Source organism: Corvus cornix, chromosome 4 (genome assembly GCF_000738735.6).
Source record: "Corvus cornix cornix isolate S_Up_H32 chromosome 4, ASM73873v5, whole genome shotgun sequence".
Classification (NCBI taxonomy): domain Eukaryota; kingdom Metazoa; phylum Chordata; class Aves; order Passeriformes; family Corvidae; genus Corvus; species Corvus cornix.
Genome location: NC_046334.1, coordinates 56444631 through 57021346, shown reverse-complemented (window position 1 = coordinate 57021346; position 576716 = coordinate 56444631). Strand labels below are relative to the sequence as shown.

General features: G+C 36.2%; 1 protein-coding gene and 1 long non-coding RNA gene across 20 annotated transcripts; one reads left to right on the top strand and one right to left on the bottom strand.

Annotated features, from left to right (window-relative positions):
* The first annotated feature begins 312806 nt into the window (after positions 1-312806).
* Positions 312807-576115, top strand: SLIT2 (slit guidance ligand 2). 19 transcript variants are annotated; one of them, XM_039550992.1, is made up of 42 exons: positions 312810-313388; positions 315133-315204; positions 316433-316504; positions 333559-333630; positions 463958-464029; positions 473254-473325; positions 477242-477313; positions 480033-480196; positions 480707-480718; positions 482584-482722; positions 500024-500095; positions 500698-500769; positions 501295-501366; positions 503257-503400; positions 503530-503693; positions 504457-504480; positions 506900-506917; positions 508030-508180; positions 514232-514306; positions 519587-519730; positions 521300-521443; positions 522589-522755; positions 523525-523657; positions 528529-528597; positions 530564-530635; positions 530852-530923; positions 533534-533605; positions 536120-536283; positions 538534-538566; positions 541375-541499; positions 541631-541728; positions 543132-543271; positions 547120-547146; positions 554672-554765; positions 556650-556787; positions 556880-557120; positions 557458-557588; positions 562928-563082; positions 568771-569059; positions 573028-573178; positions 573531-573619; positions 574266-574463. In XM_039550992.1, the coding sequence occupies exons 1-42, from the start codon at positions 313213-313215 to the stop codon at positions 574363-574365; spliced, it is 4563 nt and encodes a 1520-aa protein (XP_039406926.1). In that variant the 5' UTR covers positions 312810-313212; the 3' UTR covers positions 574366-574463. The 19 variants fall into 19 exon arrangements, with proteins under 19 accessions (XP_039406928.1, XP_039406926.1, XP_039406919.1 ...); XM_039550985.1 differs by having other exon boundaries at positions 312811-313388; positions 572967-573178; positions 574266-574456; XM_039550993.1 differs by lacking the exon at positions 573531-573619 and having other exon boundaries at positions 312811-313388; positions 574266-576115.
* Positions 364686-370060, bottom strand: LOC104690708. Its single transcript, XR_752044.4, has 2 exons — positions 369922-370060; positions 364686-366901 (listed from the first exon to the last, which is right to left on the bottom strand). It is a non-coding gene; the product is annotated as an uncharacterized LOC104690708 (long non-coding RNA).
* Positions 576116-576716: the final 601 nt, after the last annotated feature.

Sequence of the window (576716 nt, the reverse complement as noted above, 5' to 3'; positions counted from 1 at the left end):
GATTTGGCAAAAGCTGTCCCTGTATTAGCACAGCCTTAAAATAGCTGTGGTAATTTTACTTTCTTTTCTGTCATATCTCTTTCAAGAGATATTTGTTCAACATTATATTAATTCTAAAATGGAGATTTTATTTTTGCCAGATAGTAAAACATCCCTGCTGAAACCCAGTAACTACAATATTTCTTGATGGAAAGTGCAAGTATAGTCACAGTAGAATGTGATTGGTCGTATTTGCTTCACACTGCCTTTATGGAAGTGCATTTGGCCTCCTGAGACATGCCAGAAATCTTAAAGAAATATTATATTAGGATGAAGATAGTGGTGAGATATATGGCTATTTTATAATATTCACTTCAAATGACTTTTCACTCCTGGAAATAAAAGTTTTCCTGTCTTTATTAAATTACATTTAATTAAATACAGTTTTAAGAATATTGTTCCACTGTGAATCTGGCGATTATATACTTTGCATAAGCAACACCTTAATCAAGTAAATTTTAATTTCAATGATTATATAAAAATTAATTTATAAGATAATAAACTATATTTCAGTGTAGTTTTTTTATCTTGAAAATTATACTGATTCTTCCCCTTCCCTGGGGAACTGATATACTTCAGAGACAGAGACAAAACAGAAATTAGTTTTCCTTCTAGATTAGGTTATTTTGAAACACACAGAGAAAAAGAGACAGGCAGGCTTTGTGTGCCCTCTATTACTTCATGTACAGCAGCCACTTTCTAACAATGGAAAACTAAAACATACAGAACTCTCATTTTAATTCAGCATAGAAAGAACCAGAAACAGGATAGCATAAATTCTATTATGTTAGACATTTCACTCATTTTATGGTCAATAGGTGATATGAAGATCAGCTCTTTTCTACTTGTTGTATTTCATCTTTATATATTGTCAGATTTTTTTCAGGAATGGATGCAAAGAGAAAATCTCAAAAGCCTTCAGTTTGTATTTGACTTCATCAATGACCTGCAATAGTAAAAAAACCTGAGGCACTAACGCTTGCTTGCTTTCTCAGTGCACAGATATATTGATAGCTGTTAACAAGCAGCTGATGCATTCAAGTTATCAAGAAATTAAAAGTAAAGTGTGAAAACAAATGTCACTTTTCTGCTTTACGTTACATTTCAATAATTTTGGGGATTATGCACATTGACCAGATTAAGATTGCAGATAGCCCTTGGTTACTTAATTTCATTTCTGGATACATACATGTGTGTTTCAGAATGATGAAGAAAACACAGAATGACAAAATGAGAGCTCTCCTTTTCTGAATCTGGTTTCCTCTCTGTGTAATGTATAGGAAAAGGACGTATTGGCACAGATTTAACACTAGATTTCATTCGTGGTTATTGCTCAGTCATCAGGCTGAAGAGATGAGAGAGAGAAACTGGTTAAGATAGCTCACTCTGATGGTAAAACTAATTATTAAATTGGGGTTGGATTCATGTCAAGGGTGGTGACTGTAGTAAATAAAGAGGGAGAATTAGACTGCAGTTAGAAACAATTTGGGTGATTAAAAAGGGACAGAAAGGCCTTCTAGAGTGACTGAAGAGCTCAAAGTGAATAAAAGGGCATATAGGCTAGCAGTCACCAAATGCACACAGAATCACAGAATCACAGAATCCAGTATATTGTGGTACATGTGTGTGTGTACAGGGTGTTTATTTCAATGAGTTTTCTAGGCTACTTTGGTTTAAGTTTTAGGCAAGCAGCTAAGTTCGAAACATCTGTCTTTACTAAAATTCCAAAATCTATTTCTGTTGAGACTGAAATTTTCAATAAAGGAAGTGCAGAAAAAAAAGAGAAAATCAGGAAAAAAGGGTTGTATTTTCAAAGGTAGCATTTAGCAATATTTTTCAACTAGAAAAAGAAACCAGTACTCCGTAATCTTACAAAGACTAAAAAGGATTTAAACACAGAAAAGAATGGAGTATTCAATCTATTGACTCTTCCTAATAAAGCAGGATTCTTCTCTTCAATCTATCTTTGAATCTAGCTTTGAAGGTTTCAACAGAATTTGTACTTGTTTTCCCACTCTTTCCAATTTATTTTTCTTTTTTCTTCCTTTTCCATTGGCTTTCTTTTGATGTTTCACAGTCTTTCTTTTCATTTCATGTTACTGTTGCTGTGGAACAATATTTACACACAAAATGCTGTTTATATGTAAAGTAAACCTGTATAAGGTATTGGCAGAGGTGTGGATTATTGGTCTGAAATGAGAAGACTTCTGCACCATTTCATTCCCACAGATGAGGTTCTTTCCTTTTAGCACCTTATGATACATCCATCTTTGTCAAAACCTATTTACGATAAATTAGCTCAGGCATATTTCCTTGGTGATTCAAGTCCTAGTTTATTACTCCTCATTACTTGATGTTCCACTCAATTTAATCACATCTGCATACTGAGAAATTGTCCTTAGACTCATTATTCTAGTTGTACTATGATATGCTTGATAAAACCAAATTCTTAGCTATTTCTACACAGTTTATCATTGTATATGTAAACTATGTTCTTTATGCCAGATCTAACACCATATCTTTGACATCATTATCTTTTTATTTGAAATTTATGAAAGCAATATGTTAAAAGTGGTGTCTGCAGTAGAATGCCAGTAAAAGTTGCCAGGAATGTGAAAGCTGTAGTTAATTCTTGGCCCATTTTCCCAGTTATTCTTTCAGCTATTTCGAGACAGGATGATTTGAAAACAAGTTTGTTAGTGCCAATCTCCAGACATCTTTCCTGAAATGAAATCTTTTGGCTAATGGGACTGAGGTCTGATGGCTATAATTAGTGACAACATATAGTTTATATTCTTGACACTCACATATTTTTGCAGTGTGGTCTGGGGTCATTATGTACGTAAGCTCACCTAGAGGTAAAATGTACACAGCAGCACAATACCTAGTGTATTTTAGGAAAACTCTCTACTTTCTCATGTTGAAATACTTTGGTTTCTGTAAGAGGAGCCAAAACTTAAAGACTTATCCCTGATTATTTCATATTCTTTAGAAAATTCATGTCTGAATCTAAACTGTCACTGAAAACAGTTACTGTAATTGGCAGCCCATGCTTTTCACCAGGATAGCTCTTCATCAGTGTGCAATAGCAAGAACTTCTTGGGATACTGTCATAGTTGTCATTCATTTGATATCTGTGGAATCACAAATCTTTGTTACCAAATTTTTTTCCTATACAGTGTAATGAAGGCTAAGCTAAAAACTAGAGCTATATAAATGAATCTCCATACTAAAAGTATATCATCTAAAAGTTGAAATTTAGGAATTCTTCTCTCAGTTTTCAGTTAAACAATTAACTTAGGTTGCACATGGCAAGATCTGGATATCCACTCGAGTTTGCATGAAAGAGTCTTAGGCTCACTTCAGTTTTATGGTTTTCATTGACTTCTAAATGCTTTGATGTTTAGAGTTTTACTCAATATGAGCAGTAATAAATAGATCTATTGTATTTTCACTGCAATGAAAAGCTACTTCCTCATTACAAAATTTGTGGTAATATAAACATTATCTAACAAAGACATTTTCTGAATCTGCAAAAAATTGAAATTGTTTTTTTCAGATTTTTAAAAAATATTTTAGTATTTCATGGTTCCAAAAGGGAAAGTAACATATAGGACACTTACTGCAGGATTTTTATTGTCCCAGAAATAAAGGAATAATCCAATTCTCAGATTTCTGTAACAAAAAAAGCTGTAGCTAATATATTGATTAATATTTTTCCTGGAACGAGAAATTCCAGAATTTGGTGATCATTCTGTCGTTGTTTCTTGATGGGAAATAAACTCAAGACATCTGAGAGCATCTGAGGGCAGATTAGGATTGGATTTTCAGTTTTCCTCCTCAACTTACTTTTCTAACTAGTAAATAATCAATTACATGCTGTCATCATGGGTCAAAATAAGCCAACACATTCTAGAAGGTTCATCAAACTTTTCTCATAAACCTTGAAGTTGTGTGTGATGAAATATATACTCAGATCCAATAGTAAGGTAACAACAAAAAATCAGTGATGGGACATTATCTTTGCCTGTAATGAGAAGATTTTCCAAAAAAAAAAAAAAAAAAAAAAAAAAAAAAAAAAGCATAGGCAGAAGAGAAGCCAACACATTAAAATCCATGAGTGTACATTCTGTGTACATTCACAGAGCTGCGCCAAGAACTCTACTGGTCTAATTTCTGTCTTTTAAATTTGACCTAATGGAAGAATACATGTTTTAAAAAACATTCAATAAAGAGATTCTTATAAGAGTTTATTGGATTTCAATATTTCAGAATGGTCCTGATAGGACACTGTATTGATAGAATTTGTCATTAAGTCATCAATAAAATATATTCTAATTCACAGCAATCACTGTTCAGGTTTATCCTTTACAATAATAGTTCCAAACCTCTTAAACTGGTACTCAGGAATATGTAAACTATTCTGTACCAAGTGTTCATTGCATATAGCTAAAATACTGGATATAGATGATACGCATTATAATAGGTATTGATTCTCTGATCAGCAGCACATGACTCTTATTCTTGTCTTAGGAAAATATAGGAAATAAATTAAAACATCACTATCCTCTGAGATTTTTATTCTCTTTTATTTGCTTTGTATGGTATATTTTCATTATTGATAATTTGGCAATAAGTCAAAAGAGTCAATCAATGTTTACCTTATTATCCATTCAAGTTTTGCTCTGTACAGAAAATGGCTGATGATGTATTAAGCACATGATTTTTTTTCAGTGGATTTCTAATCAATATGGCAGTAGCAGAAATTAGTGGGTTGAATTCAGTGACTATATCATCATGTTTGAGACACAGCAATTCACTTTCCTCACGAGCATGTTTATTTTATCTTCCCTTTCTTTTGGTTGAAATGAACAAAGGCAATATAAAGAACTACAAGATACACAGACAACTCTAACTAATATTATGAACACTTCAGACATGTTTCGAAAATGGTTTCTGTTCAGTACAGCCTTGTCTATGCTTATCTCTTTCATCAAAACCTGAAAGAAATTGAAAGACAGGCTAATTAAAGAGAAATTCAGAGACTTGAGAGTATGGATTGAAAGACTAATTACAAGTTTTTCAATACTCCCCTTTGTTTCTGTTTTTCATTTGTACTTTTCCTTCAGAAAAAAATGTCAATTTCTACTAGAATTAGCTAATAATGTTTAGTTTCTCATCCTACATTATAATTTTTTTTTCTTTATGTCTTTGGGGCTTTGACATCCTGTTAAGCAAAAAACAAAGTGAGGGAAATATGATTGTGTAAATTTGATGGAAAAGCTGTGTTCCACTGCTCAGTTTTATAAATTATGCACAAATATTGACTTACGTATGCTGTAAGACCTCCTAGAATAGGGCCCCAGCATGTGCATCTGTTGAAAGAGCCTGCCAAAAAAAGTGTGTTTCAGCCTCCAACATGTAAAATATGCATATTCAATTACAAAAAATCATGACATCATTTCAAAAAGGTTTCACTAACTTGCTGCAGTCCCCAGGAAGCAATAACTTGCGTGCCAACAACTCATGTAAGTTTTATGTATCTATTTAACTTAAACAACAACACCAAAAATAAATTAACATTGCTGCATGGCATTTCTCGCAACACACAATGCACTGGAATGCCCTCCAAGGAAGGTTCTTGCACATAACAATGTACATGCAAGCATCTGTCTCCTTCATGCACCATTTTGAGAGTAGGACAGACAACAAAAAGCACACAGGTTCAAAATGCACTTTTTTCCCAGATGTTTTTCTTTTGGATACCCTTTTGCTATAGTGTACTTGACAGTATTTTTCTCCAACTTCCTGAAAAGAACCAAAACTGTAACCCTGAATATTTATGAAAAGGAATGCATGCTTTGAAGCATTACCTTTGGCATTTTCTTTCCATGCCAACATTGAAGTTATATTTTGGGATTGAACAAATGTTTAATGTATACACAACCCTCTGAATAAGAATATGAACTTTCCTTTCACGGACAAAAAAAATGTCTTGTACTCACATTTGCTGTTCTTCTCAGTTCCTCTGTGCCATTCCTATGCATCCTACAGTCCCTACCAAATGAGTAGCAATAGAACAAAAACTCCACCTCATACCTAAAATAAATATAGATAGGCTGACCTAACTACAGGCATACTTTTAATGAACACAATTTTGAGTGTTTCGTACAGCTGTAATCTAAGATTAGAAACATATGGTTCTGGTGGTAAATTAGCACTATGAAGATATATGGCAGTGAAAATTTCATGACATTTTCAGAACACATAAAGTACCCTGGGCTTAGATAAATTCAGACCTAGCTCATTTTGAAACATGAAGGTTGTAGCCTTGTCAAAACAAGTTGGAATAATGATAACACTATAATGATTTATTGGAGTTCTTATGAGGAATAATAAGGAGAGTTTTAAATTATCATCTGTGTTAGTGTTTCATCTGCATGGGAATCATATAGAATTATGTTTGAGAATAATAAAGCCTCAGCAGAAAGGCCAAATTATTACCATGATAAAAAGACAAAATCCTGTGAAACCATTTAATTTCATTTCAATAGATTTTTTCCTCTCTGAGAATATTTATTAAGGGGACAAAAAACAATGGTTTTGGAAGGTAGCTTTATCTTCACGGCTCCACCTGCCTCAGTGCAGACCTGGATCTATGGATGCAGAGCACTGCACCAGTATAGGAAGGACATTGTTTGAGCAATTCCACTCTTATTGACTTAGTGTATATGTGCTTCAGAGATCCTTTTTCAATCTAATTAACATTTTTCAAAGAGCTGTATTTCTAGAAATACAGAGCATATAAATCAGTCCAAACCCAATTTTGAACTCACGTTTTTTAAAGTGAATACTTTCTGGGAATCAGAATTTACAATACCTGTAAATTGAAGACCATATGTGTTTGACTGATAATTTCCATTTTGCCTTGATTTTGTTGTGCCTACATGCCAAAGAATTTAGGGGCTAAGGGACTCTTTAAGTGTCTCTGTGGCTCAAATACTTTATTATTAAATTTAAATGGGAAAAACAAAGGGTAAAATGACAAGGACCAAACACCTATGGTAGGTCTCTCCCACCCAGGACTGAATGCCAGTATTTGTAGAAAAAGTGGGTCCATTGGCCAGACTAGGCTTTGATCAAGTAAAGAAGAGTTCTGCAGGAGCTATGAAAGCTATACCAAGAATTTAGATTTTGTCTACCTTTCAAGCATTAAAAGCTTCATTTGTTAATTGGTGATAATAGTTACCTTGGAAGAGTTGAACAAGGCTTTTGCTTTCCTTTTGACAGATTAAAAGCAAAGAATGGGATCTTACTAAAGGAGATGGAAAGACAGACTTCATATAATTAAATGCAGATATTTTGCCTATCTTCTGTTTAGCCTGGTTTAATTGGAGCTTTTTAAGGCTTCAGAAATGGATGAAGGAACTTTGATCAGCATGTTTAATTCTCAGCCTATCGTCAGTGGAAAAAAGAACAATGTTTAAACTCCCCTCTACCTGTCAGTAGAATGAAATCTAATGAGTAGGAAATGTATAGGAAAGCTGAGAGAGAAAAAAAATCCAAACATATGCATGGGAAATATTTCCTTCACAAAAAGATTTACTGAATATTTTTTTAATGATTCATATGATCTAAAACAAATGGAACCAAATTAAAAATGGGTTATTTGACCCATCTCTGAAGAAGATTCATAGAGTAGGCTCTACAGTAAATTACTAAATCCATTTTTATCTTAAATTTTCAGAACTAAAATATTTGAAAATAATAAATATGAGGCCAATTGTCACCAAACAGATGAGAATGTTATGGAAATATCACAGGTGACCAGAAGGAACCTAAATAACCTTGAAATTAGATAGCCATGAAATTTAGTAAGAAAATTATATGCATACAACCAATAAAACTAAGAATTTCAATATTCTGGAAATAAAGACACAAAAGATTGTGTTATCCCATTTATATCTCTCAGGACTTCTATCAGACTATGAATGATAGTGGTAGCTGAGGTACAGTATTAGAAAATGATATAGCAGAAATTGGGGAAAAGGAGAAAGTTCAAGAGGGAAAGGGACAAGCTCACTCTGTATAAACTAAACAGTTTATTTAAAAATTGGAAGATATACTACAAATGTTTTTCCCTCATTATGATCAAGCCTGAAGAATATTACTAACTACATAGCAAATGAGCAGCCCATCTGGATGTAGTAGCAAAAATACGATGCCTAGTGGAAGTGTGATGCAAGCTGTAGGTACTGTAGAAATCTTTTTAGTTTTTTTTCTATAGGCAGATGGCAAGAAAAAATTCTAGTGAAATGAGCTATAAATTCCTTTGGTACTAAGATAGGACTCCAACCAAGACATAACAAGTCTGGATTCTTAATTAGATTAACTTACAAAATCCTTGGACTAATAATTACAGTTTTATTTTCCATCTCTCAAAGGCAAATTACTTTCAGGAGCTTTGAAGAGTATGATCCTGTTAATCCATCTGTCAGTAGCTTTTTAATATAGAAGAAAATAAATTTCAGGTATTTCAATAACTAGTTAGGAAGTGGAAGGGTACAGAGGTAGAGAAAATATTTTATTCAAATTGAAAACATATACTGCCTTTTATAAAGAAGTATTAATAATGTGTCATTACCACATAAACTTTGAAAGGACTATATGCAAGGTGTAAATTCTTGAAGTTTGATACTTTGCATTCTTACTGGTGAACATTATTTTGAAAATTAAAAAAACCCGAATGCTATAAAGATAACTGTCAATTTCAAAAATATTCCAAACATTTTGAATAATAGCTTTCACAAGCCTCATGAAAATTAATCCAAATTTCATCAACCAAGGGGTTAAAATCTCGTAAACTTAAATAAAATAAGTGGGCCTTTTCATTTACAGTGAAGATAGGGTGAGTGAAGACCTGGGTATCATGAGAATCACTTAGCTCTATGTGATCATCTTGATTGTTGTTTCCTATTTTTTAAAAAAACTCTTAAGGGTAACTCTGAATGGTTCATGTTTACTTGTGCAGAGACATCTCTTTTGGAAAGATGTCTCAGGATTCCCACATTTATATAAAAAATTTCAAGGTCATAAGATGTCCTATCAATACTTTGTCCCTTACTCTGATTATTTGTCAGTAATTATATTCTGACAGAAATTTTTCCAAGCCTTAGCAAGGACAATAGTCTCTTGGAGAAGAGTATGACCCCAAGGCCTGAAGATCCTGGATTAATCTGCACCCAGATCACTTTAAAAGCTGATCACTGAGAAGCATCACTGAAGATATTAAGTAATCAGGAACTACATCCTTCCAAAGTTTTAAAAAAAAAAGTATAAAAGTAGATGTTATGTGATTAGAAAGCAAGGCAAATTTGTAGCGTCTCTTCTATTCTTCTTTTGCTATTATCAGGGTGACTTTCTACAAGGTAATTCAGATTAAAATCCCACATTAGTGTAACCTCCGCTAAACACATCTATCTTTATAACCAATGGCATTTAATTATCAACATCAAAGAAATAATTAAGAAATTCAGATCTATGTTTGCACAGAGGAATGGTGTACAGTGAAGAGTAATTGCAAGATTAACTGGTACATATATGCCTTGAATTCAAGAATGTTAAATCTGTTAAGTCATGCACGGATCTCCTTTAGATGTTTATTTGCATGCAGCAAGATGCATGCAACAACTATAACGGAGATAAACAGACCTCACAAATTTTTAGTTATGGTGGCTAAAATTCAGTAACAATAGTATGGATTGAGTAGAAATACTCCGTCTTTCCCTAAGCCAGGTATTTTGTAAGATATTTTACAGTGACTTGTTTTTGTATTTAAAAATCACGTTACCATGGAACCGATGTCTTTCTACTCAAGAGGCTGAGCAGACGTAGCATGAAGGCATAGTCCAAAGCACCTTACTATTGTAGAAAACTAAAACAATACCAAATTCTAAATTAAATCTACTTTTTTTTTTTTAACCAGAAGAGAAAGCTGAATTGCACTTCTTCCCCCCCACAGCATCTCCCCCACACCCCTCCCATCATTGACAGTAGAAACAGTTTATGAAGTGTACAGAACTCCAGGTCAGTTCCTGAACTTCTAAAGGGAAGTCAGTGTTGGGTGAACTTGTAACTCACCCTGTAAATTGAAAAAAATCTAGGTTTTTTTAAAATAAAATTTAAAAAATTAAAACGTAAGTAATTTCCTAGAAAAAAAAAAGTTCTTTTGAATACCAAGAATTTGGGTTTCTAAAACATTCAAATGTATTTGATGACCCCACACTAGAATTACTTCAGTCTAAAGAAAAATTAATCTACCAGCATGTAATTATTTTTTTGTTTCTCAGGCAGATTTGCCTTGCTGTCCAAGACTCTTCCACCTTCTATGTCTGATGTACCATAGCTCTGAATGTTGTACCTACTTAAAAGTATACATTTTTCACTAAATTGAATAATAATATTTTCCTTTAATTAAAGATACCTGTAAACATAAGTGAGAGCTTTGCCTGCAGTTTGGAATGAGGCATTAATAAGCACTACTCTAAAGAAACATAAAATGATACTGAGACCTCAAATAGAAGAAAAGTTTGGTATATTGAATATACGATCACCGGTACTTGATATTTTCTCCAATTTCTTTATTACTAAATGAAGAAATATCACAGGTGAGTGTAAAAATACGTAGTGGACAATGTTGTCAAAAAGTTTCAACAACTGTGCTTTCTTCACTGAACTATGCTATGGCAGAACAATATGCTGCTGCCCCACTGGGTGGCCCCTATGCTATACTTTTAATAGTTTTTATGTTTTCAAATATAATTTCTTTTAAGCAATATTTTGTCTAATTTATATGACCAGCCAAACCAGAAGCTGCAAAGATAATAATTTTTAACTTCCTTTCTGATGAATAATAAATGTCACATAGGAATTAGAAAGTAGGATGTAGTTGCATGTGCCATCTGCTGTGTATGGGAACAGAAGAAAGATATTAGACTTTATATTAGAGGTTTTTTTCCTAGAAACTCAAAGATGAAAAGAAGCCATACTGATCAGTTGGAAAGTAATACTACTCTCTATTAGTCATTAGAAATCTATCAGGGCTTAGAAAATCTCACAATATGACAAGATACTCTGGAGAGCTCTCTAAGGAATATCTACAAAGCGTATTTTAAATAAAAATTAATGTCATTAATGTCATACAGTCTTCTGATTATTTATTTTAATTTCTTTTCTGTTTCTTCTAGTTGCCTAAGGCCTATGATAGCAGGATATGTGGAGAGAGTTCTGAGGTAAAATACAAAAACTGGCATGCTGAATTCCCATAGTACCTGACTATTTGCAAAAGTAAGGAGAGCTACATAATTACATATTTACATATTTAAAAATTCACTTACCTACAAAAAAAAAACCCCAAAGAACTACCCACATTTTACCCCTGAAGTGGAAACTGTTAGTGTGTCCATTCTAGCTGCCCACTTGGCCTCAGCTATAGCTAAAGAGTCAAATGCTGACCTAACAATAGGCAACACGGATTAGGCTTGTCTACAAGGTGGTACACCCATGAGACATGGCAAGGAAGGAGGTGGCTGTCAGGGACAGTGTCCTCCAGGATGTGTGCAGGTGGGATGATTGAGGTGTTCCTGGCTTCAGTTTTTTATTTTACGATGATAAAATAAATACTGCATTATGTTTTCTTCTGCTTTACGTTGTTTGTATAAAATTAACGCATCACATTATTGGTCTAAAAGTCTGTCCACCAAATCAGGTTCAACCCACTGCATCATTTATTGGTTGACTTCTACACACAGATTTTCAGTTTAAGCAATTGTCAAATTTTTTTGTTTAATATCGGATGTTAGTTTTTGTTATATATATAAGAAAAATAAGAGTGGAATAAATGGAAAGATAAGCAGGAAAAGAGTGCAATTGTTTTGAAAAAGCGGTAGAAGTCAGCTTCAGAACAGTTGGTCATACAAAATAAATAAATTTGATGCATAAAACCCCTCATACAAGACGGTATTTTAATATTTACTATTACCTGTAATATTATAGGGCCTTGAGAGTGTCAACCTGGGATCAAGATATCTTTGTTGTAGAGCTTTAACTAAAGTTTCTTATAAAATACATTATAAGTCATTGTGAGAATGTCAAAATGACAATATTGAGGACAAATGGTGGTTCAAGTCAGAAAAAAATTAGCCAAAATTAAGAAATTATGAAATGAAATTAGCACTTGCCTATACACAGTATTTATTGTATGTTGGTACCATCATAAAACCTACACACAGACAATGCTATACATGAAGGCTTGTGAACAGAGGAGAAAATATAGAACTATGGCATTACCCCTGAAAATACTGCCAATGCTCTAAATTTGAACTTTTAAATTTCCTCTTTTTTTTTAAATCCAAATTTCTGTGATTTTTTGGCCCAACACTTGGGTTGACCTGGGACAACTTTAGCCTGTAAGATCACTGCAGATAACTCATGTTCTGACTTCCAATTCTGTCCACATTCCTCTCTGAGATGAAATCTATGTATGGTTCTGGGGATAAATTACTTCAGAGACCTCTCTCAGCAGGTGGCAAGGGTAAAAGAATGAAGCTACACCTGGCTGAGCTATTTCCAACCTTCCAGCATGAAGATGCTATTTCAGCAGCCCTTCTGCTGCAGATACCCAATACCCCCTTTAATGGCACTACTGGACATACCATGCAACATTTGGGTGACACTATATAGTTACAGTCTTCAAGCTATCTAAGGAATGCTTTCTCAAACAAAAAGACCCTAGGCTTTAAGGCTACAGGGGCATCATGAACAGCTCACAAGAGACTTGGACTGCTATGACACATGACAATAACCTGCTGGCTTTAGAGTGACTCACCCTGGAAAGCAGGCACATGAGCCACTCAGTTCCCCCATCTGTGGAGCAAGGGGCCACAGCTTGAGGAAGAAGTTTTTATCAGTGTAGCTGTAATAGAAGTCTAGTAGTACTTCCCCTTCTATTAATATCTGCTACCATAAAATGGACCAAAGCAGAATTTATTAGAGATTGAAAACCTGTGTCTGAAGTCAAATTTAATCTTGTGAAGTTTATCAGCTTCCCTATGCTAATTAGAATATTATGAAATATGACAAGAACATCAACCTCTGCTCCCTGCACAGTTTTCCAGTAAATATTGACTTACAGCCTGTTAATACTGAGTGCAAGCAAATAAAAAATTTGTCCAAAGCTTCAGGAGGAATATTCTGGTTGAGGAGTCACCTCCCAGTTTCTCCAACAGCAGGAAGCGTGGTTGTGACAGAAACAGGGCTGTGAGGATCACCGGATTTGTGTAGGAGCCTCTGAGCACCTACACAAAGTAAGAAATGCCTCAAAAATCACAACCCTCCCTTGTTCAGCTTGCTTTTTCCAGCAAAATCACAGAAAATAAAACTGGAAGGTTTAACTTGTCTCCTCCTGCAGGGAGGATGAGAGAGACCAACATGCATGGTCTGGGAGTATAGGGACCATGCACCCGTGACCTAGCGGGCAACAGCCCTCTGGGCAGCTGACAAGGCCACTGCTTCTCACCAGTGCCCAGAATAGGTAGGATGAGACAAATGCTGTCTGAAGGACATGCCTTTACAATGAATTTCTTAAGTTTACACATGACAAAATCTATTCCCAGAGCCTGAGAGAAGAAAAAGTGATTTGAGAGATGGAATTCTGACAGAATTATGTATTCTGTTCAGATCTATCAAAAAATGCTTGGAATTTCACACATAATAGAGCATTATTTTCAGAAAGCTATAGCAGTCTTAGAATCTTAGTCATATCATTTCATGTAATCAATTTTGTTAGCTGGCAAGCCAGCTTCCAGTCTTTTGTTTACTGTTAGTTATGCTCTAGCAAATAAGATCTTAAAGAAATAAGACAATATTTTGGCTCATTTTTAGGCTGATTTCACCCCCAGAAACAAGCTATAAGAAACATGAATAGGTCAAGAATTGAAACGCTCATCTCTATGGCATTGTGTGTGTACCTGGTGAAGGTAAGACAAGGCATATTCTACTAGAAAAACAATGGTTTGTATCTCAGCACGCTGTCCTCATGTTCTGTTGCTGTTCACTGCACACACATTCCTCAGAACATCCCGAGTTCATCAGACATGGGGTGGGCTACATGAGGAGAGAAAAAAGTTGTATTGAAATACATCATATGCAGCAGGCTTCACACACAGCTTTCACAAGTCTCCAGCTTCTGCTGACATGGCTCTAATTTTGACAAGATAGGTCAGTCTAGTTCAAAAGCTGGAACTCATTATGGCAATCCTTTACAGTAAATATGTGGGAAAAATTAACTATAATGGAATACAAATATTTTTGAGCAACTGTTAAATGCTGGGGTTGGGCCAAATGGACAGTTGGCCTGGGGCACCAGATTTTTCATATGCACACGTATTGTTAATGAGCACTTAGTCCATCTATCTGTTACCTTCAATCACTCATGGGTGCCTTCATTCTGCCTCCAGGATGTCTGAGCCAAGATGTCTCACCACAGCCTGGCTGCAGGAAGCCTTGATGTAGCCTCGAAGATGAGAGAAGGCAGCTGCAGATGAATGAATGCATGAAACTAGAGAGTGATGCAGACAGAAGTGGAGTCTGCGTGTTACCGTCTTGTGTGTTTCTGTTGTTTTGTCTTGGTCAAATAACAGTCTGCCTCTGTATGTCAGAGGATGTGGTCCCAAAAGGCAGCTTTGGATGTGAAAGGGCAAGGTGGCAGAAGGGTTTGTTCAAAATACATATTGAAAACTCTGATCTTGTTACTTTCTTCCTCCTTCCTTCTGTTCATCTGCTTCTGAAGGCTTTTGCTTCATGACTCCCCTCAAAACTACTTTCTTACAATTTCTGTCTACTTTTAAAAAACTTTGTTTAATTTTATTAGCACTCTCAGTTGAAGTGACATGTAACTTGTACAGATGTCATCAGTTCTCAATAAATAAAAAAATTGTATATGATGATCTACTCAGACTTCTGATAACAAGCAATGTTTTTCAGTGAAAATTGAAGACAGAATACAAACAACAGCTCTGGGCCTTGCCTAGGTAGGACAGTTTCTTACACATTTAGATATTGTGTCCCTTACAGCAACATTCTACAAGGAAAAGGCTGGCAAACATTAAACCAAGCTCTTAGTAAACCACCAAGAAAACAGCCAATTTAGAAACACTCAATATCGTACAAGTGACCCATTCTGACCTTCTGCAACTTTGTTTTCAATTGAAAACAATCACCAATCACCAGTTCAAGCATGCTATAGGAGTGCCTCCCCATCCAGTTAGGCATTCCCTCAGCGACAAAAACCCAAACCCACGACAAAAACCCCCGTTAAAAACTGCACATGAGTATATTTTAACTACCCAGTACTACCTAATAGCTACTTTATTATTATTCAGTCAAACTTTAAACACACAATCACGTGCAAAGAATCTGCAAGAGGCAAATTTAGAAGCCAGGTGTTTGCTTGGATTCTGAAGAATAACTGTATAGGTAAAAAACTGAGAGAACAGCTGAGTTCCAAATAAAACCTGTGTGCACTCTATGGCATTTGACTATTTTTTTTTAAGGATGAAAAGAGGATTATTTTGCAATGCACAGGAATGACCAAATAATCACCAGCATTTATGATACTGGTTTTGTTCTCATATATGAATAGTTTCTTCACTCTACTTGTTATTTGACACAAATAAAAAATTCAATAAATAAACTCTGATCTATTGCAGACTTCCACTTGGGGTCAAATAGGAAATATCAGGTTTTTCAATTATTTAGTAAGAGTGATATAAAAGTGCATTTTAGATAAAAATCCCACAAGGAATGAAGGGAACCTCAAATTTTAGAAAAAGAAGCAACTCACTAGGGTTCACTAGCACTGTCAGAGGCTAAATACATTATGAAGCAATGTTTTCAATCTGGGCCGCATGCTTGGCATGTGTGTCTCATTTGCAGCATATACTAGGATGCTGGAAATGACTTGTGGAAGTGAATTTCAATGACTATTGTAAAAGAATTAGTCATCCCATATATCTCAGGATTTAGTACCTTGTATACCTGTCTAGAGGAATAGATAGTCAGATATAGGAAAAAATTTTAGAAGAGCAATCGTGGTGATGCAACAAATGATATATGATTCTCCTCTCTCAATCACTCTAGTTTCCTCATTTTCTCTCTGGAAATCGTTTGGGGTTTTTTCAACACAAAAAAAATCTTGGTGTGCCTATCACTTTGTGTTAAAAAGATCTTCACAGAGTAAAATACATAAATTAAATTGATTATGATGTCTTTACCAAGGGAAATGACCCTATGGAAGACTGTTGGCATTTTATTACATGCTCTATTGAATATTTGTCCTGATTTCTCTCACATAAAGGCTAAGACTTCTGCCACATGTCTCTGCACACTGAAATTGTTAAATGTCGTTCTTGTATTGCCTTGCCACAATTCACTATTTACATTTCATTCTGCTTTCTCTGTAGGGTATGAGTTTTCTATCTACATCAGCCATATTTATTGGATTCTTTTTAACAAAACACCCATTTGTATCTCTCCCTCCTTTCTGCCTTTACTTATTAAATTAGGCCATGCATCACAGTAAAGGTGCGAACACAGAGTTGTTTTCATTTGCTGGCTCCCAATTAAGCATGCAGCTGCTGCACTTGAGAATAATAGCCATCCAGGAAGCCTCTGATAAAGGAAAAGCAAGGAAAGAGGTAGACAGAAGGATCCTTACTGCAGCAGTCCTCATGGATGACCTGTTTTAAGGAATCATTGGGAGCTGGCATTGATCTACTGTGGAATAGAACGCTGACCGGCTAATGAAAGCATTATAGGCTGTACATGCAAGACAAAGGTTTGGTCTTCAGTGTTTTGACATGAGGTGGAGGAGCAATGAACCTTATGTTATAAATACACCTCTTGAGAACTGTATTTTATTTTCTTAGATGTATTGAGTAAGGTGAGGAAATAGATGAAAGACAAGCCAAAAATAATACCACTTTGAAGGAATATCAGTGTGAATACAATGCAGTAGAAATCGAATTAGCTGTGAGTCCCTGCTGAGTTGTATGAAATAGCTGTTAAAGCTAATTCTCATTGTAACACATAATAGTATTATCGATTTACTTGATACATGGTTAATGAGTGTAATTTTTCAGACTCCTTGAATACAGTAAATCCTGTTTACTCTTTTAGTGCAAACCTGCCTGCTGCCTGTAATTCAGCTTTCCTTTTATTGTCTACTCATTGTTCATTCAAATAGGCCTACTCACATTCCTTCACTGCTAGGACTTGATAACATATTCTGTGGGAGCACCTGCGTGACCTTTTTATTACATCTCTGTTATCCTTTGTGACAGTCCAGTGGGAAATTTAAGAGAAACTAACAGCTGAATGGCAGGGGAGCATTAACCCCTTCAGGGACTGTACTTCATGGAAGTATTATGACACTACATCATGGTAACATGAAGAATGGGTCAGGGTCAACTAGAAAGGTCATTATGAGGCTTGAAAGCCCTGAAATTGTAAGGAAAGAGCTTTGACAGAATGGAAGAAATTCGAATGGAAGAAAGTAAAGCATTAAAAGGAATCAAGGAAGCTTTAAAAATTTTTGGCACAAAATAAGGCTCAAAGGCAACGGGGCTTTGGACTTTGAAAGGGCATTGCCTACCTTGTGGTCATTCTCATGGTGAGCAAGGAGTCAAGATATTTCCCAACTCAAAAAGGATTGAAGGTAAATTTAATTTTAATTTTGACCAGATTTTTGCTTTTACTGTCAGGGATTTTAGACTGTGTAATTAGGAGGGACATTATTAGTTAATTCCAAATTCCATTTTAGACTGTGTATATTTCCCTGTGATTCGACTACCATCCCGATTTCCCAGGTCAAATATGTTTCAAAACCAACAAAGTGGACATTCACTATGTATTTCTTCATATCTTTATGGTACCAGTATCTGGCTATCCTCTCCCATATACGAAAAAAAGAACAATAATCAAAAATCTTGTTAAAGGCTTAAATGGTTTTTTAAAATTGTAAGATGTCTTTCTTCCTTTCTGTTTTTTGTGTCCTTGCATGAGCTTGTTGGAAACTGCCACAAGCTCTGGGCATGGGAGATCATGGGATCTCCTTTTCACTTTTTTCCCAGGTTTATCTTGCAAGGGGATGAAGGATATTAAGAACTAGAGTTCTTAGAATTATCTATTTGTATCCACAGGCATGACAATGTTTTATGTTCAAGAAAACTTGTTTTATTCCAAATGTCTGCTTTGATCTGGCACAATGCCTCTTGCTGCCCTTTCTCAATGGTGCTGTCCTTCACAGTGCACACACATCATTTCTTGACAGTCTTTGATTCTACAAAATACTCCAAAATGAAGAAAATGAAAATACTCAGGACACTTTATGTAGTTTCTTCCAACCTCTCAAATATATTTGTGATGTTTAAAGGCTCAGATGCCCTCTGTCCCCTCATCAATCACAGCTCAGACTGAATGCGTTTTCCTTTATTCAAATATTCAGTAGTTCCTAAATACTAAATTAAAATAATAGCAATATAAAAAAAAGTCTTAAAATTCCACTCCTGCTACCCATGACCAACCCAGCTTTTAAAAAATTCATAAAATGAGTTTGGTACCAGTAGAGAATTTTATAGAACAGATTAAAAATGATTAGAAAATAGAATCTATTCCAGCACTTTAAAAAATCCCTACTTAAATATTCCATTAAGTTTTCATGAATGCACCCTGTCCTCCCTTTTCCAGTTGGGTCATATTATCAGTTTTAATTACCCTTCATGAGCATGTGAATACATTTTTAGCTGATGTCCTTTTCAATTCCATGCATATTTTCTATCAAATATACAGTTACAGAGGAAATATGATAAGTTCTCTATACCCCCTTATCTAAAATCCAAAGGTCGTACAGCTTATTGTTTGAAAAGCTTTTTCTTTCTGAACTTCTGTAATGATATCCAAACCCCATTTCTATATTAATGTGTGATAATCATCAGTCACAATTGTAATAATAATAGAAAAACATATGGGATCTTATATTTATCTACTATATGAAGTACCTTATTATTGGAATAGTACTATGAAGATGTAAGGTTCATGAAAATCACCAGAATTTTCACCCAGATATTGTGAGCACATGGTTTTAACCATTTCCTTTCTCTTGCCAAAGTTACATAGTAAGGAGACTATTTCTTTTTCCCTACTTTAAGAAGTTTGTATAACAAGATAACAGTAAAAACAGAATGTCCAAGTAAAAATCTCCTAACAGAAGATACTGAATGGTACATCAATCAGTAAGGGAGTTTAACTGCTGGAGAGGTCCCTCTGTGGACCTTTTGTTCTGCTTGGATTTTATTTCTGTCCGTATTCCTCTCATCTACCACATTCCTACAGGCAATGACTCTTACAAATTTATCATCAAATATAAAAACCATGAAGCTATCTTCCAAGGGTATTAGTCAACTGAAATAAAAAAAGGAACTTCTGATCTGTTTAAGGCAACACTCTTCTTCTGGGGTTGTGATTCTAAATTTTATGTACATACCAACAGTGCAATAAACTGTCAACTTTGACTCCAGTCACAAGTGCACAAATAGATCTAGACTTATAATGGGTTTTTCCCTTAAAAGTTCATCACACTCTGGGCTTGCTTTGATACTAATTAAAGACTACAAAAATGTGTTTGATATCTACTTCTATTTGTCCAGACTGTTGAAAAATATTAATGACAAAATAAATAAAAGACTAGAAAAATAATCTTGAAGTTCTTCATTATTTGTGACCTTCCATGAGAATATTTACAGTTATCTATGCAGATTAGAAGGTAATAATCACTTATAGGGTTTTTTGCTTACTTATGCCTTAATTTTCTGATTGGGTTAAGCTGAGGGGTTTTTTCATAAGCAATAATTTTCTTGTTAAAAAACTAAGCACAAAGGTATTAATTATTTTCAATACATCTGCTTTTAAATGAGGTTCTGTTTTTCTCCCTCTTTTTTTTTTCCCCTTAACTTTCCATGAGAAACCGGGATGGGGGGAAATAAAAGAAAAAAAAGAAAACCAACTATCTCATTAGAAAATCAAAGTCATTAAAGAGAAAAAAGTTCTACTTTTCAGCAATGTTTTCGATTTCATAGAATATAGATAGATTATGAATATGTTGTGTCTTTGAAGAAGAGTGAGAAGAAAGTACACCACCCCAAGCCTCGAATGACACAAACCTGTGCTCAGGTTACAGGCCCCGGAGGAACAGGCTGCTCATGCACTGCACGGTGGAGTGGGCAGGTGAGTGACACCACTGTGAGAGGCGATGGAGAACACTCCCTGAACAGCTGGTGCTCCTGTCTTGTGCGTGTTTGTGCTGCCCAGGGCAGGAGGGTCCACACTACCTCCTCCATTGTGCCATTGTGCTCTAGAACATATGCAGAAACCGTGGCTGAGCCTGGGCTGGCACCCAGATGTGTTGGATATAGGACAAGTCCAGCCTCAAGTACACAACTCAGGTTAAAATAAAATTATATATATATATATATATATATACCTGCACAACCCCACTTCCTAAGACACTTTTATCTCGACGATCATGAGGGTATGTAAACATTATAACCCAAGCATCCAAAATGGTTTCACACAGGTTCGAGCATTCCATATCAAAACACATTCAGATAAAAAGTCATACCTATCTCTGAAACTACCAAATAACTTGTCTAGTATTTTTAGAGAAAAAAAACCTGTTTTGAAACAAGATGGATTTAAATTCTTCCAAACCTGACAATGTCTGGCTTGCTCTGTGATCATAATTTAGCAGACATAAGGCCAGAAGGTAATTTTTCCCTGATGTTTCCCTGATAAAAATGAGCAGTGAAGTCAGAAAATACACCAATTTTCGCTTTATTAAAAAGCTGAAAAACATCGTTACCTGCTAGGTACCATCTCTTTGATGTAATTGAGTGTAAATAAAATATCTACAATCATATCTACAATCACTGCCTAAGAAACAAGAAAACTTAAGACAAAAAAAGTTTTGATTCATTTTTTTAAATCTCTAGAATACTTAAAAATAATTTTTAAAAACCCCAACCCAAAACCTTACCTAATTCAAAATCAGAGACTACTTTTGCTAAAACTTTGTTGAGTTGATAGGAAAATTGAAAGAGAAAAAAAAGAGCAATGGAAATAAGTTCATACAAATGAAAAAAAGATAATGGAATGTATGAGCTATTGATTTATAGTTAATCAAATAAAGCAGTTTAAACATAATAGAAGCAAGACAAATTCTAGATTGATAGAATTATTTGTGGATGTAGAAGGGGACATTTTATCAGATACAGAAAAGCAGAAGAATGGAAACATTTTTTATTACATACTTTAGAAGTAGCAAGTTCAAATATGCATATCAAATGAAGGGAGAGTATCTTTTCAGTCCACCAATCATTAGGAAGAAACAAACCCTGGTAACATGAATGGGAAGGAAATAAGGATGCTAAATAGTTTACACTGAAATCTCATTGAAGAGATAGCCAAGAATTTAGTTTCCTCCTCAAGGTTGTTCATAATTTGTTAAATAATGTATATGAGAAGCAAGTTGGTTACACCGGCTTTTGATACAGATTTCTTTCATATTTTTAACAACATAACAAATCTTTGAAATTGATCTTTTTGCTATCAGGATTTAGTACAAAAGATTTAGAATATAGCAAATTTTCTCCAAAGCAAATTACTATATATAATTAGTCGTGCTTCGTATCATTAGATCATGTAAGAGATGTGGAATGTAGGCATCCATCTCAGCTAACTGTCCAGATCAGGTCAGTACAGGTCAGTAAAGAGAAAAGGGTCCCTAGAGAAGTAGTTCATCATACCCTCAAACAGGTGTCTATCCTCCCATTGATAGCTATTTACGGTTTGACTATGTATCTTTGAAAGTTAGAACACGCTAATCTCTGTAGAATAAAATAAGTATTTCAGCATCTTCAAAAGTGAGGGATTTCTTTAAAGAGGGTTGTTTATTACTAGCAATTGTACCATTAGTGGCTGTCATAAAGAACAGAAAAATAAATGCAGAATTATTCACAATGAGTTATTAATATTTTTTTAAATAAAAATGCTTAAGTAATGACAACATTTAGTAACAACTCTTAAAAGTGAAAGGTTTAAAAGTAATTCTAAATTTTCTTGCACTAGATATTCTGAAAATAAATTAGAGCTATAAAGTGCAGAGCAATTGACCTTCTTAGATATGATATACATCACTTATAAAACTAATTGCATTTTAATTGGGTTTTAGTAAATGGACAGTTTTGCAATGAGATATTAGATTTTAAACACTTTTGGTTTTAATGAGTGCTAATTTTCCTGGTGATGTGCTTCAGCATAGAAGTATCATGACTGAATTAATTCTGCCTGAAGCTATTCTATATTTTAAGGTCATAAATGTTGACAAGTATTATAGATGATAAGGAAAAAATGATAAAAAAAATACAAAACCAGTGAAGTTCAGCTCAAAAAGAGAAAAAAAACTTGAATAAAACCTCTCAAGATATAATGGTTCTTCAAATGTTGGGAAAGGCTTTTTGAGCTGCAAATTTTCATATATTTTGAACAAACTTTAGTAAGGTTTGACCTTTTTCTCTAAGTATAGCCTCAACACAATTCTGGATTAAATCAGAATGTTTGAAATAGAAACATTTTTCTTTTTTTCTTCAGGTTCCCTTCCCATTGTATGACAGTCTCTTATTCATATGCAGGACATGCAAATAGTCCTATTGAGTTATCTTAAAAAATAATATATTTTTCTAGTCACATACTGATTTAACATCACTCTTGAAAACATTCTTATGTCTTCTATCCACTTTCTTGTGAGTTCTTCCTACCTGCAAAGTCGTCTCTTCATCAGCTGTTAGCTGGACTCCACGCGTGTGCTTTATAAAATCTCCTTGTTCCCCTTTTCCCATGAGCCCTGACCCTTCCTTCCAGGGAGGGACACCTGTTGCTTGGTCTCTGATCACGACAGCTGGAGTTAGATAAAATGGAGTATTAAGTACTCTGGAATAGAACCCTGAGAGGCTGGCTCGGGAGGCCTTTTCGTCTCGGGGTGAGCATTATTGATATTCTTTCCCAGATATTTTCTGTCAAAGTTTAGCTGCAGTATCTCTCAGGACAAAGCACAGGTCTCCCTTTCATTCATAATTTTTGTTGTTTGCCTAACTGTGTTTGGACTGGCTGCATGTGGCAGTCTGTTACACTACTAGCTGCTACCGAGTCATTTGGTTGAGGCATGTTCAGCTTTTTTAATATATTGTCTCATCTTCAGGTGTCACACTTAAGGGCTCCCAGTGCCAATAAAGGTAACTTAGCAGTTTCCATTGATCCTTATTTCAGCAATTTTACATGATCCTCTAACAGGGGAAAGGTTAACCTTAGAGAGTACTGGTTCAAAAATTTCTTATAATAATGCAGTAAGATAATAGTTAAGTAATACTATAATCAGATGTCATACTTTAATATATATATGTATACATATATATGTACATATACATATAAATAGTTAAGCTCTTTTGGGCACAAATGAGTAAAACAGAATGAATCATAAAAAATCATATACTACTGTGATAGTAATCTAAAATAATTTTCTCTCAAATTGGTATAATCTATGAAATTCATTAGCACACTTTATTCTTTATCTAAGGAAAATAAACTAATAGACTAATAAAGTAATATCTGATAGGATTGTACAAGTGAGAACAAATATATCAAAACCAGTGAGAGGTAAAATATATATTTAATGTAAAATAGACATTTGCCTTGTATGCTTGAGATGTTAAACTTCAGTCCATAATCTTTTGATATGATCAAAACACCTCCTTTATCAAAAATGCTACTGTACTCAACACTTCAAACCTTTCATTCTATATGTAACAGCAATTTTGAACTCTACTGCATTTTAGAGTATTCAAGGAATGTTCTACATAATAAAAGTGTAAACATATAGACATAGTTTATTTCCCCGTGTGTCTTGCCCTGAATAATAACTCTGAAGCTAATATTCAAAGAGGACAAAAGCACTTTAATTTTTTAGGGGCAGGAGGTTTCTACAGCTATTTCAATTTTAATATTTACAGGTGAACCCTTAATTTTTTCATCTACATATATTTCTCCTTAAGCATATATAGATACACTGATGTTGCTGTGGGGAAGTAGCATTCGGATTTCAGAAATATCTATAATTAGTGGACCTGAATGGTTCCAATTAGTGCTATTTGTACTGACAAAAGTTTTAAAACATCTGGAAAGTCAGAATAGCAATGATCATAGTTTGAATGACAAAGGGAAATTTTAACTAAAATGAAGAAGGGTTCAGTTATTGTGCAACTAAGGTGGGCAGCCTGCATACTGACCCAAAAGACCATTGAAAAGTTCATGCTCATTCAAGTAACTCGTTCAACTCATATGAAAATCAAAGATCAACAGCTCCAGATGTGCAGCTAATGTACAGGCATATTTGTATGAAAAAGTGAGCCCTGAAATGGGTCTGCAATGGAGAAATCCTATGTATGCTTCCTGTAAGCAAAAGCAAAGACTAAACAGCTGACATTCCAGCAATGCTAAAGCACTTTTCAACTTTCTGAAACTCCGTCCTAATATACTTACCTGTGTAAAAAAACACCAGACACTTCTAATAACACTTGGACAACTGGATGAAGAGGCAGTATGCGCTAAGTGCTTCCAAAATCAGAAGGCATAGTGAAAGTTCAGGGGATTTAAATTTTTTTTCTGCAATATCAATGAACTAAGCTGAGCTATTTTCCTGGAGGAGGGGGAATTCTTTTCATTATTCCAGGTGGATGACTTGACTCACTTTTTTTGTATTAAAAAAAAAACAACAAACGGTCCCAAACAGAGTACTGGCTTCCAGATAACTTCTGCTGGAACATCTGGACTATGGATCAGCACAAAGAACTATACAAAACATTAACACTACCGAATCATATGTTCCTTGAGGTATATTTGGACCAGGACACAAGACTCTACTTAGAAATCCTCAATAAAACACCTGTAATCTAGAGGTTTTTATTAAAATTTCTTCAGTTTACACACGAGGTCTCCAATACAGAATAAGCCATTGCCTTCAGGGAAGCTGCTGATAAATACAAGAACATGTCTGGGAAAGGCAGGACTTGAGACCTGAGCACCATCCAGAGAGACAACTCAAAGTGCAAGAAGATCAGATTTACGGAGAGCCTTCAGCTGAACATAAGTGGATTGAGATTTCCTTAGATTTTTTTTTGTGGAGAATTCTTTCACTCTACCCTGGCTGAAATCAGGACAACTGCTCAGATGTTATGTGTTAGCAAATCCTGCCTTTCTAGTTATCACCTTGTATTTGTAATTTGAGGGCAATTATTAATTAATTGTAAGCCCTTTTAGAAAAAGAAATAACTTTACTTTTATTCAGCTTAATTTTTTCAGCTCAGATTTACATGCAGATACAGGTACACGATGGCCTGCAGCAAATTTAAGAGCCAGGACTTGGTTAAAAATATAACATGGTGGAAACATACCAGTAACCACAAAAAGTCATGGAACTTTGACTAAGAAGATTAAGAAAAGTATTTTACTTTTAAATTTTCTGTAATACCTCAGTTGTATAAATATTTAAATTTTAAACTTATTTTTTATGGGCAAATCCTCATCTGGTATAAATCAGTGTGGCTTCTTTGAATTTGAAAAAGCTATGCTTATTTACTCCCAGTAACTCCATGTCTGTCCCTTCATGTTTTTTTATATAATTCTTTCAGAATGCCTTTCAAATTGATAGGTTATTTTCAGCTACAAGGGAAGCTGCATTCTGCCTGGTTTTAAGTTATTTTACCCATAGACAGATCTGTGCTGTCAAAACAGGCTTTTAGAAGTTGAACAAAATCCAAAAAATCCAAGCTATGTATGTAGTAAAAGTTGGCACCAGTTTATCTATACATTCTTAAGCATAAGAACAACAGCAAAATCTTCTAGAGATCTGAATTTTCAGGCTATCTTGTTTAGCTCAAGGGCAGATGCTAATGTAGGCGATCTCACACCTCAGATGTTAAGGATATAAAGATATCACATTTATGCTTTATATTTATTTGTTATGACATTGCCCTGAAGAAAACTAGCATTACTGTTAAAAGAGTAATACACATCATGCAGTGAATGATAGCTTGATCTGTCATGACAGAAGGTAGAAAACATGTGAAAAGTCTGTTATCTTCAAATTTGGCTCCTTGATCCATTAGTAAAAAATGTGTTACATTTGTAACAAGTGTAATTAAAACCATACTGATTAATTCAAGACATAACCAAACATCCTAAATCCTGTGAATAATTTACATAGCATTCTGTAGTCTGTTGCTTTATTCACTGTGTTTACTACATGGAATATTCAGCCTCGTCTTCAGATGCACAACTTCAATGCACCATGAAAGACTCTGGTAAGTAAATGCATTTTCAAAAGAGAGAGAGAGAAAAAATTAATGTAATCATAACCATTCTTCATAGAGTAAGCTCAAAAGAGGATGAACTTCAGGGCAGGACCCATAAGAATGCTGGTACAGAAGGATGAGCTAGATTGCAACCTGCAAGATGTGGTACATAAAGAGGTCTGATCGGCTCCAGATGAAAGTTAAGTATGTTGCAATAAGTACTACATGTAGCCTTCAGACCTTCATGCACTTTGTGGAGTCCAATATGCACAGATTTTTTGTCTAAATTCACTACCCCAAAACAAACAGCTGTGTTAAACAAACTGTCCGAACCACAGTGATTAAGGTTATGTCAACATCTCTCTGCAGTTTTTCTAGGGACTACAATTTAATTAGGAAAAATTTACCTCAGCCTGGAATCTAGTTCAAAGAAAAATCAAAGCTTACTTTGGAAGAAAAATTCTCTGACAATTTATCTTGCGCAGGAATGAAGGGAAAACATAAAATTAATGCTGTTTCAGGATCTATTTTGCATACACTGGATAATGAAGACATTTTTAGAAAAAATCCCATGCAATTTCAATGCAACTTTTCTTCTAGCTATTTGATGCAACGGTACTTACTACCTTGTAGATGGACATTGCCTAGGAAGTATCATTCCAAAAGCTTAAAAACCAAATTAATACACTCTGCTTTGACTGCAGAGGGAAAAATTATATCCCCTCCTGCAGTAATCCTTTTAAAAATGCCTTTCATGCAAACAAATATCAAGAAGATATCTGTCAGACCTTGGGCTACAAGCTCTACTTATATGATCATTTTGTGTAGAAGATGCAGATAGAGATGAGTGAAGAGTAGAACTCTGCATCCCTTGTGTTTTAGAATGTGATGAGGGACAGGTGTCTTATACTTTAGAAGAGATAAAAATTCTGGTTCTGTGAAAAAAAGAAGAGAGTCAGACAAAAATAAGGTGTTTAGATAAAGAAAAAGGAAATGAGAGGAAGCCAAATACAGCAATGTGCCTCTTTCTCCCGTTACCCCTGCAATGCACAGTATCTTCACTGTGCAGCCTCCTTCTGTTTTTAGAAGAGTGGGTCTGACTCCCTCTGCATTCTTGTCATGCTGTAAATGTAGGGGGGTTAAGGGGGTGGGGCTGGGGATATTTTTTTAAGTATGGAATTTGTGCAGGGCTGACAGCAAGATTAATAGAGGGGACCATAAGAATTCCTGCTGAGCACTCTATTAAGCCAATAAACACTGAACTAAGAAAAATTTGCACAATGGACCACAATGGCTTCTGAACAGCTGTTCTGGTCTACCATGTATAAACCCGACTTTTGAAATAATTTCTAAAGTTGGGTCCTCCTTACAAATAAGTTCTTCCAGTTTTCGCTATACACCAAGTAAATATAACAGAGTAATTCAACAGCTGGGGGTTTAATTTCCTTGTTTATAAGCAGAAGTGATTTTTTTCACCTTTATATCCTTGCCCATGTTCATATTAATTCCAGTCTTCATTTTCTACTGTACCTCATGCCTCTTCCCTTATGCATGCACAGTCTCGTTTTCCTTCCTACCTATGTTTTACATCTTCTCTAGAATACTTGTTTTTCTTCAGCCTTGTTGTTCTTTTTTTTTACTGTTCTTTCCTGATTTACAGCAGATCCCATTACTCCCTCCCAACTTTGCCCTTACTCTATTTCTGCCTTCAGCTTAACCTCCTGCTCATGACTCCATAAGCTCTAATTTATCTTCCAGTCCAGAGCTCACTTAAGTAAAATTTAAGAAATTTGTTTCTCCCCCACTGCAGCATTACAGAGCATGGGAGTTCCGGGGCCCTTAAAAAGGCAGCTGGTCCCATTTTGTAAGGAAATCATGTGCAGGTGCTGGGAATCATCCAGGGCTGATGGGTTTCCAGCCCCAAAAGTCATAGAAACTTATGTATATGTTTGTAACTGGGGTAGGTTTTAAGTTTTTTTCCTTTCCTCTGGGAGGGAGAGGATTGAAGCAGCTTAGTGCTGATAAAGACAAGGACTGAGGATGGTAGTAGATGAGACAGGGTCCCTTCTCATGACACAGTAGCACTGTCTGAACTTTGGGAAGTAGTTACCAGTTATCATGGATCTGCATCCATGTTACCAGTTATCATGGATCCTAGCTGTATCAGCAAATCATATCCATGACTGGCCTTGTTTAAAATAGGCAGAAAAAGAAGCAAGATCAAAATTCTTTGTAAGAATCAAAGGGAGAGTATCAGACTAGAAGGTTTACTTCTAAAAGGACATTAAAGGATAATCCTGACAGGTGATGACTATGTGTACATCTACCCATCTTTAAAATGGCTGTGATAAGCTAACCTTGAGGCATGAACAGATCACTGAAGTTGTATATATTAAATCGATGATGTAGGTCCCAGATGTGATGTCAGAAGCTAAGTCTTTCTTTTGGTAAGGGAAATCCTGCTCAGGATGATATACGACTTTTAAGAACAACTCTTGGCTTCCTGTATGTATTAGAATTTGATCTTGTATCTATTTATGGCATGAGATACTTAATTATGTGTGGAAATGCAAATCTGAGGACTGGATGCTCACCCGGTTTCTGACCTGAAATCTGTTGCCCAAAATGTCAAGTGATGAACTAAACCCACAGTTCTCTTCATTCTAGTATATAACTAATTTGAAAGGTACAGGGAGAGCTTGCAGTTCGTGTGTTAGTGGAGGAACTCTAAAGCTCATTAGTCCCACCTTGTTGGTAACAGAAACCCTGGCCCCAGTAATATGATTGTCTGATATGATGAAAAGTAACTGACTCCTTTTCTGATAAAATAACCTGTAAAACTCTCAGTAAATTTTCTTCTAAATTGATGAATTATCACTGATGAGGTATCCAGCTGTGATAGAATCCCTGAGCTATGAAAATACCTTTGTGTGTTGCCCCATTTTATATGTGCATTTGTTTTTTAACAAAAAAAAGGTTCTTAATTGTGAATTTTTGCTTGCATTACTTAATGTAAATTCAGATACATGATAATAAGATCTAAAGTAAAGTAAGATTGCTAGTATATTCATAAATTCTGCAGCATCTCAGAATTCTTGTTATATTTCCTCCATGTGATTCGTCCATGCTTTTCTATTTTCTATGGCCAAATGGTCAGTTGAAATTTCAAAAATAAGTGGAAACCCTCATAAGAAGTGGATCTGCACTTACACATCAAAATCAGACAACAGACAGTACAATAGCACTAATAAACATTTTTGATAGCACATACCAAAAATTTAGCTCTTCAGTGGGAAGAGGCATTTCTCAGACTTCCTGGGATTTCTGCAGTTGAGTATCAAAAAAGAAAGCAGTATTTCAAGGCAGTATTTCAAAGTATTTCCTTTTCACAGCCACACATATACACTCATCTTAGCTATTAGTTATTTCTCAGTTTTAAATGTGACGAATTATTTCACATGAGAAAATTAAACCAAAAACTGACAACAATGGCAATGCTCCCCTGTCTCTCTTCCCTCTGGAGAAACAGGATGAACCAGGCAATAAGCTGCAAATTTACAAGAGTTCATTTGGGTAACTGAATTGATTTTCTTTAATCCCACCATGCTCCATATTTTCAATCAAAAAGCCAAGTGTTTAACAAAGGCTTTTGCCCTGAATAGAGGTATCCTGGAAATTGCCTGTTTCCTGCGGCAGCAGCGAGATTCCCAGCCACTTGAATTGTATGAGTCAGAGCCCTCAAACAGGCCTGTGTGTGACTGCCAGTGGCAGAGTGACAGTGTTTTTCTTAGCAACTGGGGAAGTTTAGGAGTTATAATGGAAAGATTTTCAGTGACTTCCCAATTATATCTGAATATGCTTGGAGTTCTGCTTTGATGTTGCCAACATCGTATATGAAAGTATCTAAGTTTTCCAGATGTTTCCTCAATAAAGCAAAGCATTTTAACTCCCAGTGACCAAATCTTCCCTTATACATTTAAAGCTCCTTTTCAACCACAAAGAGAAATCCTAGATGAATTAAATCAATAAAATTACAGTTATGCAATTCTGTTATCTGTGTCCAAGCTGGGCTGAAGTTCACAGCACTGAATAATCTAAGTTTGTTAAGATCAAACCTTTTCCTGGAAGGGATATACACTGAAACCTGTCCTCTTTGTACCTCTTGGAAATTCAGATACATTCATCTGTTGGTGATTTCTAAAAGCAGTTTTCAGCTGAGGGAAAGATCAAGCATTTTTCCTCAAGTACAATTTTAGGCCCCAGCTAACATCACAGCAATGTTATTTCCTATTAAGTTAATTTTTAAGCCTGAACCAACGAGGTATTAAAGAAAATTTTAGAAATAATCAGGATGTTTATACACAAATTTCATGGATGCTGGATTGGCTCTTCAGAGACAAGGATATATGTGTTTTGCAAAGAATATATCAAAAAAGCAATTGAGAATAATTTATTTTTTTACTGGTTCTGTGTCTAAGGAATTCAGAATTTGAGAACTGATGTCATAAAATATCTGTTATTAAAAGGGCAGCAATGCTATTCACAGGTTTCATCACTCCCAAGAAAAAATTTCTAACCCTCTCTTGGAAAAGGGCCCTTTTAGTGCCTGGTGAATTGAAATTCCATCAACAAGAGAATGACTTTAACACAATACTGAATTAAACTTGCATTACTACCAACCACAGATGGAACTTCATCTGTTGTAACAGCTACAATATTTAAGAAGACTCAGTCATTGCACTGAAAATATTTAAGCAGCCTTTCATATATTTTATGTATGTCTTATGGTAACCACCAACCATAACAAAGACTTACTGTCTGTATTTTCATCTGAATAGCAGAAGAAGAGTAATTTTTCAAAATTATTTGAAACCAATCATTTACAAGTTTATTCATGTCACTGTTTTGCAGAAACTTTTAAACATTTCTGCTGAGAAAATCTCAGTAAATTATTACTATTAAAATAATAATTATTATTATTTTAACGTTTAAATGAAATAATTTTCCATCACATGTGGTATTATGCATTTATAAAAGTTTAAAATATGATCAAATTTTTTTAAGACTTAAGGATGAACTGTGGTGCTGCTGAGCCTGATTACAAAACACTCATTGATACCTCTGCTGGTCAAGATTTCATTTTAGTCTTCTGGGTTCTCATCCAACACCTTTTGGCCTATGATGCCCTTTGGGGATGGTTCTAGAGTTCCTTCCAGTCACGTTCAGCAGCAGTTACTGACACAGTCACCTCCTTTGGAAATACATCAGGGAATTTATATTTGTGCATGCAATTGCATCCATTCCATCTGCAAAAAAAAGTTGACAAATCACGACTCTTTTTTCTTTTTTTCTTGCAGATTTTCACTCTGAACTTTTGCAGTGTTAAAAGTGCCAATCATAGAACCAGACAGTCTAGTGTTGGGGTAAGTTTACCATAAGTTACCATAAATACCTATAAATCACCAAAAACTTCAGATTGATACAGAAGGCACATTTGGACTTTTTGTGATGAATAAAGTCCCAATGTTAGGGAAGTTTTGGGTACTTCCTTTCAGAGGGAAATAATTTCCCTTAGGCTAAAAAGAAGAGGTTGAGAAATCAGTGGAGAACCGTCGGCAGTTTTGTCCTTGACCAGAAGAGGTCACCCTTGTGTGAGGCGTAAAGTAAATCCAAACCCTTTACCCCTTTCTCTAGTTCATTAGAAATTAGGGGCTTTGGTCTAAATGAAAGATATCATATCCAACTTTTCCTGAATTTGGGGGAGTTTTGGAATCCAGGTTAGACCCAGGTTCCACACCTTGATCCTTGGTTTTCTGAACAAGTTGGTTTTGCTTGTGGTATAGATAATTTTCAATCTTCACCATTGCCTGAAGGTCTTCACTTGTTCCTTCCTGTGATGAGATTCTCATCATATCTTCAGCTCATGTAGGTTTCAATGAAGAAAAATGTGTCTGAGAACAATTTTGTTACATTAATTGATACTTGTTGAAAGGTGAAAAGTGAGTTTCAAGATATAGATTTCTTTATTATTTGATATTCTTTTTTTAAAAAGGATTATTTTCAATCTTACAAAACATTTCTTTAAAACAAAAATCATTCTTATAATCTTTGTTTACTTCCCCTGCTTTTGAGAATTTGAAATGTAAGAGATGTATTCTTATGGGTAATGTACATTCCTCTACTCCTTGATTGGGTACAAGGGTTTCTAATGCAAATTCAGTTCATCCTCTTCTCTCTGGGCACAAAACTATGACTGCTCATCTGAGATTTATTTTTCCCTTTTTTTCATTCTTTAAAAGAAAAGCAGTGTCCTTTCATACATGTAACCAAGATCTGGAAGTCTGCCAGCATCTGTCTGACTCATCATTTTCAAAAGATGCTGTGAATGCTGGGAACCAAATTCTAGCTGTGAGAGTGAAGGTAAGACACTTGAGAGCCAAATTCCATTGCCACTTTACCATTCGAGCTCAAGCAAGAATGCAAAGCAGAAAGCAAAGCAGCTCTTTCTGTTGTTATCCTGCTACCAATCCTCACAGAGCCAACATGGCTCTTTATACTAAGAATATGAATAATGTACAAAAGAATTTTAGAAAAATACCTTTCGGCTAGAAAACTGAGACTAATCATAATATTGTTTTTCATGAAAATAAGACTTGCTTTGAAGTATTTATGCTACTTCCTTACTATTCCCTTGGCTATATTTTGTTTTCATAATGTTTATTCAGTTAACTTAGTTATTTTTATACTTGTCTGGTCTTAATACTTTCTCTTTTTCCCCTTTCTTTTGATTCATGCTTTTTTCAGTTTTCTCAGGCTGATTTATCTCTGTCAAGTATTGATTCATAGTGCAAGGCGTCGGACATAAATCCATTACTTATGGTACGTCTATTGCTGCAGAAAAATGTTTCACATGGAGCTCAATTTTTTTCCCAATTTTAAACACTATTTTCCACTTATGGAACATTAAGACCAATATTTAAGCAAAGCAAAATATAACCTATGTGTTCAATTTTTAAACCTATACAGTCCTAATTAAATATATCTTCAGACATAATTCAGGAGACATTGCTGCTGGGGATGTTCAGATATTTTAAGCTGAAGTCATAACCTTCAATTCCTATGTAAATTAAACCTGCGCCTTCATGGACCTGTCTATTGCTTCTGATAATGCCTGTGATGAAAAGTTGAGACGTTGGTTAACATTACTGTAATATATTTGAATGGTGCAAAGAAAATATTAGCATTGTATCAATGCAGACAATTAAAATCTACCGGAATCATCGTTGTAAGAGGCTAATATTCTCACTGGGTATATTTAGAAATAAATTCTATCTCTGCTACTTGAATATGATGTAGGGATGGGAAATATCTAAGCAAAATTATTAGTCTTTAGATTTCTATGTCTTGTGGCTACATATCTTGTGATAAAGAACTTCTTGCATCTATTTACTCATTTCTTAAATTTGTACTATCAGAGATAGCTCCCAAGTGGGACTAAGATTTTATGCTTTTAGTGTTCTTTTCTGTTCTGTTCTGACACATAAACACATATAAGCTTAAGTCAGTGAAGTTAAGGACAAAATTCCTGTTCATCTTGGTAGGTTCAAGATTTCACCCCAGCAATCTTGAGAGCACATTTTTTTGATAGTAAGTAAAACAAACATTAAAACTCGCTAGTTTTAAGCCACATTACTCATTGCAAGTCTTTCTGTGTAGATTGAAAACTATCCCCTGGTTTTTTTGGCAATAAAGGAAAATTGGAGGCATTTGTATACTAAGTACAGTGTGTAAATGATATAACATTCATCAAATTCTTTAATTTAAGTCTATTGAAATAATTGTTGTTTGCAAAACCCCCTATTTTTTCCCTTCATTTGATAATAGGAGTAGATTAGAAACTGATTGAAATGTCAGACTGAACCTTACAGTCAGCTAGAGTGAACTGTCTAAATATCTTAAAATCACAGCATGTCCTTCCTGTCAAGTGTTGAAATTTGAATAATATTCAGCCAAGGATTCATATTTACTTCAATTAAATGCATTTAATAATGTAAAACATAACTTAGCTGTTGACTCAAAGGTGTGTATGGTAAGAACACTACTTCCACATTTACGCTCTCAGTTACTCAAATGAGGAACTAGAACTGTTTTTTGTTGCATATTACCTACGTAATTTCTCTAAAACTAGAAATTTGCATGCATTCCCAAGTTAGAAAGTCAGCAAGTTACTTATTCCCCTTCTTTTGCTTAGTGTATGCACACATCTTCTATCACACAGAAAACAATTAATTTGTCAACCCAAAAAAGCCATTAACCTGAAAGAAAACATTTCGCTATGATCCATGGATCTATGAATCGCATTCATCACATGGATCTAAGATGGTGTATTTCTGGTGAATGCTGGACAGTGTGAAAGAAACAAACAAGTACCCTTTGCAATATTCATCATGGCCTTTACAGATTGCAAACTGAGCTCAACTTCTACTTAATTTAAATGCACCAAATATTATTTTCCTTACCAGTAACATCAGGCATTTTTTGATTGATAGTGATTAAAATATTGATTTGGCATTGTCAGCACACATTCAAAAAACTAAACGTGACAATGTCTGGATATTATCAAAAGTGCAAAAGAGCACTTTCCCCTCTCATTTTTCTTGATGTGCTTTTAACAGGCAAATTCCATTTAACTTTATATCAGGTTTTGATGTGAATTTTGTTGATTTGGATCTGGAATAACCCTGTGGAAAATCGGGCACTCCTGTATTCATTTTTTTTTTTTCTTTTCCAATTAGGCTGTTGTATGTTTATTATAGCTTATAGCTGCTTTTCAAATATAAATTTGTTTTATGTGGGATATACCATATTTAATGCTCCACTATTATGTAATTGTTTTTCCCAAACCTCTGGTATACGAAAATTTGATGATCACCAACTACCCTTTCCCCACAGTTTTGTAAAAAAATATTATACATTGAATGCTGTCTGACAAAAAGAAAATATATACCTGGAGTAGAATTGATCTTATTGAACAAGTCAAGCATTAAGCATCTTTCTACCTGAGAATAGCATTGTGCACCCAAAATGTTTGAATGAGAATTCAAGGTCACAGCACTTCAGTCTAAACAGAATTGTTTGACAGAGAATCCTGGCCAAAATTTAAAATATATCTCCCTGCTTTATAAATGGGTTGTTAACTAAATTCTTCCAGAAGTTCTAAGGAATAATGATCTTTAGTATTAACTGTTGAGATTCTGCTAACATCAGATTTTCTGTAGACAATTCTGCTTGAGACAGAGGTCTAACAGACTTTGACTTCCATACTGCCTTCAGATGCCACTCACTTCTTTCTTCCTTTCTTGCATTATCAACCTTAATTCTAGAATATTCTTTCTTCAGAGGATCTTCAGACTTCTTCCTGAATTAAATAAGCATAAAATGCAACAGTTACAGTCACAGGAGTAAGTTTTACTTGTTCATATTCAGCACAAAAATCTCTATGCCTCCATGCCACTGAGGTAGCTTTTGGAAAATACCATCCATAAAGTAGTAAAAACAGACATGGGTGCTTTAAAGTCCAAATGTTGCTGACGGAATTTCTTTTTAAAGTAAAGACTTTTGTAAAGCATAATCAGAAGAACCATATCTTCATGAGGTAGAAGAATACCTGGTAAGAAGACGCGCTGCCAGCCTTCTCATCCACCCCACCCTTTTTATGACAACGTGTCTCCAGAGATAGCAATTGTATGTCAAGCATGTTAAATGCTGGGAAGGTATCTTCAGAGACCTTGTGCATGCAGCATTACAGGTTCAGCAGCCCTAACATATTAGGATTAGTTGCAAATACTAATTCAGTGGTGACTCTCCATTTGCTTCTGCCTCTTCAGTGGCAAGATTCAGCCAACCTCTGCTTCACCAGCAACAGTTCTCCAGCAGAGGCTGAACTCCTGCAGGGGTCCTACAGGAGCCTGTGGACTGTTTTTGGGCACTTGAGAAGTTGGTTCCCAGTATCAGCTTTCCTTCTGCTGTGAGTAGTTAACAACAGCCGTCCCACCCTATCCCCCTATAGAAAGTAGTGCACTAGAAAATCCATGCTCCTTTTCTAAAAAACAACCGAAACAAAACAGCAGGGAAAACAATCAACTGTTGTAATGAAAACCATCCCCACAATTGGATTTATTTATGTATTTTGAAAAAATCTTGAAATTTCTTTCCATGTGAGGATATATTTTAGATGTATTTTAGACTTTTATAGCACCAACACTTACCACTGTGTAACTACATCTGGGTAATTTGTGAAAAAACTCTTATTTTCAAGAGGGTCATGAATAACTGTCTTGCTCCTACTTACTGTCCCCTCCTGTTCCAGGTGATACTTCCTGGCATAGACATGCATACTTTGAAGGGTAGCAATTTTTCAATATAGGTAAATGGAAGACAGAGAAAGGATGGGTGGGTGTTAATATTTTCACTGTTTGTGTCTGAGACCTTAGTCCTGTGTAGAATAGTTACCTTGTATTACACCTGCAGAGCAAGCCTTTGCTCTTGTTTTAGGTACTCCGTTTTAAAACCAGTACATACAGCACAAAGATAGTTAAAGACTCTGGGATAAAGTGGGCATACTGAGGGAATCAAATTTTCAGTAAAATCAAAATCTTTGGCATATCAGAAATAGCAGTAAGTATATTATTTGTACAACCTCTACCCTCAATCTGTTCACAAAAATGACTGCCTCTACTTTTTGCTACACCTGCAAAAAATATATGAGTGGAAAAAAGAATACCTCATCTGGAGATACCATACCAAAGCTAAGCACTGAAAAGGTACATTACTAATGTATTTAAGTATATAGAGAGATTAAAATAAAAATTATAAAATTAATCAGAAAACAAGAAAAGGCAAAGAAAAGCAAGAAAAAGAAGACTCCATTCCAGTGAGACAGAAGATCTTTTTTGGGAATGGCTGAATCTTGGGTAACTTGTTAGTTAGTAGGTAGATGAATATGCAAAAACATTTAAGGATTCATTTTTGCTACAACTTTTGTAAGCCTGTTACATTAATATATAAATTCTAATCAGGTTCTTATGACATCTTTCATTAAGTCCTTCTCCTTGTTCTATGAACAGGATTTGAGGAACTAGAGAATTCAAACAGGAAATCTTAACATTAATTTACAGATCTTTGTTGACAATTCAATTATCCTCCTACCACCAGAGCAGACTTTTGGAGGTTGATAAGCAATTTGATGCCAAGTTTAGTGTAGTCAAAATGACAACAAACACAGTCACGAATACAGCTGTAGTTATTCTAAACTGCTGATCTTACCAATATTTAAACGAACAAGAAGAGGGTACAAGATGTTAAAGAGTGTCTTATTTTGAAATCAATCTTCTGTAGCTAAGATACCCTAAAATAATACTGGTATATGGAATACCTGAAGTTGTGCTTTTCAGAAGTACTGAGAACAACGAGGCATCGAGATACCAGTGAATGGGAATTGGGAAGATACACAGTTGTGGATTAGTTTCCTTTCATGATTTCCACTTAGCTCTCCCAAAATAAACACATATAACAAAACCAGAACAGACATTTGAATTATCTCCAGACCTTCCTAACAGGAAATATGATTGCCTCACACTTTATGAAGGCAATCTCTTTGTTAAGAAAATAAATAAGAATGTAAATACATAGGAAAGCATGAATAGTACTTCAGAGAGGAAAATCTGTGCCAGTTCTTTACCAGTTGTTTACAGGGAGAGGCTTCTTGTCTTCCTCCTGAAAACAGGAGGCAGGGAGGAATGTGGGTCAGGCTGGGAGCTACAGAGGGGTAGCCAACTGCTTCTGTGCCCTCTTCTGTGCCCTCCCCTTGCAACACTAAAAGTATAGTCAAGTATGGAAAAGCAAAAGGGAAAAGTGCTTGTCCATGCTAAAACTTGCTGCAGTACAAGAGTTCAGGAGTGAGTTCAGTTGGAGAATGTAGCTTGTCTTCTCTAAGCTGAAACAACCTTGGTTACAGAATTAGAGAACTGTTTTGGTTATAGTCACCCACATACCCCCTGCGATCTAGGTGAAGTAGAGTAGCTCATCCACTCAAAGGTTTAGAAAATTAAACTGAAGGATCAAGGCAGCTCTAACATTTTTTAGCTGGTGAGGGTTTCAGCATAAAGCTTTGTAACAGTCTGTAATGCTTTCAAGCATTACAAAGAAAAAAAGGAAAGTTTGTCCCTCATTGCCTTCATTGGTGATTGTTACCTCCATTTCGCGTTTCCACCACTGGGTTGTGTTGCCAATGCAAGCTTCAATGAAGATAGGATGACAAATATTTTCACAAATTTTCTGATTTTCCTGTGAGATGCACCCCATTCCACTGTCTGTTGAGTATAACTGTCATAAAAGAAAAGTTAGAAAAAAATATAAATCTATAGTTGTTTTATAAACCCCACAAGCTATTAGCCATAAAATTAAAATTATTTTAGACACCACAAACTTTCGGTGTAATTCTCTGATATAATAATCTTAGATATGTAGATGGGGGTTGGCAGGCTTTAACATGCTCTTACAGCTCTGTAACTGTTGAAACTCTTGCTTATTAAGAACAATAAAGATTTAAGGGGGAAGGTATTTGATTATGACCACAACTGGATTAAAGGGTGTTCTGTATGCAAATTTTGAAATTCAGTGTTGAGTTTCTTAGCCTTGCTCTCCTCTGTAGCAACAATTTTCCCCACATGTAGATGGAGAAACATAAGAGCTGATTTAACATATGCCAGGCTGTGAAGGTGGAGAGCTGTTTAAAAGCACAGTCCAAGATCAAAGCGCTGCTGTTTCAGCCATACACCCTGTTTTTATCTTCACTTTTTTTCCCCTGTCAGCAGCAGAGACACCAAATGTATTTCCACCAGGAGATCCCTCTTACTCTTAGGTCACTCTTAGATACTTCTTCTCCTGAATGATTTGTCCTTAAAACCAGATGGCACTGGTTCAGAGCCAAGGTATTGGAAAATTTGGTGTGTTCTATTTATCACTTTTATCTGTCTGCATAACTTTAATCTCTATCCCAGTTTCTAAAGGGATGTGTTTAAACATTCCAACTCTTCACATGTACTAGTCCTACAGCACAAAAAAAATGTGAATTGTGCATGACAAAAGATACTGCATTATATTGTGGTTGCCTCACTGTAAGACTTTTGTTCTGCTTGGTTTTGTATGATGCATTGAAATATGTATCATCACATACAATTAGCTGGTACTGAATCAAAAAGAAATCCTTTGTCAGTGTGGATGGTAGTCTCATGGTGACTTTTGTGGGAAAAAAGTTTTGGTTCCTTTCTTTGACCTAAAAGCTAAAGTTCATGACCTTATGTAGACAAGTTGATAACAGACTGATTTCTTCCAATATGTAGACTTTTTACATAAAAAAAAAATAGTTTGGAGAAACCTTGTGAGGAATGAGACGCAAGAAAATATCTGAAAACTTCTTTTTTCAGCATTTTAAGACTAAAATTTGGCCTCAGAATTCCCTCTTTCCTCTGAACCATGCTGAGAGTATGGCTTCTTGCTCTTTTTCTTAGCACTCTGACAGATGTTTGCCAATGGATTTAATGGCTACATAATAAAACATGATATGCACTTTTTATCTGTTTTATCAGAACTGACTGGCTTATAGCAGGAGGGGTAGAAGGAAGCATACTTTGTTACCTGAGTCACTCAAGTTCATGGATCAACGTATTAATTCAAGTAATGAAAGGCAGCAGAATAATGATAAAAAACAAACCTATGAAGGAATTTTGATGAGGGGAATGCATATGTTATAGTATATTCAGCATGAGCAGAGAGGCAAGGCACACAGCCAAAGGTACTAATATCATAAACCAGTGCAGATAAATCTAGAGGAACCTTTAGCTTCTCTGCAGTTTGCTCCTCAAAGAACAGATAACCTTTCACAGTGGATATGAAGAACAACATATACATTGAATTTGGATATTTTTGGTTTTTTGTTTGTTTGTTTTGAATGGAGACATTGAATAGAGAATAACTTTTCTGGGTTACAAGAAACTTGTTTGGTCTAGAAATTTTCAAACAGAAAGGAAAAAAGGAGCTGGATAGCTCTTCATTACCATGTCACCCCATCCTCAGGTAGATCCAAGGGGGATATTATCCAGCCAAGAACCATCACTCTGATATTTTACTCAGTCCACTTCTGCAGCACCATGATTTTCCTGCCTTCAACAGAGACACTTATGATTTTACAGACAAGAATTCAGTGATGATTTGCCTGGACAATGCTGAACTAAAAGCAGAATAAGCAGTAAAATAAAGTGTATTGGATTTTCACACCTATGTGGAGCATTCAGCTATGAGTATTATAAGTAAAACTAGGAGGACACCATAAAAATCAATAAATAATTCAGAATTAACTGGGATTTGAACCCAATGGGAACAATTTTATTTAACCCAGCAAACTGTGGACCAGATGCTAAAGGTGAGTTTCATGCTTTCTGCTGTCAGAACAGATTTCTGTCCTCCCCTATGCAACTCCTTCTCACCATACACGTCTGTTGGCTTTCTGTCAATGAGGGCATTTCTTTTTCTCCACAGTGAACTAATTAAGATATCAGTAAAGAAACACCATTCTCTCCCTCCACCACTCAAGTGGATAATTTCTGATCATCAGCTCACCCACCAGCTATCAGATGAACAACAGTGAGGAAGACGTGAGGACTCTGTGGTTGAGGATGGGAATCCCAGAAACTGTTGACTTTTTTGGTAGGGAAAAAGTATCAGGCTTACTAAACTCTGCTGTGAAATCACGAACTAAAGCTTTAGGATGGATTTTGAAAACAATGAACAAGACAGAACTTGGTACAACAGAATGGTATTAAGCACTCTGGCCATAAACCAGCCACAGACACAACCCTGAGTTTAGCTGTGATAAGCATTGGACTCAACCCTTGGGCCAAAAGAGAAATAAATCCTTGAGATTCCTAATCAAATCCCAAACTATACTTTTATTTAAAAATGTAGAAAGTATGGATTTTCTTTACAATTACAGCCAAAAGAGAGGGAAAAAAAGGGGTTTCAGACAATTGGGCTTTAAGTTTTGTACAAACTGCAAAAAGCTATTGATCGCAAGAGCTTAAAAGATAAACATTTTTAGGGAAAATATGAAACCTTAAATTAAACATAAATTTTAATATTTCCTAATTATTAATTTATTTTACAATCTTCAAAACAATGCTACCTTATCTGACTGGAAGATACTTCATGATCCTCAGTAGCCTGAATCATAATCATAAGAGAAAATAAGAGACTAATACTGTTTTTCAGTGTTTTAACACTGATTTGAAGACGCTAAAGTGGCAATTTGTGACTTGTTAGAGACCTAACAATTTTGAAAGTTTTTCTTTTTGTCTGTGAAGCAAAATAATTAATATAGCACTGTAACTGCAACATGATTAATCACAGTCAGCACTCTGCAGCTGTCACACAGGGAAGCCGGCCAAGCAAGCCCACCAGCACTAGTCTGGTGACCTGACCCAGTGTGATGAATGAGAGGGCTGCATTTGGTGAAAGACAGCAAACCTGGCCCTAAATGTATGAGTGTGCAATTCCAAGGTGCGTGTGTCTGACAGCCAAGAAAATTGTCTCACTGGATACCTGAGGAATTGCATAGGGGAAAGTGACATGTTAACTATTCTGTGTTAAAGCATAATGACTGATTTATGCTTGTAAAGCAGATAAATAACAGAATGAAAGCAATGACTATTTTTATTCTCATGCTGCCAGTGGTGTTTCTCTGACAGTCCTATATTTCTTCTGGGAAATTCAATTTTAATACTTTATCTCAGATAGGGATTCCAGACATACCACACATATTAGCTGAAATTCCATTCCACTGCTCTTCCTCCTCTGCCTGTCTGCAAAGCCTACATATTTCCAGTATTCCTCATTTTTCTTGAGTTGGATTGTACTTTACAAATGCTGATCAGATCCTGCTCTGTCAGTCCACAATAACATCAACAAATTGAACTGCCCTTTTTTAGAGGGCATACAATACTGATTTCACAGATGTGTATCATTAGGCAACTAGTCACAGAAAAATGTGCTCTTGAGGTCAAAGCCTACACAATCTTTATTTTCTTTCCTTCTCCCCCATATGTGATCATTTGTGTCTCAGGATGCTACAGCTCTTTTTTATCTCATCTGCCTCAAACACAAAGCAAGCTTGATAACTGCCAAAACTTGCATGTCTGCAGCTTCACAGCTGTGATACATATGCTTGAGTGGCAATGACAGGAGAACATCATATTAACTGAAGCTCAAAATGAGAAGCTCTAGGCCACCACCAACTAAGGGACTGCACAAATGATGAGATGATCAAGTAATCTGACCTTAAAGAGTCTTTAGAGACAGAGGGAATCATTCCAAATAGTCCTCAATGCAATTAGAGAAAGAAAAGAAAAGCAGAGGAAGTGCTACTGCAGTAAATATCACTCTAACAAAAGGAAGGCAGAAGAGCAAGAAGAATAGCTGTATTGGGAATAGAAAGGAAACATTTTCTGGTTTGATATGAACATTAAACAAATAAATAAGGATAAAAGGTAAGGAAAAAAATGCTATGGGTTGGAAATTACTGGAGGGAAGACATGTTAAGTATACAGTGACCTGTATTATGTTTGGACAATGAACTACATAAACTGAAGGTTTTAATTATAATTTTAACTTTCTAAATATAAAAGGAATAGGGATTAGCTGTCAAAATACTTGGAAATGTTTAGCAAAACCTCAGGCGCACATCTGAATGGCATTATGTCCTCATGAGCTCATGACTAACTTTAAATCTAGCCAAAGCAAGCAGCGCAATTTTTATTTCTCTGTGCATCTGAGATACTATTCCCCACAGAGAGGAAACAAAGAATCTAATGTAGGGATAAAAAAGAGGTATAAACAACTATAATGTTCTTATAATTATTGTTTTTACTGATTTTTTTTTTTTGACATCTCACTGTCTTCAGCTATAGAGGTCCAAAGAAGAAATTTAATGATAATATCCAACAATGTATAGTTTAAACCATAACAGCAGTGTTATTTACCTCTGTAAATAAACTTAATAATAAACTTAATAAAAGACTGATATAGCTTTGTAAATATTTCCTTCCAGGTCAAAGGGGTGTAATACTTGCTCTTTATTTAATACCAGCAATTCCTGAATTTCCTTATTTTAACAGAGTTTTTAACCTTTACCAATTCTTAAAAACTAATAAAAGTCAAAAGGCATAAACAGTCTTTACATTTTCAAATTCCAAACTTCATATTATCATATAAATTTTAATTGTGTTTAGATCCAGTCAACTTCCTGACAGACTGACTGAAAAATGAGAATATTTGGACAACCAAAGGTGTGAAAAATCCCCTGCAGGATTCACTGAGCATGTATAGTGAATCAGAGACTTCATCAGTTCACTGAAAATCCTAAAGCAGAAGCATCTTGCATTATGCCTCTAAATATGCATTTTGCTTGTCTATTTTGCCTATCATCAATGACCGGTTCTAATTCTAAGTTTTGTGTTTTCCTTTCCAAATACCTAAGAGAACAGATATTCTTCTGCTGATGTAATGTCTCATTCTTTACTGTAAGGTATGGAATTTATTTGCATTCTTATTTGTGCTTTTAATTATTTTCTGAGTTGTATTAATATTTGCTCTCCTGAGTTAAATTGGTTTTTTTCTGTCCACATTTTAAACCCCTGTTGGATGTCCTTTTATTATGTTGCAATCTTCCCTCGGGTACATAACTTCTCTCAATTTATTAGCATCTGCAAATTCCGTTAATGAGCTGTTTGCTTCCACCTCCAGATCACTAATGAAGATTAAATAAAGCTGGATTCTGCACTAACCCTTTGTGTCCTGATTCTTCAGCATACCACACCACTGATTCAAATGAAGTGACAGCAATATAAAAGTGGGGGGACTCTGGAGATTTGAACCCTGTGGTTTGAATGTGACTACTTCACTTGTTTTTGGCTCTGGATGTCGGTAAATTTTTTTGTAATCTTGTAATCTATAGGCTAAGAAGAATCCTGGAATGAATGTCCTAAGCAATGCTACATGAAAGAATATGGGACAGCTGAATAATAATAAATTATGATACACTGGCCTTCAACTGAGCCTATTTCAAATGTAGATTTGGGTATCTCTCCTGACTCTCTGTTACAACATGCTGTAACTTAAAGAGAATCAACAAGCACACAGAAATAATAAAAGTGGATGTTAAAAATTATTGTAATATATAATGCTAAACATATCTTGCAAAACTTTGGGTTAAGAATCCAAAGAATTGTAATCCAAAATGTGGGTAGTCACTTGAAGGACGCAATCAATTAAATTACTATGCTGAAGTAAGATGCAGTAGCAGAGGAAGAAGAAGTAACACTTCCGAATAGAAACCCTTGAAATAAAGAAGAAAACAAACAGATACCATTGCTGATAGAGAGAAATGGGAACATGCATAATTGACATCAAGAAGACTTAGAAATTAAAAATAAAAGGAAAGGAGTCTGCTACAAAGCATATTGACAACAAAACACCAAGAAAAGGCTACAATTTTCTCAGATCTCATCTATAAGACTGGAGTTGTATCCTCTTTCCAGTTAATGTCTGTTCTAATGGTTTTCTCTCCTCTGAAAAATACAAATTATATGCACTAGAGTATTTCTGAAAAAAGTACTTTTTGACCTCATGAGTTGCATATCAAAATTGTCATAAAATCAATAGTCCCCAAACTCTTGGAATCTTTGGCTATGGAACCTTTATAGCTGACAGATGGAAAAGGCTCCCAAGGGGTCCCACTGCTGCAGCTTGTAAAAGGTACATGTTGCATATTGGAGACTCTCCTGGCTTACTGGCGTCGCTTTCCCAGGGGATTAGATACATGCAAACAGAGACATTATTTTTATCCTGCCTCTAGTCTTCATGTCAAAGCCCACTTGGGCTTCTTAGAAGCTTCTTTAGTCATTTAAATGGGTTTCCTACTTTTCTAAACATCATCACAGGGCTGGATTGGGTTAGTTCCAAACTAGCAGTGGAAATCTACCCCAATGTCTCAAAAACATAGTGTATGATTTTAAACTCTGTCTCAAGGGGCACTGAAAATATTCAGCTATGAAATCTGGAATCTCACTTAAAACTTGTTAGTTAGGTATAAACATTATAGTCAACATTCTTAGTAACGCATGTCTGTGCCTGCACAGAGTATGGAGGCCCTATGTCAGGAGGATACAATCCCTGCTTATATCCTAGACTTCCTAGGAGCTCCTGCAGTCATTAATTTCCCCACTTCAGTTCTCATCTTGCTATTTAATGTCAAACTACAGAATGAAGAATTCCATAAAATGCTATTTTCTGTGCTATGTACAGCCACCACCTCCCTTAACAGCATTGTAGCTTCTTCAACAATGAATGGCACAGGAATATTTATTTATTAATTTATTTATTTACTTGCTTGCTGATAGTCAGGTATTTAGGATTTCTATTTTAATTATTTCTGTGCTGGAATGTATGATAGCATATGAGGCAGCTGTGTTGTCATCACAAATAAGACACTGAATAAGTCCCCACTGGCATAAATTACTGCATCTATGTTTGGGCCCCCCAGTACAAGGAGGATGTTAAGGAACTAAAGAGCATCCAGCAAAGTCTGACTAGCTGATCAGGACCCTGGAGCACAAGAGATCATGGGAGAGCTGGGGCTGTTTAGTTGGAATAAGAGGAGGCTAAGGGCAGCCTTATAGAGCCCAGATCTGTTTGAAAGGCAATTAACAAACTGACAGATTGTTCCTCATTATCATTACATCCCCTGAATATTTTCCTAGCAAAATCACTTAAGAGTTATAAATCGTAGTATGATGCACAGGAAAATCTTTTAGATTTTTCAGATAACACATGACTGTTTCCTGTTCCTTGATCTGGTAAATCATCTTCCAGAGAAACTGAAATTGAAATCGTGGTAACCTCTGCAGAAATTTTTAATCTTTTACTTGTTTCCAAGAGAAAGGTGCATTTACAGTGACCTGATGCCTAGTGTGAGATTAGAATATTTAGAGGAAAATGTCTTCTCTCCATTCTACTTGGTGAATAATTATGCCTCTATTTAATGAGGTGATGAGGAAATTTAAAGGCATAACCATGAACTGTGTATAACTGACATAACTTATGAAAAACTGCCTTGAATTAATAGCAAATTTAAACTCTATTCTAAATCCTTCACATCTCCCACAGTCTCCCACAAACTTTGAAAGGTTCCAAGGCAAATTGGAAACTTCATTTGTCCCTAGAAAGATGGAGGGCTTAAAATCACAGTGATTTAAATTATAGGGTGATTTTTAAGAATTAAAAGGCTGCTATTTTAATTGCATTGATATATGTATCTATATCTGTATCTGTATCTATATCTAATATATATCTATATCTAATCTATATCTATATCTGTATCTATATATATCATTGTTACTTTCTGATCTACTAACTCAATAAATGCCTTGCAAACTAAAATATGTAAGTACTTTGGTGACATCTTGTTTTAAAGTAAGATTTCAATAAATATATTATGAAATAAATATATGTTGAAAAGAAAGTAATGAAGCTTCCTCCTTTCTGCTCCTGGAAGTCAACAGGAGTTTACCATTATTTTGTATGGGAGATGAGCATCACATCAAGGTGTGATACTTTTCAAGAACCTACCCCAGAAGTACTGGAACATAACTTAGTCAAGGAAGGGAAATGATGAGATTAATTGGGAAAGACTGGACAGAAAACTGTAAAAAGTGGATATTAGAACAAATTCTCTGAAAAGAGATCTCCAGCAGACTCTTTTTCTATTAAACTCAAGACTAGCACTGTCATCAAACTGACAAATGACATTCAATGTTTTAGTCAGGATGAAGAGCACCATACTACCATTATAGGGATAATTTGTAGCGTAAGTACAAGCATCAGACATGCTTGTTTTAGAGTAGATGTAATTCTCTAAAGTGAACCAAATGAAAATGATTAAAAATTGGAAAGCATGGTTTATAATCAAAGACTCAAAATCTATCTCTTTAGAGTATCAAAGAAAAGGTTCTGGAGAGATTTGATCACATTAAATCTTAAGGGACTGAAAAATTTCCTAACAAGGAGCTCTTCAGTCTTTCACGCATAAATGTAACAAAAGACAAATGGTAGAAAAATTTAAACCAGGAATATGTGAAGATTCTTAAGTAATAAAACTTAGGAGCCATTGGAACAGACTGCTAGCAGTATTGTGAGTTTTCCATCTCTTTAAATGTTTCCCTTCTAGAAGTCATCCTCTTGTTAAAACACTACTTAATTCAGGGAGAGACAGGAAGGAAGGTGGACTACATGCTCTGTGTGTTTTCTGGCTGAATAATTCAACCTAGTGTATCATTTAAATCAGTCTATTACAAATAACTAGATATAACACAGATGCAAAGAAATGTCCCAATGGCATGTAAATTTGAATATGATAGAGAATTGTTTTCTCAACAGCAGAAATGTTATCTGTTGGCTGTGATGGCTTCTTTCTCTAGTTAGGGTAATATGTGAGGTATTGCTTGTTAACCTCAAGCAAATTTTATCAAACTGCCTTTGATATGTTGAACTGTTGAACATCTCAAAATTCTCCTTTTCCGTAAAACTGTGCATACAGCTCAATTAAAACTGTGGGAACATGAAATATTTTTTAAAGTCCTATAAGCTTTGAAAGCCTAGAGAGAGCTTAAAAAAAGTCGTTTCAGAACTCCTCTTCCAACAATGTATAATGCACTAAATTAAATATGCTATTTTTATTCTGAATTCATGTAGCAAAAGTGCTCTTACAAGTTTTCCAGATAAAACAGCTGATTCGTATATATAAAGTTCAAAAGAATTTTTTCCTGAAGGGTCCCTGTCTCTGCAGTTTAGATCTTTAAGAAAAAGCTTAGTGCAGCTCTCAATTCAAGATCACATCTTATGAAAGTTCAAAAGAGCACAAAGTAGACTTGGCAATATATATTTTTGTTGCCACGCATGTTACTTTTGCTCTTTTTTGTTTTCTCACATTGCTTTTTAGAAGAAACTTATTACTGAATCTGCCAAGAATGCTGCATTTAGCCTCTCAGAAGATGCTAAACTAGCTAAGTTTCAGGAAGAAGGGGAAAATCTTAGAAGATAGTAAATTCTAATAAACTTTCAGATTTAAAAAAAATAGGGTTAAAGATTGAAAGAAAATTAATATTTTAAAAAATGTGAAATACTATTTATAATAGAGTCCTTATATGCATTTTTTTTTTAATGAGAAAAAACAAAGGGAAAAATTGATTTTCTTGAAATTTTCTTGAAAATTCTATTAACTTACACTCTTAGCTATCCAATATCTAAGTGTCAGACATTACATACAAGGGATGCTCAAAACAAGGGATACTAATAATTCTCACACAGCAGGCTTTAGGATATACTCAATTTGAGTAAGAATGTATTCTTTCATTTGAGTTTCCCGTGATCTGATTCCTTGAGAAGGAGATTTCTAAATATCAGAGTAGTGACTGTTAAAAATAATTCTCTACCTGGACTAATGATTCAAGGTTAACACAGAATATATTTAGAAGGGATGATGTTGCCTGCAAGAACATGTCAAATTTTCTTTCAACGCTAATTCTGTGATACTGTGTCACTTCTACCACAATGGACATGAGGTTGATTTATCTTTTTCCTCTTTGCAGCTTGTCTGACAACTCAAAGATTCAAACAAGTCCATCACGGTGACCTTTGCATCCTTTCTTTGCTCTCCTTTAGAATTTCCCCTGCTAGTCAAAATCTTTTTTGAACCATTATGTCCAAGATAGGAAAAACAATGGCCAGCAATAGTTTTAAAAGGCCACTTAATTTATTTTGCAGTTATACTATTTATACCCACTGGCGTTTTTTAACAGTGCTGCATTCATGGTTCACACTCAGCCTTTGACCTGCTAAAAATTACATGTCAGACTCTGCATTTGTCCTTGTATTTTGTCTTTTCAAGGGTTATTTCTGCAATGTTAGGATCACACTGAATCCCAGCACTGTATACCTGCAGTCACTCCCACTGTGTAAACAGGGTCTGTGTTCCATGAAACTGCTAGTAGTAATGTTCTTGAATAGCTTCCATCCAGAGCTTTGTGGAATCCTGCTTAGACAATTCTTTTAAGTTGACAGTTAACTTCAGAACTTTCTTCTATCCATCTGTATGCTCATCTTGTGGTGTCACAATGACTGCCACTGACCACTGCCCAGGCTAGCTCCTGCGGTGTGCGACAGGAGTGGGGAGCAGCTGGAGGCTCTTGGCTTTAAAGCTGCTCCTCAGGAGCTCAGCTCTGCCTACGGGAGCTGAAGCTCCAGGCACAGTAGCTGTCAGCAGTCCCGATGAGGGAGAGGATAAAAAGTAGCAAGGATGCTTGCCACACAAGATAATCCAAGATCATTGGAGACAACTCCCAGGAGACAAGCCTCGAGCAACTCCAGGGTACCCCTTATAAAGGAGGAGTTACAATGGGGATGGATTAACTGGGGACCAATAGAAATCTCCAAGGGAGAGATATGGACGAGGATAGACATTTCCTTGGGCCAATAGCCTCAAGGGGAGGAGGGAAAGGGATCACATGCCCCAATGGGGCATGGAGGTTTAGGGGATTTCCAAAGGGGGCGGTATCTAGAGGGGTAGGGTCTCGGGGGATTGATGGGGACCATATAAGGGTAAATTGGGAGGTTTCAGATGATGGACACTGGACCTTCGGGAACAACAGGAGGGATTTGGGTGATTGATAGGGAAAGAGCCAGAACAAGGGGAGGAGAACAACCATGTAGGGAGCACCGGGGGTGCGGCTTGGGTCTGGGGCAAACCAACTGGGAGTAGGAGTGGGGAAGGTTAGGGATGAACCATTGGGGTACAGAAAACTTATATAAAAATACAGTAAAGGTATCGCATCACCACATTGTGGCAGTTTCAACTTGTCATGCAAGACATTAGAACTCTTAGTGGAGTCAATATATATGACACTATACTGAAGAGCATTAAATATCTCAAAAGAAGAATAGATGACATTTGATTATAAAAATTGCTTGATTCTTATTTCCATGTTATCTTCTAGGTAGTGAAAATAATGTGTTTGATTAAATATTTTTTTCAGGAATTAAACTTAGGCTAATCAAAAATTTATCAATTTTTCCCTTTAAAAATTCTGTCTCCACGACTACCTTCTTAAAGATAATTCTTAATGGACTGAAGACAGCCTAAATCCTCTAAGTATTCTAGAGTGATTATGTTTCTTTCAGTCACGGTAAACTGCAGTCTGTTGTCCTTTATCTGTGAGTTGTCTGTAGGAACAGTCAACATAGTAATATAGTTAGTGCGGGAATTGGACATAGAATGGTAGAGTTTCACAAAACCAAATTTGTTTTCCTCAAAAAAAACTCTGTGCTGCTGTGGCTGTAGTACCGACCCAATAGCAGTCTTATTCCTGGCTTATGGCTCTGGTGTTCTTAGCACTGATGCAAAATAATCCTGACACAGTAGAAGTATTCCCACAGCTGTCATGGGGAACTTTCATCTAACACTTGAAACCTATATAGAGGAAACAAAAGGCTGACAGCTTTCATCTAATCATCTTTACCTTCAAAGTTAACATTATGCCAGTAGGCCTTTCCTCTGTTGAACAGTCAGGAAACAATCATGTAAGTCTCATCTTTAACGGAAAACTTCCTTTATGTTAGACAATTCTTCCAACTGAAAATGGTTAAGAGTTAGCTAATGAAGTACCATCCTTGCTGCCTCAATGATGGTAATATTAGTTGATTCACTGCTTTAAAATTATCTGAGGTGCTCAGAGACTCTGTAAATAGGGCAAATTAACAAAAGCTAAGACAAAAGGGTTTTCTTAAATTTGACACTTCAACGATCATTGTTTTAACTGAATCTTTCAGAAAGGTTACATTTGTCAGATTTGTAGTGCTGCAAAATCACATGTTTGCTTGGATGGCTGGGTCTGACCGACCATGCCCATTCATTTCTCCCCAAGGATGTTTAAATCAGATAACAACTATTTTTGTTATAAAATGATTCCTTTACGTAGAAGCAATTGGGATGATCATTGTTAAGATGTTGCATCACAGCTGTTTACATTCACACTGGTCAAAATGCAGACATTCACCTGCTCCTCTGCCATGTCTCTCAGATCTCCTTGGAGCATGGCAAGCATTGGGGACACAGTCTTTTTGCTCAATAAACAATCCTTGAAAGGGTTGCACACAATCATTGTTAGGCTCTATCAGCTTAAAATCCAGCTTTTTTCCATACCTGGATTTCTTACTGAAATTGGACAAGATAAAGATATTTCTAGAATAATTCTCATAGGTAAACTGAAAAATAAAAAACAAAACACAAACCAACCAAAAAAACCCCCAATAAACAAGCCCTCAATTTTTTTATGGTACGTGCAGCACAAAGTCTGCTCCATAAAGCATGACTCAGTTTTTTGTAAAGTCATCTTCCAATCCTGTATGTCACAATCTTCACTCCTTTGAAAGAGTGTCCCTCTACCCTATTATTATTTGACAATATTTTAAAATCCGAAATTACTAATAGGAAAGATGACTAATTGAAGCAAGTTTTAATTCTTTTATGGCACCACCTTGAAAGCTACAACATGAAAATAATTGAACTGCCGGAGATTAATATTGTTGTCAATTTTACTTCAGATGAGGTTACATAAAGGATAGAACAACACTTCTAGACATTAAAGACAAAAAAGAAGTAATAAGTAAACCCCAGGAATGCAGTGGAAGGAAATTCAAACCCGTTATTTACTTTACATCTTTTCGTTTATTTGCTAGTACATTTTCCAGTCTTTCTGAATAGTCTACTATATCTTCTATTATAGTTTTGGAGTTATTTTCACAATGAACTAAAAGAATGTAAAAAATACGTATGGCTGAAAAGCATCCTGCAATAGTAGAGCAATTCAATGAGAAGTGGTATGTCAGAAATAACTACTCTCTTGACTATTTTTCAGTGACTAAATTTCAAGCTGACAACATTTATTTTAAACCAAATCTCTTGTAATTTTTGAAATCCGTAATAGTTACCTATGATATTTTTTAGTGAAATCTATAGCACTGATGCTGGTCCTGTTGGAAAAAGCTTAGAGGTATAAATATTTCTTACTTAAATACTTCAAAATTATGTTAAAATATTTGCACTTAAGAGATGCTTGCTAATTTACTGAGATGACGTGCACTGTGGGTTTGCAGTACCATTTAGTAAGACTTCATTTATACACTTATAAACTGAAGAAAATTTCATCTCATGCTTCATAGAATCATAGAGTCACAGAATTGTTTGGTTTAGATGGGACCTTTAAATGCCATCTAGTTCAACCCCCCTGCAGTGATCAGGGACATCTTCAGCTAGGTCAGGTTGCCCAAAGGCCCATCCAACCTGATCTTGAACGTTTCCATGGAGGTCCTGTAGCAAGGACAGGGGGACAAGGTACCATACTAGTCCTGCCTGGATGAGGCAGGAAAGCAGGGGTAGCTGACCATGGTAATCAATCTCCTGAGAGACACTTACAAATATCCCAGACTTATGTCCCACCAGAACTGAGTTTGTGGGGCATCACAGAGCTATTCAGACATCCTGGCTTCTGCCATCTGCAGCCATTTGCAGAAATCCTTAAAGAGCTTGAATGAAGAGGAAAACCCCATTTTACCTAAACAGAAAACCTCTTCTAGTGTCAGAGCTGGATAAATCATTTCACACTCTTTGTCCTGGACTTGCTGCCACTTTCAAGGCTGTAAAAAAATACATGAAATAGGTTTCACTCAACTCTTTAGCCCGTGTGATATTAAAGACTGATAGAAAGTAGTATTTCTAGTGTCCAACTCAAAAGCAGCATGGTGAATTTCTTAAATTAGAGAGCATAGTCACAATTTAGAGAATTATAATAGTACACTATATGCTTCAGCGGTATTTTAATGCAGTAAAATTGTACATTGCATCAAATAACACAAGAATTGTATGATTTTATTGAAATGACTTATCTAATCATGCCTGGTTCTCTGAGTATGATGTGAATAGTTTCAATTTACTATAAAGGAAGGAATCCTTCTCTAATATAAATCTGTGGTATAACTAAGGAGCAAATTAAAAATATATTTTTTATTCTTCCTTGAGAAGAATCCAAATAAGCACATTACGAAAAGCAACATGAAGAATAGAAGGTAGGAAAATGAATATGTTATATATAATTGGCATGTTTGAACATCATTTACCGTGCTTCCTATTGTAAAAAAAAAATCTGTTGTTTTCCTTAAGGGGGGCATCTTTGAAGAACACAGGGTCTCCACAGCTCAGTAGTTTGCAAGTCCATCTGACAGAATACACCTAGAGTTGCAGCTCCAGTTCCTGATTTGAATTGCCAAATACTTAATGTTTCCTATCATGATGCCCTCATCTTTGAATAAGCAGATACAAAACATCTCAGTTCCTTTGTGTCCATTGCTTTGTAACATCTTAAGTCAGGCAAAATGTGCAAAATGGAAGTATGTAAAGAAAAACTTTACTATTTATACTCAGGCACCTAAAGAGGTGGACTGATTTCTCAGCCTCATCCAGCATCTGTAGAAAGTGAATCAGTTTGCTTTAGTTTCCAGTAAATAAGTGACCATGAAACAGGAAAATTTTGATACAGATTGATTAGCAGCTTTATGCACTCTATACACAAAGTAGGCTTTCTTGCTGTTCTGCTGGTTTCATTTTAGTCCTATGTCTATTTTATGGTTTTTCTATTCTGAGTGAACATGTTATTCCTCTAAAGTTAAAGCTGACATTTTTGGCTAACCTTTTCACATGGTTTCCCTTCCTCTGCCAATGTTCCAAAGCTCAGCCACTAAACACTTACCCCATATGAGCTGTGGTGACATATGAAAAAAACCCTGAATATTCTTATTTATTTTCCAGTGCTATCTTGATGCATAAGCAATTAGATAATATCCATAAATATATTTGCAATATTCTCCTTTCCCACTGAAGTTTCTTGCCAAACATTAGGTGGGGGATTTAACTGTAAAGGTGACCCAAATCTTTCTGCTTATTAGCTGCTGTGAGGCAGCTTGTAACAGGTAAGAGCCCCAGCTGTAAATGCTAAAAAGAATTGTGTGTCTGAAATTTAGCTCTCCCTAACTTCAGGTGTACAATTCTTTCTCATACACCTACTTAGAGAGGTGCAAACACTTTATCGTCTTTTATGAACCCAATACACACCACTATCAAGAGGACTCACTTTATGATCTGGAATGAGATTTCAGGAATGTGGTGTTATCCATGCACTCCTTTGTCTCCCTCTGGAGATCCAGGCATGCTTATATCCCTGCTGTTGCCTGTTAAATTGTACATAAGCTGTGAGCAATTCAAGTAATGACTCTCATCTAGCTTTCTCACATTAAAGGGACCCCTTAGATTTCAAGATCCATCAGCAAAGGATATTTTTTTCTTTGTACAGTGACTGGAGATAAAAGAATCCGGGATATATCCATGGTAGAGGTAAATGGTAATAACCTGGTTATTGCCATTAAATGGTCTTTGCCTTATTTCACAGAGGGAAAAAGAACAGTGAATATATATATAGCAGACAGTTTAACTCTGGAAAACTCAGGTTTCTGTGTTTGGAATGCAAACACAAAAGAAACCTCGTGTTGATCACTGTAGGATGAATGTGCAAAGCTCCAGCAGTTTCAGTTCCATACATTAGTTTGGCTCTTTATATCTTCATTTTTGGCTGTGAATAGATCAGCCTTGGTGTCCTGGTGCTGCAGGAGTGAGGTTGCACCTGACTGGAGAAGAAGCAGTAAGAGAAGGCACCCAAGAAAGGGAGATTGTATTTTCATTCTTTTTTCAGTCCAGATTTATACACTGAAGGCATTGAAAAATTTTGACTATACACACTTCAGGTGATGTTTTAATTGAAACTGAGACAGTAGTTACCTATAGAGGATGGAGAACTGGAAGCATCTTCATGGGCATAGATACTGCTTGGAAAAAAAAAAGCAGGTCCTTTCTAGGCAGTTGGTGGTAGGTTAAGAGTTTTTGGTTCTCATCTCATAAGGTAAATGATTTATTCACCTGGTTATCTTAATGACACTTTTCTGAATACATTCAGGTTTGAATTTATATTTGTTAAGTAGCATCTGCTGCCACTGCCCACAGAATTCCAATTGAGGAATCACTACAATTGTATGGTATTTCAGAGGGCATCCTTGCAAAGATTAAGATACCTTTCTTTTTTTCTTTTTTTTTCAGAAACATCCAGTTACTGTCACAAGTAGTCTTACAATCAATTCATATTCCCAAATACTCCTTCCTGTTGTCATCTGATAAGATCTTTCACATTTTTGCAAATATTTGCTATGTCTAGAACATGAAGAAACCGTCTTACGTATTTCAGAGAGAAAAGTTTGATTTTTAGAATGGGAAGATAGTAAGTAATTTGTGTACATAATTTACCCTAAAGAGTACAATTGCTTTATTTGAAAAGAAACTAAATCAAGATCTAGTTCTGTGTATTCTATGGATTTGCTATGACTTTATAGAAATGTTACTGAAGCTAAAACTGTAATCAAAATTTTATTCACATGAAACATACCCGGAGATGAAAAACATGCATTATACCAGATTTCTAATAAGAATTTGCTTCTTTATTTTTGTACAATTCAAATAATTTATCAAATAATTTTTCAAATAAGTGATTCACTTAGTGTAATTAGTTCTTCACAAAAATCTGAGGGTTTTTTTCCAGCTGTTTACACAGTGGCCCTATCCTGTCATTTTGTGATTAATTTATTCACTTACTCCTCTTTGAAAAATTACGATGTCTAATCAAAATTTTCCTTATCTATTTTCTAATTTGTTAAAATTTCTCATCAGTCTTCACATCTTGCAAGGTAAGAAATACTGTCCATCATGAAAGCAAAACACAGAACATACTTTTGTAAGAAGAAAGGAGTAAACTGACAGTTAAAAAAATAGTACAACTAACCTACAATTTAAAGATCAAGAGACTGACATCTGGTTTTAATCTTTACACACCCATCACCTCCATTTGCAAGAAAATTAAGAACCTCACAAATAGCCAATCCATGAGGAAGAGCTTTTTAGTTTGACAGTTCATAAGTAATAATGTGTGAGTCCATCTTGTTTTAATTCTATAGGCTATACATATTCATAAACCCCCAAATTCACACAAGTGTGTAAAAACATGTAAAAAAGAAAAGTAATCTTTAATTGGGTAATGAGTAACAGAATTATTTACTAATTGGGTGTATTACAGAAATGTGTGTTCACACCACTGTACTGTACTTAAAGACCTTGCCAGTGATTCCAGCAGGAGCTCACTAGCTTAAGAGCTTACTAATTTGTGATTGTATAGCTACAGAAAAGACAGCAGCTCTGATTTAAAAATTACCATTTGTTGTAATTAGACAGTAATGCAGTCTAATTGCTTCAGATATTTTGTACATTTTGTTAAAAAAGAGAGATTATTATTACACTCAACTAAGCTTGAAAAAGAGGATATTTACCCAAAAAGAAAAGCATAGCTGGCTAATACTAAAAGGTTTTCTTTACTGTTCCAGCAGACAATTGATTTGCAATTAGAGTTCTTCTGCTATTCCAATTACATTTCTCCATTTGATTTTCCAGTAAAATGGAAGGTAACAGACCCGAGTATAATTTCACTAATATAGATATATATGGGGTTTGGACTTTATCTGTCATATGTTTGTTTTTTTTTCTTGGACCACCAGTACCTTGTCTGCACATTTTTGGGGGTGTTATTGATGCTAGATATTTCCAAAAGGAAAAGTTAGAAGAACCAGCTTGTTGGTGATAACAGCCTGATTCTGGGAAAAATCCACTCTTCCTCTTGTTCATGCGCACAATTTTTCCACCTGCCTATAATCCTCACAAAGGAACTGCAGCATCAAGGAAGACTGTTTGAATTTTTCTGGTTTTCCTTTTCCAGCAAGAGATACAGATGCCTTTAAGGCATAAACATTTCTTGGGCTTATACTGAAAAACTAGGAATGAAAAATGTCATAAATACAAATATTTTTCAGACTAGACAACATTTGATACCTAATGTTTCTGTTTTTAGACGTACACTGGGTTATATAAAGCTGTGAGGGAAAGTGAATAGATTATGATTCAGAAGAAGGCATATGAAAAAGTAGTTTCAGGGCATGACTAGGCTCTTGAGGACTGCTTAGTTTACTGGGAAACCTGCATGACAGGGTTAAAGAATTGAGGGCCATATATACTTGTATACCATTCTTCCAAACAGGCCTACAGACATCTTAAAAGCCAGTTTAGATAGTTCAGATAAGACCAGTCAGTCAACTCATAGAAAATGTGTAGATCATTTACCTTTGGCATTTACTCTTTAGAATAAAGAATTCTGGCCAGGGAACCTTCACCAAATTATGTCCTACTCTCAGATTTCAAACATCACTCTAACATCCAAACAAAATTATATGGCTTAACACGTTACCCTTCCTGCAGTGGGTGAGTTTTGCCGTCAGCTCTGTTTTGTACACAAGGATGTTACAGCTGGGATGTTATACCTTCACCTTGTCTCTAATGTAGAAATAAATCCTCTAGTTTCATCATTTATTTAAATAAAAAGTTATCACTGCCAGTTAGTGCCTGTGCCTCTTCCTGGAAATTTATGTCATCTGCCAGAAATTCTTAAGCCAAAACCCCCAGGTCTTGGTCACTTAAAAATTTAGAAAAACAACCCCAAAAACCATTGTGCATTTAATCCTTTTATTATTATTATTACTATTATTATTACTATTACTATTATTACTAGTAATGTCTCTGGGTGTATAAGAACTGTAAATCAACAATCTGACGTAGCATGGTTCAGTTTTTTCCTGCCTTTTCTGAAATAACAGTGATATAATTTAAAGTGTTAATCCACATTAAGATGCTCGACACCCTTTCTATTCTTAACTACAGGAGAACAGACCAAAAGTCCATCAGTCTGGCACCTTGCCACTATGAGCAGCCCCTAACAATGGCTTCAAAGGATGGTGTGAAATCCTCAGAGTGAACCTTGCTCCACAGAGTGTTTCATGAAGGAGATAAGACAGAAATTCTGTTTCAGCCCATGTAGCAACTGTTTTATCTCCTAAATCTCCCAGTCAAAGCTATTCAGATTTTAAAAGTCTACTGATTTTAATATACTTATTTTTAGCTATACCTGTAAAATAACCATCAAGGTAATATTTAAAAATGATCATTTTAGGAGAACACCTTCACACTCTAGGAAATGCAGCATCCATTCAGACAGAATTACTACTGGATCTTGTTTTACTTATTTCGTAGAGGGTAATTCAAAGATTTCAGATAGCTCCTGAAAACTATATTACTGACAAACAGCATGTAATAGTTCATTATAAAAAACACACCATCACAAAATCAGCAATCACTCAAAGACAGCCAGCATTTTTTCACCTTTACATTTTCCAAAGGGACAGTAGAGGGTTAAAAAGAAAATTTTTAAAAAATTAAATTGCTTTTGAGCTAAGCACTTGTATGCCAAGTCTCAGCATGGAAGGAATTTTAGCTGCTGAGCAACCTCATACAATAGTGCTTTAGAATAGAAATGCCAAAGAACAGACCCTTAACTACAGTATTGTAGCTCTGGTATGGGTGCCACTGTGATGAAAGTACTCTGATATAAAAGTGTCTGCCATGAAAATAAAGACAGAGAGACAGCTTTGTAGGTGGAACTTGGGTTCTTTTATGTAAAGACTGACCCAGGCAGTCAGAAGGGGAGAGTAAGAGGGCAAGGACCACATTATTTGGGCACGTAGCTGCCTGAGTGGAGAGTCAGGGAAAGTGTTGTGCAAAAAGGGAATTATTCTAGCATCATTTCCCACACCTGTGGTAACATTAATGATTTTTCACAGCTTTTCTGTTTGTTTGTTTTGTTGTTTTGTTTTGGGGCTGGGTTGTTGGGGGTTTTTCCCTAAGATCAGAATAAGGTTATCTACATTGTTTTAAATGCCTCATGCAAAATCTTCAGTGTGGTACTTTTAGAAATAATATAGGTCTTAGCTTAGTAAAAGACGACTGAAAAGCATGATGTTTTAATAAAGACAAGTCCTTTGTCCTTGAGCAGTGCAGATGATGTCACATCAGCCTCATAATGTATGCAGAATTACCTACTTAAAAAAACTTACGTGGAGATACTTGTGGCTCTCATGGAAAAAGGAGGTTTTAAGAAGATTACAGACCTAATGAAGAGAAACTTAGATGTTAGATAAAACAGTGACTTTAAAGAGAAAGACTTTAGGATTAGCTGAACCACTTACCACTTATTTTCAAATATTTTTTTAGATGAGATTTGTTTAGTTAAAAAGCAAAGTTTTAAAGGGAAAGAAATAGCAACTACTAAAGTTCTGCTCTGTTCTATTTAGCAGAGTAATCATGGTGGCATTCGAATTATTAATGAATATTTCAAATTTACATACTCTGGCTTACATAAAAAAAACCTTTTTTTAAATCTCATATAAGATAAACTAACTATATTAGCAAAGTATTAATGGTATTCCTTGCAAAACCTCTGTTGGGATACTGAAGATATTGTGTTAGTCAAATCTTCTGGGTTTGTATTTTTTTTTAAGGGGAAAGAGAATGAAAATTCTTGCTAAGAGCTGAAGAACTTTTAAAAAATAAATTCATACCAACTGCTGAATATTTCTTTTTGTTGTTGTTGCCAGGTTTGTCACTCAGTGAAACCCAACTTCCTATGAATTCAGAAAATTATTTGTGTCAATGTGTGCTGTATTGCCAAAGAGCAGTGAACCTATAAAACATCATCTGTGATTATTTATGAATACATGAATGTACTTCATTTTATGGGACTTGGTACAGTATGGTTTTGAAATAGAAGGCTCATGCCTGAATTAATGCAAATAAATTAGAATCCATGCAATTACACTGACTGTTGATAGCTCCTCTCTAGCAGCACCAGGAGCTATATGAAGATTTTGCTAGTCTTGTGAAATAACTAGAAGCTAATATTGTAGGTAAGAAATTATTCAATCCATGTAGGCTAGCCTTTGCTAGACAATATTATATCTTTGACAACTTCTTTTCTCTCCCAGATTTTATCTTGCAAAAATTATATTATCTGATTTTAATTCATTTCCTGATACTCTTTTAGAACCAGGTGGTATTTAGCTTAATCTAGACTGTCAATATCTGAACCAGCAGTGTGTCTTCTAGCAGGGAATGTCTATATATTAACCACTTTAATTTTTACTGGGTGGAGTCTAGATTTTGCCACTTGAGGGCATCCTGTCATAATGTTCCATTATAAAGACGCACATCTAAATTTTCTTGAAAATAATGTGTTTCTGTCAAAACAGTGGTATTTTTCAAAAGTGCTGATGAAGCATTTGAAATTTGCCACACTAAATAGGCATTTCCAAGACCATAGATCAAAGTGGGTTGTATTTCAGGAAAAGCTCTGTCAACAAAGAAGGATAAGTACCACAGGTACGAGTAGACAGAATCTGCCTGGCAAGCAGCAATGTAGACTTCACAGTTGTGTAGAAGTTTTGACAAAATTCGGTTACAAAATTTGGACCTGTGCTGGCAAGGGTTTCAAACTGGAAAAGACAGCAGGTTGAGATATAAAGGAAACAACTTCAGTTACATGAGTTTACTACACTTTTGTAAGTGTAGATGTATGACAATTACACATAAAATACCAACTCTCAGATGCTTGAAGATGTGACCATGTTTTGACCAAATTCTACAGTGGCTATCACACCCAGATCATATAATCAATTGTTCTATTAATCAGTGATATTATAATTGTATCATTGTGCAGATTTATACAAGAAGCATCATAGTAAATTTTTTACTGTTTTGTTTCTTCAATTTTTGGTCACTTACCTATGTAAAAGAATACATTTTAACATACAAGGTTACGTACAAAACTTTCAGTTCTTTATACCTTTATTATATCTGACTTTGATGCTCTCATACCACATTTACTTTGTGCTGGGCTAGAAATTTTGAAACTTAGGGTCACACAAGTTGCAGTCACTAGGGGTAACTAGTCATGAATTTACTAGCCTTGGTGGTAAAGCAATGGAACATGCCACATTTATTTTTCCTCTCTGCAACAGCTTCCTCCATACTGAATAAGGTGCACTGATTATGGGCTGTGTCAATGTAAGATTTCCTCTTTCCATACTTTGGCTCTCAATCAGCCTTTTTTCTCTTCCACCTTATAACTTTTCTCCACCTAGTTCAGAAACCACATGCTGTCCCTTTATTAACCTGCCATTTAATCAGCCCTTCTCACTAAGCCCATAAACACAACCTTCACAATAAAACTTTATGTGCAAGAAATGTGCTTCTATTTAACAGCCAGTTTAACCTCTCCGGTCTTTCGTTTTTCTTTTCCCCTTCAAACAATACTCACATGGGGAAAGAGACTCATTCACACTCTTTTCCACATGTTCCTTTCATTTCTAATCACAGAGCTCAACTGACTGAACTCCTTCCAAGGAGGATCTCAGACTGCTGTTTTATTCTGTATTCTTCAAACCACCCAACTTCTTCCCAGTCTCCCCATTAAAACCCTGACCCACAGCTGTAGATTGGCTGCTCTCTTTTGCTGTGGTCTGTTCCATATTTCTTATGTTCCTGTAGAAAAAGGATTTGGAAGAGCTGCCACCTTCAGATTTCCATGTAAATGAAGCCACCACAGTATTGCCACTGCAGGTGTGAGGATAAGCCATTGTCAAGCTCCCATTTTCCACTGTGAAATGCCTCTGACCTCCACACTCTGCTGGGCTGTGGAAATGGGCTTTCAGCTCTACCACCCTACTGCATCATGTCATAGGCCAACTTCGTCTTGTTGTGATCCTGTCACTTGTCCTCACTGTGGAGCAAAGGGTGCAAATGAAGTTCTGGAGTTTCAAGTTGACACCTATTATTTAGATTAGGCCTTGCAATCCATTTCTTTAGCTTGTTGTCCCATGAGGTCATCCACAAAGTCTAGTTCTTTCATAAGACAAACACATGCCCAAAGAGGTCTGGCATTTTCTGGTGAATTCTTGCACTTTCAAAAATGGTATTAAAATTTCCTTCTAGCACTCCTTCTAGCATGAGAGCAAGCTAATATGTTCATTCATCAGGGACAGCCTCTTGATGGTACAGCCACTGTAGCAACACACTCAGGGAAGAAGGCCGGAAGAATCATCTCAGCAAAGCCTTGCAGACTGCTCATCCTCTTCTCATTGCTCTTCCCCAGGCATTTATCACTGCTTACTATTGGAGAGATGAATATTTAGTACAGCCTCACACATTTGCTTTGTATAAAGTAGAGATTTGAAAAAAATCCCACAAACCATGCAGATAACTTCCCTGATGATCTAAGAGAAAAATAAATATCACTTTATCTGTTTCAAAACTTCTTAGCAACATCTATCTATAAATATGCTGGGTAAGGAAAAGCAATTTCTCTTTTTCTGATGCATTTTATCATGCACACAGGCAGAGGTTCACCACTGATTCATCTTGTTTCATAGATGTCATCTCTAAGTTATCAAACGCTAGTGCTCTCTCTGACTCTTGTAGTTGTAGGCTTATCAACATCTCACAGCAACCCTAAATCCATGCAAAAAAATACATATTTTATCTTGAGCACCCTGCTAATTACAGAAGGGGGAAAAAAACCGATACTATTCAATGATATTGTAATAACCTAGGTGATTGTATGGTTCCTGTTGCTTCCTTAGGTTCAGAACTGTGTGATTGCACTGCCTGTCAAGCTTAAGTGCATCTGAAGAGAGATCCAGAGAAGCTTTATTTATATAAATAAATACATAAATATATAATGTAAAGCAGTAAAATTTCAGATAGGTTTTGCATTATCTATTGCCATGATAGGCTCACTCAGCTGAAGAATAGCCACTGACCTGGGACTCTGCTCTGTCAATATTGTCAGGAAAATGTGCACCCATGATGTGCCTCAGATTTTTCTGGAGTGGTTGTAAATCCATTGGTTCTGAACATTAAATTCAAAATCCATATTATTTATATGCAAGGTCAAGCTCAATCTTGGCTGGAACATGTAGTGTTAGTAAAATAACAAATATCTCTTTTTCTTCACGTGTTAGTTCAAGCAGAGTCTGAAGATTTTAAGTGGCAACAATATGCAGCATTCCTATTAAAATTACAGAAGAAGATTGTTTTGTTTTGGTACTTATTTTGCAGATATTTCCTGAAGAAAGGCTACTGAGTACATAAGAAAGAGTGAAGTAGCAAGCTTATTATATGAGTTCAGAAGCATCATTATGTTTCATTCAATACTTTATTTTTGCTTTCCCTGTATCCAGTCATGAGGAAGTCAAAAAACTTTTTAAAATAGTGTCTTACTTCTAGAAACATATTAATTTCCTGTAAATATGACTGGTAACAAATAACAGCTGACTTTATTTACTAGGGTGCATTTCAGTACTGTATTCAGCCATTTTCCAAACCATGAACTTTTCAATATTAGATTTATTTCATTGCTCAAAACAATTTTTGTTAAGTCTTTTGGTTTTTACCCTTGAGATTATTAGAAGAGGCAAGAACACTAGCAGAAGTGAATGTATTTATCAAACAGTTTTTGTTTTCATTTAGTTTCGTCTCCCTGTTATCATGACTACTTTAACCTGTCATGACTGCAACTCCTTTCACAGATCTGAAAGCAGGTGTCTGCTCCAGGGTGTCTCAGACAAGTACCTTCAGCTACATAATGACTTGCCTAGATTTTTTATTTTGCAAATGGCAGGCTTAGAGAAACCTCTTAGATTTCTATTCAAAATATGGAAAATTATGCAAATTATTGAAAGTTAGAAACAGGAAGATGTTCTGTTGGAACAAATATTTAACCCTCATGTGCTCACTACATGTCAGTGACTGAAGGATATGCTGCCAGTGATAAAGAAAAGAGATCTAGATCCAGCCTTATATGCCTTTCCACAGCACTAGAGCCTGATCTATTCTAAGCTTTGAATAAATACATCCAAATACTTGCAAAAGATCAGGATTTTGGAGGAGAACATTTCTCAAGAAAAAAGATTAAATTTGGCTTTTATAACAGGAAAAAGAAATCTGGAAATAACAAGTTAATGGTTTATAATTCTTTTTTTACTTTAGAAAAAGTTTGTCCAGCCCATTTAAAACTCATCTAACATTTTGCATAGAAGATATTTTCTCAAGCATCTTAAAATACTCCAAAATTGACTCTGGGGAATAAACTCTGCTCCATCCAAGGAACAAGCTGCTCATTCTCCATGAAATGTAATGAATGCCATGGCCTTTTTAAGTGGCACAGGGGAGCTATTTATTATGAAAAGAGAAGTAGAAATAATCCTGGAATCCAAATAACACCTTTGACAATAAATACCTCACTGCACATGAGCTCTCAGAATTCATTGCCATCTGAAAAATTGTACTTCTCTTGTTTACATATACTCTATTTCTAACAAATTTTTCTTCTCTTTAAAAAGAATTTATGTTTTGCTGTGACACTGGCATTACATGTCTCTTGGAATTTGGGGTCACATTCATGAAGTCAGTATCAGCCTATCATCAGGAACAAGTGCAGAGACACCTGTTTCCAGCAGCGTAATCCTGAGGTTTTTAAGAACTGAGTAAATAATATCAAGTTAGTTCAAATACTGTGAAGAAAAGATCATGATCATACATATGTGCTTAATGTCAAGCGCATAAGTAGTCCTGCTATCTGTGGGATAGGATCCACTGATGGAAGTAAATATGACTGTATTGACAGATTTGGACTGCAAGTGATGAAAATTTGCTGAGAAGACAATAAGATTAAACCCCACATTAATTATCAATTTATACTGCTATGTGACTCTTCAAACTTTGAGTGACACTGTTCTCCACCCTACCCCCATTTCCTGAAATTGGTACCCAGAAATACTCTGTTCTGTGATGTACTGGCTCTTACCTTGGAAATGGCATTGAACTGTGAAAAGAGAGCTTGAGAGCTCTTCCTGCAGAAATGTAGATTCACTAGTGCACTCCAGAGAGGCCCTTAGAGTGGTATAAATTGGTTCAGGAGCAAAATGGGCAGCTGCCAAATATCATATAGTAATGGTCATTACATATCTTTTCACTCACTGCTGACACATGACCTCCTCTTATATTACCACAATGGCCCATAATTAAAGAAAAATAAAATGGCTAATCAAAAGCAACATGTTTAATTTGCACTGTTGGTCACGGTATGCAGAATTGTGGCTATGCTGTAAATCTCATTCAAAGATGGAAAAATTGTAGGCCATGCTTGTATATGAATGTCTGCTGTCTCTACAGATTTTCCTACTTTTATGTTTGTATAAAAACCAAAACAACAGATTTTAAAATGGAATTTTATTAGTCCATGGCTATTTACTGATGCTAGAGACTAGAGTCTATCTGTGAAAAAGCAATTCCAACACATTTAATGGAAATAGATATTTATACAAATTTTCTCCTTGTTTTATTAGCCTTATAAAAAGAAAACAATGCAGCAAGACAATCCCTCTTTTGTGTGTTAGTACCCATGTCGATAAAGATACACAATAAATTCTTAAGAGGGAGTGTTCTATATGTTAAATTTTGAACTTTGTAGAATGGTTTTGGATGCTGACACTTCCCAACTCATCATACTACTTGTTTTGATATCAAAATATATGATTTAAAGTATTTTTTCTTAAAGCAATGACTGTAAAAAAAAGGAAAATTTACAGCCAACTTCTTTGCCTATATTAACATTATCTGCTACATTTTGTATTGCTCATGCTAATTATGAACTGATAGAGTACAGTGTAAAACAGTGTAGAGTACAGAGAACAGTGTCATTCTGTTGACATCAGAAATTGGTTAGGAATATTTCTAAACTCATCATATCTTCAGGAAAAACACACAACTTTTAAAAAAGTGAATGTCTGCTCTCCGTTGAAAATTTCTCCTGGGCAGGGAACCATGACATGTGAAAACTGTCATATCAAGAGACAGAATCATCTCTTTCTATCCAGGCCTTATGGCCTCTGCAGATTTCATTAGAGAATGGCATTGAAATGATACATGGTTTTGAAAAGGCCACTTAACTGCAAGGTCATTGATCTGTTGGTCTTCTTTAACGTAATACTTTTACTGTTGTTAAATCATATACAAATATCATTTTTTATATTCCATATCAGAATTACAGAATCACAGAATATGCTGAGTTGGAAGGAACCCACAAGCATCATAGAAGTCCAACTCCTGGCCCAGCTCAGGACAGTCTCAGTCAAACCATGGGCTGGAGAGCATTTTCAATGCTTCTTGAACTCTGTCAGGCTGGTGCTGTGGCCACTTCCCTGGGGAGATGATGTTCCAGTGCCCAGCCACCCTCTGGGTGAAGAACGACTTTCTAATATCCAGTGCAAACCTCCCCTGACACAGCTTCAGGCCATTCCCTCGGGTCCTGTCCCTGCTACCCACAGAGAAGAGATCAGTGTCTGCTCCTCCTCTTCCCCTCACAAGGAAGTTGTATATTGTGATGAGGTCTCCCCTCAGTCTCCTCTTCTTCAGGCTGAACTCTGCCAGGCAACTATTCCCTATATTTGGTTCTTTGTAACAATTAGCTGAATCCCACCTTTTGATTTCCTAGATCTGTCACAGAGCTGGAAATATGAAGAGGACATGCTTCAGGAACCCATTCAAAGAGCTTGTGCTCTTGCATGGCCTTTCTCTAAGGACAAAAGATATCTTCCATGGCAGAGATTCAGCTCTGGTCTCTCACTGTGAGACCTGGAGGGACCTGATAAGATGCATCCCAGTGTCATCCCAGATCCAGTGACTAAGTCTGGAGAAAAAAAGTCTTTGGATGACCTAATTGTGGTCTTCCAATACGTGGAGGCTGCCTAAAGAAAGATAGAGACTTTTTACAAGGGTAGGTAGCGATAGGACAAGAGGCAATGGCTTTAAGCTGAAAAAGAGTAGGTTTAAATTAGATATGAGGAAGAAATTCTTTACTGTGGGGGTGGTGAGGCACTGAGCATCATTCATCAGTGTTTAATGCCAGGTTGAAAGGAGCTTGAGCAACCTGGTCTAGTGAAAGGTGTCCCTGGCCATGGCAAAGGGGTTGGAACTGGATGATATTTAAGGTCCCTTCCAAACCAAGCTGTTCTAGGATTCTATGATTGATAATTCTATGACCTTGCTTTTGTTTTCATCCAGGTTTGACATAATCCTTTCTTTAAACTTCACCATTTGCCCATTCATTTCTGCTGTGGTTAAAGCATTGTAATCAGATTACAGTCCCAGAAAATTCTTCTTCATGATTCCACATGAACTGGAAAAATAAAAGAGATAAATAAGATAAATAATAAATTCAAAACTGTTGTGTATGACAGCAAAAATGCTTTACTCCTTTTCCCTTTCTGTGGAAGGTATCTTTTCAGCTTTATACCGGCTAGCGCTTATATTTCAATGCCTTAGAAAGCCTCGAGCAGCCTTGAGAGGTAGCAAGGGCAATCTAGCACTTTAGTAGCTCTAGAATTGGTACCTGAATCAGCTGCAGAGCAAATACCATCAGCAGAAGCAAAGTGGGAGAAATATAGCTCCCTGCTCGCTCAATTCCCTGCAGTTAGAAGCTTTCAAATGAGACAGACGACCAGAGATGTTTACAGGAAAGTAGCTGAGCTGAGAGAGGGCGTTTGCCTCCCCTCGACCATCTTTATTAGGAGAAGGGGAAAGGGGAGGACTGGGGGCGGACCCGGGGTGAGCGGCCAATCAGACACTGCTGAAGAGTCTGAGTTACATTTGGCTTTGCCCGCGCTTGGAACAAAGGAGCTCAGAGCACATGTCTTTGGGAGGGGGGAGGGGAAGCTCAGAACAGGCAGCAACACCTTTCCATATTAAAAGAAAAAGATATGTATCACATTTAGAGACTGTTATATTAAAAATAATTTGAGTCATACTTGCTCTTCTCTGAAGGAAAATATTTTTTAATTGTATTTATTTACTCATTAAGATAGAGCAAAAAAATTTTCAACTGAATCCATGTAGGGAAAAAGAAGTTGCTACAAGGTCACACAATACAGAAAATCTACAAAATGTGGCCACATGAAATAGAGTTGTCTTCTGGATCTGGACACATGCTGTCAACACTAGATCCTGCTTTAATTCCAAAGGTTTCTGCTTAGAGTGCTTTCTGTCTTGAAGTATAATTAGAAATTAAATAGAGTGATAAACCACCTATGTTTTAGTATTTTTTAGAGTAAACATCTTATTTGCTATTAATGAAAACTTTACTTATTTTATTTATTGTGTCTCATAAGTGATTGTTTAGTGAACAAAACCCCACACTCTGCTAACCACTGATTCCATGCTATCTTCTGTTGGGTCCCTCCCCCTGCCGTGGAGCCCTGGGAGAGGGGCCCTGAGGGCACAGACACGGGGTTTCCCTGCCCCTGCTCAGCCTCGTTCCCATTGGTTGGTTTGTGTTCCCTGCGCGGGCAGAAGGACCCTTGGTCCCGTGATTGCCTCAGTTCCTCGGCAGAGCCCCGGCCATGCGGCTGGAGAAATAAACATCTCTGAAACATCTGTCAAGAATCGGTCCATAGATATTTCTTTTCCCCGGGCCTCGTTGTCTGATCCACGTGTTGCATTTTCCCCACTGTAACAATCTTCTATTAGGAAATTCACTTAAATATATGTATGTTTATATACATCAATATGTTTAACCTGGTTTTGACAAGGTATCTTCCTAGTACCTTTTTTGTTTCTAACATTTCTCTCATTTTGCCATATGGAATGGGTACATTGCATAGAACCGAAAGACAATGAACACAAAAACTAACTGCAGGAGAGCAAATATAAAACTGATTAAAGAGAATTTTACATAACATATAATTCACTTGTACTTGAGGATAGCAACGTAACAGATTTATTGAGGATATTGAGGATAGCAACGTAACAGATTACAGGAAAAGAAAAGGTATGTGGATGAATAAAAAGAAAGTTTTCAATTGTATCTGAAAAGACTAAGAAATTTTGTAAACCCTTACAGATATGCTGTGAAACCACTTTGTGAAATGACAGTTTCATTTTTTCATATAAAATCTGAAAGTCCTCAGTGATGGTTTGCTGTACTAGCCTTCTTTCACACTGTCAGGTGGCTCTATATCCACACTATACTGAATATGAGAACATCATAAGTTTTTCAGAAAAAGAATGCTTTAGTGTGACAGTTTTGCTGTGAAAACTGCCATTGTTTTTATTTAAAAAAGAAAAAAAGAAAACATCCCCAAATAATATCTTCAATAGTTACTGAGCAGGAAATTGATAAACATACATATGTATCCTTGTGCTGTGCTCGTAAAATGTAGTTGTAGTGCAAATACCACTAAAAAATAACCGTGCAAGTTAGTTTACTTTGCCAAATAATGCTTTCTGAGAACATCTTAAGTTAGATTTGTGTTGAGAGGAGACTGATCATTCACTTGGAATGAAAATTAATTTCATAATGAAAAGTAAATCAGTTGTTTTCTATTTTTATATCAATAAAGCAGGGCATGTTTCACACCACCAGCTTAACTGTAAGACAAAGCTCTTTGAAGGCTAAAAGAGAATAGAGAGAGTTTTCTAGTTTTTGTCTTGGAGATTTCAGTATTATTCCTTTCTTTACACTCAGTGCTCTTTGCTCTACCTGGAGTTCTGAGCTGAGACAGACCTTTGCAGAGATAGGGATTGTTTGAACTTCAGATATGTGTGAATTTGATATATGATGCACCTCAGCCCTGCTCTGCCATTGAACTCAGTGACACAGCTTTTACCATGCCCACACATTTAGGCTATTGTGTTTCAAACCACTGTCTCCAGTCTCACTTATTTTATTCCCATATGTTTAAGCTCCTCAGGGCAACTGCTATATCCATCTATTTTTTGCAAGCTACTCAAGAGCCCTTGCATCATTATAATGTGTATAAAAAATTAACAGAACTTCCTTCCCCATGTTTTCATTTCTCCTTGATACTTTCTCTCCTTCCCGATTTACCCTCACTTCTGTTTTCCTTCCAGAGTTTCTCCTCCTAAGCCGGTCTGTGCTACAGGAACATCAGACTGGTTCTCCTGCCTGCTTAGCCCCACACTCAGCACCCTGTGATAGCTCCCACAGGATGGAGAAGTCTCTTCTCTGACCATTTCTACAAAAAATTTCTAGCTCCTTCTGACTCCTTGCTTTTAGTAAAAATGGGCGGGGGGTGGGGGGGGTGGGCGGGTGGTGTTTGGTCTACTAACCACAGTTGTGGAAATGATTATTGTAGTGTTAACGTAATAAAAAGAGTACAGGCCAAAGACTTTTAAAGAATCTGAAGTGAATCCTAGAGCTGGATTCACAAATTCAGACTCACTTTGTGGTTCCTTTCTAACTCCATTCATAAAGTTTGGCTATCAAAAACCATACTGATTTGCCAGTAATGAATCTCCAGGGGGAGCAAGTATTTTACACTTCAGCTTTTAAGGTATAATCTAAGGTATATAATATTATAATCTGCTTTAAAATTATATATTTCTTATTTATTAAAATGAACAAATAAAGTGTATGCCAAGTGACTTTGATGTAATATTTTCAGATATGGATCCTTGATTTTCAGAGTTACACAAAATAGAGAGTAATATCAGAAGTTAAATTTTTTATTTTATCTGTCACGGGTAACTGATGATATTTTTCTGAATCATATACCATGAAAAGTAATGAAGTGTAACATTTACTTGAGACAAATTTCACATCAAGTACATAAAATAAAAAGCCTTATTAAAATGTGAGATTTATTTATTAGTTGAAAAGTAAACATATAAAAGATATTTTTAATGTTTTTTTCTGAAATCCAGTAATTGTTGGAACATTTGTTATTCTCTTCATTTAACCCCACATATCTAATACAGGAATTTTAAGCAAAAGTCTCGGTTTCTAATACAGTCATAGCAGAGAAAGCAAGAGTTTGCCATTGTTCTCTGAAGGAAACAAAACCATTAGATAAGTTAAAGATTTCAATTAAAAAGATGTGGGTAGTCCCTGACAATCTATCTCAGCAAAGTATAAACACCTGGATGGGACCTGGAGAATGTTGATGGGCAGAAGGACCATCACAGGGAGGAGACACATGCTCTGTCTAGGAATATGAACCAGGGAGATTGGATCACAGCAAGGAGAAGAAAAGGCTTGCATAGAGGCAGTGCTGTGTTATTAGGTCACTCCTCAAACTTTACCACATCCAGATCAGGAGAGAGACCAGCAGCGCCAACACTTAGCAAGAGCAATTTTTCCGTTCCTTGAGAAGAGTCCCTACTTTAAAACATCTCATTATAATGTTCAAAGATTCTTATCCTACACAACAATTACTTTCACAAGCTGCTTTTTACTGAGATTTTTTTTTTTTTCCCCCTTTGGGAATGTGGTATAGAGTTATCTAGATTGGGCAAAGAGCTACACTAACATTACTGATCTGCTTCCAAAATTGAGCTGGCTGTGGGAGAACATTTTCCATGACTTCTGGTTCTGAAGTGGAGACAATGAGCCTCTACCTGGTACAGGTAGAGGCTGTTCTGGTATTCTGAACAGTAAGCTTAATTTAGTTACTGAACAGACAAGCAGCTCATGAGTAAAGGAGACATAAGCAGGAGGGTAGGAACAAAACTACTTCTGCAAATTAGATTTTTTGTCCCAAGAAAGATAAATGTAGAGGGAAAAACATTTTATATGTAGTAGATGTAACCTTTAGAAGGGCCATGAAATATATAGGCAATAAAAAGAAAAATTAAAAAATAAAAGGAAGCCATGTGTTATTCTATCTTGTGTTATTCTATGAAGATACACTTCATTTGCAAACTAGACAAGGTTGGTCCTATCAATAGAATGTAAAATCATGCAAAAGACATGAAAATGTCCTCCATTTTATTGACAGAACTTCCTCGATGGATCAGAATCTCTGCACATATGGTAACCAGGTACTGGAAGTTCAGGGTTTGCTTAGCCATTGTCAAACTATATTTCAGACAGGACTGGTAACTGCAGCTGTGTTTAAAAAAGCAGACATCTGACTAATCAATTCTGTTAGGTAAGCTTCTCATATTTTTCAGATTTCTTTGTTGGGAAACATACAAAAATGAAGGTCATGTCCAAAAAAACCTCAGATATGAGAAAGTCTAATGCAGTAGATTTATTGAAGAGAAACTGTGATAAAAAAATGATGGTTCAAACAACGCATGAGAAGCAAGTCATGGAGAAACTCCAATACGATTATCTTTTTTTCCAGAGCTGAAAAAAAAAAATCTGAGAATGCAGATGTACTGGACACATAAAAAACATGAAATAGTCTAAAAATCAAGCAAAGATCACGTTTATTTCTAGCAGGATGTTAGAAAACAGAGGTGTCATCAAGTGCACTGTGATCAGAGGAAACAACAACAGGACTTGAAAGCAGGAGTAAAATAATCTTAATTTATTAAACATTACGTCTAATCAGATTCATGTGCATGTCAAGATGTCTTCAGTCTAATTTACTAAAATCTGGACGTGCAATTTCAGACACTGATAAACTGCAGGTATAAATACGAACCATGGTAAGGTGCTTGTGTTTGCTGTGCACTCCAATTAGATGATCAAATTATTTGCTGTTGATTATTGTGCAAACTATATCTGAATCACTGTGTGCAAAAGAGAAAAATAGGTTCAAAAGATTGCTGCTGCAAATGGCAGTCCTGCACTGTTATTTCAGTGAACAGGAGAGAGGAAATTATTTTCTGTATCATCTGGTACATGGAATTAAAAGCTGGACAGATAACACATAGGAAAGTATGTCTGCATTTGAAGTGTGGGAAGTAAAGAAAATAACAGATAGTAACATCAAGCTGCAAAATATTGTTTTTCTCAAATATCCATTAATGTAAGATTGATAGCTCAGTTCAGACCCTCTGGAAAATAGAAATAAAGAATGATGGATTTTCACCTTGTCATGAACCTCACCTTATGTAAGGTGGTCAAAAAATCTTGAAATGAGAATGGTGGAACCCCTAAAGCCAGCAAGCTTAATAAACTGACAAATTTATGAAAATACTTACTATGTAAATGGAAAATGTGCTCAGCTCTTACAGATACAACTAACAGTCTAATATGGGATCTAGCAAATCACTTCACAGCAAAATTTAACAGAAACTCTTTATGAATTCCGTGTCACCTTGGAAAAGATTCCTGATTAATACTTTCTATCAATCAAATTTCAGACTGTTTTTTGGAACTGCCTTCAAATTTCCAGTCCAAAAAATTTATATAACTACCTACTTTTATAACAGAAAGCAAACAGACTCAAAGCTTACATGAAACAGTCAAACTCTTCCCAAACAACTGGGTTTTTTGAATACAACCATTTTGATTGCAAAATATTGTATATAAACATTTTACCCTTATTTTGGACCCTTTTCTGTAAATAATTTTTTTTTAAGGGGACAGAAAATCGGTTTCCTAAACCTCTCCTTTCCTTTTCATCCCTTCAGCTTCAGTAAAGTGAAAAACCTATGAGCAGATTTTTCATTGAACTGAATAGCACAAGATTTTCACCCAAGAAGTTGGTTGCTCTTTTATGCCACTAGGACAAGTATTCTGCTCTATGCCAAAATTAGAGGCTCACAAATCTGATGTTCTGATCAATGTAGCACTGGGTTTTCTGGTTACCATAGGAAATTAGTTTTTTTAAAGTATGAAATTTACAGGTAATCTAAATGGCCTGCCCCTCAAATTTTGGATTCCTAGAATCATAAAATGGCTTGTGTTGGAAGGGAACTTAAATTTCACCTAGTTCCAGCTATGGGCAAGGACAATGTCTGTTAGACCAGGTTGCTCATAGCATCATACAACCTGGCTTTGAACACTTCCATGGATGGAGCTTCCACAACTTCTCTGGGCAACGTGTTCTGGTGCCTTACCACCCTCATAATGAATAATTTCTTCCTAATATGTGATCTAAACCTAATCTCCTTCTGTTTAAAGCCATTTGCCCTTGTCCTATCATTACATGCCCTTTTAAAAAGCTCCTCTCCAGTCTCTTTCAGGGCACCTTCAGGTACTGGAAGGTGCTTGTTATGAATTAGATGTGGGTTTAAATAAGTCCCTGCCTTTTGCCCATGCCTCTGGCAGCAGGCAGTAGCTTTATTGAGGTGGCCAGCACCCAAAGACCCACCCTCATTTGGAAGTTCTTTTTCAATGGCTGATTCTGTCTATTATAGAATGAATTATTTATTTAATAGACACAAAACTAACAGACATAAGACTTAAGACAGACTATTACTACACAGGGATAAGACAAAAGAGGACAACTAGTATTATACATGTGGGGTTAAAGGTACCATTAATTTTACAGCTATGGAAGAAATAATGTAAATTAGGATCCAATGTTTCTTACCATCCAATTGCCGATGGAGCACACATCGAAATTCTTTCCCTCAATTCCTAGGAAAGTAACCGTGGAATCTGAGTCCAGACTCCAGGAAGAAGTCTGGCACACTTTCAGGGCATGTGCAGGATGCCTGCACACATCTGCCTCTGTGATAATCTGTAGTACATTTATAGTGTAAAACTGACCTTTTGGTCACCTATGTTTTTTATCTCTTCTCACATCTGTTAAGCTGGCAGACCTTTTGGCACGAGGAGATGATACCTGCTGAGCCTTGCTCGCCCTGTGGTGGGGAGAGGGGTGATATGCCTTGCCACAGTGCTCTAAGGTTTTCCTGTGGCCTTCTGTTCTCCAGCCTGAAAAAACCCCAACTCTCTCAGCCTGTCTTCATAGGTGAGGTGCTCCAGCCTTGTTCTGGTAATTTTTGTGGCCTCCTCTGGACACGCTCCAGCAGGTGAATGTCCTTCCTGTGGAAGCACAGAGCTGAATGCCGTACTCCAGGTGGAGTTTCACCAGAGCAGAGTAGAGGAGAAGAATTCCCCTCCCTCAACCTGCTGGTCCCCCTTTGTTTAATGCCACCCAGGATGTCATTGACCAAGAAGAAAGAAGAATTTTATTTCAACAGCTGAGTACACAGAAGTAAAGATCCTGGTAAAATTTAAATAAACAATGTCAACACTGACAGATTTTGCAGATACCTTTTATTCTTCACAGTTCCAATTTTTCAAACAAATATCTGATACACAACAAAAGATGATTTTTCCTTAAGCAAAAGCAAGTAATGGTAAAAATTCTCTCACTCCAAATAATATTTGCAAGAAATTTGTTCCTGATGCTCAAAAGGAGAGAGGAATGAGAATTAATTTGTAATAAATCTATAAAGACTGAATGCTAGAGTACTATATCAATAAATGCATTGCAAGATGAGGGTCTCCATCTCCTAAGAGACACCTCAGCGTAGGACAACTGGATGGTGAGATTAGACCTGAATGATGTCTTACTATCCTGTTAGTGAAAAAATGTCAAAGGTACCTCCAGGCTTTGCTGGGAAGGAGAACTTTGGCAGATCTCCAGCCTACCATTTGGCCTCTTGTCAGCTCCATGGTAGCAGCCTTCTGTGTGCAAGGGCTAGGGATAATGGTCTGTTTAGACAACATGCTGACTGTGGTACAGAACAGAGAGCTGTTAGCAACGCAAGTTGATTTGGTGAAAACAATTCTCAAAAGCCAGAGTGGCTGAAAAATTACCAGGAATCAAACCTGGCTGCTTCCCAGAAAACAAAAGTTTGTTGGATTTGCTGTCCTGATGCCTCTGCTTCAGAGGCAAAATTTTAGACCTTTCCAGGGTATGTCCAAGAATGTATTTGGAAAGTATAATGGCCATCTACTCTAGGGGGACACTTTAAGTCAGTATAATTAAATTGAGAGATGCAAAATGCATGTTAGGTCATCCTATCCATCTTGTCACAGAGGGAAGGAAGGCACTGTGATCTGAAATTCATTTGTTTCCTTTCTCATCTTCTTGCAATATTTCAGAGTAATGGGTCCACTTGTTTGGAAGGCAATAATAGCCTTATTATGAAGTTTTTGAGTATGAAAATTATTTTTCAATCTCTTGTACTGCTGGTTATGTACAAATACAGAATATTCTGTGCCCCACAGTAGTTACTCCCAAATTTAGGCCACTGCAGAGAACCTCTCTTCCTACATTCATATTTTCTTATTTCACCAATAAATAATAAGTTAAAAATGCAATAAAATATTAAATTCTTACTTCATAAAATATTTTCTCCATCTTTTTAGCAAAAAGAGAAGTAAAACTCTTGAAGAAAAACAGAAAAGCTTTTTGCCATTTTCAAGGGTTTTTTTAATTTTTAGAACAAAATTAATTTCTTCATGAAAATAGTTACCTTTAAGAATTCCCCTTCTCAATAAAAAATTTGTTTGGAAAATCAACAGATGCCCTTAACAATTGAAAGGTGTTTACTTGCCATATAACTTGTATTAGAATATGTGAATTATTAGAATATCCTGTGTTTCCTAATTGTCTCTCCTTATTGCAATTTTGGTGCCTTCCATAACTAAAGAAATAGTGAAAATAAAAATTGTGTGACTTCCCATTCAATAGCTGCATTATGTCACACATTAAGAGAAAGGTTCTGAGGGAACTGTTCCTTTTAACACATTGCCCTCTGGATATACATTATTAGACCATTAAAACTCTGTAATGTTTTCTGTCCACAAAATTTGCATTCCCACAAATATATCTGCAGTACCAGAGTAAAGTGATTTTTAAATTTGGCTTTCATAACACTTAAAGAGTGACAGAGAAGAAAAATCCATGGCATGTTTTGTCCATATAAACATGACCTTGTTTTGTTCATTTTGATTCATGGAGTATTTTTAATGTTATATGGCTGCTTCTTTTAAATGACTTAGCTTTATTGAAAGCTTTGCGAAGCAGGAACCAGAATAAGACATGCCTCTGGACTCAGGATGTTGATTTCAACAGACAACCTAAAAAGATTTTGGAAGATTTAGAGAGCTGAGGCAATGAGAAAATGGTCAGATTCTCACATGATGGAGATTGACAAAATTGCTTCTTCAGAGAAATATTTAAAATTTAAAAAGTTGGGAAAAGGTGAAAAAAAGGTGAGGCAAATAGCAAAGCCCAGAAACACAAGTTGAAACTAACAGATTTAAGCATTTTTCAGTCCTATCTAATCTAGTGAAAATAAACCAAAAGTAAGAGTATATAAGCATTTGTGGAACAAAAATTAGGTATTAAAAATTAGACATCAATGGCATTGCTTAAATCCTTTTACATCCATGTAAATTCTTAAAACATTCTATTAGAACAGCAGATATGCAGTGACTTTTTTAGATTAAATGCACTACAGATGTGGCTACAGTAATTTCACAGTTTAAGCCTTGGGCACATGGAATTTAAAACAGAACTTCATCACTATAACATTACACATTCAGTTCTTTCTTCACTGAAAAAGCCATGAAGTGGGTACATTAACTCCAAACAATCATTACTTTAGCACAGTACTTCTCAGTGCTAGCATTTCTATTTCCTTACTGAAGCATTATGGACTTACGTGGCCCCTATTATTATAGCTCTCTCAACCATTTCCTATGTATTTAGCTGCCCAATTACTCTGTGAGACAGAATAAACCCACTTATTCCTATTTTATGAGATGAGGAAACAGGACTCGGAGGACTGGTGACTTATCTAAGGTCACACAGCAGCAACTTAAACTCAGTCTTCTCAGGCAAGAGGTTCTGTGCCTTTATTTCTGAATCGACCTGCTTGAAATAGTCTCTGCATTGTATCTCACTAAATACATTACAAATCAAAGAGCTTATTGCTAAAACTAGAGCCTTTTCTCACAAAATATTGATTTCAGAACACTGACTCTTTCAGAAAAGAAAAAAAAAGTGTTGTCTAACCAGTTATATCTGGTTTACTTGGAGAAGTACAGTTTTTATATAATTGCAAGTCTGCCATGCCACATAACACAATAATTATTATTTACAGTATTAATCCATATTTTCCGATTTTAGTGTCATTCATATCAATACTAACAATGGGTGCACCTACAACACATCTCAGCCCTGAATGCGCAGTACTTTGTGCCTGCATGGTAGCACACAAGGGATTTCACTGGATGTCCCCAAAATGGCACTGTTCTGTGGCACTACAAAAAGCAGTCCTCTACTATTGGCCAGTTTCCCCTCTTTACCAGTGTACAACAAAATGCTTTATGTGGTCAATTTTTTAAAAAAAAAATTTTTTCTTGCTAACTAATAACATACACTGTCCTTGATTTCTACAGTACTGTCTTGTTAGACCTCTGTTTTGTTATAAACACACACAAGCTGACACACAAATACAGACAGACACACACACCTCCCTCTGCTACAAAAATTTTCTCTTGAGCTCCACAGTAGCTGAAAAGCATTAGAGCTGACATCTGTATATGGGAAAAGCATGGTATCACATAAGTTAGTGAAGTTGCACCTGCATTATCTCTGAGAACAATTTGATGCAGGCAGTGTGCAATATGTACTCACACAGGTGTTCGTACAACACACATACTCACTGACATTTGGAAAAGCATCATAGATAAATTTTTTCATAGTCATGACAGAAAATAATATGTGATCATTTTTGATAGTTTAGGAAGAGGCAATCATTGCATACATTCTTAAGACTTCTCCAGTTTCCATACATCGACTACTTTCAGTTAAGAAAGTTTCATCCTATAAACCTTAATGTATCCAGACTAGACAGGCAACTACAAATGCCCTGTACACTGGGTAAGATCTGCAGTCCCAAATCTTGGGAGAAGTTGGAAATAAATTTTTGTCAAAAATCTGCAGAACTTTTAAATGGAAGCTGGAAAATTCACTCCAAGACTGAGACTAAACTTCCAGTTTACTCATCTCAAAAATAGGGAAATGAGTTTCAATGATTAAAGAGAACTGAAGTATAAATCTACGCGTATAAAAAAATATGCTCTCATTTTATGAAACTAATTCACATTATCCATTTAGTGACCTAAGGACAGAACCAGATGCAGTTTTTCTAATAAACAGATGCACAAATTGCCAAAACATATTACCAAAACTTTCTAGTTATATTACTATATTTTCCCTGCTTAAGAGGTTCAGGAAGTTCTCATCCTGGCAGAAGAGAGGTAATAGAATTAAACTGACTTAAAGTAGAACTTGGCTTCCCTGAGATGCAAAGAAGGTGGGAGACTTTCTATGTGAGCATTGCCACTGCTCACACAGAGGTGGTGTGAACTCCCTGAACATAACAGGGCTCAGGAGGTGTGATTATGGATTAAATTCTCATTCCAGGTTACCCTCTATAATTGATTCTCTGAAAGACAGCTGGTGCTCAAAGGCAGAAATTTAAGGTTTTCTGACTATGTCTTGCTGAAAACTAGCAGGAAGTTAAGTAATCCAAATCTAACTTTAATTTTAGTTTGCTAAAGGGAAATTCCAGGAAAGAGAGGGCAACTGTGAAACTGCCAGGCACTTCATTTTGTATTGGGTCCCCTTTTCACATCTGCAATTGACCTAATATGCATCCTCAGTCCAGCTGCTTCACTTAATGCCATTTTAACACCACATGTCTCAGTGGTCTATTAGTGTTTGACCAGCTTCATAGTGCAAATTTGTAGATGAAAGTAGCTTTCTAATATTTTTCTTTGTTTTTTCCTACCTTGAAATACAATGTTTAGTAAAAGACTACAAATAAGCATGAAAAGCAAGATATGACATAGCATATCTGTTCTGCTGTTTCCTTTTCTAATGAGTATTTTCTGAATGTGATATGATTCCACACCAGCAAGAGTTGTTTTCAATTTTGTGCTGTTATGAACACAATACCCTTAAAAGACATTGTGAATGAATACCAATTTGTTGAGAGATCTATTAAATTTGGAAAGTGTTCAGAATGTTAACAATTCCCATAAAATAATAGGCACATAATATTTTCTGTACGGTTTCTTACACCTGACAAAACAAATAAGAGAAAAAGTGAAAAGAAACATCCCATCTAGATCAGCTCACCCAGCTCCGATGTGAAGATCTTCGGGGGTTAGTAAAATTCATCAACTGGAGAATTATCATGAGAGCACATTCATCCCAAACAAAGACATTTAATTATACCCTGAGGTTTTGAACTGTTTGCTTCAAGCAAATTCCAAATCTGCTTGAGGCTTGGGTATAAAGTTCATCCTGTAAAATAGAGCGATTTGCTTAAAGGTTTATTTTCCTGGGAAAGGTGCTTTGCAGCTAGCCTTCCTCCAAAACAAGATTCCTGCAGGGCCAACCCTTCTCCCTGAGCCTAGGAAAGCCACCAGTAGCTTTTTGCAAAGTGATATGCAAAAGGCCACACATTGAGTTGGTGATGGAGCCAAGACTGCAAACATGGGATATCTTTGTGTGTTTGTTTTCATTCTCCCAGAATAAAACTTAAAAGAAAGCCTGAAAGCTGAAAACTCTGCTTTGGAAGGGATGAGTAACCATGAGACAGAACTTTCTCTTCCACAAAACACTGGATGCAATTCAACAAATGTTTTAGCCTATGTCTGTTTTGAAGCAGAGGAGGATGTCAAGAACATACAGAAGCCCATATTTTAGCTAAATCTAAAATAAGAGAGCAGAGGTTACATGGGAAAAAAATTGACAAAGAGTCACAAATTTTAATTGTTTGAAACCTATCTGCGTGCTCTAAGTGTTTGTGCTGGTGTTTCACTTTCCAGTATGTTACAAATCTATTGGGCTGGCATCATTGTAATGCTAGGAGAGTGTTTACAAATCCATTATAATGACATTATGTTATGAATACTTTTGTATTAGTTCCATTCTGGTCTCAAAATATGCATCTAAGTGGAAAGGTGCTGTTGCTTGCAATACAATTGTTGTAGCAAATACACTTTCTTAAATGTCAAATGAAGATATAAGGAGATGATGTGCCTACGAAATGAATAGAACACACTGAGTTACTGTGACAGAGCCTGTCATTAATCACTACTGAGAGATAGTTAATTAATGTTTTAGTGCTAGTGCTGCATTTGTAAGAAGGTACAGCATATGCAAGGCAATGTCTTGAGACCCCCCCCACCCACGATGTTCCAAGACAGGAACAAGAAGAACAGCTCTAGGCAGCCTGAAGTCAGAGGTTGCCCCTACCACATTCATTCGATCACCCAGTGGTTGCAAACCGTTTGGTAGGGAAGGGCACCTTGTCAGTGGCGTGTGTCCCACGGGCAATCCCCTGTCATGTTCATTACTGTTGACAGCACTAGCAAGTGCCCTTGTGCTAATGAGAGGGCAGGTAGCTGGCTCCCAGGCATGGGCATGTTGCACTGTAGGATGGATCCCTGCTGCCCAGTGCTGACAACTTCTGTGCAGGGCATTTTGTCAATGTTACTGACATCTTGCCTTTTAGGAGTACATCTGGTGTTTGGGAGAATGCTGAAGAGTCATCATAACCTGGGAAGCTGCCTGATGGGTAATGAATAATCACAGTGAATAACCCAATGCTTCCCAGGCATTTTTTAAAATGTAGGCTTCATACACAATAAATAATTAATTGATATCCTATAACTAAATCCTCAGATAAATGCAAGGATATGATAAGGTCTTCTTTATAATTATCAATCTCTACTGCTTTGACCTTGGAAGCCAGCCCAGCTCCAGCTGCCTTTTGCTTTCCTTGCTCTTCTCTTACAGCTTTGGCCGACTTCTATTAAGACCTTGAATTTTAACTTCCTAGAGCCCTCTGTGTTTTGTAATGGAAATGCTACGGCTCAGCAATACACTGCTGTACATCTCCATGGTCCTTCCATAAGTTTGCAAATTCTCCAAGCCAGAAAACACAGTGAAGTTCTGTTTGTTACTCTCAGGTGACCTTTCAAATGGCCTTTCAGAGACAAATCTTTCACTCTAGCTTGTGTTTTTTCTTCCCTGAAGGCAGAGTCAGGGGCTGTGTAATGATGACATTAGCATATCTTGCAAGTGCTATCAACTAAGGCAGAAAGGCAAAGGAAATGGAAAGAAGAGCTCTGTAGTCCTGAATGCATCTCTCACATGCCCCTGGATAGGTCGGTCTATGCTGAACTGTTTTGCTTAGGCCAAACTAAGTTAAAGGGATTTCATGTTTACTAAAATAATCTGAGCCTAGTTAATGCCCTGTAGGTCAATTCATGTAAGTTTACTTTCTGCACTCTTATCAAGCTGAGAGGTGCTGCTTAAAAACGGGCTATTTGTGAAAAAAACCCCAAACATACAAATGCAGCTTTCAAAAGGGTAGAAAATTAAATCCATGACTGGGCCTTTATATTATTTGGAGAATTAAACACCTTTGAAAAGTGCAGACAGTCAAATCAAAGTTGTCCTGAAGTTTGCAGTGGTGAGAATTATTCATAAAAATTATAAGCTCACATACTATTAGAATAAATACACCAATGTTTATCAAGCAAGTTCAAAAATCCTTTAGTGAAATCTCCAGACATGGGAACAGAAAAACAGTAAGCTTAAATCTTTATGTAGACAATAAAGCAAGACTGTGATTTGGTTTATCAATCTCTTGCCTTCAGTTGTCTTTTTCCCCAGCAGAAACAGCTGGGAGTGCGAATCCTGCTCCATACAGAGCATAGGACAAGAATTAGCCATGTAAGAAATATTAGCTGATGGAAAGATGCAAGGCCACTGGCATGAGGCCTTTTGGGCTTTTTAGCAGAGAAATTTAATCTCTTGAAATGTAGACACCAGTTTAAGAAGTGTTTTGAGGCTCTTGATGAGTCTGAACATGGTACTGAAACATCATTTTTTAAGTCCAACTACTAAATGTATGGCCCAATTCGCTTATGGCCCTTAGGGGCTGGACAACTTCAAATCCAAAAGACCACTTTGCTTCTCCAGAAAGTATCTATTTGGAGTTGAACTTCAATTGATTTGTTCAAAAAGCAAGAGTCTGGCTTGTCAGATATGACAGTTGGATTGACATGAAGACTCTTCCCCACCACAGTAACCTATATCATCGATATTTAATGTCTGGATTCCTACTCTGCTCTCTCAGACCAATCCATATTTCTTTATCAGTTCAGTAGACATTTCATTGTTACTTGGTCACAAATTGCTTTCCTAAACTGCGTGTTTGATCTTGTTTTATAATCTGCTGGTTTGTGCGTTGGGTTTTTTTTTTTTTTCATGTGTTATAACTTTTCCTTCTTATGTAGAATATCTCTAAATAGACAAATTTGGACATTACTAGCCTGAAACTTCCTGCAGATAAGTCATGAAGCTTTATGGGCACATTTTTTTCTGTGCAAATTAAAAAAAAAATCAAAAGTATAAGCATCTTTCAAAATAAAAGTTTTAAAATATCATGAAAGTGTTGTTATAAATCCGATTAGAAGAAACATCTGTGAAATATTTTCTTCAATGTTCACTGCCTAGTGTCAGCCTACCAGTGTCTGTTGTCTTCCAGCAAGCTGTACTGCACTGAGGTTGGTTGCTGAAATCCCAAATGACCTGTAAGCCTCAATTTTGCTCAGACACACAATCATCTTTTGTCTCATTCACATTTTTGTTGGTCTCTGAGTAATTGTACAGGCACAATCAGGGAATTATAGTGTGCTGCATTTAACTTCACAGGCATGGCAAGGATGGCTGCTCTTAACCATGCAGCTTTATTAGATTTATGGAATGTGTTCTCTTTTTGTGTATGTTCAAAAATTGTCAGAAAAAAGGAATTGCATGTTGAAATTATTGTGAAGGTCTCCACCAGGGTTACTGGAGCATAAACATGAGAGCAGTTTATTCAGCAGGACTTAACAGGAGAATCTGGAAAGTATTGTGTACAGATGAGGGAAAAATAAAATAGCAGAAGGTATTCTGAAAAAGCTTTTCCTGGGTAGGTGTAACTGGCTCTCACCAGGGTGTGATGAGCTCCTGTTCAAGGCAAAGGAGGGAGGGGTCTACAGCTGGAATCAAAACAGAGTCTGCTGATGGTTCATGGGACTGATCCTGAGAGGCTTAGGGTGCCATAATTGAATCAGCATTCCCTTTTTCTAGTATTATATTCTGTTCTGGATTTCACTCGTTTAGGATGTGTTGGATTCAAGAGCTAGTGACATGTTCAGGGAGTACTCTTGTCACTGGATGCCTCACTCGTGACTCCTCTCCACTGTTTATCCCACTTCCCTCCTACCTAACAATGTAGCAACCACAAATCAGCTTTTCTGTCTTGTACACAAATAGTCTGGATGGTTGTTCTTGGAGACAGGTACTTTAGGCTTGTATATTTCATCTAATCACTTGGTAGATTTAAAATATATGGAAATGTGTTAGAAGAATTCCTCTGTGTCTGATGCCTTAGGCAGCTAATGTTCCTTAATCAGCCCACAGGCTAACTAATACTATCCCGTCTGGTTTCTTTAATTCTCTACTTATAAATTGACTGTAAAAAATGAACAAATCATGTCAAGCAACACATATTCCATTTAAGCTCATGATCTCTGTTATATTATCAACTTACTAAATTGAGATAATGAAAAAAGATAACTGTGTATAAGGTCATTGAAAATTTGCTTTCCCTTATTATAAATAATTCCCATTTCAGTTTTCTTCACTTCATGCTTTTAACCACCTAGTTGATTTTCACAATTTGGTTGTTTCTTTAGTACTTGCATAATATAAAGTAGCACATATATTTGGTGGATATGTACATACATACCCACCCACCAAAGAACTCTATTGTAACAAACCTAGGCATTAGTTCAGCAAGTCCAGTAATGATGGCAGTGTGAAAACTTTCATTGTTGCACTAGACTGGAGAATCAAACTGATGTGTATACATATATATGAGTATACGAATAAATTAGAAACTTTATAAAATTTCCAATAGAATAATGGGATCTGTAAGAAACTACCCACAGATGCCAACTATACAAAGACTTGATAAAGTGTCTGCAATTTCAAATAATTTGTGCATATGGTTACATATTCAGTTATGATTTGTGATTAATAGCAATATTACCCAAATACCTCAATCAATACATTTATTTTTCTTATTTCTTGGGTTAAAGTTAAATTTTACCTTGATTTGGTTGTACTTGGAAGCTCAGTTTGAGATACAAAGTTTACGAAAACCTTTCAGAAGTGATAAAATAAAATAGTTGACTAATATCAACTATATTAAATCCTTCTAGCTACATGACTATGGGAAAAAAATAATATAGGATATTTTGACTGTTTCCTTTAGAATTCTAATTCCACTTTATGTTTAAGTAACTATACCATTAGTGAAAGAGAGGAAGAAAGAAAGAAAGAAAGAAAGAAAGAAAGAAAGAAAGAAAGAAAGAAAGAAAGAAAGAAAGAAAGAAAGAAAGAAAGGAGAGAAAAAGAGAGAAAGAGAAAGAAAGAAAGAGAAAGAGAGAAAGAAAGAAAAAACAAAGGAAGGAAGGATTAGGAACCTACTTTTGTTAAGGGTGAAGTCTGGTTTGTGTTAAAATGAATACACGTACAGTTCTTCAAAGAGGAGAAATCAACAAGGAGATGTATGTCCTCTTAAGATTCATATCTACCCATTTGGATTTAGCACAGACTGCATTTTATTGGGAAAACTATTTACCCTTTTACCATGTTTTCATAAACTGCTGCTGTATGACACTGCTGCTATATGTAAGAGTCTAAGAAAAAAATAATTTTATTAAATGCTTATAATTGCCCTTCCAATATTCCTGATTGGTAAGAATTAAGTCTATCATGCAGGAAAATAAATATCTGTAGTCCAGGTTATAATAAAAAACCACTACTTCTGTTAAATTACTTATGATCTGTAAAATATCACATTTTCAAATATTTTAAATAATTTTTTTGGGTTCTTCCATCAACTCTTTTCCAAACACAGAGAAGAGATAGTTGAATCTCAATGGATCTATGCAATATAAATAAATTTAATCAATAGACTCAGAGGATTAACTAGCTGAAGATAACTTGAGGATATTTTTGAAGTCTAGAACCATAAAATTGTTATGTGTTTGCTACAGCAATACCTCATGATTGTTATTGAAGGAAGTACAAACCGCTTTAAATAAACAATGTTTCTGGCATTTCTATATACTAGCATCTCATCCTACAATGCTATTTAACTAAATAAGAATTTCTATGTAAAGTAATGACATAGAGGTCCAGAGTCCCTTCACATCTTTATGCTCCTTTCAGGAAAATATTGTCAAAATATATTATCATCAATATATTCATAATATATTCTGAATTCTTATATCTGAGTGAGAACATAAATAATTTTTTAGTAGACTTGAAAGTATGGCATCACATTTTGCATATGTTTGTTAAGTTTTTGCCTAATTCAGCCTTTTTGTCTATTTAAATTCCAGTCAACAGTGATTGTGGTTTTACCTAAGATATATTCTGACCGTGAGAGTTCCTTCATTACTTGCCAGAGGCATTTTTTCTTCATCTTCATCATCTCAATGACTTATCTAAGCATATGAAACTATTCCAAGACAGAACATACACAGCTTCAGACTGTATAATACAGGAGCATCATGGGAAAGGAGGCTCTGATCCTAAAACAACAACTTTTAGATAAATGTAGTTTTCACATTGATAGGAATAAAATTAAGGCTGAAATTCCAAAATGCTGGGAGCATTTTTGTGTTTCAGTGTTTAGAGACTCATAGGTGTTATTCCCTGTGCATGCAGGGCATAGCCAGAGATATGATTCTGGCTGCAGCAGATCTGGGTTAAACCAGAAGTAACCTCCCTCTCACTGCTGCAGGTTTAACTACTCATCTACTCAATAAAACACACTCTCTATCAAGTGGGTTGAAAACTTGCCTTTCATAATCAGTTTTCAAAGATTTGTTGGTGCTGTTTTTCATGCTGTTCTCTCCTCTGGGTTGTCATCTCACCTGCCCATGCCAAGAGCAACACACCTTGGCCTGTATTGCACCAATGCACATGGTCATGAAACTGCTGTGACACTGATCAGCACAATGACAAGAACACACCTAGTTGGGTCTCTGGCCACTCAGATCACTGCTGAATGTTACATGGCTTGGGGTTGAAGATTTTGAGAAAAAAAAGAGCTTTTCATTCCTTTCCTTCTCCTGATATCTGAAGAATAACTTAAACGTTCTTCTAAAAAAACATTTTTGATAATGGATTTTATTAAACAGAGTCCTCTTACAACCTGTCTTGAAGGAAATGGTATCTTGTGAATAGCAAGGAACACTTTGGGACAAAGTAGGGCTGTATTTAGACATTAAAAAAACACTATCCAGAACACAGGAAGGGAATGGCAGGTGCTTTTAGTTATAGGGAAGGATTAAGCCAAATGCACACTGAGGCAAGAAGAGTTCTGATTTCAGGGGCAGGGCAGATTGCCAGATGGAGTGTGTAATTGAGATGAAGAAAGGCAAAATAAGGAATGAAAAACTTCAGTAGCTATTTTAAGGTTGGGATACAGAAAGCAAAGGAAGAATGCCAAAACCATGTAATGGTAAGGGCAGTCTTCAGTAATACATGAGAGCAATTAGATGCCGTGTCTCTCCCCTGTATTGAAGGGTCGCTACCGTGGCCTTAGATTAATTATTTTCTTTCTTTTTGCTGTATTTCTTTGGACAAGAAAATCTCTTTTCAGGACTGTGAGGATAAATGAGTTGACGATTATGAGGAAGACGGATACTCTAATAGATACTCTATATATCCTGTGGTATATATATATATTACTCATATTGGCCCTGCTATTAGAGTACATATAAATATATTAGAGTATATATAAATACATATAAATATATTTCCACCCACAGGAGAAAAAAAGGGATCCATCAACAGAGCTTGAAGTGAAATCCAACCTGTGGATATCTATTTCCAAGCCAAATTTAGCAGTGCAGCTCAGTCTTGTTGGGTAATACAGATCCGAAATATATAAGAAGGTAAATTTTGGTCAAAAGATCTGAGGTGATATATCAGTGTGACATTGACTTAAAATTTTATCTAGAATTATGTTTTCATTATTCAAGATTCCCTATTTGAGAGAGGAGTTGAAGGAAGAATATTTAGAAATAATGTCACACTGTATTTCAAAACAATGAGCACCCACGTTGTGTAATTCATTAATATATTATCTGCTACTAAGCCATACACATAGCAAGTTGAATTTTTCTGTATATAATAGAAAAACACTCTTTCATGAAGATAAAAAAGTCACTATGTTGTGTGAAAAATGTCCAGTAGACACAGATATTAAAGAGAGATTCTCCTCACTTTGTTGTGAGAAGACAGAGGGTTTCATCTCATTGTTATGGAAGCTCCCATGAGATGCTTTTTGTAATCAGCATATTCACAGTCCCTTTGGGATAACATTTATTATTAGAAAAATTATTGCAGCATTTGAAATCAGAAATAAAAAATTTATTACAGGGTTTATGAGTAGAACATGAATCTCTAGTGAATACAATACACAGAGAAGTGAATTTATAATAAACTGTATAAAGAAGTACCCCTTTGAATACTTAACACACTCTACTAAGTCTTGTAAGTAAACTTTTTGTATTAAATTCCAAAGTCAAGGGTTCAAGCTGACCTCAAAGACCTAACCTTCCACTATATCTGTGAAATATGTATTATTCATCTAGGCCTTAGCTTAGTGAAATATTTCATCATGAATATAATTATTTAAAATTCTTTGTTGAGCTACAGTGAGAACAGCATAATGCAGAATTCTGTCTTATTTAACAAGGTGATAAGTAATAATTTTATCTGTTTACTTTTGGCATTTTTGAAGAAAGAAATGCTGATAACGAGTTTTGATTTTAAGTTTTCTTTTCCGGCTGTTTGTAATAGGTCCTATGGCCCTACTTTCATAAATAATTACTCAAAAATATATCCTACATGAGCACCTTTTGCAAATCAATAAAACTGTGCATTTAAATGAGCATAAGAAACTACTTGTTCAAGCATATTTGAAGGATGAAGATGTAAATCCACATAGGGAGTTAAAATGGGACTGTACAAAAAGAGACTGCTACTCTCTTTACATATTACAACTAATTCTAAAAAGAATGACTATATCTTCCTGGAAATATTCAATGGAAGAAAATTGTTAATGGGGAAGGCAGAAAATAATCTGCAAGAAGATTATCCTGGCAGCTACAGATGACAATATTGTCAGAAAAGCGTGGATAAAAATTAATTAAGAATATATTATATAACCAATATAATTATAAGATATTAAATTATATGTAAATTTTATATTATATATAATATCATTATATTAATTACAAGATTCATAAAATAATATTACATATTTCTTCACAGAAGTAGTATGCTTACATTGGCCACCAGGTTAATTTTCTCAGTGTTTCTCAGCTCCCTAGATTGCATCTAAGAAAAAATTTCTGCCTTTATGGACATCATTAAGAAAATGCTAATTGCTAGCTGTGAAGACAGGATTTTGCCCTGGATGAAAAACTGCATACCAGGCAGGCATAAGTCCTGTCCCTGGGACAAGAAAATAGGGAAACTGTTTCTGAGACTCTCAGTAAGGCTCTGAAGGATATGGCTAATACCTCCTGAGCAGATGACCCCATGCTTAGTCTTTCACATACATCCAGCCAGCTACACTGTTAAAAGGAAAATTCAGGATATATGGAGCCAGATGTGCTGATGACATGAACTAGCAGCTGCTTTGGAGTCTGAACTGCCATACCAGATAAAATCTGTCCCATGGAGGTTAGCACAACTGACCTCTGCATGTGTGTGGCTCACAGTCCTCAGTGGTGAAGCCATCAAAGAAAGCTGGCGTAGCAGCAAGAGTCAAACCCAAAAGAGAACATGGTGCATATTCTCAGTCTTCTCTCACATTTTTGATTCCTTCTCTCTGGATGGCACAGTAAAAATTATTTAAATAAAACAGCATCCTGGTTAGGAAATGCAGAAGAAAAGAGCAACACAGAAAATTTTCATAATTTTAATATATTGAGTTCGAGTTAGGTGTGGCTGAAACAAGAAAAGTACTGAAAGTACAGGGCTAGAAACAGCAGTTAGGAACTGCACTTATGTTACTGAAGAAAATATTACCCCAGCCACTACATGCTCACCCACTGAAACTAAAGACTGTCTCACATCATGATATTACCATACAGCACTAGGCATTTATTTTTGCACTGGTGTTTTTGTTTTGAATTGAGGTAATTTCAGTTCTTTTGAGGGTGAAACTTAAAAAGGTTGGCAAATGAGCTGTTTCAGTGAAAGAACTCCTAAGTGCTCTTGCTATGCAAACCTCATGATTGTAAACACCTCTGGGAGATTTCTATAATTCTTTCTGGTCAGATGGTAAATACCATAAAATCAGCCTCTTACAGTGTTTTTCTGCCCTGACTTGCTTGTGGTCCCAGAGAAGTCCCAAAAGAGCAAAATGAATAAATAAGCTGAGTGAAAATTTTTAGACATCAGGGAAGATTTCCATGAAATTAATTTAGAAGACATATTTGGTGTGTGGAGGGTAGGTTGCTATTTTGTCTCTAATATTTACTAGTAATGGAAAGGAGAACTTAAGGACTTTTGGAGTCCTAAGGCTGGTTCTGAAGGTTTTTTGGATAGCCATTACAGGGTCTTGTACATCATTCGTATGAGTTTCTGATTTTTTTAACAGACATTATTACAATTAAAAATTCCCTTCTAGAAAAGAACCCATGACAGGAGGTTCACAACTTGATGGTTTTTAAGGTCCAACCCAAATCATTCTATTACTCTATAAGTAATATGGAGACAGTCCCTCAATTCAAATGGGTCGCTGCTTCTATGCTTCCAGGCTTCTCTGACCAGTGGCCAGAATCTATATTTGGATTCATTCTTCAATCATTTCCTCTCTCTTCTCTAATCCGCAGTTTAGCCTCTGCTGTGCTGGTTTATATTTATTCTGCAGAATGGCTAAACATTCCAATTCTAAAAGAAATCTCCCCATTCTCAATCAAACTGTGTACCAGAAAGGTAAGTCATGAAATAATATACCTTTGCACAGAAGCCAAACATGTGGCAACCACCTGAGAAAGGAGGCTATGAAAGCAAAAGCGTGTCCCGCTACTGCAACAAGAGCTTTAAAATATTACAGTTGCCTTCTGGCCTGTAAAAATAATGCAGGTTTGAGCAATACCCTAGAGTAAATATTCGTTTATTTTCCCATGGAAGTTTTATAACTTTTCTTTGTTTATGACTTCAAAGCCCCCATTTGCTTACCTTCCCAGCGTTTTCATATATTATAATTTCTAGAATAAAATGAGATTTTTGTACTTAATGCAGTTACTAATGCCCTGCTAAAAAAAGATAGTATCCATACTTTTAGTGCAATATTCATGTTTTCAAAGCAATATGGATGAATGTTCAATTTCAGTTGATTTCAGGGTTATCAAGGATTACATACTACATTAACATGTCTCTATATAAGTATCCTGTAATTCAAATAAATTTCTGGTACTGAGACTGTAACCTACTTCAAAAATAGGGGTTATTCCCTAAATCTTATGATACCTCATGAGTAAATTTCATGAAAATCTTTTGTAATTAGCATTAAGTATGTGAAGCAAAGTATAATCACATTGCTGTTTTGTTAAACCGTTATATGCATATTACTGTTGTGTTGCTATCTCTTTGCGTTGTGACAGAAACAGAGAAGGTGTACTAAGCTCACCAGGATGATATTTTGAGGATCACATTATGTAATATTTATTCTAATTACGATTCTCTGCTGGTTCATGAACTGTTGGGCCAGCAGGTTTTTGTCTACCTGTTGTTCTCCTGCTTGTATTTTAAATTAAAATTCTGAGATCAGCCAGAAAAAAGAGAATATTAGTATTGGTCACACAAAGGCAGCCTAAAAAATAGTAGTAGTGGTATCAGTCATAGCAGCAGTATTATAAGCAGTAATATTAATACTAATACTAATTCTACTAGCATGGAAACCTGCTTTAATGCATGAACTATTTCTTTGCAAGTTGTCACTTAAAAATAATCTATGAACACTTATTGGTGCTGATCAGTGAGAAATGTGATACAGAAAGATTCCTGATGGATCAAGATGGAAGTTTGAATATTTCAATAGAAAAAAATTTAGTAAATAGCATGCACTCTTTCTAATATGGTCTTTCTTTGACCTGAAAGCAGCAGCAAAGCATTAGGCAATCAAATAAACCGAACTGCCATTACAGTTAGGGCATTTCCTTCTACTCCTGGGCAACATTCTTCTTTCAACAATTCAACTCATTTCTCCCTGTCTTGCATTAATGGACATGGACAACAATCTTAATACAGATATTTGTAGAGGGTGTAGTGAACTCCTGCCTGCAGGATTTTATACCTACTTCTCTTCTCTTATCTTTGTAGTGCTTATGTAGCCTTTCAAGGGCCTTTCCTGCATCAGGTTAGCATAACAATTCATAGAGTGTATGGAAGAATTTCTTTATGGTGATGTATTTGCTTCCTGGTGTAGCCAGGACCTTTTGCCTCTTTAGGTCATTGCCATGAGCAAAGCAGAGAAATAAGGGGTTTATTTAAAGTTTACAGCCTTGCAATGATTTCTATAAATAGCTCACTTCAAACATATTGAGCCATTCTGCTCCTGTAGAGCATTTTTTTTGTTAGTTTCTGTGTTTTATTCTTTCATTGGTGAGAGTGTTCTTACACAGATAGCATGTCACTAGGATTAAAAGGATGTGGTATATGTGCACGCGCAGTGGAGAATGGACATTTTGTGTTCAATACAAAAGGATTCAATTGACATGTGAAGAGGAATGGTAGGCCTGACTTTAAATGCATTTCCAACTACGTGTATAAAGGTTTTTCTAAAGGCATGGTGAGAAAACAGCTATACCACATAAAGCAAGATGGAGAGGACATGACAAGTATGCAGAGAGAGTATGCCACTAATTAAGTCTTCATGGAAGGGTAAGCATTTTTTTTTAAATGTGTGCTTTAAATATAATGTTTATTGTTGAGGGCTGAAATATAGGGAGAAGGATTGTACACACCACAAAATTTAGTTGTAGTATAGAGTTATGTACTTTTTAACTTTTCAGATTTTTATCTTTCATCTTTCTGTCCCCCACCTCTTGCATCTTCAGTATAAAAAATCTGTGCATATTCTGTTCCATCTTCACAGTTAATTGCTACTATGGAAAACATAAATTCCCTCAAAAGACATGCAGCCAGCAACACAGGGCTGCTTTCCTGAAGAACTGTGCCAAATCAATCAGCTATACAAAAATGTGTTAGTAGTCAAAAGGCTGAAATCAACCCACTGTTAGTAGAAAGAATACATAAAAAACTTTTTGGAAACAGGTCAAACCCAAGACCAGCTCCAGCCTCTTTCTTAGTCTAGATACTGTGCAGAGTTCTTCTAAGCAGACTGGGACAATAATATTTCAAATTGAAACTCAGTTCAGAAAGTGTGTATGTATAGGAAGGGATGGGTTTTCATATTGTTCTATTTTGTTTATATTTTTTCTTTTTTTGCCTGATCGGCAATATGAACTTTGAGATTTTTAATGTCCATATGAATTTCATATTACTAGTCATAAGATAAACAGAAAACGTACACTTCTTTGAAAAGCTGGAGAATTTCATTGTACACAACAAAATGTGCTGTCAGTACTTACCATCCTTAGCATCTCTTTAATTATTACATGTCCTATGTAGACAGAAGAATTGTGGATTTTATTTGTAATGGAGAAATTGGGGGGGGCTATTCTCTCTTGTTCCATACTTAATTAGCTCTGTAAAAGTGAGAAACTTCACTTATTCAGCTGGTATGGAAAACCATTAGTTATGAACCAATCCCAGATCACAAGTTTCCACTTGGGATTGTAGCTGAATAGTAAATCAAACACACGTGACATAAACAAGTGTTCTTTATTACAAAGGCTTTCAAGTATAATTTGCATCATAAACCAAATCTAACAAGATGCATAATTTTGCAGGCTAAGAAAGTATGATGTTTATTCATTTAATATCATTTTGAACAATGTTATTTTAAAACGTGACATGAGAAAACCCAACTATTACCTAATGAGTTTTGTCCCCTAGACTGTGGGTGTTGAATTACTCTGAATTGTTTTGTCAGAATTCCAGATCTTAGATGATAAGATATCAGTATGCAACTAGGCACTAACTTGCATTCGTCCTGTTTTGACTATGTCCTCTGCATATTGTTAGGTGACACATCTCCTCTAAAGTGCAGAAAATCTTAGGTCTTTAGCTCTGCTCCTGGGAACTCGCCGTAAATATACTTGTGTTACGCTGTCTTGAATTTTTTCCTAATCTAGTCTGCAACCAAGATAAAAGGCAGTCAATATTCAGCATTTAAGCTGGAAAAAAATTCAAAATTCCTTTGTTAAGCAGTCCATAAGGTTAAAACATATGAGAGATTCAATGCTGAAAAGCTTCCTCAAACTCTCTGGCTATGGAAGGGGTATGACAGCAGATGTATGCTGTCTGCATGCCATTAATTTTATATTTCCTTGCTCTCAAACATTTGTTTACTTAAGTAGAAACTTCCTCTTGGATGGTCAGGCTTTCCAGCATTAAAATTTGTGAGGTCTGTGAGTTTGTATTTTATCTATGTTGCAATATCCTTTTAAGGCTTTTTCCAAAGAGTCTAGTTTCATGCCTGTTAATAATTTTTCTTTTCGTGACTGAAGCTAAGAATCACCATTCCAATGCAGTGTGAAAAATGTGGCTATGTTTATTATTAACAAGACCATCTTACAAGATAATCTTGTTAATAATGCAAGTCACACCAGTGCATAAGATTTTCTTCTTGAAAAACTTTATTTTCTCTGAAGTCTTTTCATCTCATGGGACTACCTTAAAACTGTCACTCTATAAATTACTGCTAAATTATGCAGAGGAGTTTGTAGAGAGGTTTACGGTAAAATAAATTTTGCTTAATAATCAGTTCTGTAACAGTTTTTATGAAAAACATATGGGAAAACATGTTTTGTGCATGTTAATTATGTCACACAGAAAAACCCCTAAAGTTGTGGGTATAAAGGGGATCACATAGCCTAGGAGAATTAGGGATCCTAATTCCTCCGCTGGTGCAGGATCCTGCATTTGCTTTTGTTGAATTTCAGATGGTTCCTTTCTGCCATCTCTCCAACCTGCCCAGGTCCTTCTGAAGGGCTGCACAGCACTCCGGGGGATCAGCCCAGAACTCCTCTCAGCTTTGTGTTGTCAGTGAACTTGCTGAGGAGGCATCTGGGCTTCATCCCAGTCACTGATGAAGTTAAACAATGCTAGGACCAGTACTGAACCTCGGGGGACACCACTCATGACAGGCCTTCAACTAGACCCTGTGCCACTAATTACAACCCTCTGGGATTTGATGTTCAGCCAGTTCTCAATTCACCTCACTGCCCACTAATCCTGCCTATGAGGATGTTGTCAGAGACAGTGTCAAAAGCCTTGCTGAAGTCAAGGTAGACAATATCCACAATTCTCCGCTCATCCATCCAGGTAAATTTTTCATTGTAAAAGGCAATCTTGTTGGCCAAGTATGACCTTCAATGAATCCATACTGACTACTGATCGCCTTCTTATCATCCATGTGGATAGAGATGGCCTCCAGAATGCAGCACTCCATCCTTTCCAGGGATTGAGGTGAGGCTGACCGGACAGTAGTTCCTGGGTTCTTCTTCTTGCCTTTTTGAAGACTGATACCTGCTTTTTTTTCTTTTTATTACCAGAGAGAAAAAGGAACCAGAGTTACAACAAAAGGAAAATTTAGTTGAAGCTTTTTAAAACATGAGGTGAAAAAAACCCTAATTTGAGGTATGTATAGTAAAAAAATAAGGAGGAATACTCCTGTGCGCTAGAAGGTATGCAGCATGCAAGATGTAAGAAATGCTCTGTTCTCCAGGCAATGGAGATTTAGGGCTGTGGATATTCTTTCATCAACAGTGTGCCAGCATTGTACAGAGCAGTTCCAAATCAGATTGCCAAGGGTAAAAGAGAACGATGCCTTGCTGTGCACCACTCTAGTTTTTCTGAGAAGTTTGATATAACATGTGAATTTAGGCTTTCTTTGCCTGAGTGATTCATTCCCAGTAGGAGAGATAGTAAAGTCACCTTTTGCTAATGGCATTTCTCTACAACTTTTAATTCTTTTTTTCATATCCATTTTGTTTCGACACATTGATTCCAGTTTAATGATTCATTTATGGTAGTTGCTTACCAGCAAAACCAATATTCTGGCAAGAGCCTTGGATGGGTTTTCCTAACATGTCAGGTGTTACAACACATGCATTGGTTTCATTCCAGCACTTGGCTTCCATGTGAACACATCAGGAAGTAACCCTTCCAAATTTTCTTACTAATGACGGAACTAAACTGTAATGATTCTGTATGTAGTCCAGAACCCTTCAGTTTGGTTTCTCAGAAGTTACAGAAAACAATCACAGCTTATATACAGATCAAGGTGAGTAATGGGTATAGCCAAAATCGAGTATGGCCTGAGCATGCTGCAATCAGTGTGAACACAACATAAAGATGATTTAACTGGTCTTGTAGTGGAAGCATCAAAATTGTTGCTATCATTTGGTGTGCTGATAGGCCTCTTGTCTATGTAGTGACTTTTCTTCAAAGATGACAAAATACTTCAGAAAAATGTTTGACCAAATTGCAGAACGGACAGGGGTTTAGAAAAAGATTCCTGCTCAGAAAATGGCAAGAAGAACCTATGTCTTTTATATTGGATCACACAAAAAAGGTGGGACTGAATTTAATGTAGGCCAATGCAAAATGGGTGGTTCCAAGGCATTTTTTTTCTCTTTTTCTTGCTTTGATTTGAATCCTTATTTATGTCAAAAGTGCATTGTTTTTTTTCCTAGATGGATCTAGGTTTCCACATGGTCCAAAATCTGTGGAGCAGTCACAATACTTTACTATGGTCTGATGCAGGATAATGGATACAGGATTCACTGTACAGATCCCTATTCAGCAGACTTGGGAACACACCCAAGTGCTTATAATTTCCATCCAAAATATGAAAAATACTAGTGTTTTAATGCTACTTTCAGAAAGTGCATTAATGCAGTTAAAATTTTTTGAATTCAAAAGCAAAAAAACGGAGTCTTACAAGTCTTTCTCCTCCCAGTCTTGTACTCTGTATGTCTATATAATCAATGAAAGTTATAGTGTATCCTTTTTCTTAAATATTCTTAGTTCTCTAACATGAAAATAGACTCACTTTTTCTTTTCCAGAAAACATGTTCAACTAGTCAAGATAACCAAGTTACAATGGCCACTTTAGTGAATCTAGGTGTTGCTCTGCTGTATATTCAAGGGCCACAGGATAGTTACTATTACAGAGATAAGAAAAAATGTGATTGTTGATTGAAAATATGAGAGCTACATTGTAGTTCATGTTTTATACTTCAGTTCTTCTATATATTTTCATATAATCTCACTTAGTAATATTTTCTCCTTATAGTGCTACTGTCATGCCATGTTCAGAATCCTTCCCTTCTCCCTTTACAAATGTAGAGAAAAAGAGATCATTATTACGAAGAGGTTGATGTGACATCTACTAGCTTAGTTGTGATTAAGGTTTAAGCGGACATTTCCAAAGTTTAAATTCACTTCTTTCCACAGAAATGTAACTGATTCACACCTTAAAAGGAAAAAAAGGAGGGTAAATTGACCACTGTGAGATTGCAATAATTTAAGTATAAAGGTTAAAGCCAATTTCAGTTAAATCAATACTAAAATCCATTTACTTCAGATTAAGTGGTGAACCACTGCAATTTTTCCATGCAATAACTCACTTTTAAAATAATTATTGGGAACAGGAAAGTAGAAAGATTCTGATCCCACAGAAAGTTTTGATTAAAATGAAAAAAACACTATCCAAAATTTTATTCCCCCTTTTTTTCAGGTAAAAAAATACTAAACACTCATTATCTTCTTCATTTAAGTACAGCTAAATTATAAAGACAATTATTCAACAAATACTGTACCCCAAGTCCATATAAGCCTCAAACCATAGGGAAACTGTCAGTGTGTAGGATTAAATGGAAGGGTGAAAGAGGTAGAAAAGGAAGTGTTACATTAAAAAGACTGCAAGGTACTTACAGATGTAATTTTAAAAAATAAAATTATAGTTAACCTACATCGTCCCATTTTGAAAATGCAGGAGAATAAACAGGAGAATAACTGGTAGAGGAGTAATACGGAAATAATGGAAAAGAAAGAGTTCACTGATCTCTATAATGACACTTTTCTCTCACAAAACCAAACCAAACTGAACCATTCCAAAATATAAAACAAAACCAAAAAACCCCAAACAAGTTTACTAAATGTATATAAAACATATTTTCTTTTCAAAACATACTGTCAAAGAACTGGTTTTCATATATTTTGTCAATCTTTTATTCTCCCCAGGTACTCTTCTCCTTATGCTTGAAGGTTTCCAGCATTAAGAATCCAATTGCTTTCTCAATTTCTCATACGACCATGAGGTTTAAGAGAATATTTTACAATTGGTGCTAAGAAGCTGGAGCTCCTGTATCATTTTGATTGTTTCATTAAGCTGTAGGAAATACAAGTGCTTTTCTTTCTTTCCCCCCTTCAGATTCTACTAATGTTTCATTCTGAAAAATCACCAAAAACCTTCTAGTGCTTGGAAGTTTCATTCTACTCAATATTGTTTGGAGAGAACCAAATCTCCACTTAGTAATGGAGAGGATGTTAACTAATACATACACAAGGCGTGCTTTCCCCTTAGGCAGAACATGCCCTTCATTCAAAGAAAGAATAGTTGTGAGATATAGAAAGTACAATTTGAGAGAAGGCTTTACAGCCCCCTATAAAAATCACTAGAACTGAAGTGTTCATGAAATGCTGTCTGTAAGTGGACAGTGCCTGAGATAGTTCTATCAATTTGTGCTTTTTCATTCCTTAGCAAATATTTCTTAGATTTCCTTAGATTCCTTAGATTTCTATCTGCAAAGGGGTCACACAGATCACCTAAACCAGGAAAATGTGGAAAAACAAGGCAGTGCCACTATGACTCCATTTCCCATCTTCACCATTAATTTCATTTACCAGGTGAAATTTTAAAGACTCTTGATTGTCTTTTATTATATGCTTATATTGAATTTCATATAACAGTGAGTTGACATGGTTATGGATTTTTAGGAATCAGCATGATTAATTAGTATTTATTAGCCTTTACAATTATATATTTAGAAGTACCTCCAATTAAACACAGTTCTTACGATTCTGCATCCCCATAAATGAAAAGCCTTATCTAGACTAGTCTCTGAATAGATGTGGCATGCTTAGGATGTATTGTGCCTTAAAGCATGTATCATGCTGTTGTCTCTGATGCTGTCAATTACTGACATGTCATTAAAGCACTGCTGTCACTTCCTAAAAACATGGTCTTTAGGGCCTGTCTGACTGTATGTGTGTGCAAGAACAGTGGCTGGCACGTTGGGGGTGTCACTGGAATACAAATGACTGTGATTCTATTGTATGTAGCACTTCTTTTGCTCAGTAACGCAAAATGTTGCATTTATCATTATGATTAAGGCTACAGATGTTCTCCATAGTGAGTACTGCATAGTGGGAAGCCTTACTGAAGGAGTCTAGCAGCTACCTAACATCTTGTTTTCAGCTGATCATAAAGGACTTTCCAGTGTTATAAATACCACAGGACTCATTGTGCAGATGGGGAAATTGAGGCAAAGAAAGATGAAGTCAGTGTCAGATGAAGTCAAAAGAAAGTCTCTCTTGTTAGTGGAGTGTTGTAAAGAGCAGGAGAAAAGGAAACTCTTTTAATAATAATTTGTTTTAATTTAGATATTTTAAAAGTTTCTATACTTCAGCATTAACTGTTATTAGGTCATCCCTACTAACAAGCTCTATTAAATTTTCTAAGGTTTTTTTCATATAAATTATAGTACATTATTTTTTAAATGTATTCTAAATATATTTTTTAAGTATCAGATACACAGGACTCAAACTGACCTCTCATTTTCCTTGTGAAAATCTCATTGTTCATTTTAGAAAACAAAATTAAGAACAGGTATCTCTTATTCCTACAATAATTTTAGTTTGAGGGATTCTCAGAATTTAGAAGTACAGAAAGAACAGACGTTCTCATGTGTTCTTCACTAGTTTTCCTCAATGCAGGTTTTCACTCTTTTATTTTTTTATTTAGAAATTTAACATAAACACCACTATTTCTGTTGGTTTCTTCTACTTGTGACATAAAGTTGCTATCCATTTGTCTGCCCCCAGTTCAGTAAATGAAAACCTATGCCTCAATTAGGATAGATGTTTTAAATACATTTTTAGCTTAAAGCATGTGTGTAGGTGGTTTATAGAATATAAAATAGTGTTTCAGGTTTGGGGTTTACATGCAGAGTTGCTTTCTGCCCTGGAAAAAAAAATCTTACCACTACTTTCTTCTTTCAAATTCCTTCTTTAAATATATTCCAGCACTGAAATTATCAATTTAGTATACTCACAGACTAAAGTTGTGTCTGTGAGTACATTTACAAGCTATTTCTCAAGAAATACCATATCTATAGCCTGTTGGGTCCAGAGATGAGGAACTTATATTTCATGGTATCATAAAAGCATGGTCATCTGATATAAATTAAAGTAGAAATATTGTGTTTCTACTTTTTTTGATTGTCTACATGCTGCTACTCATTGCAACATTTTCTATACACCTTCCTTATGTACATTATAACTTTATCTTTTCTTCTGAAATATTTTGTGCTCAAAATAATATTTTCTTACTAGTAGTATTGTCTTTAAGAATTATTTTTAAGCTAACATCTGAGAGTCTGCTGCTTTAATCCTTGGAATGAATTAATCTACCTGATCCGAAATGTTATCTTTAATACACCTGTCCATTCTTTGCATGGTGGCAGTATTATGCAAATGATGTTGGGTGACAGGCTGTGGAATGGTGAAGGAAAAGAAGTTGTTACTTATTTTGTCTATTGCTTTGAAAAAAAAATATCTGAATTTAATAATCATGTCTTAAAAATAAGCTACACTGAATGGGTTATCACTGCTGTCCTATTCCAAAGCCTATTAGAATTCTGTAAGAACCTGTCCAGTAACTTTAATAGCTATTGATTAAACCTTGAGTAGACAGTGTTTTGCAGTACTATTTCTGTCTGGTAGTCTGAAAATATCTTCCTTATTATACTCCCCCCAAACTGTTTTTTCTCTTAGAAATAGCATGTGATTGGCACATTAAAGATTGCTATTTGAATTGTTCTTTTGTACAGTTATAGGCTACAGACAAATCGGTCTATTATTGACATTTATGTTGCTCTGTGGCTGCATAATTTGGATATTCTTACGCTAACTGCCATAAGTCACCATATCTCCTTTCACCTGCAGTATTCAGTGAAGGAAAAAAATCACCTTGAAGTAAACAGTAACCTCCAGACTGCAAATGAGAATAATCAAATGGTGTCTACAGATACATGCACAGAAACAAACATGCAACTACAGCCCACAGGTTGGAGACCTTATTAGGGTTCAAGATTACATAGCTTTAGATAATTACAAGCATAAAAATGGAGCTCTGCCAATTTGTGATGAAGTGCTGGACAATTTGGTGAACTAAAAGCTCATGATAACATTTGGTCACTTCATCCATTCTCTGTGAGCTTTAACTTCTGAGACAAATTCTAATGTTGCAAATTTCTTACCACTGCTGATCAAATTACTGTTTTTGGTAATAAACACTACAAAATAACCTTTTCTTCCTTTATTTGGAATGCACATTGTTTTACCATAGTAGAACACTTGCTGTTGGCTGAAATATAGTCATACAGAAGTGTGTTTTTTTGGATACATGAAAATCTTACTTTAGAGTCCAACTCCTAAAATATGGATATGTTAGCAGAAAACAGATTATAATCTACGTATGTGAACCAGGGCTGTATTTAACTTTTGGAAGGGTCCAAGATATTTGGTATCTTAAATGCTAACATTAATAAGGATGAGAAATCTAGTTTGGGGTAATTTAGGAGATCTTTTATGTCACAAAGCTTGTTTAGTCTTTGTCTATTTGTCTCACTCTTAATGAAATGAAATGGCTTTGTAAGCACAAGGATACATTAAACAATTCCCACAGTTTCTAAAGACTCTCCCAAACAGTCCAACACAGCTTTTCTGTAGTATATGAAGCACATTCTATAGCTTTACTGATGAGCTGTGAAATGAAAATTGTGACCTACAGGTGGTCTTTCTGAAATGCATTTTGAAAAAGCAATAAGTGCATCATTGTGTTACACATCCTGTGCACCAAAACTCATGCTGGCATTGGGATTATTTTGGCATCACAAGTGCCAAAGACTTTTGCTATCTGTGCTTGCCCTTATGTCCTACTCTGAAGGTTCATGCCTTGCCATTTGCCTTGTGAATTGCAACTGCCCACAGTTCCTTGCTGAGGACCAAATCCACAGATGAGTTCAAACACCTTATTTAACATTTTTTGTGGTTTGCATTTTAAAGCATCATCTGTTTTCCCATTACTAAGAATAACGTTATTTTTTGCCAGCAGCATGACCACAATGACTTTTGCACTAATTCCTGTTTAAGTCTCATTGCTGTTTAAGCACTTTGCTGATGCTATTTAGTAGTTACAGATCCCTGTTTTCTGAAATGTTCCAGGAGTACAATGGGTCATATCTCTAAATGAAATACAAAAAAAGGATTCTGCATAAGTTATATATACTAAATTTCTCTGTTTACCTCCCTACTTTTTTTTTTCTATATTATAAAATAATTATATATGGAATTGTATATCTAAATCTCAAGTATTATAGCTTAAATCAAAAGAAAACATTTTCTGAGAGGACAAAACAGTCAGACAACCCATGTCTCAAAATAACTGAGCCAGGAACAACTCCAAAACCACCACTGCAGCAGCATCTGGAAACCTGTGAAGAACCAGATGCTGCTGCAAAAATATCTTCCACAGTTTGACATTTGGTGCTGTGACTGACATCCAAACTACTGTTTTACATATAAGCAAACTTACCACCAGTTTTCTGCTACTCCTCTTTTAGGAGAGAAAAACACTGTATAGCATGATTTAAGACTTCCTAGTAGTTCATGAGCAGAGGAATGACAGGCAAAATGAGCACTTGTAAACAAAAAACCCCAATAATTAAAGCATCTTGCTGTGTACTTCAGCATTTTCAGTCATTTTAACACAGATGAACTCCCATTGAAACTCCAGATCTGACACAAAGACCTGGCATTGGTGCTCAGGTTTTCTCTAAAATGCTATAGCAGCATTTAAACTATACCTGTCAAATTTCAGAAGACCTTGGAAAATGGACATTGTTTATTGTTATATGTTTACTGAACCTGGAAATTTACTTACAGTAAAAGTCAATGCTTAAAAAAGACTCTTATCTCAGCCGACAATATGTGTCACTGGTAATCATTTTTAAATTATCTTTCTAATGTCACTGTGTTCCCTTGGAAATTCTTGTTTTCTCTTACCCAGAAGCAGATCTCTTGGTGAGGCATACTCTCTGGTCTACTTCAGTTTTACCCATTCTCCTTTCTTTCTTCTCTTTATGAGGTTTTTCTTCTATTATAGTCACCAAAGCCATTCATCAAGCAGAGAAGAAAGAGACTGACCTTGTTCATACATTGCAAGCAGGATTTTAGGTAAAAGAGGCTCAGAGTAGGATGAGAAAAAGCAGACTAAGAGGAGTAGGATGAGATAAGCAAGTTAACAGCTGATGTTTTTCTGTTAAAAATAAAGCAATGAGCATGTATACAGGAGCATTGAGCCAAACTTTCCCAAACTAATTTGCATTAAGATTTAAAATTAATTAATAATTTTCTATTTGTTTACAAAATTGCTATGAGTTAAGTAGCCTTGGTAGCGTCTGTGTTTGCTCCATCACCCAACAACAACTAAAATAGCTTAGAGAAAAATTACAAGAAGTCATATAGTCCTGCCTTTTCTCCCCGTGAAAATGTTGCAAACTGGCAATTCCAGCGGCCCAGCCAAAATGCTGTAACTGGTTAAGCTACAATAAATTCCACAAATGTGTAAGCACCTTGGCTAGCTTGTGTGTGCTGTACAGATGCTCACAAGGAGAGGAAAGCGAGACCAATCCTTACCGTAGGCATATCAGGAAATCACACTGGCAGATTCTTCACTTTCTATTAATTCCCAGTTTCTTTAAACCATTTTGGCCTTGAGCACATGCTCAACCTATTCTGAGTGGTGTCCTGAATAGTTAAGAGGCCACTTGTTATTTTAGCAAGAGAAGGACTGGCAACTTGCTATAGTTCTAGGTAGCAAGGGCTGTACTGAGACTGAGGCTTACTTCATCAAGCTCAATCGCCTTGCTGTTACTTTGTATTTCCCCCATCTGTTAGTAGCCACCTGTTATATCTCATGCTGATTCCTGATTAGGGCCTCTTGACACCACTGCAATAAAAAATAAATGGCAGTCAAAATAAGAGCGATGAGTTTTCAGGATGCAATGAATAAGTGCATTATTCCTGCATTCATTTTCTGAGTTAAAAACTGAAAAGAACCAAACCAAACCATAGATTTGAGAGACTTTTTTTATTTTTCCCCCCAGAACAAGAGGTATTGACTACCTTACATATTTACTCCTCAGAGATGATTGCACTTGATGAAAATGATGCTAAGATCTTAAAAACTGACTAATGATCTTTGGTTTCCCAGTTGAGATCCTTTAGATAGACCTAAATGTGCTTTGGAAGAGAAGAAAAAAAGACCCTATAAAAAACCTGAAATCACTAGCCTTTTTTGGATAATCTTGGTCTAAGAAAACACCCAAAGTAGCAAATGTCTCAATTAAATGGTTTGGTTTTTAAGCAAAACCGAAATGTTTTCACTGATGAAATGAAAAACAAGATGTTTTCAGACATTCCTGGGACACTGATATATGAGGAAAAAATTGGAACTGACCTCATAAACCCAGTTTATGTGGTTGCTTTAATCCAGGGATTGAAACTGAAAAAATGACCCGCCTCTGCACTCTCAACAATGTGCTGTGACTTAAATGCATAGCTGAGATATGTTTCCCAAACAAATTCTCTGAAAAAAATACAACCGTGCCAAGAAAAACTCCCCATCTCCTGTCTGAACCACAGAAACACATTAGAAGTTTTACTTTGTTCGTTTGATTGCTTACATTTTTGGCATTTTCCTTTTTTGTTAAAAATTAAATTGGTTTATCATTTGACTGTAAACTCTTTTTTTTTTTTTCATTTATTCAATTTTCTTATGACTGAGGTAAACACACTGAAATAGAACCACAATGAGCATTTTTATAAGTACAGAAAATGCACCCTGTGATTCTTTCCTATCTGTAATTTGGAAAGCTCCAAGTGGTAGTAAAGAAAGAGTTCCCAGGCTGAAAATATGATGGAAATTGGGTCACTTCAAATTCATTTAGTACAATGGCCAGCTTGGCTAACCTGGAGGTGAAAACTGACCTGGAGGTGAAAACAGTCATAACTACGCTGCTATTAGGTGAACATGCAGAATGGTTCAAGGCCCAGGGGATATTTTGGCCAGTGTGGTGCAGATGTAATTTTAGAATTTTAAAATTCCATAATGGTCACTTGAAGGGCATGAATCATCTCTCTGAGTAGATGTTCAGCAGCCACCCATTAGGGAACAGGTCTCCTTCCCTGAGATTCAGCACTCCACATGTGCTCCAGTTGTTTGTCCCCACCTGGCAGCTTTCACAGCACTTTGGGTATTCCCGTTGCACACCTTCCTGCATACACTTCCCTGCAACCGGCATCTGGAAAGTCCAAATACACTGGCCCAGAGTGTGGCTTGGAAAAGTGATTGTTTTGTTGAATTGGAAGCTTTAACCATGGCAGCTGACTGCACATATCAGGCCAGGTTTTTTCTCCCTGTTGCACCGCAGCCTTTGCCCACGTAGGCAGAATGCAAAGTGCATGCAAGGACCCGCAGATTGCTTCCTAGTCACTGCATCTACAAACCAAAATTTGCTTTGGCAGCAAATCTATTGCAACTAGCGGTTAAAACCTTGTCATCCCAAGCACGTTTCATGAAAGCAGTATGATTAAAGTCTTCATTCCACCTTAATGTGGAGGAAAAAGCACATAGCTTTTGTTGTTGAGCATGGAGGCATAATACTAATATGTTCTAGAAAAGCCGAGACTGTAGTTTAGCATCCTATTACCAATTGCCTACAAATAGTGCACAAAACATCATCCTACTTATAATTTATTGATTCCCATGTGTCTTCAAGAGAGCTACAGCATAGAAAAGTTATTGCTCCCTACATATTCCTGCTGGACAGTGTAATCCAAGGCATTTATCTCAATATCATTTTGCAAAGTCAGGTTCAAATGGGTAAATAACACCCATCTCTCACATCAGCTCTACTAGTCTTATCTTTTCTACTATCTTACTTTATCAAGAAACCCACTGCTACATAGGATGGGTAAAACTGATACATAGGATGGGCAAAGAAATTTAAGCAGTGCTCCTTCATTCATCATATTCATCTGCAAATTAGAACAGTCAGACAAAACTTATTTGAACTTAGCCAAACCAATCTGGCTTGAAAACTAGCCTGGCAATACTGTGGGAACCAATGTATTTTGTGGTACTTCTGACACAGTTCCTGCCAAAATCATGTAGTTCATGAAAAATGAAAAAACACCTAACCAAAAACCTTGAATGTGAGGAAATGTTCAAGTAATTTTTTATTATATCCAGATGGGATTGCTATTCCCTGGTCACTGTCAGTGAAAAATAAAAATACAGGGTTGCTTGATGAGTGTAAATGAAAATTCTTGTATTTGGGGAGCCAGATTTTCAATTCCTCATTGAGGATCAGCTGAGTTTAATTGAAAAACATTGTAAAACCTGATCTTCCATTAGGGTCCTGAGTTCTGATTACTAAAGCTGGCATGTACTGAAAGTCAAACTCAGCTGTGAGATCCTGTTTGCCCATCCCCTTGCAGTAAACATAGACCATGCAGCCACTTTCTGGGAAGATGTCTCAACTACCTGCGATGCATCCCTCTAGCAGGATTTCGTATTTAGCTGTGACCAAATGTTTTCATTTTTCTTCTCCTTTTGCCTTTCTGAATTTGTTGGTTTATTTGTTCCCCAGGATGCTCACAGATTTTTCATTTTATGGGTGAGTGGCATGAAAAGAATCAACAAGATCAGTTATTTGAACAATATCTTGTCACACAGGCTCATGAACACCTTTCCCTATTCACCAGTTTTGCTAATCTACTTATTGAAAAATTCAGCATCCATTAAAGCAGTAGACAGTATAATTTAACTATGTAGAAAAGAGAACAGTCTGAGACCATCCACTAACCTGAGGCTAATACAGCAGAATGATTTTGCAATTGGTTGTCTAGCTAGTATCTTTGTAGAAAGAAAAACTCAATGACAAACAAATCACATTTCCTAAGAATGTTACTAACAATTAATACAGAATTCAAAACCCTCAAATGCACTTATACATTGAATGTTAGTACAGTACAGCAATTAATAAAATAATATTAAAGAATAAATTTTTTAAAATTACAGAAGGTTGACTGGTGAGGAACTGATAGGGGAAAAGTACAAGTGAGTAGTAATTTAAGTTACAGCAGGTAGAATACAAGACTGTGAAAAATGAATGAAATAAAAATCCTAAAAAACTCCTGAGAGATGATTTTAAAATATTTTAATATTCCATAGGAGGCCTCAGAGATAATGGGGTAATGGGCAGGACGGCACACTTAAGGGACATGAGGACCTTGTTAAACAACAAGGTAATTTTTTCGTGTCAGCCTTCAGCAAAAGGTGATGAGCTGTTAACAAATCCTTGAGCAATTTCTTGCAAATATTTAGGGTGAGGCTTTGTCAGATATGAGAAGATGGTGTGGGAACACTACAGTTAAAACTGTTTTGTTAAATAGGCTGATGCTTCAGAGATGATGAGAACAAAGCTGACTCTGAATCCTGCCTGCTTTATTTTACATTGTGAATGTCAGCAAGAGTCTATGTATTCCAAGCTGTCATGCTCTGTGGTATGGATGTCCTCTGACTAAGAATGTTTCCAGATAACAGTTTTCAGGACACCTTTTTTATCTGATCATATAAATTCCTGGGGGTTTCTACCTATTAAATATTCCTGATGTGTCACTTGTCTTCTTGGAATAAAAATAGAAACAGGGAATGTCTGAACTCTGGTAAATTAATTGCCCATTACTGCCATTCAACGCCTTTCATTTGTCAAAGATGTACTTGGTTTGGGTTGGGTTTTGGTTTCCAGACTTTGTATTTGCATGAACATAATAGTTTAGGTCCTAGAAGTTCAGTGATTTCAGGATTGAGTCCTCTATGAGCAGTTAAATTAGCCTTAATCTTACCATGTGAAGACACTACTTCACTCTCAACATCCTTACACCTTGTTGTTATTTTGGGGGTATTTACATTTTTTTTCCTTCTCACATACTCTTTGAGTAATGTGCTACGATGATTCTCAACAGTTCACACACACACATTTTCTTTCCCAGTTGCTAGTAATACCTTTTGGGGTTGGTTGTCATGTTGGAGCAATATTAGAAAGAATTGTTTTAGCAAAGTCATCTATACCAGCATTTAAACATGCAAAGACAGAAATCAAAAACAATATGTAACTCAAAGATGCATGTAGGTACATTTGTCAAATATGCCTACATTGCACCATTCACTCAAGAGTTACCTTAATTTAATTCTGCAACCTGCTGCACTGTATAGAAAGCCTTGACCTCACACACCTCTTGGTACTCCTTCACTACATTCTTGGATATTTTTATGCTGTGCACTCTCTTTAGGACAGGAAATTTATAGTGAGTGACTTTTCTGTGACTCAGAAACATGATATAACGAATGATATTGCTAAAACAACATGCAGTGAGTTATTGCAATAGGTCATCAGGACACCTTGATATCCATCTGAAAGTTCTGAGCTTTGCTATGCTCTTAAAATACTCTGATCAAGTGCTGTGTTAAAAGGCGAGAATCCCATTTCATTGCACAAACCTCTTAAAAACTGATGAATAGAATAGGATAGGATAGAATAGAATAGGATAGAATAGAGTAGAATAGAATAGAATAGAATACAAGACAATACAAGGCAAGACAATACGAGTTCACTGATTAGTTTTGCTTCATAATGAGGTAATAACCAAGGAAAAAATTATCTTCAAAAGAAATCTTGCAGAACACTAAGAGATGTATAAAAACTGCAAGGAAAAATTGTTTCTTTCCAATGAGCTCTTTTGAGGAAATAACAATTACAGCAGACATTTAGAGTAAGTAGTTATAGTGTGTTAAGGTACTTTAAATCCTTCTTTGTAAAAATCACTCACAGATCTGTTTCTATCTCATTTTCACAAAAAGGAGAGACAAATTGTAGCTGTGCACTAAAAGCATTGAGGTATGTGAAGAATGTGGCAATATACACCAATTATCAACATAAAAAGATATAAGGGAATCAATTGGGCAGCAATAGGACAAGGTTGTGTGTAATTAGGTATGTGTATGCAAGAATTTCAGATTATGAAGTAGCAAAAATCAGCAATATTTAGGAGAAGAAGGACTGAAAAATTCAGAGAATTTTGATAAATGGAGTAACTATGGAGGATTAAATTAACATCAACAATGCTCATTGGAAGGAAACAATGAGCTACACTGATGTGAATAATGCCTAAAATAAGTTAAATTTCATTAAACTTGAAATTAGCAAAGAAAAACTTTTTTATGGACAGCACAGTGAGATATTGCATTAATAAAGTGACTCAGGGAAAAAAAATAGAACAGAAAGAAGAAGGAAACACGGAAAAAACCCCCACAAATTAATGGGAAATTTGAAAATATCAATCTTAAGTTATCCCCAAAAATAACTTAGAAAGAACAAGGAATATAGTAATTAAACATAATAGATTTGTTTAAAGAGTGTCACCTGAAGAAACATTGATCAAGAATAATAAACAGTAATACAATGGAGTTATTAATCATAGAACCATAGAATGTTATGGGTTTGAAAGGGACCTTAGAGGTCACCTTGGGAAGGGACACCTTTTATTAGACCAGGTGGCTCAAAGCCCCATCCAGACTGGCCTTTAATACTTCCAGGGTTGGGGCATCCACAACTTCTCTGGGTAACCTGCTCCAGTGCCTCACCACCTTCACAGTGAAGAATTCCTTCCTAATATCTAATCTAAGCCTACTCTCTGTCAGTTTAAAGCCATTCTCCCTTGTGCTCTCATTACATCCTGGTAAAAAGTCCCTCTCCATCTTTCTTGTAGGTCTCCTTTAGGCAATGAAAGGCTGCAAATGGTCTCCCCAGACCCTTCTCTTCTTCAGGCTGAACAATGCAAGTCTCTCAGCCTGCCTTCATAGGAGAGGTGCTCCATCGCTCTCATCAGCTTCATGGTCTTCCCTGTATTTGTTCATAATAACTATGGATGAAAGAACTATTGTATGGTTCTATTTTACTTTCTGTCGTGCACTCCTTTGAAAGAAAATGTCTAATAGAATAAAAATGGTAGATATTTTGGTCTAAATGAACAAATTACCTGCATTTTCCTATTGCATTTTATATGTGGATGTAGATTGAACAGTATTTTATTGAGACAAATTGCTTAGAATTGCAAATACCCCTTTTTGGAGGGGTATTGTATGTATTTCTATATACAGTGAAAATAAATACATTAGTTCTGGTGTTTATGTCACACATAGAGTGGTAACTATCCTAGACTGGAAAAAGTGCAATCTAATAAAGTGCTGTATAAATCTATATTATGGTATGTGAAGTATGACTGTAGGAAGAGCATAAGAGACCAGGATGATAATTTGACTAGGATAGTATTTATGACAAAATGGGAGAATAAAGTCAATTAAAGGTGTGCCTTCGAGCAAGAGGTTAGGCAGATTTTTGTACTTGCTGCATTTAAGGCAATTAGAGGTATAGCTCTTTCTGTGCCAAATCCTTTTAAACATGGATTAGTTTCAGAATTACTGGAATTAGTTATTTTCAAAAGAATTCAGAGACAACTTATGTCCTTGATTTTAGTGGGTTTGTCAAATTCTGTAATACTTAGTAAGCTCCACTTAGTTTTGAGTCAAAACAACACAAAATTAAATGACCATAAAATTTTGATTTTAAAATATAAATACTTTCATGTCTTGCTTAGACCGTCACACGTGTTTGTATCACCCTAGCCTGAATGTCAGGTTGATAACAGCTCTGGGTTTATTGAAAACATTTAAGACTATTTGCACAATCGAAAGATTTTCAGGTTTTTCAATCACAGAATTTATTTTTGAACAGTTGTTGTTTAGCTTTAGCATTTTTCAATGTCTAAGTATTTTTAAGGTCTGAAGAAACATCCCAACAGTAACAGATCTGAGAAAGATCTGACTGTTCCTGCTCATTTGAAGCGCTGATAAAACACGTGAAAAGGCAGCACCCACGTTTCCCCAGCAGCACAGCATTGCTGTATCTGGCCAGTAACTAGGCAGCAATAGTGGAGTGCAATTGCAGCTACTGCCTGCCTGGCACCTTCTGTTATCCATATCCCTGGGAAATAGATATGATGGTTAGTTCTACCTAAGTAATCTGAGGAGGAAGTTTACTTAAATTCTTCTTAAATGACTGAGTAGAGGCCAAGATCCAGTACTTGATTAACAAATATATATTAATACAGGCATATACCTTACAATTAAAGTTAAAGCATTGGTTTAAAAACAAATAAAATAAACTCAGATATTGGGCAAATAATTTTAAAATTCATCTTACAATCATTGCTTTGTAGTTAAAACATTTTTTTTTCATTTTTTGTTTCCTTTTTGTGGTTTTTTTCTTAATTAGTTTTTTTTCTTCTTCTTTCAGCTTTATTTTTTCCTTACTTTTTCTGTAGTTATATTTTTAATCAGAAATTCATATTTTATCACTATGGTGAGATAATCCATCACAATTTTTCTGTATTCTATTTTAACTCTTTGCTAGAAGTAAAAAAATCATTAATATGACACTATGAATGAGTCCAAGTCCAGAAACACTGGAATGAAAACAGCAGAACTATTATACACGATCATACACTTTCAATAAAGCCAGCATGGGAATGGTTATAATATAACTGTACTATATGTATTGCAGACAATCAAATAAGAATAGGCATATGTTTGTTTTATATTTTAAGTTACGTAAACCACTTTTTTGACCTTCCTGAAAAAAACCTGGTTTACTTTTTTGTCATCTTCTAATTTTTTTTTTAAAGAGAAGTATTTAGTTTTACCAAAGCTTGTTTGAAATCAGTAATTAGCTATCTGTAAAATAAATTCATTTTGAATGAGTCCCAACAGATGTGGCTTGTTTTGTCATCTTTAGTTTCTGTTTTCTCTACTGCAAGTCATAAAAAAATGAAATGCCTACAGAATGACTTTGCCAGGTGTAGCTATGTAAACAAATGACACCACATATTAGCACTTTAAACTAAAAAAAAAAAAAAAGAAAAAAAAAGCAGCATAATCATTCTTATAGTGTCTTGTGTGGTTCTCGAGACAGGAGTTTTTGATTGAAATAATAACATAACTGTAACACTCACAGCAGAACTAAGTTGAACACAGTCTGAAAAGCCTCGCAGGATGAATACAGGGCTTGGTGGCCATACTTTCACCATTAGTGATCAAACCAGGTAAAAGTCTGTAAAGATATTAGTACCTGAGTTTAGCAACACCCATTCTGTAGACCACACAAATTTATCCTAAGAAAGAAAATCAAATATTAGTGCTGTCAGTGAGAAGGAGCGTCAGCTCTGCAGTTTTCCTAACCGCACTATCTCCAACAGCTACTGAGGATTTAATCCTTTTTATCAGTGTTCGCCAAATCCTCTGACTTTTGTTGCACATACAGGAAATTAAAAAGATAAAACTGAAACTAATAAGGAGAGCAAAGTATGACAACCTCCTATGAACAATATGCTCAGTCTTGTCATTCAACAGCCAACAACAGTGGGTAAGTACTGTTTTTATGAGAGCTGGACTTCTGGGATTTAAGGCACTCATTTCAAAATAAAGTAAAATATATGGGAAAATTCTTTAAGCATCTTGTTAGAGGATAAAAACTGTGAGAAATTCACTGAGCACAAAAAAAGTCATCTAAATAAGGATTAAATCACACCTTAACACCATTTTTTGGGATTTTTTTTTTTCCCACCAAGGGAATCTAGACTTAGCAAGTCAGAATAACCCAACAGTTTGAGTAGCCCATTCAAAACACTGTAGCTAGATGTTGTCTGATTTATATGCTTGAGCTACATTTGGCAAAGAGGATATTCAGCAGATTCACAAGCTTTGTGGCTAGCATGGGAAATGGGAGATTTTTTTTAAACTTTGTTGCTAAAAATTCAAGCTCACCAAAAACAAGTTGTCATTCCTAGAATTAAACTATTTCTTTCTATTTCTAGCAGTATTAGTGCCAAGTGGCACTGCCTCCAACTGGTGTCTGTAAAAGTGCCTACTAATATTTTCACAGAATTTGTCAGAATAAACTAGATAAGAAAGAAGTGCCTTTATTGCTGTCACCTTTAGGCAGTATTCAGCCTTGACTCAATTTGGTTGAGTTGATTACCGCTTAATTCACATTTAGACCCACAGGATTTAGGTGGCAACATTCCAAGAGCCCAGAAAATATCTTCCAGTGAAGGCAGTCCATGCACTTCAATTCCTGCTGGTGGGTCTGAGCAAAGGCTGTTTTGAATGAACCAGAGAATATTCACTGCAAGAATAAGGAAACATTCCTGTGTTTGTCATTCTGCCCTTGCTTTATAGTCTGAACATAACTAAGTGTAAAAGCAAACACATGTTTTGCAGACAAGCTATTTTTGACAAGTAGTATTTCCAAATTTAAATTTCAACCCATGGCTTGAGCCAGACACCAATTTATTCCTCCATAAGATGCTTTATTGTCCTAGATGCACAGGAAGAAAACCAAGGTTCAAAGCATGAGTTTAGGACATAACTTTAGTAATTTAACTGCTATGGGAACAAGCAGAGATAGCCTGTACAGTAAAGGTCATGAATTCTTCTATAAATATTTCCACAGCCTGCTTCACTTACATAAAACCCTGTCACCCCACAACTGAATCCCAGACCTGTTGCTTCCTGGTCCATTTCTTCCTCAGCATTCCTATATGGGCAGAGGAGAGAGGAAAAAGGGTTTTTCTTGTCATTCTACACATCAGGAGCCACAAGCACATCCTCTCTTTCCTTTGGGGTTCTTGCCACTTGAGCCTGTTCTAGCAATTTCACATTGCCAGGTAAAAAGACATGGAACAAGTGCAAATTGCACACCTGCTACTCATAAAGTGGCAACTTTTGAAGCTGCATCTCCTGACTGGAACATTGGCTTCAGGCAGCTGCAAAGAAGGCTGCCCACTGTGTGTGAAATCAGGTCCTTCCTTCTGCCAGGGAGAAGCAATTAGTGAAGTCCAGAAAAGATCCAAAGACCCTATGTTGTGGCAGGACAGAGAGTATAAATGTGCATGAAGCTGGGAGAAGGCAGCTTACACATTCACTTTCTCTCTCATGCAGGGAATGAGGGATCCCAACACAAAGGCATTCAAGGTAGGAATTATAATTGTATTATAAAAAAAAATGTTGCCATACTCTGTCCCATAATAAGACATGGAAACATTGTTGCACTATCATATGAAAGTAAAATTATAATACATATAAATTTCAGACCATTCATAGATGCTAAGCAATTAAAACTGAGGGACAAGTCCATTGATAACAAACTATGCAGTTTGTGTTCATGATCAAGTGTAACTATCCAACCAAGTTGAAATCCATTGTTTTATTTGACCTTCTCTTATTTATCCGTAAAAAAATAAAATTAATATTTCTCACCTTAGTAAAGTATTTTTATTTTGTTCCTTGTCCTGGGAAAAATAATATTGAATAGACTACCTGCCTTTTGGGCAGTGATAAGGAAAGGCTGACTTGTGCCCACCCATTCCTGTGACCCAGAACTTCAGAATGCTTGCCAATATGCTAGGTCTAATTTTTATCTCAATATTGTCAAATTAAAACTGGAGTAAGTACATTTTCATAATTTAAGACTTGCTCCAAAGCATAATATAAGGGAAATGAGTATCTCAGTTGATGTCATTAGGCTTGCTCCAAAGCATAACATAAGGGAAAAGAGGCTTTTAATTGATGTCATTCACCTTGGGATCAAATACAAAGAGCAAACTAAATTTTTCACCTCAAGCATATCATTATTCATATCTATAGCTTAGATAACATCAGAAAAAATATTATGGTTTCAGTTTATTCAGCTCGAGCTATTATTGATTGCAATACTGATTTACCAGAACTATCTCAGCTTTTCTTGACACAGTCCAAATATTAAAGTAGCCAGCCTATGTTACTTCAAAAGAGTATTAAATATTCCTTAAAATTAATATTGCAGAAAGTAGTCAAAAATCAAGTGACTAATTCAGATATGAGTTATAATATGAATAATATTCCTAGAATATTCCTTATTGTCACATTCAGAGGGAAGATGTTTACACAGAACTGAAACTATGGCATCAATAGGTCACAGTCTAAAATGAAAACTGAAAATGATCTTACAGGGAACTGAAGAGGTAGGTTGGAATATTTGTTCCAGAGAAGACAAGAAAAGAATTAAGGATAAAGGCATCCTTCCTCTCCAAGTGCACGGTTGAACTATAAATCTGAGAAAGTCTGTCATTATGTCTTATTAGTACTTCTTTGTTCTTAAAAATTAGATTAGATGATGCACTGAAGTTAGCACAGGTTTCTATAGAGCTGTCCCATTATCTCATGAATATATCACTGCAGTATAGAGAGGATTACGTCTAATTTGCCTGAGAAAGGAAAGGGTTGATCATTTACAAGTGAGCACAAGAGAGGATGATGGAGCTGATAATAACCAGCCAAGTATGTCCTAAGAAATGGTATAGCCTTAATTTGAGAATACATTAATTTTGCATACTTTCAATGTCTGATATTTGCCCATTAATTTTAAGACACTTGCCCATCCCAAATAGAAGAATAAATTTGCCTTATTTGAATATATTTTAATTTTATAGCAATTAGATTGCCATATCCAACTGTCTATTTATTAGCTATAATGATAGAGTGTTCTGAATTTATAGCTATTTTTATAAAGCTGTGTCCTGGTTTTGGCCAGGACAGAGTTAATTTTTGCAGAAACCAAGAGGGGGAATGGCTAGTACCTGGAGATTTTCTATGCAACCTCACCTCAGTGCCAGTAGCAGGGGGAAGGGAGTCTCTTTTGGGAAGAAGGGGTTCCTTCCAGTCGAGTAAAAGTGGCAGAGGGAGTGGTTGGGTTACCCATGCTCTGAGCTGGAGGGAATAGCTGGGGTAAAGTGGCTGTCGTTGGACTGGGTCAGGTTAAGCTCCACAGTGAGAACATGTGAATCACTCTGTCTTTTGTACACTTTTTAATGAATATTTTTTGCTGTTACTCTTTGTTTTCCTTCTTATTTCTGTTTGAAGTGAATTCTTCTTATCTCACTCCATGATCTTTACTTTTTGTGCCCCAAATTCTCCTCTTCAGACTGCCACAGGGGAGGGGGGAGTCAGAAAACAGCACATGGCTTGTAGAGTCTCAGTGGGAGCACTAAACCGGGGAGTACCTTTCCTAAACTCTGTCAAGCTGTGAGGTCATTATCACATCTCAACACATAATGACTTTGAAAGATGGTAAAGGCCTATGTTTTACTCCTCTACAGTGACTGTTCAGAGAAATAAGTTCTCGTGCATTTTGATAAGTGAGGCAGTGAAATTGTGTTTTCCATTTACACCTGACAGAAAGTCAGATTTGTACCAATAACATTAAGCGTCTACAAGAAAAACATTAGAAGAGATGCAAAGAGTTTAAGTATTATTAATGCATTCATTCAATTTCTTTATCAGTTTCCCACATTTCTAAATGTCAAAGCCAACTATTTCATATGCACTACCTTGGTGGCAGAACCTTTGAAGAGTAGCTGACTGCATCTCAGTCCATCTAAGAGATTGATGATTTATGGCTAGAGACTAGAAAGAGGGAAACCTGTAGAAACACTACCAAAACCAGTTCAAGTTGATGGCATCTCCCACAGAACAAAGAGTTTACAGTCAGTCTGTTGAAATAGTTATAAGACCTCAACAAAAATGAAAAAATTATTCATCAATGTTTTAATTTATTTTCCATTTTTAAGACCTTAATGAATGTTTTTCTCCCTGGAAGTCTGGTTTTCTCCTAAGTCTACAAGCTAAAAAGAAAATAGACCCAAACTCTTCCAAAGGAACTCCTGAAAGCTCCTTCTGGCCTTTGTGCACATCCTCGATGTACAGCTGTTTGGAAAGACATGGGAAGGTGTTGCATTACTATGCAGGGTATTGCAGAGGAAGGGTCAGCTCTCACACAGTAAATATCACACATGCCAAATGTTAAACTTAACTGACACCTAGAATAGATCCAGCATATCTTCGTACTCTAGACGTGTGAGTATCCTTGCCTTGTCTGTATCATGCATTCAAATGGATGGAGATTACAGACAAACAGATACTCTCTCTAATCTAAATCAAGACAAAATTTCTGGTTTGAAAGATGACATGTTCAGGGAACCCCTATAAAAGTGTATTAATGTAGCATAGGAAACTGGAAAGCATAGCTCTTTGGGAAGATCCTCACATTTCACTTCTGCTAGAAAGTTACTTAGAAACAGGGAAGAGAAAAAGAGTTCAAAATTTTCTAAGAGAAATACTATACCATAGATTGTGCAGCATGATCAAATGGATACTAAAAATAGATGTAGGTAGTATGAAAATACTGCAGAAATGAAAACAGCAATAAAAAAAATTTTTTAGTCAAATTTTAACTCATTCATCAGCAGATTTTTCTAGTTTTGAGGTAACTACAGTTAAAGATGAGGTTAGTCCAACATGGAAATTATACTTTAAAATCCTTGATTAGACTTTCAGTGAAGACAAAAAAGAACAGAAAAGAACGTTAAGAAATCATTCTCCATCCTAGGCAATTATCTTCACATCAATAAAACAAAACCTGAAATTAAAACATTATTCTATTTCATAGTTGTAAGTGGCACTACTTAGGAAAATTATCTGAAATTGTCCCTAAATACTAATGTGAAAATAAAATTCAGTATTCAAAGAAAAATATACAATGCAAAGGAGGAAAAAAGATGAAAAAGCTGTCTTTGGACACATTCACACTTCCAACATGTTTTGAATCCACCAGACATTAACTTGTCACTAATTTTACCTCTGGCTCATAGACCCAAAGTTGCTTAAGTTACAAGGAATAAAACCATATGGAGATACAGGTTAAAAAATATTCAGTTCAAGATATTTTAGGTATTTTTTCATTGCTGAAGTATTAACTAGTATACAGAGAAATACATGTGGCTGTCTGTGATCTCTCTTTATATAGCTGGATATTAAAAAAAATTACTGTTTCCAGATTTATACTTTTTGTGTGTCTGTGTGGAAAATTTGAGAGACACCAGTACTGATGTATCAGAAAGAATTTTCTAGTTGGAGGTCATACATGCTGTACCTACATTTTTGCGCGGGCAAGACGTGATGTCCTTTTAAAAAATGTGTATGAGGAACTGAGCTATTGGGAGGGTCTCCAGCACCCTCATGATTCAGCTGTCTGTGTCCACTTTCTCTGCTGCTTTCCATCCTGCCCTCATATTCTCCTCTCACTTCAGCCGTGTTGGCCATGCACTTTGTCCTTCACTGCATATCATACACCATTTATTGAAAAATACTGTCATTTAATATTCATTCTGTTTGAGTCAACTGAGCTAAACCAAATGAGGCTCTGACATATCACTAAATAAAACTAGAACTTCTGATGAGATTCTTTCTCATCTGTACTATTTTAAATTAATACAGCATTTTACATCCCATAAAACAAAAATGTATTTTGTCTCTGTTCGAGGAGTCCCATTTCGAAAAAAAACAAAGTAGAAAGACAATTACCACAAGACCTTTCGGAATCTGGTGGGAATAAGTAAAAGAAATGTTTACTACTTTGTACCAGCAAAAGTAAAATTCTCTTAGACCCTGCTTGTGTCAAGTTTAAAGAAAGTTCACAAGCTTTTTTTTACATATGTCACACTAATACATAGAACTTTGTATTAAAAACCTAATCTTTATTTTCCCTTTTTCAGACCATCAGTATTCACTGTTCTAGCTCTTAGTTTCCCTCTTCTTCATCTGAGACTGTTTGTTTGCATACATAATATTTATTGGTGTAATTAGGTCTAATCCTGATATCTTAAAAATCTGTAAAATGTACACCTACAATCCCATTGGAAAATAGTAAAAAATTTCCACAGCTTTCATTTATTCCACATTAATCCATCACTGCAGAACATCATGTATGGGACTTCACATGCAATTACGTTTAGAAATCTTCCATTTTTCTCATAATTGTCATCAACAATCTTTGGGTAGAGTAGATTACAGTGATTAAATTATAATTTATAGTCATTAATGCCTTTAAAACTCAGGAAAAATATTTTTTAAATAAAGAAACATTTTGAAGGAATGGTCTAAGCCTACATCAAAATCTTTATTCAAAACTCTTTAGTAATATGTCACTATTATATGAACAGTGTGCTCAGTTTTATGAAAATCTGATGGTTTTAGAAGAAAAAAAGTGTCAGATTAATACAATCCATCAAAATTTAAAAGCATTTTCCAAACAGACCTCTATACGTATGTTTCAAATGAAAAAAATCTCATGTTAATAATTAAACAGAAAAATATTTGAAATTTTGGATGCTTTTCTGAATACAAATAACTATTCCAAAAGCAAAGTAAATAGTTTTGTAGTCCCTTACATGTTCTCTAAAACACTGAAACTGATACAGTATACACAACGTTTGTTTTGAAAATATTTTCAGGCAGAAGTATTTTGGCAATTTGTTTCCAGGTTTTCTAATAAAATCTAGTTGAATCAGAATCAAACTGATCACTAGATCAAGACAAGGAGAGGTTCTCAACCTAATTTGGCAAGTATCTATAAAGTGTTTTATTGTACTTTCTAGTGTGAAAAGAACCATGATTCATTAATTAGGAACATCCCAGAATAAGATTAATCAATTGCCAGGGATGATGGTAGCAACAGTCTCTTTGAACACAACAAAAATTATTCTGCTGAAGATGTGCATTTTCTTCTTACTACTGTTGTTAGGATCACTATATTGGTAGCTGAGTGAATGGCCTGTGATTTAGACAACATTCAGATGATCTGGAAAGCCCTCTGATTTTATACATTATGAAACTATTAATCCAGCTGTTGTCTATACTTTTAGACACATATATTTTGGTTTTCGAGTGTAGAATATCTCTTGAATGTGTAAGAAGTATGAGATTTCAAAATTATCTGTTTTCAGAGGCATAAATCTTTCTTAGGAAATCTGCATTTACATTTTTGTTTAGCACCCCAGGCCACATTTTTTATTTAATCTGTCTAATGTCAGAAGGAACCATAGTTCCATAAAGCCATGTGGTGATGAATAACACCCCTAATGGAGTTATAAATTGAGACTAATTGGTTTATGTGATTGGTATTAAGTCCCATTTCAGCTAGTTAATGGAATGTTGTTTGGCAAGGGAACAGAGCTAATGTTATCAGATAATTTTCTTTTGAAAATGGCTTAAATTTCAGTCTTCCAGATCCACAGGTTCTAAATAAGTCAGAGCTATTCCTGCTAAAAAAATATCCCTGTAATGTGCCAACACAAGTAAATTCCAAAGTTATCAATAATGTGGCTTTAGTATTTCAGTACATTTTCACATCCTATCACCATATCCCACATTGCCTTCAAAAATGGCCAAAATATTCCAATCAGTGAAACATTTCAGCAGAGACTTTAATCCCATCTCACAATTACTTGAATGGTTTCAAATATCACATAACGAACAAATAAATTGACTTTCATGAAAACCAGATTTGGCAGGAATGCATGAGTGCCTAGTTAAATAAGCAGACTAGGGCTCTAGGGGTACTTCTACCCAATTTGTTGTTTTTCAAGTATAATAGTTCCTAACTTAGTATCAAAACATGGACTAGTTTGAAACTTGAAATCAATACCCACATGTGATTTGAAATTTGAAGGCTTGCCTGACCATATTAAGGTTCTGAGGACTTTTTTTTTTAATTATCAGTACAATGCAAGGATGCAAAAATATATTGCCAAATATAATATCCATAAAGCAATCTTTCCGCATCACTAACTGCTGCTTCCTTTCAGTCTTGTTGGTAAGTCTAAGAAGACCACGTTTAAGATAACATAGCAAAATTCATGAAAATTAGCAGTACTAACATGGGTTTTCCTGTTTATAAGCATTGACAAGCTTATACTTCATAACACTAGAATACAAACACCACTAGGGCATAGTTTAACAAACACAAGTATCTTAATAAAGAAAACCAAAACCAACAATGAGTTTGATTTATTCCTATGAGCACAAGCAAAAATCAAAACTCACATTAATATAATTCGCAATTAGCTTTTAGGGCACATATGTGGTTGTACCTCTGTAAAATGAAGGTGTTCAAAGTTATGCATGGTCACTGATAAAGGAGAGCTGCATGAAACTATGTCCTGATGGGCAGCTGTCCTTAGTTGTGACAGCAGCGCACAGGGAGAGTGGAGGCTCTTAGACACTACATACTCAAACGTACAAGCTATTTATAGACCACAGCAGCATCCCGAAAGCAAATCTAGAAACAGTGAAGTTTAATATTCTATAGCTATCATCACCAAGCAACCTGGCCCCTGCATAGCACAACAGCTGGAGCTTCTGAATGGCCTTCAAGTGTAATCCCACATTGAATGAATTACACTGACAGAATTTGGAGGCTACAGTAACAAGGATAATGGAATGGTGAACACCAGAGAGGTAGTTATAGCTGTCACAACACACGCACATGCAGGGTGAGGATTTTACCCATACGTGCAACTGGGGGACATGAGCATTAGGGAGGCACAGAGGAAGGAGTACATGAATGGAATTACTAAAATGGTGACAGGTACTGGTAAAACATTGTAAAATACTACTAAGCTAGAAAGATGTTACAATTTCTCCCACATGAATACATTATGAAAATTTCAGCATCAGCTCAAAATAACTCAAGGGTTCAGTGTCAACCAAGGTATTACCAGCCCAATCCAACACTTGTTTTATTGTATTTCCACCTCTTGCTTTTTAAAGCCTGCTTGTCATTCAGTAGGCCTTTATCCATATCCCAGTATATGTCACTTGAAATATTCTTATCACTCCTGACGTTTTTATGTCATTACCAAGGACAAAAATGTGAACTTAATATCTGAAAGTATTTGATTGAGAGCAAGCATGGTAAGTATCATTTGACTGTCTCATCGCCCTCTCACACTATACTTTGTATTATGACTTTTCAGATAACAACATGAATTTATACAAATACAGACATTTTATCAAGAAATGAGCATTAATCTCCTGATTTTATCTTAAAGACAGGTATCTTTTACAAAATACTGATTCCAAACAAACTCAAAGGAAAACAGTGCCAAATCTTAATTAAACACTCTGTTCTCAAATCTTAATTTAACGCTCTGTTCTGCTCTCTGCCTGATTGTCATCTTCACTTCTCCCAGCCACCAACCAGCATGAAGACAGGCATAGATTCTAACAGATGGAATTGAGGAAATTATAACTAAAACTGGATTTTTTTTTTCTCTCTCTCTGTTATTGATTTTCACAACTATTTGCAATGAGGAAGGAAGAAGAAGAGAGAGAGGTTCCCACTGGTTCGCATATGAAACTAGACAGAAAGGTTATAGATTTTGGCAAAAATATTTCTTGCAGTTATTCAATGCTTATCTTTAAGCTGTTTTTCCACCTCCTTTTCTTCTCAGGTCTATTTAACTTATTTTATTTTAAATTTTTCTGGATTTTGTTACCATGTCTGCTCTAGCTCAGATCATCCACATCCTTCTTAACTGCCTTGAAACTGAGTGCAACTTCCCAGTTCTCAGGGTAGGATCAAAACTCATATTGTGAAAAACAGCAGAGGATATGGATGAGGAAAAGAGAAAAAGAGATGAGTTATAAAAGAAACATAGCTCACACAGGAGGGAAGATTGTTCAAAAGGTTGGCAATTATTTAGAGGAGGGAGGAGATGGGAAAGGAAAGGGAAACAAGCAATTTCTACCAGGTCTTTGGGAAGTCTTTTCTGATTTTGCCCCTGGTGTTTCATTTAAAAAAAAAAAAAAAAAATCAACCAAATAAAAAATACAAACTCAAACACCGGAGATGGGTTAGAGAAAACTTGACTTTTGGCTTTCACAGATATAGCTTTGTAGTAACAATTCCTGGGTCATTTTAGGGATCCTAAATTCCTAATTCTTCCAGAAAACTGCAATAGATCTTTCATCATATGCTCATTCATTTTGTTGGGTGAGATGACAGCACTTCATTCTTTGAGATACATAGTACCAATGTCTTGGCCACCATGTAACCAGATTGTTGTAGTGCACTTAACATTAAACTGCCTCTCATCATTTGGAAGCAGCAGGACATATTCGCCATCATTTCTGTTTAACAAATTTACCTCTTCTGCAGTGGATGACACTAATTTTTCTAGTTGCAGTTTAGAGTGTTGATATCAAATTTCACAGACACAGTAACTCTGATACTTGCTTATGTGGGTGACTGTGTTTCTTTTTGAGTCATTCTGCACTTCAATTAGAGGAGGTCAGAAGAGGAAACTTCTTTTAGCGTCCTCAACTCCTGAGCTTCCTCCTGGTCCAAATTTTTTGACCTGCTGAACCTGAGAAATGTGCTTCATAGTTCATCTTTAACTTTTTTGTGGGGACTTTTGCAATGGATGCATCTGTAAAATGCAGGGATTTTAGCATCTCATAATGTTTGTCCTGAGCACAATAAAACTGCTTGTTTAATGAGTCAACAGGAATTTAAAATTTGTTTTTATTTTTAATATTTTGTACCTATGTTTTTAAGCATTCAAAGTAATTGCTGATTTTTAAAAAGATATTGAAATAAACAAAATAATATATTCTCAAATATTATGTTTGTTTCTTCCTCTCATAGCAAAAAAAAATTTCTTATTTAGTTTTTTTTGTCCACCCCTCCTTGAATCCTGTCCTGAAGGATATTTTGTATTTCACCTCTGTGTTTCTGGATTTTTACTTTTATTCAAGTAAGGACGTCATCACCTTTACATTAAAACTATTATACTCAGATGAGAAAAAGGCATGTTGCATTACTGCACTAAAAATTTGTTTATGCCTTGAATTTTTTTCTGTTTCTAAGTAGAGAGCAAGACAAAAGCAAAGCGTGAATTAGCAAAACAGAAATGCAGAGCTCCTGGGTTTTCTTTCCATTTCCATCCATTGTCTGTAATATTTTGCAAGGACAATCACATATTGCTAGGAAATCAGGAACAATACAGTGCTGCTTCTTCCTCTCTTGATCATCTCTCAGCCAACTCCAATTGCCTCCCGGTCTGCTCCCTGTGGCACTCCCAGAGTTGGGTGCTCAGGTTCCAGCTGTGATGCAAGGAGGTCGGCAATGGAAGAACCAGATATCTCCAAGTGCCTGAAAAACTCCAACTACAACCGTTTGCCCTGCCTCATTCTGTGCCTTGGTGCAATGCTTTAGGAGACATCAAATTTGTGTTTCCTACAAGGGGACAGCTGATGTTATTGGATTGTATCATACAGCTCATAAAGATTAGGTTCCAGAGAAGGGAACAACTGGTTATCCTAAGCCGGCATAAACTCACCCTGCTGAACCATCAGCAAAAAGCCAGTTAAGATGGTCCACCCATAGTTTTCAGCTGTGGGGCAGAAACTCAAACAAATGCAAACATGGATCTTTGAGGGGAATGAAAGTCACTTTACCTGGCAGTGAAAGTGTGCTTGACTGAAACTGTGCTATCAATGTGTTGTTTCCAATGAGTCCATTGCTAGAGGACGTGGGGCCTGTCTAAAATATTAGTTAGTCATAAACAAGTCATGAACATTCTAGCATTGATTGGATCACCCTATTTAATTTGTTCCTACTATTGTTCCTTTAGAGAATTTTTATATTTAAATAAAATTAGGGAAACTGAATGTTTTGCAACACTCATCTCTCTTCTTTTCCTCCACATTTTTCTGCCAAATTACTGGGAGTGTCTGAGTTCTGGCTAGGAAGAACTAGTAAGAATTCTGGTAAGATTTCATACAACTGGTAAGAAATAGTACAGCTACAGAAGATGTATATAAATAGTTCATATCTTTAATCTGCTTTTTATGGACAGCTTGCTGTTACCAACCTTACTGTTAGCCATGCATCCCCTAAAGTGGAACCAGCTAGTGATACGAAGTAGATTGATATTACTGTCACTTGCTAGCATGCCAAAATGATACTCAATGTAGCAGGGAGTCAGACAGATTACAACTGCATATTCAGAAAAAAACTGTGTCAGTCTGACTCAGTATTGAAAAGTGCAGGATCAGTTTGGGTATTTAAGAATGTGTGGGAAATAGGATGACATTTGGAACAAGGCGGGAAACTTTGTGGAGTGACTGACATGTCAGCAGCAGCAACATTGCCAGTGATCCACACCCACTTCTCTTTTAAGGTATTTAAAGTACACTGAAACTCTTTCTTTAACCCTCAACAAGAATAACCAAGGGAGGATTTCCTGCAGTCTTCATAACCCTGAAGGGCAAGAATGTCCTCCAGTAAATTCACCATACTGCAACAATGCCAAGAGCCTCCAGTAAGTGAAAAGCTTGGGGGTACTTAATGGATCAGACAGTCCATGATCCCAACTGACAAGTGCAACTTAAACTTTAAAATATGATGAACAAACAATCCCAGATTAAGCACAGTAGTGACTTGCCTGTTCCCATATTTCCCTGCTGTTGTGATTTTACATGTTACACCATGGCAGCCATGCAAATTGATTACAACTGGAAATGACAACTCTTCCAGTAATGCATATCACCATTGTTTAAAAGATGCAAAAAGCATTCCACAAGTAATACAAAATCTCTCGCTTCATCTCTTCAGTCTCCATAAAGAAAGTAAAAAACTCCCCATGCATACAATTAAACCCATGAGAACCAAACATGAGTACTCAGATACAGCATTTAAAAATGTTAACTGTACTGTGTGAGACCTATGGTCCCTTATGTGGTGCATACAGAAAACCCACTGAAGAATATGCCAGTGAGACACAAACGCTTGTACTAACATGAGAAAGGAAATTCTCATTTTAGTGGAATAGAATGATTTTCAGATAACTGGGGACAGAATAATAGCAGTTGCAAATATAAATCCCATTCTGATCATAAGGATGCACACAATCCTCAGATGTACAGCATTTTGAATGAGGACTGTTATAAAGAATCAATGGGTAATCCCTGACCTTGCTGGATTTTTGTGTATAAAATGAACCACCAGGGATAGTTTACTTCTTGTAGAGTGTACAAGACATGGTCTACTCCAGGTCTGTTTTTCAGATCTCTTTTATCTAATGTAATGAATAAAGCTGTATAGTATTTTCTTTATGAAGTTTGTCTTGCAAAATGGACTATGTGATGTTCTGTGATTTGCAAATTTTCTGAGTTTTATTACAATTTTATTACTACAGAATTAGGAAAATTGAAAATTTTTCAGTAATTTTGCCCCCTAAAAGAGCTATTTTTTTCTCAAAATTAGATGCATTTTTATTTGAAAGTGAATCTGTATTCTCAGAAAAGTAGTTTACTTTTGGTTCAAATTGTAACAACACCTAGGGAAACCATCAGCATAAAAAAGTACAGGCACTTCCAAATCACATAAAAGGACAAAAATTCCTCAGATTAAACAATTTTGTATTTTATTGCTATATTTTGTATATGCCCACTAGTCAGAACTTATTCAAGAGTGTCTGATAGGCAGCCTTCCTTTGGCATTACATAACATGACACACAGTTGTCTTCACACAAGGCCTTGTCTGCATTGTTTCCATATTCTTAAGCCAGAGATCTAATAGGGGGTTACAATTCTTCAGAGTGACAGGGTTGGAATACATAATGTACAATTTTCCTTTCCACTCCCACAGAAGAATCTCATGCCTGCAGTGAACCCCTGGCATATATAAATATTTAAAATAAATATACTTCTGTCCTTTTGGCATTTCTTCAAGCTATGGTTTCCAGGCCTGATATCCAATATAAGCTATGATTAAATAAATACATTGTGTCTCACCAGTGTTTTTCACCATGTGCTCTCAGAGGCACTCTCTGCTTATGATGACTGTTTAACAAGCTCTTAAATTCGGAATCCAAAAAGGTCAAGTAATAAAAAGTATTCTCCTCCATCTGCACAATAAACAAAAGGATTTAATCTGCTGACACTTCAGGTGCCCCATAGCTCTATTTCTTTTTTACCTATCCCAAAATAACAACCTTTGCTTTTTCTTGTGTAAAGTATCTGTGCCTGAGAATAAACAAACAAAAAAACTTTGCTCTGCTCAGTGTTTTCCCCAAAACACTGAGCGAAAGGGTTGAGGGCCAGAAAGTTTACTTCCTGTATTTCACAGTGTTACATTTCCCTTACTTACCTCTAATCAAAATCAGATTTTGGGTAGAAAAAAACTATTTTCAGTCCTTAGAAAATTAGAGAACTCTATTTCTCAGGCAAAACCAGGCTAGACCAACATGCCATTAATTGCCATGGCTGCTCTAGTGCTAGGGGATTGATTAGGTGAAATATGACTGCTAGAATCATCTGGGCAAGCTACTTTCAAGGCTGTAGAAGAAGGTAAAAAATTCCAGCCTTGGAAAAACTTCTTGTGACAGTCAGCTGCACAGAAACAATCTCATAATCCTCCATAAATGGGCAAATGTGAAATGCTCACTGCTGCTGAATCTGAGGAAAGATCTGCCTTTAGGGAAATGTTTCTCTTAGAGTGTCTTTGGTGTGGCTCCAGCTTCTCTTTTTTGTGTTGTCCTACATGTTCTTTTTAAATACCTCATAATTAATGCTTTCTGTGATTGCTCTGTTATAAAAAACCCTAGATTTGAAAAGTAAATGGTCTAAAAAGTTTTTCCAAGCAAATACCTGTACAGGAGGTAAGTAGAATAACAGCTCACTTTTTCTCCTAAACATAGGGTTGAAATTCCAAATTTCATTTGAAAATACATATGGAGAAACTGTAACCAGGGAGAAAGAACAGAAAGGCTGAGCCTGCTACAGTACATAGGAGAGATTATATAATTGTAGAGGAAATTTTAAATTACAAATTGTCATAAAGACTGAAACGATGCCCATAATCTTCACCATACTTCATCTTCTATCCCACTAACAACATATTGGCTATGCCATCCTTTCCAAGCTCTGCTGCAGAACAAACTAGGATCATGGCCCATTTGCCAAAGAGCTGGGCAGAAAAATAAATGCCCAAAGAACCCTCTTAGGGCTTACTTGATGGTATCATTTTGATACTTAGAAACCTTTAGATGCTTTACTTGTAGGTTATAATCCATAGCTAGTGATACATAATGGCAAAATATATCAAAATAATTTACAGATCCTCCTTGAGTTACTACTCTGCTATTCATTCAGATATCTGGGGAAATATGGTTGTCCCACCACCTCAAAATAAACAGAGTAAATTGTCTTGAATATATGAACACATTGTGGTACTGTTGATTTGAACGGTATCTGCAGATAGTCACAAACAAGAGGTCAAAACTGTTTTAACTAGGAAGGTCCCTGATATGAAAGCAAAGAGTAACAAAAAACATAAGAACTATCATATTCGGTCACATCAAAAATCCATATAGCCTAGTATCCTTTCTCTTACAGTGATCAGGAACAAATGAATAGGGAAAATTTATACGGAATGCGAAAAAAATACATTCCCCATGACTGATGTTAGACCTTCAGGTAATCAGGTAAGATCTGGAGTTTTATCCAGACCATGGAATTTAAAATTTTATTACTGTTTTCTCTACCACTTTTTTGAGTTCATTCATATTTTGCCCTTCATAGCATCTCATAGCAGCACATGCCTCAATTTCATTTGTTTCCTTCCCAGTTCTTCTTGATACTCTATATCAGTTTTGCCCAGGTTGGATACTGAAGAGTGTACTGAATTAAGGCACAATGCTATCTTTAAAATGTCTACCTTAGTTTCCAAAAGCAGTGTCTGTATAAGCAAAAAGCTATAAGCTAACTTTTTCACTCTGTCTTTTCATTCCTTCTAAATTTTCCCTGGTATTGATATTTTAACAAAATTATTGAAAAAAAGTCCTGATTTCATTATTACATTACTATTTTTTGTTATTTTTTTATTATTACTACATAAAACAGGATTTAAAGTTGGAAACATGTCCCATTCACCCTGATTTTACACAGTCAGAACAAAAAGCTCTTGTACTTCTATTCAAAGTCTGTTTCCTGGGTTTAATGAGTAAAATCCCTCTATTCAACCAGTATTCTGCAAACCTAAATCTCAAAGCATGAGATTAGCAAATATTTCTTGTAAATCCAATAATATCCAGACATCCCTTTTCTTTTCAAAATATTTGTGAGAACTGAGTAATTTCCACAGCAAATTATGCAAATGTGCTGTACAAGCTCTCCAGCACAGCCAGCCAGTACAAATCCTGACCTTCCAACACTCCTGTTGTTCTTGCTCTGTGCTTCTCTTCACCAGGCTGCCAATCTAATCTACAAAGCAAAGATTTTCAGTGCTGTTAACCGTCCACTAAAAGCCAAGATAATATCAATGACCTTATTTTACACAAGAGGAATAAACCCAGAACCAACGATTCATATCAAGATAAAGCTCCTGGACTGAATTTGTCCAAAAGAAGTAGCTAAGATTGATGCAAGGATAGCTAGATAACTCTGCAGCCATGTTATACAAATGTTCACCTAGATAGATTATTGGGTCAGAGATCAACAGATCGATGAAACATCCTAAATTCAACTCCTTACCACCTTCAATGCAGAAAAATCCCTAAACTATTAAATCTTAATCTACCAATAAGACATGTCTGGAAACATTTTATCACTCTCAATATTCATGCTGAGATCAAATTGGTCATCAGGTGCCAAACATGCACCTTCAGAAATGTTGTATTTAAAAAAAAAAAAGTACTTTTTGCATATATTAATTCATTTCTTCCCTCCTAGGTGGATAACCAGAGGTATTGTAATAGCACAGAGAAAACAGTAACAGCTGTCCAGAAAAAAAGTGCTACACTCTGGTAGCCAATATTAAGGTAATTTTCCCTGGAACTCTTTATCAGATTTCCTATTCTGAGTGGAAAAAAGAATGGGATTTTATATTGATTTCTTCTGGCTAGATGACAGGAAGATATAAACTTATTACAGTGCTACGTAGTTTTTAAATTTTCTAAAAAACAATGTGCAAAAGGACCTGTAGAGACCGTCAAAGTTTCTATATTATTGCTTTCTTTCCATAAAAGGCCAAGAAGACAATCAGGAAAAAGTCTAACAATGAGTTTTCTATTCTTTGTAAGGGTAGTCTATTTCTATTTCTATTTCTATTTCTATTTCTATTTCTATTTCTATTTCTATTTCTATTTCTATTTCTATTCTTTCCTTTTTTAGAAGACTGTGCACAGAAGTGCTTTGTCTCTTTATGTAGTTATTATCTACTTTACTTAGTACTAATAGATGTTAATCTGTTGATTTTTCTTTTCCTGGCTTCACAGATATTTTAGGAGTAGGGTTCTTGTGCAGTGGTGGAAATAAGTTGTTCTGTCAGTAAGTGTAGAGCACTGAGAGCATTGGAATACTTACTATTCAATATCTTAGTTACTTAATAGGAACCTGGACAAAGAAACTCCTGCACACCATAAAGCTATTTTTCTTTAGAATCCTACAGCATATAAAGTAAAAGACATACCGAAAGGCTATCTGGGCTTCAGGGAAATAACAGAACCTAGTGTAAGGTTCTTTTTGCTGTGCATGTGGAGAGCTAATCAGTTGAGAAAAAAGATCTGAAATATCAGGAAGGCAGAAGGGCAACCTGCCTTTAAGCATTAAAGAAGTTCTGAGGAGTTGGGTGTGTCTAAAGTCCCCTTCTCTGCGTGATTTACATTATGTTCTCAGGATTGTAGGGAAATAATTTTGTTCTTTAACCCTGTATCTACTTATGTTGTCTGTTCCACTACACAGGTATGACAGAACCAAGAAAGGGCCCAAATTGACTACAGAAGAGCTGTGTATATGAGCAACAGAGATTTACTGACCCCTAAAATGTCCCTGTTCTAGCTTTCCTATCTCTACTGGTTTGTCCCAACTTCACACAACTTCCATCACACCACAGCTTAAAAATTGTCTGTAAATGAATTTGTGTTCTGTTGCTGTTATAATAGTCGATGTTGCTGCAAAGCAACAACACTGAAATATATAAGTTATTATCCTTGGGACAGCACAATCATTTTTGCCTACTTTCCAGAGCAGATTGCTCTGACTGACTCTCATTGCAATTTATTTTCCTTTATTCTTGAAGGACTATGACTAATCTCTGTGATGTCCTTGAACATATTGCCTTATGCACTTCTATAGATAAATGTGAATGCAAAATACTTCCATGCTGGAAGCTTTCAAATTCTGATAAAACTTTTAAAAATTCACTGCATCAGAAACAAGAAGTAACAGGACTCCTTACAGGTAACCTAGTAGGTGGAGAAAGATCCTAAAAGTGAGGGAACTCCATAACTAGTCCATCAGTAAAATTCCTTACTTCCATTCTAGTCACATACTCTGAGGCAAAGGCTATGTAGAGTATTCTCACCCTTTCCTTTCAGCTCACAAATCTTGAATTCCTTTCTGCACTGAACACAAACTTTAAAGAAACCCACACAAGAACTTCATGTTTAGAATGGATCATTTCATGATGAGTCCTGTTTTCCTCAGGGAAGTGTTGAACAGATATTTAATCCTTTATGGTAACAAAAGGATACATGACCTGGAACTTCCATACCTATAAAAGTGCTGAATCTAACAGCATGTAAAAGCTGTTGGCTCAGACTAAAAGCAGAAAAGAGTAGTTTAAACATGTCACCTGTTGTAATGATCCTCTCAAAAGAAGCAGCTGGATGAGGGATCAGGATCAGAACCAGAGCAATTGGGGTATAAGAAAAATATTGAGCTTAACTCTGAAAAAAATGGATCGCTTTGGAACTTTAGAACAGTGGAAAGAAAGGCATGTAAAGATAGAATTTTTAGATGATGGTTCTTGACTAAGATACTGAACTTCAGTGCAAGTCCCAATTTAGCTACCTGTCTTTAAATGTTTAAAGCCCTAGAGCTCAACAGAAAATCTTTCTTGTGTTATAATGTGCCATTATGATTACGTGCTCCTCCGAAGCAAAATACTTATGCTAATAGTAAGAAAAATGTTCATTTCTTCACACCTTCTCTGCAACTTTCAGCTGACATGTTACAACAAGCCGAGGACACATTTCATTACTGAAAACCCCACAGAAAATAATCTCATTCTTCACTCACACACTTTTGTGAATCGGCTACAGGAAGCAGCAGTGTTCTGCAAAGCAAAGCATAGAATTGGCAAAAGCTCTTTTCAGCATAGTCTGTATATTTGAGTTTGACTTGGAATTATCCACCAGGTGTTGTGTTTGTTTGCTTTGTGTCAACGTGCTTGAAAATGTAGAGCAAGTTACCTTCACATCTCTTTCGTAAACCATAGTTTCATTTAAAGTGATTTAGTATTTTCTTTCAGTAGGTTCTGTTTTGAGTATTGTAATAGCTTGCAGAGGAGAAAACTAAAAAGTACAAGAAGGATCTGCTACTGCTATATAACATTGATGATTTTAATTGCAGTATGGAAAGGATTCTTTTTTCTGTGTTTAAGTAAAGGAAAAATACAGATGGTGATTACGGCTTGTATGTTCCCTTTAAGATTGTGCTTCCAAAATATGGCACTTAGCAACGAACTGGAAGAATACTTTTTATGATATGTTTCAGCAAGACAGATAAACATCTCCACAGTTCAAAACCATCAAGAATGTTCAAAAACCAGCACACTTTATGACTGAGCAGCTGTTCTGTACTTTATGCTGTTGAAATTTAAAAAGGCATGAGCTCTCCTTAAAAATGCCATGCAGTTTTCAAGAATGATAACTGTTCTGCTTGGGTTTTCTTTACTTATGCTTGACATTTTGAAACAGTTATAATTGACATTATAACTGACTACCTGTCAGAATCGAATTGCATTTGGCTGCTAAACAACATTATCCCTATTGATAGTATTGTCCATCACTGACTAGCGTTAGCTTAAGTGTTTGCACTGCATTACAAACTCATTTAATTAATAATGGCCATATCATCACAGTTTGAGATTTGTTCAGATGTGGAAAAGGACAACAAACCTTATCACTTAAACTTTCCTAAGATGGTTACACCTTTCAGTCATTCAAAAAGTGTCAGGTATTGCGGATAATACTATCTATTGTGCAATGAAGGATGCAGGAAGAAGTGTGGTTACATTTACACTGCTGTGTGGTTTTGCTTCTGACACAATTTCCAGCAGAGGAAACTTCTTCAACTGTTCAGCTTAATTTTCAAATTTATTTAGCATGTATGTCCAGCAGTCTAGCAAACACACCTCAAGGAATACTGGGCCTGGGCTTCTTCCCCCTTTCAATCTTCTTTTCCAGTCTCAAGTTCGTGAGTCATCCCGTCTCCATACCTGTTGACATTATTTCAATGCATCTCTGGAAATTTTCTTTGTGATCATTGTTAAATATTTTAATTTACAATGCCATGCCTATGAGTGGTCATGTTCACAGTAGAGATCAAGGATGTAACAGGAACATGAAGGAAGCAAGGCATTCTTTTAAGTAAGGAAACTGGGGGGGGGGGGGGGGTTCCGTAAGGTTGCTCATGTCTGTCTGTTGCAGTGCAGGGTGGCAGTGGCCACTGCAGCAGAACATACAGAGGACTGGTGCACAGGCCTGCAGAACACAGAGGTCGGATTCTCACCCTGCGGTTATAGCGAATTCCCCTGTTCCTAGTGGTTCTGAGTTTACGTGTTTTAAGTTTATTTGTTCAGGAGTTCTCCACCCAGTTGTATGTATAAGTTCATGTTTATGTATTTCCCCTAGTTGCTTATGTATTAGTTCTGGAAAGTTCTCCCTTCTTCGATGCCCCATTGGTTGGTTCATGTAACTCCCTCCCTTAAGTTATCCCTATTGGATAGTCCCCTGTTATCTCCTCCTCCTCAGTTGATCCCCATTGGTTGTTTCCCTTTGTTCCACCCCCGTATAAAATGCTGTGCTTTCTCCTTTTTCCGGGTCTTTGTCCTGGGACCCTCCACAGGCAATAAACCAGCTGGAACCTACACAGAGACCCCTCTCTCATCCCTTGCCTCTGCCGACGCTTTTGCACCATCTTTGTTTGGGGCTCTCTCCTTGCAAAGGAGCCAGCTTTCCCTGCCTGTTGCAGCTGACAGCTTTCCCTGCTTGCTGCAGCCGATCTCTGCCTGTGGCAGCAGAAGCCAAAGACGTCTGAAGCTGGATGTTGTGCTGCCTCGGACAGCCCCAAAAGTGTCATCTGTCCTAAAACTGCCTGGGACAACACAGGATATGCTGACTTGTGTTTCTTTTGTGGAGGAACAAAATATGAACAGTGGCTGATTCAGCTTGCAGGAATTATCTTGCTTCTCTCATAGCTTGCCGAAACTGCAGCCAAGATCAGGAGTGTATGCTCAATGTTAGGGGAAGAGAACAGTCTGAGGAATGGTTTCCATTCAGTAGAGACAAAATAGGAAGCTCATGTAAGCTCTACAGACTTTTGCTTCTGGATTGTGCTGGGGTTTGGGCTTTTTGGGGAGGGTGGTTCTTCTAGCACTAGTAGCTCGGAAATGCTCCTGCTGTCTTAAGCAGCCTGTTTTCACTGTGGTGAGAGAGGAAGGGCAGGTATTGGCTGGATGAGCAAGCACAGCCACACTAGGTAGTTTTCTAAGTGGTCTGATGATGACAAAAGCATTCATGTATGCGGAGAAGCCACCTGGAGCAGTATGCCTGGCAAGGCAATTCTAGGCTCTCCCTATGGCTTATAGATGGGAGATTCCAATCTCCTGGCAGTTCTTATCTTGAGGCCTTGCCAGTAGTGTCACAGAGACTTTGAGGGAAGGAAGGAGTTACGACTGAAAAGCCAAAGGGCTCTGTGAGAGCTGTAGCTGTGCTGCTCATCATTTGGGCAGTTCTCAAGTTAGCCTTGGGAAAATGAAGGAGGCCCTGACTCTGGTTATGGCTGAATATCTGAGAGTTGCATAGTCAGTTTTGAGTAGGGTTCCTCTGTGGCAGATGGAAGAATGTCCTGTTGATGTGTACTTTACTGAGACCAGTGCTCTCTGCCCCTGTCATTTCACAGGTGGCTTCACATAAGGTTTTAGGACCCATGTACCATATTCGAATTTATCAGGTAATAAAAGATATGAATTACAGTAGTGTCTGCATGAGAACAAGGTAGACTAAAATATATCATGTTCAGGTACATTCAAACCTTTTCTATAAACACTATCTGGGCTGCTATTTTTTTCCCTCTGGGGCATAGAAATAACTGGCCGGGTCATTAAGTTCAGCTTGACCGAAGATTATAAAATGATAGCAAAGGTGGCTTAATTCCCTGAAGATGCAACATTTAAGGATTGCTAGACCATAGCAGAATTTATTCATTCAGAAAAAGTATTTGTTAACAGTCCCAGCATGCTTGCAGTGTTTTAGAAAACATGTTAAAGGAAGCAAGAGCAAATCAGAGAAATGCTCAGAGTGCTACTTCAGTCATATTCTCACCAACCTCTATCTACACACGGTGCAAAACCCACAACAATCCCAAATTTAGCCCAGTTTTCAGAAATATACTTTCTTTCTGTGTTTTCTCAACTGAGTAAAAGAATAGCAGTCATGACACTGATTTGAGTAAGATTCTGTGGTTTAGAGGACAGAATGGTCTCTTCAATTATCTTGGCAAATGTGTTTGGACGTGAAGCACAAAAGTCTTGTAAAATTATCTTCTGACTTGTACATGTTTAGAAGCACCTTCTGGCAGTTTTGAACCACTTGGTTTCTCATAGGACTATGTGGTCAGAGGAATTTTGTATTTTCTTCTCATGAAGTTCAGCAAAGGGTTAGGGCTTCTTTGGAATGCATGAATACTTTCAGGACAAAATAGAAAAATTGCTACATGTTTTTAAAAATAAATTTGTGTGGTAATTTACTCATTCAGAGTTACAAATATAAAGTCTTTGATATGCCAGCCATCAAGCTGTTTTCTTGACTATTCAAAATTAAAAGACTTGCTGCATGTGTTGTGGTATTGCTTGGAAAATTCTTTATTTTCTCACTCTGCCCAGAATATACACGATTTTGGAGACTGCAAACTGGTAATATTTATGCACAGCTCAGAAACTATTACAAACACGTTCCAGGCTATCCACACTGATTATCAGGGTTTCAAAAAAGTCCAGACTTCACTGGCAATATGGTTGAACTTCCAGAACATCAGAGGGAGAGCACTTCAGAAATAATACACCCCCAGACTACGCTAAATGTGTAACAAAATAATTCGAATTCATGAACTTCCTTTGAGAAACATTTTGAACTGTAAAACTGTAAGTAGCAAAATTGTATGAAATGCCAAAAGGGCAGCCCTCCAATGGAAAGTTTTGCTGGAGGGAGACAGATACAGACTCCAGAGGAAGCTGTCACTACATTATTGGTGTCATCAAGTTACTGCTCTGTGGACAGGAGTGACCCAATCACCTCAGAAAAACAAGGGGGAGGAAGGAATAAAGGCTATTGCAGTTGATGAAAAGATATTCCATTTTCTCCTTCCCACCCATTTATTTTTCATCTCACTTCCCATAGCATCTGCTTTGAAAAGCATTTTTAGTGTTCTTCCAATGTAAAGAGCCCAGAGTTTTTTTATGGCACCAGGGTCCAGCTCTATTTGGCCCAAATTCTCCCACATTGAGATTCTTCTTTTCCCAAGGGTTTTTTTCTCCACAGTCATGGACTTGTAGCTATTAAGACTCTCCTCACCAGAGTATTTCTTCCTGATTTATTGACCACAGAAAAATACAGTTAAGATTATATTAAAAGCATGAATTAAATGCCACGTTACTAGGCAGTTTGCATTCATGTAGATTCTCGCACATGATGTTACTGTTCTCATTCCAGAACCTTTGTTAGTTTCAGTATCTCTCCATCATGCTACAGTCTGACAGTGTAGACATGCCCTGAGATTGATTAGAAACGGCTGCCTCCACACTTAATTTTCACAGATGTTCCATTCTTTAGCTGCCTCTCTGCTGCAGCTGAGATATCTGGTCATAGCTTGAAGACAAACCTGAGTTACTTTCTAAATGCTTGCGCATCAATAGCAGTGTAGAGAGCAACATCAGCTGAAAGTCTCAGCACTTGATACGACTTGTCAGACGTGTCTGTAGGGGCTACAAACACTACCTTGACTTGGGTGATCGTCAAGGTAGATATGTTTTTGAGACATAAAAAAGATATGCTTTTGGTTTGGTTTGATTTGATTTTTTAATCCAGGTGATAGTGTACTTTCTCACAGAATTCAATAGATTTTCATTGTCTTCCCATTCTCCAGGGCATTATCTGTGGGAAGGAATCAGCTACTGTCAGATCATTATCCTCATGCCTTTCTTTTATTATCCTTTGCAATCTGGCTGAGTGACTGAGAGGTTTGTATTAGATTGGAAAGGTATATTTTGTTTCTTTATCTTGGGGTTCTGCATTTGTTAGAATTAAAATCCAATTTATTTGAACTCTACAGTTTTTGGGTAAGTCCATTATTCTAAAAAGCAAGGCATTTAGCTGCTCTAGCTGCTGTCTTTACGAGGAAGCTATTTCTTTACAAAGGTATGCTTTGTGATAACATTGTACCAGGCAGCAAATTAAAAATGAGTGATGGATAAACTTGTTTCAAAATTTATTGGAAATCATTGATTTCTCTCAGGTACCAGAAAAGCAAACATGAAAAAAAAAAAAAAGAGAGTAATCATATGCAACATAGCAAGCATGTACTTTCCTGATAGTTAATATTTTATTTGAACATTTTCTATTAAGGGTGTACATTGTAGTGGTGCAGAGATTTATGTCCTTAATATGCTATTGGCTTTTTCCAACAAAGAAGTGGATATTTGCAAAAATTTATGTACTTTATTGATCATTGTTGATTAATAGATTTAAAGCACTTTACTTCGTAAAAGTATTCTTTTTTTTTTTTTTGCATACTGATTTTCATATATGTTAATTAAACTGTTTAATAATTCAATTGTGTAAAAATATTGGAGATATATTGTTGGGACCAGCTAGTTAAATCCCACAGATAATGAATTAAATTTATTTTTTTAATGTTAGATGGCTGATGCACAAGCATTCTTTTTTTTTAATTGCTATTTTGTAACAGGCAAAATACTGAAACACCTTTTCAAATATTTTTATGTACCTAAGTCTTTCCATAGTTCTCTGTTATAACAAACTTGAGATATTTTCTATCTATGTAAAGGATTTAAACATACCATGTAAGACCTTTTACAAAAAAGTTCTGATTTTAGCTGAAGGCAGCAAAATTGTTTTCTTTTTTATATCTGAAAGCAAAAATTTGTTTTTCAGTTGTGTTTAAAAACATTTCAACAAGAAACAGGAAAAAAAAAAGGAAATTCTGATTTGTCTAATGCCAATTAAGGAAAAAAACCAAAACCAAACAACAGTTAATAGCTATTTAACCAATACAGAAACTTCATCCAGTAAAATTCAGTATTTGCACACTATCTGCCCAAATCTGAAAAATGTTAAAAAACTTCTAACATTATTTGTATATAGAGAAAATATAACTGGTAGGTTTAGTTCAGATCTGAAACTGTGAATCTAGTCTGTTAGCTCAATAGCAGGCCATGTTTCACAAAATGTTAGTCGTGGTTAGAAGTCATGGCCTGCACTGAATTCCATCCACTGATGGTTTTTTTTCCTCCATTGGAAAGTATGTGTCTGCTTTGTATAGGCAAAGGCAGCTGTGTACAGCGAAATATTGTAACAGATTTGTATATGTCAACGTATGAAGGTTTTGAACAGACTGTTTCATAGTATTTACTCTTCTGAAAGCACAGTTATGTGAGTAAGAGGAATGTCTCCAGCCTGAATTTCATGATACTTCTATCGTAGAACCAGTGTCGTAATTGGACCACAATTGTGCTTCAGGTATGTAAGTGAAAAAGTGCTTGTGAAGAACAATCACATTGAAGTTCTGTGTCGTATCTCTAGTTGTCCTTTTTCCTTACACTCATTTAATTGGTGCTAAATAGGATTTAATATCTTCAAAATCACCTATGTAGCCTTATAGCTGATCTTTATAATTGACTGAAATACTAATAGCTAACATACACAGTAGAAACAAACATAAATACAAAGGCGTTTTGTTAACTAAATTGCTGCAGGTAGTGGAATGATCATAATGTACAGTGTAATACTATGCTACAAATGCTGAGGCAGAAAGCCAGGGCAGAGAGAGATCTAAAGAACTGTAATTCATAGCTCCCTATCAGTAGACATACAATATGAACTACATGGTGATGTACCTGACTGCTTGTATAGAATAATGAGTCTCGACTAAAATGTAAGGTTCTTAGTGTTACAAGAAAGCCGCAGCATTCAAAGGATCTCATGCAAGAAATGAGTATCTGGCAACGGAAAGTTATAGCTACCTCAGATCTCATTTCACAGTAGAGAAATATGTGAAAATTTATGGCATTTTGCACTGAGATGCTCTGAAAACAGCATTGAGGTGCTCTGTGAGCTCTAAAAATAATTTTACTGGAAAATGAGTATGCATAAAGTTCTCCAGCTTTTTTGTAATACATTTTAACATGGAATGATAATTCCAAGTAAATTCCTTCCAAAATAGAAAAAATAAAAAATTAGCCCCTCAGGCTAATGTTACAGTGGGGAAACTGCAACGTGTATCAAACAACGACGCCCATGGAAAAGAAATACATATGGACCGATTCTTGATAGATGTTTCAGAGAGATGTTTATTTCTCCAGCCGCATGGCCGGGGCTCTGCCGAGGAACTGCTCAATCACGGGACCCGAGGGTCCTTCTGTCCGCACAGGGAACACAAAACAACCGATGGGGAACGAGGCTGAGCAGGGGCAGGGAAACCCCGTGCCTCCCCCAGGGCCCCTCTCCCAGGGCTACATGGCAGGGGGAGGGCCCCAGCACTTGGCTAACAATAAGAGAAACTTCATAGAAGCCCATCTGTATCTCCTGGAGAGTAAGAGGTTTTTTGCAGTCCTCTCTCCTACATGCACAGAACCTGGTCTCCGAGTTTTCTAACTTCAGTATTTATTTACTTCACATACTCCCATAGCACTGAAATATAATGAGATGTATTTTGTTAAAACATTTGTACAACAGATACACACACACACACACACACACAGAGACACTTTTCCCTGTTAAAAAACCAAGAGTGTAACAGCATCACCATATCTGCTACAGGCCAAATTTGGCTATGCAAATATAGATCTGCCTAAAAATCTCCATGACAATGAGTGGGCAAATGTTAGTAACTCCAGAGGACGTTTCAAGAGACAGACAGCATCCTCTGCTGTCCCTATGCAGCATGTCCAGAAATGTTCAGGGCAAAAGCTCCTGAGAACTACTCCTGCCCATCTGTGGCTGTCTCATGCAGAGCTGTGAGAGCAAAAGACATCTTTATTAGGTTTGGGGAGGACATTGCATTACATGTGTTTGCCCTTGCTTCCATTCACTGTAGACAAAAGTACTAAGGTAAAAAATAATAAAAACAGTGACTGTAGATATTTCCAAGTCAAATTCATGTCAATGAATGGGCCCAAACCAAGTATTTGCAGCAAAATATATTACACCAAATCCTATCATGCCTTTCATAATATATATGTATTACTGCATGGACTGAGCAGTACTTGAGACAATGACGCCTTTCCACTAAATCCCTATCTTAGTATGTAATCATGGATCATAAATGAAAAACATTACTCTTTGGAAACAATATTATTCATGAGTCAATAGTGGACATCTCATTTATTTTTAACCTCTTTTTTGTGCTCTTTGTTTTTTTGCTGTTTTCAGGAACCGTGTCCTTTGTAATGCCAGTGGTGCTGTTTACATTGATGTCAGGGAATTATGCTGCTGTAAATGGGACCAGGATTAGTTCCATGACAGGCCAACTATGTTGCAGAACCCTCCAGATGAACAATTATATTGTTTGAACCCCATATGCTTTTCCTATGATCAGTTAAGGTGGAAGACATTTTCAAACTGTAGCTCTTGCTGATAATGTTGTGAGGAGTTTTTCCTTCCCAAATTAGGGAATTTGGAAGAATTAATTAATTTCTGTAAAATTTGATGCTATGAATTTTTGAGGAAGAGATTAGGTCAGTTATGTTTTTAAAGAAGGAACTTCAAAGAAATAAAAGTCATTATCTGAATAAACAGCTAATCACATGTTAACAGAAAGAAAATTGCCAGCAAAATTTTCTGAAAAAATAATCTTGACTTTTGACAACATCTAACAAGCAGAAAACAGAATGCTGCATAGCCAGAATTTTTGCAATGAGACCTCTCAGGGGCTTAGAATTAAGCAAGTGCTAAGAGCTTTACTGGACCATAGCCAAAATGCTCAGAAACCATGCAGTTTCTCTTAAGGCTTGAATACTTTTGAGATATGTTGTATTATATGTATATGTTCTATTAGTCACCATCTTTCACTGTTGCTTGCTCAATATAACAAGAAACATTACTACAGAAGCATGAGATTTCCCACTGTCGACCATTTTCCATGCTGGAAATTAATAATATGTTCTTAGTCTGTGAACTTGATTCCCCCTCTTCATTTATAACTTTTATGTTAGTGGAATTATACAGAAGAGCTTTTTATTCAAAAGGATTTTGCAAAATACATTCTGAAAACGGAAATAAATTACACTGACCTTAACTTATAGCCTCTGATAATGACTTTTAACTATAGGTTTTCTCCCTATGCCAATATGTTTTCAACATTTGCATGGTTGCTAAACAATTCTTCTTGCTATCTCTGTAATGCTGACAGTCTATGAGACATGAAAATTATCTAAATATAAGAACTAAAGCTAGAAAAAAACCCACACCAGAACTCCAACTCCCACCTCCCCACAAAATCTGTAGTTATAGTGGTAGCTGAGTAGGAACAGGTTAAGGCAAAATCAACATGTTTGTTCATTTAAACAATCTGAATAACTAGAAGTAACCATGGCATCAAATTAGTAATTTAATGCCAATTTCTCTTATCTCTAACAGAAAAACTACAAAAAACACCTACAATTTTTCTTTCTAATTTATTGTAGATCCACATGCTAGTACTATAGCAATTATCCAGGCACCGTCAAGACTGAAAAAAAAATATGTTTTTCTTCCTTGGTAACCTTTAGCTTAGCACTCCAGAATAATATGCTCACTCTAGCACAATTAGATGCAGTAAGTGTGAGAATGACTATTCTGGTACTTTTTACAAAAAGAAAAATATAATTTTCAGAAGGAAAATACTATATGATATGGAATTATCTTTTCTAACTTGCATATGAAAAGAATTTCAAAAGCTCTGAGGTATAAACTATCATAGGCAAATCACTCAAAATGCAGCCATACTTAATGAATCTGTAATTTGTACAAGAAATCTTATGAGAAGGGGCTATCTTAGGTGATTCCCTGCCCTTGTACTTGCCATGCATAATTTGAATTGCCCACAGTTACTACTCAACAGGATATTACATTTTGTTCTCATGTTTGGAAGCAGGAGGTTGTCACCACAAAAAATTCCATGACCAGCACTTTAACCTATTCCAGATGCCAAGGAACAGCATCAGCTCTCTGGTGCCTTAGTTGCCTTAAGTCTATGGAAACACTGGTAAAAGCAAGAGCAGAGAGATTGGAAAAGATCATAGAACATTTAAGGGTGGATAAAACCTTTAAGATCATCAAGTCCAACCATCAACCCATCATCATCACCATGTTTACCATTAAACCATGTCAAGTCCCATCATGCTTTTTGAACACTTCCAGGCCAGCCTGTTCCAGTGCTTGACAAACCTGTTCATGAAAAAGTCTAATCTGAACCTCCCCTGGAGCAGCTTGAGGCATTTCCTCTCATCCTGTCACTTGCTCCCTAGCAGAAGAAGCCAAACCCCACCTTGCTACAACCTCCTTTGTTGCAGTTTTGGACAGCAAGAGAGATCTCCCCTCAGCCTCCTTTGCTCCAGGCTGTACACTCCCAGCTCCCTCAGCTGGTACTCCTAACACTTGTGCTCCAGATACTTCACCAGCTTTGTTGCTCTTCTCTGGACTCGCTTTAGGGCCTCAATGACTGTCTTGTAGTGAGATGTGGGAATGTGAATGGAAAAACTTCAAGTCTTGACAAAGAGTTTAATATTGCCCAAGCTTGGGCAATACAGTAGCTTCCTACAGTTTAGGAATAGTTGCTGACAACTTGCCTGGAGAAGTCAAGATGATAAGGCCCCAACTGTATAGGAAATTAATTAATTTGAACATTTTGAATTAACTTATAGATATAAAAATTTGGATGAACATGTAGCCAAAGATTAAATCATGGAAAAGAGTATGGCTGGAGAGTATAAAGACAGTTCACTGGAGACTGTCCAGCAAAAGAAAATAGCTGGGTAACTGTTTCAGTGCCTAATCTATAGCCCCCTGAAGTCAGTGGGAATGCTTTAAGGGGACTTCAGGTCTGAGAAAACAAATTAAAAGCACAAACCTTTAAGCAGACATACACTGTCAGTGTGATGGTCAAAGGGTGGCACTGTGAAAGAGAATGGTGGACCTTCAAATGGCCCCAAAAGGAGTGGATGTAGGACATGCAGGAGGAATTTCTTCGAGTTGTCCTGCAAAGATTTGCGAAGGGAGGACACAGGACACCTCATAAACCAGTGTCTCTGGTCTTTCATCAGAAGTGAGGAGATCTGCTGTACTATACACCGATGGTGACAGCTGCTATCCCAGCTGTCATACAGGGGACTGGAACAAGAGCTCCAGCACTTAGCAAAAACCTGCTGAAGCTTGTAATCAAGCTTTCTGGTATGGATTAGTACAATCATGTCCTGTGGAGAGTAGGCACAGATGGAGACCTGTAATACATGTTCACCAGTGAGTTACACACACATGGACAGGATGTAGCTGACCTTACGCTCTTGAATTTGTCAAGAGCCACTAACATTATTATCTGTGAATTTCTGCATCAGACTTGTGCCCTGAGAAAGAGAAAAGCTCTTCTCTTCAATCCTAATTCACAACCATGAAACATATTCTTTAATTCCATGAGGAATAATGGCCTGTGGGTTTAACTGTGTGCTGTACATAGATGTTTGTGGGAATGGACTCCATATATTTGTCATGAGAGCAATATAATATATTCTGGTGGGAAAAAAATAAAAGACACTCCATTCAAAAGAATGACCACAATTCAGTGATATTTTATCTTTTTTTTTGTGATATAAATGTTAACAAGGCTTACTGGCAACAAAATTTGATTTGCTGGGTAGTATGAGATACAAAGATGCATGGTACTCCCTCTCCTAGAAGGAAACCTTGCACAAATGAGTTTTGTCTGAGAGAAGCTCTGTCTTGCTTGCTAATTTGCAGAAGTATCATTTATTGTACTTCAGTCTCTTTTCCTTTTGCTTAGTCTTTAAGGAGAAGTGTGAGGGAGGACAGTGTAATACAGTGCTCTACTGTGCATGTGTGTATATTTTTAATTGCAATATATTTTAATGAAATACATTTTCATTTATTAAATAGCAGTGAGGTAGCACTTACTTCATCCTAGGAATCAAGATGCACTAAAAACTTAGTATTTTCATTTTTGTGTGTTAGTATGGATGAGAAGAAATCTAATATCTTGTTTTAAACTGGTGTGATATATATGTGAGAAAACTTGTTGAGCTGATTTATGCAGAAATATGTAAATACATATAAAACCACCCAAACATTGACATGACTAGGCTTGTAGTTTTCCTGAGCAGTTCATATTACTGCCATGTCTCAGTTTACTGTGACTTCATGTATGATGATAAAAGAAGTAGGAGATTCTCCTTTTAGAGGAAAGAGATCACAACATATTTACACTTCAGCAAGGCAGAAGGGCAAGGGTGAGCAGGGAAGAATAACTTTTCAAGGTTTTTCTTCTGTTTGTTGCATTTGAGATGCTCCAGCATATCCTACCAAGTGTCTGGCTGCTGGTGCAGAGCTCAGGTCTTGGATAAGTACTGGGCTGTACCTGCCAGCTCAAGCAGCGTTAGATGTCCCTGTTTAAGCTACTTCATTTCCTTCTTTCTATTTCAATCATAGCTGGAAATCTATATATCTCACACCTTAAAAACATCACAGCTGGGTGTTGGCTCAAGGCTTTTCTTCCTTCAGAGGGTGGTGGAAAGCTGTGGCGCTGGGCTGAGTGCAGGGTTTCAGTCCAATGGGAATAAGGTAACTTTTAGAAAGAACTTTAAGAGAAAAGAATTTCCAAATTAATGTCCACTGAACACAGACATATATAGCTATTTAGTCCTCATTTTTTCTTTTGCAACTAAATCATAGTTAAAATGCAGTTGTAACAATATATTTCTTTTTCATTCTCTCCTCTCCAAATGCAAGGAAACAAGGTAACATTGTTAACAATATCAGGACATTTCTCACTGATACATACTTCAAAATATCTTAGTAAGATGTACTTTGAAAAGGAGGTACATTTCCTCTGAAGGATAGGCTGTTAAGAGGAACTATGCCTATTTGACCAGCTGGAGTTTTGCCTAGTTGGTCATAGGGAAGAAGTGTGTGATGTGTTTGTTATACACAGGAAAATATAAGTGTTGCCACTTCCCAAAGCTGTGCTAGAAACCATGAGACATTTTAAACTCTGATACAGACACGTCTTACTTAAGACACACATTTTTAGTATGGATTTATTAAAAAAATGTGAACAGTTTAATCATGCTCAAAGTAAAAATGTTACCTCTGGGATTAAATGCTTTCTGCTCTCAGCCAAATCTGACCTGTATATGGTGGTATTGTATTCCAGATACCAAAAAATCACTACTTTATGGTGGGAATTCTTTTTAACATGCAGCTTTTATTAAGGTTAGGAGTTATTGAATCAAATACTGATGTAAATTTTCATCCTAAAAAAAATAATTAAGAATGCTTATTTTTAAAAAAAACCCCTCAGCATTTATTTTACTGGAAACATTTGTTTCTCATTTTAAATGTTTTTGCTTTCACATTGTTCTGCCTTGTGAAGTTTATTTTCTTAGTGTTGATCATTTATTCTTCCATTTTAAGTTTTGTCCCTGAATATATGGATAAAAAATTTTACAGCTTTTGTTTTAATCAAAACCACAGAATGTGATAGAGCTTGTTAAAATCCAGTTAAAGGACATATGCTAATCTCATCATTTACTTAAATAATTCATCAGATAAACATCAAATAAACCTGCCATTAAATTTTATATTTTGTATAATAATGGGGAAAATAATAACTTTATATTAGGTTGATAACATCAACCATTTCAAAGTCTAAAGCTAACCAGACATAGAAGTGCCTTTCAACAAGGTCCAGTATGTGAGATTCCCATTCCAGCATCATAAACAGAGAGTCAAATTTTCTAAAGAAGGTTTATCTGTTTCTGATTGCTGTATAAAGGGGACAAATTTAGTGCATAATACCACTGAGAAAAATGAAGCTGAGATGACATGAGCATGCTTATCTGAAAATGCAACTAATTTTTTTTTTTTTAAAGCATAATAAGGAGGTTTTTCCTTCTTCCATGCATTTCTGCATACATTTCTGAATGAGAGTATGGTATCATATTGAATTAATCAAATATAATTTACACTGAGGATCTTATCTCTTTCTTTTGTTGTGTAATCTATTTATGAACTACTGAGGCAGTGCAAGACCAGCAGGATTACATAGCACAAAGCTACTGTGGAGATAGCTGGCATATGAACAGCAGTCAGGCTTAAATTGTGTTTGAATCTGTCAAATGAAGATACAATCAAAGAAGAAAAATTAATAGACTGTTATTCAACTCTGATTCATATTCATCATGTATAGTATCATGAATCAGTTGTACAGGTAACATGAACCTAAAACATGCTCAAAACATTAAGATATAATATAATTGTAGAGCTGTTTTGATACATCATGAGCTATACATTTTTCATTGCTGTTCAGATTTTTTATAATAACAAAAGTTCCTTCTTTTGAAGGAATATATCATATCACACATATAGTAAATTATAATTACCCTTTTATTGCACTAATTTGTCCACCCACCCTTGATATCTCCTTTCACATAAGAACTTCATTCTTCATAAAAGCATTATGAAGCACTGCAGACATCATCTGAGATGTATTAGCTTTAACTTGCGGGTGGTTCCAATAGGAAGAAATAGATACAAACACTTTGCCTGGTTTTGTCCCATTCCTCTGGGATATAAGGACTGATAAGATCAGTAGCAAAACACTACAACATGTGAGTCTGAACATATGCTGCTTGTTTCTGATTAAGGCACAAAGTATTGGGAAGAGAGCAAATATCACTCATCAGCAGTCTGTATATACTTGTATGTGCAAAAACCTCTCTGTATGGATGTATGTAAAACATATGTGAATCCTGTATGGTGATTAAGGTGAAATCCTTGTACTACCTAAATATGATTCACAAAATCATTATGCAGGAACTTTCTCACATGCATATGAGAAAGGATATTAAAGAAATAATGTGCACCTTCGGCCATGGTACTTGTGATGCTTCCTAGCAAATAACTCCATCCAAATATTCTTTAATTTAGGTCTCTGATGTTCAAGGTGATTGAGTCTGAAGTGGATTTACATTTTGAGAGCTTGACTGAACTAATCCCTCATTTGTTCTGCACTATGCAACAGCTTACACAGTGAAGGTTTTTGGGAGTCTTAATAAGAGCCCACTGTTATCTCTCATATATGAGCAATAAAGGGGAAACACCCTGGGTTTGTGTCCAGTTCCTCGGCAAATAACTGGAATGTTGTCATCTATATCCAACCTTGAGGCAAGATTTGCAGATGAATGATAGTTTTTTCTGTTTGAGGATTTCAGGCCAGATCTGACACACCAAAAGCACAGTGCAACTCATGCTGAGGAAGACAGACAAGGAAAAGGATAGTTCCTACCCTGTACTTCTCAATGTGAGAACTCTGAGTTGAATCTGGGGATAACTCCTCTTACAACAGAGACAAAAATCAGATCTAAATTTGTTCAATGCAGTTGGATCTGGTAATTTGAAAATTATTGCTATCTAATGCTAAAATGCATTGCATTTTCTATGACCTTTTTTTCTTTCAAGCCTGCCAAAGTCCATGGAATCTGAATCCCTGTAAACAAATTAACTGAAACCAGAGACTATGAAAATTAGTTACTATCCAGATTCCACACAAGATTTTTTTCAAAAGGCCAGGTAGGTGAGGACTATTTCTCAAGAAGTAGAATATGGGAGTAGGTGAATTCCAGGAAAATCAGTTATACTGAGATTATAAATACTTCTTAAATAAACATAAGTAGCACTGGAGTGACTGCTGAACACAACAGTCTGAAGGATCACTTGCCTGAAGAAAAAGCTCACACAGTTTGTAGAAGTCAAATGAAAACATTTCTTAATACATTCTAGGTCCTCTGTCAAACTACAGGATCCCTGTTCTTATCAGCATAGATCTTGTAGTGTATCATGAAAAGCGCGAGAAGTGGAATGTGATTCTTATCTCTATTTGTGATAGAAAACCCAATAAATCTCAGAGAAAAGACTACAAATGAATTATGAGGGCCTTACTGTCCTATCTATACAATGCATTTTCTTCTTGTAAGAACGATGGTGTTGATATAAAAGTGTGAAGAGAAAAGAAACAGAAAATAGGAAAAGGGAAGTGTTTTTATCTTCTACCACAAAAAGTATGCTTACTGTTTTCACCTTTCAAGGAAAATTACAAAAGCACAGTTTTCTCATTTGTGGAAATTATGACTGTGGTAGAGCAGGCAATGTTTTTTATGGGTTTTTTCAGCTTTTAGCTATATAGTCATTAAGATATACAATCCCGTGTCTAAACTGTGAGCTTTCTGAGCTCCCCGTGCTTGCCACTGTTACAGACATGCTGTATCTTGCGCATGAGAATCCCTAAACTCTAGTTGTCCACAAGCAACTTGATTATGAAACACTTTGATTCACACATCTTCCCAGTCTAGCCAGGCAGCTTAAGTGTCCTGCAATGAGATACTTCTCACCTTGGCCAATAGGAAAAAGGCAGACCTTCCTAAAAAAGGAAAACTTTAAAGAGTAGCATTCTTTTATAATTGCCGCATATAAACTTACTTTCCTTTAAAAATGCCTAAGTTTCTCATAATTTATTATCAATTCAAATATGGAGAATAATCACAGCTGAAATAATATGATATAACTGGTACCTACTAAAGTTCTGAGCAATGTAGCTACCTATTGAATTCCAGAGCCATCTATGTAATATCTGGGATACCTACAGCCTTGCTGCCATAAACTTGGCTGTCTGCACAATTATGTAACCCCTTCTGCCAAATTTCTTCCTTAACAAGGTCCAGTATTAATTTCTGAGCACAACAAGGATGAGGAGCACAGGTAGTAATTTCCTAGATTCTTCTGGTAACAAGGAATAATATTGATAGGAATAGGCAGATTGATGGAGTCAATGCATGGCTCCGAGGCTGGTGTAAGGGAGGCCCTGCAGAGAGACCTGGACAAATCAGAGGGCTGGGCAATCACCAACAATGTGAAGTTCAACAAGGGAAAGTGAGGGGTTCTGATCCTGCAATGGGGTAATCCTGGATGTATGGACAGACTGGGGAATGAGGTGCTGGAAAGCAGTGCAGCAGAAAGGGACCTGGGGGTCCTGGTCAATGGAAGGCTGAAGATGAGTCAGCAGTGTCCCGGCATCCAGCAGGGCCAACCCTGTCCTGGGGGCCATCAGGCACAGCATTGCCAGCTGGGCAAGGGAGGGGATTGTTCCGCTCTGCTCTGCTCTGCTCTGCACTGGGGCGGCCTCACCTCGAGTCCTGGGGACAGCTTTGGGCACCACAATAAAAGAAAAACAACAGATTATTAGAGAACATCCAAAGGAGGGCAAGCGAGGTGGTGAAGGGCCTTCAGGGGAAGCTGTATGAGGAGCAGCCGAGTTGTCTTGATCTGTTCAATCTGGAGGAGACTGAGAGGAGACCTCACTGCATTTTACAACTTCCTCGTGAGGGGAAGAGGAGAGGCAGGCACTGATCTCTTCTCTCTGGTGACCATTGATAGGACCCGAGGGAATGGCCTGAGGCTGTGTCAAGGGAGGTTTAACTTTGATACTAGGAAAAGTTTTTTCCCCCAGAGGGGCTTTGGGCACTGGAACAGGCTCCCCAGGGAAGTGGTCACAGCACCAAGCCTGACAGAGCTCAAAAAGTGTTTGGACAATCTCTCGCCAGCACATGGTAGGATCCTTGGGGTGGTCCTGCACAGGACTAAGAGTTGGACTCAGTGACCCCTTCCACTTCAGCATATTCTGTGATTCTGTGAACTACAGTACTCGAATGCTTAGGTGACATTAATGTTTCATTTACAAAATTTTACATTTCTGTTAAATGTGACGCTGTAGCTTGTTTTAGTTTAGTAAAAAGCCTGACAAATATTTTTCCAAAGGATTCAACTTTCTTATCAACAATAAAGTACTCTAGAGATGTCCCACAACAACCTATCATGTTACTAAAATTGCATATTTTAATATTGGGATTGGTTCACTTTAGCCTTTGGACTGCAGCTCCAGGATGGGTAAAAGGATTCTGAGATCTTATTTCCATTATTCTCTGTCCAAGCTCTTGGGAAATATGCTTAATTTGCAACTTTCAACCAACCTTTCATAGATGCCAGGAACCACAGCAGGATGTTTTTAGGGGGCATGTGAGGAAGGGCTGGTTGAATGTGAGGTCATGATATGAAATATGTAAGCAACTCCTTTCCAACTAGAACTCTATCCATTTAAAACATAAAACCTGTGGTTCTTACTATTGCTTTATTTTTTATTTTATTTTAAATGCATCCTTTGCTGCAAAGCCAAGTTGTCTCTTTCTCCTACTAAAACACTCCCCTAGAACAAATGAGCATTTTTGTTAAAGCATGAAGATAGTGGAAGAGTTATGATTCTCTTGGATAAAATCTCTTTGTTTAAAATAGTTGCCATTTTTCTACAGAGAAATAAGACACCTTGTTGGTGCTTTCTTATAGTAAACATAAGGTCACTGAGAGGAAACAGGCTAGATGGAAGATCATCACAGTATTAAATTACTTCTCTCTGCAAACGCTGTAAATTATGTAGACATAAAAAGAGAAGTTATGATAAGAACTCTGAAGTGTTGTGTATCTGGACTTTAAAATGTTATTCTGCTAAGGACTTTATTCTACTGCCAAGATTAAGAAACATGAAGTAATGATTCAGGACTTGGGCCCTGTCAAATGAATTCTCTAAAAATGTGCTCCTTCCTCTTCGATTTTTTTTTTTCATTCTCTATAGGAAAGATGATCTTGGATTATTGACTGTTTATTATGATCTTGTATATACACATTTTCTTAGCTCTTAGTTTGACACTAGTTCTAAGATCAAGGCTGAGGGAAGTGTTAGAAAAGTACAAGCTTACTTGCTTTTTCTGTTTAATTGTCTCTAAAGGGACATAGCCTTTTTTTTTTCAAATATATCTGAGGCTATGGACCCAAACAATCTGTTTCCTATATACACATTTCTGCACAAACCAAGTACTCATATGAGCAACTTTGGCACCTAATTACTTTATAACATTTACTTTAAGAATTTAGTTTTCTAAATTTTCTCTCTGTCTCATCAGAGCTCTTTTGGTCACTCATTTCACATGGCATTGTCTTGCTTGATGGCTGTGTTTCTAAAACTGTATCTTTCAAAATTTTCTGGAAGAACTTTTACTCATGAAAATAATTGTTAATTATAGCTCTTTCAAAATTTTAATGACATACAAACACATGAATGAAATTAATGCAGTTCAAAAATTTTGTAATTCCTGTAGTATTTCTTGGAAAAAATTATATACAGATCAATAAATAACCACCATTATAAAAAAAATATTTAATCTCAACTGTAACTTTTTCTTTCTTCTTTGCTTCCTTTGAGGAAATTTACTTACAATTCTTCAAAGGTGTCTTTTTATACAAAAGGATTCTTGTGTTTTTTGGATTTTTATCAGTTTAGAACAGCATGTTCGTTGCAGTTCATTACATACCCTGAGAAAAGTTGATATGTGAATTAAAGTTTTTTCTCAAGGAGGTCCTGCATACTTGCCTAACAAAATACATTACAAGTATAACAAAAACATATATGCACAGACTAGAGATATAAACATTTTACAAGGGTAACTCCCATTCCCGTCTGTCTTCTCCTTGTGTATCAAACAAATTACTGTAATATAACAAAGGAAAGGCTGTTCTTTAAGTTGCTTTTCAACTGGAGCCTTGTCTTTATCTATGCACAGAGAGAACAAAAATGTTTATTTATACATGTGGCTCTTTATAGTTGTTACTAAAAAAGTGCTGCGTACAAACATCTAGGATTTCTCCAGCGAAAGTTACACAAATGCACACATTGAAGATAATGTCTATAGGTGAAAGTTCCATTTGGCAGTTGTCCACACAGCCTGAAGATATTAACAAGGAGACTTTAGAGAGAGATGCCAGATTTCTCTTCATCACTACCCAAAGCATTGTTACAGGGATGTCTGGCTCCAGGTCCAAGAATTTCCAGCTAAAAAGAACTCCAGGAGTTTTCTTTGATTCTGCTTTGGATGGGCCCCCAGTAGCCCTCCCGAGGAGATGATGATGAAAGACAGTGATGAAGAAGGTTAGATTTTTTTTAAGGAAAATCCTCTCTAAAACCGTCAGTCTTGAAGACTAAGCTAAAAAAAGAGGAAAAAATATGTAGACCCAAGGGGCCTTAAAACTGGTGGCTCTGCTGTGTTGGGAGACCAGCAGAATTACACAGTAGGAACAGAACCATGCTTTTTAGTCATACTCTTTCATTCAAATCTGGGCTTCGTCCTGAAGTATTTTAGCAATATAGAAGATACATTCTCTCTTCTGATTGAATTGTTTTATTCTGGCAAACTTTTCTCTACACTGATCTACTGAACAGCTGATTAGATTATAACATTTGAAAAAGGTTTACAAGAGAGGATCACTGAATCTTAGAATTTCCATGTAATCTGAAATAATTGGAAACAATGAAATTTTCTTTCATTCTACTTGAAAGGTCTTCTTCTTTCTACCTGAAAGGTTCTTCTTCTTTCATTTACCTGAAAGGTCTGTCTACCTTCTCATTCAATACAAGAATGTTTTTTAGTCAGCTAAAATTGTACACTGAAAGGTAGTGAAAGTTATTTCATTTTGTTGCTTGCAGAAAAATAAGCTGGTTTTTGGTGCTTGCAGGAGATATAGTGGAATATTTCCATGGCAAAATAGCAGCTGAGATATTAATATAAAATCTGATGTAAGTGGATCATGAAGGCAAACAGCAAAGTATTTTAGAAGCGGCCAGGCAAAGATCTGTTCTTTTATTTATAATTTCTGAAGTTTGTTCCAGCTATAAAACAGTTGAAATATTTATTTCAACTTCTACACCAACTCTTAAAATATCTCTGTTTCCAGCTGGTCAGTTACCTACCTATAACAGGAGTTATAACACTACAGAAATTATAGGGTAAAATACATCTCCTGCTCCCTGGATGAAATGCAGTTGGCATGCTCAAAACCTATTCCATGATGATTCCCCATACACAAGTTCTGCAACTGTAAGCACCAGCTAAAGGGAATGGAATGGAGGTGGAGTGGAGTGGAGACACCACAGCCAGGCTCTGTTGAAATCCTTGCGAGGAGGGGAACTCAATGGTACTTTGCAGCTGATAAACCACATAGTGCCTGTCAACCAGGGGAGATAGGGGAAGATGTCCTGCTGCTGAGCCAACAGCTGTGGCAAAATCACTCACCTCAGATGAACTTGGTTCATTATAGCCTAATTGTAATATTAACACACACCTCCATCCCAAATTTATCTGTCTGCAAGTTATTATCACCCCTCACCAGGCATGTGCTCTATATTCTTTTTGACTGTATCTTAAAAGCAAAGTGAGACATTACAACAATCAGTAGCAAAGATATGTATGACTAGAGTCAATCAAGTTCCGCCTAAACACAAAGAAATAGTATAAAAGTTGAGAATGGGGGAAAAGGTAGGGAAGACTCAACTGTAACTGCTGGGATCTGTTGATGGGCTGAATCTGTCTTCTCCCCAGTAGCATGTTGGGAAAGAATCATACTCTGTGAGGGCTGAATATTTTATTGTGGATTAGAGCTTGTCTGTACATTTCTTTGAATACATTTTTGCAATCAGGTACTATCACCAACAATCCTCGAGTCTTACCCTGCCAAATTTTATATTAATAAGGAATGTTATTCCATAAACTGTTAGTGTGAGTCCTTCATGGGCATTAACAGCTGCTAGCAGCAGATAACATACTCAAATGAAGAGGAAGACCTGTTGAGGGTTGTTCCTTATCCTGTTGGCATATTTTCCTGACTAAGTCAGTCGAACCACCCCCAATCCCACAGGACTGTTCAGGGCAGAGCCCCCCCCCAACAGAATGCTGACACTCCAGTTGGGTGCAAGGGTCTCAGCTTATCTTGGGGCATGGACAGACAAATTAAACACTAAGGGTCAAGGAAACCTCCCCTCTTCACATGCCAAAGTATAAAGTGAAAATGTATATACTTAACAAACTTACACACATAATTAACTACTTCTCAGAACAATGATCTCTGTATTTCTTTTATCTTTCCAGTATTTAATTAATTAGTACAGCTTTTTAAATTACTCAGCTTTCTTATATTCTCCTTCAAATATTTCTTAAAGACATTTCCTCAAGAATAACCTAATTATTGATTGGCACTCAGCAACTGACAGGCATCAGCTATCCCTTTGCGGTGTTTGTTTCCCTTACTCTTCTCACTCTTACAATTAAAAATGTTTTTGAATCTTCTTCAAAACAAAAAAAAAGTATATAAACAAGAACTAAAATGTATAAACAAAACACTAAATATACACAGAACTGTTCCTCTTTTTCCTCATACCTGCCTTCATATTTATACCCTCATCATCTAGACCTTATTTCATTTTTATCTTCTGAACTTCTTGCTGCACAAGACAGAGGACAACTTCTCATCCAGCTCTTGGAGTTACCAAGTTTTTATTGCAGTCCTCACTCGCTATTATGATATGAGCATTTAGTATTAACATTTCTTTAATGATTGAACAGCAATTTTAGTCTCCAGGCAGATAGAGAACTTTGTTATCCAGAGTTCTCAATACAGTATCCTAAGTAAAAAGTTAACTATCAGTAAATTAATCAATCAATAACAAGTAATCAACACCCTAAATAAACAATTAAAATAAATATTTTCTTTCTCCCTTAATATCTTAGGCACATGAATACCATAGTGAAGGCATGCAAGGGCAATAAAAGTTTATTATTAATATTCATGGATTGAAGGGGATTAGAAAGAAAATGAATGAAAGACATGAAGTGTTTTCATTGTACCTGCTCCAAGTCACTGCAGAATTTCACTTTCTGTCTTATTTATTAAGCAAAAGATAAATTACCCTGATGTTAAAGAAATATAGCAGGGAGGAAAATGAAACAAGCGGCCAGTGTATTTAAGTATTTAATGTTGTTTCCCTGTAGATACAATTTTCATTCAAGTTTTGCTATCACATTTCTTTAATAAATAAATAAGTAATTAAGCAAGGAAGACTTTGTGGAATCGCTTCAGCAATTAAAACTCCTCTTTTTCCTGTCATCTTTAACAATAAAAGTTTACAGCAGCACTAATGTCAGTTCAGTCTTATCACACCTTTGGCAACCTGTACTTCTTGACTTCAGAGAAATGTAATAAAATGGATGGTTATTACATTTTCTTCATTTTTTTCATAGATCCTAGATTCTAATACTAGTAGAAATCAAAAGATCATCTTGTCTGACCTGCTTTATATCATAAGCCATTACCTTTCATATAGGTACTGTATTTTCAACCCTGCTGCTTCACTTTGGTTAAAGTGCATTTTCATGAAGCATCTCATCCAGAAACACATCCTCCCTTGATCTGAAGACCACAAAGAAGTCCTATGCAGAATCCACTGTTTCTTTTGTCAATTTGTTTATATGTAACCCCAATTTTTAAAATGGACCACTCAGGCTCACCTTGGGGCCCCGCAAGATCATGGAGCAAACAGATCCTACTGGAAACTGTGCTAAGGCACATGGGAAATAGGGAGATGGTTGGTGACAGCCAAAATGGCTTCACTAAGGGCAATTTATGCCTGACACACATGACAGTTTGTCACCCTTCTTCAACGTGGTTACAGTGTTGTTTGGTAAGGGAAGAGCAACTGATGCCATCTGCTTGGATTTGTCCAAAGCATTTGACACTGTCTTGTGTGACATCTTTGTCTCTAAACTGGAAAGACAGAGATTTGATTGATGGACCACTCAGTGGATACAGAACTGGCTGGATGTTCCCAGTTAAAGTCGTGAGGTCAACAGCTTGATATCCAAGTGGAGAACAGTGATGAGAGGTGTTCCTCAGGGGCTAGTATGGGATTAAAACTGTTTGACATCTTTGTTGGTGACACGTACAGTAGCACTGAGTGCACCCTGAGGCAGTTTGCTAATGATACCAGGTGGTGTGGTGTGGTGTGGTGTGGTGTGGTGTGGTGTGGTGTGGTGTGGTGTGGTCAACACTTTGGAAAGAAGGAATGCCATCTAAAGGGCAGGCTTGAGAGGTGGGCTTCTGCAAACCTCATGATGTTCTACAAGGCGAAGTGCAAGGTCCTGAACCTGGGACAGGGCAATAAAAGGCTTAAATACAGGCTGGGGTGGAGAATGGATTGAGAGCAGCCTGAGGAGAAGGACTTGGAGGTGTTGGTTGACAAGTTCAGCCTGACCTGGTAATGTGTAGTCACAGCCCACAAAGCCAACCACGACCTGGGCTGCATCAAAAGCAGTGTGGCCAGGAGGTTGACGGAGGTTTTCCTATCCCTTTATTCTGCTGTCATCAGAACTCAGAATACTGCATCCAGGTCTGGGGGTCTCAACATAAGAAGAATGTGGACCTGTTGGAACAAGCCCAGAGGAGGGCCACAAAGATGATCAGAAGGCTTGAGTACCTCTCCTATGAAAACTAGCCGAGCGAGTTGCGTTGCTCAGCCTGGACAAGAGAAGGCTCCAGGTAGACCTTTTAATCTACCAGTATGATGCAAGCCACTGTATCTGGGAGAGGACCAGTGCTACGCCTTCCCCGAGTGTCCGCCGCAGATCTGGAGACCTCTGGAGTCCCTATCCGCAGTTGGCAACCCTCAGGAGGGGCTGTAGAGCCACCACATAAACACCCGCTGACCCAGGAGCGATGACAGGCCCAAATGCAAGCGGCTATTTCCAAGCGTACACACTGAAGATGAAGAGACAGAGAGGGGTCTTTTGTATGGGTTCTGAAGGGTTTGTTCCAGCAGAGGGTCCAGTGACAAAAGATATTAATGGGGTGGATCCAGGGATTTTATAGGGGTGCAATTAAGCAATCAGGTTTAGGCAAAGGGGAGGGGAGAGTACAAACGGACCAACCAGAGACAAGGTGGGAGGGAGAAGTGGGGGGGGAACCAATGGGGTATTGAACAGAGAACTTTCTAGAACTTATACATATTCAATAGGGTGATGCATATTCAAGAGGTCGTACATAAAATGGGGTGGGGAAATGATGAACCAATTGTAACTGAGTGGTTAGCACAAGGGCCTGTGGGTGCTTACCTTAACCATCAAGGGAGATGCCAAACCTCTGAGCCGGCCCACCATGAGTTTAATGCTGCAGTTCGGCCCTGTGGCTTGCCAGCAACTTGGGCAGCAGCAGCCACCACTGCAACACCAGTACCTAAAGGAGACTGACAAGAATGATGGAGAGGGATTTTTTACAAGGGCCTGAAGTGATAGGCCAAGGGGTAATGGCTTTAAACTGGCAGAGGATAGATTTAGATTAGAATTTGTAAAGAAATTCTTCACTGTGAGGGTGGTGAGGCACTGGAACAGGATGCCCAGAGAAGTTGTAGATGCCCCATTCCTGGAAGTGTTCAAGACCAAGTTGGAGGTGGTGTTGAGTAACCTGGTCTAACAGAGAGTGTCCCTGCCCATGGCTGAGGGGTCAGAACTAGATGATTTAAGAACCCTTCCACCCAAAATCATTCTATGATTCTTCTCTACCTCCTTTCTGATAGAGAGACCACATCACCCCTCAGCAGATCAGGTTTTTCAAAGCAAGTCCCATGGTCTAAGTAGCTGAACTCCTGGTTGTGGCAACAGTCCTATAACCATTTGTTGATTTGCCAGATTTGTTTGGCCCTTTCAACCCTTATCTATGACTGGGAGGATTGATGAAAACACTTCCTACGTCCCAGAGTCCCTTGTCCCACCCAGGGCTCTGTAATCTTTCTTGCTATACCTCAGATTCTTCCTGGCACCAGCATCTATGTGAAACTACAGCAGCGGATAATAATCAGCAAACTGTGTGACACTTCATACTCTCTCAGCAACATCTCTGAAACAGACCCCTGGTGAACAGCACACCTCTCTAGAGAGTGTGGCATGTCAACAAATGGGGACTTTCATACCTCTCAGAAAAGAGCTGTCTACAGCTATCACCCATTGCCTTTTCTTTGTGCTACCTGTTATGTGGGGAGCAGATGGGGCTGCTCCAGCATCTCTCCTGAAGTGATAAGCCTTTCCTCTTCGTTCTGCAGGACAGTAAAGTGAGTCTGCAAGGGCATCTCAGGCTTTGGGAGGGAGTCTCTTCCTCCTGAAGGTCCTTGCCATTGCAAGTTCCATTCTGCAGGTTATTGTCCTGTCTCCCTTCTGTGTGTGCTGGTGGGTGAGTTTTTGGAACTGCAGGTTCCATGAGGTTGGAACCTGCTATCTCATTCCTTTTCAGCCTCCCTATTGCTACAGTCTTCTCACTGCCTCCTGCAGCTTAGCCACCTGCATGTCCTCCATGTTTCCCTGACCCAAGAGAAAGGTTTTGGCACAGGTCATCCTATCTGGCTGTCATAGGAAGATGATGGGCACTCGTCTGAGATCAAAGGCTGCTGTTCCCTCTAGGGACTTTGCACCATCTATCCTGGCAGTGATCCTCCACCCAGATAGATCTGCTGAAGGAAGAAGCTGAAGGTCACACCTCAGACTGCAGAAGTGCCCTTGAGCTGTGCGGATGGTCACAGACTGGTGTCCAGTTACTGGGTTGTATGTACTTCAAGTCCCTCCCATTGCACCTGGACCGTGGAATGTCCCTCCTTCAAAGGGGCTCCCTCTTGCTCAAACTGCTGTCTGAACCTCCCTGGCTGACGTGTCACACCGTTTGCTCACTCTGGTCATCTGGTTGCTCGTGCTCCTCAGGGCTGCCTCTGTAGGAGTGAGGGGCAGCCACCAATCACTCTTGGCCCCACAGCTTGACAGCTTCTCTTGTGTAAGCTGCCAACTCCTGGCAGGTCTTGGCACTCACCTGGCATTTCCCTGGCTCAGGAAACCTGCCCTGGATTCCCAGTTCTGCTGCAAAACATTCCTGCATTGAAATTAAATAACTTGAAATTCATCTTGAAATCATATTGAAAAATTCCTACTTCTTATTCACGCTTCTCCATTTAAGTGTTCCTCTGCATCAATTATATTCCTGATTTTCATCAGATGTGAGAATCTGCCTTCTTTGAATCATGGCCTGTTTCTGTTATTTCTGCTGATTTTCTTTTATTTGCTTACATTGAGTAGAAGTTTTGACCACTATTCAACCATCATTTTCTATCTGAGTGATTACTACATCGTCATTATCTCTTGTGATGAAATTCAATGCAGCATGATCCATGCAAATACCTTACAATACCTTTTGTGTTAAAAAATCATCCTGTATGATTACTTAAATACTTTAATGCTGTTTTACTACTGCCTGCCTCAAACCTTCAACATTTCTCTGAATGTGAGTTCTCCATTATACGTTTTTTTCTTTCTGCACAGTCTGGACAGACAATGAACATATCATGGTTTCCATATGAGTGTACAGTCTGTCACAAACTCCTACAGATCTTCCTTTCCAGGCAATGATCATGAGTGTGCTTATCTGCAATTATTCTAGGATCCAACCGTCCAAACTATTCATAGTTTCACAATAGGGAATGCCTGTCATAAGTAATGCCATCTGTTATGCCCTCTGCATGCTCCATTTTTTTCTATAAAACTCACATGATTTTTGGGATAACAACTGAATGAGCCCCTCCAACTGATTTCACTGGCTCCATTCACTTAACATCTTTCTTGCCAACAAGAATTGCAGTTTTTCTTGTTTATTACCCATTTTCCTACTATCTGGAGGCTAATATCTACCCTTTTCTTTATGTCCATCATTGTTCATGATGATCCACATCTCATTTTGCATGTTGCCTGCTTTGCTCTCAATTTCATAGTATGTAGCTAGGTCTTCGTGGAGTTTACAGCATAATGCTGCTGGAAGGTAACCACAGCAAAAGCTGTGAGATTAATAAAGATGTCCTGGAAACATTCTTTCTCTATTCTCTGGTAGCAATGCCCACCTTTTGGGTATGAGACTACCAGACGGCCCCTGCTAGACAGGAGAATGAGGCAGTTTACTTAAGTCAGAAATCTTGCAAAACATCTCAAAAAAGTAAAGCCATTTGACAGCTCAGGGCACTAAAGAGAAACAAATTGTCTCTGACACACACACAAAAAAAAAAAAAAAGAACTTTTAAAGTTCTGCTGATGTGGAGGGAAAAAACTAGTACTCTGAAGCCCAGTCGTAGACTAATATGAGTCAGCACTGTGCCCAGGTAGCAAGAAGGCCAAGGGCATTCTGGCCAGTGTGAGGCTAGTGTGGCTAGTGTGGCTAGTGTGGCCAGCATGAGGAGGAAAGTGATTGTCCCTCTGTACTTGGCACTGGTGAGGCCACACCTCAAGTGCCATGTCCAGTTCTGGGCACCTCAGATCAAGAAAGACATTGAGGTGCTGAAGTCCAGAAACAGAGCTGGTGAAGGGTCTGCAGCACAAGTCTTATGAGGAGAGGCTGAAGGAGCTGGGGGTGTTTTAGCTTGGAGGAGACTCAAGGGGGCTGTTACCACTCTCTATAAATACCTGAAAGGAGGTTGTAGCCAGGTGGTCAGTCTCTTCTTCCAGGCAACTGTGACAGGACAAGAAGAGAGAGCCACATGCTGTGCCAGGGGAGGCTTAGGTTGGACATTAAGAAAAAAATTTTCACCAAAAAGGTGGTTAACACTGGAAAGGGCTGGCCAAGGGAGTGGTGGAGTCACTGTCCCTGGAAGTGCTCAAGAAATGACTGGATGTGGCACTTAGTGCAATGGTCTACTTGACATGGTGGTGTTTGGTCAAAGGTTGGACTCGATGTTCACAGAGGTCTTTTCCAGCTTTAATGATTATATGTTTCTATGATTTTATATACCATTTTCTACCTTCATCACTTTAAAATAAAACAAATGCTGGTAAGTGAGATTCAGTGCCTGAGGACCTCTATCAATGTGTTTTTATGTAAAGATTTTTCTTGTATTCTACACTGGATTTCTTATCTCACTACATACATTGTGTGTTTTTGTCTATTGCTTACAAGGGTCTGGGGCATGGGGAGGGTGAGAAGATAGAAGTGATAAGAGAGATAGGATGTTTCCTCATGAACTGCTTAACAGATTACTTGTCTTTCGGTAGCCACTGTCAGAACCTGGCAAAAACATGCTTTTGATTTGTCTTTTCTAACATGAAACATGAAATGCTGCCAGTGTATATTTTTCTCTGCCAAATATCTAACATATTTTGCCTCATGTGGAACGACTGAAAGTGAAATTATCTCCTTGTATGACTAGGATGATGTCCCCTACATTTTTCAAGTCATATTTGGACCCATAAAGATGTTTTCTGATCAAGGATTGTCTGGATGCAATCCTGTGCAATGTGCTCTAGGATGATCCTGCTTGAGCAGGGAGGCTGGACCAGATGATGCATTGTGGTGCCTTCTATCTTTACCCATTTTGTGATTCATGGCAGAACCTGCTCTGATGCAGTTTGGCACTGGCTTCCCACCTGACCATTACCAACATCTGCAGAGAAGTAACAAAACTGGGAATGTAATTCCAGTGAGTGGGAGGTCAATGCAACACCTTTCTTAACTTCTGCTCATTGCACTTTTTTTTTTTTTTTTTTGCATTGGTCAAACAGTCTCTCAAACATTTCAGTAATGCTTGCTTCACTGCATGTTTTAGGTTGTCAGATTTCTGCAACTCATTTAGAAATTGTTTTATTTTAAACAAAGTGGATAAAGTGAATGCTGAATTTTCAGCTTATGTATTTCTTCTATATCTTCTGGAGTTTAGACTGTGAGGATCAAACAGGTAGGAAGCAGGTTTATGCAATTCATGAGTATCAAAATATAGGTCAATGTAGTTTCTACTTCTACATAGTTGAAAACATATCTAATACAACATTAACAACACTAAGAAAGAGTATGTAAGTGTTAGGCTTCATTGATACTATCCTGGTATCTTTTTCCCTAAAGCTTTATACTCTGTCATTGCTATGAACTAATAAATTAGCATTTGATAAATAACACTATATTCGAGGAATCTGGGTAATATTGCTCACATCTCACCATTAAAGGGTAGCCTAGTTACCCAGTGTTAGAACACAAAACTGCTTCTGAAGACGATTTCTGAATCCTCTATGTTCATTAGAATATGAATTGAAATTGTTGAAGTTCAGATATTAACAAGTTTAATTACCATTGTTGGTGCTTTAAGCTGTGAAAAAAATCTACCATTCTCTGCCTTTATATTGCCCACACAAAGCACAGTTGCAAGGATGTGGTAAGTGCTAGATGTACGTCTCTCTCTGTGAAGCATTCAATGTCACTGCTCCTCAGTGGCCTCTCAGAGCAGGCTCAGATGTGGGTACTTGGGGCCATCATATTCACAAGACAGCTCATGAGGCAGCAAAATGAGCAGAAACCGGGGATGAGGACATGCTGAGGACTTGCTTCTCTGCAGGCAGACACATGCATTGCATTGCAAACGTACTTGGTGATACTGATTATTCAATGAATTAATGTGACCCCTTGATCTTAAACTTATACATTTGTGGGTGACAGAGCTGTGAGATAAAGTTGTAAAGAAAAGGTGGAATAATATATGATTTTTTTTTTTAAGTGTCAGCCCAATATATATAATACTTTGCATTATATTACCAAATCAGCAACAACTAAAATTAAACTATTATATTTTTCAAATAGTAATTAAAAAAGCCTTAATTTTATATAGCCAAAACATTTCACACATGCCAAAAATTTTTTAGTGTGCTTCAATTTACAGTCATTACATAATACCAGAAAGAGGGGAAACACTACAGGTGAAATTAATTGGAATTGGAATGGCAAAAGATGGTAGAAAATAAAGACTTCTTGGGAAAAAAAAAGAATGTCTGTGAACAGAATGATAAAAGAGTAAGGAATGAATGGAATTTCCCAAAAACAAAAGAAGGTATTTGAAATTATTTTGACTGAAAAGTAGAAAGAAAGAGTTATTCTACTGAGATTGCTTAAAGAAACCAAAACAGTTTTCAATTAAAAGTCAGAACAGATAGGAATTTCTCTACTAAACATTAACCTTCTATTTCTTTTCAAAACAGGTCAATATTGGCAGGCAAGGGAATCCACAAGAGGCACAGTACAAGACATGTTAGAAATATGGTTGTGGATGATGTGCAGAACCTACTTTTCCAATGAGAAAAAAGAAGACAAATGCAGAAAACAAAAATTTATTCTCAATGCCTGGGAAATATGCAAGCATGATGTGTTTCTTTAGTTGTGGAAAACAGTCCACCTGAGAAAGGAATTCAAAATTCAAATGAAAATAAGAACAGAGAAGTTTTGCCCAAGCATAGGTAAATACAAATACCTGTAAGGAAGAAAGAAAAGTGAAAAGTAGTAAGATATCTAGAGATCTGTGCAGAAAGTAGAGGTCTATGTACAGGAATATGTAGCCTAAAAAAGTCAAGCAGAAAAGCAAAGAGCATAGCATGAAGTAGGATAGGCATGTATTTAAGATTTTTATTAATTTGTCTGTAATAACACAGAAATTGTTGTAACTAACAAAATTATAGTTTTGGTGAAATATTTGCTAAAATAAGTGGTCTAGTAAGGCTGGCTGAAGGACAAGATAGCAGAAATATTTTGGAGAGAATGAAACCAAAAGACAGTGCTACTCTAGATGAGAACTAAGTTTGACTGGCTTGAACTAATGAACTAACTTGAAAAACTAAGATTGATCTTGCTGAAATAATTAAGAGGTTTATGATTAATTCTAACGAGTTTTGGATATGTTTTAAGCAGGATTTTTTATATGTTAATAAGCAGGTAAAAATTTACATGACAGGAAATATGTCCAACACAAAGTAGGACAGAAACTAATTCCAAATTAGCTTAGGGTGTATAGGAACAGAAAATTGTCTTGCACAACAGTCTGCATGAGAGGGTAAATGAAGGAAGAAACAATTCTTTCAATGGTCACCCAAGATGTAGAGCAGAGACCAGGCACACTCCAGTCGATGCACTTTCTTTAGGGCTGCAGATTTCCAAGGTACTATATAAGACTGATAGAAGCGAATGATGTGAATTTCTCTGTAATTTGCTTCACAGAAACATCAATGTTAAACTTTGTTTAAACCACATCCAATAAAGACTTGTGGAAACTAATCGACTGTGAGGAGAAGGTTGTAAGATTTTACTGAGGTGCCAGGATACAGCTTTGATTAATTGGATATTAAATGACACTCAGTAATTTGACTGGTCATGAATTAATCTCTTTTCTTCCTGTTGATAGGTCTCATACCTCACTTATCACTATGTCAGACATTTGATATAAGGTATTAAATCATTTTGAACATTTTTTAGATTACTCAGTTATAAGACTTGTGACTGTTTAATCTCATATCATTTGTTTGATGACAGCCCATTACATTAAAAAGTCTAGAGGAATCTAATGACTCAGTTATGAAAATTTTGCACTTAGCAGCAATTAGCAGGAACACCTGGTTGCAAGACAGAAAAGCAGTTTCTTAGAGATGCCCTCATTGCAGAATAGAAGAAACATCAGGATTTACAGCGGGCAAAAAAAAAAGGTGCAAATCTAGAGAGACCAATGAAAAAAGTGGAAAGACACATTGGAGGACAGATCGTATTTTATCCTGCAGTGCTTTGTTATGACAAACCATGAACAGAAATAGTAAAATGACAAAACTCTGTGTCCATGGAAATGTCTAGAATTTGTCAGAGTGGATACATTCCCATTTTAAAACTAGTCCAAAAGAAAGGTATTTAATGGAGGGGTAAAACCAGCAGTGAATATTCATACTGAACAGCTTATGTGAACACACTAATTTTTCAAGTGGGTAGAAAATTTTCAGCTGTATTAAGGTTCACAGAATTTTGCTTCAGTTTGGGAATACTGTTCTTAAGTACAGATTAGAAATGCAACCTCTAACCTTGCATTTTAATTTGCTTAAATTGACTATCTGTGTCCTTACAGATCACCACTGATATCAGTTGGGCCTGCAAATATTTATGTAGAATGAATTGAAGTACCATGGCTTTTCTGCCCCAAGATGAAAGGCAGGAGAGGAGAAAGAGAGGAGAAGTGTGGTAAGTCCTCCTTATTTGTATTGCATTGCATTGCTTCTGCAAGGGGATCCGCATGGGATCTAGTGTTGCTCCCAGAGAGAGAAATGAGACAAGGAGACCCACACTCATCTGCTGTCCCCTTAGGCCCAGGATCAAGATGTCATGGTATTAATTGCCAGTAAGGAGAATGAAAACATGTAAGAATGTAATTAAATAGAAAAAGTGAAGTAAAATACTTTTTAAAAGTCCGTAATAATAATGACTAATGTAATTGACATCTGGCACCAATTTACATTTATATAGAGTAATTAAGATGACTAATTGAACTTTTGTTTCTTAAACTTTATGACAAGTTAAAAAGTTTGCTTAGTAAGTAAAATGCAAGCAAAAGAGGTTTGGGTTTTTTTAATATAAATATATCCATTATTTATATTGTGATTTTCAGAACTGCTGGAATGATTTATGACCTCATGAGCTTAGTAGTCTCAAAATATATAATTTGACCACAAGGACAGTAAAATTGCAGACCAAAATTGTGCCTGATTTTATCCCATTTCACCATGCAAACTCAGAAACTTTGTTTCCTTTTTTTTTTTCTCCTTTTTTGCTGCCATGGGGATGATTTTGCTTTGGGAAGTAAAGCCAAAGAGACCATCTAGGTCTGAGAAAGTATTATGTTAGAGCATAGTGTCCAAATTTAATTTCCTTACGTAGTGTCAACACAGAACTATGTTGTACTATTTTAGAGGCAGACTCTGATTTTGAGCTTTTGATTTCCAGCTGTTCTACATTTACTCAAGAGAAACGGTGGTAATCCACATTGGTGTGTGTCATTTGAAACAGTTTGAGTCACACCACTATAATGATAATCAGAATCTGAAATTAAAAGTTTAATATGTTAGGATAGTAGATGTGAATGTAGTTTAATAGTGCATTACATACATGATCTTCATCCAAGCTGAAGAGGAAATCTACTGCAAATACCATTTACAATTCCAGCAAATCATGGCTGACCCTGTTTGGGGAAACCCATAACTACTAAATTCACAGATAGCTTCCTGGAGTATCTTTCATGTATACAGCTTTGTCTCTGTTAAGATAATTAGGCCAGGCTAGTAATTTTTGCAATAAAACATTTACCTCCATATAAATAATGCTAAAAATACAGCTACACAAGACTTGAAGATTTTTAGCATGCAGCCAGTGGTGAAAAAACACTCAGTAGCACTTAAACTGTAATTCAAAGAGATGCTTCATTCAGCAAACACCTGCAAACAAAGTGTCCATTGCTTCCCTCAGATCTAATAGGAGAATTACTCTCATTCATTTCCAAACTTCCAGACAACACACATCTTGCACTATCTCAGAAGATTCCTTTGGAACCATGTAGGAACAAAAATGGCCCAAATATGGGAACCAATATTCAGGGAGAACTGATAAAGTTTTGTTGTTTAAGGCTCTGTACCACTACAGTAGTATGGCAACAGGAGAAAGTCTAGTCCTTAGTCAGGTATACTTTATACATCATAACAAGAACAGCTGTTGACAAAAGGATACCCACTTTGGATACCAAAATATTTTGTTACATGGTCACATAGGAGCGCTTAGCTCAAGCTCAAGATGGTGCACTGTGGAAGAGCATAAAGCTGGGAATGTTCTGAAAACTATATCCCCATGTTGATTTTTTATAGTCTGACAATAAGGAAGTCAAAGATAATGTTGAAAAGTTATGTGACAGACTGTAATTTCCAGTTAGAAGCTCCAAAAGCTATGAAGATGTATTGCACTATATCTTCATTGAAAGCAGCAAAGCCAAAGAGCTGTCCTGAGTTAAAATTCTTTATAAAGGTCGAAGTGAAACCATTTTTTCTCCTTCCTGGACCACTAATGGGAGACTATGTTGATCTTTGTCCCAGCAATCCCTGATACAAAGAGATGACAAGGTAAGCCAAGGTAAGCCTTCATGAAATGATAAACAAAAGGGTCCCAAGTCTTCTATCTGGTGTGCACTTACAAGGCATAATACTGGAAATAGGGCCAAATTTGGTGCGCATGATACCCATGGCAGCATTTAACAGATAGAATGCAGCTGGAAATAACAGAATATAATGGACTGGCAGGCCATATTCCAAACAATGCAAAATCTTAACCCTGTTACAAAGAAAAGTGTTTGACATAAGGTTGTGATGTACACATGGCTTTGTAGCAATACAATTTAGTGAGGCTTGTGACAATTTCTCAACTGAAGTTTATATAGTTTGTTTCAAATTATTGTAGGTACTTATATGCAACTCCACATTTAAGAGATGATTCATATTATAGTATCATTACATTAAGAAGAAAAGCAATTAATTTTAAAATAGTCATGCAGAGCACATAATTTTCACTCCAGTTGAATCAACACCACCTTAGTATAGTCCTCAAATCCCATTTAAACCCTCAGAGCCATAGTACCCACTGTGAAGCATTTATAGACTGACTGTCCCTGCCCAGCCTCACCTCGGCCTCCCATGCCACCCTGCCATGGCTCCATCTCAGCCCAGATGAGGCCATCAGTCCCTGCCCTAGTGATGCTGGTGGAATGTTAGTGTTTGATTCTTTTTTTCTGCTTCTCCTGGACACACCCTGAGCCTGGTTTCTCCCCTTGCTGGTTCTGCTGTGGGACCTTGTGCCTGGCACCCTTCTCTATCCATCACACTCAGATGCTTCTTGGAGTGGGCATCACTTTGGTGGATCACCCTTGGCTTCTGGCCCATCCTCCCTTACTGAGCAGCCTGGAACTCATTTGCCCTGGCACACTAGTCAGAGTCCTTTGAAGCTACCAGGAGCATAAATGTTCATCCATTTCAATTCAAACTGCCTCTGTGGGAACTTAAAAAAATATTTTGAGTTCAGGACTGGGTATGTATCCATCCAACCTCACCTTTTAGTCCTGTAGAATTTTTAATTTCATTTTGGTCTTCTGGGGTCATTTAACTACCAATTCTTTTATTAGAAAGGGAAGTAGGACCATTTAGTATTTTTAACACTTTTCTTATGTTTCATTAACAAATTTATGCTTTAGGAAATTATGTTATTTACAATGTGTTTACTCCTCCACCCAAGATGCATATTCTCTGCACAACAATTCACAATAAAAACATTATAAACTGAAAAAATGCAGATCTGATGGGGTAGGTTATTGCTGAAGTGAAGGAAATATTTGTCACAAGTGTTTCTGCTATACTTGTGAGAAGCCTTGCAGGATATTTCTTAAATGGGGTTAAACTACAGCATGATTAAGATGAACTTTTACTTCATAAATATTAGATGTAAAAAGTGTTGCTTGATTAGAAGGTCCAAATGTATGCCAGAGAAACGATGAGAGAAAAAGGAATGTCCTTACTTCAAACAGCTTCCAGCAGCTGCTGAACAATGAGCACCCTGATGCTTTGTCCTTCAGCAGACCCTCAAATGCGTATCTTGTAGAGTTAGAAATAGGAAAGGCCTCAAAAAGAAGAGTGAATGAGACGTCCCTTCAGCCAAGAATAACAGAGGCAATGTACAGCAGCATCACTGGATTCTGGATAACTAAGCACCAAGAGACTTCTTTCCACTTCGCTGAATGAATGGAAAAAGAGAAGAAACTTCTGCTCACCTTGCAGAGCAAGGATAAGAGCTCCTAAAAAAGCCAAGCCATCTCCTGACCTGACCTCTATGCCATTACACTCACTGAGATGAACAGAGGACATTCCTACTTTGAGAAGGGAATATTTCTCCACTGCTGTGTCACCTTTGGGTCAGCAGTAGGGCAAGTGTTCGAGCACTGCCACTGAAGATTGCTTCAGAAGGGGTGCAACTTCCTACAAGTGCCATAGAGCTTCCTACTTTTTCTCCCTATACCTTCTCTTCTTAATGGCTAGAATACAGGACAAGGAGATAAAAACACACGTATTTTTTAAAAAAAATGTTACTTCAGCAATCCCTTTTTTGTGTGTGTTTATCTAGCTGACTCCTTTTACTCCAAACTCTCTCCTTTAGTTCTTGCAAAACAGCATTAGCTGCAAATGTATCATCAAATGGTGTATCAAATGGAACAACAGAATGATGTGTTTGGCAGGGTTATAATGGTGAAGGGGGATCATTTAAATGTCCTGTACATGTTTCCTTTCCTCTCTTAGTGCTAAGATTCAGAAATTAAAACCTTGGCTTGATGATACAGAAACAAGAACAAGTAAACAAGATAAAAAGGGAAAAGGAAAGAGGAGAACTGCGAAAAAGCTTGTTGGCATTACAATGAATGATATTACAGTTTTGTGATCCAGTCATGTTTGTTATTTATAAAGTATAGTTTTAACGAAGTGTTTTAGAAATAAGCACAACTGTTGCATTAAAAACAGATACCCTTTTTGTCTTCTAGTTGACTCCACAAGATTTCTTAAACTTGAGGGAAAATATATTATGCCTACTCTTTACTATACGAAGGTGAAATTTAAAAAGAACAAATTAATGCCATCTGTTTACAGTGTATCACAGTTTGTGTTACTATCTCTTGGTTTATTGTCATAACAGAATGTTAAATACTCATAGAACGATGGACTTAACATCTGTGCCTATTAGTGGCTACACCTTTTAATATACTTGACTTTGTTGTAGATTTTTAGGAAACATTTTGTTGCCTGTAAGGCAGGAATATGAAATATTTACTGTTTGAATTTTTGTGAACTATTAATATAATGTGACATAAATGTGGCTACCAGTGAGTGTTGTAAATATCAATTGCATTTGATATTCCTAGGTTCTCTTCCTTTCTTGTGTTTCCGTTTGTTGTTTTGGTACACCAATAGAGATAAGACAGGTTTAGTGAAGTCAAAACACATTTTCACTAAATGTCATTTTGACATTTAGTAATGTCAAAAAACCAGAATCACTCATTTGTTGATGCATCTCAGAAAGAAAACACTACATTTCCTCTTCAAGGCATCGAAGATTAAAAACGAATTCCATTCATGAAGTAATTAAATAATTTTGGGGAATTGTTATTGTATAATATGGTTGATATTAGTCTGTCTGTTTTCATAGTGGGAACAGGCAGGGATATTTTGAAAGTTCCTCTAATGGAAATCAGCTATAATTTATTGTTAAGACCAAAATCAATTATGTACTTTACCAGAGACAAAATATCCATAAAGAGAAAATAACTCCTTCCTTCTGCATAACAGTAACAACAGCACCCCAAGGTCATTTCTACTACTAAATTCACAGGGGGACACACTGATAGTTTTAATTCAGAGAGGGATTTTCGTCATTAGAAAATGCAATAGCACAAATGGCTGCTTTGTCCTACTCACACTGAACCCAATGGCTATAAGATGGTTTGGACTGGATTTATAATTTAAAATCACTCTACTAGTTATGGGTTTTACAGTAGTATCTTTTGATCTTTTACCACATTGGTTTTGTTCATTTGTTTGGATTTTTCCTGAACTGGTGTGTTTATTTAAAAGTAGTATTGCTAGTAATATTAATACTTTAGTTTTTAAAGAGGCTTCTTTCAGCACTGTGCTGCCGAAGATGCCAAAACATAACAAAAGTTTGCTTAGTAGTTGTTCAATTTATGTAGGAACACAAGATTCTTTCTATACCCTGGAATTCAAATTTAAAGTTCTTGGTCCTCTTTATGTCACAATTTCACAACCTCTCCCATGAACTTAAAAAAAGAGACAAGCTCTTTCTACAGAGGAAAGAAAATATGCCTACTCAAAACAACAAAGACATTTTTATGGATTTTTTTTTTACTAATAACCTTGTATATATTTGAAGGACTGTGTGTTGAATAAATAGGAATAGACATAATGCTAGACCTCCCAAGAACATGCCCTGCCCTTGTAAAAAATACTAGGTTAGGTCCTGTGACAAACACTATTTATTGTTAAAATATTTATTATTTTATTAATATTATTAAGTCACATGGATATGAAAAGTTAAGATATGCATCTATGAATTTATCATATTATTCTCAAAGTAGCTTTAAATTTATTTTTTAAATGCTATAGCATTTTTCCTTCTTTGGTAACAATTTTGCATGTTTGTTTTGGAAGTTAATGGTGTAACATATGCTTCTGTCAGTGATATATCAAGAAACTGTATTTATATTGAATTGTATGTTCTCCTAGCCCACCACAGCTGAGGTCTGATTGAGACTATAGCCTCAAGTGACTATAAACCAAACAATTATTTTTGAGACTAATGTGTATGCTTCCTAATGATTCACAACATTAAACTCTCACTTGGAAAGACAGCCAAAACTCCCTTTTTGTTGCTCAAGGCACAGAAATTCTGTGGAACATATTTTAAAATGGTCGTGGGTGACCAAAATGCAATTTAAAACTTCAATGGTCTTTGCTCAGGGTTGCTTGCTTACTTGTAATTGTTTCCAGAATGTTTGTTTGGAAATTTGTTAGATTATATATCACATGCAATAACTCTATATGCCAAATTCACTGCTGTAATACTTGGCACAGCAGTTGGTTATGCTTATTTCAACACCACTTAAAATAGCTAGTTCTTTATGTAAGCAAGAATGAAGGTGATTTCAACCTATGGTTCTCTTTTCCACATGTAATAGCATTAAATGAGTTGTAGCAAGAGATATTTCCAACAATATGTTTTGCAATTTATTGTGGTCACTTTTCCTCCTTGCTAACAAAAGTAAACATCTTTCTTTTAATTTTGCCTTCCTTTCTTTCTTTTTTTTTAAATTTTTTTTATACTTGCAATTGACTTCAGATTGTTTAAACAGAAAAATCATTTACACATAGAATATATCTCAAATCTAAAGCAAGTTTTCTAACACCTTAAGCTAGTATAGCTCAGATGCTATTGTAAAGTATTTGATTTTAGAGAACAACAACATAAGCATTGAATTTTAATATTAATTTATTAAATAAAAAAATATGTTCTCTATTACTGTTCTGAGCAGCAATTACATGTCTGTGGTAATTCCTTCTAATATCTGAATTTATAGAATCAGACAGTCATTTAGATTTGTAGGTACCTCTTGAGCTCATGTAGTCCAAACCTTCTGTTCAAACAAGGACAACTAAAGCAGGCTGTCCATGACTGTGTCCGGATGGATTATGAATATCTTCATGGATGAAAACTCCCCAACATCTCTGGACGACTTGTGCCAGTTGTAACAGCCCTCTCCATTAAAAAAAAAAAAAAAATTCCTAGTGCACAGATGGAATTTCATCTCTTTTAATCCGTGTTGCTCGATACTTGTCCCATCAGTGGACACTACTGAGAGGAGTGCAGGCTGAACTCTCAGTACTCTCAACCAGGCCCAGTATCAGTCCCATTATTCTCAACCTCTCCATGTCTGACAGATGCTTCAGTCTTTAACCACATGAGCGGCCCTGCACTGGACTGCAGTCAAGTCAAATCTTTCTTGTCCTGGGGACTCCAGAAATGGGCACAGCACTACAAATGTTTTTCAGCAATGCTGAGCAGATCACCTCCATCAACCTACTGATAACTTTTTCCTCAAGCTGCCCAAGATACTGTTGGCCTTTTTTGCCATGAGGGTGAAATGCTGGCTAATGATTAGCTTGTTGACAAACTGGATTGTGAAAACTAGATATCTATGGATGACCTAGTTTTCTTTGGGGAATATTTTTCATCTCAGCCTGAGAAGAGATCTAAAGAAGTATAGATGCAGTATGTTTACAGGGGTTTATTTTCCCTATGTAGAAAGTGACTAGACAGATAAGCCAGGTTGTAAGGAGGGATTGTAAGCCAGATTTGGCTCAGAGGTAGTTATTATATTTTCATGGGAGCCCATAGGGTGCTGTGTTTTGGGTATGTGTCTAAAACAGTCTTAATGAGCCATTAGTGTTTTGGTTATTGTTGAGCAGTACTTGTACAGCAACAAAATTTTCCCTTTTTGCCACACTGACATCATAGTGAGTAGGCCAAGAGTGGACAAAAAGTTCAGAGGGGACACAACGTGGAGAACTGACCTAAAAATATTCCATGCCATATAATTTCATGGTCAGCAATAAACACTGAGGGGTGGTGGTTTTGGTGTAGGTAAAAATTGCTTGGAGGCTGTCTGTGTGTCCGTCTGCTTATGGAAGTGACTACCTTTGCACAACTTTTTTCCTTCCCCTTTCCTTCATATATTGAACTATCTTTATCTTGACTTACTCTGTCTTGCTCTTCCTGTCCCACTGGGGCTGGGGGTGTGAGCAAATAGCTATGTTGGGCTTAGCTTGTTGGCCTGACTTCTGAATGCATCACAGAAGTCCACACTGTAAGTCTGCATTTCCCATCCCTGCTACTGTTCTGATTTCCAGGTAGCAGAAGGTTTAGATAGTTTGGCTCAGTAGTTTTCTGATACTCTGAAAACATACTGCTAAGAGCATGGAGTTTCCAATTGTATAAACATTTTGTATGAAAATACCTTTCAATAAGGAAGATCCAGATCTTTTAATTAAAAATAATCATAAAGATTTAGTGTGAGCAAACTGCATATCAATTTTGTGCAGTATCAGCTAAGATAACTTACCTTCTCTGTCAAAACAACTAAAATGGTAGGCAATTTACTAATGTGATTTGCATAACTTTTCAGACTATGCAAAATAAGTTAAATATGTATTATTCATAATAATCTACTGCAGAAACATTATTGTCAGGAAGACACTTTGTTGATCTAGCACTGTCATATTCACTTCCAATCTAATATTTCTAATACAAACCTCAGAAATTCTTGGTTCAGAAAGAAGTTATAAAAGGAGCCAGAATGGGGTACTTGCCTTTAGAAATCTAGAACTTCAGTAACCTGGAGACACAAATTTAGTTAAATAATATTACTATTCCCAAAGCTGTGCAATAAAAGTTAGGAAGAAAATAAACAAAAAGTATGTGTTTTAATACAAGAGAAATCTACAATACTTTTTATCACTTTATTGCTGTTATATATTTGAAGGAGTTTTTAGCTGAAGGGAAGTAAAGCCTGTTAAATACAGAATTCTGTATGTGTAGCCTATCAGGTCAGGAAAGAAAGACAAGTCTTGAATGTTGTACTCAGGGCAGCTCACCTGAGAGTGGCCATTTTTGAACAACAGGTAAACAACACTTTTCTCAGTTTCTTTTTTTTAACTTTTAGATAATTTTAGAGATATCTACGCCTTAAACTAAGGGAATTCAACATAAAAATTAACACATTTTTACAAAAACACAGATGAAACATGAAAGAAGCATAAGCCAAGTGAGAGTTTAAGTAGTGCAAAATCCTTATTGTGAAATAAGGTTTAACAGAAGTAAAGTTCAGAGTAGAAAAGATTTGATAAATATTCCTCTGAATACCAAAGGTGAAGGTAACAGTTCTTTTGATGTATTTTATTTCATGAGATATTCACTATAAAGAAGTTCTGATCTGATATTACAAGTTACATTTGTGTAAAAGACTTGGTTTCAAAAATCATCTATAAATGAGGCTACATTTATTCATACAGGGTATTTCTTTATTAATTGGTACAGAGAAGGAAATAGGTGACAGTTTTTATAATTTTGGACCATACTGGTTAGGAGTTTCTGCTAATACAGAAGATGACAGGATCATTGTGTAGGACGAATTAAATGACAGTGTTGACTAGTGCAAAATAGAATGAAATTTAATAGTACAAAGTGAAAAGATGTGCATTTTTTCTATTTTGTGGAGAGAGGTTTACAAGCTTCCATAGGTTTGCTTCTCATATGAAGGCAATATGATGGCATTTCAAACAGTTTTGGAGGATAAATACCGAGATACAGATGAACTTCTTAGGTTAAAATAACAGCAATACAAGATCAAAAACATTATAAATTAGTCGTGAATATATTTTGATGACAAATTGGAAGACAGTTTCTAATGGTGTTGAGTGATATTCTGTAAGTGTTTCAATTATATAAGAGAAATCTTAATGAGTTCAAGATGGAGTTTGATATGCTTATGAAAAGGATGAAAAGAGGTAAGAAATAAAGTGTGCAGAGTCTTCAAATAGCAAATCTAAGTCAAGAGGTTTGATTTAAAGTGTGGGACATTGGTGTCACAGTAAAGAAATATTAGAAGATGGTATAAATCTGAGTGTAGAGCATAGTCTACTTCCTCAGTTACCCTGGAAGATATGTTAGCAAATTCTTCACCTTTGTTGGGATATAGAACATAAATGAAAACTGTCATCTACTTCGTCTTCCTATGATACATTAGAGTTGTGACTTTGGTCTTTTATTGCAGGTTTAAATTTGTTATAGGATATTCAGCCAGGCTTCATGGCCACTCTGATGCTAAGTGAAGTAGATGTTTTGTAGTTCTTTTTAAGTTAGACGTATTTTACTGTTGTTGTCTATGCCTGATAAGTTAATTGATGCAGGTTGTCTCTTGCACTCTTTACCACCAAAGTTCATTGTCTTGGGGTGACTTTATGATGTGTATCCCCTATCACCTGTTCTATGCCCATACATGAATCCTGTGCCTTTTCTGTAGCTTTAAGGCAGACCTTTAAAGGGGGGGGGGGGGGGGGGGGGGGGGCGAAGCCAGTGGAATTCCTTCAGCGCTGTGTTCAAAAACAGAGATGAACTCGCTGGCTTCTTCTGCCCAGCTGCTCTGCTTCTGCAGCAGGGAAGAGAGTGGCATTCCTTTTGCTTTTTAGCTAGTTTCTTGTTTGTTACCTAAAGTAGGGAGCCCTGGGACTTTGGCTTCTTCTTTTCTTCTGGACTGTTCAACAACACCAGAACATCGGCCAGGAGACCTTACACCTCGGCCCAGAGGGGCCCAAGCCGACCCAGCTCCGGAGAGGAGAAAGCCACACCCATAAAGGACTCTCAAATCTACCCAGGCTCTCTCCACAGACAGAGGTTTTATTATTTAGCATTATTCTTTTCCCATGACTGCATGCATTGTATTTATTAAATAAATAACTTTTTTTCCTTTTTCACTTTCCTCTGAGGAATTTTCTTTCCAAACCTGGTGGCAGAGGGGTGGATGGAACCTGACTTCTTTGGAGGGGATGTTCCTCCCAGAGCATTTCCCTTAATTTGTCTCAAACCGGGACATTCATCAACTCCATAACGTTCATCATCTATCAAATATAGTGTCATGTGAAGGAATTGTTTTCCAGATAAAAGTAAATTACATATGAAATAAAAATATTGTCTGTTTATCCAATATGAGATTTTATTAAATACTCATCAATATAATACTTTATAGACATTATTATTATTTTTACTGTGGTACTAAGGAGGTGAGAGGAAGTATCAGGAATTCACTTTACATATTGACTAAGAGCCTAACCTAGTATTTTTTCAAAGTTTTAAGAAAAATAAAAAATGTGAGGACAAGCATATGAAAAAGTGGTTCTGTGAGATATTGCCTAGTTCAGCTTTGTTTTGTTTTTAGGTTTCCCAGAATAGATGTCTCTTTGGAAATCCTTACCCAGTTGTTACCTAAGGGATGAGTAGATTTTGGAGTTTCAGTATAACAGATGATTTTACTCATAGTCTAAACAGTTTAAAAAATGCTGTAATCACTCAGCATGGTTACATATTTAAATACATGAAAGGTAAATCATCTCTGAGAGATAGAAGCTATTAATTTCATTGAACACTTCTTGCCAACACTTTCATACAGATAAGGAAATATGTTAGTCTTACTTGAACTTAACATTCCAGTAAGAATGTCTGCTTAAGAGTGAAGCCAAAAAGGAAAAAGTACATCCTTATGACTAGAGAAGCATTCACAAAAGTAAATATCTCTTTGTAATGCTATGCAGAAATGGAAAAAAAGCTTTACTTACCTTTTCTGAATTTCCTTTTTGTTCCTAAAATATTCCATTTTGTACTATTTAAGGGTGAATAAAATGTATACACCTTTGAATGTTACCAGTCATAAAAAACCCCACAAATACCTGTATTGGGTCTGACTGAGATAGAGTTCATTTTCCCTTAGCAGCCCTCACAGTACTGCTCAAACCCAATATCCCCACAACACCCCACACAAACAAACCAACAAACCAAATCAACCAAACAAAAAAAAGCATTAAAAAATCTGTTATCAATTAAACACAATTTTAAAACTTTTAAAAGACATTTTTTGTTTATAAGCTCAAATTTACAAAGGGAAGTATTTGGGGTTCATAAAAAAATCTGCCTCAGATGTCTACTATCCAGCAGGAATATTCAAACAACTATACAGTAATTACTAAATTTGTGAGCATGTGCATCATTGGTCTCAGGACTGCTCAAGTATAACTCTTAGACTTGTCAATAGTTTGAAATTTTCTGAGACCAGTGCTGTAGATCTGTGGTTTAGAAGATATTATCTACCTTCTGGTCTAGCTTATGACATTAAATTCCCTGTGTCCCTGCACTTCTCAGGGCAGCAGTGGAGTTGAGAATGAAGGAATGAAGAACAAAAGCAAAGGATGGGGAAAGGTGTTTTAAATTTTGTCTTTCATTTCTCACTATTTTCTTCTATTTTAAATGGCAATAAATTAAATTAATAAGGCAAGTCTGTTTTGCCCATGACAGTAATTGGTAGGTGATATTCCTTTCTTTATCCTGACCCACAAGTTTTTTCATGTTATTTTCTCCCCCTGCCCTGTTGAGGAGGGGAAGTGAGAGAGCAGCTAGGTGGGCATCTGGCAGCCAGCCAGGGACAATCCACTTGAAACTTAAACTCAGATATGAGTGATTTGTGAAACTCACGAGTGTTGTGGGTTTTGGGGAGTTTTTCCACGGCTGGACAGACCAGAGGCCATAAAGCTGTTAAACACTATAGATCTAACAAACTTTGCACAGGATTCCCATGCCGGGGTTTATCAAACATATTCCATAGACTGTTAATTGTATTCTGGAATAGTGAACATGCTGATACTGACTGTCCTAAATATGCTTTTCCTAAAATAAGAAATTCACACTCATGGCATAGTAAAAAGAACCTGAAATGTGTACTTAATATTTATATTTGATTTAGCCCTTGGTTTCACTTAAAGACACATAAATTTTTATTTAAATAGAGATATAAAAATTTAAGTTCTTTTGGAAGAAAAAACATGGCAATCAAAGATAATTTTCCACAGCAGGCAGATCTTTCACTATGTGAAATAAATGGGAAAACTGGTATCTCTTTAGGTGAATTGCCACTTAGGCCCAAATCTGTAACAGTATATGAGAATAAATTCAATATATTTTGTTTAATACTCAGTAGACCCTGAAAAATTGTGCTCATCCATGAGGCATAAAGATAAAAATATACATTTTAAATTAAAATATAGATGCCTTAATTAGAAAAGGCATTTTCATGGACCCAGAGCTTGTTATCTAAAAAGGATATCAATTCTCCTTAGCTAGAATTTCAGGATAGGTGTGGCAAGACACTAAGTGAAAATGAGGGGTGAAATAAAAAGGAAAAATGCTCACATAGCAAACTTTGTCACCCTAAGAAAAACATGAGAAGTCCAAGTGTTACTTTAATACTTGTGTTTCTTCAGATAAATTGATTTGTCTTTCACACAGCTTTCAGTACAACAAAATATACTTTTTAAAATATGTAATATCTTATTTGTGTCATCATGGTTAGCCCAATTTTGGAAAAGTACTGGGTTTTACATTTTTACCTTATCACTCATAAAACAGGTTTGGGTTGAATATAATTTTTTTTGAAATAACACCCTCAATGACTCAAAATGGTAGTGTACCTGCATTCATTTGAGCTTTTGCTTCCATGTCTTAATCTTGTTCTTTCCCAGCACAATATCAATAACTTGGAAGGGAGGCAAAAGTTATGCCCTTGGCTTTAACAAAATGAAGTAATTGGAGTATTAAAAGCACAACACTGGAATAACAAGATAACCTGTGTTAATTTTTCTAGTTCAGTTAAAGCTTGGTAGCAAAACTAAGGTGTTGCAGTATATCACACCAATCTTCCCCTGATCAAAAGAAGTTTCTAAGCTTTCTGTGTAATCATATTTTTGTGGCTTTTAGTCTTAGAAGAATATTAACGTGAATCCTGGGAACTCTCCATTATCCTGAGTTCAGGGAGATCTCCACTTCTGTTAATTTCTTTGCTGCCTTTCTCTTCTTAATCTGTTAGCCACCAAAAAAAATTCCATATGCTGGGTTAAATTCAAAACTTCTGGTAAGAAAGTTTAGAATTCACTATATTCACCTGTATCTCATTGAAAAGTCTACTCATGTATTGTTACCCTGCATTGTAAAGCTACCCTGAAGGGCAGGTGGAGTAGGCTGGAAAAGAAAACCATTAACAGAAGAAAGGAAGACAGGAAGAAAATGAGAAAATAGTAATTTGAACAACAGAAAAACCAGTTTTTCTTTTTGTTTTTATTGTATGTTCTAATCCACACAATGATTATCTTGAGCACTCAGCACTGGAGAAAATCCAGATTCAAAATCAGCCTTGGAGTTTTATCCCAAGCCCATCTCTAGTCCAAATAGAGACTTCAGTGACCCTTCTGTGCCATCCTGGATCCTCCCACTATTCTTACAGATGCAGAGAGTACAAAAATAAATCTTAATTTTCAGTCCTGAAAAGCCTGCCAGAACTAATACAACAAATTACGGGGTTAACAGCTGTTGTGCTCCTCACCATGGCACGCAGGAGTGACATGACTGCTGACTTCCCCAAGGCATGCTGCCATTCTCTGAATGATAACTAACAGCACTGGGGGGAGGACAGTTGCCCAGGCTGTCAGCAGGCTTTGACCACTCAGCCCAAACCCAATACAATCATTTGAGTGAAACATCAGTGATCTAAGAAACACATCTGTGTCTTTAATTACTAGCTTGGATAAAAACAATAGAGACCATATTAGTATGCTGGCTGTGGAGACATAAATCCTCATTATAAAATGTTAAAATGTAATAGAAAAAAAAGAAGAAATGGCTTGTGGTTAACAGGATTCCTCCGGGCGATTGAAATCAAAAATTAATTATTTACCTTGGTGGAATTAATTACTTTCTTCCCTCCTTTTAACTGAAATGCTTCTTTTTAATTTATTAATCATTAATTAATTAATTTTGGCGTAATAGATGTTTAATATCTTTCCAAAGTAGGCAATTAAACATAAACGAGAGGATTTCAGTTTGTATTTGTGCATCTGTTTTTCTCTTCACCAAGATGTTGAAGCACACTTTTGCAATTTTGTTGGTATTATCATCATCCTTTTTGCTTTCTTTTTATTGTCTAGTGATGCTGCTCCTCTGTGTTCGAGGCAATGAATGTCTATAGCAAAAAAATATGGACTTTGCCTTCAGAAGAAAATTTAAATAAAGATGAAGAACCCAAGTGGAAGGCTTTCCTAAGGTACAACTTCTGTGAATTTCTGAGTGGTTAAAAATGAAACTTTCAGAATGAAACACATATGATCCTACAAATGCTGGAATTTCAAGGGAAGAAGACAGCAGGACTGATATTGAGTCAATGCAATTTAATTTTTTTTCATAACTCCTGCACCCCTCATTGTCTTCCACGAGTCATGTAGTTCTACTGATTTCTTTCATGTCTTCGTTTTTCCCTGCTACGCCCTCATCTGTTCATTTGAAAGATCATCCTAAACTAGACTCAGTAAAGAGCACAGCCAAAATATATGAAGCTTTAACTACCACAAGTCCTCAATAGGATTAGAATACTTTAACTGTCACAGCTATGCAACACAGGATATGGAATATTCAACTCTCTCCAACTTCAACACACATATATATAGATTTACTTTGACAGTATTCATAACAATATATTTAAAATATTACTCATGTTACTCAGGAGGCCCATAGAATTAGGGGATTTATTAATATATAGCTCTATCAGACACATTGTTGATCATAAAAATCCCATATGAATAATATCTTGCTTTCTTGAAGGATAATATCATTTATATTATCATGTTCACATAATTGCTATACTATATGGTGAGCAAGACAATGTATATATTCGTGTGCACACGAGTAAGTATGTAGACAGATATATACACATAGGAGCTTTTCACAGCTCCCCAGAAAATACCTGATCATCATCTCTAGCCTCTAGACACCAATTTTGGATCCTTCTTCACTGTCAAGTCTGAACAATGTCTGTCTAAAATCATTATCAAAAACCAGTATGACACAAATCTTCGCTCAAACCATTTCATTATGCTACGTAATTAGACAGCATTATCTGAATCCTGTCATATTTATTATGAATAGTATTAGACATTCAAAATAGGCATCTGAATGTTCTTATGACACCTAGCACCTTTCCCTTCAATGAGTGTGCAACTGTAACTTCTTTTTCATAAGCACAGTGCACTCAGAGAGTATCCAAGAAATGCCTGTCTAATTTTAACCTGTCAAAGAAAGAGATCAGTTGAGTGAAATGCTGAATTGATACCAATATTACCTGAAAGTTTCATTCAATTAAAAGATTTAGGGGAAAAAATATCAAATTACTTTTTTGTTTTAAATTATTAATATCTAGATAATTTATTCAGTTCTGGCTTCATCTTGCTCTGTAAATAAATGAGAAAAGACTCTAGTTCATTAGTCAATCCAAGAAAGTCACATTTTTTTGTCTTTTAACTGTACAATTCACTGCTTCACCACAAATCTGTGCTTCATTAAGATCAAGTTGTAGAGCATGTGATTTTTTTCCAGTAATGGTGTCATTTGCCAGCTCACAAAGGAGATGTTGTGCACAAAGCAGAACTAAAGAGACCAAATCTGAATCCTTGAGTTGCTTTTTTTTGTTCTTTACTAAACTAGAAGTAATCCAGTGTAACAAGCCAATCTGCTTCCTCTTCATGGATACTTTAGCAATGAATGATTGATGTTATTTTCCTCAACCTTTTTGGGAATTTCAGGCAACTGAAGGGTATGATCTACCTTGTCATATGTCACAGGCAGGTAAAATAGCAATATTGTATTATATCCCATTGGGGGTGCTATTAGAGAGAAAATGAGAAATTATATATGTGCTGTAATATATGCCAAGGTAGCATTTGCAGCAGTTAATAGACAGAAGATTAAAGTATAGAGAGCTGGAAAGATACCAGCTTTCACAGGTCCTGTTAATAATTCTTGCTTCTTGTCACAGCATTATCACTCTGCAAGAATTCCAGGGTATGACTGCTCTAAGACCTTGTCCTCACCCTTAAGATACAGATTACATAGTAACACTCTTTCCAGCTCAGCTTGATGGACAAATTTCGACTCTATCTCTTTTTCTTTAACTTGCCCTAACTTGTGCCAGCCTTATAAATATTGAAGGGATTGGTAGACCTAAAATGAAATCTACCAACTTCATCTGGTTTGCAAGCATGAGAGAGTGCCCCTCTTCTCTGTCTGCTTTGTTGCTGTGAACAAAACCAAAAACCAGTGTGAATTGCAAGCACACCTCTCTTGAAATTCAGTGGTGTCAGTGTGGGTGCCAATGCAATCTGCATATTTGAACAACTTCAAAGGATTAAAAAGCAAATAGAGTGTCTTTTAGTCTTAAATCAGTCACATTATCATCAGTCTGCTTTAGGTTCCCATCTTTGCCTGCTTTTTCATTGAATTCCAGGTAGGACACTTCCTATTCTTTCCTCTTTTTCCTAAAAGCAGCTGCATGAACATTGAAACATGTGAGGAAAACATCCCCTTTCTTGTACCCAGAACAAAAGCAACCTCTAAAAGCATGAAAAATCGCTACAGTGAAAGTCTTGACCAAAGCCTACATGTCTGGTACAGCGCACATTAAATTTCCCAGAAGAAAGAAAACTGTTTAGATTCTTATTGCCATACAGATAAACACACAACAGAGAACCTAGGTGTAAATACTCCATTGAGGAAAATTTAGTCATCAGATTTGAAGAAAACTCTATTTACTAAGTGTGACCTGAGATGCCTCAGGGCCTGCCATTTCAGCAAAATTTTGTTGCATTTTCTTGAAGATGCTAGCAAGGCCAAAGGTGTTCTCTGGCATCAGAGTAAAACCAGTATCAAATCCCTGTGCTGTGGCACAAATTGATGCTGGAGTGTCTCCACAGAACTGCTGCAGTAACAGCCACATAATGTAATAAGCATGTAATAAATATTTTATAAATAATACTACTTTAGATACTCCCTCCCCCCCAAATCTTCTCACTTAAAACTTTCTCTAGGGTATTTATTCTTCTGCTTTATTAAAAATCACCACATCTCACAGAATGCTGCAAAAATTGAAAAAGTTCCAAAATATTTATTAAAATGTCCTGTATTGGACAGCTTTATGCAAGCTGGTTTTAATACAACTTAGAATAGAGGGACTTGTCTATAAAAAATCTTCATGATGTATACTATGGAAAAAAATGACCTTCCCCTTGAATGAATCCATGTTGTCAGTCTTCCCAGCAAACTTCACTCCTTCCATACATATGTGTGGGGGTATGTGTTTAGAACAATGTACAAAAAGTGGTCCTTAAGCAAGGCAATCTCAACTCAAAATAAAATAAAAATATAAAAGTAGCAAGGTTCCTGTAAATGATAAATTAAAAAAAAAAAAACAAAACTGAACAAACAACAAAACCAAAAAGAGGTTGCATTGAAGAAATTTAGGTCATTAAAAGCAAAAAGTAGCTTAATAAAGAGCTGTATGCAATAAATTTAAAGTAAATGAATGTCAGGTTTTTTATGTGAAAGTCCCAAGATATATTTGTGAACTTGGAAATTTCGTGATATTTGATAATCCTGTTTTGTAAACCAGAGGATATTTTTAAATTTATTAATCTTCTTTCAGAAGTTCTACATAAAGCTAGAAGCAGGATTTCTTATAGATGTTAAAACTAGGTCGCAGCAAATTCTAACCAGAAGTTTTCTGGGTAGTTGGAGCACTTCTAAGCAGTCTGTTCTGTGTAGATTCTCTAGTTTTTAATAATACTTGAGTTATAATGCTGGTTTTGCTTCAATTTGGAAAGTTGTGTTGGAGATTTACAGAGTATTCCCAAACACAAGCATCTAATGCTTTCTGGGATATCCTTATACCTGATACAGTCAGAGAGGGCCCTTCTGTTATGGTAGCTGGAGACTAGGCAGGAAACTAGGATAGCACAAATATTAGTACAGTCCATGCTCAGGCAAGTAAATCATGCAAAAATCTCCCTTCTACTTCTAACCAAGTTTTTATGAAACTTAAAGAAACCTAATATATCTGAAACTTTTGTCTGTCAAATTTTGTTTAAATCTGTCAACACTTTCAAATACATAGTTTTTGAAAACACAGGCATGATGGTGTCCCAAGACTCATTTTCTTATGAAATCATGTTCAAATGCCACACTGAAATAAAGTGTAAATGCTCCAACCCACAAATGTTAGATTAGGAACAAGCATGAGGAAATAAGCTCCATTGAACTTCTAGGGGTTCTCCATGAACTGCAGATGCCCCTCGAACATCTGAATAGTCTTAGCAAACTGCAGATGCTCACATAGAACTGCAACAGCAGCCCAAGAACCAGTTGGAGTCTCATGGGTCTTTGCTTGGTTTTCTTTTTCATTTTCTTGGCAAAACAGAGAATATCTCACATTCAGTGTCTATCCTCACACCGCTTGTTGCTCAGACAAGACTGCCTGAACTATTAGTATAAAAAAATACCCTTTAAGGGTGCTTGCTCCTGAAAAGCTTATGCCACATGTCTTTTGATCTATTGCTTAAGTATGGAAAATACACCTTCACTTTTGTTAGGTTCCCAGGTGGACAGAACATCCTACAAAATGTGATGGTTATGTTATCATCAATGACTTTATTTTCACAAGGGATCCATGCCTCCTGTTCACTAACACCTTGTAACGTAAATAACAGCTGACATCCATTGCTGACTCTCCATGATCCCCAGCAATACTCTGTAGCTTTGTTAACTCAGCTATGTTATTTGCTATTTTATTTTGAAGAATTTTTTTTTAAAGGAGATGTGGTTAACCTACCTTGATGTGTGACTCACTTGTTACCCTGACCTAGACAGCATTACTGGTGTATGTATGTGCTGGCTTTTTCAGAGCATTGACACAGAAAGAGGCAATTATCTCTGTACACCACCAATTAATTGATTAGCAAGATATATTGCAATATGAAAAAAACAAAAAACAAATAAAACCACAAAAGTCAAACCAAACAAAAAGCCAAACTAAACCAACCAACCAAAACCAACAAAAAACAAACAGAGAAAACACACACACACACACAAAAAAAAAAAGCCCAACCACTAAAATAGTCATTTTGCCATAGTTCCAGTTCTCTTCCTATGGTTTGGAAGGTGAAACTAAATAACACACAAAAAACCTGATTGCTTCTGAAGCAAGAAGCTGCAGGCTGTTTTATCGGAATCTTTAACCATAAACCACATACCGAGCCCTGTAATTTGCTTACACTGCTTACTGGGAAGATGGTGTCCCAGAGAGTTTACCCTGACATTCAAAGGGTTCCAAAGACTCCTAATTATTTCCAGAATATTGACAAAATATATGTATAGAAGCAAATTGAACAGGAAAAACAGAATTCCCAAAACCACTATTTACTTTACCAGAAGGAGAAAGGATTACTTTTTTTTGCTTATCACTGTTTTACAAGATGTGAGTACAACTCATTTTCATCAGACTTTCTGAATTTTAGACTGGGCTGACAAAGTGGAAAAGGAAAAGAAAAATCTCTGAATCTTACTGCTATACATGAGAGACTTAAATTTTTAGTCTTAAGTTTTTACTCACTATAACAAGAAAGAAAATAAAAGACAAAAAGCCACTGATTTCTTCACTTCCTTGTGCCAGTAATAGCAGCGTCTGTTTTCTACACAGCAGATGATTGTTAATTTCTTCCATTTTTCTTATGTTTTGCTGTTAACAAATCCCCTTTATACTCCTCCCAGACTTAAAGATCCTATATTTTATTTTAAAACTTCCAGTCTTACTAATATTTGTTTTAAACAAAATCATATCTCATTTCCTTTTAAAACTCTGAAAAGTCATCAACACTCATTCTGTTTTTCCCAGGCTGTGGCTTCAGACCATTCCACAAGAATGAGGGCTTGGTAACCAACTTTATAGAGAGTAATTTGGATAATTAATGTAAACACACATAAATATTATGTAATGTTTAAAAACATTATAATAACAGTGGAACTATAGAGAGAGATCCTAAGTCAACTGAATTGCCCTCTGGAGATGCCTATCTCTTTCATGGAACCTTGGATAACTGGAAACAACTCCAGCTGCCCCAGTTAAGTGCTTAAGAGTTAAGTGGGATGAATCCTGTCCCTGTCCTAAGGGTTTCCTACTGAAACACAAATGTTTTTCAAATTGTCTATAAAAGTAGAGATATATAACAAAATCTTTCTTACTTGATCTTTGCTGGAAAAAAACCCATTACCAGGTTGGAAAACAGGTTAGGGCATGTGATTAATGGGGCACAATGAGGTCCCAAGTCTTCAATGACCAATTTACATAGCTGAAGACTGGGTCTTTTGTCTTTAGATGTTTCCCGCATTGATATTTCTCAAGAATAAATTATTTTAGCAACTTTTCCCTGATATTTGTCAGATAATAATTTATCTGGTTTTTTTGGACATGCAAAAGAAAAAACATTTTTGAAAACAATAAAGTACTAATCTCTGAAATTCTCTGCAAATTAAAGCCTTATTGTGATGTGTCTCAGTTGATGCTCAGAAGAACATAGAACACTGATTTAAAATATTCTGTCTCTACCAACCCAAGGGTTTTTTTTTGCATCTGATTGTCTGCAGCACTTTGGTCAGTTGTATGTAAGAAAATGTTTTCTGGAGAGACTTCTTATGCACAGATTCTAAGCTACAGACTTACTCTGCAATCAAGACAAGACTGCATGAAAGACCTTTTCTTCCTACTTCTTTTTTTCTCTGGCTCTCCAAAAAGATCTGTTTCTCTCACAGACCCAGAGCTTGGGAATTCACATTCTTTACTCTAGTTCTGTTTTCTTATGTATTGAATTTCTTTACTTCTATTGCCGTCACATGAAAGTTTGGTGACATACAACTATTTTTAAGAATATACTGGATGACCAGACATTAGTACTAATGCTACATTCAGAGATTTTGTATCATTTTCATAAGGATGATGAGAACCCATGAATAGGCTAATCTAAATACACATATGCTATATTCTGATAAACATTTCATGAGTTTCAAAGATGGGAGATCTCTCAGTTATCCTACTGGTAATGCTACAGTTAAATTTCAGACGGAGATGACAAGATCATGCAAGACAACTTTTGTTCCCCAAAGCTGTGACTAATTCACTTCAACTCAGGTAGCTGCATTCCAGATCAGTAATTAGTACTCTGGTTTGGGGTTTTTTTGGGTGGAGAAGTTTTTTCAATTTTTACCAGTATTTTGAACTGTTGGCAAAGGCAAAATAAAAATTCAAATTTCAAGGGAAACATACTTATTAGTATTCCCATTTTAATATAGCTACACCATTTAAATAGTCACAGTCTACCTAAATGCTATCTGAAAACCTATGCAAAACATAGGTTTTTTTCAAGGTATAATTAACTCCCATGCCTGTATTTGACATTGTGGTTGAATTTTAATTAAATCTGAACAAAGCAAACAAACAAACCAACCAAAAAAAAGAGGAAAGGTTTAGGTTTTGGTGGAGAGAAACAGTTCAGTGAAAAGTTACTCTCATCCACTAGAACTTTATTTATACCAGTAAGGGTTCGCAAGATGCCCATTAGCAGAGACGGCTTCAATCACACAGTCTCCCCCTCCCCTCCACACCCTGTGCTGTACAAGCCTTTACTTCTGCACTGGGAGATCTTCTGTACAGGCTGCCCACCCCAACAAGGATCTGCTTGGCACAAAGACTGAGGTCTGCCTGGAAAAAGCTCTAGGTAAAATGACTAAGGAAAGGGTCTTATTAGGCTTTTCATTATTAGAATGCGTATTAAAATGCACCATGATGTCAGGGTCTTATAGCCTTGTGATATAAGGCTGCATCATTATTCTAATTTCAAAATAAAACGTTACTCTGCTGTCCTCCTTCTTGGGCTTTGTACATTCTGTCTATGCATAAGGTCTGAAATTGCTACTTTGATATTGTTGGTATTTGCTTTTAGAAATCTACTGAAGGCACAACAACTACAAATATCCTATTCGGCAAGGAATGAGTTAAATACTGTGTTGGACTCAAAGTAGAAATGATTGTATCAGCTGAAGTCTATGTCAAATATGATGTGATTTGCAGAGCTGCACGTGAGAATGTCAACCTTCTTTGTTCCCCTTTGTAGTTTAGTGACAGTGACTTTATACCGTCTAGCAGCAGTGTCATGAATATTCTCAGGAGTAGGTGGATGGCATATTCATTGAGAGCTGTACAGTGGATTGCATACAAAACCAACAATATTTTTGAATAATGTTAGTAAAACTGTGATATATCTGCCACTACTTTCCATATTTTAAACTCATTTGTCTCCATTTGAATCTTAGCTATGTTTATCAGAAGCTCTTCTTTTAGCTATGATAGCATTATTTTCCCAGCAAAAATCTCTGAATTTGTTGAAAGAAATATATTTTAACCTGAAATAACCCCATTGCTATATAAACAAGTGACATAGCAGCAAAAAAGCTTAATTGCTCTTACATATATTTTTGTTCAAAATAAGTGTCCTTTGGGTCAATTAGCAACCTTAAATGTAGCATCCACAGGAACTCTGAAAAAAGCAGGTTCCATCTAAAGAAGACATGAATTGTCTGTTCAATCTGGCAATCTATATAAAAACCATTTAGCAAAACCAAAATGATCCAGTTCTGGTTTACTCTGTAATTTAAGACATTATAACGAGAAATCACCCCAGAAGTGGTTTGGCAGATAAATACGAGGAATGCACTTGTGGTTTTAATGTAAACCTACAACACAGGAAAAGTGTTTTCTATTTTTGGTCTGGGCACTGACTTCTTCAGTACCCATGGGTGACTTACAGTTCCTGAAAGGTGAGTGTCCAGGGATCCCAGCAAGCTCATCTGAGATGTGGTGGCTCACCCTTTGTGAAAAAAATCCCTCGCCTTCTCTATAATTTAGTTTTTCTGTCTATGAAATGATGCTTTGAGATGGTCACTTTGGGGTTGAGCACCCATTATTTTATCTTTTTTAACAGTTCACCCAGGGCACACGAGTAGAATAAAATGGGCACAATAGTAAATAAAATCTTCACACAAATTCTCACTATCTATTAATATCACTACAAACATAAGATGTGCTGTTGATTCCCCCCTAAAAACTTTGGTGTTATTTTCAATCATTGCTCATAGCAGTGGGTTTATGTCCTTTCAGCAAGCTTGTACTTCAGGAATAAAGCTCTTCTCCCAACTCCTCAGAAGAGCAACTGAGAAATGATGCATTAGGATTACAATTGTTTATAGTAATTAGGTGAAATGGTGCATTAGGGTTACAACCACCCTCTTGTGAACATCTTTCATGTCTGAATTCTCTAGAACAGCTCTTTCTTAGGATAATAATTCTTATAGCAACTCTTTAATACAATTTTGTTTTCCGTGTTCAGTTCACATATATGCCGTACATATGGTATTGCACATTTACAAACGTACTCTCGCTATCACACACACACAGAGTGTAGGTGCATTTGCAGCTGTGCACACAAATAAAAAGATATAATTTTAGCTAGTAATGAAAAATGGGATATCTCTGGAGTACCTATTCTAGCTTTCTTATCAATTTTACTATAGATACAGGATTATTTAATCTGCTAGAAATTAATTTACATTGCACTATTAACATAACTCCAACACAGCAACCTTTGACAACAGATGAGTATCTTGTCAGTACCTAGAAATCTTTCTGATGTTCCTTCCTCAAGACTCTCATCTTTATTTTGAGGTGTCAATGGAAAAATTACAAATATAGAACATTTTGTCAGTTTTGAGATTTTAAAACTTCCTCATCACCCTCTCAAAAGACTGTCACAGCTGTAGGTACCCTTATCAGTAAACATCTTAAAATATGGAACAATTTTTTTTAAATTGTGAAACACTTACTCCAAAACCTAGTCTAAATCACTTCAGTGGTTGATATAAGTCTCCCCAGAGAAAAACATTATTAATAAATGTAATTAATTTGGTGAGGCAATATATAAAAAGATATGCAACAGTGAACTCATTAATTTCTGTTGAAATAATTATTTACAAATATTCACCTGTTTTCCCAAGACATATTAATGAGCTGGAAAAAATGTTTACATTGTATGATTGGCTGAAAAACAGCTATGGGCTTTTGCCTTCAAAAATAGTACTCTTTTTCATGCTTTGAAACAGAAATGCTAACTTGATTGCACCTGAGTTAATGCAAAAAACTGCAGTTTTCAGTCTGCCCAAATTACTAATAGATTTACATAAACAATATTAAATAGGCTAGAAAAAGAATATCTGTCAGAAAATGCCATTTTGTCAATTCATTTTAAAGTAGTATCTTCATTGGTAAGGGTGCCTACAGCTAATTTTTGAAAGGGTTGAAAATTGACTTAAGTTTCAGTTTTTTATGCCTGAGATATGTTTGCATTTGTTTCACCAAGAGAATTTTTGTTGATTCTATATAATTTTTTTCTGTAAATCTTGTATTATTTTCATGGTTTTGCAGTTTAGGCTATTTTCTGAGAATATTTTATCCCTGTTTTCTAGACTTTTCTTAAAGTAAACTGCTCCATCAATAACATGCAAGAGATGAGAAAGAGTTCCTTTGACTAATGCTTTCTTTCAGAAGGTATCAATTTACTAACTCCATAGAGAATTTCTGCATAGATTGAAAATCTCAACACTCTCAAATGTTGAAACCAACATTTGAAAAGCATATTTTAATTGTATCCTTTCACCATCATTATCCAAAATATTCCTTACACATAATTCTGTCTTTCCATTCAGTGACTACTGTGAGTTGACAGTATGAAAGTTTCTTTCTTTCTTTCTTTCTTTTTTTCATTTTTGGCTTCCTGCTATATGTTACCAATTTTCTGGCATTTGCTCAGATAATTTTATTTGGGGAATGTTGACCCAAGATCAAATCATGTTAATGGACTTCATCAAGGGTGAGATTCAGTTGCCTTAATGCAGGCACCTCATTTTTACCCACTTCTATCCTCTAGGGTATCCAGAATATCTGCAAAGAACTGGCAGATAGGTCATGGGCCCCTCAGGATACCCATGCCTTTCTGGAGAGCCTGATGAAGGTCTGAGACACATCCTTAGAGGAAAACCCTAAACTAAGGAAGAAACAACATCCCCAATTGTTTTCTTACAACATATATTTTTGAATCTCTTACTGAAAATGTGCAATGCCATAATTTTGTCTGTTTTGCAATGTGTAATTATATTTTTAAGGTTCTTTGCTGATTCTTCAGATTTTAGTGTTATTTAAGGAAATGCAATCCTTGTGGAAGCACCCAAATCACATGTAATGCTGATGTCAGTGATGACATAGATACTAGAGCAAGCAATAAAATAGAGAATCTCACTAATATGGATTTCACCATGTTTATAAAATAAAACAGAACCTTCACAGTCTCTTTACAGTCAGTCTTCCCCCCCTAAAATTTTTCAGCATTACGAGGTCATATAATGAGACAGTGCTGTAGGATTGTGTTCACTAAAACAGAAAGCCAGTTACAGAAAGGTTTATGTTAGTAAAAATAAAACAAGACACAGGAGAACTGTTTGCAGATAAAGTATCATTAAGTCACTTATCCATAAAGGCAGTAAGTGACAGCAATAGAAGGTAGAAAACAAGAGATCAGGGTGTAATAAAAGTAAGCCACACTATTTTTGTAGAGTTTCAACATATGTACTGTATGTTTTATGAATTTTAAGCATGAATGGAATTCTGTGCTTGCCTAATTGGGGCTTCAGATTGGCTATGGGCCAGTCAGGACTATAGGGACTCAAAGGCTAATAACGTTACAAACCAGTCTATGTTCTACACTGCTCACTATCCATTTTTAGAAAATGAACAGAAAATTTGGGACAGCTATGGTGTGTTGAAGTTTTCTCTTGACATTTGAAGCTAGATGCTCTATATGTCTTGTTTTGGTGTCAGTTATTGCAATTTCAAATATTCCTCTGAAAAAGTAATGGATTTTAACCTGTATTGAAGATGTCAATGACTCTGAAAGTGGGTATAGACTTTGCCAGAAAATTTGGGGTTGGGATTTTAATTAAGATAATGTAAAAATAAAAAGAAAGTAGGTTCTTGGAGATGCATTCTGTTTATCCAAAGTAATAAGACTTGAAGGGGTACTAGAGGTATTAAATACTAAAACTGTTGTAGTTGTAAGGTTTTTTTTAATGCAGCTATTTCTTAAACGCCATTTCAGAGCATTGATTTTGTCTTAAATCCAGCTTTCATTGGAAACAAGGAAACCCAGTTTTCAGAAAACTGAAAATTCATAAAACTAGAAATAGCAAGATTATGAACTTTAACATTTTATAAAAATTACAAGTATTTTCATGAGCAGCAAAGCTAACAAACCAATTTCCTACGTCTTTATATCTTATGGATGCCTTATCCATTGTCCCACAAGGTTTGATGTTCACGGCAGTTTTCTCCCACACAGAATCTTTTCTGTCTGATAAACTATTTGAGTTCATGTAACACAGGATACTTTCATGAACTTAATCCTACATACAACACACAAACGTGCTAACAGCAGAAATCTCATAACTGTCAAATCCTTAGGAACTTAGTTTTATGCATCTAATCGCACACACATTTGTTCTTCAATGTCTGACCCTAAATTTAATTCATTGTGTTGCATTGTAACTATACCCAAGTCATTTCTGGGTTTTCCAAATCAGTCTCTTGAATAGTGTTCTTTAGAGAGCTAAAACAATTTTGGCTGATTGCAGTACTTTGTTTATAGTAAAGATCATAGTAAAGAACAGGAAGGAAAGAAATACACATTTTTAAATTTTTTTTTCACCAAAGTATATTCAAATAAAAAGTAAAATCTGAAAAAGCTAAAATGCTGGAAAGGGAAAATACTGAAGGTGCAGCCAAGGCAGTCTCCTGTGGCTCTCAGATGAACAGCATTTGTCCTAAGGCTGGAGGACTTAATTGCAAAGATCAACAAATAGTTCTTCCTTTTTCTCTACTGTAGCATACTGTCAAAAATGTTAATTCAGCTGGATTTTTTCACTGACTGTTGCTGTTCAGAACAGTGCAACACAAGCTATGTACTGTACATTGCAATGGAGTTCCAACATGAAAGCAGGAGCAAAGAACACTCTTGGAAGGTAGAGCAAACATGGAAAAGTCAATTTTAGTTTAGGCATTAATGTCATTGTTCTGTGGATATCATCTCTAAACACATATCAGGGATATGACTATGTATCTGTAGGAGCAATGGCAATGAGTAAATCAGTATGAGCACAGACTCACTGCTGAGCCATTCATTTGGTATTCAGATACAGCAGGGGCAGGCCAAAGTATCGCTTGGGAAATGATAGCCAGCACACAATGACATTTTCAATCTTCTGCCTGCTCCATCCTGCCCTGAACTTCTCATTACACCTCCCATTTAGCTCATTCAGATTGTATTACTGGTAATGCTAATATTTCCATATTTCCTCCAAAGTGCATTTTAAAGCAATTATTAGAAACTAGCTTCCTATTTCACTTCTCATATCAAAGTCCATCATTTTAATATAATTAAAAAATCCATTGGCAGTCAAGGCGTGCCACAGATGGAACACTAATCAGTTCATATTTTCCTGATGAGAGCTATGTTTCTGCTCAATTTTGACCTGAAGAAAGTAAGAAAATGGATAAAATAATTAACCCTCCCCTGTGTTCCATGAGATTGGGAAGAGATGACAGAGTATGAACAGGCATTATGACTTGAGAGATGCAGAAACAGCACAATGACTACTCTGTACATGGCAATGACACAGAAAAAGATGACAGGATTAATTACATCCTCTCCACATGATCTCACAAATCTTCTCTTTCTGGAAGCCTCAAGAACTGTTAATTTGAAATCTGAAAGTTTGGTGAATTTTGTGGGTATTTCTGGTTTAGTTTAGAAAGAAAGATAAATCAAAAATTCTTTAGCTATCACTGAAAGGTAGCACACAATGTTGTGCAGGGATTTTTTTTAAAGTTTCATGATATTTGCCTTTCAAAATCCCTTCTGTTTTCATGTGTGGGAAAATATGCAATCAAGGAACAGGCAGTTAAACACTGAGTAAAATGATACCAGTAATAAATCTTGGGTATACAGAATGAATCTTAAGCCTGGGGTAAAATAGTAATACATTACCTGGTCAGATACAGAAGCAATCCAGTAGGATGAAACAGAGTAAAACAAATCCTGGAAATACTCAGTGAAAAAGGTTATAAAACGAGCACTTTTCTCTAGTGTCTTGAAAGTCAGGATATCAGAGTTAGAGTTGAAATGAGTTAGGCTAAAACATCTATCAGAATTGAGATTCCTGGAGTCTCTGTGGGCAGATCAGGACATTTAAAAGAAGTGGGCCAAGCATCAAGAAAGGACTATATTGTCAACATCATTAACAATCATGGCTTTACCACTGGCTTCTCACTTTTAATTATAAAGAGATAAGAAAACAGTCGAACTCGAGGAAAAATCCCTTTTATTCCACTATTTAGACAGCTGTAAACTTTCCAGTTCATACTCTTAAAGCAAGTTCCAAATGAAAAACAACTCATGAGCTGCTTCCCAATTCACAAATAGAGCTTCCAGGAGAGGGCTCCAAAGTAGCGCTAGTACTCAAGGGAAACTGCCCAAATGTTACTGTCCAAATTTGAGAAACGGTTAATTAGTTTTAATTAATTATAGGTCTCATGCCCTTCTGCCTAAAATTTGAGTGTGACTTACATTAAGATGGAAAAATGAAAGCTATGAGCTAACATGGGCTGTTAATGTTTTGACTTAGAATAATATAGCTAAAATGGAAATATGAAAAAAATGGCTAAAAATTGTAGTAAACTCTCATTACTATTTTTAAATAGCATCATATGCATATATAAATAATATAAATGTGTATATAAATAACATAAAGATGATGGTGTAATATAGAATAAAAAACCAATTATCGCCTATGTATTTTCCTAACACATACATTTGTGTGTAAACAAAAGCTGCCAAGTTCTTCTAAGGAAATAGCGAGTAACAAGGCTGTGGTCAACACTTCAACAACTGGAAAGAAGGAAGACCAAGGGATACAGATACACATATGAGATATTTGAAGAGTTTCTAACTAATGACCAAATCAAAATAATAGTTAAACGTTCAAATGAAATATAACTTCAAGTGCTTCAATGTTTTAAACATTTAATTGAGATCTAGCTTTAATTGAGATGAACTATTTTAAACTATGCCATTTTTTCCTCACTAATTCTATTACTATTGAGTGTAAGACTTGTTTCAAGGGTAGGTATTGAATGGCCAGAATTTGCACTTAGGATATTCAGTCTTAGCCAAACAAATAACATTTAAATTCAAATTTTGTTAGATGTTGAGTGTTTTGATTCTGTATTTAATTTAGGCCCAGCATAGCATCAGAATTAAGCGGAACAAGGATTTAGGTTTGAAATCAGGATCTAGGGTTTGGCTCTGTCTCCAATTAATTGCGTAAAGCTGGCTCAGGGATTTTTAAAAGTCTCTGCTGAACATTGTGAAAGATGGATGAGGTGAAATTCCCAGGCACAAAATATAGAGAAGTATAATATGTTACTGTATAATGTACTAAACTCAAAGACACAGCTTATTCCACTCAGACGCAGCCAAAAGAGCCACTGATGCCAAAAATCCCAAGGAAATATAAGGTTAGTTTTGAATTTTTTGGTTTACTTCCAAATATTTTCCATCTTCAGGCACACAACTAGCCAGAGCCTATAAAAAGTGCAGAAACCTAAACACTGAGCCTGCCATGCTGACCTCCCATTTGTAACACCCTTCATGTGATGGGAAAGGTTTCTCCATGCAGTCCCTCCAGCCTCTGGAGCTGCAGGGGGTGACTGTCTGCTGGACCTCACAGTGAATTTGTCACAAGAATGTACATAGCAGCTTGTACAAGCAGGCCGCAGGGCTTCTCATGAAAGCAAAATGGGACACAAAATGTGCATGCCTGTCATACACTCATCTGTGAGCAACTGCTCAGAGGTGCAAATTTATGTCAGCTGATGCCTGAAGCAAGAGAAAAGCTAAGTCCCTGACCTGGACTTGTGTCCTTCAGGAACAGTATTTCTCTGCCTCTCCAAGGAGTGTTCCTGTCCATACACTTCTCTAGTCTTGAGGAAAGTGCTATTTATATATTTCGGGGTCTTCATGACAGACTCATCTAGTTTTCAGGTGGTACATTTCAAGTGAGTTAATGTACTTCAGTGTTTTGAAAATTCCTTGTAGCAACAAGTACAACAGATGTCCTCCAAGACTGTTTTGTGAAGCATGTGCATTTTATTAATGCTTATCTCATGATTTACAATGCCATACACAATGCTGTGTTACTGAATGGGTGATCTACTAGTCAAAATGCTGAATTTTGAAAAAAAGATACAGATGTTACCATTACAAAAAAAAAAAACCCAAACAAAAAAAAAGCCAGCCAAACCAACCCCTCAAAAAAAACCCCCACAACTATGTCTTTTGAAACATATTTCCTGATACTCATGAATCTCAAGGTTCATTAGTAGAGCCTAAGAAACCTAAGGTATGTTTCTGGGAAAACAGCTATTTCTCTTCAGATGCTTTCAGACTTAAAACCTGACTCATTTAAAATGGTTTTGGATTTTTTCAGTTCATCTGGTCAACCATCTATAAGGGTTGAGTTAATCCATCTGAACCCTTCTGCTCATTCCAAATGCTATTTAACTTTTTGATCTGACAGTTTAATGCTGTCCCATCACAAAATATATGTTCCCACAGAAAACAAACACTTTTCATATTAGCAATAGAGACAACTTCAAGGGATGAGGTTATCATGAGGCAATTACACCGCAGAGGGATTACAGGCACTTATATCATGATAACCTTATCTTTAGTGTGCCTTATTAAATAATTACAAGACTGTCCCAGCCAAATATAAATACCCATAAGATTCCCGGCCATGGGCTTATCACTAAATAAAGGTAAATGTTTATGTGAGCCTGGAAACCTCTACCACTTCTGCTAAAGCATCTAAACAAATCTCAGCTTTCCATTTAAATGATGACAAACGCTTAATGTTCAGCTGGTCTTGCTCTAACAGGATGTTTGCCATTAGAGTGTGTGACTTGCACAGAAGACTGAGCTCTTGTTCAAAATGTGCAGTTCTTTTTAGATTGGAAAAGATCCCTACAGGTTCACTCACTACACTATGAAGCCCTGCCCAAGTCCTCTGATGTGTATAGGCCTATGCTGATAGAGTTTATATTAAGAATGGCTCTGACTCAGGAAATCATTCTTCACCATTTTGTTTCCAGTGCTGTTTTCAATATCTGTGGTATCAGTCGCTCTATAACAAACCAAGCCTCCTCATTCGACCCTGTAGAACTGTGTCAGAACTGTGCAATAGTTACTCCTGGAAAAGTAGAAAAAAATAATTTCTATGCATACATATTCAAATTTCAAAACCATTGAATTTGTTGGTTTTTTTTTTTCCTCTTCACTTGCAATTAAAATATTAGTGACTGAATTTGCTGGCAAAACTAAATTTTAAGCTTCAGTAATCTAATGCTCACCAAAAATAAATTAACAATGATAGATAATAAATTCACCCTTTCCTAGTTGATTCTATGACCACAACTAAACAAGAAAATAAATTTCTAAATCATCCCAAATATTGATTTTTAATGTGTCCAACCATGTAGTTATATTTCTTTTGAAAAAAATACTTCTTTCTTACATTATGCTAACAATGCCAGTAAAAGGCTATAGTAATAAACCACAGTGTAAACAATGTCTCTAGGTTACTCCAGTTCAGTAGTGAAATTCAGATGCAACGTATTTCCAAACTACTTACAGAAAGAGATAAATATTGTGAGAAAGTCACAAGAGCTGGGAATAGTAAATCAACCTGAGTGGCTGGCACTGAGAACAGACTAAGTAAAAGCTGTTTGTGGCAAAAGTTTCCCGTGTTCCATGGTGTACATGAACCAGTAGATTTTACAGACTGTACAATGAGAAGAGATTAGGAGCAGAATTCCTTTAGCTATCCCACAGGTGGGAGTGGGGAGAAGAGAAAACTATTCTCATAAATGAGGAACATGGAAAGGGAAAAATATTTCATGTTCTCTTACAGAGTGTAAGAAGCGCAAAATTGTCAGGAGGCAAGTGTTTTGTTAAATGGAGAAGGGCCTCAAAACGTGTTTTTATGTCTTCAGTGGTTTATATCAGTAGATGCTAACACAATTAACCATGTAACCGTAGAAAAAAAAATTCTAAATGGTGGGAATTTGCCCCAATAAGCTGTGAAAATTTAACCTGGTTGAAATTTAAATCAAGGTAAAATTATTTGACCCCTTTTGGTTTCCTGTCAACAAATCACTGCCCTCTGGGCATGTGACATACATGAACTTTTCAAGTAGTTCAACATGTTGATACATTTCCCACATCCAGTAGTGATTTGAGATAAAATGTAACCATTTTATCATCTTCAAGCATAGATCCTACTTGTTAAAATGCATACAAGTTTGCACTTAAAATCTGTTCTGTACCCAAATGTCCACTTTTAAAGTACATATGCTTATTTCATTCTAAGACAAATCTGGTTAGAAAGAGGGACATTTATGCATTGTATTTATTTTTCATAAATCCACTGTGCCTAGAACTGATCAACATATCCTCCTTTAATTGCTTACAGACTGACAACTACTGGTGTATGAATCATTCAGCTTGCTGAGTACAACAATGCAATTTACAGGTCTGTGATTTCTTGTGTCCACTTGTTTTCCTTACCAAAAATAACAGCAATAATTCTGCCCAGGTTGTTTTGGATTTGTTTTTTTTTTTTTTTTCTCCCCCAGTTTCTTGACTAGATTCTACTGCAAGGAAATCTCAGAAATAATTGACTCCTTTGCTTATGTGTTCAACATCACATAAGGAATGTAATAAAGCTTTCCTTGCCTGGAAAAAAAAAATATTTTCATAATATTTCTTTTAAGGGATAATTCTGTTTGATTTAAACTAAGATTCCTAAACCTGGGTCATAATCTGATGGTCTTCATATCCTCTCCATGCATACAGTAACAACATTTCCTTATTTATACCCTTCTGGAAAGTTAACTTACACCAATAGTAGTCCAATTTCAGTTGAGATTCAGCGGGAGAATGTCCAGTTGACGCTGATACAAAGCACTGAGGAGTAAGGTGTGATTTATTAGCCTGTGACTTTTCATGACTTAACCCTTCTGTGTCTGCAGTAGACCTGTAGCAAAGAATAGCAGCTGAAAGTTCTATATGTCTTAGGTAAAACTTGCAGAATTTTGTGTTATGCATTTGACATCCTTGTGGGTCTAATTTGGTTAGTTCATAGTCTGAAGTAGCAGCACCTGCATAGGTGTGTCTCTGTAAAAGGAAACAGTAATCTTCTGTTGGCTTTTAGCAGTAATATGTGATCATGACTTCTGTTGGCTCAATTAACTCTGGCTAGTAAAGAATAAAAGTTTTGTCCATTTGTCAGCTGCCTATCTGATGGAAGAGTAGTGCCATTCACTTGCCTGGATAGTCTCTTTGACTGGTATCTGTAATCTCTTCAGGCTGATGATGCAACTCAGACTATATTTGCCCTATGTATGTAAACATTTTCCTCAGAACAGCCGGCAGTAGGTTGAGGAGGGGAATTTACTTGGTAGGGGTATTCATGTAACTGTAGTGAAAAAATCCTCTCCAATAAATAGAAAAAACGCACTTGAATCCACAAAAAAATCGAAAAAACAAACAAGGAAAATACTGCATGGTTACCTAGCTGACAATGTCCATTTAATCACTAAAACTCCTAATGCATATTTTAAGAAACCAGCATTAAAGTAGGACAATTTATTTTGGATGATGCATAATAAACACATTAAACTTTCAGCATGGTGCCTTTCACAATTCAGTCAAATATGGATTTTTTTCTGTGTTAGCAGCATATTTAGTTCTTTAAAGAACATCCAGTTTCGATGTGTTTCTGTTTTTACATTCACTAGAGACCTGTGCGAGGATCTGGAGTACATGCATGAAGCATTCAGGACCAAATGGACCAAAAAGATTACAACACTAAGGAGGACACCTAAATTAAACATTTACTCAGCAATGATTGCCCACAAACACACACAAAAAGATGATTTAAAAAGGGATAAGATGACATCCAGTCTCATAGTTTTTGAAAATGTGGGTTGTGAAACAATTTCAGAATATTTATCAGCTAATAATGTGTGCAGGCATCACAAGATACTTTATGCATTTAGACATCTATTTTGAGTTCTAATGCAGCTGTTTATGTAAGTAACTATTCATCAATGTGAATAAAATGTTTTCAAACTGTCTCTCCAAATTTTGGTCATTACAGTATAACAGTTAACACTTTCACTCAAAGGGAGCATTTTGTATAAAATTTATAACAAATCAGTGGTTTTGCAAACATTACCAGATGCTTGCCTCCAGAGCATATATGTGCTGGTTACCTGCAAGATAAACAATCATTCTCTATTTCAACAGTGTGTAGTTTCAAGACAGTTCATTTTTCAGTATCACTGAAGTACAGATTTAAACATGTATAATACACATACTTAAAGCCAGATTTTTAGGAAGACTATTACTTCAAGTGATTAAGCTTTTTTTGACAGCCAAAATTCTTCATTTGAGCTTGAAAGGGGTACTGGGTCATCTGAAGTTTGAGCTTTGAAGGGGCTTGCTAAGAAGTTTTGAAAATCTGGAGATGAACTCAAAAAGTGGGGCTAAATTTATACTTTTGCACTAGGGTATATGGATTGGTGATTGCTGCAGGACCTGTGCCCGAGTTTAATCTAGCTTTAATTTTTAATTCATTATGGATGTGACTTTTAATTTGTGTATTTAAATTAATGGGCTTGTTTAACTTAAGACAGTAAAAGTTAGCTAAACTTACAATCTTCTTTTCCTGGAATCCATCCTTATGGACCTGGGGTTTTTTTCACCCCTTGCTTAAAGGCATCATCCGCTTGGAGAGAAAACTCCACTTAGTCCCGAGCAACAGCTTCCACAGTTCAGCACTATGGGTCCAAATGATCTCAAACCCCTTCACAGAACCGGTGATATGTTTTGTCATTTCACAGATGGATCAAAAATTAGGTGGAAGATGTAAACCTGACTACCTAATTTGGTATCAAGTGTAGTAGTCTGGAGGTAATACTTTTATGCAAGAAGGGACTCAATTCCATTATTTGCAGGAGACTGTCAGAGTCGCTACTGGATTTAAATCAGAGCTTTAGTCATGGAGTCTTTACTCTTGAATTTGCCAGAAATTTAGCCGCTCTTCCAGGTGTTTGGGAAATTCCTTTATATTTATTAGATTCAAAACATACTATCTCAGATTAAACCAGAGAGAAGTATCAGAACATTAATGCATCTCCTGCAGCTGAAACAACCTATCTCCCTGAGGCCAAAAGAGCCAGAACTTCTTCTGTCCATCTTGGGAAGCATTAATTCTTGTTGTCAACTCTTCTGTTCTTTATTTGCTATTGAGCTTGGATACTTTAACATATTTCATCCACTGTGGCCAAAAACTGTTAAATGTTTTAGCACATCAACATAGACTGTATATGGAAAGTGATTTGATTACTAAGTGATCATTCTCATTACAGCAGTTGTTATCAATCATCTCTCTTCAGAAATAAAAAAAAACCCTTTCAAATCTCAATAGTTGGTCAGACTAAAAAGGCATAGAAGGACACTATTGACATGAATTCCTCACCAAAAAAAGAAAAAATCAAAAAAGAAAATTCTTCTATATATAGTCCATGGCAGTGAGGTTAAAGAATACATTTGTCTTGAGTACTGGATCTGCTAGTGCAAGTATCAGATCTGGTAGTACAAACACAAAAACAAAGGATGCCTAACTTATTTTTCTGTGTAAGGCAAACTGGTACTGTATTTATACTCTAAAGGAGTGAACAGTTGATTAAAACCAGCCTTCATATTTTTCATATGCTTTTAGATCTTTTAAATACACATGTGGAAACAACACTTCATAAACTCTGTTATAATTTAATGACAATTAAATCCCTTTTCTCTTATTAAAAAAAACCCTAAATGAATTCCTTCATGTTCTACTATTGGGTTAGCAGCTTCACACTCATGCAATGCTGTTCAAGCCTTTTCATGCCTCACCTAGCAGTAATAATTCAATTCAATGACTCTGTTGTACTCCACATTGCAGAATGTCAGAATGTGTTTCATGCAATGTCAATCGTGCTAATTTGACAAATTATTTCAGATTCAAATAGTGAGAATTCCTTTGAGCATATTTAAGCCCAAAGCCCAAAATACACATTTGCTTCCCAAAACTCTTATTTTTTAACCCCAGAACTAGAATGAGCAATGCCAATTTCACTACAGACGTCAATCAAGTTATGTGGGGACTCTTGACCTCCCTTCCAGGAGGAAAATATACCCACAGCATACAGATTGTATGTTTAAACATCAGAGGACATTGCTAGTTTTAGGATACTGGAAACTCCAAGCTTTGAAGAAATATTCTTGCGTCATACTAAAACCCATAACATGTGAAACCATCTCTACCTCCCTTTAAAAGTTACACAAATTTCATATTTTTAATTATTTTTAGTGTGGTACAAAACTTACTAAAGTCAAATATAACATTTTTAATTCTGAAAGATATATTGATAATTTTGATATTATCAATATTATAATATTAATAATTGTAAGAGGAAAGAAGCTTTTTTTCTATTACTAATTGCTAACTCACATTGCTTATTTAAGAAGGAAGTGGCAAGAGTTTTGCACACTTCATTGACCTCTAATTTAGCTTTCACCAGTTATTGATAGCAAAGATCATCATAAATGCTTAAGTAAAATCACAAAAAAGCCTCAGACTTACAAAATATGCTAAACATCTTAAGCCATGGACTTTTTGCCAAGACAGTTAAATCTTCCTACAATAATTTCCTTTTCTGAAGAAAAGATGTGCCTGAAATAGAGACAAACTGGATAGGAAGTGGAACCTACTTGCCAATGGACAAAACAAATTTATAAATTGGTGGATTTGTATTTTATGGAAGTTAAACAATTCCTTGAGGAGGCAAGAGCAGAAGGGTGAACTACAGAAAGGCAATTTTCATAATAATAAATACATTTTAACTTGCTCATAGCACCATGAATCACTTTTCAATCTTTGGCACTATGAGCAGCAATTGCACAGCCACAAGCATTACTTCTCTCAGAGCCATTGATTCCATATACAGCACTTATATCATCCAGCAGCATGACCCTGAAACACGTGTCATGGGATTTATATCAGATGTTAACATGTAGGAGGTTTCACGGCATAATCAAAAATTGAGACCTGTAAAACTAACCTTAAACAGCATTGACAGATCTGTTGTCCTTTCAGTTCACTCACACCTCATGAAGCTAAGTACAATCACACATATTTAAAAGATCTTTTAAAGATGATAAACACCACATAAGTGTTAAAAAGCCCACTAGGGAGCCATCAATCTGAAGAAGGGAATTTAAGAGAAAGCATTCATGTATATGTATAAAACAATCTCAGCTAGAGGGAGCATATGATATATATCTAGCATAATCTCTCCAGATTTGTAAAAAGCCTCACACATCAGACTGAAGGGAAGTTGGTTTCCTCCAGCAGACAGAGCAGCTGGACATGTATAGTCATAGAAGTTCTACCTTTTGTGGATGGAATGTATTACATGATGAGAAATACTTGCTTTTTCACTAATTACTTATATCTGATTACACTGTGGGGGAAATCCTTGTGCCCTATTAAAATCTTATTTTCTAAATATGGCTATTTTCAAGGCCAGCTATAAAAATAATAATGAAAAAAGTTAACTTTGACAGAAGTTTTTGAAGCGTCCTTTTCTGCTCATCACTATCCATCATATTTTTTTAGGGTCAGGTTGTGTCATATATGACATAACTCAATGTGACATTATAGTTCATAAGCTAATGTACTCCACTGAGTGATACTGTCCAATGAGTTTGTGCTAGACCTGTAGAGAGCAGTGTACCAAATAGGCAAACTGGGTAATGAACAAAACCTTCAGAAGTCCTCAGATGGTTGCTGCAAGGTTCCCTGTGAGGACTTGATCTTCATTTTTTGCCTGAAGGAATAGTCAGGGAAAGTAGAAATTCAACATATTTAGAATCACAAACGGCCAGATTTCCAGGATTTATTAAATCAGCAGTAGGGATAAAACTTTTATAGGAGGATCCACAGCTTTTACTACTTTTTTAAAATAATTTGTTGAAAACATCAAAGTGGTTTGTTATTGAAAAAAAACCAACTTTGTTATTTGAAAAACATTAATATCCCAAGGCCTACACCATGACTCTTCTGTCTTCTAAGTGGTTGATTAATTGTGAAAATCCAACAAGGCCTTACTCAAACCTTTCCACCTCCAGGTCTTTCTGCAAAGGAGAGACAGATTTCCACGTGCATTTAGCTTTCACTATGGCTTCTAATTTATACGTAAGCAAAATGTCACTGAACCTATCCCACAGTTGCCTCACAGGTTCCCAGTCTCTTAACTGGGATTCCAGATTTATTCAGACTGTGGACAAGCAGCAGTGGGAAGCATGCCATGCTTTCTATAATTCACCAGCCTAGACACAGAGAGACTCATCCTTGAAATAAAAGTTTACGTTTGGAATATCTCCAATAGGAGCAAAAGAACAACAAGATGATGGATCATTCTAGACAAACCTCACAGAACAAGGAAAGTTTAAGTAAACATTTCAATAACAAGGACTTCTAGGTTGCTCACCTTTATTTTTGAGAGCAATACCAGAGTTACCAGAGTGATTCTGGCAGGACCAGAGTTACAGCCGTGTGGTGATCATAGCTAGGTTAGATTTTTCAAGTAATACATCTGCAGCATCCAACAGCTCTTACTGCATCACCTGAAGCTAAATTTCCCAAAGGTTATTTCAGTACCTGCTGAGATAGACGTTTCTGATCAGGTAACCACTAATCTTGTTGTCTAATAAACAACAAGGCATTTCTTAGTTTGTCACAAGTCATACTAAACCTGTTCCATTATCAAGGCTTCAGTCATGCGTCATCTCCTCCAACCAAAAACACAGCGGAAAACATAGAATTCATTTGTGATCGCCATGTTTTCAGTTCCTCAGAGTTGTTTATGTATGTTTTATTAGGAAAAAAAGCCATTCCCCCCAAAAATGAAACCACAACCATCAAAACATTGTTTTAATCTCTTGGATATTCCTTTGATTTTACATTCTTCATTTTACTGAGGCATGTACAATTCTAAGGACTGCAGCTTCTGAGCTTGATAAGGGAGGAAAAAGGAAATTTGAGGATTGAATCTGGAGACATTGATCTAATCCAGGCTCTGACAGAATCCTACTTTGGTTTTGCAGATTCACAGGAATCAAGAGATCCCAGTAAGAAAAGCTAGCTTGCTGCGCTTCAGTTGGTTTCCCCAGCTAAGATCCCTGTAATTAGAACAATGTTTCTAGATGTAGATAATATGAACCAAAATGCATTTACATCAACTTATGGTGAAAAAGTAATTTTTAGGTATGTGCTACAGTGCAAATTAAAATTCAGTTCTAATAAATATACTAGAAAAAAAAAGGTAAAATTATATGCCATTGGTTTTGAAAAAAAATGAGTATTCACATGATGTCTTCAAGCGCTGGAAGTTATCTGTAAGGAACTTGCCAGAATAATAGTACAAGGAGTTGCTGATTTTTTAATGTCATTGTACAGCATGGCTAGTGAATTATTTAGTGGATCAAACTGCCCATGGCATCTGGATACCAAATCCCTCATCCAAAACCTTCTACCTGTTTTCACAGGATATTTTCTGAAGTAATTAGAAAAAAAATCAACCCATGGTGATTTTCTTACAAGGAAATATCTAAAAGTGGGTTTAAAGAAGAATGTTATAGCACAGCCCTTATGGACTTTTAAAGCAGGCCAGAACTGCAATAACTAGGAAAAGAGTGAGACAGTAAGAAATAGAAAGAAACAGTTCTATTGCAGTCAAATAAAACAGCATAGACAGAAAAAGAAATGCCTGCGTGGTACCATACAGCAAGGTTGTGTGCTAGTCTGCATTTATGCCTGTTTCTGAGCCTGATTTTTATCAGTTTAAGGAAAGAATAATTCCCTTACAATGACTGGAGTAAGGATAGTAACTTCTCATTCGGGCTAAAGGTAACTGTGCACTGCCCACAAATAACTCTGAAATCTCGTGTTACTTGTAGAGAAATAGGAAGCAATTTCCCTGTTTTTTCATTACCTCCTGTGTACCCTAGTTGGTATAACTCCTTATTATGACCAAAAATTCACATAAGCAAAGAAGTATAATGAGGATTCTTACTCTTTCCTATTAGGCAGCAAGTCTTAAAGAAGAAGGTGACATACCAGTGTAGATACTTCAAAGAAATATAGAATCAGTGATGCATTCTAACAGGGGGAAAAACAAGCATACAAAGGTTTGCAAGCAACAGGGCCATGAAGAAAGAGCATTCCAAGCAGAGTAGAATCATTAGAGAAAATACCACCAGGTACATAGCAGTGCTTTGGCAACCTAAATCCTGTGGGAATTTTTGGCTTTAAATCCATTATTTTAAATGTAGGAAAAAATATCTATTAAAAATTACAGGTCTGTACTATTTTCCTCCTGGATGGCTGCAGTTATATATCAATTCTGACACTGGCCTCAGTTATAAAGTGCTTGCAGTTCCTACTAACTTTAGTCAAAATTGTCATTACTCAAGTTGGTAGTGTTTGTTGATGATGTCCAAGAAGATTTTTATGCCAATGAAGATGCAACCAAGGAGAGTTTTGAATAAAGGAACTAGTATATATTGTATAAATGAGGAAGGACAAGAGGGAGGTTCTGCACACTACCGTGTGCACTACCGTGACTGTCTAACACTGCAACATCATCTTTTGAAATGTAAATGTTCAATAGCTCTTTCAAGGACAGTAAAAACACCTTTGAAAATCCACTCAGAGAGAAAGCTGTGAATGTCCACCCTGTGAGAACATCACCCATGGGAGGAATGAGGACAGTGCTCACCTCTTGTCTTAACTAATAGACATAATCTAGCAATGAGGCTTTCCACAAGTAAGTAGTCCGCTGTAATCATCCACAACAGAGGGATAATTGTGATAACCTTCACCATAACTCCTTTTTTTCTATAGACACTGGAGGCAGCACGAGCTTTTTTCTAGTCTGACACAAGTGCTCTTGATCAAACTCTCACCTCATGCCTCTGCTATTATCAATGAATAATAAAATTTAAACACAACCTTTTTATCTGCATATGAAACAACTATTGAAAATTTATTTTAAAGCATAAATATAAATGGAAAAAAAAAATTTTTGCTAAAGACCACAGTTATGAGATGTTAAATATTGCTCACTGAGCTCAGAAATTCAGGTATCAGCAAATAGAAACATAATCACGCTTTATCATTGTAGCTCTGTCTGTGAAAAAGAGTAGAATAGTTTTTCTAAATCAACAGAAAAATATTTGAATCCTTCTTTTTATTAAAGCAATTTTATTAAAATTTTGGTGGATAGCAGAATATCATTTGGCAATTTTTTTTTCTTGTTGCAGCTATTAGAAGCCAGGAAATTGGTGTGCAGAAGGTACAGAGCTCAAAATCATAACAGAGTAAAGCATTACCATAGAATACATTTCCAGAACTCTTCCCATTTCATAAAAAAGAGTGACAACTATTTCCTCCTTTCATTCAAATAAATTATTTAAGAAGGAGAAAAAATAGTGCTTCAAATGGACTAAATTTCCCTCCATGGCATCTGCAAAAACTAAAATTTAGATATATTTCAACTGCACCATCAATACAATCTTCTAGCATTTATTAAAGAAGTGTTTTGTGAGTATGAAGCTGAAATAGTGGTCTGAAAAAATGTGTGTTTTCTGAGTCTACTGGAACAGATCAATGATGGCAATGTCATTCCCTGTCATTCCCATGTCTCTAGAATGCCATTTACTGCTCCCATGTAGTTCCTTTGCTACATAAAAAACAAACACTGAAATACCACGTATGTTGTATACTGAAAAAATCACCAAAGATGTACACTGGAGCTGAGAGTTATTCTTCTGAGCTGTGTTTGACCAGCAGCCTTTTACAACCATTCATCATGCCCCCTTCACTGCAGACCTATTGATCAGGCAGATGTAGGAGAGAATAAACAGAAGTGTAAGCTTTTTCCAGTTACGGGTAAATTGATTCTTTAAATCTGTCAAAGAGCAAAATATTCAAAGGCATGGCAAGATTCAGCAGTCACCATTCAGCCCAAACAAGAATGTTATTTATATTGCATATTGTGGCAATTCAATTTGCTGAACTGTTTATTTGACATTAAAATATAATGCAAGAAAGATTTAAAAGGCCACATTCTGGCATCTTCACTCAAAATGAATAAGGATTTTTCTGGAGGCAGTGAGGCAATCTACAGCACAGAATTAATAGTCATGGGGAAAGCAAGCAATATGTTAATGAAGAGCATGATAACAAACTGCAAATATTTTACATTTGTAATCACTGTAGACTGAAAGAAATTATTAACTTTGATTAAATGTGTATTTTATAACTGAAGAATGTATAGCTGGAAATAATGACAATAAATTAGAATATATCACAAAGAAACTGATGACAGTTATAGTAATTATGTTATAGGAAATTCTTTAAACTGAGTTCTTGTTACGTAGAAATTACAGTCTAGATTGGATAACAAAAATAGCAGCAGTAAACCTACAAATATGGTACTGGCACTGAATTGAAGCCAATAATTTATTATACCTGATATTTTATACCACTGTTTAATTTAAGGACATTTGAGGAAGAAATGAGGTATCAAAAGGTTGCCATATTGAAATTTTTTTCATGATGTCACTCACTGAATATTTTATCATTTAAATATATTTACAAAAAACCCCAAACAACTAAACACCAACTTGAAAACTTCCTTTGCTACTAAACCAAGCTGAACTCTTTATCTATGTCTTTCATGTGTTTATTTTCAATAAAACTAAGAGTGTGACAAAAACTTGCAAATGAGATGGGCGAATAAACCATAATGGGGGAAGAACTAGTTTTTGTTACTTTTTGCTCATGCTTATAGTGGCAAACAGTGAAAAAACAGTCTGAATATGGATATGGATCATGTCTTAACTTCATAGGAGGTACAGGACGCACTGCAGTAGAAGCCCTTACTCAGCCACAGAGCCAGTGTTACATGTTGTGAGATCAGACAACCCATATGGGAAATAACTCCTTTTAAAAGGATAAAGGGATAGCATCGTATTCTGGTTTTCCAAATCTAGTCTGAAAATTCAGTGTAGCGGAACTCTAAACCAACAATATTTATGTGAAAAAAACTTATTCTCTTAATACAGCCAACAGAGGTAGATAATCCAGTGTATGCAGGGAAATTTGTAGTCAAAATAGTCACTTTATCTTTTGCCCTCAAGCTCCCTCCTGCTGCTAGCAGGGTCATTTCAACCTCCCCACAGTGGAGTTACCTCTTTCAAGTACTTCATAAAATGAAGAAAAACTGCAGGTGGTCATTTTCTTCTCTCTTCTAATACTTTTCTTGCTTTTACAGGAAAATCTGAGAGATATTACAAAGAAGATGAAAAGCTTTGAATTCAAATTAATCTAACTTCATCAGCTCTGGGTGATTTCTGAAAACACAGGCTAAAGCTCCACTGGTTTAGATCCAAAACACAAGTTTATGGCTCCCCAGGTCCAAACAGCGGGTGTAGCCATGACTGCAGCTCGAAACTACAGTCCCAGAGAAAAATTTCCTTCTCAGAGCATAGACATGTTCAAGACCAGCAAACCAGTGAAGTGAAAACTGGTTCTTTTGGGGTTGGGATAGAAAATTTAAAGAAGACACACACATGCATCCGTGCTGCTGACTGTGATGCAGGGATACTGCTGAGCCACCTTCCAATTAGCTAGCTGACACACCAGAAGCAGGTGTGTTGAGGCAACATGGACTTCAACTCACATGTCCAGCCCATATGAGAAGCAGAACAAATTAGCTCACAATGAGTTCTTTGCTGTCTTGGCTAAACCATTTCTTGTTATGTGTAAAATACGCTGTGGTCTGCAGAGCAGACACGCCCACAGTAAAATCATTAATTACTTAATATTAAACTTTGAAGGTTAGAGGCAGGAGTAAATCTGAGGCCATATGAAGGGTGAAACACTGATAATGTGCAACAATCCTTGTGCAGGTAGATATCAGGTGATTCTTTTTTCCAGACCTTAGCCTGGAGTCCTTGGCCAAATACGTTTCTTTCTGCACTTTGTTTTAAACTGGGATGAATGCTTAACCATATGCCATAAATGTTTGAGAAAAGTACTGGAATGTTTTGATGTCACACCAAACCCAAAGCACACCTGTACAGATGACAAGGGATGCATAGGGAAGATGGTAAGGGATGCATAGGGAAGAGCAAAAGAACTGGACAAGTTCCCAGGGCTTTCTCCCAGTGAATTACAGAGCCAAGGTGGAGGCCAAAGAATATTTCTCCCATGAAGTATTAAGTCACTTTTTCAACCCATACAAACTTGTTAATATATGTGACGCCCTTCAGATAAATTAATGTTAAGATGTACCTTGTTCTTAATTTTGGTTTGCTTTAAACTGTGCTTTACTGAATTGAATTGATGCCTCCCTAGCTCTAGTGGCATAGAGCACAAGGAGCAGTCCTTCCCTTGGCATTTTCTCCATGCTACTTTGGTTTTGATAAATATGCTAAATTCTTCACAGATTATTTCTTTTTCATTCTAAAATAAGAGATCCAGAAAATCTAAATAGTCTGTGTCAACTCAGCTGTTCCTTCTTATTTTTCTTATTTTTCTTATTTTTCTTATCCAGAATTTTTCAATTCTCATGCCTACATTTTTGAGATGTGGGATGAAAACTGTACTTAGTATGCAAGATATGCTCATAATGATACGTGTACCCAGTGAAATTAAAATGTTTTCTATTCTTTTTTTTTGCAATTTTTGTAATTATTACTGATTTTTCATTATGATGTATTTTTTATTGTGATAATTTTTCATAGAACTATTATAAATCCAGTATTTAGTTCTTGAATTTTAGATCAGATCTGAGCCTATTGTGTACATAAATTTTGGATTTTTCTCCATTGCTTTACATATACACTTATTCAAAATACTTTATTCCATTTTATGACTCATTGAAATTTGTATGTTTCTTCTGCAAATTTTTGTTAACACCTCAATTTATTACCTTGATAACTTGATATTTCTAACAAATATATTTAATTCATTGTTCTTTCCTTTTCCCTGATTTTGAAGAGCACATACACAGAACAGATTCCTGTGGGACTTCATCCTCTCTATGAAAACTACTGCTTTACTTCTACTCTTTATTTCCTACATTTTAAACTGAACACTTTTAGAATTATTTTTACTTGTGGCTATATTCTCTCTCATCCCATGACTTTTTTAAGAGCAAAAGATCTTAAATATTCTCACCAAAATGAAACAGAGGGAGTTTTTGTTTTAAAATTAAAGTATACTTTAAACCAAAGGTATATCTAAAAGATATTATTAATAATAGAATGATAACAATGTAAACAATAAGATAACAAGAACATTAATAAGGCAGCCAGTTTTCCCGTTGTGTAACAAGGAGCAAAAGAAACCATCAATAGTGATAAGGATGGTACAACACAGAAACACCTTTAGTAATCTTAGCCATTGAGAGGAGTGTTAGGACACTTAGGTAAAGTGGCTTCTTTCAGGCAATAAAACAGTCATGAATGGCTTTTGACTATGATAATGAAATTAATGGTGCTTAGAATAAATGAAATAACTTAAAGTTTACAACAACACTAAGATGCAGGTCAGTAGAGTCACATTTCCATTTGTGAGCTCCACAGAACACAGCCATAAGGTCCTGGGGACAATGTACAGACATCTCAAACCCAGAGACAGTGTAATGTTGTCAGATAACAGCAGAACCTGGTAAACAGTCAGAACACAATTTCAAAAGTTTATTTGATATTCATATTCACAAAACCAATGCATTTCTAATTGCACATTGTTACAGTTCCTTTAGTTATATATTGTTTCATGGTTAACCAACAATTGACCACAGACTAATCACGTGTAGCTAGCACATAAATTAATACACAGACATCGTATGGCACAATCTTTCTATTAGAATAATATTGCAATTCCTCCAGCTTTCATTATTCTCATATTAGAGATCATAAGAGACATAAACCATTCAGCTCTGATTCCAGATCATTCTCATCACAGTGTGCTCTTGAGATGTAAGGACTGATTTCTTTTTATCTGAAGTTCAAATATCATTGAGCAACCAGACAAAATATGCAAATCTTCCGTTTCATTCTCTGTGACTTAGAAGACATGGATTCCTTCTATATGCTACACATTGGAGGAAAAAAAAAAATATAAATACATCTGACATAGATTTCTTGTGTGCACTTGACCAAAATTCCTGCAGGATGATTATCACCCTACACACCCCAATTAAGGTCTTAGAAAATTGAATTTGTGTATGCATATACCTTTAGCACTTATTCAACAGGCAGATGCTCTGCTCCTAAACCGAGAAACATGATTTCCCCTTTGTAAACTCTGTATTACGTTTGTCTGTTTTTGAATTCACTTCATGATGAATGAATTTCAGTCCACCAAAAGTGAGAGCAAAAAGATTATATTCTTGCCTTGCCTTGCCTCTCTTACAGTTTTGAAAAGTTCTGTTTCATTATGAAAATTTGGACATAAATGGATCCTTTGAAAAGAATGTTAAGAATAAATCTTACATTATCAAGGGCAGCTGTCTCTTGTTTGTCTGTGAAAGTAATCTTCTTCATATCCTGATATCTCAGACATAAGGAAATGATTCACCTTTGACACAAGAGAAAAATGTGTTTAAGTTCTAAGGCTGCATTTTTTGTAATACTGGGATATATGATTGAATTATATGCACTGGTATCCACATAGCCATATGGGTCAAATAATAAAAGTAATTTTGTAGATTAACATAACAAATATTTATATATCTCATTGCTTTTGAAAGTGTGAGTTTCACAACCACATATTCTGTTTTAGTTCAAATTCATGCGGCCCTCTTCCCTGCTCTCCCAGGAGCTAAAGTAAAACAACAACCAAATATTCTAATAATAAAACTTGTCAGACAAGTGGACTGATATGTCTTTTCTGGAAAATAATACTGTTTAAAGACTAAATCAAAGCAAAGTTTTCTGTCATTTCAAAGACAGTGTGCTGTCTTTGATACTATCCACTCCCATAATCACACTTCTCAGACAGGGAACAGAATTTGATCTCTAGCAAGTCACTAAGCTTTTATGTTTGATATCAGAAAACTAAAAAATTGATTAAAACATGTTACTAAATTAGTCTGTTCTATAGTTCAGTTTTCCAAATTCTTGCTATCAATTCAATTAGAGAGAGAGCGATTTAGATATGAATTTAATACCACTTCAGGGAACATTCCAGATAACTGTGAAAAAAATCCAATAAACAATGTTTAACATATTAAAAATTACATTTATGGATTGACTTGCAGTAAAGACAAAGTAAAACATCCTAAGCACTTGGAGTAAAAATGGCTGTAAACTGATTGTGCATTCCAATCCCAGGATGCTTGATAATTTAAAAAGAGGAACAAATATAAATGGTATGGTTGATTCAAGGACCATTTATTCTTTCTCCATTCCATGTGAAGAATGTCTCAGGACTACAACGTCAACTTTAGCAAAATAGTCTGCCATGAGCTTACATGAAATTAATTTAAATGAATGTCAATGATATTTTACTGACATTTCATAAGCATTAGCCATGAGTCACCAACTAGAGCAGAGAAAAATGTAAATAACAATATGGTCAAAAAAGTATTAACCTCAGGGACCTTTTCATAGGAGTGTGTACTCAGAGTGTTGTACAGTCACAGTAAGGCCCAGCTCCCAGCAGCAGAGGATTTGTGGCCACATTCTGGCTACCATCAAGATGGTAAACAGAATGAAGAAAGTAAGCACTTATCTGGCTTCTAAATATATGGTGACTGTGTATTTTCCCAGGTGATGTTCCTGAGCTGTTCCACCACCCACTACCGTTTTTTCATCACCATTTCTGTTCCAACTCAGAATTTCTATATTCAAAGTGCAATTTTGCTTGTATTGCTTTGTATATCTAGATCTACAATTTGGAAATTGTAATGTTGCCTTTTCCAAAAGAGCTACCATTTTGAAATGATATTCTTTCCCCTTTCTTCAACTGTGTAAATGGTAGATTTACATGTGATTACACTGTTAGCAGTTGTATTCATGTCAACATTTGTAGTCATGCAGATACAGTTCAGCATTTTGCTGCTGGTGACAATCCCAAAGGCAGGTGAAGCCATGTGAGGAAAGGAAAAAGGGAGGAGAGAGAAGGTACCTCATTACAGGGTTCTTAGAATAAAAAATATATTAGCTCCCAAAGCAAAATGAAAACTACTCCTTCCTAACTTCTATTATTTAACTGAGCTGATAGTTTCCTCACTAATCACGAAACACTTTTGTAGAATTTGTTGTTTTAAAAGCTTCATATAGGCATGTCGTCATTCCTGATGATAATCTAATCATATATCTAAATAGATAAAAACATTGTCCTACTCAGAACACTTCCAAACCTTATATTCATATTCAATAAATAGTTTCAGAATACCATATTCAGCAGAAAGGGGTCCTTTGTTTTCTTTCTTCTAAAATTATCTTTTATTTGCAGGAAGTTAATCTGGAGAAGTAATTAAAAAAACAGACAAGGAGAGTAATATTTATTGAATGTAGTTGCAATAAAGGTTAGAGAATGGGACTGGAAAAGTTTGATTTAGCTTTTATTGTTGCCATAGTGCAAAATACATTGAACAAAAATAATTCTTTTTCATGCCATACTAACCAGCTATTTAGTTTTAGGGAGACTTTTTCGTTCCAGTCACACTATTATTTAAAAGACTTCACCCTCTCCATAGACAATTAGAGGCTGGAACAAATTAAGGTCCAGTTTCATATAATTCCTTGACAGAATATCCAGCCTCACTGACCATCTTTTAGGCAGAGAACTCACCTAGTTCAAAACTATTCAATGATAGAAGCGTGTGTAAGATATTGCATCTCCCCTAGCATGGTGCTAACTAATGATCACACTGGCCACTTTTTGTACCAGTGAGGAAGGTCTCTTGGAGTTGCTTCAAAAGGAGGACATGCTTAATTTCAACTGTTCATGCTCTAACTTTTTGCAGAATCAAGGAAATCCATCTCAAAATATCAGCTTTCCAAATAATAGCACAGATTTCTTTGTTAGTGAAGAGTTTCAAACTAAGAGCACAAACTGCTTTATTACTCTTTATGCTTCCCCTTCATAACCTTCAGGAAATTTAGGAGCACACAGATCCTACAGCTCCTTGCCTCCCATCAATTAAACTCTTTCTCCAAGTATCCCCCACCAACCATTATCAGAGACCAGATATCTCCTAAACAGAAATGATAGATTTTTTTCTGTGGTCACTGAGACTTCAAATAGTAGTTTAAACCCACATTTTGCTAGCTGCTCCTTACAGGAACACTGAATGGGGAATAATCTATTGTCAGCTTATCTTCACAAGAGCAATGTAACATATGGAAAGTTCCTTAGGATGCCTAGTATAGGAGAATATGCTATAGCTGTATCATCAATTGGTCTGAAGACAGAGGAAAATAGTTTTCTTCTCTTTGCTTCAAATGCCAAAAAGTTGGGGAATTATATTGCATTTTGTCATGCCTATATGTAAATGTAGAAGAATGTTTCTCTACTCTACAGTTGAAAGAATCCTAAAATATTTTCCAGCTATTAGAACTACTTTTTTGTGATACAAGATAGGGATTTCTCATCTGCAGCTTTGGATTCCTTATGCATGACAAAATTGGAGACCCTTGAGAAACATTTTCAGGGTTTAGTATTTCATTAAGCAGCTCATTTGTTATAAATTTAAAAGATAAAGTGCAAAAAATAAAATATTGAATGAACTGAAATGTATATAGTAATTTTTTCAGGAAAGAAAAATACTAAAAAAAATATTAATAAGTGCAACTACTAAATTAAGGATATGTAATGTCACAGGAGAAAGATAAAAGGAATTTACAGTCAGTACTACATGCTATTATCCAAATAGCTGACTTCGTGTTTTGATTCCAGAAAAAAAATTATCTTCATCTGATTCAGTCACTTTCTCACAAAAAAGTGTAACTTTTCAAGAAATCATAAATATTACAGAAGGGTTGATGCTTGTCAAAAAGTTAAATATAGAATGCTTGAGGAATATTGTGCCATGAAAGACTTAAGGATGTATGTGTGTATGCTTCAGCAGCTTAATGATAGAAATGTTCTCTCAATACCTTAAAACTTGTGATATATATTATATTCACTGCTGTCACAAACTCAGCAGTGAAATATATATAATAACTACACATACATACATATGTTCCTTGTATAAATAGACTTGCTGAGATTGCAGAGACCTGCTAAATATTCTGCTAAGTCTAAACTTCTAATTAAAGTTATTTTCCTTCTATCTGAAAATATGTTAATATATGTTTCCACTACATGTTTATGGTTAGGGAAAAAAAGGATTAGATTTTTAAAATTACAATACCACTGTTTTAAATTCTGAATTGACTTCACACTAACTGAGTTGTGAAACTGAGGTCAAAAGATGCTTATCCTAAAGCAATGAATTCTATGTAGTTAGTAGACCACATTTTGAAGCTTTTATTAGATTTCTTCTCCCACAGGCATTAACTTGCAGGTTGCACAGGAATCATGTATTCAGTGGCTTGTTGACAGCCTGGCTATGGGAGTGAAAGCAAGTGAGTGAGAGGTATGTGTGTATTCCTGTGTGTAAGGTCCAGTCTTAGTGACCTGAGCACACACCTTCTTGAATTTTGAAGGTGAGAAGACTGGAGCAGAGACAACCACATACACAATATCTCTTCAGAGTCATGCTGCAGACAGCCATGACTTCTCAGTATTTCTAAGCCCCCCACTTAAGAATGAACAAGTGCTAGAATGAAAACAAGACCTGGCTTACTACCTCAGATCCCACATTTTATCACTGAACCGCGCCAAAGCAAATGCTTTTACCCCTTCAAGTCAAACCCCAGAGCATCTGAGTGTGAGAGGACACATAAAGGTGATGTGGATATTAACCAAGTCTAAAAGTCTGCTTAGTAATTTTGCTCTATGAATGCTTTGTTGCCATCCTTATTCAGAAACAGACAACTATTTGAATTGCTAGAGACTGCCTAGTCCAGCCAAGGCGCATTTCTCAGGACACCTTTGAGGAACTTACTTCACACCAACTCAGTTTTGCAGTGGTGGTTACAGTCCAAGTGTCAGACAGGCACAGTAACAGATGAATACAGGACTTCCCATCTGCTTGGAAAATGCCTCTCACGGATAATCATCAAGGATAATTTAGGAGGGCTGTCTGGATGTGGTGTTTCAGTGGAAGGAGGAACATCGGAGTAGAGCCAAGGTTCCTGGGAACAGTTTTTCTGTAGTTTAGGAGTAATAAGGGTTCACAGGAAGGTAGCAAGGACTAGGTAAGATATAAACACAACTTTTTTTTTTCTCTGTCTACAAGATATACAGCTCTTGTGCCTGGAGTCAAGTAGTTCTCTAAAAACAAGTGAACCCCATTTCCCATTATTTTGCATGCTGCAGCTACAAACCAGGATGAGAATAACCAAAAATGAGTGGCCATTCTGGACAATAAAATTATCTTTATAGGACACAGTTTGCTATATATCAATAGCTTTTCATGTTTTGTAAAAGAAGGATGTGTTGAGCAGCAATAAGAAAAGCTGACTGACTATGGGACCTGGGCTGCTGCACTTTGGTTCAGGTCAGGCATTCTGGGAGGAAGGAAGATAGCTTCTACCTGAGAACCTGAAACATGCTGAATTTGAGAGTGAGCCAGAGAGGTTTGCTAAACAGGGCGAATGAAAAGACAGTTTAGAGTTCACTGGTAGTAGACTTGCTTGCAATAAAGCCACAGCTAAGTCTCAATGCAACAAGAGAGTAGGGCTTATTTTTAAACACCCTGAGAAGATTATTTAAGCTTTATACCTTCAGAAAGTCTCCCATATCTCCTGGAAAGCCAAACTAGAAGAAAAGAGATTTTCTTGCAAATGTACAATGGACAATATACAATGTACACTTGAAAGGAATAATTTGCAGACACAACAAAGGTATAAGCATCTTTTCAATGAATGGTGTTCTCAACTCTAAAGTTTTTGTCAATTTTTAGCATTTATTTAATCTTAAACATTTATTTTAAAGAAATAATAATTTAAAAAACATATAATTCAAAGTTTCAGCATTTTAAGTCATGTGATGTTGTAAAAATCAGAGCCCAACTCAAAAAAACCCCAAACAATTTTATATAACTTTAACTATGATTCAGTTGCAAGCGGCTAGTTAGAACTAAAGCATCCAAAGTAAACAGAAAACTTAAAGTAATATATAGATATAAAACCACAATTTCATGGCTCAATATACTTCATTTGACAATTGAACACTTCGCTTTAGAACTGTGAGACAGTATAATGACTATCCCCACAGAAATAAGAAAAGATTTTAACCTTAATTTTAATAAAATTAAAACTTTTGAAAAATATTAAATAAATTAGTTGCTAACACTAACTTCTAAAATATTTTTTTAATATGTAAAGAACATATATTAAACATCTGTCACCCTGCTTCAAGAATATACATATATACATAAATAAATTAGTGGAGGTTAAACATTTATAGGTCGGGGTTTTTAAACAGCCGACGCAATTACAAGAAAAGGGCAAGAGCATATTCAGTATGGGCCTGAAGTGAGCAATTTTGGATGCAGCAGTACCACAGACAGAAATGCTTTCATCTTCATAAGCAGTACCATGTTGTTTTATACAAACAATATCTGGATCCAGTCCATAAGATTGGCCATATATATATATATATATAGATATATTGTAACTGAAGAGAAACTAGCAAGAGAAACAATTGGTTTAGCATGCACAGATGGTGCTTTTTTTGTTGTTGAAACCCTGTTAGCTAAACTATTTCCTTATGTTGATTTACGTAGTTTTATTGCTGCAGATTGTAGCACAGCCCTTGACAAGAGACAAAGCAGATCTCAAAACTCAGGGGGAAGATGGAAAATCACAGCTACTGGTACAAGGAAAGAAATGGAAACAATGCTTCCATGTCCTGTGAAGACTATGTAGGTAGTAGTCATAATTTTGCGCTTAAAACCATTACAATATGAAGTTGTCTTCTTGGTATCAACATATCTTCTAACGGTCCTTGCTTACAAATTCCCATAAAGACTTTTGAATGACAGTTCTTTCATGCTGCTCTGCAGAGCTGGCTTCTGCATCATTACAAGTTCAGGAATCATCATCTAGAGGATGTTTCTAGCTAATGTTGTCTTGAAGTTTTTAAGTAGAGGGACAATGGACAAGGTTCCCGCACACATTCTTCTGTTCCCTGCCCTCGTTCTGGAGGAAGACACCCTCTTAGAATTGCAAATGGCTTTGAGCTGGAAAAGGTGTTTTATGGAATAGACAAATTCATACACAATTAGAAAAATGAGTTTATGGCACTAAGCATGGAATGTTCAGTAAAGCTAACAAATGGACATGGAGCAGAAAAAATGTGGAACCTCTGCTGAGTTGTTTGAGATTTCCTATACTAGGCTTGCAAAAAAATAATCTCAAATCAAGGGGATTTTTCTTTTTAAAATTCTTGCTTGCAAAATCATGTTTGAGAAACAGGAACCAGATATCACTGCCCCTTGTTCCACTTTCTACATTCTACAATGAAATAGTTTATTCTGTTCTTGAAGGGCTAGTGCTGGTTAACCAGTATTCAATTGTTTTAACATCTACATGTGATCATCTACTATGACAGCTGGTGAGGGGTCAGTAGCTCTGACCGAGGAAGCTGTGACCGCTCCAGAGAGATGGTCCCAAAAGAGATCGTCTTCCCGAGGTCTGGTGTCTTCCCTCAGCTGCTGGCCAGGAGGGCCTGTGCAGAGGCTGTCAGCTCTTTAGTGATTGTCAGCTCGTGATTCCAGCTCAGCTCTGCAGGGCAGCCTCCAGGCCAGACCAGAGAGAGACGAGAGGCTCGTGTGGCTGGTTCCGCACGAGGCAGCTTTATTGGTTCGGCAAAGGGGAGCCAGGGACGAGCCTCTCTCTGCCCTCGAAGGGGCAGGGGCCTGGCTTTATAGGGATACAGGGGGTGGGTGTCAGAGGGTAAAGGCCAATGGGCTACAAAGGATCTGCATAAGGTCTCCCAGAAGATTCTGGGTTTGTCTTCTTCTCACTGTAAATGAAGTGGCTGCCTTCCCAGGGGGGTCCTGCTGGGAGATTGCTCAATCTCCTTATCTCAGCAGACATCCCTCCAGGGCAGTGGCTGGGCATACCCTACAATCTACCATCACTTATGAAACACTATTTTGCAATATAGAAGAGATACACTTCTTTCTGGGTCCCTCTTAAGTTTCAGGTGATAGTAGATGTTACTGGATATCATTATGAAATGAAAAACCAAATACATGTGCACAATTTTTTATTTGTTTAAACTGTAGAAGGAATGATTTCATACAACTCATTACGATCTATCACTTGCATATTATCTCAATGTAAATCAGCAGTAAATACTTCCATGACTTAAAGTAGCAGACGTATGTAGTGAATTTGAGTAGAGGTTTTTGTCCTAATGGAGAAAAATAATAAAAAGCAATACAGTCTCATCTATATATTTATATAGTCTCTTTTATACACAATTTGTTCTCAGAAGGCTTAAAAATTTATTTCAAAATAGCAATTAAATAATGATTTCATAAGAGATTTAAACTAAATTATATAGCAGAAGCTCAAACTTAGAGATGGAAAGAAGGGGACAGTTCTGTTATCAAAATCTAATGACAGTTTTACCTGTCTCTATTACACATATCTTTATACTATATTATTAATTAGGGATATGATTGATCCCTGGGGGATTTTAAAATAGATAGAACCTTTTAACATATACCTTGGAGTGGTAGAAGTGTCTGAGATTATTCAAAATTTTGATTATAAAAAACATGCTCAGACCATCTGATGTACAGTACCAGTAGGTCTTCCATTTTTTGCATGCAAGCCTGTGGCAATTTGTTATCATGAGCAAATGGAATAGTAACAGTTCTCCTTGGAGTTAAGTAGAATCTTTTTGATTAAATATACTTGTCATAAAGAGATCAATCAACTAAAAAAAAAAAAAAGCAGAACTATGTTCCTCAAAACTTTAATCACAAAAGGTTTGTGGGATCCATGACGGAGTCTCTCATCAAAGCCAGGTGCAAGCAAGCTAGTGGCTGGTCATTCCCAGTTTTTGTGTGAAATATGGGTACCCCCAGTGCCATCATCTCCACCTTTAACCACCCAGTAGTCTTACATTCATGGAATATGAAACAGATACAAAAGGACACACTGAAAGAGTATTTCAGAAGCTAAAAGAGTAGTTAGAACACATTGTTCCTCTTTCCCCTACTTTACACTCCCTCTGCCGTCCAGTATAAAACCCTGTTGTAGATTTTGTGAAGATAAAAAGTGAGACTGGCACAACTCCAATAAACAAATCGTTCAAAAACCCTTATTCACCCAGACACAGTAATGATAACACATTTAAGGTGCTCAAAGTTATTCCCATGCTAAACCTTCCCTTGTGTCCCTCTTTTCTTCACTCCTTAGCCACAGCTACACTCCTGCAATATAAAACTTCCACATACAAACTCAGATTTGTAAGCACTCAGTCTGTTCTCCAAATTTCTCCAGCTGTGAGGTTATCATTTCTCTATCAGTACAGTATCTGTATGTATATGAAATATCTTAAGTTTCAGTACAGCCTACCAATGGATACTTTAAGGAAAAAAAGCAAGGCATAAGACTTTAGCTCTCTCACTTTCATTTTTCCCAGAGGGGAAGTAGCGAAGGTCTCTTCTGCGCAGGCCAAATGCTCTAATAAATCAGTTTCTGGTATAGAGTGGAATTCTGCATCACTCATGCTGAAGTGCATGTATGAGCTGAGGAAAGTATGTCCATTCTAAAACACTGGAAAAACTGAAAAGGATATTACCAAGCAGCATGTGCTCAGAAAATCTATAATGCATGGTTGAAAAAAACCTTGTAGGTGTTGGAACAGTTTATGGCTATACAACTAAGAACCACTCACTTGCATTGCAGTCTAATATATTTAAATTCTTTAGTTTAGTTATAAATTAGGATATAAAGGTGTAATAATGTTGTAAAATTTATTATTGACAGGACTTCTTGATGCCAGTGGAAACTGGTAAGATCACATCACATGATGGTGATATCAGTCATATGTAAATTTGCTTTTACAAATTTTCCAAGGAGAGTACTGTCCCTGATTTTCTTACATATTTATTTTACTTAATAAACAACTTCTATTTCATGATGGCCAAGACAGTCAGAGAAGTGAATTGTTCTGACAAGGAATGTTATAAAACATGATAAGTCCACCAAAACTTAGACTTGTTTCAGGTTTTTTGTTGGGTTTTTTGTTGTGTGTTTGTTTGTTTGACAGGTTGTTTTAGGGGGCTTGCAAGGGGATGGGGAGATGTATGCATGTAATTTGCTACAACTGGGGGTCATAGGAAGATAACTGACTGGAAGAACACAACACCATCACCACCAGAGTGGATAAGATCTGACTAAAGAAGAGAAAAAGACATTTACAAGAAATTATGTACTACTATGCAAGAATAAGCAAGGAATTCATGTGCAAGGTGCAATTCAAGGCGCAAATAGTTAGCCTGGAGCCACTGACACAGACGTATATGATATAGGGACCAAAGTCTAAGATAATGGGCTACTTTACATATGACCATTTGTTTAAGGCTGTGATCAATATTTCCTCTCCAAAAAGACCACAACATTAGCAATAATTGAAGTACATGTTCAACCATGCAAGGTCAGTGACAAAGTCAGCAGCTTAAGTCGTATCAATGAATCATGTGCGTGCAAGACTAGGCAATATAAGGATTGCTGAGGAGCAGATTAACTCACTGTGGGCAGGTAAAGACTTGGAAATGTGACGCAGAGAGCTTCTAAAAGAGACTACTCATATAAAGCAGGAGTCTTCGGTTAAAAGAGAAATGACGTTACAGGGGCTAGGTTTTGTGCCTAGTGCCTAAGCCAGTTATTAGCAGGGAGGAAGAAATGAAATATGAGGTACTCACTGTGCAAAAGTCTTGGTTTTGTACTGCTTCTTCTGTCCCTTAAACCAGACACTGTCATAACCTGGTTGTTCAAATCTGCCATGAGTAGTCAGGTAAAGGAGAAAAAAATGGAGCCTGAGGATTTAGGTATAAGAGAGCTGGTATAACAAGACAACTGAAATAGTATTATATAAGGGAGGAACTTGTTCTGCAAAGACAAAGAGGGAAAAAAGAAGGGGTAGGGACATGGCAATATATATTATAACTTAAGAAAATTTTGTCTTTTAAGTGCAGAAAAAATCATGGGCAAAGGCAAAGGTGAAAGTATGGTGTTGCTATAATGGAATCATCCGCTATATACCACCAGAGCCAGAGGAAGGGAATGAGCGGTTTTGTGAGCAACAAAAGAAGTCATTCAAACGACCAGGCTTACAAATAAAAGTGAATTTGTATAGCCCATTGTAGTATGTTGACCGTGTCTGGATGCCAAGCATCCACCAAAGCTGCTCTATCACTCCCCTTCACAAGTGGACAGAGGAAAGAAAATATAATGAAAGGTTCATGACTTTAGACAAAGACCAGAAGAGATCACTCAACGAATATCATCAAGGGCAGAACAGACTCAGCTTGGGGATATTAATTGAATTTATTACTAATAAAATCAGAGCAGGTAATGTGAAGTAAAATGTTAAAAACACCTTCCTTCGACCTCTCCCTTCTTCCTGAGCTCTGCCTCCTCCCCCACTGGCACAGGGAGTCAGGGAATGAGGGTTATGGTCAGCTCATCATACACTGTTTCTCTCGCTGCTTAGGGAGAGGAATCCCTCTGCTCCAGCATGAGATCCCTCCCATGGGAGACTTTTCCATGAACTCTTCTGATGTGATTCCATCTCATGAGAAACAAGTCTCTGCAAGCTGCTGCAGAGTGGGTCACTCTTCCATGGGGTACAGTCCTTCAGGCACAGCCTGATCCAATGTCAGTCCCTCAGAGGGTCACAAGTCCTACCAGGAAGTCTTCTCCAGTGTAGGCTGCTCTTTCCATGGGCCTACAAGTCCTGCCAGGAGCTTGTTCTAGAACAGGCTTCCCATGGGTCCAAAGCCTACTTTCAGGCCTCCACCTGCTCTAGTGTGGGTCTCCTCCGTGGGCTGCAGGTGGATCTCTGCATCCTCGTGGATGTCCATGGGCTGCAGGGGCACAGCTCCTCACCATGGTCTGCACCACAGGGTGCAAGGGAATCTCAGCTCTGGCACCTGAAGAACCTTCTGCCCCTCCTTCTCCACTGACCTTGGTGTCTGCAGGGCTGTTCCTCTCACATATTCTCACTCTGCTGTGCTCTGGCTGCAAGTAGTCTTCACAATAACTTTTCTTCCCTTCTTAAATATCTTTTCACAGAGTCATTACTATTATTCCTGATTGGCCAGCAGCCAGTTCCTGGAACCAGGTGGCATTTTCTCTGCTGGACATGGGGGAAGCTTCTGACAGCTTCTGACAGAAGCCACCCCTGTAACTCCCCTTCTACCAAAATCTGGCCAAAGAACAGCACTGTGAGGGCTGCTATGGGAAAATTAACTCAGTCAGACTCAATATACACATTCACTCTGTGAAAAGGAAGATAGCAACTCTCAGTTAACTCATACACATTGGTAATGACTTCTAAATATAAGAGTAGGAGACATCAATAGACAGAAAGTGCAGAAAATGGTTATTAACACCTAAAGAGAAAATATCTAGAGAGAGAGTGAAATGATGGAGTTCATGATCTTTAGGGAAAAAAAAAAAAAGAGGAACTATAACAAAACAAAAACGAAGCATTTATAGAAAGTGGGCTTCTATAAATTCATAGAACTGGTAAACAAGGAGTCCTAGGAGAGAAAAAAGAAATTAAAGTGAACTGTCAGTTCCATAAAAAAATAATATTGAGGTCATGGGTGCAAAATAAACTATAACAGAAAAAAGATTAAAGGTGCAGTAAGAGATGAGCTTGATGAAATCATGGGCTTTTTGTGAATTTCAAACATAAAAAGAAAGTGGAAACTAGGTTTGGTTACTATGGTCAAATACAAAAAGCAGAATAAGTGCATAGGGAGAGAGCAAGAAGAAGATACAACACAAAACTGAAGACCTGTAACTAGGAAGCTAAATTATATCAAGAAATCATTCCATAAGAGGAAAGACTGGTTGACTACTTGTTGACTACTTGTTGTAGTGTGGTATTATTGCAGGCTGATAGAGGAAAAGTGAGGAGTTTAATAATTTTTTTGCAATTTATTCCTGAAAATGTCATAGGGCAGTCATAATTAATGCAATTATCAGAGGGTAAGACCTCTTCCTCTAATAAGGAAGGAACAGGTCAAACCATATCTAAATATTCTCAAAATAGTTGAAGCAGCCAGTCTTCACTCCAGTGCAATTAAAAAGCTGGCTGATGAAATTGCAGTATCATTAGTTGTTATCTCTGAGAAATTAGAAAGAATGGAGAGACAGGCAAACATAGCTCGAAGAAATGGAAATGCAAAAAGGAGACGGCAGAAAATAACAGACTAACCAGCTTAACATCAGCCTCTGGAAAAGTACAGGAAGAGCTATGTAAATTGTTTTTAAAAACCTAGACAGAAACACAAAAATTAATAGCATCTGGCGTATTATCAACCAGAAATTATACCAAATCAATTTAATATCTCTCTCCCACGGGCTAGCCAACTACATGGGTAGAGGAAAAACAGCTGATACATAGCCTGACTTTAGCAAATTTTCAGCACTACTACTATAAACTTAGAGATGAAAGAATGGCCTCAATGAAGATATAAGAAGAAAGATAGAAAGCTAGTTGTATCAAATTCTGAAAGGAGTTATGATGAGCCCTGTGTCAAAACAAAGGAGTGCAATTGTGAAATTCTGCTGGGGTCTGTCCCAAGTTAGAGTTCTCATTAGTTATGAGGTTTAAATTTATTTAAATATTGTGCTGGTTTTGGACAAATTTGGAGGAAAATATCCTCTGATAGAAGGTAGGTTACAACCACACCTTCCCCACCAGGTTCAGGAAAAAGAAATTTTCCTCAGAGGAAAGTGAAAGAGATAAAAACTATTTATTTAACAAACATACAGGAAAAGGACAATAATGCTAAATAATAAAACCTCTCACTGTGGAGAGAAACCTGGGAAGATTTCGGCATCCTTCTGTAGGTGTGGTCTCTCTCCTCCTCCTCGGAGCTGGGTCAGTATGGGCCCACCTCCGGGGCCTTGGTGGAAAATTCTCCCGATGTGTTCTGGTGTTGAAAGAGTCCAGAAGAGATGAAGGGAAAAGCCGAAGTCCCAGGAAAACAAAGTTCAACTCTCCGGAGAAAAAGAGCCGAAAGCTGGCTGGAAAGCAAGAAGGGTGCTTTCTCCGCTCTTGCTGCTGCAGCAGGATGCAGAGGAGTGTGTATCTATGTCCTTGAACAACTGCTTTGAAAAGTTTGCTCAGTTTTTTTTCCTCTCCCCCCACCCCCGACTCAGTTTAAAGGCACAAATTAATTTCTGGGCATAGAGCAGCAATAGGGGATACACATCATAAAGTCACCCCAAGACAAATATGTAGATCATACATGGGGGGTGAGAAGATGGCCAGTATAGCTGAGGATATACCTAGACCTCACAACAATCAAGACAAAGTGCAAGGTGTCATTTGAAAGACAAGACCAAGGTATTAATGCAAGAGGAAAACATCAACTAGGCAGTAGCAGTAAATAACTGCAACCGTTTTCAGGTTTGCTGTAGGGAGCAGCAGATTTGTCAATAATAAGTGTTCATTGTAAGTAGAAAGGGTCTCAATAAGTGTTTGTCATCACTGACCTACATAATTCTGCCTTGGACATATCAACAGGCTGAAAGATGTTCTGTGGTTTCATCTCTGCAGTGATTTTATGTCTACCCAGAAGCTACTGCAGCCACCTTCAATGGCTAAGAGGCAAATGCATATTGCTTTCCTATGTGAGAATCCAGCTGAGATGCAGGAATGCATGACAGGATCACCATATGCTCCACTTTCTCACAGCTCCTTCCTGCCAGATCTAAAGTATACTTCATCCCTTCTGTATAAACCATGTGCACAGGGAGTGTTGATAAGGAGACACCCTGCAGCCAGTGTCTGTAGGTTTCAGCAGATGATGCCTTCAGTACTTGCTCAAAATTTGGATTTACATTTAGGATTCTGCAATGTACCTGCAAGCACCAAGCACAAGACCCTTGCTGGTTGGCCTCATGCAGGTACAAGGGTCCATATAAAATTTGAAGACAGAACAATGTAGAGATGAAAGAGCAGGAAAAACCTGCCACAATGCAGGATTTCCTAGTCAACCCAGGTATAGACAGGATGTTTCTATAGGCACAGCACACATTTTCTTTGGCATCTCAATAACCTTCAAAGCATCTTTCAAAGGTATTAGAACATCACTAGCTTTTAACACTGCAGCAATATGAGAAGAGAAAAAATTACAAAAATATGTCTGCATTTCTTTTAAAAACATTTGCATGCCAAATCTAACGGAAAAGAGCCACTCATCTATCACAATTAGGAGAGATCTACTCCTCAAGTATTCAAGTCATTAAAAATGTATTTTAAATAATTTTTTTGGTAAATCTGTTACAGGCTACCATTTAGTGTGGGTACACTGCTAAGATCTAATAATTAACAAGCCCCTGTCTGGTTTTTTTTGCATGGCTCTGATATCTGAAAATTAATAACAGTCAATCTTAATTTCCTGTGTGAAGAAAATAAACCTCTCTTTCCAATGGTATTCTGATTTTGAGCTTTAATCTAGTGCAGAATATCTGAACTCTTTAAAATGAAGAAAGCTGAACAACATTCAGTCTAGATAGAATCTCTCTACACACGTGCTATGATAATGGTAACATAACCAGTGGGAATATAACTTCACTGCCTGTGACTTTGTCACAGATATAAAGATCTTACAGGGAAGGTACATACATCAAGCCCAAGAATATATGACATTTCTCCACCACTGCTGGAATCAGTTCATCAGATAATCTTTTTAAGGAAATTCCAGCACTGTAATTTGCCTTTTTGCTTTTAAGCAACAATGTGATAATGCAGAAGCCACGTTCAATGATTCAGAATGATTTAGTTTGCAGGAAGCCCATTAACTTAACCATATTTTCCCATACTTTTCATCACCATGTCCTGTCATCTGGAAATAATAGAAACCTTAGCAGTAAATTCTGAAAGCTAAAAAAAACCATGCAAGTACAGTTCACATGGTATTTACTGTCATGCTAATGTTAGCCCTGCCTAACCAAAATTAGAGTTTCTTGGTTAACCTGGATTAGCTTTCTAGTGAAAAGGATACTGAATTGATAATAAAAAGCAAATGTGTTGTATTTCTATATTTATTTACATTAAAGACAGATATATGGAACCTGAATGAAAAATATATGGAAAGCAAGAATTTTCTTGTTGCTGAAAAATTTATAATAATAATAATAATAATAATAAAATAAATAATACTCTGTGAATGCAAAATAGGACTAAGAAAGAGAATGGGGATCATCATGATTCAAGTGTGACTAAGTTTTCAGTACTGCTCACTCTTAAAAATGTAGGTCAGAAATTTTTATTTTATATATATGTGATTACAACACTCTTATTGTAAATTTATCTTTCCTGCATTCTGAAAGGAAAAATTTCTATAAATTTTTTGAATCTTTCACTTGTGCCACTAAATTTAGTCTCCCCACAACATTTCTCAGTCAGAATATCAGCCTAAAATCAGGAAAGACTTTCTAGTCCAGACCCATAACAAACCTCACATATTGCTTTCTGTAGCTCAGTTATAAGCAGTAAATATTTTTAGGCTTTGACCATGGGAATGTGTTTCAGGTGGATTTTATGTTCTCTAAAGGCAATTATCTAAAAAAGTCTTTTTCATTTTTTCATTAAAGTGAAAAAAAATCTCTTCATACAAGAGGTGGAAAAGAAGTTGAAAAGGGTGTTTCCATTGTGCTAATTATGACTTGTGGTTTCTAGGAAAAGTCATGAATTAGAAAGTCTTTATACACTGGGCCAGTTCTGATGTTCTTTAGTTAATTAAAAGGTAAATACCTTCTTGTATCCCCCAGTAAATGTCTCTATGTAAATATATATGTGTACATCCACACACAAATATATGTAGATTTTTGTCTATTTATTTGAGGACAGGCAGACAGGCAGACAGACAGACAGATATACACGCACAGATTATGTGTGTGACAGTGTCAGACCTGGCGATAGCTCTGTTTGGGATAGACGATGAAAGAAAGGAGAGGATAGGACATCTCAGAGGCTGCAGTGCCCTCCCTACTTACATGAACCTTAATGGTCAAATGGCTTGCAGACGTGAATTATTAATATACACTAGATATTGATTATTTTAGATCAGTCACAAAGTAGTTGCATCACAAACTTGATCACTGTTTTACTTTGAAGTAGAAGAGCTTTGAGTTCCTTTTCAAATTTCTTACCAAATCCCTGCAAGGTATGTAGTAAACAATGATAAAGAAAATGCATAACAGAAATTCCCAGGATTACTTGTTTCTGTAATGTGTACTCAGTTCTCTCACACCTTCCTTTTCTGTTTTCCTAATTGTTATATATGCCTATGAAGGTGATGTTGCTAGCAGAGTGGTCAGTGAATCTGACCTGAGTGTCGCTGCTTTCATTAAGGAGTGTGCAGCCACTCTGATCAGAACCCAATTCCTGTAATAGGGAATTTGCACTTAAACTATCTCTCCATTTCCATGCCTGCTATCCTTAGACTGTTACAACTGAAACTTGTTACACTGCTGAATTTTAGGCACATGAATAATCTATTTGTGAAGAGACTACTCAAATTTAAAGTGATTTCCTAGATTTAGGTCCTACCCAAAAAATATGGAAAAATTGATAAAGCTGTGAAGATGAAAAGAGGGATTTTCCCTCAGCACTGTAAGTTCAGCACCTTAATAAATAAGCCCTCAAAAGCTGAAAAGTGAATAAAGATGAGGAATAAAATATTTTATTTTCTTGTCTATTACTGCTTGAATAATGCTCTCTACTAAAGAAGTTTATGGCCCATGAATACATTTATGCTGATCAGAACACCTAGCATGAAGGACAAGTTGATATATATTTTTATATAATTCAAGAAACTGAACAGAACAGAATAAATTGTTTTCCAAGATATTATATCTATATTATGGAACTGGGAGACAGTGTCAAATCAGAAACATACAGCGATGATTTTTCTTAGTTTTATTTATTTGCATAATCAATGAAAGAAAGACATATGAAAACACTATGCAAATGTCTGCCAGAAATTAGCTTGGGTTTTATAAAATGACTTTCTCAAATATTACAACATATATTTTTCTAGAAGGGAAAAGTAATTTATCATAATTATTAGTGAACACTGTACTCTTTTACATTTTGCTCTTTTGCTCTCCTCATGAATAGTGGGAAACTGAACTAAAATGCACAAAATATTTGAAACCCAATTCAAAGATGTAAGATGACAATGAAAACACTCAGATGCAGAATTGCACCTACTCTTTGATTCCTTTGACACTCTATTTAGGGACACACTTTCATTTTAGAAAGGTAGTCTAATAAGAATTCTAGAGAACAAAGTTGACTGAAATCAGAGACAACTCATAAAATCTGATTAAAATGGATTTATCATCCATTATTTTTAAGAACTTTGGTACAAAATGAGAATCTGATCAGACATCTTTCTCTAAAAATGAGAGGAACAAATAAATTTTCTAAAAAACTTAGCAACTTATGCCATGTAAAGAATGTTGTTTATATTAGTTTGAAAAAATCTGGTTTGAAAGGAAAAGAAAATGCTAACTTCTTAATTTACATGTGCCAAATATTTAGATTGCATACATATCTTTGTTTCCTGTTCAGCAACAGAAACTTAGTTAAAGAATTCTTTTTAATCCTGACAGTCCTAGTGTGTGAACAGAAAGAACCAGTCTCTGAGATACTGGGATCATAGGATTATGTTCAGCTTGAGAACTAGTTATCAGGACTTTGAGCTGGAGGTACAGAAGCAGGCACTGTGTTGTGCTTGTTGCTCCATGTGCTTATAAGATCAGCAGTTGTACTCCTGGGGAGTTCTCAGCAGATAGAATTCCCTTCTTTTTTTTGTGAAGGACATCCCTAGTGACTCTAAACAGCCAAAAAAAATCTGAAAAGACACTTCCCTATGTAGAATGCAAAAAAGTAGACAAGTTCAGTAACTTACAGTAAAAATGGAAAACATATACTCCCAAGAGACTCTGAATTGAGAATGCCAATGCAAGACCATCATCATATAAAGAATAAACTGAATTTCCTTATAAGAATTTTTAAAAAATAAATTCTTATAAATTATCATATAAGAATTTTCTCTTACATGTGCATTAATATGCCTGGAAAATATCTCAGTCCTGATGCACAAAAATTTAGTGTCTGACAAACATCTGATCAACTTCTGATCAAATCTTGGGAAATAGCAGATTCTGGCAAAGAGTAAGTATGAAATTGTTAAACAAAAAATTATGAATTCATTTAATCCATTTTAAACAGTCTTCATCTGGTAGCACATGTGATAATTTTATTGAAGACAATAGATAAAACGATGACAGGCTGGTATGCATGATTTGTATCTACACCACTGAAGAAATCCTCCTTCAGAACAGTGAGTGTCCTACAGTGAGCACTGTCATCAAAATCAATAGCTTAGATGTCTGAGGATATGCAGATTGCAGGAAACCAGATGTTCCTGGATTTTACTCATCCTACGTTCCCAGAAAGTGAAGACATAAGCATATGATTATCTATGTTCCAGATAAAATAGCAATTCCATGCTTTATACATCATTTCATCTTAAATTCCTCCTCAAACACTGGTTCAGAATACTTGTCTGAGTGTACATCTTCACACCGATCTTCTTCTGTGGACCTTTACTCTGGATTGTTCATGAGCCCAAATAACAAGTAGCAGGACAAGAGGAAAGGGCCTCAGTTTGCTCCAGGGGAAATTTAGATGGAAAATTAGGAATAATTTCTTCCCTGAAAGTGTAGTAACACACAAACTAGCTGTTGAGGGAATTGGTGGAATCACCATCTTTGGAGGTATTTAAAAGACAGGTAGTTGTGGCACTTAGGGACATGGATTAGTGATGGACTTGGCAGTGTTGGGTTAACAGTGGGACTCGATGATTTTAAAGATCTTCTCCAGCCTTAATGATTACACGATTCTGTGAGATCAAACTGCACATGGTAAGGCAAGCTGCTTTCCTCCAGAACTGTCATGTATTTTCTTCCATAAGCAGGAAAGCAAGAGACTTTGTTCTCACTGGAACCTTTGTACTTGAGAGATTTTTGAAATGACAAGATGGAGCTAAATGTTACAGCCAGATGTAAAGTTAGATACTGACTGCTTTAAGTGATGGAATAAAATCTCTGTACATTAATCTTGTGTCTGTACCAGCATGTTGGGAATTGAACAAAATGCCCATAGCTGTTCAAGCTGCTTACTGATCTGCTCAAACTCACTCTGTAGAATGAATCAAGTCATCTGTTTCTCAAGGCCAATAAAACTCCAACGCACTTGAGTGTGCCTTAAGTACAGCCACCCAGAGGAAATAGAGATAGCCAAAATATTCCTTCCAATCAATTAGGGGATAGCTGCTTGGAAATTATATTTTGTCTTGGAGGCAACAAAAGCTTATGAGGAAATGCAAGACCAAAGCTTGAGAGTTGGTTGCTCTTCTCAGATTGAGTGTTTTGGAAGAAGGAGGGTTTCTGTAAAAAAAAAAGCACTGAGATTGGAGTGGTGCTGGGATATGTTTATGCGTCCAGGAGTAAAGGAAACAAACTAACTGTGGCTGGACATAGAGTCATGACATTAATATGAGAATCTCAGATTATTTTTTTGATAAAAAAACATATTACAGGGCACTTAATTTTACCTGATTGTGACAGTTTTCTGAAGGAAACATCTGCAATGGATTGAAGAATACCTTATGTCACTAGGCAGTGATTTTCAATGACCTTTGATCAATAAACTCAAAAATGTTTCCTAGGGAAGATGAAGGCCATTATTAGAAAGACAAGTCTTATGGCATATAGTTATGAGAAATATTCTCTGCAATTAGGATTTCTTATGACTTTTAGTAGATGGAGTGTAGAAAATTGATCTATCACCAATCATGCATTTTCCTAGTGAATGAAAAATGGTCCATAAAATATCCTCATAGCAATGCATATTTGCTTTGCATATATTAGTAAGGCTGTGAGGAAACCAAGCTGAAATAACTGGAGTCCAAACACTCTCTTATGAACAAGATGAAGACAAATATTCTGCTGTGTCCTTTGTATATATGTATGTATTTTGTCCTGTATATATATATATATATATATACATATATATATGTATACTGTCCTTCAATCCAGGAAGGACACTGAGGTGCTGGAGCAAGTCCAGAGAAGGGCAACATAGCTGTGAAGGGTCTAGAGGGTAGGTCCTATGAGGAGTGGCTGAGGGAGCTGGGTGTGTTTAGCCTGGAGAAAAGGAAGCTCAGGTGTGACCTTATTGCTCTCTACAGCTTCCTGAAAGGAGGGTGTAACCAGGTGGGAGTCAGTCTCTTCTCCCAGGCAAACACCAACAGGATGAGGGGACATAGTCAGAAGCCACACCAGGGGAGGTTTAGGTTGGACATTAGGAGGAATTTCATCACAGAAGGGGTGATTAAACATTGGATTGGACTGCACAGGGAGATGGTGGGGTCATCATCCCTGGAAGTGTTCAAGAAATGACTGGATGTGGCACTCAGTGCCATGGTCTAGTTGACATGGTGTGTTCAGTCATAGCTTGGGATCAATGATCTCAAAGGTTTTTTCCAACCTAATTGATTCTGATTCTGTGATTCTACAAAGGTTTACAATTTATGTAGGTAGCAGCCCCACATGTGCTGAGATGACTGTAATATTATCAGGGGACCCTACACTGTCATTTGCAAAGTGGGGAATCTACAGATCTCCAGTATTGTTCTCAAGGGACAGTAGTTATATTTTGCAGACAGTTGTATATTTTCTCCTTCCCCTAATTTTTCATTATTTTAGTTCTTGAACTATATATATTATTAAACCATGCCTAACATTCAGCTCTACAGTCAGGGAGTGTTTTCAGCAAAGTTTCTGGTGAAAGAACAATGTTTGTTCTGGAGAGGCTCTGTGATGCTGTTGCAGCTCTCTGATACCCTTAATCAAAAATAATTATCTCCTGTTTGTTTTAGGGTCCTTTCAGTCTCAATCACTAGCATATATTTTTTTATTAAGCTATTTAAACGAAATTTTTCCATCTTTGCCTGCACAATGTTTTAAAGTGTCACAGCTTCACTTTGTTACTTTCTGAAGTTGAATCCTACAAAGTGATAGCTTTATTTTTCTCTATACTATCTGTAAAAATTGTATAGTTGTGCAGACATTAGTAGCTTGGGACAGCTTGTGTTGCAGGATTCCTTCAATGTCTGCTTTCTTGGTTAACCGAGTCATTAAGACGTGCAGCTGATTATAGGTTTTAGCCCCCAACAGAATCTTCCTACTCTTCATATCACCAATAATTTCATTAGCTATATTGTTCAAACCTCTTATTATAAATGGACAAGTCTTTCACTCAGCTATCATTAATCCAGTGTTCCCCCAGAAAATATATTTAAATCTTTTCACCAGCGCTCAAATGCCATTGCTATAGTTTTATAAATGCTATCCTTCACTTCTGTGTTTGTTTCTTTCCTTGCTATCTTCCTAGAATAGATTCTCACCTTCACTATCTGGGATGTATACAACACTCATAATGTAAGGAAACCACATGAATGTATTTGAATTCTAAATTACCATGATTATTAATCATAAACACAGATACAGTTATATATGACATAAATAATAGCTGGTTTGCATATTAAAGATTACAAATATAGTAATTTGGAGTATAAAATTTTAAGGGACCAAAGACAAAATCCATACAGATGGGATGGGAATTTAGACAAAATATTTTCAACAATATATACGTAGAATAGTTTTGGGATGAAAAATGTTCATTTTCTATTCCTGCAATTGCATAGCTAATGTCATCTTCATAGCTGGATAATGCTATTTATGCTCTGTATCATTTGTTTAGTTATTTTTCCTCCAAACAGTAGAAAGGTTGATTTAGGGATTGTCCTACTTTCATCCAGGACAGAGTTAATTTTTTGCAGTAGCCATGACGGGGGCAGAGCCTGCGGCCATGGGCGTGGCCAGTAGGTTATTCTATACACCCTCACCTCATTGCTGGGCTCCAGGAAAGGGATGCTCTCGTTTTGGAGAGGAGTGCCCCTTCTGATGGGAGAAAGCATGGTTGGGAAGAAAGAATAAACCAGTTGGTATTTGTCACCGACTTTCCTTGTAAATTGTTTCTTTCTTATACCTTTTGTTACTAATATTGTTGCTGTTACAGTCCCTTTTCTTAGCTCGTTACTCGTTTCAGTAAATCGTTCTTATCTCAACCTGTGATTTCCAGGTTTTGTGCTTCCAATTCCCAGCTCCATCCTGCTGTCCTGGGAAGGAGAAGGGGAAGGGGGGAGCGAGCAAGCAGCATCTGGTTTGGGAGAACCTCAGTGGGGGCACCTAACTGGGGGCACTGTATTTGTACTGTCAGAATGAAAAAAACAAAATCAGCTATGGGCCTTCTAATTAGCTAAGAATTTTTACATTGCCTATTAGGAAAATGTAACTTTCTGAAGATATTGATTCCCCTCCTACTGTCATTGAATATGGCCAATATTCTAATTCAGAGACTGATCAACTTCCTTTTTAACACTCAATAAAATTTTATTTTTAACTGATGCTAGAAATGCTTTAATTTCTGACATAAACGTTTGTAGATTTTGTTTTTACCTTTTTTAAATAAAGGTGTAACCAGACAATTTCTTTCCAGTTGTAGGAAACCATGATGACCATGATTTTTCATTAATGTTTTCTATAAAGAGGTTTTCACAGATAAGCAGAATCTTGATTGTCTACTTTGTTACAACAAACACAATTATGCTATATCCCAAATGGCTCAAGATTCAGTTAAATAAGGGCTTAGAATTCAGTTAAATAAAATAATATTACGTGCTTTTAAAAATGTTTTTAACTGTGGTCCTTTTTTGATACTAAAAAAATGTGGGCTCTTTACCTTGTTTTCCTACCCAGGGAATATAACTTCTTGTCTCCTACTATTCTGGGCAATTGTCTCTAATTATTCAGCAGAGCACTTACAGAAGAGCTTGTGAAAACCGCTAATGCATTGCACTGCAGGATTTTATAACTATTTTTATAATGATTTCATGATCTGTTGAGTTACTTTTGTGTTCTCCTACCTGAAAACATTTTACAGAAAGCTAATTTTGAAAAGATTTCCAAATTTTTAAAGGTACCAGATGTATGTAAAGTTGTCAGAACACCACCAATGCTCTCTCATTTGTATTTTGGGTAATACTGTGTTTTTTACATGCTTCAGTCTTCCTTCAGACAGAATTTTATTTAAGATGTGATTTTCATTGATTTTTTTTTTAACTGTCATATTAGCTTTAATATCATATAGAAACCATATAAATTAACATGAACAAATATTTTCTTTCATCACTTTACGTTTTCCTAAAACTTTCTTGAATGAAAAGGAAGTGCCATTTCCCCTCCCTAGCTTCACACGCAGTTTTCCATAGTAAGGTGGAATGTTCTATTGAAGCAGAGCTCTGTAAACGTAAAGTAGTAAGAGAACTAGTACCCTGGAAAACTAGTCTTTTCTCCCCCCCACAGGCTTACAGTACAAAATAGAACAGATTTTAGAGCTTGTTGGCAAAGGAATTTTTTACAGCATTTGATAGTATTTACCAAACCAACAGGCCTTTTCCATCAAATAAGACTACCTCTGCATGGGCACATGTATATCAAATGTTGATATAAAATTAATGAACATGCTTTCTTGACACACAGGCACCAACTCATTAATCTTCAGGATACTAAAAAAATCTTTGTAAGGGAAAGTGATATTGCCTGTCTTGTATTTAAATTGCCAGCTCTTTAGATCAGTGCCCTATTCAGCAAGAAATTCTGTTTGCAGGGGCCTCTGCCTAACATGCATGCAACCAATTGTAACTGATAATAATCACTGCTATAATTGATCATTAGTGCAGATTATAATTGAAATAATGTCAATTCACTTTATACTAAGTTTGTCTCTTAAAAAAGATACATGCACATATTTACAAAGAAGAATGTTTTCTTTTTCATTCTTTTTGTGATCACAATGAGGAGAAAGGAGATAACAATCAGCAAACATATGACACTGCATACAATATTTTAAATTAATCACCTTGGCTAATATGAGAATGTCTTAAGTCTGTGTGTCATACTGTCAAGGGCAAGATTGTTTTCTGCTTACAATCAATCTATTTTTCCCAGGGCTAGGTCTGGGGACAATTCATGTGCAGGCAACTCAGATCATTACTTTTTCGCCCATCTTTTCTGAACTGTGATCGAGCTTTAATCTGGCAGCCACAAAGAGGAAACATTACAGGGATAATCACAAGAAAAATGTGCCATTAGTCTAGTGAGAATACTGGTAAGTACACGTGAATCTGAATCATGCATAATACTTTCCTGCCATATTTTTAGTCAAGATGTGCAGAAATCTGAAATGTAAGGGAGGACTGAAGATCTAACATGGTTAGACTTAACGGGATAGCATTGGCAGAAAATGAGGTAACAACTGACAATAAAATGAATATTTGATGCAGAAAAATTATTGAACAGACTACAAAGGCTTCATAAGTGCCATGGTCTTGCTAATATAACTCCATCTTTTTTTATGTATAGCAATAAAGATTTTGACAGCTAGACAGAGTCATTGCAAAATATGCTTTCAACCCTGAGGTAATTTATATTATTAAAGCATTGCCTCTGATAGATATTTAAGAGGTACAATAGTAGTCACGCTTCATATGGTAATATATTGCATCATTGCTAGGATGTAATTGTAGAAAAACAACTTGAAGATAAAGAGCTTCAAACAAGGGAAACTTTAAAGTGATTATGATTACATGTATGTGTTATTAGCATGTTCAAAAAATGTCGTAATTGCTCTTCACCATTGCCATATGTCCCATTTCCCTATCTGTATACCAAAAACTGTTGATGTGTCTACTAAAACACTTACAAACCTATTATTACAGACAGCTGTTCATCTGTTTTCTGCTTTCAATTTAATTTAACTTCAGATTTAGGGGGAAAAATGAACAGACTGTAGACTTCCCAGGGAAAGATGTGTTACCATTTTAATTAAGAGGCATAGCATAAATACATAAAATAGTATATTTAATTTACCGATAATATCAGTGTAAAGACAGCATGAGTCTATTTTGCTTTCTTTTTACTTATCCTGGGATCTAATAGAAAGGGGTCACGTAACGGGGGATCCTTTGGTAGAAGGAATATGAAAGGGTCACTAAGATCAATGAAATGAGAAAACTCAGGATTCAGGGAAAAAGAGGAGAGGCACATAGTGGAGTAGGGCCTCAGGGGAGTAGAGCAGAAGCCTGAGATCCTAATGATTGGCTGCTCTCCTGTGTTCAGACTGGAACACGGTTTTCCTGGGGTTTTGCCTGCAGCAGACAAAGTTGGCGAAAAGGTCCTAACACTGTGACCAGGGGATAAAGAGAAGCCCCAAAACAAAGGATATTTATTTTAGATGGCTTGCTTTTTCTTTTTTTTTTTTTGTTTTGGTTGATTTTTGAAGAAAAAAGGTTTTTTTGGCTAGCAAATTAAAATAATCTCATTATCCCATCACCCCGATAGGACTGTGGACCACTCAAGAACCCAGACATTGTCTTTTTTTCAGTTTTTTCTCTGTGTTCAACAAGAACAGGATCTTCAACATGTAACAAAAAAAACCCTCTTGAATTCAGCATTCTCCCAGTCAGAGAAGCAAATCCTTCTCAAAGCCTTTGTTTGCACAGCTATGCCTGGAGATAAGCAGTGTATCATGGTGCAGCATATGCCCTCACCAGAGACCTAGAGTGGTATCAACTTGTTTAACAAATTCAGCTGCTGGGAGTTACAGGACTTTAATGTCGGCTGGCAGATTATAAGTTTAATATCCCTTTATAACAGGGAGATGCCTTGCTACTGCATCAAGCTGCATATATAAAAAATACAGTCATTATCACATGAAGCTATTCCACTCACACCCACCCACAAATAGCATCATAAACAGTAAAAATAGTAAATACAGCATAATTACCATGTTTCTGCAGAAAACCTACTCACAAATGTCCTATGGGAAGAGAGCCTGGCATGCATCTTAGAATAATTTTGTTCCATTTCAGAAAAAAGATTTAAAATGAAAGATTATCATATTCAAATTCAGAAAGATCAGAATACACAAACAATCATAGGCTGTTCTATTACTAATATTTCGTTAATGTATTGAATTATTTCTTAGATCGTTACCTGGGGTTCATTCAAATTTTTAAGCCCAGATTTTCATGTAACATTGCCTGGATTCATTTCATATTTGAGGTTGAGTGACAAAGTGTCCAGATTTGAACATTTTTTTATTATTATGCAATGACATAGCCTTTCTGAAATATATCCCTTTAAACCTTGCACACATATTTGGAACTAAAATTTCATATATCAATATTTGATCCTGAACGGAGGAAAAGTAAATCCTGGGGTTTGCCCCTGAACTGGCTGTATTTAGAAGAATCATCAATTGCTATACAAATAGAGATTTGTTTCCATTGGAAACAATTATTGTTTACTTGTATATACATCATTAATTATTTCAAGACTTAGTGGGCCTTAAGAATTTGAACTACATAAATAAATTGACATCTAAAGTGTCTGTCCAGGTTTCATTTCAAAAATAAAACACTTGTAGTTAGGATGAAGAAAACCAGAAGTCTGTTATGCTATCAGTAAAATGAGGCACAGTACTAGGCTGGACAATACCATATTGAGTACCAGCTTTTGGACATTAAATACATATGTGGTTTTTTATTTTTTGATTTTGGTGCTGATTCTGAGAGTGCTGATAAAACTGTCTGTATTTACAGTACCTAGGGCTAGGGTGTTGGCCTCTTAGAGCAGTTTCTACACTCATTCTTATTATTGTATATCTGGTGTTACAAAAGTGTCTTGTTTCATGGAGGATTGACTCTGTCTGTGTAACACCAAATGAAATCACTGTGCTGGTACAGTGAGGTCTACAAACAAGCACCTATCATCAATTTCTGTGTTCTTTCCAATCAAAGAGTGTTCATATCAACTACCAGACTGCTGACAAGTTAACCAAAAATATCCTGCAAATATGGACTCCATCTGCCTTTAAGGTCTAATGAGTAATGTGCATCAGTAATAAGATGTTTGCTCATGGAAGGCAGCTGGAAATGCTCTTCCTTTTTTGGAAGGCACCTGAATGCATGTGAAGGTGGCAAAAAATATTTACAGCCTCAGCCTCTCCAGTAAAAGGAGTGCAATTCTGGTTTTGTTCGTTTCCCACTTAATCTTATCTACCTGCTGAGATTGTTTCTCAGCTAAAATTACATTTAAAAGAATGCAAGAGACCAATTTAATGGCCTGCCCTTGAATATTTAGTCTTGCAGTGTTTTTATGACATTTGGTGCTTGAAATATCTTATTAATTCTCTTTGCATTTAGTTACTGGTGGACTCCTATTTTTTTTTTTTTAAACATGGAAAACAAAAACTGTGAGAATTATTGTATGACTGAACTTAAAAATTTTTCATAAAAATAAGCGGTCCCATACAGGTGACAAGATTAATCTGCCACAAGGCTCACAAAACTGTTATGGAACAGATTATACAAAAGTTTTTGATAATCAAAAGGAGAAAACTGATATGATTTTTAGAATATGGTACCAAATTGAAAAAGCCTGCTTCTGGTTTCTTGGCCTGTAGCAGACAAATGCTTTTACCTTGATCAAAATCCAACATGTTTGGACTTCTTTGCAATTTGCTTCTGCTCCTTTCCAAAAATACATGTTCTATTTTCATAAATATATGCTCCCTCTCCACTCAACAGCAGATATTTCTTCCCAGACTATAACAGGTGGGGTATTGTCCCTGATCCTTGGATGTTCCAGCTGGATACACCTGACAAGCCCTAGGAGCAGAATCTATTTGCATGACCTTAGAACTTGATATGTCCAGTGTCTTACTTCCTCATGATGCAGACAATCATGTTTTGATGGATAGGACTAATGAAACATTATTCTGTAGTTATGAAGCCCTCTTGTGCTAATAGGTGGGTTAAATCTCTTTGAAGCTGATAGGCATAATAGTGGCTTCTTAGAATAAATGCAGAGATATTGAACTCTTAAATAGAAACAAATAGCTGAAACAATATGAGCCATGACCAAAATATGGCTACAAGGGAAAACTGCTGTGGAAGTGAAACCATCTGTCAAATAGCCAATATATGGGAGAGGTTGTTTGGTAGAAAAAAAGTATAAATTTACCCAAGGACACTATCACAGAAGCATCCTTGAAGCTCTTGTGATTCTCAGAAAAAAAGCTATTTTATAAGTCGAGCCCTAACTTTAAAGAAAAACATGCTGGGACAAAACATGGAATCGTGACCACAGAAAAGCTTCCTGCTTCCTGGAAGAAAAATATATGCAAACATGGTAAGCAAATTAATTTAATACTAGCTAATAATTTAGCACAAATAGAAGCAATTAGCAAACAAGGACATTTGAAAAAGAAACTAAACTAAGTTGAATGTAAATTACATGATAGAATTTCATACTTTTCCTAGAGAATTTCTCTACTGACAGTTAAAAATAACACCCAAAATAATTTTTGCAATACTGTCAGAGTGAAATGAAAAATAACATTACAGATTTTCAGATATAAATAACGCCAAATTAACTGATCTATTATGATGCCAGCAAAGTTTAAAATCTTGCTTCTAGAAAAAAAAAAAAAGATCTGAACAGCATCTAAAGACAGCTATTTTACTTTAAATTCTCACCTTAGTTATCTTTCAGTAACTTTCCAGAATTTCTCCTTTTAAACTAGCACTAAGCATAAAAAGATTCCCTTTAGTATAAGGTTACTTCACTAACAATTTGCTAAGGCTTTTTTGTTGTAATTTTTCCAAACTGTTAACCTTTAGTTATTGAGTTGCTATTCTGAATATAAATTATAGATGTTCTTTCCTCTGCAATAGTTTTCGGAATTCTTAAAAGAACATGTACTAACCATCTCTCTGTCACAAAAAAAATAGCTTGTCCAGAATAAGATACCACCTACCTCAAGGTCAAATTATGGTTTTTGGGAATATTTCTACAAAGATGTGAAGGTAGATGTTTGCCATGAATAAATGAATAAAACCAAATACTTCTTAATATTTCTTAGTATTCTAGGGAGAAGCATTGACTGACTATGTTTCCGCACTTAAAATTTCTTCTTATTTTATTGGTAGAATATTCACCCTGTAATATTGCTGCTTTAACCTTTAGACAGCTGATTTCAAATGCAAAAATGCAGGAATTGTTTTTATTATATTTTTAGCCTTATTCATTCCAAGTACTTAATAAAATGGAAGAATAAGCTGAGGACTAGGCAATCAGCTCTGCTGAGGAAACTTGGACATATTTGTTTCATTAAAAGCAGAGACTTGGATATGTCCCTAGCTTTCCCTGCAGTGATAAAACAAAAATGCCACAACTAATTTACTTCAGTTTTGCACTGAATTTGTCCACAATACTTATTGTTTTGTGTCTTTTCTTTGAGAGGCTTGACTGAGAGGTGGAAGCTCTGATTCACAATGAATCATAATAATTCTTTCAGTCTTGATTTTTGAAATGGAGTTAATATGTCCAAACACAGAAATGGAGTTAACATTCTGACTTAACATCAGTTCAAATACATGCATGGATTCACTTGGCTTTGAAGTGTAGCCCAGATAGTGAGACCCTGTGAAAGATAGACTCACTTATTTTGTAACAAAAGTTTATAACCTAAATTACAGCTATACACGAAGACCTGGTCTAGCCTGGACAGAATGGCTAGGAGGAGGTGGTTGCATGTCACCATCCTGGCTGATAGAAAGCTCAGATTTATCTAGTTATCACAGCCTGAGAAGGGCTTCTACATCCTGCACTTTAGATGCAAACTTAAAGTAATGACAGACTAACATACAAAATGGAAGGGTCCATCAGCTAAAAAATACAATTAAGAAAGTATTTCACTCTATGATAATATGAAAAATCCTTAGGTCATTTACCATAATCATGCAAAAGTTGAACGGTTCAGATCAGATAGTGAATAAAAGAAGCAAATGACTTTTTTTGTTCTGCAAGAGCAGCTGAGAGCACTGCAAGAGCACTGTGTTGAAATGGAACTAAGGGAACAAATTTGAGCTATCCAATTGCACAACACTTCTGAGCTGCAGTTTGTGAAGCCTACAGTAATTTAACACATGTCATGAAGCACTTAGAAATGTAATAAAAATCCTGTTTATTACCAGTGCAGCTCTGGGCCCAAGCATTCATGTGAGACTCATCTGATCCTTATAGTTGATGACCTTAGAATCTATCTCCATCAGGAAGAACAAGAAGATTTATTGTTCTAGGGATTTCTATACCTTGCAATATTTTCACAGCCAGAGTCTATAAATATGATTGTTTACTAAAGCTTAGACTCCTTCGTGTGTCTCAAATTGCCCTCTGCAGATCTAATATTCTTTTAGGAAAATAAGATTCCACTGCAAGCACGACTTATCCCCCACCCTTTGTCAAGATGATTACCCTCCTCCTGAGGAACAAAGACAAAGAATGGGTAAGCTTGAGTGCCTTCACTCATAGAATTCAGCACAGAAAATTCATCTGTCAGGTAACACAGCTGTCCTGCTTTGTTCCAAATCTTCCCTTAATTTGTCTTCACAAGGGAAAGATATCTAGCCAGTACATGTGCCAGGGGATGACTGAAGATAAATGAAAAATCAGATGAATAGAATAGCTGGGACCCTAGCATGAAAGTTGTAAGTAAGCCTACACTTCAGAATTTGCCATCTCTCCAGACTCATTCCATTCTAAGAGTTCCTACATGGTGCAGGGGAATTTAACTACCTGAAGCTTCTCTTTAGTATTCCAGCTTCCCTTAAACTTTCCTATACAGTATACCATAACAAAAACTCCAGCAATGCAAAAGCTGTTCCAAGAGGAACTTGGAGACATTTTCTCACAACTTCTTTTACATGTTTTCCAAAGTGCTCTCTCAGCAAATTTTTGGTTGTTACAGCTCACCCTTTAGGAAGGGATCGAAAACCCTGGAGTTGGGATAATGACAGCTGATCCTTCTGATGCATCTGACACCACATGCTCCTTAAAACAGCTTTTCAGTCAGGATCAGACCACTTTGGTGATTAATAATGCAGCTTAAGGCTGAAGCTAAGGGGATGAGATATGCATGTTCTCTGGCCTCCAACATCTGACTCTATATGGATATAAATATCTATGAAAAACAAGTTATTGATGCAGAAGGCAAAAATATACCTGAAACTCACCTTTGAGCTTCCCATCTATTGCAGCACTGCAATCAGAGTAGCCATGCCTACTCCTAATCCAACAACGTCATGATTCTGTCACTCTGGAGCTCTAGTTCCTCACATTGTTTCCCATGCTGCATGTGTTTCTGTACAGACACCTGCAGTATTTCAGACAACTACAGCTTCTTGTTGAGTTTAAGCCTGGTGTAACATTAAAGACTGTATCCCAACATGTCTAGGATAGCACCTTTCCTTTAAAATGCTGTTTCATTTCTTCTTTGTTATTTTTTTTTCCTTTTAATACCAGTTGTGATTGGGGTGGTATATGAGAAACACCACTGTTCTTCTGAGTAGTAGTTGCTTTTTTTTTGCCATAGATGGACCTCAAGTGACAAAGCCTATTGAATTCAACTGGTGCTATGTCTATTCAGGGATAAAAAACCAACCCAGACAAAAAAAAAAAAAAAAATTATAAGTAAATTATTTTATTTACCCTGAAATCTTCCCTAGTAGTGGATTCATAATTTTTAAAATCTAAGCCAGTTTTCTGGCAGCAGTGTAGGACAATCTCAAGTGAGAAAAGCCGATTTAAAATTAGAAAAGAATTAGCAGATTTTCACCGTGAAAGGTTATTAGAATGCACTACATTCTCTAATAGGGACTACTATATTCCTGTATTAAACACTGACAAAAATGAGCTGAGGTTGGCATTCCACAAAGGTCCAAGTAATACAATACACAAAGTTTCATTGTTCTAATAAAAATTTACAACCACAAATACTGAAAGTTTAGAAAAGCAATGGCTAAGATATTTAGCAGTCTTATACTACTTTAATAATTCATGTTTCATTCTTCATTCACTCAATCTTAGGTTTGTAAACATATAAACAAAAGGCCAAAATAACAGCTAGAGGATAAATCTCTTGAACAGAAATAGGAAATGCAGTCACTTGTATACTGGTGAATGTATCATTTGCAGTGATAAGAAGATTAAAAATGCTAAATGATTAGAAAGAAAATACTTCATCCGCTCAAGCACTGAATTTGAGATGGTTTTGCATGTACACTTTGGCCTTTACCTCTCAGCCTCTCCTTTTACTTGCCAGCTGCAGCTTTTTTTAAGTATGCCTCACTGTCAGACAGAAAAAAACCTGTTAAGACTTTTGAGTGAGGCAGAGAGGCTCTTTGTTTTGGGTTCTTCACACACATTTATTTCTACAGTGGTGCTGCAGAGTTAGAGAAAAACATTTTTGAAGCGCCCAAAAAACTACATACTTCCTTAAAACAAACTATTTTAGGAAAAGAACAATTTCCATAAGATATACCTTCACAATTCTCTAATTTATATTTGTCTGTTAATCTACATTTTTACTTTTTTTTCCAAGAAAGATCAAGATTTGTCTCTCTGTTAGCATTCTTATTAGATTCTATATCTAGAGAGAAAAATGTAGTCTTCCCACACCTTCGCCATTCAACTGCTGAGGTGTTTTTTACAAACTCTATGTTTAACATTTCTATATTAGGTCACTCCTCTTCCTAAACCTATATTTTTCAAATCTTAAGTATAGCACTTCTCCAAATCTCTATTTAACCCTTCAAGTTAATTGGTTTCTGTTGGGCTTTGCCTATTGTTTTCAAGGAAGCAGCTTAGTTTGGAATTTTGGAGTGTTTTTCTAAAGCTAACATTCAGTTCCTAATCTCTCTTGATTGTTAAATATTAATTTATTGACAGACCACAGCCAGTGTGTCATAATAATCTGATATTTCCTGTGCCCAGAGGACCAACAAAAACTGAGTTCTGGGAACAAATGCATGCTGAGCCCTGCAGCAGTTCTCTTTTTTTTCCCGTATGTGTTTATATAACTGTTGTGCTTAGCCAGGTCAGGACCCAATTACATTAAGTGCTGTATAAATATTAGCATCCACTTCATCCTTCACAAGGTTCTTGACCACAATGAAAGGTGTGAAAGACCATAAAAAGGGGTAGATTAATTGAGGACCTTGGAGTGATGTCATCATGGTGGTATGCGTAATTTACTGAGTAAAGATAGCACAGTATAGATGGTTAAGATACCAAGACCTGTTCTAAGGGTTAGTCAAATCTCTTTTCATTTCCCTTTTTTTTATGACCACTCCCTCTCATATTAAGACTTACATCCACATCAAGTACTATAGTATCTTACCAGATCATTTATTTCTTCTTTATGTTGTAAATATTTCAGTAGTTTCCTACATGAATTTGATTCACTTATTGCAATAAACTATTTATTCCACCATCCAATTAAAACCAGCTTCAGTCTGAAAATAACAGTGTTCATGCCAGGAAAACATATCTAAGCCTTTGCTAAGTCTTCCAGCTGTAAGGAATTCATAAAGCTTAATTAAACTCAGGACACAAACATCAGTGAAAAAAAGTCTTGAAAGAAAACTGGAGCAACGGCCACTTTTTAGTCTGAAAATTAAGGTAAATGGAAGAAAAGCTTCATATGTGAATAAAATGCTTCAATGGACTCTTTATTCTTATTATCTCACATTCCAGTTATCCTCTTATGTATTAATTGAAAGGTCGTGAAGTTTCACTTCAGCTTTGAAAGTCTGTCTGCACTCTGTTGAAACGTCCTATAACAATACTCCTCAGTGAATGGCAGGACCTCTCCCAGCTGCAGTAACCCAGGGAAACTACTTTCTTGCGTTCCTTCAAATAGTGGAACAGTTTCACAAACAGCTGACTGAGGGGCAAAGCTACACCTCACTGGCAACTGGTATAATTAATTATTCCTTACTCTGTGCTTTGGAAACCTCAGACTGTGCAAAGTTATCCCAGATAATTTGATACATTCACTTGGTATTCATTGGCTATAATAACAGGCTTTCAGGTGAGTATGATATTATTAGATGCTTTAAAAATGAGATGCCTCTTACCTTAAATCAGATGTTATTTGAATTTTTAATGATGGAATTTCTTGAAAACTTTTAAAACAGATAGGCATTTTTGTTGTTCTTCCAATCTGCAAATGCAAGTTAGATAACAAGACATACAAGCCTTGCCCCAGAGGAGTGACATTAATTTACATTTAGTCAACAGTATACATGGACTACATAATTATTCTCATAAATTTTAAATCATGTTTTGCATAAAAATACAAAGTACAACAATACTTCTTCCATTGAGTTAGTTGCTTGATTTTATTCCAAAACCTGTAAATGTCTACCTTCTGCACTGTCATTAATCATTGTAGGATTTACAAAAAGCAGTTATGATATCTTGTAAAAAAAAAATCAGAATTATATTTTAACCATTATGTAAGCTTATGTAGTTCATCATTCTTGTTTTATTTGACTTTTAATCTTGTGCTTTTTAAATGTTTGTGCTCTAAAAACACTTCCTGATAGAAGACATATAACAAAGTAGTAGATTTATATTCACTTCCTCTCCTTCCAAAACCTTTCTTAAGATTTGCCTGTTACTTTGACACATCAGCATTCCCTTACAAGGCAGGAAAATCTGAAACTCAACAGTGCTTCTTACTCTGCCTCTGATGGAAAGTGTGAAACTAAAGCAATATCCTCTTCAGGTGGGACAGGTAAGCTTCAACAGTCTGTGAAAAACATGGGAACGTCTCCTGGTGCCAATTCGTGTGAAGTAACTCTTGATAGTCACTGCCTAGTGCTTGTATTTCTGCTAGGCTGCTGCAATAATGGCTGTAAGATACCAAAGTAGAGGAGCTCTGCTAGGTTACCCTTTTCCAGCTGTACAGCCTTTTCAAAAGTTCTCTGCTACTAAAAGCTGGCCTCTTCCTAGCACAAAAAGGATTACCCTTGTGGCATTGGGATCCAAAATACATGGAAGACTGCTGAAAGAATTTTTTCAACTCTATCTGCCTGCAGACCACAGACAAGTGCTGGTATAACTACTGATATCGCTTCCCTTCCTGGTAACACTCCTCACTTATGAGAAATCATATTTATAAGCCTAGTAATGGAGGACAGGAGTGGTTGCTATGAAGTTCTCTTCACTAGATCACCTATGGAGCCGACTTGGTGTTGTTTTCTCAGGGAGCTACTTATTCTGCTTGCTTGACTGGTTGCTATGGTTCAGAGAAAACAGCAGCTGCTTGAGGAAAAGGAGGGGGAACCTCTAACAAACGGACATGAAAACCATTAGTCTGAAAAATTGATTAACTGTTAAGGTAGTGATATCCTGGGTCTATTCCTCTGACAAAGTCGAGAGAGCAAACAAAAAAGATGGGGAAAAATAAAGGACGGGAGCATTATTTATTTCTATTCTGATATGAAAACTTATTGCTGTTATATCTCTGAAGTCTAAATGAACAATCAAAATGTGACAGTGGAGCAGTTTATCTTTCTATGCCCATACTGCTGATAATAAGTAATCAAAGGCATTTGATGCAAAATTGCTATTTCCTTTTGGTAGCACTGAGAAAAAAATGTGGTATTTTAGATGCTGCTCTATGGTCACTGTAGGGAAATGCCATTTGTTTCAGAGGGAAAGAATATATCTTGTAAATAGATTAAAACCTTTAATATTTTCTTACTTAAAATAGCATGCTTCCAAAATAAAAATAAATAAAATTTTAAAAAATATTGAGGAATGTTGTGAAAAACCTCAGCAAAAGAAAATTTTAGTTTACACTTTCCTCCATCAACAAGTTGACATAAAAATCCACAGTATTTCATTATAAAAAGTTTTCATTAGTCAATTCTACTCTAAAACAAATGGGATTCAATTTTAAAAAGTGGGAAAACTTAGCAAAACAATGTCTGTAAACATTTTCTCATGTAGGAAAACAGGATTGTAATGAGAAACTCATCAAAAATGAGGCATGAAAAAGAAGAGCTGAGAATAGTTCATGATGTTCGTGACTCAGAATCTTAGAAAGACTTAATGTTTTGCATTGCTATTTTCACATTAAAATTGCTAAATAAGCTTTCTAATAGTGTCTGAGGGATTATAGAAAATGGTTTTCAAAGAAAGGCAATGTGGTACAAAATCTCTTGAAATTTTTCCCCATAAAAATTAGTTAATCATTTGGCCAGTAAAGGGCCAGTTAGATAGCATTTGGTTTTGTAGTTTTGGGCAATATTCCTGATGAAATTTCCATCACTTTTCTTGGGAAGATATTCCAAACAAACAAATATGTAGAGCTATTTGGAGACTGTACCTGAAGTACAGAAGTACTGAAAGTAACTAAAAAATATGTAGATGTTATAACTATCTTTGGAATAAATTCACAGCATTTCTTTTGTACTGGAATAAGCATTAAAGACTTAAGGTACTTGCTATAGTTCTATTCACAGAAATGAGATAACAAATATTTTAAGAGCTGTTTATGTAATAAGGGAACAAAAGTCTAACTGAGCCACAAATATCAAGAAGTATTGAGAGTGTACTAGTAAAAAGGTTTTTTTTCAATTTCTTGCCTTGAATTTCTTTTAATGTTGATCAGGTAAGTTAAAATATTTTTTTTTGTTGTTCTCAGACAGAATCTTGTTCCACTTGGGATTGACAAACAATTGACATCATTTTAATGATATTAAAATTAGTTCTTTAAAATTCTTGTATCCTAGAAATAGGAACCAAGATTTTGAGGATTCTGACCACACTGTGGTGAAATCCTAATTTTCATTGCTAGTTCTCAGTTATGTATTTTCATTCTTGTGAGGGTAGTTATCTAAAATATCAAGTGAATTGTGGGAAAGCTTTGAGAAGTGAAAATCAGTATGCAGAAGGTGGCATAGCTGAATGGGACAGATGGACAAGAGAAATATTTGTTTTACCTTCTAAATGAAATATTTTCTCCAGAAATATTTTTCTGAGCCATGTCATCTTCAAATGATTTTGACATTAACATAAAACAATTACTTTGTAAGAGAAAACAGTATTAAAATAGTTAGAGATACCAGAAGTATTATATTAAGATAAATATCTGGAATGTTCTTCTATCACTCTAAGAGTGCATACTGCACTGTTACTGACACAAGCAAACTACTGTTTCTGCCCTGAAAAAATGGAAAAAGTGTTTTGAAGAAACAGATCCTGGGAGGAAAACAGCCCCAAGGATAAGGCTGAAACTTGGGTTGTTTAGCAAAAGTTGGTAATTTACAGTTTTGGAACTACTGAACTTACTCCTCAGATACAACCCAATGAAAACTCTGGAAGGACAAGCAGTGTGGTTGAAAATATTGTAGATAACAGAAGAGCAAGGATAAACCTCTTAGAGACATGGCCAATGATTCCCAAAAACCAGAACTGTAAGTCTAACTTTGAGGAGTGCCTTATTTTTACTCAAAACCAAGTTACTGAATGCTCCTGTTTTCCCTACTATTTATTTGTGCCAGATGTTATGTAACAGTGTGATTGTGATTACAGTATGACCATTCACAATTATCCCTGGTTAGGAGATGTAAATCTCCTTTTTAATACCAGTCAACGCTGCCAAAATGACTTAGGAAATAGAAAAGCAATCAAAGATTTCTAAAGTTGAGTGGATCCTCTGACTTCAGTGCACTTGTAACTAGGCCCTGGTTTTGAAGTTTAGAGAAAGTCTGTGTATATAGAATTTAAGTGCTACAGAATGCTTGTGTTTGTTTTATGATTCCACATCTTTCCACTGTGCAAGAAGTTGCTGGGAGTTTTTATGTTAAAAAGGAAAGATCTAAAAGTTTCTTTAACTACACAATGTTCATAATATTAACAGGTAACAAGAAAAAAATGTGGTTTTCTTTTATTCCTCAAAACATGGTTGATTCAGATGGTCACTGTTGTTAAAATAGAGAAAATATTGGAATGAGAGTTCAAAGTTGATGAAAAATAAACCAGAACAAAACTTGAAATATAATTTAATAGTTAAGGAAGACCACCCCTATATTCTCTCATGCACTAGCATTAGAAATTTAACGACTGTCAAAGGAAAAGTTGAGAGGCAACAAAGCTGGTTATTAAGTGCTTTTTTATGAAATCCCACTGTAGCCACAGAAGTTCCTTACTCTCTTTAAAGTTTCATCTGTATTTTTTCCAGTCTTCAGCAAAAGTATTCCATCAAAGAAAAAATCATTGTCATACATAGTTAGTTATTTTCACAATACTCGAATTGAAACTGCTATATCATATACAGTAAAAGCAGAGATTTTGAACTTTGTACGACTATTAAATAAATACACATTTTAAAATATTTTGTACAAATGCCAAATCAGTCCTCAATCATCTTTGTATCTGCTTACCATATTTAATATTTTAGCTGCCAGAAGATGTGCCAAAAGGTAAAGTCTTAGAGATATTAGCATGCTTGAGAGTCATAAATTTATATAATCTCCTTACATCCCAAAAGTAAAGTGGAAGTGGTATTCAGAGCAGTAAAGTGCAACTGCACAGTCCAAAGAAATTGGAATTAACTCTGAAGGAGTACCAGGGCAAAAAGGGTTATTTTCATTCATATGACCTAGAAAATTTTAAAATTCCACAAAGAAAATTTATTCAATTACAAAAGTCTGGGAGAGAAAGAGGAAGGAGTTTTTCTTGCCAGTCCTGGTTTAGGACATTTTTCAATCTTCTAACAAATTAAAATAGTCAAGTTTAAAAATTTTGGTCTGAATCTATTCTGAATTTAATTAAAGAAGAACAAATATTTTTAAAGTGTTTGAAAACCTAAAAAACCTTGGTTTTAATTTTTCCTTCCATCAGAGGAATCCATGCAGACTTTCTGTACTAAATAAACAGTCACTGGCTAAGGTGTTTAAGAATGAAAACCAAAAATAATAACAATAACAAGAATTCCTGCCAAGTTAATAGCAAACATCTGTAATCTCATTTGTATTTCAACTCCTCAAAAAACTTCAACAAGAAAAACTACCCAAGAAGTAAGCCTTTGGAGCATGTATCATTGCTGAAATTTGCATCTCTAAAACAGTCAAAACAATTTCAAATATGATTTTCACATTTCTAGCAAAGCAAAATATGGAGAAAAATTGAAGAAATGTCAACCCAGTTCTTTTCAGGATGTTAAATAAAAGTTTCTGGATAGACAAAGGCATGGGGGAATGTTGTGTTTTGTAAATACAAAATGGAGTAAAAACAACACAATGGGGCACAGAGGCAACAGAGTGAAACAGGCTGGAATCCGGCTGTCTTTGCATCCAGTTGAGTACTCTAATGATTACGTTATGCGAAGCCATTCATATTCTCTTCCTGAATTAATATTTAGTTACATGAAGTAGAGCCTCTTCAAAAGGAGATTGATATTGATATTTACTCATTCCATAGTACCCTACAAGCCAGAAGTTATCATACTCTCTTGAGATGTAGAAAAGCTGAATTCAAGTCTGCTCTAAATCAAACGTAAAGAGAGTTTTGGCCCCAGCACTTCAGCAGAGCAGATAAGTGCTCCAGCAACCTTACAGGCTGTGCATGGAAGTAGCCACTGCCTCCTCCAAATATTTTGCAAATTATGTTGAAACCTGCAGGTGAATCCCACTGCCTCTATCCCCATTTCTCAATAGGATATCACGTATGATGAACTGTACTTCATCCTGAATCACAGAATCACAGAATTAACTAGGTTGAAAAAGACCTTTGAGATAATTGAGTCCAACCTATGACCTTACACCACCTTGTCGACTAGATCATGGCACTGAGTGCCACATCCAGTTTTTTTTAAAATACCTCCAAGGTCAGTGATTCCACCACCTCCCTGGGCTAAGATCTTTAGTCACTGGGAAAAAATTAGAGGTCACGATTAAAAAAAAATATTGTTTTTGCTTATTGTAGAATAAAACAATTACAAAGAGCCATGAATAAGTACCAACACTTTTAAGTACTGAAAGTGACAGGCATATAGGAAGTTTTTTTTTATTAATCAAGTCCTTTCTCTTCCATCTTATTTATGGGTGCTGTTTTATAGATGCAGAACTGTCCATGCCAGACACCTATCTAAATTTGCTTATAAACAACAATAAACAGTTTACAAATTAGTTTGTCCTAAAATCTATTTTTATTAACAAGCCACCCTAGCAAAGAAACAGGATTTTGCTCTCATTTGACTGTGTTCAGAATTGTTTGAAGAGTGAGAACTGTTGAGTCTTTCACTTAGCAAAATTGTTTTCTTTTGACTGCTAAGAGATCACAAATAACTACCTGGAAAAAAAATGCCAAACCTTCCCTCTGAAGAAGGGAGGTTAGATGAGGCTTTAAAACAAAATAAAAGAAAGCATTTTACAATGCTAACATGGATTATATAGTTTGAGATGTTGACTTTCTTGGTAACGGTTGCTAAGTAAGGTAATCTGATTTGATGCCATCAACTATAATGAGGAAATATTTCAGGATTATTGCACTTCATTAACAAAGGAATAATGCAGAGACTCTAAACAAAAAAGTACAATGAATTTCAGCAGTCAGATGAGAAGAAATACAATGGTGACTTTAAAACTGAAAAAGGATAAGAAAAAGAAAAGCAAGATGGGTGATAATGCAAAGATATTAGGCACAGATTGCATTTTGGAATCTATTTCAGTAAATTTGACATTGAAACCATTATCAAATGATAGATACCAAACATAAACAAATAATAATTTTGTCTTCAAGCATATTGCATTAACAAGAAAAAATTATTTGGTGGAAATTCACTTATCCTTTATTCACAGATTTCTTCAACATTTCATTGTTCATTAGCCTGTGGACATAAGACTAACATTCTCTTCATTAAAGTTCATTAATAGTCTTTCAGTTCTCCAGCAGCTCTTTTTGAATGTTCAGCAGATACTGCCTTGATTTTTACAGCATACATTCACCAACCCTTACTGGTCCATCCTTTGTATACAGAACTGAAATTTAGCTATATTTCATAAGCAGGCCATCATTCAACTGTGATTTTTTTAAACATCTTTTATTACAGTAAGTTTTTAAAAATCTGTATACATAGTTTGGACATGACCTTGAGGATTCTCAGAATCTTTTTTTGTCTTTGTTTAAACCCATTATTACAAAATTATAAATGAAAAATCTCTCAGCAGTAAGCTTTCTTACAGGATATCCTTACTTTGGCTGTAATATAAAGAAGATATTCCTTCAGACTCTGATTTCATTCTACAGCTGGGGATCTGGTATTTCTGGTCATGAAAAGATGTGAAACTAACATATTGATTAAAAGGGGAAAAAAAAGAAAATAAGCAATAGCTTACAAATTTTTTTAAGCTTACTTTAGAGTGCTGTAGATACATCTTTCTTTTTTTTAACTGTCATTCAGTTCTTTAATTTTCAAATTAAAACCTTTTAAGAATTTTACAAATTCTTACTGCTTCAAATATTTAGTTTTCTGTGGTAAACTTTTAGGGTATCTTAAGTCCAATTTTTTGTTACCACTGTCGATTTGCATACCAATAGTTTGTCTATATGACTCCTTTCTCTGAAGTAAACAAATAAAGCTGCGAGTCTTTCTGGCTGTTCAGGCAGTGCATATTGCAGTGACTCTCAAATTAGCCCCTTCCATGAACCACTTCATGGTTTTCATATTTTTGAAATGTCAGAGTAATAGAGATGCTTTATTGTGGGCATTGTAGTGCTTAAACTTCCTGGTTTAGATTGTCATTCAGACCTACAAAGTCTTCAAAGTTTCCTGCAATTATTTTCTTGGCATTTCTACCTTTCACTGCAGTGCAAATGGTTTATGCTGGCAGGAAATCTGCAAATGTCATTCCTTTCTTCTGATATTCTCCTTTTATACATATAATACCTCATGCACCAGTTCTCCTGACTCACCCAGATATAATAGGTTTTAAATCTTTATATATTAGGTCTCTTTTCAGAAGAACCCAAAGTAATTTCTATGTAATTCATCTTGTTTTGCTAAAAAAAAAAAAATTAGAAAAATTGTTTGTTTATACATAGAGTTCAGCTACTGTGTTCTTCTTATCCCTTCTTGTATCTGAAAGGAATATTTAAAATTGGTTTTTTACTCTTTCTTTAGGAAACCACCATATTTTTCTTTCTACTTGTTACTTTTTTCCCTCACTACACTGTTCTGCTTTAGCAACACTTACCTGCCGTCAATTTGCTGCTGTCTCTTACTTTCTCATTCAGATGCAGTTCCTGTTCAATAACCCTCAGCTTCTACCTATGACTGGCAGGAAAGCTTAAAGTACAGCTCTGCACCTTCTTCCCCACAGTCTCAAGATGAGATGTCTGAACCACGTTTTCAAAAGCTTGAATCTCCACTCTTTGTCATTTATACCCACATATACATTAGCTGCTTTCCCTTGCCATCTAAATTATCTTATCACTGAGCTGTCTAGGACTCTCTTTAGTGTAACAATTTCATTTCACAGCAAGTACTGCACTTTCCCTGTCAGCCCTTTAATTACATCGTCAGGAAAATTGGTGGAGATTGAGGAGGAAACGACTATTTCTCTTCTGCTTTCGGGTGTGGAACTTTTGTGTGTTGGGAGGGGGAAGAGGCAGATAACAGCTGGTGGGGGTGAGGAGCAAAGAATCTACCTAAAAAAGAGAAAACATTTCTTTTACTTAACAGAACAATCTCAAAAGAAATTTTATGCTCTTTCCTGGACTTTGAGACTCTCTTACCCAGGAATGTATCTACATGTCTCTAAAACCGTCTGTAGTATGTATCATCGATTAACCAGGTACTGCCTGTAGTTTTGTTGTCAGTTTTAAACTTCTTGGAAATAGCCAGCACAAACTTTTCCCTGAATACTTTCATTCAGATTATTCTTATAAGTAAACACTTTGCAGATTCCATATTTCCCTTATGTGAAGGGCTTTACTATTCCGTTTCCAACTTTAAAGTCTCTGCTTATTGAATTGATTCTAAAATTGGTTAGCTGCATGAGCAGATACTGCTGTTTTCCAGATCCATGGTGAGTTTTCAGTATTGTAGCTTCTCTCTTCAGTGTAAGCAATGGAGAGAAACTATTTTGCATTGTTGAGGAGTCAAGCAGCAAAGCTACAAACCCAGAAAGAGCTGACAGTTTTCATTTTCTGTGTCACTAAGCACTGAATAATGTAATTTGAAAGGCAGATCTTTTGACCTTCCCTATTACTTTTCTGATAATTATTCACAGAACATGATGCTGTGCAAGACCCTAATTGCAGGTAAGAGATCTTGCCTGTTAATTTGAGAGGGGGGTGTGCAAGTATCAGACCTACAGAAGTTACTGGAAAAGTGGTGATGGAAGGATAAATGCGTAATTACAAAGCTCAGGATTAAAGGCTCAGGAGCTTTTTGCTATTATTATTCCCTTCATAGATAATCAAAGAAACAAACAAGCAAATGCATGCTATATAAAACAGGGTTTACAATTTTTTCCCCATGAACATCATAAATTCTCTTTATTTTCTGTTTGTTGATAGTGTTCATCTCTCTTCTCATTTTGGTGATCATACAGTGAATTTTAGATAATTTGAAGTAGAAAAGTATTCTACCAACATTTCTCAAGACTTAGAAGTTTATGTGTGTGTTATGTATATAAGGATACAGGTTAAAACAATTTTTTACTTACCTTCAGAACAACAACAGTCCCCTGCACACTGCAATGTGTTGACCTTGGCTGGATGCCAATTGCCACCAAGCCACCACTCTCTTCTTCGACTGACAGAGAGAAAAAATATGACAAAGACTCATAGATTGAGATAGGGGCAGAGAGATCACTCAGCAATTACCATTTCAGGCAAAACAAGCTCAATTTTGGGAAATTAATTTATTAACAATCAAATGATAATAGGATAATGAGAAATAAAAACAAATCTTAAAACACCTTCCTCTCATGCCTCCCTTCTTCCCAGGCTCAGTTTCACTCATGAGTTTGCATCCTTCTCCCCCAAACAGCACAGAGGGATGTGGAATGTGAGTTTTAGTAACTTCGTCACGTCTTCATCCCTCCTTCCTTCTCATACTCTTCATACCTGCTCCAGTGCATTGTAGGTGGTCCTCTGTAAACTTTTCCGTTGTGGGTCTTTGCCATGGGCTGCAGTTCTTCACAAAGTACTCCACTGTGGATCTGCCACAGCTCCACAGGTCCTGCCAGGAGCCTGCTCCACTGTGATCTTCCCATGGGGTCATAGTCTCCTTTAGGCATCCGTCTGCTCCAGTGTGGGGCTCCTCAATGGGCTGCAGGTGGATCTCTGCTCCCCTGTGAACGTCCATGGGCTGCAGGGGCACAGCTGCTCAGCCATGGGCTGCACCACGGGCTGCAGGGCAATCTCAGCTCTAGTGCCTGGAGCACCTCCTGCCCCTCCTTCTTCACTGACCTTGGTGTCCACAGAGCTGTTCCTCATATATTCTCGCTCCACACTTCCAGTAGCTGTTGCACAGCAGCTCTTTTTTCCCTTCATAATTTTGTTATCCCAGAGGCACTACCACCTGAGGGGCTCGGCCTTGGCCAGCAATGGCCCTGGCTCTACTGGACATTTGGGCACCTTCTGGCATCTTCTCAAGGAGTCACCTCTGCAGTCCCCTTCTTCTGAAACCTTTCCACACAAACCAAGTACTCACACAGAGCTCACGGCCAAGATTATGGGATCCTGAACACGTATACTGACACAGATGTGAGAAAGCATTAGCCTGTTGTTTCTGTTACAGATATCCGCAGCGGTGGATGTAAGGAGCATGTTTAGTAGTCACTATAATTCTTTCCTCTACTTTAACTGGATGAAATGGACAATAGCAGCCACTTTCAAAATGTCAAGTGTTTAAAATAAATAAATAAATAAAGTTGTCTTATAGTAAGGCAAACAGACAGATGATTTATTATATGCAAAGCATATCAATGCAGCAGTTCATCCCAGACTTCAGAGATCACTGAAGGAAAGAAACTTAAGACATAGAAGGCTGATGATGAAGTCCATGTTAGACCTTATCACAAAAATAATAAAATGAATATATATTCCGGAGAAATTGGAGAAATTGGATAGGCCAGGAAGATGAATGAATAAGACATTTGAAGCAATAACACTTGACCTCTTAAAGGATGTTTGATAACTTAAATGTATAATAACTATATTAACTCTGATTCAGATTACGCATAAAAGTACAATGTAAGTCAATTTCCTTTCAATTAATTGTTTTGAATATCTTTTGAAGCACACACCCCTTCTTAGAAAGCTCCTCAAAAGCTTCAGTCCTATTACATTCTGTTATTTCCCTTTCTTATTTCTGTAGTGTGTAGGCTACATCAGATGGGACTCCTTCATGCACAGGTAGTGTTTCAAGGATAGGTCTCATGATCAAAGTTAAACCACACCAGTCTATATGAATCTCCTCATACTCCATGACTGTGGGTCCAAATGTATGATGTCATACACTGATCTGTGACTGCCTTCCCAGAGATGTGTCACTGTTCTCAGCCGACATAATTGAGTCAACCTCCTTGGACTGTATAGCTCTGATTATTCCATGTATAAGTCAAACTATGCTATTGACGAAGGCATTTATTTCTATGCCAGCTTTTGCTGCATTGTGGCCAATATTTTCAGCAGAGTTAAAGTGAGACAAAAAAAAATCTTCAAATTCGGTTTAATATTAAATAATCTGATGGATCTGGGGGAAACCAAAACCAAAACCAAATCAAACCAAACCAAAAACACAAACAAACAAAAAAAAACCAAAACAAAACAAACCCCGCCCAAAACAAACAAAAAAAAACAGAAGAAAAATGAAACAACAAAAACCAAGTAAACAAAAAAACCCCACAAAAAAACAAGCAAACAGAAAAAAACCCCAAAAAAAACCCACCAAAACTTTTGAAAAATGTTAATAGCTTTTGAAAAACATTAGACACTGTTTTCTTCCTGTCTTACCTTTGGTAAAATATTTTTAAAAAACAGTACTTCATTAATTCTTATGCTTAGAATCCTCCTTCTGTTTTACTTTCTTGAGACTATAGAAGAGACATAATAAAGACTATTTTGAAAGCCTAAGGCAAGTAGCAAAGCAATCCACAACTCCTTTGTGTTTTTGAGAGAATGAACCATATGTGTTTTTCATCCAAGTTTCTTCCAAGGTTTTGTATAAACAAAGAACAACAGTTTGATTTAGTAACAGTCTAATATCAGATTGTGCCTGGAGATCTGTGGTAAATGCCTATTAAATTTACAGATCTTGATCCCAATCCAATGGAAAGACTCCTGCAGACCTGCAAGCAATTAAGCCTGGTTCTGTTTTCTTTAAAATTGGGGAGCAGAGAATTTTTAATTCAGGTGTCCTTAAATCCACATCCTATTCACAGACACAGAGTAGGGGAAGAGCACAAGCCCAAAACGCAGCTTTGTGCACCAAGAGGAGGGGGTGGGATTTAGGCTGGTCCACTCATGCTATGCAGTCTTACAGAGCAAAAGCATTGTGCTGCACCACTCAGTTATTGACAAACTGGTTTTTTACTTCACCTATTTATATATCAAACTAAGTATAATGAGTATAGAACACATTGGTCTATGTCGACCCAGTATCCTGAGGTTAAAGCAGTGGAAAGTCAGCAATTTGCCTTTGCAGTGAAGGTGGCCAGCAGCACAGCAGGCTGCATTGGTAGGAGTGCAGCCAACACATCGGGAGGAATAGTCCCTTCCCTCCTTCTGAAGGACGACCTGCAGTCCTGTGTTCAGTTCTGGGCTTCCCAGTACCAGCTGGAACATGCCATGCTTCAGTCAGTGCAGTCAAGGGCTCCCAAGAGGGTGAAGGCACTGGCACACCATGTACAAGAAGATGCAGGGAGAACTCCAACCTCCTAGTTGAAGCATAGGGCAGGCAGAGCCAGACTCTCCTCAGAGGGGCACGGTGAGGCAGTAGTCACATGGTGAAAGATGGGAATTCTGCTTAAATATAAGGACATATATTTTCTCTCTGAGGGTAATCAAGCTTTGAGAAAGGTTGTGGAAACTGTGAAGGTATTCAAAGCTTGATTGTACTCGGCTGTTTTTCAGGCCTTGATTGGACTATTCGCCCTCTAGAGGAAGCTTTTGGAATAGCGTGACTATGATGACATCAGTAGAGTAAGGGTTGAGAGGAGGAAGAGGTATTTCCAGATCCGATTGAGCCCTTTGGTTTAGAAAGGGGGAAATGAAATATTAATCCTGTTAAAATGTTCATCCATTGTCTCAAGAGCCTGCCAGGAAGCAAGTCCATCAGCTGTGTCTCTTTGTCCATAAAAGTTCAAGTAATTCCTTATTTTAAAGACAAGTGTCCTGTTCTGCTGTGGATAGGTTCTCTAGATATACCAGCCATGTGCTAATTCTAGTAAGTACGTAAGAAAAATATATTCTTGATAGTCTGAGAAAAAAAATTTGAGCACTACACCAATTAGACAAATTTGTTTATGCATTATCTTAAATATTTATTGGCTCACCTAAATATACCACAGAGTTCAGTTTTAGAATGTATAAAATTCTGAACTCTACAGCAAACAGCAATAAACTGTGAACTTTTTCAGTAGGACAATTTAACAGCGTGCTCCTTGGGACCTGCTGAAATACTGTGTCTAAACTACAATAGTGAGTAAGCAGCTGCATGGTGCTTAGTTGCCAGTTGGAGCTAAACCATGTTGCACTGGACAACATTTTAGCTCTTTTCCTCTCCTGCAGCCTTTTATCACTTTTCTAGAAAATAAAATATTGTGACATTTCTGGTCTAATGCCTCAAAGAGTCTATATTTCTAGCTGTAGGGAGTTCCTGCTTTTATCTATGTGTGATTTCAAATACCATACAGTGTTACGCCCTTCATACTGTTTTCTCTGGTGTAGCATAGGTAAGGGAACATTGGCACTGAGTCTCATTTTATAAAGAAATCCTGTGAAGTTTAAAAATTTAAAAAGTTTAAAATCCTGGAAGCTATCCTTCTGGTGACAGCCCAAGATCTGTTTGCATAGAAAAAGATTTCTCTGGTCAACCTCAGTGCAATGCTTGGGGAAGAGGGAAAAAATTATTGGTAGGCCAGGTACCATTTTCATTAAAATTCCTTTTATTTACTCCAGTAGCTTTTTTTAGCATAATGACAAACAATACAATCTAAATGAAAACAAGCCTTGAAAACAAAAGGGATAGTGAATGCATGTATAAGTAAATATCTATGACAAGATTTTTTTCTTCCTATCCATGCTCATTACATTCATAACACATCTAATTGATTTGTAATTTGATTCTAATGGACTTTACAGGTATTTTTCTCACCTTACTCAGTTTTGGAAATCCCAGCTTGGAGTATGACTGCAACTGACAGGAGTAGGGAATCTGGGTGCACTGATGTCCTGAATGCTCAATTTTATGTATAATGGAATGTATGTTGTGCAAGTGCGTGTGAATATATTATCAAAAAATTTATAAAATGTCACTGTATGCATGAATACCTCATGGGTAGTGGTTTTTGGTAAAAAAAAAAGAAGCTATTTAAGAACCAAAAGTTAGTTAAACAGGAATGGCAAAATAATATCAGAAAGTATATTACATAGGATATACATAGTCCATTTTTTATTACATGTATATAACATACTTTCTAGAAATGTGACATTCTAGAATATTTTATAAGATTTTTAAAATGCTAACAGAAATAAAAGAATAGAAGTACTGCCTGTAAATCCCAATATTATCATTGTTAAAATGAATCCAAATTGCAAAGGGTAAAAAGGGTTCATAAAACTTCTTTAAATGATCTAAACTAACTATTTTCTTCCACACCTTAAATTCTAAATTTTAAAAGTTAATTAATGGATCAGACTTGAAGCTAGTTTCTGAAATCTCCTCTATCTCACTGAATTAAATTTCATTTTCAAACCCAGCATGGGCAACTGGTATGTGACTTTTAAATGAGGCAGCCATAATGTCCAAAAAAACTCCCACTGGCCCAGATCTGTACCTAATGGGACAGCAAGGAGATGTGAGGCTCTGTGGCAGGCTGATTAATTTTTAGAAGAAAACTTATTGTAACTGTTGGAAATTTAGAGAGTTAGAAAACGTTCTGGTAAGGAAATTGGTATTCACAGAGTAGATGATACAGGCCATATAGGAGAATATTACAGTAATGCAGTAATTTGAGCTGTATAGACACTCTTTCCACCTGTGAATTGTAAGACACGGATTAATTTAATAGACATGCACAATATAATGCTCCATCTTTGATTCAATAAGGAGTATAGTTGCATTTGAGTTCTTTTTCAATAAAATCAACAACTGTGTCCATTTACTGGGCAAGTAAGGAAACTACAGAAATTAAACTGTTCACCTTGGAATCTGCCTTCCAGCACTACATTTGCACTGCCAGATTTCCATTTTTTGAGTTTTCCTTGGCCTTTTTTTGACTTATTTTTCTGTGCTGGTCAAATTATTACACTTACAAACATGATATAAAAAGGTTTAGCAGCAGCACAAATTAAAAATTTGTCAAATGCCATATTTTCATTTTCTTCTATATCTACAGAGAAGAAATCAGAAGTGAAAATATATTTTCCCAAGATAAGGGGTTGGGGGAGAAGGAAGATCAAAGCAGCGCTGCCTTTAGAGTGATGATTAATGAAACATATGGTGGGCTGAGGTGTTGAAGAATTTATTTCTATAATGCCTTGTGGGGTCTCAGCAAATTACCTTTGGGTATGTGACAGACAATCTCATTGTGACAAGGGATTTGAAGAATGGTATCCACCATTATTCTATAACTTCACTTTGGTTTTTCCTGTGTCAATTTAGATGGTCTCGCAATTTCTGGACCCAGACCATAAAGGTAAGCTCAAGTTTGTGGACACGGCACTGGAACAGCCAGTACTACAAGCATAAAATATAGTTCTTATCATGGCAATCAGTATCAATGAGGATCATAACATTCTAACATGGCTTTAATTTGCTTTCAGGTGAACGGCAATGGTGTAGAATGGAAAAATACTTCTCATCAGGTTGTATGGACAAGATGAGGACTGTGAAGTTCAGCTTTTTTTGTAAAAACGAAATACATGGCATACTTGCCTTGAGGTTTTGTAAAAACAGCATTTTCCATGCAACCAGTTTGTTGTGAGGTTTTTTAGGAGATTTCTTGTGAGGTGTTTTGGTAAATAAGAGGTTTCAAAGACTTAGCAAAATAAATTTGCAATAATTTTCCTCTCTGTTAGACCCGGAAGAAACTATTTTGATTGTAGTCCAAATTCCTGTTTGACACAAATATCTGATTCGTACTCGGAAATATCTTAAAGGCCTTATCTTCTGTTTTGCTATAAAACAAGTTTTCAAAACAAGCTCATGTCCTGGAGAGTTGGGATGATGGAGATCCCAGTGTCACTCATTTAAACTTAGTCCTAAAGCTAGTATCAGGAAGGAAGGAAGGAAGAGAAAGAAAGAATGAAAGCAAGAAAGCGAGAAAGAAAGAATGAAAGCAAGAAAGCAAGAAAGAAAGCAAGAAAGGAAGCAAGAAAGAAAGCAAGCAAGAAAGAAAAAGAAAGAACCAATTCTCTTTCATTTCTGTTGCAAACTAGCTAGAAATTTTCCAGTGTATTACTTTTTAAAAATTTTTTTCATTGGAAATGGCAGTTTGTTAAATGCAGGGCATTTATTAGAATCCTACTGCTCTTCTAAGGAAGGATTTTCAGATGCAGGATGGTGAGATCTTACAATAATCAAAACCCTGATGATTCAGAATTTTGCACTGAGTAACAGGGACACCAGTTTAAGCTCTTTATGATTTGCAACAGGGATACAAACAATATGCCACTTGGGACACAGATGTGCTAGACATACTGACATATATTCATACCTTTTTCTGAATTACATGGGAACATCTTTAAATCCAAATACAACTTAAAAGAAAATATAAAAACAATGAACCTTACTAAAATTTTTCTTGCGCTCCTTCTGACCATTGTTTTTGTACACCTTTGTACCTGAGGAGGTACCTTTTTTTTACCTTCTCTCCAAAGTTTGCCATCAAATCTTTGCTCCATAAAGGGTCTGTAAAAGACCAACATTTTAACTGAACAGGGATATGATGAAATGAATGCCAAGAAACTCTTAGGTTGTTTTGGGAATATTCAGTCTCAGTTGACTGAGGATGAGGTAAATTCTAGTTTACAGTCAGCTTTCTTTCCACCATTATTCTGTGCCAAACACAGAAATTCATGCACCAGGAGAATTCACACCATACAGGGGAAGGCTGTGACAGAGGCAGAAAATGGAAGCTGTGGCTGCTTTAAGGCTCTGCTTGTTCCATCCCACAAAGTGAGTGACTGGGGTTTAGACAGATGTATTAACAAACAGCCAACTTCCAATTGCAGTAGTTATTCCATATCACCCTGACAAATGCACAACATTCCTCAGAGTGGAACCTGTGAGTAAGTTTGCTGTGAGAATTACTACTATCTGTGAGATAACTGAGCTGCAAAGAGACCCACTATACTCTGTGGTACCATGTAAATAAAAAATCCACTCTATATGAATACGTCATTTTCTTCACCTGGTGCTGACTTGGTTTTGTCTCTTGTGGACTGAAATGAGAAGATGGCACGACATGCTTCTCTGCTATATGTATGCATCACTAACTTCCTGAAATAACAAGTACTCTGCACGTCTGCACAGGGGCAATGGATGGTTCTTAAAATGCACATGCATATTTTATAGCCTCATTATAGCAGACTGGCTTTATATTTCACTTTTAAAGTATTGTATTTTTAGTAAGGTATTTTCCCATTGTGACAGTCAATCTAACAAAATTATGATAATTGGATTTATCAACATATCATTTGTTGCCCTCTGGGTGAAATTCACATGTTCTCTAATGAACTGATGAGATTTGAATGAATCACATATTTCTTAAGTGTGAAGGAATCAGATATTTTCTAGCAGCTTAAATATATGCTCTTATAATTATTATACTTGATTTTATCTGAAATGCGGGAAGAGCTCAGGCAGAGAAAGAAAATAATTTAATGTACTATTTCATTTTAAAACATAACTACAGGCATAAAAAAATCAGACTTACTAAGTTCTGGCAACCTGAAGAGTGGGGTTTATGCATCCAAACACAGGATCAAAAAGGTTTCCCTGGAAAATTTGTATTTGAATATGTCGTCACAAGATTGGCAGTGACTTGTGCACCTTAAATCATGTGTTAAAGGTAGAGCTCAGAAGAATCAGCTTGCTGCTGGGAAATTTACCTTCTAAATCACATTTTCCCAAATGTATCATAAGAGCAATGCCTCTCCTTGGAGGAGGACCCAATTCATCAGACACAGAGAGTAACATTAACTGTCTGGCCACTCTAAAGAATTAACTCTTTGGGCATGTTGCTCTTACCCCACTGAGGATAAATATCCCATAGAATGGTTGAGGAACCATATTATCTGGTATGCTTCCTAACACCTTGCAGGTGGCAAAGTGACTGAAATATTGTTCTGCTATATTAGTGGAAGGATTTGTCTGTTTTAACTCAGCCAGCTTGATCTAAGCTGTGTGTGTCATAACTGATGAACTATGATGAGAGAAGAAGGAAAAAACCTGATGTCTAGGTTGATGATGTACAGTACCTTTTCTAATTCATAAGGCGGTGAAATTGATGTAGACCTCTAATAGGGTTTCTAAGTATAGATTTTCCAAGTATAACTTCAGGCTTTTATCACAAGGCAAGACAGAAGAAGATATCAGGGAAACAGAAGCAAGAGAAGTGATAAATCCTTTGTCCACGTCAGATCATTTTAATCACAAGCAACTAACTGGGACTAGCTGCACCCAGTTATAACCATGTAGTGATTAATGAAACTGGTAAAACTAACCAACATATTTGTATTTTAATAAAAAAATTCAAAACAATGTTTCCTATTATGAAACTGTTTCTCTGGCACTGATAGCCTTTGCTTGCAGATGTCCCATCAGGTATCAGAAAGAGCTTCATTTGTTAGGGCTCTGAATCTTGTCTTTTCCTATGAGCTGAATTTTATGAGACATTAGGACTTAAGTTTGTTTTCTTTTGGCAGGTTGTTTAAATTTCCCTTGTTCATGCCAGAGTTATCAGAATTAAATTTTTTTCCCAAAATTCTCCAAAACTCTGTCAGGGGTTCATTTCTGTACCTAGACACCTGACCCTAATTATTAAAAATGGTCTTCAAGAATAAGCTGGTATCGGGGCTGATCACTAGAGGCAAGATAGCTGTGTAGCTGAAGGAAGCCACGTAGGACTTCTGGAAAGATCAATCTCAGCTATTGCCCCACAGCTGCCATTTTAACTGCATTAGAGAGGAGCAGACAAGCATTTTGTGCCTGCTGGAGCTGAGCTGACATAAGGCAGGGTTTAGAACACACCCCTTGTAAATGACTATGGTACCTGGAATTCCCTCCACTTGCTTTTCAAAAGAAGAACACAGAGCCCTTCTTGCAAAGCTACTTCCCATTGCTGTTGTAACATTCCAAAGCTGAAGAAGAGGTCTCCAACACAGCTGTCTGGGAAAAATTCTGTTCCTGGATGGCTGTATCTGATTCAGATTGAGGTCAGCGTTTTTTGAATCTTAAAAGCAGATAGTGAGGGAATGTCTTATGTACTCTGAATTAAATCATCACATAAAAAATAAATGGACAAAATCATCATTCAGGAACACTTAAATCTTTTATTGAGGAGTACTGGGACAGACAGAAGTCCAGCTTGCTGGCAAGTTATTGATCAGGAAAGCTTTATTGTAGGTTTCTTTTTTTTTTTTCCACTTGGCATTAGCATACCAAACTAAAAAATGAACATTTTCCAAATGTATGTGCCCATTCATGGTACTAAAAAGTATTGCATAAAATATATTATTTTGTACTTTAATATCTAGGTGGGACACACAATGCAGTGTTGCTCAGTCTTAAGTACTCCAAGCATTTAAAATTACTCTGAAATTCTTATTCATGTCCCAGAAAAAATATAAAATCCTGTTCCTGTAAAAACTTCATAGGAAGAACAGTAAGTTGAGTTTTTTCTAGTGAATTTACACAGAGTAGACAGAGATTTGCCTTTAAAACTTTATTTATGGTAATAAAAAATATTTTTCTTAAAAGTAAATAGGTAACACAAGTCATTGTGCCCTTTTCTTATTCATAAGTCTTAAACACATAAAGATGCATTTGCATGGGTTAATAAATTCTACCTTTTTTAAGTTTTTAACTTAGTTCTCTGTATACGAAATGGGATGTACATAGGAAGGAGGTATTATTTCTCTCCTTCTTCACATATTACAGGGTGTTTTTCTTATATCCGAAAAAAAGTCTTTTATTAAATGAAGTTTTCCTTTTATATATGTATGAATGTGGCAACTGTTTTCATATCTACGTAAGTTTATTTGTTTAAATAGCTCCCATATACAGATGAATGACTTGAAAGGAAATAGGAATGCTTGCATGATGGGATATGGTTGCTGAGTGATGTCTGCAGAGACTGCTTAGTGTTGATAAATAACTACGGAATTTGTCTATCAACATTTTGCATAAATGTCAGTCATAGAACTTGTGGTTGGGTTGAGGCAGCCCTGAATGACAATGTATTTCTCATTTATGTACAAGCTTTAAAAGGGAAGAATAGGGAAACAGAGAACTTATCTCAGAGTAGCATACGTTTTTTAAATGTAGGTGTCCTCCAGCAGTCTTCTGCAGTTGCTTCCTGTGAGATTTTGCAGAATCCAAACAAAACCCAGATGAAATCATGCCTTTGGCAGGTTAGCAAAGTAATATGAATGTGTTCCATGCATAAAATATTACATTTCAAAGACTCCTTTAAGTCAAATCCAATATCAGATTTGTCAAATCTATAGGCTCTTAAAAATTCTTAAATTCAAGACTCTTATTTCAGATGTGAGAGAAAACTAGACAGAAAATGCACCTACAATAGCCTTAAGTTTTATACTTATTAAGACAATTAACAAATTATATGTAAGAATTTGAAATTCTCAGATACCTCTGCAGAGCTGAAACACTAACAAGAAAGAAATACTATAGGGATGGAACATATATTTTGAGAGCCTAATATTTCTCCTTGTATTTATATAAAAACAGACCTTTTCATGTTAGAGGAGTCTGAACCAGCTCACCCAAAAAGCACATAGGGTAGCAGTGTGTTTTTTCCAGTGCACAGAGCTAACTCTGGCTTAGCTCTGCCTCCAAAGCAGATAGAAGCATGCATATAATCTTCACAAACAGGCCCCAGTGAGTTGATAAAGCACAGCCTGATATTATTTCAGATTAGGAGGCCCTAGAGCATTTCTTTTGTATTCAACTTTTCCGTAATTAGTCAACTTAAAATAGACTGAGACTGGTATGCATAATAGCTATGACAACATCTTCATAGCACCAAACAATCTCTTTGCTTTTAAGATCCCCGGTAAGTGATATGTATAGGCTTATCTCTCCGCTCTTTGAAAATGCTGTAAAGCAGGGATAATTTCAGGTTGCTCTTGGTTTACACAAATAGCAATGAGAACAGAACCAGGACCAAAGGTCTTACAGGTATTGTCTACCAGACTGCAAAGCTACAAAATGCTGCATCACAGAAACCACAGAAACCACTGCTGGGCCTGAGAAGTTCCTCCTTTCATAATTCCTCATCATGAGAAGGTTTTTAAGCTCTAAATGATCCAAGACTCATCTTTTCTATGAGTGCCTCAGCATTTCCACAGAAAATAAGCTGTGACACTTTGAATCTAATACTCTTGCTACTATATACAACTGGACAAACTGCAAAAAGAATATAACTTTTGTTAGCTTAGGTGTTACTTTAGTTACATTCATATAACCTAAAATCCCAATAGAAATAGAACAAGTTAAAGCTATCTTGTGTGCTAAACAGGGAAGAAGGCTAATAGCAGAGAACGTGACTACAAAAAAACTAATGGTAGTGATCTTCTATCACAAGGCATCTTTCCTGTTGCAATAACCTCTGCTTGGTGCCCTACTTGATATGGAGTAGCATGATCTATCCATTACTGAATTCAGTAGGACTTCAGAGGACCTGGACAAGGAAAATTTTGGATATTTGTGGGGATGGATTTTTGAAAAAAAAAAATTAAGAATTTAATAGATAATAAAAGAATAAATAATAAAATAATTCATTTATTGTGTGCATATTAATAAATACTCTTTTTATTGAAAAATTTCAAATTGGAATGAAGCCATCAGAAGGATATTTTTAATTAAATTTAGAACTACAATGGGATTGATGGAGACAATAGTGCTCATAGTGTAAACTCAAATACGCTCATTCAATATAAAGAACAAAGTTATTCTTGGTTGCTTTTCCCTGGACATCTGCAAGTGTTTTATTTTTATTTTTTATCCCAATTTTTGTAATTCTCAGAATTTCTATTTTTTTCATTGATTAAAGTGCAACTATTGAATTGAATAGAATGATGGTAGCTACCGAAAGCTTTTACTTTCATATGCATTAACTGAAGAAAGTCCTTGGATAAGATAAACAGCATTCAATAATGACTTTATATTCTGTCATCAACTCTTATCCCAAAGTCAAACACCTAAAAAAGGTGAAAATGTGCACGAACATGTACACTTCAGTTTGGTGTGCACTTTTTAGTCCGGCGAAATAATTTTCAGAGTAATCCGAAGCTTTAAAAAACAACTGAAAACCACAGAATTATTTAATTAAAATTACAAGGAGAATGGTTGCTTAGGGTCAGATGGATGCAGAAAGAAAGTTTCATCTGGTTTCAATATCATGGAAAATAGGACAATAGATTTCGGAAGAGTGCCTAGGGCCAAGCATTTACTGAGACTGAGGAGTTTACTGATATAATAACTTATTAGAATAAGTGCCAGTGCTGTTCTTACTGTATATTTGTATATCACTAGTAATTTTATTTATTTCAGATAAGCCCTGAGACTGGAAATACTGAAAACACTTCACTTACTCTGTTCTCTACTTAACACTGTTAACATACTCAGTACTTTTCTATATTCCAGTCTCTCCTGAAACTCAAACAAACATCAAAGATGAAACAGGAAACCTGTGGAAGAGACTTACAACTCTTTTTAATGAAGCTTATTTTCAGGTTTGTTACTTTTAAAAATCCTGGGTCCTACATTTGCAGACAAAAAAAACTCCTGAGGAAGTGACAAATCACATGTCTATGGAATATAATTTCAGATATTAGAATAGCTCAGCTTAAAAGCAACTCCTTGATGTCTGTAACAGACTAATTATACATATATACATATATATAAAATTATTAGTTCATGTAATATCACTTTCTTTCCTATTCGCTATGTATATATCATTATAAGATTGATTCTAGATGCATTCTCTGCTTTATCTGATTAAGATTTCACATCACCTCTGTAGAAAATTGGGGAGGGAAAGAAATATAATTTTCTTTAAACTTTCCACCAGTGATTAAACATGTCAGCTAAGATAATTTAATTATAAGTAGACTACGATTTCAATTTTAATTGCTTGTCTTTAGTTATTAAAAAGAAAAGAGTTGTTTTTTCTTTTTTTTTTTTTTAATATTCCCCTGTAGACATTGTGCATGTTACAAAATGGTGTTACATCCAGTTTGCATCTATTTTATTTTTTTGGAGAAAAGCCATTCTAGACCAAGAAAAAATATAGTGTTATTATCTGAAACTAAAAAATGTTGCTATACTAGTTGCCATATTCAGTATCAAGAATCAAAAAGGCAATGGGATGTAACAGGTAACAGCTAGTTAACCTGTAACTCTGCTGACTCATTATGTTTAAAGACATCTTACTTTATTACTTAACATTGCAGTGAAGCAGAAAATTAATGTGGTCATTCTAACCTGGTTAAACCAGAAAATATGTTTTTCACAGATGTATCTAATGTAGTTTCCTGACAGAGGAATTTGGTTAAAATCTTAAGAATTATACAGATGCCATTCTAGACCAAAAAAAAGTTACGGTCTTATGTTACTTTTAAAGTTTTTCTTTCTTTCTGCCTTTGGTTTTCCATCTTTAAGTTACACTTAGCATCCTATATTCATCATTTTAAAAGCTTTTATTTCAGTGTTTCCTTTTTTTCTCTCCAACCTCTTGTCCTATTGTAGTATTAAAAAAAAAAAAAGAATTTTATTCAGAATTGGAGGAATTTTTTTTTCATTTTCTCTCTGCTGATTCCTTCTGAACACTTTCTTTTTCTCATAAGGCCTTGAGAATTAACTAAGGATTTTCTCGTTTTTCATTGAAATCAGCCAAAAAATGCTGCTGATTTCCATGTTACAATAGGCAGAACTTGAGATGTGCCTAGATACTCACTCAGAAGTTGTCCCTGTGAAGCATCCTGGGCTGAACTACTTCAGCTGCGTCACCAGTTCAGAACCTTGGAGGAGCACTGCAGAGCTCCTCTTGCATTTGGGTTCTTTGTGAAGACAGGCAGCCCATAAATTCCACACACATTTCCAAGTGATACAGCCTTTAACACCAGCACCATGTGGCGCTTGTTCACACCACACACTACTCGTGCACAAGAACCGGGAAGGAGAGGACATTTTGTGAGGGGCAGCTGGGTTCCCTGCAGGCCCACGCAGCATCACGACCTCGGCAGTAGCTATCAATATCGCTACACAGAGTGAAGACACATGGACACTCACTTAAATTACTATTACTTTAAAATTTCAGTTAAGATGGATTGTCATCCTCTAACATTCCTTTACATGATTCTTTGCCCCTGTCAGTCCAGACGTACACAGTGCTCTGCATGGCAGGCACAACTGGCCTCTGTGGAGAGGTGCTGGTGGCTGGTGGGCTTCAGGGGAGGCCTTTGTAAGGGGACATCAGGGGCTGCCCCATACTGCACAGTCAGGTCTGCAGTGGACCCACTACAGACGACATACTGAAGAAAGGACAAAAACATCAGGGGGAGAGAGAAGGAAGGAATAAAGAGGGAGAAACAAAAGCATGGAGCCTAGGATGAGAGGAAGGAAGAAGACACTCCAGGCTGGGGAGCAGATATTTCCCTGCAGCCCAGGGAGAGGACCACTCCAGAATAGATATCCATACTATTACCATGGACACTATGGTCCATGAAGGACCCCACACTGGGGCAGGGGGATGTTTTCTGAAGGATCTGCAGACACTGAAGCACCAACACTAGAGAAAGTTGCAAGTGTGAGGAAGAAGTAGCTGCAGTGAAGAACTGATAGAAGGTGTCCATAGATTCCCACTCTCCCTGCACCCCTCAGGGCTGGGCAGAGAAACCTGAAGTGAAGGTGAGTCTGGGAGAAAGATGAGAAAATTTCACATTTTAATGTTTGTCTTCGTTTTTCACCAGCCAACTCTATTTCAAGTGGCAATAAATTGAATAAATTTTCCTCAACCCAAGCCTCTTTCACCCACAGTAGTAGCTGGTTATCAATCTCCCTGTTTTTATCTCAGCCAAGGATCTTTCTCATCCTGTTTTGTGCCCCTCCCTGCTTAAGGGGAAGAGTGATTGGGTGAGTGAATGAGCAACTTACTGTCTGAGTGGCTGCATGGGATCTGGCCATTTGTCAAGGCTAACCCACCACACAATCCCCCATTTAAATTAGCTATCCAGACTTCTTTGGGAACCTGGAATCAACACAATCCACAGTTGTGGGTTGTTAGGGTTTGGGGGTTTTTTTATTGAATTGCTTCTTTGTGTCTGTCTCATTTTTGATTACTTCAGATGGCTTTCTGAGAAGGCTGGTTGGCAACCTTCATTCAACCCAGACCCATGATGTCTGTGAGGGCAATGCAGGTGAGTGTAGGAGTTTGCCCAAGATTCACAACGCTCCTGGGCATGCTCACTTACTTTTGGCAAGCGCTGATTTTTAAATGTTGTGACATTATTTAACTTAATTACACTGATGGATGTGTATTGATCCTATGATCAATACAGGAAGGCTTTGATCCATTTTTCATAAATATACAGATTTTTCACCTGTCTTATAGCAATGATGGGAAAGTGCAGGGTTTGTAGGGTTTTTTTTTCCTGCAGCAGAAGAGGAATGAAATAACTTTGCATGCCTTAAAAGCATGATAAAACTGTTTGATGGGTTATAGTTATATCACAAAAATGTATTAAGGCACTCCTGAAAAAGTACAAAAGTATATAGTTATAGACACTATTGGCTATGAAGATGTTTTATAGTGCCTAAAATCTTACAACACTAATTTAATTAGGAATTAGTTTGTTTCTGTAGCCAAGAAACCACATCAAAGTCTCTGGTGACACTGTAGAAGAGATGAGCTCCATTACAGGTAATACAGTTACAGTGAAATATTTAGGCCAAAATTGAATTTGCCTATGGGTGCAAAACAAGCAACCAAAGCTAAGTAGAAGTCAAATTTGTACAAGACCTAATCTTGGATATGACTGGAGGAGATGCTCCCAGCAGATGCATTTATTTGGATGGTATCACCTGCAGCTAGGGGACGGGAGGAGAGTCCTGATGATAAAATGTCAGAGGAAATAACAAAGAATGGTCCTTGGGTTCTAGAGACACATGTGTTCAGCCAGGGTATGAAGCTAACAGAAAAGCTTATTCCAAAGTTGATTCATGCCTGAACTCAAATAATGTCGTAAGGATTTAAAATAGGATGTATAACAAACAACCAGGTGGAAAAACTTTTTACTAAAAAAAACCTGAGGCAGTGTTAAATTCTGAAAATGGATCAATAATGAAACTGCGAAAGTGTGATTGTGAAACTTTCAGACATGGAAACTACCAGCCCTTGTTTAAGAACTGTGGCCATTGGCTTCATGTCCTGCCTCCATACAGAGAAGAGAAGGAGCCAGGAAGCAACTGTGATCTCTTAATCTCATCAGTAAAATCCAGATCTTGGACTTTTTCCCAAACACTTGACAGTTTTTCCCAATCTCTGTTTCCACTGGGGAACAGCCCTCTGTTATCATCAGAGACCTTCCTCTCCCTCTTCTGTTGCCTTTCCCAACCTGTTCCTCCCTCTTTTAATCCTTCCCCCTCTCAATTCAATTCTGATCACTTCATTAGCATTCATCTTCTTTTCCCTCCCTGAAAACTATAACCAAATCACTCAATATATAGACAGACCTTCAGACTCTTAGTACCATTGGCCTGCCATAATCCTGGACATTTTGTTGGTTTTATCCATTTGTTTTGTTATTTTTATCCTTTGTTCTGTTCTCTTTCTTTGCCCATACTTTATTTTTTTACATTATAAACCTTTTGGTTGGTGGGGTTTTTGGTTTGTGGTTTTTTTTTGGTGTTTTTTTTTTTTTTAGGAATTTGTATAATGTTTCACCTGAAAAATAAAACTTGCACAACAGTGAATATGAAAATATGTAATTTGGAAGCAGAGGAGTAGAGGAGAGTTTGTAGAAAAGAAAATCAGGGTTCAAATATATCACAGATTCCAAGGCTTGAAGAAAAACGTTGTTATAATCCAGTCTGACATCATCTCTGCTTGGCAAGAGCTGGAAGATTTTCTTAATTAATTGATGTTTTAAGTCTATGCTTTTTAAAAGGAAAAGCTTCAATCTGTTTTTTAAAATGTGTGACAGAGATGCACATGTATAAGCTGTTCCAATTCTTAATTAATCTCATTGCTATAATAAAATACAATTTTATCCTAGTCTAAACTTGCCTGTTTTAAACTCTAAGGCATAAAAATATTTTGTGCATTTATCTTATAAAGAACATTTTAATCAATTTTTCTCCCCCATTAAATACTTTTACATTGCTGTCAGTCCATCTTAATTCTCTCTTATTTATATTCTTTTGTAAAGAAAAGATTATCCAGTCTCCTTTCCTCCTACTTTTTCCTTGTAAACCTCCTCAATTTTCCCTTAGCACTTTATTTCCCCATATTAATATTTTAACTCTTGAAAAAGTTACTTGATTCTTCAATATCATTTTGAGGTCAACAGAAGGTATGGAGGAGACTTGTCTCTTTAAGGCCTAACATTGTCATTAAAACTGGGATTATGAATATACCCTGAGTCACATATTTTGGAGACAGACATTCTAGCTATGTATTACACCCACAGAGAGCCATGTTCTATTGTGATTTCACCTGATTTGTATGAGAGTAATTAAGATTAATTTTTTTTTAAAAGCAAACTTGCAAACTCTTGCCATTGATCTAATCTCATTTTAATGTTAATATTTAATTTGTGCAGAGTCTTATCTCCTCTGTTTCAGTGGTTTTGCTGCATTATTGTCAGTATTTTTAATGAGGAAACAGCCGATTCTATAGTTGTTTCTACAAAGTAGAAGGGAAATGGATATTAAGTATTTTTTTCTCCAAGGTTGCTATTTCTCATCTAACTCACACAAATACAACATTCAAGTCCTAACCCTAGTGGTGCCCTCTGGATCTGTTTTGTTGATTCTGTTATTCCACTGACCAAAGAGAAATACATAAGTCTGAAGTGTTAAGTACATAGGATTAGGTCAAGATCATTTTCTTTTGGTGTCATTTTGTATTTAGAAAACAATTCTTGCATTATCAGGTTAATCTAAAAAAAAACACCAACCGACCAACCAACCAAAAAAATCCAAACAAATAAAAATTTCATAGCTCTTCCAAGTTAGTCTGGACAGCTCCTGAAGCTTCTGTTGAGTATGATAAATTTTCATTCTTCCTAATGCGATATGTAATAGTAGATATTATCTAACCTATCTTTTATCTGTGTAGTTTTTAAAATCTATACTAAATTGTAGCAAAATTGTTGTGTGTAAGTAGAGCTAGAGAAAGAGAAAAATGAGATACAGGTATAGCTATAAAATCAAGAACTAATAAGAGCACAATTGGAACAGCTCACTAATAAATTACGGGGGAATTAACACTAATGCTATCTCACACAAAATTGCAATTTTTTTTAGGGAGTACTTCTCATTGAGCAGGTTACTAATGTATTCAGGCTGAATGACCCAAAAATAATTTCTCTATATATACACAAATCCAAAGAAAGAATGACTGTATGTAAGACACTGTGGTTGGATTACTTTGTTGCAGTGGCTCAAGACAACAAAAGGTGCCTCAGAGACCACTAAAAGTTGGCATGCAGTAGTTTCCAGGCTGCTCTGGTTTATACTGGGAATGTTAAACGGTTCCAGGGCTTCTGGATGGCAAAACTTAGAGCTACTTCTGCCCCTGGTCCTTGATTTCTGCATCCAGGAGAGACTGATCTGACTCAGAAATGGTAATGCTGTGCAAGTTTACAGGATGACTATTCATATTTGCATACACCTGGAGATCTCAAGACGCTGAACGTTGTGTAGGAGAACCATCGGTTCAGAAATACTGTTGTATCTTTTCTTCTTTTTATTACCTCTCCTCTCACACTGGTATTCACAGATTTGTTCCTTTTTTCTATGGTCTAAGTTATAAAATACTTTTAAAAATTGCCTTCAACATAGAAGCAGAAATAAAAACATTCTGGAATGCAATTTTCACTCATTTATTCATATCTCATGTAGCTTTGCTGTTTGTTTTTAAGGCAACAGGATCAGTTCTACTGTTAATGGTTTTAATCAAATACTTATAAGAATGATATATATATCATAGATAAACTTTATGTATAGATATAAAGTTTCTATGACACATTATAGTGCCAACATAAGGGCACTTTAGTGAAGAACATCATAAGCAATTTCTGATTATTGCTGGGGTTGCAGTGTGGCAAAAATCTCTTTCTTCATTAACACCTGACACTTCTTTATTTATGTATTTTTTTGTGAAATTTTCTATAAACAAGAGAGATGATGAGAAATATGTATTTATATTTTCTAGTCTTTTCAAATTTTCTTAGCCCAGGTGAATCACAGGAAAGGGTGCTTGTTGTCATTGACTGAATCTTTAAAGCTTAAGCAAATTCAGTAATTAATGACTTCTAGTAAATTATTTGAAGCATGATTTCACAAAAGCTGTTAAAAAATCCAAAAAAACCAACAAAAACCAAAGAGAAATGGGAATGAGTACAGGGACTGAATTTGTTTAGCCATTTCTATTTATTCAAAATCAAATTTTTAATTACCAACTCTGTTCCTAAACCAAAATAAGCTTCAAGAAATCACATATCATTCTACAAACTCAAGTGCAGCATACTGTAAATGTGAAAACTAAAATCAAACTAGGCCATGTTTTCCATGTCCAACATTGGCCAGTGGAGACTACTTAATTCCACATAGTAAATTCACACTGTATGTCCTGCATATATTTGAAACCAGAATATACTTCAAATCACTATGAAGAATGGATTCTTGGAGAGATGGATTCTTGGAAAATACTGTGTCTCTGTGCCCCCGAGAAAGGTGTTCCTAGAAGCTGGATGTAGTAATGTAAGACGTTGAAATAGTTGTGATTAAATCACAAATTTTGAAAAGAAATTAAATAAATATTTCTAGTTGACTCCTCCTGTTCCTTTATCTTATATGAAATGCTATAGGCAACAGAAATAATTCTTTCCATTTCAACAAATGCTGGACTGCTTCCAGGGCAGGGCTAGCTCCTATCATATGAGTATTGTCATACGAGTGGATGTGGCACTTGAGGACATGTTTTAGTGGTGAATGTGGTGGTGGTACTGGGTTGGCAGTTGGACTTGATGATCTTAGAAGTCTTTTACAACTTTAATAGTTCTGTGATTCCATTAAACCTTTTTGACACAGTTCATTGAGTCTACAACCTCTTGTTTTAGGATTAAGCTGGTCAATGAAGTCACTCTATATGATACTATCATATTGTTACCATCACACTAGCTATCATTCCCTTTACCATGTAACAAATATTAATACAAATGGGTACAAATAAATTATGAATCAGAAGAGTATTTCATGGATTATCTCCAAAATAATGCAAATATCACGAGAATATCTGATAAAACTATTAAGAGTACAAGATTTTTTTTTTATTGCTCTCCTAAAATTTTTTTCTTTCTATTCAAGCACAGTTGAATCAGTTGGTTTTTTAAAAATGTATATAAAACATAACTCTTCCTTCCTGGGTTTTCTTTAAATATTCATCCAGAATCTTCCTGATGAACTTAACATGGACTTTTTCTTTGCATTATCCATGCTGTTAAAATTATAAGCAAGTTTCTGAGAGAAATGAGGTAGGATAAAGAAAATTACATCTTGTAATACGCATATGTATTTTATCAGAATAATCACAGATGCATTATTCTTTCCTAAGCTATATTTTCCAAAATAATAATGCATTTAAATAGTGAAGTAGAGATTAAAATCCATTTTTATTCTCTCTACTTTTTACTTTCTTCTGCTTTAAGAGTAAAATGCCAAAATTCTGCTTTAAACAGATCAGAATCTTATTACATGAGATTACTGAGATAATGGTACCTGTCAAGTTCATATTTTGGAGGCAAAAAGGTCATTGGTCTTATAATACCAGAGAAATACATTATTACATCATGCTAAATCATTCACCAAAGCCTTTGATCTATAATTCAGGATAACAAAGGAATTACTGTTAGAAGCCATTGTGATAACTGCATCAACAATCTGACCAGCACTGACCACATTCACTGCATGCTCTGCAGCCTTCTCCCTGTGTGCCAGAGTTCCAAATTCCTCTTTCAATAACCCTTCATCTCTTTTTGCCTACTCTTGCTGAAAGCTTGTTTTCCTGTGCCAGTTTCCACCTGTCACCTTCTCCATCACATCCCTGTTCCATCAACACATCATAAAAAAGCCTGTGCCATTGTGCCTTACTTACTCTCATATGTCTTACACATATCTGCATCTTATAGTTACCTACATCTGTATTCTCTACCCTTCTCCCTTCTTACCTCTATCTCCATTCCTTGCTTTCTTTTGACATCTTCCTTTCACTGTTTTCTCATGGAAATAAATAATTCAGGGACTGAAGATCTGTAAAGTGTTTAGGATAATGAATTTCAACTGCAGGTACAATGCTGTTAAGCAACTGGACATTTGCAATTAGCAATTGATTAGCTGACAATTATGCAGGTAGGTGAAACAGATGGCTGTGCTAATCATATGCAAGAGCTGAATACATTCCTTTCTTCCATTTCTGTATACACCAAAATTGACTAAATTTCTCTCCCACTATATAGAAAATCCTCTGCAGCTTCAGAATTGATTAGATAGTTTACAAAATGTACCACGCTACTTCAAGGCAAAAAAGATACATGATACCAAGCCTCAGCTCACCTGACTTTGCTATATCAGATAGTACAGGTAATAAAACCGAGGGTGAACGCTGTACGTAAATGTTCTGATAACGTTATTCCCTACTACTCAAGAAGAGTTAGGCAGCTGCCTCATCGCAAGTCAGTGAGCACTGGATGTGTCCTTATGAAAAATTAAATTAATGTATGTGGTTACCCTAGCAGCTGTCCCTGTTTCTGCTGAAGTCTGTAAGGAAACTTCTGCCAAGATCTGTGGAAACAGGCTCAAGTCCTTAATATTATCCGCTATAGTAATTGTTATTCACAGTTTTCTGTCATGATTAAACTGTCTCTTTAAAAAGGAGGGAGAGAACAAAGCACAGAAATAATTGTTTTAAATGGAAAAATGCTGATCCTATATTGTGAAATGTCCATACACTGCTGATGAAATTTTGCAACTAGCTGATGCTAATTAGTTGCAGTGAAGTAAAAATTATTGCCTGAATATAGATATATTTTTTTAAGAGCACATAGTTAATTTAATTACGTCTATACTGTACAGGCACAACACCTGAAAACCAAGAAAATCTAAATGAGTATTATTCAAATAGTTAATCTCAGAAAGTGTTTTGGTAATGCCTGCTTCTGTAACAATATTCCTGCACTGGTTGACTCAATCTTTCAAGGAAATCTTTTCCTATTGAGCCAAGCCACTAACTTTGTTACACTCTGATAGGTCAGCTTTAGTTCCTCTCTTGTGCGGCTAGCAAGGGAGGCAGAAGGGTCCTAGTCCTGACGATGAAACAGCTGCATGCAACATCCACTTTTCTTTCTAAATAGGCTTTTACAGAAAAAAAAAGTAATAAAGAAAACATTTTTTTACTGCTTAGTGACCTATAACTGAAAAAGTTGTTGAAACTATTACGATTAAAACTTTTTTCAGAAAGACTTCCTTCCAGGCTTGCAAAACTATGTTTTAGACTTTGGTACCTTCAAAACATCAGTTTTGAATGGAAATTACTACAATTATTTTATATTTCTGGTGCATATAATAGAGATATGTCGTTCTGGAATGAAGAAAACAACAGCGCAGAAGCTACTTCAATAAGGCCCTAACATTTAAATGTCACAATTTATAAGAATAATTCCATTCAGGTATTAGCCATAAGTTAAAAACATTTTTGTTTCTGTGATAAACATTAGTTTTTCATGAGCTTCTCAAAATTGTTCTGTAATGTGTATTCTGTGATTTCTGTGCTTTAGAGCAGAAAATTTTGGATCAAATAGGTACCTTATCTAGAAAGCCTGTAATCTATTATTTTCTTGCTCAGGCTATATCCTCAGGTAATTGACCTGCACCTCCATACATGCTGTCTTCAAAGAAATATAAACTTTTTTCTTGAATTCCATTTGCTGACAGATCAGATATTTGGAAGCCAGTTGAGGTTCATGGATCTATGCAAGTCTATGTGAGCTGAGTAGCAGACTGTAATCCACCATCCCTCAGTTTATCTGAAAGTAAAAGACTTCTTTTCACACACCAGTTAAGTCTGCTAAGTGACAACAGTGTATTTATCCAGCACGTCATTTACAAAACCCAAATGCTTAAAATTGAGGAAATGAAATGTTAAGGATGTCATAAATCTTAGTGTTCAGAAGGAGTCTGAACCAACTCTTACTTAAATCCACATGAGTCTTTCCACTTATTTCAGTCAGAGCTGGACTTAGTCCATAACAAACAAGTATTTTGTCAAATATATGGCCAGATACGCCACTAAGGGATGCTGATCTGTGCATATGAATGACAGGGGCAGTAGCAAGAGGGTGTTGTGTTCTAGACATTTGGTGTAAATACAAACTCCATGCTGAGCTCAGGAAAAATTGCTGTAGTCAAAAAGCACTATTTCCCAAGTGTGGGTATCAGCTATCTTTTTCTTCTCTGATTTATAGTATTGCACGACTTATTCAGATCAAAGAATCTGAAACACAAGGGGAAAAGTCTGGCACTTGTTTCTTCTCACTCACCTAGAATCCTTATTATCAAAGGTATGAATGGTTTATCACTTTTCACTACCTGTAATCTATGTATTTCATAACCCTGCAATGAAATAAAGATTTTTTTCAAGAATTTGAATAAAAGCACAACTGTGTAGTAAAAAAATGTAGCATAGTATGTACAAAAGTAGTTCATCTTTCTCATTTGTTGAGTACTCAGTTAATTTTAAACCCATAGAACCATACTATCTCTTAATAGCTTTATTTGAAGCATTCTTATTCAAAATTAGCAATAATGCTATGCTTATGCTCTCTCTACAAAACTTGCTAGCACACACTAACTTTGAGCATCTTACAGTAACTAACCTTAACATAATAACCTTAATATTTTAAATGTAGGCAAAAGCCTTATTGATTCTATTGCATGGCAAAATCTTGTTAACAATATGATTAAGAAAAAACAACTTGAAGGACTCTGACCATACATCTTCTGCAGGAGTGTAATTGCTTTGCATTTATTTTCTTCTTAAGGATTGTTTTTTAAGATGTTGTTAACCTTTCTAAATTCAAATAATAAAGATATAACTAAAATTGAGTGGAAATATTGGATCAGGACTCAATTTAAGAGTTAAAAGATTGTTTTGTACACATAGACTGCATACCTAGTGGCAAAAGCTCTTTAAGGAAAAGAAGCAGCGGGAGAAGCCCCCATAAAAACATCATTAAAATGCAGCTGATCCAAACCTCTGGACTTGTCAAAAAGTATGTCAAAGAAACTTTTATTAGGCAGTGAAAAAATTAGTCCACCATAATTCAAATTACATAGATCTAAAGACCCCATTTTTTCTGTATCAAACTCACATTGCTAAAATGTATTTTTTTTCCTCTAGGTAAACTGCCAGTGGTTCAGTAGACTCAGTTTTCATTACTTTTCTTGAAGTAAAAGCTAGTAATTAGGGCAGAAAATGATAGAATAAGATATTCTCCAGAAACGCTTTCATAATAGTATAATCAAACGATAATAGAAATGATACTTTAAAGGAGCACTCCAGCTGGTTTTATTTATCCAGACAACAGAGGTGGCTTAAGGTTATGATCTTCAACAATGAAACTGATATATCCAGGAGAACAGATACTATCACAATATGCTGAAGAATTCTTTTCTCATGCAAACGGTAAAGATGTTAGATACAGCTTATATCACAGGAAATCCAGTAACTTCCTTAAGAAATAAAATAAATTCAGTCCCTGAACTACTTACATTCTTATTATAGCTTTGATAGAACTAGTGAGACAAAAAGAGAAGGTGATGCAATATATATGTTCATTGTATTTCCAGCCTGCTTACCTCCCATCCAGTTTGTGGTTTTATATATTCAACATATTAGCTCTGGCTCAGCTCTACAGGCTGCATCTGGCTCCTTAAATCCATACAGAACATATACTGTATTGTATGTCAAGCCTGATCCAGAGAGCGATATATTTTTACATATTTGAACCCAAACTAAAATCTTGAAGCACTCACTGGACATGGAGCCAGACTTTTGGCACATTGGGTTGGCCTGCTTTTATCATGAATTTTAATGGTGAAAAAATTGCATCTGTTCCTAACTGCCTTTCAGCTGTTAGTCACTGCTGCATAGCTGATACCAGAAACAGATGGGGAAGAGGAGAGATACTCCTTTTTGTAATCAGTTAGTGAACTCAGCTGGGACAACAGTTTGTGGAATAAATGGCAATGCTTCTCTATGCTTGATCTCAATCCCAATCTCAACATTTTACGAAGAGTATCTGAGATGGCTCTGGTTGGTTGCACGGTGCTGCACTTGAGCTGATAAGCCTCAGTGGAGATGGCACAGTTTTGCATGGAGTTAGTCCATTTGTAGCAATTTCTGTATATATGGAGCAATTAATCTTCAACCCAGATAAACCATCCACACTGACTTGGGCATGTCCATACCTGAGAGGGTCTAGACATGCTCATTCACATGTACAATAGGCAAGATACTTAGCATTACTTATATTTAGGTTTTTCTGAATTTTTACCCAATCTGATTTAGTTTTTCAGATATTGTGATGGATGCTACTCATTCCACTTGTAAAGTCTGTTGTGTTCAAAGACAGCACCTAGGAAGTGGAGAGGAAAGTTGTCTGTTGAATTTTTCAGATATGGCAGTCTATAACACTCTGGGGGATAGAACCTTCTGAATGGAAGTGAGGGATTAGCCCTGGGCTGAGAGCAAATGAGCACAGAAAATTACTTTGGGTAAAGATATTTCCAAAGCTTGGTATCATACAAGGTGGCAAAATGAAAGATTGATGATTATATATTCACAGCTTGAATACAAAATATTTTTATGTAAGCCTAAAGAAAACTTTGGCATTTTTTTAACTTAAAACATAGCCCAGTGTGTGGTTAGCCTCAGTTGTAATAAGCATATGTCTTTGATTTATAATACTCAACCTGGAGGTCACCTTATCCTTTGGGCTCTTTTAAGCAACCTCCTTTTCAGCCAATCACTTCTCAAACATGCACAGATGCATGGGATTTGCTGTGCTAAATGCAGCACCTTAAAATATTCAAGGGCTTTCCATAGGTGTAGGCTACAGATTTCTTAGGATAATTTTAGACTGAGGCTCTCATAATGTTTATGTAAACTGTTGTCTTAAATTAAAATAATTCATAGGATGTATTTTGTTTGATCATACAGTTAACTGATGAAAATGTTCAATAAAAATGGGGCCCAGTATTTATACCAGTGTACCCTGCTTATAATCCATCTGTGCTCATATTATTTTACTTGATGTATGTATTACATTTGATAAAATTATTATTGGTTTGACTTTGAGGGTTTCAAATAATTTTTTGTAGGCAGGTTATTATTAGTCTGTGGATTGTAAGGGGGTTTGTTAAGGACTTTTTTGTTGTTTTGTATTTTGTTGTGGTTGGTTGGTTATTTGTTTTAATTAACTTGTATGTTATCTATTTGTTATCTATCTATATGAAAAGATTTATTATTGACAAAGGCCTTTTATTATCTTCTCTTTCAGTTGGAAAGTAATTTCTTCTACAATCACAAGCTCTTACTTTGTTCCCTGGCTTGACCAATGTCTTCAAATGACTCTGTGGTCTTTGGGACCCAGACACCCTTGAAAAGAACGTCTTCAGCTTCTGTGTTCCTCACTGTTACTCTGTCTGTCTAAACTTGAACTATGTCTTTGAGAGCAATAGCTAGCCATTTGGTCTGAGGTTCCTTTTCACTAGAGGACTTACAGGTATGCCATGAGCTTAAAAATGGTATTATGCTGCTTAGTACTTATTTGGGGTTGCTACTTCCTGGTAAAATAACTTAAATTTTCATGAAAACCATGAAATTCCCTGAACTGGTACCTCAGACAAATCAAGACAGTCCGGAAAAGTCAGACTGGATTATTTGTTTATTTTCCATCATTATTACCTGTGAGGGCTTTGACACTTAAACAAGACCTTCTTGAATGCTGATGCTCACTTGTAATTTGGTGCATTTCACAATTACACTGTTAAGCTATTTATCCATTTCCTAAAGTAGTATTGTCTCTGCTGCCCTAAAAAGTACTTAAAGTTTGAGCACTGTATGCACATATTGAGAATTATGAACTTATTTCTTAAAACTCTCTTTTCAAAGTACAATACCATTTCAATGTATGGCTTTATTTGTCCTGTGACCTATTCCTAAAAATAAAACTTTGGATTAATGCTTTGTTCAAAGGGTTTGTATTTGAGTTGTATGTTATGTAAATGATTATAAAGTACCTGGGAATTTTTAGATGGGAATTTCTGTTTACTAGCTTTACTTTTGGATAATTGGTTATATTGGCCTTTGCTGTAAATTCACAATATCTTACGTTTTGGTACAGTTGTCTGATTGTTTTATGCAATTTTCTTAAGATTTAGCTTAGAGTAGCAGTTTGCCTAAACATAGATTTTGGTATCTTCAACACAGTTATGTATACATTATTCATATATAATATGAAAGCAATGCAACTCCCGCAGACTGATAACATTTATGCTGTTCTTTTCCATGCAGAAGGATTTACATTTAGTTTAGGGCAACTACTGTTCCCTAGACCATAAGCAATTTTCCCCAATTTGTTCAGTGATTATCCATAAATTTTGTATAAGATGAGGAAAGGAGGACTTTATCCACAGTATGATTCTTAGATGTAGTGTAATATAAAATATTTTTCTGTGGGATTACTGAGTTAGCCCCTTGATTTCAGGAAAACTTTTTTTTAGTGTTTTTCATTTGGGTTTCTACTCCTGTATGTTTTCAATTTTGAGCTAATTACTTATTTCAAGTCTTCAGAGGTTTGGAGGAGCAAACATTCTTTTACTATTTTACTTAGGAAATCTTCCCCTTGTGACAGATTTATTATGTTCTTTGGATGTTAGAGCATTTACTTGCCTAATGCAAATTCCCTTTCTTTTACCTGGCACCTGTTTACTGTGTGGAAAATATTTTCTTTGATAATAAATTCAAATTTGCAATTAAGACCTCCAGAGCCAAAATTATATAAAAGGACATGAGACAGAATACAGTCCAAACTATACTATTTTTTTTAAGACTGTCATGCACATGCAGTGCTACTGAACAAACACAGTTGAGTGTTCTACTTTTGTTTCTGTGTAGTGATCACAAGAGGAAAATCTGTTGTTTCACAAAGATCTTCTTCTTTTGCTTATTATCATGAATAATATTCTTCACCAAAGAAAAAAATTGACCTTAAGAAATGACAACGGATTAATACTGATTCTTGTTCTATATGTCTCCTTAGCAGGAACCTTTGTTTTGATATACAGAGTGGTGTGAGATTAGTAGACAGAAAGAGACTTGAGGTTCCCCTACTGGAGTTAAGCTTTTAAAAGATAATTCCTGAAGATTTAATATAGCTGCCTTCTATTTGTACTACAGAGAAACCCAATGTAATTTCAATATATCTTGTAGAGTGTGGCTGTGATTTTTGAGGGAATGTTTACATCCGAAGGACATGACCTCTTCATTAAGAGTACAATAGGATTGCTTGATTATAATGTAGGTATGTGATTTTATGTATAATTGAAAAGTAATGCTTGTGAAGATACTTCCAACTTTTTTAGATCCATTAACTCCTATGCCTGTGAGAAGTTAAAAGAAGAAAAAACAAAATAAAACAAAACGCTTACATGTTTTACCTGGATGAGATTATGTGCTTTTGACTTTTAGAATACAAAAGGAAATAGGACTGTGGATCAAACAATAGCTCACTAAGAATTCATTGCAATGCGTTGTAATTTCAAGGCCCTTCAAGGAGGGGTAGTCCACTTTCAGGACTTTATGAGAAGAGAATGGTAAATAGTGTCAAAATAAATCTCTATTCAATACGTTTATGGACTGCTTGGATACACATGCTTTCTGATTATAAATTTTTAAAAACAGGTGTTAAATAGTATGGGTATTATCTAGGTTTTTCCTTCCTATTCACGTTTCTATGGATTGGGCAGGGCAAAATAATGTGCATTAGTGATAAAATTACAGAGCTGTTTAAGATTATAATGTACTTTGGGAAGATGAGCTATTTATTACTAAGAACCTGATTTACATTTTTGGTTCCACATATGCAATCTTCCACTCATTTGCTTCAGTCTTCATTAAATGAATATAGTCTTATAGCACTGGTGTTAGACAGAGCTGAGAACCAATTGCAGAGATAACAGAAATTGTGACTGTTTCTTCCAGTGTGAGTTCCAGTCCATAAGTTTATGTGTGAGGATGTTGGTGGCTGGTTATTGTTAATTAGCCTAGCTGTTTAATTGATTGGATCTTCTCTGAGACTCCTGCCTCACCTGTAGATCTGTAACTATAGAAAAGTGCAACACATGTTGACATCAGGGACTCAGTTTTCACACCTTTGAGGGCCAAGGACTGCTTTAAAGAGAAGGGATCTATCTGACCAAGTGAGATGAAAGTATCTTTGCAATAGGCTGGCCTACCTAGTGAAGAGAGTTTTAAACTGGGAATGAAAGAGAGAGATATGATGATGCCCAATTCAGTAATAAAGTGGTGAATAGGGCTGGTAATCAAAGGGTGCAAGTGTGGGCGAGAGACCTCTTAATCAAAAAAACAACACTGAAAAGTGGGCCATCCCAAGTGTTATGCACAAAGGAAGTGTTCTTGCACTTTTCTCAGGAAATCAAAATGAATGGAGCCCATCTGAAGTGCCTGTACACTAATGCACACCCTTCACATGAGCAAGCAACTGAGATGCATCAAGTTCTGCCTGTGGAAGTGTGATCAGGATTATTCAGCAGAACAGAGTCAGTGAAAGCTGTCTACCACCAGCTACCTGATCAGGAAGAAGTAGATGAGGCCTTCTTCAGACAACTGGAGGAAGCCTCATATCCACAAGTTCAGGTCCTCATGGGGACCTTTAACCACCCTGAGAACTGCTGGAGCATTCCCAAAACACAAGCAATTCAGGTCTTCACCACTACATGCTGAGGGCCAGCTGGCCAAAAGCAGCTTTGCAGAAAAGGATCTGGGGGTTTTGGAGAGGAAGAAGTTGATCACGAGCCAGGAATGGTAGTGTCTTTTTGCAAGAGGGGTCTAACAGCATCCTGGAGTCTATAAGAAAGAGAGTTGACAGTTGGGTAAGGTAGATGATCCTTCCACTTTAACCACATCTGGAGAGCTGTGCCCAGTGCTCGGCTCCTTGTGTTGGGAGGGATGGGGACATACCGGGCCAAGTTCAGAAAAGGCCATGGGTATGATTAAGGGCTTGGACCATCTGTCATATAAGGAGAGGATGAGAGGGCTGAAACTGCACAGTGTGGAGGAGAATAAGTTCAGGGAACCTTATCAGTGTGTGTAAATACATCACAGGATGAAAACAGAGTATAGGGTCAAATACTCCTCAGTGAATAGGCTGGAGGTAATGGGCACAAAATAAAGAACAAAACAATTCCTTTAAATGGAGGAAAATACCTTTTTTCACTGTAAAAATGATCAAACTCTGGAGCAATTTGCCCAGAAAGGTTGTGGAGTTTCTGTCTGTGGAGATGTTAGAAACCTGACTGGGCATGTTCCCAGGCTAACTAGATGACCATTCTTGAGCAGAGGCACTAGATAATTTCCAGAGGTATCATTAACTGTTTAGTGACTTTATGAAACTAATTCTTTGCAGAAAATGGAGCAGTACATCTTGGCATTGTTTATTTTGCGAGACCACAATAATTATTCTTGATTTCCCAGGAAAAAAAACCCCAACAAACCTGCTCAAAATGAAAAGATTAAATGGTATATAAAATCTTTATTAAAAAGTTGTGAAACCATAAACTGAAATATGTAAATACATAAATAAAAATATAGCTGCAGCTATGCAGTAAATATTATCAGGTTTTAGTGTATTTTCACCAAAGCATCATGTGGGTTACCATGAATTACTTAAGGCTGTGTCTCAAGATATAAATAAGACAGGGATCTAACTTTGTTTCACAACTAAAACATTTCCCATTCCTAGGAGACTGTGTGCAGAGATTAAGCACCTGCATAATTTAAAGGAGGAGAGGTAGTTCCACTGGTTTATATAGGTTATTTAATTAAAGTCACATGTAGGCATATTTATAAACTAAAAGTTGTTCCAAATCACAAATACATCTCTTCAACTTTATGCTTTGCTGCATAAAATTACTATTTTTTTCTCCTATCACAAAATTTCTTTTTGCTAATTCTTTAAAAATTCAATTCTACATTTTTTAATAAATCAGTCCAAATACTTTCTCTTAAAATATACATACCAATTTTAAATACAATAAATCTGATTTCAAGAGGGTAAGCTGTTATAAAAATTCAGTCTCAGTTGATTATTTCCCTTCCTTCTTTGTGTTCTAGAAGATAATACTGTGGGGAGATTACAGCTTTGTAGAGCTCAACATTACAGTAAAGAGTGTAATTCTTTATATGTAAATGCAAATCACAGACTAATGGTGCAAACTTACACAGTTTTAATATGTTTCATTGACAACGATATATTTTTCCCTATAAGCTAATTTAAATTTCTACAAGCATCATGTATAGTTTCACATCCTTTTTCATTCAAATCTAGCAGTTAATTAAGGCTAGCAGTGAATTTTAGCTTAAGTAGTAGAATGTAATCTATTAATAACCCCCTAGAGTGAGTAACTAAAACAGATAAAATTTAGAAAAATAAGAATAAAATACAGATAGTCCAAGATATCTTGGGTTCTATAAATAAAAACTAAAGAAGAAAAAAATCCATTAAAAATATTGTGGGTGACATTTATGTCCTGACTTTTTTCATTAAGCCAGGTGACTGTAAAAGTATCTCTATATATATATATTTATATGGGTATGTTTATATGTGTGTGTATTTGCTTTAAATCAGTCAAAACATCTTTGCCTGAAAAAAAAAGATGGGAAAAAAGTTCTCCTTTTATGTTTCTCTTGCACTGCAGTCATGTTTATACAGTATTTCGCTCCTGAAAACTACCCCAGACAGGTTTGAAACTAAACCACTGACTTGTAACAAATAACATTATTTTTTTCTCAAGCAAACTGGCCTCCTGTTTTTGGCCTTCAAGGTAAAATTTGCCATTCTGAATGCATATACATAGCTAATTAATCATTGCCACGTGTGAAACTTTATCATATCAGTGTTTCACTGTTCTTTAGTCCAAATCTTTAAAAATCTATATTAAGTGAGGAAAGTTTGTTTTGTTTACTGCTGTCTTTCCTTGGAGCCAGCAGTTGTGAAACCCTGCTTTGCTCTTTACGGTGAACCTTGCCAAAAATGTTAGTCTGCAATATTGCCAGGGCTTTCACAGCTGATGGACTGAAAATCTGTTTTCCTACTAAAACAGAAATAATCACAAATGCTGAATCCTGAGGCTTTAAAACTGATATTACAACTTCATTGCAAGGATCAAAGGAGCCTTGCTTTGTAAATTTGATTAAGTTGCATTTCACAGGAAATGTTTGTAAATAAAATATGTTTTGAAAAAATATGTGAGTGGAATACTTACTTTAAGTCGCCCACCTCTAGTCTTCAAATTCTTTGTGCAGGTGGCCTTTGGGATGGAAAGAAGGAGATGGGTTTCCTAACCATTTAAGCCCAGTGCCCAGCAAAGGTTCTTTGGTAACAACAGCTTGCCCAACAGGAATGCTATAAGGATAGTTTGCTTTGCACCAACTAAGTGTTGAACCAACAAACACTGAACCCCATGTGCTTCTAGCATCCTTACTGAGATAGATGAGATTCCTAGAAACCTTATGTCTAGCAGTAGGTATTACCATATGGCTCAGAGTGAAGTGCAAGAATTCAGCAATGCAGTGATGGAATAATCTGCTCATATGAGAAGTTTTCTGTGAGCATTTTCAAGAGAATGTTCTTGGTATGAGTTCCGCTAAATAATTTATTTTAGTGGCATCTTCTGGGATAGGCTTCACAAATTACATGAAGTGAAAAATAAGGTAAAAAATACTTAACAGAAAGATATTACATCTGTAAATGACAGCCCCTAGGAAAAAAAAAAAAGGAGCTTTCCTGAAGGGAAAATAATGTTTTTATATGTAACAGAGGAAATGAAGAGAAGTGCTGTGCAAAAGCAATAAACAATAAAGAAGTATTCTTTTGTCTGTTTTAAGTGTGAAAGAGGAAAAATTCTAAGACAAGAATAGCATAGTGACATGAGTGATGAGTGTCATTATTTTGTATTTAACTATTAAAACATTTCTATAGCCTATTATTAGTTATGAGCACATTTTTAAAGAAAGAAATGCATTTTGATTTGGAGCTTCTGAATAAAACTGAAAAGTTTGTTTATTCTAATAAGCATTTATATAGAAAGATTGCAAAAGACCTTAAGAAGACAATTAGTTGATGATTTAACTGATTACTCTCTTAAGTGGATCTTATTTCACTTGTCTCTTCTGATATAGTTCTCTGAATTTTATTAGACTTGTTATCATTAAAATTCTGGAAACTGTAGATAAAAATGTTTTTGAGTAATTAAATTTTATGCATAGTATTTTAAAATAACTTTTTACAAGGAACCTTTTAAATTCAAATATGCTCCAGCTCTTCAATTAGTAAATTACTATGACCAAAAGTGCAACATTGGCACAAAAGTACAATAGAAAAAAAGCCACCTATTTTTCTGGATCAGCTGGAGAATTTGGAAATGGCTTTATTCACTATTGCATCCCTTAGATAGTCTTCCATTGTTTATGATTTTTAGGTATTCAGCCCCAATTCATATTAATAGGAAAGTAATAGTTATAAGCTTACTGTTATAAGCTACTTCAGAAAATTTACACCAATGGGGAAAATTAAGCAGGAGAAATTAATTCTGTCACTTATTCTCTTCATGAGCAAAAACCTGGAAAGGATCACAATGTAGAAGATAACTGTACCCTTCAGGAGAAAGAGGAACTCCAGCAAAGTACTCAGGTTGCTTTCAAATGTGACATAAACCTTAATTAATCTCACATAATCTAACCATTTAAATTAGACACCTGAGGTAGGAGATCATTTCAGTGTAGGAGTACTCCTACGCTTCCCCAGTAGTCAATGAAGAAAGAAAGGCATCACTGAAACATGACTCAGGTTTCAGATAAGATGACTCACTGTGAAGTCATGTATTTCACTTCTTGTTAACTATTTAAGAAGCACCAGTGTTATAAATTTGCTGTCTAAACGTAGATGAGAGAAATCACTTACCTAAGTATCTAGTAAGTCAATGGAAAGAGCTGAGCCTCTCCACAGGATGATTCCTCCTACCCTGGGAAAGATCTCTAAGACAGACTCCGGAAGTACTTTCTGCAGTTGTGCAATGGAGGCCCAGATGATTAGTTCAGGCTCTAGTAGTACTATACTTTAAATAGCTAAAGTTAGGTGAGACTAATCTTTTCCTTAGACTAGTTTCTTACCCAAGTACTTTACTGAGAAAGCTGAAGCTAAGGAGAATGAACCTCTCATACAATGCAAGTGCTAGAGTGCAATTATTTTGTTGGAAGAGGTTTGCCTTGGTTTAAGAAAGCCATCCACAATTACTATTGAGTTTCTGAGGGTATGCTTATTCTTGCATATTTTCAAATATTCGAAAAATACCAGAAAAGTGCAAACCTAAAAACTAGGCTCTTCGAAGTGTTTAGGCCTCTAAAAGTGTAGCTACTTGTAATAGACATCCTTAATCATCTCTCTGCTGCTTTAAAGTCTTAATGACCTTTCAAAATGTGGTTCCATGTGGCCAGTTAATGCCCTTAAATCTTCTTCCTCTACGAATTTCTTTAACTTTATAGCTTTTGAATCAAAATTGAGCTATAGCTGAGTTATGCTGACAGAAATAAATCAGACAGTTGAGAAAGAAAATCTCCCCTTTGCGAAATTCTAAAATATCTTTTAATTGTTTCTTCACTGGAGTCAATCTTCCTTCCCTTTCTCAGGCAAACAACATACATATCCTCCTAACACAGCACTGTGACAGGTGTAGGGCTTCAATGTTGTCAGTTATAATCCTTTATATGTCACACCTTCAATCATGCAATGGGCCATGCATTTTAAACAGAAGTCTGTTTTCTAGTCTGTGGCAACAGAGTGCCAGGACATACACTGTACAACCATATGGGTGTCTCTTTGCAGGACATATGTTGTACATCCTTAGGCACTAAAGCAATTAACAAGCAACTGTAAAGTAAATGTGATCTCCTCTGAAAAGCTCCAGAGCAGCTTTCAGTTTTTACAATTATATTGCTAATTTATGCCATGAAGAGATTCAGAACATCAGAGACAGGTACAGAGATCATAAATGAAAGCAACACTAAGAGGTAAATACAGGTTTATTTTCGGCAACAATTATAGTATTTTTCATGTTAGTAAAGCATTATGAAACTGAAAATGTTCAAAAATGTAGTAAAATTCAGAGGATAACTCAACATAAGAATATAAAGACACAGTAGATGAAAAAGACCATTTAATATTTTTATGACAAAGCAGAATGCAATCATTATGATCAACAGCATATTTTTCTTGTTGGCCAGTGTTTTTACAGAACAACATGGAAGAAAGCTATTTTTGTTTTGCATTTTCTACTGCTGTTGTGAAATCTAGTGTTGAATCTGCTAATGGTCACGAAACCACACAGCTCGGCAGAGGCACGGCTGCCACTGCCCCGTGTGCCCAGCTCTGGTCAATAGTGGCCTGCTTTGCAGTTGACTCACAAGCTCACAGATGCAAATGGATCTTCCTAGTAGCTGACCCTGGACCAATCTCTCCAGTACCTGGCTTGGACCTCCTACTTCCTCCAGAAACCAACTCTCAAATTCTCTCATCTCTCCAGCTCTCAGAACTTGCTGTGACTAATAGTGCTGGTGAATAATTATGTACTATACCAAATTAGTTACCACTGATTTCTAATCTGACAACTTTAACTTCAATTGAATATGGTATTTTCTTTTGCTAGAAACAAAGCTCCCAATATGCCTTTTTTTCCCACTACTCATTATTTTTCTCCTATTTTATTACAAAATTTTTATGCATTATTTTCTATGTAGGCAGTCTTTTCACCATAGTTCATGTACATTTTTTTCATACTCTTGATCACTACTGTTAGCTTTCTCTTAATGTTTTCTAACGTGTAGTTGGGAAACGCGATCAAGTAGTCTTATCATATAAGTCAACATAGCATCTCACATGCAACTGAGCAGAAAAAACACATAAAAAATTAGAAGTGTGTCATTTCACCTCTAGGAAAAGCATGGTATAGTAATCAGATAATTTGAAAGATGAAAAATAAGATTCAGTGACTGATATTTCTGCTTGGCGATAAGGTAGATGTTATTCATAGATTTTCTCTACCTGTTGCGGGGACAGAAATGCCAGTATTCAGGGCTGTGAGAAGCCTTTCATACCCAAGATGTGCAGAGTACAAAAGGTTAATGACAGGAAAGATGAGTGAAATGGGTGCTTTTCTTTCATGTGTTTGAAGCTAAAAACCCCAAAGGACAGACTTGCTACACTCACTAGCTTTGCTCATTCTGATGCTGGACTTTATTTCTGGAAAAATCTTTTGTCTTTAAGACTTCTAATTTGTCTACCTCAACTACAGTATACACACAAAGTGTTGAAAGTCACTCCTAATGTTAGCTACAGTGGCAGAAGAACAACATAGATTAGGAACAGTTTATAACTTTCAACTGAAAAACCTTTTCTTTTACAGATCCTTTTGTATTTTGAGAAAAACCTCCTTTGTTGTGCTCTGAGGCTTTGCTCCCTGTGACATCCCTGGTAACACAGAACACTGAAAAGTTTCCACGTTTTATTGTCTGTGAGTGTGTAATCATGGCATCTGAAGGTCCCTGTCAGTAGGTTGACACCTCTGGGTGCCCAAACACAATGATCAGATGAATGGTACTTGGAAAACTAAGCTACTAATGACTGCATTAAGAGAGGCCTCTTTATAAGCTTTGCTTTCTGAAATGTTTATTTTTCTAGACTTTTCAGATGTAGCCTAGAAATAATTTTGATTCTAACTATGTATAATTCATTTCTAACTGCACAACAAAAATGCTTAGCTTCCGCACTCTTTTGAGCCATCTTATGCTATTTAAAGAAAATACTTCTGTGTATGAGGAAAAACTATTTACTCCAAAATTAAAAACATGTTTCCACATGGGTGTTCCAGGGTTCCTGTGGGCTGCCAGTTTTAGAAATATTTTGGCTGAAAATTATGCTGTAGCCTTCATGAGGTTTTTAAATTATTAAAATACTTTAGCATTTTTCCATGTTTTAGTATTTCTTTATACACATAATTTTTCATTTAATTTTATTTTACTTTATGGCTTTAATGTAGCTTCTTACAAAGTTTCCATTTAAAATAAAGATTTAGAGTGTGAAAAATTTACTACTACAAAACTCTTTTATAGATTTCTATGTAGTGAAATGTCTGAAATGCACATGAATTTCGACAGCTAGAAATTAAGCTAAGTACTCTGAAGAAATCCTGTTTCCATGAAAGACAACAATAGTTTTACCACTGGCTTCAATAAGGCCAAGAATTTACTATCAACACCCTTCTATGTTACAATCCTGAAACACTCCTGTTAAGCCAAGAAGAGCTACACTTAAGTATGGGAAATAGAAGTATGTTGCATAATATTTATTCAATCTTGTGTAATCTTTATTAAATGAGGAAGAAAAATGAACCTAAACACTTGCTTACATGGTTTGCTGACTTCAATTAGTTTGAAATGGGCAGTATGAAGTATAACTGGAACGGGCAAAAGGGAGCTAATGGGCAAGAGCAGTCTTTCTGTGCATGTCCTAAAACCGTGTAAACATTTGGGTCAGCTCTTTTCTTCTTTCATGTTAGTCAGTCCCTGAGCTGACCAATGAGTTCTTATGCTTTTCTTCTTCTGGAAAGTCTATTAAAAAAATATTTGTCCATCTCCTCTTCCAGCTACATCTTTGGTCTCTCTTCCTTATCTTCTTCTAGTATTTAGTTATTGTTAGTTTTCTGTCCTTCTAATATCACTCCTTACTTATCAGTCCTGACAGCTGAGGATTTAATGTCATTGTTTTTGAAGCTACAGGGAAAATGCATAATTTATATTTATAAGCAAAGACAATATCTGTTTTACACTACATATCCTCTTTCACCTGAAGTCTGATTATTTACTTCTGTTCAGTAATTTGATGCCCCTTTGCCTCCTTAGCTGTAGTGACAGTGGTCTGCCAGGACAGATTGTAAAAGCAAAACACGAGTGGATGAAAAGAGAATGAGGTATGTCACTTTTCACAGGAATGAGATTTAGGTGGATAAGTAGATGAAGACCATGTTGGTTGGTTGGTTGGTTGTTTCGGTTTTGTTTTGTTGTTTGGTTTTGTTTGTTTTTTTTTGTTAGGGGGGTTGTTAGGTTTGTTTTGGTTTGGTTTTTTTGGGAGGATGGGAAGCAGTAAGACTGGATCTCTTTAGAAAAACATTTCTATGGAATTCATGATTTGAAGAGTCGTCTTGAATTTCAGTCTTGGAGTTGTCCTTATCAGAGCCATGCCAAGAATATACGTCCTCTGTCTGAACCTGGGCGGGAATCAGACATAATAAATCATTGAAAAAATGGGGGGGCTTTTCTCTTTGACAGCACTGAATTGATGCAAATCTTGTCCACTACAATTCTGAATGTCTAAATGGAAAGAGGGGCTGATGTGTTGTGTGGGACTGTAATGAAGTACAGACAATGTGGAGTACAAAGTTGTATAACAATGACTAAAGCCTCTGGTCATAGGCACCTCAGGTTGGGCACCAAAAATGTGGCGAGAACTTCTGACCTTAATTTCTTAGTACATAAAGAATGGTGATTAAATAATAGTTTCTCATATAGTTGATGTAAATATTTAAGAACTGTGTTAGATCTTAGGGTGACAAACAACATGCAAAAGCTCCAGACAAAGTTCACCATTTTGTTTTCAGTGTGTACACACAAAAACAACATAGAGACTGAGAAAAACCACCGACCACACAACAAACAACATGGGAAAAGAAAAATACTGTTACTGGCTTAATACCACTGATATTGAATACTGAAATAAGCAGAGTCCTAAGGAGAATGTCTTTGCTTTTTTTATCACAATGCATATACTTTAAAGACTGAAGAAACACAGGCACTGGAGATTTTGCCTGTGCTTCAAACAAACAAACAAAAATTTGATGATTCAGAATCTACTGATTGCAAGTATGGGTTTTTTTCAGATGTTAACCTCTGTAATGGTGATCTATAATTCATGGGTTCCACTTAGGATTTCTGGACTGGATAGAATATCAGAGTATTGCATTCAATTTACTACAAAGTGTTGAATATTTTGTTCTACCTTCTGCTAGCTACTGACAGCGATTTTTTTCTGTTCAGAAAAGCTTCTCTTTAAATCAACACTCTTGTACAATAATATTGTCCCAATGAAAAAATTTAATAATACAAGAAACCAGCATGTTTAAATACATAAACCTCACAGTAGGTTAGAGAAACCACAACAACTCAGCAAGCCTCTGCAAGAGCAGCAGTTACTGCACTGAGAGGAAGATCAAGGTGAGGACTGACATATAAATGCAGCACTTATTAGCTTGAGGAAATTATTTAGTGCAGCTGTGGCTGCAAAATGAGAGTGAGAGAGGTGGTAAAATGGAGTTTCCAGGCTAAAATAAACCAGGACTCTTAGCAGTTTGAAAATAGTTTCTCAACTCTGTCTTACTCTTGTTCTAATAAGCTACATCCTGATCAAAGGAATTATTTGTTTTGTAGATGCTAAAAGATTAGTTCTGGGGAAGTCAGCATTCACAGAGGTGGTTAGAAATGGTGTTAAGGAGCAAATACTTTACAGTGTTTAATTTGCTGTATATACACAGTAAAAAATGTCTTGTTTTTCATACAACTTTCTTCCTGCTTCAAATGTAGATGTGAACTTCTTTTCATTCCTCAACATGGTGTTAATAGAGAGCTAAGAATTTCTCTGATGTGGCAAAAAGTATGCTGCACTGACAATAGGAATTTCTTTGCAAACAAGCTGTATGGTTAGGCTGCGCTTGGTTTCGATTGTAAAGTTTTATACACTTATCAAGAGAAAACTGAAGTATTTCTTTCCAAGTTGTTGAACTCCTCTTTTGTACTTTACAAGAAGTTATGTATATTTATGATTCTGTGGATGTTAGCAGTAGAGCCAAAAGAGGAGCCTCTTACTCAGTATTGAATTAGTATTCTGCTTTAGTACCAGGCCCACTGGGCTGGTGGAAGTGATATATTTCAGATGAGACACATTGTTTTGCATAACTAAATTCTGGTGAGTAGTACCCATGTTATCAGAACACTGGAGTATTTCAAATGATGAGTGAAATTATACCATGATCACATTATCAGAACACTGGAGTATTTCAAATGATGAGTGAAATTAATCCATGATCTCTAATCCTACATGAGAGGAATCAGATTTGTCTATATTTTCAGGGAAAAAAAAAAAAGGTAGAATATCTGTAGATTTCCAGAAAAGTATTCCTATATTTAGAGTTATACAATTATCTTAGCCTTTGAAACACAAAGGAAGTGTGTTGAACCCTCCATTCTCACTTAAAAAAATCCCCAAACCCAACTAACTAACAAACAAACAAAACCCCCAAACCTAAATAAAAAGTTGCAGGCTCAAGTGGATGAAATAATATTCATTATTTTATCCTATGTTGCCAAAACTACTTATAATCCTTTTTGGCAAAAATTGAGTATTCTTTAGGTACACCTGCAAGTTACCCTTAGAAGTTAACATACAGAAATAGGCAGGCAATCTTGCTCAGTCAAAGAGCTTAAGAATTTTTTCAAATTACCTTTATCAATGCATCATAGAATATTTCTTATCTATTTGGGGTTATTTTCTACACAGTGAATTCTGGTTCCATAATCGTTCTGGTTCTTTTTCTTATATCCTAAATTCTAATGTGTACCTAACTGTGTTTTCATACCTGTGCTAACCTTTTCACTATGATCAAGTTTGAGCTAGCAAAGACAACCTGATCTTGTTTTCAAGTATATATAAATTCAGTTTCACCTCACTTTCACTGGAACCCCAGTCCTTTCTCTGTTCTTTATTTTATTGATATAAATATCTTGCTCTCAATTGAGAATTATAAAATATATTAAAGTCTGATATCTCTGCTTTCATTTTGTGTTTTTAGGTGTTTATTCTTAAGCTAGGAACTGAAAGCATTGTTCTCATTCTTTCTTACATCCTTGGAATACAGATCAAAATTATGCTGTTCACTTAAAGCAATTTCAAGTCTTTTTCTCTTGAAGGAAACAGAGTTCTCAGAGGAAATAGTTTCATAAACTACTTTCCTGAGGACACCAAATGATCTTATGCACTTGGTTTTGCTTCTCTTCATTTAAATATTAAAAAATTGATAATTTAATCTAGTATTACATTCTATGACCATTTTTTTTAGCAGTACTTTTTCAAATTGCAAACAAATCTAAACCAGCCAAATACCCTTATTGATGGTTTAGGAATTGTTTCACAATTAAATTTGCTCCTATTGCATTCAGGAATATCTCTTTCTTCAGAAAACTCATTTAAAACTGTATTAGAACAACACAGTTTTCAGTGGCAATCTTTTTCATAATTCTGAAGATCTTTATCCATTTCCGACTTGCACCCTAGGTGACTTTAAAAAGCTCTCATCATTAACATAGTAAAAGTTCACTTCTTTACATACTTCTCCAAGGTATGCAAAGGTTCTGCTTATAGATGCCTCAAGAACCTGGAGACTGGATTTACATGACTTATTAATCTTGCATTCATTGATTATACCAAAACTGGAGCAGATATTTCATGTGAAAATTTGGGTCAGTGTGAGGTCTTTGCTTTCTGATTTTTTTTTTCTTTGGTAAAACTAAATTAAGTAGAAAAAAATTATATCAGGCAGGCAATCATCATTTTAAAAGACAAGTCAACATATTTTGGTTTAAGCAGGTCAAAATGAAATTTACAACTAAAATGAAGTATCGTTTATTCTTTTAGTCAACACTTCTTATAAGACCATATTGAATTCCAACTACCATTTTTTGATCAGAAAATGAATTTTTCATTGAGAAAACTGGTCATCTGAAAAAATTTTCTTGTCTCTTTCCATCTTCACACTCTCTGTTTTCTTAGAATCAGCTTAATGATATTTGCTACAGCTGTGGAAAAATGTTGCTATGCAATATGGACAGAATAAATATCTCTCATCTGGTATTATTCTAAGGTCTACAGTGAAACTTGTACCCTATACCCTTAACATATGCTGTTAAGCAAGGGAGATTTGGGTAGGGAGAAATGTCACAATTCAGAAATCACAATTTCTACCTTTTCCAAGGGGAAATTAGGATACATATTTCTGCTTTTCTTTTCTTCTGTAGTTTTTGTTTTCTAGTGCCTACCCTTCTAGCAGGTATAATGCAGGGGGAGCAGTAAAGAGAAAAAAAAGGCCTCGATCTTATGCTTGCACAATTTTTTCAGAAGAGCTGAATGCAGACTGGCAGTTCCTCTTCTTGAGTATCTTCCGGTCCTTTGCAGGACATTTGAGTCTGCTTCATTCCTCTTGAGTACAAGCTGTTTAATAGTCCAAGATGCAAGTCTTAAAGGGCATGCATCCTTAACAATATTTATTTTAAAATAAATATTTGTAGGTCATCCTCTTGCTCTGCTTAGAGAGTTGTCTCCTTTCCAAAACCCTTTCCTAGCTGAACAGTTACTACACTAAAGTATTCCCTGTTACTCGCATGTTGTGTTTTTAGAGAACAGAGCAATGTGCCAGGTACACAAAAAAAATGGGAGAGGGAGAGGCAAAAATATTTTGGTGAAAACACTGAGTTACCAACATGAGGAGGAATATATTTTATGTTCCTCTTAATAATTGTTCTTCAAAGGTTACAGAATCACAGAGTCACAGAACCACAGAGACAACCTAAACCTCTCCTGACTCAGCTTCAGGCCATTCCCTTGGGTCCTGTCATGGTTCACCACACAGAAGAGATCAGTGCCTGCCACTTCCCCTCACAAGGAAGCTGTAACTGTAATGAGGTCTCCCCTCAGTCTCCTCTTCTCTAGGCTGAACAGACCAAGTGACCTCAGCCACTTCTCATACAGCTTCCCCTCAAGGCCCTTCACCATCCTCATTACTGTCCTTTGGATGCTCTCTAATAGTTTAATATCTTTTATTGTGGTGCCCAAAGCTGCCCCCAGGACTTGAGGTGAGGCTGCCCCAGAGCAGAGCAGAGCAGGACAATCCCCTCCCTTGCCCAGCTGGTGATGCTGTGCCTGATGAACCCCAGAATATGCTCGGCCCTCCTGGCTGCCAGGGCACTGCTGACTCACATTCAACTTTCCATTGACCAGGACTCCCAGCTCCCTTTTCTGGCACTGCTTTCCAGCATCTCATTCCACAATCTGTACCTACATCCAGAATTACCCCATCCAAGGTGCAGAATCCAGCACTTGCCCATTTAAAACTTCATTCAGGTTGTGACTAAGAAGTCAAAATTTGTTTATGAATAGAATATACCCAGGTGAAAATACCTACCAGCTTTTATAGCTAAATATTATTTCTCTAGAAAATATGTTTTAAGTTATCTATGGAAAGAAACTGGTTTTTTTTTCCAGGAAAATATGTCCTCACAAAATCATTTTTAAGCAATAACAAGAAAACAAAAATTCAGCACTGTTTTCTCCAGAACTGACACAATTTCAATCCTAATCAGATACAACTTAAGTACATTATGCTGTCCTTCATGGTGATAAAGAAACAAAAATAAAGAATGCATATATAATGAAAATATTATGTTCCAGTAAGTTTTTGTATGATTAGACAAAATCAGGTTATAACAACTTCTTCCATGAAAACTGCCAGAAAAGTTTGAGAGAACTCAGTATTTAACTGAGACATTTTACAAGCCTCCCTTTCTCCAAAATGAACCCACTCACTAAAACAAACCTTTGCCTCTGAAATGTCCAGTGGATATTGGGTTATGATGTGGGTTTTGATTTTCTTTTTTATTTGGTTGGGGTCTTTTTGTTTGAGGTTTTTTTTTGTTGAGTTGAGTCTTCAGAGAGGCCAGAAAGAAGGGCAGGTCTGCTTTCCTTGGTAGGGCAAACAGAAGGGTTATCAGTGAACTGACCAATTTTCTGTTACACAGAGGCAAAAGTGAAGGACACAAAGTCTGTCCATGCTGGTTAACAATATTTTCCTTTTTTTTTTTTAAAGAGACATTAATTTTAACCTAAAACTACAGAAAAATATCCTTTGTACTATTAGCATATCCATCCATTTGATTGTTATACATCCTGAAAGGGAAGAAAAAACCCTTTAGTTAACCATGTGGTGAATGTGGACAAACCCTCTTCAATTACCTTGGGGCAGATATGTTTCTACAAAAGTCTGAGGAGAAGAAGAGAAAGACTTGGAAAGGTCATTATGAAAAAATTAAAAAAAACCCCAAACTAAAACAGACCACAACATAACCAAACAAACAATTGCAGTTTATTTCCTTGTCCCAGGAATAAGTATTCTATCTCTGCTGCTAGATGACAGTGAACACAAGTTGTGAGTTGCATTGATGGAATAGGCAAAAGTTAATCTCAAGAGGAAAAGCCATTTTATCCTCAGATTCAGTTACAACAGAGGAAGTCTGACAAAATGAATGCTGCGAGAAAGGATATGTTTTCTGTTTATAACTATATCAGGGTGGCAATCCCCAGGGAACAAAAACAGCAATTTAATTTAAAGTCTAGACATTAACACTGAAACAAATGAGGATAAAGTAGCATGACTGTGCTTGCTGTTAAAATTAGGTTTCTGTTTGCAAAAAGCCAAAGTGAAGCCAAACCTAAATCATTTAAAGATTGAGTTTTCCTGGTTACTTTCCATAGTAAGAGACTATGGATCCTTCACCCTGAAAGGATGTTATTTGCTTAGCACAAATTATCAGTCTTCGTGCAGAAATATCAGCTGCAGCGGTCTGTCTCATGAAAAATGTCAGGCTCAATAATTTGAATAATCCCTTTTACACTTAAGTGTAATGAAATCTAAGAATATGCACACGCTGAAGTGGTATTTGGATTCTCAAATACAAATTCCTCATAAATTATTAAAGTTTTTTTAGTCGAAATAATAGTTCTTAACGAATGTTCTTAAACTGCATGAGGTGTATGAGGTCCCCAGTGCCACTACATGCAAGATAAGTAATGTATTGTGTTCATTAATCTATGTCATAGGAGTATCGAACATATAACAGCTATCACATTTTCTACATTTGATAGCACCTGAGAGGTCACTGCTAAGGGTTAAAGACTTTACTAACACAAATTATGAGACTTAGTGCTAGGTGAAGATGCACTACAATAAATAAGCACTTAAATATGTGTTTCAGGTAAATAGTGAAATGAATTGATTTATTTGTTGCATAAGAACTTGGGGAAAAGATTGGCAATGTTTTCTGTTGGTTTTCTCTGCAGAAGCACATCTTCCATTTTCCCTTTAAGTTTCAGTATCCCATTTTTTAAAAATTTTCAGATATTATTTGGAAATTTATCTTCTTAATAGAGGTAAATTTATCCATTTATGTAGTAGTAGTCAGATTACTGCTGGTCAGACAGCCTTTCATATAACTCCTTCATTTTCTAAACAAATTTAGCCTAGCTATCTTGAAATAATGCTGTGTTGCCATGTGAAATCTAAGCGCAAGTGAAGCAAACAGAACCTGAAAAAAGAGGTGTGCATAGTCCAAGTCTTGTGATGGGACTGTCTTCACCCAGCTCTGACACTTCCATTTCTTCACTTCTCAGATTTTTCTAGACCTAGCCATGCGATATTGTAAATGTTTCTTCTAAAGGGGTACATTCTAAAGACAGTCTTGCTATACAACAGATCTGCACAGAGTACTTGAAGTTCTACTTATTTGAGAAATTAATAAATACACCCTATTCTATTAGAATGATAGTGGAGGGATTCAGGGTTTTCATTATCAGCTCCTAAAACCCAGGAAACTTTTCAAATAAATTTTCAATCATACTTTATGTTAAAGCATTGTGAGACTCTAGACAGCTCCACAGGAGCCTAAAGGTTTTACATGTGTGAAATCCATGACCTTAAAAATTTGATAGTGTCCCTTTGATATTGGATAAACCTTAGGTCTCTCAGCTTTAGATTAAGGATACATTTCTGAAATATTTACTACCAGTTGTAATGCTTATTATGGGTGTTGTTTCAGAGAAGTCAGGAAGTTTGATCCTTAGCTGCCTTGGAGAAGTTGTACAAACACAGACATGGTCCTATATTCCTTTCCTGCCAGCTCGAGTTTACTTTAATCTTGTATTTAATTTGGAGACATTTCTGATCATAAACTTGGCTAGGTAAAAACTAGAGAAGATTGCTAGCAACTAAATAAAATTTCATGAGCTAAAATATTGTGTAGGTACACTTATAATGTTCGAGTTGCTGTTTAGGCTGTAGTTCACAGTCTAAAGAGCAACACACTTAAAGCTTGAAAAATACAAGCTCAAATTCATCCAATGAGAGTGTAAAAAAAATAGTAAATGTTTGGAAGCAATAAAAGCAAAATATTATTTATACAATATTTAAATATGGGTTCCAGTGGATTGCACGTATCCCTCTCTGTCTGTGTTACAATAGATTCTTACAGACAAGTATGGGGTTTTTCTTCAGATTTATTTAGCAAAGCAATACATGATTTCCCCATTCTTTTGTTGCAAGTTCAAGCTTTTTGTTCTCACTGTATGTGTTTATGTTTCTCCAGCATCCTTTTTCTTTCCTACATTATTTTTGTGTTCTCCTCATGACATTTTTTTGCACCTATCATAGCACAAACTTCCTCTTCTGTTCTTATTTGAGTGCCAGCATCATCTCTGCATTGCTTTTTCCTCAAGATCTCCACTTATTTACAGGTAAATAACTAACGAACTTCACATTAGCTTGATATACAAAATGATCTTTTTTGCCAGTTTTTTAAAAACTGTATTTCTTTCCCTCTGCCTTTCATACATCATGTCTACATAAAAACGAAAAGCTAGGGGGTTGAGAGCATATTTTTGTTGTACCACTTCACTTCCAAGCACAATTCGGACTGGAAGCACTAGATGATCCTGGATTATAAATACGTGATAATAAATAATAAACAACTAATACACAGAGCCAGATGTCCTCTTTGACAATTATTAATACTGCTACTTCTTTTATGCCCACGAAAAATCATAACTAAAAAGAATCTGAAAAGACAATTATCTAATGTCCCCACTCAGACACTAAATACAGTACATCTGGATAATTCCTATCTAGTATGTGCTTAATCTGTTTTAAAATTTTCAGTAAAATTTGACTTGGGGACAATGAAAAAAACCACCATTTTCATCTTTTGGTTTACAGACCCTTCTTTACTACCAGCTTTCCTGATTCATAAACCTTCCTTCTTGAAAATTAAACCCTTTACTGGTTATTATTAACTGAACACTGTGCTGCTTAGAGAAACATTTTAATTTGGGAAAGTATTATCATGTCTTTCCTTTGCTTCAATTTGTTATTTGAGGCGCAGTATTTTGCTTATTTGTTTGTTTGTTTGTTTGTTTTAAAATTAGGAAGCTTCACTTTTTTCCAACTTCTTTTCATAGTTTATGTTTGCTTAAACTTATATTCTTTGTTTTGTTCCTTGAAGTGTCTCTGGTTTATTTACAGCATATTTTAGGAATGATGTCCAAAACAGAACACTTTATCCTCCTCATAAAAGCTGACAGAAGCTTATATGATGTTTTAGTAATCAGTAAGAAATTAAGAATTCTTACCTTCCTTATGCAATATATACCTCATCAGAATGATATCTGCCTTTCTGTAATGGAATCTCCTTTATCATAAATTTAAGATGATACATTTTCATCACCATATCCTTCTCAGGAGTACTGCTGGCCAGCTAGTCATTTTGCATTTATGCATTTGAAATTCTTTTCTGAATGCAATGTTAGGTTCATGTCTGCCTTAAGATTTACTAATTACACATGTTTTCTCTGGGTTATCAAAATAATTTTGAATTGTTATTCTGCTTTGCAAGCTCCTTGCATCCCTTTCCATTCTGGTATCATCTGTTAATAGTTATAGTTAATTTTCAATCACTAATGGAATCATTCAGTGCCATAACAGTCTTAACAGCTTTTTAAAAGAGTGTACTATCTTTAGAGTCTCAGATTGACCATCAACCATACCCTGGATATAGGCTTTGGGGTTTTTTTTTACCCAGTTAAGTGTCCACGTTCCAGCAATTAAATTTTGATTATATTTAAGTAGATTGCTTAGGAGAATGTTAATGTGTATGGTGGCAAATGGCCTGCTAATATCACCATTTATCATACTTTTCCCTTACCCAGAAGCTAGTTACCTTGTCAAAGAAGAAAAACAGAGTAGTTTATAATGTTTTTTCTTGATATACCTCTATTGGCCATTTTTCTCTCACCTTATTGACCTTCAGTTATTTACAAATTGATGAGTCATTTGGTTCAGTATCTTTCAGGCATACTGGCCTTGTAAAGCCACAGTGATGTTCACAGAGCTGATTATGTTCATCGAGCTCAGTCAGATGTATCTGCATAGCACAGAGCTTTGTGCACAGCCATAGTCACTGTTACCAACCTCAGCTGGGAGTTTTTCTTTTTTGAAAGAAAAAGCTTTTTCTTTTTTGATGTTCTGGATCCTATTCTGAAGATGTTACCTATTATTATTGACTTTGATCTCCTTATGCTAATAGTTCTGATCTTAGCTTTTTGAGTATCCCTTTAGATTACCCTTCAAAGAGTGGAATGTTGTACAAAGAAATTCAGAGAAGATAAATCTGCTTTTAGATGCTGTCAGTATTTTCTGAAATGGCTGTAGCAATATTTTTGCTCTTCCACCGACGAATGTTTCTAACTGTTTTTCTTTTAATATATCATGTTGTTAAAATTTTTTCCCAGCTTCTTCCTCTATGGGAATATTTTCCCTCAAAACTTTGGAAGCGGTTGATAGTTAATTCTGCAGCCACAGGGCACTCTGCAGGTTCATATTCCAGCAAGGATACCAGAGTGTGTCTGACAGGCCTCGTCTTCAGACAAATCCAGACACTGGGAGCTCTCCCATGGAAGTGTTTAGATCACAAAGAGAGAGTTTCAATATGCTGGCAGGCAAGACACTCAGGAAAATCAATCTGAATGACTGAAAGGTATGCTTCAAAGGTGGACATGTTAAAAATCAATGTACCCCCCAAAAAGGAATAAAAAATGATCTTGCTTATATTTAGAATACTTCTCTTTGAAAACAAAGTACATTAAATTAAGACCAATTTAGATTTTGAATCAGGTCTGCATAAAGGAGTTCCACAATTTTTAATGTTTAAAGAATTGATTTAGATTTTCTGAGAATTACTATATTTAAAAGATTTATTGTTTCTTCTTTTTGTGTCTTCTGCAGCACTAAGCACATTGCTGGTACTTGAAACAAATAATGAAAAGTACAGAATGGTTAACATTTGTATCTTCTGTTTTTTCTCGAGTTATATGATAAAGGATTTTAGTAGAGGCATAAAAGCAATATGTTAGAATAAGGGTTTTTTCTTTTCTTTTGCTTGCTGGAAACTTGCAAATTCCTTTTGAAAACCTCTGTAAAGACTTAAAACAACCAAATGGGAGAAAAGAGTGAAAAGCATTTATACACGGAAGTTGGTGTACTCCCCTTACACTCACTGAATTCTCCTTCCTGCATCAATGTAAAAACTGTATCTTTGCATCTCTGTAAGAGCAAAGACGCCATTATCAGTATTTGAAAACTGCAACAATCATATTTGCTGTGCATTGTCTAAATAAATGGATCAAAAACTATAAAGTTTTTGTAGGCATGTGCATTTTTAGCAATTTTCCTTTGGGTTCACATTCTACAGTAAGAGAAGTCAGGAGTAACTTCGTTGGCTTCCACTTCAGCAGATTAACTCGGCTCTAGAATAGCATATCTGAGAAATTTGTCCTCTTGGTAACGGGCAAAAAGAGACAGTAAGCCTCTTGCGGGGATCGCGCAGCAGAGACCTCAGGGATGAAGAGACTCAGCTGGACCCAGCCATATGGAAGAAACGATAGACTCCCTTGAGCATTTCCAAACTGCACCGTGCTGAAGGCTTAGTCATCCCTGCTGGGGTTTGCCGTCTAATGAAAGACAAATCACTTTCACCTATTACTGGAGACTCAAGAGCTGTTGCAAATCACATGGAACTGAATTCACAAGCGAAGAAAACAAAATGAGTTAAAATGTTAAGATGCACTTAGTATTTTCCTAGGAATGTGGAAGATGCACTGACAATAAACAACACATTGGGAAAATTTATTAGGAACATTGTGTGTATTTAGAACACTTTTTTTTTTTTTAATTGAAGGTGTTTTCTAAAGGAGCAGTGTTAACATTGCTACTCGACATATTTTAATATATGGACTAACACTTGCCCTTTATTTTATTTTCGAAAATAACGCACGAGAGATTCTGGTGTGTTTCGCAGTAAATCTGCAACCAAAGAACATGCCACGACAATCCTCGTCCTCTTTCCCAGCCAAGACCCTCGGTGAGACGCCCAAGATATTTCCAGTATCAGCGCGGCCAGAGGCGTTTCAGCCCCCTCCCTCTCCAACTGAAACACACACGAGCATCGCGGCGGACCCCAGTCCCAGTCCCGCTCTCTTCTCTCCCTTCTCCCTCGTGGAGCGCTGGACACGCGCAGACCAGGCCTGCGTGGCAAACTCCGCGCAGCAACTCCACGCTCCGTGCGGCGGGGAGTGCAGAGGGGAGTGAAGAGGCGCTGCCCGGCCGGGCTGGGGGGGACCTGCCTCCCCCGCCGCTGCCGCCGCGCTCCCGCAACTTTCATTCACCGCTGGCGCCGCCGCGCACCCCCCGCTCCGCGGCGGCCGTGCCGGGGCCGTGCCGGGGCCGTGCCGGGCGGGCGGCGGCGCAGCCAGTGAGCGGGCGCGGGGCGCTGCGGGCGGGGCCGGGGGGGCGCGGCCAGGCCGGCCCTATATAGGGCGGCGCGTGGGGCACTCCCGGCTCCGTGGGAGCGGGCGAGGGGCGCTGCGCCGGCCGGGGCGGGGGCGCCGCGCGGCCGCGTGGGGAGCTCTTGGCGAGGTGCCGGCGGCTCGTTCGGCTGGTGGCCGCGCTCGAGGAGCACTTTCGGCGGTCGGCGGCAGGCACCTTGCGGCGGTGAGGAGAGCCGGCCGGCCTGCGAGCGGCGGTGCTATCCCATTGTTCAAGCGGAAAGACTCGGGGTGCGAGGGAAGGAGCCCAGCTTGTCGCCTCCATTCTCCCGCTCCCCACCGCCCCCCTCCGCCGTTTCCCTCCGCGCCGGAGGAGCGCCGCCGCCAGGGAGCCGAGAGCCGGGCTGTTCGGCACCAGCACCGACAGCTCAGGTGCACCGGCGGGATCAGGGAAAGAGGCGCCATCCCTTTCCGAGCCGCTGTGCCTTGAGGGGCTCCAGGAGAGGAGGAAAGTTGCTCCCTTTCCTGCAGCAAGCCCAGGAGCTGCTGAACTGGCCTCACCTGGAAGGACTGAGCAGTTCCCACCTCTTCCATCAGGTGCCTTTGCCGCAGCAAAGCCACGGTATCCGGGAGACCACGGGGAGCAGAATAACACCCCTCCCCGCCCCTCCCGCTCTCGCCGCACTTCGCTTGTTATCTGCTCTGTCTCGCTGTGGTCCCGGGATCACAGGAGGATCTATAACTGTGATCTGTCACCGAGGAGAAGGTCGTGGATGAACTCCCTTCCAGCAGGGCAACGAATCACTTCTCGACTGCTTATTATTATCATGTTCTAGGACCAGCCCTTTCCTGCTAAACTTGGCTTGGGAGCGTACAGCAGGAGGGGGCGCGGGGGGTGGAGAGCCAAGCCCAACAGCATCTTGTGTGTTTGACTTTTTTTTCCCCTCCCTCCTCCTTCCGTGAGACAGTTTGATGAATGCCTGCGAGAGGGGTATGATTTGCTGAGGCGCCTCTTGGCAGGGCGGTGTGTGCGCGGTGTCAGCCCCGCCGCCGCCCCCCGTGGGGCTGTGAGCGGCCCGCGGCGGGGGACGCGCGTGGGAGCGGCTGCAGCGCTGCGCGGGCCGCCGCGCAGGAAGCGCTGCTGGGGCGGACGGGGCTCCGCGGCCTCTCGCCGGGGGCTCAGCGGGGAGTCACGGCTTGGAAAGGGGCGAGGAGGAAGATAATTACCTCGCCTAACTCCGCCGCACCCTGAGCCCCTGGGTTTGCTTCGCTATTGCCGGGAGCGTGTGAAGACGAGACCCAAGTGCCGCCTCTCCCAGACATCGACGGGCTAGCGAGGGACGGCCCGGGCCCAGCCCCGTGCCTGGCGAAGTTGCCTTCAACCGCGGACCGGTGCCACCCGCCTCACTTTGCCGGGGTTGTTTTCTTGACTTGGCTTTGGATAGAACGGACTTCGCTGTCTCCGCACCCTGAAAGTTGCCCGAGCGCTCCCCGCGGCGAGGAGGAGGAGGGCGGCGCGCCCTGCGCCTCCCCGGGGCCGAGGCCGGTGGGCCCGGCTGGTCTGCAGCGGGCGGTGATGATGTGCGGCTGGGGGAAGCTCACCCTGTCCCTGGGGCTGCTGCTGGCGATGGCGGGCGCGGTGGCGCCGCAGCCGTGCCCGGCGCAGTGCTCCTGCTCGGGGAGCACCGTGGACTGTCACGGGCTGGCGCTGCGCGGCGTCCCGAGGAACATCCCCCGCAACACCGAGAGGCTGTAAGTAACCCGGCCGGGGCGGCAGCGAGCGCCCCTCGGTCCCCGGCTCCCCTTAGGGCTCCTGACGGCTGTCGGGCTGAGGTGGCCCCCGGCGCCCGCCCGCTTTGGGGTCCCGACGCCCTTTGGGTGGGGGAGGAGGGGGGGGAGTTTCTGTTCCCCTCTCCTGCTGCTGGCCGTGCCCGTTTCACAGCGATGCGCGGAGACGCGGAAGAGGTGGGCGCTGCTCCCAGCCGCTGCCTTTCATCCCGGGAAGCCGCGGTGAGCAGCGCGGTTCCCGCCTCCGCGGGGAGCGGGGGCGGGCACCACGGCGGCCAGGGGGGCGCCCCGAGGCGGCGGTGGAGCGGCCTCTCCCCCCGCCGGCGCCCATTTCCCGTCAAACTTGGCTATTACGGCTCGCATTCCCCGGGGCAGAGCCGGGCCGCGGCCCCGCCGCGCTCCGCGAGCGTGGGCAGGGAGGCCCCGGGGCGCGCAGCGCTCCCTCCCGCCGTGGAGCCGCGGTGGCCGGCGCGGAGGGGCGGGCGGGGGCGCGCATCTGCCGGTGGGCGAGGGCACGCCGCTGGGCGATAGCCGCGCTCGCAGGCACTCAGTCGTGCCGTAACGGTGATCCCTCCCTCCATTCTCGTACCCGCAGCTGGGCAGTTTTCTGCATGTGGTCGGTTATTTATCATACCAGGCTGCCTTTCAGAGGGGTCCTAGGAGTGGAAGTGGTGTGCGCATTATTTCTTACTCTCTGATAAGTCATTTAAATGATGGCATGTGGACGCGCGTCTGGAGTGGTGAATTTCACTTAGGAAGAGTATCAGGGATACATTTCTCCTGAGACTAGTGTGGTTTCGTGTGCTGTTTTGGCCATATGTGGTATAAAACACTAAAAAAAATACTACTTTTTTTTCCCCCTAGCTACGTTGGGAATGAGCTGTAATTGTTAGAATAGCTTCCATGCAATACCACTTCCTAATGGTTTATCTCATGTGTGGCCAAGTCTGGTTTTATTTGTAGTGATTGGAATTGAAAGACATTTATATCTTAAACCCAAAAAAGTTATGAAAAAGAGGCATATACTCCAGAAGAAAAACTAGTATAGAAGTATGATCAGAAGTGCTAGGGCCTAAATACAGGTTTCTGTTGCTTCTGAAAATGCTTTGCATTCTGCAGTCAGTATTGCTTCCTGTGCAGCAAGTGGAGAGCTTAGTTTTGGTAAAGTCTTATTTCCCACCACTTACTCCAAGTGTTAATGCTTGTTTGAAATCTAATGTTTGTTATAGGTTGTTAAGCCCTATGCCACCTTTTTAGGCATACGAGGAAATCTGAAAATTGCTTGAAATGGTGAAAATTGTCTTTATTTCAGTCACTTTGTTTTTGTAACAGTCAAATAAAGGTTGTAGCATATATATAGATATACACATAAGTACTAAGTTTGGTGGTTTCCTAAATGCAGTTATAGCCCCATTCAGAGAGCTTTGGACTCTTCTATGGGTAAAGACTATAGTTAAACATGAGCTTTGTCATGGCAGGCAGAACTGACTCTCTTGTTACGAAGTTTCAAACTGCTGGTTTCAAGATAAACCTTAGTTCAGTTACTTGGAGATCAGGAACACCCATGTTGTTAATTGTAGGAATGGTTCGTCGCATTCATTTATGTCTCCTAACTTTTGAAAACTCTGTGCCCATGAAAACAAACAAAACAATTTAAAAATAGCTTTTGAATGTTTTAATTTAGCTGCTTACAAATTATTCTTCTTAGGGATCTTAATGGAAATAACATCACAAGAATCACGAAGACTGACTTTGCTGGTCTAAGGCACCTTCGAGTTCTGTAAGTTTTCCCTTTCTCTCATTGATAACTTTTAGGACTGATGCTACAGGTTATAGTTACATTTCAGTTCATTAGCTGGATGGGTTACTACTTTTTAACTATTGTATTACTGTATCTGAACTTAAAACCACTCTGCCAAGTGTTATACACTGTTATGTACAAGTTAGCAATTCCCTTAAATATAATTTGTTCAATTTTTTTTTAATCTCCCCTTAAGATTATGAGAATTTGAGGACTTAATTTAGCACACAGCTTACAAGTAAGAGTTGCTAAAATTGGTTGAATAACTGTTGGAGTTACTTCAGTTTAAGGCTGTGAAATTTATAGTTCACACTGAAAATGGGTACTCTCAATCAGAACTATAAGGGAATTAATTAAGAAAGTTTTTCTTTTACTGGATGTAAAAGTAAGTCCCAGGTGATTATTTTTACTCTTCTGTAGTTTCTGGACGAAAAGGAAAGACTTTATCAGTGAAGTTGAGGAAGGAATTGTTTGGTTTGTTTGGGTGGGTTCTTGTTTATTTGTTTGAAACAATTTTTTTCGAGCATTATCGAAGCTTTAAAATTTGGAGGTGGTTTGTGATTTTTTGGGATTTTTTTTGGTTGTTTTGTTTTTTGGTTGGGGTTTTTTTGTGTGTGTTCTGAGGAAATATCTAACTACTTAGCTTATTTGTTAAGGCCAGTTTAATTCGAGCAAGTAGTCTTGTAAAATCCATTTCCTTTTCCCTCTGAAATAAATACAAAATTGTAGTAATTTCTAATTCTGTTACAAAGCAGAACTACTGTTAGGGTTACAGTCTCTGTTCAGTCTTTCCCTCATGTTTCTTCCAACACCATGATTCTGCGTTTCAGTTTTGTTATTCTCATGTGAGACTAATATCGCCTTCATACTGTTCAACTGGGGTCTTGCCGAAGGGCAGTGGTGTGTGTGCATGTGTGCCCACAGCGTGTAGGCATATGTGTGGCTTTTTAACTTGGGACTCCTTAAGTAAATGAGCAAATATAATATCAATTCCTGTTTCTTTTACCGAGGTGTATTTTCCTTTTTGGGTATATGAGCCTGTGTAAATTGCTGGTGACAGGGATACAGAAGGTTAAAGTGGATGTCAGTCTAGAATAGCTGTTGTATTGTTTTAAAGAATATGTAGCTGCCTTTAAATGACCATTGTTAATGCAACAAGTTGTCTCAGAGATATTAAAACTTACATATAAAAATTTCTGTATTTCAGTCAGCTCATGGAGAACAAGATTAGTACTATTGAGAGAGGAGCATTCCAGGATTTAAAAGAACTGGAGAGGCTGTAAGTATTTTTAATTCTAAAAGTATCAACTTCTGGGGGGGTCAAATGAGTTGTGTATTAAGGTACTCAGGCTTCAGATTTTTTAATTTATTTTTTTTTAAACTTGGGACTTCTAGCCTTACTGAGACACAAGAGAAGTAAGAAATTCTCAAGCAGTATGTTAGAGACTAGGTTGGGGATGAGCATTCAAGAGCAGTCTGGATTCAAAATGCAAACTGCTATTTTCCTGTTGCAAATAGTTTGAATACTATCAAATATTTTCACTTTAATCTTGAATACGCAAGGATTTTTGAAAACACAAACGCACCAAGAAAAGCCTGTTCTTGACCTATAGTGTTAGGTGTTAGTGTTGGATGTTTTATATGTCTTATTGGAAGTAACTACTGGCTGTAAAGTGTTGTCTTGGTACATAGCAGTAATTGAATTCTTCTCCAGTTTTTATATGGTGAAAGCTTTTACGAAGGCTTAGAAAAAATATGAACTGTTAGTTTTCAAAAATAATCTGAATTTGGATTTAAAAAAGATTGAGTACTGTGGGGAGAGAAGATGGAGCAGAGATGAGAGGACCTTATCTGGTGAAGTTGAAGTACAAACACCTGCTTAGTTGCAGGAAACCTAGGAAATGAGTAATTCCCAAACTAGTTTTCAGTATGTGCCTTATTTTGTTACTCTTCAAACGAAATTTTTTAAAAATGTATTGTGCGACTTGGGACATCTGACTTGTTAAAGGCAAGATGCTGATTGTTGGACGTAGTTTCAGTGTGGAGCCTGGAAAGTATTAATATATATGTTCCCGTAGAACTTGTGTCTTCATTATTAGGCATCTTAGTTTTTGCATTTTCATTGTATCAGTTTTTCTTTAAGCATACCTCTGAGGTCTTGCTTAGTGTTTCATTTGCTGCTGCTTTAACTTTATAAAAGTATTGCTACTTTACTCCACTGAAAAGCAGCCCTTGCCTGAACGTGGTTTGTCATATCATAGTTGCTTTGTATCCACAGCTGCTGTGTGTTTAAAACAAAAACCTCCACAAACCATTATGGTTTGGTTGGTCATTTAGACAAAGCTATTCAAGAGACTTAGTAACCAATACTGTAATTATGATATTTCTATAATAGTTAAAATATGACGTACTTGAGATAATTACCTCATTTTTTCAAATATGCTGAAGTAACTTTTTGACCTAAAAAAAGGGAGTGTTATTATGGAGTACAACTTTTTTTAATAAATTTTAATGAGATCGATTGCTCTTTGGGAAAAAAAAAACTGCTGCGCATTTCTAAGTCATATTAAAACACCTAATTCAATGCATTTTTACAATGTGTTTTCAACTTTGTACAAGGTATAGGGATTTTAAACAGCTTTTCTTGCTGACGGATATATTGGAATAATATATACACATTTCTAAATTTGGTTTATGGCGTCTAGATAAAAAATTAAACAGCAGTGTAGTTCATATTGCAAATGTAAATACATATATATGAAACATGAACAAACATTAGAAGATCCACACTTTCACTGTGAATGTGGTTTGACACTGATGCTTACAAATGCTTAAGTTTTAAAACAGTTTATCAGCAGCCTCATTTCTTAAGTATATCAAAGTATGATCCTGCTATGTAATTTATTAACAAATTTAAAACAACTTTTTAACTTTTGTCATAATATCAAGGCATTTACTATTTATATTTCTGAAGTATAGAATTGTTTTATGAGAGAAAAATGAACTTCAATAGTTAACTTACTTGTCTGATGTGTTTGTATTTTGCCATTACATTGTTTCATTTTTGCTTTGGTTTTCCCTTGATAATTGGAAAACAATAGATATTTTCCATTTACATAAGATACTAGTTCTGAAGAGAAATTGTGATACTTTTGGATACTTTGTGAGTTATGTTTGTTCGCCCTTCAGCAGGCAAACTATGCTATCTGAAAGTTTAGTTATTTGGACCTACAAAGTTAGGTTATGTTTTGTCTTCAGAGTTATATTACATCTGTTCCAATACTTGTCAGTTTCTTTAGTTTGGTGGAATTCAGTTTGTGTTAGGTGTGTGGGTGACTTGTAATTTGAATATATATGCAGGATGTCTTTAAACTGCCCCAGCTGTTGGCTAAGAGCAAATATTTCATATTTGTGGGGGAAAGCTGAGAGAATTCTTCTTGTTTACAACTGCCAAGTCCATCTGATGAAGGCGCATTGTTATCTGACAGCCAATTCATCTCCTTGGGATTTTGAAATCCAAAATTTCTCAGGAAACCTTTGGGTACTTTGTTCAAGTATTTTCTTTTATACATTAAATAGCAAGCACTTTAAAGCTTTTTAATTTTTTTTCAGTGTGTATGTGTAGGGTGTTAAATTTTCACTCTAAGTGTAATGTGCCAAGCTGCTGTCAAAGAATACCTGATGCAGACCTTTCAGCATGCAAGCAGAAGGTGTAAGAGAACTTCACTGCAGCTTAAATGAAGTCAATTTGATTTATAAGATTATTTACATGTATCACTGCTTATGTTGAAGTATCTTGCTAGTGTATACAGGCTGAATTTTAAAATATATTTCCTGTACTTTAGTACTCTTTAACGTGAACAACAGACTTTCACAGTAGTTTCCCTTTTGGAAAAAAAGAAATGCCCATCTATCTAAGTGAAGTGGTGGGGTTTTTTTGTTGTTGTTTTTTTGGGTGGTAGGTTTTTTTTTTTTTTTGTTTTTCGGGGGGTTGTTTGTTTGTTTTTAACTGGAATTTCAGTTACAAATTTTTTTTTTTTTAGACCACTAACTCTGATTTAGGAGGAACTGTTTGGTTGGTTAATGAATTACTTGTGAATACTCATTTATAGGTCTGATAATTCAAAATGCTGGGTATCCTCAGCTCCCTGTAATGGAGGAATTGAAACACTTTGCAAAATTAATCTCAGAGAAGAAAATTTTGACCTCTTCAGAAGAGATTTACTTAAGATTGATTTTATTAGATCCATAAAAATCTGTCAGGTGGTTTCTCCTATAACTTAATAAAACAACAATGTATCTCTAGTACACTAGGTATGTAGGTTACTATGTACACAGAGCTATTTAGACCTAGTGTGTTCCACAATGGGAATTTGTATCACACCAGTGTAATTGTAGAAGTGCAATGGAACCCAAGGCTACAGTAAATACTGCTGTAACAAGTGATTATTACTACAGCAGCCTGTATTAAAGTAAAAGTGTTCAGTTTGCAATAAATGATTGTGTGGCTATGCGTGCTGCTTAAGAAATAGGAGGGAAAACAAGGTGGATATTAGCAGCTTAGTAAGTTTTCGGCTTGTGGAAACTTTAGTAGCTGGAGAAACACTGGTGAATTGCTGATACTGCTGTAAGCCTTTCAGCTGGATACTTCTGTGATAAGTCTTCAGTCAAATAAATGGCTATACACTGCAGTGGTCACTTAGTTCCAATCTCTGACGGTCTTGAAGGCTCTTAAGGGGTGAGTTCTTAAGGCTCCAGTCCAGTTTGGTACAACACTGCCTGAGCTGGCAAGTCTGCCACAAATCTGGTTTTCTTCTCAGACTGGATACTGAACAGAAGAATCACATGGTCTGTTGTGTCATGTAGATGCTCTGTCTGCTGAAACAACCCTCTTTGACTGAAAAATGGGATGTATGAATTGAAGCTCAGTAGGGACAACTTGTACCTTTGAGTACATCCTGAAGCAGTGCTAAAAATTCTTGTATTAATTAGTCTTGACTGTACTGTATTTAACATCTGCAAGACTTTCTGTATTAGCTAGTAACTTGTGTGAGCCCATGTTCCTGAGCAGGGCCTCTAAAGAGTATATGGCTCTTCGGTACATGGCAGGTCCCACAGAGAAAGGATTGGATGTGGCCTGTTACATTTTGTGAACCTCTCTTACAGAGACCACTGTCACGTGTCAGCAGTGGTTTTCAATATGCTTCATCGCAGGAAGACGAAAAGGGTCAAGACATGGAGGATTTTCACAATGCTTATGGGTTTCCAGAGATCACTGCTTATTATGGGGGAAAGAGCTTTTGAAGCAACTCCTCATGAGAATGTGAAATTAAATACTTGTTCTTCTTTCTTTGTAAAGCTGTCATCTTGGGTGTGATGTTTATAATACTTTGAAATAGTATCTTAAGAAAGCAAAAAGAAGATAAACTGAAAGTTTCCACTTTATAAAAACTAACACTATAAGACACAGCTTTAAATTTATTTTTAGTAAGTGTAGGCCATTGTTATCCCCAAGTTCACCTCATTCGCTGGTGTTGCAAATACTGCTCAAAATATCCGAGTGTTTTTACAAGTTGTTGTCATCTGGAGGGAAGTATAAAATTTTGTTGAAGACAGCTACTGTAGATTGTTGAACCAGTTCTATTAGAAGCTAGTTAAATCTAAAATTTCTTTACCATTCTATGTATTCCAGAAATATAGGGTTGTCAGGTTTTGAGGGCTAAATATACTCTTCACTTGTTTATAGAGAAGAGCAGTTGCCTTTTCATTTATTTAAAAAAAAAAAATGCCTGATAGGAAAACTTTTCAATCATAATTTTTCCTAATATGTTTTTTAGGTATAGTAGTTGGGATTCCAGCTGTTACTATGCTAAGGCTATGACATGGAAAAAATGTCAGAACAGGAAGAGTTTACAGCAATAGTTTTAAAACTACTCACTCTTTTTCTTCCTGTATTTATGAATAATCCATTGAAGGAGCAGTATGTCCCTAAAATGCTAATTTGGAGTCTGATTCTGCAGACATTTACCATGTGAATAACTTGGTTTGCATGAGTAGTCTCACTGATTACTCTTGTGAGAAAGGTTACTTGTGTGGCCTAAAATGTTTCCAGGCCAAGCCCCTATACTTTTGATAATTGAATTAATATATTTTATTTTTAAAATGTCCATTTATTATGTTAACAGTTCTAAAGTGTTACTGGTGTAGACTTAAGCCAAACTACAAAAAAAAGCCCCCAACCCAAAAACCCACAAACAAAGGAAAAAAAAGCCACCAATCCCCACCAAACCTATTTCTGCTGAAAACTTGTGTGTAGATAAAATGTTACTCTCAAAGGACTAACAGCAACTTCTGAGTTGGTGTCTGGGCTAAATACCCCACCATACCTCCCCAAGAAACAGCCCTCCTGAGCTACATGATGTGAGTAAGCTGAAATCATGAGTTGAAGAAAAGAATGCTGTAAGGGTTGAACATCAAGTTGGTACATGAAGTAGCTTTTAAACTGAAAGCTATCTGTTATATATTCATGTTTCTTACAATGCATTACTGAATGATGTAGAAAGAAACATTTCAAGAATTAAATGTTTTGTTACAGTTCATTGATTTTTCTAAATTTTTGCAACACAGTTCTAAAATGACAAACTGAGGAATTGCTTCTACTTGCTATTTATTTGGGCTTCATCTCCATAAATACATTAAAGCAGGTTATTCAAAGTTAACATGAAGAGAGCGCTTACTTAGGTGTGGACTTATGAGAGTTTGAGTAGTACTGAAAATCAGTATTGTTTTGTACATGCTGTGGACGAGCAATTTGAAACTTACTTCTGTGCCATCTCACAGAAGGTAAAGTATATTTCAACAAAATAGTTTCAAGGAAAAGTTCTTTCTACTTAGTAAACAAACTGTGGTACTAGGTGGATTTCTTTCCAGGATACAAATCTGTGTGTGAAATTACTGTGTTTGCAGCTTCAGCTGGAGCAAGGGCTTAATTATAACCTCAATACAAAGGAGATCATCTTGTCAAAAATATTAAGTGAGTTTCAGTAAAATAAAGTGGGGTTTAGGTGTATTTCATGTATTAGGGGATTAGAGTTATCTGCTTGAGCTCTAACCTAGTTGGATAAACGTGGTAAACTATTACACTGCATTAGTAGGTTTTGAAATTATTAAATGGTCTCTGAATGTATGGTGTTTTACAGAGCTCATCTTACAAAGTCATGCATCGCAGGGTAGGCTAAGAAATAAAATGTTCCATCTAGGGTAAAAACAAATACAGTTTGTCTTGGGCATAACTGCAGCAGGCCTTGGCATTTATCAAGAGCATTAACAGCTGCTTCAAAAGAGACTAGATGAACAAGTACTGTTCTTTCTGTCTAGTCTAGTAAAGGGCCACACTGTATTATGTGTATGCTCTTTTTTAGGGTGCAGACTTACTGAATCACTGATGGGGAAAAAACATGTTGTCCAGAAATTAAAATAAACCTATGTGCTAACTTTTCATTATGCATTGATGTGTGGCATGAGATTGCAGTTTTATTCCAATTAATTGACTAGCTCTATCAATAAAATGCGAATTCCAAGTAGGAAAACACTTCTAAAAGAGGACTAGCAATATTTTCTGTGATTCTTTAAATGTCAGCTGCATCAATAAATTAATCCCAGAATAAGCAGGTTTGGGCTGAAGTTTCTGAGTTTTGAATCTGGTAATATATAGTTATTTCAGTTACAGAAGAGAAGTGTTAGAAGCCTTAGATTTCACTTCTATGAAGATATATGATCAAAAATTTAGGAGCAGGGAATTCTGGAAAAAATGTTAAATGTCTTCTCTTTTTATGATGCAGTTTTTTGGTTTTAGCTGAAGAAAAATATGATTTTTTTTTTTTCCCCCCAAGTTACAAACACTTAGGTGTAAAGTGTCAAGGCTAATGTGGATTTTTAGGATCCCTGGCAAAAATTCTGTGTTAGCAGTGGAACTACTGTTCCAGGAGTCATTTATATCGCTATAGTTCCTAAAAGCACAGCTGATAAATTAACAATATTTCATCTTGTGCTTGCCTATAAACTGTGTCAATGAAATCAGTTTTTTGGTGGTAAGATCTTGCGTTACATAGTGGTTTTACTGAGCTCTCAAATTGATACCAGCTCTTTAGCTGAAAGTTAGTTTACAGTTTCTTTTCTCACTGAATGCTGGTCTTCATTTTGGTGTGCAAGTTCATTAGTGAAGTCTGGGAAGTAATTTTTTCATTTGGAGTACATTCTGAACAGTTCTGACTGCTGCTGCTGGGAAAGTCTAGGTTTGACTGATTAAAACTTGTGGGATTATGCATGTGCTTGTTTTTTAAGGCTGCTTGATGTTACTCTTGTCTCCTCCCTACAGCATTGGTACTTAATCACCCGTGCGGCTTCAGTCGGAGTATTTGAGCATTTGAAGGGTTAATACTTTCGCACAGGTGTGTGATAGGTAATGGAAGAATAATGAGTTCAGGTAGAGGATACCTGGTTTTGAACAGCCCTGAAGGGGGTGAACAGTTATTCCTTGTTAATCATGGATGTGAAAAATCCTTCTTTTAGCTAGCCTTGCATAGTTTAAGGGCAGTGCACAGCACATTCATCCTCTTAGAACAGGGAGGAGATCACAAAGCCTGCGGTGTTAATCACTTACCAAGGGAGTGTGGGACTATCTTACATTAATTATACTGGCCACCTGTATTTATAGTTTTTTAAGAAAAAGAATAAAAAAGTTATTCTGCATTAGCAGGCTTTTGTCAAAACAACTTCAAATGTGTTTTCTAAAAATGTCTCTTGAATCAGAGGTAGACAAAGTTTGAAGACAGTATTTAAAAAGACGCAGTGTTCTAATGGAATTTTAAAAAAATCAAATTATAGCTACATTTTGATTACAGAACACTACAAAATATTTGATAAAACTCTAAGTCCAAGAGCAATGTTCTTCTAAAAGCCTTGTCAATGCCCACTATTTATTTTTATTATATTTTATTCATCTGAGTGTCTTTTCTCATGGGACTCCTTTTATAGGTCTAGAAGTCAAATTGCAGTGAGAGGTGCTGTTTGCTCTTTGCAGACCTTTTTACAAATTCCGGGGCAGGAACGCTGTTTATTTTTCCCACATCTGTTTTGTGCTCATCCTTTGTGGCATTGTTTGCTGGATGCTCTTCTTTCTTGCTTCCTCTGAAATGGGTAATTTGCACTGTTGCAAAATGGTAAAACTAAATCTGATTCTGCAGAGCTCTTGTGCCAATGTTTTTGTTTCAAATGGTGTTTTGTGTTCAGAAGCTATTTTAAGTCGATTCTATAGAGCACTGATATTAAACTTAAAGCTATACATTTTCATTTTAATCTGTAAAAATCACATTTATCTGTTGCAGAGCCAACTGAATTTTATTAGCATACTGATTTAATATTAGGTGGCCACAGGTGAAAATTGACTTGTGATTACATTTTAATATAGCATATTTGAAAGATTATCTAAGATACTCCTTATTTTGATTGCAGAATTCTTCTATCTGGAATTTTACAGTTAAACTCCAAAATGTACGAGGGATCTGGCTGCAACTTCAGTGACTCATACTGTTACATTACCTCATTTACTATGAAGAGCCTGGTTGAAACTTCATCAGAAGAAATGTTTTATTTTCCTATTTTCCTTCATAGTATGTAGTTCATTGTGGTGGCTTGTCTTTAATAATAGTCTAGACAGATAATCAAATACAATATGGCAAAGTTTCCCTTAATTTTTTTTTAAGGTGCACCAGCTTTTCTGGCTAGTTAGGCAGAATGTCCGTACAGCTGTTATAGTAAAATGCTTGGGTGAAAACTTACTGTCTGAACTCTGTGGTAGAAAGACAGTTACAAACCTATCAGGACTCTCTGCAGGCCTTGTCTCTCTAAACAATCTGTTCGAACCCTAGCTAAATTCCACCTACTAGGTCAGCTTCACCTCCCCTTTCTTTGCCTTTTTTTTTTTTCTTGGAAGTAATTCCAGGTATTGTCAAAATCATCCTTGTTTCATCTGATATTTGAACTTTTGTTACTCTGTGGAGGTTTTATAGCTTGTTTCCTTCTTTGTGGTATACTTTGTAGAATAAAGTCCAATGAGTGAGCTTCACAAGATAGTGGAGGCTTGAAGAAGTCTTTGTAAATTGTCTAATCCCATGCTACACTCAAGGTCCATCAGAGCAGGTGGCTGAGGGCTGTTTCCAGTTGGGTTTTGAATGTCTCCAGCAATGGAGAGTCTGCAGCCTCTCTGGGCAGCCTGTTTCAGTGCGACCACCCTCACAGTCAAACACTTTTCTTAAGTTGAAATACAGTTTTCCTGTACTTTGATTTGTGCCGATTGCCTCTTGTCCTTTCACTGTGCACCCCTGGGAAGAGTCTGGCTCAGTCTTCCTTACTTGAGATAGAAGTGTATCACTTATTTATACACACTGAGATATCTCTGAGACTTTTCTTCCTCAGGCTAAACAGTCCCAGCTCTCTCAACTTCTTCCAGTGTGACAGGTGCTTCAATCTGCCTGCTTAGTCATCTTAACAGTTCTTCCCTGGACTTGTTCAGTATGTCCCTGTCTCTTGTAGTGGGGAGTCCAGCACTAGGCACACCTCTCCATCTGTCTCACCAGTGCTGATTGTAGGGGAAGGAGCACCTGCCTTGACCTGCTGGCAACACTCATGATTACAGCCCAGGATGCTGTTGGCCTTTTGTTCAAGGACACATTGCTGGCTTCAATTTAATTTCTTACCCACCTGCACTCTAGGCCTTTATCTGTGGTGGTTCTTCCAGCTGGTGGTTCTCCAGTGTGTGCTGGTGCATGGGGTTATTCTTCTCCAGGTTCAGGGCTTTCCATTTCCCTTTTGTTGCCCTTCCCAAGTTTCCTTTTCAAGCAATTCTCCAGCCTGTCCAGGTGCCTCTGACAGACAGTGCACACACCTAGTGCACTGGTCATTCTTTCCAGTTTTGTATTATCTGCAAATATGCTGAGGGTGCAATATGTCCCATCTTCCAGGTTGTGAATGAAGTTTTGAACAGTACTGGTTCCATTACTGACCCCTGGGGTGCATCACTAGTGATTGTTCTCAATGGACTTTGTGCCCCTGACCACAGCTCTTTGAACTTGGGACTTTAGGCAGTTTTTAATCCACCTCACTATCTGCTTCTGTAGTCTGTACTCTATCAGTTTGTCTATAAGGACAATCATTATGAATGGCAGTACCAGAAGCATCTACTGCCAAGTTCCTTATTCATTGTAGGAAGCTACCAGGATGGTCAGGCATCATTTTCCCAGTGTTAAATCCATGCTGACTACTCCCAGTCATCATCTTGTCCTTACTGTGTCTGGAATAGAAATAGCTTCTATTTTGCCCTATAGCCTTCCCAGGCATTGAGATGAGGCTTCCCAGCCTGCAGTTTCCAGGCTTTTATTATGTTTTTCATGCTTTTTTCTTGTGCTGTAGGCAGAGTTAATAGGAATAATGACCAACTATTTATAGAAATATAATACAGAATACAGAAAACAGCAGCCTTAATTTCTAGCTTTCCTTCTTAGTGAAAAAAACATTTTAAAAAGGCAAAATAAGTATAAGCTCTTGACAGCACAAAACACTGTTCTTCATAATGTAGGGAGAACTGATGGGGTAGGAGAAGGATGTGGTAATTTTGGACTTGACATCGAACTCATGGGAGAAGAAAATGAAGGACAGAAAATACCTTAAGTTCCAAGTAGTGTACCCTGTTTCAATGTAGTATTGTAGTTGAGAAGTACCTTTCACTGTTTCCTACACAAATAAGAAGCTGAGTTTGCAGTAGTGTCCTGATTCCATTCAGAATTTATATTTTCCTTACTGAAACAAATATCTAATTTATATTTGAAATTAAATGGAGAATAACTTAGATACCTTTTTTAGCTAGTCACTATTTAGCCTGGAAAATGGAGTCCTGCTTAAGTGGTTCTTGACCTGGGGAAAAACTTCTTGGACACCCAAATGCTGTAAGAACAGTCTTGAACTTCTCAGATTCCAGTTTTTACTCATGTGGTTGGTAAACTTGATATTGCTAGGCTTAATGAGATTGAGTAGTTTGACTAGAGAAATTCTGTTTGCAGAGAATTCTTAATGGAAAAACTGGCACAACCTTCTGCTTAGCTCTTAATCTTGGGCTTTCCTCTCACTTGATGACATGCAAGTCACATTCACAGACAGCAGTTGCCAGATGTGTTGAAGTTCAGCAGATTGCGGCTTTGGACATGGATGCACAAATATTTTCTGCCTCTGGCAGATATAGCACAATGTTTTTTGTAGGAAAGTAGTGATTTGCCTTCCTTTCAGATGCAAGTCTGAAAGCTCTCTGTAATTTCTCTGTTGAGGTAATAGGAGTCACTTATTCTGATGTTTGTTATTCTGACCCTATATATTAGAGTCAGATTTTTAGGACATCATACTTAAACCAGCCCATGGAGATGATTTGGGTGCTGTGCACTAGCATTCTGTTTTGAGGTACTTGGATAATTTTGTAGGTGGATTCTATATTTCCTGAGCTCATAAAGCCTGAACTGCTTTTAGACCTTCCCAGAGGATGCATATCCCTGTAACATCTTGGAACTACTTAAGGAGCCTGATGGGCTCAGTTGTGAGTAGAAAGTGCTCCTGTGTGAACACACAGAGGTTTGATTACTGACGTGTTCTTCCATTTTAAAGTGAAATATAATGAAAACAGGCTTTGGTGCTTTTAAAGTTTGTTTATATTTTGCAAATGAGCTTCAGTAGCTGTTATATGCTATTTTTGAATGGGTGTAATAGTAATTTCCTCTGCTGACAAACAGGAGGTGTAGATATGCTCCTTTGAAGAATAAAATTTCTAAGCTGTACAGTGCTGTGTGCTACTATGTGCAGATAGTGTATTTACTTCTCTTGGCTAACTTTGAAGGAGGAATGAAAAATAATGAATTCTGCTATCAATAATCTTGTGTGAGTTGGAAGCCTTCTATCCTTTTTTCCCGAAGCAATGGTGGTGGAATAAAATGCATCTCTGCAGTGTATTAAGAGTTTTGGAAGGCTCTCATTCTCTGTGCACCCAATGGGATAGGCTGTTTCTAATTAAAGAGTACAGCTGATTTACAGCTTGCTTGGAACAGCTTTTAACTTCGATCAGTTCTCAAGTTATCTTTGGGGGCTTCTTTGTCCTATGGGATCTATGGGTAGAATTGCATCTACTTGAACTAAAACCCATTGGAAAATTACTTAGGTGGGACAAAATAGCAGCCTTCCAGTACTTGGGAGGTGGTTATGGAGAAGCTCAAGCCGGGCTCATTGCTGTGGTGAGCCAACAAGCATAAATCAAAGTGAGAAGTGTAACTGCACATGAGAGCAAAACTTCTTCACTGCGAGGACAGGCAAGCACTGCAACAACTCATTTCCCCAGAAAGGCTCTACAGTCTCACACACCTTCTCTGGCTGTATGTAGTTGATATAGTGGGATCAGAAACAAGTTAACAGTGAAGGCTGTAACAAGTCTGAAACAAATGGATGTGAATTATAGCATTGTAGATGATTACACTGTACCCAGTGCAATCAAGGTTTTGTTTTTTGTTTTTTTTTTTTTTTTTTTCCTCTCCCTTCCTCTTCCATGCATGATTGCTACTGGATCATAGTTATTGTGGTGTGAAAACTTCAGAGAGACATCACTATGGATTTGTGGCATGGCCAGACTTCAGTGGGTTACGATATGTTGCTACTGGGAATGCAATATGCTGTTCCTGCAATGTACCTCTATCTGTCATCATCTACATATCCTCTGGCTGCATGCAGAAGACAAGTACAACTCAGATATATACCAATTTCAACTAAAATAGCCTGTTGTTTAGAACCACTGGCTCAAATCAAGTTACATTTTTTTGCTTACTTTAATGTTGTTTGCTTCAAAGAGTTACTTATTCTTTGTCTGTTCCTACTTTTTATCTGCCTGTTGGTATTGAGCTTCCTTTAATGAGTATTTTCACCTGCTCATTTGTCAGAGATTTTTTTTCTTTGTCCCTAAATCCTTTTGTATACTTCTACCATCATTTTACTTTGAAGATGTTTTTCTAGCCTTTACTGTATCCAGAAGACTGAGCTCTGGGAGCTTTAAGGTGAAGTATTTGAAATACTTTGTATACTTTGGGTAGTATGTGGACCTTGCTTGAATTCATCATAAAGAGCTCAAAAATTTACCTAAGTTTACCCAATCTCTTCCTAAAGATGCATTCAGCAACAGAAGAAAAAAATTATGTGTATTTGAATTGCAGCTTGAAAGCTATATGATATTGGAGCTTCACCCGTTTATTTCTGGATACTACCAAAGGACTTTGCAGTCCAAGTTATTACAGTGTTAGAAGAGATTCTTCAGTACATTTTCTGTTGCTCACACCACTAATGCTTCATCTCCTCTGAGCTCTCTGCTTGAGAAACTCAAATATTTGTAGCTCAGTTGGAAAACTGAATAGTAGCAGTATGGGATATCTCATCACTGTTTCTCAGTGCTTCATTCTGAGCTTCATGTCAGTCCTGGGAGAGCAGTTCAGTTGGTGAAACTGAAATTTCTCTTCTCACATTGCCCAAGGGGAAACATGACCTGCTAGGTAGCTGTGCTGAAGTGTCTGCCAGCACACATTGAAAGAAGATGTGGTGGAGTGTTTCTGGTTGTTTTTACCCAAAGTAGCTGTAGCTCTTTAAAACCTACAGTCTTGGATTCTGTGATCCACTGTGCTTACCTTGGGTTTCAGCTCCAGAGAGAAAGGTATCATATCTTTCTCACTCAGTCTTGTTGCAGTATGTTTGTGTGTTCTGGATAGGTGTTTTTTCAGACAAAGTTAAGCATCAGGTCACCTGAAAAAGTGGAACTATTGGGTAACCATGTAAAATACTGAACCATTTTAAAATAGTAATGTATTTTCTGGACTCCTTGTGTGGCTCTTTCCAAAGATTAGAAACTCTTCATGGTGACTGTTGAATGGGAAGCTGTTGTGTACTGTGATACTAGGCTGTTGTTTCAGACTTGCTCTGCCTACTTTTTCCAATCCACTTATGATTTCATGGCATTTTTTTAGACAGAACTACCTACTGCAGTCTTGCAAAATGTTTTTCAGTGAAGTCTAGTTCATAAAATCTCCATATAGAAAACTCAGCAAAATGACTCTTTTAAAAGCATCTGATATAACTTGTAGATGTCAAGAGTAGCTGAAGCCTCTTTCTGAAGTATAGTAAAAGACATATTTCCCATTATTGCCTTCATGAAAATTAATAATGTTTTATGTTCTTGGTCACAGGCAATAATGAATGGTCAAATTTTTGGTAGAGAAAGCTTAGTTCTAAAAGAAAATTCAGTGACTGGGATGGTTATTCAAAGTAGAAGATACAAAATGCAGGATTCATAAGAGATTAGTATTTTAACTTGTGTATTCCCTCAATCTGTGTAGTGTTCGAAGAACAAATATTTTAGTCTTGTGAAAGGCAAATTAAAATCATGTGTTGAAACACTAATTTGAAGTGCTAAGCTCACTTGGTAGAAACTGTGGAGACATGAGGGTAGTGCTATTTATTGCTACTTTAATTAATGAAGTTGATTTATTGTCCATAATTTAGATTTGAAAGTCTGTACAGTGGCAGATGCATCAGTATGTTAAAGGTATACTCAGTTATGTGGGCCATGTGAACTACAAGTAATAACAGAAACTCCTCATCTAAGTTATTTACTCTTTGTATAAGGAGCTAAATAGTAGAGCAATTATTTTGCCTGTAAAGTATCCCTCTGAGTGATCTTGTGTGTCCTTGTAAGACTGTTGCATTTAGTGAAAGGTAGCTTGCCTGACAGACTTGATCATCAATTAATATTATGTCATTGTACTACAGAGCCTTTCTTATATGAAACTTCTGCAAAAATACAGATACTGAGTCATTTCACTGCCCTTTCAGTAACAGCTCATCATTGTCTGGTGTCCAAACAATAGAGTTAAGAAATATCAACAGAGATTATTGTCCTGAACAGATGATTAGAAACTGACTTTTTAAAGTCTTTACCCTGCATGTAATTTTGGATCTGTAATCACAGATTTAGAGGTTTAAATCTCTATTTAGCTAAGAGATATGGTGAATGAATTTTGTTTCTTTTTTACTTAATCATTTGTTCATTTTCAAAATCTCTTTGGATTGCAAATATAACTTAGTTTGAAACAATTGTCTTGTACTTCAGTTTTGTGGTCTTGGCATATAATTTTATACATAAATTTACTATCGGTCAGAAAAATGTCTATTTTTAAATGATTTTATTTTGAAAATGCAGTAGATGCAGAAACAATAGAATGTATCACTTTGTTGTATTTATGTAGGGATGGTTTTCTTCTGAAGTAATGTTCAATCAGAAGTCTTCCACTAGTCATTAACTTAGAGCTCTATCTTTCTTTTATATGTAAAGTTTTCCTTCTACTAATTTGGAAATGTGATTTTCAAGATCACAACCCAGATTTTTTTTTTATTGTTGCTGAATTAGGAATTTTTTCTCAATTATTAAAATGCGTTGTCACTCATCTCTCTTATCCCAGTAGTGTAGTCTTTCCTTTTCTGGTTTTTTCACTCCAAATTTTCTTTTAATCTCTAAATGCGTGATTTAGTTTTCTTCTGCTTAGAGTAATCAGGATTTCTGTAGCTTGACTAACAGAAGGGAACCTGACATTAAGACTGGAGAGCTATGGGTATCTAGAACTCAAAAAGCTGACTGCTTGCTTGTGACCTGAAGAGTGGATGCAAACCTCTGTGTACATAAAAATACTTTTCAGATTATCTCACTCTCATCAGTAGTCACATTGAGCTTTAAGGGAGCAATAACTAAGTGAACTAAACCATGGAGCTATGTAAAATCGGATTTTTAATGTCTGTGCATCTAAATGGGAATTTCTGGAAACACCTTTAAACTGGAAAAACCTTTATATGGAAACTTTTTTTTGAAAAATTAGCCCAGAGAGGCTAAACAGGCTTAATTGTTTAAGTTCAGCCCTAATACTAACAAACAGGAAAATCTGAGCCTTTATGAAATTCTAAAACTTAATTTTGCAAGACTGATGCCCAGTATATTTTTTCACCTTGTGGAATGTCTTGATAGCAATTTATTGGTGCGTGTAGTGTAATCACTGTAATGATTATACTTTTATATATATATATGTGTGTGTGTGTATATATATATATCAGATAGTCCCATGCAGTCTGGTTTCCACGAGTGCCTTGAATTACTGTTTTGACGAGTGTCGTTCATTGCAAACTGTGACTTGTGATAAATTTTATGGGACACAACAGTTTTTTCCAGTAGGCTGCTTTGCTCGAATGGCAGGTGGCACATGTGGTACATTGCTTAAAAACAAAAAACCTGTTTTAAGCTTGACTTCTTGACTGGGATGACTGTATGCTCCAAGGCTGTCACTTACACAAGGTAGAAAGAAGAATCTGCATTGTATGTTAAGAAAAGATCATGAAGATAGAATATACTTGCCTTATCTAGGGGTTGTTCTGTTGTCTATGGGTATAATTCAATGGGCTTTGATCTTGTCACCTCTGAGCAGCTGAGTCAGCATGCTCAGTGAGAATCTTCACAGACAAATAGGCACCTTCCAGATTTCAGCTGCAGTTTTTTCTTTAGTAGACTGTCTTATGTACAATTGATTGGGTTCTATTTTTTTAATTTAACTTTCTCGAAGTTCCTATCTTTACAGTTAAAGAGAAAAAACTGCATGAAAAAACCTCCTTGTAATGCCGAATATAAACTGTGACACCTTGGGTTTTTTGACTCCTGTTTGATCAGGATTTCTGTAACAGTTTCCTTTGCTTTTTAAAATTTATATAAATAGGTTATATGGATCTTTAGACATAACATTATCTTGTTACTGAAAGTGTATACATTTGATACATACGCCCTTGAACCTTTTCATGGTCACAAAATATCTATCTCCTTCATTATACCAAGACAAAGATAGAGTTGGTAGGGAATTGCATTTACACTGCTGATTTTATATTTTTAGCTTTCATGTTGCTTATGCAGGAGGGAGTCCTGTTGTAGTGATTGATTCACGCTGCAGAGATTCAAAATCTTTCATAAAATAGGTAATATGGTCTGTTGGGGAAAACCAGAAAATGTAATTAGTCCACGGTAAATTTACTATTGGACCATGTCTCCGCTAATGGACCTTTCTGGTCTTTAAAATCAGCTTGTTACAGCACTGGGATTCCAACTCAAAGTGGTTGCATTGCATTGCTGTAGCATTTGTAATTTAACACAACTTTTTCTTTTTCTTTCCAAAGGCGCCTAAACAGAAATAACCTCCAGTTGCTTTCTGAACTGCTCTTTCTGGGGACACCGAAGTTATACAGGCTGTAAGTAGGCATGGCCCAATAACTGTTTTTTGGGAAAATTTGGATTTGGTCTGTTATTGTGTCTTATTATTAGGATTTTTGTCTTTTGCCTCAAATAGAACTAAGGTGTGTCATGCAACATTGGTGTTTTGTTTAAGCTGAGTACTTTCTTTGACTGCTTTGCAAGATTTTTAAAAAATTTTATTTTACATCTAGGTCAAATACTGATACTTGTATGAGAGTGTTGTCATTGATTCCCATTTCTGTAAGGAAGTTTTGCTGAAATAATACTTTGACTTTCCTTTTTTCCTGTTGGCGGGGTTTTTTTATAGTTTCTGTGTTAAAAGAAATAAAAAATGCTTGTGGAGATTCTGATGGAGAGATATAGCACTGTATAAGCACTTTGATTTTGTGGCTTTTGTGGCTGTACACACTTGGCCAGAAAAATGATAGCATTGGCAAATGCTAGGTCTGTAGAGAAGTCTCTCCTGTGTCCCATCGTAGAGAGGACAAAGCTAGTAACTCAAGCTCTGGGAAGAAAAAACTATTAAACGCTTTACCTTAAATAAAAAGAACAACAAATTGAGTAATGAGCTTTTGTTTTGATTGTGTTACTTGGTTTGATAATGTTTTGCTCCTGGAAATATTTTAAAATAAATGGTTTGACCCATTGTCCTTTCTAAGAAGCCACTTAATTCTGTTGCAGTTGAAATCTGGAATAAAGTTTAGATTCTGGTTTATTTGAACAAAATAAATTGTAAGGTATCTTTAAGTTACAGTATGCGTTATGGAAGAGGTAACACATGACATGCTTAAGTAGGCTTTGGAAGGGTTGCACCAATTCAGCCGGTTTTAATTAGATATGTGTTTGATACAGTTCTTTAGACTCCAGGTGAGATTTCTGCTCTCAAAATTGCTGATTAATACTGGGTTTCATCACTTGTGTGCTTGGAAAAAGAAAAGTGAAGGTGGAGGAAAGTGGGATTCCTCTTGTACCCCTTTAGCATATGTAATTATGTTTGAGAACAAATGTGATATTGAAGCTCTTATTTTTAGTTGATTTTTAATATACTATTGTGAAATAATAGTTATTTTCTCCCTTCTTATAGCAATATACAATGGCAAACTGAAAATTACTCTTATTGTTGTAAACATTTCTTTGTGTATTTTTGTTTTATTCCTTTGCCTTGGATGTATACTTTGTTTCCAGAAATTCCCTGTAGACGTAATGAGTTGTTAAATGACTAGGCCAGAAAGCTGCCGAAGGCTTTTTTCCTGCCAAACAAAAGTATTTGCTCTGGTATAATATTATAATATATTCAAATATGGTATTATATAGTAACAATTAAGTCTCTTATAATTTCCATCAGCTGGGATAAAGACATTACTTCTATCAGGAAGGAAATGAAAGGGATTTATGATCATTTTATTATTTCACCTATAGTGTAATGGTTGCTACCTAGATTCATATAAAACAGAAATGAGCCATAATTTGCAGGCAAAAAAGAGATACCCAGTTCAGTCAAAATCGTATTTGAATATATTTATCTCAGAATTGTGTATTTGATAGATGCTAGTCTTAAATCTATAATGTTCTTTGACCTAAAGCACACAACTGCTCATAGCGTACATGGAGGAAAGTAAGAGATCACTGGCTTCACAGTATTAAATTTCCTCTGCCTAAGGGTTATTGTTGATCAGACCATGAAAGTGAATGTCTGGTTATAATGTATTCGTGTTTAAAAGAAAATATGAATGATAGTAAAAAAACTACAGCTGCTTAGCACTAAATTTGTAATAAAAAAAATGTTGGGCCCACAAAAGCACTGATGTTAGTTAAATGCTTGTGGTCAGTTTTCAGAAAATATGTAGCTTGTTCCCTTTGAAGAGTATAAAGTGATTTGTTTTTTACATGTATCATTGTATATGCTTAGATGTATTTACATCCCAATAAATATTTTTCTAGGGAGAATTAAAGTTCTCTAAACATGATCAATAATATATATATTTTGCTTTGGGTTTAGTATTTATTTTTGGCATTTAACAGCTAATCAAACAATGTGTGTACTGCAAGGTTTCAACATACTATTGAGCTTCTGTGAATAATAATTACCATTTGACCCTTGGCTGTAAATGAGATGCCAGGTGAAGAAGCACATATGCTTGTTGTGTAGGCTAAATGCAATATAAAAGAAAGAGGTTATACTGTATATGAATTATGATTCGACACAGTTGGTTGCCGCCAGCGGCCGGCTATGCTTTCCCTTTGCTGTCTGCTCCAATTTCTCTTTGGACGGGTTGAGAGAGCACTGCATGTTCAGGTCAAGATGTTTGCCTAGAAATAGTAGTACAGTTGCAGCTGTGTTTGCTGGAGCAGGAGACTAGTTTAAATAGCATTACCATTTATCCAGTCCATTAACAGAACTCTGTAAAATAATACCAACTCTGCATAAACTACAGGACAGTGTAATAAAATTACAAGCACTTGTTGACAGATGGGAAGTGTAAGTAAAAGAAAGCAATAGGCTGAGAATTTAAAAGAGACAGTGCATTATTTTCTGTGTCTAAAGACACTTAATTTCAAAGGTAGTTAAATTATTTTTCAGGCTACTTTCTTTCCAGTTTAGCAGCCTTCCAAGAAATCTCCTGGAACTAGTTAAAATGGATAATTTTAGTCAAAACAGAAGCTGATTTTCCCATTAAGAGCTATCTACAAAGGCGTTTTGACATAAATATTTCAATAGGAAGTAGTTAATTCTAAAAATAGTATGAAGAGTGCTGGAGGGTATATCAATCTTACCTTGCAAGCAATCTCTCAAAGCACAATGTACATGAACCTATGCTTTGATGCAACACCATTAAAATAAAGGGGCTCTTGTAAGTCCCCTGGGATGATGATATAAGTTCTTGCTCAACAAGTTGTATTTCTCCAGGAGGAGATGCATTCTTTGGTGACCCGTATGCCCACTCACGCTAAGTTGTGTAGCCTCAGGGATGGTACCTTAGCACAGAGAACTACTACAGCCTAGTGAGTGCTTATCTGAGGCAAATAGATTTTGACTGCTGACTTTGGCTGGTTAGATCACAGTTCATTGATTGCTGTTTGCTGCAGGATACTGAGTGCTGGACACAAGCTGTTTGAAAAATAAGTTTTAAAAGATACCTTTATTAATCAGTGGGATGTAAAGGTGATTGAATTACATGCACAAAGCTTGTCCCTTTTGATTTACATTTCTTGAGCTTGGAATGTGGTTAAGTTTCCTTACCGACTAATATCTGTGGTATAAGTTAGGCAATGTTGGCTTTAAAAAAAAAAAAAATCAACCTTTGTAGTGAATGTGGTCTTATGTATGTTTTCTTCTAATATATGTACTTGAAGGTACACACTGTGAATGTTTCTCCTCTAAAGGGAAAAAAACCCCAAAACTTAATGTAGTGTGATTAATAAGCATCACTTTTGAGATGTCTGTTAGTCACTAAAAAAATTCCCAACAGCAAATAATTACAGGGAAGAAGTACTAAACATCAAAAAACTTAAAAAAATTATCTTAGGCCAGAACAACAGCAGCAGCAGCTACAACAACAAAACATGCCGTACAGGGGGCCCTTGCAAAAATTCCTCCTGAATTAATTTCTGCCAGCTATGATTAAAGTGTGTGGTACTCGATGTGTCAGACACCATAGTTCTCTGCTTCATTTTACTCTTGGCCTCTTTGGCCCCTGCCACAATAAATCCCACAATGGTTAGGCAGGAATTGCAGGTTACAGTTGCCAGGGTTACCGTTGTCCGGCCGGACTGACATCATTACTCATCCCGGCCGGCAGCCCCAGCCCGTGGCCGCTCCCGGCGCGGGGAGCCGGCGGCCCGGGGAACTTCTCCCGCTGGTTCTCGGTGCTGTGCTGGAGGTGCCGTTTGCATCACTTGCTGAGCGTTGTTTTGCTTTTACCTTTGCCGAAAGAGAAAAAAAGAAGAAAAAAAAAAACAAACACAAAACAAACCACATCAGATAGGAAGGAAAGAAGGTAATAAGATGGTGCATGTAAGGTGCTAGAACAAGGACTTTTAAATGTTTTTAAGTGCTGGACTCCCTATTGTTAAGGTGTAATTTATGATTTTGTCATATTTCTTTTAACAGTATTCATGGTAAGTGGGACTATGGTTATAATTGTGTAGAAAAGACACTTATCTTCAGTCTGAATCCATTTTAACAACTCAATAAAGGAATCACTCATTAGAAAAATGCTTGTTATCTCAAAGCCTCTGAAGTATTCCAACTGCAGACACCTGCTCTGGGTGTTAAATCCAAATAGGAGCAAAAATGAGTTTCTCCTTTTCAAAAGGCAATAGTGAAGAATTTTTCTCCTTTTGAGAGTACATTGTTAGTGGAGCCGCTGTCAGGTAAGCGCAGTGGTTTGGTTTCCACTGTGCTGCAGTAACATTACAGTGTGCTCCACTTATTGCAGATGTGGGCTGGATGGACAGCGATTTAAAAAACACTTATTCAAACACGAATTATGAAGCCACCTTGTTGCTATATCCTCCCCAGGATAGTGTGTTGAGGTATTTTACTCACTTGTTTGAGTTTTTTATGATTTGTTATGGTGTATTCTAGCAGCATGCACACAAGGCAACTCCATTATTTTTTTCATGTGATAGAATTAAATCTTATCATTTTAGAGCTAGCAATTCTACTGCTAGTTAGTTTTAAATACTAGCATTGTTTTGTTAGCATCACTCTTGAACTGTGACTATAGTTCTTAGAATGTAACTATATTTTAAAATTATTATTTAGTGAAGAGATACCGCATATTAGTGTAGGTATAAATGAATATATAGTTCTGGCTTTGTGTTATTGTAAGATGGTAATTAGAAAGAAATCTTTAATATATGTGTAATTACTAATCTTTTTTGCAGTGTGGAAGCTCACTTATTGGTTTGCTACGTCAGTGCGTTTTTGCTAACAGGAGGTCTTATTGCCCCAGTATGGAATGTTTTCAGGGTGAATGTGGTCCCTTATGCTGCATGGCCACTGCCAGTTACAGTTCTGTGAGTTTATTTTTGCAATAATCCCAATCTGTAGACAGAAAGGCCTATCTAAAAAATAGTTAATGTATATTAAAAATATGCTTGCTAAGGTTCATTGCCTGTAAGAATAAACTAAAGTTAACTAAGAGCATGTTACCTCTGTGCTAGGTTTGTAATGCCTCTTCTCTGGCATTAATTTCTGGTATGGAAGACTGAGGAGATAAACTTTTGTGAGACATTATAAAGACTGCTGCTTCTGTTACCTGCTCATTTTTAATGTAAAGACAAAAGGGAATTGGGAGCTTGAATACTTTAAGCAATTTGACTCACATCTGCATCATTTTCTGGTCCTGACACCACTTGCTTCTACCTTGAGCTTTCATTCTCTGCTGTAATGTTTCAAAACTGAAAACTGTCATCTCAAGGTACTGAACAAAACAAAAAACACCACTGTAGCTTTGCTTCAGACATAAGCCTTACTGATATGACAGGATGGCAAGTTAGAGGTTTTTGGAAGTGCTGAAAAAATGCTTGCAATTCATCAGGTAATTGATTTTTTGAGCAAAGGAACAAGTATTGCTTATATGCATTTGGTGTACAACTTGCAGTAGCTATATCCTAGCAACAGCAAGCATTCAGCCTTAGATTCAGCTGAGTGGAAATGTTGGTAGAACCAGAATGAACTTTTGAAACGTAGTCGGGGAAAAAAGAGTGAAATGTATTATCACTCTGTGAGATTATTGGACTTCAGACTTCACTATGTTACTCTTCCTGCCCTTTGTTACAGAATCTCTTAATCTGTAGGTCTTTCCTGAGCTATGCTTTCTTTTGGATTTGCACGTCACCTCTATGGTGCTGTGCAGAAAAAAAAATGGTGTATCAAATATAGAGAAATCAGGTGAAATATTGTTACTGGAAGTAATATTATGAGATGTTTGAAATTGGAAACAAACTATTTTATTGTGAAATGATGCTATCAGTATGGATTGTTGTAGTTTTTACTTTTGAGATAATTGGAAGCTGTCTTTGAACTGTGGTTGAATTTGCCTTTATTTCTTTAATTATAAAAATATGATTGTGTCGGTTTTTTACAAGTAATATTTCTTTTGCTATTGGATAAAATGGAAAATTGGATGAACTGCTGGGGCTGTAAACTAATTCTCATCTGGGCAGATCACTAACTCTTTATGTAAGCTGCATTAGTAAGTGATATAGCTGACTAATTTCAGCAAAAGGTGTCTATAGGGATATCCAGGAGTTGGACTTTGATCTTTGTGGGTCCCTCCCAACTCAGAATATTCTGTGATTCTGTGATGCTTATAACTACTGATTTTTTCATTTGAAGGAACGCTCCAAAACTGTTCAGTCCCTTTTTAACCTTAATTGGAAATTTATGTTAAACACCAAGCAAACAAAAACATGACTTCTGGCAATTCTTCTCAACCAACATAAATATCTGTGTTATTTAAAAAATTTTATGCTATTAGCTGCTGGCATTTAAATATGTCTAATGTGAAAACATGAATCATATTAATTACTCAAGCCATAGATCTATTTAAATAGTGTGGTGGTATTCAGGGTAATTAAGAGGCCTACTTTAGCTATTGTGGTTTTGGTACTTTGACCCCCAGCATAAATAATTATCTTCTGTGTCTTTGTTGGCATGATAGCAGTTAAAGCAGAGAACTGTGTTTTAATATGAAAATAAAAGTGACTGGTTTTGGGTGACCTGTAACCATATTCATGTCCAGTCTGAATCAGTCCCTGGGTTGTTCCTGGAGGGTTGACCTTGAAAGCTTTGGTAAATTGTGATGCAGGAAACCTTTCAGTCCGGAGTTAAGTAGGAAACTGAAACTCAGTGAAGGAAGTGAAAAAGCATGTCAGAGGAATTGCTGTTATTATGTGGTGCAGAAACATGGTGTGAAATGTTATAAAGAGGACATCTGTAAGTCTTGGCTTGCACAGAGTGGACACTTAAGTGCAGCCGTGTCATCTTGATTAAAAAGAAAAAAAGAACAGAAAAGAGGAATAAATCAGGCCAAGGGAAAATCTGAACGTATAGAGGCTTGCTCCTATGACGGTAGGTTTCTTCTACAAGTGGAAGATTAAAGCCTAAAGTAACTGAATAGCTGAGAAAAGTCCAAAGAAAAGTTGATTGCTTCCCCTCCAACAGTTCCAATTGATTGAAAAAAGCCTAATTTAAAGTTCTGTTTGTTCTGTGTCTTAAACCATCAGAATTTTCTTTTAGAACTGGGGGAATGCTCTGGAAGAGAAAGAATCCAAGGATAAAAAGTCATTGCAGGCCAACAATTGTTCCTAATCCTCACAAAATGCTGGAGAAATTAAATTTATTCTTTATTGCTCAAAGTGTTACCTAGGTCACTGGGCGATGGGAAAATTGAACTGGAAGTCGAGTAGGCACAATCTTTGTTTTGTGTCTAGATGCTTAACCTTAGACACGACAAGGCATCTTAGTGTGTTGTGGGAACTTGGTTCAGAGTATTAACACCAGGACGTTTATTACCCTGGATTTATAAGAGGCTATGCTGTCAGTAGATGAAAATGTTGTGTTTACATTTCAGTGTTAAATGATCATTTAATTAACACCTAAGAGAAAAAAAAAAAAACAACAAAAAACCCTTGTGAAATTCTTAGCAGCTTTTATTGTTGGTTTCCGTGGAGGTTTTAATATCCAAGTTATGCTGCAGTTGCTTCTATAATACAGCTAGAAAAGACATTTATGAATGCAATCAAGAAAGACAGTTTAACCCCTGTTGACCCTTCATCCTGAATGTTGATTTATATAGCATTTTAAATGTATTGAATTTGTTTTAATGCTTCTTTAAAGCTACTCACACAGCATTCAAACAACACATGTATTTTTCCTTTTAAAAAAATTTCCCGAAGTGTACATTGTTTTAAGAGTATAGTTTTTCTTAGAAAATTACTAATGTATACAGAATTTATCCACAAAAATTTTACTGTAGTTAAAAAAAAAGTTGTTATTTTGCCAGATTTGTCTGTATGTTCTTGGTAAGTATATACAGGATCTTATAAGAAAAACCAAAAAGGAAGTTTGAAACAGATATCATATTGTGTTCTGGTTGCAGAATTGTCTGAATTCTTCAAAAAGAATAGGAAATTGGCAAGGGAAAGAGCATTACTACAAAATTGTGTATCCACTTCACACAGCACAGATCTACTTCCATATGTTCCATTGTATCAAAGTCAAAGCCATCTAAAAGGTTTAATTTGCTCTGGGTCCTTCATAATGCTTTTTGTTGTAATGTTGATCTACAAATGCTTTCTGCAGTAATGTTGCCCTAGAAAGCGTGTTTGAATTGGGTTTTTTTGCATCCTAGATCTAATGCTAGATGAAATGCTCTTTGTTAAAGAGCAGATGCTTTTCAACTGATGTGTTTTAACAAGCACACTGTAGGAAAATTGAAATTGTATATAGGTTTAGAGCTTGTTTTGGGGGTTATTATTTGGTTTTTGGTCAGGGAATAAACCCCACAGCTTCAAAGCATGGTAAGAGAATAATAATAAAAATCCCAGCACAGCTTAAGTCAATTGTTGATCCACAAATTTTATTGTATTATTGTTGTTTTTCCTCGTGATCATGTCCTTCTCACATGTCGATAACTGAGCTAGAAAACGCAGATGGAATCTGCTGATATAGTAAATGTTGGTTTTTTTTCACGCAACTGACTTAAACCATCTAACACTTGATGAAATATTACAGCTGCAGTAAGACTTCTATCTGCCAGTGGGATCTTAGTGTTTTTCAAACTTCTCTGAATATATTTATTAAATTGAAATTTAGTATTCAGATAGAGATTTGCCTTTGCTTTTGTCTGAGATATTTGAACATTTGCAGTTAAAGCAGTGTATTGCAATTTCAGTCGTTTCTTAAGTGTTTTTAATTGAAAAATAATCCTGCAATATCCATTTATGAATTGAAATGTTGGATGAAGGAGCCTTAGGAGACGCTTAGGATAGATAAGAAAGGCTTACCCTGTGCTTCATGCAGCTTGCTCTCTTCTCAGTCCTGGTAGAGCTTGTAGGTTTGCTGTGCTGGTGAGTGATTAAGATGAGTAATGCATGGAGGAAGACTTAGGCTACACTATCTACATGCATAGCAGTAAACTTCATCTGAAACTACTCTGAACTGTTTGGGACTCAGAGGCGTGGTGGGAAGGTCACACAAATTATCTAAGTCCCAATTAAAGGGACTCTCATTGTGGTAAGGAAAGTGCCAATATCCTAAGTGCAATACTTGGTCTTGGAGAAGAACTGAAGCCAGGGCTGCAGTGATGAACAACTGAGACTGTTGTCCTGATCCTTGAAGCTGTTGTAAGGGTATTGGAGCCAGGGCTGGTGGCTTTACTTGGGAAAGGCTGCTTATGAATGCTGAGCGGAGTTTATTCTCTCCCTCAGACACTTGAGAGGCCTGCTCTGCTAATGGCTGTTCAGACCCACCTCATGGGGAATAAAGCTGGGACTTGCAGAACTCTTTTCATCTTTACAGCCAAGCCCAGGTGCAGGCCCTCCCTGTCTCAAGGGTGTTTAAAGGACCACACTCTGAAGGCTTCTTTCCAGGGCCCTTAGTCTTTAGGGGGAAGAAACAAGGGGGCTGAATTGGGGGGGGTACTTCTTTCAGTTAAGCACTCCTTGAGGATTTGCGGGGTAATATGTACAAGAGACAAAACCTTTGCCTCTTTTCATTTCTCCTTCTATCCAGACAGTTGAATGCTATTTTTATTTTTGCTATGAATGTGTAATCCACACAATTGTAAGGAAGGGCTGCTTGTACTTTATAAGGTAGCGTGTACAAGAGGAGGTTTGGTGGCAGCTGCTCAGTGCTTTTAGTACTTTAACATGAGGGAGATAGGAGCATCAACTCTTCTTTTTCCCACTTATGTGGCTTTTTGTAGGAGTGGTGGATAGCTGACAGGGATTTAGATAGTTGATTGACCCTGAAACTGCAAAGGTTGCATACTGAGTTTGATAAGACCCACAGGGAAGGGTTGCAGTGAAGATAGGATAACAGCTAATGTAATGAAGGTGGATTTATAGTAGCTGCTTCTCTGAATGCAAAGTTATGGAAGGCTTATTAGAGAGAAGAATGTAAATGTACATCTAAAAGAGGGAGAAAAGAATTTGAAAAGCTCAACAGAACTAAAGAAAGTTATTTAGATGAACTAAAAAAATGGCACTGACACATATGTATACTGCATGAAAGCAGTGATCATTTCTGAAACTGGAAAAGATTCCTATCTGGTCCTTACTACTTCTGCATAAATGTTAAATGTAGTCAATGAGTAATTGATTCTGTCATATTTTCTGTGTTCTTTATGAATTGTGCATTCTTTGCAAAAGGCAAGAGGCTTAATTCCCTTCTAGATTTTAGTAAAGTCTGTAAATTCAATAGAGCCAATACTTTTGTGTAACTCTCCTATGCCATAACTTGTTATAACAACAGTACTCTCCTTGTCACTTATGTGCCTATGACACAATAAAAATACCACTCAAAAGCTGTAATTTTTTATGTCAGAGTCATTTCTAAAAATGACAAAACAGAATTTTTTGGAGAGCCTACCAAATCTGTAGAGGAATGCTTTGCTACTTGATCTCTAGTACAGTGTTCATGTCAGAGGTGCAGAAGCTGAAACTACTCTTTTGGCACAGAGTACAGAGATGTCTCATGGCAAAATTTGAGTTTTGTATGCAAGTTTAGCAGATGCCAAATTTAGATTTTGTCTATTAAAAAATCATAACCGCAGTGTAATGAGGGTGGCCATGTGCATTCAGACTGGCCTAAATGCCAGTCAGATCATCTTCACTGTTCTGGCTGATAACAGTGCCTCTATCTGTGTAAAAGAAGAGAGTCTTTCACCATGCTGTAAGTCTTCTTGGAGTAGGAAATAATCAGAAAATTGTACAAGTGTTTTAAGTTCTAAAATAAAGACTACTGTTAGTAAAAATTGTTCAATTAGCATGCCATATTAAGATGAAGCAGTTTTGCAACATGCAGTGTAGTATCACCTTTGAAGTCTTACATATAAAACTATATGCTCTGTTCAAAAGTGCTGGGGCATGGCCAGTTGTGCCACTTATTATTGAAGTTTTAGATACTGGGGTAAAGTATTTATTTGTTCCATTGTTTTGTAGTCAATTGATTGCTGATCTAAACTGTGTAAACAGCACACCAGTAAATATTGGTAGAGGAAATAATACTAAGGGACTTAAATTAAAAAAAAGAAGTATGCTGGGATTATTTCTTCTGTGGATATGGATTGGAGAATGTGGGAAATACAAAATACGGCAAACTAAAGATTGTGATCACTGGGGAAAAAACTATTGTGAGAGACTTAATGATAATAGCTGTAAATGTGCAGCATGGAACAATAAGATCATCCCATTTCATGTGTATATATCAAAGGAACTGCAGGAAATGGAAAAGAAAGTATTTCTAACTATGTTACGGAGTTTTGCAAAACTGATGATGATGTTGTTTGCTTTGCTAGTTAATGTTATGGGATGTTCACTTCAAATGAATATTTTTTCCATTTTGTTGCAACATTAAAAATATTTCACTAATATTTTGGCTAAATTGAGTTTTTTTCTGTTTTTGTAAATCAGGTTGCAAAACCTATTTTTTGTTTTTCCTCAGTCAAATAAAAGAAAACAGAAATGGATTTCAGTTGTAGGGAAGGCTTTAGAATTAGTATGTGCTGTTAGCCTGTTTAAATGAGTGGAATAACAAAATAATGGCAGTATCATGTGTGCATGTATATTGGGAAGAACAAAAAGCAAAACTGGGAGAAATGTAGTTGAATTAGGAAGATGATTGGTCAAGAAAAGATTTCTGAAGGGGGAGTTGCAAGTTTTTGAGAGGGGTGATCTAAGAATGATAATTTCGTGTATATTCAGCATTGAAGTAAAAATAATAATAGTACTCCCAGATACACAAATTCTTATTAAAGAAATGGAACTGGACATATTTCTGGAATAATAAATTCACAAGACTTAACCTTTAGGAATAACAGGGGTATTGGATTTTCTCTGTAGTAGCTGAAAATCAAAGCTTTTTCTGCGATTTATTTTGTTCATTGCTGGTCTCCAAACCATTCTCTTATATGCTCTCTTCATCATGATTTTATTCACAAAGGTGCAAAGTGGGGAGAGGAGCCTAGTTCTTCCTTGCAGTATGAATGACAGCTTGCACGGTTGTGCTCCATGTAGTGTATTGGACTAGGGTGGTGAAAAGGAGCCAGCACTGCTGGCCAGCAGTGCTTCTCCTACCTAGATAGACCCTAGACAGTGGGTTGGTAGTAGGCAGTAAACTCTGAAACATGAAAAAGCTCACATTTAACTGAAAGGTGCAAATACTTGGGAATCTGCTGATTGCTGATTTGTCTTTTTGTCCAGGGAAGACTTTCTCTTACAAGAGCTGCAGATTACCGTAATAGTTTGTAATGTAGGATTGGAGCCTAGAGAGCCTTTCAGTGCTGGCAGAAAAGTGTATTATTTCGCACGCTTACTCTAGAGAAATTTAGATTAAGATACATAAAGATTGTTGCATGTTGAATAAACAAAAGTAGAAAACATTTTGTATTGTAAAAACATAGTTTTGTTCCTGTTGCTGTAAAAGACTTCAAAGTCTGCTTCCTGAAGTAAAGTGCTATTAGCATAACCACTCAGTTTTGTGTATTCCATGGAATAGGAATTTGAGTGTTCACAACTCTGCCTTCACGCATACAGCAAGGCCTTAAAGTGTGATGTGTGGGTATGCAAATGCATTAGCACTGGTAATTCTTTGGGCCTTCACTATTAATGTTTAAGATACTAACATTTTAATACAAACAAAAACAACAACCCCTCAAAGAACTAAAAGAAATTCCAGTGTTTGAGAAGTAGTCAAAGAGAAAATGCCAATAAAGGTGGAGATGTCTGTCTTGAAAAGATTTCTCTCAGTTTCTCCAAAAGAAAGTAGTTAAGAAAAATATCTATCCATTAAATGTTGCATTATTATTTGATGAATTAGATATAAATTTGAAACTTAGCTTAATATCTTCATATAGGGAATAGTAATGTGATGCTACAGGTTCACTTTATAGTTTCTTAGAAATGTACAGCTTTTTAACTGCGTACTTTGTTGAAAATGGATCTTAAGCTAGATTCCTATAACAGTGTTTAGAGCCTCCTTTTTTGCATGATTAGCTGTGGGTGGTATTGTTTTGTAAGAAAATCTGCTGTTATTAATGTGTTTTGTTCACTTTACTTGCATTTTTTAATTATGGCTGTATGACTGTATTTTCCATTGTGTTTTATTCTGACTTCTGAACTTGGGATGACTTCTCAACTAGTTTGCTAAATGTGAATGTTGCAGAAAAGTCTTTCGTGGTGTAATCTAATTCTGTACAATAATAGTACAGGTCCCATATACATTTGGCAAGTATTTAAAACAAAAAAGGACTAGTAGTTTTGATATGCCCAAGGAAAGATACCAACGGAAGATAATCAATGTATCTGTACTGCTCAAGTGTAAGGTCATCATCATTTTGGCATGCCATGCTTAATGAATTTCCCTGGGTGTGCTAGGAACATCTTTCTTTCTAAATCAAGATATGGAAAACCCAGGGTCTAATTTTTTTTTTTTTTTTTTTTTTTTTTTTTTTTTTTTTTTTGCATATAGAAAGGAGAGTAAACATTGTACACAGAAAGCTGTAACAAGTAATTTAAAAACCCAAACAACTTCAGTCATGTTCAATGTTTCAGTGGGGTGGTCCAGAACAAGATTGAAAAGATGTTCTGAATTTGGTTTCTGTTCTTTACTGGAGGAAAATATTGTATAATCAGAAATAACATTTTAATTGATCCTTTGCTTTGCTTTATTTGCTTAATAACAATATCCTGCTGTGTGTAGTTTTATCAGCAGTGCTTTTGAGGTTGTGTAATGTTTAGAGAGTATTACACTATATAAAACTTTCCAAATATGAGACTTTTTTAAAAAAGAAAATGTGGTGTGAATTAACTGTAGTTTTGAAATGAAACTTAGTAACTTTTGGGGGGAGGGGGAGAGCAGGGGGTGTGGTTAAAACATTTATAGTAAATATGTTTTTAGTCTGTTTTATGCTTTATGTTTTGTTCTTGGATGTTGTGTTGAAGATGTGAATCTGTACAAACTGTTCCAGAGGGTATGAACTGTAAAGGGAAAGCAAAGAAATATTTGTGCTGAATTTTATATAGAATTGGTACCCTGAAATAAGCCTAGGTAGTGTTTGAACACATGGGAATTTCTTAAAATAAACATAGCCATGGAGGGAAAATGTGATAATCACTTGATGATGATGAGTGTCTGCTGTTATGGGTCCAGTGAGATGCAAGTGCCAACGCCCCAGCCTCTACACCATGATCCAAATTGTAATGAAGGAATTTGGCAGCTCTGATGCCTTTATGTGAATGTATTACCATGGCTATGAAGATAAATAGTTCCAAAATGGAAATACTAACAAATATTTAGTCATTTCCAAGCAGATTAGAAGTGAAAATAGACATACTATAGGAACCGAGATAAGAAATATATCTTCTGGGTCCGTGTGTTCCATTCCTGTTTCCCTGGGCTGGTTCTTCCGTTTAAAAATCAGTGTATTTAGACAGGTTATATATATTCCCTTTGTAAAGGTCACATCCCCATTTCTTGATTTGTTTCAGCTTCCTTCCTGCTTTCCCTCTCTGTGACTCTCCTCTTATGCAAACATCAGCCCTGATTAAAGTCTAAAACCTGCAGAAAATGTTCTGTACCAAATTGTGGACTGGTGAGCTGTCCGACAACTGTAAACTGTCTAATGAAGTGCAAGAGTTCAGATTTGTTCCCAAGGGCAGGCTCCCCCTTGTGGATGCTGAGCCAGTTACTTTCAGCTTCCGTGAGCTTCCTAGCATTGTACTAACTTTACCTACAACTCCACTTTGGTTTTTTTCTAAGTTAGTATCTGTATATAATTCAAAAGTAGGTCAGGTTTTTTTGGGCGGTTTTTTTTTTTTTTTTTTTTTTTTTTTTTTTTTTTTTTTTGGTATCCTCAAGTAATTTTCAAGCCAGACCGACCCAAAAAGTCTTAACTCAGAAAGAAGGTTTGAGAGTAGGAAAATTATTGTTAGAACAGAAAGGTCTTAACTTTGTCTTGGCTCCTGTTTTTGATGCAGCCTCTGCTGCTCCTTTTTGATAAAAGCAATTTCTGTATAAATGTGTTCTGTTAACTTTTTCTAAATGTACTGCTTAGCTCCTCTGCTAAATGAAGTCATGTCCGGTAGTGGATGTCTGACATACGATACTGATACTACTGAGAGTGTCAGCACTGGCAGCTGGGAGATTACTTTCCATCAGGTTCTCCAGGTAACTCTACCAAAGATTAGGGACCCCTGTATTGCTGTGTGGAATGATGTGTCTTTTGTTTGTCTTGTTGGTGCAGGACTTAGCAATGGAATGTGGCCTGTGATACATTTTAGAATTTTGGAATTTAAAATTCAAAATTTCAAGGTTAGAATTTCAAACTGTGGTAAAGGCAATTTTTCTGCCCTCTTCACTTGACTGACTGTTTCTTGAAAGGTGTTTAATGCAGCTCATTGAGTTGACTTATTTACATGGGCTTAAGGGGCTTTTCTGCTTGCTTGCTAGGCTAAGCTGAATGACTCATCTGAGATCAAACTGTTGACAGAGGAGGTGCTTTTGGAGCTGCAGATGGCACTACCAGCATCTTAATGAAATCTGGTGCCAAGGGAAGCATATGAAAAATGTAGGAAACAATATTGTAAATTGTATGTGAATCTTGAAAAATAGTGATGTGTCTGTAGATAGAAGATGTGTGTTTTTCATCATGAAGAAGTCAATCTTCCTCACTCTTCCACTTCTATCAGTGCCAGCTCTATCCCTGAAGATTTCTTAATGGCCTACAATTAATTGGTCTGATGGCTTGATCAATGTCCTAGTAGTTGACATTGTCTCTAAAGTGAATGACAGTCTTGTTGAAATATGCTTTTTTGAAATTCAGAAACCTTTTGGTCCTTCCAGATTCCTTTTTTCCTATCACAGTACTAGCCAGGACTGTTATAATGTACATATGGTTTCCTGGCTGATGGAGCTAATTGTTTGTTCTCAGATTATTCTCAGTCCCTGAGTTGGTGTTTGCTGTTTTCACTCATTTTTTCAGCGTGAAATGGGTAAGATGACTCTAAGAAATTGTACACTGTTGACAATGCAGCTTCAACAAACAGTGAAGCTGCATAATGAATTAGCACCAAGAAATCTGGCAAATTATATAACTTCCTTTTTGTATATGGTCACTTGAAAATGCAGATTATAGTTCCCAGAAATGTGTTTTAGGTATAAGATGAAGAATTCATCTTACATGTCTGAATTATGATGGCTATTACTTAAAAAATCGTAATTAGATTTATATTGGGAAAAAGATGCTACTCTTTCTCCTGCTTTTGTGGACTGATACTTTGTTTGGCCAGCTGCTAGAGTTGCAGGGGCCTCTGTTTCTTCAGGAAATGTAAGCTTGTCACACCTGAACCCAGAGTCACAGGATAGGGTAATTCAGTACAGAAATTTTTATTTCCTCACCAATAAAAACTCTGACTGCATACTCCAATCAAACCCCTAATTTGACAGAGTTCCAGATTAAGTTTCCTGGGCAGTCAGGAGGAGCTTTATACTGGTTGAATCCCCTTTTTGCATGTCATGGATCAATAAAAGAAAAAATTGTGTGCAAAGAAATAGAGGATCGTTTAATGGATAAAATATCAGCAATAATTTCTGATGACACTTGTTCTTCTTGTATAACTTGTCAGATCCCAGGGGATTTCATGTTTAGTCATGCTTCTTCCATACTTCTGTTATCAAATTCATGAAATTCTTGGATGCAGTCAAAGCTTTTTTCTTCTCAATATTTTCAGTATATTATGTCTCATCACTGTCCTCAACCTCAACATGATGTTACTTGTTGGTGACTTTTACTGTGAGCTCAGCTGATAGACATTGTGATGTCTAGATTTCTGTCTTTTCTGGAGAAGATGACCTTTTCTCCTGAAAATTCTCTTCTGTATTCCTAATGGAAAATCTAGTTAGTCTATCTTTCTTTACTGTAAATGATTCCAAGATACTTTGTGTAAAAGGAAGTGTTTTCTTTTTACTTCTATGGGAATCATGCAGTGGAGAAGAAACACAAATTATCTGCTCACTTTGAAGTCACACACACATATACTTATTAATAAAATATTAAAAAAATTCCCCAAGACAAATGAAAATAGTACCTGAAAAATAAACACGTATTTTAAATAGCTGTATGGGATTTTTACATCTAACTGATTGCTCAAAGGTAACCATGACATTAAATTTTGTTCCTTGTGCATGCTAGTTGCTTTAGTTTAGTAGATTTGCTAAACCTGTCTATCATTGTGTTAAAAATTTTAATTACTGAGGTTTGTGAAACTGCTTCCAAATACAAGGGGTATTTGTAGAAAGCTGGATAGATTGACAAGTGATTGACAGGGTAAACAGCCTCACTGTGTTCTGATACGCTATGCTGCGGTGCAGTGCTACAGACACCTCACAAGCCTCAGGAAGTAGCTGCAATCCAATTTTTATTAAACTTTTACTGCCAATGTATCTTGACATTATTGTTGATCAGGAAACTAAATGTGCCACTGCGGTCTTTTTCTTCATTTCTTTAGAAAGCTTCACTATTGCCTTGCATTCCTATAAAACTTTAGTATGACATAACCCAAGAGTGATATATTTGTTTATATTAATAAAATACAGTGCTGGCAAGAGGAAGTTCAGATATTGCATTTTCCGCAAGTTTTTATTATTTTTGTAATGTGAAAAATCTTTAAATGACAAAAACCTTGTTTGATGTGATACTGCAGAATAACACCTATTGCCTCCAAAACAAGATCCACCTAGAAAATGAACATTAAATCTATGTAGCTCTTAATATTCACCAACGAGGCACAGTTTTACCTTTCTCTCACCCTCTCCTTTTCCCTGCCACCTGCTCTTTGCAATGCACCAAAGAAAGAAAACACCAAGCTGAAAAACCCTCTGGAAAGACAGATAACTTCACTGGTTTGCCCTTGAAGATCTTTGTTTTGTAGAATCAAGACAGTATTGGTAAATTGGAGGATACAAGGACTGTCATGACAAATAATTCATTTTTCAGCTGAAGATGATTATTGATACTTGAGTAAAGAAAGATGATTCACATATTTTGAATGCTTTGCAGCTTTAACCTAATACCTATATTTCTTATGGGCAGATCAAAGACAGCTAGTGTAAATTTGGGCTCAATGCTGCAACTTAGTCTTGAGGTGTCACATGTGGGTCACATAGACACATCTATCGCATCATTCACATCACAGGTTAAGGTGGTTTGTGCTGTTATCTTGCTAACTGGATCTTTTGCTGTGAAACAGGCTCCTTATCTGTTCTTAGACTAGGCTCTCTTTTCAAACAAGTGACCCTCTTTTTCCATGTTGCCTGGAGATTTCACCCAGTTTGCCAACTTACTTTTCTTCTCCAGTTAAGTGGGAACTAAATGGACTATGGCCAACTGTGTTAAACTATGGTAAGACTGTGATGAGAGACCCTGTAGTCTGGATGGAAACTTCTTTCACCCTTTTCTGAGTGCACTAAAGTCAAGTGAATAGAACCTTTTTAAGATGCTACTGTTTTTTTAAAAAATCCAGTATATTTAGTTTTTTACCTCTATTAAATATAGTGATTTCACCTTACTTCTTCATAAAATGTCAGTGTGCTGCTGTAACCTTGCCATATAATTTAAGAAATTTCCACCTCCGTTGTGGACTATCCCCTAAAATTATAGCTTTTGTGGTTGTGTTAAACGATTGGGCGTGGTCTGGAGACCTCTGAGTAGAGTGCAGAACTAATAGCAGCAAAATGTGTTGTGAAAATGGAAAAATGTATTTGGGGAGTGAAATAAAATTTTTTCTTAACAGAGTATAGTCTGCTATCTTCAGTTGCACCTGTCTGTTACCGTTCCTAAGTGTTTTGTTAAGCAGTAGCAACACCTATTGTATTGGGTCAGGCTTGTTCTGCTCATTCTCAGGAAACTGCTGAACAGACCTAAAGTGTCTGGAACTCTCTGGAGGATGGGGCTTTCAAGTAGAAAGCAAAGAAACACACTAGCATTCAGGCCCTTTCCACTACTAAGGAAGCAAGGATACTTCTAGAAACTGGAAAGAGAAAGGTTGTGAACACCAAGGAGAGAGTGACTGAAATAAATGAACTCATTATAAGGTGAGGGATTTTTCACAAGAGATAGGAAATAGAAGAGACCAATAAAAATACAGCTAGAAATTACTGAATTGAGAATGTATATGGCACTTAAGTTCTGGGTATATTTTTTAGGCATTAGCAAGAGTCTCAGCATCTTGAATACTTTTTACTTTGGCAGTGGATATTAGGAGAATTTTTATTCAAGCATTGTTAAATATTTTGTAAAAGATTCCAAGTATTTGAATGACAAAATTATTATGCTTCATCTAATAACCTGGACCTCCAGAAGCATCTTGTATGTTTTTTTTCTGCATTATGTGCTTTAATGCCTCTATCATCCAAATATATAAATTAATATGAAAAGTTTGCAAAAGGTTTTAAGCCATGTACCCAAAATTATATGTAATGTGCAATAAAGAAACAGGAACTAGCAACATTTAAAAAAATATATGCGAATGCAGAAAATGGAATTAGTATGAGTAATTTATTGCATTTCAAAACAGTGCTGAAAATACTAGTAATTATTGACACTGTTTGATTCTGATTGCATTGGTTAAATTGGGCATTTAATTGATAAATGAATCCAAAATTCAAAAACTGGATGAAATTTAAAAAATACTCTCACAAACTATTTTATCTGAGTTAGTAGAATCGGGTTGCCTGATAACTTATCTCAACAGAAGCTGTTTTCTTAGTGAATTAATTTTTAAAATTTCTTTTAGATTACAAAATATTTTTGTTCTAGAATTTGTAAGTCAAAAAGTATTCCTCAGAACTGTGTTCCTCATTCAATGTTCCTATTCTTTTAGTCTGTATTTTTGCCTGTGGAAAAGGTTTAATAGGTAGTAACTGGTGTTCTTTTCTAAAATAATAAAATTTTTCTCTGCATTGCCAGTTCTATTATCTAGATACATTAATGTAAAACTGTGTTGTCTCTTCATGTTCAGGTAAATATCTGCCTGATTTGTAATAAAAATTTTATTGTTGTGTAGTTGTTTGAAGCGTGTTGTGAGAAGCTAACTCTGAGTACAGTAATATTTAATTGTCTGATGAATTGTGTTAATCTTCTGCTAGTTTATTCTTTGTGCTGTAAAATTACCTTTAATAAAACATGCCTTTAAAACTGCCTTCTTTTTTTCAGTGGAGGATTCTAAAATTTGGTTTTTGGAAAAAAATGCCCTGAATTCTATAGAGAGGTGGAAAATAAAGCAGATTATTATAATTATCGCTGTAGGAACAGCATAGTTAGAAGGGGGTGAGGCAGAGAGTTTTGAGAAAAAAGGTAATTTTTTAAACTCTTCTTCTGCCTGCATGGTTTGCCATTTCATTTTGTCCATCTCAGGGACTAATATACCTGCCACCTTTCTGGGAGTCTAAGGGTATCCTGCAAAAAATATTCTTTGTACCCCTCTCTAAATTTATCTTTCCTTGCTACTGTCTCCTGATCCACCACTTCTGCCAGCCTGTACTTTGAATTAGGTAATGGACTGAAACTATTTTCTATGTGTATTTGAGAAATATGTTTTCAGAGATCCAGATGAAAAGGGCAAGGCTGGAAGGATCATGTCATAAAAGCTTCCTTCTGACTCTTTAAATGCATTTAAGGAGATGGAAGTCAAGACAAATGAGCTATCCCCTACAGTATATTACTTTGATCGAGCTGTCTTTGCCACCATCTATCTAAATGATGGTGACATATTTTTAAAATAAATTGTGGAACTCAAATACTTCAAGTGAGTTTGGTATCTCTACTCTGCTAATGTGTGTATGTAAGTGTGCATTTCTGCTTGAAGCTCAGTAGGGTGGTCAGAATGAGGGTAAGGCTGTGGAGAGCCTGTGTTGCCACTAAGTTTTCTCCCCAGGGTGATGCAGCTTAATGTTTTTCACATGTTTGTCTTAACACTGTAAGGTCCTGCTGCACTCCAGGAAACCAATGCACAGTCACTGGTTTATGCCCTACTTTTAAGTGTGTGTTGTGTGGGAATGGGACAGGAATTCTAGCCTTCAGGATAAATGTTGAGCAGTGAATAGAAACTTTGTTTCTTTTGTTATTTGTTATTCTGTTTTCTACTCTGTTATAAATGATATAAGGAAATAGGATTAGATAAATCATTAACAGCTATCTTCCTAGGTGAAACTGCTCTCTTGGGAATGCTTAACAGCCAATTCATTGTTAGGCTGAGAAGGTGTCAAAAGTGCAGTCCTAGATCTACTTGTGCTCTAAATACCCCAGTATTGGAGTTTTACCCTGCCTTTGTAACATATGGGTTTGGGGCACGTCGTCAGTGAGTGGATGCTGCAGACACCTTGGCTGAAATTGGGGTTCATGATGTCTGTAGTGTGTTAGGTAGGTGATCTGAAATCCACTCACAAAATACAGTGAAGACCAGTGTTGAGCAGGAGAAATTAATATAGAAAGCAGAGACAAGGTAGCGTAGCAAAGTATGACTTGTGAGTGGTTTGGGGGTCACAGGATAAATGTTAAGTCACAGATCTGTTGCAGTAAAGGTATATAGTCTGTCTGACCTACCAAAGCTCCTGCTGTAATAAGGCTGGATCATCTTCTGTTTCGTGCTTATCTGTGTCTACTTTGGGAAACTTTTTTTATAGATGATTATAGAATTATTGCAACTTTATTGAAGACCAAGCCTTAAAAAGAACTATAAATGAGTATCACAGAGTTTAGGAAATGTAGCTCCACAAAATCTTGAAATACTTAGGTTTGCTTATCCTAGAGGGGAGAGGACTGGACAGTAAGAGAAGAATGTTACGGAGTTATTAGCAACTAATTGTTTTGTTCAATTCTCTCCAGCAGCTTCATTTGAAGTGATGAGTTTAGGTTTAAAACTAGGAAACCTTTTTCTATTGTCTGAATTAGTGGAAGGCCACCAAGGCTTTTGGAAAACATACTTCAATGGCTATTTTAAAGACTGGGTTGATAACATCTGGTAGGGGATTATTTAGCTGTGTAAACTGATTCTGACTCAGAGTGACACTTTCACAAGCTAAACATTTAGGAAGGTCAACATATTTTTTTTTAATTATAAGGAAAATGTAGTAATTTAAATAATTATAGATTGTTACCATATTTAATATGAAATTATATTTAATCATACTTAAGGTGAAATGCTTTCTATAAGAAATCCAGTTAATTCACATATGAATTATTATATTTAGATTATAAACCATTTTTTCTTCTTTTTCAGTTTCATCCTGCTACGCCACAAACTAGGTTACAGAAAAAACTAAATTATTTATATTATTGTGACTTCATTCTTATTGCTCTTGTTAATAATGTAACAGAAGAATGCAGATGTATTTCTTGAGCTTTTAAAAAGTCTTCACCAACGTTTCTTCCCTTAATGGCTATTCAGTTTTGATCTGAATGTAAGTTACAGCATCACTATATTAAGTGCTCTGGTTTGTTATATTTTAATTCTTTTGTTGAATAAATGAACTTCTACCTTCACAAAGTAATAATCAGTTTAGTAGGTGGAACATTTCTTTCATTGAATATTACTATGAAAAGCTATAGAATGGCTTTTGACAAAGCTAGTGTTCCAGCAGCAACAGTGAAGTTACATGAAGTTTCAACCCATTCATCAAGCTCCTGCTTTTGACAGAGGAAACATCATTAACAAAGAAGAATGCATTTTTCTCAGAGTAGTGCAGAAATGAAAACCTTCTGGAGTCCTTCAATAGTGAAAAAGAGGGTGAAAGTGGAAAGAAAGGCTTTACTAATATAAAAAAAACACCCTTAGAATTTAGTCAAATTATTCTGCTAAAGTAGAATAATATACACTTCTATAATTTTCTGCTATGACTTCTATATATTATAAAAAAATAACCAGATAATTTAAATTGACATTAGAACCATAAAAAAAGTATCCAGTGCTTTTCATATTTACTGGCCTCTTACTTTTAAAATCTCACTCATAAGTAATGCAGCATGTGCTACTGAAAAACCCCTAGAATACAAAACAAAAATACGTCTATTCATTTCTATCTAGAGCATTCTGTTTTCATCCTTCAGGATATTTCAGTCAAAGACATGCTATTATTATGTTCTTCCCCAAGTGCTTTTGAACTATGATATATTTCATATCAGTGATTATCTGTTTCAGATTATTTATGGTCTAACATGTAGGACTGTTTTCAGAAGAGCAGAGATCTCAATGTTTCTGGATTAATTTATTTTGCTTGCTTAAAATTAATTAATTTCCTTTTCTGTCTGTAGCATATTTACAACCTTTTTCTCCTTCCTTATTGGTTTCCTTGGTCTGAGCGTGAGATTTTAAGCTTCTTAGGATGCTTAAAGAGAGGTGCATGGTACCTGTTTTGTGGGCTTCAAGTAACATTTTTTACAGCAAACATGGTATAACTTAGAGCTTTACTTGTTGTGGTGTTTTTATTGCATTGTGATCCTGATATCTTTTGTATCTTTTTTATTTAGCAAGAAATAAATTCTTCTGTTTTAATTTCTTAATTATTTTGGGTTATGATCTCATCTTTACATTTAGTATTCAGAATACCTGAAAAGATAAAATAACCTCCCTACCACCTTGTTTTAGCAATAATTGTTTATATTTTTTGTGTGAGTGTTATGATAGGAAGGGTTATGGTTAGCTAAGTAGTTGGCTATTGCTAAAACATTATTTACCATATACTTCTGGAATTTTAATTCTTCTTTCCTGAAATGAGAAGGTGAGGGAGAATTTGTGATCAAGGAGTGATGTGGAGTAAGTAAACCAGAAATGATGTAGTAGAAATGAAACAGATCTAGGATTGATATTTTAGTGTGTAGTCTACAAGACTGGGCCCGTGCTCCTCAGCTCTTTCAAGGATGGTATGACTCTGACATGAATAAAGGCAAGAGTGTCATTACATGATATATTAAAGGGAATGTGGTGCCTACAAAGTTGAAGTGCCAGCTGGGAATGATTAAAGTTTGTGGTTTGCACCTACATGATGTTTTCTGGAAATCCCATAATTTTATGGATTTAACTTCTCACAAGTCTTGAGTTGGTGCCCAGGTCCGATGTTTCCTAGGAACTTGCAAGCTGACAGGGAGTGAATTAAGAAAAACAGTAGGAAATGCTGAGGCCAGCACCACAGTTTGTCTTCTTCCCACAGATAATTGGGTGACTCTCCATCCTTTGCTTTCTTACTGGTGTACTTTCTTTTGATATTTGGATAGCCTGGCTTTGTTAAGAGAAACAAGAGAAAGCTAAACAAATGTCTTAACAGGAGACATGAATAGGACATTGCAATTGATGACTTCTTTTTATATACTCCTGTATCTTGGAAGAGACACACCATGTGTGCCAGGACAAGGTTCTACTCACATACTCAATGGCTCGGAATCTAAGTTGTTGTCATGTTCAGTTTTGAAAAAGTCCTGCTTCTCAGGAAAAACGTACCTGTGGCTGCAGAGCGGTTTTAATCCTGCTTTCTGACATTGCATTTCCATTGGTGACTCCCTTCTCCTATTCCCCATTTTTTATATTGAGTATTTGGTTGGTCTTACAGAGTAAAGTAGTTTGTAGAAAAGGAGAAATTTAGCTCAGAAGGAACCTGATGGTTAGGGCAACCTCCTGGGATGAAGAACATCTAAATTTAAATAATTTTTTGAAAATGGCAATGTGAAAATGACTGCATCCTTGAAACAGAGTGATCTTCTTATGGCTAGCTATATTTTGCCCCAAACTGGTATTTTAGGGAGGAAGCTGCTTCATTTTATAAGGCATTACTGTGGGTGCAAGTGTCTGAATGTTAGAACTTACGTGGTCTTGAACATAAATGCCCTTGTTGTGGAGGTTTTAGTTGTGTAAAGGATTAGGTTGCTGTTGAATGGGAAACTTGAGGGTATTGGTGACATCTGATGTTGGTACCTGGAACTAATTTTGTGGATTTAGCTCCTGGTGTTTCTTAATTGGCATTATATCTTAAAGCCCAGGAGTTGAAGTCTGTTGTATCTACGAGTCCTCATTATTTCATTATTAACGTTAAAAAGCTTTTGCTTCTTGTCATGTTAAAAGTGTAAATAGCTTACCTGAAAGATGATGCCATCTTAATATATCATACTTTTAAGATACCAGATTGCTGTCTTATTCATGTTTCATTTATTGAATAGGTTGGTATTGGTGTCTGTGGAATTCATGACTTACCAAACTGTTATCATTTGTTCGTCATTTCTTGGAAGAATATATTTAAAAAGGACAATCTCATGATCTAATAATTTAGATCCAGATTTTTTTTTACTTGCTTACAGGAGTAAGTTTTTTTTCCCCATATTTAATAACATTTCTCAAAGAAAACATATAGAACTTATTTATAATAAGAGTTCACACTGTGTTTGTAATACTACTAATAAAATACTGGGATTTGACAGAGAGGTTTCAGGTGCTAGATTTATTAAGAGCTTGCTTTTTTTTGTTGTGTGTTTTTTTTGTTTGGTTGGGTTTTTTTTAAGTAGTTTTGGAAGAAGGCCGTCTTGAATTTTATGAGGAGAAATTTGTTATAGTCAAGCCAAGATGTACTATCAGTGATGCAGTGTTAGAAATAGAACTACTAGCTAGAGTGTCCTACAGTATTTTTTTAGGGATTGAAGGGGTTGGCATTTTCAAAAAGTATATAAGAAGTAACTAAATATCCGGGATTTTGTATGAAAATAAGTGTCTGAAGTTCTTTTATAACGGCTAAGGATTTACAGAAAAGATGTAGTGTGTCCCTCCTCCTCTCAAAACGTTTTAGTGCTCTTTAAATATCATCACTAAAAAAATGACATCAGAAAAGAGACACGGAGACCAATCCTGATGTTTGATTTGTTCTAACTTCAAAAGTAGGCAGCAGCTCCCATCTTCACTCAGCACCAGCTGACAGGTTTTGTATTTAAATTGCAGTTCATTCTGCTCACATGAATGAGTTAGACCATTATGTGTGTACCTTCATACATAATCACTCTCTTAATATAAGCAGTCCTATTAAATACTATATCAAAGAAATTTTTCCTCCCAAAATTGGAAGTACCACTATCTTGACAAAGGGTAGTGTTTCTAAATATAAATACTGTATCACATCTGGAATTTTTATGGTGGTGTGAGATAACTGTGCAGAGCCAGTTAATACAGAAATGAGTTGATATTCACACGTTTCGCGATAGCTTTTCAAAGCCCAGGGTAGCTTTTACACTGAACACTTAATTATGCTACTACTACTTTGGACTTATGGTGTGCCTTTCATCCCTGGATTTTCAAGCGTAGAAGCAACATTAGCCTCACAGCTCCATCTCATTGATGTAGGTAACAGTAATAAATCACTTTGAGGCTTGGTTTACTTACTTTTGTGAAGTAGGTAAATGGGCTTGACCCAAGTATAAAGACTTAAGCATCTGATCAAGAACTACACACAGACCTGATTCTCAGCTTCAATCTGTATAACTTCATAATATATATTCTCAAAGAAAGATTTGGGCCCTTTGAAAGGCTGTCTGATTTTTATCTCTTCTTGTATTATCAAGCTATCTTCAAGGTATCTCTGCTTCTCCAGTACTGAACTTCCAATGTTAGGAAAATGTTTTTAGCTACGTACACATGCATTGATTTTGTCTGGTTTTTTTGTTAGTGGAAACATTTGTTAGAAAACAGAAACCAATTTAAGTAGTAAGCAAGTTGACATGTTGCCTGCTTAGACCACCAGAGCTGCCATGGTTAACAAGCAGTCCCAGTAGATTCATGCCTGGAAAATTGATGCATCTCCTAGCAGGACTTGACAAATGGTAACTTGTCATAATATTGACTCTCCCCTATTAAAAAGGAGGTTTTGTGTGAATAAATGGTCGTTAGGACCACACCTGAAAATTCAGAATTATTTAGTCCAGTGATTTATCCAGCTTTCTCGGTTAAACTGTAGTGTTTTGCAATAGATATTTCTGGATAAATTGCATTGACTTGAACTGATTTTGGTATCTTAATAGTAAATTTTTAGGTGTAATCCAAATAATGTGGGTGTACATTCTGGTACTATTTGGATATCCTGATGCCAGTGGAGTTGTGTAGTAAATGTCACTCTTAATGATATCCCCCACTCAGTGCCATTAGGATATAGATTAGCTGCACATTTTAAGAGATTTGAGTTGACAGAAAGGCTGAGAACAGTGCCTTTTCAGCATTTTGTCACTCCAGTTAGGAATTCTAAGGTATTATATAGTGACATTTTCTTGTGAAATTGTGGCTCAAATAAAGTGTTTGTCTTAGTTGGAATTGCATTGCAAATTGACCCTTTGTGCTCTTTTCAGTAGGAACAAACTGAAATGATATGCTGATGGGATGTAGTTATTTGGGGTGATTCTGTTTCCTGCTCTGGGGCATAAGATCAAAAAAACCAAGTTCTTCTCTGTAAGACTCCTCCTCAAAACAAAACCTCAAAAAGCCTCAAAACAAGGGAAAACCTCAGACACTAGAATACCCAGAGCATTTTGGTGTAAAATGAGGAGTTTAAGTACAATAGGTGGAAAAAGTGTGGTTCAAATCCAGTAACATACTGAGGCAACCATATGAAAAAACATGTCTGTTGTAATCAAAGATTTTGGTCTGAGAGCTCATCTTTTTCTCTTCCTAAATCAACTCAGAAATTTGATACTATTTACTTTATTCAGAAATGCCATCAAAATTATTTTCAGGTAATTGTAACTCTTCAGCATGACACAATGAAGCCTGGTTTCATGAAAATATTTCAAGAAATACATTTATTTTTCAGAGATCACCTTCACTTGTATTTGCCAGTAAAAAAATGTATGCACTTGAGGCTTTGCTATAAAGTCTTGGTTTAGTGAAAGAAATAATTAATGGAGGTCTGAGAAATTATAGAAACATTAACTTGTAATACAACTATTTTCTCATAGCTAAATGTGTCACCCCCTGTCAAATTATTTCAGATTGTTCAAATAGTAGGAAATTGTGCAAGTAGATGAATATTTGTAGATCTCAGTAAATATTTGCCATTTCTCTTCGAGGTGAATCTTTGATCTGCATTTATTTTTCAGATGAGCAAGATGAGTAATACCAAAGTCTTTAAGCCTTCTGAGAGCAGGTTATATGTCTGGTCTGGTTTCCAGCCCTCTGCCGTATGCTAGAGATACTATACCCATATCTGCAGAAATTTGCATGCTTTTTTCCATTTTTAATGCAATTTACTTTAAAAAGTGCTGCCTTCAAATTATTTTGATTGAAAATCCTCACTTCTGTAGGGCTGTAGAGATCACAATTCAAATAAGGACATACACAAATAGTAATATGAATTTTTAAAAGGTTTTAAGGGAATGAAGAAAGAACTGTCATTCTTACTCCAAAATTTTACTTTTTTCCTGGTTTGCATGATAATGCATTGTTTCTATGGGCTTGAGCATAGCTGTGGATGTTTTATTTTTTATTGCTGAAATTTGTAAATGGATATGTATCTTTGTGCCATGTAGTACTGTGTGTCAAATTGATAGGATCATATCAGTTCTTTAAATAAAAAAGAGAAAAGGAAAAATATGTAAATGCTGTCTAGATAAAAATTGTGATTCATGCTGTCTTTTATTCCGGTCTTTTCCTTCAACAGAAGGAAATAATAAGTGATTAGAGTTACTTATAATGATTTTGATTGAACAGTTATAGATATGGAGGATCTGTCTGGACACTGGGAACCCCAGAACAGAAGGAGGATGCCTTTCTCTGGGTGTTTAGTGACTGGATGTGGCACTTAGTGCCATGGTTTAGTTGACAATGTGGTGATCGGCCCAACATTTGACTCAGTGATCTTAGAGGTTTTTTCTGACCTAAATGACTCTGTGATTCTGTGTTCTTAACTGACAAATTCAGTTTTATCAGGTGGAATTCTTGTGGAGTTGTAACACAGAAATTTACTTTTGGCTATTTGAAGGGCGGCAATAATTTGCATGCCTGGAACATGAATGTAATTTGTCATTGGTTTATAGAGGGCCAGGCTTTGAATGGCTGTATGTGGCTTGAATCCTTTTGGTTCTGTCCATTGTAGAATAACAGAATGGTTTGGGTTGAAAGGGACCTTTGAACATCATCTAGTAACCCCCCTGTAATGATCAGGACATCTTCAACTAGATCAGATTTCTCGGGGCCCCGTCCAGCCTGATCTGAAACGTTTCCAGGATCTACCAGAGATCTACCACCTCTCTGGGCATTCCATTCCAGTGTTTGACCACCATCACTGTAAAATTTTCTTCCTTCTATCTACTCTCAATTTATACTCTTTCAGTTTAAAACCATTACCCTTGTTGTGTTTCTGAAGGCACTAATAAAAAGTCTATCTTCATCTTTCATATAAGCTTTTTTGAAGAACTGAAAAGAAGCAATTAGGTCTGCCTGGAGCCTTCTCTTCTCCAGGCTGAACAACCCCAACTCTCTCAGCCTGTCTTCATAGGAGAGGTGTTTCATCCCTCTGATGGATTTTGTTACCGTCCTATCTGGACCTGCTCTAACAGGTCTATATTCTTCCTGTAGTGAAGACCCCAGAGCTGGACATAGTACTCCAAGTGGGGTCTCACCAGAATGGAGCAGAGGGGCAGAATTGCCTCCTCAAACTCGGTCATGCTTCTTTTGATGCAGCCCAGGATGCTGTTGGTTTTCTGGGCTGCGAGTGCACATTAATGGGTTATGTCCAGCTTTTTACCCACCAGTACCCCCAAGTCCTTCTCTGCAGGGCTCTCAATCCCTTCATCTCTCAGCCTGTATTGATACTGGGGGTTGCTTCAGCTAAGTGCAGGAATTTGCACAATCTGCAGATCTGCAGTCTGAATATGCAGATGCACTGAAAGATTGAGAGCAGTATAGTAATGACTGTAACTTTGGGATAAGAATCTTTCTCTTGGCATGTGTGGCCAGCACCCAAGTAATGCATTGACTCTGTTTATAATTATTTGAAAGAGTTAGATAGTTGTTCTTATAAGGCTGAGAACATAATTGCGTGACTAAAATCGGTATTATAATCAAAATATAGCCTTCACAGTTGTATGTATAAATGTGCATGCATCCACAAACAGTGTTCATTGTATTCCAGGAAACATGGCATCTCTGTACAGCAAGTATGGTTTTATGTCCCTTTTTCACATTAGAGTCAGTTAACATGTGACTGAAATTTTCAGGAGTACTAGTGACTGGATATATTGTCACAAGTCAAGTTATATTCAGTTATTATAGCATGAAACTGAAGAGAACACACAAATAGAAGCAGGGAGTTTTTGACAGCATGCTTCATGTTCAAAGGCTAAGCAGCTCAAAAACAATTAGGAGAAAAATTAAAGGATGGAAAGAGAAGAAAAGAAAAAATGGTTAGCTCTAATATATACATATGAGAAAAATCACATTTTCAGTCTGATGCGAGGATTTTGATTAAAACCATCTAAGGACCACTGTAGAAACACTAATACTTGAAGGCGGTTTGGTTTTTTAAACACTATCCAATTTTTTTAGCAGATCCCTCTGTTTGAAGTTCAGAGATTCTTTTATATTAAACAGTAGGTGCCTAATTAGACTGGTTTAGAATTGGAGGAGTTTCAGTGTGAGCAAGAGGAAGCTTCAAAATGTTAAGCTATTCATTTTACTTTGTGTAATGTCTTAAAGCAGTAAATTTTGAAGATGGAACAATTTTTTTTTTTAGTCGAATCAATCCTCATGGTGAACAACCCTAGCATGAACATTAAAATGGAAAACATTGGAAATAACACATGTGAACATGTGTTATGTGCGTTTATTTATAGCCTAATAATTTATTTTATCTTTTTTACATTACATGATAAGCAATCTTTTGTGATTAACTCATCTATTTTAATTAAATGTTTACATTTTTGTCAAGTTGAATCACATTTCGTTTGTTGTTTATACAATGCCATTACAAAGTATGTTTGTAATAAAGACTTGTTTTGTGAAGGCAGAATAACAAGCAGAGTAACTATTTCTTCACCAACTCTTTGGAGTGTCTGTGTACCACTGATGTTCAGAGTAGAATCATATATCAGGAGTAATACTTCGTGTTACTTTAGTGGAAATTATTTTCTATTAGTATTTTATCATTTAAGACTGATTGCAGAATATAAAATCAAACCAAGAAAGCTTAGGTTTCTTAAATGTTGTTGAATCCTGCCCACAAATGATAAAGCAATCAGAGAATTTGTAGGATAAATCAGATGGGCCTTTAGCCTATAGCAGAGCAACATTGAATTTGAAGCAGTTTGCTCAAGGCTGTGCCCAGGCAGGTGCTGAGGACCTTCATGGCCAGCCAGTGCTTCACCAGCCTCAGCCCCAGAGACTTTGTCTATACAGATTTTAAAGAGACTACTTATTCATTGAAAGTTAGAGGGCATGAATTACATACCCTCTTCAGGATTTGTCTGATTTCTTCTGCTGAGCTATTAATGTCTGTTTTGTTACCCTTTGTAATAATTCAGTAAAATTAAGTTCTATGCCGTGATCAGGGAATGTGTTTCCTCCCCTTCGGTAGTAATATGCCTCTATCATGAATTCTGTATTTATAGATCAAAATATCACTCAGTTTGAAATATCATAGAATTTAATCAGCCTGAACTGAAGAGGATGAAAACCATTCAGAATTTTTTCTCTTGCTTTTTTTCTATTCTTTGGTTTGGAGCAGCATGACTTGAGTTTTCATTTAGAACTTTGGACTGCTACTTGAGTTCTGATAAAGTTCAAAGTTCTTATGAACTGAGAAGACTTCTTACCCTTACCATCAGATTTTTCTTTGATGTAAACTGTATATTGAAATAAAATCATTGAAATTTAATCAGATATGCTTGGGTTCCTTATCAGTGATTTAATGTGCTAGCATTGGTTCTATTTTCATCATTGTTTACTTATCAATTGTATTTATTGTATCACTTCCTATGGTGCATATAAATGATTATTTTGATACATGAGTGTACTATGAACCAAAGTCCTAAATTCATACATCTGTAGGCGGAATTTGAGATGAGGCATTGTGGAAAAACCCCTATTTTATGAATGCTTCTTTAGATTTTTGGCCAGGACACACCAGCCAGGATGGGGCTGGAGCCTTCTTTTAACCAGATTCTGAGTTTTGAGTAGGAAGATATTCTTAGCTGATGGGATACCTTTTGCTTCCATGACTTCCTTCATTCAACAGGACAGTGCATGTTCCAGCTTGTACTCATGGTCTGGTGCTAATTGGGATCAACAGGTGAAACTCCTTAGACTTAGGGATACTGTAGTTATTTCCACCTTATTATTTTTACTACCTACTCGTCAGTTTGATCTATCTGTACCAGAAAGAGTCATGCTGTAGTTGTTTCTGTTCATTATCTTTATTGAGTTAGTTCAGTGCCTTGTGCCAAGGGATCTCTCAGAAATACAAGGGTTTTTGTTCTTCTGCTTTGCAGTGTCTTGATTGATTTTTGTCTGTATTATTTACGATCTTCATAATTCATTTTTTCATTTCAAAGACAGTTTTTCATGTAGGACTTGTATTTCTCTATGCCAAGGCCTGTGGAGGAGCTTGTTGCTCTTCTTCCAGTTATCAGAAATAAGTTAGTGTGCTGAGCACTTAACAAAGCCCAATAAGTTCCTTTTCACACTATTGCCAGTTCAGCTGGCAGAACATTCTCTAGTTCAAAGAATTAATAGGAGATATTTGATAGATACCTGAAAAATAGGAAGTATATGCGTTTTTCCACAGAAGTGTTTTTCATCTCTCTAGTATACAAGATGTATACTGTTCCCCACCTCCTTCAGAGATGAACATATTAAACATGGTCACACTTCCCTAAATGCTAACAAAAGTAAGCATATAATTTTTCTGCCTCTTGCTATTGTTGAAAATAGTTTTGGCCTTTCTTCTTGCCCTTGTAAGCAATTCATTATTTCGTTGAGGTGCAAAAGCAGGGTCCATACTACTCCTCCATGCCAGTTCTACTCCTGATTGAAAGAGATTAGGAAGGAGAAATATGTTTATTCATACAAGTATTATAAAAAGCATTTTAAAAGAATGGTAGGAACACTTGGAGGAAAAAAACATCCTAGTACAATTGTGTTTTAATTGTTTAATCCAGATGAGTGTTTTAATTGTTTAATCCAGATGAGTGGAAATTTCTCTAGTAGACAATTACCTTTTAATGTTATTTTCCTTTTAGGAAACTTGATTTTTTTTTCATGTTAATAAATAACTAAAAAATTAGGGAATGCAACAGAATTGAGGCAAGGAGGGAAAAGAGTTAGTGAATGTAAAAATAATTACAGAAATGTTTTAGGGTTTTATTAGTTCATGTATTTTAGCCTTTTCTGTGTTACTTGGAGAAGGTTAATATGCTGCTTAAGGACAAAAGAACAAGACTCCTCAGGTATATTGAAGAGGAATAGTATAAAGGGGAATATGAAAGAGGCAGGCAGTCCCTCCCTCCAGAGCCTCTCTCTGTCTCTTGCCATTAGTCCTAGCTCATCCAGCTCATAGACTACAGACTGGGATCACTGAAGGTTGCTGGGTGTAAGCTTTTAAGCCTCATAAGCTACATGTGAAAAATTGTTGTTGCATGGGAATTATTGTTTATTAATGCATTAACTCTGAAAAATGCTAAGTAACTGTATTATCTCTTTTCTGTTATATGTGATTGTGTCTAAAAAGTGTCCTTGAAAACCAAGTTTAGGTATTATTCTTTAGGAGCAATGTCGTATTTCTGCTTCTCAGCTCCTACTTATTGGAATATAGACACTTTATGATTTCTGTTTCCTTGTTACTTTTCTGAGTTTTTTGCTTGCAAAAATTTCTGTGTAGCTCTACAACACAGAGTGTTATCTGTAATCAGAAAAATGAGGATATCAGGTCAGTGTCAATGGTGCATCTTGGTCTATTTGTATGTGTACTACATATGAGATGTCAATGTGGTTCCTATGGCAAAGAATTAATTACATGTCAGAAAAAAATGCTCTTGTCTACTGCAACCAGTTTCCTCTGTTCAGTTTTTAGAAAATGTAGCAAGAACAAAGGAAAAACTATAGAGTGGGACAATTTTTTCCTATCACTTGCTTACTGGCTTTTAAGAAATTGCTTTTTTTTAAATTATCTTTTTAATTTTATTTTTTATTTGTCTTCTGAGTTCCTTAATTTATACTTGAAGTGCTAACAAATAGACTGTTCTGAGCCAAGAAATCTAAGCCCATGAAATGAAGTCAAATCAAAGGGGTTATATACTGCCTTTCCCATTTTCCTAAGAAGATTATTCTCAGAGTTAATATTTATCTCATCAGTAGATGAAAAGGTAGCTAGGTGCACAATGTATTTTAAAGAAATTAAATTGTGTCTTTCTGTACAAGAATTTGTTTCTTCTTTTTGTTGCTAGAATTTTGCTGTTCTGATAAATACATTTTTAAAATTCAGGAAGAGGTAACATATTTTAAGAAAATATTGCAACATCCTTAATGAGAAAAATGCATCTGTATCCATTCCCCTCCCTTAAGGAATTAAAAAACCATCAGGCAGAAAAAGGACATATGGTTATATATGTTGAAAATACAAGATAAAGATCATCTTTTAAACTGAGGGAAGGAGAAAATGTGGCCGACACCTTATCATAGATGGGAAGAGGAAAAATGTTGAGAAACTTGTCCCTGTTCTGACTCGCTAGAACATATGACTCTGGTGACAGTGTGGAAGGAATTCAGTTTTATCTTCTATCCATCCTTCAGAGAATCCAAAGCCAGAGATGCATAAGGTTATAGGATGTTCCAAGGTCATCCTACTTTTAAGAGCTTTGGAATTGAAGTTAGAATAAAGATCTTCTATCTTTGTTTAAATTAATTGCCCAATTTGCAAAATAGTTTACAGTACTCAGTCTGAGTCTTGCAAATAAATCTCTAACAAAAATCACTGAATTAATTTTGCCTGTGCTAGGAAAATTATTGTTCCATGTGTGAACTTTATTATATTTATATGTGGACTTCTGTAGTCATATAAAGGATCGTTTAAATAATGATTCTCTTTTTAAAGTAAACATAGAAGACAAATGTCATAAATCCTCTTCCTGTTAACAGTTTACAAACTCTTCAGAAAACAACCTGCAGTAGTGTGCTTCAGCTATGATTAATATTAAGTATTAGATTTGCACAACTTTTCAGTAGCTGATCCAATTTCAATTCATTGAGACAGAATTAAAACAAAAGCAAGCCTAAATTGTGGAAATGTTGAATAATGCTTTCCTGCTTAGTTGTTTTGAAGAAGCTTAGCATGGGGTTTAAAATAAGTAGTTTTGTGCTATTAATATAAAATAATCTTCTCTGCTGAAGAATAGGTTTCTGAAAAAGTTTAGGGTGTTTTCTGTAATACAGATAGCATATGCAGTGATTTACTCCTAAATATATATATATATATACTCCTATATATATTTCATAACATCAGAGTATTTTACTCTGCCTAGTAATGTGGTAGAAAACTTGAACTCCTATATTTACAACTGGAAATAACAATAAGCATTTTCATCCATAGGAGAGTTTGGAAAGAGGTACTTAGAAACTAGCTGGGGTAGCTATTCCAGATGAAAAAGCATGCTCAGCCTGGGATTTGTTAATTTTTTTAAATTTGTTCATTTTTAATTTTGTATAATGAGATAAATTTTAGTGATGGATTCAGAGAGCATAAGAGGAAGTGTGGAAGAAAGGCCAAAGGATTCTGTTAGTATTTTCAAACGTAAATGAATGAGATTTGAATTCTAACTGGCCAGATAAACAAATGTGTTGAGAAACCTCAGATTCCACTGACCTTAACAGAAATTTGCATCATTTAGTGCCTTGGAACATCAAGCATTGAATTGAGGATCTAAACCCCCAGCTTTTAACAAGCATACTTGATTCTTCTAGTCATCATTCCTAAATTCAAGATAATTAATTTTGTTATGTCTAGAATAAAAGAGAAGACAAGACTTCCTTTATACCATTTGATCACTTACAGTTATCCATTTTGTCCTTTTCTTCAAGTTTGCTGATCTTTTCAGGAGTTCATGATGAGTTTTAGGGGATGCTATTTGTCCATTTTCATGTATTCTGTATGGCTCTGAAAATGTGAGTCTGTATGAAAAGCATGTAGTGTTTGCCTTGTTCTTACATCAGAAGAATTTTTCCTTTTGTCCATTTTATGCTTGTTTCCAAAGGCTTAAAATGCAAGCTTTGTTTCTGCAATAATGGCTTAGTGTAGGCTTACATTGTTGATCCCCTCAGTAGATGCAATGTAATCCACTTTGGTAATGTGAATTTTTAAACAATCATCAGCCTTTGCTATTAACCCTTCTATACTAATGGTAATACCCGAGAAGAACTACAAAGGAATTTGGTGCTCAAGCTTAACATAAGACTTGAAGGACACTTAATGGCATTTACATTCCTTAGTCTACCCACAGTGAATTGCAGAGCTGATGTTGAACTTGATTGGTACTGTATTCAATATAAAATAGTTGATTGTGAAGTTGATGCTGAAATACAACTTTGCAAAGTATTTCTTTGGGAAAATATAAAAAAATCCTTGAAATGTCCTTTGCAATTAAATGGTACTTGAGGATTCTTCTGTCCCTTGCTTTTGTTTACTATTTAACTAGGTCAGTAGTATACTTTTCTCAAAATGCTTGGGGTTTTTTTCTTTAAACTAGATAACATTACCTGCTGAAAAAGGATATGTTAGAATTATTCAGTCATGTTTTTATTCATTAAGCTGTTTAAGAATTTTTTTTGTCTAAAGTAGGACAAGTATTTATGGCATTCTTCTTCCTTTTAATTAGTCCTGTTACATCTTAGCAGCAGATCAAAAAAAATTTTTTTGCGACTTTTTTAAAATGTCATTTTGCTCCAAACCTATTGACTGTTCTCCTTATCTACCTCTGTTCTTTTTTGAGAAAATAAAAATTGACTTGATTGCAGTGTGTATGACTTTTATTACAAAAAGAACATGGATGATTGAATTTTGTGTCTTAACAATTGGAATTACTCTACTGTGTTTCAATAGTCCCACTGCAGAGATCTATCAAAGTTAATCTGTGTTTACTGTCTCCCCTTGGAGTATTTTGGATATCTCTTGTGTGGCAGTACGATGAAGAGCTCTCTTCTGTTTCAATCCACTGTGTGGAAACTACTCCATGTTTAATGAGACCAAGGTTTTATGAGGAATCACTGAAGGATTATTAACAATGTCAGTAACTTAGCCAACATCGTCTCTGCAAAATTAGTAACTCAGTTTTGTGAGTTGATATCACAATCAAAAAAACCCCTACCTGGTTTTGTTTAACATTGCAGTTTAGTATGTTTTTTTGTGTTTTGAAAGGTAAATGCAAGAGATTAGGACCAGTGCAAGAGGGAGACTAATTAATCAATAAACATAAACTTACATAGTGCAGACTTTTACTGTGGTCTTACAGCATAGCAGCTCAAAACAACATGCACCTTCAAAAAATTTTAAGAAAAAGCATTATTGTAGTGTTTTTAGAAATGAGTATAAAATCTTACCATGGACAATGCCAACCTGAGCAGCTCTGGTCTTACAGTACCTGAAACAAGCTGGACAATTGAGAAGACACATAGGATATCCTAGGAATAAGGCTTCTTGTCCCACCAGACTGCTCCAAAAAGGACAGTCATTATAAAAAAAACAATCAAGGAACCTGCAATAGAGTTAACTAATAGGTTTTATTTTACAGTGATGGGAATGGAACAGCTGAAGGTGGAAAAAGGGAGGTTTGTAAAATTTTTTCCATAAAACAGGATTATTCACTAGTTGGAGATTACTGCCTGGGTAAGCAACAAATTTTTGTCCTTTCATAACTATGTCTACATGAAGTGACTTGACTATTTGCTACTTGCAGTCATAGAAAACTCAAGTTCCATTACAGAACTGGGTAGGATTAGTTGTTTAGAAGTTCTGGTATTGTTAGTTGCTTTACAGATATTTTTGAGAACCAGTGTAAAATGTTTCTTTTCAAAGGAAGTATTTTCTACCTAAGCGTACTGAATGGTTTTTGGGCAGGTTGAGCCTTGCTTGAATAATTCAAAATTTTTCATAGTTGTAAATTAAGCATTACAAATGCATTTTGTCTCCTAAATCCAATGGACTGTTGAGGTTTTAGATCCTGTGAAATTGTTTATATAATTTTTAATAATATTCTGTCGCTCATTTTCAGGAAATAACAAAACATGAAACTGGCAAATTGTCAAAACAAAAACCCAAAATTAAGTGTGGGTCCCAAAGCATAGGTATTTTGAAAAGGTTTTCCTTAGAACAAAAAATGCTTTTTTTAAAGGCATGAATCAGAATACAAGAAATTCCATTTAGAGATTGTAAAGTTCTTTACAATAAGATAAGGGGGATAAGCACTGGAACAGGTCACCCGTGGAGACACTAAGGTCTCCATCCTTGGGGCTATTCGATACCTGACTGGACCCAGTCCTAAGCCATGTGCTCTAGTTAACTCAGTTTTGAGGTGGGTTGACTAGATGATCTCGAGAGGTCCCTTCTAACTTCAGCTTCAATGCTGTGATCATAAACACATATGCTTAATTCTGTAATGAACCAAAGCAAGGAAAGTTTATTTCAGCTCTAAGAAAAGTGATTTCATGTGCTGATTGCAGGCTCTTATGTGTGAATTGATTTGAAGCAATCATTGAACTGTGGAATGAACAGTATTGCGCTGTCTTTTTCTAAAATGCGTTCATTTTGTCTGTTATAGTAGAAACCACTTAGTTTTTTATTATTACATTTAAAGTAAAAATAACTTTTACAAAAAATGGTAAACATTTTAGATTAAGGTACTAAAAGATCTGGTTTTACTAAGACTGCAAAAGATTAATGGAGCCAAGGGATCTTGGAGGAAATGTGCAATAATCGGCCGAGAACACAATTAGCAATAATTGTATGCTAACACATATAATTTTTGACTTCTGACTGCAGTGAATAGGTATTCAAAAAACAGAGAATTATTTTTCAAAAAGAAGCAACTGTGGCCCATCACTTCGAAGCAGCATTTTCAGAATCCAAGTTGGAAAGCAAAAACTGTCTGATAGATATATGCATTACATTTAAACAGCTTTTAAAACTACTTCCACAACATACTAGAAACATGTCAAGATAGAATTCATTTCTCAGATACCTGGGCAGGATAATTTTGCAGCTACTGTCTTACACTGGAGAAGCTGAAAAGTTATTTTAAAAGCTTCTATGTTTTCTGTCTAATGAAGTTCTGCTGCATTAGACAGTTGTGTCAGGTGGTTATGCCCATGGCAAGTGAATTTTTAAAAATTAAATGTAATGGAAACCAATTAAGATTTAATGAAATATTCCACACACACACTCCCCCCAAAGACAGTTCTGTTTAGGACCATGTATACTTGCACACTTGGATGAAACTTGAGTATTCTAATGATTATGGGAAAGAAAGAATCCTTACCGTATAAATGTCAGTAAATAATTTTGTTTGTATTTTTTCTTTAAACGTTAGTCCCAGGAAGACAAATAATACCATCCCAATATGCATCTGTGCATTAATTTTATATATTTTATTCTATTAGCCAAGAAGGGTTATTAATGTCAGGCAGTTTTGAGTTATTTGAATCTCATGATTTAACTTCAGAAAACAAGAGAATAGTTTAAGAATTTTGCTAGTGTTCATTCTTTATGCTTTTATTTCTGAAAGCATGTGTAATTTGAATGCAGTTAAGATAAAGATGCCATGCCTGTTTTGCAATGCAACCTGAAAGGACATAGGTTATGGACACATTGACAGTATTGGAAATACTAAAGAACTTCAGCTCTGGGTGGCACTGGTCCAAAACAACTTAAATATGAGAAAGATCGAACCTTGGAATTTTTGGATCTATGTCAATACATGTGATAGTGTTTCTGATTTTACTATTCCTGTAAACATGGGTATTGAGCATGTTTTGTCCCTTGATGCTCCATCCAGTGTCTGAAGTCTGTATATTCTGAGTAAAGATTTATGTAGTGCCACTCAAAATGGATTTCAGTTCCTTAAAGTCTTACAAGATGCTACAGGCTTTGGTGAAGGATGGAAAGATAGGGACATTTCTGAAAATTATAGCCAAGTGTGATGAGTAGTGAATTGTTTCTGAGTTTTTATGTATGTTCATTAGAAACTTTGGGTATAAAGGAGACTACAAATAAATATGGTACTTTTCTGCTTTTTTTGAATGTCCACTCTATATTGTAATTACTAAGACCAATTATCCAAAGCTGGTAATATAAATTTTTTAAGTGTGATGAGCTTAATTATGTGGGTTCAGCCTTGTATAATTTGCTGGTCACTGCAAATAGACAGATAATTCTGCTTAGTTGTTATCCCACACAAACAAAGGATTACCCATGAAAGAAATCTGACTACCTGAAAGTGATGATCTGGGGTTACATAATATAAAAATTTACTGGAGGCTTTGAAAGAAATGGCTGATCCCTGGCTGGTTTAAGAGGCCAGAGAGGGAATCTAGGCACAGGAGATCCTAAGTTTAAGGTTGAATCCAAGTATAAGAATCATATATAATAAGAATCAGATTTCTGGACTTTTGGAAATTTGTTTCAAAGCATTGAGTGATATTTGATAGAAGTCAGAGAATCACAAAATTGTTATGCTTCCTGATAAATACCTCTGTTGCTACTTCTGCCTAAAATTCTAAGATATATTACTTACAGAAAAAATTACCTCATTAAACTGAAACTATCAGTAATGTTTAGAGATGGAGAAAAATACTATTGAGAAATATATTTAATAAAAAATGCCATGTTTAAGGGGGAAATGTCAAATACACTGAAAATAAGAGATACTTAAATAAGAGATATGCAGCAACAATTTCCAGGATATTTGCTTCGTATTCAGCCAGGATGTTATTCAGAAGTGCAATGTATTTTCCTAAATTGCATTTTAAGTACAGTATGTGCATTTCAGACATATAGCAGACTCAGTAGGCTGTTTATTCTAGGCAAGTTGATATTGGGGGGCTGTCAGTCAGAATGCTGTAGCTAGTTTCAATGGACTCAAGCAGAAGGATGTGGACAAATTAAAGGACATGTTTGCTGGAGGACAAAATAAGCTGGAGTTTTAGTAAAGGCAGTGAATGAGATTAATTTGAAAGAATTAGTTTTGTTTAGTTCAGAAAAGAGAAGATTCAATGGTAATATACCAGCTTTCAACATGAATGTCTGAGGGAAGACTCATATTTTGAATCAGGAGGGGAAGCTGAGCTAAGCTGCTCATGAGGAGTGCCTACTCAAGACTACTGAAAGTGGACTCTTCTCAGTAGAGCTGAGCTTGTGAGAGAAGTTAGGAGAACTCAAGGTCTGTAGAATGGGTAAGATATATTGGGATACTCTTGACTTCCTTCCAAATCCTTTATTTGCATGTTGTATGTATTGTATTATAACTTAGGAGTTGTGCCATAGGATGCTGTTGTGGTAAGGATTTCATACTAGGAATTTTAATTATATGACTATTTATTATGTGCCAGTGCAGGAAAGAATGAATTTTAAAGATATTACACAGGAAGAATATGAAAGGTTTCAAAGAAAATTGGAAAGAGGCCTTCTTAACTACCACTGAAGAAGAATTATGGCATTAGAAACATTTGCAAAGCTTTCTGTTACAGAACATATGGATTCAACATGCCTGGTGTTTTTCCAGCTGGGAGCTTGGCATACTTATTTTGAACTGTTCCTAGCTGCATGATCTAGAGGTCCACAGACTGGTTGAAAGTGACTGCTGATCTATAGTGCCCTTCCTTTTTTTCCAAATGAAGCACTAGAACAAAAGGACCAGAGGAATAGAATCAAAGAATCATTTAGGTTGGAAAAGGCCTTTGAGATCCCTGAGTCTGTTTACCTAGTGCAGAGGCTAAGAAGGCATTCAGTACCTCAGCCTTTTCCTCATCCTTTGTCGCTATGTTTCCCCCCACATGCAATAAAGGATGAAATTTTGCTTAGCCCTCCTTTTGTTGCTGATGTATTAATAGAAGGAGTTTTTATTGTCTTTTGCAGCAGTAGACAGATTAAGTTTTGGTTGTGTTTTGGCCCTTATAATTTCCTCCCTGCACAGTCTCACAACATCCTTGTGGCCTGCCCCTTCTTCTAAAGGTCATAAACGCTCCTTTTGTCTTTAAGTTTCTGCCAGACCATTCTTTCCCACTAGCTTTTCTTTCAGAACAGGAGTGCAACCTGGTCCTGTGCCTTTAAGATTTCCTTCTTGAAGAATACGAATGTTGTCATCTTAAAGAATAGATGTAGTTTCAAAGATTATGTGTGTACCCATGTGATGATGTTGAACCCATTTGAGGGAATAGGAATCATTAGGACAAATAATGGGCTGGATGTTTCATCCTTAGATTTTATAACTTTTTTTTTTCTTTTTCCTCTTAAATTGCATTTTTAAAATTTTTCTTCTCTTCCTGTTGTTGCTTCAGTCTGTTTGGCTACCATGAGATCCTGTCTGCTATCATTCTCCTTTTTAACAAGCTTTCTTTGAGTACAGATGCTGGAAAATTTATATAAATCCTGTGTATTCTGTGGCACTACTGTTCGTTAACTGCATATAGATTTTTTCTTCACATGCTGTAGAGATCAATATTCCAGTAGAAAGGATAGAGAATGTTAGCAGTTCAAAATAGTTTCCCATCCATAGTATGCCATTGATAGAAGCTTGGTTGGAAGTATTGATGTGCTGTTGGTATAGCATAGTATATCCAACATCTTCATACAAAGTTAAATAACAAATGGACCAGATAAAATTGGGTTAGTTAAATATATATGTATAAATAGGAGTATACATATATATAAATAAATAAACAACCTGCATAGCTTCTTCAGTACTATGTGTTCTGTGTCAGAAGCTGGCAAGTTGCTGGTTGGTTTCACTTGCCATTGTTTATCTTGGGATAGGCATGAATGGCATGGGATGGATCTGTGGGAGGTTGTTGATTTTGGTAAGGCATTATAGTGAGAACTCTTGTTTATGGTTGTCCTTAGCTCAGATTGGAGAAGGTGTTAATACATTGACATGTCTTGTCTCTGTTTTTATTATACATCATACAGATTGTCAAAGCTAAAAAAAAAAAAGCCTTCCTGTGCTGAAGTATTGTATGTTAGCAATATTAATACATTGAAACATAATAAATGTAATTAAATTTATAAAATGGGCTTTCCATACCTGTCCACCAGAAGCCCAGTAGGAAGTCTGATCATCATTTCAATTCATAGTTTCTGAATGAAAAGTAGTTCAGCAAACTTCTACTAAAGTTGGAAAGCCTACTCAACACTTCTTGTTTATTAGAAATTGAACAATTTTGGACAAGTCCCAAATCATTTCATCTTCATTTTTCATCCAACAGGAACAGTTCTTGGTCACTTCTCTAATCTCTGTCCAAACCAAACCAGCTAAGTTTAGACAAAGCATCAGTGCAGCTGATGAAGCAATGACCTAATACAACAGAAATAGTGTGAGGAATGACCATATGAATACATAGAAGAGAGTTAAATCTTCACTAAGAAATACATACTAAGGTAAATTTGAAGTCAGACGATGTATGCTATGATTTTTCTTAAGAAGTAAATACTCATAAAATGGCAATGTTCATACAGTTTCTCCTAGCATTCCGTATTAATGATTCATTTTTACGTCAGAAGTGTCAAGCAGATTTTCTGGGCACACAAATAGGGAAAAGCCTTATCAGATGGATGGCATACACACCTGATGTTTCAGAAAAACAGAAGAGATTTAATCTCTTAAATGTGCATGAGTTCTTGTATCTGCCAGGGATGAGAGTTCATTTATAGGGTTAATTGTATATGAGGGCTTGAAAAAGAACAATAACTTATTTAGGGCATTTTGCTCATTTATAAGTCTTAAAACCCACTTGACACTCGCTACATTGTGACTGTTTATTAGGAAGTATAGACCTGTAAGACAATAACCTATTTAGTGAGCCTTATTCCTCTGATCCCCTTGTCTGGTCTGCGTTTATTAGTAAACATGAATCTGAGGTGAAAAAATTACTAAATACAAAATTTTTATCGTTCATTTTCAAAAGTGTTGTGATGTTATTTTGATAAAATAAGTTTGTAGGATATTATTTCATGTTAATATGAGGTGCAGGAGAGTTTCAGCAATGTGTAGACAGTGTGCTAGATAGTGTGTATAATCCTCATCTTTATGGTCTCAAAAAGTAGGGGTGAAACGGTAGAGCTGGTGACTTCTCACCTTAGCCAGTAGACTTTCCGGAGACAGTCTGTGACACCCCCACAGCTTTAATAGGTGGATGATTTGGACATGATCCAAAAATTTTTCTGTCTTAGTAGCATACCAGAAGAGACTATGTGTTGGTGACTTGTATATGCATGAGCGCTGCTTTGTCAGATATAATTTATCTGGTGATACTGGGAATAAATCTCTTCTTGCATTGCAAGAATGCAACCCAGCTTTTTCCCCTTTTTTAAGCACAACTCATTACTATATTATTTGCATTATTCTTTAGACTCCAGTAGGTTTTTAGAGAAATCCACTTTTCTGAGCACTTGGCAGCCATACAGTGAGACAGTCCCTGGTCTCAAGAGCATGCATAGACAATATGGGAAGTAGACCACAGGGAAACATTGTTTTGTTCAGTGTCATGCAGCTTATTCATGCTGGTCAGAAGTACTCAGGTTCTTCACGGTTTACTACCCTCACAGTCTACTATGGAGTCAGATTTTCAGGCTGAAAACAGTTTATTTGAACTTAAATAATGCAGCTTTGCTGAGATGATTAAATTTCAGTGTCTGAAAAATAAAAAAAGGTAAATCTATATAGTTTAAATGTGCACATTTTTAAAAGTTGAGGAGCTATATTCCCTTCAAGGAGAAGGGGATTTGGGGGTGGGAATTCATAGTTTTTCAAGACACCTGGATGATAGTTCTACTAGTTGAAAAGTTACTTCTTCTCAGTCCTTGTTTCTTACTCTTCATAGAAACTGAGATCCTTTGTTTGATTTTGTCATAGTAATAATTTTAGTCTTTCTTTTGAAATGCATCTTAGGATATGGCTGTGTTCTGAGATTTTAATCTTTCTTTTTGCATGCTTCTCGTTTTGACATGTTTTGTAAACCAGTAGTGGCAGCAACATTAGTTGGAAGTGGTCTTTATTGCATCTTGAAGAAAAGTCATTGACTTGAAGCAGATTGGTCAAGTTGGCCTGACATTAGTCAAAAATATATTTAGGCCCACGTCTTGAGTTAAAGTGATAAAAATCTGCATGTAGCAAGTATGTAGGTTAAGTAAAAATAAATAAACCCATCCAACCCAAACTACTCACTTGGAGGGATTTCCTAGGTGTTTGGTCTGCTTGAAATATTGTGTTCTAATCACATAATTTTACAGGGGCCTTATTTTAGTTTCCCACCAATGATAAAATCTCAGTGACTCAGTTTGTGGAATGTGGATATTATTAACAGTAAGTACCCCTAATGAATTTATTTTTCTTCCCTTTTCTTTATGATTTCAGTTTCTGGTTTTTTTCTTTTTCTTTTATACTAACTGTATGGGTTAGGGACATGGGTCTGAACCCTTAACTCCATTATTATTTTTTTTATTCTCATTCACTGATCTCTTTTTTTCATCATTTTTTCTTTTATGATACATGCTGGCCATCTCATTTTCTTCTCTCTGTTACTATGTATTTTCTTGTATGGAGGAAGGAAGCTCTGATTTTTTCCTGATTATCTTCTTGGATCTAGCTTTTAGCAAATTATTCAGGAAATAAGTTAACCTAATCTCCCATTCTGCTTACATTTGAGACAAAAAAAAAATAAAAGGATCCTAGTGCTCTTATCAATACAAGATGGGAAAAAGCTAATATCAAACATTACTGATTATTAGAATTACTGTAATTTAATGTGTCATTGAAATAGTCATATTTTCTTGTCTGTCACTTAATTATGTTAGTCTTTAATAACCAATTAAGGCTGATGTTCATATTACAGCAATCTGAGGAACTTTGGATTTGCTTAGGTCAAATACGCTTTCAGTGCTACAGGTGGACTATATTATTGCCTTAGATTTGTTTTTATAGATATCGGTTTTGATGAGTATGTCAAAATTCCCTCAATTTAAAATCAGTGAAGCAGCCAGGGCACAAAAAACCTGGCCTCTGTAAAACAATGTTTTGGTTCTTAGAGCAGGAAGCTTTTCATCTGGTACAAACAAGAATATTTTTGTATAATATTCAGTAGTCTATTAATTCTGAAAGTGAAGACATTTCCTAAGTATCTTTCTTTCTGTTTTGAAAGACAATTCATGAAAAGTTCAATATAGTAAACAACCAAAGCATGAGAGTTACAACTGTGATATGGTATCTAATTTTGAAATTTTGATTAAAGCATTTGTGTATTTAGGTGAAGTTTTTTATAGCAGATCCTTCTTCTTGACAAATTATACCTGATCAGTGTACCGCTTTGCTAAGGGCTTTACATTTGATTTGTTTGCTGTAAAGTTTCATGAAAAAATGTTTGTGATCAGTCTTTATTATAAGAAGAAAAGAAATACTAGAATTTTTGTTTTCTTTTTTTTTTCTTCAGTAAAGAAGTCCTAAAGAAGCAGACCTTGATTGAAAGGCACTATGTGGCATAATTTACCCTCTTTTAAATGATCAGATTAAAGAAAATTTGTAATTGCTTTTTAAGTTTATATTCATCTCTGCAATTAGCAATGCAGTGCTTAACAGGTAAGTTTGCCCTTGTTAATGGATTTAAACGCTTGCATTTTTTGAAGGATGAACAATGGATAGGAGATGGAAGTAATAGTCTATCTCAGGGTCTGGGTTATATTTTTAAGGTAGCCTTTTGAAGCTGATGTCTAGAGACAAACATCATACCACTGCTGTTTAAATCGAGTAAGTGCTAGTAGTGGCATTACTGCTTCCTGATTGCATTTATTTAGGGATGCTAGTAGCAGGTGCTAAGTTTATAATTTTCCCTATGGTCTTCTTAGTCCTAGACAAACTATGTCAATTTTGTACCCAGCTGTTTTTACATGTTTTCTTTTAAGAGCCTTCATTTGCACTCTTACTTTATAAAATCACCTGACTTGAAAGGAAGGTAAGGTTCTCCCAGGGACATTAATATTTTCCTTGTTTTGGTTGGAACTATGTTAGTTTCTTCCACTTTGATCAAGTGTTCATTATTGAGTCATGGGATAGATCATCTTCTGACAACAAAACATTCAAGCCTAGCTTTTTCAGTAAATCAGCGGTTTTGCTTTTTTTAGCAAAATAAATGTGTTCTGGAAATTGGCTTGGAGCATTTATATGACAGATCACAAAGGTGGTGCAAAAGTATACATGGTGTTGGCTATGGAGCAAGGAATTAAAAGGAGCTTTCAATCTGTCAGTGCTGGTGGTTATCCTCACGTTCCCCATCATCATAGCCTATTGTTTGGAAAAGATGGAATTGAAAGTGGGCAAAATTCTTAGCTGAGTCAACAATCTCTTTTTATGTGTTGATAAGACACTTACGCTTTCAAACATTCATCAGCTTGCAGTATGGCTTCCTAGTAACACAATTGAGAGCAGAGCTATTTCTGCAAGATGAGCTTTTTGGGAATTGCATGGGGGAATTCCCCATGTAAAGCAGATCTGTGCCTTCAAAATGCAATTAAATCTGTAATAAATAAACAGGATAAATAAATCTTAGGCAATTGCATGTAGTGATTTGGCAGTGTACCTAGGACGAAAAGAGCTTATTTTAGCATCTACTTCTATCCCATTAATTCTGAAAGTTTTTAGTTGATTGCTTTCAAAAGTTTCTGTTCCCCAAACACTGGTTTAAACAACTTATGGATACCTGCTGAAACGGTACCAATCAACTTTTTCTCTTTACTTCCCATGGAAACTATTGACTTTGATAACTTAATACTACTGTGTTTTGATTTTTTTCATGATGAAGTTCAATGCTCTATCTCACAGACTATTTGAAAGACTGCTTTCAGTGAAGGCGTTCACTGTCCGACATTTGTACTTGCATGTGTTCTAGGATTATTGGTCTCAGAACTGTTTTACTTTCATAGTATTTACTATAGAGAAGTAGATGCATACAATCAGTCTAGAGTGCCAGGTATAAATACTTTAATATTATAAATTTATATAGATATATACAAAGAGTAAGGACATATCCATCTCAACCCTTCTTACCATCTGCCTTCAAATAACATTTTATTGAAATTAATTTTAATGCCATATTTATAGCTTATGCTTCTAAAGCAGCACATTCAAAATCTGACTAGAAAATCATAGAGTGGCTTGCTATGGAAGTGAATTATGATCTAGGTTTATCCCTCCTGCCACAGGAAGGGATGTCTTTCATTAGATCAGGTTGTTCAAAGCCCCATCCAACCAGGCCTTGAACACTTCCAGGGATAGGGTGCCCACAACTTCTCTGAGCACCCTGTTCCAGTGCCTCACTACTCTCACAGTAAACTATTTTCTCCTATTATCTAATCTAAATCCCTCCTCTCCCTCCTTTTCCTAGCACTATGTTCCCATGTAAAATGTCAGTCTCCCTCTCTTTTATAAGCTCTCTTCAAGTACTGAAAAGGCTGCAATGAGGTCTTTATTCTCTCCTCCAGCCTGAAAAGCCCCAACTCTCTCAGCCCATCTTCAAAGGAAGTATGCTCCATCCCTCTGATTTTCTTCATGCCCTTCTCTGAACTTGCTGCAATAGATCCGTGTGCTTTCTGTGCTGAGGACCCCAGAACTGGATGCAGTACTCCAGGTGGGAGTGGAGAATCCCCTCTCTTGACTTTCTGGCCACACTGCTTTTGATCCGGTCCAAGATGCAGTTGGCCTTCTGGGCTGCAAGCACACACACAAGCTGATCCCTGTCCAGTTTTTCCATCTACCAGAACCCCCAAGCCCATCTCCACAGGGCTGCTCCCAATAACTTCTTCTCTCAGTCAATAACCTTGTCTGGGAGTGCCCTGACCCAAGTGCAGCACATTGCACTTGGACTTGTTGAACTTTATAAGATTCTTATAGACCCATTTCTCAAGTTTTCCCAGGTCCCTCTGCATGGCATCCTGTCCTTCAGTTGTATCAACTGCACTGCTCAGCTTCAGGTCATCTGCAAACTTTCTGATGGTGCTTCTTCCAAGACAGAACACGGAGGGATGCCAGTCATCACTGGTCTTTTTATCTATTTTGCATCTTTTTTCCTACTTTCAAATCCAACACTATATTACCAATTATAATTTATTATTTACCTTCAGATTTATCATTGTAAGCTTTTCTCCAATTAATTATTACCTCCCTTGTTTGAATTTCTTTGTCTTTTAGTATAATTCTTTGCACAAGTTTGGAAAATAAGTGGTCTCAGTATTTGTCATTCTTTATTTAGACAGGAATTAACTTCAGTAGAATAGCAAGTGGATAGAATGAGCTGTTTTCATCCAGCTGAAAGTTTAATCTAGTGGAACACTACTGATCGTATTAATTTGACAAGGTTAGTAATTATATTTAGAGAAGTCATATTGTTTCTTTCTATCATGCTGCCATAAAATAAAGGTTTGCTGATTGTTGTTGCAAAAATTGGGCCCTCTTTGTATTAGAATAGTCTAAAAATAAAAGTGAAGTTCCTAGTGGAATCTGATACTCTCTGGGCAACCATTATGGTTTATAGCAACTGATGTCACATAGATTTCTGAAATTATGCCTGTGTGTTGAACACCCAGAGTTTTCAGGCTTTTTTCCATTTTAATCAAAACCAACTGTGTCATTATTCTGTTCCTTCTCCCTTTTCCAACCAATATTTGGTTTCTGTTGCATGATTTATGAGTACCTGTTGTAGTCTTTTGTGTTGATAGTGTTTACCCATCTGGGCTGTCTTAATTTTAGTCCAGCATAATGTGTCTTTTGGCTGGTTTGCTCTGTGCTGTCGGTCTCCCTTTCCTGAAATCAAAATGTGCAAGGAATTTAACACCTGTGAAGTGATTCCAGAAGGAGGTAACATCAGTGAATCCATAACTTGCTCTTGTTGTTGCAATAAAGTAATGGTTAAGGTCGGGAAAAAGCCAAAACACAATGATTTAACAGTCAGTAGAAGTAATTTGAAGGAATCAGAATTCACTTCTTGTTTAACATAACTAAAAAAACAAAGCTCCTTTCTTTTCATGAAGCTAAACCCATTTTCTCTGTACATTTTTGTATTTTACTTTATGAAGGGTGCCTTTCTGTTCTGTGAAAGTTCTATTTTGCTAGAAGATAGATGAAATTTTATATAAAGATGGAATGCACGCTACATTACAAAAGAAGCTTTGCACAGAGACATGAATTAATTTTGAAACAGACATTTAAACATATACATATATACCTATATATCACTTAATTCACACACTTACCACAGGCTCAAAAACGATAAGATAAAACACCCCTTCTTCTGTTTGCTTCCCATTGTGCATCAGAAGCAATTCCTGCTGATCTGGTGATGGATAGATATTGTTTGGAATTGCTGGATGGCAGCTTTGTCTGCATGAGGTTTGTGTGGCCAGGTTTTGGTAGTGAGGAGTATGGGGGGGCTGCTGTTCTGTTAGAAGCTGCCAGAAGCTTCTGCTATGTCTGATAGAGCCAGTGCCAGACTGCCCCAAGAGGGACCTGCTGCTGACCAGGGCCAAGCCCATCAGTGACCTGGGAGATGCCTCTGCAGGAGCAGCCTCCTGGCAGGACCTGTGACCTGTGGAGAAAGAAACCCCCTCTGGAGGAGGTTTGGTGGCAGAACTTGAGACACCCACAGGGGGCCCACACTGTTCCTGAAGGACTGCACTTGGTGGAAAGGAACTTGACTGGAGCAGTTCACAGAGAATTGCAGCCCATGCAAAGGACTCATGTTGGAGAAGTTAATGAAGGACTGTTTCCATGAGAGGGACCCTGTGCTGGAACAGGGGAAGGAGTCCTCTGAATGAGGAAAAAAGCAGCAGCAGAGACAACATATGATGAACTGACCACAGCCCCCACCCCCTGTCCCCCTGTGCTGTTGAGGGAGAGGAGGAACTAGAATTTCAGAGTGGAATTCAGCCCATGAAGAATGGAGGGATGGGAGGAAAGTGTTTTGATTTAGTTTGTCATTATCTTCCTCTGATTCGATTGGTAATAAATTAACTTCCCCATGTTGAGTCTGCTTTGCCCATGACAGTAATGGTGATTGATCGCCCCCTACCCTTACCCTGACCCATGAGCCTGTTGTATTTTCTCTCCCCTGTCCAATTGAGGAGGGGAGTGATAAAATGGCTTTGGTGAGCACCTGGTATCTAGCCAGGGTCAAACCACCACAAGGTCTTACCTAGACCATAAGGTTTTTCTTCCCTACATTTGAAACCTTTGATAAATGAAAACATACATATAAGTAATATGAATTAGCTTACACTAATAAGCTGTAGGAATAAGGAAAACTTATATAAGCTGTTCCTATATTCCTCAGCTGTCTTTCAGTTTAAATAGGTAGAGATGACTGACAGTGCAGGCTAACACTTTATGATGAGCAGACAACTCTTTCTGGGAGAAACTTAGCATGGAATGTTTTTTTTTTTTCTCCAAAGTACCCCCAGGTGACATCTCTCCAATGGCTGGACAAGGAGTCTTGAATCTCTTTACTTGGTGTTCTTGGACTTTTTTTTTAAATAACCAACCTCTTTTCGTAAGAATTTTAATCTTTGTTTTTTAAAAAAATCCTGTAGGAGCTTTGCACATTCTACACATTTATTTTACATATAAGTGGGATGGAAATAGGAGATATCTATAGAACCTATTGTGAGAGGACTCTCAGTAAATTTTCATTTTGTCAGAGAAACAGTAAGTCTGTGCTAGTGACTTCCTTTTTTTCATTGTAGTGTGGAAAAGATATAAGAATTTTAGAACCCTAAATTGCTTTCTTTGAGCAGTTGATTATAGTACATAGTACTTGGTGTGTTGGTATATTTGCTCACTATGTTTGTTTTATTTCTGCATTATATAGACCCATAAGTATGCTTATCTTTTTTGCCTTAATTGTCTAATTTTTTGCATCTTTGCATCTTCTAATAGGCGTGTAGAAATACCTTTGTGCTGATATATTGTTTGGGGTTTTTATTTTAAATGCCATCTTATTTATAAAAGGTTAGACACCTGGGGGAGCACTGCATATTATTGGGGCTAACATGATTAAAATTTTTGTTGTACACCTGAAGAAGCAGCAAGGCTGCATGATGAATCTGGTGGCTAAACAGAGTTAAAAGTATTCATGCTGTAGTGAGCTGAATCTGATTGATGATGTGACCATGATTGTTGATCTGAGTCTTATCAATAGGCTAATACAAATTTCTAACTATGCCCTTCATATGAAAATATTACCTTTAAGATGACTTAATTTATATCAGATGTGCATTACCAAAAGATAAACATCTGGGATTATTTCTTTTTCAAAGTTAACAGGATGCATTAGTAAAATGTTTGAACATTTCTGACATGAAGTATTTTTTAAGAATATACTTAAATATTGTAAATTTCTTTAAGTCCAAAAGACAACTGATGAAGTTAAGAAATGCAGAAACTTTGCAGTAGGAACATGTTGGTAAATGCAATGACTGGGACAGATTTTGAAAGTTGAATTATATTAGCATAAAGTGTGGTAGGAACAGTGCATGCCTTCTAGTCAACTGTTCAAGGAAATATTATAAATCTTATTAAACTGTATCGAGAAATTAAATTCAGTCCTCTCTTCCTGCACCCAGCAGTGTTTCTTGAGGATCTAGCAGGTCTTTAAATTTCTTGGTAGTTTTCTCTTTTTCTGTTCAGGCCATGGAGCTTGTGAGCTTGATCCTCCCTCCTGTTGTTGATACATTTGTGGAGTGCACATTCTTTATCAATGTAGCACATAGAACAAACCTTCTGCTGTGGGTTAACAAGCACAGCCCTGGAAGTGATTTTCTTGCAAAGAGGTGCTTACAGCTTCCTCTATGACAGAACCTATCAGCTGGCTAGTTTGATTATGGACAATTTTTTAAGCCACTTAGAATTTTGACTGCCTCTGTGGTCCACATTTAAGAATGGACAAACCCCAGGAAGCTCTCTCTCTTGCTTCTGGCCAGAGGACTGGTAACTGGGCTGGGCCCACGCAGGGCCCTGCCGGGACCTGCTCGGCTCCGCTGGGACCTGCTCTGCCTGGGCCGGGCCAGGCCACAGCCATCCTGGAGCCGTGCGGCCCTGTTCCACCCACAGCCTCCCCACATCCCTGCTACATGCAGACAGAGCGGCCCGGTTTCTCCCCTCCTCTCCAGTGCAGCGAAAATGAAGATTCAGATGAGGCTGCCCACTGCCCAGCAAAGGTCATGTGACCAACAGTGATAAGTGAAATTCCAGCTGCAAGGCCCAGGTGAGATTAATCCTTTTAGTGCTGTGAAGAGCTGAAAACCTGAGGGAGGAGAAAGAGGAGATGCTTAAAGCTGAAATTCTGTTGTAAAGCTGTGGTGGTGATAGACTATGATATATCAGAGTACCTGTTGTAATTTCATGAAAGCATGGAGGGTGGAGCGTTCAACTTGTACTTGTGAGCAAAAGCACCTGTGCTGGAATAAGCAAATGCTGAAGCAGCTGTAATTTGATGAGAAGTTTGAACAGGGAGAGATGGAAGTGATGAGGACTCTTGCTTCAAATTGGAAGGAGAAGATCTTAGTTCCGAGAGATGCTCCCAGAGATAGTCCTAGAGATGAAGATGATGAGGACCCTTTTTCTCCCGGGGGAGGGCCTCTGTTCTCAGAGATGGAAATGCTCCCAGAGATGGGTGAAGAGAACTTTTGTTTCTGAGCAGCTCAGCCTTAAAATTGTACCCCAGTAGCTCAAGATTGGACCCTTGAAAGCAGTTGTGGGAAAAGCTGCGAGTCGGGGGAAGGGAGTCACACATGATGCGAGCAGAGAACCAGCCTGGGCATTGTGATAATATCTCCATAGTATGAGCAAGAGAGACTCCTCTTCCTAAATGAACTGAACAAGGTTATTAAGGACGTGGTAAACAGACTGAACATCTCAAGGGTTGTCTTTTTACATTGTCAGTGGGGGAAGGAGAAGTGTTCTGAAGGTGTGGTATGATTTTATTTTTTTTCTCCTTCTTTTAGGTCTATTAATAAACTTTATATTCTTTCAAGTTTTGTGCCTGCTTTGCTTTTCTCCTAATTCTTATCTCACAGAAGGTAAACAGTAGTGAGTATTTTGGACCAAACCACTACACCTTCATTAGGGGTAGCCATTAACGTTATTTGTGCTTTAAAGCATCCTATCATTTCATTTATTATGACTGGTTATTTCCAAATGGAGACCTGTTGAAAAGCATATCCTTAATCTTATTGGATTGTATTAATAGCTCCCCGGCAGTGTTCCTTTCTGACTTCTACAGACAAGGTCAGTCTGTTTCATCTGTCCCATCTCTCTGTTTTGAAATGTTAAGTTTGCTTTAAGGCAGAACACAGTGTCATTTATCCTGTGAAAAATAACTGTAATATTTGTTGTTTGTAGTTTTCTTTTTAGTGAGTGCAAACACAACCTTATCTTTCAACATGATCCTTCTGCCAAGCACCTGAGTTGGTTTTGAAACATCAATATTTGGACATGATGTAGGATGGGATATTTGTTTTCTAATTGCCTGTTTGTGGGCTAAGTGCATAAATGAATGAGGGATTAGAAGTCTCTGTGATGAGGCTTCACTGTCACCTGAACCCTGTCACACAGAGTAGCCCAAAGCCTTGCCTGGTTCTGGTAAAGCATAAGTGAAGCAGATACTGACTTTGCCCTAACTGAGATCTCTGTAATCAATGTTTGTATTATATATGCAATGTGCCCTACTACAAAAATCACTTTTGATGTAAATTCTGTCTGTACTGTTTGGATCATAGCACATCTTAATAGTGACATTAATCTCAATAGACTTTGGAGAAAAGATGATTAACTTTCTATGTTGACATATCCAGTCAAGAAGTTTCTGAACCTTATTCATTACAGAGAACATGTTACTCCGAGAACATGACAGTAATATCTATCATTATGTTGTGCTATCACTTTTATATTGCTCATATCTTTAATTTTTGTACAAAACTTAAAGGATGTAACATCTGCTCATATTTGCTGACTGGTCTCCCCACTGCTGCTGGCATAATATAGGTGTCTACAAATGATAACTGTGTGAGATTTTTATTTGCTTGTTCTCTATCAATTTCCTTCCAGCTTTTGGTGCTTGACTGAATTAGTGTGTCATAGTGATTGGTACTTATTGTGAGTTCACAGATCTGAAAAATACATTACTGTAGATTGTTTTGTTCTTGCTCTGCTAAACCTGTCTGGTTCCTGCTCAGAATGTAGGAGAAAGATTCACACCCCCCCCCCCCCTCCCCAATTGCATTTACTTGTTCAATGGATTGAGGATTATTTATTGCATATTTCTTCTCTGATGACATTTTTTACCATTCCTAGAGATAGTCACAACTGTACTAGGTAAAAGTTTAAAAGGGGTATGTGATTTTGTTAGTAAGTAAAATGAGTTGTAGCTATTGGGCCTAAAGATTTTGTACTATACAAATATGCCAAATTAGAAAGAGAGAATTTACTGTTTTTTAAATAAATAGTTCCCACAAACTGTAGGCTTATACCATTCGGCTTAAAACCATTTCCGTGTTTTAATGCTATTTAGAAGCTTACTGGTAACATCTAATATCTTTATTGAATTCTGAGAACTGCGTTATCTTTTCACAATACTTTATATTAGAAAGTAAATTTGTTTGAGAGCAGAGGTAACTCTCAATTAGTTCTCATCATTTGACTCTGACTTTTGACTGGCTTTGAGTACCTTCTGTCAACCAATGACAACATGTTGTCACGTACAAGATGCACCATAGCAGGAAAGAAAGCAGTTTTTCACAAGAAAAACTGTTTTCTCTTTTATAAACAGTTCAGAGTAAATGTATTTTATGCATTTGTAGAGCTTTAGATTTCTGAATTGTTTTGATAACCTAGCCCCTCTTACTCCTTTGGTTGAGTTGGCTGCCTGATGCTTGGTAGGAGGATATAAGGCGAGGAAGTAGAGACCGCAATTCTCTCCTGGGAAATTTTAAGGAATATAAATAAAACTGATATTTGCAAGATAGGATTTAAAACTCAATGTAAACCTCTGCTCTATTTATTTTGAAGGATCTAAGGATAGAATTGTCATCTTCCCAAATTCAGCTCAAAGCAAAGCACTGAAGACATTAGGCATGTTTTCTTTATGTTTTGAATTCAGCTGACATTTTTGTTTCTTATAACAAAACATTTTTTGGCTTTAATGATTAATTCAAATACAGTGCTGAAGGTAGTACTTCCTTATGAGTAAATAAAGTAGTAGACTATGGACAAAAATGAAAATGTCATGTTTTCTTTTATAATGAGTACTGAACATATCTTGTATCTGCAAGAAAAGGAATAGAGCTTTCTGCCCTACACACCACATAAGGACTGTTCATCATGAAGTATCAGAAATTAATTTCAAGTGGAGCCTACAGCTTGCAAAGCAAAGGCAGATTCAGAAGTGGTACAACTCAGTTGGCAGTATTTCTGAAATGAGTGATTTTTCCTCCAGCTTTCACTGAGGTATTTACAAGCTTATGAATGCAAATATTGGACATCAAGGGTTCACTGAAGAGAATAAAACTGTAGATGAATGTATTTGAAGTAGGAATAAAATTTGGCTGAAATTTTGCCAACTAGATATCTTAATAGGCAACAAGGGCACTTCATTGCAATTGCAAGTCATCCAGTGACACTTTGAGTAATCAACCCTAATATTTAGCTAGTCAGTTCTGAATAGAAAACAATACCATGGCATCTATATGATCAAACATGAAAGTGAGCAAACATGAAAGTGAGCTTGCATAAAACCAATGGTCAAAGATGCTGTTGATATACCCTATGCAAGCAATAAAGCATTTACTTCTGATTTTTTAATTTGTTTTTTAAAGTAACTTATTAGGGTGATCAGGCTAAATCTGGACAGTGCCTTGTTAACTGAAAAAAAGCTCTTTCTGTTTAGATGGTGGCTATGGGAAGCTCCACACTTCTGTTATGTGTTTTCACACCCTTTTTACTTTTTAGCTGTGAAATACTGTGCAGAGAAGAAGCAGAAGGTAAGGACAGGAATGCCATTTTGACAAGTATAGAAGATGTGAAGCTAAATTACCTACAATACCTATTTCTTTCCTTGTTTCTCTTATTTTTTAAATGGAAAACTAACAGTAAACACACGTAAACTCTTTGAGGTGGTGCATGGAAAGTAAATACAGTGGCAAATGCAGCTATTTAAAGAATGGGTTGCAGCTGCCTTTGTAGTCTTGTCCATTCTAGATTAGGAAGGGGGTTTCCTCTGAGAAGAGGATTAGGAATGTATCTTCTCAAAATGAAAACTAGACACAGACTTCTTTCTTACAAGAAGCAGAAGCTGCATTGGGTATACAACCTCCTCCTCATTGCTCTGAAGTAAAAGCTTTGAGCAAAGCTATAGTACCATATATTTCTTATGCCAGATTTTTAATAAAAACTGTTGTAAAGCTGCCATTATATTACTGTAATTTGATTAATGCAATATGATTTTCTCACTACTTAACATATATTTATGCAATTTTAAGTTTGTCACAGGAATTTTATGAGTATCTCTGAGTTAGGAAGAAATAAAAAATCTGGAGTAAAGAATCTAAATTTTTTCAAATTTGGAATGTAACTAGTCTGTTTGACAAAGAATGTAATATAATGGAACTCTAGTCCAAACAAGATGTCTATATATTGTAAAATTGATTACAAACTCATAGGAAAATTTCTCATTGACATATTCTCATTATATTGTGTTATTTGCTCTTCTGGGCCTCTGATAACACAATGACCGTAGGCATCTAATAAGTTTTAGTAGTTAAAGTGAAGTTGTGAGGTTATTCCTGATTTTGCTCATGATGTCAAAAGTAGTTCTGCAAGTGTGTTTGACAGGGAGGGGAGAAAACACTTAGCATTTTGCTTTCTATTGTCTGTTTTTTCTCTTTACAAATAATTTGTGGTCAGCGGGACCCAGCAAGGAGTTGCCTTTTCCTCCAGATGGTTGTGATATTTGAGTAAACCTTGGAGGATTAAAGGCACTCTAGTGAGCACTCACTGTAAACTCCTGATGCAACATGACAGTCCTAATCTGGGTTCTGGGCTGATTAGATGGTAAGAACGCAAAGCAGGGGAAAAAATCCAACTGTAAAATAACCATTTGCACTGATGAAAGACCCTAAAAAAACCCCTGTATCCTAAGTTTAGACTATAGATTCAGTACATGTACAAACTTATGCAAGTTAAGTTTTCAAGTATAATAACTTAATAACTGTAAAACAACTTCAGTTGGTGTAAAGCTTTTCTGTGTGTGACTCAATGAGCACAGCTTGATGCAAAAGTCTTTTCTGTACATTAAAAAGAGCTTGCAAACAATCCAAATGGTTAAATGATGGTAGATAATACAGAAATTGATCTGAATGAGATTCCGAAATCTGATTATGCATCATCACCATCTGTTGTAATAGGATAATAGAAAGGTAGAGAAAGATATATTCTACCTGTATTTGGAAAAATGGAAAAACTTCACTATATTACATTTGTTATTCAAGGAGAACTTGTTTGCATAATGGAAACTTAATCAGAAATTATACTCTTTATTGATATAATTCTAAAGATCTAAGACATATTTGATGCATTATTATTTTGATTTTATTAAAATAAGGAAACAACTGCTATAATTACTTGATTTTTTTTCCCTGTCCTGATTTTTAAAAGCAGAATATTAAACTTCCAAAAACTGGTATGGCAACAGGTGTTGTATTCAGCATTACAAATCTTAATTTATTTGTTTTGGCTGAATGAATGTTAAATTTTACTGCTCACCAACTTCTGGTACAAGAACAATGCTTTGAGGATGGCTTGTAAATTTACCTAGTTATCTACAGATTATTTTTACTTCACAGCATCTGAGTAATTTGTTCCTTTTCCAAGTCTATCAATCCAGTGTTTTATTTTCAAAGGCGAATATATGTTCGCTTTAGTTTTGCAGTCTCTACCTTCACAATGTTTTTTTTTCCCCCCCAAGGTATTTTAGTGCTGTAGTTAGAGGTATCACAAGAGTATCTACTGAATATGGGGCATGTACTTGGTGATTTATTCTTGGAAATGTAATTCTATTGACATTCTAGGAAATAAACTAGGGTGTTTAGTGCCAAATGGCATGTACCAAACATATTGTGAATTTTCAGTTATTTGTTTGGTATTACAAGGTTGTGTGTTTCTGCAAAGCTCAAAAACCTCTTAATTATGGTTGCTTATTTGCTGAAAAAAAAAAATCAGTTGCAGAGAAGCTGTGGGAGTTCAAAGGAAGTCCAGTCAGATTAATTTATTTAATGAAATCTTCTAGATTATTTCTGCACATACTGAATTTCCTTTACAAACACTTTAATTAAAACATCAGGCTTCTTTTTAAAGAGAAAGAGACAAGCTGTAAGGCTTATGCAAATGGATCATAAATGCTAATGGCAGAAAAGTGTACAATTTGATTTCTGGTCGCCCTACATAACACAAATCATTTGGATGCAGGGTTCAAAAGGAAATGCTTTTTAGCAGTTTCATTAAAAACATGGCTGTGAGAAATAATAGTAAAAAACATTTCACCATATTCTTTTTTTTTCTACCTATCTTGCAATTTGAAGTCTAAAACCACTGCGCAGCTGTCTGGCATCCAAGTTGTGTCTCTTCAGAATCACCACCAATTCACTCAGATGTGTGGGCTGGCATTCTTAGATTTTGAGAAAATCCTCTGTAAGCATGAGATAAGAATGCGAAAAAGACCAAGCTTGACCTACCTTAAACTATCCCAGCAAGGATCTAAATTATAGCTTTAAGGGGTTGAACTGGTTACGAGTTGTGCGTGACTAGCAATCTCACAACACCTTGTTATCTTTGCTGTATGTGAGGACTGTGCCTAGACCAGAACGACAAATGTATTAGAAATATCCCAGTACAAAGTTTAGTGCTTTAAGCAAAGGTTCTTAATCTTTTTACTATATTCTGCAAAATTGGAGTTAAAGCAATGCCAAAATTAGTCAGTCTGCCCAGCTCTCTGCTCACCGCGTTTCCAGGTTTGTTTTTATTTTATTTCTTATCCTATTTAATGTAGCCTATATTTATAGCCAGTGGTGGTGGGAATACAATGGTATTGCTGCAGGCTTCGCTTTAATGGATCCTTGCCAAAGATAGCCATTGTTCCCATTGCTTGAGGTTGCTCAACTGTGCAAGGTTGCTTGGAAACCTTCTACTGAGTAAAACCTTCCAGTCATTTTCCTTCACCTCCAAGTCATACCAGTTGAGTGCTTAGGGATTCAGAGGAGGATCACAGTCAATGTGGTTGCTTTTTGTGACCTTTTTGATGCTAAACCAATGACCTCTTAAATGCAGCATTGTAGCATGCACAACTATCTGGCTAAAAAACAAACTCCACACCAGCCAAGAGTCAATGTCATCGGATGTCCACAAAAGCAGTTACCTGATGATTTAAAAAATCCTGGACTAAGGAAAAGGCCTAACTAGTTCTTAGGTTCTGCTTTAGGTTAAACCATTGAGAAACACGTTACCTTTAAATTATGCTGTGCTGGTTCATCTCAGGTGCCATGTGATGAATTCTAAACAAACCTGATGCTCTATATGCCTAGGTTAAGTTTTCCCTAATGTGCATTTCCTTTTATCATGCTGTTTCCTTTTCTCACATTGCAGAAATCAATTGTATTTGATACAGCATTTCAGAGTGAATCAGTCATTATTAGCTTGAGCAAGCTGGTGAACAGGATAAATCGAATCCCATGCTTATTTATATAATTTAGTTTAATTCACAAATAAGTGACCTAAACAATCTTGCTTCTTTGTCTGTTATGTTAAACCAATTACTCTTTTGAGCAGCTACTATGCAAAATCTTTTCAGTTGGTTTATAAACCATGTTATTTATGTATATGAGAAATGCTGAGGCATGGATGCCTTCTCGGTAATAGATTTTCCTTAATACAAAGAATACAAATAATCTGCTGTAATATTATGTGAAACATTGGCTGGTATTGTATTTTCTGGCTAAGGAATTGAATATTGCCATCACTGTTCTCCAAGTAGCATGAGCTAAAGATCTGTGGGGGAAAAAAAGGGTTGCTACATGATGATTTAATCTGCTTTCTATTCTGATAGTTTTCAGTTCTCTCTCTGCCACTATTTTGAGATAATAATTTAAGTATTACTTTATACATTGACCTGTGTATTGGGATGTCTCTACTGACTTGGCTCCATGTGGTTTCATGAGTAATGTCACGGTGGCACAGACCCCAAGATATTTGGTTTCTTTGGAATTTATTTGACCTGTGCCTTTCTCTTTTTCCTGACACTCAGCCTTCTCCATTCCCCTTAAGGCTAAACTTTTACTGCTGTAACTGACAAGTGTGCATTTGTTATACGTCCCTTGATACTTTACAAACACTGCATGATGCTGTTCATTGAGTTCTGAAGTTATAAAAAAAAATGAGTGAATAGTACTAGAAGGATTGGCACTAAAGGACAAATTGCATGTCCCATCTCTTTTCATCTGCACCCAAATTTTTTTAATTAGTTCACAGAACCAGAGCGTTTGTGTCTTTTCCCGAAAGGTTTTAGGCCAGTTGTAAACTTAAAGATAGCAAGTTGGACTGAAATAATAAGAGTTCTCTAGGGTATGAAGGAGAGCAGAGTGGCTCTGAGACTTCCTAGTCTGGTTATAAGTGCTGTGTGAAATGAAAGAGATAACTAGATTTAGGATGTGCTTGTTTCTTTCCATCTTACTTGATAGAATAAGGGTTGTGTGTTCGGGTTCTTAACCTCCAAGTTTACGTAGTCACATGGAAAACCTAATCATACTTAAGCCAATAACTATATAATAGAAACAAAAATGTTAAAAAAAAAGGTAGAATAATTTAAGAAAAGATACATCACAGCTACCTATCCCTCTATCAGCATGCTGGAAACTGTCTGGCAATTCCTCATTGATGCAATTCAATAAGATTTGTCAGGGTCTTTAAGCAGAGCAAATTCAGTCTTGCTACAAAATGAGATTCATGGTTCTTGTACCAAAGACTTCTAAGTTCTCAAATCAAAAGCCTGTTTTATAAGAACATCTTTTGTGTCAGTAGGAATCCCAAAGTGATTTTGTTGTCTACTGCCTGCGATATTACCCAGAGCATGGCTTCAGGTTACTGGATGAACCAACAATTTCTGTAAATGTGTATGGATAAAATGCCATTCTCTGGGTTTTTTGGGGTCATCTTCTTTTTTTTTCATAGTGTAATTCTGCTAACTTTGAGTGTAGATTTTAGTGTTTTCAGTGTATAACTGTAGTAGCAGCATAGTATTTTGTTTTACTAGAGATAAAACTGCACTTACAAAATCTTTATTCAAGTCTTTTAACTGGTCTTTTAGGCACTGTGAAACTGATAACTTAATCAGTGTAGTATAGAAGACTATTTGTCAGTATAGCAAGTTGTGCTCAGCTGGAAAGAGTAATATTATAAAATTTGAGACCTCTGTTCTTGAGTGGTGCCTGTTAGAATCTTAAAATATTACCATTTTCTTTCTGTTTTTTCTGTATATTTATAAGATATAGCCATATTTACTTCTGTATCTAAATTAACTTCTTAATACCTTTTTCCTGCTTTAGTTGGACAAGAGTTTCAGTGTTGCTCACACTGAAACTGTGTTTTCCAAACTTGGAAGGATTCTATCACTACTGCTGCAAGAACCCACAGGTGCTAAATGCAGTCTAATACAGAAAATATTCAACAGTGGTTCTAGCCCATGAGCCATCATGGAGGAGCTGAGCTAAATGGGCGGAAATGCACTCCATACTGGGAACTGGGGACTTAGTCTTGAAGGGAAAGAAGAAATCTACACGTGAAATACAGAGCTGGCAGGGCTTATTGGGAATGTGAAGCACAGCTACAGGCACCACATGGAAGCTCCATTTACTGCTCCTACGGCTGCTTTGGAGGCAGTGCACAGAAGAACTGCAGTGACTGTAGTAAAGTGCAAAGACTGTGGTATAATCCTATCAGTCCAATAGGATTAGTTGTTCAGCGGAGGGACAGAGATTGGACCTTGAAAATAGAAAATTTAGTGGAGAATGGGCAAGAAATTTTGAAAGATGCTCAAGGAGCAGTGTACTGTTCCCACTTATCAAGGGGGATAATGCTGTAATGTAAAACTACACAGAAGAGGTGAAACTAAGAAAGGAAAAATAATTGATGCAGAGGATTATGTGACTCAACAAGGAAACTTTTGAATAATTCTTGATCACAAAGCATAGCTAAATATGCCTTTAGATTTGAGGGATATTTTTGGAAAATCAGAAAAAACAAACATGTCTAGCAGAAGATACTAAAGGAGATAGAGATTATTGTTTTGAAAAACAGTTTAATATTAGTTTTTTGGTTTTTGTTTTTTTGAAGAGTATCCAGTAGATTTATTTTGTATTAAAGCTACTGCTGTTAAAATGAACATTTTTAAGAAACATTTGTTGTCTTAATACCATTTTGTTTAAGAGTCTTTGGAAAGCTCAGCATAAGAATACAGTTAAAATTTTTTTCCAGTAATTTTTTCTATTTTAATGTTTGCTTTGCTTTTTAGCTTTTCTTAGGGTTTGTTGAGGGTTTTTCCCCAAAAAGTAGTAGTACACCTGATTCTTCACAAAACCACCTTGCTTTGAGAATAAATACAGTATAGGAAACTATTCATATTTGAACTTTTGTATAAACCCAGCTAAAGTGATATTCCATATCAAAATGGCATATCTCTCCTCCAGGGTCACTGAAAGTATTATAGACTATATACATAAAAATATAAAGTATTTTTGCTTAGAAAAATTCACTCTTGAGTAAGCAAGCAAGAACTCAGGGAGGGGGAGAAGATCTCAAGACCTTTAATCAGTTTGACCCATTGTATATTTTGTCATTCTTGAACTAATTGTCAGGATCCATCTTTATTATTAATTATTAAAATAATATCTGGGAGAACTTGATAGTATAAGTAGCTAAGACTAAGACATTCAGTACTGACGACTTCACCCCGGAGTTTATTGATGCCCCAGGTGAGCAGAGAACATTCCTTGTGCATCTACAAGAGGTGTGGGATGGTGCACTGAGAATAAGGTACACCTGATAGGAATGATGCAGGAGGAGAGGTGACAAAGGCATTTATATATTAGAGTGTAGGAGAACACAGTGAAAGAGTATGAGAGAGTATGAGAATGACATGCTTTAATTTACAAAGAATGACAGTATGGATAGGAGAAAGGATATTAATGACCTAGGGATTAGAAAAAGGAGGTAATATAGCAAACGCCACGAATGCTAGGGGTAGAAGAACTATTTTGTATCGGGAATTGAGTCACTTACTGAGATTTCTCAAAAGGACTCTGTAGTGGTGAGTGCCCAGACTCACACTTTGAACACTGAATATTATTTCCTGTCATTGCTTTGTATGCATACATGCAAACACTTGGGAATCAAAGCAGAACACTGTTAAAATGCAGAAAAAACTCTTTTTTTTGTGCTGATTCATGGCAAATCAAGTGCATTTGTGGCAATCGAGTCCTGTTTGTGAGATAAAACAGTATTTTAAGGTGGTGTTTTTTCAGTCACAACTTAGTCATTACCCTAAAAATGTCTTGGCATTGGATGATTGTTTTCAGCCATGATCTCATACACCTTAGGATTTTTATTTTAGAAACTTGTAGAACTCTCATGGTAATGTGTAGTATATTATATGGTTATATATATGTATGTTCCTGAGTTTCCTTAAGAATTTCCTGTCATAAAGGTTCTTTAGCTCTCTGGCATTAGGTCTTAAGTGACATACAGTCCCTAGATGAATTTACTTTTATTGTCAAATACAACGTTTGAGCAGTACTGTATATATTTATACAAGCCAGCTTTGTTTCCGATCATCTATCAAGGAAAGTTTTAACATATTCACAGAGGCTTCAATGCCACTTTATTAACACTTCTGAAATTCTCATGTGGTATGAGCTTCATGGCATCCATAGACAAGTTCAGAGTCCAGCAGGAGTATGTATGTAATGCTCTTAGCTTGAGAAAGTACAAGTAGATACTAGCAGGTTTAAGTCATGAACTTCTGCAAGGATTGGAACAAGCATCAGGGTCAGTAGGAATCTGTCATTTTAGTAAATGTCCTGTTGCACTGATGCCTCATAAGATCTTATTCCATTTATTCCAGCAATATTACCTAAGAAAGATTACCTAAGCATGCCAAGGTATCACACGGAGCAACAACAACAACAAAAAGTAAAAAATTATCAAAAATAAATACAGCAATACTTAGAACAAAGCATTTAATAATTTTCTTATGTAGCAGAAAAACATCTGCTCAAAACAAATTCAGTATACTTTTGTAAATGATTAATCAGTGATTTCACTTCCATTTACCAAAAAAAACCCAAGTTAATTTTTCTGCCTATTGGAAAGGAAAACCTGGAATATTTTATTCACTGAAAATAGGGGATTGCAGTTACTGCTTTTTTTTTTTTCCTTCCCATACATATATATCCTTGAAAATACCTTGTTGTCAAGGGAAGGAGAATTTACCTCTGCTGTTCTTTGCTATTGAATTTATTAGTGGACTTGACCTACACTACTGGTTTGAATTCTAAATAGATTCATCTCACATCCTTGCAAGATAGAATCGGATTAGTAGGAACACTGTGGGGGAAAAAATGACATATAAAAGTATCAAACTATCACAAAAAAAAGGAAAAAGTATGGATTTTATTTCAGAAGTAAAATCTTGTAAATCATAGACTACTCATTACTAATTTGAAAGAAAAATGAGTCACTCTGCACCCAAAAGCATATAGATTCTGAATTGTTACAAGAGAAGAGGAGTTTAAAGGAAGGTGGTAATAACTGCACAGTTATGAATGCATTAATGTTCTGTTTTTAAAATACAACTGCAGTTAAAGATTCATTGTGTGCCAAATTAAAAGGTTCTTTTTTAACTGGAGTAATAGATGTTGAAGGCCAGATCAAAGAATTGTCATTAAGTATAACTGTATTCAGAGACCAGAATTTTATGAAGTGATTCCTGCGTTAAGCTGTATTTTGTACTTAACTGAGATAAAGCAGTAGAAATGGGCCAAGATAAGAGTTTTCAATTAGCCTCCTTGTCTTTTTGTCCAAACGAAGTGAAAAGCCAGTGTGTGCTTTTAGGGCTGAAAAGTGGTAGTTAAATGTGCACCACCCCTTGAAACTGTTTCTGCTCTCTAAGCCTCCATTGTCTGAAACAGTGGGAAGCAAAATTCTCAGTAATCAAAAGATGTAAGGAGGAAAAAATCTGAATTAATATAGATTCCAAAAGCAGTGAATAAAAACCGAGACACAGATTTTGCTCTTGGATTTGGCCTCCATTAGTTGGAGCCTATTTGAATTTTTTAATGTCATACTTCTGTTTTTATTGTAAGCTTTGGTACAGTGAGGAAGCTTTCTGATGTAGAGTACTGCAAGTACTGCACATTTTTTGGGAAAAATATGTGCATATGAATGTAAAACAACTAGAAAAATGGTTATTATGGACAGTAAAATGAAGTGAAACTTTGTGTATAGCTCTTGCTCAGATGTCATACACAATTTTGAAATGTCCTGCTTAAAAATAAAAGGAAATCTTTGGGATTAAGTTTTTTATTGAGTGAGAGAGAAATATTAGAGAACTATTAGCTGTACAGACTAAACAATGAGGAGGCTATAAAACAGAATCCAATATGTGTGGTAATTTTTTTATAATGTAAAACACTTGCATAATGTATCGCATACTCTGTAGGTTTAAAAAATGGAAGAAATATTTATCCTACCAGTCTGTACACAGAAAATGCAGGAAGAATTGGGGGTCATATATATATCATCATTGCTTTAGATTTTACACTAGAAAAGAAAGTAAGCTTGGAAGAATTTGTATCTGCTTTTCTTAATTTTGTGCTGTTTTGAGTTTTAGTTATATCCCAGAGTGATGAGTAAAATTGGGGCCACCTGTTTTCCACTGGGCCTTTTTTAGTTTCTGTAACTTAGTTATACAACATGCAAGTATTCCTAGCAGAGTTATTTGGGAAAGCTGTTGTGAGTTAATAAATATTCAATAAATGAAATAAAAAACCACTATTCTTTTAGGTGGCAAGGAAAGCCCTACAAAAATGGCTGTTTTATGGTGGAAAACAGGGATGGTTTGTGAAGAAACTTGTTCAGTGGCATGTAAAAGATGCAGAGTGTTTTAAAAATTAGGTTAAACTATGTTGTTTTACTGACCTGATTCTTTTGCCTTTATGTTGCCAAGGCTGTAATGTGAAGCTTCTCAGGCTCCATAACTTACCAAAGGCATATTCCATTCCATAGAATGTCATGTCCAGAGTAAAAAGTGGGGGAGTTACCAGGAAGGCAGCCAATCACTGCATGGGAACAAGCTGGGCATCAGTCAGTGGGTGGTGAGCAGTTGTAGTTTGCAGCAGTTATTTTGCTTCAGTTTTATTCCTCCCTCTCTCTACTTACCATTACATTTATTAATATTGCTATTACTATCATTAGTATAGTTTACTTTGTTTCAATTATTAAGCTGAATTGAATATTATCAATTATTCTTATGTTGACCCACGAGTTTTCCTTCCCTGTTCTCCCCATGGGGGAGAGCTGAGGGGGAATGAACAAGCAGCTGTGTGGTACTTACTTGCCAGCTGGGGTTAAACCTCAACACTTTTGACTTGTTCTTGGATGATGTTGGGTAGAAAAAGCTGGCTGTTTGTGAATGCTGTTGGACTGGACAGTTAGCACTCGAAGGATTCCTGGTATGTCATGTGGCAGTCTGTGTTTCCTGGCTACGTGAGCTTCAAAAGCAGGAAAAGGCTTTCCTTGGCACTCTGTGGGGTAGGTTGTAGGCTTCTCCTGCCCAACACAGTGAGGAAATGTCTTTCTCATCTCCCAAAGTGTCCATGGAAAAGGTAGTCTACTACGAATTCACACAAGAAAAGGAAGAACTTGGTCTACTTCCAGGAAGTTTAAATGACCTATGTAAGAATTCATATAGGATCACATGTTTATTGGAAAGTTAAGTTTATGAAAATAAAAATTTTTGAAAATATTTTTTGGTAGTCTGAAACACAAACATTTTTCTTGAGGAAAAAGAAAGGAGGAGGAGTCATGTGCATTTATGTTGTATGTGAAGAGCAATAAGTCAATTGCATGAATGTCTTTTGCTCTACCTTGTTTGCAGGGTAGTTCTATACCCTGGGCATAATTTTCAAATGAAAGAAAGAAGCTCAAGGAGTTAGATAGTGTTACTCCATCACAAAAATGGAGAGGGGGAAGTGAGGAAGAGTCAAAGGTACAAAAAAAGACAATAACACACTGCTATTTTTTATTAGGCACTATGTATTTATTTGTATGGAAAGTTTTGCATTACAGGGGATGTTGTATCTCCTGTGAAGGTTATGAGGGAAGTATCACTGATAAGGAGTTGAGTGTAAGCAAAAAATTATGTAGGACTGCCTCCCTCTATTCTTGAAATCTTTCAAGGTTTTATATTTTTATATTTCAGTAGTTGTAGGTTGTTTTTATTTTCATATAGAATACAACAGCAACCACCTCTTTATAGATTTCTAGTTTATTTTAAAATTTTTCCGTCTCCTTCTAGGATTTGACTACTGGTAAAACAGCTATGAAAACTGGTTGCATTAAGACATAAACTTTTTTACTAATTATAAATTATAGCAGTAAATATCCATGAGCCTAAATGGGTTAAACATATTAGAATTCAGGAGGATTAGTGCAATGAGAATTTGAATATTTAAGGAACTTCTCTATCTGCAGGTTATAAACAAGAACTTCTTGTCATTAATGCCCTCTACATGTATATCCTTTCATGTACCCTTAAAAGTATATACAAAACTTCTCTTTAGCCCGTATAAGTGGTAGGTAACACCTGATATATAGATTGTGGTTCAGTTTTTTGGTTCTTAACACTCTTCTATGGCTGAATATTATTCACTTTGTTTCTGTATGTGCAGGGCCCTGAGCAGATCTAGGAGCTGATAAAGTTAGTGGTCCTGAAGTGTGATTGCAGTTTTAAGACCCGTAGATGTCAAAGTCCTATTGAAATCAAATAAAAATTTCCATAACTAAGTGTTGTTGTACACTGAAACGGAATTTAATTGCTGGACTGGAAAGACAAGCTCCCATGAAGCCTAAGGACCAGAGCTGTTGTCTGCAACAAAGACATCTGAATTAGAGCTATTCATCTCCCTTTAAATCAGTTGGGAGAAAAAGGAGTCAAAGGTATACATGAATAATGGGTATAATTTCTCTGATGCTGATAAAATCTGAAATTGCTTTGATCATTTGCATCCCATAAATTTTTGTTGCTCTCTCACTATAAAAGAAGCATAGATTAGTTTCCCTGTAGAAGTGTACATATTCACTGGAAGCTCGGTGGGCTACCTTTGCTGCTCCTTTGATTTCATAACTAAGTATCATTTTGAACTCAGATGTCCTATTTCCCTCTATAAATATTTGTGGTTAGTTTTGTTGGGTTTTTGGGGTTTTTTTTCCTGATCTAAAGTGCAAGTCTTCAGTTTTTCTTAGTTTTAATATAAACTTGATTTTTTTAAAAAAAATTTTTCTTTGGAATTTATAAAAAGTACATGCTCTTACATATTCCTTGTTTTGCTTCCTGAAGAGAATGAAAGCAGTTTTAGAAAAAGCAGGTTTACAGATGAATCTGTATTGAGTGCAGAAAATTAGAGTCCACCTAAGATGAGAAAAAGAGGGATGATATATAGTTGTTGATGTCATGGTAAAGATGCCATCTAGTATAGCAAACACAAAGAGTTCACTGGAGCATTCAGGTATAAAGAGCTAGTCTGAATGGCTGTTGGAGGACTAAGTACTGCTGCCTCTGGGATATTTAATACATGCCTTACATTTTCTCATTTCAGCAGTTCATGTGAGCTATATCTAACCCCCAGGGTTTAAAGAGAGGAGGTTCATTCTAACTAGCAAGTTTGAAGATTAACAGTCTTTTGAATTAGTGGATATCCTGAATGCTTTTGCCCTTTATATGAGGTGTTTTTATTGCTCCATAGTTAAAGTTCCACTTGGTTGCATAAGTGATTAATTTACTTAATCAGCTCTTCGTTCTCTGCTCTGTACATTGTGCCAACAAAATCCAGTTTTCTTTAACAGTGGAGTTGTTTGTGTTCCATTTCATGGCCATTGTATGTTGATTTTTCTTATTAACATTTTCAATTTTTTTTTTTTTTTTTTTTTTAATTGTTAAGGGGTTTATACATGTTAGCTAGCAAAATCTTTTACCAGCAATTCTGGAGAGGGAGGAATGTTTAGGAATGGTGACTTTTTGTTATATCTTTGCCTAGTCATCATCGACCTGCTCAGCAGTGAACAGGTCAATGCTGGTGATAAAGAGATTACAGAGACTAGACACATTCATTTCATCCTTTTAACATTGTAATGGGGCCAGGAGGCTCTTTCATGGGAGCTTGCTCTGCAAGAGGTTTTGGCTGTTTCTGGTTTTGAAGACTGCTTTGGGGAGAAAACAAAGAGAGATGACGACTTTCCTTGCATCCCTGCACCTTTGTAAGTGAGCTTTCTGTCCAGGCAAAAGTTAATGCTCATGATTCACAGAGAAATCACATGTCGGTGAACAGAGTCAACAAAAGAGAGAGTAAGTGGCCTTCTGAACCTAAAATGACACCATATGTTTATTAGTCCTGACAATTCAGAAGCAAATAATCTTAAAAGTGTAAGAATCTGTGCTTTAAATGGTTACATATGATATTAGACAATGGTCAATGGCTGGTGCTACCTACAAAATCCCAACTGAGAATGGCCTAACCTTGTTCATTTAACATCAAAAAATCAGTGATGATTTTCAACCTACTTTTCATTTCACTGATAACTGAGAATCATGGTAAGCCACAGCTGCTAAGAAAGGTATTTTTAATCTGCAAATACAGATTACTTGTATCTAAGTTTTTTAGTACTTTGCTGAGGAGCTCTGTAACTGTTGGGTACATCATGAAACACTTGGAAGTTGTAGCAAGCAAGCTAATTTTTAAAAGATAATTGGATTTTAACTTAAAATCAGTATTGTCAGTGGCACTTCTTAGCATTAGGCACTTTGCAAGCAAATCTGGAGGATTGTGTTGGAAATGAGTGTGAGATGAAAAGAGTGGTCCTTTTGGCTTTATAGTGTGTGAGGCTGTCTGTTAGGATCACATAAAGAACATGGAAGACTTGTTTTTTTTTAATAAAGGCACTTAAACTACTTATTAACTTCTTTCATTCTGATGAAGAGTGAACAGGAGAAATAGAAAGAGACTGATACCTGAAACTTTCCTGCTATTAATTTGTGGGTTTTGTCCTATAGTTTTCTGAAAGTCAATTTAAGTTAATTTATTTAATGGTATTTCAAAGAATGCTTAATTGTCTGAGAGTTGTCTGATCTTCATTTCGGTGTGGATCTGGCAGGCTTACAAAAAATTATAACAATGTGATTAAATGTTTGGCAGAAGAGATAAGGTCTACCCCAAAAATATAATTTGAGGCTAAAAGCAATTTTTTAATCTGGAAAATCTTTCACCATAGGAAAAAAAAAAAAAAAAGAAAAAGCCCCCAGATCATTATTGTATGAACTGACATAGCTCCAACAAAATCTGAGGTGAAGGTAAGTCTTCCTACAGGACTTGAGTTTTTTGCCTGACCTGAGGGGAAAAAACCCAACACATTTTCACCAGTGAAAATTCATTTTTTTGCAATACTCATAGAGCAATATTAGTTAAATTGTTTACAACATAAATGCTTTCACCAAGCCTTTATGTTATCTGTAAACTCTATTGACAAAATGTCCTCAAATTTAATAATGTGCAAAGTGCCTCAGATAACCAAGAGGCCTCTTCAGCATCACAGTAACATGAGATGCAGTTTTTTTCCTGCTTTATGCTTTGTTTTAGCTTTCTCAGATCATCTACTCAGACCTTAAATACATTGTTTATGTATTCATAAATGCTGTGGAGCATTGGGAGACACCGGTAAACTCCTTTATGGGTGTGCAAGGGAGATCTGACAAAGAAATGAAAAAAAAAAAAAAGCATAGCAATTTTTTCTACAGTATTCTCCATTACACAAGTCTTCTTTCAAAACCCATGATGTCATTATTGCAGGAAAGATGACAGAAGGAAAATAGAAATGCTTAACCAAAAGACCTTGCAGGTATATAATTTTAGATGAGTTATCTGTCTTTTCTCCTGGAGGCATTCACATGTGCTGTATAAACAGATACATCTCTCCTTGACAAAGGTTCTTAAAACTTGTAGTAACTTCTCTATGAAAATGATACTTTTTTTGCTCAAGAGAGCAATCTCCTTTTGATCTCTAAAAAGAGTTCTTTTATGTACAATCATTCATGTGTCAACCAGTAGCATTTTACTCACAGTCTATCCATAGCAATTCAGTTTGCAAATGGGAAACTTGATTCAAATGCATGCTTCTAAATAGAATAATGAAATTTTTCAATATGACTGTTATTTCCGACTCAAAATTCAGATATCTTTTAGTTATTAATTTTTTTAGGCACTCAATACTTGCTGCTGACAGAAGAATTTGATAGTAGTATGAAAAAAAGCCATCAAGCTGCTTATATTTAGGCACCTATAAATATGCTGATGGAAATGCATAAAAAAAAATTTCACTGCTATAAGCTATATTTCCATATTAATAAAGATAAAAAGTTACAATTTTTGTGTATCTTTTGAATTTAAATCAGAGACAGTCAATATTATCATAGTTAAGACAAGATGAAACATTTTTAATGTATGGTAACACGTATTAACAAAAACAAGATTGTAATTATTAGTTGCTTTTGCATATTTACAGGAAGTGATTTTTTTTCTGGCATTTTATGTCAAGTGGGTTATTTCACTACTTGCATCTTATTTCTCATGTCGTGTCTTCATTGTATCACTTGTATCACTTCATTCATTGCATGCACATACTCAACACAACTTGGAATCAAGTGGTATAGATGCAAGAATTTATGTTTACCAATACGCCCATTCTAGCTGGCTGTGAATGTACTACAAATGCATTTATATGATTGCTTAATACCCCACCTCTTGTCATTCCATATAAAAATGACTCAGATTGCCAAATGTATGGGTTTTTCTGTGGATGTTCCATTTTTCAGGGTACCAGCTTGCAGGGAGAACACTTAACTCTTTAAAAATCAGGAAAAACTGACTGCTTTTTCCATTGCACTTTTTGCTTTGAAAAGCAGTCAGGCAGAGCTTCTGTGCATGCTGTTGTGTCATCTGGTCTCTGAAAGTGCGTAGAAGGCAGAATCCCATGCTTCTGCTTCCTGTTGTTCTCCAGCATAATAATGTTTAAGTACAAGTTGCTTCTAAATTGCTGTTGACAATGATGAAACCTGTTGTACATTTGTTCAACAGTGATCTCCTAATTTGAATGGAGATCTTGGAAGTATCTTTTAATTTAAATTTAAAAAAAATAAAAAATGCAATGTCTAGTGTAATTAGTGAGCATATTTATCTTTGTTTTTTGCCTCCAGCTTTCAAGTGGAGTCTTGAAAAAAACATTTCCACTTGGATTAAATAAATAAAGAAATAAAAAATTATTTGTAGAGTATTCCTGTTCCCTGTAGACTGAGCATTTGAACTCAGCTACCATTGTTATGATAGCTGTGTCCCTCATCTGATTTCTAAAGGTCAGTTTGTGTTATCTTTATCTCTGTAGAGATTTCCTAGGAAGGATCATGACATGGTTCAATGATCACAGCGGGGTTTTTCCTTCTACAATTTGTAATATTAAAAAATACCAGAAGATTACTGTATAGACTTTATCTATGTCCCTTAGTATGTACAAAGAATAGCACAATTGTAGTTGTTCATTGGTGTGCAATGATATGAAACATGAGCAGGATTTGAAAAGGTAGCACTGCCACAAGGAATCTGTGAAAAAAAACTATGCATATGCATCAGATATAGTATTCTGGTAATGTCCTGTGGCACTAGTTTTCGTCTCTGAATACAATGATTAATTAACAAATAACTGTGAAAAACTCCGTTAATAATTTCATTTTGTTTGTTCATTGTAGTGGGACCTCAAATCATTGAAATACAGTTTGTTAAATCCGTACTTGAGTGATGATTACATTTGAGTACTGGATATTTCCATTGTACCTCCGCAGGAGTTTAGATCTTTAAATGACAAAAATTGGTAATGATTGTTTAAACATATGGCCAAAACCAGAAAAGTAAGTCCTATGTTTTTTTCTAACTCACCCGTCTTGTGTAGGTGTTGCATGCATTGAAAGCTTAACTCTGGAGAAATTATGTTGAAGTATACATAGACTGCAATGTCTTGATTTTATGTTTATTTTTAAAGTTGGGTTCTCCTTTAATAATTTATGGTGTATCTTTAAGTCCTGGTTTTAATATTTAAGTAAGACTTAAAATTTTTTAAAAATTCACAAGCAACTTATCATTACATGCCACAGAAAAATTTTTTTATTTTTTTGAAGACTTCTGAGAGAGTGCAGCTTGAAAAACAGACATATTTACACAGAAAATGTTCCTGAAAAATGGCTTACTGTAAAGAGACGGGCTTCAGGGATTAGTGGACACCAGTTTTTTTGCTTCAAGCAAAGCATCTGAGTTCTGGTTTCGGTCAATGGTGACAGAAACTCCAACAGAGATCCCACCCTGAGCCCATTAAAATCGATGTTGCTGTGTCACAATTTAATTGGAGTAAGGATGAGGCCTCTGATGCAGCACTCTCATGCCTGTGTGCTGTTAGGTTCTGACAGCTCATCATGACCTTCCTTTTTTCAGCTCTGCAAGTACAAAACAAACTAAGGTCACTACAATATGTGTTAGCAAATCTAACATTTTTGAAGTCTGTTATTTCACTTCAGTGTCATCCTCCTCTCTATATTTAGAAGTCTTTGATGATTACAGAAATACAGAAGGATGGTTATAATCAGACTAGTTTTATAAGCTTCTGTGTCATTTCACAGATCTGTTTTGTGTGGGTGTTCCAGGAGTAATTTCCTGACTCTTCCATTTTTGAGAGGAGGACAGTAGCAGCACTGTGGTTTTGTGTGCACTTTGTTAGTGCCTAGGTAGTGAGCAGAGGTTGGAGCTGGGAAAAACTCTGATAAGAATAACATGATGTGCAAGAGAGAAAGCTTAAGGGTTTCTGTGCACTTTGTTAAGAGGGGAATAAGCCTGCACTTAGAGGATAACCTGCCTAGATTGGGAGTAGGACTTGCTGGTTATTCCTGCAGCAGAACAGACCAGTACCTTATTATATTGCAGATCACTGGATACTTGGTTACTAATCACTGGTCTATGCAGGATTAATTTGAACAGCTATATATGTTTGTTCTGTACCTATCTGATGCAGAGCACTGAGTGCTTAGAGAGAGCTTGCTACTACATCTCAGCTGGATACCAAAAATTAGATTTTATGGATTTGTCTTCTACTCTGCTGGGAGCTCTGTTGAGAGGATGTGTTTTGGGTTTCCTTTTCCACTTTAGTTTTTCCTTTCTTGTTATTGGCATGGTTTTTAAATTGCTGTGTGCCCTCTGTTCTCTCCTTTAGAGAAGATGCTGTGCTTTTTTACTTCTTTATTGATTATTCCATAAAGCCTCTCCCGTGAGTATACTGACTCAAATCCAGACAGGCAGGGGTTGAAGATAATATGGTATTTTGTTCTCGTTTATTGATATTAACAGTTCACAACATACATTTTAGGTACTCGTGCTAAAAAACCAAAATCTGTTACAAGTTCTGGCAGTAAGGCATAAGCAGGACAAAAGCTGGATCAAGTTAGGCACTCATGGGAGAATTAGGTCCAGCTAGTATTACCTGAATAACGTGGTTTACACTTGATTTCAGAAAGGAAAGGCTGCAAGTCTGTGTGGTCCTGAAGCACAGGGATGGCGTTGTTCTATGGTTTTATAAATCGCACTTCAGTGGATATCGCTGTGAGCACAGGGTGCATTAGCACATCATTGCCGTTGATCCCGTGTTTGTGTGATTTACTGCCACGTATTTCTGCAGCCACGTTTGCTGCTAGGGATATAATTTCCCATGGCGGTGGATCCAAAATAAAGGCATTTTGCTTCTAAATGCTGCTGTTCTGCTTGCTTCTTGAGCCTGTGGCTGAGTTCCTATCACAGAGATGGCGGCGCACACTGGTCTGGAGCCACAGACAATCCGAAAGAAAACATGGTTAGATTTTCTGTGGATCTGTCTGATGGGACCGTCTATTTGTTACACCTGATGCAGGGGAGGTGGCTGTACATTTGTGGATGGACACTGCAGGGAATAGTCCACTGTGAGGTGGATTAAGCATGGCGTGAAAATTTGCTCTCCATTTGTTATTAAATTAAAGCTGCCAACAATTAGACCCCAGTGTAACACTATCTTTATTAGTATTCTGTTAACATGCAGATATATTTGTGCATCCTTATGCCTGTTTCTTCAGTTTTGTGTTACTGATGTAAAACCTGAGCTGATGTTGATTGTGGATATCTATATGCACAACTGTACGTACAGATTACATATCTATACATTTCAAATGACCTAGATAAGAATAAAGCTTCAGCACTGATAGTTGAAAATATCGCATAGCTATGAAATTCGTCTAGTGAAGGGAGTTCAAGTAAGCATGAATTTTTTTTTTTTTTAATATTCTGCTATATAAATAAGACTGAAATGTATCTTAGGACCTTTTGTGCTCTCTGAAAAGGGGTTAATATAATTCAGTATTATTTTGCATTCTCCTTTTTTTACTGTAGATGTATGTGTATTTTTACAGTTTTTTGTGGTGTAATAGTGAAACATAAATATTGAAAGATTGCTTTTCAGCGGCTTGTTTTTATACTGAGAATTCTTAATGTGTGCATGGTTTATTCTTCAGAATGCCTAAAGAGCAAGGTAAAGAATATTAAGGAGATGATCCGTAACCACTTCTAAACAGCTCTGAATTGTATGTTGGTTAGTGTTGCATATTAATAGGTACTTTGGAAACTGGGATACCTAATTTTCACCTCTTTTTACAAAATCTTTCAAGTATGTATATATGTGCTGCCTTTTGTGTTATTAATTTAAAATTTTTGGGTTGGTTTCAGAGCACCTGTTACACAGTATGCTATAATATTTTAACTAAATCATTCCTAGAATCATAGAATATCCTGAGTTGGAAGGGACCCATAGGGATCATAGAATCGTAGAATGGCCTGGGTCAGAAAAGACCTTAAAGATCATCTAGATCCAACCACCCTGCCATGGACAGGGACACCTTTCACTATACCTGGTTGCTGAGAGCTCCATCCAGCCTGGCACTGAACAGTTCCAGGGATGGGTCATCCACAACTTCCCTGTGCAAACAGATTCAGTGCCTCACCGCCCTCACACTAAAGACTTTTTTTCCACCAGAGTCCAAGTCCTGGCCGTACACAAGGCACTCCAGGAATTGCACGATGTGCCTGAGAGTGTTGTCCAAACACTTTTTGAGCTCTATCAGGTTTGGTGCTGTGACCACTTCCCTGGGAAACTTGTTCCAGTGCCCAATCTCCCTCTGGGTGAAGAACATTTTCCCAATATTCAACCTGAACCTACCCTGACACAACTTCAGGCCATTCCCTCTGGTCCTGTCACTGGTTACCACAGAGAAGAGATCAGTGTCTGCCTCTCCTCTTCCCCTCATGAGGAAGTTGGAACTGCAATAAGATTTTCCCCTCACTCTCCTCTTCTCTAGGCTGAACAGACCAAGCAACCTCAGCTACTCCTCACGCGGCTTCTCAAAGCCTTTCACCTCATGGCCCTCCTTGAGTTTCTTTATATCCTTCTTTTATTGTGGCAGCCAACTGCATGCAGCACTCGGGGTGAGCAGAGTGCAGAGCAAAGCAGGACAGACAGTCACCTCCTTCAACTGGCTGGTGATTCTTTGTGGAAGCACTCATCAGGATTGGTGCTAAGCTAGGGGGAACTGTAAGCTGAACTGGCTATGCTTCTGTCCCACTCTAAATTGAACTTAACCACTGAAATTGCTAACTGAACCCTACTTGAGCTTTTTTTTTTTTGCTAGGCTAATGTGCTTTTATGCTTTAAGATATTCAGTTGTCCAGACAGCCTTGAACACAAGTTTCAATTTTTTATTTCTGCCTACACTTCCTTATCAGCTTGCAGGATACTTTCTGCTAGCCATAGTTAGGTTTTTCTTTCTTAAGAATTGCATCAGTCATGGTTTGTATTAGATTTTCCCATATTCCTGTTCCATGCTGCTTTGTAAGCAACAGTGATGGCACACAGATAAGAGTACTGGGAGGAGGCTTAACAATGGTTGTTTTTTGGTTCTAATTACTCATCCTGGCTCTGGAGCCACCCTCATAGATCCGAAATTATTATCTATCGAGAAATCATTACTCATACACTAAGTAGAGGCATTTAAACTACCTTTTGCAGCTCTTAAGAGCTGACTTTAGGCAGAAAAACATGTTGATAGTGAGGAGTGGATTTCTCTATGTGCTAGAAATGATTTCCCTAAGTCAGCCACAGATACCTGCGCTAACTTTCAGCCAGATGCATGCAGATTTTGTCATTAGTGTGAAAGTACAATGTATCTTACAGTGGTGGAAAAAAGTTACTTAGAGACAAATAGGGAACTCCGGCAAGAGGTAGAACTCATAAAGACAATTGCCCAAAAAAGCCCACGTGGTTGGGAGGTGAATGTCATTGAGCAGTGTTATTTGCAGTTATAGGTAAAGGCTTTATTCTCTAGTGTCTGGTGTGTGTCTTTCTCCCCTGAGAATACTTGATAGTAATAGTTCAAACCTGTTATGAAATGTAGTATACAATTTAATCTTTACAATGTTTTCACGTTGCCAAAAATGATGCGTTAAGTCTGCACACATTAAGTAGTAGATATACCTGAATGTACTACACTTGCTAAAATTGTGCGTGTATTAAAATGCAGAGGACTAGCTTTTAAAAATTGTTTATTAGTAGAAACTTTATACTCATTCTACAAAAGAATATAAGCATGAAGTGGGGGAAGGGGGAAGGTGTCTTATTCATAGAGGTTTGGATACTGAGTACTCTTCTGTCAGCTTTTAGAGGTATTAAGTGCTATCCTCTAGCATCTCGAATATATGCAGCTTTGGAAGGGAAGAAGCACTTTCTGGTTGTCCAGCTTTAGGTGAGCTGATCATTAAACAAAATTACTTGAATAAATTCAAATAAAGGATTTTTATATTAACTGATGAAAGGGCAAAGATGGAGTTGGTATAGAGCAATATATGGGTGCTGCAGTAAATTTTGATCCCAGATGCTTAGCCATAGTTGTCAGCAGTCAAAATTTCAAGAGCAAACACCCAGGTATTATAGTGTAGCTTCGCTGCGAGCAATTTTCGAGGCAATTCAAGGAGCTGAATTTACCCTTTCTGGAAAAAAGACTTTCCAGAAAGCTGCCTGGTCTAGTTGCTGCTACTCGTAGAGCTGCTGTATTCAGTACCAGAGGTATCACTATTAAAGAATTTACCCAGTATTTGCAGGGTGAGCAGCAAGAAGCTTCTCACAACATGCACTCCCCTTGATGTGGCATCATGGAGCTCTCCTTAATCCCCATTCCTGTTCAGATTGAAGTCAAGGAGTTAGATATTTGTTGTATGAGAGTTGATTTTTTGGCTGTGATTGGATACTAGAACCAATTAAAAGGAAGTTGTAATAATTACTTTCTGTAACATGATCGGTATCCAGTGATAAAGACCAAGGTTTCCTTTAATGTTTCATGGCTCTCATTTTTAATGGCTGTATATACATTTATTGGAAGCTCAGGTAACTACAAGAGCTGAAGAACAGAATACTAGACTACTTGATGCTCTTCTTTTAATAATTTAAATAAAGATACACTATATATATATATATTTTTAAACTGGTGGGGGTTACCTGGAAGAGGTGCTGATCTGGGTTCAGGAAAGGAGGGGTCTGGCATTGCTCAGTGGGTAGTGAGCAATTGCATTGTGCATCACTGTTTTTTCCCTTTTTACTAACATTAATGTTGTCATTCACCATTATTATTGTATCTTACTTTATTTTCAAATGTTAAACTGTTCTTATCTCAACATACAAGTTTTACTTTTATTCTCATCCCCATTCTACTGGGCCAGGGAGAGAGGGAGGGTTGAGTGAGCAGCTGCATGGTGCTTAACTTCCAGCTGGGCTTAAACCGTGGCAATATTTAACCTAGTCAGATCTCCCATGGTGTGGAGGTAGAAACCTGAGAGAATTAATCTGTTTTAGCACTATACCAAACTTTACATCTCTTTTGGAAAAAAAACCAAACCATTATTATTAAACCATTAGAAATGAAAAGCCTGCTTTTCAAACCATTCTGGTGAAGTCAGTTAATGGTTGCTTGAAAAGCCTCTGTTGGTGAGACTGCTATGTACATAGCTGTAGTAAAACACTACACCATTCCATGTTCAATGTCACAAGATTTGGAATACACATACATATGCTCACAAATATAGAAACAGACTGATCACACAGCAAGAACATTAGGATGCATGCCACACATTCTTTGATAACTGCTGGCACAGGGCTTCAGCACAAGAATTTGAGTTCCTAAAACCACCTGGTAGGTTGAGTTGAAAACCTTTTGAAAAATACATCAAGAAGTTCCTATTGCACTGCAGGGGATACTTATGCACAGAATAAAAGAACTGGTGTAGTGTTGTTCAGCAATTCTTAACCCACAAACATTTCTGAATTCTAAAAGTATTTTGACAATTCTTTGTTAAAATACTACTTAGTACTTAGCATTTTGTTCTAACTCTTTTAAAGTAAAATCAAAGTCAAAAACTTAGTATTAGATTTCTTTCCTTTTACTTCTGCATCTTTAAAAATAGCTTGTAAAAAGTTTTGGGTAAAAGCACTGGTTCCTTTCCTGAAAACAGTGTGGGTGCCTCTGAAAAGTAGTAATCTCCTGTGTTCTTTTAATAGAATTCTGATTATATTCTGAGGGAAATAAAAATGCAAGTGTGTATATGAAAACCAAGGAAAAGACAGGTTTTACCAATCCATATGAAATGGGGAATAATATATGGTATATTCCATAAAGCTATCTGAAGATTGCATGGCACCAAATTACATGGCTCCTATCATTGACTGCATTAGACTGAATAAATCCGGTTTGAGGTGGGTGTGGGGAAGACCTATGAATTTTTCCTGTGGCATATCCAGTGGCTCAGATTATTCACATTGAAATCATAAAAAGTTATTACTCCACTTCATTGCTAGTTGAAGAAAGTGTAATGATATTGGGGGTGTACATGATATTGGATTTTGCTTCTTTTCACTTCTACTATGACACACCTAATTTTGTCGCGGTACTTTGGGCTCAAGATTTAAAATCTCAATATAAATTTAAAAAAATATTTTTAATTCTGGTTCCTTTGTTGAAGTTTATTTTGCAAATATAAGTAGCATGATAATCATATAACAAAGGCAGATATTTTCTTTATTCTATTGTGAAATCATCTCTATATTCCAAGCTGTCATTTATATCAGTGTTTCGGTCTTTTCTTAAAGTAAATTGGTATAATTTATTGACTCATCCAAGAACCATCACAATATTGTTGACACTTGAAATGACTTGTGTGAACACTAAGAACTGTGTGATGTGGACATGTAGGCAGACAGGAAAACAGAGAGGAGCTTAGAGCACCAAGTGAAATCCCACTTGTCTCATTGCTCCAAAATTTATAAACATGACAAATAATACATTTTGGCATAATTATTTTTTAAATTTTTTTTTAAGAAATTGATTGTGTTTTTCATTGTATGTCTGCTGCTGGTTAGTTATACAAGGCAATTTTACTGGATGTTTTAGGTAAGGAGCATAAAATTTCAGAATTGGCTAGTATGTTGTTCTCAAGTACCTAAGTGGTTCTCAGCATACTTTCAAAAGGGATGTTAAAAATAAAATTTTATTTAAAATGCTTTTTTTTCATGTAAATACATCATGAAAAGCTGAATTTTCCCCAGTAGGTTTTCCAATTTTTTTTTTGTTGTTTACTGTTAAAAATGTACCTTGCTTCCTATAGGTTATCTATCTTCATGTTCTAAGTATAGGATCTTCTTTTAAATTTTTCGCAGTGTCAGTGCTCAATTAACCTTCAAAATGTCTGCTGAGTATGCAATATGAGCATCTGAAGTACTGTCATTAAAGAGCCTGCTTTCTCATTTCATTTAGTTTTCTCCTTTCCATTTTTCCAACACGCTATTTAAAAATACTGGAACTAGAAATAATGTATTTTCAGAAGAGTTTCTTTTATGCTCCAGATCAAAGTAATATCACTGCCTGCGTTACAGAGTCTATAGAAGTCGCTTCCCTTAATGATGTTGCCTTTGTCAACTGATCTGATGAGTCCATCAGACATCGTGTTTTAACAAGAACTTTTTTCCTGAGAAGTCCACTTTCCTGAGAGCATTCTTCATGTTTGTGTTCTTTTTATAGAATTTATCTGTCTGCTAGACTGGATTTGAAGTCCATAATCAGGTGAAACTGTGGTCATTACTAAATAGCAGAGAATCTAGGACCCGGAGCAGTTTCTAATTAAGTACCCAACATCTTATGATTACCTTGTTATTTGGAGCAAGTTTCCACTTGCATGGTTTAGTTGTCATTTAAAATGATGCCAAATGCAATTGAATGGTGGCCTGACATTTATGAGAGATGTTTTCAAACAGTTGTTTGAGTGGTTCTCAGATGAAGCTTTGGTGTGCAGGATCTATTGTAGATAGAAATAAAGCAATCATCTGAAGTCCGGTGAGCTAATAATTGTTAATAGGCACACAAATGTGAAGACCATAGGGCATTAATTAGTGCTCCTGAAAGCTGTCATATGGAAGTATCATCAGTTGAAAAGGTCACTTGAATGTTCTTACAGTGAGGACAGCAGCCTTTTCAAAGTGTCTGGAATCTCTCCTCCTCTTCCTTGTAAGAAAACGCAAGAGAATTAGTAGAGAACTTGTGGTCTTGTGTACTGATATTGTTTTACTTGAAGAAAAGATCTGGACCTAAGGTTACTAATTCCACTTTTCATCCTTTCTACTGTGGTATGTGAAAATGGATTAGATATAAATATTTACAAAGCCATCATCTGATATAAACTAACAGCATAACCTGTTATTAGCAAGATTTTTTTCACAAGTTGCTGTGTCATTATTTCTTCTTCTTTGCTGCAATCTGGAAGACTACAGGATTGTGATAATGATGTTTGTATTATATTTACATACTCTCTGTTGATTCACATGAGGTGCTCCATGCCTGTTTTCTCAGTCACATGTAACACAGACTCTTAGAGCTGACAGTTGAGCATGGTGCCTAGAAATGAGAAAGCAATTGTGACATTGTATAAGTTTAGGAGCTAAACTTGTAGGTCAGGTTTACTTTACACTTACCAACTCATGTACACTGTCACACCAGTTCTCCTGCCAGAAAATTTTAAAAGGGATTGAAGTCAGCATAATTCCCTCTTGAAAAGGTACGCTTTGTTCAAAACAGCAGTCTTCACAGAGATCATGTTTTCATAGAACATGATCACTAGCAATTGCTCCCGTAAAGTTACCATATTTTCTAGTTTCAGTTTTATGTCAGAACACCTGGATAATTGATCAGATCTAGTGGTAGTCTATGTTTGCATCAAAATGCAGATTTCCAGTGTAAAATGAAATAATCATGTTCAGAGGTGCTTCTTTGATATCTTTTATAATATGATCTTACTGGCAACAGCATTACCATTAAAACTAACTGCTAGGACTGGCTTTACGATGGATCATTGGCTGTGAATTTCTTTCAGCCACCACTTATATTTACTATGTAGAAGCACTCAAATTATTTGAAGACACTGCAAGTAAAAACATTTGTTTTAAATTATAAAAAGTTAATTAAGTAAAACAAGTTTTACAACCTCTACAGGACTTACAAACAAAGTGTTATTTTTAGATAGACAAGCCAAAGAGTCTTGACCTAAATGTTTTAGTGCATGATTTTAAATTTAAATGAAATTAACCTATTCTTAAGAAAATAAAATTAAACATAACAATCTAAGGATAATTTTCTGTGAATATATATTGTAGCTTTAATATTTTTTTCGAAAGAAAAGAGAATGCATTCTCTCATAAATAGCCTGTATTATTGTTCTGCCCTATTTCAACCCACATGGCCAGAGGAGAAAGAGAGTGCATGATCGGAGTTTCATGAAAAGGTAAAGCTTAAATTTTCTCCACTCTTTCTTTTTAATGCTTTTCAGGACTGAATCCATTAGGAGCCAAACAAAGCGCATCTGTGTTGTTGTCCCTACTGATTGTCAGCATACAGTACATTCAAATACTGCAGCCAGAAGGCGTTTTACAAAAACAGCTTTCAAGATGTGCTCTTGAAATGCATTTGTCTACTCATTATACAGTGCTATTTTTTGTCAGTGGGGAGTTCTGTAAATAAAGCATCAAGGTCTAATATTGCAGTAGCTGATAGCAATAAAGTAAACTAGAACCAAATAACCCACTTTTCGTTACACATCTTTGTTTACAACTGTGACCAGTAAAGGAAAAAAAAAAAAGAGTATTTATTTTTTGTTATTTCTGCAAAAACTTGGACTATCTAGAGTGGCTTTGCAGCAGAAAATGCAGTAATTGTTTATAAACATAACAGGATTGACAACAATTTGCAGATTCAGCTGCCTCGTGTTTGACTATTCAAGTAAGACAACTATATTGCAGCAATGTATGCAGATGTAAGGAGTACAGCTGCCTGGAATTTATAGTCCTTTCTGTTCCCAAACTGAGAAGAATTGTTAATCCCAGAGTCCTGCTGCGAGGTTGGTAAAAATGAGTTCTGTAATTCAGATCCCATAGGTTACAGCAACAAAATGGGTGCTTGGATATTTTGGGACATTCACAGGACTATAGGTGAAAGTTGGGAGTTTCAACAGTCTGTTAGACCACCTTTTCTTTTGAAGCCTGTCCTTGTGGCACCAGAAACAGTGCTTGCAATTTATAAAATTACCACTGAAGTATCAAGTTCTTATTCAAAATATCAAGGGTAAAAACTTGGCACAGGTTGATACATTTGCTTGAAGTGGGGCTTTAAAAATATTTAAATGCTGTCAATTGCATTACAATGTTGTTGGGTGGTATAGTAAGAATAATGTCCTGTTAATTTTTTTTGCCACAGCTTTGTAAAACAATACTATGCAATAAGAATATAATATGAAATAATACTGAGTTTACAGAATATCAAAACACTTTAAAAGAAAAAAAAAACAACAGGTGCAGCAGTGCACTTTGACTTTTCAGAGAAAGGCTTGCTTAAAGGTACTTACCTCTTCAATAACTAATTTAAGAAGGAAACATTTTGTTGAGATGAACTTCTTTTTTCAGGAGCGTTCATTAGAGATCTTACAAAGGTGGGCTGCATCTGTTGCATTCAAAATAATGAATCTGGCAGGACAGGCATATCCCCCTGGCTTTTGAGTACTGCTGCCCTGGTTTTATACTCAATAAATGTGCTTTTGCCAAACCTAACAATAATATCTACTGGATACTGCCTTACAACTGGGCCTTGAACTTCACTTTTTCAAACCTTTGTTGGTGGGACACTGGTTTCTGGATTTGCACTCTGTTAGCCTGATGAACTAATTGACCTAGCAGGACTCCCCATGGAATTGCAGCTTCTGCTTAGATCATCAGGAGCACAATTTGTTGTTTCATTTCCTCTTCGAGTCCCATCAGGGAAATTGAATTGTGAAAAGGCTACCTACTGGGAGCATTCAGCCCTCATGACTGAATAAGTAAGTTTATTTCTTTGGTACTGTCTTAATTAACAACAAAAAGGAGACTTTGTTATGAGGGAGTCTGCTGTGATTTTGATACAGCTGACTGACCCCCGTGGCAGGAGCACTTGATCCCACACAGCCTCTCGAAGCCGGGGGCCCTGCGCAGGTGCAAAGTTAACACAAAGCTCCAGCCAGCTTTGAGTGCTGCGTTTGGGGTAACTCATGAAGCGTTACCAGCCCGTCACCCAGCCTGAAGTCTGCAGGTATTAAATGCTTGGCAAAAACATTCCAGGGGAAGAGATCTAGCTTGTCTAGACTTAATTAGTAACGATAATTAATGCTATTTGCTCGGAGGAGTTTTTACTTATCTGTGAAAAGATACAAACCTTAAGAGTTTTCTGGGCTCTGCCATCATAAGACGGTGTAATGGTTTTATTATTAAGGCTGCCTGGTTTTTTTTAACAGGACACACACATTTGCACATCTCTTGTTTTTTCTCTCCCTGAACTATATTCCATCAAAACATGCTGAAATTAAATGTTTAAGTTTTTATCCTTGCAGTATTGGACTTATTTTTCACCAGTCTTTTTGAGTTCACTTTTGCGTACAGGTGAACAAGAATGATTTTATTTACTCAAAGGAAAAACTCCTTTTTTAAAGTTTAATGCTGACAAGTCTTTTCAGAATAACAAGTTCCAAAGCAAAAAGCATAGGAGAAATAATACTACAGAAAGCTGCCTTAGTGTGGAGGTGGTTTTTTCAGCATAAACATTCCCTGTTTTCAGATGTGAAATTTAACATTCTGAAGTAATAAGAATAAATTTGAAATAGTAATAGCTGTAGGTTTATTGTAGGAAGCTAAAGGCAAGGAAGGGTGGCATTAGATAGAAAGACCATATCAATCTGTATTCATAGTAAAAAGAAATTCACAGGGAGGAATCAAATTTTGTTTTTTACACAAGTTCATATTTCTAAGCTTATGAAGCAAAAGTAATCTATTATGTTATGCAATTTTGATTTCTGTTGATTTTTGGAGGTTATGGGACTGAGACTGGTATGGACACCAATATATTCTCTGCAGCTCAAAGAGGGAAGGTTTTGCCATCATGGAAAAGGGCAAAGCCATCAGTTAAAAGTTAGTGGTAAACACCTTAATTTTGTTTGTTCTGGTACCTGAGTTCAGTTTTTGGTAATGTGATGTTGAAGTCAAAAGTGAAATAATGCTTTCATTTTACTCAGAAAGCATATAAAGCACAGAAAATGTCTCTACTTTCCCCTTTATTTTCCTGTTTATTCGGTTTTGTTTTGGTTTTTTAACAATCTTTCCACATAGTTTATGAAAGTTAGATGTGAACATGCACAGAAAATACTGAAATGCATCCAGAGAGCACTTAACTTACTTGTTCATCACCATAAAGGTGATATGCAGAATGCCAACTGCTGTGCTGGGGGAAGTGGGGAGAGGGAATAGGGCTATGCAGTAGTATTGGTCTAGGAAAGGGAAAGCAGGGGTAGGATGATCACCAAGGCCAGCCTCATCTTTGTCTCTAAAAGAATTAATATTCCTGGAGAAGACAGAACGTACCTTTCTTCAAAGGCAAAGTCTAAAGATACGGGTTAGCTTCTGGAACACAGCATTATTTTGCCATGCTTATTGGCCATAGCTCAAAAGAAAATATGCTTATTTGGACAACAATTTTCAGAAATTTGTAGATAGCCATTCTATGGGTTTCTTGTTCATTCTCTTCCCCTTGGATTCATGGATTTCTTCCATGAATTATAAAGATACTTCAAAAGAGGAGTATATCTGAAAAATTTCTTTGGTTGAAAAGGCTGGAAAACTGCCGGTAGAGCAGAAGACAAGATTAGAATTTAGTGATGGCTGTGGTCTGTGGTGTTTGGTTTCTTTTTTTTTTTTTACTTGTTTATCATTCCAAAGACATGTCTGCTGTTGAGTTTCAATGTCTTTCAAAACAGTGTGATGGGCAGGTTTCTGTTAGTGTTAACACCAACTCCTCTGTATTTGAACCTTTTAGCTAAACAGATTTTCATTCCAATTTGTGGTATTTACAAAGATCCATGAATACAACACACAGGGAAACCTTCTTTTCAAAGGAGACTAACATCTGAAGAACCTAATTGTTGGCCGTGATCAAAAAGTTTTTCCTATCTGAGTTACACAGAACTATATGGGGAACACTAATCATGTAACACTAATCATTGCTTACAAAAATGTTCCAATAATTTTCTTTTGACTTGAATGGAAATTACATAAAATATGACAATTTGTTGTCTTCCACATGAGGAATCAGTGCTGCAGAAATAACGCATATAGAATAATGATGTTCTATTTGTATAGAATAATGATATCCTATTCATATCTTATGGAAACCAGTGGATCTCTTGTATGAGAAAATTCACTTCAACTTTGGAAATATTAATGGGGGTTTTCACTCTCATAAACTGGTTAAACCTTGTTATCATCCCCTTCAAATGCAGCTTCAAGATTAAGCAAGTCTATTGTTTGATCATGTCATTGAATGTCTTTTAAGATTTTAATTGTAGGAAAGTTGAGAAAAAATGTCTAGAAACTTATTAAACAAATCAGCCATAGTCTGAGAATGCATTTATATCAGAGAATCCTTTTTTCACTTGGGGAAGGTTGGTAATCTAGACTTTTTGTGGAGAAGGAGAATGTATATGTGTGTTTGCGTGTCTGTTTACACGTTTATCTATATATGAATAAAATTCACCTATATAGGCACACCATTTTTAACACGTGAAGCAAGAATTTTTGCCTATATCAAGTTATTTATCAGTTTTGTAAAAAATTTCATTATCTTTAGGGTTTGTGTGGGTAAACTAAACAAATGATCCCACTTTCTAGGTAAATAGTTAGCAATCCAAAATACCCCTTTGGGGTCTGCAACTCCTCAGGCTCAGTCTGTGGGTAAACTGTTGCATGTTTGAATGAGGAATGATGTGTTTGAAATATATTTAACTGTGGTGGTGGATACTCAGGGGCATGACTGGTCTTGGTGAAAGTTAGGAAAGACACTGTGTTCCTCAGAGTTTATGTTGTCTGTGTTTCTGTCCCAGGTAGTTGTGTTCCTGATATATCTGTCTCTGAATGCTGGAAAATCTTAAATGAGATTGAGAAACTGGCTAGCAGTACCACAATCTTTCTAATAAAAGTTTTGTACATGACTTCTACAGTTCCCTGATGAAGCCACAGAGACCTCTTCCTCTTTGATAATTTGTATGCTGCATTCAGCATGGCTGGATTATAGAGCTGCAAAGTAAACATATAGTAAACTACAAGAAACCTCTACATATGTGATGGAATTTCCCAAACTGTCTCTTTTTTCTGCTTGGAAGAAATCTGCATGTAATTATGTTTTAATTTATGCCAGTAATTTTGAGGCACCAGGATAAGAGGTGATAAAAAAATTACAAAGGAAAAGTAAAGGCAAATACTTGCTATTGTATAAAAACAGACATTAATATAAATAATGCTATTAAGAAATCCAGTATGTTTGTGCACACAGAAATTTTTGTTGCCATAGTATTTAATGTTCAATTTTCATTTTGTTTTGCTCTTAAATCAGATACTTTGATCAAAGCAGGCAGGTTGCCAAATAGCTTTTTATCTTATAACAGAAGTAATAATGTAAAATATGAAGTAATTAAATTTGAAGCACCTCATAATGAGATGAAAAACTGTATTCAGAAGGTGCTGTGAAATGAATTAATTTTTGGTGTTTGTGGGACACTTGCAGTGCCTTCTGTGATAGGTATTTGTTCCTATAAGGTCAACGTCAGTTATGGTAAAACTTTTTGTTTCAGGTATTTAATGTTGGGTTGTTTGTTTTTTTTCCTGTGTTGTAAGAGACTGGTATGTTGTTGGTTTGATAAAGGGAAGTTGAAGAGAAGAGAATCTTTTATGATGTGTATAAATACATATTAAAATTGCAACTTCATTTTGTAAAGTATTTTTAATGTAATTTTACATTCCTCACCAACTCATCCTTAAAACAGGATCACATTTCTGCTAAAATAAAGGTGTGATGTATTTTTAATAAAATTACAATTGTGTGAATGGTAGTGTGTCTGAGAGGACTTTTAAAGTGTTACAAAGCCATTTGTACAATGTTTCGTTGAACCTTCCCTCCTGCCTGACTGGCCAGTGTAAGTTAATATAATTATGATTAGTTTATATATAACAAAACAACCTTATTGTTAAATTACACTACTCTTGAGATTTGTGATGAAGAGTCTTTTGAGACTGTTCAAAATAACTCTACCGCAAGCATGTTGTCTCCATTTAGATGTAACCTTTCTGTAGTGTGACAATTTTTTTTTTCCTTGGGGCACTGTCGTTGGCTCTCCTTGGAAGGCTTTGGTCACACAGAAGCAGCCCCACATCAGACTGGGCAATGTTCATAATCTATGTTTTGTATAGGGGCTTCTTGAATGAAGAATATAGGTGTTCAGTCAAATTTCATATATCAAGCCCCAAAGATATTTTATTGTTTTGCATTAGCACCTAACTTCTAAGGTTTAGAAGTTTTGACGATTTTTAAACAAGTAAAAACAAAGAATCTAAATGACATTATTGACATAAAGATGATGAGGCAGTAGTTTCTTAGAGTACTTATTCTTGAATATTTATTTCTTTATCTTAAAATTTGTTTATTGATTTTTAGCAGGGTTGAAGAAGAATAGGTTTAGAATTGGAAGAAAGAGATGTGAAGGCAAAAGGAGTTTAAGTCTGTGTTTTGCTAAATTAGCAGCAGGTGTTGGTTTAAACTGCATTGTTGTAAGTACAAATAGATTTTACTGCTGTCACTACTTAGAGTTTGCAGTGTGTAAGAAGGCATAGAGCTTAAGAAGGAAATATTCCTAAATTCATGAAAAGTAGTATGGTCAGAAAAAACTGCTCAAAAGTTTTTTCAATGTTCTTAAATTGTAGGAAAGAAATTTGTGACTCAGTGTTTGCGTTCTTTTTTTTTGAGATGTTGTGACTTTTTTGTATGTTTTGACTGGAACTGAACACATTTCTTTGCTGTATCTTTCTTTGGCGTCCCTTTAACAACTCCTGTTTTCCTTCTGTTCAGTCTCACAACTTTTCAGTACTGAGAAGATCCTTTTTGGTTTTCTGGAGGATTATATTGCATATCACATGTCCTATCCCCTGTAGCAAGATGAGGTTCCTGCAGATTTGTAAAGTGTTCATACTGAAATAGGTAGTCCTCACAGATTGTTTTATCTTGTATTTTCTTTAGTTTTGGTAGGTGGTTCTGTACTTATACAACACTGCTATCACTATTTCATCGATTAACTGATGTTTCAAGCTGATTGGGTAAATCTCTCAGATAAGCATTTTAACAAGCTTTAATTTAAACTCCAAATTACATTTTGATACAACATTAAGTACCAGTTGCTATGTGAAATAATTCTGTGTTGGGGTTTAATTTGTTTTAAGAATGCATTCGAGGGAAATATTGCCAGCATAATGCAGTGAAGTATTTTTAATCCTAGACATAGTAAACTGTGCTACAGCTTTCTGCGCTGATAGAATTTTGTTGGCTCCTTTGCCCAGATTTGCATTTTTTTTTAGTTGTTGATAAAGTTATTTTTCTGCCTAATTTTTGTTATACATATGTTAAACTGTACACAGACTTTGGGCCAGCCCTAGAAAGTTATCCAGGCACAGCTTTGACAATGAGAACTGCATTTTGAACTTTTCCATGCTACCCTGTGGAGGGGGTCATCCTGGGATTGAAAGGAAAATTTGGTAACTGGACCTTCAGAGGAGAAGCATGCATGTCAGATGAGGGGCAAAGCTGTCTTTTTAGCAACAATAACAGCAATGAAAGTAGGGTTGAATTCCTGACCATCTTTGAGACTTCTGGAATGAACAACTTCAATTTGCTTTTCTTCCTCTTTACTTTTTTTACTCTTATCTACCTGAGTTCCTTTCTTGCTGTGCATTTGTTAAGTGCTGCTAGGCAATTCTGACTTCCTTTCAGTTTTGGTCTCCTGATACTACTGGATTCACAGGAAAAAAATACCCTAACATTATTTATAAATAGGAATATTGACGAAGCAGAAGTAAGGTAAGTTATTTGAAATACATGTATATGGATATCTGGGTTAGGAATGAAGACCACCCAGTTCAGCAATTTTTAAATGCCAGCGATTGTTACTGATTGTCATTCAAGTAAGGGGGGAGGAGCTTTAAGGGAAGGCAGATGATTAGCAGAGTATTAATTTGGCCTAAAATTGTAATTGTAAAGCTGTAATGAAGTAGCTAAATGAGTATTTTTATCCATCTACCAACTCACCTAATAGCAAAGGACTATAAACCTTTAACTCATATTTGTACTAATCCAATTCCAGGTGCACACTGCATATTTTTATAGTAATAAATATTAAGTAGTATATGTTTTAAAGAGCAGTGTGTGTCTTAGCATTCTTGGTAGGAAAAAGGAACTCATAAATTTTAGTCCTGGCACTGACGTTGATTCATGGCATTGCTATGGGCAAGTCACTTAACTTCTGTCTGTGTTTCTTTAGCCATAAAATAAAAATAACAGTGCTTATTTTCCTTCTTCCCACAGGAGTTCAAAGAAATTTTAAATTTGTGTAACTCTTCAGAGAATGTTAATTTAATGTCCTTTTAAGCTTTTGGCTGTATCCAAGATAAATATACCCAGTGTTATTTTTAGGAAAATTATTTACAACACTTTTACAAATCTATTCTGTTTGATATTTTATCCAAGTAATAATCTTTTCATGGTAATAAAACATGGTGTTTCCTTGTAAATAGGAAAGCTAATTACCTTGAGGAAAAAAATGAGCTTATTCCTATTACATGGAAAAAAAATTTAAAAAATCAGTTTTTTGACTATTCCATATTTATAGACATCTACTTCTTTAGATGACAGTACTGTGAAATCACAAGAGTATGACCATACAGATCATTGTGTATACAAGAAAGAGGAATACTACCAATGCATTTTATGAATGAAATTTCTTTTCAGTTGTTCAGCTGTAAATGGATGAAAATAACATTATTGTTATTCCTGCAGATTTTCAAAGGATTGCTTACTGCTTACTTCTTTCCTGAAACATACATAAATAGTGAAGGTTAATTTATCCTGCAGCTGGATATGGAGACAGGATCGGGAAGAAAATTATAGAAATTTCATGTGGGTTTTGGCACATGTGAGTAGAGTAGTACTTTAGGGTCCACATATATATGTAGAGGGTAAAGGAAGGGATCAGTAAGATGTTGCAGATGGTTGCTTTAGCAGAGAAGAATTTGCCCTCTAAATGGTATTGGCTAGAGAATGAGAGCTGCAGACGCTTGAGGGGACATGAAAGAACAGGTGGAGCAAGCAAAGTTGCATTTTGAGTGGAAAGTCTACCAGATACACCAAATGAGATTACCACAAATGTTGGCCAAAAAAGACCCCACCTCTGCCAAAATTAATAGCTTTATAATTCAAATGCAGTCTCTATTCTGCAAGTCACAAAGTTCCATAGTGTTATCCACTGACAGGTTGATTTAAGCATAAATAAACTTGGTGAGATGATCCGCAGCAATTAAAAGTGAGATTTTAATTCTCCATGCGACTAAAACTTAAGAATGTGAGAATAGAAAAATGTGGATCCAGTAGCTGAAAACTGGCATTCCACAGAATTGGCTAGAAGAATACTAACATCGTAAGCTTATTAAATTTCAGGAAATAAATTTTTTTCAAATCTTGATTTATACACTGAACAGCAGTCACTGGAAAGAGTGAAAATCACCTTTGTAGAAGAAATACATACATTTTAAGATTTACTAAGCTGAGTGTGTCAGGAAATATACTAATTTCTATAATATACTAACAAGATACTAATTTCATTGTGGGGGTAAAAAAGGGAGGAAGAGATAGTCAGCATGGCTTGATGAAAAGAGCTTTGTTGACTGGAAAGGCAAGCTACTCCATTAGTTTTTTAAAGAAAAGGAGGAGTGAAGGTAAAGGAAGAGTAATGTGTGCTTATGATTTTTGTTTAGACCAGTTTATAAAAACATCAGGATTAGGATATTTAAATTAGGTTTCAAAAGAGATGTTGCAATATTTTTTTCTCATAGTTTGTTAAATTGTGCCTGGTTACACCAGCAGAAATCTAGTCAAAAACTATTGCTGAAAACGGTTTGTGTCTGTGACAGAAACTAAAACAGGAACAGATTGAGAATGCAAGAGAGTGGATGTTTTTGTTTTTTTCTCATTCTGTTGCTGTTTAAAAAAAGGTATTTGAACAATTTTGTAGAAAAGATTGCATTAATAAATACTAAGAAGTGTGGTGTTCTTGCAAGGTTATGTGTAGGAGCCTAAAATTAGCTGCTGTGATTAATCCAGTATAGGTGCTGTGAATCAGAGGGTGAAATCTTGGTTCTATTGAATTCAGTAATAGAAGTCCTGTTGAGTGCATACATTTAAAGGCTTCCCAGATTAGGACACTGAGAAAATATTTTAAAAATTTGAACATCTATCTGTCCGTTATCATTTGATGACACACTTGCAGAATGTCAAAATTGGCATGTATTTGAATGTTTACTGTACCAAGGTCTGCATCATCTGCTGTAGGTTAAATTCATAATTGTACAACAATTTTCTGTAGCTCTGAGAATTGCACATTGAAATCATTGCAAACAGGAAACATTTTAATCCAGTGTCAGTCACCACTGAAAGTAGAAGGAGCGAAATGTTTGTGATTTATCCTTGTCTGGCCTAACTGAAGTGTGAAACTATAACAACCCTGAACGTTAAATCTTGGTAAAGTTCCAGGTGCATGGGAGAAATGCATCATTTGGGGTAAAAGACATCTTAAAATCTGCAAAATTTGACAATTCTTGCTGAAAGTGCTTGGCGTAAAGTCATATAATACTGGCAAAGGTTAGTCTTAATTTTCTAGAGGGGAGCCCTAAGGAAGAGTAAGAATGAACTGAAGGGCCTTGTAAGTCCTACATGCGTTCAGGTTTTCTGTCTAGTTTCACGACTATAGGTAGTTCTGAGAAGTTACTTCTAATTAAATTGACCCATGATGAGAAGAAACAGTTTAAAAACAAATCCCACAATGTTCAAATAATGGGGCTTCAGCATTACTTTGTTCTTCTTTTAACTTTTAATTTAAGAATTTTAATTTATTTTCTGTTAATATATAAGCTGACTTCCAAGGAAAAGGCAGTTCAAATGTGTTGCTTTCATTATTTGCCTTAAAGTCGATTAATCACAGTCATGAAACTGGCTATAGAAAGAAAAAAAAAAAAAACAGGCAGAATAATTCAAATTGCAGACCTGATTCTGCAATTTTTGTTCCTAGGCAAAATACCAAATTGCATCAAGGGAAGTTTTCTATGTACCAAGATTAAAGATTATGTCCTAAGTCTGAGTGGAAATAAAAGATCATAGAAATGCTCTATCAGTCCTTTCCAGCAAACCTTTAATGTCTATCAGCGTTAATATTGTAAAATCAAAAGATAAATGAAAGTTTATCTAAAGAGAATTTTTGTACTGTCATGAAAAGATGGAAAACAATTGCTCATACATCTGTAATGGAATCTGGTTGTTCATGGTAACAGGAACACATACAAAAGATCCATGCAGCACATAATTTAAACTTAATTTTATGGATGCAGGAAAATGTCCTTTGAAGTGATCTCCATAGAGATTCTGTTTGGCATTCATAATATCTTATAGTCATCTTGATGTCTTGCTTATCTAGTGCCTAAAAGATGTCTCATTGGGATTTATTAAAATTCCGATGGCATATTACTGTCCATAGCATTGGTTGGAATTATATTTTTTACGACCACACGTAATACTTTATTCAAAACTTCTAACCAGTATTTTAAGTTTCTTTAGAATAATTTTGAATCTTTGAAATATTTAACGATGAAAATACAAACTGAAAGAGGATACAGATTTTGAAAATTTTTTTTATGATACTAATGCTGTCTTCCTTTAAGGGCACTATTTAAAGCTTTATTTCAGGCAGCACTCTTTTCAAATGTGTATTCTCAAGTAATTCGATAACTGTGACCAGGTTTGGGCTCTTCATTAGAAGAAGATCACACCACAGTGTTTGGAGGCTGAGGCGCATGAGGCAGAGGGATCTGGGTCTGGTTAGCATGAATAAGAGCAGGTGGAGGCAGACCTTGCTGCTGTGGGCAACACCGTCATCAGAGGATGCAGAGAAGACAGAGCCATGCTCTCTTAGAGCTGCACAGCAGTAGAACAATAGGCAATATAGAAGATGAATATATATAATTCTGATTATGTAACAGAGCGCAAAAATTCACCATGAAGGATGGCTGAACACTGGAGCAAGTGCCCAGATTGATTAGGGGATCTCTTTCCTTGGAGGTGTTCCAAAACCTAACTGGACGTGGTCCTGAACCACCTGATCCCTGTTTGAGCAGAGAGTTGGAGTAGAGATCTCTGAATGTCCCTTCCTGACCAAATAATTCTATTTCTATAAGCTGAAATAATAGAAAACAGCACTGGAGAATGTGTTAAGTCATCTAACTCATTTTACTTTGAGGTGAGGACTTCTCTTTGCTGAAACTAATTAAAAATAACAGATTTTAGGGTGAAATATATTTATATTATGTCAAAACTATATTCTGTGTATGTCTCACAAGACACTTAGGTCATTATAATTTCCAAAACTCCTCTCTTCCTGTGTATGATTTCCAGAAACCCATATGGTTGCAACCTTGCCTGTGCTATTCCTTCTAAAATGGACATTTTTCAGTATATTCAGAATGTACAGTTTCTGCATTTGTTATGACTGGTTGCTAATTCTTCTCCAGGATGAAATTGACAAGCTAGAGACTGAAGAAATCATTATCTTTGTATTGCTTGCCCATTCTTCCCCACACTTAAGCATCTTACCTATGTACATTAAATAGCATTCTAAAGATTGGAGATGCAGTCATAGTATTTTCTGCAGAGAAACAAATTCTGGTTTTTAATTTAACTCTTTGAGAGGATTCTTTAACTCTTCTTTCACAGAAATTGATTTTGTAAACAGTTTTTCTTTATTCCTGGCACATTTAATTTGTGGGCAGTTGCAGAGGCTTTACTAAACTCCCTCCTTGCAACTGTTTGTAAGTAAGCTGTTTTATGGATTACATCAATTGTTATGTAACACCTGAAGTCAAGAATAAGTTTGAAGAAAATTGTAACGAATGGATTCATGGCTGAAGACTGACTTAGCAAGGACTGTAGAATACTCATTTGAGTAAATAATTTTTTAAGTACAATTCTGTCTGGGTAGATCTGAAATTTATTTAGAATAAGTCTTTTAAATTTACAAGTGCATTTTCATGAGGTCTTGGAGCAAGATATTTTTGAGCTATTGTAAATGTACGCATTTGCTGCAACATGCTGAATACAAACATACAGCTGCATCTGCATTTATAGCAAAAAAATCTGTATGACTACGTGATGTAGTTGGTTATGGTTCTAATTCTGGGGTCAACAAGTGCAGCATTTCAGTCTTCATTCTTTTTCACTAACTTAGCCTATGTCCTGTCATGTGAAAAACAAGAATTCACAGTCTGTGAACTGTTGATGGTGTGGGCTATTGGGTATCATATAATTGTACTGAACTTCAGAACTATTTTACGGTGCAGAAAAATGATTCTTAAATACTGAGTTTCTGTGTTGTTTTGTCCTGGGGTTTTGACAAGTCACTTCCTTGTCTTGTGATACCACTTATTCGTTTTATGACAATACAAGTGTTGCGTGCTCTGAGCTTACAACAATGCTGTTCCCTACAGTAAATCACAATAATTATTTATTCAGTGCCTTGGCGAGGAAGGACCTTTGGAATCTCATTGAATGATGACAATTTGAGAAATGCAACACCTCAATTTGTATCTTAGAAACCTATGGATCTTATAAAAATAGGAATATAATCTGGTTTAAATATCTGTGAAATTATGTACTACTGAAATTGATACAGGGAGGCTATGAAATTATTTCTAGACTGGAAAACGGGAAAGAAACTTTGAAACCAAAAGTGAATGTCTCTTTCATTCAATGCAATAATTGATACAGAAGCACAAAGAATACACAGCCTGGGCATTTTTACCTAATCTTAATAAGATGGATATGATATTCCTTATTTCCAGCAAATATTCATGTGCCCATTACAAATTTAAATGGCCTAATGAGCACTATTTCAGTTAATTCACATATGTGTATAAGCAATATAAGTTTTCTGAGCCAGAGAAATAGCTCCACTGTAGCTTCCAGGGATTGGCAATAAAGTGCTCACTTTAAATATTTGGCATAAAACTCTTTCCTGCTCTTTGAAGGCACAGCAATACTCAATGGAATCCACTGGGATTCTCAGCCTTCTAGTTTTTGGCATCTGGATTCAGGTGATGAACACTCTGACTCTGGACATGAAGGATATGAAGGCTTATGTCACAAAGCCTGACCAGAGCTGCTGCTCGACCAAAGCCTTCCAAGCACTGCTGGTAATCATTTATGTCCAGTTTCCAAGAGGAACACTGAGAGCCAGATGTAAGATAACCTCCTGGAGACTGACATTTGGGGGATGATAAGAGAGCTGTTTATCCTCTTTTGGCATATACACTGGTAGAGATAAAGATGGGAACATATTGTACAAAACAACTTCGAATATAAAGTGAAATAAAATCATGTGTGACATTTTTTCCCAGACAGTTAAAGGACTGAGGTCTTTATAGCTTCTTGGAAATCTGTTTCTAGAACTAATTCATGAAATATTTCACTAAGGGTGTCTACTGAGGTGGGAATTCTATTTAACCTATAGAAAAGAACTATAAATAGCATCCTAAAAGTGAATTTTTATTTATTTAAATCTCAAAGCATGTAAATCAATGAGGGGGGAGATAACTCTTTTCTGAGTTCACCAGCATATACATCATAGACAAAATCTTGTTCAGTCTAAGAGGGGCATGAATCCTCTCTCAGTTGGTATTTTAACTTCTGATGTTCACGTTTTCTTAAGAAATACTACTTTTTGTTTATCAAATCCATCTTTTCCAGTGTCTTTTGCCTACATAGATATCCTATGAAGAATAATGTAAATTTTCAATATACTAGGGATTTAGAGAAAAGTCTTATTTATATGCTGAGAAACAGTCATGCCTTTAATATTTAAAATCTTTTTCTTGTCTATATAAACCTCAGTTAAATAGACCATATATAATTAAACAATTTATATAATTCAAAGGCATGGTTTTTTTCTGTCAAAAAGCGTGGGTTTTATTATCCTGTTAAGATCCCCTTTGTTAGTCAGCCATTTGGGTCAAGTTAAGTGGCTTTCACACATAAGTGATTTTTGCAAGCAGGGTAGAAGAGAACTTGCCAGTGTCTTAATAATTAGCTTTAATTATAGATACCACTAACTTGTGGCTTTACAATCACATTATGTTTTGTCTTTTCTCCCTTGCCTAGTCCTTCTGCTTTAAGTTTAGATATAAATTCTCTGAAGTAGTAGAATTTTCTTTTCATGGTAGATTTGTGCAGTGTGTAACACAGTAGAAACAGCTCTGATTTAGAGTTATGAAGAGTTAGAAGCAGATAGAAGTAGGAATATGGTATGGTTGTCTGATAGTTGGGGCATATAAATAATTTCCACAGTGCACAATCTCACTGTTCCACGGTGACTTCTTAATTATCGTGAATTTGCTAATGAGGGTTTCACCATGGTATTGATAGGCACTCTCCAAACAGGTACAACATAGTATTGCATGCCCAGAGAGCTCACACGAGGGGAATGAAATCAACAGGAAAATGCTTCCAACATAGTAGAGCTTCTGTGAGGATAAAGTCATTAATGTTTTAAACACATCTGAGGATTATCAGATAAGGGACATGATGTAAGTGTGAAGTAATAACATATGTATGTGTATTCATAATGTAAAATACATTAGCACAGTTCTGTTTCCATTAACTGTCTTATGTGTGTTAAGTATTTTCCACGGGGAAATTAATCCTCGTTTCCATTCTGCACTGGCATTAATTTTTCAAATTTTATTTAAGGTAGGATCTGAGGACTATTCTCCTCCTGAATTAAAACTTTGATTTTAAATAGTTAAATAAATACATGTGGAATATTATTTTTGGAGAATAACGGTGAAGACTCTTAACAATGGCCAGGAGAAGATGTTACAAATCTCACAGTTATTTTTAGGGGCAGCTCTTTGTAATAGGAAAAATAATACTAAAGATGTTGTGTAATTTAGTATGGAAATACATAGTTTGACTCAGTAGGAATTTGTCAGTGATTTTCCTGCTACCACCTTTCATTCCTACTTTGATATATGAGGAGGATATAACAGCTTGAAGGGCCAGCTACACTGAAGTTATTTCCATGGACAGTTTTGCAAGGGGATGATGCATATGCTTTTCCCAATTTTTCCTTCCTCCTCATTCATCCTTGAAAAAAGGAGAAGAGACGTCTCAATGGCATGGTGAAATCTGAAGTTGTGGCTTGTTTTAGGGAACAATGTGAATTTTGCAAAATGTCTCAAATTTATAAGATCATCACCCTTTTGAAGAGAATGCTGAGGGCTTGCAAGCATCTTCCAAAGAGCTGTTCCTTCTGAAAGCCTGGTATCCATGGTCCTGTCGTTTTCCATCTCTTGCCTGAGAAGTTCCCTGGGAGCTTAAAAACCACAACCCTGCTCACAGCCTCCTTTTTGTGTGTTTTGTGGTCCACAGCAGCCTCTCAGCAGCTGTTTCACTATAAGTTTATGCCTCTCTCTTGGACAAATTTGTTTATGTATTTGTTTCCCATGCTTTCCTTTTTAATTCCTCTAAACAAATACAGGAAACTTGAATTTATTTTCAGTCAGGCACTTCCAGGAGATGTAATCTAGGCTTCAAGGAGAAAATACTGAAATGTGGTATACTTGCCTCTTCCTAATAACCTTTGAGCTGCTGGAGAAAATGTCAATGGAGGCCTAATTCTCTGCTGAAATGGTGTTTTGATTAATGACTTTGATTACATCCTCATAAAAATACTGGAGTTGGATTGTTTCTCAAAGTTTTATTGTGACAATGGTTTGGACAGGTCTCTCTTTTTTGGTTGATGCAAATAATATGTTTAAGGTCCCTGCTGATTACACATGTGAGCAGTTTAACTATGGTCACATGTTGACACGCGATCATAATTTTGTCAGTATTTTTCTCAGGTTCTTCAAGCTGGTGAATATTTGTCTAATCTCTGCCATTTTGGAGGGCCAGATTGAAGCACAGCTTGGTTTCAGTTCAACACCAAGAGCTCATATGATTCTGATTTAGGTATTCAGTGCTTTTAAGAGTTGTATGGTGGCTTGTAAGTCAGATGGTTTTCATTCAAGATCATTTCCCAGGCAGAAGAGACTACCCATTAGACTAGTAGACTCAAAGATGGTAGGACAGATCTGCTTACAAATTTTGCAGTGTAGATGCAGACTTTCATTAACCATACATGCCAAAAAGGTACTTCCTTTCAGTCTTCTGCTTTTCCTTCCAAGGTTTTAATTCAGCCCTTTCTACAGCCTGTGAGAGACAGGGGATCTCCCCTATTTGAAACTTTATGCAAGTTGCTAAAACACTAAAAACTATTGAAAATAGTATTTAAATCTGGGTGCTGCATCATCTTAATTGTTAGAGCTGGTGGACTATCTTGCATCGATTTGAAATATGTACTTTTAATTTCTGTTTCTGAGCCAATTTTTATGAAACTATGGAAAATAGTTCAGTCAATATTAAGTAAATCTATATACTGGCATAAGATACAATTCTTTTTTAACTAAGTAAGATTTTCATGTAAGTAATTAGGCTAATTGTCAATGACTTCACATGCAGTAGAGCTTTTAGTTGGTTTTGGTAGGTTTTTTTAAGTTGTTCAGTAAAATTTTTTTAAGTTGTTCAGTAGAAATGATTTCTAGAAATCAAGCACAAAATTCTATTATGGAAAATTCTGATTCATATTCCCACCATCTCACACTTCACAGTCATTAATTAGTTAATTAATTAAATTCCCAAGTGTGAAAAATCCTTTTTCAGAGACTCAGATTCATGTTATTCATTCTTCTTTACCCTCAAATACAACTTAAAAACCTCTGTGTTCTTGGTGTTATAGTGCTCTTTAAAATAGATTAGAGTTACAGAGTGAATTTTAAAATTTCCTAAACTTGTGAAGTAGAGAAGCCTATCACAATCATCTAGAGTATATTTCCTTGGAATTTTTGAATAATGTATCATCTCCTATAAACTAAGTTTAAATAAGAATAGTGCTGAGAGACCAGTAGCTGAAATCTTCTGTAGTTTGCTAGATTGCACGTTTAAAGAGTTTGATATTAATGTTTAGAAACGACTTTTATTTCGTATTTCAAAAGCTTTTCTCTTTATGTATGATGATGTCCTTGGAATCACTAGTATACCCCAAACCTAACTCAAAGGGTTTTTTTCCTTCGTGTCTATCCGTTCAAACTTATTTAGCTGTATTTGCTTGATTAAAATGTATGTAATTTATTACAGATTGAATCCTTTAGGTCAGTGCTTGCTAGGCTGGCTGCTGATGTTTGACACTGAACTAAATTTGAAGTTCAAAATGTTTTAGCAGGAATACTGGGGTTGAATTACGTGAGAGACAGGGTTGTGACTGAGCAGACAGAAAGGTGAGAACTTGTACTGATTGCAGTTTGTCTCTAGGTCCCTGCATGTGAAAAGGTTATAATTAAGTTAATCCAAAGGAATGTTTGTGACTCTCTATTCTCTTTGTTGGAAAGATGCTAGGTGCAGAAATAAAAATTATTGATTTTCACTCTTTCGTTTAGCTTTCCAGTTGTTCAAGTTGTGTATTTTTTTCTAAAGATTGTAAAAATAAAAATTATAAATAGATTAGTTTTATTCTATTGTAGACAGGAACAAAAAAGCCTGATAAGCATCTTGTAATTCAGTAATGCAGTATATCAAATCTGCCACAGGCAAAAATTGGTGTGAAGTGATCTGAAATTCCCCTTGGTGTAGTTTCCTATTTCTTTTGCTGTTTTTTAGAACTTGCACATGCCCTCGTGGCATATAAGACACATCTTTGCTCTCATTTCAAAACTCGTCGTTGCTTTGCTTTTCAGATGCTGGACAGATGACTCTTATCAGAATCCAGAAGAAATTGCTTTTAATGTTTTGCTATTGGTATCCCACCAAAGCTTCTGGCTGTCAAAGAAATATGTTAAAGGATAAATTCAGAATTTGGAGTTTGGTTACTGTCATTTGTGCATATTTGTCATTTGTATTTCTCTGATAATTTCAGAAGCATCACTTCTTTAAGAATTCTGTTGTTTTCTTTAGAAATAATTCTGTGTCAAAATTAGACTTGATTTCTTATGAAGCAGAATATGCTTTACAGTTGTTGAAGGTGCTAACACAACTCTGGTTGTTATTTTCTTTTCCTTCTCTCTTAGTATTAAAGAGTCATTGTGCTTCAGGATGGAAAGCAAGTTGCAAGGAACAAGATGTTTGCATTCTGTTGCCAGCCTGATGGGTAGAGCTCTGCTCACAAGGCAGAGCTCAGTTTAAACCATCACGTGGCTTCTGAAGTTGCTTGGGAAATGTGAGGGCAATTAGTTTAACATTGTGTAGATACAAGGGATAATTATGCTTTTGGTACTGCTGAAATCTCCAAAGAGCTTTCATACCAGGATCCTGAAAAGTTGATTGCTAATATGTAGTAAGTAACAAAAGAATTTATATATAGGAAAACAATAATTATTGAAAAAAACCCTCATAAATTTTCTTAATGATATTTACTCATCACGTCTCTGTGAAATAACTTCCTATTGCTTGTTGGAACAGGTAATTGGGCTGCATTTACTCTAAAAAGTGCTTGGCTACCCATAAAGTATAGTTGCACGATTGTTATAATAGGTGCAGCATGAAATATAACACTTGTGCAAGTGACCATGAAGACATGATTGTTGAATAGAGGATTTTCAATCTTTGCTTAGTCAGTTGTGTGACACTGTATGATGCTATTGACGTCCAGATAAATAGTCTAAGCCTGCCTGGTGTTTAGCTGCATGAGATGGAATTAGTATCCCCCCAGGAATGGAGGTCCCTGCTGTAATAGATGCCCTGATTTAAATCTAAACCCAGGAAGCAACACAGAGGAATAATCCATTAAAGAATGCCTGTTCTTTAAAGAACTCTGTTTTCTCTTCTCATTCAAGAATTGCTCGTATTGGCAGATTTGTACTGATGCTAAATAATTCATGAATTAAAATATTTTTCAAATGTTCATTAGAAATGGTACTAGTACTGCAAAATCCGAATGGAAATGTAGAAGTTCACAGGTTGCCCTATGTTTACAATCCTATTGTTCTGAGAACATTTTGTTCATTATCTTTTAAAAAATGCAAATCAGGACTGATGCTTTCCAGGAGTTGGTGAATTGTGAACCAGATTATGAAAGCTAGTAGATCTAGCTAAAACAACTTCATAAAATATAACATGCTTCTGTAAAAAATACCATATGTTAAGGTAATGGAATGGGTTCACTAAATTAATTAAATTTGCAATAACCAAACTTCAACTTCTTGTGGCTTTCACTGATCAAAACAGCTGTATCTAAGCCATGGTGTCTTTATTAAATTCAGATAAAACAAATGTTCTTCCTATATCACAAATTTCTCCTATATTTAGCTCTGTTACTGTTAAAATATCCATTTTACCATAATATATAGGAAATATGTCATATTGCACATTGCAATAAAAAAGGTCTGTTCTGTAAAGAAGTCGACTATTTGCTTATTACATCTTGAATTTGATGTTTCCTGTAATTATCAAATTCTTAGCTTCATGCCTGCAAGTAGGTTTAAGACCTAGTATACTTTTATAATTGAAACTTCCATTAGAGAGTTAAAACCTACATTTAGTTAAAATATAAAAATATTATGAAACTACTCAAGACATTTTGCTCTTCTGTGACACTCCTCTTAACAGCGGCAAAATTAATAAAGAATTGTGGCCTATTTTTACCAAGCTTAATTAAAATCCCTAAATTACTTATACTGAATAAATTGTAAGGAACTTACTGTAAATGCTGACAACTTTTTAGAGTAAAACAATTGTGAGTCACTCAATAGTCTCACATAGAAAAGCATAGAAAAGCAGTAGTCTAGAAAGGAATTTTTATTTTCTTTTTATTATTTTATTTTCTTTTTCTTTAGTTAAAAGGTCCTCATTCCAAAAGCAGTAAACTTTTTATACTAATGATGTGTTTAAGAAATATAAAAGGAGATAGTTTATGCCGTGGACTACTGGTTAAATCCTCATAGTATATGGGGAGGAATGCCAATCAGAATATCCATGCTGTTTTTACTGCCTACGTCAGTATGGGAGGGCAGGTACATTTTAATTGGTTTCTTTAGCTGGCTGATACTGCTGTTGGAAAATTATGTGAGATTTATTGAAAGGTTTTAAAATAATCTGGTTTTTTCTGTTAGTCACCTATACATGTTGATACATTTTTGAAAATGTATCTTTTTCTGTCTTTATCATGTGGGTTTAGTTTTTTGAATGATCAGATGGTGCATAGAGCCAAAACAGGGGGAGAAGTGTTTTAAAGTATTATTCAGTAAGTGGACTTGTACACTAATGGATTTTCCTGCATTTCATATTCTGAAAGATTTTGATATTTTCATATTTTTTCACAATGACAAAAATTAGGCTAGAGGTTTTTTATCGCTTCCTAGGGTCCACCCTGAACATTTTTCCAAACTGAAAAAATTCAAACTTCTGTGTTTGACTTTTTTGCAGGAAAGTAGAGGCTCCTGTGGCTGCCCTGCTCCAGTAGGTTTCCTGGGCTGAGGCTGTCAGGCTCCTGGCTGTGTGCCAGGGAATGCACGCAGAGATGAAGCACTTCCATGAACCTCCTGTGTTATGTCTTTGTGCTGTTAGTGGAGAATGGGGATCCCTCCCTTAGGGGTGCCTGTGTGGTAAAGCTGTGCAATCCTGGAAGTCATGGTCTAAGAATTTGTCCAAAAGCCAAATTAAAAAAATCTTCACAACTAAACAAGCACACAAAATCAACTTCATGCATACACTCCACCCAACCCCTCCCCACCTTAATATTTTAGTGCAACTTCATTAGAAGGCAATGTGTCCATTCGTTGACAAATGCTGCCATATAAGTAATATCTAACAGGTTCTCTTTATTAAGATGATCAGCTTTAGGTGAAAGTTTAGGTGGCTATTCAATAGTATTGTGTTTTCTAAGTCTTAGCAATTTCTCATCACATTTTTATATGGGTAGAATTTAACTAAGGTTTTTGAGCCTGAAGTGGTAAGCAGATTTGCATGTTTAAGAGCTAACTGTTGATCCAGCTAATAATTTAAATGAAAAAATTGACTCTACTTGTGACTGAAGAGTGGGTCTGAGTGGTAAATTATTTCGAAAGTCTCTGGGTTGCCATTCTGGTCACCCCTTGGAAAATAGGTTGTGTTTCTTGTAATTAACATGAAAATATATAGAGCTTGTTGAGGTTTAAAAGTTGTCAATTAAATCCCTTAGAGGAAGAGGCAGTGAGACTGGGATAGTTGACTCTAGCTTTGAGCAGTTGTAAGTCTTCTAATACAGGATGCCTGTCATACTTCAGAGCAGGCTGTGGAGCTCAGGAGATGCCCATAGATACTCTACTAGATGCTCCAGTTTGGCTAGAGAACAGAGTCTGGATTGTTTCCTCTACTCAGAAAAATCCAGCATTTTTAGAGTATGCCATATCCTAATGTACAAATGCTTAGGGAACCATCCTGGTATTTGGGAGACTTCAGTTCAGTACGCAACTAATGTGAACTGTTCTCTGACCTTGGCTAGGCAGCATGCCAGGGTCAGTCTGTGTGGATTTCTGTCTTGGCTTCCTTGAAACTGAGGTGCTAAATCCAAGCTGCCTTTCAAAACTTCTTGTATTCTCAAATGTGGCGACAGAGATAAAGCTACTCTTCTTCTAAAGGTGTCATCACCTTTCTGTAGCCAATTAAGACTAGACTATCTGTTTTTTATCTGGCTGAAGATGGGTGAGATGACTCCCACTGCTAGTCCCTTGGTGCTGATCCCTTTTTTCCCCTATCTTAAAATGAAATTATAATACTGTATTTATGTACTTTGCAGGATGAATTTTTATTTTACTGTAAAAGTATTAAATATGTATAGTTATATGTATATGTATAAATATGTATATTTAGGCAACATGGTAATGAAATTCTGTAAGTACTTATGATAGAAAATCTTTCCTTAGTGACTGCATTTCTTCTAGATCTACAGTTTCCTGCCCATTTATCTAGATATAATTCTTGGTAGTTTTAATATTCCCAGTGATTATTCTGTTCTCTGACTAAAAAAACATATTTGGCACATGGAATATTCCTGGATTTTGGGAAAACTGGCCTGGATTTAAATACATGAAGTTAAAACTTATTATGGTAGAAGGGAAAGTAAGTCTCCTTGGGTTTTCTCATCATCTCATAGAGCAGTAGCTTGGATTTGTAAACATAACTCCAATTTATTGTTGATTACTGCTTGGGATATTTGGCTACACTGTGAATGGCAGAACTTTCTTGTATAAGGCGATTCATTTCATGGTAGTATTTTTTTTTTCATCTAACAGTCTGAGTAGGCACTTTAACCCCCTGATAAATTAAAATTAAAAAATAAACTCCTGTTGATACTCAGTGGGGATCCTCCAGTAAGTAAGGAAATCTGTACAGTACCTGTAGAATCTGAAATCTTCAAACCCAGATCTGATGTATGCTGAAGTGAGGCTCACTAACCTCTCACTAAACGCTGTTAAGGTGTTTTTAGAGAATGAAATGGGAGTCTGTGGAACAGAGACATAAGAGTTCAGCAATTAACTGTTTTGGGGTGTTTATTTCAGCAAAGTCAAAAATACTGAATATCCATTTCAGGCTATGTATGGTACAAGTACTGGTACCTTTCTTCCTTAGTGAGTAAGAAAAGTTCTCTGGTCTCATGATGAGACTGTCCTTGTCCAGAGAGTTATACCTTTCAGTAAACCAGTGGATCTGTCTGGAAAAAAGGAACAAGGAGTTGAGCATGCAGCTCCTCCTTCAGATCTGAACTAGATCACAAAAAAAGAAAACTAACGTGAGGTATACACACATGAGGCTAAAGGTGTAATAAACAGTGCTAGCTTTAGCTTTCATTGAGGAGAGAATGCTTTTCTCTGCAGTAGACATTTTCTCATGACGCAGATTTTTATTGTTATTTAATGTTGGTTTTGAGTGTGTGGTGGCTTTTAATTTGTGTCCAGTAATAAATCCCATTGAGATCTTTGTACCTATAACCAGTTGTTCCTTTCATTGAAATCAGCTCTTGCCTTTTGGAACACTGCAGTACCCTTTTAAAAATGACATATATATTTCATAACTGTAAGGCAGTAGAAGTTAGAAGTGTTGGCTTATGTGTAAATTGATTTGTATTTTTAAAGTACTGAAAGGGTTTGTTTGGGGTTGGTTTTTTTTTGGTTTTTTTTTGAGCCTTTACATTGTAGGTTAAAAAAGCTGAAAGCATATGGTAGCAATTTTTTAACCTCTCTACATGAGATGCTTGTCAACGGAGGTCCATACGTCCAAAGCTAGTTAATAACAGCTGCAGGCCAAAGTTCTTTTAAGAGCTATTGCTGTGTTCCAAGATTCTCAAAGACTTTGAACAAGTGAAGTTGGCCACAAGGGAAAGCAGCAGGTCTGCATTCTGCTTGTTAAGTGAACTCTGTTTGAACGGAAAAAAATGTGGCTGAAAGTCAGAATTTTCATGCTATAAAACCTGACCATAAAATATCAGATAGGATTGGCTAGTAGGCTGCTGCAGTTTAGCCTAAATGAACCATTTGTGCCAATGTAAAACTTTATTTTGCTGATTGCTTCACTGAAAATATTTAGGGGTTTTTTGTTGAAAATTTGGAAGGCTAATGATACCAATTTTTTTTTTCTTAATAATTCACAGAATCCCAAAATGTAGGAATAGTTATGTTTGCATTTACGTTTTGTATATAAAAAATATAATGTACAAAGGAAGAATGTATGTGAAGAAGAAAAAATTGCGGTTCTCTTGACCTTATGGTGCTTTCTCAGTTTTATATTCCTGTCCATTTTTGCCACGTCCTTTTCAAAGCAGTAGTGAATTATAATTAAGTGAACTCCCTCTAGACAGCTTTCCATGCAGTTTGGAAGTTTCTTGGCAGTTTGGAAGAAGTCCAGCCTTAAATTCTGAAATCACTTTCTCAAAAGATATGGTCTGTATATTTTTGCCTATTGATTGAAAATCTTCATGGTATATTAAAGCCTTTATCAAAAAAGCTCTTTAGAAGCATTTAGAGGGAACAAGGCTGTCTGGCTGGTTATCTGCCAGTAATAAAGTATCAATAAACAATACTCATCATTGTTGTTCAAGTTGAATATAAGGCAGGATGCTTGACAGAAAATATGTTTTGTGCTCTACACCGGAATGGGGCTGGATCAAAAGCTGAGATATGCAATGGATTTGTAGGACGCTGAGTGCCCCTAGGTGGTCACAGCTAAAAGTACAGCAAGAAAAGCCTCCTCTGTGCATCTGCCTCCTGCTGAGGGCCAGCTCATGTCTGCTGGGCACTTGGGCGAACATCCCGCCCACGGTGGCATGTTTTTGGGATGCGTTACAGTTAAAGAAGCTCTTCTTTCCTTTTGATAGGTCTCTGCTTTACAGGAGAACGTTTGCGTGGTATTCATTTTAATCGGGCAATTGCTGACGTACTGAAGTGGCAGTCAATCATTACTCCCACTTATGGCTCCAATTTAGCCCTTGTCATTGCAGTTGTCAGTATCAATTGGGGATTAGAGTAGGTTATGGCATGCACAGTGGATGGTCAGTGGATCAGTACCACTTTTCATTCTTTCTAGCACAATCTTTTTATTATCAAGTTTATCAATGCAATTTTGTTACTGCTTTTCAGGTTTGCTATATACATAAAATGTTTTAGAGATAAATTGCTCCTGGAATTGTTTTGGGGTTCTTTACATTCCATTTTGCTACAGAATTTGAAATATGTGAGTAATTAAATGACACAGAAATGTTACCACTTCTGAAATACACATTTCTAAAGTTACACAGTCAGTTGTTTTGAAAACACTTATTTATATAGCAGTAATCCTTAGAGAAGATGTGCACTGCGAAATATGCACAAAAACGTCATTGATTTGCCATTGTGAGGAAAGCAAGCATTAATAATGGAATTTTAGAGCCAATTCCAAATAGCAAGGTTTTAAAACCTAGTAATAGAATGCTATGAAATAATACAACTTACTATAATTTTCACCAGATAAATGATGTCTCAAATTTCCAAGTAGGGTGTGTGAGAAAAGAAACTTCGTATTTTATCCTAGAGTTAGGTTTTCACTGTCAGACATTTCTGTAGGGAAGGGGAGTCAAAAAATAAAAGGTAAATCTCTTACTCTCTTACTCTCTGAGAATTCTGGTGAATTTGCTTCTATGGTAACCAATTAGCCAGAGCTTATTACTCATGTAAAACAGGAACTGTTTGAATTTTTAAAACCTTCATTTGCAAAACAGCATGTCTAAATGATAAAGTTAAATTTCTTTCCCAAGACCACAAGTCTTCTTTGTAGGTGGAAACAACGAAATGTACAGTTTAAAAAGCAAGGGGAAAGGCTCTCCTAGGCAGCAGCATCCATCTACGCTAAAAGCAAATATTTGTTTTTGGAGCAGAGAATGGCTGTCCCCGGAGCAGCCAGCTTAGCAAAAGCAGGAATGGAAGGGCAGAGCTCATCTTTTATGGAAGTCAGATAAATTTCATGCTCTTTAACATCAACAGTGACTGCAGGCTTTTCACTGAAGTCTGGCTCCTTCCCCAGTGTGAACAAAATAGGAAAAGTGATTAAAGTTCACTCAGCACTGGACGGCAGGAGGCAACTGCTCCGGTATCTTCAGCTGAGGGAGAGGGCGAGAGGGCTCTTTAATAAGACTTGTGAGGCTTCTTTGAAGAAAAGAAGTAGGGCTCATAGGGCCTATAGATGCCTACACTAACATCCATTCATTTCCGGTACTTCATATGGCTTCTTTGACACTTGTAATATTGTCATCCCCTTCATTAAAATGTTCATTATGAAAGGGGAAAGAGAGAAAATGTAACTGTTAACTGGAGTCACGGGTCAGCAAGTTCTGCTGTGAGCAAAGGACTCGGAGCTGCCTCGGATAATAGCAGCAGTTCTGGGGCAGACACGAAAGACTGACAGAAAATGAAAATGTGGACCTTACAAATTGTCCTGTCTTGTGATGGATGGGAGTCTTGAGCGTCCTGACAAGTTTGAAAAGCTGAAGTGCCTAGCAGATCTTCCCAGATCCTGCCTTTTGGCTTTTTCCCTCTGCCTCTGTCTCTTTTTCTGTTTCTCCCTGTTTTAAGTTGTGCAATCAGTATTCACACATTCTTATAACTAATAGGATTAGAGGGGTTGCAAAGGGATTTGAACAAGATAATTAGTTTACTGCTTAGTCCTCAATATAACAGGCAAAACCCCTCTGAGAAGAGGCAGACAAAATGGGTCAGAAAATGTGTGGGAAATGAGGTAAGGCCTCTCAAACACGGCTTCAATCAGCTACACCATTATGAAAGGATCCTGGAGTATTCATTCATTGCTGCAGACCATTGACTTTTTTGGCTTGGCCACCAGAGGTGTCAAGGAAAGAGACCTAGCTGAGTAGTGGGAAATGTTGCTGGGTATGAAGGAGCCTGTTTCAAGTGCTTAAGTGCAATTTAAGGTTCTTTGCCACCATGTCACATAGAGCAACTCTAGAAAAGTGAAGCAGCCTCAAGCAGTTTACAAAGGTGAGGCTGTAAAAGCAAAGCTTCTTGTAAACCTTGGGGTGGATCACATCTCAGAAACAGGCATTTGAAATATTGAATCAAGAAACTTAATTTTGATTTAGTGTTATGTTTGAACCTCTATCTAGGAGTTATTTAAAACATAAATTTTCTAGCAGTGCATTTAAGTGTTCCATTTAAATATATTTTTTCTAGTTTTAAGGTGTGCCAGACAGAAAAAGCCCCCAAATCCCGTCCCCCCCTGCCCCCGCCCAGTGATACTAGTATGGTGCATGGATTACTAAGTGAGGGTGTTTGGTTTCCAAAGGAGTAGCAGTAGCAGGAAATGCCTCAAAGTTCCTGCCTTCTTTTTTTTTTTTTTTTTTTTTTTCCTGTGAAACTTGTATGAACCACCAGTGTGATCAAAGCTGCCAGAAGTTGTTAGAAGATATGTTGACTTGGGCCTGCCTGTGTATGATAACTTAGAGGTGCCTCCTCTCCAGTGGAAGAAACAGCAGGAGCTTCTCTAATGAACTGTCCAGCAGCTCTATCTTGCAGTGTATATACAACCAGAGGTGAGAAGAGGTTAATCCATAGGGGAACTAGTTAGAAAAGCAAAGCGAAAAATACCAGGGAGCTGTATGACAAAAATTCAATTTGAAGATGGTTGCTGACACATTTGGTTTCTTTTAATGAAACTCTCCTTTCAATCTGTTGCTTTTTGTGTCAGCTTGTAAGTTTTAACATACTTCACCTGTGGTGCAGGAGTATGCATTGCATGTGCAATACAGAACAATACAGAATGTCACGTTGCTTGTAGCAAATTGACCTCCTATTCGTTTTAAATACCTATATCTTATTTCTAATGGAGATTAGATTCCTAATCTTGAGATTAGTCTCCGTTTTATTTCAGCATGGGGATTTATTGCTATAATCTTTAACTGTTCATAAATGGAAGGAAGACAAAGACATTCACTATTAGACATGTACATACCTGGCAGTAATATGAAATCCTTATATTGTAATCCTGGGTGTTGTGATTTTCATTGTTAAGCACATTTACCCAGAGGTTTATCCTGATTTTATTAAAAAAACCAGAACAAAACAGTCAGTTTCTCTTTGTTGTTCAAATGGTTTTTCTATGTTTCTTTGTTCAACTGCAAGCTCAGATGTCATCTCTGCCTCAATTGAGAATCTCTATTTTGTGTTGCTTATTACTGTATGTATGGAAAAGGAAATAATGCATATTAAAAGTATTGTGGAAAACAGACACTGTGGGATGTTTTCTGGTTCTTCAGGTCAGGCATTGTACCGTAGTTAACATTTGTTTTCATATGTGGAGGGTAATTTCCCACTGGAAGTGATGTGTCCCTAATTAAAAAAGTAGAATCAAAACAAGAAAACCCAACAAGGAGAAATTGGTATAGGTATGCACAAGTCTATGTAAGACTCTTCTTCCTGTTCTATATAAAAATACGCGTTAATCAGTATTATAAATAGTAAGTATCTATAATGAAATTTCAGCTAGGTTAAAGGAAAAGAAAAAACAAATGCAGGAGAATAAAATACATATCCTAAAGTTCATCAGAACATTTATTTTTAAGCTTAGACTTAACACCTGAGTAAAGTCAATATTACCAACACAGAGACTTAGATTTCATTTTGTATCACCAGGCTGTTTTTAATGCTGGCTTTGAATCTGGTAATTCCTATTCCTTAAGATTCCAGTATTTTAAGTTCTATTTACAAGAGGGTTATCTAATACCTTTTTTCAAGTCCATATTTCTATATGGTTTTTTATGTTTGTTTAAACTGTTCAATTAATACAGCTCATCAAAAGAGTTCTGGATATATTTTCCATTCAGATATTCGTATAAAACGTATCAGTGAGGAAACTTTGGCTTATTTTCATTATTTATAGATGTGGATGGGAAGATGGTTAACAGAGGGAAAAAGATATATGGAACAGAAACTGGAAAAAAACTACTGCAGATCCAGGGCTTAATTAGATATTCTGTATCCCTACTGAATGCTGAATTTGATCTTTTCATTTTCACAGACTGCAGACCTTTCATTCTCACCCACGGTCTAGTTAAAATTGATACTAAGGGAAAATATTTAAATATTTTTGTCCCTGTTTGGAGCAAATGTTTGTAGACATATCCTGATGACACCTTGGCTCCTTTGGCAGTTTCGGTGTATTTTTAGTTTTCATGTGTGAAGCACTCAGTAGCACTGCAGTTCAGCTCTCAGACTTACTCAGTTGCAAGTCAGGGATGAATCCTTATCTGTGTTTATTTTTCCAGCAATATATATACTCTTCCAGTGTGTATGTTAACTGCTTTTGATTCCTCCTCAGAATGCTGTTCTCAATAGCACAGTTCCTGTGTTATTCTGCAGGGATGCAGACCTGACACATAATTTTGAAGTGTAGTATTATGTTGAATGGTCAATCTTCCTGAAATACTGACCTTCCACTCCAAAGCTTTAATCTACCTGGCCACTGGAAGAGATTTCCATCTCTGAGAAAAATCCCTTGAACCCATAAGGAGTGCAAGGGAGAAGCATGTGAGGACTTTGGAGTTTCAAAATTTTTTTTTTTGCAGGAGTAACTGAGAACTTGGCAAGATTCACCCCCATTCCTCAAAAAAAACCCCAAAAAGCAGCACCAAACCCCTGAGTTTTGTTAAATACGAATGATAATTATGTTAAGGACTTGCACATGGTCCAGTTGTCTGAAATACTAGTTTTGATGTCACAATAATTTGGCATCGGGCGTGATGAAAATTTACAGATGGATAACAAAAACCAATTTACTTATTTTTCTTGTTCTGTTTTCCCACCTGAGGAGAATTTTGTCTTTGTTCATATATGCTTAAATAAGGGAAGCCTATAATTGAAATCTGTTCAGTGTTGCTTTTCTGTAAGTTGTTTGTGATTTAAAGATATATTTCATGACCTTCATAACACTAAACTTGTGAGTAGTTACAATGAATTTATTGGGATTTGAGCACATATGATAAATTGTACATACTTCAGTGCTCTCCTGAATTGGGATGAGATTATTTGTATGTGTGTGGTTAATAAGAGATATGTACCACTGAGCGTAATTTTCCATCCTCTGTCTTTGAAGGTGCTGTGCCATGGCCTATAAAATTCATATTGTCACAGGTCATCTTACAATGTGTAACAGCTTTACATTTAGTTGATAGTTAGGATCTTTGAAGAGTAATGCTTTTCTTTATTTTCTGAATTAGTGGGGATGAGAAGCATTCCCTAAGTAAATTTCATTCCTAACCTATCAAAACTGGGGTTGGTTGTTGATTACTAAAGAAAAACAAAACCAACAGTAAAACAGCTAGCAAAACAAAATGAAAACTGAAACCTAAAAAACCCCCAACCAAATCAAACCAAACCAAAACAAAAAAAAAAACCCTGTAAATAATAATTATAGAGTTTGGAGTTTTGAGTTGAAGATTTTTGAGTTTTGGGCATAAGTACTTCCTGGTTTTGTGAGTGAGGAATGAGAGGCAGAGGATTGGCTCAGGTATGTCTGAAGGGCAGGGGGAAGACATGCAATAAGTGGTTTTGCTCCCGCTGTTGGAACACATGTTCTTTGAAAATAGTTTCACTTGCAAGAAGCACAGCAGAACCTGACCTCAGACTTTTCTGCCTCTTTCCAAGACACTTTCTGTCTTGAAAAAGTTTCTTCAAAGGCACAAATACTGTTAACCATCTCTCCTAAATCACCTTAAACACATAGAATAGATAATTCAAGCAAAGTTGTGATTGGCCAGAATTTACTATAAACTTGGCTTTAAGTTAGGGAAATCAAGTTGTGTGTTTCTCATGCAGTGGTTAGGAACCGAAGTAGGAAATCATGCTGACAAATGAAGTGAATGGAAACAGGAGACAGAGTTACTCTGTGATTTAATCCATTGTCCTAAATATGTTAGATGACTAACTCTATAGAAATTTTAGCTCTTTACTGCCATAAAGCTGTGACTTAAGTTATATATCTTTAATAATTCTACAGTATTTTGATTCATAAAAGTTGAGTACTTTGGAAGGAGCTTAAAAAATGCATTTTAGTAGGCTTTTTGACAGATGTGATTTAAAAGCTTAGAGAAAGCAATGCACCTGTCACTTTTAATTGCAGAAAGCTTTCCATCTATTAACTTTATTTTGCCAGAGCTTTCAAATGAAAAAATTCCAGTATCTAATTTAATTTAACTTTCATTGGGTTTGCCAGAAGAGCAATTAATTTTTAGAACTTCCAGCTATGAAGTTGTGCTTCAGAAAGCAGTCTCTCTATCTTACATACCATTAAGTTTCATCATATGCCCGTCATACCTTAGGAACATCTTGATATCCTTGCAGAAATGTGGCAGTGAAATGTAGACATATTGTCTGTAGCACTAGGTAGGGTTTACAAATACAAATGTTCGTATGATTGGGTTATTCCTATCCATCATTAGATTGCATCTCTCTGGAGCTATAAGTACATCTGTGCCTGGCAGGCTTATGTTAAGGCTTATGTTATCACTGATGCATATGGGGCCCATGTGTCAGTCTTCCAACAAAGATATATAGCCTTGCATAGGAGCAGGATTGGATATGCTTGTGTTTCAGCCTGTAAATCAATTTCTGGGACCTTTGCTACAGATGTTAGAAGCTGCAGGTCTGTAAAAAGAATATACTGTAACATGAACTGAAACAGAAGAATAAGCATGAGAAGGAATTAGCCATATGGCAAGAGATAGCAAGTGCAGTGGAGCTATGAAGAGGCAAATTCTCACACCTTCTCTGCTATCTGTGTAAATATCGTTTAAATTCAGTCACCTCAGGGCTCAGAGTCGGTCCCGTTCTAAGAGGGGATCTGTTCGTAGTCAGTTAAAAGAGCGAATACAGATGCTCCTGCTGTTGTAAAGTTGCATGTCCTAGGATTTTTGAGCTGGCAGAAGTCTTCCTGAATTCCCTAGAAGTGCAAATGGATTCACACTGACTGCTTTATCAGAAAGCCCAGCTGTACAGGGCTGAGATGTTGATCTGTTTAGTGGCTATTATTGGTACAGGTGCAATGCCATGTGTTCTTATATTTAGCCTTATTTCTTAAATCCCTTTTTAACATTTATGCTTCAAACAAAATGCAGTCAATCTAAATATTTAAACATTTTATGGTATATTTTTAAATTAGTCCTTAAGCAATAGGGAAGCTTATGCATTTTTTGTTGGGGTTTTTAAAAGTAAATTTAATAGTCTTTTTTTCCCATTACCATAACTGTTCTCAGCCTCTCTGTGGTCACCTGGACCTCTATTTTCTGAAATTACCCATTTATTCACTGCTGGAGTGTGTAGTATCTTGTGAATGGAGACGTCAATGTCACCCTTGCTCATCCGGAGTGTGCCGCGCTCTCATTTGATTGCAATTGCTTAACTCATATCCCTTCCATCCAACTGCCTTTGTGTGCCCTCACACAGCAAAACACAACACCCATCCTCCTGAATGAAAAAACCCTCAAACAAGAAGAGAAAAACACCACACCCCCCACACAAATGCCCTTTACCCTAATTATTAGGGCTGATTAGTGGAATTTTCTGGGTAGTTACTTGAGGCAAAGCTCCATCAGCTGCTTAGGAGAGTCTGGATATTGTTGAAGGGAAAGAATTTAGCAATTTGGGAAAAAAAGGCTTGAGAATATACAGGTAGAGGAAAAATATCTGAAAAGAGAGAAGATGGGTTTTTAAAGTGCAATTAAGAGCAGCTACTTTTTGATGGTGTCAGTGGAAAAGTGCAGTCCTGGAACAGAAAATCAGCTTTGTAGACTTCAAGCTTAAAAAAATGTCTGAATGGAAATTATTCCTAGTACAAGCAGCTGAGCCTTTTTGCAAGTTTGAGAGGGAAAAGGGGGATAAATATGGCAGAAGTAGCAATAAAATTTAAGCTTTTCTATAAAAAATATTAAATTCCATTTTGCATGGATTATTTTTCCTAGAACATTTTAATGTGGTTTACATACTGGTATTGTGGCAACAGCATACACACAGGGCTGTAACAAGAAATGGGATTTTTCACATTCTTGAAATATAGAATGCAAGCACTCTGATGCAGATATTACCCATAGTTGTTCATCTTATTTTGCTATTGATTAAGAAACTGGTTGTGATAAATTCATTCTGTAATGGCGAATTTTATTTTTATTACTTACATACATTTTTACCATTTTTACAAGGGTTTTCAATTCTAAATAGCCCCTGAATCCAGGTAGGATGCACTCTTCTTGCTTTACAGACCAGTTATATTGCCTCTTCTGTATTCTCAGCTCCTTTTTTAAGAGGAAAATACCTCTTGAAATTCTCATTCTTTGTGTGACACTGAAAGGGAAAACAATTGTGGTGACAGAAGTTTGGGGGAAAAGGCTGGAAAAGTCAGAGAAATAGAAGGCAGGCTCAAGAAGAAAGAAAAGCCTGGAGCCCTTGAACAGAAACTTGAGGCTAGGCACTTCTGGGATGTGCAGCTAGAGTATTAAAGTAATCTAATCCTGGTCAGTGGGAAGTTTTACTTCCAGAGTACCTGAATATATGTATCAGTAATTGCCCTGAAGTTTCTCAACAATTTCTTTTTTCTCCTAAGAGCTTTTAATTGTATTAACCAGCACATAAACAACACACAACAAATAGAATAAACAAAAAAATCCAGTCATTCAGTTACTCAAATAATTGAGCTTGTTATTACTGTTTTATAGTTCATTGTCAGTGAAGTGGAAGATAATATGAACATACGTTTCTTATCCTTTCCATTATTAGTTTTCTCATAGAACAGCTAAAAGCCCTAGTTCTTTGGTCCAGAAGCCCAGTGGTGCTAGTCCCTGTACTTACTCTTATGCAGAATAAGAAAAATACCAACAAACCAGCACCCAGTAAAGCAAAATAGTTTTGTGAAAGATATTACAGTATAAGAATTGACAGATATCTATAAAGAGATGGGTGAAGACCAGAAAAACAGTCACATAAAATTGGTCATCTTGATAAGCAGCCATGATGGTAGCTTAGCTGTTGTCGATTTTTTTAAAATCATCTGTGGTAATCCTTTAAATAATTTGCTTTGGATTCTTTCACTGTTTTAGCATAGTTTTTGGCACTGACAGGCAACAGCCTTAAAGCTTGAAGCATCAGTGCTTCATATATATTATGCAACTATACATATTGTATAAAGCTAAGACTGTACAATAAATCTGTCTTATCAAGCAATGAGCTATCTCAAGAGACAATCCCCAAATTGCATCATTTGACTCGAAGGAAGAGTGAGCACAGTGCTGTTCAACATTAATGGTCTGCAGGATCTTTTCTAGTTTACTCTTCAAATTTTTCCCTGTCTCTTGACAAGTTGTTCAAGGTTAGTTTTACTGTTAGGAAAGACTTGAACTACTCAGGTTATTATTAGAGTAAAAGTTTGGAGCTATACTTCATGAAAAACGTCCAGGAATGTAATTATTACTTGTCTGTATTGGAATTGCAGCTCTGCATAATGGGGTTGGATCAGGAATCCGCTCTGCTCTGTTTTGAAGAAACAGAAATTGCCACAGCTTGCTGAGTGATATTTCAGAAGAGAATATACAGGCTTACCGACTGTGTAGTGAAACTAGACAATGTACCAGACAACCTTTCAATCAGTTCCTGAAAGTGCTTACAGTTTCAATTCCAAAGCAGGTGAAACAATATTAAATATTAAAGACATGTTGACAGCTGCAAACTTCTTCTAAAAAGGAAGTTTTGTTACAGGGAAAAGTAGTGATAGATTTTTCAGATACTGTTGAAGAGGTCTTTTGGAAAATTAAATATGCCATCTCATCTATTCTTAATGTGAGCGGATCCCCAGCCAAGCCAAATGGATGTTTCAGCCATGCATATGCTGAGTGTCTAATGTGCCAGAAGAAGTGAAAGTTACCTGGCAGAATCTTGTTTTATTCTTTTAAAGTTCTCAACTTATAGTGCATTTTCAAGTCTGTCAAGTGTAATAGTTGATTAAAAATTAATCACCAAATCGCCTATCAGAGACAAGTAAAATGAAAATAGCAGAATCTTCACCCTTTCCCTACAAAGAAACAGTCTTTTGTGGCCTTGTATGAAAAAGTGACATATAAAGATTTAAGTTATTTTCTATTTTGCCTTCAATTCCAAACTGGTTAAAGAAAAAGGAGAGGGAAATCCATGAACAAAACCCATCTGACCTAAACCTCCCCAGCACAATTTGAGACCATTTCCTCTTGTCCTGTCACTTGTTACCCAGGACAAGAGACTGATCCCCACCTATCCACAACCTCCTTTGAGGCAGTCATAGAGACCAATAAGGTCTTCCCTGAGCCTCTTTTTCACCAGGCTAAACACCCCCAGCTCCCTCAGCTGCTCTTCATCAGACTTGTGCTCCAGACCCTTCCCCAGCTCCATTGCCCTTTGGACTCCAGTCCCTCAATGTCTTTCTTGTGCTGCAGGGCCCAGAACTGAACACAGCACCGGAGGTGCAGCCTCACCATATGGATATACGTCCACATGGGTAAAAGTCATTTCCCACTCTGCAAACTGCAAGTAGGGCTGTAGGTCAACAATGCCTGCACACATCACAGCTGTGCTGCTGTCTTGGGCCCTGTTGGGGAATGATAGTGCTATTAGGGATGCATGATAAGCAGCAGTCAGTAAAATGTTACTCAGTGCCTTTCTTCAGCTTGACCAATTTGAGACTGTGTGGAGGATAAAAATTGTCAATTTTTTTCTTTGGGGGGTGAGGGGTGTTCTTAAGAGCTTCAAGTTTTTCTATGAAAAGGATTACGCTGAAGCCAAATTTGAAGTAGTATGTCAGTTCTCTCTGAAATTGTGGGTGGTCCTTTCCTCTTCAGGAGCTACAATGTGTAATTTCCTTTCTTGTTTTGTTTTGGGGTTTTTATAGTCTAAACAAAAGAGAATTCTATATTAATTTAGTGGAAAAGACTACTAAAGACTGCTTTCCTTTTCAAAAATAATTTCTAAGACTCCAATAAAATACATGTGTGGTCCTAATACTCCTATTTTATTGCACAATTAGCATTTGCCCTGCTAGGCCACTCTAGAACAATAAAGAATAAATGGTGAATATTCTTAGGCAATTATTTTCAGTAGTATCTGAGTATACAAATTGATTTAAGTACACTTTTGGAGACACTGTAGAGTAGAATTGATTTTGTAGCCCATGGGTTAACTTTTCTGCCAAGACTGAGATTGAAGGTTTTGGCTTAGTCCAAACCCAAAATGTATTCCTATTAAAAAGTTAAAGGCCTAGTACTTGTACTCTGTGCTATTTAGATTCTGCAGAAATCACTAATTACTAATACTCAAAATTATAAATAAGTTGTGTATTATATTGCATGGGTATGAAAGAGTTTCTCAAACAAAAAAAAAATATTAGACCTAATTATCAGAATTTAAATTTTGGATGACTTGTACTAAATGTTAAGGTTGAAGGTACTGGTAAACTCTGGAGATCACCAGACTACCTGTACTACTATTGTGTAGTGCGTTACTTTTTCTCTTTTGCTGTATATGTTCTATACTTACGCATAAATGATCTCTCTTCTTTAATAAATAAATAGATAAAGTGGATTAAAAGACCTGCTGCTTAAATAATACAAATAATAGTATGTCAGAACTATAATAAAAAGTACATTTTGATTCTGTAACAGATTTATAAATGGATGACGTTTAAAAAACCTCAAGCATTAAGAATGAAAGAAACATCAATGATATCATCAAAAGTGCTATCATTAAAAAATGAGAGATAAAAGTGGGCAGGGAAATTCAGTCTGAATATTCTTAGGAAAAAAAAAAAGCTGCATTCCTTACCATGGGAATTGGTGTGACTCTAATAATTCAGTCCGTGTTGCAGTGATGATTGCCCTGTGTTGTGAAATGTGAAATACTCACTTGGGCAATGTAGCACACCATGGCCCAGGGAGTGATCCTGCTTTGGCGTGAGAATAGGTTATGTGCCTACTATGTGCAGCATCTGAATCTCTAGGGAGTCAACAGAGCAAATGGAAATTAGTGATGCGGAGAGAACCTGAAACTCTGTGATCAAAATCTTTCTCATTGGTTTTGTGCTCCTCAGCAGGGTACTGATACATGCTACCGCTGATACATGCAACCTCGGTTTCCCCATCTGTAAAAGGAGGCTCGTAGTAGCCTTCTCATACATGAAATTTTAATCCTCCTATGGGAAGCAGCAGCAATAATGGTTTACAGGACTGATGTTTGAAATTAAAATTTATAGGTTTTATCTTTATAAAGGGATATATGTGCCATAGAGACATATTAGTCTGATAGTATTGGACACCTTTTGTATCTTCAATATGAAGAGAAATAGCTGCAATGATTGTTTTACTAAAGAACAGAAGGAAAAAACATTGAAATTAATAGGAAGTTAACTGGTTTATTTCACAGTCAAAGAATAATGGTGCAGCAGAGTTGTTGGTTGTTTGATTTTATTTCTTTGTTTGTTTCGCTTTTTCAGAACAAGAGTTTAGACTGTATTTTTAAGTATATATTTTTAAACATTTCCTTGTTCCATCATAATTGATCTGTAGATCTGCCAGGAAGCTATGCCTGCTAAAAGGACACGACAAGCCATTTGGGTATAAGATTATCTTCATGAATAAGTGATGCTGTACTGTAACTTGTTATACAGTAGCTGTATAAAGTTAAAGCCAAGCATATGTCAGTATTCTTACAATTAACTGGATAAGCCTCGCTTGACTGATGGGAAAGGTACTTAATTGTTTGTATATATTAATGTATTTTCTGGACATAGGATAAAACATGTTGTGTCATAGATTAAAACACATTGTGTCACGTTTGTTTAGAAAGCTTGTGTTACAATCTGATATATTTCTGCCATGATGGAATTCCCAATAGGCTTCAGTATCTTCAGTTCACCTGAGCTACTAATTTTGAAGGAACTGTCTCTCCAGGTATAGCACCACAATATTCAGTAGCATCTGTATTCTTGAAGACTTTTTACTTTGGTTTGATTCTCATTACATAGTTTGGAAAATAATTTTCATATATACTTTATCCTAATACAACAAAAACTTGTGGTTGTCGAAGCATGCCTCTGTAGCATTCAGAAAAGGTCTTAGATTAAATTCCTAGTCATGCTGGAATTTTGCAATTTAGGAGTATGGTTGTATAGTGATAAATGAAGTTTCATGAGCAGAAAAAAACCCATCTGATCAGAAATTTTCCATGTTAACCCAAGACATCTAATACAGAGTAGAAAAACGTATTTATTCAAATTTTGGAAGTCGAAAACTGGCATCTTAGGAGTAAAATCCAAATCAGAGATCCATTGCAACATGAAAAATCTACTTTGGGGTTTCATTCTCTCCTCTTTGAATTGGAAAGCCCATGGCTATGGCAGCTTTTGCCAACAGAGGCAGCTGCCAGTGTTCATGATAATATGAAATAATCTTTTGCCATACTTCTCTGGAGACATATCAAGACAGTTGAAACTTGGGGCTGTGGCTCCCTTGTCTTACACTATCATGTGTCAGCATGTTCTCGCCTTCCATATCTCAGATTTTACTGCTGGTGTCTTCAGTGCCTCACAGTGAGGCAGAGTACTTTGCTTTCCCTAAGATCAAAGCCAGAGGAGTAAACAATAGCTCTTAGGTCTTGCTCTGGAATAGCTTTGAGGTTTTAGATGATGTGCCTCGTTAATGTGACTGTGACTAGAGAAGTACCTCAGACCATGCAAGACCTCACAGGTATCTTAATCAAGTCCAGGATCCGGTGAGTAGCCTATACCAGAGCACGTTTCACAGGCTCTTTCTGCAAGGAGCTCCTTAATGAATAGGTAGTGCTTGTCTTCTCCCTGCCACCTGTATTTTTTAAGGTGTACTCAGATACAGAAATATTGCAGGAACACTGAAGAAAAAGCTGATCATAATAAAAACAGCTGAAATGGACAGGAACATTTGATATTCATAAATCAATTGTTTTGCTAGCTTTACTATTTTAGGATAATTGTCTATTTGATACCTAAAAAGAAGTTGTTACTTGTTCCATCAAAATCATCTGATTGGCCTAGGTGATAATTGTAGGTCCCTTTCAACTGAACTATCCTATTCTAAAATTTGTTGTTTGGTTTTTTTCACCATCTTTGTATTCCAAGTGAAATCCCCCATGTCCAAATACATATAATTGATTTTCAGTCAAATAATTTAAATAATTCTCATTCTTGTTATTTCTTTGAATGTCCAGTAGTCTCATGAACTATGACACTTTGCCACCTTGCGCAGGCATGGAGGATTTCATGCAGAATATAGTTAGCTAACGTTAAGACTGTTGTTTTCCAGTAAGAGAGAAGTACTTAGCAAGGCTTACTTTGTTCATGTCACTTATATGTAAATAATTATCAGGCTGCTGATTATGGAATAGCCACTTTCTGAGTTGTTTTTATAAACTGGTGTAAGTAAACTGGTAAGCATTCAGTACTTAGTTTGGCTGAGTATTTCTGCCTCTTCCTTTAAAAATCAGGACACATTACTCATTCCCAGTACTCAGTATTTTGCAAAGTACAGGATGGCAGTATAGATTTATGATATCACTGGTCAGACACAGAGGGAGGTTAAACCATAGAGGAAAATAAAATTACAAGTAATTAAATTTACAAGCAGGTTTGCCATCTTCAAAAGATTTAGTGTTTCAGAATGAACAATGATTTAGCCACACAACAAAACTGTGATGCAGCCTTAACAGTTTATGATATAGATATTTTATGTGATGTTTCAATTTATATAATTAAAAATTGAGCACTCCTTTTTAAGGGTAAATAGGATATTCAACTGAGAACCATACATGGTAAGTAATAAAATAACTGAGATGTGGTAGTGTTTGCATTTTTTAAGAGCTGAAACATTCTATCAGGATCATTAATTTCAGGTTATCTCAGGTCTTTATCTTCAGATAAGAAAACAATACTGTATGTAAGTCTTCAAGGTTTTATCTTCTGAGAACGTGTTTGTATCTTCTATTGGTATGAATTTCAAATGTTCACAGGACTCTAAGCTGTGAGGTTTTTCCCTGATACACATCTCTCTACTAACCAGTAGATATGATAAATATAACTGTACCATTTCCTGCCTGTTCTTAGGAGGGATTCAGTAGTAACAAGGTTTTTGGCAAGGTCTTCCTGCTATTTCCACAAGTGTCATACATTATCATTACCCATGGATACTTAGAGAAAAAACCCTGCATACACAAAATGAAGCTGTTGGGAGAGGGAGAGTGGGGCAGAGGTCTTTGGGGCTTTTTTTGATGTTGTTTTTGTTATTGATTTTTTTTCTAGTTTCCTTTGTGAAATACAGAAATCTACATTCTTTTAGGCATAATGTCAAATTAGACAAGTTCAGTTGCTTTGTCAGAATATCCGAATTAAATCTTTAATCTTTGGAATTTGGTTTAAAAGCTGAGGCATATGTGCTTATCAGAATCCATTGCATGTAAATTTCCTTTATCCAGTTTGTTTAAAAAGAAATTTTACTTTACAAAAGCACGTAATTGCAGAACTTATTTGATCATGGATCTTAGAGAATCTATACTATTTCTGGTTTTATTGATGAGTTTGAATACTTGGATAGACTATGTTAATTATAAAAAGTAATTATTTAGATGCAGCATATTTAGTCTTTGATTTAGAAAAACACACCTGATCTTCTAAGAGAGGAAAAAGTAGTATGCAAGTTTTTCAGAATATTGCTGTAGTTGGGAAAAAATTCAGAAATCTTTGTGCATTCTCCACTGTGTATCTTCATTTATAGTGGGATTTAGCTTTGTTTGGTGTATGGGTTTGGTTTTCCTTTTTTTACATTTGAGAAAATGAGGTTGCAGCCAGATATTACAACTCAGAAGAATTCTTGACTTATATACATCTTAAACTTATCTGAAACAATCTGCTGTACCCAGGCTGGTTTGTGCATCTAGAGCAGCAGTGATGCTCATTTGTGCCTCCTCTAAAAAATCTCTGTCAGCTGCTGCCAGTCTAACTCACCCAGGTGGCTTTTGGTGCAAATCTGCCATTTAACCCCTGTATTACCTTTTAACTTGAGGAAACAAACATGAGAGTTCTCCTTGAGAACATCTCACATTCAGAGACTGAAGTTACACGTGGCCCTGAGCACAGGTTTGGTGATGCCGGAGCAAGGAGGAGTGGTGGAAGCTGAGGAATGAAGGTGCTCTGCCCACCACTGCATGACATAAATGAGGCTCACAAAGTTCCGCCATGGAATTTTCTTGAAAGCTCAATGTCTAAGGTACTCCCTTTAATAACTTGGAGTGTATCTCTCTAGGAATTATATAACAGAGTCAAGAACAATTTAGTTGCAAGAGGCCTCTATGACAGCTAGAATCTGCATAAAGATGAATTTGTCTAAACATCTCACTGGATCATTGTGCTCTAAAGAAAGAAATTGTCAGATAGCCTTGGCTTTTTCACTCTAGCTGTATTTTTAAATTAATTCTGCTGTTTCAGAGGTATTCTGGATTTTCATGTAAGGTCTTGGGCTGTAATATTAGTGGAGGATAATTTGTTCCAATTAAAGTATCTTGGTCATATTGCTGCTTTCTAATGCGAAGCAGGTTCATGCCTTTTTAAAAAAAATACAGATCTTTTCTTATAAAAGATGTTTTGTTGTATCCTGGCTTAAATGTTACTGAAATGCTTAGACATTCTTTCATTTTAGGGGTATCAATTGCCATCATAGAGTCTCTGTTCAAATGCTGCCTATTTTTGAAATGGAAGATGAAGTCCACACAGTTATTAGTGCAGCAATACAATGACCATCAGGCTGAAAAGGGGTTTTGCACCTTTCTTCACTACAGAATATAAGTTGCAAAGTCAAATCAATGTAGTGTAATGGCCTGCAAAATTGTCTGGTTTAATCTACAAAATAGATTTTTGCCCCATTTGCCCTGAAAGTCACAATGCACCTTGTGCTGCTTGTGGCCATTTTTGTGAGCAGTCTAAGAATTGCAGTGGAATGGGTTCAGTCATCAATAAAAAAGACCACACACAGCTTCTGAGTTGTGAAATGTAGGTGTAATTTATGCAAGAAGAAAAAGTTGGATGTTTGTTTAAGCCCCTCAAGGTTTTTATGAGGAAACCTTTTTACACTGTGCAGATGAAAACTTGAAGCAATCAATAAATAACTACTAAAAATTTTCCTGCTATAAGGAAAATCATGTTTTTTTATGAGAAGTAGAATTTTGCAGTGTAGAAATGAACTTACACTTCTGTTAGAGAAACAGTTCAAAGAAAGTTTCAGAAACCAGCTGATAAAAAATTACTTTTGGAAAACAACAATTGCCAACCTTACTTAGCTCTGCATATTTAAATGGATGCTTTAAACAATGCCTTGTTCAGCAAGGTTGGGAACCTTTGCAGTCAAGAAGTTTACATTTGAAATGAGCTAAAATTACCAGGGAACACTATACTTCAGTTTTCTTGAGCTTGTGCTACATGGAAATGGTGTTGACTGTGCGGACCCAGCAGAAAATCTAGCATGCAATTAGTTAGTCTTCTGTCTTTTGCACATCCAGCCTAAGTGTATTGTCTGTTGAGGAACCTGGCACAATAGCTGTCCTTTAAGTCCTTGTGTTTGTGCCAAAATTTCCCACAGAAACAAAGATTTTGACCATTGATATTTTCTATTAGTTTTTTAAAATAATTTGCACTTGCACTGATGGCCTCAGTATTGCTCATCTTTCACTTTTTAAAATTCTATAAAATGGTGAATGATGATGTTATATCAAATGCCATGAAAAGCTTGATGCACTGTTACCCATTATCTCCTCTAGTATATGAGTATGGCAGTGGCTTACATAGATACATACATATATCTGTGTTATAAACTCATCATTGATCATGATACAAATCACTACTGCTAGCTTAGCCACTTCACACATAATTTTTTATATAGGTAAAATGTATTAGTCAATTAAGCAGAAGTGTAAATATAGATATTTGCATTTTATGCTTATGAGGGAATTTTTTTCCAAGGAAGTAGGCTGTTAAATCATGTTACCGTAACAAATGCTGAAGGCTGCTTTTTCATTCATTGCCCCTGAATTTATTGTCAGAGCAGTGCAGTCATATCCCATTTCAAGATTACTTAGGTGGCTTGAAAATTAAATCACAGCTCACAAATTCTCTTTTTTCACACACGGTTAATAATACTAAAATTGGGCCTAGTTTTAAGTATACTTTGTAAGATATTGCAGTGCAATTAGGTGCATGAACTATGAAAGATTTAGTAAATAGACAGTGATTTTCCATAAATTAACAATGAATTGGATAAAACAAAATTGCTGTCAATGTATGTGGAATTATTTTCAAAATAATTATATTGATATAAATTTTGTTAAAGTTGGGCATCATGGGGTTTTATAAAGTCCTCAAATTTTTTTTTTGTGAGTTCATAAATCTGAAAGATCTTCAGGAGTGATTTCTCAGAACTGGCAATATGAGCCCATGCTAGATTACATTTTAGAGAAAGAATATCTCAAAAGCATGACTATTTATATCTAATCAACTAAATTATTCTTGCTTGTTCACTTACTCTGAGCTAGATTTTTTTTTCTGTGCACAGTTTTGCAATGTTTCTCTAAAAACTCTATGAAAAAGGCCCTCTAAAGATGTCTCTAAAGCTCAAGACAGAGAAACTTCTGTTAGGAGCTGGATTGCATTTGATATGCTTTGGAGTGAAGATCCTGGATTGGTTTTAGAAAAATGAAATCTAGTTAACCACAAGAAAACTGCTGTGCAAATGGACTTAAAATCCCTCTGTAGATACACGTGTATGCATCTGATTTGTTTGTACATTTTATTCAGATGCTTAAGAAAGCTTCTTCATGTAATTGTGTTGCCCATATTGTGTACAGATAGGTGCATCTCGGAGGGCTTCCAAAAGAAGATCTGATTTAATAATTTTAGTACAACGAAGTAGATAAGCCCCTTTGCAAGACTTCAAACATTCATGTACCATGTGTGATAGGTGTATTTGGTCCAGGGTAGCAAACTATTGTCTGAAGTGAAACCTCCAAACTGTATGTGGTATAGATACAGCAATACTGACTTTAACATATTGGTCATCTTCTATTGCAGTGCATCATTGTTAATAGTGCATGGCATAAATGGAAAGTTCTGGATCCTAATTTGCTTTTGTTTCTTTCTTTTTTATTTTCTCTGTGTCTTCTGCTACTGTCTTCAGTTCACTAGATTTTATTTCCAATATTGACCTGTGAAGGCCAAAAATATGTCTGGTTTTCAGAAAAAAAAGGGCTGTTTATTCATACTGATAGCAAAAAACCACTACTGAATAATAATTTTATAAGCATTTTAATAATATTTCTCTTTTGTAAAAGACAATAGTTTCAGATAGCATGGTACAGCTGATCATACAGGGATTTGGGGAGGAATATTAGATATCTGCTGCAGAATGTATATTAATTCCTTCTTTTAAAATATATGGTGCTTTCTTTTAAAATATATGGTGCTTGACACTGAAACAAAAGTCAGAAGCATATTGATCTCAGATATTACACAGCTTCATTGTTGTTTCTCAATAGGTCACTATTTGTTCTTTTTGCTGGATTACAGTCTTCTTTACATAAAGCTGAATATACTATCAAACAGGGATTTGCAATGGTTGAAAAGTGAAAACACTCACTTCTTTTTTTTTTTTTGGCATATAAGTTGCTATTTTTAAAGGAACTACTTAGTGCAACACAGATAAACTGTTTTGACTATTATTGCTACTTCTTCTTTTCAATTACAAATCAGTTAATGTAATAAAATTACCTTCATTAGAAATACTGACTGAACCATAATGGCTGAAATTATTTTCTTATATTTCCTTTTTGTTATATGCAAAACTAAATATATATATATAGCATTTTTACATTTATTTTAATTTTTTTTTCTTAGTGATCTTAGTGAAAATCAGATTCAAGCAATACCAAGGAAGGCATTCCGAGGAGCAGTAGACATAAAAAATCTGTAAGTATATCCTTCTTTCCATATATTCTGATGATAATACTTTGTTGATACAGTGCTATTTCATTGTATCAGATTTTTTTTTTCTAAGAACTGTTACAGCTACATAAGGAATCTCTGCATAAAACCGATACCATTTGCTTTGGCAAAATACTTTAACACATCTTAAACATCCGAAAATTGCCTTATGGAAATGTAAAACATTGAAATAGAGTTGAAGACAACATGGCATTATAACTATTAGTTTATAAAACCTGAGTTTAATATTTGAATGTCAGGCAATTTGAAACATTTTATGGCTTCAAGTGGAAAAAATCATTTTGCCTTGGTTTTAAAAGTTTGCCTTTTGTTTGCTTGCATAAAAGAAAATCATGCTATTATCTAGTTTTGCTAACATATATTTTTATACTTGTGTGACTATTTTTCTTGCTCAGTTTTCTTCTGTTGTCTTTTCTGAAAGAAAGACACTTTCCTGGAGATAGTGACCTTGATGTTCACGGGCAGGTTTTGTATTCTTATGGTTTCTAAATGTGGAAATACATGAGTTTCAAGACAAAGCAAAGCAGTGACTTTTCAACTTTCTGTTCAGAGTGGTAGGTCAGTTTAGTGGATTGAACGAGTCAAGCAACCTGAAGACTGTTCTGAACTTCTGTAGCAGGAAATCAAATGTCATGCTCTCAAAAGCTATAACCCCTGCTGTAAGCTAAGGACTCGCCACTTATAAACAACCAACAAAGACAGAGGACATGCAATAATGTGTTTCAGAAAGACTATGGAGCTTCCAGTGTGATGGAACTGTGAAAAAATATGATTGCTAAATTATGTGGCATCAATAAATATAGGGAAATATCAAATCATTATAGGAGGCTTTCATGTAATTCCTGCTGAAATATTTTTTATTAATTGAAGTTGCCAGTTTTAAAAAAGAAAGACAAACTTTCTAGTTGTACTGCTTTGTAAACACAGTGCTCTGTGATTGTAAAGGGAGGGTTGTGATGTATCCTTAGTAGGAGAGGATGGGACAGGAAGCCCTTTGCGTTTCTGTCTTTCTGTGATGGACTCTACTTCATTCTGTTGCCTGCAGCACTGCACACAAATTGGTGAGGAAAATGTCTTTTTAAGATTTAGTGGAATGCCCGAGAATTTGGCCTACTACAGTTCTTTCCTGCTGTGAAATTCTATCATACCTCAGTGGAAAAAATTATTATGTTCAATTCTATTGTGTTCCTAAACATGCAAGTGCTTCTCAAAGTAGCTTTGGTACTTTGGTTTAATTGACAGGTTATGAGTTTTTTTCAGAACTAGTTCCATCACTATGCATGGTGAAAAAGAGGTTTGGCTACAAGAAACCTGCATTTTTCTGCATGATCTTTTATATTTGAAAATTTATACAGCTACAGAAGGGAACTTTGGTAGTAAAAATAGCAGCATCATTGAGAATATTCTAGTGGCAAAGCAGCAGTTTAGAATGTAAGCGTACTTACACATTGTAAGAAAACTCCAGTTAGAAACAGCATTAGGATGCTAATCTTTATCTGAGATATTATTTTTATCTTAGTGTGTATTTTTAAGCTAAGGATCCTGAATTGTGTCTGAAACTTGCATAAAACAGTAGATCTACCCTTTAAAGCCTTTCTCTTTTGGGGAAATAATTTTTAAAAAAATCATAAATTCCATAGCATTGCCACAAATTCCAAATCATATCCGTGGCATATTTTTTAATGTGATAGGACAAATACTACAGATATCTCCTCATTAGCTGTCCCTGGGAAAAAATGCCATCAAAATCCTAATCTGAAAACTTTATTATCCCTCTACAGTCACTCTGCAGAATGACCAATGAGTTCATGGGGTGGGTTGGGTGGATTCTAGCACAGCATTTATATAACTAGATCAGGCCGTTATGCCTTTCCAGAATCTTTGGCAAGGAGAGATAAACCCCAGCCTTCCATCTAGCCTTGGACATTACTTAGAGAAGAAAGGTATAGCAAGAATTTTACAAGTTTTATTTCATTGTTCAAGAAAATTAAGGAGACAATTGATAAGTGATAGGTAGTAGAAGGCATCACTATTCCAGAAGGAATTGAACTATCTGAAAGGAGGTTGTAGCCAGGTGGGTGTCAGTCTCTTTCCCAAGTAATAAGCAAGAGGATAAGAGGAAATGGCCTAGAGTAGCACCAGGGGAAGTTTAGATTGGACATGAGGAAAAATTTCTTCACCAGAAATTTTTTAAAGCTTTGGGAAGGTGGCCTGGGGAAGAGATTGAGTCACCATAAACTGGAGGTATTTAAAAAACGTGTAATATATGGCATTAAGAGACATGATTGAGAGGTGGACGTGGCAGTGTCAGGTTTACTCCATGATCTTACAGGTCTTTTCCAACCTAAGTGATTCTATGAGTCTATGAAGGTGATTAACCTAAGGTCCAGGAACCAAGTACTTGTATGTCCTTACTAAGAATTGTCATAAACAGAATTCCATATTTGTTCTAGTTTTGGATAATTTTTCTAGTAATAGCCCAGTAGCTAAGCATAATGTTAAAAATGTTACATCTCTTCCAAACTCATCTATGAGATATGGGAAGGTACAAAGAGAAAAGAAATCTGCATTAGAGCATATTGTAATATATATTTAAAAAAAAAAAAATGTGTAACAATAGTAATTACATCAGTTTCACTTTAATTTATGAGCCTTTTTTTTTTAACATGGAATGATTGATAACCATCCAGAATAGTAGTTCTATTAAGCTCTTTTAAAAGTGGCTAACAAATTTCACAGAACTTGACCTGATAAGTATTTTGTGTTCCTGAATGGAGACTCACCATTCTCTCATTTCCACCAAATACCTTCGTTCTGAATCAGGAGTTGGAATATTTTGGATACTTGTATACTTCTAGTCTTTGCAGAGCAAAGGGAATGAGGTGTTAATTCAGATAATCTGAAGGAAATGGCTTCCTTTAAGGTTGATAATACCACTAAAATCTCCTGCAGTATGTTAGCTCTAGAGTCCTCTTGATGTTTCTCAGAAGAAGCAGTTTTGTTTCCATTAAATGCATCCATTGTGTTTTCTTTCTAGACATCTTAATAACACTCACAGTATAGAATCTGTAGAAAATAAAAACAAAATGGGCAAGACATTATGAGAATTGACAACATGGGCAACCTGCCACACCCTCATAATAAAAAAAAACCAAACTTAGAAACCTTCAGGCCTCACAAATGTAATTTACATCAAACTGGAATTACCCAGTTTCCAGTTTGTTATGCCTTTTGTCTTATAGCTGGGAAGAGTCTGGCTCTGTCTGTACTCTCACTTGAGGCAGTTGCAGGCAGCAGTAAGGTCGCCCCTTTCCCCTCTCTCTGAAGGCCAAAGAAACACGGTTCTTGCAGACCATCCCCAAATGTCACCTGCTTCAACCCTCTCATCTTGGTGGCCCTCTTTGGACTCAGTCTCTGTCTTCTACTGGGGAGGCTAACGCCAGGTGCCATCTCACAAACTCAGAGGTCATCTCACAGACGCCAAACAGGATGTCCCTGGGTTCACTCTCACCACTGCAGCACAGATGTTTGTAAAGCGTTAAGCTTTCAGTAAAAGCGACAAAAAATGAGGGAAGCGCATGTTGTAGTAGTTCTCCAAACTATAAAACCAGTATCCATTATTTTGGCTGTTCAAATGTAGGAAAACAAAATAGCTGCAATGTGTCAAAGTCTCAATTTTTCTATTCAAGGAATTATTCTTGAATGACTTAGAGTAATACACTGTAAGTATAGCTACTCATCTGCAACTTGAGAGAAATAAACGTGAAATTTTGGAAATATAATTCTGAAAGTTACCCTTAACTTGCTAATTTTTCAGGGAGAAAAGTATTCACCAAGACATTAGATTCTTCAGAGAACACAGTGGCACCCACTTTTTAAAAAAATAAAGAGAAATTATCATCTAAATGGGAAAATAAACACAATTTTGTTAATATACATGTTAATGAAGGTGTCATAACCATCCCTGGTGATATAGCACACACACTGGATGTGAAAGATGTTCTAAATTTTCCCAACCTCAGGAATTTTGTTTATATTTGATATGGTAAGAAAACGCTTTAGGTGCCCAGATTGTAAGCTTGGATGGGGTGGTTTTTTTTGAAGCTGGTTGAATTAGGAAGAAAAATAACTCAGTTACATAAAGGTGTAAGACACCACTGAAAGAACAATAGTGCTATGCTCTCCCTTTGAGTAGATTTTGACATTATGACTTTTCCATTTCAAGTGTGTAAAATTTTATAAGATTCCAATTTTCTCTTTCTCTGTGTAATCAATACTTGGCAGAGGATGGAAAGGAATATACAAATATCATGGTGGAATTGTGCTCTAAATATATGCAATTTTAAATGTTACCAAAAACAGCAGGGCACATTTTCATCATATCTCATGCAAGGATCTTGTGCCCTGTTTTTCTTGTCATGCCCTTGGCCTTTCTTTCGACTCCTCTCTTCTTTGTGTTTATTTGGTTCCATTCATTCCCAGCAAGCAGGGGAGACTGTAGCTGTCATGCCAGGGATAAAGGCTGCAGGGCAATGTAGTAGCTTCACCCATTAAATTGCCTGGGAAAATGAAGAATTAGTGAAGAGGGAGACAGTCAGCAGCCTCCAATCAAAGTCCTTCCCATTTTACTAATCTTTCTCCAAAACCTTGATCGGTATTACTTGTTGCCCTGATGCCTCTTTTATGCTGATTTTGAAACATTTAAAACTGCCACTAAGGATATAAATGAATTTTGTATTAATCTTTTTTTGGGAATGATTGGACTTTTTTTAATTTCAGATATTAGTAGTTGAAAAATAGTTTCCTGCTGAAGCTGTTCTAATTACTTATTTCTTCTAAGATCACGCATAAAATTCCACTGCAACTGGAAGTATAGTTGTCTATTCATTTGTACAAGTGCTGTTCCAAATGCATCACTTGTCTAAGATATGTTTAAAGAATCTAGAATTCAATATTTCTCATGCTTGCTCTTACTGAGAATCTCAACTGGACCGCTAGCCACCTGCATTTCAAGTTTACATCAAGAAGGATTTTCACAGGGTGTTAGTGAAATATATTCTGTGTATGCCTAAGATTTTTGTTATAATAAAAAATAGCTCTAAAGCCATGAAGGAAAGAATAGGTACAGTTTTCTAGTGCCTCCTAAACCTCTTGTTCCCAAGCAGGTTGGTGATCCTTTGGTGAGCCTTTGGCAAAAAAAAACCCCTTGTTCTTACTGACTGTTAAAATAAATAGCATTTCAATACTATTTTTAGAGTTTCGTTTTCTTTTAAAAATTATTTCTTAATAATGTGATCGTATCTTTTGAATCATTTAATATACAGATTGTTCATCTTGTACACATTCTCCTTTTGATGATATTCTTCTGTTTCATTTTTACTTTTTTTTGTTATTTTACAATATAAAATAATTCTGGGATTAACCAAGTTGAGTGCTAGACAATTTTTAGGGGATTAAGCACCTGAACTATAGATCTGTTCTCCTTTTTCTTCTAGTTTGTTCAGCAAGTATGGGTTACTTGGATGTAAATAGTAATAGTCATGGGAAACAAGCAGTTCTTTGACATTTGATAAAAACAGAATAAATTCTGGCATAATTTTGTTTACATCATTTTTGACTAATTCCTCTGAAATTATTATTGATTTGTCTTGAAACTGAAATTGAGAAGTAAGAAATAGGAAACATAACTCAGTTCTGTTGTAAAAAGTAGCTCTCTAGCATGGGACCACAAAGTGTCCTCAAACTGTGAAGAACAGGAGAGTAAACCAGACAATTGTTTGAATTGTCCCAACTTTTAACCCTCTAGGAATGAGTAAAGAAGGTTTTCTCTGTCAAGAGTCAGATGACGGATTTTGCCTGTACGAGGGTAGTAGTTTTTAAATGTATGCAACTTCTGTTAGTCATTAAATGTTCTACTTGAGGGATAACAAAGTATATTTACTTATTTGTCATTATCTGGTAGACAACATATGCCAGAAGGGAAGAAAATATAAGTTAGCAGCATGTTTCTACAGCATAGGATATATCCACAAGAGCAATAAATAGAAAACATTTTAAAGCAGACATTTTATTATTAGTTGAATGCTTATTATTCTTACTAGTTCTTATTGCTGAACTCACAAAAACGTTGACATTTTAAGTAGCAGTAGGTTAGTAAGTATATGAAATACCCAGGTAATGCTGCAGACATGGGTGCAAAGTCCAGTTGGTTCTTTGTGATTATGGAAAGATTTTGGACGTGACAACTGGTGTTTGGTATTTTATGAGCTTCACAGGAATGGCACTGCCGAAGCTTTGTGAATGTTGGAGGCAGAAAGGAACAGCAACTTTACAAAAGCATGGAGAGATCCCACACAGAAAAGATCCAAAATGGAGATGGAGCAGGCAGGAATATGATGAAGAGAAACTGGGGAGAGGGGAAGGATGAGAATGGGCCAGAGCTGCTGGTCCATGTCTGGTCAGCTTCGGTTCTCAGAGTGTTCTAATAATTTGAAAAGAAGAAAAGCAGCTCTTTTGGAAAAAAAGGCTTTCTAAAATGGAATTAGGGTTATTAGTATCCTCAGTAGCTTAGTGGTGAGAAAGGTTTTGTTATGATACTGGAGATCTTTATTGTGTAGTTTTGAAAGTCATGTTTAAAATAAACTGTAAAGCATAACATAAAAATAGATAAATATGTACTTTTTAATTTCTAGTATTCTTGCTTATGTCTTAAGACATATCTTAATACATACTTGCTATTGAGTATTTCTTTTTAATCAAAAAACCCAATCAGACTTCTTCAGTATATCTGTTAGAAGGACATCATAAGTTAATGTTATGCTGGTTGTGGAATACTGCCTAACTTTCTGTTTGGGTCATATATGCAGTGTAGGTATCCTTACCCTTAACCTTTACTTTTACCATAAATTGCTATTCAAACCAGTCACACAGTCTTCAAAATCATGTCCTTTTCATAGCTTAGAAAAACAAAAATATATATATCACACCAATTGCTCTTCATGGTGTGTGTCTAATCATTTTTATATCATGAGTGTAACTGATGGGAGATAATCTAAAACATAAAGATGAATGCATCTTTCAAAGACAGTAATTTTTAAAGCGAGGGAATATTTTTTCTCTCCCATCTGCAAACTTCCCTTCCTCAAACTGAAACCAATCCATTAGTTCAGTGCAAACAGAGTAAGACGGTTTAAATGGTAACAACTCACCCTTCACTAAGGTAGCGATCATGGTGACTCATTAAAGGAAGAAGTCCAAAAGTTTTCAGGATCACCGCAACTGCTGACAGTCTAGTGGAAGACATCTGCCTTTCAGTTTGTGTAGGACAAGATTTGCTCAAGTGCTTTCTCTGCTTTAAAAGATTTTCCTTTGTGTATAATATGGATGATTTAGAAGAAGCTGTGTCAGCACTGATTTATACATTGACAGCTAAGGATAATAAGATATGGGCAAACATACAGCTCACCCTTTTACAGATTAACCTGCAGACTGCATTAGGCAAATTTGATAGCATTAAAAGATTTTTCCAATTTGTCTGGAAACAATTTCTCTTTTGTATTGTGTCAAGGGTAACATTTCATGCCATTGTAGTAATTTAAATAGCTTTGATAAATTGTTTGAGAGGTTAGAGAATTGTACTGTGTATATATTTTACCTCTTTAAAATAAAAAGGCTATTAGCTTAATTGTTAAATGAAATTCATTAGTAAAAATTGAAGAAGCCTTAGAAAGTAGACTTAAATATTCCAACACTGCAGCACTGGTGTTGTAACATTGCACCAAAATGATTAAATATTATATTCAGCATCTGATAGTTTGCATTTAACTTTCAGTACACAGAAACACAGGCACTGTTACAATTATGACAATATTTTATTCCCTTGTGGTAGTAATTCAGATGAAACTAGAAGAACTTTATAGAAGTTGGTACTACGTTCAGCAGTGGGTGTGATGATTTATTAATAAAGTAAAATGTTATCATGGATTCACAAGAATCACAGAAAATGCTTTAGTAAAAGTGTCATTAGCCCTGCTAGCTAATATATAATTGAAGACAGAAGGGCAGAGTTCATTTGTATTTTGTTCATTTTCTTAGTATTGTTCACACACATTTACTCATGTATATTATTTGACACTGACAAGCTACCAGCTTGGAGAAGTTTTAAAGTGAGTTTTTATCATCTTTGCTTTGCAAGTCATGCCCTGAAATGCATAAGACATTTCAGTATTTATAGGGAAAGCTTTTATCAGTCAAGAAAGTGTGATTTCATACTTGCACAGTTGTTAATTTAAGCAGACATTTTTAATTGGTCTATAAGTGCTGTATCAATGTTTTGAATTGAAAAGGTAATAATATTCTTCAGAGAAATGAATCTAAATTTTTCATATCTTAATACTTAAGGATTAATAATGTATGGGATGGATTGCTGAGTTTTATGTCTAGAATTCAAGTGCTCCATTACAACATACTGTCTGCATATAATTGCAGACAGCACAAAGTCCATAGAAAACCAGATACTGAAGGTTACAGCAGAAACACTACTTTCATTTGGAGCAGAATTTAAAGGAGATAAGTAAACAAGTCTGGAAATGCCTCAGACACTGTTATTTTTACATGTAGACATATTCCAGGAGGTAATTATTCTAAAGCCCCCGCATGCCTGGGGGTAACACCTCCCACCCGCTCCAGGCATGCACACACACAGGGAGACCCCTAAAACTCGTGTCTGTCCCTGGTCTCTGCCGCGGCGGGTGGAATTAACATGCAGCTGGGCTGCTCTGATAAATGGATTCTGTTAGGTCACCGAGGGGATGCGTGTGACATTAAGTGATTTACCGTCCTTTACCTTAATGAAATTGTTTCAGCAAGATGACGCTGAGAGCTTTTAATGGATAGCTTTTCTTGATGTAATGAAATTGCATTCCTTTGGCATTTAATATAAGGTGCAGTTATTATTTACTGGAGCTTTCCCAGTGCTGCTGTTTTGCGCAGACAGTTGAGAACAAAAAGGGATTTCTGTGGCAGCGTGCAGGCCAGCGCCGTGCGACAGCCTCGAGCGGGCGGCAGGGATGGCCAGAGCCTTTCTGTTCGCATGGCCTGGCTCTGCCACCCCTTTGGGAGGCTTCCCTTACACCTCTCCTTGCCAGCGTGCCTCTCCCTTACAAATGCCTTCCTAATCTGTTTAACAGGCAACTGGATTACAACCAGATCAGCTGTATTGAAGATGGGGCATTTAGGGCTCTGCGTGACCTGGAAGTGCTGTAAGTATTCCTTGTATCTCTTACTTGTAGCAAGAGCTCAGCATCTGGGGAGTACTAATGTAGAAGCTTATCTGCAAGCTGCAGCCTGGTGTCAGGATGGTCTAGTGAAAAGATGTCTTAAAATAATCCACTGCAATGTGCTATAAAATGGTAAGAAGATATGGAGAGGCAGAGATACTCCTTTACTCTCCAAGACAGCCATTAAACATAATAATAATAATAATTTAAAAAGCCACTGGCAGATACTGTAAGAAAAGAATATATTTCATTTTAAAATGGGGGAGGGCAGCAGTATTAATGAACCCAATTAATTTTGTAAATTATCCATTACTGTTGATGTGCTGAACATTTTCAGGATTGCTTTTGTTGTATACTCAACATCAATTTGATCTTTCACACTCAGTGTAAGGAGCAATATGCTATATCTATTTGACAATCTGGATGTTTTCAAAGAGGCACTTTCTAGCAAACACTACTGCTATATGTTAAGATATTTATCATGTCCATGTTAATGGCTTCCTTTTAAAACATTTTAAGTTTTATGTGCATAAATACATTTGTATGTGTAGGAAAATCTTTTTTTGTGTCACAGAAGATTATTGTTGCAACTCTTCTTTGCATACTTTTTTTTTCACTTTCTTCAAGTGGCTATCAGTGAGGTTAAAGGTAACAAAATTATCATCTGAGAATAGTTACTGTAATGAGCAAAGTGCCTTAGTTCTCAAAGAATCTGAGGCACAGGACACATTCCTGAAATACTTGCTCTGTCAGTCAAAATGACACATTTTTTTCTGGATTTTCTTCATTAAGAGAAGTGAAAGAATTTGTGTATAAGTGAGTTACTTCATGTTAATTTGAATCACACCTGATAAATCACAACTTGAGGAGGGTGAGGAAGGTTTTGTTGTGTTTGGGTTTTTGAGGTTTTTTTAAAATATTCTGAAGAACAGAAGCTTCTCTGGCAATAGCTAGTGTCTACATGTCTAAGAAACCGAAGAGTATGTGAGTAGCTGGTGGTAAAAGTTTTTTATTATTAAACACTAGTTGGTTTTACTTGTGAGTGAATGAAACTGGCAGCCAAATTTGATATTTTTTTACTTTGCAATCACATAATAACAAGCCTGTTGTTAACTCTCTGGTATAAAGCCATGTAAAATATAGTGTAGGTTCAATACTACATCTAATTGTTAAGTTGATGATTAGTTGTCCATCAGTAAATGTGATGTTCTCTGAGATTTTTACATTTGGAACTCATATATGTGGCAGAATATTTTTTCCAGTAATGGCTTAATCTACTTATTACGGTTTTGTTTTGGTTGTTTTTTTTTTTTTTAATATGAGCCTTTCTTTACAAGTGCAAGGGTTACATATTTATTAAAGAAAAAAAAGAAATGAAATGTTTTCTGCATTTTTTAATGCTTGCAATTTTAGTGTTCTTAAAAGGTCATCCTTGCAGTATAGGTCAGGAGTAGAATTTTTACACTGATTTCAATGAGTGGAAAAAAGAAGGAAGAAGCCTCTGAAATAATAGCCTGCTGAAAAGTAGATAGAATTTTTGTGAATGAATATACATAGCATAATAGACTAATAGGTTGTTCAAATATACAACTAAATGTTTGCTATTTTGATTTATGTTATGTGATAAAAATAATGTACAGATTCATGGCTTTTTAAGAAATTGAGATAGATATTCCAAACAGAACTGAAGACTTTGTATCTAATTAAGCTTCCTTTACAATATGGCTTAAAGAATGTAAGATGTGTAGATCAGACCGTACTGTATATACACTGAGTAGCAAATAAGGCTATGCATATCGTTTTCATTTGGAGTCACTTATTCTAACTAAGCACAGACAGTGGATATTACTTCAAACTCCAAGTTTGAGTTTTTTGAGCTTTTAAATAGGTTGTAATCCTGTTTAGTGACAATTTGAAACACTTACCTAAATAACAAGTCTTTATATCTTGGTTAAATAACTGTAGAATTTTAGAGGCTGTTAGTGTTAAAGATACAAAATAGCCTGAATATTCCTCCCCATGAATTTCTGTGAAATTTTAGTTTTCCTTTGTCTTTTTTTTTTTTTTTTTTTTAATGGGAAATCTGCTGTATTTGGGAAACAGACTATGAGAAAAATATAATGCTGACATGTTAAAAAAAAGGAAAGTGTCTACAAAATAGAAAAAAAAAGTCAGTCATCAAATTCTTTGCTATAGTATGTAACACTTAGGTAAAAGTATTGAGCCAAATTTTTTTAATTACATGTCTGTAATGAAATCAAGCATTTTTATCATTATAGAGAAATAGCTATAAAAATCATTTAATTCCTTATGTATTCCCTACATCTATTCCTATTTTTAATTTTTTTACTCTTGCAAAAATAAATTAATAGCTCATATATACAAAATAGCAAGGCAAACATCAAGCAGTCAAAATTGGAAATTAAAACATTTGTAGATTTGCCTTCTCTTAACAGCTGTGGAAATATGGACTGATTTCCCTCCCCTTCAATGATAAGATAAGCTTTTAAAATCTTGTAAGAAGTTATGCAGGAAGAACTGTGGGAGCCATCATTTACCATGTGAACATTGTAAGAAAACTCTGCCACAATTTACTGACATTTATTCATTAAGACACCGTTTGTGCATGGCCATTTTTTGTTGTTTCATTTTTGTTATGTTTTGAAAAGGGCCACAATTCCCCTATTTATTTGTTTCATTTTGGTTTTTTTTATCTTTTTATCAATTATTCTTCTCTCTGTTTATGTATCCCTAAGAACCCACAGGGGAGATCCCTTATGCACAGCGAAGGAAAGATTTTGTACATGGAATGAGTAAGCACACAAAGGTAAAATGCAGCACATTGCACCAGTAAATAATTGCTTGGTTAATGTGGAGATATATAGCCTGATCCTGGTCAGGGTGCTGTGAATTTACCTTTCTGTGTTTCAAGATCAGACAGTACTTAAAAATGTGTTCAAAATAGGTACAAATTACAGTTTTTGCTTTAAAAAAACAAAAGGAAAAAGGAAAATACTTTCTGTTTCAAAAGTGAGAATAGATTTTTTCGGTGGAGTTATTTATTACTGTTTTAGTTACATAGAGCTCATTCTCCATTCTGCTCAAATGAGTAATCTTTAAGTCAAATCTGTCAATTCTGTTGCTTGCTTCCTTTTTCTGGAGTAAAGCTTGTTTGCATTTTATTTGCAGCCTAAAGACAATATTTAACTGCAAGTTAATTCATAAAGTTTCTGAATCTTTACAAGCTACACTTACTGAGTATAACGGGCCTGTGTAGCCAAGAATTGGCTAAGATTTGTTTCTAGTTCCTATCTCAATTTCCCAACACCTTGTCTAAAATTTAAATTGCTAGTTTGTTAAAGTGTTATAATTCCTGACTCCTTCTATCATATTGGAAACTCCCCCATTGTTCATGCAGCTCTGGATCATTTATAGCAACTCATTCCATATAAAACCTAAGTGCAGTCCATTTTGTTTTCCTAAAATTCTTGGGAAAAACCATTCAGCTCTTGTATCATCTGTCAAAAAACAGACTCTCAGAAGCTAGAAAGAGAAATCAGCATCCTAGAACCATCCTAGAACCAAGACATTTTCTCCAAGGACTCTGTTTTTTACCTCAGGATGTCAAGTTTGGCTTGAATGCCATAGATGTTATCAATATGGTGGGAGTTCCTTTTGAGTGAATCATAGGCTAATGCGACCTCTTACTTAGGACAGGTAATGGTAAAACTGTGGTATTTTGTTAGGGATTCAACAAGGAGGAAAAATATAACTAAAAATATGGGGTTTTTCCTGATACCCATCCTTAAAAGCAGTACCCATGACTTTCATTAGCTGTGCCTTTTTTAAATGTGACAAAACTCTTAACATGTTAATGTACTTCTTCTTGGCTTTGCAGCACTCTCAACAATAACAACATCACTCGACTGTCTGTGGCAAGTTTCAACCATATGCCCAAACTCAGAACATTGTGAGTAGTCCCACTGAAACTGGCTGCCCTTTTTATCAGTTCAATATTTTATTTTTACCTCTATTAAGTTTTGTCAGGGATCTATAAATACATATACAGGCAAAGCAAGCATAAGCTCAAATAAAAAATATTGATGTCTCATGAGGTTGACGAGCGTGAAGACTGTGTGTGCGTCTATGGAAGCTAATTCTGAAACGTAAACCTAACAAGTGACCCCAAAGCTATACTTGGGGCTCAGGAGATAAAGAAGCAGTTGTATCCTTTTCCATCAACTTTTTTAGGATATGAGATGAATAAGTCTATAAAAACGGTTTCGTGCCCTCTTCCCAAATGGTATTCCCACAGTGCTGTATTCAGTCACAGAAAAGCTTCACCTTCTAACCAAAAAAAAGATGAAGGCAGGGGGAATTCTTTTTACATATTACAGCTATATGGAGAAATAAATTGATGTTTTTTGAAAGTCAAAAATTTGTTTTACTTTCAGCTATTGAATGGGTCACATTTCATTTAGGAACATTGGAGATTCTTTGATTGATTGTCAGACGTGATAAATGGGAAATCTTTATGCTTTTATTACCATACTGCTAGCAGACCTAATTAAACTAAACTGGCTTGCCAACATTCTTTGTAACATAAAATTATAGCATCATCCAGTAGTGCTATTATAATTAAAGTTGTGTCAGCATTTACAATAAGGTCCTCATTTTTAGAGGTTATGACTTTCACAGAGGAACACTTCAGGCTTCTAAAACAAAGCAAAGGGAAAAGAATATGTATGCAAGTCATACAGGCTGGAATTATGTTTTGGTATGTTTATACTGACTACAAATAAATCTAGATCCTGTTGACTGGCAAAACCAGGTTTAGTCCAGAGACTCACTTTCAAACAGATTTTCCAGTGAAGTGGGAATTAAAAATTAATGGGATGTTTCTATCAGAGCCCAAAAGTAGCTGTTAGTGTTAAAAAACTACTTTTACAAAAAACCTGTCTAGTTTCTTTTACCCATGCTGGGTTGCATAACTGTTCTGAAATCAGTAGGACTGTTCATCCAGGTTAATGTATGACATGTCACTGAAGAAACTTCACACAGGTGAGCAGTTCTGTTGCTTTCATAACAGAATTGCAACTATTCTTGCTTGGACAAATATGAGAGTACTTAAATAATGCTGACCATGGGCTTTTGGTGACTTCAGCTAGATTTTGATAATAGAATTTCATTCTGTTCTTGCAGGCCTGAGTCTTGAAAATGTGCATTCTGTACTTCTTTCAAACTTTCAAATACAGTTTCTCTTTTGAACCATAAAATAGAGTTAATCAAATTAGCTATATTTATGTTTTCTTTGGTTAGGATATTTCATTTTCTGAAAATATATTTTAGAAACAAAATAAACTGGACACACATTGTCCTGGATTATAGCTGTAACATTGCTTTTGCAGTCAGAATATGCTTGTATAACTGTATTGATTTCAGTGGCATTAGTTCTGATTTGCAATGGTGCTCTTGCCTACAGCTGGCCACAGATTGCACTGAATGAGTGTGCTGTATTGTGAGCTGTATTTGCAAAGCACCCACCCAAGAATTAGTACAGGAAAATATATTGCCTTTGATTTCTAGTCAGTTATGGGGGGGGAAAATTGTTAGTTAATATTTTAGTTTATGTTGGTTACACATTTCATGTTGCTTTGCAGATTTATTTTCTAATGGATTAATTAGACTCTTTGTCTACAATCTGAATTTCCTGCACTTCCTTTCCAGTTATTTAGTTAGGGCTGAGTACATCAGCTAAAAAGGACCGAAATGGCATTTCCCTGTTATAGATGATTCTGAGTAACTATTTGATTTATAGCTATGGACATCCTTTTCAGTAGTTTAAGAAAATGTAAGAGCCAGAGTCATTTACCTGATTTAGTGAATACATTTGTCTGATATTTTATCAATGGCAAAGTGCTTTTTGCCACTTGGCAAGGAGCCATGGTCTTGTGTCAGATCACACCAACAAAGAGACAACTTTCTTAATTCCATCACTTGCTTCCATTTGGTCTTTTAATTTCAGGCATTGCTTAAAACATAGATGCCTAGCAGCCAAAAGCAGCCAATCCCACTTTCTGCTATTAAACAACTAGAGAGGAAATCAGAAAAGAGATGTGAAAGAAGGTGCTTTATACTGAGTTATTACTCTATCTTTTTCAGCAGAAAATGAGTTTGACCTGTTAAAGGGATCTTTCAGGCTGTTTCTATAGAGACTAATAATGGCCAGACTTACAGATATATCTAATTGGAAACCAAATCTTTTATTAACCCTTTTTTGCTGACATTATATTACCACTCTAGGGCATTTTCTTGAGACATTTTTGTCTTATTCACTATTTTTATAGATCTGGATGGAAGAGTCCCATGTCAGCTTTCAAGCTTTTGTATATTTACTTCTTTCTTTTAGACAAGAAACAAGAAACTACAGAAAAGTTAATTTATTAAGAAACCTTCTTTTTTCTTCCGGTTAATTAGACCACAAATAAAAAGTGATTTTGCTGCTTGTATAGTTTTATTTAATAACTTGTAACTCCCAGACTTTCAATGAAATATGTAAAAAGTTCCTCATTAACAATTTTATTCCTAAATTGGAATAGTTGCTTGCTGAAGGGAGGGCTGGGCAAGCCGGCTGCCTTTCTGTTTGTCCTTCCTAATGGGAAGGTGTTGCCATGTTCTGTTCCTTGCAGCCGCCTTCACTCCAACAACCTGTACTGCGATTGCCACCTGGCCTGGCTGTCGGACTGGCTGCGGCAGCGGCCGCGGGTCGGGCTCTACACGCAGTGCATGGGGCCCTCGCACCTCCGCGGCCACAACGTAGCCGAGGTCCAGAAGCGCGAGTTTGTCTGCAGCGGTAAGAGAAACAGGCTCGCCCACCGAGGGCCGCCTGAGCCACGCTACTGACAGCTCAGGGGTGGCTGCTAGCACTGCATGTTGGCTGTTGTTAGCTTTTGCATAATCCAAGCATGAATGCTTATTAAGAAAAACCTAATCATTTTTATAGGTATTTGTGGGGGTGCTCCTGTCCTCTCAAATTTTGTGTAAATATTGCATTGACATAGATTTTCTAAACTTCTAAAAGTATAGTTGAGGGGGAGAGGTACAGGAAATGAAATAAAATGTGTACTGATTGAGAATATAAAGCCATTAGTAGTAAGGAATTTTTTTTAAAAACTTTACAGGTATATACTTGTTATTTTCTGACTTTTAAATACTATTTTGAATTCCTAAGTAACTTTCTGAATTTTATTGTTATGCTTTAATACATCAGGTTATTTTTTATATGAAATAATGAAATGACTAACAGTTCATTACTAATCACATTTTCTCTATTCAATTTTTTTTCCTTATTTGTATCTTCTAGATGAGGAAGAAGGCAAGTCTATCTTTCTTATTTAAATATTTTTACACTCAGATGGAAAATCTTCTGTAAATTTTGTCCACTATTTCAAGTTTTGCCAAGAACATTAAAAACCAGCTTCAATATTGCTGTCTTTTCAGTGGTTCAGCAGGGTTTCTCCTACTGGTTGATTTTCTGCAAACTCCCAGAAGCCTATTGCCAAATATGCCAAATTTCGCACAGATCCATGTTTTAAAAAGAGTTTTGTGGAGAGCACAGTGTTCTGTCCTTATTAAATAGCCTCTGACATCAAAGTGTGAGGCACTGCCACCTTCACACAGCAAATGCTAACAGTATTCTTGCCACTAATTCTGCTTTTATGTACATTTAAAAGGCTTCCTAACAAGATAATTTCATATATCTTACATGTAAATGTTATGGCTGCAGAGCCTGGGTGTCAAGAACAGTTTTATAACTTGATCATTATAATGCTGATTATTAGGAAGGGGAATAACCGTATTTTCTCCCTGAATCACTGTATTTTTGTTCAATAAAGGTAGGTGAAACATTTCCTTCCTGATAGTATAAAAAGAGTAGTATGTGTTATTAGATTTGGCAGCTGTTTGTACTTTTGTAGCACAAACATAAATGTGAAATCAAGTTATTATATTGTAAAAGTCTGTCTCATACAATCGTAGAATGGTTTGACTTGGAAGGGACCTTAAAGATCATCTACTTCCAATTCCCCTGCCATGGCCAGGGACACCTTCCACCAGACAGGCTTGCTCAAAGCCCCTTCCAACCTGGCCTCAAAATCTTTTCAGCAATTTAGAACTTGGACAGTTGTTATATGAAGTTTTAAATGGGAATAGCGCTGGCTGCAACTTACATTATCAATGTACCCTTCCTATATTAATATATGACATTAAATACTGTGAGAGAGATCTTAAGTTAAATTGTGGTTTCATAGTAAAGAAGTTGTTTCTTTTTTTCCTTGAGAATTTCAAAACAGTCTCTAGCTTTTCCTAACTTAATGAAAAGAGAAAGAAAAGGCTGTTGTGCCTTTCCCATCCCTTTATGTCTTTCTGTACCATCACAAAACAACTGTTCTGTATCATTAAATTGATAGAAGAATGAGTGCATTATATATTTTAAAATGTGCAATCTATCTGTTTGCAGGAAAATATAATACAGTTTTTACTTTCTAAAACATACCTAAATATGAAATTATTAAGTTTAAATGCAATATAAAATGTCGAGTTTAACATACAGCACTAAGAAATCAGGAGGGAACTCATGTAAATTATCCACCCGAGTTAGAAAGAATGGTAGATTGTGGGAGGAAGAAGTCTGATGAGCTAAAACAGAGTAAGTGAAAGTCAAAACTTCTATGTATTTTTGTGTGACTGAATGAAAACATCATGAAATGAACGAAGACTCCAAAATTGTCTATAAGCAATACATAGCTGAAGGACCATATTCAAATAAGTATTGACAGAACAGAACAAAACTGGCAGGTCACCTTCAGTGCCTGTAGCAAAGTTCATTAGTTTCTCTTGACATGCATTTTTTAGTACTATACAACATTCTGAAAACTAAATAAATCAGTAATTAGTTTTTAACAACATGCAATAAATAAAATATACCTGAAAAATGGATCACACTTAGTCTTCTTAAACGAGATGATATTGAATGGTTATTGCTAAGAAGTTGAAAAATTATGTAGTGCTGGCCCAATAGTTGTGAACTTGTCTTTCACCTCTCTGGGTTGTATCAACATGTTACTATTAACTGTGTGTTTAAATTAGTGCAGTCTGAAAGCACTGATAGGCTACAATGTTTATTTTAGAAGTTCTGCCTTAAATTTAGCAAAAAGTGAAATGTTGTGTTTTCCTTTGCAGGTCACCAGTCCTTTATGGCTCCATCCTGCAGTGTCTTGCACTGCCCTACTGCATGCACCTGTAGTAACAACATTGTGGACTGTCGTGGGAAAGGCCTTACTGAGATCCCAACGAACCTTCCAGAAACCATTACTGAAATGTGTGTAATCTGACATTTTTCCATTAATTTACAGAAAACATTTTTTTCTTGTGTATTAGTTTTTTGTTATTTGTATAAATTCATGCCTTATATAGGGTAGGAATTTTGGTATATACCTTCAACTTCAGATATAAAAAAGAATATGCGGGTGTATGATAGCATTTAAGGCCTTTATGCTATCTTATGAGTTATTTTTTTATGTTCTGCTCATATTTCATGAGTAAACTGCATTCTGAATTGGTTTAAAAATAGTTTGGGAATCTTGCTCTTCTGTAAGTGAATGGCTTTTCCCTGCAGACTCTAAAGCCTGTTGCTTTCAGGTTTGCTTTCTGTGCTAGTTTGGAGTGAGATAGAGTTAGTTTTCTGCATAGTAGCTGGTATGATGCCATGTTCTGGATTTGAGAATAGTGTTGATAATTCAGAGATGTTTTTGTAACTGCTGAGCAGTGCTTACGCAGAACCAAGGCTTTTCTGCTCCTCGCCCAATTCCACCAGAGGAGGCTGGGCTGCACAGTGAGTTGGGAGGGGACCCAGCTGGGACAGCTGACCCCAACTGACCCAAGGGATATTCTATACCATATGGCATCATGCTCAGCATATAAAGCCAGGGAAAGAAGCAAGGGTGAGAGGTTCAGAGTGATGGCGTTTGTGTTCCCAAGACAGTGTTACAATGACAGAGAACTGCTCTCCTGGAGATGGCTGAACACCTGCCTGCCTTTGGGAAGTGGCAAATGAATTCTGTGCTTTGCTTTTTCACATGGAGCTTTTGCTTTACCTATTAAACTGTCTCTGTCTTAGCCCATGAGTTTTCACAGTTTTAACCTTCTGATTCTCTCCCCCATCCTATTGTGGGGATGAGTGAGTGAGCAGCTTTGTGAGGCTTAGTTGCCAGTTGGGGTTAAACTGTGCCACTCACCTTTAGTCACTTTATTCATCAGACTTGCTACTAGAGAGGCGTATCTTTGCGTGAAAGATCAGCAATCTGTACGAACAATAATAAGTGTTCTGCTTAAAGCAGTATCCTCAGAGGTTAATCTGAGAAGGCAAGAGTAAAATGTAGTCATTGTGTTAATGCCACATATCTGTGTACAGAAGAGCATGAACACTGGTAGTGTCCTGTGACATGTCATATGCAGAGTACTACCATGTCCTGACTGCAGAGCAGAGTCATAGCAAGGGTGCTATAGGGCCCACAGTCTCCAAAAGCAATGTGGCTGAGAGGTTGTGTGGGCATAGCAGGAAAGTTACTGCTGCATTGTTGTCTGTGCAGGTGAGCAGCAAAAGTAAAAGGTGAGCTTGCTAACAAGATGGGTAGGGGAACAGCAACATGAAGATCTCTCTTTTCTGGGATCGGCAGGGGCAGTGTTTTGGAAGGGAAGCTGGGAGTTCCCTCCAGGGAAATAGTGGCAAAGTAGCTGTGACAACAACCTGGTTAGTGGAGTCTGACTAGAAGTAAATGAGTTGGAGAAAATTTTCAGAATAAAAAGCTTGTGAGTATTTTGATGATACAAGACGATCTTGAATGTTTAAATCTAGGGCTCCACAATGAGATTTTAATTGGCTTGTTAATATCTGACCTGTGGTTTTGAACATTATAGGGTTGGAACTACCCTGGTTTCTTCTTAGGATGTGAATAATGATCACATCTGTCAGTTCATTATTACTGTTGTTAATACTGACCTGGCTGACCCCACATGAACCAATACAGTCATTCAGCTGTATAGTACAAACAATTTTACCTTTCACCACTCTCAGAAAAATCCCTCTGCTTCCAAATAAAGTGACTCCTTCATAAAATCCACTCACAGTGGCCAGGAAGAACTGTTTACTTAATGAACTGTATATCAACGTTTTTACTTGCATATATGCATATATGTGCATAGAGGAGGAAAAATATTGCAAGAAAGAAGTAGGGAGTATGTGTCACATATTCCTCACTATATTTCTGGTGCTAACCACTGGAGCTAACCAATGATTACAGACACTAAAGACTGACTTTTTTTCCTCTATACTTTTCTTAGATACGTAAGAAATGCTCTTGAGTTTTAAGCATGGAATGTTATGTTCTTTAGCAGCTTATTGTCCTGGAAGGTAAAAGTAACCATGTCACACCACCTTCAGTATACATTTAACAGATTATAGGCATTTAACAGATTGCAAACTGATGCTCAATGTTTCCTGCTAGGCTAGGCATCATTCAGTTTCCAGAGTGAGGTTTTTTCACATTTTGAGATCCATAATCCATTAAAATATAGAGATATGTGTGCTCATATAAATATGTACAGTGTATGTAGTCCATACTGAGACAGTGTAAACTATCTGTTACCTCTCTCTACTGTATCTAGTTCATAGGTTCTGGCTAAATAAAATGCAGATCACAGTATTTTGCTCAGGAGGGGTAAGAAGATATAGAACATTAAAAAATCAAATTTTAGTAATCATTTTATGTTAAACAGGTGCACACACAGTGAATGTTGGTGTGGTGACAGAGCTGAACTTCAGTGATAGATTTTGAGTGACTCAGAAAGAAGAATATGATACAAGATATGATTTGAGCCAGTGGTAGGCTGACCTTATCATAGAGAGAATAACACTTCCCTGTTGAGTGGAAGGTAAGGAGAGAAAAGTGCAGGAAGGAGGGAGGGAGGGAGGACGGAAGGAAGGACGGAAGGAGGAAGGAAGGACGGAAGGAAGGAAGGAAATGTTCTGAAATTGAGGGGTAAACTGAGTGGAAGAATTAGAGGATCTTGTAAGTATTTGATGAGAATCACAGGATTGTTTCTCCTTCCTTGTCAGTACGTTGAAGAGGAGATAAATTTTGACAATAAATATATTTTGCTGGTTATATGGAGAAAGCTTTATGCTATACTCATTGCTTTAATGTGAAGAAAATACTTAGTGATAGTTTTCTTATGATTTTCATGGGTGGGAGGTGTATTTAGCTTCATAGCATCAAAGAGAATGAGAGAGAGAAGAGGTTGGAAAATGGGTGGTTTGTGGAGTGAAAAAGGTTTTACCAATAACGAAGTGAGGGGAGTCTGAGACTCTGGATTAAACTAGCACTCCACCCTGGCCAGTGGCCCACATCAGTTGTCCCTAAAGAATATTTTGGAAACAGAAATTTACAACTTCAGAAATAAAATACCAGTAGCATAAATATTTTCTTTGCTCCCAATACGTGTTGGGGTTGCTCTGAAACTTGAAAATTTGCATAGCTTTCAGGGAAAAAAAGGGTTTTCTTTTAAATATCCGGTCTGCTTTAAACCCTACTATGTTTAAATCTTCATGTTAAGATACTAAATTTTGGAGGAGGGAGTTGTGCTCAAACTCTTCCAGTTTAAAATACAGTTTTTTAAAGTTTCATTAATGTTCCTTTGTCTTTGTAGAGGGAAGGAAAATGCAGTCAGATACATAATTTGCCCTGTCACCTTCTATTTTGCATGCCATCTTCATTCATCTCTTCTCTTCTCTGATGTTCTAACTCCATTCAATCTTTTTTGATGCCAAAACCTTCCATGTTGTAATTAATCTCCTCCTATTTCTCTGAAATACTTGTTTTGTAATTTTTTTTTACCTTCAATGACCGGAGTTGAATACAATATTCCAGATGACAGTGAATCATTAGGTTTTTATTAACAGAATTTTAGTTTTCTTTCATTTGCCTTTTGCAACCTAATACTCACTTGCATTATTTAACTGCCAGTACATGTTGCACCTTGTACTAGCCCTGCAGAGTCCTAGGCTTATTTTCTAGTTGTTACGATTTTGTCAGGAACAAGAAGTTGGTAAAAGTAATCCTATTATCCCATCCACAGACATTTCTAGCATTGAATCAGGTTGTATGTCACGTTTTAAAGCTGCTCTATGAAAGACTTCAGTCCTCTCTGCTTTTAACTAAATTTAACATGCTGGAAGATTGTGACATTCCAGTATTGTTATCATACAATAAGTATTTTAAAGCTTCACTTTTAAAGAAGTCCTCTGCAACTGTTGCTTATAGCAATCCCTTGAGATTAGTTTGAAAGGAATGATTGTATCCCACAAAATAATCTGTTTTTTTCAATTATTTCTTAGGCGATAATGTCAGTATGCCAAGATGGTAGCTGACAGTAAATACTTGAAGAGATGAGCCCATGCTGTCATGGCAGCATTAGGAATACTGGGTAGTTGCTGAGCACAAGGCAGAAGGGTACAGTGAGCACTGCTTTTCCACCACCACTACGCAGTTCCCACACACATGGCTTCATTACCTTAATCACCATTTTAAGCACATGCTTTAGCAGGAGCTCCCCAGTTCTCAGAGGGGGAAAGAGAATTGTGCTGGCTCCCTGTTGTTTTCTGAAGGATGTACAGGCTTTAACAGCCAAATTATTATTTATTCACTCGTCTTTGTAATACTACCAGATTCCTCTGCACACTGCAAGAAAATTAGGATTATACTTCTAATTTACCTACACCAATTATTGTCCAATCTTTTCAGTACTTTTCCTTTTTTGTCAATCTTTTACTGCATTTTCATCTGAACATTTTATACTTTATTGATAGGGACATTAGAAAAATCCACAATACTTTCAAATTCCCTTGCTCTGAACAAGTTTCTCTGCCCTCTCTCCCCTGCTTATGAGCGGTGTTTGAAGAATCCAGTGCTGAGTACCACCAGCCTGTTATATTGTGCTTCATCCAACTTCATGGTACACAAACTCCTCTGGTGCTTACACCTTTCCATCCTTTTGTCTTTTCTTTATTGTATCTCATATGAATAATATTTTCCTGTGCAGCTGACATTAAACTTTATTGTCAAACCTCCTTTATAGAGGTATTTAAAATCTGACAACTTATTTTTGTGAGATTTTGTTTTTCCATCTGTATCTGCCTCTTACTTATTTGTTCTTATATGGAGAGCAGGTTATTTTTAATAAGAATATAATGCATATTTACTTTTAAAAGATCTGTAATTCCATTATTTTTTTCTTGAGTTTATTTTGAAGTTTGTCTTCCACACATGCTCACGGTTTTGTGATTTTTTGCCAAGTTCTCTGTCTGTTTCTTCCATTCTTTCTCTCAGTGGAAACCCTGACCTCAATCAACTTCTCAGTACCCTATGAAACACTGATTTCTTAACTTTGTTTAAAAAAAAAATGTTGTCTGATATGTTTCTGCACAAGAACACTTTGAATTCATTACATTGTTAGTCTGTCTGGGGCAATATTGTATAAAGCCAAGTGGTATTACTAATGTTGCTATTCTCTATCCTTTTGATAAATACCATGAAATTGCAGGTTTAAAGTGTATATTCCATGTTGACAATTGTATGCTTGTGTTTTTTGCCCTAGGGGGTTGATAAATTAGCTTGTATCTAAATAGTGTGTTAAATAAAGAACCTTTAAATGGAATATTGAATTTCTTAAGTATTATACATTGGCAGTTTCAATTGAGTAAAATTTTGCATGTTGAAGCTCTGAGTTAGCTCTCTGTGGAAAAGTGCAAGAAAAGGCTTTCTGTTTAGTCTAACACTGATGCTGTGACTTTACATTGCCTTGATAGCCCTACTGTCTCAGAATGCTGTTTTAAGACATTAGGAACTGTCCTTTCAGGCTGATGGCTACCTTTGTAGCAGAGCTGGCAGGGAGAGCATGTGCTTGCACTGTACTGCAGCTTCCCTGTCTCTTGAGTTTGGTGTGATAGCCTAAACCACTAAGAAAAATAGTATAGCACTGGAAGCTGAAGTGGTTGAGGAATGAGCAGGCGTTCTGTGATGGCGGGAGCAGGAGGAGGCAGAGCCAGTTGCCAAAATGCTGTTTCATTCCAGTGTAGTTGGATTTACTGGTGACTGTCAGGGTGTTGCTGAGACGATTTTGTCATACTCTCTGCCTGACTTCTCAATTGGTACAGAAGTCAGTTGGCTGGAAGCAGCGATTCCCACTGCATGAAGGCAGTCAGCAGGCAGTGCATTGTCTGCCAAGTGCCTCTTGGGAAGATGCTTTCAGAAACAGGACTGCTTATCTCCAAGTAGCTGCCAGTGAAAATGGAAGGAGAATAAAACCTGTGGTGTCCTCTATTTTTCCCTTCTGTTTGATAAAGCTTCAGCAAAATTAAGTATTCCGCATGTCAGTAAATATAATTCTTAATCTGTATTGACTTAGTACAATTGCATCTGTACCTGTTACACCCTTTCTGCAAAATTAATCCTTACTTTATTATCTAAATAAACTCACAGCCAAATTAGAATACCTAAACTTTTCAGGATTTATCCAATCAATGTGATAATATTTGAGAAAGAAATAGTTCATATTCCATTTGTATTTTAAAAACATTTAGAAATATTTTGTTGAGCACCAAAACTCCTCCAGTTTTAGTGCACCTATGAATTCTACAGTAAACACAACAATTAAAAGGGTGCACAGATGTACCTTTGCCACTGGTTCAAATGAATAGATTTCATACCATGAGTGACCTGCAGGAAACATTTCAGGAACCTAAAATATTTCCCATAGACCTGTTATTTTAATGTTGGTATTGTAACATTGTGAGGCAAAATACAGTGGCCATAAATAATACAAATAGTCTTCCAACTTTTGTTATTTTGTATGTCTTACTTTAGCCTTTTTTCATAGACTTAAGCAAAGCTTGGTACATTATTCATTAATTCGTCTCAAACATCATAATTTGAGTTGGTGTAGATTTTTTTGTTTAAACCCCTCTCCTTTTACAGAAATTTTTAGGGGATGCCCTTTCATTGGCATGTTCAGTCTCTTAGACATAAGCAGCTTAAGTGGCCTAATGGACCTAGTGCTTTCCTCCTTTGTCATGCAGTTCATGTATTAAAGGCATTAAATGTCATTCTTAAGGTTCAAAACTATTACTTTAATTGGCGCTAGAAATTACAGCCTTTCTAATGGCAATAGCATTTATCAGCCTCTATGCAGGCATTCCTTCCATATTTTAGTTTTTCGTCACTGTTAGTCTCTTTTCATTTGGTTCAATTTCAGGATTCACCTTCTGAAAAATCTTTGAATGATCGGCAGAAATAATTCTGGTCCCCTTCAAATAGAGACTTTTTTTTGGCATGTGTTCAAACAGACTGTGAGAAACTGTACAAATAGCAACCCAGCAGCAATTCTATTAATTGTACTGGTACCTTATCTCAGAATGGTGTGACAGGCCCTTATTTCAAAGGAGGCCAAAAAGCCATTAATGAGCTAGACCTAACTTTGTGAACTGCTGCTCTTATATTCTTTTGGTTTTGTTTTCTCTTCCATGGCTCAACCTGTCAAAGTGGTTCTAAACTTCTTTCCTTACTGTAATATTATGCATAAACAAAAGTAAATAGACCTGCAATAAGTGTTTCTAAGGGGTGGGGGAGGGGGAAGGGGGGGAAAGGAGTACCTGTGCTGATGTCCATAAATTTGTACAAGTGATTATTTAAGCAAAAAGAAATGGAATTAAATTGATTGTTCCTTCACTTTTTTATATTAAAAAAAATTATTAGTCAAAGGAAGGACTTAATTAAATTCTTTTTCTTTTTCAGAAGGATAACGGTCACTACAATGGCGTTTTGGGGAGGAGGAAGGTTTGCTGGAGGAAAGGGTGACTGCAGGGTTGCCACTGTTAAAAAAGGAACAGTTGTATAGATAATTCTAGTCTTTGTAATGGGCAGAAAAGACCCTAAACCACATAATTTGTGAAATGAAAAAACATATCAGAGTCAGGAATTTTAACAGTTCAGCTTCACAATCCAGTGTACTGAAAAGCCCCTGACTTCTTATTACTATGGCTTTCAGGATAAAGTTTTTGTTTCATGTGAATGGAGCTTTATAATGTTTGAATGCCAAAAGTAGAAACTGTACAGTTGTTCCATGACAACATTATTTACATTTTCCATGAGTTTCCTAATTTTTTCTCTTAGTCTTGTCTTATCTTGCCATCCTGATTTCTGGCTATTTTTCTTGATGTTTTCATCTTCCTGTATCTCATTTTTCCTTATACTTTGTTTTCATAAGTCTGTTGATTAATGATTGTGTGTTATGCCAAGCACTCAACTACATTTTTGTGAGTTGTGTTTGAAATTAAGCAGGATTAAAAGCTCCTGAGATTGCTTCTCACAGTAACACTCAGATTATATTAAAGGAGAAGGGGGAAAAAAGGAAGTGAAAGGAGAGAAAAAAGAAAAAGAAGAGGAAAAGAGATCTGACAGAACTGATTTTGACAAATGGACTTAACCAAGATAAAGTGGTCTGCTCACACTGCAGACACTGGGAAAGTGCTTTGCATACATGAGGAATTTTATTTGGGTACTGGGAGCTCTGTGTCTGTATCTTTCCCAGTGACAGTTGGCATGTGTACAGTTTCGCCATTTCTGTTGTCTTTTAATATTAATCCTTAGATAAAAGCCCAAAGTACAGTCTTAAATAAGTAGCAATTGAACAGAGAGACTAGTCTATCAAGATGCAAAGGTACTTGTAAGGATGGCCCTTTACAGAGAAAAGTCACCTGGGGAGGGTTTAGGCATGTTTATTGAAGACAGTTTAAAGACTCTCATAGCAGGAAAATTCTGAAATGTCAGTGATAAGGCAGCTTTCTCTATTTTTAGCAGCTCAAAGCATGATTTGGCTGTCTATGTAGCAGGACAGAAATGAGAGCAAACCCTGTATCTTTGCAGCTTGAAAGGAATGAGGAATACTGTGGAGAGGATGCATTAAGTTACAAGACATTAAATTGGTGATTGGTTTTCCGTGTTAGGTTTGTGTTTGCTTTTTAGTTTAAATCAAAACATCAGTCTTCTTAGGACTTAGAATCTCCGTTCATATATGTGATTTACCTCTTAAACAGTTAAGCCATCAGCAAGAATCTTGCACATCCAGTGAGATTCTAGAAGGGTTTTTCCAAGTTGTTTCTATATATACATATGTTTATATAGTCATTGCTCTTTACACTGTATTGCTTTTTAGCAGTTTGCAAGAATCCTCTATAACTGTGTCTTCTGTTTTTGAGAAAATATATGTTAACTTTCTGATGTTACCTGAAATAGCTAAATCTCTTTGGTCTCACTATAAAATGTTTCAAAATAATTTAATCATTCTTATGGCTCTTTTTGCAACTTCTGTGTTTTATCAAAATCTTTTCTTAATTGCTCTCATAACAAATGCTGACAGCTGTGCCACACTCCAAAGGTGCTTTTAATCTTAGATTTTATTTTCACACGTGGCTCTTCACTTGCAGTTGTCAAGTGAAAAGATGATGTCTACTTATGGATAAAAAATTAAATTAATTGTTATAGCATTCATTTGCTTATGAATACTGATACATACTTTGGTCAGTAGGAAGTCAGAAAACTGTCAGGTTTTGAATTTTCAGAAATTGCTGGATTAAAATAAAGTGTCTTAAAAGATACATAAGTAACTAAATGCCCCTTAAATTCATATGGTCTGGCTAATATTTTCTCAGCTCTTATTCTAACACTCCAAACTTTTGAGCAACTTCATATCACTGCCCTGATATTAAAATTAACTTTTCTTATATTCTTAACTTCTCTTCAACTGTACTTCATGTGTCCTTTTCCTCAAACCTTTTCTTATTGTCTTCCCTTCCCAAAGGTTTCTAAGACCAGTGTTTTCAAGATCAGTCCTGGCTAATGCATTGGACCAGATAATCAGATTTACACCATTGGACTATGGAGACATAGTGAATTTTCACTGAAATCTAGAACTTTTGCTTCTGTTTTTGATAAAATTTAATGCATTTTTATGTCCAAAAGCTTATATCAAATAATAATACTACATAATCTTCAGATGCAATATTTAGTTATAATGTATTGCTTACATGCTTGTTCATGAGAATTCATAAGAGTTCATGAGAATTCATAAGCTTTACATATGGAGGAGGACCAAAAAGGTTCCTAATGAAATGAAAATATCTGCTGCAAAATAGCTGACATGAAACTAAAATTTTAGTATCAATATACACTGTGACTGAAGTTTTCCATGTTCTGCATGATAATTTAAAAAATGTCCCTTACCCTCTCTAGTTGGCTAAATATCTCAAATAAGGCCATAAACATTGAAAATCTTTTCATGAAAATAAAAATAATACTATATTATAATTTTACTAGAAAGGTTTTATGATTTGTCACTCACTGACCTCTGTTTAGACTGTTCATCTGTCAATGATACAGTTTTCTTGCTGTGCTTTTCTGTGATCTTGGGAAGGTCATTATTTCTTAGTTAAAGCAGAGTTTATGCCCATTGCAATATAAAATTGCTTTGTGTGCTTAATCAAAAATTTAGAAATTTGCTAAAATCTAAACATCTTTTATATATGCATAAAAACACAGAATAACTACATGTAAATAACAAAAAATGCATTATCCATAATGCAGAGTATTGAATAAAGGTTCAGCAAATTAAAATGAGGTAAAGAAATCTGTGGAGGTATTAATGTCTTCACCCTAATATATTTAATTTACCAATGCAGATTTCACTGAATTACCTGTGGCTTATATTTGGCATTCCTATCTTAATATTTCTTGGGCAAAACTTAAACCATATTCCATTTGACTACTTCAAAAATAGATGATTTTGCTACTTGGATAGCTAATCCTTCCTGCTTAACACACACAAGAGAAATGATTTGTCATGCTCTTACTCAAATATCTTCCTAATCTGAAAATTACTGTAAATCGTGTGCCTTTGTGCTTTTTACAAAACAGGAAAACCAGCTTTTTCATTTGAGTTGTCAGATGGTTTTGTATGTATAACATCTAATCTGTTCTTTATTAGCATGTGTTCTATGCTGCCATTGTTCACATCTTTGGCTTTCTTCATACCCTTGTGTCCTATCTTGAAAACTAATTAAATTCAGACAACAGGATAATTTCAGGAATCAAGAGAACATAGAGACACAGAACACAACAACCAGACAAGAAACACATGAAACCAGTGCTGGTTTCCAGACACTAGCAGTAGGTACTGGCCAGCATGAACACCATTCCACCTCTTGGGGGTTTGTGCAATTTTCTCGTGGGTGTTAAGTAGAAGAGGCACCTTGATGGACCTCTCTGTTGCTGCCAAGGGAAAGAAAATAACTCAAGCATGGAATAAATGAATATTTTATACATTGTGAAGGGAAGCTGGAGAAGGCCCATGTCACTTTTCCAGAAAAACCCTCTTAGATCTCTGACAGCTGTGCCACACTCCAAAGGTGTTGTTAATCTTAGATTTTATTTTTACACATGGCTCTTCACTTTCCTCAGCAATTATGGGAGTGAAGTAATTTCAAAAGAAACTATGGATACTGACTTCTCGGTAGTTATCATTCAAATGTTTCTTCATCAATTACGTTTCTAAATACATGCTAAAGTAAGCAACCACATATTCTCAGTTAAAAAACTTCTATTTTTATGGCACATTTGTAGTGTGAAACCACATATTGTTTAGAAGGTAAACTCCTGTCACACTGTTGGTCTCACACAGTGGAGAGATTTTCAAGGTAGTGTTTCTGCTCTTTTAGAACAGGTGGACAGATCCATACTTGTGATCATACTTGTGATGAGTCAAGAGTGTAGCAGGATTTTATCTACTTTTTTGTGAATTTAAAACACTTATCTGAACAGCTTGACTAGGTTTGCTAGTATAAGAACTCTCATCAAAAATGGGCTAATTAGAGAGACTAACTTGACTCTGGGTGGCTCAGGCTAATTGCACTGGAGCCACACTGACAGAAGCCAAAGTGCTAACCAAATAATTCTTTAACAAGTGGTGTATTTTGCTATAGACTGAATCTGTAACAATGGAGAGATGTCAAGCCCATCATCATTAGTGATGCTCTAGAGTTCAGAGCATGAGATGGCCCTTTCTGTAACGAAATGCAGGTTTGAGACCTGCTTTTGAGTAAATTCAATGAATTGTTTAATAGCTTTAGAATGGCAATTCTTGTTACTTTCTTCATGTAATGCAGCTGAAGAAGTCATCTGTCATTTAAAATCAATCCCCTGAGGAAATATTTGATATAACAATTAGACTGGATGTTAACAGTTTGGCAAGCTTTAGGGCAACATTGACAGTGATTCTTTATATACAAATATTTAGGAAACTGTCAAATGGATTTATTAATACACAGAATTAGATTCTGAAAGTAAGAAATGCAAGTAATCTAATCATTCAAAATACATCTTTTGTTTTGTTAGATGTGGATGATATCACAGATTTCAACAGAATTCTGCTGCTGCTAAAGCTAGGAGTGACATTTAGTGGATTTAAGCACTCTAGAGGCACAGTTGTGGAGAGAGAAAAAAGGTACTTTGTTTAATAGCCTCAAGGATTCCTCCAGCAAGGGAGATCATTACTGTTTCCTTATTTTAAAAACAAACAAACAAAAAAACCCCAGAATCTGGCAGATGTTGCATGTGATGAGAGATGTGTTGGCTGTGTATTGCAGTTCTTCAGATTCAGGAGCTGCACTCAATCCCATCATTGAAATCTATTTTTTGGGTTTTTGACAGCTGTTTTTGCCATTTAGTTTAAAAGCAGATGGGGAAAATGCAAAGAAGAGCTGTCAATTTTATTACCATGTATAATCAGCATCTGTGCAATACATCAGACTCATTGCACTGCTTATACTTTCTCTCTGTAGTAAAATTCTTTTGGGATTTCTTGACAACCTTCTTGCAAGACTTTTTGTAAATTAGTAGATAGTGGAATTAAAAGTATAGATTAATTAACTGCTAAAGGTACTACTCTGTCATCCATATTTACTTAATCAAGATGTTATGTTCTGATTGTTTAATTATAAAATATATGTCTAATTTGCTCCTCCATATTCAAATTCATGTTTTCTTAAGCAACATGTTTTGTTTTATTTTAGTATTACAAAATACTTTTTATATATCTCTGATCCCTTTACATGCATTTAGGTGCAGCACATCTTGGTGTGTATTTTTTTACCATTCTCTACTGGGAGGACTTAGTATCTTGTACCCCATCTGTATGATTTAAAGTAAAAATGATTCTGTAGACAACAGGGTGTTCTTCATTCCCAGTCTGCACTCTTTCCTGGTGCAGCAGTCGCTCACAGAAATGACTTTTTATAGTGGGAAAATAAGCTAGTTTAAAAGTGTCAGTATAAATAAGCATGTTGTCTGTCTCTGTAAGTGCGGAAGTAGTAATCAGTAATGGTGTGCTGCAGGCTTATAGTACAGAACAGCATCCTCCTGGAAAGTGTCAAGTGATTTACATGTCACAGGGCTCTCTGGGGACCGTGTGGGAAGAATCTGTCTACTGGCTGGGGACCTACTTTGATTTGATTTGATTAGGTTGGAAGTCACAACTGCAGAAGCGCCTTTGTTTCTTAGAATAGTAAGTGGTTGTGCATTACAGTGTCTGCAGTGATAAGCAGAGGGGAAAGATTTCCAAAGAGAAATGTTCTCAGTACATTTCCTAGATAGGAGAAATTAGGGAGTAGCCCTCAAAAAAGGTTTCAACCAGTTTGGTAGAATTAACAGACAATAAAACACTTATATATCAATGCAGATCTTCTTTGAAGTGAAACACTAAAAGGAGACAGAGACTTAATTAATTAAAAGCATTAATTAGCGTTTGTGTTGTGATGGGCAGAGTACTTTCTTTTCATGAGGCAATGCAAGCTTTGATGAAGAATGTACTTAACTGTCTTCCTCCATTAGCTTAGCTTACTAAATATGCTACTAAAATTGACTGTGACTTTTGAAAAAGAAACCACCAAGGCACTGTTTATGATACATAGATGTTCATTTATAAGGAAGAATGACTTCTGGAATGACTTTGAAATAAGTTGTTGTGAACAAAATTTAATACAAATTTCATGGAAAAATACTGACTCAAGCTTTTTTTTTTTTGTTCTTTGGTGATAAAATGCTATTTCTGGCCAAGTCATTTGCAAGCACTTAATGGCTGACTTTTTCAGTAATAGATAACTACAACCCAGCCTATTCTAGAATTCAAAATATTTCATTAATATAGGGCATTAATATAAAGGAGTTTTTAATTACTATGGGTTTTATCAGTAGAATGCAAATTTCCTTTAGATATTAGTCTATCTGTACTTTGTGACTCTGGAATATATCTAATTATATTTTCTCTGGAATAGTGGATGCAAATTTATACTCTGTGAAATTCAGCTGATTCTATGAAGATAAAGCAGAAAATTAGAGGATAACAAAGCTTGAAAATGCGGATTTGATTTGCTCTCTTTACAGACAAAGTGGAGTATAAAAGATTTTTCTTCTGTATTTATATAATCTTATTCTTCCCTTTTTATGTTAATCTCATTTTCTAAAATGCGATGTCTTTCACTTCCTACACTTTGGCATAAGAAAAGACATATTTAGATGATCCTACTATAACAAATCCTTTATCCAGAAGAGCTTGTAAATATATCCCAGCACTGCACATTTTGTCTGCTAGAATATAAATGTCTCACTAAAAGGAAATATTAGGTAAAGTTGACATAAAGTTCATTTTCATATCCATCAGTGAATTGGTACTAGAACTGCTGGAAAATTAGCTCTCAGAAATATGTTGCAGCAAGACTTCTTCAAGTTTTGGACCCATGTAATTTGTGGCCAAATTGGACAAAAGTAAATGAAAGCTGCTATTCCATCTTCTCTTGAAAAATGGCCTACATGGATCCTGTAAGGTACTTCAGTTTATAGAATTAATATATATTTTTAATTAAGAGAGTAAACTGGAAAATGCATTGTGTCTTTATTTAATGCTAGCCCTCGAGTTACATGCCTTATCTCTACCTAGTTAAGATCATTATATGTTTAAAGATACGTGAGTGTAGGCTGGAGCCCCTCCAGCACTAGTGCAGACACTAGTAACTCCAGTTACAAATCTCTATGTCATGGACTAATAAGCAACTTTTATAAATGATAGCTTCACGTGGGAGCATTGTTACTGCAATATCTGTTTCCCATATACCCAGAGACATTTTTCCCCACAGTCTCTCTCTCTCTGGCAATTCAAGACCTCCTCTGTATTATGGCCTAGTCCTTCCCTGTCCTTTTTTACCCACCCCTCGCCCCTGGCTCCCTTCCAGTCCTCTGCATATGCCCTATGTATGTGCCTGTGCAAGATATTCTTTGGCTGGTTTTCAGAGCTCCACATCTGATAAATGTCAGGTTAGGCTATCCCTGGTGGTTAGGCAGTTGCTTGCTGCCTAGTAGAGTGTTTAACAGGTATGGATGGTTGGCAACCGTGCTCTTCATGGCTGGGTTAATTTGGTTTCTCAACTCCTTCCAGTTGCTAAAATGAGGAAGTTTTATTATCTGGAGAGTTTACCTCTCCCTGATTTAGCCATCTGAGTAGAAAACTGTCTTAGGTGATAAATATGCCAAATCTTTATTTTCTGGGAAAACTAAGCTAAAATTTTAATGTAAGGACAGAAAATACTTGGGTGTGGCCTAATTTGATGTTGGCCTTTAACTTCAGCAAGTTTTTACTTATTCAGGTGTTTGCCTCCTGCATCTAGCCAAGTGTATAGGAGAGAAGTGACCTTGTTGCTTTGTATCCTGGCCAGCACCCCTAGTCTGATGCAAAATGTGTTTCATGAATCCAAAAGGCTCAGCCAAGGCAGAGTATGAATGAGCATCATGTTTATGGAAAAGGTTTTCAGTCTTGTGCCATGGGATTCCCTTCCGTGTTTAAAATATACCTGAAATCTATAGCAAGGTGACAACATTTGCCTAGAAAGAGCTAAAACAGTTGTGATGAAGTGAGATTTTCTTTGTGTCTGGAAGATTTTTCTGGAGCTTTTGGGTTTTTTTGTTGGGTTCATCATAAGCCATTCAACAACAAATTCTGCTAAGTTAAAGCATGACCAGAATAAAGAGATTTTAAGTATTAAATATATAAATATCTCCATCTGTACGAGACTTAATGAAGGCAAGGAAAAAAACCTTCAGTTAAGCCATATCATGATCTCTTGAGAAACTTTACAAAAAGAAACAATTTCTGTTCGAATATTTTCATGGAAAAGCTTACTCAAAATATTTGAGTTTATTAGTTACACTGTACACACACAGATGCTCATATGTCTCAATCAGAACAAAAGTGAAACAGAAGACAGTTAATAGGACAAGAGTAAAAGGAAAAAAATAGGCCAATACTTCTGCATCTAGATTAAAAAAGGCTCTTTCCCCTTAAATTCTGAGGCAATGTCCTTGTAATTTAGATTAATGCAGTAAACTTACAGATTTTTGATTAATTTTATTAAGTAGATTTTGGCATTGTCTTTGTGTACATAAATCATAGAGTTGATACCTGTGCATGAAAGAGGGAAATACAAAGCTTATTAGATAAGCATGGTATGGAGTTCGAATAATCCTGCCTTTTCCTGTAGTGCTTTTTGGTATAATCGTTTCTTACCTTATGTCTACATGGTGGAAATTTGCACTGCCATAACTGTGGTATAAGGGCGTGTGTGAGTAAGTAGCTTCTGTTTTAAGTGTGCTCATTGGTGATTCTGTTTTGACTCATTGGTACCTGAGCCATAGGTCTATATCTGCATTGATTTCCCAAATGCAAATCTCTCCAAGTTCAAGAACTTCTTGGAAAATGGTTTCCATCAATAAATTCACACTTTGCAGTATGGGAATTTTCAATTACAGCCACTATACACACAAAGCAAGTGTGGCCAGTAACATTAGCTACAAGTGGAGATTAAAATACTTGTTTAAAGAAGTTAGAGTTGTGGCTGTGCAATCCTAATATTATATCTTAAAGAAAATAATTAGTGTACCGTATCTAAAGAAATTGTGTGCATCTTTAAAAACATGGCAGTTGTCTTATTGCAGGTAGCAACATATGTTATCTGCTCTGTAGGAGCATTCCCCTTCTCATTCCCATGGTTTGCATATTTCAATGAATTCATGGAAGTCTCTAGGCATTTTAAAATATGTAAGTTGCTATATGTGAATAGTACGTTGGGAGTAAATTAAGACTAATTCAAGATTGAAATTTTTAATGACAATTTTATCTTAAATTTTAGAAAACTCTTGTATGCTCTGAAAATAAGTTTTCTTTAAATATAAAATCAATATTGGGTTTTTAATTTCAGTATTACTCTCAATAGGTTAAGTTAGGCTGAATAATTTATTCTTTTTTCTTTTTTCTTTTTTCTTTTTTTATGAAAGAAATAAAAATTATACTGAAAAAGGAAGAAAAAGTTGTCTTCTTTGTTGAAGTCTATCCCTTCTAGTTTCTTATGGCTTTAGATTCTTATTTAGCTTGGGGGTTGTATTTTTATGCTGTTGCTGTTCTTTTGCAGACGCTTGGAACAAAATTCAATTAAGGTCATACCTCCTGGAGCTTTCTCCCCCTATAAAAAGCTTCGAAGAATGTATGTACCCAATACCTTACATTTACTTTCATAAATTTATATATAACAAGATAAAAAACAAGTCAAGATGGTACAGGGGAACTGCAGTTAATGTGTGAACACTTAAAAAATTTGACTGCTAGAAGGTAAACTGATACGGCTGCCTGATTATTGACACCATATAGCATCTTTGTCATATTAATAATACTTGGGTTTTTAAAAAATATTGAAATTGTTTAATATGGTTCTGCATAGAAGCAGTATGTTCCTGTAGTGAAAATTCTAGTAAAAAAAGAGAATGAGGATAATTTCAGATTGTTTTTGAGGCTATATAGCGCTGTGGTCATAGCAAGCAGAGGATTCTTAAGAAAATGTGCTTAAGCAATTAGGAAAAGTAAATATTTTGTCTTTTTTTTTCAAGCATTTGAAAGGTCTATTTTTAATTATGCATTTTGTTTCAGTGTACTGGGAATTTTAGTGGTTTTATGTTAAAAATCTTCAGCAGTGTCTCATGTAAATATTTTCTTTCTCACATTCATGCTTAATTCTAATTACATATTATCTTAAACGTCATTATTTTGAAAATAGCTTGAATTAATTGAATCAAATTTTATTTATTTCAGTGACCTGAGTAATAACCAGATCTCTGAAGCAGCTCCAGATGCTTTCCAGGGCTTACGTTCACTCAATTCACTGTAGGTATCTGTTTGACCTGTAAACAGAAGAAAATTTCTTATATTCTTATGGTGAAATTATTTTGCCCTTTTGGCTCCCTGCAAAATTTTGCTATAAATTCAATAAATTCTGAAAGTTGTAATAATCATTTCAGAACAACAGTGGTAATTGAACATTCTTTTACAGCTTGACACTAATAACTTATGGGGTTTTTTGTAAATATCTTCATGGCAAGGAGTTGAACAAAACCAAACATGTCTTTTATTCCCCAGTTAGTTGTTTTACAAACAGCAAATCCACTTAGCAAGGTCCCTTGGTAAACCTGTAATCAGTGAGGTGCTGGTTCTGCAGAGAGCTCGTTGGGCTACACACCTTTTGGGAAAATGTGTGATCCTGCTGCCTCACAGGACCACAAGGATATTGCAAGTATCAAGTGGTTGTTATTAAATTCCTTTCAGGAATACTGGAATTTCTCTAATTTTGAAGTCAAAATCCCATAGCATATGCGTTTCATAATGGTAGCTTTGCTTTATTCCCTGGTACAGAGTCCTCTATGGCAATAAAATCACAGAACTTCCAAAGGGCCTGTTTGAAGGACTCTTTTCTCTGCAACTGCTGTGAGTATTTTTTTATTTATTCTATTTTGGAATCATTCAAAAGGGTAAACATGATGAGAGATTTATGCCAGAAGAACTGGCAGGAAATCCCAAATGTAAGATCAAAGTACAGTAAAACCAAATTATGCTAAAACCGAAAGAGTCAAGACTGTTCTAGGCCAGCTTGCCATTCATCCACAAATGTGATCATATCAGTTATTGTTTCAGCCTAAAATGATTAAAATTAAATAGTTCTCCTGAGTGGAATTTCTAAGGATAACACACATAAAGATATGATACCCTCTAAATGGCAAATAGCATGTATGAAGTTGTGTGGGAACCATAAAAGGAATATTTGTGTGTTTTATAAAGAGAAGATATCTAGTGGAAATGCTATGCAATTGCCTTTCTAGTTGTACCCATGAAAGAACAGTACTACACCACAGTTTCATTGGTGGCTTTTAATGTTTTCTGACATTCAGTACAATTCTTTGACTCTGTGAACTCCAGCTGCTACTTCATTTAACACTTTGGAAATTTCCACATGTAACCTTTGAAACCGTTGCTCTTTAGATTTTATACTGGAATAAAGAATGCCATGGTAATATGTTTATTAAATATTGTCAATATTTAGCAGAAGAGGCTGTGCAGTAGGTGTACTGTGTAAAAGAAATGTGTTAAATAGACCATAAAACAACGGTGGTTTTGAAAGAACTTGTCCCAGAATAACTGACTTGTTGAGTTAGGGTCTTCTTAAAGAATCTAAGGCTTCTTCACACATGCTTAGAATTTTCTAATGTCCAGACTTCACCGTGAAGTGTTGGCAAAGTATCCATTACTAACAACTAATTGAATATGGCAAAACAGTAAATATATACACAGAAAATGCAAGTTCTAGCACCACCTAGAGGTTTGCATTTTGATTTAATTTAGCCACAAAAATAGTATAGTGGTGGGCAGGGTATACTTTCCTGTTTTTCTTTAAAGATGTTTTATTTATAAAATATAATTCAGATCTTGTAAAAAAAAAAAAAAGTAAGAGACCTTAATGAACTCTGAACTCTCAATTCTGTATTAAAAACAATGTCCATATTTTAATATGCATTGTATAGATAGTACATTTAGGTCCAAGTAAGTTTCTACTTGTTTGCAAAACTTTTTATCAGAGCATTAGACTTCAAATCCACCATTTCATTCCATTTCTGGCTCAACATGGGAAGGAGTAAAAAAATATTGGGTTATAAAAATGCATCTAATGGAATGACTTTTTTTTTTTTCTCTTCAAAAGGAGCTGGTTTAGATTGGCTTGTTTGTTTTAACACTAAAAGTCTGGGAGGTACGGGGAAGAAAAGGTTCCCTTTGAAGATGCAGAGGAAAAGGATCCAAGACAGATTTGGATATATTCCATGCCGCCAGTTTTTACTACAACTCTGTTAATGTGGCAGCATGCTGATTAGTAACATATAATTAAAAGTGCCACTGCACATCTCTTCCAGCTAATGAACACAGTGTTCAGTTCCTTTTTTGTTTGTTTATTTGGCAAAAGAAACTAGTTTTCCTTGAATATACTTGATTTTTAGGCTTGTTTCTTTGCGCTATACACAAATACCACACAGACATTCTACCAGCACATATAAGAAATGTGATTTTAGCTAAATAAATGTACAGATTTCAACTCCAAGGTTCAAATATGTAGGAATACATATAACCTAAAGAAGATACTTAAATTCACTGAAATTCCTTACATCACTTTCAATTCACTGAAATTCCTTATGTCACTGTCAATTATTATTTGTAACTACATCTCTTGTTCTGGTTGCAAAGGTGCACAAAGAATTGTCTGTGAAAAAATGCTGAAGCTGCAGCATGGAGCAATTTCTTTCAATTTTATAATTGTCTTCCATTAAACAGATTACTGAATGCCAACAAGATCAATTGTCTACGAGTTGATGCATTTCAAGATCTGCACAACTTGAATCTTCTTTCTTTGTATGACAACAAGCTTCAGACCATTGCAAAAGGCACCTTCTCACCCCTACGTGCGATTCAGACCTTGTACGTATGTTCTTGTTTATGGTTTTCTCAAGTACGACTTCATATTCTACAGTGCAGTAAAAGCACTGGGTACTGCTGAGACAAAAGGGAAATAATGTGTAATATTATTGGTTTTTTTCTTCATGAAAGGCATTTGGCTCAGAACCCATTTATCTGTGACTGCCATCTGAAGTGGCTGGCGGATTATCTTCACACAAACCCCATTGAGACCAGTGGTGCCCGTTGCACCAGCCCCCGCCGTCTGGCAAACAAAAGGATCGGCCAGATCAAAAGCAAGAAATTCCGCTGCTCAGGTAATTTTCTTAGTTCAGCTGCTATTTTTCCTTTATTGGCAAAAAAAGTAGTGGTTATAGAAGTTCTAATGAAAGCAGCTGTCTCTCTACAGAATTATTAAACATTGCAGAATTTTTTTTTAGTTTTTTGACTGAATAAAGGGAAATCTGGGAAGTCATAGACTATTGGATCACGGAACATTACTGTAGTTTACACATTTGGCACTATTTCTGAGTAGCATTAAGTCTAAGAAAATAAATGTAATATGTAAAACTTCAGAATGAAATGCTAAAGTTATTCACTACAAATATCACCACCATAAATCATTTTGTAAAATTTCCACAGGGCTCTGGAATATGTGAAAGATCTGAAAATTTCTAAGCTAAATATGGAAACATGACATATCCCTTTTATATAGGCAGCTTGCCTCATACTGAAATTTACTGTTTTCTTTTTCTAATCTTATTCCGTTTCCTACTTACATTTCTTTAAATCCTAACTTTCGTCATATGGTATCCAGCTGTTCCAGGTGCATTTCACATTCTACAGTTTATTCAGTCTCAAGTGCAAATACCAGATGAAAACTGGTTTTTTATCCATGTTCCGGATACATTTATGACTATTCACACTTTGTTGTTTATCAGCTCTCGTTGTGAATACACATTTTTTCACTAAATTATCTGTAGTTAACTGCAGTCCATACTTAATCTAATAAAACTCATTCTTTGCTTGCTGACATTCAGGTGCATCTTCTATTTTTTTTTTTTTTTTCTCTTTATTTAGCTAAAGAACAGTATTTCATTCCAGGTAGGTTTGGCTCTGCAGTAAGATTGACTAACTGCAGATATTCTCTCCCTTTCCCCCCAAAAGCAAAGTTTGTCATAGATTTTAGGAAACTGATGCATGTGTATTAACATTAGTCAATACCTGTAGCTATACATAGTTTTCCTTTGTAGAATATTAGTAATTCTGTTTTCTGAATATAAGAGCTTAGCATGCAGCTCTGTTTACCTTTTTCTTTCTCACAGATTTGCACACAACCTACCAAAATTATAGCTATACTTAAATTATTTAGAAGGTTGCACCTGCTAGTTCATATTTTAACTGACACTTTTACTTACCTTGTACCTTGCCTTTCTGCTGCTGCTGTTTTTAAAATGTAGCTCCTGAGCTGCTTTTAAACACAAGAAACCATGCTGCCATCAAAGAGCTAGCACAACTTTAAAAACTAAACATTCTACAAATGAACGTTTTCTTGCCTTGCTTTCATGCTCTACACTGGCTGCATCTACTGCTTGCTCACCCTCCTTTTGTTTAGGAAATCACAGTGGAATGCTTGGAAAAGAAAGCTGATATTCTTAATTAGAGGCATTCGGTGGTCACACGCATACAGTGAATCAGAAATGCTTTCCATTAAAGAAAATATGACTTTAGATTTGGGGTGAAATAGCAATTTACACACTGCTTTAAGCTACAATAAGTCTATGATATTTTTACAAAAGATTTACTGATGTTGGCCCTAGCTCTTTGAAGTATGGATCTTTCTTTATTTTACCTTGCTTGTCAGTGTGTGCACTGTTTTCTTAATAGAAAAAAATATACTCATGTTATATTCATAACAGATTATAAATAACAAAATTAACAAGAGAATAATGCATCTATTGATGAATTACAGTATGTGATTCGCAATCAGGATTTTCTGCCATAGTTTAATATCTAGAAAAATATCTACAATAATTGAATAGGACACCAGTGCACATCTTCTTTCAAATACTACAGGTATATCATCATTCTGAAGTCATCTTAGTTGTTGTCTCTTTAGCTCGTGTGTTTAACAGCTCTTCTCCAAATGCTGTGTGAATTAACACTTACATTTGCAGCAGTCATGTGAAGTTCTTCATGCCCTTATACTAATATGTTGTTTTGAATATGAAGAGAAGACAAAATGAAATACAAAATAAGGCAGCAATTTATCAGCACTGGCATCCACAAAAATGTGTTTTAAAGCAGCATAAAACAGGGGTATTCAATTTCACAAACCTGTAGTACCACTCAATTCCTTAATATGTAGAACAGCTGCCACAGAGTGGCTTCTACCCAACCTTACCAGCACAACTTTTGTTGTGAGTTACAAGTGTTTTCTTGCCAGCAGGTGTCTTCACAGCCTGGTTATAATATGGCCACACATGCAGTTGAGGCTTCTTTAAGTACTCTTTAAAAATTGCTATTCCACGGGGATGCGGGGGGGAAAGAAGAAGAAAGGAAACAATTCAATTAAACAAAATGGGCTATATACCTGCTTCTTGAAATACAGTTCTGTGCTTTCTCTTTCTAGCAGGCTATCAGGTAGATGCTACCTAAAATTATTTTAGTTGTTGAAGGCATTGTCCCTGAATATTTTAATTGTTTAAACTGCTAACAGTGATGTACTCTGGACACAGGAGGAAAAAAAAAAACTTATTTGTAGACTTGTTCATTCGGTATTTGAAAGTGCTAAAAACACTTCTTTATACTTAAGCAGATACTATAAAAAAAATCTTAGCATTTCTTTAAACACTTAAATATTTTTAATATTTGTTTTAAATATGTCATTTGGAGATGTTGCTCTGCGGACGCTATGAAGTGTTATTAAAGTTTCATTATAGTAATTTGGAAGACTAAAAGTTGGCAAGTATTAAATCATTTCTTTGAAAAAAAAATCATCTGCTACCTCCTAGAAATACTCTATAGTAGTTTCATCATATGTATGACTAAAACATTTACAAGTTGTAGATAACATAATATGTGATGACTCTTGGGGTTTTTTCCCCTCCACTGAGCAATCTGTTTCTCCTATATTTGTTTGGTTTATTAAGGATTTAAGTGGCATGGCATGTATATTGGACTCAATGATCCTTCAGGGTATTTTCCAACTCAGAATATTCTGTAACTCCTATATATATTCAGGGAGCAGCTTTTAAAGAACGCATTCAAAATAGTGAAGAATAATTCATGGGAGGCATGATCATCATCCTATATGAAATCTGTAATAAACCCCAATCTTACCTTCATTTTTAAATGCCACTCAAAATGAATTATTCTTTCTTTCTGCTAAAGACAATGGCCCTAGAACCATCTTCTAATCAAACGAAAGTTAAGTGGAGAACACGAGAGCTTAGTTCATGTTTTTGTCTTAATTGGCATTACTCTGTCTTTCTTTCCTTCTTGGCTATCTTTACTTTTGCAGGAGTTCACCATTTTGGCTGTAAGTAAAGTTCAGTGTCTGAACTAAATCACAGTGTACCTCCCAGCCCTGATGCACCTTCTGCTAGTCTCAGTCTTTTCACCTTTGTCCAAGAAGAACCCACAGGTCCTTTTGGCTTCTCTTTGTTTTCTTTGTCACCTACCCTCAGTTCCTTACTGGATGTTTTTTCTTGATATGTTTAGGATGTTTTCTTTGACTGACTCTGGGAAATGGTGGAGGAAACTTTCAATGTGTTTTTTTTTTCTTTTTTTCTTTTTTTTTTTTTAATATATACTGTACTTTTATTTAATCTGTGACAGTGATACTGTTACTGTGGCACTGGACATTCAGTAATAAGAATGCCATGTCATGTAAGCAAGTATTAAACTTCAAATGCTTCTGTGATTTATACCTACTCCTTCCTCTTTTCCCTTGCTCTTATCCTTGGCCTAATGGATGCAGTTTTGATAATGTAGCGAGATTTTCTGTTGTGCTTGATCTAACCATGTGGTTGTGAGGTATGAGTAAAACATGGTTCTGTCAAGCACCATGGAACGTCACGCAGCTTTCTACAGCATGGCAAGCTGCTGAGGCTTAAGTCAGGATCACACATTTTTTAAATTAAAGCTGAAACAGGGCTTTCAATCTTATGTGTTGAGATGATGTGGAGTATTGGGGCTATAAAAAAAAATCAGAGGTTAATGAAGTCCAGTCAACAATACAAATTTGTAACCAGAGAAAGAGAAAAGGTGGCACTCAGGATCTATTTATTCTTGATGCAGAGAAAGAAAACAAATTCTAAAACAAAAAGTGGCATTTGTGTGATGAGCTATAAACAAGGCTAGATTGGCTGACAACATAATCAGCAGAAAGTACAGCTGTGAAAAGCTCAAGTTAATGTTATCCTGCTATGTGAAGTTGGTCTCAGTTTCTTTTTCCAGCATATCTTAAGTCCCTATATTGAACCCTCTCTTGAAGCCCTTGTGTCTGTTCAGTATCACGAAGTTTATCATGCATTTCCCAAGTTGCCCACCCATTATCTGCATTGCAGACGTCTTTTCAACCCTCTCACAAGAAGCAAATTTTATACATTATTGACTTAGTATCTGTGTTTTGACTTGAATCTTCTACAGGCACTGAAGATTACAGATCCAAATTAAGTGGAGACTGCTTTGCAGATTTGGCCTGCCCTGAGAAATGTCGCTGTGAAGGGACCACAGTGGACTGCTCCAATCAGAAACTCAACAAAATTCCTGATCACATCCCCCAGTACACAGCAGAGTTGTAAGTTGAACCCATAAGAAAGGATTATTTACTTACGGAGAAACTAACTAAAACAGTCAAATATAAAACCACGGCTTTACTTTTTTTGAACAGCAAAAATTAAAAGTAACCTCTGTGGTGCACTTCAATGGACTAAATATTCATAAAAATTATTTATGCATTATTTCAATACCCTGTAGCCTTAAAAACCCATGATAAATAAATAAGGTAACTATTCTATGTTTCTAGTTTTTCAGGACCTGAGCAACCCACTTGGATTTTTGAAAGGTAGTGGGGTTTATTTTACTTTTAATTTTTAACTACAGGAGAAAGTAGGGCACCCAGTAACCAGAGGAGTCTGTCTTAAAAAGTGCTACCGAGATGTTTAAACAGACAGAGCTGATCGCTATGCAAAGCACACATTACATTTATCAGGCAGGAGACCAGAGGAAGATAAAGCAGACAAACAGGACAGAGTTGGGTTAAGAAGATGAGATAATAATATAATGAATAGAGATGGGCAGAGAAGAACTCAGAGATTATTACTTGCTTAATAAGTGACATATGGGAATGATTTGTAGGCATTACAACTGGAGTAGTCTTCGAGCAGGGAGTGAAAGATAAAAATAAGACAGCTTTACAAGGCTTCCCCATGTGCAAAGAATACTATGGGAGTGCAGAGGTGGTTGAAGGATTGGCAGAAAGGTAGATGAAAGTGGCTGTCATTGCAGAGCAAAAGTGAAAGGAAATAGCTGGTTTTCCTAGGAGATTCAGTTTAAAGAACAAGGCAAAATGTTGAGGGGAGAAAAAAAAGAGAGTTTGATTTGATATAGTAAAGCAGTATAGAGATGTGGAGACAAGAGTATTGTGATCAAGTTGTCACCCACAGGGGTGAGATGAGCAACAGGATGGCACATCTCTTAGAAGAGCAGTCTACAGCTGGCATCAAAGCAGCAGTATGGCAATGAGATATGAAATAATGAGACTATTGTTAAGTATTTGAATACCTGGAGATGAAAAGGGATTCAAAACTGAAGTATTTTTAAAACACAGATGGAGACTTTTGTCTGTCTCTAAGCTGGGAGAATGAGTTGAACTTAGTGATGGTCTGTGCTGGTTTTGGCTGGGGTAGAGTTAATTTTATTCACAGTGGATAGTATGGGCTTATGATTTGGATTTGTGCTGAACACGAGGTTGATAGTATAGTGATGTTTTTGTTATTGTTGAGCAGGGCTTACACAGAGCCAAGGCCTTTTCTGCTTTTTATGCTGGGAAGGAAGTTGGGTGTGCCTGGGAGGTTGGGAGGAGGCAGAGTGAGGACTGGTGACCCAAACTGACTGAAGGGCTATTCCAGTTCCTGTGACATTGTGCTCAGGATGTAAAGGGGAGGAAGAAGGAGGAAAGGGAGGACATTAGGAGTGATTGTGTTTGTCTTTGCAAGACACTGTTACACATGAAGGAGTCCTGCTCTCCTGGGGATGGCTGAACACCTCTCTGCACGTGGAGAGCAGTGAATTAATTTATTGTTTTTCTTTGCTTGTGTGCTTGGCTTTTTCTTTTACTATTAAACTGTCTTTATCTCTACCCATGAGATTTCTAGCTTTTACCCTTCTGGTTCTCTCCCCGATCCTGCTGGCGGGGAGTGAGCGAGTGGCTGTGTTGAACATGGTATCTTGCTGGGTTTAAACCACAACATGTTCTTATTACAAATCTGAAAATTACAATCAGAGAAAAAATGGATACAGTCTTGGATGAAGGGAGATAGATTTCAGAAGAGAAATACATTTTATGTTATCCAATATTTTGGGATAATTTTTTTTAAATTTAAAAATAAAAGCTGATGGAATAGGTAACAGGTTAAATTGTGGCAGGAGATCATAAAGTAGTGGTTGTAAATACGATAGTTACTGAACCAAGAGATGAGAAATGGAGTTGTTGAAGTGATTAAGCATGTATTGCTTTGATTTTTAGGAGGAAACATGTTTAATTGTCTCTTCTCTGAAGAAATAATAATCTTAATTTAGCATTTTAATTGGTTTTCTCATTCATTTTTTTACATGTGGAAGATAGTGTCAGGTGTTTTCTTTCCGTAATTATGGTTCCTACCTGTTAAATTCAGAAGGAACAATTAAATAATCAAGCTTCATCTACTCTATATCCTAAACACTCAAATTTCAGTCAACAATTTTTTTTTTTACTAAATGTTTGGTTACAGAACTTCTTTCAGAAAACATCCAGTCTTGTTTGAAATGTTAGTGGATTAAAAAATCCACCATTCCCCTGAGACTTTTACAGAAGGTAATTATTTCCTTTCACTTCTGTAAATTTTTTTTTAACTGAGAACTTTTAGTTTGAGATGGAATCTACCACTCTTCGGTTTCCATCATGGCTTCCTTTATAGTTTTTGCCGTTAAAGAGCCCTCTTCTTTCCAGCATTCTATCCAAGTATAAGGGTGTTAAACTGTAACAAAGTCATTATTCAACCTTCTATTTCTATGGTACTTGATAGGCTGTACGGATTGTCCTTCAAGCCATTTGATATAATAAAAATTTCAATAGTCCTGAAAATATTCTAGAGAGGATAGAAAAATTGCTTCTTCATTTTTTTTACTTCCGCTAAAAATCCATTTGCTCTAGCCAAATACACTCTTTTGGTGTTTGCCTCACTGATGCAAAAGTTACAGCTCTTTCTCTTGTTTCCTTCTGTTATTCCTGGTCTTCGATGTGTTGTCTTTGTTGTTCATCTTGGGACTTCCCAGTCTAGTTCTAGGCCCATTCTTTGATTTCCAGTTCACAATATTTACTGGCATGTATGAGAATAGCAGCTAGTTAGCCTTTTTTTTTTTTTACCCACAAAATGTGATATAAAAATACTTGTTAGAGTCAAATTACATTGATGCTTCTGTAGGTGATGAGGAGAGCTAGACTAATTGCTGCAGGATGATGTTTGGAGTTGAATCTCAGCTTGGAAATGAAGATCAAAAGTAAGGAAAAAAGGGGTGTCCAAAGGTAGGCAACAAAGATGGTGAAGGGCCTTTGGGGGAAGCCGTATGAGGACCAGCTGAGGTCACTTGGTCTGTTCAGCCTGGAGAAGAGGAGACTGAGGGGAGACCTCACTGCAGTTACAACTTTGTCATAAGGGAAGAGGAGGGGCAGGCACTGATCTCTTCTCCCTGGTGACCAGTGACAGAGCCAGGAGCTGGACCCGATGATCCTTGGGTCTCTTCCAACTCTGCATATTCTCTGATTCTCTAAAAAAAGTGTCCATTGTGTAGATTGCAACAGTAATAATATCACAGGAAAAAAACCCTATTTCTTCAAAGTAGTTGTTTTTTTTTAAAAATCTGAAAATATTAATGTTGTTCAAGGCAGATACTTAATTTTTAAAGTTAAAAAAAATTATAACTAAACCAACTAACTGCTGTTCTAACTTCCCATTTTGTTGCTTGCTCACAGTCTTCCAGAAAAGCAGTGAAATATCTGTGTAATCTGCCAATTTGATATAAAGTACACGTCTGTAATTGCACCCCAGAAATAAAATATTTTTCAGGTAGCTTTCTAATACATAGGAAAAGTCAGGAAGCATTTCAGAAATCATTCAAACCAAAGTCCCCAGGATAAATGCTAAATAAGAAATAATTTCAGTCTTATATGTTGAATTTTTAAAATGATTGTACAATAGATGATAACCTAACAAGGTAATTTTGGAAAGCATGAATATCACTGCACTATATTGCCTTCCAGGAAAGTTCAGCTATTGTTCAAAAACATGCAATATCTTAGCCATTGTGTTACTAAAACAGGAAAAAGCATCAAATATTCCATCCAAACAGAATGTATAGACATCATCATCAAATGCCTCTGTTTACTTTTTTATTTTGAGAATGGTATTTCAGTACTTTTCTTTGACTAAACCAGATAAATGTAATTTTAAGATCATTTTCTTGATCTAGTGATTGATAGGTAACAACTATAGTTGCTGTCTTTACCAGTGAGGAGCACTGGGCTCAAAAAATAATATTAAGATCCAGAATGGAGATCACATCTGTAAACTTTCCAGCCATGTGTAATAATTTTGATTCCATTGTGTGTGGACTAATTTAAACAAAATAAATACAATTTAAATGAGAATTAAAATTCTACATATGAAATTAGATAGAACTATATAGCACCGGACATACAAGAGTGAGGAAAAACCAGCAAGTAGGTCAAGATAAAAGGATGTGGTTATCATACATATTAAAGATGAAGAAGTGCTATTGGGCACTAATGCAAATTTCATTTCAGGATATAGGTATAGGAATGTAGCATGTAAATTATATTAAATAATTATTGTACTGTACATAGCAGTAGTAAACTATCAGCTGGAATACTGTGTTAAAGGCCTCACTTTTCAGGATGGATATAATTGCTCAGAAAAAGATTCAAGGAGAACAAGAATCATGGAAAAGAAGACTGGAAAGGTTGAGGGCATTTGTGTGAAAGAAACTTGAGGGACAAGCAAAGTAAATTACTTTTAATAGGTAGAAGATTGTTGCAAAGAATAAATGATCAAATTGTTTGCCTTTTTCAATGGGGTTAGAAATGTTTTCAGTAGAGCAAGTATTATTAGAAACAGTAAATGTTTTCATTATTAAGTTATTCTTCTAGATGGTATAGCACTTGAAAAGTATTTGAAGATGTCAACATTTATAGAATGGTCAGTGCTTCTGTTGTTGATAGAGAGGGTAAAGAAAAGGCTGTTTACAGTGAAGTAATTTTGTTAATTGACAATGTGCAAGAATATTTTATATGGTCCCACTAAAAATGATATCAAATCATTCAGATGATTTTTAGAGGTGATAGCATCTTCTGAAATTCATGTTTCTTGTAATTTGGTGTGGTATACGAATGTTTTGTGTATATCCAAAAACTTCTGTCTTCTTTGTTTGGTTCCATATTGAAACTGTTGTACAACCATATCTTCAGATTTACAACCTTAATTTCCCTTCTGGCTATCAATGAGAATGAACAGGAGGGAAGGATGTACAAGCAGCTTTCTTTAATTTTCTAGGGTTTTTTTAAACTTGTCTTGCAGTAAGACAATTCTGAAAAGCATTCTGGGTTTAGAATTATGCTGAATTCCATTTCACGGTGATCTTGTCAGTCATATCTTCTAAAATCTTTAAAGAAAAGCTGGACAGACTCCCTTCCTTAATATTATGGCATAATAAAATAATATTATTTTATGAAAAATAATAACTAGAGCATATAAAGGATCTAAGACTCTTAATTTCCATTTTCTTTCAAGAGAGGAAATAGGGAGTACTGGGTCAATGCAGGTAATTTTTGAAATATAGATGGTCCCCTAACCTAGCTGCTGTTAAAGGTGTACTGTACTGTAAGCCTTGATACCTGTGCAGGAAAGAGAAGTGCCCAGCTAGTATTTGTTGCTCATTGCATATCTTCTTACAGTGCTACAAGTCAGCATTAAATGCTGTCTTAAGCAATATATGTGTGCCAGCTGTAGTAGTATGAAGATAAATCATGGTGAGAGAAGTGTTTTTAAATTCATGGGAAGACCAATGCAGTGGGTACCCTATTCAAAAGAAGAGTAATTATTTCATTCTTGTAAATAGTGTTCTGTGAGTACCTCCAGATGTCTGGCAGACTCCATCTGATATCCTTTAAAGAACAGAAGACTAATCTTCAGTGGTTTATATGTCCTTCTTAAAGACTTTTATTTATAAGTTGCCATGGAATCCTTCCTTAGTTACATTTTTGTTTGAAAAATTAAAAACATCATCTTATATTCCTTTTCGATTTCAGCTATATAAAATTTTGTGATCAGGTTTTAAAAATGTCTTACATATGTCTAAGTTCAACTAATGAGAATGTTCATTCACAGGAATGAGAATGTTCATTCACAGGAATTATCAAAATTAGAAATGTCACTATATAAGGAATTGTTCTTCAGCTACCAGTTAAACATCAGCTATCCAGGGAAACCAAACTGAAAAGTTCACTTAATGTGGAACATTCTGTACCAGTGCCTGAATAATTTTTTTCTGACATTGATGTAATTTCTTTTAGGCGACTAAATAACAATGAATTTTCAGTCCTGGAAGCTACTGGAATCTTTAAGAAACTTCCTCAGCTGCGTAAAATGTAAGTGCAACTTCAATGACCTTGTCTATTCAGATAGTGTATTAGCTCCTTGCTGTGTCTCTCCACCTTTCTTAGTTCTAATCTACGAAAGATTCAGTATATTCCAATCGAAAATCAAGAATGGGTTTAAATTAATCCCTGAGGTAGGTCAGAGTTGGCAGCTCTTCTCTATGGGGCTTGGCACTGCCAGCAACCACTTCTCATGGTGTATAGCTCCAGCACCTTTGTGGCAATGTCCAGCCAGCTGGTCTGTTGTGCAGCCACAGCAGGGAGCTCGCAGTATAAGCTGCTTAGAAAAGATTCCAGTAATCTTTTGTAACTTGCTGTATTACTCTCTAACCAGACAATTTTGCCTCTTACAGCACATTAAGGACATGCCATTGATTCTGTGCTCCATTAAACTGTCATTAGGTGAGGGGAATATCAAAATTAAAATGACTGAAAAAAAGTGGTTTGATAGGTCGTCCATGTAAAGCCATGTTAACAGTTAATATTTTAAGAGGAGTTTATAATTTTACCAGTGCAGTTGTTTCTAAAAATAAGACTATGAAAATCTTTTCTTTAGCCTATGTAAAAGATGTATATGAGGGTAGATCATTTAGTTAGACTTTGTGACTCTGTGCTCAATCGTTTCAGGATTAAATCCAAACATAAATAGTAAGTGAAGAAAAATGCAAGTGGAAATAGATTAGTAGTCACCAAGTGACTACCATTTGTAAGAGATCAGTCTAAATTATTAGCGATCAAAATCTTAAGGGAGCAGTAGTATTGCTTCAACTATTGTTAGCCTTAACCAAATCCTTGCTGGCATGATCACAATTAGTTAAATATTTATTACTGATTTTTTAGATAAAAAGATTTTAAAAATTCCAACAATGTAAAATGAACTTGCCTTTGACCTCTCCACTTGAGTACACCTTGCCACTTTGAATTGGGCTGTGATAATTAGAAAAAAGAATGTAGGAATGTCTGGCCCAACAGTGTTCTGGTGCTATGTAGTAGATAACGCTGTTTTCTTCAATCTTCAAGAATCTCAGATTAGCACTTTTTACAACTACCGTGTACTTCGGAACTATCAAGTATCAATACAAAGCATCAGTGGACAAGGAAGGGGCTATAGATGTCATTCATCAGGACTTCTATAAAGCCTTTGACATGGTCCCCTCCAACATCCTTCTCTCTAAATTGGAGAGAGTTGGATTTGATGGGTGGGCTTAGATGGATAAGAAATTGTTTGGACAGCAGCATCCAGAGAGTAATGGTCTGTGGATCAGAGTCCCACCAGACATCAGTGACAAATTGTGTCCCTTAAGGACCTATATTTAATGTCCTCATCAATGACATAGAGAAAGTGATCAAGTGCACCCTCAGAAAATTTACAGATGACACCAAGCTGAATGGTGCTGTTGCCACACCTGAAGAATGGCATGCCATCCAGAGAGACCTGGACAAGGTGCAGGGGGGAGTCCTGGGAACCTCATGATGTGCAATAGCCCAAGTGCAAGGTGCTGCACCTGGGTCCCGGAAACCCCAAGTATCAATATGGTCTCAGGGATGAACAGAAGAGACTTGGGGGTATTGGTTGACAAGAAGGTCATGACCAGGCAATGTGTGCTTGCAGTCCAGAAAGCCAAATGTGTCCTGGGCTGCATCCAAAGCAGTGTGGGCACCAGGGCGAGGGAGGGGATTCTATCGCTCTACTCCACTCTGGTGAGCTGCATCCAGCTCTGGGGTCCGCAGCACAGGAAGGACATTGACCTGTTGGAGCAAGTCCAGAGGAGGCCACCAAAATTATTAGAGGAATGGAGAGCACATCTCCTACAAGGAAAGGCTGAGAGATTTGGAATTGGTCAGCCTGGAAGAGGGCCTCAGAGTGACCTAATTGTGGCCTTTCAGTATCCAAAGTCAGCCTACAAGGAAGGTGGAGAGAGACTTTTTGCAAGGGCGTGACAGAACGAGGAGGAATGGGTTTAAACGGAAAGAGAGTAGGTTTAGATTAGATATCAGAAAGAAATTCTTTACTGTGAGGGTGATGAGACACTGGGAAAAGTTGCCCAGAGAAGCTGTGGATGCCCCATCCCTGGAAGTATTCAGGGCCAGGTTGGATGAGTCTCTGAGCAACCTGGTATAGTGAAAGTTGTCCCAGCCTACAGCAGTCTGATTGGAACTAGATAATATTTAAGGTCTTTTCCAACCGAAGACATTCTATGATTGCAGGATTCTAGAAAATAAATAAAATGCTTCATGCTTCATACATGCACATGCATACACACACATATGTATATCAGATCTTCATATTTAACCATATTCCTTTTAAGTTGAGGAGGTGTTCAAGACAAAAGAAAAAAAAAAGAATATTAATCAGTCTTGGGGTACCTGTCTGTTGAAACTCCCACAGGCTTTAAAATCTGGTTAATTTAAAAGGCAAAAAAATTTAAAAAGATAAATAAAAAGTTAACTATTTTAATAATACTGCTCCATAACTTCCTAATATAGTTATCAGTTGTTACAACATTTTTTCATTGAGAGAATAACACAGTGACTGCTTAAGCATTACTGGAAAGCAGTGAAGTACTAGTGTTACAGAGACACCAATATGAGTGAATTCTATACTTTTGTGAAGTTCGTATTTCTTTTGGAGGTTCAAGATAGGTGCAAAGATATTTCTGCACAGATGACATTGAAAAATTAAGGCCTAAATGTTTCATTGATTGGATGCTTCATCAGTAACAAAGCATGTGTATGGACTGGAACATTGATTAGCAATGCAACATTAATCTTTAAAATATCTGTGTGAAGTGGGTGAAGTAGTATCTGTGTTACCACAAGAACAAAAAAGATTTTAGGAAACTAAGGGTTTGACATGGACAAGCCATCTGAGATTAGAAACAATTAGTTTCTTGCTTCCAGTCTTCCACAGCACCTTGCAGACTGAACAGCTCTACTGTTAAACTAAATGAAAGCGGTGATTGTGGATGTTGTTTACTTAGACTTTAGCTAAGCCTTTGACACCATATCCCACAGCATCCTCTAGGATAAACTGGTTGTTCATGGCTTGGATGGACTTATACCTCACTGGATAGAAGAATGGCTGGATGGTTGGGCCCAGAGGATAGTGAATGAAGTTAAATCCAGTCAGCAGACCAGTCACAAGTGGTGTTCCCTAGGGCTCAGTGTTACAGCCAGTTGTGTTTAATACTTGTATCGATGACCTGGATGAGAGGATTAAATTCACTCTCTGCAAGTTTGCAGATGATCCCATTTTGGGTGGGAGTGTTGATCTGCTGGAGGGCATGAAGGCTCTGCAGAGGAATTCAGACTGGCCAAGGCCAACGGTATGAGGTTCAGCAAGTCCAAGTGCCAGGTCCTGCACTGTCACAACATCCCCATGCAGTGCTGCAGACTTGGGGATGGAAAGCTGCCCAGCAGAAAAGGACCTGGAGATGCTGGTCGACAGCCTGGTGAACATGAACCAGTGTGTGCCCAGGTGGCCAAGAAGACAAATGGCACCTGGCCTGTATCAGCAATAGTGTGGCCAGCAGTACCAGGGCAGTGATTGTCCCTCAGTGCTTGGCACTGGTGGCAGTGGTTGTTCCTCAATGCTTGGCACTGGTAAGGCCACATCTTGAGTACTTAGTTCAGTTTTGGATCCCTCCCTACCAAAAAGACATTGAGGTGCTGGAACGAGTCCAGAGAAGGGTAACAAAGCTGCTGGAGGGTATGGAGCCCAAGTGTGATGAGGAGCAGCTTAGGAAATGGGTTGCTTAGCCTGGAGAAATGGAAGCTCAGTGGGGACCTTTCAGTCTTTACAACTATCTGAAAGGAGGTTGTAGTGAGGTGGCGGTTGTCCTTTTCTCCCAGATGACAAGTGACAAGATGAGAGGAAATGATATCAAATTGCAGCAGAGGAGGTTTAGTTTGGTTTCTCCATGGAAAGAGCTGTCAAGCAGTGGAACAGGCCACCCAGGGAAGTGGTGGACTTGCCATCCCTGGGGAATTTAAAAGGTTTAGGGATACCTTTTTGTAATGGACTTGGCAGTGCTGGATTAAATGCTTGGACTTGATGATATTAAAGGTCCTATCCAACCTAACTGATTCCATGATTGTATCCTTCCTCACAGGCAAGTTGTAGGTTACATTTCAGTTGTAGGTTCTATTTCAGGTTAGAGAGAGTAGTCAGCACTAAAGATTAAGCCACAACTTCTTGGGGTTTTTTCTAAGAAATAGTATCTTTCTTGTTTTGAATGATTTAAACACTATTCTAAAAATTGCATCAAATAATGTTTGATTTTCTTCCCAATACCATTAATTCCATCAAAGAGTCTTTAGCTTTACTTCCATTCACTTTGTCTCAGAGAGTTTTTAAGACCTTTTGAAAAATCGCTAGTGTATTATAACACTATTTAATGTGTAGCTATGTACTTCTGTAATATGTGTAAATAATGATATGAAACAAACAAAACAAAAGGAGACTAACATGAAAATATCTAAGAAAATGTGTGCTGTTGCGTATGTATGCTTTTGTGTATATATAGTACAGATCCTACACATTTGGGATGTAATTTCCATATTTCAACTAAAATCGTAACTACTAAATACTTTGGCAATATTTTAGGTCATTTTCCCCACATTTTGATCCACTTTGCATGCAAATTGCAGATAAATGAACTATCTTGCTTATAAACCCTGCCTTCTAACTAATGTCACAAATTATTAACATTTCATGTACTGTTTACATTCACACATTTCCTTTACATATGTTGCTGTTTATACTGTTTTCCTATATTTGTCTATCAAGCTAAAATAAATCAGAGAGGTTAGTTGTGCTGAACTCATACAGTATAATTTTGTTATTAAATTCATCTAAAAATACTACAGAGGCTGGAGACCTGAAAATATATAGTTAGAGATACGATTCAAAATTAGGAAAATATGTTCTTGTGGGACTGCAGCATGGGTTGGGTAATTGCCATTATTTAAAAACATCTTCCAAAGATTACTTTAAAAATCCTTGCTTCTTTAATTAGAAGGGCATACAAATTTTTTTACTGGTTTGAAGTTGAATGGTATATTTATATTTTGTGCTTTTACACAAAAACTTGACTGTTGCATCAAGATTGCATTTGATGATCTTGGAGGATATTAGTGGGCCTTAGTGGAAAACTAAGATTCTAAGTTTGTCTTGAAATTTATGCAGTCTGCAGCATTTAACAGTTAATTTAGGATATTTATAAAAGAAAATCCTCTCAGTTCTTCTCTGTTTCTGTTCATGCGTAATAGAAACCTGAGCAATAACAAGATTACAGATATAGAAGAAGGAGCATTTGATGGAGCCTCTGGTGTGAATGAACTCTTGCTCACAAGCAACCGCTTGGAAAGTGTTCAACACAAAATGTTCAAAGGACTAGAAAGTCTCAAAACACTGTAAGTATATTTATTTCAGTGTTTTTATTCTTCTTTTCTCTCCAGTATTTTTGAGAATATTATTGTATCTGTCCTAAAAAAAATTATTTTGGAGAATTAGCTATGGATTATTCAAGCATATTTTAGTTTTTGTTCCTATTTTACAAGAAGCTATACATTGTATTAATTTATTAATTATTAATTATGGGTATAATGAGTCCTCTAAAGCAATGAAGCAATTGAGAATGGGTAAACATCCAACTTCAGAAATGGAAATGGGAATAATCATCAAAGTAACAGAATTTTGCACGGGAATTACACATTTTACGTAATGGAGTCTGATTCATTTCAGCTCAGCCATTACTGGGAATTGCTGGAGGAGGAAATTGTTCTAGTGTGTATTGAAATGTGGGAAATGATTCTCTCCTAAGTAATTTTTCTGTCATTTCAACAGTGAGGGCAAGATTAAAAGCACTATATCTTGAACTAATTTCATTCTTTCCATGAAGCAGTTTAGTTCTTTCCACTCAAAAAAGGAGTTTATGCAGTCTGCAGCATCTTGGCCTTCTTCAGAGAGCCTGTCCTCCTGATCTGCAGGCCAGAGCCAAGATTAAATGGTCTTTGGGGTTTCAGCTGTCCACAGACATTAGGTATTTTAAATAAAGCACGTCTACAGTTTCTAACCTTGTAGTTAAAGCTGCTAAAATTTTTTAAAGCAGCTAGTCCTAGACAAGAGCATGGGGGAAAATTGCCGTCTTTCGGTGGACAGAGAGGAGAACAACAGACTTCAAAGCTCTTAAGTTTTATAGAAATTCGAGAGATTTTAGAATAGCTTAGGATTCTGAAAGCTGTACTGTCTTAGAGTCATGCTGAGGAGGAGTCAGGGTAGCTTGATTTTATTTGAATGAAATGCTTCTGAATGCAGTAGAAGTGGTTTCTGGAATTTGTCCTAAGGAAAATGAAGTGAAAGGGGCTTGAAGAGGAGGTCAGCTGGTACATGCCTCCGCTCTATATAAATAGCAGTTCTGGAATCATCAGCCTTGGAAATATGAAGAGAGGGCTGCTGTGTTTCTCTAATTTGGGGAATTGTGAACAGTTTCATTTCTTGTCAATTAAAAATTCATAATTACTGCTTCTCGTATTGAAAGAACAAGAAAAAACCACAAATGCCATGGGGAAACTGGAGTAGGCTGCCAAAGAGGTTGTGGGGTCTCTTCTGGAGATACTCAGAAGCTACCTGAACACAATCTTGAGTAACTCTCTAGGGAAAAGCTCTAGGGAACCCTGCTTGAGCAGGGAGGTTGGACCAGATGATCTCGAGTGGTCCTTTCCAAGCTTACGCATTCTGTGATTCTGTGAAACACACCTTGCCTTTGTGAAACTGACCCACCTGTCTTCCAGCCTGCTCCACACACATTGCACTCAGTCTCTTCAGTGAGGAGACAGGCAGCACAGGGGTCACTGCACTGGTGGTCTCTTCACTGGCAGCAGCCCCTTTGGAGTCATACCTCTTGGTCCTCACTCCAGCAGCCACTTCAGCCCCGGTCCTTGCCCAGGCTAAGCTGAAAAATGCTGATCCTTCTTTCTCAGGATGCTGAGGAGCAACAGGGTGAGCTGTGTGGGAAACGACAGCTTCACAGGGCTGAGCTCTGTCCGCCTGCTCTCTCTGTATGACAACCAGATCACCACTGTGGCGCCCGGCTCCTTCGACACGCTGCATTCGCTCTCTACGCTGTAAGTCACGTTCTTCTTTTACCATAACCATATTTAAATCTCTGACCTTTGGGGGGCATTTCCCTTAATACTTTGATGTGTAATTTCACAGCACATGGTAAAGTTAAGGGATAAAAAGATTTCATAGAGGCAGTTTTGAGAAATTTTATTTTATGGACCACCTTGGGCACATGAAGAGTATGTTTTCATGGTGCCCTTTGATACAGTGTTAGACTGGTTTCCAGAAGTGTCCGAGAAGGCAGGAAAAACACCCTGGTCAGTCCCCTCGTGGAAGCCCACTGATCTAAACCAGTGTAGAAAGCCACATTTTGGGTAGACAGCACACAATCACAGCTGGTCAGATTACCATGTTGTCTGTCCTTCTGCCCTGTGCCACAAAGTTACTAGCTTAAATTTCCTTGGCCTGCTGAGAATCTTAATTCATATGTGTTTAATAATGAAGCTTCAGTCATATTTTCTATAAAAAGAAGCATCTTTTTTTTATTTAAATATTGTATAATTTAAGGGAAGTGCAAAGAGTAAGCAAAGCTGCCACTCAGTTTCGTGAAGAAATGCTGGTTGTAGGTAGCATCATTCAGGAAAGTACTTAATCCCCTTTTTACATGAAAAGTGACACTTCGCACCCAGTTACTAATTTTGCATATTAAGGATGACATGTTTATAAATAATAGAATTGTCGATAGGTTTGTGGTGAAATAAGGAAATGCCAAAAGTACTGAGGTTTTTAGAAGTAAATTCATTTTTGTAACTGGCATGTAATCAACTTAGCTGTCATTTCAGATAGGAAACTTATTCTCTGGAGCAAATAAAAGATGGAAATCTTGAGATGATAAATTAATGGAATAGCTGTTGTCAGGTTAAAGCTAATAATGTAAAGTAATCAGCCTCCATCTCTATATGAAATTATTGCATTATTGGTACAGAGTGGCTTGACATGCAGTCAGGTCTTTGACAGTTTTAAATTATTTCTGAACAAGCTGTATCAAGATTCACCACACAGAGCCTAAATTACACCTTTCACCTATGGTTTACATGCAGTATTTTTTGAAGAACAGTGTATTAGGTATGCTTTTTTGAAAATAGAAGTAGAATCCTTAGGATGAAAGGGTGGTGTCATCTGAGATAAATTTTCCTGTGGTTCTCAGAAACCTCTTGGCCAATCCCTTCAACTGCAACTGCCATCTCGCATGGCTTGGAGACTGGCTAAGGAAGAAACGCATTGTGACGGGGAACCCTCGCTGCCAAAAACCCTACTTCCTCAAAGAGATTCCTATCCAGGATGTGGCAATTCAGGATTTTACATGTGATGATGGTAAGGAAATCAATATTTGAACCTTTTATAATTTCAGCTTTCATATAGATAGCTGCATGACTCCCATAGATCCCAAAATATTGCACTTTAAAGGCCTTCATGCTCAGTTTCTATGTCAGTTTAAAAATTTTCCACTCATTTTTGGATGATCAGCAAGCACGGGCTGTTGTACATATGCCTTCTAAAGTTTTTCTCGCCTATGTTCTGTACTGTAATTAATAATTTAGAAATAGTATAAAGAAATTGATCAAATGTTATAGTTCAGATGAGAATATTTTCAAACACCAATGCTTGAATCAAGCACACTTTCAGGTTACTTGATCAAATAACATGACATCTTATAGCTTGTGGCTTCATTAACTCTTAATTAAAAGAAATGCTGCTATCTTGTATCCCTCACATATACTTCCATTTACTGCATTATTGATTTGTCAATTTTCAAGGCTGTATCTTTTTTTAAAGACATTGTTTTTAATACTTTATTAATGTTATTGTCTTTCTTTTCAAGATTTATTCTTTCTTTAATGATTTTTTTCCCTTATAATAACATTCTTACCTAATAAAACAGCATTGTACTAAGTAAAGCATCACCTGAAATGTAAATTCTTGGAGTGATGGTTTACACAGATGATGTAATTTTTTTCCCTATCGAGATATTATAATGTAGAAATATCATGTTGGCTTAAAGAAAATCCAGTTGGGCTATTATTGCTAATACTGAAGTGACATTTATTAGCAATATTAGCATCTGTTTGTTTTTATTAACCAGGAAATGATGACAATAGCTGCTCTCCCCTGGCCCGCTGCCCTGCAGAATGTACTTGTCTGGACACAGTAGTTCGCTGCAGCAACAAAGGTCTGAAAGCCTTGCCTAAAGGCATCCCAAAAGATGTAACTGAACTGTAAGTGGCACACTTTTTTTCTCTTTTATGAAAATTAATGTCAGATTTTTATTGTCAGGGTCAAGAATGAGGTCAAGAAAAGAAAATGAAGAATTGAATTTAGTAGATGAGTTGAAATTTGTTAATCCACTGCTTTATAAAGACTTTCACATTATCTTGAGAAACTTGAGGTTAAGTCTGAATTAGCAATGCTTTGTAAGTCCCAAACCACTCTTAAGAACTATCTGTTACTGAAAAGCTTTAAAAATATATGTATATAAAATTGTAATCATAATTTATATCCCCAGCACTGAACAATTGTATAACCACGTGTAGATGATATGTTACAATGGGTTAAATTAGGGGCAACAGTGAATCTGATTAAACTCTGGTCACTGGTTAGGAAGGAATGAAGTTCAATTACACGAGAAAGCAAAAAGAAAATAATATGAATGTGTTTTCATAATGAACATCTTTATTATACCTCTAAATCAATACTTTTTAACTCCAAATCAAGCACCTTAATCCTCTAAATCAATAGCCTTCATCTCGGTCAGGGAGTTAAAAACACCTGGACAGTGGCTTTATGGTACTAAGGAAGTGGCCTGGGAAGGGTGCTCTCCTGGTTTTGTTGCATGTTAATAGGAGGTCTTGTGAGTAAAGTGGCATGTGGTGTCTGCGTTGGCCACAGTGGTCATAAAGCAGTTGAGTTTAAAATCTCTGTTGACAGGAGGAAAAGTGCCAGCAAAACTTCAACTCTGGATATGAGGAGAGCAGACTTCAGGCTGCTCAGGGAACTAGCTAGATCTCCATGGGAAATGCTTTGGAAGGTACTGAGGTACATCAGTGCTGGTCACTTTTCAAGTATCACCTGTTAAGAGCTAAAAAGCAAGCAATTAGAAGATGTCAGAAGTCAATCAGGTGAGGCAGAAGGCCAGCTCGGCTAAGCAGGGATCTTCTGGAGCTAAGGCAAAAAAGAAAAGTGTACATCCAGTAGAACCAAGGTCGGGTGACATGGGAGGAATACAGAGGTGCTGCTCATCAGCGTAGGAAGAAAATTGGCCCAGTTAGAGTTGAAGCTGGCCAGTACTGCTGGGGACAATAGACAGAGCTTTTTAAAATATCTTAATAGCAAAAGGCAGTCCAGAAATAACACTGGTTTATTTTTTGATGAATATGGTCACCTCACAAACAGGGACAGCAGAGAAAGCAGAGATGTTTACTGCTTTCTTCACTTCGGTCTTCAATACCAATGATCGGCTCTGAGGGTTCCAGTGCCCTGAGCTGGAGGACCATGACTATGAGAATGATTAACTCCCAGCAAACCCCAAACTTGCACAGGATTTGCTGCTCCTGCTGGCCTTCTCTAAGTCTCTGGGGTCATCCAAACGTACTCAAAGAGATAGCTGTCATTGCAAGGCCTCTCTCAATGATTTCTGTATATTCTTGGTAATCTGGAAGAGGTCCCAGTCAACTGGAAGCTGGAGAATGTCCCAATTTTTGAGAAAGGCAAGAGGGTTGACCCTGGTTACTACAAACCAGTCAGTTTCACTTCAGCGTGAAGTAAAATTATGGCAAAGAAAGGTTATTTTTGAGAGGGTGGTCAGACACTGGAACAGGCTCCCCAGGGAAGTGGTCACAGCACCAAGCTTACCAGAGTCCAAGAAGTGTTTGAACAATGCTCTCAGGCACATGGTGTGACTCTTGGGGATTGTCCTGTGCAGGGCCAGGAGTTGGACTCAGTCCTGGGGTGCACTAGAAAAAGTGTAACCAGCAGGTCAAAGGAGGTGATCTTCCTTCCCTATTCAACCCTTGTGAGGCCACTTCCAGAGTATTGTGTTCAATTCTGGCCTCCAGAGTTCAAGAAAGACAAGGAGTTACTGGAGAGGGTCCAGTGGAGGCCAAAAAGATGATTAGGGGCTGAGAATCTCTCCTATGAGGAGGGACTGTGGGAGCTGGGCCTGGTTAGTCTGGAGAAGACTGAAGGGATCCCATTAATACATACAAATATCTCAAAGGCTGGTGTCAACAGGATGGTGCCAGACTCTTTTCCATGGTGCCCAGCAACAATACAAGGAGTTATGTCCATAAACTAAGCCACAAGAAGCTTCACCTCAACATGAGGAAGAAGTTCTTTACATCGACGGTGTTAGACCACTGGAAAGGCTGCCCAGGGAGGTTGTGGAGTCTCCCCCTCTGGAGCCATTCAAAACCTCACTGGATGTGTTCCTGTGTTACCTGCTCTAGGTGACCCTGCCTTGGCAGAGGGGTTGGACAGGATGATTGCCAGAGGTCCCTTCCAGTCCTAATGATTCTGTGATTTTGTGATGCTTCCAACTTAGAATATTCTATGATACAGAGATTGTGATAGTTTTGTGATATTTCAAAAATACTGGTTTTAATAGTATGTCTTCCTTTTCACATAGGCAGTTTTATAAAATCTGGGATATTTTATTAATCTCGATACATTTTTTTCTATGAGAAAAATTGTTAAGATTGCATTTCATGAAAGATACGATTTGAATATGCAGGTGAACAGTAACAGATATAAAAAACAGCTTGCTACCTCATGTATTGTTTGAAGATATTAACTGAATAAGCTACTCATAAGAATATATGAGCAAATTTTTATGCATTATGAAAGGGAAAATATGAACCTAAAAATTGAGATATTAATTTATTTAATTCTTGATCAGATAGGTCACAATATCGAAAAATAAAAAGAAATTATTTATGAGAAAAAATGTTGGTTTGTGTTACATATGACAAGTATTTAATAATGTTTCATAATGCCTGGTTAATATAGTGCTTTTCCAGGAAACAGCATAACTATGTTTCATAAGTCATAATTTTACTGTTTTATGGTTTGGTATTGTATAGAAGATTCTGAGATATCCATCATTAGTCTGGTGCTTAATAGCATCCAAAAGTCTTTAGCCATTAATAAATTGAAATTATTAAGAACTCAAATTAGCACACACATATATAAAACTATAACTTCATTAGGTTTTGGGTTTGGTATTTTGGGGTTTTTTCCTCAAAGAGATGACTTTCTTGAATATAGTTCAGTATAAACACAATTTGGCAGTATAAGGTTATCAAAGCAATGTAAAACAAAGCAGATAAAGAGAGATACTTTTGGAATCGCAAGTGGAACCCTGTGACTGAAAAGCCATTTGTGTACAATTTTGTAAGCTTTAGTTAGTGTCTAAGCATGCAATTTGGCATATTTTTCAAAAGGATAATGGAGGTGGTTCCTGTTAACAGTTGCATACTGATTGATTCTTCTTGCTCTTTAGCATGCATGGCTCTTCTAACATGCACTCTTCATGTGTTTTATAAAATATCTTAATAATGCTTCATTTGAACAAGGAGGAATTTTATCAGACAAGTGGATACTTGTAGTACTTCAGTTCTAATGAAGCTTAATAATATAACCTAATTTATCTGTTGATAAAAGAATTTCCTCAGAATAGTTACTACTTCAAAAATTTTAAAAGTTGGTTTGGTTTTCTTAATAATTAATTATATGAGCCCATGCTCTATTCACCACCATTAACATAGTGTAAGTATAAAGCTTGTTGAGACACATTTTGGATTTGGCAAGCAGCCCTAGAAAGGCATGGTCCAAGGAAAAAAAAAGGAAGAAAGAAAGAAAGCTTTTTTATTAGATGTAGATGGTTATTTCGTGAAGCTTAACTGTGTTTCAGCTCATCCATTTAGTCAAGACAAAAGTTTCCACAGATGCTACAACATACGTAAAGACATTAAGCCCAAAATCAGACTAAAAATGTCTCTTTCAAAGACTGCTCTTAGCTCAAGCTTGTTGCAAGTATTTGGATAGCAAAAATACCTTCTTTGTATAGGGATAATGAGGGTGTAGTTTCCACTTGGGTTCCAGGAAACATATGTAATACCACCATCAGCAAAGTCATTTGCCCCAGCTGAGAAACTAAAGGCCTTTAATCTTCTTGCCACTATCTGCTTCATTTCAAACCATCAGGTAAATTCAGCACTTCTTATCATCTCTAAACTACTTGCCCAGGTTACATGAAGAACCCCTCCACTTGTACTTTATGTCTTGCTGCACACTGGAAGCTTTTTAGGCAAGGTTTGTTACCTTTCTCCACCTGTAACACAGGTGCTGATACAATTTGATGGCTCTGTACCCATTAACTCTAAGGATGAGAAGGTCTCTTATTGAGAATTATGAGCATGGAAGAAGAGTGAGCAATATAATACAGGAGCTGTAAACCTACCAAGACGGGGAAAAAAAATCTAACTTTTCTAGTGAAGGGTAATTGATTACTGTTTTCAGTCCCTAACATACTTCATAGGAATAGGATTGTAGCGCGTGATGTATCATGAAATATACAGGGATAAATTAAGGAAGGTGACCTGAACCACAGGCACGACAAATGAATTTGCTGTTAGAGCTAAAACCAGACCTTGCTCTTTATACTGTAAAGGATTTCCTCTGCAATGTCAGAGTCTGTTTCTATTTATGATAGCTAAAAATCCACACTCACTGTGATTTGTGCAAGTCAGATTTACCTTTCCTCTGTAGGCATGTGGGAAATGGAGATGTTAAAGACCTCATTTTGCAGAGTCATTATGAAGTAATAGAAACTATAATGCAAGAGATGATTTTTACTGTGTTACTTCATAATATGCATTCTATATGATACAGTAGCATTTGGATCTTAGGCTACAAATCTTCAGTTGTGCCTCTAAAACCCAAAATTTGTAAGCATGTTTTCTTATAAAATGGAAATAGTATGCGTTCATTTGCTATTAACTTTACTGTTGGATACTGAGATTAGTAGATGAAGACGCTACTATGCTATTTTAATGAAATAAATAATGCTCTTTGTTTTGTTTTTCTGGTTTAGATATTTGGATGGAAATCAGTTTACCCTTGTTCCAAAAGAGCTTTCCAACTACAAGCATTTAACACTCATGTAAGTAGTTTTGAAGCAACGTTCTTTACTGGAATTAAAAACATAATAAAATACCTTACTCAATTATACCTGAATTTATTTAAAAGAAAAAGCCTGTAAAATGTATCATATCTTTCAGCCAATGCCCAACCATATTTTATAATGTATATTTTATTCTACTTATCACATCCTACATATAATATATTCAGTCACATTTTATGAGCATGGGTATTTATTCCAGTGATTACATCACAAAATAAATAAGCAAAAATTATAGTTGACTTCAAAAGAGACATAAGATCTTATAAAGTCAGGGTAATTGTTTCTCCCACAATGTATGGTGTTCATTGTGTATGGACACAAGGAGAGAGCTTGTCTAACATGCCTTGCTGCCAACTCTACTGCTGACTCACTATGTGATTTCAGGCAAAACCCTAGTTGCTCTAATATTTATTACCTCTACCTCATGAATGGTTTGAATATGATTTCTGAACCTTTTAAGTGTACAGTGAGAAAAACAGGAAGACTGTAGATGTAAACGGCTGTAATTCCGGCAGTAGTTCCATGGTCTTTGTTAGGACTATAAAAATTTATACCAGCTGAGGCTGAACTGTGTTACATTCTGAAAGCATTTTGTGGTTTCATTATAATCAGAATGAAAAGTGGAGGGGAGTAACAGAATCTCTTAAATTTCGTTTTTCAGCGGGTTTAGAGCAATTCAAAAATAAGAGTTTGGTTTCCTTTATCTCATGTTAAACAAAAGAAGTCACAATCACAAATTTTTAAAAAACCCATACTTTCAAAACTTTTTGTATTTTTCAAATAACATCAGGAAAAAAGCCTTGCAATATTTTCAAGTCCATCCAGTGTAGAACTTGTAGGAAATCTTTGTGAATTGTTTAGACAAGTTATGAATAGACGAACAGTAAATAGAATGCAAATGAGTATTAACAGTCTCCATTTATCAGACCTGCAGGGCACATTATTTTAAATTCTTTTGTACGTTTACTCATACTGCTGTTATGTAGTCGGGAATGTTCCTCAGCTGTGTTTGGAAAAAGAAACCACTATTCATAGTTCTGTGGCCAAACAAAGAATTACATACAAGTCTCCTGAGCTCCCAATTAACAAGGAAATTTGTTTATTTTTAACTTTTTCTTTCTCTTATGAATATATTGCTCTGTTATACTTGCCTTATATGTTTATTTTGAGTCAGTCATCTTACATACTTTCATGAAAATTTCAAGTGGGGAAATATGTATATTGCATAGCTATTCAACAGTACTCTTAAGTTAACACATCAAGGTTCCCTCAGAAACAAAGGCAGTATTTCACCACAAAATACATGAAATAATAGTTAAGTAGTCAACATAAAATGAAAAGTAAAGCACAATATGAGAACAAAGAACAGAGAGTATTCCCATTTAATGCAGCATCCTTTAAGCTACCAGCATACCACTCCAGATTCCATCATATTTAAGATTTTATTCATTAGAATATTGAACAAAGAGGACCTTAAGGCTTTATCTGTAAATCTTAGATAGAGTTCTTTATAATAATAGCTCTGGGCTTTGATGTCTTCCACATATAAGTGTTAAGTAGAGTATTAAATGATATTTACTTAGGTGTCATTAGGGACATGACTGGAATGACTTTCCCTTTAAAAAAAAATCACTTTCATTTTTGTGCTTGAGTTTATGAAGGATTGCATTATTAACTTGGTAGCATGATGAACATTGCTGTTGTATTAGAATGCATTGCACTGCTTTTTCATCTGTGTTGAAATGAGAATGCTTTTTATTGATCAAGCTAAACACTTGCTGGGCTTGTATATGGCATGTGAAAATAAAAACAGGTGCTGCTTTAAATAGTTATATCAATGATGATACTACTTCTACTAATGAAAATATATCTGTCATTTTAACTTACAGTGGTTTGGGACTGGGGCAGTCATTTTAAGGTCTGAATTTCTGAATTTATTTTTTAGAGATTTAAGTAACAACAGAATCAGCACTCTTTCTAATCAGAGCTTCAGCAACATGACTCAGCTGCTCACCTTGTAAGTTTAAACATGTAACAGTGACTCTTTGGAAGCAGTGGGGTTTTTTGTCTTGGAAAGAAAGGGCATTTAGTTGATTAAAATTTGCTTGGTTTGGAGGCTGTAAAATAACTTGTTTCCTAACTAGCTGTGTGTGCAAAAGCTGATTTTGGTCATGCTCTGCATAGTTTATTGAATGACTGATACCCTTACTGACAGCATTTTATATATTTTCAGAATTCTTAGTTACAACCGCCTAAGATGTATCCCTGCACGGACTTTCGATGGGCTGAAATCACTTAGGTTGTTGTAAGTATTATTTTTTAATCATTGCTATTTTCCATAATTTTTATTTGTGTACAGAAGATAGCAGAACCGTAGGAAGTTAGAAGATTTTAAAACCTATCAAATATTTGAGAAGTGATAATTATGTAGCCTTAAAAACTAAGTGGCTTCATTCTGGGGACGTACAATCTCAAAATGCTGCACAAGAAGTGACCTGATGCTGGAGAACATTTTATATACAGACATGCACTTTCTACTTTTCTGATTTTTAATGCCAGCTGTATTTCTTTTTTTTTGTGTTATTTTCTTCCTTGTTATAAGCATTAAAGTGTAGCAGAAATGCTGTATGTATAAATTCCTTCAGTATATATGAGGGGGGTTTGCAGTTGAATTTTGAACCCAACAGTAAATTTCTTTCTGTCTTGTTTCATTTAATGTGGGAGTAGTTCCAAAACCATGACATCATGGTTAAGTACTGAAAATCAGTAACTTTACTTTTTGGTTGAATGAAAACTTTCCTTTTTACCACTAGGAAAAACATGGTTGACAGGGCACAGAAATGGACAAAGGAAAATAAAGAACAGTCAGTCTCATTTACAGCTTCACTTTGTCATTAAGTAAAAAGCCTGCAAAAATTCCTTTTCAAACACCCACAGCAGAACATGTAATTTTGGCCTCTAATACTGTCCCTGCCCAGCCCATGGGGTCCCACGTGCCCCCACAGTCGCACGCGTGGGTTCCATATCACAGTCGGTAGCAAAGAGTCGAGAAGGGCATTTGCGTGAGTTCCGGCAGGAGCATTTATTGCTGCTACACTGCCAAAGGGTGCAGAGGCAAATGCCAACATGATCCCGAAACTCACAGTTTTATCCAGGGGCGGGGAAAAGGCAGGACTAGGGAACGGGGACCAGTGGAGAAACTCTGGGGGAGTGACGAGGGGTAGAGGCCAACAGCCAACCGGGGAATCCAAACTGGGATAGATTAACATAACAGAACAAGCATCCTGGGAGAAGCCTTTTTGGTCACCCTAACGTGAAGAGGTATTTGTGGTACTAGGGACTTGTCTTACTGAAAACTCTCTGTCTCTTGTAATGTATGTTCACCAGCCAACACAGGCCTCCATTTGGGTAATTTATAACCATATAAATACTTGGTTGGATTAACTACCTCAAGCATGGCATTTTTTAAGTGTGCTTTCATAACTTCAGTTGTTCAATATAAATATAGATAATTTCAAGAACCATAATTCTATATGTGTTAGATATTCATGTAACTGAATAAATTTCTAGAAAAGGAGAGATACTTTTCACAGATTTACAGAATAAGCTGAGTTGGAAGGGACCCACAAGGATCTTTGAATCTAGCTCCTGGCCCTGCACAGCACCATCCCCAAGAGACACACCATGTGCCTGGGAGCATTGTCCAAATGCTTCTTGAACTCTGTCAGGGTTGGTGCTGTGACCACTTCGAAGGGAGCCTGTTGCAGTGCCCAACCACCCTCTGGGTGAAGAACCTTTCACCAATATCCAGCCTAAACCTCCCCTAACTCTGCTTCAGCCCATTCCCTTGGGTCCTGTCACTGGTCACCAGAGAGGAGAGATCAGTGCCTGCCCCTCCTCTTGCCCTCACAAGAAAGCTGTAACTGCAGTGAGATCTCCCCTCTCTCCTCCAGGCTGAACAGACCAAGTGACCTCAGCCACTCCTCATATGGCTTCCCCTCAAGGCCCTTCACCACCATCATTAGTCTCCTTTGGACATTCTCTAATAGTTCAAAGTCTTTCTTATTTTGGCACCCAAAACTGTCCCCAGGACTTGAGGTGAGGCTGCCCCAGTGCAGAGCAGAGCGGGACAATCCCCTCCCTTGCCCAGCTGGTGATGCTGTGCCTGATGGCCCCAGGACACGCTCGGCCCTCCTGGCTGCCAGGGCACTGCTGACTCATGTTCAGCTTTTGAAGACCAGGACGCCCAGGTCCCTTTCTGTGGCGCTTCTTTTCAGCATCTCATTGCCCAGTCTGAACCTACATCTGGGGCTGCCCCATGCTGGGTGCAGAATCCAGCACCTGCCCTTGTTGAACTTCATATGGTTGGTGAAAACAGCAGCTTTTCTACAAAAGAAATATCACTATTCCCAGTAGTGATGCTTATGGAAATCTTTCATTCTCTACCTCTGCTATCAAATTCAGACAAAAATATTAATACTTCTATTAACAGTCAATGCCTGTATGTTCTATGCATTCATGAAAGATTAAAAAGAACATATGAACATTATTAATGCAAATTTCAGGGAGCTGCTGAAAAAAATCAGAAACTCTTTTTCTATCTGCTATCTCTAGATCCAATCATTACTTTGCAGAAGTGTACCTACTTTTATCAACTTGTATTTTTCAATTTTAAAATAACCACAGTATTTACATTTCTAATGAAAATCCAGGATGCAAAAAATCAAATGATAAGTAGGCTGCCAGGTAGAGCTTACCAAAAAAGAAACAAAAACCACAAACAATTGGAAACACTGAGGAACTGGAAGAAAAAAAAAATGTGAAAAACTGAAAACTGTTGAAAGAAGATGAAATTTGTCAAGTTAACCTGATGACTTTTATGCATTGACATTATTGTGTCTATTTCCTCTTTAAGGTCTTTACATGGCAATGATATTTCTGTTGTTCCTGAAGGAGCCTTTAATGATCTTTCAGCATTATCACACCTGTGAGTATTCAGCTGGTATACTGTATTTTTTTTTGTTATGCTTTGCAAATTTCATATAGTCAAACAAAGACATTATGCAAAGAACTTCTCTGGAAGAAGTTTATGCAAGTGTAGAGGCTGGGCATTGTTGCAGTGGGCAGGGCATGGGCCAGAGAGGTGGCAGCAGCTCACCAGAAAAATCCTAGGCCTGCTGCTGGGCTGCCAGTTGAACTTGTGTGCCCTGCATCCTTATGGCAATGAAGGCTAGAGACACTGGGCTGAATTTGAAAGTGAGCAGCCAGGGGATTGAGGATACTGATCACTCCTTTCTTCTTGGCCCTCCTAGGGCCACATCTGGAATATGTGTTCAGTTTCTCCAGTACAAAGCAGATGTTTATGAACTACAGCAAGTCCAGCATAGGGGCAAGCAAGTTTGGGAGGTGGCCGTATGAGCTGTAAAGAGAAGCTACAGGAATTGGGCTTATCCAGCCTGAAGAAAGGGATGCCAAGGAGAAACCTAATAGTCTTCAGGCCTCTAAGGATTACATCGATGAAGAAGACTCAAGTGCACAGTGAAGAATCAGAGTAAACCATCAAAACCTGCAACAAGGGAAATTTGATTGAACATAATGAAAAATTCTTCACTGTGAGGATGGTTCAGCCAGGTTGCCCAAAGAAGCAGGAGAATTTCCATCCCTGGGGATCTCGAGAGCTGTTAGAAACAGCCCTAAACAACCCTGACTGCCAAGGTAGCCCTGCTTTGTGCAGGAGGTGAGAATAGATGACCTCCAGAGTGCTGTAAATTATTCTACGATTCTGTGTCGGTGTCTGTTGACACTAAATACATCACATCTGATTTCAGAACATAATTTGAGGCAATAGTTTTCTGGTTTTTAATTTTCTTTGGGAACCTAAATGAGAACAAGCTACCTTTCTGCAAACCTCGTGTTTATGGATAGTTAAGACTTTGAGGAGTAAGTTGACTAGTGCCTTTAGATATATCTGGGGGTTTAAGTTTCTGAACAGCAGCAGTTGTTAAAAACTTAATTATCTGTTTCTCATTCAGTATTGGACATTTACATTTAGCTTGCCATTTCTCAGAAATTTCATACTGATTAAGCTCCCAGTCATTGATAATTCATTCAAATGCAACTATTTACCTTACCTGCATAAAATATCAGTAAAACTTACATAAATTTGATTGTTGCTGGTATTTCTTTCTTAATGGATACCAGTTATCCTTGTTAATATTCTTATTTTAGCAGAGCAATTCTGTTATCTCAGTTCAGGCTGACATCCACTTTTGCAAATATGGAATGGACAAATTCGAGGTGTTTCTCCTTGCATGGGAAGTTCCCTTGTCACTAAGTCTCATTTTTTACTGCTCATTTTTTTACAGGCTCTTAAGCCTGACTGAAAAGAGATGTATATTTTCTTGAGTTCGGCTTGAATGTATTAAAAAGTCAATATGAGAGGGCTTTCTGCTCAGTGAGGCAGAGAAGAGCATGTCAGCTCTGGTAGTTTCTACTGCCTTTGCTTGCCAAAGACTTACTTGTATCTCTAGAAGATCCACTGATTCAAAGCTGTGGAACAATCTGAAGAAAATTACTGAAACATCTAGAGAAGGAGGATGTTCTAATACTGCCATTTGATAGTGTTCACACATGTTGAGATTATCTGTTAAAAGTTCCATGATTATTTCTGAAAAGGAACATGAGTACATCTTTACAGAATAGCACAATGCTTCAATCCTCTGAATTAACTACACAATGTGCTATTGTTTTCAGAGTTTTAAGAGTATTTATAGTTTCTAGCAGAGAAAATAAACACTTAAAAAGCTGTTACAGAAATTAATTCTGAAAATCTCTAGCTAAATTATTTTTTAATTTAAAAAAATCAGAAGGATCATCATTTAAAGAAATGGCTTTTCTTTCATAATGAGGTAATTATTATGTAACTACCACAAAGCCAGGATAATGTAGTTTTATTTACTTACACAGCAGAGAACTCTTACAGAATTCTGCACATAGTTGTGAGTTCAGTGAGAGAGCTCCAAAGAGGAAATAATTAAATCAAATTTGTAAGCTTAGAAACAGATGGTTTGTACCAGCCTGGGAGCCATAAACTGAAAAGGAAAAATACCAGGGCAGAACTCTGTGGAATTGTCTTGACTGCTTCGGAAGAAATACTTTATACTTGTTAACTGAATTGCACAGTATTAGTCTCACTCTGCTGATGCAGCTGATCTTTGCTGTTACAAGCTAACAGTGAAACACAGCTAGCTGGTATTGGCTCATCAAAGTTCACACATAGTGCTGCTAAGAATATCTAGATTTCTGGACCAAGTTTCTACTAAAACTATCACTTCTTGATCTAGAACCCAAATCCAGACACTTAGTGCTCTAACAGGCATTTTGGTGGTGGGAGAGCAGGTTTGGGTTTTTAATGGTTTTTGCCAACCCATTCTCTGCCTTCTTTTTTAAAACGCAGCCATTTAAAACTTGATTCCCTTTTTTATTTGTCTATTCTCCACAGGGCTATTGGAGCAAATCCTCTTTATTGTGATTGTAACATGCAGTGGCTATCTGACTGGGTAAAATCAGAATACAAAGAACCTGGTATTGCACGTTGTGCTGGTCCTGGAGAAATGGCAGATAAACTTCTTCTCACAACTCCTTCTAAGAAATTTACTTGCCAAGGTATGGTTGTTATTTTTTTTTCTCTTTGAAGTGTCAGTTTTTAACTTGTACAAATAGTTGAGCTGTGAATTAGGAGTCGTGTGTGCTCAAAATACGTTTATTATAACATCTTCACTCAGTTTGTCATTATTACTCAGTGAGATGGCCTTTGGTTCCACTCAGGAAATGTATTTATTTTAAAGATTTTAATTCCTATTTCTTTTAAAATAGATAGAGAAAAAAGTATTTGGATTTGCAGTATAGTATTCCTCATGTATACATAGTACAACATAGTACAGGAGGTACACAGGTACTTTGTACTGCCCCAGTCATGAATAGAGTTTAAACATCTACACTTCCCTTAGCCTTTTTCCTTCAAGCTGTTCACTGTAAAAACTGTAAATACATTGATAATCCTTGCAGTCTGCAATTAAATGCATAATATGTCTCTGATATTTCAGAAGAAAGCACAAACCAAACCGAAAATGAACAAACAAAAAACCAAGGAAAAGGTAGATAAAGGAATGTAATAACCACTCTAGAGGCCTCATTCTAAAATGCTGTTAAACAGGCAGGTTTCTCAGGGTATTTAACTCCATGTTGGTACCAGTGTTGCTGGCATTTGTATCACAACCTGTACTATTGTCCATTAATTCCTAGTTTCTTTTTCTCAACTGTACCATTACTTTTTAGAAAAGTACACTTTTTACTTACATCAAGTGAGAACTTTGTTTGTTTACTGTTTAATCTTCCTCCTTTCCACTGATTTATCTCTTCTTAAATATTTTGAAAACACAGAAAGCTTCTACTGTAGCTTCATTTTTCATGGGCCTGATTTCAAAACATTAAAACTCCAACTGAAAAAAAACCAACCAATTATGTGTTCTTACATTTTTAAGCCATTACTAAGCTCATTGTGATTTCTGAGGCATCAGATGAATATGATCTTTAGTCTTGTAGAAGTAACGTAATGTCTAGGTAATCTTCAAGCTGTTTTGACTTATTCATCTTTTAATGTATCTTCAAAGGTGAACTTTATCCCTTTGTCATTTTGTTCTTAAAAAAGCCGTGGGACTTTCTCAGAGTTTGTCTTATCCAAAGTTGTTCTTTACTGCACACTTAATCTATTCAATCTTTTCTCTTTAGACTTTCTGTCAAAAAACTTTTTGTTTTTTTTAATATAAAAACTACTGGAAGCCATCTTGTTACTTGTGATGCCAGTGAATTATTTTTCCCTCTGAATCCTTCTTGAAATTTTTCAGCATCACATCTCTGAGGTCATGCCAGTGTTCATTGCATATGACACTCATCTGTTGTAAAGTCTCTTAACCTCATTTTAGATAGGACATTTGCTGGCCAATCTGATTGTTTTCTTTGCAAACATCCACTGAACAATATTGCAGATATGCTTTTATTGCACACTGCTGTAGGGATGAGAGTGAAAGAATATTTGCATGGACATGAAGAACCTGTTTAGTTATTTTCCAGCTTTTTCAAGGGGTTTTTTTTACAAACTGTATCACTTCTGCTTACAGTCATTATGTTTCTGTCAGGAAATCCAGAAAGTATATCTTACTCCCTCTTGCCCATCAGAAAATATCCTTTATACTATTATGCAGGGTGAGAACTGTGTATTTGTTTCACTTCCAAGAGAGGAGATCTGGTATTATGGATACCTTTGAAAGAAAATAATTTTCCTGCCACTGTCATATGAAGATGCTCACAATTGCAGATTGCAGATCAGCAGCTTCTCAGTGACATGATGGCCCTGTAAGACATTTTGTGTCTGTTGCTCAAAGTAATTTTATCTTTTGTTTAAAAATAAACTGCTGAATAATAGAAATTAGGTTCCTATTAGAACCAAAATTTTTGGCTATGAATAAAAGGGCTGTTTTCAGAGTATCCCTTGATGGTCTGCTACTGTATATGTATTTACAGGAAAAGAGTAATGTGTAATTCCCTCTTATCACTATCTATGGATCTGACTGATAGTGAAATGGGTGCTTGAATTTTACCTACATAATGATAATTCCCAGTGAAAATGGCATTTTACAATAAAGTCTCATCCAGTTGTAAAGCTCAGCAAAATCACTTTGCCTTACTCTAATTTTCTGAATTCTTTTACTGCAGGAATCATCTGTTAATATTTTCTTCTTCCAGTTATTTTTTTGCATTTGTGGGTGGGTTTTTTCTTTCTTTTTTTTAATGTGGCCTCTAACAGCTTCTCAATCTTTTGCTTTTACCTCTTTGTCATCCATGCCCTGCTTCTAGAGATTCCAGGGCCTTGTGGTTTTCTGATACCAGGTAAGGTTATAAGTAGATCTGGAATGGGTGATCTGCTTAAGAACAGACCTTCTGACCTTCCTTTTGTGTACCTCAAGCAGACTTCTCTCCTAAGACACGCATGTTTACTGTCCGTTTTTCCCTGTGATGAATTTACAGCTGATTATTCATGATATATCATTTTATGTATATATATAGCATATTGTATGAACAGTTTTTTTATTTCAAAAGTCTGGATTTAAAATCTGAAAGTTATCTAACTGAAATTATTACTTCCATTGCATTGTACTAAAATTGGTGATTTCATTAGCAGTGTAGATACTGCTTTTGAGGCCATATGCAAGAGAGGAGTCATAAAATGTCAGAGCTCAAAGTTTTTGTTGGAACAGGTTTCTCTAGAAGCTGTTTTGAGAGGGTTTGTGTCATAGGTTTTCTTAAAGCATCTTAGCTACATGCATGTCTCTGTGTCAATAAAATACTATCAGGTTTTTTCTATTTACAAAAGAATTTTTTTTCACAGGGCTTATTCAAGAACATAGATGTCTACAATTTGAAAAACTAAATTAAACAATAAGTTATGAACCAAATTCTTTTTCACATACAAGTCTTTTAACACGTGCAAGCAGAAAGAGGAACACTATAGTGAAAACACAAATAGGTTCCAAAATTGTCTTTGCTTTTTTTTGATCTTACAACTGAAGAATGATAAATCAAAATACTCATTTATATTGGATACTACATATGTGTTAGTTTGAAATAAATAAAGTATGAAATCAGATAATGTTGTTTACTGTCTTGTTGAGACTTAGGTTCCCATTTTCTGTCTGTGTTTTGGAAGTGAAATTTAGATTGCTAAACCATTTTGGAACAAGACCTTAGTTATGGAATGTTTTTTAATTTGTGCCAATTAATTAGCATTTTATTGCATGAAAAGTTGAAAAGAGGATATAGTATTCAGAATAAACAGAAGCAAGGATTGACTCCCAGGCTATAGTGCATTGTTACAAATTTTTATGCATGTGCCTCTTTGACTTAAGTTTTTTCACAGAACCTCTTAATGTACTCCATAATCAGTAGTAGACTAGAGTACAGTCAGGACTTTCTAGATGTTGATTCTATCATGTTTATTTCAACTTTTCTACCTCTCCTGTGTGCTGATATAACACATACTTTAACTAGCTATAGATTTCTCTTTCAAAATAATGTAATGAAGAGAAAAAATAATTAATGATCCATACAGATTATGGCTTTGGCAGTAAGCACTTTATCACATATTACCATGTTCTGCTTGCAAGCTGTGACACAGAAGGATACCAGCAACTGCAGATTAAAAAAAAAAAAAAAAATTAAAGTCACCCACTCTTTGTCTAACACTTCCTACTGGATCCTTACAACCACATGGCTTCCTTCCAGGCCAGCTCCTTTACAATTAATCTGAGATTAATTTGCAAAGACAAATCAGAAAGTTAGGCAATCTAAGTTTAAAAATAGAATAAAGCCCCATATCTCAGCAAATCCCTTTCAGCTTGGAAAACTCTGCAGTTTGGCTCATTTTGTGTAAAACCTGTTACGGAGCCATCAGACATTAGCTCTTGCAGGTCCCAGGAGTTTGGGGTCTTTTTTCCATTTAGATTAGAAGAAATCACTGTTTATTCCTTCAGAGGAACAATTCACCTGTGGGTAACTCAAGGGTTTTTTTAATAGGGGAAATCTGAAATCGAACTGGAGGCAGTATTGTCATTAAGCCATAGAGTGGGTGATAGAGAATGTATCTTCATTCTCTTAATAGGCATTTGGCAAAGTCACCCATTTTCTCTTACAGTAATCAAACTTCACAAAAATTATGAAAATTAATGATTATTTGTACACAGGTGTTTTCTAACATTTAACAAGAAACCAGTGATTTCTGTGGTTGCTTGACAAAAAAAAAAAGGTTACCTAACTTAAATATTCACCATAAAATGCCTTTAGAACTGGAAAACTACAGGGGGAAAAAAAAAAAACCAACCTAGAAAACATCTATATAAAAGAGACAAGATTTGTGTAAGTCAAAGCTCTAAGTCTGGGTTCTGAAACTTAGGGTTTTGTCAATTTTCGTTTCTGAATCCTTTCACTATAATCATTAATAGAAGAAGCTGGCCTGCAAGCATGGATTGCAGTCTTCATTTGCACACAGGTTCAAGGTACAGTTTACATAATTTGTGGGCTCAACTAACACAGTAATGCACAGAACAGTGGCTGACTTCTAAGGAAAAAAGACACAGTATAGAGCTATTTATGGTGAGATAGCTTGGACAATGAATTTAAATTACAGTTTGCAGATGTTCAAGAAATTTGCAGGCAATTTTAACATTTCATTTTGCCATCTCCGTGATCCTGCAGATAAAAAAATAAGTTAAAGCAAAAATGCATTTAAAAAAGTGTTCTCTGTAACACCATCATGGGAAGGATTGAAAACTGTGATAGCCCGTTTCCTCACAGGCAATTCCTACCCCATATCAAAGCAAAAGCTGAAATTGTATTCTTCATTTTGTTAGTAGAAAGGGAAGGTAATTTTCATGGATTATAACTGTACAGCTTTCATAGAATAGGAATATGGGAATCACTTTGGTGTCAGCTTCTTAACAAAAACCGAAAAGTAATACTTACCAAAAATCCAATCCCAAATTTATTTGGTCGCATCAAAAGAATTAAGGACAGTTCAGCATTTCATTAATACACCACAAAGTCTAAAGTCTATTTTAAAATTTAAAGCAACATGGCAGATAGGTCCTGTCCATGGTAAATTAATAGTTGTTTGTTTCTGACTATCCAATTTGTATTTTTAAGGGCCTGTGGATGTTAATATTCTTGCAAAGTGTAATCCCTGTTTATCAAATCCGTGTAAAAATGATGGAACCTGCAATAATGATCCAGTTGACTTCTACAGATGTACATGCCCATATGGTTTCAAGGTAGGCACTGCATGAAGAGGAAAAAGCTCACTGAAATGTAAGCTTATCCTTAACAACCTTGAAGTATTCTTTGTCTCCCTTCCACTAGTGTCTGTATTTTCCTCTTACATTATATTTGTTGTTCCCTGTAGGGTCAAGACTGTGATATTCCCATTCATGCTTGCATTAGTAACCCGTGCCACCATGGTGGAACTTGTCACTTGAAAGAAGGAGAAAAAGATGGTTTCTGGTAGGTTTTTGAATTGTAATAACAGGATGGAAAACTACTGAGATTTATATGGTAAAATAATGTTGGTGTTAATCTTTAGGTTCCCTGTGTTTGCTGGTAAGTGCACCACAAAGGCAGATTTTTAGCACTTGGGAAATGTTCTGAACATTTTGCCATCCTTGGAAAGCTTCTAAAGCTTTGAATCAGTTAAAAACAATAACAAATGATTGTAATTAGTTGAGGCATATCAGGTCAAGACACATAGTATTGACTCCATAATGCTAATTAATAGCTAGCTAGATCCCTGCTGAAAAAATCTCATCATTCATCTGTTGTTGTGTGTATTACTTCAACAGACAGCATGTAAATGATAAAATGTAAATCCCAGTGAAACAGAAAATTAATGATTCATTTGAAACTCACTATGCCAGCAGATAAACATGCTGTGAGCATTTTTAATCTTGAGTTATTTAATCACACAGTACAATTACTCCAGATGTACTTCATGAATTATGAAATAAAGTTCTTTAGCATTCTTATGTGAGATTATTAGTCATTTAATAATCTATACCTCAAGCTTGTTAGAAATGACACTTCAAAAAGATACAATTCATTATCCTGCAATTCATTATGGCATTATTCTTACTTTTAATCCAAATTCTGCCCAAGGATTAAATAGTCTTCTATTAAAAATTAAGTGTATACATCTTAATACTATGCCTCAAGAATTTAAATTGACATAGTCATGCCTCAGAATTTGACCTTTTTCATTTATTTGTTTGAACACTACATATTTTGAAAATCAAAACAATCTCATAGTGAAAGCTTCAGAAATTATAGATAGTGCAAACTACATGAAAATGTATGTGCAGTCATGTTTGAGTGACTTTTACTATCTATTTTGATGTATTTGTTTTGCAGAAACATGATTAAAAGCAAAAAATAAATTACTGCTTTGAAAAATTTATACAGAATTTGGTTTTTTATATGAATGCATGTACGTTAAAGAGAGTTTATATTGGTGCACTTAACTGAATGATTGTGGAAAACTATTACATACTAATCACTGATTCCGGAGTATTTTCCATGTATTTAACCTTAAAAAACCAAAAGGATCACTTTCCATAAGAAATATAATCTTATAACGTAAAGGAAGCATGCTTTTCAAAAGGAATGCTCCATGATTTAATTTAGCAGGGTCCTTAAAGTAAAGACAAAGGTATGACTTTAGAAGTATTTTTCTGTTATTTAAAATACGAAAAATACTTTGGGATTGTTTAATATAAGGGCTTTTTACATTATATCAATCATGTTCTGTTATGGAATATTATAATTCTAATATAATTCTATTAGTTTCAGAACTTCTTGTCTGGATTCCCCATCTAAAGTGTCCCATGTGGTTATTTGGTTTTCTGTATTAACAGGTGCACTTGTGCAGACGGATTTGAAGGTGAAAACTGTGAAGTAAATGTTGATGACTGTGAAGACAATGACTGTGAAAACAATTCTACTTGTGTGGATGGAATTAATAACTATACTTGCCTTTGTCCACCTGAATATACAGGTAGGAGTATAAGAGAAAGCACAGGTAATTCCAAGAATTCCTAGCAGAACAGTAATATTTTCCACTTTGCAGGTGAATTAGTAGTTACTCTACAACTGACTTAATACCAGGTTTCCCTCCATATTTTTCTCCTGTACAGTTTGTAGTCAAAACTAGAGTTAATGTCCACTCAATAATTCCTTTTTTCGTTTTGAAATTACAGTATTCTTATATTTAAAAGGTCATTCAAAATGTGTTCCTCCCTACTGTTTGCCTAGACACCTCAGTGGAGGACCTCTGTAGCTGTAGAAATCTGAAAAATATTCTACTTTTATCTGTAATCCTCATTTTACTATAAAGAATTTGTCTGTGCCATTGGGGAACTGTGTTTGGCTGGATGCTGTCCGTCCTGTACTCCGCTAGAAATATTAATACCGAGTGTGATGCTTCCTGCACAGAATAAAAAGACAAGTGTCTAATTATTTGTTTCTATCAGTTGGCAGCCAAGCCAAAGCATATCCTTCTCTTTGTGACAGAGGATCTCTTGCTTGCTGTCATGGTCTCTGTAGGAATGAAGGATAGTTGGAAAAGCAGCACAGGGGAAGTAGATCTGTTGTTTGCATTGAAATGTTTTATAGCTTTTCTAACTAGACACATCTATTTTCTATCAGCTAGCTGACCACTAGAAGAACATAGAGCTTAAATTAATTATAATTTGAAATGCAAAAAAAAAGAAATGTAAGATCCACCATAATTTGGGAATTAACTCTACTCAGTTATCCTATATTTTTACTTTAATCAATGAATCAAAGTTGAGCTCTGGGAAACTGTAAGGAGAGGTGAAGACATGAATTAATTTCCTTTATTGAAAACCCAGATAACTCCTTTCTCATGCCATGTGTTTCCATCACTAGTTCCACAAAATGTTGGATTGCTCCCATGTTTCAAGGTATTCAGATTTAAAGTCAGAATTTAAGTATTGGGAATGCATAGTGAGTGAAGATGTTAAAACACAGGTATAAGAAATACAACTTCATAATCTAATATAGGTATTCACCCTGTACTTATTCTCAGTAAATGTTTGGTAGAAATTCCCCCATGCAGGATAAGCTACAATATCTAAAGCAATAAAAAAGCCAGAAAGCTAGAAAGCTATTCAACAATAAGTGGATGATCCATATCTGGAACGACAGACATAATCTTCTCTTAAGACAAAATACTGTTTTGCCAAGTACCAATACCTTAACACCTAAGAGCAATTGACAATTCAAGCCTTGGAAAGAAATAACAGGCAACAGCCTCAGTAAGCAGAAACAGGTGTTTTCTATTTCTCCTACAACTAATATTTCAGGTATATGTGAGTCGAATTTCAGCTCCCCAGGCATCAGTTGCTATCTCCTTTAAAATGGGATCAGGTATTCTCTTGTGTAGGCTGGAAGAATGTAAAGCAAAGTCACATCAGTCCAGTATTCCTCTTCAGCAGCTTCATGCTAAGAGGTTTCATGTATCTATTGCATAGCAGATAATTCACTTGCAAGTGCATTCCTCCTCTGCAGCTTTGCAAGTGTTTTTACCTATGTTGCTCATTTCTACATTTTCAACCTTATTTTAACTTTAACTGCTAGAGTCAATAGTTTTCTGCATTCAAAGTATGCCATGGGAAGGACTGCTTTTTATTGAATATCCATAAATTGGATACAAAGGATTGTCTATATGTCCTAGACTAAAACTTTGATTAAGCGTGCCTGTTGAATTTTTGGAGTATTGAAAATGAAATGTAAATTTTAAATTTACAGTTGAAATAAAAATTGAAGTATTTCTCTATATATCTCTATGGATAGAGCAAAAAAGGAGTGCATAAACATTGATAAAATTTTTGCTGTTGGTATTGCAGTTCTTTAATCAAAATACAAGAAAAGGCATTTTTAAATTTGTTTCATAGCTGTGCATAATTTCACTGTAATCATATGGTGAGTTTTACAGATACAATACCTGCTCATAATCTCTACTGAAGTCAGTAAGACACATGAATAGGTGAGAATCTTCTCACCAGCTCTAAAAGAAATCTAATCAATCTATTTCTAATCAGTACGTTTAGCCTCCCTGTTAAAAACTGTTGAGAATTTGCACTAGCTTATCAGACTTTTTTCAACACTTTTTTTTAAAAAAGACCTTTTTTTAAATGCATCACTAGAGCCTCGACTCATTTTATAGAAATTGTAGCAAAACTTTAGGTTTTCCATTATACAGAATAAAGTACAGAATTCTACAATATACTATCTATCATACAAAGCATCTAAGAATAAGACACAATGTGTGAGATCTTAAGTGATTTTTGAAATAAATTATAAGGTGAAATGAAACATTGAGCTAGCCAAGGGGTCCCCATATCTGTCAACCATGGTCTTGCATAGTAAATAACCTTCAGTATTAAGAATTAAACTGAAAGCAGTCTGGACACATCAGGATCTAAAAAGGGTAATGTTCAGAACATAAAGTAATTGTACAGTTTCCTCAAGTGTGTATGAGGTACCAAATAATTTGTAGAACTTTTCTTCCTCTCTGGCCTATAACCTGAGTTTAAAGATAAATAACAGAATCCCTGTCAAGTACGTATAGAGTGATTTTCATGAGGAACTTTGTAAGCATTTGGTTTTTGATATCTGTCCTAACAGGTTAAAATCAGATATGGATATTTCTAATGTTTGTTTTTTTTAAGAAAGGTATTTTTCACTAAATGAATTCATGTACTAGCTGGCCAAAAATCTGTTAACAATCAAGAAAACAGGCTATATATTCAATATATACAAAGATTTTTAGATTCGCAGGTGTTGATCTCTAGCATAGAAAGTCCCTGAGCCGTAAGTGGCACAGTATATAATACTAGGAAAATACTACTGTAGCCTTGTCCTTTCCTCTTTTAATTCTGTTGGCAATACCCCGAATCATCTTTGTTCAAGATGTCACAGCGTATATGAACTCAACATGGAATTGCACCAGCCCAGAATATTTTTCTGGGTGAATGGTTATCTGCAAATACGCTTTACATTTCAGCAGCATCGTGTAAGGAAGAAGTCAGCTGAGACCTGCTGGTATGAAATGTAAATCATTCTTCTATAAAGTCTTATTTTTATGAGGGCTTGTTAGAATCCAAAATGAACTGCAAAGAATGTTCCAGTGTAAAACTGTCTCTTTTTGACTTTTCTAACAATTCCTTGAAAACCAACACTTCTCAACTATATTGTGTTGATTTAAAAACAAGCAATTAAAAAGCTTATTGTGCTGTTGCTTAAGAATCAGGAATCCATTTTTCTCTGCCTCAGTTAAGTTTTACAGCAACCACCACAGTTACAGGTGGAAAGACAACGAATGGTATTTGCACTATAATATGAGCTTTCTTAAGACTGTATCTGTGAAACAACAGTAAGCAAATGGAATCAACAGACATTCAGGTGTCTCATGAAGCCTGGAGAAATAAAACATTCAAAATACCTCACTATGTCCTGCACTCTTTAATCTTGCTATTCTCTTAACATTACCATGTCCTTTATTTTAACCTCAGTCTAGTAAACTTCAGGTCATTTTATGTACATTCTATAGATTACAGATAATCATTTCTCTTGCTCATTGTCGTCAGTCATTAGACCACAGAACTAACTGATCCAGAAGTAGAACCTCTCTTACGCCGCTGGTGGCATGTACTTCTTACCTTTCTGTTTGTTTTGTTCTGCTGGAGGTGAGACTTTGAAGCTTGCTTCATTTGCTGTATCAACCTCTCTGCTGCTATAGTTGTGCATTAGCTTAATGTGCTATGCTGTCATATTACAATGTAAAAAGTCTCTTGTCTCTTCTGTCTTTGTCACTGCAAGCTGCTAATCTGAATGAAGTGGAAAAAGGTCAGTTGTCTTTTAAGCCTATTTTCACTTACCTTGGTTTCTCACTTTCCTTTTCTTAAAGGTGCATGGATTTCAGTTATTACAAATGACCAAATAAATCGTATATAGATATAATTTAGAAAGCTCACTGCAAATCCTCAAATTAGGCACTTGGCTGTTGCTGTGAATACATGTCCAAAGAATGTTGTTGAAGATGCAGATTGCTGTGCAGGAGTAATTTAATACTGCATTCATTGTCTTTTTTTCAGATGTATTAAAAACTTGTGCAGACACTGATACAGGACTAAAAAAAGCTTAAATTATTATGTTCTGAAATCCTTATTCGCCTCACCTTAAAGCCATCCCTTGGTTCTGTGCCAATGTATTCTCTGTGTTATAGCACTTAGCACTGTTTTGCTTTAATTTTTTCAATAGATTGTGTTACTAGAAAACATGCTGGAGTATCAAATGGCAATCTTCTTGCTCATAATTTCTGTGGCTTTTTATTTGCTGTAAATATCTTAAAAAATTGAAATAACCATATTAATCTGGGGCTGTGGTAAAAGAAAGGTAATATTGAAGAGATTTATGACACTGACTTTGGGTGTTTAATTTTTAATGTTTTTTAAGTTTCTGCTTAGCACCTATCACACTAACAGACGTAAACCATCTTCTCTGCAATCCAATCATATATACAATCTGAGACCTAGCATAGTTAGTGACAGTACAAAGTTGCATATTTAGTTTTAAAAGCAAATTAATAATTTTGTGGTGTATTTGCCATTAATTTGATAAATATATTTTCAGTTTTTAAAGCAATATAATAGATTATATATAGTAATGAAAATACGTTCATTATCCATGAAGTAACATGTTGAGCAAGACCGCAATTATATCATCTATGTTGATTAATTTAGACCTCTGATGAATAATTACTACAACATAAACTCAATGTAAATTTTCTCTGTAACTGAAGCAGAGTATAAGGTATTTCCAGAAAATTATTCCAACCATAGGTTTTCCATGCTTAAACTGTCTTCCATTTAGACATGTTGCTGTATTTGCATTTTATTACTACTCATGTGGACAGCAAAAATAGCCTGCTGTTTTTCTTGTTTATTACACAAGTGTGAACTGTAACATATTAAAATTACTGATTATAGAAAGAACAAAGTCCTCACAAACAAATTATCAAACATCCAGGGGACGTGAACTAAGTTCAGCTCCAAAATTAAGCAGATGTGCATGTGATACATATTTATATTAGCTTGCCAGCTGAACATGAAAGTTACTGATAGTTTATAAGTTGCTTAGAGGATCAGTCAGTTTTATCATGAAAGACATCTTTTGAATTTTGACAGTATTAAGAAAAAAAAAGGGATCATTTCAAGCAATTATCTCAGTTTAGGCAAGCCTTAGAGACAACCTTCCTGCCACTGCAATAAAGGAGCTGCTTTACTACTTTGAATTCACTTGCTAATCAAATAAGTACCTTCCTGAAATTTAAGCATGCAAGTAATCAAATGAAAATCATGTGACATCAAACTTGATAAAAAGTTTAATAATTTCATCAAATTAAATCATAATCCCCATCCTTGTAAGAAGTGCATGTGTTACATATTCTTAGAATAAATAGATACATTTGTTACTCTTGCTTTTTATCACTCATAAAATTTTCTATTTCATCTAGTTTAATATACTTTAAATGACTGTTCTATATTAAAAGCTCAAGTAGTAAAGTAATTTTACTGCATTTGCATAAAGGGGAATTATACATGATATTTGTGGCACCTAAGCTACCTGCTACTGGTTTAATCACTGCCATTACTCATTCTGGTCTACGATCCACCCTTCTGTATACCTTAATTGTCTTAAAGCTTACTTGCCTAAAAGTTACTATTTCTTTGCTGTTATCAAGCAGCAAATGTAAAACAAATAGAAATGTTAAACTAAATAAGCCCCGTCTGACACTGAGATCCACAAGCACAGGGGTTAGCTAGAAAGACTTACGAGATGGTGAAAGATAGGAACAATCCAGCAATTTGACTCTGAAATTAAATTCCAAAAATATATTTAGATTTATGATTATAAAATGCATCCTACTGTGACTGCAAACTTTTGTTAATTCTAAGTAATTTTGTCCCTCATATAGTAGATACTTTTATTTGTATTTTCTGAATAATGAGTTTAAGACCTGAAATAATTTATGTTGTGTACTGTACATTGAACTCAAGGCTTAATAAAAATGCAGCAATTTTCTGTATATGGTTTGTTAAATGGCACTGACATTTTCCAACCCCTTATGTGCTCTATTGGCTATTTGAGTCGCAACATCAAACAGAGACATCCAGTCACAGAGTCAGATAGTGATACCTAATTGATAAAATATAAACACTACAGAAGTTGACTCACAGTATATCATAACTAAGCTCAGAAGCTGGAATGAATATATAAGCACACATATAAAATCCTTCTATTCTAGTCTGTGGTAGGTATTTGGTATTTTGACTTTGGAAGAGGAAATAATTCTTCTAGGAAAAACCTGAGTTTTGATAATTAAAACTGACTACTGTTGCTTTCTCATTCTCTGTCTAGTTTTTGTTCAAATAGCAAACTCAGCCTTGCTAATAATTTAAGGGTGATTTTAAACTTGTTTCTTCAAAACCTTGCCTGTAATTAGCAATGTGCTATTATATTCAGAAGCCTATGTCCATTTTTGTTAGAGCTGTGCTCTTCATTCAGAAATGTAGTGGCTGACATTGCTTTATTTTAAATTTATTGCCCAATTATTCAAAATAACAAAGATGTAAATCCTCTTTCACGTCATTGCCTTGTTACTCATTATTTGTTGTACTGCATGTCTATATATTGGAAAATCTAGAGTTAAGGGTCTGTTCAGCCTTGAGAAAAGAAGGCTTGGGGCAAGCTTATCACCCTGTTCCAGTATTTGAAAGGGTGGCTGCAAGGAAAATGGAGACTCCCTTTTTCACAAGGAGTCATGTGGAAAAGGGGTGGGGTAATGGGTACAAGTTACTCCTGGGGAGATGCCAATTAGATTTAAAAAGAGAAAACCTTTCTACAATGAGAACACTGAGCCATTGGAATAACCTTCCCAGGGAAGTGGTGGATTCCCCAACATTAGTCACTTTTAGGATCAGCTGGACAGGGTGCGGGGCCATCTTGTCTGTTCTGCTTTTGCCAAGAGATGATCCTTGAGGGATCAACCTGGTATTCTGTGATTAAGTTTTCGTGATTTATAATCTTATCAAGTCATAAGTGTGAATTAACACACTCAGGGGAAACACAAACTGACCTGTGAATCTAGCAAACATAAATAGCCTTGGATAGCTATATCAAGTATCATCAGCATACATCAGTATTTAATAATGTTTTCAGGCTGTTTAAGTCTGCATCATACTCTATGCAAAATCTCAGTAAATATTTGTCTGGAGCTTGGAGGGTGGTGTTCATTTGTGCCACACAGAGTTCCACTGGTTTCAATGCTACTCTATACCAGAATCCAGACTCCCTAGATGAATTAGCAAGATGTCTTATGAAAAGAGTTATTGCTGGTTCTAATTAAACTTTGGAAACTTTTCACAGGTTTTTTGACACTTTATCCGCTACTTACTTTTAAACAAACTAGTCTGTTCCTTATTTTCCTACACACAGAAATGTTCCCATCTTTCAAAAACATAATTACTTAGCCAAGCTCTTACAGAAGCCTCAGTTAAAATATTATTAGATGAATAAAAGAATGTCCTCAAATATTGGTGTCAAGCTTCCTTGAATTGAGACTTCTTTCTCACAACCTTTTTTGATTATTTTGCAGTATGCTCTTTAAACATTGTATTATGTGTCCTGAATCAGGAAAGTCTCTAAGATTTCCTTCCAGTAAAGCCAAGGAGCCTAACTTGGTAAATCTGGTATTTTCTTCAATGAGTGTTTCACTTTCATCGCTATATTTTCATTTCAACAAAATTAACTACTCCCTTTCACCTTGTCTCATTTAAATTCTGAATAACACAATGATTATTCAGTATGCTGAAGGAGGGGTTTCTTTAGCAGGAAACTATACTCTTCAGTGCTTCAGATTCCATATCCCATAATTTACTTACCTTTTCTATTAAGTTTTTCAGCTTTATTTTGGCCATGAGAATGCTCCATTTGAAGTATAGACCTATTAGCAGTTATTAACAATTATTAATACCATCTATTAGCTGTAGAAGACCTTGCATATGGATTATTTTGGCTTTTTCTTCTGGTATTTATATCTTCATTCAGAAATAGAGTATCTGTTGTACATATTTGGATTCCATCTTGAATTTTTCTTGTTTTTCTTTTTACTGATCCTGTGCTCAAGTCTGTCATTAACGCTACGGGGTTTTTTAATGACTGAAGGTTGTACTATAAGTAAAGCTAGCTTTTATGATCATAGGATTTTTTACATGAGTCTTTTGCTATATGGCCACCATGTTTACCATATCCTTTTCCTTGAATCCTTTTTCCTATTTGCTATGGACTGTTTAACTAAAACTCCAGGGATGTGATTCACCATGCATACAATTTACAAATGCAAGGGGAAAGTTTCCTTACTTTCCTGCTGTCAAAGCACAAAAGTCCTGCTTCTAAGTGTTTTTCTACAGAGTACTCAGATCAAAGTCTGACCATAATCTCAAAAATGCCTGGTGATGTTTGATGATGTTTGCAAGCTGTTTGGCTGCAGTACGCCTGGTAGTGTAGCATTGATTTTATGATTTGAAGTGGGAATTTTTTCAAAACTGTAAACCTGTTTAACACTTAAATCCAATCATTATGTAGGATTCACAGCTAAGAGTGGGAAATAAGGAGATGTCAAGTGCCCCTGAGCACCCCACATGAGGTGATTCAGTTTTCAGTATAGTTCTGAAGATATTAGGGCCATCAACCTATGAATACTGAAATGCGGTGTACTCTAAGAAATCCTGTATTTTATAAATACCTGGGGGAGGATATACAAAAATGGACAGGCTTAGACACTGTTCAGTAAAGCTATTTTCCCCACAAGGTATGTCCGAAGTCTGTGCCAATGATAATCTAAGCCATGGCCCAATTAATATCCTATAGCAAAATCAGTTCAATAAATTTGACAGCAATGGTAAGAGTGCTTGCTCCTACTATGCCACTCCTAAATTGCCTTTTTCTAGGTATTCTGGTTTTCTTTTCACTGAACTGTTGCTGTGAAAATGTAAGAGACAGCAAGCTCCAGCCCTGCTTGGGAGAGAGGCTCAGTGTATCACTTTCAGAAACTCTGATATGCTGTTAGATTTAATAATCTTGGGAATATTTAGAAGTGTTTTTGTCCCAATTTTTGTTAGTACTATACAACCACATTTTAATTATTTGTAGTTGGACTGTCATATATTTTTTCAGTTCTGTATACAATTTAATATACAATATTTGCCATAATAAGATATTTGTGAAGGTGTGTATAAATGTGCATATATATCCACATATATGTAGGCACATACATACATTTCTAAACTATGGGAATGTGCACAAACTAGGTTAAAACAACAGTCACTTTTTGCTTATTCTACTCCCATGATCCTTAAAATCAGAATTCTCTGTTCCCATACTTGCATCTCACTCTTAAACACTGCTGGTCTTTAAACAGATTTTAGCTATTACAAGTTCTGCAAATTGACTAAATGCTATGTGAAGAATAGCACTGAAGACCTCTTATATATGTATTTGTTTGAACAAAACCCTTTGAAAAGAGAAAGAGATCTGGGTTTTGTTTAATATAGCGTGGGATGCAAAGAATCCCTGGTATTTCAGGATTCTTTGTGCACTGACCTAGTCATAACAGTTGCACATTTCCAGACTAATAATTCTATTGAGAGCTCAAAGAGACTTTGAGGATAGAATTATAATCCTTTGTATTAGTCGTCTTCAGTGGCCTGCATTTGATCTCCATTCAGTTTCCTACATATAATGAGTAAGTCACGTTGTTGCTGACAGTTTTCCTGAGGCTGTTAAGTGGCCTGTGCATGAGCGCCATTTTCTTATGTTAACTCAAACCTTTATTTGGTTTGTAGAGAAAATGCACTACCTGCAAATTGAGAATGTGGTATTTATTTACTTACTTATTTATCTTTAAAAAAAAAATCTTTGTGTAGAACCACGCTGTACCTTTTTAATGGCTGCAAAATACTTGTCTAGCTGTTTTTTGGCTTGTCCTCTCATTTTTGAAGGTGCAGAGGTCCCATGTCTTGTTGCGCTTAGTATATATGCTTCAGTTCTGTTTTTACTGGCATAACCATCTTTTCTCCTGATTCAATTTTGCCTTTTTCTCTATCCTTGCTTTAATATAGACTATTCCTCAGCGCTTTTGATGTTTTTGTTTATTTGTCCACTCCACTGCAAGCCACTGCCATGCTCAGCTCAGTAAAACTGAGGGATACCAAATAATTGCCTCTTTGAAGGCAAGTTCAGCTTGAGCACTGATTGTCTGATCATTCAATCCTTTCTTCTGCTCTTTTCTTTGTCATTTTAATGTACAGTTCTACTTTACTTGCCAGCTCATGTTTTATTACTGGATGGAGGACAAGGGACAATCCTACTCCCTCTGTAGTTTTAGAGTCTGACGGATCTGTCAGTCCCTGAATTCAGCAGGCACAGGGTTTATACCTGTTCATTTTACATATATTCTTCATGTGGATGCTGGAATAAGTGTCTACCTTACAAACCAGTGGTTACAAGCTTAGCGAGTGCACTATTCGTGGTATCATCTGGTGAGTTAGTCAGGGAACAAGATATTGTTGATCTGTTTATAAACATGTGTTTCCTTTTCATAAAGTTGCAAATAAAATAATTTTTAACCATATTAAAATACTATTTAGATTATAACCCCATTTTGGAAATTAGAGCCACTGCCTCTATCAGTAGGGAAGGGTAGATATTTTACATAGATTATTTCTTTTCTCTTCACAGATGATAGATAATTATGGTACATTAACAAATGCAAAAAATGGAGAGTCATATTTAAGGAAAAGTAGAAAACAAGTGTTCATTTTTGGATATTTGGAATTGTATTGACATGCAGTGATATTAACAGGTTTTTTTCAGGTAATAGATTGCTTATAGTGATAGGGCAAATCTGTGCATAATGTGCTTAGAAATAAGAGAAAAACATATTGATGGCTTTTTTGTTCTAGTGAGAAGACTCAATCACTAGTGTTGCTATATAGCAGAGGTGGATAAATATTGTAAATTTTTAAAAATTACAAAATTAACATTTATATCCATGGATAGATGATTGATGTTGAGCTTGATATTGTTTATAAAGGAGTTACCAGGTATATTCTTATTTATTTTTATTATTTCTGTATTACTGTTTATTTATTAGTATTTATTCTAAACGTATTTATTACTATGTAAAGAAGTATGCATGTTTCAGTGTTAGCAAAGGAATTTGTAGCCATTGCTTTTAAAATTCTGTTCATTGCTATTTTCAGGTCACTGTGATATTTTCACTGAATTGACAACATACATTATATTTCAGGTGAACTCTGTGAGGAGAAATTAGATTTCTGTGCCCAAAACCTGAATCCTTGCCAGCATGATTCAAAGTGTATCTTGACACCCAAAGGATACAAGTAAGTCTGAAATACTGTTTCAGAGTCCAACTGAATCGAAATTTGTATTTTTCTATCCTGCCTATATTCCTTTCCTTCTTTTTAAGTGGAAGTCAATTCTATTCTCAATGTATTAATTTTGATTATTAGTAAGCATTATGGCATAACAAGCCATTATTTTCATGTAAAGCTGCATTATTATCTTAAGTATGTTTTACTGAATTTTACTGATCTTTAACAGTTCTAATTCCAATCAGATTTTAAATGGAAACACAGGGTAGTCTTTATGATGGTTTGTGCAAAACCCTTTTAGGACTCTGGGCAGTAGGAAAATAATTGCATTTAATTGAAGTGAAATAATTATATTGCTTTTAGAGAAGTAATTGTGAAAGAGATTATTAGGAAGGCATGCTGAAAGGTATAAAGTAAAGAATTCCCTCCCCAGGAAAGCTAATCTTTAATTATGCCATATCCTTATCATGATTAATTAGTATGCACAATTTAAAGTTGTTTTATAGGCTTTAGGTTAATAAATACAGGAAACCTGCAGCTTTAAATTGTTCTCACAAGTACCTGTTTTATACATAGCATGCTTTTGTGCTAAAATCAGATTAATTATTATCATTTCCACTAGTTATGAAATGACATTTTATTTAAAATATGGGAAAAATATATTAAATATTCAATTGTATGTGAAATTAAGTTGATAGTTTTCAACTGGAAAATAGAAAAATGGTTTGGGTTATGTTGTAGTGCATTATGTTTGTTTTTTCATGTCACTTCAATAAACCTAGTTTAGTGTCTTATACTTTACTGTCCAGTTCATTAACCTTTCATGTTACTTTCTGAGCTTATAAATCAGAAAACATCACATGCAGTATACTTCAAGAATGTATCTCAGTCAGACTTTTAATAGCATGCTTTATATTCTTTTTCCCTTTTCTTGTTCATGCATGTTGTTGAATAAAAATGAGACATACTTGATTGAAGTACTAAATTTAAAGTTACACGGCTATTTAAAATCACACTTGCCAGCTTAGAGAAAATTTTGGATACTGAAAGAAATAACATCAAGGAGGGAATCACAAGATCTCATGAAATCAATTAAAGACATCTTAATTAAAAAGAATACCATGTTGGATGCATGGATTTGTAATCTTTTCCATTAATTTTTCACAGAGTTCTGGGCATTCACTCAGCCTTACATATGAGAAATCCCCAAAGAAAAGTCACTAGCATTAGCAATGAGAGTTTCACATGGAAAAAACCCAAACAAATAAACAAAAACCATTACATACTCTCTTGAGGATGAGCTGTTTCTAGTTCAGTGGGGGTTCAGGGACGGCAGATGATGTGTTTTGAGATTTCTGTTAGTTCACCAACCATGGAGCTATTGCAGTAAATCAGACTGGTGGAACTGTAAGGGAAAAAATTATGCATAACCTTTAAACTGTATAAATGGACCACTGGTCCATTCATAGCTGTTCAGTTGACAAAGAAAATAACCATCAGTACAAGACTTGGACTATTTGCCTCAGTTTCACTAGTTAAGAATATTGATTATATTTAGTGTTTGCAGCCACGAACAACATCTTGCAATATTCTGCATTGCTCATAAATTCTAAAAACTGTCAAAATTATTTATGAGGGCTCTCTAGATTTACACACAATTCTTCAATATAATAGCAGGTGTGTAAACATTTTAACTAGCAAACCTCTATTCATTACATATGTAGATTCCCCATCTAATAATATGATTAAGCTATATAGTCTTTACACACGAAGTAACAGTAATGCCTTTTTTTCCTTGATTTTTAAACAGTACAGTAGTTCCTTAACTTGGTCATAATCACACTGGATCATTAAAGGGCACTGTGCTATCTGATTTTCTTTCCTGTTTTACAGATGTGATTGCACACCTGGATATGTAGGTGAGCATTGTGATATTGACTTTGATGACTGCCAAGACAACAAATGCAAAAATGGAGCGCAGTGCACTGACGCAGTTAATGGATATACATGCATTTGTCCAGAAGGATACAGGTGAGAAAGATCTGAAGGTAGTACAAACAGGTATGTCTTCTGTCAAAGCTGCTTTTTCTTGGAAATAATGATTGTTTTCTGTTTTCATTTAGTGGCTTGTTTTGTGAATTTTCACCACCAATGGTTCTACCTCGCACCAGCCCTTGTGATAATTATGAATGTCAAAATGGAGCCCAGTGTATCATAAAAGAAAGTGAACCAATTTGTCAGTGTTTATCAGGCTACCAGGGTGAGAAATGTGAAAAGTTGATTAGTATAAACTTCATCAACAAAGAATCCTATCTGCAAATCCCTTCAGCTAAGATACGCCCCCAGACCAATATCACTCTACAGGTAAGTTTGCTTGTGTTGTAGATTCTCTTTTCTGGAAATGAGAATAAATGACTTTTCATGATATGGAAAATGACCCAAAGTTGTCATTGGGTCACTTAAAGAGCTTTTCACAGTTTGAGCTAAAAACTCTAGAAGAGTTAATGCAATAACTGTATTCATATGGGAGAAGGTGGGCTTATTGATAGGAATAGAAAGAGTTTTGTCAGGTTGCCCTTCAAAACAGAATTTTATTATGAAGTAACAGACTATGGCAGTAAATTCAGAGATTCACTTAATACCTCATTTTTATTAAATACTTAATTTTAGTTGTTTCTAAATATTTCTATCTTTTAACTAGATTGCCACAGATGAAGACAGTGGGATCCTGCTGTACAAAGGTGATAAAGATCATATAGCAGTGGAACTGTACCGGGGTAGAGTGAGGGTCAGCTATGACACAGGATCATATCCAGCCTCTGCTATTTACAGGTGAACCTGGGTGAAACACATTTGTGACTGAAACAAAACCTATATTCATTCCTTATATCAGTGTCACATTTTTTAATAGATGGTTAAAAGAAATATATGCAAATGAATGTATTGTCAGACACTTAAAACCTCTTGCCAAAAGATGTGATTTGGCTTGGTAAATAACTCTAATGCAGATATGTCAGATAAATATATTATTTGATGCAATAAAACAGAATACGAGTTAGCTTTCAGAAGAATATTTATGCATTTGTGTAAAGCTCACAAGTGGCATTGGAGTTTTTTCTTTGTTGTAACTGCCAAATAATTTCCTAGTGTGCTGAATAAAATGTAAAACTGTACTGTATAAGCAGAAATTAAATAGAAGCTTCTCTTCTCTGTTAGACAGTCATATAATGTGGGATTTTCCTCTGGCAAGTGAAGAGAAAGCTAAAAACTTGATTCTGAAAAAAGGCACTACCTTTGAAAAAGAAATGGCTTTTGCTTCCTAAGTATTTAAGAGAGAGAATCCACAGCTGCTTCTGGAGAATAATTTTTGAGGGTTTTTTAAAATCAAATTTCTCTGGTTCTCTGAAAAATTACAACCTGAATTTTTTGGGAGGTATTATATAACTTCACAAAAATTTGCAGACAGTCATTGCAAGAGTGAGCAGAAAGACAACAGGCATCACTTCCTGGCCTTGACTGCCCTGTTGGTGCTAAAACTACTTTCAGAAGTAAAGGGGAAGTATTAAATCAGTTTTCTTTGAATCTACTTTTTGTTCTATTTTGTGTTATAAAATTATATATAGTGTATATTTGCTTTATAGAGTTTGTAGCAATGACACTGTTCTGCATTCTATTAGGGACATCTCACTGAAAACAAATGATTTTTATAAATGACTGTACTCCTATGGCAGTACAAAATCAAAAGCTTAAATATATATAGCAGTGAAACAGTGTTAAACTCTGTTAGGTAGTAGCACCTAGGGAACTATCATTTTAGTAGATTACTAAAAGCATTCCACAGGGGGGAAAAAAGTCTATAAAACACAATATAAAGCTGTTTAGAAAAAACATACCCAATAAGCGTCTTTAAGAGTCCTTTTTTTTTATGTGATTTGTATTTCATAAGGTTTCCTTACGACTTCATGAAATGGTTTAACATGTAGAAATAGTGTATGTATTTCAATTGTATAGATTTTCACTTTTCCAAGTTTCTACAATTGAAAATAGTATTATTTTTATTTTCTATCTTGGTTAGGGCTAAACAAAAAGTTTAGATTGTTTTTTCAGGAGTTTAATTATTTTTGTTGATTTTTATTTCAATAGGTACATCTGTCTGAGAATAAGAAGCAATACGAATGAGGGTCATATGTAGTTCCAAGTTATTTTGGCTCCCATTTGTTTAATCTATCCAGAATACTTCTTCCCATTCAAAACATATATTTCCTTCTCACAAATTTAATGCTTTCTCTGGCATTATTGAAATATAATAAATACTGGTAATTCACACTTGTCCATTATAGTTTTCTAGAGAAGGATTGAAAAACAGTACTCACACAGGAAAAAAAAAAACATAAACATGTAAGGACTTAATAACAAAGTGACCCATTAACAAAGTCCCATTTAGGTTACTGTTACAAAATAATAAAAAGCATCTCACCTACATAGTTGATTGTCTCTTTTGAATTATGTGGCATATGAAGAATGCAAGTGTAGTGAAGAAAGGGATGGAAAATGTAGTGACGTGTTACAGAGTGACACTGTTTAGTGAAGCAGATACACACTTTTAGTGTTATTATTTTTGTTTCTATTACTGTTGTTACTGTTATTAACCTCCATTTAATTTCAAATAAGTGTGATGGTGAGTTACTGAGATATTTGAAAACTTTCATGTAATAGTCCAACTGTAGTGAAGTCTCCTGCTGTTGAGGAAAAGCTGATGGCATACCTCATCTCTTTCTACAACTGTCTGAAAGAGGATTTTAGCCAGGTGAGACTCTTCTCACAAGTAACAAGCAATAGGACAAGAGGAAAAGGCCTCAAGTTGGACCAGGAGAGACTTAGATTGGATATTAAGAAAAATTTCATCATGTAAAGGGTTGTCGAGCATTGGAACAGGCTGCCCAGGGAAGTGGTGTACTCACCATTCATGCAGGTATTTAAAAGTGTAGATGTGGTGCTTAGGGACACTGTTTGGTGGACTTAGCAGTGCTGGTTTTGTTGTTGGACTTGATGATCTTAGAGGTCTTTTCCAGCCTAAAAGATTCTGTGATTTCATGATTCCATTTTGGAAGCCATATATACATCTCCACATTTGTATATAGGTATATATGTGCATCTAGTGATAGCTCTACAAATGGCATACTGTTCAATCTCTATTTCAGGTTCTAGAAAGCAGTATGTTGTAGCACAGGATCTTTTACTCTAATCTCGTCATCATTTCCAGTTCTTACGGTTTTACCCTCCTAGGATCTTTGTGGTATTTTCTGCCCTTTTTAAGGTCTTTAACTTCTTTTTATCCATTCATTGTCTTTCTGTACCTTTGTTGCCTATTAAAGCTGTCTCCTGGAATGTTTCCAGTCCTTCCTTCAGTCCCTCCCTTTTGTTTCCTTCCTCCCTCCCAGTTCATGGGAACTGACTGCTGAAAGAGCCATCATCCCAAAAGCATTCATCAGTCAATCTGTAAAACAAGATGAGATGATGCCAAGACCAATAATTAATATTCATTCATTGGAGATGGTTATTTGGAAAAATTTGATTCACTTGTGTTTTATTCTGTCTAGGCATCCATTTTTAATGTTAACTGTTTTTTACACAAACAAAAAACCCCTTTTCATTTTGTAAACTAGTTTTCATCATATATTTATTGGAAATATGGGAGTATTTCTTCCCAGATCGTTATTCTTCTACGGAGTATCAGAAGCCTTAAATCAGTTCCTCTTACAGCTTTTCATTACGATCTATGCATTCAACTCTTGTATCTCCAATGGGAAATGGGCTAGAAGTAATGTCAGTGCATTGGCAGGAAATATCGCAGATATGCCTTGAGTTTATTTCCCCTTCAATTTAAACCACCCTTACCTAGGAGGGCTCCTCTTTGTGCAGTAAATTTTTACCATGTAAAACAGTTTAAAACAGAGGCTTTTAATAATCTTATCAGAGACACATTCCCCTTACACATTATGGTTTGTATATCCCTGGTATGACCTCTTGCTCTAAAAATGTATTTTCTGTGTTGCTCTTATTCTTTTAAATACTGTTGGGTGAAAGGTTGAGAAGTTGTAAAATAAGTTTCCTTGAAACAAGAACATTATATTAGGGTTTCCTGCTTCCTGAAGTCAAGAAGTTATATGCACTTTGATTTTTTAGCACTTTTTTTTTTGCCTGGATTCATTGAAATGTGTTAAGTAACTTAATCATGGCATCTTTTATATTGCTTGATCAAAGCAAACAAACCTCTTGGTACCTTGAAAAAATCTTGCTCTTTAGCAATGATGAGCCCTGACCATTTCCTTTCCACTCATGGAAACTGGTAGTCCCCCTCCTGCCAGCTCCCACAAAGTGTTTATTGTGCTAGTGTTTGCTCTGTCATGTGTTTGCACTCTCACATAGAGCTGGGTTTATGTAAAGCATGCATGCTACCATACAGATCTTTGATCCACAGTTGAGCAGAGGCTGTTCACAGAGTTGGTAATAAATGGCTAAGAAGGTATTTAATGTGTCACAGCTGTGAATGACCATGTGTGCTGCTGATCTGTTCCAGGACAAAAGCAGTTAGGTTAATTAAAACATCACAAAGGATGTTTTAAGGTAATTTGCTTGATTTTTGCCTTGAGATTTAGGAACCTAATCCCTTTCAGCTATCCTGCTTTCTCAATGAGAGGAGCTGATTGACTGTGTGACTGTTCAGTCCATTTCAGGCTATCATACAATTGGTTCATTTAAATAACTTTTTTCAATGGCTTAAGTTCACTTATTTGGTGGTGCCCTGAAACAAATAAAGGCTTTCATGGGAATGCTTTTAATGTCTGGTCTCTGGACTACAGCTCACACCTTCCATGCATATATTCAGCTCTATTTCTCCAGTGGAAAATGGACTACAAATTATGCAAGTACAATGATATATTCAGTCCCAGAATTGAGTAATGATATTCTTCTTTCTCTGATGTACTTAAACTGTGTTCAAGTGCAGAGTAGTTCCTGCACTTAAGCACTTGCTACGTAGATATTGAGGCTGATAAGCACCCGCAGCCATTTCTTGTGCCTAGTAACGTGAGTAGGCTTGTCCTTATGCAGGGTAAGCACCCGTGCTTGAAACAAGCATTTTCACCTTGACAACCTTCAGGCATTTTCCTGCTAGTGAGTTCATATCTTGTTAGTAAGCAGAAGGAAATGGTGTATGTAGACGAGAAAAAGAAAAAGAATACAATATTCATACTCGCTGTACTAGCCAGAAGCTGAACACAAATAACCACGCCCAGTAAAGATAACAACTTTATTGCAAGTGTCAGTGGATCTGTCTGCACCAATGGTGTGATTTTGTCTGGCAGGACTAAAGTTAGATGCAGTTCCATATTCCATGAAATAGTAGATTTATGTATCACTGGAGTTGACTCAGGCCTTCATACTTGCAAGCAAGATATGTAAACCCAATACTCTGCAAAATGTAGGATACACGCAGACTTGCATGCACATATGATCTTGAAGTAACATTAGAATCACATAATGGTTAAGGTTGAAGGGACCTTTAACAATCACCTAGTTCCACTTTCTTTGTTATGGACAGGGACAACTTCCACTAGATTAAGTTGTACAAAGCCCCATCCAACCTGATCCTGAGCATTTCCAATAACAGGTCCACAAATTCTCTGTTTCATGTTAACCCACCCTCATATTAAAGAAATTTTTCTTTATGTCACTTCTTTTACTTAGTAGAGTCTATCTGATCTATATCTACCCTCTCTCGGTTTAAAACAGCCTGTGTCCTGTTACCATAGGCCCTGGTAAAAAATCTCTCCCCATCTTTCTTATAAGCCCCCTTTCAATATTGAAAAGCTGCTGTTAAGGTCTCCCCGGAGCCTTCTCTTCTCAGGCTGAACAAACAACCGCAGCTCCCTCAGCCTGTCTTCATAGAAAAAGCATTCCAGCCCTGTCATCATTAGTGCAGAAGAAGGGATGTTACATTGTGTTGGCTTTTAAGCATACATGCATGTCTTTGCCTCAAATGTAATGTTCAGGAGAATGCACTCCTAGAAGTTCTGTTCTGAAACTGTATTGACTCTTAAAGGGGAAGAAGATAAAAAACTGTTCTAACCAGACCGTCAACCTGTTTAATATTAATGTTTATTTTGCAGTGTGGAAACAATTAATGATGGCAATTTCCACATTGTGGAGCTACTAGCTATGGATCAGATTCTATCTTTATCTATTGATGGAGGAAGTCCCAAGATAATTACCAATTTGTCCAAGCAATCCACTCTGAATTTTGATTCTCCGCTGTATGTGGGAGGTAAGAGGATCTTACTGCTTCTTACTAGAGATATTATGGACAATTTACTCTGGTAGCATGCTTTAAGAAACACATGGTAAGAGACTCATTCATTGACATAACACCTTACAATGAAACTTCGTCAGTTAATGTAAATAGTTTCAATTTTAAGAAATATTGTCCTCAAACTGAACCTGTTGCTTTTTTATAATTGTGTTTATTTTTTATGACTATAAAATCTTGTCATTTTCTACTGTTATTTAATCTTTTATTATACTGAAGAAGTGTGCTTAACATTGTTTAACTGCATGAAGATTTAGTAATGCATATTTAGAAAGTGTAGAATGGTAGCATTCTGTTTTGCTCGGTTTACATTTCTATTTCCCTGTACTGGTATCTGCAGGAAATGAAAGCAGTGTATAATGTCACGAAGTATGATTTATGTCCGGAGATCTTATTGCTTAGGGCTGATAGGAGTTAGGACACTAGGTAAGGGAACCAACTGGACAGTTACCTCACTGTATTTGTCAGGGCCTGGTTTTTGTTTCGTTTGAGAAAAAATAATTTTTTTTTTAATTGTTCATTTAAATTGTGCAGCTAAAGTATTTGAAAAATTCTGATCATTTGATGCAATTTACTCTGTAGAACTCTGAGTTCAAACACATTGTTTTAACTAGCAGTTCCTGTTGGATTTCTGATGGCCTGTGCAATCTAGGTAAAAGAAAATTCAGCCCACACTTTGTGCCTCCTCACATGGTAGCAAGTCAAAGTTCTTTGTGATCAGAGATTCAGCATGGTTTTTAAATACTGCTTAAATTCTACAAATTTTCGTGTTCTGAGTTTAACCTTATACTCCTACAAGAGGCATGTAAGGAGTCTCCTTCTGATCTTTCTATAAAAAGAATACTTTCTTTTTCATTTTGCCTAATTCTTTTATGCCTGAGAATAACTTTTTAGACTTAAGCATCTTGCCTCCTTGCAAAAAATTATGCTATCAGTAGTCCATTTGTGTGAGGTACTGATGCCTTCAAATGAGGATTGCCCTGTAGAAGCACATTGCATTTTTTCCTGTGTATCACTTCTGTTGTTCACAGTGTCCTACGCCACATTTGCAAGAAGGGGTCCTAGACTCTGATAAGACACTGTGTGCTTGCTTACATGTATTGTCAACATTAGTTTGTCTAATGACTGCTGAGGCCAGTTGTACTACTTGAAATCTGAGCTTAGTGCAGAACAATAATCCTCCTGTCTGTTCTAAGCACCTTTTGATGAAATGAGGCCAGCCTGCCAACTGTAAACATTTATTCTGGGCACATTCTTAACACGGCGATGTTGATTTGTGACATATGGTTCTCTTCCTTGCTTCTTCACCCTGCAGATCTGTGCCTCCACTGGGAGAACCCTACCAATCTGCATCGTCATCTTCAAGTATCGGAAGAATAACTTTTGGAAATAATCTTTTCCTTGAGTGGTTTGATACCTAAGAGCAGCAGTCATTTGCATTCTAGTGCATGCTCTTTAGGGAGGTCCCGCATTTATTCTATTATAATTCTTCACATTTGGGCTCCAAACAGACAATTTTCTGCTGCATAGAAAATGTTGATTCAAAAAAACATGAAAACCAGTCATAGAAGAACATGATAATAAAATAAAAGAACCAAATAGGTTGATGTTCAGCTCTCAAGCTTTCCTCTTCTTTATCTAATTTATGTAATTATGATTTTTTTAAAATTCTCAAGATGGTAATTTTCACTCTTGTATCTTTATACTACCCATCTTTTTGAGATTCAATAATTTTTTTCTTATCCAACTATATCTAGATTTTTTTAGAGAATTTATCACACATTTCCATCAGTTAAGAACTTAAATTCTCACTAGGATTTTATGCAGTATTTTTATCTTTGCCAAAGTCTTAGTTTGACACCTATATCATCATGTAACTTACACTTACTCTTACCACTTTCCTGCTAAAATGGCATTTCTGATAAGCATCACCTCAGTTGGCAGGATGAAATTCAGACTTGACAGCAAGCCCTTGTACAGTGTGTGCTCTCATTCCCTCTCGTTCCATCTCTTCCTGCCTTCCCCCTACTTCTTTTTTTTTTTTAATGTTACTCTTGGGTCACAATATTTAGCTTGGTTTGAAAGGGATAATTTAACATTATTTTTACCAAAAGTGAGATAATCAATTTATACCTTTTGGGGTTTTTTTACCTTTCCAAGTATATGGCTCTTTTGTGTGGTCAGAAATACACGTTCTTCATATTTTCAGTCTTTCTGTAACAAATTTCAGTAAAACATATTGAAAGTGCATGGCTTTTGTAAGATTTCTTAAGGGACAATCTGTTTCTTCTCAAAAATTCTTCAAAGGAGTCACAGACATCACTGATACTTCACATCCTTCTCTCAGAAATTAGAGCATATTTTACTAGTTGAGAGTGGCACCTTCTTTCATGGATGTCCCTATTTCTGAGACAGGTAGACTATCAGCTGCTTCTCATTTGTGCCTGCTCTGTTCTGGCAGCTTCTAGAATAAGATACTTGTTTTGATAGTTTTACTGTGTGACTGTTATTTAGGAGAGGTTCTTCCCATTTGCCTCCTTGAACAGCAGTTTACCCATAGTCTGGTTCAGTCTCCAAAAGCTTAAAAGGGGGTGGGAACTACACTCTTACCTTGCCAAAAATAGATCTGAGATATTTGTCTGTATTGTTTCTATCACAGTTCTTTCCTAACTGGCAAAGAATCTTTATATAAAAATTATCTAAGAAATATTGCTAAAGAATATAAGCAGGTTTTACACACTTTGGCCTTCTGACATTTGTTAGCTTGCTAGAAGAAGCAAAAGTGTATAGGCTGAAAGCTTGTGCATATGTTTGCATTGTGTTTCCAAACATCTTCCTTATTAGAGAATGTAGACAAAAGTTTTTCTGAATGATGTGTGATATACCGCCTATTATCTGGTATCATACATACATGCTTATATGTTTCCCAGAAATCACACCTAAGTTTCCTGACACTTTCAAGTATAACATCTAGTTCAGCATTGCATTGGTGTGCTTAGATTTATACACCTTTTATTTTTACAAAGAATAAGTTCAGTGCATCTATTCTGCTGAGATACTTCAAGCCTTTTCCATGAACGTTAGCTGAGTGTGGCTTTCAAGGGAGACAACAGGGTGAAGGGACCTTGGTGACTCTGCCCTGTCCCTGGTTTGAGAATATGGTGGGTGAGTAGGTGTGAGGAAATGGAAACTCATGATCGTTTGCAGTCTGAGTCCTTTAATATAATACTTCAAAGCCTTTTTTAACATTTGACCCTGGCTGGGTGCCAGGTGCCCATCAAAACCACTCTACCATCCCCCTCCACAACTGGACAGGGGAGAGAAAATATAATGAAAGCTCATGAGTTGAGATGTGGACAGGGAGAGATCCTCTATCGTTTACTGATGTGGCAAAACACACTCAACTTGAAGAAATTAATTTAATGTATTTCCAGTCCAAATCACAGTAGGATAAGGACAGGTAAAACACTTATTAAAGATACTTTCCCCCCACCCTTCCCTCCTTCCCAGGCTTAACAACTTCTCCCCCGATTCTCTATCTCCTTCCTGTAAGCAATGCAGGTAGGTGGGGAATATGGGTTATGGTGAGCTCATCACATTCTTTCTGCCATTGCTTCCTCCTAAGGGAAAGGAGTCCTTCACCTCTCCCAGTGTGGGGTCCTTCCCATGGGAGACGGTTCTCCACAAACTGCTCCAGCGTGGGTCCCGCACAGGGTCACAAGTCCCAAGAAAACCTGCTCCAGTGTGGGCTCCTCTCTCCACAGTTCCGCAGGTCCTGCCAGGAGCCTGCTCCAGCGCAGGCTTCCGATGGGGTCACAGTCTTCTCTCGAGCATCCATCCACCTGCTCTGGCATGAGGCTCCTCCATGTGCTGCAGGTGGATCTCTACTGCCCTGTGAACATCCATGGGCTTCAAGGGCCCAGCTGCTCCACACTGGGCTGCACCACAGGCTGCAAGGGAATCTCAGCTCCAGTGCCTGGAGCACCTCCTCCCCCTCCTGCTTCTCTGACCTCAGTGTCTGCAGAGCTGTTCCTCTGACAGTGTTCTCACTCCTCTCTGGTCACATCTGCGCAATTACTCTTTTGGGGTTTTTTCCTCTTTAGATATCTTATCACATAGCTATTGCTACCATCACTGACTGGCTTGGCCTTGGCAGACTTGATGGGTCCATCCTAGAGGCAGCTGGCATTGGTGCTCTCAGACATGGGAGACACTTCTGGCAGCTTCTCACAGAAGCCACCCCTGTAGCCCCCCCACTACCCAAAGCCTGGCCACACAAACCCAATACACTTACTTAACTGATAAGATCAAAGAAGATTAGGCTCTTCAACAATATGAATACAATATTGTTCATTTCTATAATCACTGAAGCCTAGCACAAATGAAATTACAATAACCTCTAAATGAAAGGCATGTCTACTTCATTAGGTTGCAAAGCATTTCTGCATGACTCTTAACTATTCAGAGTAATACAGAAAATTATAAGAAGTATCAGTTTACATGATTAAGGAGCAACTATGCAGAACATTGCTGCTTTCTTGTCATTATCTAAGTACCAGAATGAAAATTGTTGATTTTGTCTAGGAATAAACCTATGCAGCTAATAAGAATATTTATTTTCAGGTGAACAGATCCTTTTTAATGTGCTCAGTGCTCTTTGATTTCCTTTACTCGTGAGTCTTGGGATTCATTTAGGCATTTGTGTATTCATTTTTAGAAAATAGCAGCTTAAGGACTACCTACTATGGGTTAATATGTTGGCAATAAGTTAAAAGAAAAAAGAAAAGCAGGGGGTAGAGTAGAAGAAACTTCCATGTTTACAAGAAAAAGTTTAATAGTAATGTTCCTTCTGAATTATTCTTGAATGGCCATAACAGGATAAGTGCATCACATACACCTACAGCTGTAATTTCACCTGTTACAATTATAGACTGTAACAGAGGAATTACTCTGAAAATGGTCAACATTGTGGACATTTGCATTACCTAAAAGTTTATACACATAAGTAGTTTGATATTGAATTATTGTTATTATTGACTGGTTTAGACTGTAATATCAAACTGTGGATGGCTTTCAGTTTTATTTCATTAATCTGTTTTTGAGACATGCTAAACAAAAGTATTTTTAGTTTTGGAACCTCAACCTGTCCTTTCCAAGAAATTTTCCATAGCAAAACTTCACATTTAAAATGTGTATGCCAGCCCCATTTTGATGAGCTGGTCCTACTAAATTTTTCTGGATTTGAGTATCTTAGCTTACAAAAAATGACGTATCAGCTGCTAAATTTCAACAACTTTTGTTTTTCTGGGATTCAGAAACTATGTGCTATCCTGGGCTTAAAAGCACTAGGTCAAAACCAGGCAGAGCTGACCTTTTCACAGTTCTGAGCTTCCTGTATGATGAAGTCTTATATACATCTCTTAAGTGTGACTTAGAGACTTACAGGTTCGGAGCTGGCTTACACACATGCTTGAGAACCAGGAAAATTTCCAAAAATTAGATTCTTGTTCATGGTTCTAGTCTGAATAGCTAAGAATAATTAATTAAGAAGAAGCAGTCCTTTAGAAGTGTTTTAAAAATTTTAAAAAAGGGTATAGAAAATTGTGAGATTATTACGCTGATTATTTGCTTTTATTAATTTCCTAGGCATGCCTGTGAAAAATAACATAGCAGCTTTACGCCAGTCCCCAGGGCAGAATGGCACTAGCTTCCATGGCTGCATCCGTAATCTATATATCAACAGTGAACTCCAGGACTTCAGAAATGTGCCACTGCAAGTGGGAATTCTGCCAGGTTGTGAGCCTTGTCATAAGAAAGTTTGTGTGCATGGAACATGCCATGCTACCAGCCAGTCAGGCTTTTCCTGTGAGTGCGAAGGAGGATGGACCGGACCTCTCTGTGATCAACAAACTAACGACCCATGTCTTGGAAATAAGTATGTCCTTCCTCAAGAAAGAGCAGTAGTATAATATGTATATAAGTCTCCTGTTATGTATATTTTTTTCATAAAAGTTCACACTTGCAAGAAGCAACATAAACTGAGCATGGAAAAGTGAAAATAGCATCCAGGTTTAGTATATATTCTTTCCATAAACCTAATGAGGAAAAGTCCCCAGTTTAGAGGAACAGATTCACACATCTCACTGAAGTTCTGCCTAAAGCCTGGGAGGTTCTCTTACATACTTCTGAATGGGCTTCTTTTGTAATGAGATGCACTGATGCAACTGTGGATATGATCCTTGGCACAAAAATAATTTTGAAGAAGTTGCAAATGGGAAAAAAAAAAACCTATTTGCTTATTTTCAATTGTATAGAGGAAGATAATACTATTATTATTATTATTATTATTATTAATATTCTCTACTGTGTTTTAAAAAATTACAAAATGGATATATCTAATATTTTTTATTTTCAGAGTACCCCAGGTTTTAGCAGGAAAATAGATTTCGATCTTTATGGTGAACTTCTGTTTAAGTCTGAGTGTGTTAATTCTATTTACTTGATTTGAGCAGAAAATTTTAGTTTAGACATTTTATATATGTCTGTAGAGAGATTCATGTATATAAATGTGTGGAGAGAGAAGAAGTTGGGCATAATTGTGTATATGACAGTATTGATCTTTTAAATTTGCTGTAGAGACAGATTCAATTTGGGTTCATGGACTCCCAGCACAAGAAGATCAGAAACTTCAGAAGTTCAAAATTCTTCTGTATTTATTGATCTTAGGCAACAAGATGTCATTCTGTTTGTCATTACCACTGTACTCATTACAGCTTGGCAAATATCTCTTTTTTTTGGTAAAGTAAGCCTGCTTGGATCTTTTGGCTGCCGCTTTTTCAGTGCAGCATTTACCTATGTAATTTTTGACTTTTAAGGACCAGTGGCCTCAGTTGGCTAAGAGATTCTAATAAGATGATTTTCAACTCCCATATAAAATGATGTTTAAATAATCTTTTCACATAGTGTGTGGAGTGTCTGACACTTTAAATCTTTATACAGCAGTAAGCATGCTTTATAATGCAGTTTTCTTTATATGGGTTATAGACTCCTTCAGTGCCATTAAGTTTTGAACTTTTCCTAGAGCTAGAGCAGTCAGGATTTGAAGGATGTCATTATACCATTTCATTGTTTATTGGTCTTTTACTTACCCTGTCCTCTTTCTCTTTTTAACTTTAAAGAAAGGTAGTCACAGCAGGTTAAAAAATACAAGGGTGACTTTATACTTCTATACTTTAGGATTAAAAAATAACATCAAACTGTAACCACAAGTTCTACTATAAGAAAAGCCAAAGAATTTCTTTCAACTGTCCTTGAAATACTAGATTCTTCAAAGGTTCTTATAACTGTGCACATTAGCACCCAAACTAAGTGGTTTTTGCAGCAAATTACAAGTTCTCAGTATCAGATGTAGGCAGGATCAAAGATAAAAGCAAGGGAGCACAGCATTAATATTTTGTTTGCTCTTGAAAAGTACTGGGTTTGGTTCAGCTGTATACAGTGCTGTGAGCTTTTAAGACAGAAAGCCAAACCAAAATTATTTTGAGTGGAGGAGGGCTTTGTTGTTCTTTAGTTCCTGTGGATTTTAATTCTTTATTTCTTGATTCATCTCTAAATTGTCTATTGAATAGATGTGTTTTATCCATCTAATACAGTTTGACATGCTGCTTTATCTGAGCAACAGAATTCTCACTGTGATCTCTGTTTCAAAAATGTAGATGATCTTTTGGAGATCCCTGCACATCATGAAAAGGCTTGAGATAGATTTATTTTACCTACATCTAGGCGTTTGAATTCAAAATATAGTGACCAAAGTTTGTTCTCTAGTCAGTAAAGGAATAAGCCCATTTCAAAAGAATAAATTAGACCTCAAGTTGACTAATCACCCGCTGGGTAAGCTCATTTCTCTCCATGACTGTGTCTGGAGCTTATGGCAATTATACATCTAACTTGAGTGCCTGACACAGGTACCTAAAATTAGATGAGATGAAACTGTGCCCAAGAGTTTGCACTTAGCTTGATGTTCCTTTCAGTACAGTCTGAAGATGAAATTTAGAGCTTCAAAGAGCAGGTGGAAACAAAAGTATGGGAGTTGGCATTAGCTAAAATTTAATCATCTTCTAAGTCAAAGCAAAACTTTGACTTGATCTTGACACAGATTGCTTTGATATCTAAAGCCTGTATAGAGTATGACAGGATGTCAGTGCCACATGAGTAACTTTGTAGATCAGATGTCCTAAAAGTGGATGTTTTATAAATGGTGAAAAGATCAAATGCTGAACATAATGAAAACTAAACAAAAGCTATCTGCCCTGTGATACTGTCTATGCCTTCAATTTTGAATGCTTAATAACAGTCTTGGAATATCAGACTTCAACCACAGGAACAATTTTTAATTTTTGTAGAGAATATAGTTGATTCAATATACAGACTAATAGAGAAGTTGGAAGTGCTTAACCTATTAGTTTTATATTTGCAGGTTTTAATCCCAAACTGGCTATGTTATCTTAAAAATTTCAAAATGAGATGTTGTTCTTAACAGAATTCTTCTTTTACAACATCATACAATTTTAGATGAATTTTTGCTATCTTCAAATTGAAACAAATGATTTTATTTTAGATCAAATGGGATTTTTATATGATCTTTATATCTAAAGATTTGCATTTATTTAGGTGGCATACATAGCATACTAAGGAGGTTGCGAGCTCAAGAAGCTTACACTATAGAGAGGAAAAATATTAGAGAGGAGAAACATCAGGAAGGGTGACTTGTATGTCAGGATTGCATTCCTCCACACACAGGAATATTCACTGTGATCTCCCTAGGAAACTGTATGTAGATAGAAATTTTTCTATGGAAACAACACTTAAAGAGAATAACATTCTTTTTTGGAAGGAAGTTATCAACCCTGTGCTAAAAAATGAGGAAAGGGAAGTAATTTTATTCTGAGTCATTGGCGATGTTTTGAAGATGAAATCCCCTAGAATTACACCTATGAACAGGTAATTAAGCATCCTCCTTTTGGGAAGCACCACTTCTCTCTCAAAGAGAAGTAAGACCAGCTGTGTGTTCCCATACCACTATACATCAGAACTTAGCAGATGCAGCTTAACTCACTTTTTTTTTTGTCTAACAAGGTTTGAGCCTGCCACAAACGTTTATCAAAGCTCAACTGGGAGATTAGCTACTTTAATCACTTTGGGTGAGACTTGATAATGCACAGTCTCCTCTAATGTGAGGTTTGGTATGAATTCTGGGTGAGTGCTATTGCCTTGCAGTGAAGCACAGACCTGCCTCATACAAGACCCTGCTACTGGCAGTTGGCAATGCAGACTAATGTATTTGAAGGGAAAGCACATGTTCAGCTTGATACTACCATTTCTTGAGTCAAAATAGTTTCTGTTAGGAAGGGCCTGACCTGTCTTTGTGCTGGGAGCCCCATATTTCATGAGTGACAATATGGAGTTCCTTTTAAATGATACGTGAACCAGAATTTCAGGTGAGTTTCTTTTTTCTTTGGCTTGATTTTGCTGTGTTCTCAAAAGCATGCTTAAAATTTAGGTAGACAGGAAATGTTGTTTTTAGTAACTGTGGCTTGTAAAATTTTTCCATAACACATCTACAGTGGCTATTTTCTGGTGAGAGAGAGTTCTGTACTGCAGCTTATTTTGTGTAAACCTGCATACCAATTATAAACCACTTCACTGCATCTCACTGAAAAAGTCCATTAGAAACAAAAGCAATTTCTCCTGAGTACAGTCCAAAGTATTTGTAGTTAATGTTGCTTGGCCTGAACTTTGATGAATAATTTATTTTTATTCTCTTGGGCTTGTTTCCCCTGTAGATGTGTGCATGGTACCTGCTTGCCGATCAATGCATTTTCATACAGTTGTAAATGCCTGCAGGGACATGGGGGAGTCCTCTGTGATGAAGAGGAAATGCTGTTTAACCCCTGCCAATCCATCAGGTGTAAACATGGCAAATGTAGGCTTTCAGGACTTGGGAAAGCATATTGCGAATGCGGCAGCGGATACACGGGGGACAGTTGTGATAAAGGTAAAAAAATTAATTAACGTTGTTGTGGTCTTAGAAAATAGGCCTTTTTAGTAAAACATGAACAGCCAAGCACATGAACAGCCAAAAACATGACCAATTTTTTTTTTCCACAACACACACATTTGTTGCTTTTTTTTGTACCATAAGAATTTATCTTGATGAGAGAAAAATCAAGCTTTTCCCATGAATTTGTTTACATTTTGAGGATTTTTTCATCAAATGTTTTGCCGTGAAAACATTTCTTTTTTTTTTGCCTTTATTCAGAAACACATTTTTACTATATTTAACTATTACCTTTTACCTGCTGTATCTTTCTGTATTTATTGTTTCTCTACCTTCTGCAACTGAGAAGCCAAATCCAATGATTCTGCTCCTAGTTTTATCACAAACTCTACTTTTGACCTCTCAGCTTCAACTGATTTATCACAGCGAATTATGCAGGTGAGATGGATGAAAACAGGATGACTTTTCCCCCTACCTTTTTCTTTTTCCTTTGTCTATCAAAGCTCTCCCTCTCCCTCTCTTTCCCTTACCCCAGATGGCATTTATTTTGTATTGTACATAGATGTGAATAGAAGAATATGGTTGTAGAACTTTTAACAGATGTCTCATTTTTAGCTGGCTTTATACCTCAGTAATTTATGAAGTTAGCGGAATGTAACTTATATTAAATAAGAGTTTGAATAATATTAAACTCCAGGTCTAATAAATTAAATTGCATGCTCTCTGAAACATTTCCCTGTGGTAAACAGAACCAGCTGCAAGCAGTGTAGGAACAGAAGATGTGTATTTTTATAAAAGAGGAAAAGATTTAAGCTTCCAATTTTCTTGTCATTGTAATAGCTTCGTATTTATGGTTTACATATACATAATATAAGCTTTACCGAAAATAGGAGGTATAGGGAATGAAACCCAGCATTAATCAACTTACATTTGGTAGAAGCACTAGTTTCCAATATACAGTCTGAGTCAAACTTTAAAATATCAACCCCAACTGCAAATAGTAACACAGCATTTTCCTGTGTTGCACATTCTTTGACCCATGTCTCAAAATTGTATCTCTTATTTTAAATGTTGTTTTGTGCAGAAATCTCTTGTCGAGGGGAACGAGTCCGAGATTACTACCAAAAGCAGCAAGGGTATGCTGCGTGCCAGACGACCAAGAAGGTATCGAGACTAGAATGTAAAGGCGGGTGCTCAGCCGGGCAGTGCTGTGGGCCACTACGGAGCAAGAGACGGAAATACTCCTTCGAATGCACTGACGGGTCGTCATTTGTGGACGAGGTTGAAAAAGTGGTGAAGTGTGGCTGTACAAGTTGTCCCTCCTAAGTGTCCCTGTCACACTTGTCTTTTGAAAATGTTGTATACTTATTGACCGTGTCGGACTAATTAATGCTTCATAGTGGAAATATTTGAAATATATTGTAAAATACAGAACAGACTTATTTTTATTATGAGAATAAAGACTTTTTCTTCATTGAAAAAAAGATTCAAGTGCTTGAACTGAGACTTCTCATACCCAAGAGGAGCTTTGAAGAAAAAAAAAAAGACCTGGTAACATTGCAGCAGAGATGGGAAACTTTAACTGCTTTTAACATGGATTCTTCTTTATAACATGCTGAAGATACACTGACACTATACACATGTGACTTTCAACTTAACATCTCAGAGATGAAATACTGACCAGAACACAAGGCTTGTTTTTTCACTTTCGTATCAGTCTATTTTATTGTCTTGACAGGCCATACCAGTCACTTACCTATGGATGAGGAAGTTTTATGAGAAAAAAGAATCAGATTATACAGAAATAATAATTGCTTGAAACACATTTTGTCTTTTGGAATTATTAAGCATCTTGAGAAGATGGAGTCTCATTTAATGAATGGGAAATGGGAGATACAAGAATATACTATAATCCTGAAATCTCCTTATGATGTGTACTTTTATGTCAGCATGTTAGCAAAAGAAGCATAAAAAATTGTTTATCTTCCCTTTTACAGTATTAATTTTTTGTAATATAAATGTTCTGGGGATGATAAAATAGATTATTGATGGATAAATTAGTAATAATATGGATTTCTGTTTCTATGAGTTCTAAACAACTCTATACAGTATTGGGTTTCATTGAGAAATATTTATTGTATCAAAGTACATTGTACTTAACCCTTTTAGGCCACCCCTTTTACTGTTTTTCAATGCTTTAATATATATTAATTTATATTTGTCCCAGTATTTTTGTAATTTTTTTTAAAGGACTTAAAAATCAGGATTTTTTTTGCAATAGAACTAACGGTAGCATGTCGTCTTGGGGTAAATGTTTTCAGTCTGTTTTTATCTTTCCGTTCCCTTTTACTTTTCCTTAGAATCTGACCACTTGGTGTCACTGAATAGAAAGTGGTGACAATTTGCAGTTTCACGTATAGCAGATATTCAGGACACCTTCCAAGAACCTGTAATATATGACAGAAAATGTCTTTACACTAGATGGCAATTGTAGAGAAGTTAATTTTCCCTATATACAGTACTTACAGAAAATAAGATGGCGTGTAGAAAATGATATTAGAAGATAGATCTTTATAAATTAATATTCCCATGGAGCTCTTTACCTTTTTTATAAAAAAGAAAAAAGGCTGTGCTATCAAAAACTGTGATTTTCCCCAAATAATAAAACTACTTTACTGCCCTAATGTTCCCCATGTTAACATGTTGCTGCTAAATTATAATGTAGAATTGGTAATCAATAGTGGGTTGTGTTCTTCTTTCAGTAAAACCCAGGGTACCCTGTAAAAATGCAGATGTTTTTTCAATTTTATTTTATTATTTTTTTTACAAAAAAAGTTAGATGTACATGTGTAATGCAGTGTGCTTTGTCATATTTGGACTGATATCAGTAATGCTACTGATGTTTGTAAATTAAACAGATATTTACTTCATTAACAGCTTTTATTTGTATTCTTCTGAGAAGTTTAAGTTGTCTAGCAGCCTTTAATTAAACATCTGTTGCAAAGAATATTTCGTAAAAAACAGTATAAAACCCAACTCTAGATCTAGTGTATTCATTGCTGAAAATCTGAAGAAGGAATTTACTTGGGATTACCACACCAAGAGGCAGTGACATCTGAAAATCTCTGTGCATTATGAACTCAGATGAACTTACACCAAAACTAAGAAAATACTTATAAATAAAGTACACTGGAGGAAAAGGCAAATTGAGTCTATCCTAATACGTTATTGGTTATAAAAATGGCAATTTGATAGTTGTTCTAGCAAGTAATTTGATTCTTTAGAGGGATTCATTTTCACTAATCTTTGACTGAGTATTTTAAATTCAATTGGATGGGATGATACTTAACCAAGTTTATCTTCTCTAAAATATTTTTTACAAATAATTCTGTGTTTATTTTACTTAGTCTACATTAGAATTTGTCTAGATATCCAGTGAAACAGCCTTTGGTATAAGGCCTTCTTTGCATCTTCTATGACTGCTAAAAATGTGCTGTAAATAGGGGTAGCTTTGAGGAGAAAGAAGCCATTTTTG

Coding starts and splice junctions, on each gene's coding strand:
- SLIT2 (XM_039550975.1), top strand. CDS start 313,213: ATGATGTGCGGCTGGGGGAAGCTCACCCTGTCCCTGGGGCTGCTGCTG. Junction 533,606..536,119: donor CTTTCAGCATTATCACACCT/GTGAGTATTCAG, acceptor TATTCTCCACAG/GGCTATTGGAGCAAATCCTC. Junction 541,729..543,131: donor GGAGAAAAAGATGGTTTCTG/GTAGGTTTTTGA, acceptor CTGTATTAACAG/GTGCACTTGTGCAGACGGAT.